The sequence below is a fragment of the Lepidochelys olivacea genome, assembly GCF_965140295.1.
Source record: "Lepidochelys olivacea isolate rLepOli2 genome assembly, chromosome: 1".
In the NCBI taxonomy this organism is placed as follows: Eukaryota; Metazoa; Chordata; order Testudines; family Cheloniidae; genus Lepidochelys; species Lepidochelys olivacea.
In genome coordinates, this window is record NC_140411.1 from 300,009,893 (window position 1) to 300,581,839 (window position 571,947).

At 41.6% G+C, this 571,947-nt stretch overlaps 1 protein-coding gene across 3 annotated transcripts; it reads right to left on the reverse strand.

The window, feature by feature from the left end:
* Window positions 1–45,526: 45,526 nt before the first annotated feature.
* Window positions 45,527–484,298, reverse strand: CNTN1 (contactin 1). Of its 3 annotated transcripts, none has more exons than XM_084625046.1 (25): window positions 484,141–484,298; window positions 363,418–363,465; window positions 316,428–316,534; window positions 246,539–246,671; window positions 218,454–218,580; window positions 212,132–212,304; window positions 206,783–206,878; window positions 202,195–202,404; window positions 200,272–200,368; window positions 199,983–200,164; window positions 183,010–183,134; window positions 180,347–180,464; window positions 174,763–174,913; window positions 170,420–170,547; window positions 166,888–167,063; window positions 138,760–138,880; window positions 132,250–132,408; window positions 130,807–130,956; window positions 125,178–125,248; window positions 120,389–120,623; window positions 110,642–110,745; window positions 101,555–101,741; window positions 98,252–98,364; window positions 96,922–97,078; window positions 45,527–48,058 (listed from the first exon to the last, which is right to left on the reverse strand). In XM_084625046.1, the coding sequence occupies exons 4-25, from the start codon at window positions 246,597–246,599 to the stop codon at window positions 47,982–47,984; spliced, it is 3,018 nt and encodes a 1,005-aa protein (XP_084481172.1). In that variant the 5' UTR covers window positions 246,600–246,671; window positions 316,428–316,534; window positions 363,418–363,465; window positions 484,141–484,298; the 3' UTR covers window positions 45,527–47,981. The 3 variants fall into 3 exon arrangements, with proteins under 3 accessions (XP_084481172.1, XP_084481173.1, XP_084481171.1); XM_084625047.1 differs by lacking the exon at window positions 316,428–316,534 and adding an exon at window positions 457,007–457,142; XM_084625045.1 differs by lacking the exon at window positions 316,428–316,534.
* Window positions 484,299–571,947: the final 87,649 nt, after the last annotated feature.

Below are 571,947 nucleotides of genomic sequence, written 5' to 3' on the forward strand. Positions count from 1 at the left end.
TTAACATGTGATATTTTCAGATACTATGGCGATGGCAGCATTTAGATAAGAACCTAGATTGAGAGGCAGCAAATGACTTAATTTCTGTGTCTGGATTCCTATCTGTAAAATGTGAGCTAGTCTCACTGGTGTAGTCCTAACCTGCAGCATCTCCCTGCCTTCCTCCCTCTAATCTCACCACCATGTGACTTTCTGAAAACCCCACCTCCATGCTGCTGGAGCAGGGCACAGTGAGGCAGCAGAGCTAGAAGACTATTCTGGTGCATTCTGTCTTCACTACACCACTCATAGCATTACTCCCTCTCAAGGTTCCTTCCCCACTCTGAATTCTAGGGTACAGATGTGGGGACCTGCATGAAAAAAACCCTAAGCTTATTCTTACCATCTTAGGTTAAAACTTCCCCAAGGTACAAACTATTTTACCTTTTGCCCTTGGACTTTATTGCTGCCACCACCAAGCATCTAATAAATATATAACAGGGAAAGAGCCTGCTTGGAAACGTCTTCCCTCTTCCCCCCCCAAATCCTCCCAAACCCTACTCCCCCTTTCCTGGGGAAGGCTTGATAAAAATCCTCACCAATTTGCATAGGTGAACACAGACCCAAACCCTTGGATCTTAAGAACAATGAAAAAGCAATCAGGTTCTTAAAAGAAGAATTTTAATTAAAGAAAAAGTAAAAGAATCACCTCTGTAAAACCAGGATGGTAAATACCTTACAGGGTAATCAGATTCAAAACATAGAGAATCCCTCTAGGCAAAACCTTAAGTTACAAAAAGACACAAAAACAGGAATACACATTCCATTCAGCACAACTTATTTTATCAGCCATTTAAACAAAACAGAATCTAACGCAAATCTAACTAGATTGCTTATTAACGCTTTACAAGAGTTCTGACCTGCATTCCTGCTCTAGTCCCGGCAAAAGACAACACAGACAGAGAGAACCCTTTGTCCCCCCCGCCTTTGAAAGTATCTTGTCTCCTCATTGGTCATTTTGGTCAGGTGCCAGCGAAGTTATCTTTAGCTTCTTAACCCTTTACAGGTGAAAGGATTTTTCCTCTGGCCAGGAGGGATTTAAAGGTGTTTACCCTTCCCTTTATATTTATGACACTCCCTTTCTCCCACTCTTCTATCTTGTCTCTTTATATTATAAACTCTTAAGATCAAGGACAGCCTGTTTGTACAGCACCTAACACAGTGAAGCCCTGATCTCTGTTGGGGCCTCTATATTAATAATTAAATATTCACCAGTCACCTTTGCACTATAGATATCACCCTTACATGCCTGGTGTTCAAGGGCTGAAGAAAGAAATGTCTTTGGATTTGGGCTGGTGGTTTGAGGAGACTGAGAAGAGTTAGTGGGAAGCTGTAAACCCATTGCAGGAGAACAAGGAGTCCACTGAGGTGGGTGGGTCCAGCAAGGAACGGTCTGCATGAGCTGGAAAGGAAGATCAAAGAAGCCAAGAGATTGATATTTTTAAGTGCATCAAACTTTTGGCAAATCACAACTTCACATATTTTTAATCCATCCCTTCCTGCTTCATTCATAAAAAATAATTTGGTGTCACTGCTGAGAGATCTCTGTGCTGGAGTATTCTATAGCGTGACTCTCTCAGAAGCTATCAAATATTGCAACCAGTGTTCAACTCCTAATAAACCAGGACTTGTACCTTCTTTGTCAGAGGACTGCCGTGGAACTCTGAAATAGATACAGTGGAGGAGATGGGAAGTGACAGGAGCAAGAACCTATGTAAACAGACTGTTAGGAAATAGAGAAAGCCAGGAGAAATGAATGTATGTACAGTGTATATGACAAGTTAATTCCACCACCAAGGTGGAAGGCTGCAGCTAAAGGTCTAGAAATGGAATCAGATGTAATTAAATAGTTATCTATGTCATCCAAGGTATTGCGCAGATAGTGGAATGGAATGTTTGGCTGGAAAAACTAGCTGGGGCCTTATTTCACACCAGTATGATCATCTGAGCACAGAAATGCTGCAAGGCATGTTTTACTGGATGGCAAACGTACAACCACATTATGATTAATTGCCGCAGAAGAGCTCAAATCAATTGGCACTAAGGAAAATGGAGTTCACTGATCAAAGGATTTCTTTGGCATATAATTGATATGTGATTTCATGTGTGATTATCTGGACATCTGCTTTGTTTCTCAGTCAATGGTCAACAAACTGCCTGCCCACTCTCACTTTCGCTCCTTCCTGCCTTCACAGCTGGCACTGCCTTGGAAGCAGACCAAAAAGCATATTTTAGAGATCTGAGAGGCAGTTTTATATTACACAATTTCTTGCACTTTTTTCAAGTGCATGGAAGACAGAACATATGGTGCAGGCATCTTTCCCAGGGCTATATCTTGATTCATGGTACATTCCTTTTGTTTTCTGATCTACACTTATGGGAAGCACCTCACTGTGTGAAACAGAGTAGCACTACAGGGCTGGCGTTGCCATATATTTTGCACAACTTTTTGCAGTGCTTGAGTTAACTTGCACCATTTTTTTGCCTTTGCCAGCTGTGCTGCTGAAAGGAAAACTGGAGATTTTAACAACTGAGATTATTTAATTTTCAGTCACTTGCAAAGATGCAGGGAAACTGTTTTACATGGATTCCTTTGCAGATTGCATAGGCAAACTGAATTATTTTTATTTTAAATTAAAGAAAATAAAAGATGCACCATTTTTATTGTCATCAGACTCTTGCTTTGGATTTCATTTGTCTTCTTTTTTGAAAAAAAAAAGACTTTTTACAGTGATGTAATTATTTTAAATTCCATTTTGAAAATTTACAATACCATACCCATTATTAAATAAGTGATTTTTTTGCCAAGGTTGTAATTTTAGGAATAGTTAAATACGAAGGCTCATTATGAGTAATAAAAGGCTGGTTTATTAAATTTAACCACTACACAAGGGTGTATCACAGAACTAAGTGACATTTCTTGCTCTTTTTCTGTCTTATGTAGTGGTTTTCACACATGAAATGAGGAGAAACAGCAGGCTGTTTATGAACGGTTTCCAATGGAATCTGACTGAGCATGCTTTCTTACCTCCCTCACTTTGGGAAGAGAAAGACAGCTGGCAGGATATTTGAAAAATATATGCAGACAAATTCATTTTGGAAACGACCAATAACAATTTCATATATCAAGTACTAATTTATATTAGTTACGCTAACTATTCCCTTGAGGCTAACATGATGACAAAGTGCATGCCAATTACGTGGCTAAGGTTGAAATGATCTTAATGCTCACATATGTGGCCTAATAGAGTCCATTGAAACCCACAAAGTGCACTAGACCTCAGAATCAGAAGACCAGTTTCTTCCTACATACAGTAGTTAAATATTGCTGCCAATAGAGGTTCTCACTCAGTGAAAACACACTGCTTCTCACAAGTTATTTATCAGTAAAATGAGTGCTCCTCTGAATACCAGATGGTGATGACATACTCAGTGGTCATCCCATGATAGTTCCCTTCCTCCAACCATTTATAAGTATAATAATAATAAAGCATTTACCCACTGATTTGAAACTTCAATTATATTAAAATCAATACAAAAGCCCCCTCAAAATTCCAGAAATCTCTCTCACCGCTTCTTTGAGGAACGTTTGTTTGTTTGTGTTAGCAGGACACCTCCATGACAGGAATATTCCCCCCAGCATGCTTTATGACAGGATGATTGCTTTCAGGACATTTTCCATGCAGGACAGCCAGCCAGAATGTGGTCAACAGGAAAGTATGAGAGTTCTGTTTGCCCGATGGAACCAATCTTCCTGACTAGTAAGTCAATGCAGTCACTCCCTTGACTAGCTGTGCAGGGACTCAAATGGAAGTTCAGCTCCTTCACATATTGTGTGGAAAAGCTATTTTAGAAATATTGTTTGTAAAGCCAGCTTCCTCAGAATCATGAATCCAACTCTACAGACCTCAGATGGAAAGAAAACATTTTATAAACCTTTACAAGTGATAAAAACTACATTTTGCATGTAGTGTAATGTCATAGCTGTAAGTGTGTTACCTTGGGACATACCAGGGTCTTTCCTTTCCCTTCCCACTCACATTTTTCTCATTCTTTTCATATCTTCCTGTCTCTTTTCTCAGGGGTTTTGGGGTTTGTTTGTTTAGTTTTTCCTAAAATACATTTTTTCTTTGTTCTACATTCATGCAAATCTGCCCCATCTCTATCTATTTCTTCCTCCATTTTTCCTTTCTTCCCCCTTTGTCACCTGCCACTCTGCCATTTCATTTCATATGTCCCCTTCACCGTGTGATAGCAAGGTCAGTGGGGGCTTCTTCTCCACTCCAGAAGAGAGGGAGTAGGTACAGATACTGGCACAGATCTTCATCCTGTAAAGAAGAGGAGTCAAATAGGGGAATTTTAGCCTCTTCTCCCATCAAGTGATGATGTTCCTCTTTCAGGTCCAAAGTTTGGGCACTCCAGAAACTTCCTACCAACCTCCTGCTGTCCCCACTTCAAGATATTGCTGCCTGGGGAGGAGTCCCTATTACACCCTTTTTCACTGGTAGTTGAGGAGGCAGGAGAAGGGGGAGCTCTGAAAGAGCAGTGCTCCAAAACAAGGGCAAGGAGAAGAGGGGCTGATATGCTTCTCCTTATTTTAACCTTGTGGAGGTCACACAATCCCATGTACACATCCATGGGAAGAATCTGGCTATTACATATTCTTTAAGTCACTCCCTTACCCAAATTCCTTGGTCTATATCTTCACCTGGCCTGGATCAAGCTGAGCGTCCAGCCTCTTCTCTTCAAGTCCTGGATTTCCTACTGAAGCATTTTGGACAGCCATAATATTGATATTTTCCCCTTCTTCTCTCCTTGCAATACAATGATTTGGAAAACATTCTTACTGCTGCAATGGGGCTTTGCTATGATCTTTGATGTTTAATTTCAAAAGTGATTTATAAAAGAAAAAAACTTAGCAAGATGGCACAGAATGTCTATACTTGGCTAAATAAGATCTAGCTGATGTTAGTATGGCTTAGCTCAGTGGTTCTCAACCTATTTACCATTGTGGGCCGCATATGCAGCTGACTGTGTGTGTTTGGTGGACTGCATCCACTCAATATATATAATACCTGTATGGTCCTGAGGATGTCACATGGGCCAAAGCTATGTGCTGACCGGGCCACATGTGGTCCAGGGGTTGATAACCACTGGTTTAGCTAATGCCATGTCTATTGCTTTTCCCAGTAGCCCATTGTATTTTGGTTTAAAGTTTACTGGTCTACTGGGAAACTTCACAATCTGCAGCTTTTTCTGATGCTGGGATCTGTGCTGAGGGATTTCATAAGAAATCAGTGAATTATATGCAAGTTAAAGGATAGCCCAGGCAGTAAAATGCTGAGAATAATCTTCTGTTTCCCAGACTTCTATCATAATTTACATTACCCAAGCCCAGCTTCCCCAGATTCTCTGACATGGAATCATTGTCAGAATTTTTTTCTCCTTTGTTTTTAAGATAAGAGTTTCTCAGATTTTGAAGTTCATGCCACACAAGTGGGATAAAATTTCTTCTTGGAGCTACATTCTCTTGAAATTGACTAGTTATTTCCTGGGGCCCAAGAGCAACCTTTCCCCTCTCCCTGCCAAAAGCCCCAACCATGTATTTTTTGATCCTTCACCTTCCAGTGACCAATCTTGAGATGTCATTACCAGTTCTTCTAAACCCATCAGTACAGAGTTGCTGAAAATATCTTGACATTTCTGCTTCTCCATTTGACGTGAATCAAAGTTATTTAAGGGATAATAAAGTTAGGGTTACTCTAACAGGCATTAACTTCCTCCCCTGCAGTCACCATCCTTTCAGGACTTCTAATTTTGAAAAAGCAAATACAAACAGCACTGGAAATATGGCCAGGAAAAAACACGCAACTAAAGCAGGGAAACACTCATTGCCAGTGTGCCTAGTGGCTGGGCCGGGGCATGGCAGGTTGAGTTCCTCCCAGCCATTTTCCTTTTTCTCTCCTGCTGGGCCCTGCAGTGGTCTTGTTCTTTTAGTGACTCAGCCCTCCAGGTCATGTTTTCAAGTCCAGCTCTTTCAGAGTTTAATAATGGTGAGGTCTTCAGGATTAAGGGCTTCCCCTTTGGGTTTGTGTCCCATGGTCCAGACCTTTGTAGCTTTTTCCCTTTTAAGGGATATACTTCTGTAGTTATCCTTCTTTAGGCATGTAGCGGGGTGATTACCCACTCTGGCCCTGACAGGGCTGAGGCTGGGCTGTGGGGAAAAGCCCAGCCGGATTAAGGGAGCAGCCGCAGCTGTGGCCAGCTCAATCTGGCCCAGCTGGCCCCCATAAGAGGCTGTGACCCAGGAGCCCAGTCAGTCTCTCCATCATCTCTGGGCAATAGTCCTGCTGTCCTTGCCCTTGCCCCTTGTATTGGGGGCGGACCGCCTATGCCTTAATTCTCCATCACTTGTGATGGGGTTGGGACTCACCACCACAGCGCCTCCTGCTGTTCGCTCTGGGAATTAGCTCAGTTCATGAGGAGCGCCCTCTGCCAGTGTTGTTCCGTCCATCTCGCGCCCTAGATTGGCATCTCGACCCACGTTGCTCCCTTAATCCAGCTGGGCTTTTCCCCACATCCCCAGCCCCCTTCCGGGCTGGCCTCAGCCCTGTCAGGGCCAGAGCGGGTAACCACCCTGCTACCCCCCACCCCAAATCCCACACCCAGGGGAAAGGGAGTCCTCAAGCCTGTGCAACCCGGAGATGTCTGGCCAGCTGCGCTCGCTTCTCCTCACTGTCTTTCAATTTGCGGGACTGGTCCTCCTTCTGCTGGCGGGCTTTCTGGAGCCCCGCCTCCGCCGTCTGATAGTCCTGTGCCGCCATCTCCAGCCGTGCCCACAGGTCCGAGTCTCTCCCAGGCTTTCAGAGGGTGAAGGTCTGTCTCCTGCGTGAGGAGACTAGCACCAGGGACAGTGCAGTGCTGGGCAGGTGGGGGGAGCAGAAGGGAACTCCCGCCTGGTACCTGCCAGGCTGCAGGCCCTGAGAAAAAGGGCCTAGCCGGTGCAAAGGGGCCAAAGGGGAAATGGCCCAGGGAGAGGCAGACAAGGGGAGTGAAGGAGAGCAGGGAGGCTGCCGCCAGAGGGTCCCTGGGCCGGGACCCAGAGTAGAGGGCGGGCCTGGGTCCCCCCCCTTCCCCCTTGTACTACACCCAGCCATTAGGAGTGGCCATACCGGACTGCACTTGACCCCGATAGAAGGGGTTAGACTTTGGGGATGTGGTTGGACACTGCGGCTGGGGTGAAGAGAAAAGACTGCTGTTAACCACCCCACCCGGAAGGGGGCAAATGTGGACTTGGGGGCACAGCTGCAGGGCAGTGTCCTGAAGAGGACACTGCAAGCTGGGAGCAACGCGGGTTGAGATGCCAATCTAGGGCGAGAGATGGACGGGACAACACCGGCATTAGCTCCGCATGAACTGAGCTAATTCCCAGAACAAACAGCAGGAGGCGCTGCAGTGGTGAGTCCCAACCCCATCACAAGGCACTGTTAGGGGACCCTGGACCCACCCTCTCCACCAGGTTCCAATCAGGGCTCAATGATAGGCAGCAAAGTCCTACACCCACAGGTGCTGTGTGGATCACTTCCTACCATCCCTTCTCTTCACACAGGGTATGGTAAAGAACTAAACCCAAATATAAAGTCTCCAACCTTCCAAGAGTCACCAGCCCCTTCTCTGCAGGCTTGGTTGGGTCGTACAGCCAGGCCTTGGGCAGGAAGAGCTTCCCAGTAGGTCAGAGCACAGGTCAGCTCATCTCCACTATCTACCTGCTACTCTGCCCCCCTTTTTAAGCTCCTCCTCTAGCCTGTGCCGTCTTTACAGTGTGGTAGGACAGGGCTGCTGGGGCCTAGAACAGCTCCTTAACCCTTTCCTCTCCAGTGTGAGGTTTGTATACTCCATCACATAGCTCCAGAGATTTGTTACAACATAAATCCTGATTTTGCAAATGACATCATGGAGGTGGTCTTCAAATGACATTCAACATCAGTGGTTGGATTAGGCCCTAATTTTACAAGTGTGAAGATACTAGCTTCTGGTGTCTTGTGCCTGGATGTTTGTAAACATAGAATAGATTTCATTGTTTGAAGATGTTAGCAGCATGAATAATGCATACTGATTTATAATAAAATTAAAGGAAATCAAAGTTAGAGGTTTGTTTCTTATCTTGCAGAGTTTCTGCACAAATACAACTTCTTTTGACATATTTTCATGTCACAAAAATGTAATCACACAATCCTCCCCACCCTGCAGTTTACTATCAGGATGGCAGCAAAAATCACCATGCACCTTTTCTTGGAGTATTATGAGTTTTCAAAATGAGCTGGATGGGTTTTATCACAGTTGAATTTCAAGGTATTTTTTAAGGATTCCTGATTCGCTAAGGCTGCAACAAAGGAAGGTTTGGATAAACCATTTTGACTCCCCCTGCCCTCCCTTAATATTTATATGGAAAGAAGGGAAGATGGCTACACCTAGAAGATGTTAAATGGGATAGCATTTCTCCTCCCCACTCCTAGGGGGACAAAGTAAGGAGGAGGAAAGATGTGACAGAATGTCATGGGGCCTCTGAGGTCTGAACATGCCCATATCCTTGTTTGAAGCAAGCTCTGAACCACTTTAAGTTACTCAGGTCACTGGTTTTATATGCAGCTTTGAAGCTGGTTTACTGCATGTGCTTTATATAGTATTGCTGTGGTACAGCTGATGTTTGGTTTTCTGAATTATTTTATTATCCTTGAAATCTCTAATGTCCCTCATTTTAGTCCCATAGTTACCTGCATTCCATACACATTTGGTGTCCCTTCACATTTTTGTTGAAACATTATTTACATCACAGATAAACCACCATGAAAGTGATGTTATAGAAAGAGTTAGTTACAGAAAAGGAATGACTCACACAGCATCTTAAATGTCTTCCATGAATAGTATGTGTGTCCCTTAGTCTGGGCCTTTTTCACACTCTGCATCCCACACAAGTGCTTTGGCAGCTTGAGAGGAAGGCTTATGATGTCTGTTTTCCTCTGGCAGTCAGATCTGACCTATGAGAAAAACAAAAGCTGCCAAACATCAGCTTCTTAAACAAAGTGTCACAAATGGGTTCCACTAGGGAGAAATTCAGAATGAGAATGATATACATGGCTTCTGTTTCTTAGACTACATGAAGCTGAACATAGGTGAAAGTACTGTACTACTTACTGTCTATACTCCTGTTACAACTTTATTTTTTGGGGCCCGGTTGCACTGAAAATGGGTGATATACATTTACTTGTGTCATTTTTACTAGTTACTCATATATGCCATGCTTTGTGGGCTGTGCTGTCAATACAAAGAATGCAAAGGTAATCGGAGAAAACGCTGCACATGAAACGTTCTGGACACATTTTCTGTGGAAATAATAAGGGTTAATTTATGGAGGCCCATGTCCCAACCCTCTGGGCACCTTAATGGGAAAGACCTTAATCATCACTATAATAAACAATGACAATACTTGACAGAAAGTACTATAGTCAGCAACAAATACTGAGAACAAACCAAGGCCACAATCCTATGAATACTTATTCAGGTTTTTAACTGACTCCTTGTATGAGTGAAGTTAAGCATGTGTGCATAGTATTGGGGCCTATATAAATCCCCCCCGCCCCCAAAAAAATCTACAAAAGACACAGAAAGAGTTGATCTTTGTCTTGAAAGATGCCATAGATGAATTAAGAATAGGAAGAATATTCCAGAAACACAGATCTGTTAATAAGATTTATTGCATGAGCAGTGATTTATTTAGTTTGGTTCTCAGTTTTTTTTAGTTGATGTTCTTAAATACATACAGCTAAACTCTGCTCATTGGAACCAATAAGGTAGCACTGTTGTTAGAAAAAAGGAGTTAATTACAGAAATTGGTCTATTATGATTACTAGCTAATATAATACAGGAGTCCAATCTGGCTGAATGGTAAAATGGACTCACTTGAATGACATGCATTTTAATAAAAAGAAAAGGAGTATTTGTGGCACCTTAGAGACTAACAAAGTTATTGGAGCATAAGCTTTCATGAGCTACAGCTCACTCCATAGGATGTAGCTCATGAAAGCTTATGCTCAGATAAATTTGTTAGTCTCTAAGGTGCCACAAGTCCTCCTTTTCTTTTTGCGAATACAGACTAACACGGCTGCTACTCTGAAACATGCATTTTAATATAACTAAATGCAATATCATACATCTAGGAACCAAAAACATAACACTTATAAGATGACAGACTGCGTTTTGGAAAGCACTAAAGATGGAATACTGTATTTGGAAAGAACGTGGGGGTCATGGTGGATAAGCAACTGAACATGAGTTTCCTGTGTGCTGAAGAGACTAAGACAGCATGTGATACTGGGAATATTGAGTAGAAGCACAGAGGTGGTATTAACACTGAATATAGCACTAGTGAGGTTCATTGCCAGAATACTGTGTTCAAGGGTGTCGGAGCCTTCCCAAAAGTGGGGATCCAGGGCCACACCCCCACCCCGAGCCCCCGCCCCTTCTCTTCTCCCGAGGCCATGCCCTGGTGTGTGTGTGTTGGTGGGCAAGTTGAGGGACCCAGGCTCCCCAAGCACCTCTGATTGGGGGGCAGGGCCTTGGAGCCGCAGCCCAGCCATTGTAAGAGCCACACAGCCAGCTGTGGGGAGCTGCGGTAGACTCTTCACCTGCCTGCAGTGCGGGGGACCTGAGAAGAACAGCCCCCACCCAGCCTGTTTTCCTGTCCCCAAGGTCCCTCGCCCAGGGCAGGTGGAAGGTCCGCAACTCCCCACAGCTGCCCACCCAACTCTTACCATGGTGGGGCTGTGGCTCCAAGATCACCCCCCTTCGGGTCGGGGACAGAGCTGCGCAGGAAGATGTGGGGAGCTGATGTAGAGTTGCAGACCCTCCACCTGCCCTGAACTGGGCAGGAACCCAGGGGGCAGGGACACAGGCCGGGGGCTGCTCTCAGGCCCCCGTACTACAGGCAGGTGGAGGATCCATGCAACTCCTACAACTGCCCAGGCTCCCTGGCTGGGCTCCACCAGCTGCTGGCCTGGCTGGGGAGTGGTGCCTCGAGGGGAAGAAGAGGGTAAGGGGGCAGGTCCGCCATGGAATCAAGTGGACAGGACAGGCCCATCCCATTTCAGAAAGTGGGAGGCCGTGGCTTTCTGGCACCCCCTGTTCTGGTATTCGCACTTTAAAAAGGACATTGACAAATGGATAAGGCTTCAGCAAGGAGCTAAAAGAAATGCCTGAGGTCTGGAAAACCTGCCTTGCAACAAGAGATTAAAGCAGCACAATCTAATTTATCCCAGAGAAGTTTAAGAGATAACTTGATCATAAGCAGCATTGCCAGCTCTTGTGATTTTATCACAAGAATGTGATATTTGAGGTTTTTCTTAAGGCCCCGTCTCCTGGATTTATGTGATTAGATGACAACCTCAGCTTTAATGAAAAAAAAATGTAATTTCTAGCTTTCATGATTGCAGAAAAATGCTTTAAAACATTACCCTAGTGCACCCCAAAGGCTCAGAAACCAGAATATGAATAAAATGAGCCCCAAATTCATTATTCAAAAAGCTAATGATTTTTTAACTCAGTCTCATGATTTCTTGAGGTCTGACTCATGTTTTTTGAATGCTCGGAGATAGCAACACTCCATAAGTACCTACATGGAAACAAGTAGAGGGCTTTTGAATCTAGCAGGCAAAGGCATAAGAGCATGTAAATTCAGACTAGAAATAAATCACAAGGGTTTAATAGTGAAAATATTTAATCACTGGAATAACTTACTCAGGGACATGGTGGATTTTCTGTCACTTGAAATCTTAAATCAAAATAGGAAAAGCTATAGCTTGATGCAGGGATTGCTTTAGTGAAATTCTATGGCTTCTGTATGTAGGAGATCAGTCTAAATTATCATAACAGTTCATGTTGGCTTTAAAATCTATTAATCTTTGAAAGCTGTTAAGAAACATGGTTAAAGATAACCACTGTCACATGACAATTGCCAGCATCAGTATCTGCTAACTTTAATGGTTTTAGTCATAGCTGCTCCTTGGCACACACTGCTCCTTTGTGCGGCTGCTTCGCTGTGATTTGTTCTCTTCCATAGCACTGACAACCTGAGAAGGTCTGTGTCAAGGTTCCTTCCCCACTCTGAACTCTAGGGTACAGATGTGGGGACCTGCATGAAAACCCCCCAAAGCTTATTCTTACCACCTCAGGTTAAAACTTCCCCAAGGTACAAACTATTTTACCTTTTGCCCTTGGACTTTATTGCTGCCACTACCAAGCGTCTAATAAATATATAACAGGGAAAGAGCCCGCTTGGAAACGTCTTTCCCTCCCACCCAAATCCTCCCAAACCCTACTCCCCCTTTCCTGGGGAAGGCTTGATAAAAATCCTCACCAATTTGCATAGGTGAACACAGACCCAAACCCTTGGATCTTAAGAACAATGAAAAAGCAATCAGGTTCTTAAAAGAAGAATTTTAATTAAAGAAAAAGTAAAAGAATCACCTCTGTAAAATCAGGATGGTAAATACCTTACAGGGTAATCAGATTCAAAACACAGAGAATCCCTCTAGGCAAAACCTTAAGTTATAAAAAGACACAAAAAACAGGAATACACATTCCATTCAGCACAACTTATTTTATCAGCCATTTAAACAAAACAGAATCTAACGCATATCTAACTAGATTGCTTATTAGCCCTTTACAGGAGTTCTAACCTGCATTCCTGGTCCGGGCAAAAAAACCACCACACAGACAGAGAGAACCCTTTGTTTTCCCCCTGCCCTCCAGCTTTGAAAGTATCTTGTCTCCTCATTGGTCATTTTGGTCAGGTGCCAGCGAAGTTATCTTTAGCTTCTTAACCCTTTACAGGTGAAAGGGTTTTTTCCTCTGGCCAGGAGGGATTTAAAAGTGGTTAGCCTTCCCTTTATATTTATGACAGTCTGTCATAAGTGAACTAATACATTGTGCTGTGTAAGATATAGCTGCCTGGTGTATTAAAATACAGTGCACAATGCCTGTTTCAGCGGGAGAGGAGGTAAAATGCAGTGCAAGTCAGATCTCCCAGACCATTCCTTCTTATTTCTCAACCAGTGGTTTTCAACCTGTGGACTGCAGATGCCAGGGGTCTGCAGAACATGTCTAAGGAGTCCCTGAAAGGTTGTTGTTACCACTGAAAAGTGGTTTTCAACCTATGGTCTGTGGATCCCTATGTCTAAAATTTCCTAAGGGGTCCACACCTCCATTTGAAAAATTTTGGGGGTCCGGAAATGAAAAAAGCTTGAAAGCGACTGTTCTAAACTAGGTCTACCAGACTTTAGTTTCTTAGCAGTTTTCCTTTTAACCCATTTCACAAACACATATCTTTCTGAAACATGAACACTTTGGACTGAAATATTCCATGCTTGTTCTCTATCTAATGTTCAATTTTGTCTGTGAAATCTGGTGCAAACACTCTTTATCAATTTGTGAGTGTAATGGGCACCAAACCTCTGGGACATGAAAATGTGCCCATGCCTCAGTTTTCCCTCTTGCTGATAGGGTAGTTTAGCCCTATGGCTAAACCAAAAATTCCACCCCTTGCAGGGTTACAAAGTCCAGAACAAACAACAGTTTCCTTTTCTCATCCTGCTTCTTCCACTTACAAGGCCATTAACTCACTGTTGAAGGCATGTACCAATCTTCATTCAGTCTTTCACCTAGGGTCACAGATTCTCTCTTTGTGAATTCCCCCACCCCGAAACACTCCCTTGGCAGAGCCTTAAAGCTATAGAGGAGCTTAAGTGCTGAGGCCCTAAGTGAAGAATCCATCTGATCCAGCCCCAAACTACCTGTGCTCATTCCCTCCACCTCAAGATGCTTTTTGCACTGTTCTCTTCTTTGTGGTACTCCAGGAAATCCTCTTGTCACCAGCCTGCTGGGCTTCTTCCCAGTTCCCTATGGAAAGACCCAGAACTTCTGACCTCTCCCAGGCTTCCCCCTCCATACAGACAGCCACATGGCATTGCTTTTCCATGCTGCTTCAGCAGAGAAAACACTCCCCAAGTCCTATTCACTCGCTGGTCTCTCTCTATTCTGAGCAAAGGGTGCTCTTTATAGCTTCTGGCACTCCTTTCCAGCATTCCTTAGCCTCTACCTCACTGCCTGAGTACCAGGATAGTTTGCAGTATTGAGACCTATGTAAGGATATAATCACTTAGGAGGGAAGTGGAATTAAAAACAACAAAGCAACTGAAAAATCCTGTAAGGATGCTTAACTGGCAACTTCAGAACATGAGAATATTGAATTGTTAACATAATTAAGCATGGCAGTTTCATTATTTTAAAATAAAAAATAAAACAAACTAGGAAATTAAATGAAAAAAATGTATGTTATTGCAATGTTAAAATTACATGGTTAAATTTACAAATATTTATGAAAAGTAAATATTAGAGCTGGCCAAAAAAACAGGATGAATTTTCCAAACAATTTGTGATAAATTTGCCCCTTTTTGTGAAAAAATTTCAATCAACTCCATCTATCTGTCTATGATTTCATCAGTGACAATATAGATGTACATGTATACTGGTGCGGGCAAACTACAGCCTGGATCCGGCCTGCCAGCCATTTTAATCTGGCCCTCAAGCTCCTGCTGGGGAGCAGGGTCTGGGGCTTGCCCGCTCCGGTGCTCCAGCTGGGGACCAGGGTCAGGGGCCACTCCATGCGGCTCCTGGAAGCAGCAGCATGCCCCCCACCCTCTGGCTCCTACGTGTTGGGGCAGCCAGGGAGCTCCGTTCTGCACACTGCCCCCACCCCAAGCACACCCCCGCATCTCCCATTGACCGGGAACGATGGCTAATGGAACTGCAGGGATGCTGCGTGTGGGTGGGACAGCATGCAGAGCTGCCTGGCTGCACCTCTGCATAGGAGCTGGAGAAGGGACATGCTGCTGCTTCCAGGAGCCGCTTGAGGTAAGCACCACCCAGAGACTGCACCCCTGTGCCTCCTCCCGCGCCCCAACCCCCTTCCCCAGCCCTGATCCTGCTCCCACCCTCCAAACCCCTCGATCCCAGCCCAGAGCCCAGACCCCCAGCCAGAGCCCTCACCCCTTCCCCGCACCCCATCCCCTGCCCCAGCCTGGAGCCCCCTCCGCACTCTGAACTCCTAATTTCTGGCCCCAACCCAGATCCCAAACCCCCAGTCAGAGTCCTCACCCGCTCCCACACCCCAACCCCAATTTTGTGAGTATTCATGGCCCACCATCAATTTCTATTCCCAGATGTGGCCCTCAGGCCAAAAAGTTTACCCACCCCTGATATATACTATTTTTCTATTCCTGTTTTCTGGTTAAATGCATAGCTAAATATATTTATGTTTAAATGTCAAACACATGCCATAAAACTCATGATGCAGCTGAGTTTACATTCTGTTGGAGCCTTAGTTTTTCCATTTCCTGAGTACTTGTAATTTTGATTGTGCAAATGTAATATTCGATTTATTTTTATTATCTTATAGAAATTTACTGATAATAGATCTATCAAAGACTCCTTCTTTGGCTTTTTGCCATTCATTTAACATCTCTGACTTCATTTCCTAATCTGTAACATGAGGATAAATACTTCTTATTTGCTTATTCTAAGCAGTGGAGTTAATTGGTTAGTATTTGTAAAGTCCTTTGGAGAAGGAAAGCACTGAATAAGTGGTCAGTATTTTATCACCACATAAAAGGTAATTTTATTTTTTTACCTTTTAAAATATATTCACTGATCTCTAGGTCAAGTCTTTTCTATCGGTTTGGGCATTGCTTCAGAGTGTGTGTGTGTGTGTGTGTAAAAATCAAATTCTCTTCAAACAAACACACCATCCCAAACTCTCATTTTAATGCATAGTTTACCTCCGCCTCCACCCTAATATGTATGCCTAGACTGAGAAATTCTGCACTAAGTTTCAGTGCATAACAATTTTTCTTTTGTGCCAGAACCATGTGGGGAGGTAGGGAATAAGGAGTGTTTGAATGACAGTGCTGACAGGCTCCTAACTACTGTACAGTATCACAGACATAATACTCTAATAAATAATTCTTGTTGACAGTTCAGAAATCAAAGCTTATTAACATGAGAGGGAGGATGAGCATTTTAATACATCTGGAGTCTATCCAGTGCAATTAACACCACATATATCATTTTGTTCACCTAAAGCCATAAATCACAGTAACAACGGTCATATTTTAAAGACTGTCTTGAACATCATAAAGCCACAGCATTGAAAATGAAGTATGGCTTAGAAAAAATATAGGAACATCACTTTTTTTCATATGACCAACTAGAAAATTAAGTGCTGTAAATGCTTTAAAATTCCTTCTACATGGATACGACTCACAAATATGCTAAAGTATCCAACTTACCTGTGTAACATATATTACTTTAACCACTGTGCGCCCAATCCTGTCAACATAACTATGTCGGTGATCACATTAAAGTCAATGGAGCGACTGAAATGAGTAAAGTTACTCATGTGACTGAGTGTTTGCAGGATTGGGCTCCATTTTTGATTAAAATATTACTTGACTGTTTAATGAACAGAATAATCACCCCAAGTAAAACTGATATCAGCGCCAGAGCTGAAACTTAATATGCCACCCAGGTGCAGGTTATATAAAACAGTAATTACTGCTGACTCTATTTTTGTCTGCAGGTGGGCTGGGCTCCAGCAGGAGGAGGAGTTAGAGATTAAATTGCTGCTACTGTTTAACACCTCGTTATGTTTGCTGATACAGCGTAACACGGTTACCACTCTGAAACCTGTTTAAACTATGTATCCCATTCTCAAAGTTATGCTCCTATCCTATTTAATCGGTTTAACCAATTGATAAACCAATGACAGCAGGTATACGTAAAACACTTCCACCAGTTTTTACCCAACTGTAATTCATTTATAACTGTAATTCATTTACCCAGAGCCTAAATGTGCAGAGATTCCCAACTGTAATTCATTTATAAGTAGCCTGCTCCTTCCCACTTACATGACTATTGTTGGTACAGGGAACTTCTGGGGCAGCTCTCAAAAGCACCCTAACAGCAGGAACACAAGCAGCAGGAGCTAGTCTTCAGAACCTCAGCTTCATGACATCACCACTGACTTATTCTTGGACTTCAAATCCTCCCACTGGAGATGACTGAAAAATGGAATTTCCATGCCACAGGAAATTCCAATATTTTGACTCCATTTGGGACAAAAACTCAAAATATCCAAAACTTTGATTTGGAGAAGTTGAAATGTTTCATTTCAGGTTGGGTCGACAGTAATGTCTTCATCTGTCTGAACTGCTGTGGGGACTCGTGGGAGTTATAGGTCTGAGTCCCTCATACTCCCCATTTTCTTCTATGGGTCCCACTACCTGGCTTGACTACGTTTCCTATCATGCACAGTAGTCTCTGTCTGTGGCTGAGCTGCCATGGTACAGCATGGGGGTCCAATTTAGAAGAAAGCACATTTTAGGATGGGAAAACTTTTAATTTGAAATTTTTTGACCAGCCCAACTTCTCACTAACCCAAGCTTCATCCTCCAACTTTTTCCACCTTCTCCTTCCTACCTCACTCTCTCACCCTCCTTAGCTACTCTTCACCATCACCTCTATTCCATCCTATTACCATCCTCACCCTTCACCACCACCCCCCAAAAAAAAAGAAATTTGGGCCTCACATGATGTGTACCAACAACATCCTAATCACTTGCTTGTATGTTGCAGCCCTTTTCCCCACCATTCGGTTGTTCTGTTTGCTTAAACTGTAAGCTCTTTGGGGCAGGAATGCTCTCTTATGGTGGGTGGGTGTTTGCATACAGCTTAGCACACTTGGGCCATTAGGCACAAGCAGAAAATAAATGAATAACAATAAAGTTTTATGTCAACAGTTGGTTTGACAGAAATATGTCACTAAGGTATTATTCATTCTTGTCAAATGAAAAAGAAGTATCAGGGTGCCGTTGAAGTCTCATACACTGCTCCCATTTCTTCCTTCTCCTGGGCCAAAATCTATTTAGGAATATGGACCTGGATTTCAGGGCAGCAGAAGTCTGACCCTGGGGTGTCTTATGGGTGGAGATCTCTCCATTTCCATCATATTCCTACATATTGCCCAAAGCACTCATTACACATCTAAACTCCTGCAGATATCACCAGCAGTTTAAAAAACTGGCTCATCCACAAAGTTATAGCCGCAGTTAAAGCAGAGAACAATTCTTATCATAGTTTGTTAATCAAGCTCTCTCTGTGGGCATACATTCCCAATCATACCCTAAGTGTCTCTGAGAAAAGACACACCACTGCATCTCTGTTTCCATTTTCATTAATTATCCAAGCCCTAAAAGCAGCATTAGCAAGGAGGACTAGGGCAATTCTAATATACAGAATAATAGGCTACTTCTTGTTTGACTTTATTGCCAGAATATCTTAAGAGCACTTAGCCAGAAAGGTTATATGCTCCAGTAACACATTAGGACCTCAATTCTGTAACTGAGAGCATAGTGACATAGTGAGACCTAGTGACTTCAGTGGGGCTCTGCATTGGTGCAGCAGTTTGCCTGCGTCCTATCACTTGCAGGATAGGAGCCTGAAGATGTACACTTGGGGGATTCACGCTGTCTTAGGCTAGGGTACATTCAGATTTTCCAGGAATGTTTCAATATATGCTGACAACCTAGCAAACAGCTTTTAGTCTTTGCCTCATTCTTTGGAATGTTTACTGCTAATCACAATGTTCTCTGAAGTTCAGTTTCAGGGAGGGCAGTTCTCACTTAGGCTTTGATCTGCAAATGGGCTTCAGTGCCATTATGCATCTACAGACAGTGTGCACAGGCACAAGTTTTTCAGGATGGACCCTTCACAAAGGCAGAGTTTGTCCCACTATCAGAAATCAAGTTTTTGTGGGAAAATTACCATAGACCACTCCTCTTAAAGGGCTGTAAAAGGGATAATTAAAAAAAACCCAGCAGGATAAACATCTGATCAATTCTTTTTTTCTCCAAATCAAATGCTCCATTACTTCATTATATTTCCAGTGATGGAGAAATGAGAGACCCCTCAGAAACAAAATGGTGTGCATGAGGGATAAAAGGAAACCAACGGAGAGGAAAGAGATGTCACTTTACTTTTCATAGAAAGCGCTCACATACCTTGGTGATGAGTGACCTTATTGAAACCTGCAGAGATACAGAGAGAGATGTAATACTTTCAAGTATATTAAAAATAGCAAGAAAAGAGAATGTTTAAAGATCTTGGAAAGGGATCATTTTCTTTGATAGGGACCATTTAAGTATATAATTGTACAATAACAGAGCCTGGGTGAATTAAGGGGGGCTGCATCTGTACAACTGAAGGTTGGAATGAATCCTAAGGCCCCAACTCTACAAATTGTTCATGGCAGGTTGACCCTTGCACGGAGCCTTACTGATATTGGTGGGGGTCTGCATGGCCACCATGGTCTACCTATACAGACCAGCTTAGAGATCTGATGCCCTGATTCTGCAAAGGCATCTGTGCAGGCAGGCTGCCAAGGGAGCATGAAGCCAAGGGAGCACAGTGCAGGTAGAAAGGGCTGCCTGCATGGAGCTTCTTGCAGGATCAGGACCCGTCACATGGAACCCCGAGGCTTTGTTTTGCTCTACAGGTCATTTACACATGAGAGTGAGCCCTATACTTTGCTGTATCAGCTGTGTAGGACTCTGTGGTTACCTGGCAAAAAGTTTTTAATAACGAATTAAGTAAAATAAAACAAGTATTAACAATCAAAGCTGTTTGGATTCTGTGGCAAAAACCCATAACAATTTATTGGCTGCTTACATCTTTTAAAAACTCATTACCGACTGTACAGATGTGTTTTGACTGCAATGATCTGGACTGCAGCCAAGCAAGAATACACAGAGTTAAGGTAGTCGGGAAAAATAGGAGAGGCAAAAAAAGCAAACTAAGATAATGCTAGTCAAAGAGGAACATAAAGGGCTTTACAGATAGATCATGAAAAAGTATTCTCCATTGTAAGCAAAGAGTGACTGACACAGAATGACTTTTTAAAAAGATATGCTTCAGGTCAAAAGGAACTAATTCGGGAAGTTCTACGGCCTGTTATACAGGCGATCAGACTACATGATCATAATAGTCCCTTCTGGCCTTAGAATATAGGATACATCTACACTGCAGCTAGGAGAGTACCTCCCCCCTGTTGGAGCTAATGCACTAAAAAATAGCAGCGTGGCCATTGCAACATGAGCAGCAGCACGGGCAAGCTGCCTGAGTACAAGCCCATCTGACCCCCTAAGTCCAAGCTCTGGTAGCTAGCCCATGCCACCGCATGTGCTGCAAGGTCAACACTGCGATTTAGCATGCTAGCTTCCAGCTGCAGAAGCATGCTCTCAGCAGCAGTGTAGATATACTCTATGAATCCAAAATGACTGAGATACTGAATTTCTTTTTCAAATCTGTCTGTTACAAGAAAAATTAAAAAAGGTATTTTGAAAATAGGACCTGAAAGTGACTTCACATAGATGGAATTCTGGACCCAGACAGAACCCCAGTGAAGTCTGTGGTAGTCAGTTAAGGACTGGGATCTTAGGAAATAAGGACAAATCTGTAACAATGGCAATTGAGACACACCAGGTTAGAGAGCACTTGGTATCTTTCAGTGAGTTTGGAGGATATATATTCTTGCCAGTTAACAAATGTTCCAAAACACTGACAGTTATTTTTAAACACTGTGAAATACAGGCTGAAGAAAAGCAAATATAATATTAATCTTTGAAAAAGGAAAGAATGGCTGGTCACATTTGGTATGTCTGGTTTATACCACCATTAGAAAAACAGGAAAACATGCTAAGAGAAAAAGCGGGAGATTTTCAAAGACAAAACAGCTAGTTGGCCACCCAGCTCTCAGTGAAACTCAAAGGGAACCGGCTGCCTAACTGCAATTTGTCCCTTTGAGAATCTCCCCCAATATCGCTAAACATCTAGGGCAAACGTCTCAAAAATAGAACACTAAAGCTGGGCTCCTAAATAAATGGCCCAAGTTCCAAAGGGCGTATCAATCAGCAGCTCCCACTAAGACTAACGTTAAGTCTCTTGATTTTACTGTGCATAAGGCAAACTTGGGTCAAATTAATAAAGAGCACTGGAATGGAAAGATTAAGATGGATATGAATGAAGAAGCAGGGTAAATGGATTTTCTCCAGACCCTATATGATGATGCATTACACCTATTCCTTAGGCCTTCAGCATATCATGTTCCCATCTGAGCAATGATAAAACAATTATTGTTACTCACATGTGTCAAGCAAGTTTTGGAACCAAGAACTGTTAGTACTCTAGTTGGTTTGCTGTGAAGGGAGATACTTTGCTAAACTTCTAAATTAATTTATCCAGTGACTGGCATAGCTAAAAAACAAATAAATTCTGGTTAGAGAACAATACCAAACTCTGACTTTTAGCAAATACAATTTAACTCACCTGCTTTTATTCTATGGCATTTCATTCTTCCCCCCACTTTTGGGCATCATTTCTCCAGCCTTAAAAAGAATGAAATTCCCTACTTTGCTGAAGATTTCCTGTGTGGCCTTGGACTCTGTGTCTCTGGGCCCAGACCGTAAAATGGAGACAATAGTACAGTAACTCCTCACTTAACGTGGTAGGTATGGTCCTGAAAAATGCAACTTTAAATGAAACAATGTTAAATGAATCCAATTTCCCCATAAGATTTAATGTAAATGCGGGGGATTAGGTTCCAAGAAATTTTGGGGGGGCAGACAAAAGGCATTATATACTGTACTGTACTTTGGTTGGGAAGTGCCCCGGCTTACCCCACACAGGCACAGCCCGCTGCAGGCAAGGATGCTAGGAAGCACCTTGCAGCAGCAGTGGCAGCTTACCCAGAGAAGAACAGGCGCCGACTTTGCCGGGGGATGCTCCAGGCCCACCTCTTCCCATCTCCACTCCACTCCAGGCCCACCTCTTTGCACCCCCACTCCACCTCCTCTCCAGCGTATGCCACATCCCTGCTCCTTGCATGCAGTGGACAGAGCAGGCAGCCAAACGACATTATAAGGGAGCATTGCACAACTTTAAACGAGCATGTTCCCTAATTGAGCAGTGACGTAAGTTTGACACAACGTTAAGTGGGAGGACGTTAAGCAAGGAGTTACTGTACAGTAACTCCTCACTTAATGTTGTAGTTATGTTCCTGAAAAATGCAACTTTAAGTGAAATGATGTTAAGCATATCCAATTTCCCCATAAGAATTAATGTAAATGGGGGGATTAGGTTCCAGGGAAATTTTTTTTCACCAGACAAAAGACTATATTATATACACACACACAAACACACAGTATAAGTTTTACACAAACGATTTAATACTGGTACACAGCAATGATGATTGTGAAGCTCGGTTGAGGTGGTGAAGTGAGAGGGTGGGATCTTTCCCAGGGATGCCTTACTGCTAAAAGATGAACTAGCAATTGGCTGAGCCCTCAAGGGTTAACTCGCTGTTGTTAATGTAGCCTCACACTCTGCAAGGCAGCATCAATGGAGGGAGGGAAGACAGCATGGCAGAGAGAGACAGAGACACAGCATGTATGTGAGAGAGAGATGCGCATTGCTCCTTTAAGTATGCTGACCCCACTCTAAATACACTGCCTTTTTAAGTAGATCAGCAAGCTGAGACCACAGCTGCTGCCAGGAAGTTCCCTCCGCCCTGAGCCCTGTCATGTGTCCTCCCCTGCTTTATGGAAGATGGGGTAAGTGGGTGCAGGAGCAGGGGGGAGAGGGACACCCCTCCCCACAGCAAGCAGGAGGCTTGGGGAGTAGCTCCAAGGCAGAGGGCAGGAGCAGCACATGGCAGTGCGGGGAGGGACACTTGAACTGCCAGCAATTAATAGCCTGCTGGGCGGCTACCACACAGGGAACTTAGGGGAGCAAGGAGCTGATGGGGGGCTGCCGGTCCACCCTGGTTCCAAGCCCCCACCAGGTAGCTCCAATGGGCTGCTCTTCCTGCAAGCAGTGGACAAAGCAGGCAGCTGCCAAACAACGTTATAAGGGAGCATTGCGCAACTTTAAATGAGCATGTTCCCTAATAGATCAGCAACTTAACAACAAAACTACATTAACCGGGACGACTTCAAGTGAGGAGTTACTGTACCATAGATAGCACCAAGTGCTCAGAAAAATAATCAGTAGTTACCAAGCAGACTGATGGCTGACAAGACTTGTCTGAAAGACCAGTATTTGCCCCATACTCTACTGCCATAGGTAGGATCTGTGCAATTACCTGAGCTCAAGACTCATGTGTAGGAGAGAGAGAGACAGAGGGCAGCTGGGTTGGTATTCTCTGTAAAGGCCCCTCAGCTTTAGAATATGCTCTTCTCTGGTTCTAAACATTTCTATTTTATCAGCCTCTGAGGTATGGTTCAAGGCCCAGTTGTCGTTCCCTATCAGTGAGGGGTTGGGAGGGCTCTGGTGGGAGAGTGCAGCTATCTTAAACATTCCTTATTTTTAGACAACAAAAGCTGTACCCAGAATTCATTCAATGCTATTCAAGTAAGCATTTTCAGAGAGAAGTTTAATCTCGTTTGCCTCATTTCTCCATTCCTAGAATGGAGATAAAAATGCTTCCCTTCTTCCATGTGAACATGTTGACTCAGTCAGAGTATGACATCCAATACATACTCCAGGTTCCTCTGGCCCTCGTCACTCCACATTACTCCAAATGTAATATGGTCTCCCTTTTCCCATCACATTTTGTCTTTTATTTGTTTCTGAAGGGAAAAAAAGAATCACTTAAAACACAACAACCAGTTGAGCAGACTAACTAAAATATCCTATTGACTCTCATATTAAGATCACACCAATACAGCTCTTATTGCAAGTAAAGACCCATATTCATAGCAAGTTTGGCATCAGAGAGATTTGGAGAAGTTCCAAGTACATCCAATATAAATAAATAAATAAATAAATAAGTGTGTGTGTGTGTATAAAAGACTGGGATGAGAGTGACTAATGTGAAATCTCAAGTGAGACATCGTAGTTCTTTTTGACAGCCCAAAATAACTTTATTTAGATGTGTGTAATTTATACATAAAAATACACACACACACACACACACACACACAAAGGTGTAAATTCAATCAACAGGCATCCTTTCTGTGGTCTAAGCATCCTGACAGCCATTAAAATTAACAATTTCATACATGGAAGAAGGCTACTCAAGTCACTTGCCTGTGGCTAAGAAAACCTGGTTTCAGTTCCTTGATCTACCACAGACTTTGTGCCTCATTGTTCTGACTGTGAAATGGGACTAGAAATACATCCTTTTCCCCACCCTCTGTCTTTTGTTTGTGGATAGCAAGCTGTCAGTCTCCCACTATGTGTTTGTCTAATGTCGAGCCCAGCAGATTCCTGATCTAAGTTGAGGTATCTAGGTAATACAACTAATCAAAAATAATTATCCATGGTAAAAAGATGTCTCTTCTAAAGGTACCTAAGTAAGCAGTTCCCCAGGGCTTCAATCTTGCTATGTGCTACTGAAACAACTGGCCTTGGGGAAGCTCACTAACAGGCATATGGACTGAAAGCTTTAATATTTAGGAGTTCCAGGTAGTGTCCTGGCGAGTCAGCCAGCCAAATGAATTATATCTCAGCCTGTCTAAAAAGGGTCCTACTCCCCTTAATCCCAGCTTTAGGGATTACGACAAACTATTTCATATGAGCAAGGCTGTGCTGTCCTGTTCCCATCCTTTATTAGTTTATGGCATAAGAACAGACTGTGAGGCAGGTAGCTATGCTGTTGCCAATACCTCCAACATTTGCTAAGATTCATTATCCCCAGCTCAAATGAGATATTCTGGGATCCAATACAACTTGTTAAAGAACTTGTTCTGAAAGGAGTGCAATGACAGGGAGCTGAGGTGCCCTTTCCGTTCTGCCATAACTTTTCCCTATTTCTCTTCAGGGAGAATAATGTTTTAAGTTTGTTTTGTCTTTGAAGATTAGATTTAGGGGGCAATGCCTGGCCATCAGCCTTTTATAGGTATTTCCTGCTTTGTAGCTTGCATTGTTAAGCTTTTAAAATGGGAAGCAAGGCCTGGCCTGCCACGCTTCTCTCAGCTGACGAAACATGAGGCAACAAAGATGTTTATAAAATGGACTGTAAGCAGATGGGAAATTATATTTGATGTCTAGGTATGTGAATGAAGTGGTTAAATGATTTAAGTGGTTTAAGAAACTATTCCTGTTAACAGTCACTGGGGATTTGATAAAATTAGACTTCACAACTCAAGTGCTTTAAGATGTTGCAAAGTACCCAAAGTTTTGCTAATAATAAATTGTCCTCTCAGAGGTATAGTCAAGTGTTTAAGGTAAGGAAAAGTGCAGCTGCTAAATTTGTCCATATATTAAGTCATACATGAAAATTGTTAAACTCTAAGCACTGAGAGAAACGATAGGCCAGAACTGCAAAGTTCAGGCAGATCCTTCCCTAATGTAAGTTAGCATGGCTCCATGGAGGTCATGTCTGTAACAATTTATACTAGCTGAGGCCCTGCCAAAATTAGGTCAGTATCTGAGGTTCCTCAAATTTTAGCCGTGATTCGTTAACATGAGGTGCCATCCTGGCCCTACGGAAGACAATGGGAGTTTTGCTATTGACTTCAGTGGAGCCAGGACTTCTCCCCTGGGTCCTTGAAAACAATGGAATTGGAGGTTAGGTTACAATGCAACCCTCAGCCCTTAGACGATATCAAAGGCAAATCACTGCAGACGCCTGAGTAGAAGAAATGGTTACTAACCTGTTCAGTAAATGTTTTCTTCGAGATGTGTTGCACCTATCCATTCCACTCTTAGTGTCTGTGTGCCCAGTGCATGGCCATCAGAAATTTTCCCCTTCAACAGTACCCACTGGGTGATTCAAAAATCCCCCTGCCGCCACGTGCCACTGCATGCAGGTATAAAGGGCAGAGCTGCCCCGTGCCCCCCTCAACTCCTTTTTGCCAGAACGCTAATGTAAAGGGGCAGGTAGGTGGGTTGTGGAATGGACATGTGTAACACATCTCGAAGAACAACAGTTACTGAACAGGTTAATAACGGTTCTTTCTTCTTTGAGTGATCACACATGTAGATTCTACTCTTGATGACTCACAAGCCATGACAACAGGAGATATTGGAATTGGAAAAGGTACAGAAAAGGGCAACAAAAATGATTAGGGGTATGGAACAGCTCCCGTATGAGGAGAGACTAATAAGACTGGGACTTTTCAGCTTGGAAAAGAGATGACTATGGGGGGATATGATAGAGGTCTATAAAATCATGACTGATTTGAAGAAACTAAATAAGGAAGGGTTATTTACTCCTTCTCATAACACAAGAACTCTCATAACTAGGGGTCACCAAATTAAATCAATAGGCAGCAGGTTTAAAACAAACAAAAGGAAGTATTTCTTCACACAGGGCACAGTCAACCTGTGGAACTCCTTGCTAGAGGATGTTGTGAAGGCCAAGACTATAACAGGGTTCAAAGAAGAACTAGATAAGTTAATGCAGGTCCATCAATGGCTATTAGCCAGGATGGGCAGGGATGGTGTCCCTAGCCTCTGTTTACCAGAAGCTGGGAATGGACGACAGGTGATGCATCACTTAATGATTACCTGTTCTGTTCATTCCCTCTGAAGCACCTGGCATTTGCCACTGTTGGAAGACAGGATACTGGGCTAGATGGATCTTTCATCTGACTCAGTATGGACGTTCTTATATTCTTAGGAGGTGGGATCAGAGTCTGTTTCAGTAAAGATTGGGAAAGAACACATCCAACTCCAGCCTTGTCTCTGGAGTCCTGAGCCACAGCACAATGGGACCGAGAACTAGGTTGCCATTCTACAAATGTCTGCAAGTGGAACCTGTGCCAAAAAAGGTATCAAGGACTATTGTGACCTCGTCAAATGAGCTGTGACTCTACTAGGCTGAGTAACATTAGGCAGGCCATAACCCATGCATATACAGGTGATCCAAGAAGAAATTCTCTGGATGGAGACTGATTGTCCTTTTATTCTGACTACCATTGCTACAAAGAGGTGGAAGGACTTATGGAAGTGCCTGGTTCTGTCCAGCTGGATTGCTAGTGTTCTTCTGATATCCAAAGTGTACAAATGCTCCTCTTTTCTGCTCAAATGCAACTTTGGATAGAATGCTGGCAAATAAACTGGCTGGTTGATGTGAAAAGATGACACCACCTTTGGAACAAACTTCGGATGAGGACATAGGTAAACAGTGCCCTTAATGACAATTGTATAAGGAGGCCCAGGCATTAAGGCACGCAAGCTCTCCACTCTTCTGGCTGAGGTAATGGCCACCAATATTACCACCTTCACTGATAGATGCAGCAGAGAGCAGGTAGGCAATGGGTCAAACGAGGGCCTATAAATCTTAACAATACTACAGTTAGATCCCCTGGAGGGATGGGGTCTTTCATTTGAGAGTGTAATTTGACTAAGCCTTTTAAAAAAACCTGATGCTCATGTCATTAAAGAAAATAGAGTGATTTATCCACTTTAGGGTAGAATGCTGAAATAGCTGCCAGATGTATTTTGATTGAACTAACAGCCAAACCTTGGTGTTTCAGGTACATTAACTAATCCAGAATATGTTAAGATGGAGAAAGGGATGGCGATACCCCATACTGGCAAGACCAGATAGAAAAACTTCTCCATTTAGAGAGGTATATAGCTCTTGTAGAAGACTTCCTAATATTTTGCAGGATCTCTTGAACTTCTTTCGAGCAAGACTGCTCTCTAGTGTCTAGCCCTGGAGAATCCCCACAGTTAAATGAAGGGATGGTAGACTTGGGTGGAGTAGGCAGTCATGATCTTGTGAGATTAGGCCTCAGTCCACTGGAAGTGAGATTGGTGGTTTCACCAACAGCATCAGGAGAGTGGAGAACCAGTGTTGATGGGCCCACCCCGGAGCTATAAGCATGACACCATTCTGGTCCAGTCTTATCTTTAGTAATACCCTGTGAATGGGCAGGCTTGGTGGACAAGCATAGAGGAGCCTGCCTAAAATGCATCTGTCATGGAACTCAGGCTGTGACCCAATAGGGAACAGAACTGCTGACACTTTCTTGTCGCAAATAGGTCTATTTGGGGAAACCCCCATCACTGAAAGATGTCTCTGGCTACATCTGGATGAAAAGACCACTCATGGTAACTAGTAAATGCTCTGCTCAGGTTCTCTGCTATGTCATTTTGGACCCCTGGAAGGTAAGAGGCGTCTAGATCTATTGAGTTAGCAATACTGAGCTCCCATAGCAGAGTTGCCTCTTGACAGAGTGGAGACGAGTGGGATCCCCCTGTTGAGGTAGAACATTGCCACTGTGTTATCTATGAAGACTAACAAGCTGCTTCCCCTGCTAGTGCTAGAAAATACTTGGCACACCAGTCTGACAGCTTTCAGTTCTTTGACATTGATGTGTAAAGCTAAGTCTTCTGAGGACCACAGACCCTAAGTCTGTAGAGATCCCACATTGGCAGACACCTAGACATCCTAGAGCAGACACCCCTGTCACTAGCATGAATATTGGTTGTGGGCAAACAAATGGAAGGCCTGAACATACATTCCCAGGATTTGCCTACCAGGGAGGTGAGGATATGGGAGGGACCTTCATCATCAAGTCTAGTTGATGATGGCTCACACAGTAGACTGAGGCCAGCCAGTCATGTAGAATTCTGAGGCATTGTCTGGCATATTGAACCATGTAGGCACAGGAAGCTATTTTCTCTAGAAGCCTCAACAGTTTTGTGCTGTTGTGACTGGGTAAGCCTTCATAGCTAGAACAATTGATTGAATTGCCGGGAACCTGGAGTCTGGAAGAAAAGCCCTGGGTTGAGATGAGTTCAATACAACCCCTATAAATTCTGTCCCCTAGACTGGGGAGAGGAGAGAGACTTTTCTGCATTGCTTAACAGTCCCAGGATATTGAATGTTGACTGGATCAAGGCAACACTGCTTTATACTTGTAGTTTGGATTGGCCCTTGACAAGCCACTTGTCCAGATAGGGGTAAACTGGAACTCTCATTCATTGGAAGAATATAGCTACTAAAAACTCTGCTGCTGAGAGGCTGAATAGTAGTGCGGTAAATTGGTAATGATTTTGATTTACCAGAAATCAGAGGTACTTCCTGTTAGCTTGATTGTGTGCCACATGAAAGTAGGCATCTTTTAAGTTGAGGGTGGCATACCAGTCCCCAGAAACCAGAGAGGGAATAATAAAAGCTAGGGTGACCATGCAGAACTTTATCCTTTTCAAAAAGTTGTTGAGTTGATGCAGATTTAAGATTGGTCTGGGTCGCCACTTTGCCTTTGGAATTAGGAAACAGCTGGAAAAAAACCCTGTCCATCTGAGGTCATATGAGCCTGCTCTATGGCTCCCAACAAAAAGAGATTCCACCTCTTGGATGAGTAGCTCCTTATGAGAATGGTCTCTGCAGAGAAATGGGGAGGGAGGGTGGGAGAGAGTGGGAGAACCAAACTGGAGAGTATATCCCACCTCCACAATGGTCAAAACTCTGTGGTCTGAAGCCATTCTGGACTAAGCACTGTGGAAGTGGGACAGATGGTTTGCAAATGTGAGGGAGTTTGGATCTGGAGATATGGAGACTGGCATGGTGACCTTAACAGGCCCAACAAAAAGACTGTTTTGTACTTCCTGGGTGTCTTGAAGGGCCCAGAGCTGGAGGCAGAAGCAGCAGGAGGGGGAGACCTGCACCTGTAACTCATGGACTTGAAGAGGATGAGCGGAATACTGGTGAGTCTGCTGGGGCCAATAGTGTTTTCTGACAGGGGTAGGTGTGTACAAACCTAAGGACTTGAAGGTGGCTCCAGCATCCTTAAGTTCAGGAAGCTTGCTGTCCATCTAGTCCAAGAATAGAGAAGGACCCTCAAACAGCAAGTCCTGGATAGTATGCTGGACTTCATAGGTAAGACCAGGAGATAGCAACCAGGATGATCTCTGCACGGCAATCATGGAAGCTATGGGTCTAGCTGCTGAGTCTGCTGCATCCAGCCATGCCTGCAGCGATGTTCTTCTGACGAGTCTGCCCTCATTGACCAGGGAAGAGAACTCCCTCCTAGTGTTCACTAGAATGAGTTCTCTGTACTTTTCCACGGAGCCCCACAAATTGAAATTGTACTGCCCCAGCAGAGCCTGCTGGTTAGTGATACGCAGCTACAAACCTCCTGTCAAATAAGTCTTTTTGCCAAATAAGTCCAGCCACTTCATGTCCTTTGATTTGAGGGCAGCAGGCTGGCACCATTGTCATTTTCTTTCATGAGCCCAGAAATGTATGAGTATAAAGATACTTAATACCTTAGGAGGGTACATAGTATTTTATTTCTGCCATTTTTGAGGTGGGAGGCAATGAAGATGGGGTCTGCCATAGCAATTTTATACCTAGTATTGCCCCATTAATTGGCAGAGCTACCCTGACGGGACGCAAGCTGATAAAATATCAACCGGCAATGTGAGGACTCCCTGACTTCCTTGACCTGTATGCCCAAATCTGCAGCCACTCTCTTTAAGAGTTACTGATAAGCTGTAAAATCATCAGGAGGAGAAGTTGCCTCCAAAGAAAAACAGCTTTGTCTGGAGAGGACAAAGAGGAAGTCAAGACTGGAGGAGCTTGAATCTCTTTTCCAGGCTGTTCCTCTGCTTCTGGGACCGCTTCCTGGTGCTTGGTACCAGGTCCTGTACTGGACCCTAGAGACAAAGCAGCCTGATGTGCAGACTTCCCCCTTGTAGACAAGGGCACTGAGTTGGTACATTGAGGAGAAGATCTGGAAGCTGGGGGAGACCCGTCTGGGTTTCAAAATGGTCACTGATATGGGGACAGACCTCAATGACCTGGTCATATAGTCCCATAGAAGCTCCCATTGTGGGGTCACAATGGTAGGCTGGGGGAGAGGATCTATGAGGAGGCTGGTGGGTCCTGCTTCAGGCTTGTGAGATGTAAGATCCTACATCCAAGGCTGATGATGAAAACTGTCCTCCTTCTGGCCACTAAGGGACCTATCCAGTCAGTTCTGGGGACCAGTGCCGAGAACCGGGAGTTGGGCAGAGCGCTGCCATCAGTGCAGGCTTCCCCTTGCACCATCCATCTGACCAGGAAGTAGGCAGCTGATTGGTACAATAGATTGAACTGTTGGTACCAGGTGGGGCAGTGGAGCCAAGGGATCTGACTCTTGCACTGATGACACCGAAACCGAGAGGCAGAGCAGATTTCTTGCTGCTTGCAAACTCCTCTGGGGTAATTGGTCCTGAGGGTATCGTGTTGCAGTACCGATGAAGTTGATGGTGCTGCTTCTGGCACTGGGGCTTGGTGATGCTTTTTGCAGTGCCAAAGCCAACTGTGCTAACTCAGACGCACCGTCTTTTGTATGGTGATAGTGGAACAGTGAAAGCAATGGTGTAACTACAGTTGGCTCTTAAGGTCTCTTATCCAGAGCAGAGCCGAGCAAAGCACAGAGGGTAGCCAGGTGAATAGCTGTGACACCTCCAGGATGAGCATAGACTGGACAATCATCCGAAATGTGGCTCTGATTCGGAGGTGTGCTTCAATTTCAGGTGCACTCTACTCAACTCCTTCTCTTCATCTTACTAAACTTGGAGGGTAGAGATCTGCACCTGGTTGGGGCCTCTTTTGAAGTCTTATATTTTTTTCTTGGCACAGGTGAGGGAGATAGATTCCAGGATTTTGATAATGCTGGAGGCGTGCTTCTCACTGAAGCATCATGTTGGCATCATGTTGGACCAGGATCCAATAGTAGCCCGAGGGTTGTCTCTAGCAACAGGCATTTCAGCGTAGTCTCCCTATCCTTTTTCATTCTCTGCTTGAATGGACTGCAAATCTGGCACCAGTATATTACACGTGCTTCACCCCGGCACTTCAGGCAGCTACTGTGCCAGGCACTCACTGGCATAGGCCTCAAGCAAGAAGCACATGGCTTGAAGCCCAGTGATTGGTGCAGACCTTGGTGCCATCAGCAGAAATCCTGAAATGAGGAAAAACATCAGAGCTGAAAAAAATCCTTTATTTTTCTTTTAAACACAACTAAAACTTACTAATGTTACTAACTATATTGTGCACAATGTTGTACACCAAGCTGAGAGAGAAAACTGTTCTGGAATTGAACAGGGGCTCCAATGACTTTCACGGGAGGTAAGAAGGAACTGAGGGATGTTAGAAGTTTCTCTGCCCTTTATATCTTGATGCAGTGATGCATGGCAGCTGGGGGAGCTCGAGCTGCCCAACAGGCACCACTACAAAAATTTCCACTGGCTGTGGTCTGGATGCACAGACACCAAGGGTGCAATGCACACGTGTAATCATTTGGAAAAGAACATTTACTTTTCTTGCTGTTTTTCCTTAGATAGGAACTAGATAATTCTCCTGGGGCTTTCAGAGCTTCCCAGAAAATGGCTTTTTAATGAAAAGAATGTTACATTAATGTAATGGTGAAAAAAAGGGGAAGATAAAATATCTACTGTAAAGATATGAAAATATTGTAAAATTTAGAGAATTAACATATTTTAATTGAAGAAAGTAATTCTTGGGGCTGTGTAATGTTGGCAGCCTATAGTTGCCATGTTCCTGTTTTAAGAATACTGGATTATAGTGAATAGCAGATCATAAAACCTGTTATAAATGCCTCTAGGCAGGATCAGCCTCTTCATTTTCCTTTCTAGGAACTATTTTAAATAAATAAGATGATGAAAAGGATATAAAATGTGGTTTATTTCACTTCCTTCCTCTTCAGCCAAATCACTACAATGGTTTATTGTGTGTCAGCTAATCCAGTGCATAGATAGTGATTTAGTAAGTATTGCATATACGTTTAGCCAAAGAATGACTCTACCTGGATGTGTAACACTAACCTTAGGTACAAATAATTAAAAAAACAATAGAACTGCAATTCTTCAGGGAAATTGTTCCCATTATTAGCTCCTGGAATGTTCTAGGTTTTAACTGGAAAAAAATATCTCATTATTTGGCAGAGAGCAACTAATTGTACATCATTCCTGATTGCTACTGTACTACGACATTATCTTTTAGAAGGGCAGACTGCAATTGTTCTAAATGCTATGATTTGCAATCACAAAACACTTCACAAGGTGAATCATTATTGTAGTTAATGGTGAATATTTGTTAATTATTAATGTATTAAATGTCAGTAGCCATCACTTACTACCAAAGCCTGGTTTAAATACTTCCCTTCAGAAAATTCTTTATTTTTAATAGACAGCAACATTAACATTCGCAATTCAGAAATTTCTTTTTAAAATATCACAAACATTTTCATTTTAAATGTATTAATTAATTTTAAATGAACATTGAGTATACACAGTAAAGAATAATTAATGGTCACATTCTATAATGATTGGGAGAAAAGTTAAACACAGAGATAAAAGCTGTAAATTCACATGAAGATGGGTCTCTGTACACCTAAAATGAGCAAAAAATGGTCCAAACAGTGTAATCAAGAACTACAGGCGTACTTTACTCAGATGCCAATTTTCTCTGTCTGTGCACTGCAGTAGGATTTATATCTTACCTAGTAAAAACTATTCTATGTATAAGCTGTAAGTCTGCAAACAGATGGAGGATTTCATTAGCAAAGAGAATCAGAATTTGGGGTGGGCGGAAAACCAGGATTCCATTTCCTGGAAAAAATAATCGAGGTTTTGAAATTTAGTTTTGTTCCATATTGGAACAAAAATGAGACCTTTCAAAATATTTGGAGGTAGGGGAAGGAGGCGTAAGAGAGTGTATGCTTAGGCTAGCTAATAGCCTAGTGGCTGAGTCACTCTTCTGGTGATTAGGATGGCCAAGTTCAAGTCCCTGCTCTGAGTTGAGAAGAGCAGGGATTTGAATCTGGGTTTTTCCATATCATAGGTGAGTGACCTAACCACAAGGCAATTCTCTCTCTTCTTCCATACTAGACCTGAGAAGGTTTCAACAAGTCAACATTTTCTGACAAAAAATATTAGGTTGAAAAATTCCTGACCAGCTTTACTCAGAACACAGAGCTGTTGAAAGCCCATCAGGAGGACCTTTATGCCTTCACAGATCTCAGTTTAAGTTAATTGGGCTCTGTGCATGTATAAAAATCTCCTTTTCCCATTAATCCAGTTACCCCAATCTCGTAGCTATTTTTGTTTGAATAAACCATGTTTACAAGGAGCTCCAAAGAAATATTAAAATGAAGCAGAGATAAGGATACTATTGATGGGTACTGTCAAGGCTGATTCCCCACTCTGGCACTTAAAGTGCAGAAGGTGGGGGCCCACAAGGATTAAAAAATTAATACTGGCCACTTCAGTCTGGTATTAAACTCCCCAGGTTACAGCTTTTCTCTGACCTTGGCTTGGTAGATGCTGCCACCACCAAAGTGCAGAACCCCTTTGAGAAACCAGGAAGGTACACTTGGGAATTCCTTCCTGTGTGGTAACCTCAAGCCCTTTCACCCCCCTCTCCGGGGAAGAGCTGAGAAAAAAAAAAAGAAGAAAGAAATCAGCAGTTGCCACCAGCTAATTAAACAACATGTGCACAAACTCTTAAAACACAAAAACCCAATTCTGTTCTTAAAAAAGGTAAATATTTATTAATTAAAAAAAAGAAAAAAATACATCTGGGAACTGAGGCATTGGCTAGGTTTTAAAAAAAAACTACAAGGATTAAGCATTAAGAATAGCTTGAGGTCCAGCTGAAACGTTACAAGCAAAACAAAAGCACTTGGGGTTAGCACAGAGGAGTCCACAAGCCATAAAGAAATAAAGAGAGATAAACCTAATCACATCTTCCTAGACATTTCCAGACCTACTTACACACCTGGGGATCAAATAAATAGTTTCTAGGTATGACACTGAGGATTTTTCATACCTGGCCCCAAGCTTCATAGAATCATAGAACATCAGGGTTGGAAGGGACCTCAGGAGGTCATCTAGGCCAACCCCCTGCTCAAAGCAGGACCAATCCCCAACTAAATCATCCCAGCCAGGACTTTGTCAAGCCTGACCTTAAAAACTTCTAAGGAAGGAGATTCCACCACCTCCCTCGGTAATGCATTCCAGTGCTTCACCACCCTCCTAGTGAAAAAGTTTTTCCTAATATCCAACCTAAACCTCCCCCACTGCAACTTGAGACCATTACTCCTTCTTCTGTCATCTGCTACCACTGAGAACGGTCTAGATCCATCCTCTTTGGAACCCCCCTTTCAGGCAGTTGAAAGCAGCTATCAAATCCCCCCTCATTCTTCTCTTCTGCAGACCAAACAATCCCAGTTCCCTCAGCCTCTCTTCATAAGTCATGTGCTCCAGCCCCTAATCATTTTTGTTGCCCTGTGCTGGACTCTTTCCAATTTTTCCACATCCCTCTTGTAGTGTGGGGCCCAAAACTGGACACATTACTCCAGATGAGGCCTCATCAATGTCGAATAAAGGGGAATGATCACGTCTCTCGATCTGCTGGCAATGCTGTCCTGTCTCTCCAGCAGAACCACCACACACAGACAAAAGGGGAGTCGTTTTTCAATTTTAAAAAGTTCTAGCCTTCCCATTAGCTCTTTTGGCCAGGTGCCCACTCACTTCCTATTACCTAGGCATAGCAGTGAGACTTTTTAACCCTTGACAGGTAGAGCGATTAGAGAACAGTTACTAAGAGGGATTTTATAGCTACTGGCTGGCTGGGTGTCCATAAAAGGGAGCTCCCCCCAGCTCCACCTTCATTTATCACAGGTGCCCATACTCAATTAAACTGCTTGTATTTGCTTCAGTGAATACTTACTGATAAGATCAAATGAAGTTTAAATTGCTTGAGTTACTTAATTACAAATATTTAGCTATGTCATGGTTACTTAATTACAAATATTTAGATACGTCCTGGTTCCAGGCTGGTTGAACCTCCTCTGTCCCCTTTCTGGTGTCTCTAAGCTACCCCCTCAAGCCTTAGGCTTTGTGCCTTTATTTCTGCCAGAGAATTTTGTAATTCTCCCACTCTTACACTGGCCCTTGGGCTGTAGTACCCTTTGTAACAACCATGCTTATCCTGCAGCTCTGGCTGAGTTTGGGCAGCTGCAATTCCTTCCTTTGGGAGTCTGACCAGTGACATACAGTAACCAGACAGCCTCTTTAAAATAATTGTTTGTTTTAGCAGTAGGAACAAAGCATTAGAGAAAAAAGTATTTAAAACAATAGTCTACGTGCTTGTCTCTCTTAAGTAAAGGGGATGGTAACCTAGGCAGGCGTAACTTCTTTAGAGACTCCTAGCGAGTCCCTGTGTGCCAGTCTGTTTTCCCTGCCTCTCTCTCAAAAGATGGTCCCTTGTAATCCTGCTATAGTAGTTCTGTGTTCCTAGGCTTTGACCTTTCTTGATCCAAATCAGCTGTGCAGGTTTGCTTGAGTTGCAAGTGAAATCAAAGCTAATAGTTCCAGCACCAACAACTGCTGAGAGGTGGCTATTTTAAGCCATTCTTTTCCTTCCTGCCTGTTCCTTCAGACAGACACCTGTTGAGTTAAACCAATAGAGTCATACAGAACGCACCTAAATAGCCAGATCAACACACAATATTCTAAATCATTACAGACCAGCTCCAAATTCATCATGTTAGCATTTTACATAATGGCTGATAATTTGTTACTGGCTAATGAATCTGTACGCACTTTGTTTGATATTAGAGCCAGTTGAATTTGTAAGGCTTTATACACTGCTGTAAGGAAACCACTCGAGCCAGCTGCTTCCCCATTTTGCAATCTCTTGAATGTCCTCCACTACTTTTCTGACAGTGCTATCTAAGATTGCTGTAGTGCCAAAATTATGCTAAGTGCATTCCATGAACCTGGCCCAAAGAGCACATAATTTATAAAGCCAAGCCATAGGGAATGGTGGGGAAAGTAATACAGCGTGCAAGCAAAGTGATCAGGCACTTTGTACATTTGTACTTATTTGTACATTTTTAAAGTTACATACATTTCCCATCCCCCAATCTCCATTCACAATTCGACCCTTGGTACTTCCCTGTCCCCCAAATTTCCAGCTGTAATTCCAGCGTCCGTACACCACACCTGTGCTTGTACATTAATGAGAAATTCACTCATAAGATAAATAAATAGGTAAGTAGCTGACTGCTTTCTTGTTAGCACTGCAGGAGGAGTGGGTATAGAGGAGGGATTTAAATGCAGAAAGAATGGTTGCTTTGTGAAACAGCTCAGGAAGAGTGTTCCTTAATCTGGAAGAAAGAGCAACAGTCTCCTGAAATGAACAGAGCAGGGGAATTTTATTCACATGACGATGTATTGCAGTTCTTAAGTGGGCCTCTCTGGGCTGCAAAGTTTTATATTAAATTTGACAACTATGTTTTCTTTCTCATGAGATTTTTTGCATGGTTTGTCCAGTAGCATTTTTTTTAATATCATGAATGGAATTTTGTTTCCTTTTAGTTTTGCATTGCTAAAGTTAATCCTCTGTGGGTGTCATTACCTCTGATATAAGGCATTATTGGAGTTTATGTGCAATTATTCACACATTTCTAGTTAGTTAATTTCTAAAATGTTAATTTTCTCTTTGATTTTTATAGTATCTTTATAAATTATCAGCCTCCTTTTCTGTTTGTTTTTCCTCCAGTGACATCACTTCCTTTGTTAACACATTCATGTTCCACAGTTAGGTACATATCTATTGGAGCGTCCATTCTTAAGTGTTTTGTGTTGTTTGTTGTTTTGTTTTTGCTGTCCTACCATGTACAATTAAATACAATCATCCTGGCCATCAGTTCTGTTATTAAGTTTAAACAGAAATCATGCAGTAGTCCCCACTCCAGAACAGCATTTAAGCTTAAATTAAATAACTTTAAGCCCATGTTATTTCAGATCCTTCTAGAACATCCATGATTCTGATGCTGAATCACTTTAATCTATTTTTCAGTTTTAGATGCAAGATAGAAAACATCTTTTGCAGTTTTTTTTTTCCTAAGCAGAAGTGTGCTCTTGACCCTCCAAATCTCTGATGCAGAACTCATTGTATCAAACATTTTTGGAGGAAGTCTATGTGGGTGCTTGAGACAAGTAACAGAGTAACAGCCGTGTTAGTCTGTAATTCGCAAAAAGAAAAGGAGTACTTGTGGCACCTTAGAGACTAACCAATTTATTTGAGCATGAGCTTTTAGCTCACGAAAGCTCATGCTCAAATAAATTGGTTAGTCTCTAAGGTGCCACAAGTACTCCTTTTCTTTTTGAGACAAGTAAAAGTGTTTCCGTTTCCACTGTTTTATTTAATCAGCACTTTCTGTGAGGCTTAATTGCTTGCAGAATCTCTTGAGCTGCTTTACACTGAAGCTCTTCCTTAGCCTGTGTCCTGTGGCCTCAACTGCTTTGCAATTGAGATTGACCAGAAACAAAGTTCTTTGCCAGAATGTTTACCACCTCCTTTGTCTGAGTTCACCAGTTTCATTTTTCTTTCAGGAAAAAAGTTACATATTTTGGACACAGGAAATACCTTCTTTCAGTTTATTTTATTTTAGCCTGAGACCTGAGTACAGGAATAGAATGCTGGCCAGAAGTGGTGAGGTTATCTGATTCTTAACAGTAGAATTGATGAGCATTGATATTCCGAAACCAGTCAAGTAACAAAATAATACATGCTGGCCAAGTTCACATCTTCTGGGACATCATGTTTTTATTAAAATAAATTCATAGATTCCAAGGCCAGAAGGGACAGCTGTGATCATCTTATCTGACCTCCTTTATAACACAGGCCATAGAACTTCCCCAAACTAATTCTTAGAGCCCATCGTAAAAATTGTCAGTCATGGAGAATCTATCATGAGTTTTGGTAAATTGTTTCAATGGTTATTTACCCTCACTGTTAAAAATGTACACCTTATTTCCAGTCTGAATTTATCTAGCTTCAACTTCCAGCCACTGGATTGTGTTATATCATTCTCTGCTAGACTGAAGAGCCCATTATTAAATATTTGTTCCTCATGAAGATGTTTAAAGACTGTAATCAAGTCCACTCCTTAACTTTCTCTTTGTTAAGATAAATAGGTTGAGCTCTTTGATTCTATCACTATAAGGCATGTTTCCTAATCCTTTAATCATTCTAGTGGCTCCTCTCTGAACCCTCTCCAATTTACCAGCATCGTCTTGAATTGTGGATGCCAAACTGGATGCAGTATTCCAGCAGCAGTGCCAAATACAGAGATAGAATAACCTCTCTACTTCTACATTGATGAAGGAATGAAGAATTTAATCCAGTCAATTTACTGATTAAAAATATCAAGTCAAAGATAACAATACAGCATAAAATGCTATTTGAAGTAGGAAAGATACATTTTGGCATCATTACACCTGAAAGAGAAGATTATTACACTTACACATATGGAAGTATTGAAAGAGAAACAATCTCTCTACAATTTTAGATTTTGCTTTATTAAGCGTGTGTTTGGCTGAGGCAGCCTAATTAGTGGAACAATTAAAGATGCTCACTCCATGACTGGTTATAAAAAGTGTCCTTTCCTCCCTTCTGTTGCACTCCACTGTGAATTATCACCAAGAGCTGCAGTACAGCAGAAACCACAGTGCCCCAGCTTGAATGATGGAAACTTCAGCTGAGCAGGGCAAGGTGTAGCCAATTTCTATGTTGCTCTTGGCTCCAGTAGCCAGTGCTGCAAAGCTTAAAGTGGGTTTTCAAAAACCACCACAAAGCGGAATGCGGAGCTTACCTTTTCTCTTGCTGCTTTTGTCAGATTCATTCAGATGGCTTCACTCGTGAGCCCAGTTACAGACATGATTCACACATTTACATGCTTATACAATGTATTCATTTGATCATCCCCCCACCTCCCACTAGTTTGGATCGGTTCCAAACAATACCATTGGCTAAAAGGTCTTAAAGTTTCACGTCAAAGTAGACATAGTCTCAGCTTCAGCGCACTGTATCTTTGCCAGCATTAACCATAGTATCATACAGCAGCTTCGGGGGTCACGATGTGAATGGGATATATCGAAGAGCTATACATTATGGGCTTCACAAGTCCTTCCTTTAGAAGGCCAGTCATTGTGGGAATGTTCAGTTGCATGCTGGATTTATTGGGTAGGACAAAAGAGCTTCTTTCCAGAGCTCAGCCAATGGTTGGCGACTCAAGTTTCACTTTCATCAATGTGAAGGAGTACTTGTGGCACCTTAGAGACTAACAAATTTATTTGAGCATAAGCTTTCGTGAGCTACAGCTCACTCCATCAGATGCATTCAGTGGAAAATACAGTGGGGAGATTTATATACACAGAGAACATGAAACAATGGGTGTTACCATACACACTGTAAGGAGAGTGATCACTTAAGGTGACAGGTTTCAGAGTAACAGCCGTGTTAGTCTGTATTCGCAAAAAGAAAAGGAGTACTTGTGGCACCTTAGAGACTAACCAATTTATTTGAGCATAAGCTTTCGTGAGCTACTTAAGGTGAGCTATTACCAGCAGGAGAGTGGGGTGGAGGGGAAAGCTTTTTGTAGTGATAATCAAGGTGGGCCATTTCCAGCAGTTTACAAGAACGTCTGAGGAACAGTGGGGAGTGGAGGGCTGGGGGATAAACATGGGGAAATAGTTTTACTTTGTGTAATGACCCATCCACTCCCAGTCTCTATTCATGCCTAAGTTAATTGTATCCAGTTTGTGTATATGTCTAAGCCTAAGTTAATTGTACCCAGTATGTTCTCTGTGTATATAAATCTCCCCACTGTATTTTCCACTGAATGCATCCGATGAAGTGAGCTGTAGCTTACGAAAGCTTCTACTCAAATAAATTTGTTAATCTCTAAGGTGCCACAAGTACTCCTTTTCTTTTTGCGAATACAGACTAACACGGCTGCTACTCTGAAACCTTTCATCAATGTGTTACATTCAATATATCAGCTAAAGTGCCAGCTCAACAGAAACCAATCTCTTCTCCCAATGAGAAGCAAAATATTTTCTCTCGGAAGTGACTTGTCATTTCAAATACGAGTGGTAGGATTATAACCTGTTTTGACAAAGATTAAAGGCTAGCTTCATGGAGTACTTGGGTAGATTCTGCCACTTCTTTAAGCTATAGGACAATCCATGGAGGACCTACCATATGTTGCAGAACTCTGGATCACTTTAATCCTCAGGTGACATGGTCCAATAAAGAACTGTATTTATCACAGTGCTGTCATACAGGAGTTCTTACTGAAGAATACAGATTTATAACGGAAAACTGTTGACTTCCTGCACTGACCCGGACAGCACAGAAAACTTGTTGTGTTGAGTAAACACAATTTCATGAACATAATTTCTACAAAAGGAAACAGGATAACTCTGGGTAGTTTAATTACTAAACATAAGAGCTCTGCTACATCAGCAAAATCCCTTTTCAAATAGCTTTGCATGTACACATCCTGCTTCCCTCTTTGAAACTGTACCCTATTTTGTACATTTGTAACCTGCATAATACTGTGGAAACTGGTTTAGAGTGTGGAAGGAAAACAATCTGATATCCGTTATACTGTTAGTACTGGATTTTGTTCTTTCTATAAAATGTGCCACCGCAAACAATTATTTGAGGGAACAACCCTGCATGAAGTCAGTGTGTGCACTTTCATTAGAGGGTGGCAATGTGACCTAACAGTTACAGGCAGAAATAGAGTTAGGTCACTGGGCTTTGCCACAATGTGTCATGCCTCAGTCTCCCATCTGTGTAATGGGGATGTTGATTTAACCACCATCACAGAGATCTCTATAAGTGACTCCCTATAAGTGCAAATACTATTTGTTAGAGAATTTCAGTAATAAGCATAGTCAAGCAATGATTAAAACCTGGGCTTCTATACAGCAAAAGGCACACCCTGCCACAAAAGATCTTGACTGCAACTTATAAACAGCACCATTGGTACATAATGATCAAAATAAGGCTAAATTAAAAAAGCTCTTTGTATCTCTTTGGCCTGAGAAGAGAATCCACATCCCAAAATCTGGGATGTAATTTCCCCCACTCCTGTGTGCAGTAGCCCTGTATGCTCAGTACCACTGTGAGAATTCAATCAATAATGGTGAAGACTATAAGAAGATAATCCCAGGATTTGGACACCTAACTGCTCTTTGTGCCTTTAAAAGTTTCCTCATTTGAGAACTTAAAGAGAGACAAGGACTGGAAGTCCACATGCAGTATATCTATACCTGAAGGTGAAACAGAATAGAAACTCTCTCTAACAAGACCCTCCAAAGGCACAAATAGAACTGGGCCCTACATAGAGCCCTCAGCAGGGGAAGCGGAAGGTGTTCAGTTGTCAAATAAAAGTATTAAAAAAATTAGCAGATGCAAACAACAAATGAAGCCTGGAGGCAAAGTGGAGAGGAGCTCTGCAACAGTGTGAATAAACTGGGCACAGCTAGATAAACATGGTGGGACAAGGAGTGTCTGCTCAGCCTCCCCTTGGTGGAGTCCTAGAAGTGAGTAAGGAGTATATGCAAATATACTCACCGGGCTTCTGTGGATATGGTCTCCCCCACATACCAGTCCTGTGGAGGCTACCACTGGCTTTCTAATAACTCTGCAATAGCTGCATCTTGGGGCTGAGCGGCTCAGTCAGAAAAATGTGTTCGATGGGGAGGGAGGTGGAGGATTCATTGCAGGAAGCTGTGTTAACTCCAATCCTCAGACTACCTGTAGATAGGGGGTTGTTTTCAGCTGTAGTGGGTGCTTCATGGTTGAGCTATCAGCCAGCTGTGGTGCTGGGGAATGTTTGACTCCTTAGTCTCTTCTCTGCTATCTCTCAGCCAGGGTAGCGTATAGGGATGTCTGAGGAGGTACTCTTTAAGTTATGCTCAGTCCTCTTGAACAACATTCAATAGCAAACCAATGGGAACAGGAAGTGGAAGGAGAAAGCTTTTTGTAATTAGACAGATAGGAGTTTTAATTTTCTATTGGGATTTTTAGTAACAAAAGTTAGGAAAAAATTAACCTATAAAAATAACAAGCCCTGGCATGATCCCATTAGCTGTAGAAGTCAATACATATATATTGTAAAAGGTGTATTTTACAAACTGTAACAGGACAAAACCAGTGTTGGGTTTGGTTTGGCCTTGGGTTCCATGGTATTGGAACCTCTACAATGGTTCCATTTTTGGCCCAGCTCTATAATTAACGTATTTTAAAGAGAGTGAAAATGACTATTACCATTGGGCCTTAAACACTAACTGAATCTTCTGAAAACTAGGCTGTAACATGTAGCTGGTCAAGTGATATAGTAACAGCACTGCAGACCAAAGAGCAGAGAAGACAGGTGTCTGTTTTTCCCCAGTTCAGTGAAGCTTGGGTACAGTCACTCAATAGGAGTTGCTAAACAGGAGTATCTCTTAGCTGGTGTCTGGGGGAAGGGATTGGCATCATCTCCAGGGTTTGTCAGTCATACCAGATCATCCAAAAGAAGGGACCAGAGTCATCACTACTTGAAGTAGGGGAGAAGTTTTCAAGGGAATTTGCAAGACATCTTTCAGGCCAGGCTTGATCAGACTGGATACACGGAAATAACAAACAAAAATAGAAAAGTATACATTGAATAGAAAAACTTGCACCCTTTCTAATTGAAATATGGAAGGTATTTTTTGATTTTCATGTTTTGTCTATGTGAATCATGGCCCTTTTTGAGAGATTCCCCTTTTCTTATGTACTCTTGAAAAATGAAAAGAAATGCTGTATGACACAGCTGGGGGAAGCAGCCGCAGAGAAACAAAAGAGGACTCAAGCATCATTGGAGACATAATCTGAGGGAAGTGACCAGGCAGTTTGTGTTAGTTATTCCTGCTGTCTGAACAAAAAGGAAGGTTCTGTTGTGGTTTTGATAGCCTAATATGGGTAGAGTAGTTCCACTGAAAGGCCTATATGAAAGGTGAAATGTAGGTTACAGGCTACACAACGGCTGAAAATTGCAGTATTTTTTACTACTGCCTTACATAGCTACAGAAAAATCTCCTTAATCAGAGTTTTTACAGTGAGTTGAAACAGAAATTCCAAAGCAGAATTAAAAATAAAAGTACTTGGAACTTTCAAAAGCTTCACTGAAACATCTGTGGAATACCTGGTGCTGTTATTTTAACGATACTTCCAATAAGATATCAGCCATGACACAATCAAGCCAGAAACGTCAGATCTTGAGTCGCAGACTCTCACCGCTGTAAGAGTATGAAGGTTTTCCTCATGTACTACCACAAGCCCAGAAGTCTGGAGAACCAAAAAAATCAGGATAAAACAAACAAGAGCAATGGAAGCCTCCTGTTCCCTGTATCTCTGACTGCAGCTTTGATCTTGTCTTGATGTATACCATCGGCTGACAATATGGCTACTCCTTTGCTCATTGTTTCACAAAGGAATAATTACTGTATTAGTGACCTGTTCATGTTTCACACTGGATCAGCAGGAGAGTGAATTTGTGTGTGTGGGGGGGGGGTGGAGGGTGAGAAAACCTGGATTTGTGCTGGAAATGGCCCAACTTGATGATCACTTTAGATAAGCTATTACCAGCAGGACAGTGGGGTGGGAGGAGGTATTGTTTCATATTCTCTGTGTGTATATAAAGTCTGCTGCAGTTTCCACGGTATGCATCCGATGAAGTGAGCTGTAGCTCACGAAAGCTCATGCTCAAATAAATTGGTTAGTCTCTAAGGTGCCACAAGTACTCCTTTTCTTTTTGCGAATACAGACTAACACGGCTGTTACTCTGAAACACTGGATCGACTGGAGATTATTTTCTGTTTCACTGTACAAAGATTAAGAACACTCTTCTCTGACAGACTCCTGCTTTCTTTGTTGGAAACGCAAAACTCCTAGCAGTTTCAAGAACGGAAAAAGGAACAAAAATTTGCAAAATGACTACCAGTTTCACTGACAAAGGTGCTACTTCTCCTATTGCCACGTTTAGTGATATTAATTCAAACCCACTGAGATGCTGAATTTGCTTCTCAAGAGGCACTTAGCATCTCACCAGATGAAGCCCTTACATCTGATACCGCCTCTTGAAATCAGTGGGATTGCACAAGGTGTATATCAGTGCCAAACTCAGCTCCTTTTGATCAGCTTTAGAAAATGGATCTCTTGGTAATAAATCTGTTGGAACGGGAAACATTACTGATCACAGCTGTTCTTCTTGGTTAACCCTTGACTCCTGTGATGCTCCAAAAATCTTTCACAATAGAACCTTTCCGCTATTAAAGCTGTGAAAATGGTGTTTCTTCACACCATTTTCCCCTAGGCAAAACAATAAAGAGCCACTGGGTTTTTAAATCTCCTGTTAAATTCAAAAGACAGCTTTTACATCTTGAGTAACATTAATACATTTATTTAATTATAATTTATTTTTCATTCTTAAAAAGGACAAAGCATGGTTCTGCTCTACTAAATTAAAAAATATAAGATAAAGAGTAACTAAAACAAATTCAAAATTCATCAGTATTAAGTAATATTAATATCAAGTTTCCTGAAGTATAAAGAAACAACAAATGTGTCTATCTAAACTTTAATTATGAACCTTGCGTTTTAAAGCAGATGATACATTAGTTAGTTTGGTTGACAACAGTTTGAAACGGAAGGTCCCCGTTTACACAGTTGTGTAAAACAATAAAAATCTGGAATTACCAGATCAGTATGAGATGTTGTAATCTAGCTCATCTGTGTTACAGATTAAAAAAAAAGCGGTTTTACCTTCCAGATCATTTTCATCCAAAAATTAAACAGTTTTGCTCCTTATATCATATATTAGAAAAGCAAAAGGCAATCATGCATTTGGCAAAAGATTTAGTTGTGGTTGTACATTATATAAAAATGAGTGATACTGCATAAAAACCAAAACAAAATAAAACAATCTTTTGTACAGAAGGCTTACAGAGTTTTAGTTTCTGTTACACATGAAAACAGCTCATTTTTCTTTCAAATAACTATATAGTTTATGAAATTCAGGAGTGCTCTTATAACTTTTGACATTCCTCTGTAGGGAAGTTATCACTTTCACCTATTTAAAAAAGTTTAATCTTGGAACAAAATTAAAATTAAACTAAAACAGTATTATTGATATTTTTAATGAAGACTCTAAATGTTTACAGGTAAATATATAGTACAAAATCATACAAATTAAAGAAAGGGGTGTAAAGTAATAATAGGCCTATTCTTGCTTCATGTAAATAGTATTATTATGGACCTCTACAGCATCAGTTCTAAAAAGATAAACTCGATCTCTAAATAGCTAGCAAGGTTGTGCTAATAAAATATGATTCAAAGCTTATAATTCTTGAAGCATCAGACATTGCACTATTACTTGAGCCAGCTGATTCAATATCACCGTGTTTCTTCAACATTCACACTCAGACTAAGTTCTCAGCACACGATGGAAAAAGAAAGAAATATGCACTTCTTTAACAACTTTTAAAAAACCACTGAAACAGTGTAGACACAGTCAGAACAAAAACATTCTCTATCTCCTATTGGACTTCCATTTTTACAAAAGCCATAGTTGACATTTAGGATCAGACCAGCTGGGATCTGCCTTTCATTTAACATCTTCATATCTTTCAGTATTGTATCAGACAGAGAAATAGTCTAAGAACTTTTAAACTCTTATTTACAGCACTAGGAACAGTAGAATAATATCAAGTTATTGAAAAAAAAGCATATTCTTCCAACTGCAGGGCTTCACTAAAGAAAGGTAAAAACTTGAATCTGTAGCATAAAAAAGTAATCAGAATAATTTTTTGTTACTGTGCTACTTTGTTTTGCCATTTTACCTTATATAGTTTAGCTTATTATTATAAATGTGTCCAGTTTTAAAACACAACTTAAACATTGTATCGTTTGATGTTCCAGTGGCTGATCCTATACTGGACTCCATTTTCGAACTTTTAACATGCTGTTCCAATATCTTGAGGGAGGACGGGCAATTATGCTGCTTGTATGAAAGCCAGAATTTCACACTTAAAATCAGTGATGACTGAATTATTTAAACAATAATTCCTGAGCAGAGTAAAAGAAATGGTATCAAGCTGCATATGCTGCCACTGATGTTCTTTGTGTGATCAAACTGAAATAATCTATTACTAATTAAGAAAATCACAATTTGTTTGAAGAGCATTTTTTTTAAATGTTGCATTATAGGAAGTAAAGGGCTGGAAAATCCTTATAATTCAATGTTGCTGTTAATATTCAAAATTGAACTCCCCAAATGTATCTAAATTAAAAATTCCTTGTAATGGAACCTAGTTTCAAATGCTCTCAAAGTATATTCAATTGCTTCAAGTAAAAAAGCTCTAAAAATGAATTCAATGTTTTTGCTTTGACTGTATCCCTAAAAATGTGAAATCTCATAAATGATGATAGGGATATTCAAAAATATGCAGTGCACAAAACATATAGGATAGTACAGACAGACGTAATTACTCTTACATTTACCACACACAATCAACATTTCAATCTCTATTATATTTCACAATTTGTTATTCAAGTTAAAGCACCTATGTATGGTGATTTTACTTTCACTGTACAGCCTATGTTATTGGATTTTAACACTGTAACTTGCCCCATTGGACCAAATCATGCAACTGTCACAAATCAGCATAAGTGTTTTATAAGGCATATCGGAACAAGTTAAAAATAATTTCTTATCCTTTCAAAAGTTGATTCGCTTGATGGAGGAGTTCCTGGATGCCTCAGTCCTCTTAGAGTTCACCGTAAATCAGTAGGGTAATTTTTTAAAGTGTAATTTATTTGGCTTAAGATGGTGCCACAGGAGTCAAAAAGAATAGTCATCCTCACAGGTTTGAAGGGTGTCCTTTACACTGGACAGAGGACAAAATAAATCCGGAGACATTCAGAATTCCAAGTAGGCAAGGACACCAATGGCAGGCAGCAATAAACCAAGAAGACCAGGTGATACTCCAGCAGCACCTACAAATAAAAGAGATATTGCAATTTTGTTTTTATGTGAATGATCACCACAAATTTAGATGCAGGCAATTATTTAAGGTGAGAGATCTTGAAAATCAGCTGGTACATCACAAAGCAACTTCTACCTGTATGGATAATTGAAAATGGATAAAAGTCACCACAATATTACTAAGGACTCAGTCTTTCATTCTGTGTGAGCTGTTTATTCAGCATGTTTATATAATCAGTGAAGCCATTAAGATCACATCGGTGTATTTTGGTTTGGATGGTCCAGCAAGCCAGGAGGCTATACCAGGAGGCAAAAGGTCAAAATAAATATTTAAACACGTGAAAACAAAATGAGCAGACACTCTGAAATGTGATGAAGCAAAGAGATACCTCCAGAAATGTTAATGTTGTTATGATCAGTAATAACCTGAGAGCTGTCACAGAGCCTGGGTCATTTGTTTACCTGCTGGATTATGAAGTCCAGATGGCTAATCTCTAACAGTACAGCATTTGTGTGTATATTTCTGTTAAAAATCACATGGTCTCTTTTAAATAAATATTTTAGGACAAAAATATTCAGTGACGGTTTACAATCTTTGTGTGATTTTGCTTTGAAATACCAAGCATAAAAATGATACTATGTGCAATGACTTTTGTTGTCTCAGTCCAGCTTCCTGTAAAAAAACATCTACTTTATAAAGCCACAAATGACTCTATCTGGCAACCTTGCAGTCAATCTGGGGAGGAATGAATGGTGATGAAGAACGAGCTGTCCTCTCATCTCTCGAGATGGTTCCTGTAGATCAGGATTGAGGTAGATTAGTTGGGCAGTGTGGAAGAAGGTTGCATTGCTGTCGGTGGGTGGTGTACTTCGGCTACGGATAGAAGACTTCAAGGCGGATCCAGTGCTGTCAGTCCCTGTCTTTCTAGATTTTTATTCTGTGCTCATCTCCATTGTATTTTTAGCACCTAATCTAGTATCCCTCTCTATGCTTTCATTAAATTCTAAACAAACCTAAAAGGAGAAGTTACTCACCCCATGCAGTAACTAATTTTTTGAGATGTGTCCCCCTAAGAATGTTTCACTTCAGGTGCGCATGTGTTCCATGAGCCTTTGATTGGAGATTTTAGGTAGCAGTGCCCATTCGGCCCAACATACACTCTACTCTGCCTTGTGCTCTGCAACATGGCTATTTAGAGCTGCGTGGGTGACCCCACTCAGTTCCTTTCCTACTGGAATGCTCCACAGCAGAGGGGAAGGAGGACAGATAGTGGAGCACCCATACGGACACACATCTTGAAGAACTACAGTTATTGCACAGGGTGAGTCATGTCCCTATGAGTTCTCCTCTTCAGGTGACTACTGAACAGTACCCTCTAAGGAGGGGGGGAAGCGCTTCACAGTCAAGTCCAAAATTGAAGACAGTACAGTAGAGCCAAACATAGCATCAGAAGCTGAGTCATGAATTATTGTATAATGTTTAGAAAAGGTGAGTATGGAGGTCCCAGTTGTGGCTCTACATATTTCAGCAATGGGAACATTCTTAAGAAAGGCTACTGAAGTAGAAAGATCTCTTTGAATGGGTTAGTACTCTAGAATGAGGTTAGAGATCATGACACTCATAACAAAAGGTAATGCAGTCAGATGTCCATCTAGAGGGAATCTGCTTGGAAATTCAAGATCCCTTATATTCATCCACAATAGACACAAACAATCTGGGAGCTTTTCTAAATGGCTTAGTCCTGGTCAACTAAATGTCTAATGACCTTCTGACATCAAGGGTATGTAATAATGCATTCTCCTTATTCAGGTGTAGTTTAGGAGAGAAAACTGGAAGATGAATAGACTGATTAATGTGGAAATCGGAGGACAGCTTCCATAATAATTTGGGATGTGGTCGCAATGTGACCTATCCTTGAAAAATACTGTAAAGTGGGGATATACCATCAGAAGCCCTTATCTCCCCAATGTAGAGCAAAAATAATGGCTACGAGGAAGGCTGTTTTCATAGATAAGTCAAGAAGGGAACAGGTCACCAGTGGCTCAAAGGGAGGTCTCGCAAGGCATCTAAGCACCAACTTGGGGTCCCAAACCGGGATAGGACATGTGACTCATAGAAAAATATTCCCCAGGCCCTTGAGAAAAATCACTATCATCTGATGTGCGAACACCGAAAAACCCTCTACCAGGAAATTCAGGGCTGTAATGGCTGCCAAATGTACCCTAATGGAATTCAAAGACAACCCTGACTTTTTCAGGTCTAGGCTGTAATCTAGTATATTTTACAGTGATCAGGAGGCAGATGAAAGGTGTCTTAGGTCACACCAGTGATTGAATCTCATTCACTTTTGTAGCTAAGTATTATGGGGAGACTTCTTCCTACTATGTAAAAATACTCTTCTTATTTCCTCAGAACAGGCTGTTTCTAACCCCAGGAAACATCAGTCACCTGTGATTTGAGGCAAAGAACCCTGAGGATGGGATGAAAAATTTGACCAGCATCCTGAGAGAGAAGATGAGGGACTGCTTGGAGGGTAATTGGTTGACAAGCATCCAACTGGACAAGGTAAGAAACCACATCTGTCTTGGCCAAGTTAGAATCACCAGAATAACTCTGAACTTGTCTCCTTATCTTGATCACACTTTGGATGTTAGAGGAGTTGGAGGAAATGCATACAACAGACCCAACGTCCAACCAAGAAGAATGGCACCTCCCGCAAGGAGTGAAGGCCCAAACCACCTGTCAAGCAGAACTCGGAGTACTTACTCCCCCTTGATGGTTGATATAAAACATGCATGACATATTGTCTGTCATGATCTTCACATATTTTCCCCTGATCAATGGCATAAAATGAAGACTGTCATTGCTAACCACTCTGAGTTCCAGAAAGGTGATGTGCAGAATGCTCTCATGAGATGACCACCTGCCTTGAGCAGTATATCAAGATGTGCTCACCATCCCAACAGAGATGCCTCTGTTGTTATCATCAGCATTAGGAATGGCTGAGTGAAGGAGATTTCTGCGCAAATGCTGTGAGGTTCTTTCCAGTAGGAACACTAGGAACTGAGAGTAGTTTGTACAAGCTGTGTTTGCTTGACAGTTCAACAGTTCTGCAGCACATTTGCAAATATGTATGGTTTTATCACAAAAGTTCCAGTTGCCATACACCCCAACAACTGAAGACAGTTTTAAACCAACGTCTGAGGGCCGATTTGGACTATAAAGACTAAATTCAATAGAGTTGTAAACCTCTGTGTTGAGAGGAAGGCTTTGGTGGCTACCGCATTGAGGCAGGTTCTTATGAACGCCAAGCTGTGGACGGGGGCGAAGGTGGACTTCTGAATGTTTAACTGCATCTCAGGCTGAAAAACAGTTCTGTATCCTTCTGAGTGGCCACGTAGGTCTCACTGTAGGAGCAAACCTTTAGCAGCCGATCATCAAGGTATGGAAATACTGGGATTCCTTCTCTGTGAAGGTAAGCCACTACCACTGACAGAACTTCAAAAACACGCTGGGAGCAGAAGAGAGTCCGAAGGGAAGCACTCTGAATTGAAAGTGGTTTTGACCTAGAGTGAAACGTAGGGACCTTCTGTGGGAGAGGTGGGTCACTATATGGAGATATGCATCTTGCAGGTTGAGGGACGAGAACCAATCCCTTAGATCAAATGATGGTATTATTGCTGCAAGTGTCACCATTTTGAACTTCTGTATCTTCACAAACCAGTTCAGGAGCCTTAGATGTAGAATGGGTCTCCACCCACTGTTCTTTTTTAGAACCACGAAGTACCTGGAATAAATCTCCATCCCAACTGATTCTATACTGCTAAGGTTCAGAAGGGACTCTATTTCCTGCTTTAGAAGGCATTTATAAAAGGAGTTCCTGAAGAGGGAAAGGGAAGGGGGGTTGGATGGAGGGAGGAAAGTGAAGTGGATGGAGTATCCTGCTGATACGATCTCCAAAACCCTATGTCCATAGTGATATGCTCCCAAGCCTGTCAGAAGTGAGAAATGTCTTCCTTGCTGTGGGGACTGGCTGTGAACCATTGCAGCTGGAAAGGAAAAAGTGGGGAGGGTAACTCAAACACTCAATAACCCCAACAAAATTGGTGTTTTGGCAATGAGGGTTTCAAGGCTGATGTCTGTGTATCAGATGGTCTCTTTATCTGGAACCTCTGCCTCTTTTGTTGGGGTTCATAAGGTCTCTGGGAGCTAAAGAATTGAGCAGAACAAGATCTTTGTGCTGTCTGGGACTTACTAGATTTCCTTTTATGTGCAGGCATGTAAATTCCAGAGACCGCAAAGTGGCCCTGGATTCTTTTAATATATAGAGAGACTTGTCTGTATTTTCTGCAAACAATTTTAAACCATCAAAGGGAAGGTCATCAACTGTATTTTGAACCTCCCTCAGAAATCCTGACAGCTGAAGCCAGGAGGCCCTTCTCATGACTACAGCCATAGAAACAGAGCAAAAGCAGCTGTGTCAGTGGCATCCAGAGAGGACTGCAGAGATGTTCTGCTGTGGAGCTGACTCTCTGTCATGATTGCCTGGAATTGGTCCTCTGCTCCGGTGGCAGATGCTCAATAAACAAATTGAACTTTGTGATTATATTTCACCATCAATGCCTACTAGTCAGAGATCCTAAACTGCAGCATCGCACACAAATGCAATTTGCAAACAAATAAATCGAGACACTTCTGATCTTTAACATATAGCATTGATTTAGAATGGTGCTGCCTTACATATTCATTTACAGCCTTAATATCTAGGGTGTTGGGCGAGTGATCAGAAAACAGAAACTCCAAATCTTTAGATGGAACATACTATTTATTATCAGCCCTTTTACAGGTGGATGGTATTGTTGCTGGGGTATGCCAGATTACTTTTGCAGGGTTCAACAGCAGCTCATTAATAGGTAGTGCAATTTGGAAAGATGATGTTATATGCAGAATATCAAGCATTTTATGTTGTAACTCCTTAACCTCCTCAAGTGGAATTTGTAAGGAGTCTGCTATCCTTTTAATGAGGTCCTGAAACCGTTTGAAGTTGTCCGCCCGGGATGGTGGGGGGAGGGATAGCTCAGTGGTTTGAGCATTGGCCTGCTAAACCCAGGGTTGCGAGTTCAATCCTTGAGGGGGCCATTTAGGGATCTGGGGCAAAAATTGGGGATTGGTCCTGCTTTGAGCAGGGGGTTGGACTAGATGACCTCCTGAGGTCCCTTCCAACCTTGATATTCTATGATTCTATGATCTTCATCTAGGGATGAAGAAGAGATGTTGTTTAGTGTTACGACCTCTTTGTCTACTCTTGCCTTGTGTTTTCAAAGGTCTCTTCTTTTGGATCAGGCCTTTTTGAGAGAGAGAGAGAGAGAGAGAGAGAGAGAGAGCGAGAGCGCTAAGGGTCCTAGAGACTTGTTGATAGTATGCCACCCATGGACCCCAGTACTTCCAATTAGAGGGACCATATGGTATAGGTGATGGCACCCAAGAGTGCTCATACCACTGGGATGGAGCTTGAGAGTGTCTTTCAGAAATATGTTCTGTCTCCCTCTGATAGGGAGGAGAGGAGTCCTGAACTGAAATTTGTGAGACCAATGAAAAATCACCATCATCATTGTCATTTTCAACATCACTTTGTAGAGGTGGAGCATCAGGAGAAAAAGATGGTGGCTCTGTCAGTATCAGGTGAAAGTCCGGAGACCAAGAGGTTTTCGGTACCAAGAATGGATCGGTACCAAGCAAAGGGGAGTCAGGCATCTCTGTTATTGCAAGGTCTCATGAAAATGTAAACTTCTGAGGTACCAACATGGTGGTCGATACTGAGGTGGCAGCCTGACAAGAGCCTGACAAAAGCCTGTGGCAGATGGAGCAGGCAGTACTGTAGGCTTTATGCGCCCTGGGGAGAATCTACTAGCTGTTAGCTTGGTCTTCTGCAGTACCTAAATGTTAGGTACCAAGTGCCTGGCTGATTCTACTGGTACCAGCTTAGAAGAGGTAGTCATAGAATCATAGAATATCAGGGTTGGAAGGGACCTCAGGAGGTCATCTAGTCCAACCCCCTGCTCAAAGCAGGACCAATCCCCAATTAAATCATCCCAGCCAGGGCTTTGTCAAGCCTGACCTTAAGAACTTCTAAGGAAGGAGATTCTACCACCTCCCTAGGTAACGCATTCCAGTGTTTCACCAACCTCCTAGTGAAAAAGTTTTTCCTAATATCCAACCTAAAGCTCCCCCACTGCAACTTGAGACCATTACTCCTTGTCCTGTCCTCTTCTACCACTGAGAATAGTCTAGAACCATCCTTTCTGGAACCACCTCTCAGGTAGTTGAAAGCAGCTATCAAATCCCCCCCTTTTCTTCTCTTCTGCAGACTAAATAATCCCAGTTCCCTCAGCCTCTCCTCATAAGTCATGTGTTCGAGGTCCCTAATCATTTTTGTTGCCCTTCGCTGGACTCTCTCCAATTTATCTACATCCTTCTTGTAGTGTGGGGCCCAAAACTGGACACAGTACTCCAGATGAGGCCTCACCAATGTCGAATAGAGGGGAACGATCACGTCCCTCGATCTGCTCGCTATGGCCCTACCTATACATCCCAAAATGCCATTGGCCTTCTTTGCAACAAGGGCACACTGCTGACTCATATCCAGCTTCTCGTCCACTGTCACCCCTAGGTCCTTTTCCGCAGAACTGTTGCCTAGCCATTCGGTCCCTAGTCTGTAACTGTGCATTGGGTTCTTCTGTCCTAAGTGCAGGACCCTGCACTTATCCTTATTGAACCTCATCAGATTTCTTTTGGCCCAATCCTCCAATTTGTCTAGGTCCCTCTATATCCTATCCCTGCCCTCCAGCGTATCTACCACTCCTCCTAGTTTAGTATCACCCGCAAATTTGCTGAGTGTGGAATCCACACCATCCTCCAGATCATTTATGAAGATATTGAACAAAACCGGCCCCAGGACTGACCCCTGGGGCACTCCACTTGACACCGGCTGCCAACTAGACATGGAGCCATTGATCACTTCCCGTTGAGCCCGACAATCTAGCCAACATTCTACCCACCTTATAGTGCATTCATCCAGCCCATACTTCTTTAACTTGCTGACAAGAATACTGTGGGAGACCGTGTCAAAAGCTTTGCTAAAGTCAAGAAACAATACATCCACTGCTTTCCCTTCATCCACAGAACCAGTAATCTCATCATAGAAGACGATTAGATTAGTCAGGCATGACCTTCCCTTGGTGAATCCATGCTGACTGTTCCTGATCACTTTCCTCTCATGTAAGTGCTTCAGGATTGATTCCTTGAGAACCTGCTCCATGATTTTTCCGGGGACTGAGGTGAGGCTGACTGGCCTGTAGTTCCCAGGATCCTCCTTCTTCCCCTTTTTAAAGATTGGCACTACATTAGCCTTTTTCCAGTCATCTGGGACTTCCCCCGTTCGCCACGAGTTTTCAAAGATAATGGCCAATGGCTCTGCAATCACAGCTGCCAATTCCTTTAGCACTCTCGGATGCAACTCGTCCGGCCCCATGGACTTATGCATGTCCAGCTTTTCTAAATAGCCCCTAACCACCTCTTTCTCCACAGAAGGCTGGCCATCTACTCCCCATGTTGTGTTGCCCAGCGCAGCAGTCTGGGAGCTATCCTTGTTAGTGAAGACAGAGGCAAAAAAAGCATTGAGCACATTAGCTTTTTCCACATCCTCTGTCACTAAGTTGCCTCCCTCATTCAGTAAGGGGCCCACCCTTTCCTTGGCTTTCTTCTTGTTGCCAACATACCTGAAGAAACCCTTCTTGTTACTCTTGACATCTCTTGCTAGCTGCAGCTCCAGGTGCAATTTGGCCCTCCTGATTTCATTCCTACATGCCCGAGCAATATTTTTATACTCTTCCGTGGTCATATGTCCAACCTTCCACTTCTTGTAAGCTTCTTTTTTATGTTTAAGATCCGTTAGGATTTCACCGTTAAGCCAAGCTGGTCGCCTGCCATATTTACTATTCTTTCGACTCATTGGGATGGTTTGTCCCTGTAACCTCAACAGGGATTCCTTGAAATACAGCCAGCTCTCCTGGACTCCTTTCCCCTTCATGTTAGTCCCCCAGGGGATCCTACCCATCCATTCCCTGAGGGAGTCGAAGTCTGCTTTCCTGAAGTCCAGGGTCCGTATCCTGCTGCTTACCTTTCTTCCCTGTGTCAGGATCCTGAACTCAACCAACTCATGGTCACTGCCTCCCAGATTCCTGTCCACTTTTGCTTCCCCCACTAATTCTTCCCTGTTTGTGAGCAGCAGGTCAAGTAAAGCTCCCCCCCTAGTTGGCTCATCTAGCACTTGCACCAGGAAATTGTCCCCTACGCTTTCCAAAATCTTCCTGGATTGTCTATGCACCGCTGTATTGCTCTCCCAGCAAATATCAGGAAAATTAAAGTCACCCATGAGAACCAGGGCGTGTGATCTAGTAGCTTCTGCGAGTTGCTGGAAGAAAGCCTCATCCACCTCATCCCCCTGGTCCGGTGGTCTATAGCAGACTCCCACCACTACATCCCTCTTGTTGCTCACACTTCTAAACTTAATCCAGAGACACTCAGGTTTTTCTGCAGTTTCGTACCGGAGCTCTGAGCAGTCATACTGCTCCCTTACATACGGTGCTACTCCCCCACCTTTTCTGCCCTGCCTGTCCTTCCTGAACAGTTTATAACCATCCATGACAGTACTCCAGTCATGTGAGTTATCCCACCAAGTCTCTGTTATTCCAATCACGTCATAATTCCTTGACATCACCAGGACCTCCAGTTCTCCCTGCTTGTTTCCAAGGCTTTGTGCATTCGTATATAAGCACTTGAGATAACCTGATGATTGCCCCTCATTCTCAGTATGAGGCAGGAGCCCTCCCCTCACAGACGTTCCTGCCTGTGCTTCCTCCCGGTATCCCGCTTTCCCACTTACCTCTGGGCTTTGGTCTCCTTCCCCCGGTGAACCTAGTTTAAAGCCCTCCTCACTAGGTTAGCCAGCCTGCTCGCAAAGATGCTCTTCCCTCTCTTCGTAAGATGGAGCCCGTGTCTGCCCAGCACTCCTCCTTCATGGAACACCATCCCATGGTCAAAGAATCCAAAGCCTTCTCTCCGACACCACCTGCGTAGCCATTCGTTGACTTCCACAATTTGACGGTCCCTGCCCTGGCCTTTTCCTTCCACGGGGAGGATGGACGAGAACACCACTTGCGCCTCAAACTCCTTTATCCTTCTTCCCAGAGCCACGTAGTCCGCAGTGATCCGCTCAAGGTCATTCTTGGCAGTATCATTGGTGCCCACATGGAGAAGCAGGAAGTCCTCTTATCTTTGTTGATTCGATCCCCTGACAGTAATGAAGATCCTCCTGAGCCAGAACCCTTAGATTCTTTGGGTTTACTGATGCTCACAGTACCTGAGAAACCTGCAGTCTCAGGGGTACCAAGTTGGGGATCAGCAGGTGCTGAAGCCGTTGTCTCAATCAGTGACTGGGGTTTCTTTGAGATTCCCTATCTGGGGAACCTAAGCTCAATTTCCCAGAGTCTTTTTGAGGGAATTCAGGAGTCTTCCTCTTAGCAGTTGTAGAGGAGTATTGAGCTGAGTTGACAGTTGACTTGTTTGGAGACTTGTTTATGCGAGGGAGGGGAGAATCCCCTGGTCTAGATCAGAAGCCAGACAGCGGGAGCTTTCCATCATAAGGAGGCACGTCTTAATCTCCCAGTTCTTTCTGGATCTCAATTTTATGGCCAGGCAAAAATTATACTTTTGGGGGACAGGTGACTCCCTTGGGCAATGGACAGCCCAGGACTGCCAGTCGCTCACTGGGTAAACCTCCTGGCACAAAGCGAAATGTTTAAAACCAGAGAGCTGGGTATACCCTCCCAGCAATTTAACGTCCTTACAACAATTTTTTCAAACTACTACTAACTATAACCAACTACCGCTATTATAACTAGCTAAGCTAAATAAAACTATGAGAAAAACTGCAGATGAGGCAAGCTCAGCTTGGACACTGCTGAGGCTCTGTCTCATGCTGAGGCGGTTGAGAAGGAACTGAGGGTGGTTTGCCTTTGCAGGTCTATCTAGCTATAGTGCAGAGTATGAGGCAGAATAGAGCGCATGCGCAGGTCAAACTGGCAACGCTACTTAAAATCTCTGACTGAGGGCGCATGAGGCACATTTGTGTCTGAAGTGTAGCACCCACAGGACATTTTGCAAGGAAGAAAAATGATTTTGTAACACAATTCTGTTACAGCTGCTTTTGTTCACATTCTTTCCAATAAAGTTTCTTCTGAATAGCGTGACTACCGACCACAGGTGGAGTGAAATGGCTTGTAAAGTTCAGTCTCCTTAAACACAGAGTCCTTGAGGAGTTTCTGGGGTCTACTTGTTGGAAAGAACTTTCTTTGCCAAAAGGCTCATGTAGCTGTCTGAGGAAGAAATAAAGGAGCTGAAGGATGGGAAAAGGAAACCATAAATCATAAAGCAAAGATTCAGCAGGTAGCTCTGTTCCATATAGTAGCAGCAAAGAATATTAATGTCCAATATAAAGTGTTTTTTATACATAGATTTTACAACAAGAAGGGACCATTATGATCACCTAGTCTGACCTCTTATATAATACAGGCTGTAGGATTACACCAAGTGGATTCTGCATCAATCCCATAAATTTGTACTTAAGGATGTGGAAGACACAATCTTTAAGCCACAATATTCTAAATTTTCAGTAAGTAAAGAGGCTGAGCTTGCATTTCATGTGCACTCAAAATCTACCATTAACAAATGCTGTCTTGATCAGATGTCTGAAGTCAAGAGGCGTTTGTAGGTGAAACCAGGATTGGGATCAAGACAAGTTAAAATAAATGCCTGAAAGGTGAATTGAGACACTTATTACCTGCACTCTGGAAAAGTAAGGAAACCAGATGGAATGAAGCTGGATGGACTTGTGGCTAAGGCAGTAAGCTGGGACTAAGGCAATCAGAGTTCCATTGCTAGTCTATCAGACTCCCTACATGCCCTTGTACAGGTCATCTAATTGATCTTCACTTCAGTTCTCTAACTGTAAAAGGGGGATCATGATATTTTCTAATCTAGAGAATATGTTCATTAGTATTTAGGAAATAGATATTATGATGATGAGCACAGGTGTTGACTTTGTCCTTTCCCGGGGGGGTGCTTGACCCACACTCCTCCTGGGACCCTTGCCCACTCCATCCCTTCTCCAAACCCCCACCTCTTCCCACCCCACCCTCTCCCCTGAGTGCACCCCATCCTCACTCCTCCCCCCCAGCACCTCCTGCACACCGCTAAACAGCTGATTACAGTGAGTGGGAGGTGCTGGGAGAGAAGTGGAGGTGCTGACCAGCTAGGCTGACAGAGGGTGGAAGGTGCTGGGGTAGGTTGGGGGAGGAGCTGATGGGGGGCTGCCAGTGGGTGTCGAGCACCCACTTTTTTTGCCTGTAAGTGCTCCAGCTCTGGAGCTCCCATGGAGTCAGCGCCTATGATGATGAGCATCATAGGAAGGCCTGTAAAATCAAAATAACTCTCTCTGTAAGATACTATAAGTAAATGAGGGTCAAAACCCCCCGAAGTTCAACATGTCTATTAAGTGTGGGGGTGAGCACTGTATTCCAGTTGAATACAATTCCAACTGAATTGTTCTTGCAAATTTAAAATCCATTTTGTGTGGATATTCCCAAATACAACTAAAATTATTTTTCTGTAGCCCACATTTATTATTACTGTTTGTTTGCTAAGGTCCATCACTCTAACATATGTGGAAAGTGATTACAAAAAGTTGCTTATATGTGTCCAAATGATAAATAATCCCAGTGAGGTGCAAACTGATCAGGGTTATTCCCATAATGCAAATCATTTCTGAATTGTACAAAGGCCAAAATGTGTGATGGTAACATTTGTTGTGATGCAAATACTAGAACCCCAAATTCCCTTCTTTTTAAATATTTATAAAAGCAACCTTCCTGCATTCATCTCATCCCTTTGTCTTTCAGTTGGTTGGATACCGAACTTTCTGTGGAAAGACAAGTTTGTAGTGTTTAGGAGCTGAGCTTATGAAGGAAGCACTGTTGGATCTCCTGCTATTCATCCTGAGTTTACCTGACAGCTGGTTTCATGGTGGTTGGATATGACCATATCAGAAAAAATAATCATAACTTCATTGAGTGGTCACACAAATTGTTGCTGAAATTCCTCCAAACACTTTTTGTAGTGATGCAAGTTTTTGATTACACAATATGTGCAGACTGAAGACTATATCAAAACTATTTTATCTCAAATATGCCTGTACTGTCTTTGTTTACTAAATAGCTTAATCTCTTTATACTCCTTGGCCTTAAAGTCAAAGCATCTTGCTCAGCTAACAAGCGTATAAATGATATTGGCTGTACAACCTGTACAGCCATCAGATCTGGGAACAGAAGCTACATCATGTGACTTAAGGTAAGTCTACACAGCAACTGGGAGGGGTAATTCCCAGCTCAGGAAGGCATATATGCATTAGCTCTGCTCCAGCTAAAATTATGAGCGTGGCCATGGTGGCATGGGCAGCAGCTTGGGTTAAGGCCCAAGTATGTACCCAGGAAGTGTCTAGCCAGAGCAGCTGCCCTGGCCGCACTGCTATTTTTAGGTGCTAGCTTGAGCAGAGCTAGTGCATGTTCATCTACTTACACTGTGAATTACATCTCCCAGCTGCTGTGTAGACATACCCTTAGGTGGACAGTCAAAATTAAGCAACAGAGCTCAATTTTTGATTGTTTACAAACAATGCAAGGAGTAAAACATTCCAAAAGGTGTTTGTTGAATGAATTTGAATGACTAACAAATTTGAGGAAATTGCTATTAGCATATGAATATTCTGCAAAGAAAAAAAGCAATCTGAAATAAATTATTCCCTGAGAAGTACTCTTTCAGCTCCACTGGGCAATACTCAACACAATTCACTCGGGATTAAATTTATCCAGTGCAGCAGGCTCAAAAATAGATTAGGCACCACTTCAGTGCTACCATGTAGGCTCTACGCAGTGAGGTTACTCTTATACCCAGACATGACACTAACAGCATATTGTGACGAAAGTTATCACATTAAGCAGACTTCTGTCTTTTTTTGTTGGACTACTGATGCTGATGACAGGAGGTACATGCTGGATTAGACTTCCAGGCAGGCCTGTGGGTGCAATCCTGTAGTCCTCACTCATATACAACATCCTTGAGATTAATGTAAGCTTTGCCTGAGTAAGGACTGCAGGTTTTACAGCTGTAGGCCAGTGCTGATGTAAATCTGACCTGTCAGTCTTAGCAACTATTTTAAAAGCATTGATACATATTTAATTCAGAACACTGCTCTATGCTGTGTAACTTGCCATAGCTGGCATGATTATTCAAAAAAATTATTTCCTCCTTGGAAAAATAAAATGGTTGATTTTACAGTTGAAAGATGTACATATGTAGAGTAAGAGGTTTTAAATAGTTGCTTATATATGCATTTGATTACCTTTGCCATATCGATACAAGGACATGCAAACTCGTCATATTATGGACAAACCAGGCAGTACCATGAGCACACATGCTACAGAGTGCTACTGCGGTGGTCAAATCTGAACCTCTAGCATCTGACCTAATTTAAAATATGAATGACTGTAGACATGTCTTTTTTAAAGTATTTGTGAATATGTGCAAACAAATGTATGAATTTATATAAAAGGGGGATTTTTGCACTCTCTGTAAGGCTGGCCATGTATGAGCTTGGTATTCCCTTTCTCTGACTTGGGACCCATTTAGAAATAACACAGATGATTTGTATTAACGTTATTTATAACTCCAAGTGAAGCCCTATTCCAGTACCATGCTATCTGTAACCCTATCCCATCAATTGCAAGTACATACAGCACTGAACACACAGAATGGCAAACTGCAGCCACAGAAGGAGAGGCCAAGCCGAGTCAGCACGCCAGTCATGAGGCCTAAAGACCACCAGTCTGAAATGAAAGTATCTTTCTGTTTGTGGGTTTGGCAACAAGATATCTAATTTACTGCAAATAAACAGTGTATGCCTGTGTGTGTTATATTCAATTTTCCTACTGGCCCTGAGTGTGAGTGTCCTCTCTATATATCTGGGAAGAATTACAGATTTGGCTGGATTATTATAAAAATGAAGCTCAGTTGTGGAAATCTTGAATTCTTTTAAACCTAGCACTAGCTTTTCTACAGTGGATAAGGAAATATCTAGAATGCACTTTAAATATCTACAGGATTTTGTTTCTATGATGCATGTACTGCACTTGGTTAATCTATTTTTTGCATTTTGCTTTAAAGAGATCTTAGGAGTCTGAAAGCCACAACCACACACTGTCAATACAGTTAAGCATTTTCCCTCAAAAAGTTATATATCCAAGTAAACGAAGGAAATAGTTTTGGAAACATTTTTCTCCAGTGGGAGTCGTGTGTTAGATGAATTCCAGGTAAAATCCCACCTATCTATGGTTTTATCCTCCTTACATCTTACATTCCCTGCTTCAGTATTGACCATCCACTTCAAGCAGAGAAAGACCAGAGAGAAGTCCTCCACACTTCTGGACTAAGGCTGGCTTTGTGAGGAGAGAATTAGCAGAAGATGACAAAGATGGCTTGTATATCAATTTTCCATTTTTCATACAACTAGCAACTACAGACATTCAATATTTTACCATTTAAATATAAAAATAACAAATCTAATGTGTATCAAAACATCTAAGACATCTATATATTACTCTACATTTTGTAACAATTATTTTCTTTAGACTTTGATTATTAAATTTGATATTGTTGCCCCTTCTTCTGATATCAGTGTCACCCTCTGTTGAGTGGTAGCTGATTTCTGGTGTCTTGTAGCTCTAGTGGAAGAGAAATCAATGACATGGAGTCTGGGTATGCTCTACGAGTAATCTGCTCTATTTTAACATATACACCAGTCCTGGAACAGAAATCTCGATCCACATACCAGTGCCCAAATCACAGGAAGTGTACTCTGTCCCACAAATTACCTCTACTATAGAGAATAAAGCAGAGAGCAAACTCTTTGCTACCTGCCACAGCTTCTCTCAAAGGAAAACTGTATAACAGAACTAATACTGCATTTCTTCAAAAAGTAAAAACTTGCTCACATTCTAAGAACTTGTAAGACTATGTGCAATACCACTAGTTGGTGACTATTACCACAACATTTTATAATTTTACAGCATTTTCCATTCATGAGTTTCCAAGTATTCTATGTACATTGAACATGGGATAGAAAAGCATTTTTATACTTATTTTACAGATGCGCAATCTAAGCCATAAAAAGGGTCAGTGATTTGCCCGCGTCACACTATTACTCAGTGCCTGAGTTGGAAAGAGATTCCACAAGTCCTAATTTCCTGTTCTTTTATAACCAACGAAGAAATATTAGGTCTGAAAGCGAACTGCAGGCTAATTTCTTACCAAATAGATGTTAAACTACCAATAAGTTAGTTACTGGTCTCCGATGTAAGTAATCCATATAGTAAAGTTCCTTTTCACAGAGGATTTTCTCTTTTCTAAGGCTTGGTCTACACTACAGAGCTGCCTTATGTCAATCTAACTATGTCAGTGTCTGTACTACAGCTTTGCTCCTACCAATATAAGTGCCCTACTCTACTGACATAATAACTCCACCTCCACAAGAGGCGTAGGGCTTATGTCAGTGTAGTTAGGGCAACACAGTGTCTGTGTTGACACTGCGTTCCTTACATCGGCTGTAAACTGTCATGTCAATTTCACAGCTTTAGAAAGCCAGATCTTCTGCCAGGCTGCCACCCACCTGCTGCCTCCTGGGACCCCCAGCTCCCTGCCAGGAGTATGGCAGCCAACTGGCCTCTGGATGTGGATCTCCCTGCCGGAAGCGAAGAGCCCCCGGCGGCTTCCCCTCTGTTCCCAGCTGGGAGTGGGGAGGCGAGAAGCCCATGGGGCAGCTGGGCTCCCAGTGTGGAGCTGCATGGAGCTGAGAGCCCTGGCTCTCAGCTACCCACCCTGCCCCTTTTCAGTTGGTGGAAGTGCTCCTGGTGAGGACATGCACCACCACCGGAAGGAGGGCAGTGTGGACATCTGCCACCGGCGTCATTACCGTGGTGGCTGTAAGTTGACCTAAGATTGACATGCCCTGAGTGGCAAAACATTTATCCTACCAATATATGTAAAACTCCAGCTAACACTGGGCTAATCATGAGCTGACCCTGTTGTGGCACAACTCTTTCTCTATTTTGGTACTTCGGAAAGACTTTTTCGAGAACACACATGTAATTATGTTTAACATGTACAGAATTACAGCAGTGTTCTTGGTTCCCAGGATATGAACATCTAAATGTATTAATTATATAATGACCATCCATTTGTAAAAATAGACCACAAGTTATCATCAAATGTTTAACATTTTATAGCGAGAGACAGAGACTCCTCTGTCTCATGATATCTCTCACATGATATTTCCTATGATTCATAAATAATGTAAAATTGCTAACAGAGCTAGATTTACTTACTATGACAGTAAAGACATTTTGTTTTCTTACACAACAGCTGTCATCCTATCTTAAACATTTTTGAAACAGTGGCAAAAAATTTATCCTACCAAAAAATCAGCATTTTAGTTTCTGTAATATCTACACAGCTGCATCTATGTCTAAGGCCTGGTCTACACTTAAAGTTTAGGTTGACATACCTATGTCACCCAGAGGTGTGACATATCCACACCTCTCAGTGCCTTAGCTCTGCCAACCTAACCCCCAGTGTTGACGCAGAATTCTTCCATCCATCTAGCTACCATCGCTTGGGGAGGTAGTGTTCCTATACCTTCTGTCAGTGCAGGCTGTGTCTATACTGGAGAATTATGCTGGCATAGCTACAGCACTGTAGCCAGTGTAGATGTGGTCTATCTCCTGACAACATACCTCCTTGGGAGGGTGTTTGCTTTGTGAACCAAGTCACACAAAACAGATCAGCGGGTTTATTGTTCTGTCATTTGATATATACCCGTGTAGACTGCTGAGTTCAGAATAGAAGCCCTGAAAGAGAGACCGTCTCTTGGGCTATGTCTATACTACAGGTTATGTTGGAATAACTTCTGTTGCTCAGGGGTGTGAATAAACCCCCCCTTGAGTGACATAAGTTACACCACCATAAGCGCTTGTGTGCACAGTGCTATGTTTCGTGGAGCTGGTTTTATTACGCCGATGGGAGAGCTCACTCCCATCAGCACAGAGCGTCTTCACCAGATGCACTGCAACAGCGTAGCTGCATCAGTACAGCTGTGCCACCGCAGCACTCTACATCTAGCAATGGCCTGGGAAAGGCTACCTGGAGAGGAAGGGGAAGCATAACTGCATGAGATGGGCAAATGTGATGCTGGTACTTACCTGAATGGACTGCCAGCAGCTCCTGCCCAGAGTCCAGACTACGTTTCTCTAAGCATTATACTCTGTAGTGCTTACTGAACGTGACCAAGGGTCATTGTGTATCTACATTATAGTCTCCACAGTTGGTATTACTGGTGGAGAATTATGGGCCCACATTATCCTAGCATATACAAGGCCAACATGGATATGACTGCTAGCCCCGCCACTGGAATGCTGAAAAACTTTTAAGATTAGGAAGTTCAGGTCTATTCCTCTCTGAGGCGTAACCATCTTTAAGGTTACGGGTGTGAGGTCTATTCAGTGCAAGGGCTTGAATACATTCCTTAAAACAATTTTTAGGCTCGCGGGGATGAGGGGTTACACTTACTCTGATCTCTGCTTGGGGATGGGGGAAGTATATACCTGTTCTTGCAGATAAAAAGGGAAAAACCCCACTGCCTCCTTCAGGGGAGGAGGTAAGCAAGTGAAGACAAATTTACAGGAACATGAATCTTCTGGGGATTAGGTTTGATTAGCTGTTGCTCATTTGATTATCAGCAGAGAGGAATATCCCAACAATGTGCACTGGTAACAATCACGTCATGCAAAATAACTTATCTTGAGATAGAAATCTTATCTCAAAAGAGGCTAAAATCCTTACAGAAGATGATCCCAGCTCATTAATGAGATAAGTTAACTTTAACTGGCAACTGCTTAGTCATTTTGTGAGATATTGGTGCTTCCAAAGCTGATAGCACCAGTATTTCTCCTGAAGTGCTGGGATACCTTTGAAATAATAAGATGCTAAAATAAGATGAAAAAGTTAAGTGGCTTTTTTTTGCATTATATTATCCCCTCAGACAGACATAGAATCATAGAATATCAGGTTTGGAAGGGACCTCAGGAGGTCATCTAGTCCAACCCCTGCTCAAAGCAGAACCAATCCCCAATTTTTGCCTCAGATCCCTAAATGCCTCCCTCAAGGATTGAACTCACAACCCTGGGTTTAGCAGGCCAATGCTCACACCACTGAGCTATCCTTCCCCACAAATGCCTGTGGAGGAACTCATCAGCAATTTCCCAAACCACATGCTGGGCACAGAACAAAAGAGAAGTGTTTAAACAGGGAAAGTTGCAAAAACACCTGGAGTAGAGGGCTGATTGTTGGAGTGGGTATTCTACGCTGGATGACAGAAAAGACATTTAAATAGTAAATTCTATCACCCTGAACAGTGTGCAGGCCTACAGAAGGCAGATCTGCATAAAGGCCTTGTCTACACTACTGCTTCCCCTACAGACAGCATCAGTGCTACAGGAATGGTGGGAGATTATCACACAAATGTCACTGTAGCCAAGGCCTTTATACTATTATCCCTACTTTCACAGTCATTAGTTACTACAACTGATATTCCGTAAAAAGACTGCTGCTTGAGAAATCATGCTTAGAGTGCTGAGGACAAACTTAGGAAACATGGTGGAGACATTTATGCCTAGTGGGTTTTAAAGATATCTGCAATGACATAAGACTGTAGCACAGTACTGTAGACTTCCATAGGTGTTATCATGAAGTGCATAGAACATAGTACAAAGAAAAAGGTTAATATATTTCAAAAAAGTCTCACAAGTCTCTAACTTAATAGGCACATTTTCTTCTACTGATTTCCACCCGCTTCCACCATGCATGCATACCCCCACCTTGTTTCCCAAACATAATCACAATACACTAAGCATGTTTGCTCAAGTAGCAGGGGTAGATGCGTCTATTAAAGGAATTTGTGCATCTTTGTGATGGGACCCCCCTACCCTGGGAGCATCCCCTTGCATCTGTGTGCAGTGTCGCCAGAATCCTTGGCTCCAGCACCTCTTGCTGGCCTTCTGCCTCTTATGGGGTTTTCTGTGGCTCAGTCCTCTGGCCAAGTCACATAAATTCAATCCCCTTCTGGGGTAAGTGAAAGGTCCAAATGAAAATCCAAACAAATCTGAATAATTCTCCTGCCCCTTTGGGCTACTGAAGTCTTCTGTTTCTACTTACAAATCCTACCTCAGGGCTCCCTCCCACAGCAACCTACTCTGTTCCCTGTGGGTCTCTTCTACCTGTTGTAGGCACTAACTTAGGCTTTCTCACAGGAACCTATTCTGGTTCTTTCTGTAGGCAAATTGTGCCTACTGTACAGTCTCTCCCTGGATACAGGGACCAGTTCTGCTCTTGCACCTTTCCTCAGTCTGCCTACCCCAGGATCCTCCCAGAGAGAGGGAACTCCCCACCTCTTGTCTCCTGGGTCTTCTCCCCTCTACTTAGCTCCCTCAGTTCTGTATGAGGCCAGCTCTGCCTCTTCTGGACAGGAGGCAATTAATCACTCCCCCCCACCCCCTCACAGGTGCAGAGCATGACTAATTGGGGTTCTTTCCTTTGCCTTGCAGGTGATGGGGGGTAAGCCGCATCACAATATTTGGGGCGTATACTAACCTTTTCTTCTGTACTGTTATACACATGACATGGATAGGGTCTATGGACGTGTGCAGTACTCTGGGTTACTATTTTGTGTCACTGTAGAGATGTTTCAGTTCTCTAATGGTGATTGACTGCATAGCAAAAATGCTTTTTGGAAAGTGCTGCACCTCCTCCATTCAGAGAGTCTCTGCCACTACCAGGAACCCCTATATCATCAACAGGCCAGAGGAATAGCTACCTGGCTTTGGGCCTCACATCGCTTCTGGAGCCAACTTAACAGGTTCGCGTGTGGTGCGGTTCACTATGACAAGACTGACCACACCTGGGGCACCCAGGACAGCCTTCTGTATATCTGTGATGTTGTGGAGGATGCTGCACACATCCTGGGTGATCGTTCTTTTTGTGTTGGGCTCCCCAGAGATCTTGCCAAGCTGAACACTACTGACTCAGAGGCCATTAACTGGCTTGAGACCAGTTAGCTCCTGCCCACCGCCCCCACAACCTTGCTCATACACCATCGCTATATATAAGATACAATGGTGCATGAGTGCATATTTGCTCATGTTTTGTATTGTGTTCCTATCTTCTATATAGCTGCAGAATACTATTAAACAAACTATTGAAACTATTAAACAAAAATAGAATATAAAAAAGTGTTTAGCAGCAGACTTCTGGTGGGTTGGGTGGCTTGTTCATCCCACTGCATTAATTTTTCTCCTATTTGGTAGGCAATTATAAGCCCATATGCCAAGTAAAAACTTTTTTTTTGCCATGGCATCTGGCCTGCAGGCTGTGTTGATTGGCTTGTTCCTTTGCTATTCACTCTGGCTCTGTTAGAGACTTGGACTGCCAAAATGAGTATATGCTTTGTACTCTGGGACAAGTGAGATAATTTTCAATGGTGAGACTACTACTCAATTGCCAGTAAGTGTAAATGGTCTTCTCAGCCACCCATTAGCCAATACACCCCCTGCTCTGTTAAATATAGCCTTTTCATGGCAGAGAGTTAAGTAAAACACACAGGGCACTGTATTGAAAATATGCTTATTCCTTTTTTTCAAAAGAGTAATGCACCTAGATATGGTAGTTGCAGGAGTAATATTAGGATTTTAGAGGCCCTTCTGTGATGAATGAGCCCATGCAGAACTTCTGTCTTCACTTCTCACATATAGTGGGCTTTTTTGCAAAATAAAAAAAAGTCATGAAAAAGAGAAGGCCAGGAAAGGAAGCAAGTGTGACCCTGAATGAAGTACAGACAGAGAGCTCTTCAGTACTGAATCAGGGAATAGCAGACATGAGGATTTCTAAGCAAGGTAACTGCCTGCTGTTTTCAGGGAAATAGGACTTATGAGGAGAGGTTGAGGGAACTGGGGTTATTTAGTCTGCAGAAGAGAAGAGTGAGGGGGGATTTGATAGCAGCCTTCAATTACCTGAAGGGGGGGTCCAGTGAGGATGGAGCTAGGCTTTTCTCAGTGGTGGCAGATGACAGAACAAGAAGCAATGGTCTCAAGTTGCAGTGGGGGAGGTCTAGGTTGGATATTAGGAAACGCTATTTCACTAGGAGGGTGGTGAAACACTGGAATGAGTTACCTACAGAGGTGGTGGAATCTCCATCCTTAGAGGTTTTTAAGGCATGGCTTGGCATAGCCTTGGCTGGGATTATTTAGTTGGTGTTGGTCCTGCTTTGACCAGGGATTGGACTAGATGACCTCCCGAGGTCTCTTCCAACCCTAATATTCTGTGATTCTATGACTTGGTGCACATTATCTGTAGATTACATAAAGCATATACCTAATTTACAGAATAGCACCAATGTCTCATTATAATGGAAATAATGCCCAAAGACCTGGAATTTTGACTCAACAGTCAAAGCAAATGGGCAACAGTGCAACATCAGTGTGGACGAATCAGTGTTCAAACCAATAGTATTTTTCCTAGTATTCCCTAGAGTAAACATGGCCAATATGAAGCTAGAGATACTATCTCCAGATTCCTTGTCTTTAGATCTACAGCTTTAGTTGGAAGCCTTGCTCAGACATGACAACATATTATTCCATCACTTTTAGGATCTACAGCTATCTATGTTAAGCCTTCCACAGAGAACCTGCCAATTTGACCACTTTCCTACTTCTTAGAATCCAAAAAATAAAAAATAAAATAGGAAAACCAAAATTTCTCAAAGATGAGGAGGCAAACATTGGCAAGGCAACAGACACAAAGCAAGGTTCTGGGGCTACAGTGTGAAAGTTTTAGCTTGAGAGCTATTTTCTATATATATATTGGAATTCCCTTAAAACTTTCTAACAAAGTAATATTTTTTTTAAGCGTGACCATGGTAGCTGGGCATACAGAAAGATAGCATTGAGCAGCACTGCTGTGCAGTGAATCATTGTGGGGACACCATGCTACTCTAGCTCAGTATTTTATGTTTTAAAGTCCTAATACTGGCATCACATTTTCAAGCCATTTCCAGTGTAATGTGAAAACCTCTTGCTCCAAGAAACCAGGCGAAAATCACAAATATTTCAGGCTTTTTGCTCACATATTTTGCAGTGATAGAAAAGCAGCTTTTATAGTTGCAAATGCTTTTCACTACTCTAAATTTCACTAGAGAAGGTACTGGTTCAGGAGTATGATGAACAACTTTATTTTGGAGGAGAGAGAAAAACTATTTGTGTGTAAGTGGGAAAGGCTCTACCTATTGATGGGAAAGGCTCTACCTATTGAGAGCAGTGGGCAAGTGGTGTCCTACATCATCCATCTAAGCAACTGCTCATCAGGTCACACATGAGTGAGCTGTGCCACCCCACTAGAATGTTCAATCAACTACTTTTGCAAGATTTAAACTGCCACAGATTTTTCACACACCACCTAACACATATTTTCTCAGAAGCAATATCAGAAAATCATAGGTTCATAGATTTTAAACCCAGAAGGGAACATTAGATAATGTAATCTCACAGACCATAAAATTTTACCCCGTTACCTCTGCATCGAGTCTGATAACTTATATTTGACCATGCATATCTTCCAGAAAGGCATCCAGTCTTGATTTGAAGACATCAAGAAATGAAGACCACTCATTTCCCTTGGTTCTTTGTTCCAATGGCTAACCACCCTGTTAAAAACGTGTGCTCAATTTCTCATTTGAATTTGCTTGGCTTTAACTGGTTCTTGTTATACCTTTCTCCACTAGACTGAAGAACCTTTTAGTATCTGGGATTTTCTCCCTGTGAAGGTACTTACACTCTTATAGAGGTAAACTTGTCACTCTTCATCTTATTTTTAATAAAATTAACAGATTGAACTCTAAGTCTCACATTATAAGGCATCTTCTCCAGCCCTCTAATCATTTTTGTGGATCTTCTCGGCTCTCTCGCCAATTTTTCAACAGCATTATTAAAATGTGGACAACAGAACTGGACACAGTATTTCAGTATCAGTCTCACCAATGCTGTATACAGAAATAAATTCACCTTCTTTCTCCTACTCCCGTTTATACGTCCATGGAGAAAATTAGCCCTCTACCATAGTGTCAACTTGGGAACTCATGTTGAGTTGTTTGTCCACTGTGATCTTTCGATCCTTTTCAGAGTCACTGCTTTCCAGGATACTGTCTCCCACTCTGTAGGTATGGCCCTCATTCGTTGTTCCTAGATGCATGACTTTGCATTTGACTGTATTAAAACACATCATCTTTGAGTGGATCCAGCTTACCAAACAATCTATATCTCACTGTATGGCTGTCATGTCTGTCTTCACCATTATTTACCACTCCGTCAGTCTTTGTGTCACCCACAAATTTTATCAGCAATGCTTTTATATTTATTTTTAGATCACTGATGAACATGTTGAAGAGCGTCAGGCCTAGATTCCTGTGGAAACCCACTAGAAACATCCCCATTTTATTACACATTTCATCAATAACTACTTTTGAGGATCTTTCAGTTGGCCAGTTTTTAATTCATTTAACTGATATCGTATAGTGAGAATTTTTAAATCATGCAGTACTCAGTCAAATGCCTTATAAAATCTAAACAATCTAACATCTACATAGTTACCTTTATCAAACACATTTTTATTCTCATTGAAAAATGAAATCAGGTTTGTCTGACAAGACGTATTTTCCATAAGTTGACTGGTACCCATGGTCAGAGAGAGCAGAGTGTGGCAAGCAAGGTTGATCGGAAGACAACTTCTCCATTTAGTGAAGCTCCTGTGATTTTCCAAAAGAAAACCCTACTCTCATAGTCCTTAGCAGGACTGGGACTCCTGCTTCAGTAGGAGCATCAGACTAGGAGTCACACTGATGAAATGTAGCATGTAGCATGTCCAAGGCTGTATAGAACATGGATGATGGGAGGAGAAGATCAGAAGGGGTTGTGGAGCTGGGCTCCTTGGCCAGTGTTTCACACGTATCCCTGATTTGACAGCCTAACCCAATTCCTTTGCCCCTATACCCAGCTTGGCTCACCTTCATTTTCCTTCTTCCCATACCCACAGCACAGCATACCTTTTTTCTTGTTTTTCTTTTATTAACATTTGTTTGTATTACTAAAAATCAATGTTAATAACATAAAATGACTGTTGTAATCATAAGCAAAGGAAAAAAATCGCTGTGGACTGGGAAAGGGGTGAAGGTGGAATGAAGGGGAGCCATGGAGCTACGCAGCCAGGTTTGGCAATTGGATGATGTAAGGCCAGGAGGAGTCAGTGGAGAACAATGCTTCCCAATCTGTCTTACCAGCCTGTCATCCCAGCTTCACTGCCCAGGCTGGCTCAGCTAGTCTCATAATTCCTCCCTGCCTCATAGTCTCCTAGTCTGTTCCCTAAATGTTGATATTTATCTATATTGATGTTGAAAAGTGGAAAGGGGACAAGAGCATAAATGAGACACAGAGGGGTTGAGGGAAGCTGAAGACATGGAGCATTGCCAGGGAGTACACAGCAAGGAGACTTGGTGAGATAGGGGAGCTGAAGGAGAAATATGGAAGTGGGCATATGAGGGTAAATGTGGAGGAGCACAGAAATGGAAGAAATCCCAAGGTACTGGAGGAGGGCTGTGGAAAGGAAAGACACTTCCTTTTATTGATCATTAAAAAAATCCTACCCAAAACCCCAAACCCACAAGCCAACCACTGACATCAGCTACATTAAGATATATTTCCATAAACACATATGTGATGGCTCAAAATCTATCATGTGTTACTTGTCCATGAAAAGGTTTTTGCCTGGAGTTAAGGCTGTGCATTAGAGTGTGGCAGTGAGGAACTGGAGATGTGTAGTTGGAATTATAAGGGAGCTATGGAAATATGAGGTCTGTGAGTGTATTTGGGTGTAATGGGTGCCAGCTCAGACTGGTCTCATGTTAATACTGGTTGAACTCTAATTTAATGAAGGGTTTTGTGTGGGAACAGAAATTAGAAAAGAAAAAGGTCTAGTAGGTTATCCTGAGCAGCTACCTGTTAATTTATTTTTTATGTGGACTGGAAGTAAGATACACAGGACTGTACTTTAACAATGCTTAGTCTTCTTTATTCTAATGCCTCCAAGGATGGTAGCGGCAAGAAAACTTTTAGGATGTCAGATGACTCCCTCTGGGAAATGAGTTTGTGTCCTGCCCCCCGGCAGGTTTTCTGACAATGACAGAGTCACTTTCCAGCCTCCAAACTCTCCTCACTGCACCAGCAGATGATCTCATGCATTAGTCTTCACTAGTATTTGGCATTGCAAAAAAACTCTCATTTTCTTCCTCCGTTCTCTTCTTACCCCAGAAGTGATTGTTGATTGTATGGAATGTTCCTTCACTGGTGTTGCATGTTCCCACATGGACTACAGACACTGGAATTCCACAGGATTCTTCAAGATATCCTTCAGGAAATCCTTATTATGACATTCTTTGGCCTAGCAAAAAGGAGACCCCCAGACCGTCCTGTTTTCTGTTTTCTCTATCTGTACCACAGATGTCTTGGATCACAACCCAGTTGGGACTAATTTCTTCTTTCTTCTTTTTGGTGGCTCACTTTCAGTGCTTGCCTCTTGATCGCTGATTGAGTTACTGATATCTTGGGCACTTCTTTCCCTGATCCTGTCTATCTTCTAAAGGCCATGTTATAGTACATACAGCATTTCTAGTTTAAACTTGAAATTCAGATATTTAATCTGAAAACAAGTCAATCTAAATTTTAAACCTGAAATATGATGAATAAGTCTATGTACTTTAACATGGAAAGCAGATAATATCAGGATTTCCAATTCAGTTAACTTTAGACACTTCTATAGCAAATGTATAAAGAAAGAACAGAAAGTTATATTATACATTGTTAATCTGGAATCATCTAATATGGATGTGTTCAGACTAGAGGGATTTTAATAAAGAACCTATCAACCTTACTTATAACAGCCCAAGCATCCTTTGACACATCTTTGCATGTATCAACACATTTAATTTGACAAATTTGACTTGATTATAAAGTCAGGGAAAGGAAATCTAAGGTAAAAATATCTGAACATTCAAAAGAACTTCTATCAGATATATTCAAAAGCAACACTGCATGACATGCTTTGTAAAATCAATCACACATATCAAAGTACACAGTGATCTTTTAAAATCTTTAAATAAATAAAACCTTTATATAGCAAATTGGCATCCATTTCAAATCCTATACATGATTTCATCTATCTCAATATTATTTTCTTGAACATATTTACCATCAAAAGGCATGCAGATCTTACGAGTATAGGCATATATACCAGGATGCTTTCAGCTTAATGAAACAATAGTTTTACACATTAAAGCTTTTTCTGTGTGACTTCTGAAACTTGCGTATGATGTTTGTGATTACATTCACATTCAGTGGAAATAATCCATACAGGACACGTGTGTTCTCCTAATCATAGTTCATTTACCATGCAGCACATCTGCCCAGTAAATGTATTAATCAGTACAACTTTGGTGCTTGCAAATAAACAGCACGTAGTAATTTATCAAGTTTGTAGCTGCTCCTAACATGTGCAGATACACCTAGGGAGTTTTGGTTTGATACATAGGTGAAAGAGAACTACAATACACACTATGACAGGTTTCAGAGTAACAGCCGTGTTAGTCTGTATTCGCAAAAAGAAAAGGAGTACTTGTGGCACCTTAGAGACTAACCAATTTATTAGAGCATAAACTTTCGTGAGCTACAGCTCACTTCATCAGATGCATATCGTGGAAACTGCAGCAGACTTTATATATACACAGAGAATATGAACCAATACCTCCTCCCACCCCACTGTCCTGCTGGTAATAGCTTATCTAAAGTGATCATCAGGTGGGCCATTTCCAGCACAAATCCAGGTTTTCTCACCCTCCACCCCCCCCCCACAAATTCACTCTCCTGCTGGTGATAGCCCACCCAAAGTGACAACTCTTTACACAATGTGCATGACAATCAAGTTGGGCTATTTCCTGCACAAATCCAGGTTTTCTCACATCCCCCCCACCCCCATACACACACAAACTCACTCTCCTGCTAGTAATAGCTCATCCAAACTGACCACTCTTCAAGTTTAAATCCAAGTTAAACCAGAACATCTGGGGGGGGGGTAGGAAAAAACAAGAGGAAACAGGCTACCTTGCATAATGACTTAGCCACTCCAAGTCTCTATTTAAGCCTAAATTAATAGTATCCAATTTGCAAATGAATTCCAATTCAGCAGTTTCTCGCTGGAGTCTGGATTTGAAGTTTTTTTGTTTTAAGATAGCGACCTTCATGTCTGTGATTGCGTGACCAGAGAGATTGAAGTGTTCTCCGACTGGTTTATGAATAGATATGTGGGCACAATTGGCTGAGGAAGCGTTGTTCTAAATCAGCCATAAAAATGTTGGCATACTGTGGGGCCATGCGGGTACCCATAGCAGTGCAAGGAACTTATCCTTGCAACAAAGCCCGTTGTCAATTGTGCCCACATATCTATTCAGGGGACACCATCACAGGGCCTAATAACATCAGCCACACTATCAGAGGCTCGTTCACCTGCACATCCACCAATGTGATATATGCCATCATGTGCCAGCAATGCCCCTCTGCCATGTACATTGGTCAAACTGGACAGTCTCTACGTAAAAGAATAAATGGACACAAATCAGATGTCAAGAATTATAACATTCATAAACCAGTCGGAGAACACTTCAATCTCTCTGGTCACGCTATCACAGACATGAAGGTCGCTATCTTAAAACAAAAAAACTTCAAATCCAGACTCCAGCGAGAAACTGCTGAATTGGAATTCATTTGCAAATTGGATACTATTAATTTAGGCTTAAATAGAGACTTGGAGTGGCTAAGTCATTATGCAAGGTAGCCTGTTTCCTCTTGTTTTTTCCTACCCCCCCCCCCAGATGTTCTGGTTTAACTTGGATTTAAACTTGAAGAGTGGTCAGTTTGGATGAGCTATTACTAGCAGGAGAGTGAGTTTGTGTGTGTATGGGGGTGGGGGAGATGTGAGAAAACCTGGATTTGTGCAGGAAATAGCCCAACTTGATTGTCATGCACATTGTGTAAAGAGTTGTCACTTTGGATGGGCTATCACCAGCAGGAGAGTGAATTTGTGGGGGGGGGTGGAGGGTGAGAAAACCTGGATTTGTGCTGGAAATGGCCCACCTGATGATCACTTTAGATAAGCTATTACCAGCAGGACAGTGGGGTGGGAGGAGGTATTGGTTCATATTCTCTGTGTATATATAAAGTCTGCTGCAGTTTCCACAATATGCATCTGATAAAGTGAGCTGTAGCTCACGAAAGCTTATGCTCTAATAAATTGATTAGTCTCTAAGGTGCCACAAGTACTCCTTTTCTTTTTGCGAATACACACTATGTTCTTAGTTAAGATTATACAATTTAGTCCAGCTGCAACTACTGCAGTTTAGATACACTATCCTGCAGTTGCCCAGGGGTTATTGAGGGAGCTATATCATCTGTAGCACTCCTTATTACTTTTCCAAAAATCAGAGCGTGCGCTTTGTCCAATGCAAGCTACTGACAGCGCATTGACAACACTCAGGGCTTGGTCCTGCAGCACTGCAATGCCTAGGAGCAGGGTCAGATCCTCAGAAAGAATGGCTATATCTTATGCTGGCTTTTCACACCCTCTTGCAGCCATGGAGCACGACCAGATGTTTTAGCTGACTGGCTGCCTTCCCCAGTGCCAAAGGTCTATTCCCTGTCCTGATCCAATATGGGGATGCTGGATGGAGGATGGGCTCCTTGGGCCCACTTCCCCACCAGTGCATCCGCACAAAACAGGCCATAAATTTTTATCCCCATAATTTAAAGAAATGGTAGCCACATTGATTTTAATAAAGACGTCCATCAGTTTGCCGGAGAAAACTAAGCAACATATAAGAATTTCCCTGGATTGGGAAATATTCATCACAAACACTTGAAAATTTCAGATATTTAAAAAAATTTGCATTTGTGATCAAATCTGGCATACTTGCCTGAATAATATAGAGAAAAATAGTTTCATGAGATTAGCCTTCCAAAAAACAGTGCTAAGATTACCTCACATCATCCCCAAATCCCAGCTGACTAGGTTTGATTTCTAAAACTAAATAAAAATACTATACATGTTTATTTCACTAGTTTGATGTTCTGTCAAACAGATGGAGGTAGATTATGAGTTTGTATTAAATAAAATTGTACATTAAAATAATTACAATATTAAACCAAAATTATTAATCTTGTTATTCATTCTTAACATATGAAGTATTCTACAATTGTGACTTTCTTTTTGCTGTGTCACTTGACCAGAGTAATAAACTGTTAAATATATATTTTTCAGGGTTTTTTCCAACTGAAATTCTCCAGTTTCCTTCCTGTGATTTGGTGAAGTGATATAAAAAAGGATAATTTTTTTCACATATAAGGGAAAGATGCTTCTATCATGGGATAACGGTGTATTTTTTTTTAAAAAAAAAACTCGAATATGTTAGAGAAATTGGGAAAAAATAACACACACATTAACAAAGAGGAATTCAGGAAAAAGCTAATTTGAATGCCAAACCTTTGATTTATGAACCAAAATGGTGGTTGTGCAAAATAGTAGTAACTGAAGGAATATAACACTGGAATTTTTAATAATGGAATTCCCCATTGCACCTTAAGACACATTTTTCCCCTCCTTCATCTGCAGTACTGTGAAACTCAGCATATCCTTGGTAAGACCCAAATTGATTAAATAGTAAAAATAAAATAAAAAAATAAACTTTGGGGAGAAGAAATAATCTTTTGCTCAGGAAGATACTTGAGTAAGATTTACTTATTTTGATATGTTTCTGGGGTTTAGAAGAAACAATGAACTGATTGCTAAAGGAGTTTGAAAAAGGTTTTCAATTTTCACATTCAAGTTCAAGATGCAAGTGGTATTCAGGAACTTAAGGTATACAGTGTCATAGTTACAGCAGCATGAAAACAGAGACAATGCTCGCATTAAGAATGATAAAGGGAGGATCTGATAGTACGTCACTTTGCCTTGTCTACACTGGCAGCGGTGTGTAGGGTACATGTACGGTAGCTACACACGGCAGTGAAAGGCTCTGGCAGGGGAAGGACAGCAGGAAAAAGCTCTGAGAGTGGGGATTGCTGGAGACTTTCCTCACTGCCTTTCCCCAGCAGGAGTCTTTCCGCACTGCTGGAGTCTCTCCCTGCAGCAAGGAAAGTCTTGAGCAGCTACCTGTGGCAGGGTAATGCTCCAGAAGTGGGTAGAGTCTTTTCCTGCTGTGCCTCCCCACTGCCAGCGCCTTTGCCCCCTGCCAGAGCCTTTCCCTGGGACAGGAAAAGGCTCCAACAGCAGGATACTTCACTAAAAACAGCAGTGCAGATAGGGGAGGAACTGCCTGGCATGTGGAGATGCATAGGGTACATATTCTATGGTTCTGGCATGTCTTTACTCACCTAAGCAATGCTACACCGTTTCCACTGCTATTTATACCCACGCTAGGGGTATGTGTAGTGTATGTAGACTGCATGCTGTCATAAGACATAGCCTATAACATATGAAGACTTCCTCACCATGCATAATGACTAAGGGTACGTCTACACACACACACACACACAGGCAATGAATCTCAGAGCCCAGGTCAATTGACTTGGTTTTGCATGTCTCATGCTGCTGGGCTGAAAATAGCAGTGTAGACATTTGGGCTTGGGCTGGAGCCCAGGCTCTAAAACCCTCCCTTATCACCAGGTTTCACAGCCCAGGCTCCCGTCCGTGCCCAAACATCGACACAGCTATTTTCAACTCCACAGCGTGAGCCTCACGAGCCAGTCAGTTGACCTGGGCTCTGAGACTACAGGTCTTTTTTTGCAGTGTACATGTACCCTAAGTGAGCCCTGGGTGAGACTGAATTAATCAACCTGTCATGTTGTCCCTAGTGATTACCTTGACCAGTTAACACAAGTTAAAACAACAACTTGCCTTCTCTAAACTAGAATTTTAACACATTTTTGTTAACATACGTTATCTGACATGAGTTAAACACATCTTTTTTCCCTAGTGTAGATGTGGCCTTAAACCTGATAAAAGGAAATCCTTTCTTTAACCTAGAGAATTCACTGTCACAAGATATCAGTATGTTCAAGAGTTTAGCAGGATTAAAGAATAGATCAGCCATTGATATGGACAATGAGAATATGCACAGTTACATGAGTTAGGATAAAATATATATTAGGGAGTGAAACTCTCCTGCTGCAGGATATAAACTAATCACTAACTGATGGGGTTAGGGAGAAACTCTCCCTATAGACAGGTCATTTCATTATTTCCCACTTTAAGACTTCTCGCACTTTTTTCTGCAGCATCTGATAGTGACAGAATACCTAACTACATGGACAACTGGTATAATCTGTCTTGCAATTCCTAGATTTCTAATAAATCATCAAAAAAGGTCTTCCAGGCCAGCTGATTTTTAGATATTCACTTTCTACAAGCATTCCACCTTAAACTGAAATGCTCTCTTATTGCATTTTTAATCTCAACTATTCTTACAGTACCAGATTTTAGCTGAGGCTTGTGAGATTAAATCCTATTGGTGAAGAAATGCTTTCTTAATTTGTGAAGCCTTCAGGAAATTAAAAGTCTCATTATCATCATTTTTATATAAGAAATCTTATTTTATCTTGAATTTTTTATATTAAAAGCTTCTCCAAAATTATTAATGAAAAAATTGTCAATGACATGAGAACAAATAATATTTCTGATAGCTGCTCTTTATAAAGAAGCACAAAACTTCTCTCTCTTTTACTTTAAATACCAAAAAGGTAAACTACATTAATTTGCAGTACTGTGTCTTAGGCTTTCACGCTGTGCTCATAATGAGGTTGACCCTTTTCAGTATTTTGTATGGTATGAGATTATTAAGTTTACTTTGGTATAAATGCCTAGAGAAAATACTATACCCATGTACTTTAGCTACTGCAATAAAAATATATATCACTAAACTCAGTGTGTGTTTACACAATATATACATACTAGAACAATGAGGACATTTCCAAACTCCTAAGTGATAAGCAGAAAGCATTTGTTGAATGGCAGAATGATCTTAAACCTCTTTTTCTCTGAGATGAAAGTAAGTGCCTACAGAGCAAGGTCCAGTTCAAACTGAGGAGAATACAGGATGAGTGGGGGGAGAGGAAAGCTGCAGAAGTTCAGCATTATGTGGATATGAACAATGCAAAGATGTTTTTGACGCTCTCAAAACAGTCTACGAACCATCTAAATCTGGCACAGCTCCCTTGAAGTTGACAAATGGCATAACTCCTATCAAAGACAAGGAGGGAATCATACAGAGATGAGCTGAACACGTCAATAGTCTACTCAAGAGACCACCTATAGTCGATTGGTGTGTCCTTGATCAATTACCTGAGAAACCCATCAAAGAGGATCTTGGTGTCTCTCCATCAATTGAAGAGGTCATGAAAGCCATCAAACAACTGAATTCTGGCAAAGCATCTGGAAATGATGGTATTCCAGCAGAACTGTACAAGGTAGCAGGCCCAAAGGCTATTGAGGTGTTTCATGACATCTTGAGTACCATTTGGGAAGAAGAAGAAATGCCACAAGACTTCAAAGATGCTGTTATTGTATCTCTGTTCAAAACAAAGGCAACAAAACTGACTACGGAAACTACAGAGGCATTTCTCTCCTCTGTACAGAAGGGAAAATACTAGCTCACATTCTATTGAACAGACTCATTGCAAACTATCTGAGAAGAATCTGCCAGAAACACAGTGTGGTTTCAGATCAGATTGTAGAACTACAGACATGATGTTTGTCGTAAGGCAGGTCCAGGAAAAATGTTTAGAGCAAAACATGGACCTGTATGCAGTCTTCATCGACTTGACCAAAGCTTTTGATACGGTCAACAGAGAGGGTCTATGGGCAATTCTACATAAACTTGGTTGCCCAAAAAGGTTCATACAAATCATCTGTCTATTCCATGACCACATGACAGTGCAAGTGGTCTCCAATGGTGACTCTTCTGTGGCACTCAAAATCTCAAATAGAGTGAAGCAAGGCTGGGTACTTGCTCCAGTGCAGTTCAGTTTGTTCTTTGCCTGTGTCCTCAGCCATGCCACAAGGGACTTGGATCAGGGAATATACATCTGCTACTGGCTCAGTGGCTCCCTCTTTGATCTTCAAAGACTCACTGCTAAGACCAAGAAGCTGGAGAGACACTTTTTGCAGATGACTGCAGCTTGATAGTCCATAGACATGACAACCTTCAGTTCATCGTTGGCAGGCTTTCTGAAGCATCCCAACTCTTTGGCCTCCCAATCAGTTTGGATAAGACAGAGGTCTTGTTCCAACTAGCATCTCTTTTCAATACTCCAGCGCCAGCTAACTTCATCCAAGGCATACAGCTGAAAAATGTGAATCAGCTCAAATATTTGGGCAGCACAATCTCAAGGATAGTTGCCTTGATAAGGAAATTGCTTCCAGAATCAGTATAGGCAGCCAGGCCCTTGACCAACTCAAAAAAAAAAATCCTTAACCAACACAACATTCGCCTCTCCCAAAAATGGAAGATCTATACTGCAGTGGTTCTATCATCTCTCCTGTATGGATCTGAGACATGGACTCTTTATAGACAGCACATTAAGCAGCTTGAACAATTTTATATGCATTCCCTCCGGTCAATAATGAGCATTCTCTGGCAGGACAGAGTGACCAATAGTAAGGTACTTGAGAGAGCAAACACAACTAGCATTGAGGAAATGCTATTGAGAGTAAAACTTAGGTGGACCAGAAATGTCATCAGAATGGAAGACCACTGTCTCCCACAATAGATCTTGTATGGGGACCTCACTCAGGGCAAAAGAAAGAAGGGTCATCTGTATAAGTGCTTCAAAGAGAACCTGAAGAGTAGTCTTCAGTGGGCTCACATAAATCTGAAATAACTGGAGCAGATGGCTCAGAACAGACCTCACTGGTGGTCTCTGACAAGATCAGCATGTAACAGGTTTGAGCAGGATCGATGGAATAGTCTCCAGCCTCCACAGAGCCGCATCATCATACATCATAGATATGAACTTCCCATGCCCTCAGTGTGGCTTACTCCATGCATCAGGATTCAGACTTCAGAGTCATATATGTAGCCATAGATGATAATTGCGACAATATTGTCATCATTGTCAGTGATGAACTACCAACACCACACACATACTAGGCCAAATTCTCTACTTGTATACTACATTGACATCCATTGAGTTAAACCAGGAGAGAATTTGGACCACAGTTCTTAGCTTGCTTAGAATTACTGAACTGGATTTTTAATCACAACGTGTATTTCAATACCAACAGTTATACATTTAATATATAATTATCGTGTGGCATGAGCTTCTGAAGTATATTAAATACACCTGGATAAGATGCATGTAACAAACACTTAAACATAGTTAACAACAAAGAATTAGTCCTTTCTCCCATCATTTATTTGTGGCAGCATCCATGAAGACTATTTCATCTGAAGCTACACCTTTAGATGGGTTATTAGGATTCAGGGGTGATGCATGAAGCATGAGGTGAAAGCAGCAACTCGGAGGCAAAATGGCAGCTGGGTGGAGTGTAGGGTTTGTTCAAGAAAAGGGAGTGGAGAAGGAATTAGATAGAGTTGGATAGGGTGTGGAAGGCAGGGGATGGGAGCAGACTGAGCAAGAGGTGGAGAAGCTTGCAGAATCAGCAGCAAAGGGTGATATTAAGAGTCTTGAAGTTGGGGCTTAAACAACACCTCTTCAGTTGCTCATCATTAGGAAAAAGGGCTTAATCTAGTTTTATGCAGGACAACATTTATTATATAAATTTTTTTTTCTGAATTCCCTCTGATTTGCCCATTTCTGGCAAAGGGGTGTCCTTAATTGACTTCAACATTCCAGGTATGTCAACTCCAGAGCTACACCCACAGGACAATTACCTTCATGACCTGAAATGATGTCTTTGTATAGGCAACCCCAGACAAGACTGACTCCCTTACCATGTCCCACCATCACATTATGCTGCAACCTCTTGTCTAAATTGCTCTTGGCTGTCATCCCTGGGTCTCTGTCAGCATTTCTACTTTGCCAGTTTCCATCCCACTCAGCATGTATGTTTCAGAATATTTAATTCCTGATGTATTCATTGGCACATTTCAAAACAGTGGGTAATTTAGGACCCTAAGGGTGTTTCTACAAAACAAAAACACCCTGTGGCCATGAGTGTTAGTGCCCAAGTCAACTGGTTCATGGGGCTAAAAATAGTGTAGACATTCTCACTTGGGCTGGAGCCCGGGCTCTGAGACCCACACCCCAAACCAGGTTTCAGGATCTGGGCTCCAGCCCAAACATCTACACTGTTATTTTTAGTCCCAGAGTGCAAACCCCATGTCCCCAAGTAAGCTGACCAGGCCCTAGTCTTTTTCTTTTTTTTGCAGTATAGATGTACCCTAAGTCTCATTGAAAATCCCTGGCACTTAGGCTCTTAGGTCACTTACAGGACTTTTGAAAACTTTATCCAGAATCTCATTTGGACCCTGATTCAGCAGTCAATCGCTATTTGGCAAAGCACTTAAGCACATGCTAAATTTTAACCATGTCTAAAGTTAAGCATGTGCTTAACTGCATTGCTGAATAGGGATGGATTTAAGAATGGGCTTAAATAGTTTACTGAACTAGGGCCTTTGTTATTTTGTATCTATGTCTCTAATCTCTTTAAATCCCTTTCCTGTTTATCCGCCCTACCTGGATTTTGTTATGATTCCTGATTTCGTATAAAAGCTTTTTCAGTGTGCTGTTTACTCTCTTTATGATCATTGAAGAAAATGTAAATAAGACCGTCCTGACAAGACCAGTGCTATCCCTGCAGTATCACATGAGGAACCTCCTTCCAACTCTATATATCACACTTTATAATTACGTTTTTTAGATTCTCTTTGCCAGTTTTCACCCCATGTGACAGTCATCTCTAAATCTTCTTCCACTTCCTCTTTGCTCTCCCTCACAAGCACCACATCATCCACACAAAGCATGCACCATTGTGCCACTCTCTGAATGCTTTCTGTAAAGGCATCAAGCACTAACATTAGCAAAAAAGGGGCTCAGTGCCAAGCCTTAATTTACTTACTAGAAACTGTTCAGTTTCTCCCCATCATGGCCTCCTGACTTTGGTAACATACACATCCTGCATGAGTCTGATATAGACTTCAGGTATCTGTTTTCATTCTCCTACATTACCAGATGACTTTTCTCAGAATGTGGTCATAAGCCTTCTTAAGAACAATGAATACTATATGCAGGGTTTTCCTCTATATTTTTCCACATGCAATCTTAACGCAAATCTATAGTTGATTTACGTGGCGCGAATCCAAATGGATTGTCAGGGACCGTTATTTCTCTTCGTAGTCTCTTATCTACAACTTTCTTCTAGATCTTCATTGTGTGGATCACGCATTTAGTGCTCTGGTAGTTACCGCAGACTTGCATGTCTCCTTTTCTCCTAAATATTGGTGCTAATGTGCTCTTTCTCCAGACATCTTCTCAGTCCCTCATGAAATTAAACAGTTGTGTCAATATGTTTGTGCTTACTTGCCCTAGGCACTTCCATATTTTTGCTGGTATCCCATTGGGGCCGAGAGCTTTCTTATTTTTCATGTTGCTTCTGCAACTACTACTTCTATGATTGGTTATAATGGATTTTCTTCAAAGTAATTTCTCCGCCATTCTTTAATCTTCTTCTCATTGATTAATGTATTTTCACTTTCATTTTTAATCATTTAAACCAATTTCTTTAGCTCTCTTATTGCAGATCTTTGCCAGTTTAGGTATTTCTTTCTCACCCTGCTTCATTTCAAGATGGACATGTAAGCCTTCCAGGGCTTTAGCATTAGTAGTTGCTGCCTCTTTATTCACGATCTTTTTGGCTTTTTTTATATTCCTGAAAATCCTGCTGTTAGAGCGTTGCTTACCAAAATTTAAAACAGTTTTTTTTTCCTTCATGGCCTCTCAAACTTTACCACCTGGTCTCACGGGGGGAAAAGGCTCTTGCTTTTTTTTTCCCACCAAGTAGGTTCTTTGCACATTCTAGAATTTTGCTTGAATATGATTGCACTATTGATTTTTATTTTCTCTCAATCCTTCTAAAGAGATCTTCTCCAGCACTTTCATTTTAAACTCCTCACTAACTTTGTTAAGCTTCCACCACTTGATCTGGACAATTTTCTTCTCATATATGCTATATATTGACATTCAACAACCAGCATTCTATGTTGTGATGCAACGCTTTCCCCTGGGATGACTTTACAGTTTCTGAAGTTCTTCAGCTCAGCTTGGGTTAGCAGGAAGTAATCTATCAGCACCCTCATCCTGCCACTCTTATAGGTAACCAAATGTTCTTCCTTGTTAGTGAACAATGTATTAATGATGACCAAGTCATATGTCTGGGCATACTGTAATATAGTTTCCCCTTCCTTGCTCCTATGTCTACACAGGCTATGGTACCTTTTAAAGCACTTGCCATCTTCCCATGTGATTGTTAAGGTCAGCTTCAATGATGACTCTTTTGTTACCACTTTCTGTACAACAGTGTCCATTTCCCCCCTGAAATCCTTTTTTTCTTTGTTCATCACTGTGACGGGTTCAATCACAGAAACCCCCTTGGGACTGTCACCTGATGTGCTGAGACTACCTCTGAGCCAGTTTCGGCCTTCAGAACCCTGCATTGTTGACTCAGATGTGCTAATCTGCTGCAACACAGACGCAGGATGTGACCCACACCCCCAAAACTGCAGACTTAACTGAAAACAGCTTAGCAAGTGCTCCTGTCTCTAGCACCCAGACACCCAGCTCCCAATGGGATCCAAACCCCCAAAAATCCATTTTACTCTGTATAAAGCTTATACAGGGTAAACTCATAAACTGTCTGCCCTCTATAACACTGATAGAGGGATATGCACAGCTGTTTGCTCCCCCAAGTATTAATTACTTACTCTGGGTTCAACAATAAACAAAAGTGATTTTATTAAGTATAAAAAGTAGGATTTAAGGGGTTCCAATTAATAACAGACAGAACAAAGTAAGTTACCAAGCAAAATAAAACAAAACACACAAATCTACGCCTAATACAGTAGGAAACTGAATACAGGTGAATCTCACCCTCAGAGATGTCCCAATAAGCTTCTTTCACAGACTAGACTCCTTCCTAGTCTGGGTCCAGCAATCACTCACAGCCCCGTAGTTACTGTCCTATGTTCCAGTTTCTTTCAGGCACCTCTTGGGGGAGGAGAGGCAATCTCTTGAGACAGCAGAAGACAAAATGGAGGGGTTTCCAGGGCCTTTTATATTCTCTCCCTTGTGGGTGGAAACCCCTTTGTTCTCCTGGGAAAAATCACAGCAACAAGATGGAGTTTGTAGCCACCTGGGCAAGTCACATGTCCATGAATGATTCAGCTTTTTGCAGGCCATCGCCATTGTTTACATGTTAGTTTGAACGTTCCCAGGAAAACTTAGATGTGGCTTGGTATCTCCCAAAATCCATTGTCAGTTAAGTGTCTCTTGATTGAGCACTTACTGAGAATAGTCCTTTCTCAAGAAGCTGACCAAAAGCTTCACTGAGACTACTTAGAATCAAACACACTGAGATACAAGTACATAGGCAATACTTATAACTTCAAATACAAAAATGATACACACATACAGACATCACAGTCATAACTATCAAACTACAACCTTTCCAAGACACCCCACTTGACCTCCTCTGTACAAGACCTGGTGCAAGCACAGGACCTTGGTTGCAACAATAATCTATACGTCACAATCACATTCCACTTGGAGTGCATATGTACGTATTACATTTAGGGGACCATTTTCAATAGCTATCTTAACCAAAATTATCCTGTCACTTCACCAATCATAATCACTACAAATTCCTGCATCACTTTGTCTAAGGGCTTGTTCAGTTCAGATTACAGGGGTGCTGTAACTCCCCCATATGGATGCTGCAGGCGTTAACTAAAACGTTCCTACTTCACATTAATGTAGTCCTGCTTGAATTCACACTGCCGGTTGGACCTGCAAGGCAGCATAAACAATGGGGCCATGCCCTAAAACTATATTAACTACATTTCTCTTATTCGATGTGCCATAGTAGTAGCTTATAGCCTTCTCCAATGCTCTTGTCTTCGTTCCCTTCAATTTGGTCTCTTGAATGGAGGCAATCTGTACTTTTCTTTTCATAAATGTCTGAGTCAGCTCTGTTAATGTCCTCATTTTCCAAGATATCAGTCTGACTTTCTGGACTCTCTTCTTTAACCACATCCATCCAGAATGATGCAATATCTCTCAGATGAGGGTGCTAAGCGCTGCTTCCTGGGAATGCTCTAATAGTTCAAATAAAGTGCTCATATGAAGGACTCATTTCTTTAGACTTCTTTGGCAAGTTAGTTATTTCCCTTAATAGCCTTCTCTACTGGTTGCTCATGCTTCTCTATAACTTTCCCTGTTAAAGACATGCTAAAACAAATAAAAATTCAGCACCTCAGCCTCTTCTGAGTCACCATTAATTTCATCCTCCATGTGTATTACTGAGTCTTCTTTCCCCCAGTACTATTTTCCCCTTGATTTATAAAATGCTTTTTATTCCTCTTTGGTTGCCATTTATTCATTTTGATTTTCTGCAAACCTTACCCTTTTACCTTTTCCCTGCAAGCCTTATTTGATTGGTGTTTTCATTTCAACTACAGGTTTTCTTTTGACCTAAACCTTCAGTAGGCCATCATGAGGCCACTGAGCAACTGTTATTTCTTGTATTTTTATTTCTATCTAGAGCAGTTATGTCTTAATGAAAGTGACGAAGAGATTCCTGGCTATGTCTGAGATCCAACTCACTTGTCTCTACTTGCCATTCAATCTACTGGTGCTATAGCAATTCCATCACCATTCCTCTCTTTCCTGTGTGTCTTTTCATACTAGGGAATTAAGGGAAGAAAGCAGAATCCTGTCCTATCAATAGCAGCCTCCTTCCCTGAAAATGTATATTCACTGTTGAATGCCTTGAATGCCTCTGGCAGGGCCGGCTCTGGCTCCAGCAAACCAAAGAGGTGCCTGGGGCGGCAAATGTAAAGGAGCGGCAGGACGTCGGGCTCTGGGGTGGCAATCCGCCCTCGGCGGCGGCGGGAATTCGTCAGCCGCTCCATCACAGCACGTTTCGCGCTCGGCCATAATGACGTGACTCTTCTTTGGTCACCGGCGGCAACTTGGCGGCTGCACCATCACTCCGACTCCCCATTCAGTGGGCAGGATTCCGCCTCCCCGTTCGGCAGCAAGTTTTTTTTTTCCCACTTGGGGCGGCAAAAACGCTGGAGCTGGCCCTGGCCTCTGGCCTTTTAAGCCCCTACATGATCAGAAAATTACTCCATAATTTGCATTCATATTGATTATTTCCCACTGTAAATGATATTGTATTTTCTCTCACTTTAGGAATGATATAGAGATTTATTTTTTAACAATGAGATGTATATTTTAACAATGAGAAATCAGTTTCCTTGGTTAAATTATTTTCAAAAAGAAAATCAGAAATCTCCACTGTAAATCTAGAGATAATTCCATCAGCCATAGAGGATAACAGAGATCATTCTATTCAGTTTCCATAAAGACAATGGCCTGATAACAACAAATATTACCAAGTTTACTGGAAAAACTGTCCATTCATAAAGAACATATAAATTTTTGTTAATCAAGAAAAAAAAAAGAAAGAAAAAGAAAAAGTGATATCTTCTGGAGAGAGCCAAGTTCATTCTCAACTAAATCTCTCTCCCCTAACACTAAAATAGGCATAAGTGAGACTTAAGTGTGCTGTGGCTTGCTGGACCTCTGCACAGTAGTTAATTTAATTTCACTCTTGAAGTCTACATTCCACATCTAAAAATAGAACCCTCAAAGTCACTCACAGATACCCCCTTACTGTTAATATTTGTTTTTCTCCCTATTTCCTATAAGCTAAAAACACCTCCCTCGTATAATATGTTAGCATAGCTACTGGACCCTATGCCTGCAGCTCTTTACAAGGCACCTTTCAGCATTCTCAGTGCAGCTTATTTTTTAATGTATCAATCATTTCCCCATAAACTTGTAAAGGAGCTCTGACAAAGAATTCCTTAAACCAAGTAAAAACCCAATTCTTGTAACTACTTCACTGAGCTACTTTGCATTCCTTGATGTATATATTAAAGCACTAATATTTTCTCAAACATTCTCAAGTAACTGCCTTCACAAATTCATTCTAAATGTAAAGTCTCCTTTCCTCCCATAGCCAAATAAGAAAATGCAAATAAACATTGAAAACAGATAAAAAATAACCCTTCAAAACCCATAATGTCCACAGCGTCATATCCTTCAAAATCCTTATTTCCTGTCCCCCTCTCTCAGAGCTCAAGTGTTTCTCAATAACTGTAAACTGAAGTCTCTTCAACACCGGTAGCTCGATTCACAAGAAGACTCTTAGGCATGGTGACACTGAACAACATCAGGTCTAATTTTTAGATGCTTCAAAAATCATTGGGATTCACAAAGCCTAAATTAGGTGCCTAGGTTCTCTATACAAAGAATGGGGAGAGATAGGAGCATAGACAAATCTTCAATCATAGCATGTGCATGGAGTGTTTTCTCCTTGAATTCTACAATCATGAGATGCTTCAGTCAGCTATCTGACTGTCTGACATAGGCCTGGTCTTCAGAGGCAAAACAGATGGGCTTTTTACAAGTGTTAGCTAACTGTAATCCTACTGTAGGCAAGGCAAATTGTAGTTTTAATACATAGCTCCCAGCTAGAGTTTACCTCAACTGGCTAATATATATTAAAACTACAACTTGTCTATTCTAAGATTTTAACACCTGCTAGTTGACATGGTACCTAATGTGTTACAAATGTAATTTTTTTTTTCCTATTGCAGACACGGCCACAAGAGTCCATTACCAATCCAGAGTTTAAGGCACTCAGTGTGCCACATCAAGGTCAGTTAGGAAAAAAAAGAAACAGAGGGAGGAAGGCAGGTCCTAAAGCAACAACTTTGGTGATAAATTTTACTTCCTGTTACAAACATATTGCAAATAATTGAGCTTCTCTTTACTAGAAAATTAATTCATATTAGAAAATGGCCTCAAGGAATCATGTTAAATAAAAGACGATTTAAACATGACTTGGCAGTCAGTATAGATGGGAACAAATAACATTTAACATTGTGTCACCTGGTTGTGGTTACATTTTTGGTTCCCATAAGACTTACCTACTACCAGCTGACAAGATGATAATGTTAAAATTTTAAAAATTACTATAAGAAAAGGCCGTCTACTAATAATTATCTATTATTAACTAATGTCAGAAAATAATGGTTAGGAATCAGTTAGGAATTCACAAGCACTTTTGCAGGGGTCCTTTGGTTTGTTGTGGGTGCACTTTGGTTTGATTGGATCGAGGCCTCACTTTGGTTGATCTGGTGCTATTTGTAACTTCATTATACAAATTGTCATCAATTAAAAAAAATCTGCATTCAAGTAGCGCATAATACTGGAGTCCAACTGCATCTTTCAGACTTAATACTAGAATTTTGTCCTAAATGATCTATCTGTGAAACTTTTACAACCAGAAATAGCTGGATTGCTAAAAGAAAGCTCTTGATAGTAGAGTTTTCTGTACTTTCCTAAAATACAGACATCATTTCATCATTTCTGATTTTTGGCATTTTTATATTTGCCTGTCCTATATCTATTCTCTGTCCTATACCAACTCTACAATTATTTTCTATTGTAACAGTATGCTATGATGAGTTCTCATCATGATCAATTCCTCTGCTTCAAAATCAAGTTTCAATTCAAGAGAAAACTTATTCTTGAACAGCATTGAGGATTTCTTTAAAATCCCCTTCTTCCTGTCGCTGTTCTTGTTAGTCCTCCTGGTTATCCTGCAAATCTACTTCTTCTGCTACTGAGATGGAAAAAGAGAAGGGTTTGGTAATAACCTTGAGGCTAATCCTGTAAGGGGGATTTCACTAGAATTCAGTCACTAATAGAATTGTCAAAATGGACCTCTTTTTTTCTGCTCCCAATGTTCCTCTGGCTCTGGCTGAGCATTATTTTCTTTCTTTCTTTATTTAAACACATGTCAAGGCATGTTCTGTTCAGCTCAAAAACAAGACTCCTACTTTTTCCAGCAAACTCTTCTTCAGATATTTCTGCACTGCATTTAGCTTCAAACAGACTATTCTTCTACATTCTCTTTCCAACTCCCCTATGTCCTTCCATTCAAGTAGTATGCAGATTACCTTAATCTTTGCTAAAAAGAACTACAGTGCCACACAGACTCATGGGACCTGTAGCCTGTCTGGCAGGTTCACAGGAAGTGTGAATGTAGAAAAGTTGTTTGAAGGAGGTAGACTGTGAGGAAGTGGCCACAGCTCAACATACGTGAGAGAGACTACTGTATTTCCAATAACTGTTAATGTGGTTTAATAAAGGAGTTACTAACCTTCTGTAGGCTGCTGTCTATCTCTACCTGTTTGTACTCATGTTACCATTTCAAAATCAGAGACCACAGTCACAAAAAAGAAGTTACAGATAAGGTAGGTGATGTACAGAGAGACAACCATCTTTCAGAGTTACCCCTCAATAGCTACAGCACTATTAACCACTTGGTTTGGGACAATTTAGGGGTCTACTTATGCAAAAATTCATAGTTGCTAACTCTAGCCCTAAAATCACAATTACCAGCAATAACCAATGTGCTTACGGGGGAAATAAAAATAATGGTTTCAATGTGACTTTCTGAAAAAAAAAATCATGGAAAAAAGATACAAGAGGAGGAAAACTTTAAAACTGAATTTTTAAAAAATGGCTCTTTCTGTAAATCTGGCCTAAATCTTTCACCCAAAATATTTATGACATAACTGTTCACTTATGCAGTGGCATGCGATTCCCAGCTGAACTTTCACTGCAGATAATTGATCTATCAGTCATATTACACCATACTTCAAAACTGAATGTAATTTTAATTGTACTGTACAATAGGATACCACAGATGAGTTCAGAAGGAGACAGACCAACACTTTGGTTTAGAAGTCTGAACACATGACTGGGAGAACCATGATGACTTTCTGAATTCTAATCCTTATTCTAATTGCTTTTGTGGTCTTAAAGAGTCTCTTAATCTCTCTACCTCAGTTTCCTTCTTTGTGAAATGGAGTCAATAATACTACCTCACAGGGTGTTATGGGTATTCGTTAATTAATTTGTATTGAGCTCTGTTATTAACTTTTTCTACATAGCAAGGTTTTTTTAATCTAGAAATGAACAACAAAATAAACACTGTCATGAATAATGTAAAAGAACGCTGACTAGACCATAGTAGAATGTGGTATTATTACCACATGTTTTCCTAATCCTTCCTGTTACTGAATTTGAATACAAGAGAAAATATAAGACATTGAAATTCAAAAGCAGCATGTCTGTTTGAGAACATGCTTGTTCCATAACTGAATGTGGTGTAAATGTGACACAATCAAACCTTAATTCTCTTATTAAATGGGACTAGAACTGGATGTATCAAAAATTTACACAGCAGTGGTACTTAGTGTATCTGTAATGCACCAGAAATAAAACCAAATGACAAGAGAATGTTTAGCGAATCTGACAGTCTGTTTCAGAAGCATTAACACAGCGAAGTATGAGGTTATTCTGTACATTCTCCTAGTTTGTTGTGAAACGTGAGATCAAGGGCGAAATGCAATAGTGAGAAGTATAGTTCTTTAGTATGACTGCACTTTTGAAATCATGTTATTGGTTTTATAGAACATTTTTTGCTACATTTCTGTAACTAATGATTAATGAGTTCCAAATTCTGTTATAATGGACAGTCACACAGTCCAAGTCTTCATCGGATTTTATAACCATAAAATTGGCCATATAACAGTTGCCTTACAAGATCTAGCTGTTTTCTCCACCTAATCTTTTTAATACCACAACCATAGATGTGGCAGACCGTGACAGTTCTATCGGTAGCACTCTGCTTAGTTAGGTTGCTGCAGCACAGCGAAGGCTGGAGGCTTAACTGGAGCCAATTAACCTATTTCTAGAGGGGATTACTGAGACTTGGTGGGAACTGTTGGGATACTGAAGTAATTGGCACAGTCACTGGGAGGATTTATCCTTTGGAGGAACAGGGAGCAGGGGAAGCACAGATGGTGAGCTCCGTGGAGGACAGAAGCTGTGTGAAAGCCTCCTCTTGCGGTATACCTGTGCTACGCCCTGTCCTGTTTGGAAACAGAGGACTAAAGGTTCACATGGTGGGAAAGAAACAAACTGTGTGTTTTTGTGACTGAGGGTATGTTTACACTGCAATAAAAGACCCGCGGCACAGCCACCTCTGCCCCAGGTCAGCAGACTCTGGCTTGTGGGGCTTTTCAATAAATATTACTATTCCTATTAAGTAGCATAAAAAGAAATTCCGAATTAAAAGATAAAATAAAATTTAAATGTTGAATGAGTTACTGAGGCTGCAAAAAACCCTCATGTATTTTGCTTTGAAAAATATGAATACTTACAAGTAAACATTTTGCAGAATTTCAAAGTATGCCTCTGGCAATGAAAAAAAAACGATATATATTTAAGTGGGGGAAAGCAGAAATGCTACGATTTTGCTCTCTGTACGCATACAGTATGTAAATTATTCTGTGTTCACTTAGGCATTTAGAATGAGATTTAGGAAAGTACTGTAAGAAAGTGAAGATACCGTGAAGTACGAAGAATGAAGTCATTTAAAAGTCTATGACTGGATTCTTCTGTAACGTATTCTGGCATAAAATAGGTGTAACTTCACTGAAACCAATTTAATTACAGTAGCGTAAGTGGGAGGATAACCAGGCACAATATGGTTTTGATTTGTATTCATTGCAGCATTTCAGACTAACGCTGGGATTACATTAATATCTGCATTCTGACAACATACTGTAATCAGCAAAGCATTTTAGAGACTAAAAAGAAAAAAGCCAACCTTTAGTGTATTTTAAAAAAATTAGATCAGCCTGCTATTAGCTGAAGAAACTGACTCCTACGGTTAAACAAGCAGTTCCAGTCTTCAGTTGGTTGTGGTATCTCAATATAGAGTTTAAAACTGTGTAGTTCATGAATTCACTGTAATGTGGTAAAAAAAAAATCACTAAACACCAGACATTGGTTAACAAAAGACAGTAGGCCTATATTTTACTCTGATTATGGTAAATGTTCTGAAATGCAGTTCAATAAATATGCAGCTGATTATTTTATGTCAAGTTCTTCAATATCAGATTACTCAGTGTAAAGGAATGTGCGTTTTTATATAAATTGATAAACTTCCTTTATACTAAAGCTAAAACAGTACATCTTTCAAACTGGAATCTGCTTATTTATAAGAGCAAATTCTCCTCCTGAATATTCACCTCCCTCTTAAATTTATGACTGAGCTTTTTTTCTTTAGGTCCGTGAGAAGGAGGAGGAGAGTTAAAAAAGAGAGTATGAAAAGAGGACAGAGAGAAAACGAGGAGGAAGAGGGGTAGAATAGAAAGAATCTGTATTTCCACATTTTATATATATATGTATATTTGGCTTCCAAACACAACATTTGCAAGTCAAAATCTTTTGTTGTGCTTTTAATAACTAAATTAACTGCAGAAATAAGTGTGCTATAACTTACCTTTGTTTACTCCCATTGCACTTTAGCAAAGCAGCTATTCTCAGTAGCCCAATGGACTCTGTTAAGACGTCATTCTTCCAACAGAACAACATTTTTGTTTACAATGGCATTGCTTATTATGTACACCTGATGGTTTCAGAGTTAGAAGCTCCACTGTGGTACACAGACTGGGCATGCATTATTCCCAGCATTATGTTTCTGAGAGGGCTACCAGGAAGGGAAGAGCTGATAGGGAGCATGCTACCACCCTGTCACACAGCCACCAGTAACCTCCCTGCTAAAAGTCTGCCAGGTTGTGGATACGGAACCAGCAGTGCACTCTGAAAAGGCAGGGTCTGAGCCATGGATCTGCAAGCAATGCTGGCCCTGTGGTCCATATACCGGAATAGCAATGGAGAGTGCCCAGCCTCATGCCTTTTTTTCAGTCTCCCTCACTGCCATGAGCATGGTCCAGTCACAGTCACGCTGCCATTTTCTCTCTCGGCATAGTTCCGCCCTATCTGACTAGGACAGGGCAGGCATAGCAGAGCAAACTGAATTGCTTGGGAAGACAGGCCCATTCAAAGAAAATGTGTTTTAATATAGCCAATTAGAAAGTCATACATCTAGGAACAAGGAATACAGGCCATACCTACACAATGGGGCATGTATCCTGGAAAGCATTTAGGGGACAGAGCACAACTCTAAATAGGATTTAGGGGTCACACTGGACAAGCAGCTGAACATTTGCTCCCAGTGTGACAAAAGGGACTAATGAGATCCTTCAATGTATAAGCAGGGGTGTAGTGAGTAAGAGGAGGGAGGTAATTTAGCTCAATACCACTCTGGTGAAACTCATTCTGGACTACTGCATACAGTTATGGTGTCCACATATTAATAAGGATGTTGAAAAACTGGAGAGGGTGCAGAAAAGAGACAGGAAAATGATTCTAGGGCTGAAGAAAATGCCTTACCGGAGAGAATTAGAGAGCTCAATCTGTTCAGTTTATCAAAAAAAACTGACTTGATTACAGTGTACAAATAACTTAATGGGAAGAAAACACTGGGTACTAAAAGGTTCTTTAATGTAGGGGAGAAAGACATAACAAGAACCAATGACTGGAGGCTGAAGCAAGACAAATTCAAATTCAACACACAATTTAAACACTGATTAAACAATGGCACAAACTACCACAGGAAGGAGTGGGTGCTCCATCTCTTAATGTCTTCAGATGAAGACTGAATGCTTTTCTGGGAGATACGCTTTAGTTAAACACAAGTTGTTGGGCTCAGTTATAGGAGTAATTGGGTGAAATTTAATGACCTATGATATACAGACAAGATGATCTAATGGTCCCTTCTCACCTTAATCTGTAAAACTCTATGAAGACTCCCTAGCACTCCCTTTTTGGATGGCCTTTATAATGCTGTTGCTGAAAAGTAATACCAATGGCTACACAGGTTGTGTGCCAAGGGGTAGGCATAAAGCTCACAGTTGTCACCATTCTCCAACTTAAGTTTAAAAAAAAATAACCAAGAATCAAATTTAAGCATCTGGACCTTAAGATGGCATCACCAGCATCCAATTCCATGACATTTATGCTTATTCTGAAATAGCATTTTGCATACTACATACTATGGTAATTGGTACCCCAGATATACAAAGATTGTAGAGACAGAAAGACACAGAGAGATAAAGAGAGAGAGTTTTACCACAGGCTCTTCTTGTCAGGAATGGCGCGCATTTGCTGGTCTATGAATTTATCTAGCCATATATTCCCAATAAGAAAAAAAAATGCCTACCTGAAATTTTTATTTGAGCTACTTCTCCATCTCCTCCTTCACTGTGTGCTCGAACTTCAACAACATATTCACCATCTCTGGGGACTGGCAGGTCTATTGAATGTGCGCCAGTTGAATACAATGTGCCCTCATGTTGGCCATCTGGTCTATACAGCACCTTGTAAAGCCATAAACAAGTACAGTTATTGAAATGTCATGTTACAGCTGATACCATAACTACATCCTTCCAGTTTTGATTAACAAGTTTAGGGTGCTAATTTTATGTGTACATTCTTAATTTTAAATCAAAACTAAATAACTTTAGTTTGCTTTGCAGCTTGCTATCATGTAAAGGAGCTTGGAGAGAGCAGATATTTCCTCTTTTATTTCTAACAAATGGCAAAACAATACCATCTCCTTGTCAGATAAATTTTCCATATGGGTTCAAGTTAAGAATGATTGAGAATAATACTTTAAAGCTCAGCAAACAAAACAAAAACATACCATACAACTTACCATATACTAGAGCATAAATGATTTAACAATGTCCTCAGATGGTAGCACAATTATTCTTTTTTATTAATATGTTTCACAGCTGAAAATTATTATAAATGTGAAGTTAGCATGTGACTTATGAGACATATGGAAAAGATATCTGCTCATTTTCAATGATTCACAGGAAGTAACTCAATTCATCAAACAAAAATTTTTGTAGCACTGTAGCTATATTACCGCCAAGTAAACAACAACACTAAATAGGAACCCATTTTTAATGGTTTCAGCATATTGATAGCTATAACTGACCATCTTCCTATAATGTATAGATATGCTTGCACTGTAGTTGCATGTACCATGATGTGCTGTCCCTTTAAGGACAGCTCTAGATATACTGGTTCTGTTAGTGTCTTTGATTTATAAGTACAGGTATTCTGGAGGTTGTAATTCTCAGAGGGAGGATGGGAACAGTAGGCTGGAAGTAATTCATGCTGGGAAAGGGGGAAAAATATAGAAGAGCATAATTTGTTGAATGTATGCTGTGGGAGACATGTCACTGTGGGAGCAATCAGTTCTGTTGTATGTCTAAAGTGGTGATTCTCAGCCTTTTCCATACTTTGATCTATGTTATAACATAAAATTTTAGGCTCCCTCCCATCTTAGCATAAAAGAGAAGGGTGTCCATGACCCTCCTCCAAAACGATTGGGGGACAGGGGAGTTGTGACCTCTAGACTGTGAACCCGTGGTCTAAACTAAGGATGCAAGCACATTAGAGGCAAAGTAGCTAGCAATATTGACAATAAGATATACTGCGTGCAGGATATGAAAGATAGAAACTATTTTTATAGATCATACTTTGTATCCTTGAACAGCAGATTCATTTGACATTGGCGTGACATGATCCCAGGTGATGATGTATCTTGAACCAGACCTGACTGTACTGATAATTCTTGGACGTTGGCTTGGAGCTGAAAAATAAACATAAAATGTTGTGTGCAGAAACAATGACACTTCACAAATGTTCATTTACATTTGAATGATCCTTCTAAAAAGAAAGATTATGGCTGGCCTTTCTGTGAATGTGGGACAGTCTCTCTCCTGGAATGCAGTTCTATGGCTCCAGCTATGCATTTTTGCATGGCTTGTGCAATGGGCTCCCTGTGGGTTTGGCATTTGTGTTTGCCAGAACGGATGGGGCCAATTTCTATCCCTTTGTGTGGAACTGGGCTTGTGTTTCCTTGCAGTCATCTATGTCCAGAACCTCCCAGGATTTAGCTTAATTATACTTATTCACTGAATTTAAAGCTTTAAACAATTATATAAAAGCATTTCTATCGCACTTATCTGTGTGGTAATCAGAGTGCCTTCCTGCACAAAGTGTAATTATAGTTAGAATAGTAGCCATGTAAAATGGAATCTTCTTATCCAAACATATGCTCCCTGCAGGTCTGACTCAGATAGTATACTGCTTACCTTATTGACAAAGCACATGTTACTCTCATACATTTTTTAGGCCATCCAAGCACATTTTTAAATAAAGAAACACAGCCCTTAATTAAATATCACTCATAACTTCATTATTATTTAATTATGTTACAGAAAGGATTTCAAAAGTGATTAGTGATTCTGGGTGCCCAAACTGAGTCACCTTGAAGAGGCCTGATTTTCAAAGGGTGGGTGCTTAGCACATTCTGAAAATCAGTCCCCTTTTAAGGTGTTTCCAGCTAGGGAGCCAAACACTGAAGCACCACAAGTTCTGTGAAAATCTTTGCTTGAGGTTATAACCTATGGACCCAAGCCTACATTCCTCTTGGACCAGATCATGGCCTGTCCTGCATGGCTGTAGAGATGCCCCTTACTCCACTGTGCCAGATATCCAGGTTGAAATGGCAGCGATGAGTGGAGAACAGCCTCTTCAGAGCCACACCTCCACAACTACTTGCTGCCCCATACCGGGGGCTTGTGTTAGTGCCACAATTTAGCCCCCTGGGAAAACTGTGTGCGTATGTGTCTGTAGCGGGGTGGTCACCCGCTCCTGCCCTGAAGGGCTTGAAATCAGCCCTGGGAGGGGGCTAAGGCTGCGAGAGGACTGCTGCTAGGGAAAGAGCAAGCCTTGACTGATTGGGGAAACAGCCACAGCTGCAGCCACACCTCAATCAAGGCCCAGCTGGCCTTTATAAGAGGGCAGTGGGCCAGGAGGAGACAGTCTCTCTTTAGATCAGGGGTTGGCAACCTGTGGCACGCGTGCCAAAGACGGCACGCGACCCCGGCAGACAGCAGCGTGCCATTAAAAATCCTGCCCGGCCCAGCCTGCTCGTCTCTGCCCCCCGCCCACCGCTCTCTCCTTGCAGGACAGGCAAGCTTCCCCTTCCCCCCCGCCTCTTCCCCCAGCTTGCTGGGTTCCTGCCCCTCCTTCTCTCCCTCCCTGCCGCCGATCAGTTGACGGCCCTTGCTACAGTGGGGGAGAGGGAAAAGTGGAGCCGCAGCACGCTCTCTGCTCTGGGGAACTTGGAGAAGGGGGTGGAATCAGGGCATATCCCCTCCAGCCCCCTGCCTTGAGCCACTCAGGGCAGGGGGCTGGGAGCACCCCCATGACCCCAGCCCACACCCCCAGCCCTCTGCCCTGACTCCTGCACCCCCACATACACTCCCCAGCCCTGACCCCTGAACCCCCCACATCCCCCTTCTAAAAAATGTTAAAATGTATTATTGGCATGCGAAACCTTAAATTAAAATGAATAAATGAAGACTCAGCACACCACTTCTGAAAGTTTGCCGACTCCTGCTCTGGATGTTGAGAGGGAGGGGCCTGACTGCTGGGAGCTGAGCAGGGTACCTAGGGCTGGGGAAAGCCCAGAGGAGCTCCGGCCTGGGAAACCCCCAGGCTGCAGGCCTTGTGGAAGGCCTAGGAAAAGGGTACTGGGGTTGGAGAAGGCAGCCCAAGGGTAGGCAGAAGCAGCAGGTCCAGACCCTCCTTGCCAGTCATGAGTGGCAATTATATTGCAGTCCGCCGCAGGGAGCAGGGGATAGCTGGTGACTGGCAGTAGCCAAAGATTGAGGCGAGGTGGGGATAGAGGATGGAGGTTCCCCAGGGCAGGGGGGAGAGGAGACCCAGATCTGTGGGGGTACTGCCAGGGGAGAGCACCCTGGCCTAAAAGGGGCACCGGGGTCCGGGAGGGACTTGGGGTCCAATGGCAATTGGGACACCAGCCTGCAGAGGGCACTCCGGAGGCTGGAAACGCTAATTCCCTGGACGACCAGCAGGAGGCGCCACAGGGGTGAGTCCCACCCCACTACAGTGTCTCAGAGTCACAGTCTCGGTGCTCTGGAACCACTCTGAATGAAGTCAGGCAGGACTCTGATGCAGCGTGTCTCCTCTCAGGGCACGCTGTCCCCAGGGCAAGAAGCCTGCTCAGCTTCGGTGCTCTCCTGGGTCTGACCTCAGAGTCCAGCACCCCTGTTCACACCATGAACTCCCTGCAGCAAGTCCACCTGGAAGGGACACTTGGGGTAGTCTTACATGCCTCCAAAGGGCCCTGCACCCAACTTCACAGTTGGCAGTGACTCTCAGCCAGCATTGTAAAACAGAAGGGTTCATTAGTTGACAGGAACACAGTGTAGAACAGACCTTGTTAGCACAGAAATCAGGAGCTTTCAGCAAAGTCCATTTTGGTGGGAGGGGAACCCAGAGCTCCAAGGCCCTGACCCTCCCCCCTGAGACTCCAGCCCAGAGACTGTCCAGCTTCCAGCAGCCCAGTCTAAAACACGCCTGTTGCCCTTCCTCTGTCCTTTGGTTCTTTCCCAGGCAAGCAGGTCACCTGGTCTGCACCAATACCTCTGGCTCATTCTTGCAGAGGAGGGTGCCCTGCCATCAGCTGCTAGGCTACAGTGTGTCAATCATTCTCTGCACCCAGTCAGGAGTCACATATGCCTTCTAGGGGTCTCTGCAATGATCACGCACCCTTATCCCACCACTTGAGTAATACATAGGGGAAACTGAGACACGCACATAGTATTCAGAGAAAACATTAAGAACATTCGCACTTTGTCACAATATGGTGTTAGACCCAGTAATTATAGTATTAGTATATGCAAAGTACAAACTAATAGTAACTAAGTACAGAACTTTAGAAATAAATCCAAAGCGCCTTTACTTACGTGCTTTTCTTGTTACGATATCAACAACACCACTGGGTGGTCCATACCCTGCGCTATTGAAGGCACAGACATCTACGTGGTACCGGGTGCTAGGTTTCAAATTTTCCAGTTTGGTTGAGTAGTCCTGATTGCTCACTAGCACCCGCTGTGCAGCTGCTTCTTTATCATGAACAGTCCAGTAACGAATCTGTACACAGTTGGATTGAGTGATAATTTGGTGTAATTAATTATACTGAAATCTTACAGAAACTGTAGATTGGAGCACAGAATAATTTTAAAACAATAAAGTCTGTTTCTGGCTAATTGCTGCTCCTTATATTAATCCAAGCGATAGGATCCTATCAAGAAACAGAAAACACTTCAGATTTGATGTGGAAACTTTTGCACTCATGAACCTGATTTGTACACAATTAAGCCAATGGGAATTTTGTGATAGACTTAATTGGGTGCAGGATTGGGCCTTCTTAGAACAGGGCTTTCTTGCCGTTGCTCTTTTATACTCGAAAATTTTACGTTCAACTGTAATGTCATTTTCTAGGTCACAATGTACTCTCTAATGCAAAGATACCTTTGACTAAGTTGTACAGGACACTCCACTTCCTACTTCATGGCATTCTAGTTAATACAATCCCTACAAAAGCAACTAATTCATATGTTTCTTCTGCTCTCATTCCCTACATACAGTATGCCCTATCCAGCCCAAGCTGGACAGACCCCTCTTTCTTTATAAAAGATGCTGCTCAAAACACTTTTACTAAAATTTATTATCCACTATAATTTTTATCACATTCAGCCAGTATTTTTGTTTCCATGATTTAAAGGTTATAATGAGCAACTGACAAAGCAGTTTGACAGCACAATAACAAGGTATAACAAACAAAAGGGATCTACAACACCCAACCTGATATCCATTTCCTGCTCATTCCTCTGGGAACTGTGTTTAACAGACTGAACATGCATTGAACTTAGACATCAAAGCACTATCACATACTTAATAAACTGACTTGTTATCAGAACTTACCTGCTCTTGTCTTTTAGGAGGTGTTTTAGCTAAGTAATGAAGCTTAATGGTTAGACTAAAGAAGAAGTGTGAAATGTTTTGTGTGTTTTTAAACTTAATATTTAACAGTGACTTTTCTATAGTATTTAATGTTTTATGAGTGTTTATAAATTGCTATAATTTCCTCTCTTTAAATATATTGTGCATTATTATCTTTTATTTCACCCTCCCCATCCCAATACCATTAATCACTATTAAACCACATAAGACCATGGGGAAAACACTGAAAAGCACTCCACAACCTACATTGTATAGGTTCCCTATTTTCCTCTTCTCCTTCCCCTTAAAATTCTCCTCTGCCCTCTTTTTTTATATCCACTTAAATTACACATTTGAGAAATATATTCAGACCAGTCCATTAATGCCAATGTCAGGGGGCAACTCATGGCTTTAATACTGGGTCATCACCGGGTTGACAGACATTTTTATTAGAAAGTGAACAGGATTTATATCCTCTTCCACCCAATCTCTTTCCTCTCCTTTTTACCTGTAAACTCATTGAATGTGCAGTCTAAAACCAATGCACTCACGTCCTCTCCTTGAACTGTGTCTTGGATCCCTTCCAATATTTCCACTCTACTAAAACCATTCTCAGTAGAATTCGGACACATATGCAAACACTCACATCTTCCCAATTACTCTAATAGCCTCTTCATCTCAGGGCCTCTATTTCATCTTCATTCTCCTTGACCTACCAGCTTCTTTGATTCTGTCAATCATCCTCTCCTACTTAACACCCTATTCTCATTAAGCTTGCAAGATACTGCCTTCTCCTGGTTCTCCACCTACCTATGATGGTTTCTTTAGTGCCCCTTCAGTGGATGCTCCCCCTTTCATCCCCTATTCTTTGTATGCATTCCCTGAGGCTATTTGCGGGCAAAAACAAGTTTTGGTTCGCTATGTTATCAATAGTACTTTTAAAAAACATCCTACCGTGTTTTTGTCTCATACATATCCACACAAAATAGCCAGGACAACTCTATTAAAGATACATTGTCTGTGATTTTCAAAAATGGATGCCTATGACTAGCCTCCTGAGTCCATAAGTAGGCAACTAAATAAGTTGACTTGATTTTCTAAAGTGCTGACCACCCAACAGCTCCCTCTGCACTTAGGAGGTCATTTATTTAAGCACCAAAACACATATTTAGGAAGGAAATATAAGGTACCCACTTATTACAAATCCTGGCCACTATGAAATGATTTTTGGTGATACTACATAGAGTCTGATTCACCACTGCCTTGTAGAATCATTCACAGGTGAGAGTAAAACATTATCAGTATCAACTGGTAGAACAGTTTGCACAGGTGTAAGCAACGATACAAGGCACAAGCTGTGGAGGATGAGGTCCATAGCATTTTGTTTTTGAAGTACTTTTAGTCTGTGCAATTTTGCTCTGCTCCCACCTTCCTTGTTAATTATTTTAGAGGATATTACAACAGAACCCTTTTAAGCCTTCCTTTAAGAAATAGTTTAGTAATAACATTAACCTATTTCATCCTTTAGGTAAACCTTTCCTTGGAGGTTCTTCAGTCTAGCAGACAAAGGTATAACTAGATCCAATGGCTGGAAGTTGAAGCTAGACAAATTCAAATGACAAAAAAGAGGTGCACATTTTTAATAGTGAGGGTACTTAATCACTGGAACAACTTACCAAAGGTTGTGGTGCATTTTGCATTCCTGGAAATTTTTAAATCAAGATAGGAAGTTTTTCTAAATGCTGTGCTCTGGTTCAAACAGGAATTAATTCTGGGAAGTCTCATGGCCTGTGTTATACAGGATGGCAGACCAGGTCACAATCATCCTTTCTGGCTTTATAATCTAGGAGGCCTCAAAGAGAACTGATATAGCATGTTCTGATAATATAAGCACCTCTATTTTGCTGTCAGGCTTAGTCTTCTTTTCAGCTGGCATTAGTTTTGTTTCCTAGATATTTCACTTTAAGGAGACTCCAAAAATGTGTTGGGAGAGGTTGCGTTGGCTTGTTTCTCCAGCTCCTACTGCAGCAACTCTCCCACTCACAAATAATGGTACAACTTGCTGTTTGACAAGGATTGATGTTTTTCTTAAGTGTTTAAGTTAAACCGTTTAATAAAGCTATAACTTTCTTCTACCCCCAGGTATGCACTGTATCTGAATGAGTGGTGAGACAGAAGAAGGGCTTCCCTTCTAATTCAAATGCATAGCGGGGCATTTTAGCAGCCAAAATAATTGAACTGAGGCTTTCCTAATTTAATTTACTCATCAAAGTGCATTGTCAATGCTTATATAAGTTTACCCGTCAATAGTAATAATACAAGCTGTCCATACTATGATCATTATAAACATACGATTACCATCGTGGCTCCACCAACTCTTTCACAATGTAGATATAATTGCACATGCATACGCTGACCAAATTGGCTCCCACTTTAAACATGGTTTACAGCATGCAAGCACATGTATTTTTCCAATTATAGAAATGTACATGCTGCAGAGTGTTTGGGAAATTTAGTCCAGTAGCAGCCACCACTTAGCATTTCTTGAAATATATTTAGGATGAAATACACACACAATGTTAATAAATTCTTTTGGGAACTAAATCAGGACTTGGAGGAAATGTTGTGTCCCGCCATCTGGGAGATCTATGCGTGACATTTCTAGAACAGTTTCACTGACTGGGCCCAATGAGGCTCCCTGTTCTTTGGAGGCAAGAACTGAAGTCTATGAAAGGTTGGGGTTAGTGATGATGGTTGCTGGTCACATTTGCTGGATATTTGACAGAACAGCATTAGCTTAAGCTTAGGAAATGTCAGTTTTATGATTATCCTGTTTGAGAAGCATGTGTTGTGAACTGAGCAATGAAAAGGGGGGCTGAGAATTTGGGAGAAACTGGAAGCCTAACCCAACTCAGACCCAGGTCACTTCAGCACTCTACCTAGACAATGCCCAGAGCTCTTGGCGTAGGAATCCCTTGCAAAGGGCACCAAGATATTTGCATATTTCCATGCTTCTACAGAAAAAGCAGAGATTTATGCGGTGCTTAAATACTGGAGAGCAAATGTTCATGTTTATGCTTTAAAATGACAAGACTGAATCACTGTCTTATTTTATTAAAATATGAACTAAAATTACTTCTATGTCAATCTTTTAAATATCCAGGCTTTTCCTTACTGAGGTATTATTACAATGTGGAGAAACAATATGCATCTCTCAGAGATTCTCTCTGGTATAGATAATTGCATATCTTTCTAAATAGTTACTTTGTCTCAGCATAGTATTTTTATTCCATAATACTGCAATGAAGTGTTGTATATGTGCCTCTGCCTTCTACTGGATAGAACCACAACTCCTCAACTGTGTGCCCTATGCTATTAACAGCTTGAGGTACTTCTCCTTTGGCTTAAGTGGTTGGGGCCTGTGCAATTGGAACAAGTGGATCTAAGCACTATCTCCATTTCTGCCATGAAGTTCCAAATGGGCCTGAGTCTGCAGCAAAGTGACATCTGTGATGTAGTAGGTGGTCAAATGTCTGTTACTTATGGTCTAATTAATGATAATTGTGGTGGTGATGCTGCCATGCAACGCAAACCTGTACAGTGACTGCCAGGGGCTCGTTTTTTGGTATAATCTGATTTGTTAAGTGAATGTTTTAGCTAGGGATGGTGAACACACTAAGGCTTTTGTTGATCACTGGACAGCTGCCCAAACTCCTTGAATCCCTCTCACCTGGGAGAAACTTTCTATATTCCTCCAATTCATCTACATTCTGTACAACTAGGTGTATAATAAAATAAGTAATATAGAGATGTTAAACAAGTTGAGCGAGAAAAAGGAATGAAACTTTAAGCCACTCCACCGAGATGCGGATCAAATCCCTTGCAGGAATAAGATAATTTAAAAATTAAATTAACCTAAATCCCAAATACATTGAATCTTGGTTCAAATGACTTAGATTTAACGATGGTGACAATGTGATTTGTATGTATTAAACTCAGACGTCTGTACAGCTTTTCTCTACCTATCTACTTAGGATACAAACATGACTATATATTTGGGTCATGATAATTATTTCTGGAAACCATGAATTATTCCCTTGAGTGCTGAGACACTAATACTGCCCCCTTTACAAAATCCGTGGGTCTCTTGTATACTTCAAATACTTTAAATGTCTATGGAGCACTTGATTGCTACTCTTTTTCCTCTTCCCTGGTCATTCTGTACTCTGGTTCAATTAAAGTAATATGCAAAATTACATCCTTCATTGCCACCAGCTTGTTCAGTAGCCCAGTCTGTTCATTAAATTTGCATCACAAACTGAATTTTTTCATTTTTGGCAGCCAGTATCAAGTGGAGTGCCCCAAGGGTCGGTCCTGGGGCCGGTTTTGTTCAATATCTTCATAAATGATCTGGAGGATGGTGTGGATTGTACCCTCAGCAAGTTTGCAGATGACACTAAACTGGGAGGAGAGGTAGATACACTGGAGGGTAGGGATAGGATACAGAGGGACCTAGACAAATTGGAGGATTGGGCCAAAAGAAATCTGATGAGGTTCAACAAGGACAAGTGCAGAGTCCTGCACTTAGGACGGAAGAATCCCATTCACCGCTACAGACTAGGGACCGAATGGCTTGGCAGCAGTTCTGCAGAAAAGGACCTATGGGTTACAGTGGAAAAGAAGCTAGGTATGAGTCAACAGTGTGCCGTTGTTGCCAAGAAGGCCAATGGCATTTTGGGATGTATAAGTAGGGGCATTGCCAGCAGATTGAGGGACGTGATCATTCCCCTCTATTCAACACTGGTGAGGCCTCATCTGGAGTACTGTGTCCAGTTTTGGGCCCCACACTACAAGAAGGATGTGGAAAAATTGGAAAGAGTCCAGCGGAGGGCAACAAAATGATTAGGGGACTGGAACACATGAGTTATGAGAGAGGCTGAGGGAACTGGGGATGTTTAGTCTACAGAAGAGAAGAATGAGTGGGGATTTGATAGCTGCTTTCAACTACCTGAAAGGGGGTTCCAAAGAGGATGGCTCTAGAATGTTCTCAGTGGTAGCAGATGACAGAACAAGGAGTAATGGTCTCAAGTTGCAGTGGGGGAGATTTAGGTTGGATATTAGGAAAAACTTTTTCACTAGGAGGGTGGTGAAACACTGGAATGCGTTACCTAGGGAGGTGGTGGAATCTCCTTCCTTAGAAGTTTTTAAGGTCAAGCTTGACAAAGCCCTGGCTGGGATGATTTAATTGGGGATTGGTCCTGCTTTGAGCAGGGGGTTGGACTAGATGACCTCCTGAGGTCCCTTCCAACCCTGATATTCTACGATTCTATGATTAAAAGATTTTGGGTCAAATTCCTGGGCTCAGTTCCTTCTTTTTTGTGGTGTCCTAGATCTATCCAAGTTGGAATCCCCAGGGTGAGGGACTCCTCAGTGGGTACTGCCAGTTTTGTGCCAACACAACTCCAGCTCTCACTGGAAGGGTTGAGCCCAGACTGAGGAGGGGGTTGTCTGATAATCTCTGGCCCAGTGGGGGGCCATTGCATGCCATCATAGATGAGCACAGCCTGCAAATCCTTAGGTTCAGGGAAACACCCTTGTGGTCCCGTGCCTCTGGTGTGCCCAGATGATACTGCACAGCAGAAAACCTAACCCTTTGTAAGCATGGGAGAGAGATTTTTACAACTATCAAGAAAGAAGTCCTATATAATCCTTGTCTGGGTTTGACATGAAAAAGAGTATAGAAATATTCTTTATAATAACAGAACAAATATTTTATGGTGGCCAGTTGCACAACACAAGTATGCTACAAAATAAAGCAGCAATAAAGCTTAAGTACTAGAATCATGGAATTTGCAACCAAATCTTTCATATTTATCTATGTCGTTTCCAAGAAATATGACTAAAGCTACAAAATCCTATTTTATTGTACTCATTTAATATACTTTATTGATATTAGCAAGGAGACTTAGTGCCTAGTTAAAAAAAAAAACCACAAAACAGTTTCATAACCATAAACCCGTATAATAAAAGCCAAACAATACATTTACTACATGTAAGAAGCAGGAAATATAAATACCCACTAGAACTGTATGTACTGAGCAGCTTTTTTTTCAAGAACTCATAAATCTTGCATTCTCTGTATGGAGGGAGGTAGTTCATATTTTAGCTTTCATTTAGGTCTGAGCTGAGTAATGGCAAAATTTATCAGTTCACACTCATCACTGCTAGTGCAGTAGTCATGAGAGCTTGCATTAGTGTCAAGAAAACCTGACTCCTCCTGGTGTGAAAAGGCTAGTACCACAGGTAAAATGCCTTCAACTACTTTTCTCTCAGGTTTCAGAGTAACAGCCGAGTTAGTCTGTATTCGCAAAAACAAAAGGAGTACTTGTGGCACCTTAGAGACTAACCAATTTATTTGAGCATAAGCTTTCGTGATGCTGCGTTGCAGCTGGTGAAGTGAGCTGTAGCTCACGAAAGCTTATGCTCAAATAAATTGGTTAGTCTCTAAGGTGCCACAAGTACTCCTTTTCTTTTTACTTTTCTCTCAGTATCCCCAACTCTTCGGCTCCTGAATACATGGTGCCAGTTAGGTCTTTTAGAGAGCATTTTTCAGGGAATGTGAAGGATTAAAATGAAAAGGAGAAAGTATTCTGATTTAACTAGGGATTTTTAGAAATTGTATTAGAAATGGACAATAAGGCAAATAAATAAATAAATAAATAAATAAATAAAATCCGAGAGTATGCACTCCAGTTTTTAAACAACTTTACTTTGATCAAATTAGCCCTCTTCCAGGCCTGGATTAAGACAATTCAGGACAGAGACCTCCCTGTAGCTCTGTCCTGTGATCCTGCCCCCATGCCGTAGCTCCACCACTACCCTTCACTGGCAGTGAAAAGGTTCCTCCTCCCCTCCCCCGTAGGATGATACCTCCTTCTCCCATCATGAGCAGCAGGGGGGGCCACCCATATTCCCCCGAACAGCTGATGTACATCTGCTTGGGTAGGTAGGCTGGGACACACACAGAATCTTCTGCTGAGGTGATGTTGATGAGCCTGCCCCCAGAGCAGTGGATCTTGGAATTAACACCCCACTGGGATTCACAGGGCAACGGACACCTCTAATTGACACATTCTATGAGGCTTGATTCTGCATTTGCACATGCTCTTTTTGCAGCATGTAGGTAAATATCATACATCGGACAATTAAAATTGCAAAGCAAGTCATTAACTTAGTAAGACCCAAATCCTTTTCTCAGAGCACAGCTGAAGTAAACAGACTGTATGCAGCAGAGTTCTCCAGCAGCTACTGTGTATGTGCAGGAAGAAACCCACTCTCTGCTGGGCTGCTCCATGACCACTTCTGCATCTAAACAGCCCTCTAGCTGTTGTGCCCGTTTTTTGCAGAAGAATAAGAAAAGGTTTTGCTGGTAGATTTGAGTTGTTGTGGACCCAGTGGCCCTGCCCTGTTCCCAAATCATTCCTTCTTGCTAGGGTGCACCAATGCTGGATGGCAAGCAGAAGATGCAGACAGACTCCCTCAAATCCCGTTCCACCCTGCACATTAAAATCACAGGATTCTGCATCTTCTACTGACTATATACAGGCTGCAGCATCTGTTTCCAAGGTACTATAAATTCTCGGGGCCATTCGTTACTTACAAGTCTGTTTCTGCACTGACAAAGACATTACAGTGTACAGCAAATATTTGCACACAAAACTTATTCTGAACACATTTTGAGACATTTATGGGCCAGATCCTTTACTGGTGTCAACTGGCAAAGTTCTTCTATGGAGTTCTGAAGATTTCTATGGAACTATCTCAACTTACACAAGTAGGGGAATCTGCCCAAAAGTCTTGTATTTTAATATAAAAAAATTATATGTTATATGAAACATCTAATAGGTAGAGAATCAAATTTGTACAGCAAACATCAATTAATGCTGAGCATTAAGAGCTAAATGTGACAGTGTGTATTGCCCGTGCATAATCAATTACTGTGTTTCAATGAATGTGAAGATATTTATAAGTGTCACTGCTGAGCTCACCTGATATCCTTCAACAGATTGCTCAAAAACATGCTCCCAGGAAACGGAGATTTCAGAAGACGATAAGACTTTTACATTCACATTTCTAGGCCTTTCACTTGGAGCTGGAAATGGAAAACATTCAATCCCATCAAGTGCATTGTTATATTTACTTGCATGGTCTTTTCTCATTGTAATATTTCATATTATTTTCTCATTTTCAAAAGGCCGAGTCCTGAGGTCTTTAACCTGTTTTACTTATCTCTTACTTAGGTAAACTCTAATTTCACTGGGTATTTGTTTGAGACAGGACTGAGAAAAAGTGGAGTAAGGATCTCAGGATTAGGCCCATATTAATTATTTATTAGCTTTAGCAGGTTCCAAAGTGAAAGTTTAATAAACTAAAAATAGGCTCAAATAAAAACAGAACCAAAAAATCAGTGATCTTTTACTTAGCTTGTATAGTGTTTCTCATATTAAAAACTGTAGGCTACATTTTCAAAGTCAATTGCATGCAAATATTTATTTGCTTCTTATGCATGCAGATATAACATACATTATGTGCATGCAAGTCAGATAATTATGATGCAGTGGGCTAGTTGTGTGTCTAACTGACCACGCAGGTGCATTCATATCAGGTATTTGTGCATGTAAATTGGACACATGCAAATGTTTATGTGTGCTTAACTTTAAAAATCTGACCTTGCATTGCCAAATGCACAATTCAGACCATTTTAATGTGAAAAGTTTTTTTTATTTAAAAATTAACTTGTAGTGCCTAAAACAATAGGTGCTAGTTTAGTTAGAAGAAGCTGCCAATTTCACTCTATTGCTTGCATTTAAAAGGAGTTAATGAATGTAAAAATGCATAAACAGGCCACATAATCTATGAAAGATTCAATTTTTCAAGCTAAGATCAGTTCCTCTTTTATGGGTCTTTTGAAACAAGTTGCAACAGACAGCCACTGCTGCCTCAGCACAGGAAAGCTTTCATACATTTAATCTGCCAACTGGGCATCAAGTCAACTATGTATCAAAACAGCCACTATTCAGAAAAAAAAATCAGTTACATTTCTTATGAGAAGTATCTAAGGTAACAAAATAATCTTATGTGCAAAGTTACTCTTCTTAATTGTCTTTCACTAACAGTTAATAATTCAAATTTATAACTTTTTTAAAAAAATGCACTGATACTACGGCTATTTTCTCAACTACAAACATTTAAGTAAGCACAAAGACCACAATCTAAAGTTTTAGTACTAAGTGTGACTAGTGCTAATGCAATTTCATTACATACATGTTTGCATGAAACACATGGAAGCACAGAATAAAAGTAGTGCACTAAAATGAATAAAGATGTCTAGGATTATAATTAGACATATATATAGCTTTATGATAAAACACATAACTCAGTAGCAATGAACGTACAGATCATGATTATGTAGCTTTGCAATCTCTAGCAACACATTCGATAAGTTCCCTTAACTGTCTGTAACCTTTTCATTTGCTGAATCATAGCTGTGCAGACATTAGAGATGGAAAAGACCAGGTTATCTTGTCCATCTCCATGCCAATGCAAGATTGCTTCCCGTTCTGCCATTTAGTAGTGCTTTGTCCAATGCCCAAGATTTAAATGCCCAAGTCACAGGGCTTCCATCATTTCCCTTGGGCCAAATAGTTCTTACTGTCAGAGTGATTATCTTCATGAGACAATCTAAATGTTACCTTTCATATTTCATCCTCTTAAGCTTATTTATGGCCCCTTCAATAATACTAATTTTGCTTCTTATTTGGTATTTACACTCTAATTTTTTTGCAGTTTTTTTTTTCACATTACAGTTCAAATACATGACATCCACTCCATTTGTCATTTTCCAATTCTGTAATTCTACCAATAAAAAAAAGCAATTCAGTTTGCCTCACAAGACATATTCTTTACCAAAAACATTCTGCTTATCGCTCATAGTTCAGTTATTCTATAAAGGAAACTTTGTGGAATTAGGTGCTGTCAGGGCAGTGAGAGGGTAAACTCCATATGGCTCTGTGTAGGGTAGAGCTACAGGGAATCTTCACAACTATACAAGTCCAAATGCCTACAGGGATCTCAGGAACACATGGTATGCACTGCCTCTTGCTACACCTGTTGGAAAGGTGTATGCTGGGTTACACTGCAGTCCCTGCTTATTGATGTGCTGGGTGGACAGGGACATGGCTGTGCACAGATGCATTCTCCTTTGGGGCAGCTAATGTTGTAGACAATGTTTGGAGCTCCCTGACACCCTCAGCGCAAGTTTGGGTCCCTTCTGTCCTGGTGCTCTAGGGAAGGAAGGAGTTTCTTTGTAACCTGAGCCCCTTTAGTGGCTGCAATGGGTATAATTTGACCTTGAAAACTTAGCCCTGGTCTACACTAGGACTTTAGGTCGAATTTAGCAGCATTAAATCAATGTAAACCTGCACCTGTCCACACGATGAAGCCCTTTATTTCGACTTAAAGGGCTCTTAAAATCGATTTCCTTACTCCACCCCTGACAAGTGGATTAGCGCTTAAATTGGCCTTGCCGGCTCGAATTTGGGGTACTGTGGACACAATTCGACGGTATTGGCCTCCGGGAGCTATCCCAGAGTGCTCCATTGTGGCCGCTCTGGACAGCACTCTCAACTCAGATGCACTGGCCAGGTAGACAGGAAAAGAACCGCGAACTTTTGAATCTCATTTCCTGTTTGGCCAGCATGGCAAGCTGCAGGTGACCATGCAGACCTCATCAGCACAGGTGACCATGATGGAGTCCCAGAATCGCAAAAGAGCTCCAGCATGGACCGAACGGGAGGTACGGGATCTGATCGCTGTATGGGGAGAGGAATCCGTGCTATCAGAACTCCGTTCCAGTTTTTGAAATGCCAAAACCTTTGTCAAAATCTCCCAGGGCATGAAGGACAGAGGCCATAACAGGGACCCGAAGCAGTGCCGCATGAAACTGAAGGAGCTGAGGCAAGCCTACCAGAAAACCAGAGAGGCGAATGGCCGCTCCAGGTCAGAGCCCCAAACATGCCGATTCTATGATGAGCTGCATGCCATTTTAGGGGGTTCAGCCACCACTACCCCAGCCATGTTGTTTGACTCCTTCAATGGAGATGGAGGCAATACGGAAGCAGGTTTTGGGGACGAAGAAGATGATGATGATGATGATGATGAGGTTGTAGATAGCTCACAGCAAGCAAGCGGAGAAACCGGTTTTCCCGACAGCCAGGAACTGTTTCTCACCCTGGACCTGGAGCCAGTACCCCCGAACCCACCCAAGGCTGCCTCCTGGACCCAGCAGGCGGAGAAGGGACCTTCGGTGAGTGTACCTTTTAAAATACTATACATGGTTTAAAAGCAAGCATGTGAAAGGATTACTTTGCCCTGGCATTCACGGTTCTCCTGGATGTACTCCCAAAGCCTTTGCAAAAGGTTTCTGGGGAGGGCAGCCTTATTGCCTCCTTCATGGTAGGACACTTTACCACTCCAGGCCAGTAACACGTACTCAGGAATCATTGTACAACAAAGCATTGCAGTGTATGTTTGCTGGCGTTCAAACAACATCCGTTCTTTCTCTCTCTGTGTTATCCTCAGGAGAGTGATATATAATTCATGGACACCTGGTTGAAATAGAGTGCTTTTCTTCAGGGGACACTCAGAGGAGCCCATTTCTGCTGGGCTGTTTGCCTGTGGCTAAACAGAAATGTTCCCCGCTGTTAGCCACAGGGAGTGGGGAGGGTTGAGGGGGTAGCCACGCGGTGGGGGGAGGCAAAATGCGACCTAGTAACGAAAGCACATGTGCTATGTATGTAATGTTAACAGCAAGGTTTACCCTGAAAGAGTGTAGCCACTGTTTTATAAAATGTGTCTTTTTAAATACCGCTGTCCTTTTTTTTTTCTCCACCAGCTGCATGTGTTTCAATGATCACAGGATCTTCTCCTTCCCAGAGGCTAGTGAAGCTTAGAAAGAAAGAAAAACGCACTTGAGATGAAATGTTCTCTGAGCTCATGCTGTCCTCCCACACTGACAGAGCACAGACGAATGCGTGGAGGCAAATAATGTCAGAGTGCAGGAAAGCACAAAATGACCGGGAGGAGAGGTGGCGGGCTGAAGAGAGTAAGTGGCGGGCTGAAGACAGGGTTGAAGCTCAAATGCGGCGGCAGCGTGATGAGAGGAGGCAGGATTCAATGCTGAGGCTGCTGGAGGATCAAACCAGTATGGTTGAGCTGCAGCAAAGGCAGCTGGAGCACAGACTGCCACTACAGCCCCTGTGTAACCAACCGCCCTCCTCCCCAAGTTCCATAGCCTCCACACCCAGACGCCCAAGAACGCGGTGGGGGGGCCACCGGCCAACCAGCCACTCCGCCACAGAGGATTGCCCAAAAAAAAAAGAAGGCTGGCATTCAATAAATTTTAAAGTTGTAAACTTTTAAAGTGCTGTGTGGCATTTTCCTTCCCTCTTCCACCACCCCTCTGGGCTACCTTGGTAGTCATTCCCCTATTTGTGTGATGAATAAGTAAAGAATGCATGAATGTGAAGCAACAATTACTTTATTGCCTCTGCAAGCGGTGATCGAAGGGAGGATGGGAGGGTGGTTAGCTTACAGGGAAGTAGAGTGAACCAAGGGGCGGGGGGTTTCATCAAGGAGAAACAAACAGAACTTTCACACCGTAGCCTGGCCAGTCATGAAACTGGTTTTCAAAGCTTCTCTGATGCATACTGCGCCCTCCTGTGCTCTTCTAACCGCCCTGGTGTCTGGCTGCGCGTAACCAGCAGCCAGGCGATTTGCCTCAACCTCCCACCCCGCCATGAACATCTCCCCCTTACTCTCACAGATATTGTGGAGCACACAGCAAGCAGTAATAACAGTGGGAATATTGGTTTCGCTGAGGTCTAAGCGAGTCAGTAAACTGCGCCAGCGCACCTTTAAACGTCCAAATGCATATTCTACCACCATTCTGCACTTGCTCAGCTGTAGTTGAACAGCTCCTGACTACTGTCCAGGCTGCCTGTGTACGGCTTCATGAGCCATGGCATTAAGGGGTAGGCTGGGTCCCCAAGGATACATATAGGCATTTCAACACCCCCAACAGTTATTTTGTGGTCTGGGAATAAAGTCCCTTCCTGCAGCTTTTGAAACAGACCAGAGTTCCTGAAGATGTGAGCGTCATGTACCTTTCCTGGCCATCCCACGTTGATGTTGGTGAAACGTCCCTTGTGATCCACCAGAGCTTGCAGCACTATTGAAAAGTACCCCTTGCGGTTTATGTACTCGGCGGCTTGGTGCTCCAGTGCCAAGATAGGGATATGAGTTCCGTCTATGGCCCCACCACAGTTAGGGAATCCCATTGCAGCAAAGCCATCCACTATGACCTGCACATTTCCCAGGGTCACTACCCTTGATATCAGCAGATCTTTGACTGTGTCGTCTACTTGCATCAACAGTAGATTTGCCCACTCCAAATTGATTCCCAACTGACCGGTAGCTGTCTGGCGTTGCAAGCTTCCACAGGGCTATCGCCACTTGCTTCTCAACTGTGAGGGCTGCTCTCATCTTGGTATTAATGTGCCTCAGGGCAGGGGAAAGCAAGTCACAAAGTTCCATGAAAGTGCCCTTACACATGCGAAAGTTTCGCAGCCACTGGGAATCGTCCCAGACCTGCAACACTATGCGGTCCCACCAATCTGTGCTTGTTTCCCGAGCCCAGAATCGGCGTTCCACAGCATGAACCTGCCCCATTAGCACCATGATGCATGTATTGTCAGGGCCCATGCTTTCAGAGAAATCTGTGTCCATGTTCTGATCACTCACATGACCGCGCTGATGTCGCCTCCTCGCCCGGTATCGCTTTGCCAGGTTCTGGTACTGCATATACTGCTGGATAATGCGTGTGGTGTTTAATGTGCTCCTAATTGCCAAAGTGAGCTGAGCGGCCTCCATGCTTGCCTTGGTGTGGCGTCCGCACAGAAAAAAGGCGCGGAACAATTGTCTGCCGTTGCTCTGATGGAGGGAGGGGCAACTGACGACACGGCTTACAGGGTTGGCTTCAGGGAGCTAAAATCAACAAAGGGGGTGGCTTTACATCAAGGAGTATTTCAGGCAGGACTTCTCGGAGAGTTCCAATAAGAAATGGTGCACCTAAGTTATTGTTCTTATTGGAACAAGAAGGTTAGCCTGGCCTCTGATTCATACATGGCTAGATTTACCTCGCTGCACCTTCTCTGTGAGTGACTGCATGTGACCTAGAGGAATGAGTCCCCTAGACAGGGGAGGAGGCAAATGAGTACAAAACAAATCTGGTCTATTTCTTGTTTTGATCCACTCCATCTATCTTTTACATCTTTGGCTGGCAGCAGATGGTGCAGAAGGACTGCATGCCATCCACATCTCATGGCTGCTCAGCAGAAGATGGTGCAGTACGACTGCTAGCCATCCTCATCTCTTGCCTGCCCGGCAGAAGATGGTACAGTACGACTGCTAGCAATCCGTATCGCCTGCCTGCTCACCATAAGACGGTTCAATAGGACTGCAGGACTAAAGAGAATGACCTGGTCAAGTCACTCCAAATTTAGTCCCTGCGCCCATGTCTGCCCAGGTGCTCCCAGCTGACATGGCCAGGAGCACCTCGGACACGACGAGGACGGCTACCAGTCGTACTGCACCGTCTACTGCCAGAAGGCAATGGGTTGCTGCTACTGTGTAGCGATGCCATACCGCGTCTGCCAGCACCCAGGAGATATACGGTGACGGTTACCTGAGCGGGCTCCATGCTTGCCGTGGTATGGCGTCTGCACAGGTAACTCAGGAAAAAAGGCGCGAAATGATTGTCTGCCCTTGCTTTCACGGAGGGAGGGAGGGAACGGGGGCCTGACGATATGTACCCAGAACCACCCGCAACAATGTTTTAGCCCCATCAGGCATTGGGATCTCAACCCAGAATTCCAATGGGCAGCGGAGACTGCGGGAACTGTGGGATCGCTACCCACAGTGCAACGCTCCGGAAGTCGACTCTAGCCTCGGTACTGTGGAAGCACTCTGCCGAGTTAATGCACTTAATGCACTTAGAGCATTTTCTGTGGGGACACACACACTCGAATATATAAAACCGATTTCTAAAAAAACGACTTCTATAAATTCGACCTTATTCCGTAGTGTAGACATACCCTTAGTGTTTCTCTGTGCAGGTGCAGTTATTTTGCTGGGTGGCAACTACCAAGATTATTTTTCTTTCATTTTCTAAAAGTCAGTACTACTGTTCGTTTGCTTTTCTCTGATTTTTCTGGAGCTACACCTGCTTGCTGCTCCCAAAGTGTTTGGTCACACATGCATGATGGCTCTATTAAATAGCTGAACTCAGAAAACAACACAATTTTGCTGCTATCATATAGGCAGTTTACATATACAACTCAATTAACTTGCAGGTGCATGTTTAATGTTCCTATAACTCAATTAAGTTGCAGGTGCATGTTTAATGTTCCTATTATTAATTTTTGCTTGTAATAGTTTTTTTTCCCTAGAAGAAACACATTTAGCACTTCACTAACAGGCCTGGAAACTTACAAGTCAGATGTGGACAATGTTCTTAGAAATGAAGGGATACTGAAATGCTAATTGGGTATCAGCAACATATTAATTCATTTACACTATTATAACAATAATCATTCTTTTCCTGCAGCGGCTGTTAAAGATGATATCACATTAGCTAAGTGTTGCTAGTGTGGACCCTCAATTAACATAAGAAACAAAAGGGTCTATTCTATGTTTCTCTCTCTGTGTGGACGATTTGTATACAAAGTTCCCATTAGTGTTAATGGGAGGTACAAGCATAAATCTGTGAAGTACACTGAGATGAGAATGGAGTCTGAAGTGTGAGAATGTGGCCTTGTTATCTGGTCCCACCTCTTGGCTCTTTGCTCTCATTTCAATAGCTGGAGTTCTGTTTTGGTGAAGCAGATTCTGTTCTACAACATGAAAAATTTGAGCAATTCTTTACAGTTCTGTTTTGTATTTCTGGCAGCAGACATTATAGTGTAATGTTTTTGTTATACATTATTGCCCATATTATTCTGCTCTAAGGTTTACCTTTTTCTAATGCTTTCTTCCACTCAGCATAGGAAATGACATTTCTAACTGAAATCCTGCAGATTGCTGAATTTGAAATAATTCCAGGAAGGATTAAGGAAAAGGTTTAGTCAAATGTCAAAGGGGTTTTCATTTAATTATTCACCTGATTGCTTTAATGTCTAAACTGGAATAAAAGAGCATGGAAGAGTTAATTTATAATAAGTATTAGAATTTGAACAGGCTTGAAAACTTAACCAAATTAATCATTCCTCTGCAGTAGTATGCTTAAATACCACAGCTGTTATATTAAGACTGATAGGATTTACCACCACCAGTTAACGAGCAAAAAATATACTCCTACTTTATTTTAGAATAAAGCTGACTACTACTAAAGCATATGTAAAAAGTGTAACGAACAGCATTTTTGCTTCCATTAGTTCAATTATGAATATCAATCTTATTAACTGAAATATCTGAAATCCTTTGCCACTAACTGTCCTAGACAGTTTTGGACAGTAATTCTCACTAAAAACTCACCTGTGTATTACAAGATAGCAAGAGTGGTTTCTTTTTTTAAAAGTGAATGATTTTAAATTTAATTTGAGTACTTATTTTCTAGTTTTCCTTAGCAAGACATAACAATTCACCTTTCAGTGTCTGTATCGATCATACTGCATTGGTGAGGATGACCCAAACAGGACTGTTGTCTGAAACATGGCATTGTGATACAACAAATGTGGAAGGAGGCACTTCTTTTTCCCAATTCCCCAAATCATTTGTTTTTAACTAGCTGTACAAAGGTTCAGAATGGGTATTTGCTATGTGAATTTCTTTGTGGGTTAAAACAACGAGGAGTCCTTGTGGCACCTTAGAGACTAATAGATTTATTTGGGCATAAGCTTTCGTGGGCTAGAACCCACTTCATCAGATGCATGGAGTGGAAAATACAGGAGCAGGTATAAATACATGAAAAGATATGAATTGCCTTACCAAGTGTGAGGTTAGTCTAATGAGACAATTCAATTCACAGCAGGATACCAAGGGAGGAAAAATAACTTTTGAAGTGGTAATGAGAGTGGCCTATTTCAGACAGTTGACAAGAAGGTGTGAGTAACAGTAGGTTGTTAGTTCAGAAAACAAGTTACCATGCAGTGCTATTCTGCCCATCATGGGCACTGTACTACAGTTCTTCATGTGGGGTATGTCTAGTAGTATGCTTCCCAGGGCAGATAGACAGACATGCGCTAGCTCTGCTTAAACTAGATGCTAAAAATAGCAGTATGGCTGCGGCGCAGGCAGGGACTGAGGCTAGCTGCCCAAGTACAATCTCATGCAGCCCACTGGATAGGTACTTAGGCAACTAGCTCAAGCCGCTGCCCTTGGCCCCACTGCCATTTTTAGCATGCTAGCACAAGCAGAGCTGGCATCTGTCAGTCTACCTGCACTGGGAAGCACAATCCCAGGTGTATACAGCATAGACATACTCTTAGACAAACTCTCATGGGAGTTTTGCGTGAGTAAGAAGTTCAGGAGTGATGGCCAAGAATGACCCTATTCATTGAAGGTACTTCCTGCTGAATCCTGCTACAGTTAATTTCACTTCCCCTGATCCTGGTCCCCTTTACTTTGTTAGTGCTGGATCAGGCCCTTATTGTAGATTTTAATATGTAAACTTTACTCACCATCTTGTGCTGAATAAATGATGGCAACAAGGCTGAATGGTCCATCCCCTTTGTTGTTAAATGCTTTCACTTTTACTTGAAACTTTGTTGAGGGGGGCAGAGAGTCATCTTTGTGCACATATCGGCCAATATCAGGATTGGTAACTGTAACTCTTCTCCATTCCTTTTCACCGAATGGTTTAAAGGCTACTATGTAACCAAAATTCTTGCCAAAGTGGTACTCTCTTGACAAAGGCTGAAGAGACAAAAGACTAAGAATTAACATTTTATGGTTAACCAGTGGATCACTAATTAGAAGTTTAAAAATATTTATCCACATATAAATTGCAAAAATATTGCATTGAAATTACATTCTCTGATTTGCTTCCATCCACTTCAAAAGTACACCATCTCCATCACTGACTACATCTGGTAATAATAAGATTCAAGTTCAACTTGCTTTTGATCCAGTACTACAGAAATGCATGTCATGCTGTCTCCAACTAGAGAAGGCTAAGATGATTTTGTTCTAAAACTATATTCAGCTGAAGCCAGCAAAAGATACCTTTTTAAGAAATGATGAGTGACAATGAGTATGTAACACAGACTCTGTGTGTGCGTGCATGTGTGAGAAGGACAGAGAGAGTGAGTGTGTAGCTCACAGATGTCATCACAGGCTCCAGACACAAACAATTAATAATGGATTCATACCTGCCATTATATCACAAATATCCTTATAATGATTTATTTCCCATACTAAGGGGTAATGGCAAATTCTCAGTTAGAGCAGGTAATGTGCTATCCATTCAACTGCTTTAGCATCAGTGTTGCCAGACTTTCACTCCCTAAAGACTTCACACATTCCTCAGACCCACATGGACTACCATCCATCATCTTTATGGCACCCTGTTGGGCCCTACTCATGTCAATGATCAGCGATGCTTCTGGCTGAATTGGGGTAACACTTCTGGAAGACTTATCCAAGGCGACCGTCCATGGATTCTGAAGTAGAGACTCTGATCATTCTAGATGTAAAGAGACAGGATCCTATTGCCATTGGCTGGGTTCTTCCTCTGGCTGTTCAGCAACAGACATGGAGCAGACTCAGATTAATAGAGCTACAAGCTTTATTTACCATTTATTTGATTTCTGTGTGAACCTGAAGGCTGAGCAGAGGCTGATGTCTTTGAGAGTAGCCCCCTGCTCCACCCTTTTTTGCCCTCCAAACCCATCAGAGTCTCTCCTGCATAGAACATCCATGCAAGGGCTGATGTGAGGAGCAATGGACCTGCAGCAGTGTAACAGCTGGGAATATATTATGTTCAGGTTTTACACTGCTGTCCATTACTATATCATCCACTCAATGGACACTCTGGGTCAGATTTTTTAGAATTAAAAATAGTTTTAAATGGAATGGGCAGAAAACACAAATTCTATTTTATGGAAGATTTTGAGATTCTGAAATTTGTTTTAATTCTGAAACATGGAAAGAGTGCCATGCTTTGTTTTTTTATTCCCTGTCTTGGGTTACCACTGTTAGCTGTTAGCATGTACAGTATCTTCATCCTTGTAGCATTTCAGATATAATAAACCAGGACCAGATGGGATCTTCGTTCCTTCATCTTCTCCCCAAATGGGAGAGAGAAAGTGTGAGACTGCATTTTCCACAGGCTATTTGAAGAACTTTAATAATACATCACTTCACTTCTTGACTCCTTTTCCTGTGTACTTGTAGTTGGAAGTGTCCACAATTCTTCACCAGTCCTTCTAGTCCATTGCACAGGTTCGTAGGTCTTAGGGTTCCAGACCTTTTTGTTTCAAACTACACTTGACAAAGTCTTTCCTTTGTATCCTCAGTCTTCCAAATGCTTTCTTGCTGTCCTCTCTCTTGCTTCCGCTTTCTTTGCTGCTCATTCTTCTCCCATTCTTATCACACGTGCACTCTCCAGCCTATCTATCACTGGAAGTCCCAAGTTCATCATGCCCATGATTTCTTCCCTGCCCCCTCTGTTTACCATCTGCTTGTTGCCATGCTCCTCCATTTATTATTTTCTCCTACTTGTATCTTCTTTTTTTCCAACTTCGTAAGACCCACTATTTCCAAACCATAGAGCAGGCAGGGACGAACACACGGAGCATACTCTTTTCCTTTCAGTTTGTTGCTTAATCTTTGGTCCCACAGTACTCCTGCCACATTTTTTTCACATTGGGTTCTTCCTTTCAATTCTACAGATCTCTCTGATGGCACTAAGTGTACTTCCCAAGTACACAAATTTTCTTCTGCTCCTATAGCGTCAATCAACAGCTCTTCTTCCCCCTTCTCTACTTTCATAATGTTCGGGTTTTTTGTGTTTACCTTCAAACACAGATGCCCACTCTGATATCATATTGTCCAGTTCCTCTTTTACGATCAGATAGTCATCATAAATGTTACGTTGAAATAAGTAGCTATACATTGCTGAACGCCAGGCAATATCCACCAATTCTAGCCCTCAAAAGAGAATGGGAAAGGCTGTCCATGAAGAGAAATGGAGAAAGGCTATGGCCAAATGAAAGACCACTTCTAGTCCTCCACCTCTGCACTTCCTTTGAAACAAGATCTTGAAGAGCTCTGGCTGGATCCCTGAATATCTCACACAAGCCGAGATTATGAATCAGAAAATGCTATAGGTGTTGGCAGCCATATACCCTGTCTCATATTTGGTTCTCGTGCTATTAATTATGACATTATTGGAATAGTATATGCAAATGTGAGTACATTTCTGGGAACAAATACCCTTACCTAAGTCACTCTGTGCTATGTCAGGTGGGCACAGCAAATCTAACCTTAATAGAAAAAAAAAACACCCCTTGATAGTTATGCTAGTGGAAAGTTGGATATTCCTGAGAAATAGAAACTCTGCCCACCTAGTTTTAATGGTTAAATGAACTACCTATTACAGAACTGCTGGAAAAACTGACATTCGCTAAGAGAAATAATTGGAATATAAATCTATTTGGGGCCATTAGAAAGAACTAAATGATCTTAGATTTCAGATCTTGCATTAGTCATTATCCTCCTGGTCATAATTTTTTTTTAAATTTAGTCATAGCTTGCAATTATGCAAGTCTCCCTGATGCCAGCACTGCCATGAATACAGGTCTTTACATGCAGTGCAAAATGTATCATTCTTAATCTTTCTCTGAGACAACAGTGTGTATGTCAATATTTTAAAACTAATCTGTCTTGCTCAACTGTGCTTTGCATGTGTTTTTATTTGATTCTCTCTATTCAAAGAGCAATTAAAAACAAAATGAAAATAATAGGAATGGTATATTGTCTAAATGACTGTCTACTGGTATTGAGAAAGATATCTTGAAAACCCATTTTTACAGAATGTTGAAGTTTCCTTTTTTTAAACTTAAGTACAAAAAACACCTTTCTCCCAAATTTGTGGCTAGTTATAACTGTCACATTTGACAGACTCCTCCCAAGGGGTTTAGTAACCCTAAAATACAGCATTCCACATATACACACTCACGCACAGGTGCAATATGCATACTTTTTTAAACAAACCTGTATTTTCTTAAAGGAGCATCCTTGCTAGGACAATAAAGCAGATGCTGTCAGTCCTAAGTAGGCTTTACGTACTGATTAATCAAAGAAAAAGCATTCTTAGTAGTAGAGGTACATACAGTATGAGCTACATCTGACATATCAACCATTCCTAAAGAAACAAAGATTATATTTTTCACTCTCCATATGATGTTGGGCAAGTGACTAGAAGGGACAACGACAGCAAGATAACTTTGGTTACTTTTTAAAAGTGTAACTTTGTGGCCTCCGATTGCTGGAGGCAAGTATAAACTTCCACAACTCTTTCTTTTACTATATCAAGGAAGGAACTTCTTTCTTTCCCATACTTCATCCTCTGTAGCTTCTTCTTAACTTCTCAGCTCTCCTTTCCATCCCATCCATCTTTAGTTTACGTATGATCTTCCTCTCCCCTGCTTTCTTATCCTCTTCTGTTCCATTTTTTCCCTTCTTCCCATTTTCTTGCCTTTCTTCTCTTCATTCCCTGTTTTCAACCTTTACTTCTCTGCCTCTCTTTTTCATTGACCGGGCATTTCCAGAAGACTTTTTTTTTCCAGTGGGTGGAATTTTCCAAAGAATTGCTCCAGCCCCAGAAGGAAAACCGTAATACTACATATTCCTACAGTAGACTTTCTAAAGACAGAATATCATGCAGCCACCACTTATTGTGTCTGCAATTTACAAAAAGCTTCGTTTACTGTGAAGCTTTTCTAACACTCAGTGTCATTCTCCAACTCTGCATTCCACTCCAGTTGCAGGTAAGTGTGTGATGTGAGAAGAGCCCATAATTAAAGCTAAAGAGTTCAGCAATGTAGCTGTTAAAACATTTAAGTGAACCTGCTTACTGTTTGGGTTGTGGCCTTCAAAATTAGAATAATACTTGATCCAAAGTAAAATTTAAGTCAAAATCCAAATGCTCCTTTTGAAGTTCTAATAAATTAATCTAGTATCTTAGACTCTGCTTCTGTGTTTTAATCTATGCAATATGTGCCCAGAGCATCAGATAGGTGCCTAAAGCTATATTTTATAAAGATAAATAAATAATCTAAAAGCACACATTTTCTCTTCCTTCTTATGTATTTCAAAAGACAAAGACTGCAAACTTACTTACTGTGGGCCCAACCCTGCCTTCTCTGCAGTCAATGGCAAAACTTCCACTGACTTCAGTGGGAAGAGGATCAGACGCTGCATACCCAGCACAGCACATAATCAATGCAGTTTCATTTTGATACTCACCACCCATGTTATTGTCAGCTCTCGGTTACTTCCACCCCCTCCTCCAACATCAGAAGGAGCCACATTAGGAGCTGGAATAACAGAAAAGACAAGCAACATTTTCTCAGACTTCAGAGCTCTCATTCAAGAGAGAACCATTAATTACTAGCAGTGCCAATGAGCCCATATGGCCCACACAATTACAATAATGATAGCCTGTAATAGCTATGAGAGTCTGTGGTCTTGCCAAGACTAACGTATAGTTTTTGCCACAGGAAAAGTGCCAGTTCTCTCCAGTTATGGTAACTAGGCACTGCTGGTAATAACTCTTTCCTGATTTTGGCCATGTTCACTTTACTTTTTAAATTGGATATTCAGAAACCGAACACGCCCTTCATAGATCTGAGGAGAAAAGCATTTTATTATTCTTATCTTTGCTCACTGTGTGGTCTTTAAAGACTTATGCCTCCATTCAACAAAGACTTAAACACATGCTTCATTTTACACACTCTGTGAATGGCCCACTGATGTCAATGGATTTATTCACTATACATAGAGTTAAGCACATGGATAAGTCTCTACAGGACAGGGACCTTAGTTCTGTTCTCATTCAGGTCAATGGCAAACTACCATTGATCTGAGTGGGTGGAGGATTGGGACTTAAGGCTCCAGTACTCAAAGTAAATTAAACTTCTGATTGTATATATTGTATTTTTATGTTTCATTTAGAAATCTGGAAATTGAAGACTGATATTGTATACTTTGAAAAAAAATCTGCTAAAATTTAATATCTGGGCAGCACCATGGTAAAAAACAGGAAGTTCCTACCATTTCCATTATAATTTACTCCTTTATTTTCACTTGTGTGACACTGACAGCCCTCAATTCCCACTGAATATAGTTGGGGTAAAAGCAAGGTAGTTCTTAAGATGTGCAGGCTCCTTCCTCCCATGGACCTGGTAAGGAAGGTTCCTTGAAACTCATCTCTGCCACGATGACTGCAAAACACTTTCCAAAAGAGAGGCAATTGGTAGTACTTATTGGACTAAAAATGATAATTTCATTGTTATCTTGTCTGCTCCTGCCCCTTGTTTGTATATCCACCTGTGGTCTTTCATTAATAGGTTGCACAGTTAAGCACTCTGAAGTTAAGAAATGACAGTTAAGGTTGCCCATACGACCTTAAATATGCTCCCAGTGCATGTGCATTATGACATACAGTAATTCCTCCCTTAATATTGTAGTTATGTTCCTGAAAAATGCTACTTTAAGCAAAACAATGTTAAGCGAATCCAATTTCTCCATAAGAATTAATGTAAATGGGGGGGGGGGTTAGGTTCCAGGGAAATTTTTTTCACCAGACAAATATATATATATACACACACACACACACACACAGTATAAGTTTTAAACAAATAATGTAATACTGTACACAGCAATGATGATTGTGAAGCTTGGTTGAGGTGGTGAAGTTAGAGGGTGGAAGAAGGTGGGATATTTCCCAGGGAACGCCTTACTGCTAAATGATGAACTAGCATTTGGCTGAGCCTCAAGGGTTAACACATTGTTGTTAATGTAGCCTCACACTCTACAAGGCAACACAAATGGAGGGAGGGGAGACAGCATGGCAGACAGAGACATACACCCTGTGTGTGTGTGAGAGAGAAATGCGCATTGCCCCTTTAAGTACACTGACACCACTCTAAGTACATTGCCTTTTTAAGTATATCAGGAAGTGAGATAGGAGCTGCGGCCAGCAAGCTCTCTTCCTCCTGAGCCCTGCCATGTCCTCACCCTGCTCTATATGGAGAAGGGGTAAGCAGGGGGCAGAAGCAGGTGGGAGGGGGACATCCTGACATTAACCCTCCTTTCTCCCCCCCCCCCACAAAGCAAGCAGGAGGCTCCCAGGAGTAGCTCCAAAGCAGAGGGCAGGAGCAGCACATGGGAGTGGGGGGAGGGACAGCTGAACTGCCGACAAGTGATAGCCTGCTGGGTGGCTGCCACACAGGGAACTTAGGGGAGCAGGGAGCTGATGGGGGGCTTCCGGTCCACACTGGGGAGCTGATGGGGGGCTTCCTGAAAGCAGTGAACAAAGCAGGCGGTTGCCAAACAACGTTATAAGGGAGCATTGTGCAACTTTAAACGAGCATGTTCCCTAATTGATCAGCAACGTAACAACGTTAACCAGGACGAGTTTAAGTGAGGAATATTCTGTACTTAACTACATGATCACATAGTTTTTTCTCAAGTAATACATGTTATTATCATACATCACATTTTTTCTACTACTTTGTAAGATGCAAGTTGCACACAGAATGACACAAGACTTTACTGGACAAGGCTAGCGCTCTCCCCTATTTAAACAGCTGGCCAACTGGTGCCTTATACAAGGCCAGGTAGGAACTTTATTTTTTCCCATTTTTAATGTTTTCTTTTGAAAGGAAGACAATGAAATTCAAAAACTAGCATTGAGATGACTTGTAAGTTTGAAAGATCAAGCAGCCCAAATCATATCGGTAGCCTCTGACACCCACTTTGTGCTCACTTAGCACAGGTGTAAATGGCGACCCAAAGTGCAATGCAAGGGATGACTGGGACTAATATATTTATTAATACAACTCAATTAAATGGAGAAGTGCCGAACCTTCATTTTCCTAAAATGAATTGGTTGCAGAGACTTATTGAATTTTAGTGTCTAGGAGCTAAAATATATATAGCTAGTCTTCTAACAGGAAAACCCCAAGAAGTCATTATGTAATTTCAGTGGTACTGAACAAAATAAACAGATTTTAATTTAAACTTATCTTAATTACATGTACAACAAGCATGCAGTTAAAAGCAGCCATTAAAATGAAGGCCACATGCACATGGAAGAAAGAGTGAAGGTTCAGAGATGTTTGTGCCACTGACAATTGTCAGATACCACAGTTAAACTTATGCAATGTGTTATCCAATACTCAGATGGCACAGCAGATTAGTAGCAATGTTTGATCCTGTGTCATATTGAGCAGCTGTTCTTTATAATCAAATAATCAAAATATACTAGCATTGGTTCCAAGCTGTGCAATGAAAATACCTAATACCTTAGGGGTCCTATTCAACACACATTAAACTGAAAAGCCACATATAGCGTCTGGTTCCCATATTAGCGTGAGATTCTAAGCAGGAAATTCAGATGGGGGATGGCACCAGTCATCTCTAATAAGTGCCAACTCATGCTAAGAAATACACTTTCTTCAGTACAGGGGATCCTATCCATTAACATGTTAGTGCATTACATTCTTCGGTTTGTATTCTAAGCAGCATGCATGATTGATGCCATAAAACTTCTATAAATGCCTGCATTAACTGTCCATTTAGATTCACCAGAAGTGCCAGTCATAATATGCCACAGGCAGAAATGCTGCTCCTAGTTGTCCTCCATTCTGCATAGGCAGCGAGACAACCAGCTGAATCTTCCAAAGATATTAAAGGCCTGATGCAAAAGGGGAGGGCATGTCATTCTTTAAATTGGGGAGGAGACTGAAAGAAGTTTCATGAACCCAGCACAAGGCTATTGATGTACATTAAGTATCACAATCCCTCTACATGTGAGGGTTGTTTCCACCCTCCCTTCAGAACAGCAGAGAAATATTAATGGTATGCCAGCACTCCAAGAAGCAAGTGCACATTTATTTTTCAGATCCCTAGGCTCTTGTCCAAATGCAGCTGTGGAGTAAGGAAACATATGACACTAATAGCTAAGTTTATTAGAAGTAATTTCCGTTCACTTTGGTTTTACAGTTTTGTGGATTTTTCTTTCCTGTCTCCACTAACCTGACGAATCAATGCTTCCTTACTCCCTAACAATCTAATTTTTAAAAGACTAAAGATGATTCTGCTTTTGGTTATTCTTAGCAAAATTTGCAGTGAACAAACATTTAATCTATTTTCCAAATATATATTTCAACTTCAAGTAATGGGACAGCAGCCTTCTAAAAATGATAAAGAACAGGGCTGCAAACTGGAGCTAGTGTTTGTTAAGGTGGATAAAGTGATATGGAAGTCTTGCTGGATATAGACCTTTTTGCAGTGACACATTAGCTCTAAAAGCACTGCTGTTATCTCCTTCAGACAGTCAAAACAGAATATATTATCTTGAATGATATATTCAGCAACTAATTCCTCATTTGGGAGAATTCATTTTATGATGTACCTGTCCCAGCCTACAGGATATGCTTAACTGTGCTCCGAGATCTTAACATTAAGCAATTAGACAGACTGGGGCATGTGTTGTGTTGGATAATGTCATGCCTTTGACACAGCATTAGAAGGCACAAGACCAAACCTTCAATCACAGGGAAGTGGCATTATCCAGTAAAACACACATCCTGGCATGTCTTGTGATGAGAATACAGCAAGCTAAGAAACAAATGAACATTTGCTGATTTAAAAAAATATATATATTCTTCCTGCACAAAAACAATAATTAACTAATTTAAAACATACGGCAGAGGATCTCTGAAAGGCGGGAGAAGAAAACATCCCCAATGAATGCAATTTCATGCTGTTTTTCTCTTCTTTGTTAATTTAATTTAATATTTTTACATGAATAAAAGAATAAGTCATTCTATATGACGTCTGTGTTTCTTGGAGAACTGAGGATACAAGTGTCAGAGCTATAACACAAGTCTGTTTGGGTAATTTCTCACTACTACTGGACAACAGCTAATGTACTGCGATAGGGCCTCCTTTCTTGTCAAGAATTTCCCTCTAACCACCAGTAACAATTGGAAATGAGTTTTATCCTCTCATTCTCTATTTCTGAAATTATTACCGGACCAAGAAGAACTGGGTAATCAGACCAAAGGGGCCCAGTGATTCATGTTAGCTGTGGGTTGAAAGTCAATATTCCAGTAGTCTGAAATCCTACCCTTCTTTCTGTAACTGATATTAGGCTGACCCAGGAGTAGGGGCATAAAACCTTGGGCCGGCAGCTCAGACAGGAGGGATGGTTTGGTTTATAAGCAGTGCTGCTGGAACAAGTAGTCACACCAGTTTCAGAGGGTCCATCACTGGTTGTAGTCTGAAGGACAAGAAGTCTGCCATAAACGGGAAGAGAAGCAACAGGCTGGAAACAACAGGAATAGACCAGTCTGAGAGCACTAAAAGAGCCAACAGGAATACCGGGCCGAGCCGGATTGGCCAGCTCTATAGTGTACGTGATGAGATTAGCCCAGTAACTGGACATGTGTCTGTGGATAAACTTATTGTAGGAAGTGTGTCTTTAAAACATACAGATACCATTAAATGGTCTAAGCTCCCAAAGCAAGAGATTTGTTAGTCTGATGCGAGTGAAAGACCATAAAATCTTCTCCAGACTTTGGGATCATAGCTAGCCACGGCAGCGAGCTAGTAAAAAACAGCAGTCATTAAAGACAGTGTAAATGTATCATTTGGTGTCAAGACTGCTCATTTTGTTGCCTACTTTGCAGTTGGCACTAGGATATCTGATAATTATTTACTACAGTCAATTATGACTAGTTACACCATTCTATTTGGACTTAAATGCTTTTTTGCACTCTGCTTCTACCAAAATTAATGAAAATGTAGAAAAATAAAAAGAACATTTAAGCATTTAAAGATATCTCAACAATTTGTGTCTACGTACCAGCTCCTTCTGTTCTAATTCTTTGTGATGGCATACTAGGTTCTCCTATCCCCAAAGTATTCATTGCTGTTATCCGGAATTCATATTCCATCCATGGGATTAAATCAATCACCTTTGCGGTCTCCATATTTCCTTCAATGTTTGGAGGATCTAAATGAAACAAGAGACTGCTTAGAAAGGAACATTTTGCAGTCAGCTGAAAGAATAATCTGAGTTTCTGTGGTTTCTCCCTCCTCTCTGTTTGTAATCAGCCACCTAGACGAACACTACATTATAAAACAGGATCTCTCTTTTGTACAAGCAGTTCTGGCAGAGAATGAGGAGTTGGAATCTATGAGATTATCTGGGATAAACCTTTACAAGATCACAAATTGCAATTGCAAGTGGATGAGTGGTGGAGGCAGTCTCAATAATTGCACACCGGACCTTGAGACATCTGGACATTTCTCCTATGGAATAATGCACTGAGAAAGCTGGAATGCAACTATATTTCATGTAACAATCAAATGCTTTTGAAGCTCATAATCCTGGAATTTCACTCACAGTTCTGAAAGTTAAATACGAAGTTAAGTAAGTGCCAACGGGCTAGCCAGGCATAGATGGAAAGATCCGTCAACTATCCAGGAATGGTACATAGAGTTTGATTAGAAGTTAGCACCTTGGTTTGGAGGAAGCTGAGGGATTTGAAAGGTCCTAGCTGGGAGGGGAGTCAATGTTGAATGAGTTTGTGGGATGGGTGTGGTGGGAAGGGGAATGGCAAGGTAAGGCATATATACTAATATTAATTGTTAAAATAATATATAACAACGAATATTACTATACATTCTAGAATAGGCCTGGTCCTGCAATGCTCACACTCCCAGTGATCTTAATGGGATTTAGGGGTCAATAAAGCTGGGTATGTTTCTAAGGCATCTATCACTGTGGTATCAAAGCATAACTTAGATGAAAAGTTATAACTGAACTATTAAAATTCTATTATATTTGACAGGCAAAAGATTAATTTGTGATGACCTAACTCGCAAGAAAAAGATTTTAGACATTCCATTTGATTAAAGGAGTGTGATTAGGCATAACAAAAGGAATGAAACGTTTATTCTATAGACCCAGAATAAATTATTCAAAAATTAAATGTGCTGAGTGGGAAAGAAATATTTTCATGGTTGAGAATCTGCACTACTTACTTGGTGGGCAGAATCTCTGCATGTGATTGGCTCATATTAATTCCCAGAATTTAGAAGTGTTTAAGATAAGCAGTTTTGCTGAAGAAATGTATTTTGACATAAAATATTTTCTAAAGAATAAGGCCATGATCCCGGAAAGGCTTATGTATTCAACTTCACATATTGTTAGTCGTCCAGTAAGGAATGTATAAAATTAAGCACATGTAAGATGAGTCAAAAGTTAATCTATTGATTTTATTAGTTCTAATACTACCCTTACCTGTTTTGGCATCTTTCCATTCCTCAGAAAGAAAAGTCTTTGACTGGATAGTGTACTTTGAAATAGGGCTATGATTGTCTGTTCCACGACTCCAAGTAAGTGTCACGGAAGTGTCTTTAATATCTTCTATTCTCAACCCCCCAGGGGGACCTGGAGGACCTAAAAAGCACATTTGGCAATTTACAGATTAAATAATACTTTTAAAAATAAAGGGTTTCCTAACTAATGTCTAACAATCTATTTAAACGTTATATAAGATTTCTATTCTCACATTCCCTTAAGAACTGTTTGAAGAATGGGCAATATAATCACGTGTTTATAATCTTCATAAAATGATTCAGATGATTTCTGCATTTGCATCTAAAAGATACTAAAAGTTATAGCTATTAATGATAGCTAATCCTTTCTAAAGTCCACCTAAAACTTGGATGGTCTTATCCCAAAACAACAGACTCATGAACTGAGGACATGATAATATTTGCTAAAGTGAACAGCAATTTTTTTTCCAAGCCCACATTTTCAGAGTACTTACTGTTATTATGGAAGCACTCCTTTACTCTCACAATTGCTTCATAAAATTCAAGCATCATAAGATACATGTGTTGTGCCATGCCTTACTCAACTCCAAGAAGAGAACTACATGGCTGCCTGGAACATACAGGTCAAAAACCACAGGTGACTAGGACTCTTAGCAGTCTAGACTAGAAAGTTAAACAGAGGACAGTGATGCAGAGTGTGTGTGTGTGTGTGTAGGAATCTTGATCTGTAAAAGACACCATGAAAGTCAGAAGTCCATGCTAAAAATAAACTCCTTGCCCGATAGCGCTGTGATCATCAGCTTTGGCACATGCATGCGAATTTTGCTTGCAGGTTGTTTCACACAACTTATTTTATCCTGCTTGCATTTGCTTTGGACATTAGGATCAAATTACAAGAAAAAATTAGTGAAGTAAGAAAAGCAGAGACAATGCATTACAACCTCTAAAATGAGACTTGCTGATTCCCTTTCCATGATTAACAGCTTGCCAAATCTCATCTATGATTCAATTAATTACTCCAACAATCTTTCAGGAGATTACAGCAAATGTCACATGGTATCTTCAGAAGAATAAGGGGACTTGTCTCTCTTTACTGTGCAGACCTGGAAACTACCAGGCTCCAAGCAAATGCAGTGATAGCTTCTTTATAATTTATTTTGATTTGAAAACAAGAGAAATCTCATAAATAAACCAATTATCGACCAATTTTAACAAAGAAGCAGAAATAACTTATGATATTACAGACCTGAATCTAACCTCCCACTAATCACTCAGAAATAAAATGCCTGCTGTAAGATGACGACTTCATCATACTATCAACTATGGAAGAAGATCTCCAGAGAATGGACATCTACTACAAAGCTACTACAAGACATGGGACCTACAGATAAACCTGGACAAAATAAAAATCAAGATATTTCAGAAGAATACCCTAACCAAACCCCAGTCCCATCTAGCGGCACCGAAACCACTTAGAGAGAAAGCGAGAGAGGAAAAAAAAATGCATCTGCTCTACAGCCTTAGTTAACAGCCAGTTGGCTTTTAGCTTATGTTGTAGAGGCTCACGCGCTAAGCTCCAAAGGCCCCAGGTTTGATCTGACCTGCTGACGACCAGGGTCTGTCGGCATCACACTAAGTTATACATAATAAATGCAGCAGAGAGCTTCAGACTGGCTACCAAGGAATTGTGGGTATTCTGTGCCATTAAGGTACTGCACGAGAGATGCCACCCCCCAGGAAAATTATAGCTAAATTTTTTTTCACCAGCATGATCCAATTTCTGTAAGGAAGTGAAATCTGGGGTCCATCCTTAGCAATTGATTAGCCTGACTGGGTTAAAACCCCAACAGAAACTCTACTTTTGAAGTTCTATAAACAAATACTCCATGTGCACAGGAACTCCAGCAACAACAGCTGCAGACCAGATCTGGGTCATTTCCCTCTGCTAACCAACATACACCAAAGAATATTGAGTGACCTCTCCGCCAAAGAAGCAAACACTCACTCTTCTGCAAAGTACAAGAGTATTTAGAACTTGTCCGATATGAAAACACAATCCGCTCCTATATATCATTGCTCCCTGGTCTCAAAAACTTCCACCCCGACCTGCGGAGCAAACAACACTACCCCAATCTGAAAAGTACTCAGAAAGCTAGGCCAGAACATAAAATAACAATATAGAGTCATTGGGAAGAAAAAATTAAAACTAGCAACAAGCTAAACCGATACAAATCATAGCACAGAAATATTATGCCTGCAGAGTCTCCCCAAATTCAGAAACAGTGATCATAAGGTGGAAATTGGAAGGCTCAAGGCAAAGTCTAAACCTACAGATGAGTGACTGTGTAGCCAAGAGTGTGACAAAGGAGAGACTGAGACAGGGAGACTTTCTACTCCTGCATCTCAAACACAAGGAAATGTGAAAAAAGATATTTCCTTAAATGATCAGGAATCATAAAAGATACTTCATCATAAAGTGCTGCAGAAAAAAAACCCTGTGTCTGCCTGACTTTGGGAGAAAGGGAAGAAATGACAGAGATGGAATCACATCATGCTACATAGCAACCTGTCACCAAATCAGGGGTGACATACTGGCCCCACTGCAGTCCCATTTACTTCAGCAGGGCCAGGATTTCATTCTAGCAGTGACAAATAGACACAGGGGATCTATATATGGTACTTTTGTGGTTCCATTTCCGGAACGTCTGAGTGCCTTACAATCTTTGATGTGCTGATATCAAAAGCCCCGAAACAGTGTGTAGCCCCATTCTGGGTGGACTGTACCCACCTATGACAGATGCCTAAGAGGTCAGCCTTTTTCTTACACTTTAGCAACATTCATACATCTTCTCATGCTTATAAAGTCTCATTGACTTGAACTTAATTTTTCCACTGCTTGATAGACACCTTAAAATATTTTTTTTTATGTAACGGTTGAGACAACAGCATTTTTCTAAGAATTCTTCCTGTTCCACAGCTTTCTTTAATACAGAGCTTAAAATAGCAATCTAAAAATATTTTAAGTACAGTAATTGTTTCGTTTTAAACTGAGTCAGCAATGGTTTCATAAATATAGGGTCCTTTAAACGAAATCTGGACAGAATATTTTGTTTTGTAGCACTTTTTTCCCATCCTAAAACTGCTTACGTAAGTTATTTTATTTTTTAAAAATTGTATTTGTCCTCTATTTTATAATTACTATATGTTGTTGGCTTTGAAAGTTTACACCTTATAACTAAAATAATAATTTCCTTGAAAGACAATATTTCTCATTTATAGAATGAGGTGCCTTTGTAAATCTCATTCGGTGCCTATCTGTATCTTGAGGTGCTTAAATACCTGTGTAAATCTGGCCCTAAATGAATACTACAGCAGTAAGCCTGAACAAAATAACCTAACAGTAACCATCAAACATCTCCAGTGTAATGCCAGGCAAATTTTCCAATCCCTACACTGAACTGAATACTGCTCTTTTTCCTATATACATTGAAAACTTAATATACAATTAAAAACAAAACCTCATTTGTGTCTCTCTTTAGCTATTGAAATTAAACTGCATTATTTGGCAACTATTTCTTCTTTTTGACATTCTCCATGGTTTATAGTTCAACTTGGGGGAACAAACTTTAGTTCTACTTTTGATTTGGCAAAGATTCATTTTCATTGGGCCAAAATGTTTAGGGAAGTGAACAGTATAGGTTATCATGAAACAGTCATCAGTTGTATGCTGTGAGAAATAGAACAACATAGTCACCAAAATAATTTATTCATGTTATACCCAGTTTCTCTTACACCTGGAAAGCAGAAGTGAAGCTGGAAAGGACATATATTTTTGCTATCCTGGTTAGATCTGGTATCTCAATCTAAAACATATGCAGGATCCTTCGGGCTCAGGTCTATGATCTCTGGTCTGGATCCCTGTCTGTCACTTATAAAAGCCAAGGGTAAATTGCTAACACATTTGGATGAATGGATCCCTTAGGGAGAGCACAGCGCTAGATAGCCAATCTTCAACTTTTGTTAAAAGTCATCTCTTGATATCAAAGACATACCTAATTATTACCAACTCTTGAACCTTTCCAAGAGAAGGTGACTGAAAAGGTCATCAGCTGAGTAAGTTCAGAGTTTCTAGTTTCTGACTGTGGCATGGCACAGAGATGGCCCTGTTTGTGAAGACTGATGCCAAACAACTCTCCTTACTAGTACTGCTAGATCTATCATTTGCTTTTGACATGAGTGATCACAATGTTCTGCTAGCCCAGCTGCACAGACGGAGCTGGACAGGATTGTTCTACAGTGGTTCCATTTGTTTTTATGGAACTCTTTCAATCAGTGGGGCTGGGAGAAGATGCATCTGCCCCAAGGCCCTCTTCTTTGGTATCTTTTATGGGGTGCCTTTCTCACCTGTGCGATTCAGTGTTAAACCATTCAGAGAACTGATTCAATGGTATGGTCTTCAGAACACTGTAAAACCCCTATTGACATCACCATATCTCCTCATCACCTCAGCAGTTCCATTATCCTAACTGTGATGTCAGAAGGGATGTAACATTAATCCAGATAAATGGATGTATTGTTTGTAGGACAGGGAAAACATTTAGAGGAGACTGTATGTACAGTGGCTTTTATTCTAATACTTCACCTATGAGACATATTCTATTTCACCTGCCTCTGTATTACCACTGATCTGTGAACCGTTTTATTGTCACGCTTCTCCACTGACATTGTAGTGACAATGCCACTTTCGTCACATTGGCCGGACATGGCTCAGTGTTGAGCACTCCCAGAGTCCCACTGATATCAATGGGGGAGGGGATCTTAGCCCCACGTGGACTCTCGCAATCCTGTAGAACCTGTACACCGAGTGCAACACTGGTGGCAGGGTCTTTCATAGTGTTTCACTATGTGAACGGTAATAATTCTACTCCCTACATACTGGGTTTGAAGGAGACATATATCCAACAGGATATTCCCTTATTTAAAAAGAAAGTGTTGCCTACTATTATCGTAATATTAAGCCATATAAATGGACTATCCCTTTCCTTCCAAAGGAGTCTTCTGTAATGTCAGATTATTCATCCAATTGAAATTATATCTACGCTACTCAGGGCCGTCCCTAAGGGGAGTGCAGGGCCTGGGACATAGGTGCCGAGTTTCTAATCTGCTGGGGGGTGCTCCCTGTGGCTCTGCCAGGCCCTGCCCCACTCCACTCCTTCCCCTAAGGCCCCACCCTGCCTCTTCCCCGCCCAGTTCTACCCCCTCCCCCGAGCCCGTTGCACCCTCACTCCTCTCCCCTCCTCCCCAGCACCTCCTGATGCTGCGAAATATCTGATCTGCAGTAGGCGCTGAGAGGGAGGGGGAGGTTCTGGTAGGGAGGGCTCCTCCTTGCCCCCCCACCTGCCTCTGCTGGCCTCCTTACCCAGCTCACCCACCCACCTCCCGCCACATTTCCCCACCCGTTGGGCCCCTCAAAGCATGGGGCCTGGGTGATCACCCCGATTCACCGTACCCAAGGGATGGCTCTGACTCTACTATTACAATGTCAGTAGAAACTTTTCATTTGCTGTTATTAACCAAAGGAAATTAAATAAAAAAGGTTACAACAATGTTAAAACTTAACAGACCCTAAAAATGAAGGAAATTCAGAATCAAGGTATAAACTGTCCTTTAGCTACCATACTGCTGTCTAACATACCTGGTAAGTGGGGCAAAATATACTACCTATGCTGCCCCATGCATCAGGTATGTCATTTTTGAAATACCGACATTCCAGAGCATCAGCACTTCACAGCATGCTGTTGCTGTCTGCAGAAAAGTTGCATGTGAAGGCCAGAAAAACCAGATTAACTCACCCTGTTGAACCTATGCATTGTAACAGATCTTGTAAGATACCTACCATACGAGCAAGCACACTGTTCTGAGACCACGGCAATACTTAGGGACAGAGGGATGAGTTAATGATGGAGTGATAGCCTTCACTCCAAATTTCTTTGTTTCAATCATTTAAACATCAGCAGTACTTTTACTGTAATGTTTCGTTTCATGCACAATATACAATTCAGTGAAGCACTATGAATGGCTGTTTCAAAATTTCTTTTAGTAGACAAAACAGGAATGACACCATTTCCTCACTCTGTTTTGAGAAGTTTTGTTATAAAAACCAAATTAAAGTGTCTTGAAAATATTATATCAGGAAAAAAACATGATAATTAATCTTTATACTTATACAGGAAATGCATTAGAAGCACACTGGATACACTAACAGTACACACACATTTAAATACCTTCTAGAATCACAATCATGAGCAGATTGTAAGGTGTTCAAATATTAATTTCCTCCTAACTTTAATCTCCATCAATTCTTGATGAGAAATAAAATGGTTTTAATGAAGAAAAAAACAATTCATACCAGTCTGCTAACCTACATGAGAGGTAGCAAAATGTCAAATTATTTTAGCTTGAAAAATCTTACCTCTTACAACAAGGTCAGCTGAAGCTGAGGAGTTGTCAACAATTGTCTGTGCTGTGCATGTGTATCTTCCAGCATGCTGCAGCTGTACGTTTTTAATAAGCAGTTCACCATTGGCCTTTATCTGTTTAAGAAAATTATATAATTTAGATTAATAAATTAGATTAATAATTTTCTTATAAATTTGTAATACACACACACACTCTGTCATTTGATATACAGTGATTGTCACTCATGACTAACAAGTACTCACTTTCAGTACGGAAAGGAGAGGACTACCTCCCTCAAATAAATGCTTGATTTATTTATATTGTAGCAGTGGAAAGTACTCAGTATTTCTTGAAAAGCTGTTGCTTTTTAATAGAGCTGAAAATCCAAATGTTCTGAAACTAAAAAGTCTTTTTCACTAGCCGGTATTGCACTTTGTACACATGTACCATGTGCATGTACACTGCCACATGAAAACACTGGTTTACAATAGTTTTAGCCTAGAATTTTGCATGATTCACTTTTAAGTTTTTTCCCAATATCACTTAAATTATTGTGGAATTAAGCATAGAAATAGTAAAAACCCAACAATGGATAACACCACAATCTATATCCATGTCAGTAAAGATCTGCTCCATATATTGGCCCACATCCGGCCCCAGAAATCAATGTATGGATCAGCTGCCTCCCTGGCACTATCTTCTGCCTCCGGAGGCTGCCACAAGGAGAGGACAAGCCTGTTCAAGACCTAGAAGCTACGCTGTCTTCCCAATAGCATCACATTTGGATAAAGATCTTCAACTTCAGGCTGTATCACCTTTACATGGAAACCCTCCATACTGGGGAACACCCATCATCCCTTTAAAGGGAGTCCTGGGAGCAGCTGTGGCAAGAGGTGCAACTGGCAGCTGAGAAGCACAAGACCTCTATGCAGATGGTTTTATTACAAGTGAATTACATGGAATCTATAGGATTCTAAAGGTGAAACCATAGCTCCTTCCATGATGGGCAAAACTCTGCCTTCCCCAAGGAATCATCTGTAGACAAACTCAAGGTTCCATTCTGTAAGGTGCTGAGAACTCCTTCACCAATTCAGCGAAGCACATACGCACATGGTTAATTTTAAACCTGTGAATTCCTGCCTCAAGGAACTTCAATCTAAATAGACAATAGAGATTCAGACATACAAAGCACTGCCAACCAGCAGATGGATTTGTAACACATCAGTGCAATGTTTTAAAACATCTTACCAATAATAATTAACCACAAAACTTCTTTGGATGGTGGATTAACACTAGTAGAGTTCACAGAGAAATTTAATCTTATTATTAGGTACAATTGGTATTGCAGAAGCGCCTAGAGGTCCCAGCCCCTTTACACTAAGCACTATAGAAACACAACTGTCTACATTGCTGCAGGGAGCGAGCCTCTCAGCGCAGGCTGACAGACATGCTCCGTTCAAGCTAGCGTGTTAAAAACAGCAGTGAGGACGTTGCGACACAGTCAGCAACTCAAGCTTGTCACCTGAGCTTGGATGAGCTATGTACTCAGGCGGCTAGCCCAGGCCAGAGCATCCACCGTGCTATTTTTAGAGCACTAGCTTGAGCACAGCTAATGCACTTCTGTCTCCCCAAGCCGGGAGGCCCTCTCCCAGCTGCAGTGTAGACATGCCCAGAAAGTCAGTCCCTGACCCAAGAGATGAGAGGATGGGTGCCTGAAACGTGGCACATGAGAACAGAGTGAAGAAGGTGGAGACGCGGGTGGGAAAGTGGTATTGGTGGGAAAGTGGTTATTGTAGTCATCAGCTGTAAAGGGACTGACCAAAAATCATTGTTCCCTAGGGTGACCATATTTTCCTATGCTGAATATGGGACACCTGGTAAAATTACTCGTATTCAAGCGAGGTCAATGGCAATCAATCAGAAGTATGCAGTACAAACGTTCAAATTAACGTCAAGTTGACTGAGCCCCTGTTAAAAAGAAATACTGTGTAGCTGGATTCTTTTTATTGATCTTCTTATCTTTAAGGCTTTAGGTTTCACACGGGGAGGGGTGACACACACGCACTCCTACCCCCCGCCCCCCACACATGGGGAGAGGTTACACACACACTCCCATATCCCTCTCTTACTTGGGGTGGGGGTGACTGACCAACTGACTGGACCCTCCCTGCCCAGCGCTCTGTAAGCATGGCTGTGCCTTCAGGATGGACCTGCATCTCCTGGTACCTGGTGCTGCGTCTTCCCAAGGCAACACATGTGGGGGGAAATGCAGAGTCACAAGCCCCTCCCCAGATTTCTGCCAGGCTTCACACCAAAATGTGGCCAGCAGCAGCCTTTCAGCACTGTGCGGGAGGGAAGGGACAGAAGCTGCTTCCAGTCGCAGGAGGTTGGGTGTGGGTCTTTGCAGAGCTCATCTCTTCTTCTACCCCCCTGACCCTGGGGCTTTGGCACATGCAGGACTTGGCTCCTCCTGGCCAGCAACTGAGCCAGAGGGTCTCAGGCTTTCCCAGGGCGCCGGCCCAGTCAGAGGCAGTGGGGGAAGGAAGGAGCCTGCCGGCCAGGCTGCTAGTGAGCCGAGTGCTCTGAACAGGGGCTGGTGCTCTGCACAGCGCTGGGAGCAGGATGTGTCCTGCTGGGGGGGATATGGAGGAGCAGCAGGACTGGGGAGGTGAAGGGGCAAAGCAGGGAGAGGACAGTGAGAGGGGAGCACATAAAGGTCTGATGGATGGGCAACAGAGGGGACACATAACTGGCTGCTGCCTGGCACCTGCCCACACGCACCAGCCACTGCAGCTCGCAGCGCACAGCCAGCGCCAGCCGGAAATGGGACGGGAGGAAAGGGGCAGGGCACTGCTGGCCGAGAGCCAGTATGCAGTGCGGGCTGCACTGACAGACCAGCAGAAGGAGCAGCCAGCCCCATGCACTACATCTTCGCCCCACCACCAGCCTTGCACATCCACCCCCATAGTTTACCACTGGACCCCCCCACTCACCACTGGTGGGAGGACGGCTGGCAAGCAGGGATCTGGCCAGCAGCAGGACCCACCAATACTGATGTGGGGGAGACAGAAAATATCGGACAATTTGCCCATTTTTAAGAAAAAGTTGGGACACCTACAGGAGGGCTTAAACACAGGACTGTCCCTTTAAAAACGGGATGTCTGGTCACTCTATTGTTTCCTACCAACATACAATAGAACCTGTATACAAGTAACAGTCATTCAGTGTATAAGCAACACACATCTATAAAGAATAAATAGTGTAAACCACGTTGTATACCTAATGGTGATTATGGGTACATTATACTGTAAATACGCAAATGGCATAAAACGTTCAGTAGTTGATTTTAATTATCTATATCATTTTATATCTATGCATTGTTTTCAGTCTCAGAAACAATTCTATAGAATTTAATTAAAGTATATAACGTTTGGTATTTTAAGCCCTCATCACTTCAAATATGTAGCTACTGAACAGGGCAATTATTTATTTGCATCACATGCATAAGAGCAAACAAAATGAACAATAACTTTTTGTTTTAAACATTTTTCTTGTCATCTGCCTCAGGGGGAAAAATGAAATGTATGTACATTCCCTCCTCCCTCATCCTGTATAACTACCTTTGCTCTCTCTGGAGTAGCCTGCAGCTTTCCTCACAATTCCAGACAAAACAAGAGGAGTAAATGGACCAAACTGTAAAACCTGCCAACAGCTCTCCCTGGCCATCTAGTAAGGGATCTGCTATGACAATCAGGCTCACACCCATCCTCCCACAATCTGAAAACCACACATACACTATCTTTTCACTGTGCTGCATAGCCTATCGTTTTCTCAGTGCAACTCCCACTTACTTTAAGCTGGAATCAAGTAGGTTTCTGGAGAAAAGACTAGAACTAAAATTCGTCCAGACAATGTTCTGGAAGTCTTACTCCTTTGAATCTGTCCATGCAAGCATTTAGTCTGTGCAACACAAAGTCAGCCTAGAACAAACTGCTTCTGCTTTCTTTCTGCCTAAAATGAAAGTTGAAAACGGGGCTGCTGAGTGAATGTTTTTTTGTCACAACTTTTGAGCTGATTTTCATGTTTCATATTAATGCACCATAGACTAGCTTTTTCACTGAAAAGTGTTAATTTTACATTTGTATGTTAATAGATTATTTAACTGATAGTGTAACATCTCAGCTTATGTGAGGACAGTATAATTATAAGATAGCAAATCCAGATGTTAGCATGGAAAGTTGCCTTCTGACTCCACAGGATAAACGTAGTAATTCTAAACAAAATTTAATTTAAAGGGCAATAGCTATAAATGTAAATGGCATAAATATATTAATCTGCAGTGAGAGCTTGCAATAACATTTTGTAGGAAGTGCGAGTTTTACTGAGGTTCACATACATAAGTTATGTGAATGACAGAATGTTTCATGCAACATTATCCACTAAACACAGCACTGTAGAAACAACCTCTTAAGCAGGCTCAGGCCCTGATAGTCCTTTGCAGCCTTAATCTCAGACCACAGCTACTCCAGCTCCTCTCAACCACCACCATGTTTTGTTATATTTTTTTATTTTTACAATCCATAGCCTGCTTCCCCACTTTCTTCTGGGGAAAAGTACACTAGTAGTAGCCACTAGTTCTGCCTACTTCTCCCTTCCTTCAGGCTTCTTACTCTCCTGTAGCTCTTCCTTCCTTTCTGGCTATATAGTCCTAGCCGCTGGGGATACTTCCATCCAATTAGACCTTAAGTTGTATCTCCAAGCAGCTAACTCGGCTTCTCTTCCAACCGCCTGTCTTTCAATTAATATAACCTGGTGGGGTGTTGAGTGATAGGGTGCTGAGTTAGCTCCTGAATCAGGACACCCCGGTACACAAGCATTTCTGACTCTGGCACAAAATCCTACTCTTTTAGTTCCCTTAAGAATTTTATTTCATTATTTCATTGTGGTCTGACTCATTATTATGAATTAAGTAGTGGATACTGCTCTTTCATGGAATCTACTTCTTTTTCAAAGTGACTATTATTAAATGTATTACTATGTTCAATGGGTGTTGGACAAAAAAAAGGTAAAACTCCTACTGACTTCATGAGTAAAACATAATGTATTCTGAAAAATTCTCCAGGACTCCATGACCTATTAATGGGGGTGTAGAATAAACAGAGTCCATGTACTCATTTTGTGCATTTAAAAATACATTAAAAGAATAATGAGGTCAAAATCAAGCACTCAAAAATTAGGAAAAGCCATAATTAAGACTGACTGTTTAACCTTAATTTACCCCATTTGTGCATATTAGAATACACTTTTTAATTCCATGATCACATTCTATTTTGTCCACAGTACCTCTGCCTCATTCAATGCAGAGGATGGACAGTACTCACTGAATGAGAAGCTGTTCTATATTTTGTTATATCTTGCTTGTTCAATGTGTGGGCCAAGCCTTATTTACTGAATATTATTCAAATCCTGCTCTAAAGAAAGGATTATTAGTTTTCCTCATTATAGTATCTGAGTACTTCACAAACATGAATGAATTTGTTTTCAAAATACACTTGTCAGGTGAGGTGGTAGTATTATCCCCATTTTAATGAGGGGAAATTGAAGCACAGAGAAGTGAATATAAAATGTGTTCACTAATTTTGGGTAATAATCAAAGGCTAATAACTTTCCCTAATTTGGGACTTGTTCACATGAACAGCAAAGGGTACATCCCTGCCACAGAGACAACCCCCCTGCCAATTTTCAAGTCCCTGCTCCAAAGCATGGAGGTCACAGAGTTTCACAACCTAACAGCTACAATTTTTTTTTTAACATGGGCAAAACAAGGTATTTCCCCCTTAACCTGGTTCTCAGTAATGGCTAAAGCATTTTTGCTGAAACTTTCCAAAAAAATTCAACCTGGGGTAGACACTTGGCATTTCAGCCCATCTGGTTAAATTTGGCAAAATTATGACCAACTGGTCACAACAGGGTTTTATAGTGGGAAGCATAATAAACCTAAACTATATGCATTGTTATCCGTAGCAGCTATAATAATTTCATATATACACACATTGTGGGTAAAATACTGCTCTTTGTTACACCAGTACAAAATCCAACAGGAGTTGCACCTGCAAAACATGGACCTCCCTAAATATATACATACAAATACAATTATGTGTAATATTTTGTTAAATAATACATGTACACAATGTTTAAAAATAACTCACTTATTCGCAGATGCTAGTTTGCAAATGTATCCTTAGCTTATTTAGAAAAGGATTACTGAAGTAAATCACAGCATTACACACGTGTTAGTCTTTAAAATATTTTCATAAAAACCCTAATCATCCTTTCAAAATATATCTAAAGTTCTTTCATGCAAGGTAAAATGTTACAAAAGATTAACAGCTGGATTGATATCATACCACATTGGAATGATTAACATTTAACTCTCCTAACTCACTCCAGATTGTTCAGAAACGGCATTTTCCTATGGAAAACAAACACTGAAATAGCTCCTTGCAATCATGAAACTTCACAGTCAGAAGCATAGTGGTAGCATTCAAAATAAAAAAAATGTAAAAACCAATTTTAGTAGAATTACATTTAGAAGTAATGGTTATCTTTGATTTTTTTTCTCATCAAAAGGTTTGGGAAAGGTATAAACCTTTATTGCAAACAAAAATTGTATGGGATTCCATATGGTCTTAAAGCTAGATAAGTAGTTAACACCAAAGTGGATGTAATGGACACTTACAAGGTCCAGGTTTATGTCTCTTGACTGAAAACAGGAAAACAAAAAAATAAAATGTAAACGTTTTGTAAATACTCTGAAACAAGAATGTCAATTGAGAATAGCCATACTTGGAGATCACAATGATAAAGGAGAAATTTATAGCAATTTGGAAAGAAGTGTAAGAGGAATCAGAACAGAATACTGGTATACAAAAGAAAAGTAGAGAGCTGTCTTATTGGGAACCTCCTGTGATAAAAGAACAAACAAGCCAGTGAATGAAATTAATATACAACAAAAATTAAAAAGTAACTTTTTTCTGAGTGCAACATAGGAACTCTCTCTTTAAGGACATTACTAAGGTAACCAGTTAATTGGGTATAAAGGAGGATTACACACATATGGAAAAGAATAAAACATGAAGTTAGTTCTATACTTTACTGGCATCTAGTGTGAAGAAGAAACTCCAGGTCATAATGTAGTAAATTCGCATGCCATGTGCAATATTGATTTCTCCTCTGAAGCACTGGCAATGGCCATAGTCACAGAGACTAGATGGACTATTGGTCTGTTCCAGTATATTAATTCTTGTTTTCCTACCATCCATAGTCTAAATATAATTAGCACCATTATTGCTTTTAATTGTTATTACATTAATACCTATAAGCACTTTTCAATTCACTAACATTACAGGCTTGATTATCCCTTCTGCCAGTGTGGGTGGACAATACACATGACAGGTGAATCCAGATTGGTGCCAGTTTTGTGGCATACTATTTCCTTTTCCCATGGAAGCTCTTCCATGAGTGCTTCATGGTGATCACTCTACAGGGCTCTCCAGAGTAGTGTTTCCCCAAAGTATATGGAGATTACTGCATAAATTAATACTGACTGGTTCCAGACATCAACTCCTCTTTCCCTGTCATGCCTGACCTGTGTTGCCCAAGGGGGTGAACGGATGAATACCATTGTTCTGTGGAAGTGAGAGAGGGCAACTGCCCAACCCTCCTGATGAAACAATGGAGGAAACACTTGGAGTTTCCAGTTCCCTACATTAAAAAACAAACAAACAAACAAAAAGCCCTCTAGAAAACCTAAATGCTTAGCCTGAACTTTATTAACTTTTAACATATCCTGGGAGGAATCATGTAGACCATGAATCTCTGAGCATCACCTGTTTTGCAAATACATATAAGCAAAACTTGTTCCAAACCACACAGGTTTGGTTTCAATTGCATAGCTCAGAATTCACATGATCTAATCATATTGCTCCTTCCATTTAATACATTTAAAATTTTTCCTAATTGTATACATTAATTCTAATATATTTAAGTTTATAATTATATCATTAAACATTTTAAGTAATGTTATATCTACTGACCCACAGTAATAAACTTCTGGAAATTTCTCTTATATGTTGTGGCAAATGGCTTAGTGCTGAAACGCTAAACAATGTGGAGATAAAAATGTTATCTACCCACAAAATAAAAAAAATGCATACACTTGATCTCTCTCTTTCTCTCGCCGAAGCTCTCCTGAACCAAGCTTTTTGCAGTTGGTGATAAAGCTTTCCATACCTCAATAGGAGCCTAGGTTCTCAGTGGTAAAAGGAAAGCTTACAAAGCAAATAAAGAACATGGACGTCAGCAGATTCTGTCCACAAATTAGATATGAATGCTTTGTATGTTTTCACTCAAAACCTCAACTTGGCTGGGTTACAAACTGCCTCCGTCAATACAGAGAGAGCTGAATCACAGCCTGGAAATTGTGATAGCAGTACTCAGGGATGTTCCAGAGTGTGTATGCGGTTCACCACCCAAATATTTGCCAACTTTAAAGCAAAAGACTTTCATCATATGAGCCCTCTACTTATGCTTTTAGACTACAAAATCATGCCAAAGGCAAAAAATATCTCTGTATGATGTACACTCTTTCTTGGATGTAATGCTCTAAAGACCTTTCCCACTTTGTTAACCTTTTGACTGCTGTCAGAGTGTGCCCAAAGGTGAATGCAAATCCTTCTCAGTACCTCTGGTCATCTGACTGAAGAAAGGATTCATCCCTGAAGGAACATCAGATCACAGGAAAAGACTTCATCCCTTGATGCAGCTGACATGCCACTTGGCACTAACAAAGATAATTTGGAGGAACTATAAAAATCCAAAGAGTATAGTAAATCAGAAGCAGTGGGCAAAGTTTGCAAATTTGGGTCCCCAAAATTAGGCATGTGAGTTTCAGAGGTTCTGAAGAGGTACCCTGAATATACAAGATAACAGGTAATTCAGAAAAAGAGGAGTCAGTTTAGCCAGACCTTGCTGTCTCCTCTCTTTGCAATAGCCTAAAAGATCTGTAAATCCTTTCATTGTGGACAAAAATATTAAAGGAAAATCAGTTTCTCTGAATGTCCTTGTCCCAGCAAAGGGTGATGAGGAATGGCAAAAGATATGCATTTGCACTATAATAAATACAAACAGCACAGACACTTCGACAGTTGTGGCTACTTGACCTGACAGTGTAAACTGTGATTACAATCACTTTTCTGATTCCTTGTTCCCAAAAGACACAGGGACAAAATCTACTCAGATTTACACCAGTGCAATCTCATTGTCTGGGTCTCATTAGCAGACGAATTTGGCTCATTCTGGTTTGTAAGAGATATCTGGCATGTGATTTAGGGGTAACTAAAAATCAGCAGTCTAATAACAGGGCGTACACAGAAGGACCTCATCCTTCAAAGGCCCTGTATTTATATGAGAAGGAAATATGGTGCTAATTCTACCCTTGATATGTGGACTAAGAAATATTTCCAACAAATATATTATTCTTCCCCCTTCATACATTCCACTGCTTCTGGTGCCAGAAGACATCTGGGAAACTGTGTTTTGTACTGGTGTCATTGCGATAAGGTCTCCCACTACTTCATTTTCAAGAAAGAAAATAGGTCAGAAGCTGAATATGCTTTTGCAAAAGGCTCATGTTCCTAGTAGCCTGTGGGTGGAGGATATAAACTAAACTACTAACTAGATTTCTGAGTGGAGTTAAGGACATATGCTTTTCTGAGCCCATGCTTGCCAAAACAGGTATGACACATGGATTCTAGCAGTCCTCAAAATCTCACAAACACATTGATTACAAAGATACAGTGAGCTGTTTTTTCAGGAAATTGTTTTTTCCCTAGAGCAGCAGTTGCCATGTTTCTAGCTTCCACTGAATAGACAAAGTTTTATTGTTTTGAAAATAGCACTGCAGATTAATATGCCTTCAGTGCCTCCTGTTTTAGCTAATAGCTTGTTTATCTCACCCTCACCACCATATCTCTGCTTTCCTTCTGCTGCTTGCTCTTAACCATTGACTCCATTCCTCTCAACCCAGGCCTGCTCCCCTAGTGTTATGTTCTTAAAAAATTCCAGGTTTTCCTCAAAATTTGACACAGCCCGGAGAGAAACAAATGACTCCAAACTCACCTGTATGTGTGTGTGTGGGGGGAGGGGTGGAAGGGGGGGAGAAAGGACTGATGACAAACATTTATTGGAAGTCACCTTTACAGAGTCTCAGGAATCCTTTAGAATAAGGGATGTGGATCAGTTGATCTGCCTGACCATGCCTTAATCAGCCACTGTCTGCTCCCTTAAACTATTTAACAGCTTCCTTCTGCAGACAGTTCAATATGGATCTGAACATGCTTGCTGTACCTCTGGTTCTCATTCCAATCCATGCATCCCACTTCTTTCTTCCTGCTTCATAAACTAGGTTCTCTGTATAAATTTTCCATTCCCTCCATTTTAAAACTCCGCAAACTTCCAATGTTTTTGCTCAGTGGAAACCTTAGACATACCTCAGCAGAGCAGTCTAATGAACCCTGCTGTACTCTGCAAAGTGGTATATAGAGAAAGTAATTCAAAACTTTAAAAATGCAAAATACTTTCCCCCACGTCTTTTTTGGTGCAACATAGTTTGTGATCTGAATAAGTAGACAATTATAAAATAACATTGCGTGTCTATTTAATGCAATGTTATATGAGAAATGGATAGCTGCACAAAAAGACATTGTCTACCATGTCCTCCCAAGGAGCCACTGCTGTTTGCAAATCAATCTAAATTACACAAATGAGCAGATACCATACAATACTCATCTAATAACAATTTTACAGTCCAAGTTACACTGCGTGGTTTACAAAGAAATCTGTAAGAACAAATTTCACTTTTTCCCATATGCTGGCTCCATCTGTCCATGACCTACTTCTTACTCTTTGTATTTAGAAACTAATGACTGATAGAACACTGGATTGAGACTCAAGAGACTTGGGTTCTATTCCTTTCTCTTCCACTGGCCTGTTGTGACCCTAAGCAAGTCACCTCTCACCTCTCTGTGCCTCCATATCCCAGTCTGTATAAAGGGCATAATACCTCCTCTGTAAAGGAGGTATTATGTCTCCTGTCTCCTGCTTTGAGAATTATGGATGAAAAGTATCATATAAGCGTTAGGTATTATTATCATTATTTTATGAAACAGGTACATCACAACCAACAGCAATGCAGGCTTCCTCATACTACTCTGCCAATGTGACTTCCTTCTAAAGGGACCAGTTCATTTAGTTCTTGACCTGTCAGCTGAGCTTGCCAGGAGACAAGTGGCAATGGCTAGAGTAGTTTTTTGTGATGTGGATATTTATTTACTAGAAACTTGTGAACTTAAACCACCAACTAATTTCACATAGACCATTAGGCATTTTTTTCTTGTTGCATATTACCTCTTTCCTCCTAGTACAGTACAGCCCTTACATTACATATATGTAGCACGCAGTAGGACTCAGTTGGGATTTTCACATATAGCTCTCAGGAGCACACATTCTACCTTTGTCCACCTCGAAGAAGACTTGGCAGGAGAAATAATAAAGGAAACACAGAGGACAGATACAGAAGAAGGGGATAGCATTGCATATCCACTAAGTATTCCATATATGGCCCTAGAAGACTGAGAAACTTCATGTGCTTTCAGATTGTGGAGAGGGCTTGGGTGAACTAATTAATATTTGCATGAAAAAATGTTTTTGAGAAAACGGCAAAGTAAAGATAATTAACGTGAAAGATGATCAAATACACCACGTCTGAAAAACATTGGCTGGAATTCTCTATCAGGCAGGGGAATTCCCTAGCAAAATTTCACTTCCAATTCTAGCATAGAAGATCTATGCTTGTGCATTTGAGATATGGGGGTGGATGGAGTTAGTTAAAGAAATCTGTTAAAAATAAAATTCTATAAAACCTTTTGCATAAGCTAAGGTGCATAGAGGCTGATATATGGAGGAGGAATAAACTGCAATTTCTGGCAAGGTAATTAGCTGTCAGATGTTAAGAGAGGATTGACAGAATGATTTGCTAGCTTTTCAGGAGACAAGATGGATCAAATCAGGAACTTTATGTCCTTTAAGGTGGCCCTATCCCTGAAGAGACTGAGATTAGAGCCACTATATTGGATGAAGGCTATATTTGCCACAAGGACCAGACATGCTGCCTGAGGAAAGAAGGGCTGAAAAACACTCACACACAAATACTGCACACTACAATATAACTTTTCCACATGAACGGAAAAGTCCTGCAACCTGAGTTCAACACGGGCTTATAATATTCAATAAGCATTATTAAACACGAAAAAAGGTTTAAAAACACTATTAATAACACCTCTATTTAGTCCAATTAGTGGCTGCCATCTTTGAATCTTTCCTTCTGAGGATGGGAATACAATGCCTCTTTTGAAGCTTCCACTTCTTATGTGTTTAAGTTAAAAAAAAAAAAAAGAGACAACAGAGGTCCCAAAGCGGCTATTGGCAGACTCTCTCAGAAGAAACCATTACAAATGACCACCATATGTTCCTCTGATGAGACCACTTACAAGGATACATTTCTTCTTCAAAAATTTTAAACCAAGTAGCGGCAAATTCTTTATACACCTCTGATGAATCCAATTTAGCAACCTCCATACTGAAATACTTTATAGGCAAATGTGAGACTCCATGGGACACTGAGCTTTCACAGGAAGCGGTCACAAAGCATTACACAGCTTGCAAGTTGCCAAAACTCAAATGTAGGGGACTGCCCTTCAAAGCATGCAACCAGTAGCCAATAATTGATTTCCCTGCCCAACTCAGGGCAATTCTCCAAATTAACAGGTGGCCTGGTGGATGCTAAATCACCAGCAGCCAAGGTGTGGTATGTGCATCTGGTGAATTTTAGATTTTTAATACAAATAATAATTTTCTTGGGCTCAAAACCACCATGATAAACCCACCTTTTGGATACAGTAACACTACAAATAGTGGTAGGAGAACCTCCAACGTTCAGCATTCAGCTAAGTACGCAAATGTTGAGACCTTACCTAAAGTAACGGAGACCCCATGCAACACCCTGAGCCTCTGTTCTAGTTCCCACACAACCTATATCCCGAACAGAATTCCCATGTCCTCAAGTTGTCTTCTTGACAGGAGGCCCCAGAGTGTGCTAGCCTCTCTGCTGTCTTCAGTAGGCAGGTGGCAAATCCATCTGACCTCTTTAATAAATAATATTTCTTATACATACTTTTCACCAGTAGATCTTAAAGTGCTTCACAATCTTGATCATATTTATCCTCAAAACACCTCTGAGGTAGGGAAGTATTACTATCCCCACTTTACAGATGTGGAACTGAGGCACAGAGAGGGTAAGTGACTTGCCCAAGGTCATAGAGGAAGTACATGGCAGAGCAGGGAATTGAACCCAGATATGGTATCCCATGTTCTACACTAGCCACTGGACCATCCTTCCTGCCCATGTGGTCCATAACTCCAAGGGATATACATATCTGATGTCTCTCTCACTAGGTACTCTATATACTTTCCCTAACGCATTCGCTCTCCTCTTGGCCCCAAGGTCCCAGGGGAAGGCAGACGTACACCACCAGTCCCTCTCACACTCACCTACTTTGCTAAGCAGGTAGGAGGTGTTTGCTAAGTGCTCCCCTCCCCTCCACTACCTGCTTCACCTCTGCTCTGCATTCAGAGCCAGAGGAATCACAAAGGAGTAACTGAGGCAGAGAGAGGGGGGCAGTCACCAGCTAGACTTCCACTAATCAAAGCAACCCCTAATGGCAGGAGGCCAGAGTTGACTTAAAAAAACAAGACAGCAACAGCCATGGCCCCTGGGGCTGTGCATACTTGTGATGACTCTGTAGACTGAAGGACATTCTCAGCCAGATGGGACAGCTGACAGACAAGGTATAAAAAGACACAATGAAGATCGCAAAAATATCTACAGCAGAAAAGGAAGTTTAAATTTATGTGGGATTTGTTTCTTTATTAAATTATGCCTGTAATTTTCAATAGCTTCAGTTTCTAGATTCAGCATTTCTTACTTAAATAAATTTCAGTAACAGTTAAGAAATCACCAAGATGTTGAGGGACAGAGTAAATTTTGGTCTAAAAGGAGGTATGGATCTCATAATGAAATACAACTTACAGATAGTGGCTGGAATTTACAAAGGGTGAATGGGAGCTGAGACCCTTAGTCTCTTTTGGAAATCCCAGTGGTAATGTTAGATATGTGCAGGGCAGTAAAAAGATGATATACCCCCAACAATCCAATTTTCTAAGTTTATCTCAAACTCCACTTCCTACGTCATTATGTCTTTCAGTCCTCTCTCCCTTAAAAATGGCTCAGAACTCTTTAGCTCATTTAAATCCAAACATATATTCCACATTTTAATTCTTCTGAATGAAACTGATCTGCCAGATCATCTCTACAAGTTTATGAATTTATCTGTAGCACTCTAGTTTAGGTTTTATTAAAGAAAAACAGGTGAGAAAAATATCAGATCCTCTATCATCTAAGGCCTTGTCTAAACATTCCCAATGTTGTCCACAAAAGTCAGGTTTAGTCGATAAAACAGTGGAGGTGTACACACTGCCATGCTCCTCCTTCTGACAAAACTCTCCTGCTTTGCTGACAAAATAAAGTCACCTCCACGAGAGGTGTAGAGCTTTTTGTGCAAAGTTACATTGACAAAGTGTCAGCATAGACCCCGCGCTTGGTTATGTCACTGTAAATGGCCTCCAGGACGTGTCCCACAATGCCCATCCTGACCACTCTGGTCAGCAGTTCGAGCTCCGCTGCCCTGCAGCCAGGTACACAGGCCTCTGCCCTGTTCCCTGTAAAGGCCCAGGAATTTTTGAAATTCCACTTCCTGTTTGCTCGGCATGGAGAGCTCACATCGCATTTTCCCAGCTGATCATGGCAGCTCCACACAGCAAACACTCTCCTGCTTGGAACATACATGAGTTATTGGATCTGCTGGGTCTGTGGGGAGAGGAGGCTGTGCAGTCCCAGCTCTGCTCTAGCCGTAGGAACGTCAATACCTAAGTCGGACTTCTTGTGGCTTGATGAATAAGGGCTATGAATGGGACATGCAGCAGTGCCATGCGAAGATAAAGGAGCTGAGGCAGGCGTACCAGAAGGCAAGACAAACAGTTGCTCTGGCTCCACCGAAAACCTCCTGTTTCTATAAGGAGCTGGACGCCATCCTTAGTGGTTACCCCACGTCCACGTCTAAGAGTCCTGTAGATACAGAGTGGACTCAAATCTGAGGACAAAAGTCGTAGATGAGGAGGTTGAGTTGGAGGATGATGTGAAGCACATGGCAGGGTTGTCCGGTGACGCGGCAACTCAGGACCTCTTTTCCATTCTGAAGTGGTCTAGTCAGTCACAGCAGTCCGTCTATGGTGTGCATGATGTAGGAGGAGAGCTCTGGTAAGTGATCTTTTTGAGCTGATACTGCTGAGTTATATGAGGTAGAGCTGTCCTTTGCCCTGTATATTCTAGAAGTGGGTGAATGGATAGAAATGTACAAGACTCGCTGTGTTTGCATGTGCTCCACATTCCCCAGTGCAGCTAAGCAGTGTGGCGTAACAGTGTGTTAATGCACACCGAGATTTGATGGGAATCCTCCAGAGAGATCTCTAGGAAACCTAGAGGTACTCGCCCATCCTCTGCCGAAGGTTCCTTGGCAGAGCTGCTTTGTTCCTTCCCCCATTATAGGAAACTTTCCTGCATCAATCACCTGTGTAGGGACCAAAGCAGCACAGAGGCAAGCAGTATAGGGCCCAGGTCTGAAACTGTACACATGCAGGATACGCACCTTTGCATCCTTGCTTACCCTTAGGGGTGAGATATTAACTTTGATAACCCCTCCTGTGGAAAATGGTGGCAGAATTTACAATATTGTCCCTAGTTGATCCCCCTAAAAAAATACCTACACCTTCGCCCCATCTTGAATGCACCCAGGCCGAACTCACCATGTTCAAGGTGTTTGCCGAAATGCGTGCTTGCCACGGGACAGTGAGAAAGTGATTCATATGTTAAAAGAGGTGTATTTTACTGTAATGATTCGATGCTGTGTGTGAACTAACAATCATGCTTCTGTTTCTTGTGCTTGTGGAGATGTGGCCTTCAGGGGAACCCTCTGCACACTGGAGAAGTGCCTCCACCAGATAAGGAAGCAATCAAGGTGGAGCAAAGAGGACATGTTCCGAGAGGTGCTCCAATCCTCAGAGGTCAAAAATAGAGAACACAGTCTAAATGTGGACTTTCTTTGAGGATGTATCAAATTCTTACTGCACCAAATGAGATTATGGGGTCCGTTTTCTCCTCTGTGTAGGAGGAGAGCTCTGGTAAGTGAACTTTTTGAGTTGATACTACTCAGTTATATGAGGTAGAGCTGTCCTTTGCTTTGTATATTCTATATTAATATGAATGCATATTCCATAAGCATATCACAGGGAGAATATATCCCTTTATTTTCAGCATGGGTAGCTATTTAAGAATACTTTTGCTAATAAAAATATTTTAATATTTCTCTAGATAGTGGATATTAATTTTTTTAAGTCTAACAACAGTAAACTCTTCAGTCTTTAAATATACATGGTAAAAAACAATTCAGAAACTAAATGTTGAATCATCAGAGGCACTGAGAGAGCTTGAAGTGCTAAATTTCCATAGTTATTTCTTTAGGATATTGAAAGAATATGGTAGTGTTGAACTACACAATCAAATAACTAGGCAAACAAACACAAAGTTGAACAATGTTCAGTTTAGGAGAACCCTGAAAGTGAACTGTTAATGTAGAAACTATTTGAAAAGAACATGCACTAACATTTAAATACATATTGTTTCATTTTAGAGAGCAATGTCATAATTCGTCATGTGAGATGAAAACAACGGTGACAAGTTTTCTTCTGAAAAACGAGCTGTAGAGCTAATGAAATGCAAATTAGTTCTGTCTTCAGCAACTGATGGCACTACCAAAGCTTCCAGCTCAAGACAAAAGATTTATTCAGCTATTTACATACATTTTATCATGTCATTATGTGTTTATGACAACAATAGTAGCATTATATCAGCAACTGAAGGATGCTATTAGGTTTCAGCATTTTGATTTGCATTCTCACCATACATTAATAGCTCTATTATTTGAAAGATCTATGTAGCTCCTTAAGCTACAGGAAATTGCGGTCCATATAACAATTGTAATGTTACTAATGGAATATTTATCCTTTTATGTTTATGAAAAGTTGCATGGCAAAATGTGATTCTACCAGTTCCACAAAGTAGATTTGGTTAGAGGCTGTTTAAAGCCCCAATTACTATTGAACTGGAAATCTTATGCAAAGCTGCCACCTGGTGGCTGGAAGAAGAACTGCAATATGGATCCAGCAAAGCTAGGTAAAGAGCAAAAACTCTCAGGTACAAGCACGCATAAAAGCAGCATAAAAAGCATGAATGTAACAAATGAAATAAACAGATGAAATGGCAGGAATATATATTTCTGTTATAAGTAATTAATTACACTTGGATATAAAATGAAGAATCAAACTGATGATGGGCATTTCATATACAATATTCTAGGCAAAAACTTGTATGGAACACCACAACATTATTCCTGATTATTAAATATAACCACAAATCCAGACCCCAAACAATTACTTAAATACAAACCTCAGATCCAGACAGAAAGGGATAGACTCATAGACTTTATGGCCAGAAGGGACCATCATGATCACCTAGTCAACCTCCTGCACATTGCACCTTGCTCACCTACTCCTGTAATAGATTCATAACCTCTGACTGTGTTACTGAAGTCATCAAATCATGATTTAAAGACTTCAGGTTATGGAGAATCCACCAATTACACTAGTTTAAAATTGCAAGTGACCCTTACCCCTTCCTGCAGAGGAAGGCGAACCCCCCCCCCAGGGTCTCTGCTAATCTGACCTGAGGAAAATTCCTTCCTGACCCCAAATATAGTGATCAGTTAAGTCCCGAGCATGTGGGTAAGACTCAGCAGCCAGACACCTGGGAAAGAATTCTCTGTAGTGTGACAAACTGCGTTTCCTGGCGGATTTTGCTAGCCTCAGAGGCTCATTGTGACCCTCCACATAACCCTTCTTTCTCTAGAGACAAGGGTCACAGTCTACTGAGCTATTTTCATCATAAGCCAGCGAGGGAGGTGACGAGAAGTTATTCTTCCTTGCACAGTCTCTGTTGTCTCCCAGTTTCAGTGATTAATCAGGGGGCAAAGGTGCGGGGGGGAGCCCGGGCCCACCCTCTCCTCCGGGCTCCAGCCCAGGGACCCTAATAGTATCAGCTATGGTAGCTGACCTTTTAGAAACATGACATGTACAATTCCCTGGGCTACTTCCCCCACAGCAGCCCTCGCTTCCTCAAGCTCCACTTCACCCTTACCTCAGGGCCTCCTTCCTTGTGCCTAACATGGTGTGTACTACTCAGCTTCTCCAACAGCGCAACTTCCTCCCACAGCTCCTGACATGCACACCCACCTGACTGACTGGGAGGCTTTTAACTAGTTTCAGCCAGCCCCTGATTGGCTTCAGGTGTCCCAATCAACCTAGCATTCTCCCTGCCTTCTGGAAAGTTCTTAACTGGCCCCAGGTGTCTTAATTGACCGGGAGCAGCTGCCATTTCACTTAACCTGGTACCAGGGATTTGTTTAGCGTGGAGCTAATATGTCTATCTCCCACTACTTTTCTATAGCCATCTGGCCTTGCCCCATCACAGTAGTAACTCAGAGCCCTCCTCATCTAGTGTCCCATCTCTGGTCATTGGAGATATTTGCTGCTAGCAGTCGCAGATCAGCTACATGCCATTGTAGGCAGTCTTATGATAACATCCCCTCCATAAACTTATTGAGTTCAGTCTTGAAGCCAGTTAGGTTTTTTGCCCCTACTGCTCTCTTTGGAAGGCTGTCCCAGAACTTCACTCCTCTGATAGTTAGAAACATTCACCTAATTTCACTCCTAAACTTGTTGATGGCCAGTTTATATCCATTTGTTCTGTGTTAACATTGACACAACTTTAAATAACTCCTCGCCCTTCCTGGTATTTTTCCCTCTGATGTATTTATAGAAAGCAATCATATCTTCCCTCAGCCTTCTTTTGGTGAGGCTAAACAAGCCAAGCTCTTTGAGTCTCCTCTCATAAGGTAGATTTTCCACTCCTCTGAAAATGCTAGTAGCCCTTCTCTGAACCTGTTCCAATTTGAATTAACCTTTCTTAGACATGGGAGACCGGAATTTCACTCTGTATTCCAGATGAGGTGTCACAAGTGCCTTGTATAATGATACTAACACTTCCCTGTCTCTACCAGAAATACCTCATTTGATGCAATTTAGGATCGCATTAGCCTTTTTCACAGCCACTTCACATTGGTGGCTCATAGTCATCCTGTGATCAACCAATAGACCCAGATCTTCCTCCTCATACCTTCCAACTAATAAATCTCCAGCTTATAGAAAAAATATTGTTGTTAGTCCATAAATACATGACCTTGCACTTTGCACTATTACATTTAATCCCATTTCTATTACTCCGGTTTTCAAGGTCATCCAGATCTTCCTGTATGATATTTTGGTCCTCCTCTGTATTGGCAATACCTCCCAACTTTGTGTCATCTGCAAATTTTATTAGCACACTCCCACTTTTTGGGCAATGGTCATTAATGAAAATGTTAAACAAGACTGGTCCCATAGCCAATCCTGGAGGAACTCCACTAGTAATCTCCCTCCAGCCTGACCGTTCACCTTTCAGTACGACCCATTGAGGTCTCCCCTTTAACCATTTTCTTATCCTCTTTACAATTCTCATATTTGTTAAATAGGAGAAGATGTGGATTAATAATTTCCCATGTGGAACTGTATCAAATGACTTACTGAAATCCAGGTAGATTAGAGCTACTGCATTTCCTTTGTCTAAAAAATCAGTTATCTTCTCAAAGAAGGAGATAGTTTGGTCTGGCACGATCTACCTTTTGTAAAACCACGTTGCATTTTATCCTAGTTACCATTTATCTCTATGTTCTTAACTACTTTCTCTTTCAAAATTTGTTCCAAGTCCTTGCATACAACTGAAGTCAAACTAACAGGCCTGTACTTTCCTGGGTCACTTTTATTCCCTTTCTTAAAAATAGGTATTATATTAGCAATTCTCCAGTCATAGATTATGATCCCTAAGTTTACAGACTCATTAAAAATCCTTGCTATTGGGCTTGCAATTTCATGTGCCAGTTTCTTTAATATTCCTGGACAGAGATTATCCAGGCCCCACGATTTAGTCCCATTAAGCTGTTTGAGTTTGACTTTCATGTTGGATGTGGTAATTTCTATTTCCATATCCTTGTTATCCTTATTAGCCACTGTGGCACTGTGCTTAAAATCTTCATTAGCCTCATTAAAAACTGAGGGAAAGTATTTGTTTAGGAGTTGGGCCATACCTAGATTATCTTTAATCTCTGCTTCATATGGCAGTCTCACTTCTTGTTTCCTTGTTTTCTTTTTTTATTTATATAGCTATAGAATCTTTTACTACTGGTTTTAATTCCCTTTGCAAGGTCCAACTCTGCTTGGCCTTTGACAGTTCTCACTTTTTCCTTACACTTTCTGACTTCCAAGAAGTAGCTTTCCTTGCTGATCCCTCCCATCTTCCATTCCTTGTAGGCTTTCTGCTTTCTCTTAATCACCCATTTGAGATGCTTGCTTATCCAGCTTGGTCTGCAACTCTTCCCTATGAATCTTTTCCCCTTGCTTGGGATGCAGGCTTTAGATAGTTTCTGCAACTTTGAGTTACATAATTCCAAGCTTCCTCCACACTCAGTTCCTTGAGTTCTTCAGTCTAGTCCACTTCCCTAACTAATTTCCTTAATTTTTTAAAGGTTTCAGAGTAACAGCCGTGTTAGTCTGTATTTGCAAAAAGAAAAGGAGTACTTGTGGTACCTTAGAGACTAACCAATTTATTTGAGCATAAGCTTTCGTGAGCTACAGCTCACTTCATCGGATCCGATGAAGTGAGCTGTAGCTCACGAAAGCTTATGCTCAAATAAATTGGTTAGTCTCAAAGGTGCCACAAGTTCTCCTTTTCTTTTTTTTAATTTTTTAAAGTTTACCTTTTTCAAATCAAGGACTCTAGCTTCAGATCTATATTTGTTTATCCATCCATTTAGTTTAAACTGAATTAGCTCATGAGCACCTGAACCAAGGTCGTCCCCTACAATCAGTTCTATGAGGCCCCCATTACTCACCAATCCCAAATCTAAAATGGCATCACCTCTTGTTGATTCAGTGACTATTTGGTGAAGAAATCTGTCAGCTAACACATCCAGGAAAATCTAGGCCCTACTATTATAAGTGGAACTTTTCCTCCAATCTATATCTGGGAAGTTAAATTCTCACGCCATCACAGAATAATCACACAATTGTCAGTAGTATTTATTTCATTAAAAATATTGAAGAGGTCTCTATCCATATCTAAATTAAAACCTGGTAGTCTGTAGTATAACTCAAGCACTATCACAGGTGAACCTCTAATAGCTTCCTTCCTCAAAGTGATTTTGACCCAAACAGACTCTGTCTGTTCCATTCCATCACTTCTAATTTCTTTACAGTCTACCTCATCATTATGCTACTCCACCACAATGCTCTCCACCCCTTTTATATTTATTTTGGTCTTCCCTGAACAGCACATCTCTTTAATACCCGTACTCCTGTCATGAGAATCAGGTGTGGAGATTACATGAGCATCTTCCAACCATCTGCCCCAAGTTCCTATTTTAAAGCTCTTTTAATCAATTGTGCCAACCTCCATTCCAGAAGTCTATTTTCCTCCTTACTCAGGCGGAGTTTATTCCATGAGAACAGTCATTCTGTCCATGAATGCCTCCTCTCCATTAACTCTTTCCCCTCTTCCTATAGAACTAGCCACTCTTCTCTTCTTCCTTTCCCTCCCACCTTCTGTTATTGCCTGCTGTTCCCCTTCTTCATTTTCCAACTTAGCAAACCTACTCCTGAGCTCTGTTTCTCCTTCACTAGCTGGTCTTTCCCTCTGCCTGGTTCTCATAGTCACATGCTTCCACTAGCCACTTTCCTCACAGTTCTTCAGTTCAGCTTGCATCTGCAAGTCTTGACTTTTTCTTTCAGCCTCCCCTTGCCTTCCTTCCATTATCTGCTCAAATCCCCTTCAAAACTCAACCACCGTTTCCACTTGCATCTCCAAACCTCTTCTCTTCCATCAGGTCCATCATGCGGCACTTCATACAAATGAAACTCTTTTCAGGTACCCATGTTACCTGGGGTTTTCAGAACCCAAAACAGTGGTAACTTAACTGTTTCAGTCCAAGTGGTGTCAGGAATAAATCAATAGGAACATAGCAATTCTGTCTAATAAATGATTAATACAAGTAGGCATGCTCTTATCTAAAACTACTGTTTATTAGATTTAAGCACACACAGATATAAGCAATAGGTTTAGGACATCCCAGATATACATACCCACAGTCTGAGATTGTTTTGAGTAATCACCAGCCAGATTTCCAGGGCCCTTCCTTCCATCCAGGGAGTTTACTCTGATGTGGAGTTTAGATGTCAACTCCTTTCTTGAAGAAAAGCTCCATCGGTCTGCTCTGAGGTATTTACTTTCACCTATTGTTTTATAGCTATCGCTAACAAAACACATATCCTCTAGTGGCTCCTGGTGGATCAGCATAACCACCTCTATGGGGTTACTAATTCTCCTAATTTCAACAAAATACTCATTAGCTCAAAATATTTCTCGTATTTCTAGCCATAACAATAATATGTCAGGAGCACCTAAAAACAAGGCTGTTATTCATTCACTTTAACTCCATAACCTTCTGTCCCATCCTCCCATTCTGATTAACATATAAAATGGCTGACTTCAGTACTGTCAAGTTCTGGGGTACAAGCAGGAATGTCAAATTCCGGGGCAACACCTGCTCCAGGATAATGTACATCCTGCAGCTTCCACATACAGTCATCATCACTGTCTCTTCCATTCCTTGGGTCACTTCCACTGCTTCCCCTGTATCTGTCATAGCCTTCCTGCCTGAACTCCTGCCAAGGAAAAATAAACCAATCAAACCAAACACCACATACTTTCTCCTCCAACAGAACTCCTACTCAAACTTTGCTTGCTCCTGTTAGATCCTGACCTTGAGTAGAGGCATGGTAGGCCCTTCTGTCACCATCCCAGCCCCTTTCTGTGCTAACTGCAAAGGATTGAGCAAATGGTGGAAGGGGGTCAAAGAGTATCTGCAACAAAACTAGCTAAGTTAGTTAAGAGTAGGAAAATTCATATGAAGTAGATGTTTCTGCTCCAGAAGAGTGGTAGGGTGGGATTCTCCACTGCTTTGTTCAGTCATTTACATCTTGTGTAGAGCGAGTGCAAAAAATGCCACCAAAATTGGAATGGTGTTGTGCCCTTGCTGCACAGATATATACAGCTACAGAGAAGCAGGTCCAGAGATCATCTCCTGAATGGCATGGTGGGGTGGATGGCTGTTTTGAGGACTTGGCACCCTCAGGACTTGCACAAATACTCTTAGTGGGTTGCTTGCCAAGGGGAAGTGGGCCACAGTATGTTCTTCCTGAAGTACTTTGCTAGAATTCTTCAGAAACATCCTCAGTATCAGGATGGGACATTAAAATTAATTTCCTTAAAAACTGAATTTCCCTATAGTGGTACTATTACAAGAAAAATCTTGTACCACATAAATAGCCACGGGTATTTGTAAAGTTATAGCTCTTGTTGAATATATGTTTTTTGAATAAAAATCCTAGGATCTGCACATGGCCAACAGATTGACAAAGTTAACCCATTGCATAAAGCCATTTTATATTTTTTCCCCTCTGGTGTTACTCGGGCTAAGGTGGGGAAAACCTCATGTCAATGAATTTTCTTCCTTACTACACACCAAAGCACTTGCTTGATTTATCCACACTTTCAATCCCAGTCTGCGGTTTAGTGGTACATATCTGAGCCCAAGCCTAAATAACTTCTCTAAATGACTGCAGTCAGGGGACTAAACTCAAGGACCAAGACAAAAAATTAGGTGTGCTTTTACTTTGCTCTCTTACAAGGCAGAGGTTGTTTTTTTTCTGTCTAAATAGAGGGCTTTCTTCTTTATATTTTCCCAGCTCTTGTATTTTTTAAGGAAGGGTTTGACAGACACTAAGACTTCATTCCTGCTGTTATCTAAGAGAAGATCCAGCTTGTCAGCAAGCTGTAATTTCAGGCTTCTGCAAAGTACTCTATATGCACTGAACAGTGCAGAAGTGCAAATTTAAATACACATCAATGAAGCAATCCTCAGATGAAAACTTGGAAAATATCATTTTCTTTGGATGGCAATGAGGTAGATCTACATGTCTCATAATTCCTGTAAAGTACATTTCTAGAGTTGTTTAGTATGCTGCTACTGGAGTTTCGATAGACACAGATTTCTGTAAGGTACTTTGCAGGAACCTTAAGATTTTGAGCTTCAGTGCCCTTAAACTGGCATTAGAACACTATTCTGCCAGTCAGACAAAGAAAGTCCACACAGACTCTCATTGAAAGATACTAATAGGGCTTCTAGAGACCTTCACAATAAATTAATCTAGCAGCAGTAGAGCTTGTCAGCTTGGCAGTAGAGCTTGTCAGCAGGAGAGCTTGACATGTAAAAAAAAAGATTTTGTTCTGAATCACAAAATTTTGATTCAGGACCATTAAAACATTTCATTTTGACAGTGTTGAAGTGTTTTGTTTTGACTCTTGATTTCATTATTAAATATATAGGTTACATATATACTCAGTATTAAATATATAGAAATTTAACATAAAATTAATATTTTAATATAATACACAAGTCTATATAAAATTAATTGAAACATTTGACATTTTCCTATTGAAAAATTGGTCAAAATCGACACATTCCCATGAAATACCTCAATTGCGATTATTTTTTGTATTTTTTGACAGAAAAATGTCCTGTCAAAAACATTTCAACTAGCTCTAAACAGCAGTTGGGACTGGCTAATTTGGTCTTGTGGGACTGCTTATATTATGCATGTGGGACTGCTGATATCATATGCATGCTCCTAGGCAGAATGTTTCTTTTTTATGTTTATGATTACAGCCCCATGATAACTGTTGTGACTATGCAAATCTTATTTTTAGTTCTGCTTCAGATTTGTAAAATATTTTTAATTTACTTTTTTTTGCAGCTATTAGGACTGATATTTAAAAAAGAGAGTGCGGAAGAAGGAACCCAACTGGCTATCACCAAATCAGACAACTTTGCAGGTATAGGAATCAGAAAGACTCCATGGAATGGAAAGTTAAAATGTAGGTAATATTGTAGGTGGAGCTTAGCGTGTGACCTACCACTGTTGAGGCCTAACGGGTTCATGCACAGCCTACCGTAAAAGCCCTTCTCCCCATATAATACCACAACAATTGTGCTCAGCAGATATACTTGAGTTAACATTCCCCTGGTTTAAAAGGGAGGAGAATCATAGAATCATAGAATCATAGAATATCAGGGTTGGAAGGGACCCCAGAAGGTCATCTAGTCCAACCCCCTGCTCAAAGCAGGACCAATTCCCAGTTAAATCATCCCAGCCAGGGCTTTGTCAAGCCTGACCTTAAAAACCTCTAAGGAAGGAGATTCTACCACCTCCCTAGGTAACGCATTCCAGTGTTTCACCACCCTCTTAGTGAAAAAGTTTTTCCTAATATCCAATCTAAACCTCCCCCACTGCAACTTGAGACCATTACTCCTCGTTCTGTCATCTGCTACCATTGAGAACAGTTTAGAGCCATCCTCTTTGGAACCCCCTTTCAGGTAGTTGAAAGCAGCTATCAAATCCCCCCTCATTCTTCTCTTCTGCAGGCTAAACAATCCCAGCTCCCTCAGCCTCTCCTCATAACTCATGTGTTCCAGTCCCCTAATCATTTTTGTTGCCCTTCGCTGGACTCTTTCCAATTTATCCACATCCTTCTTGAAGTGTGGGGCCCAAAACTGGACACAGTACTCCAGATGAGGCCTCACCAATGTCGAATAGAGGGGAACGATCACGTCCCTCGATCTGCTCGCTATGCCCCTACTTATACATCCCAAAATGCCATTGGCCTTCTTGGCAACAAGGGCACACTGCTGACTCATATCCAGCTTCTCGTCCACTGTCACCCCTAGGTCCTTTTCCGCAGAACTGCTGCCTAGCCATTCGGTCCCTAGTCTGTAGCTGTGCATTGGGTTCTTCCGTCCTAAGTGCAGGACCCTGCACTTATCCTTATTGAACCTCATCAGATTTCTTTTGGCCCAATCCTCCAATTTGTCTAGGTCTTTCTGTATCCTATCCCTCCCCTCCAGCGTATCTATCACTCCTCCCAGTTTAGTATCATCCGCAAATTTGCTGAGAGTGCAATCCACACCATCCTCCAGATCATTTATGAAGAGAGTGGTGGCAAGTCTTTTTCTGTGATGGGTGCTTAATTCTGGAGCTTGCCTCCCAGACCTACAACCTTCACCAGGGTGGGTTAATCCATAGGCATGATGCAAAATCCACTGTTTTTCTTGGGATTTCAATAAGAGGGTGGGTTGAAGATTAAGAATGGCTGGATGTGGGGACAATTATTTTATTGATATTTATTCTGGGCTAATATTTTTTCAGTTTGTATGGTCTGGGTTGGATAATTTGTTTGTATTTAGTATTTATTGTTGTGTGTTTTTATACAATTTAAATTTGGTCCAAGCACAGAGCTATGAGATGGAGGCTTTCCGCAAAAGGAAATAAATATATGCAGTGTATGACCTCATGTGTTGCAGATAGTTTGCTAAAACATGACATCATGGGACACACTGAACCAGAGAAGATTTATGCCCAAGACAAAAAGTTTGCCAGAGAAATGGCCTAGCAGATGGAATGGGATAACCCCACATGCTCATTAAGAATATCTGGGATGCCTCTTTATGTGTGCCAAAATGAGTGACTTTGAATTAGCTTGTTTAGTCTTAAAAGAAACTTAGGACTGAGTGCTTATTGAATTTTTTTCTCCTACTCACCATCCTGTGCAAGAGCCTGAAAATGCTCATTAGAAGAGCACAGACAGGTATAAGGAATACACATATATAAGAACATAAGAATGGCCATACTGTGTCAGACCAATGGTCCATCTAGCCCAGTATCCTGTCTTCCGACAACCGCCCGTGCCAGATGCTTTAGAGGGAATGACAGAAGAAGGCAATTATCAAGTGATCCATCCCCTGTCATCCAGCTTCTGGAAGACAAATATCTTTCCCTTTGAAGATTATTTGTGCTATGTTTGGTGCCAGCCTACCTCTTCACTATCTGTATTCACTATCTATCATTTATTATTCCTTGTTCTTTCATTTTAAATGTTTAAGTCAGCCATTTAGAAATGACACTATGGACCAGACTGCAAATCCCTTATTCACACTAGTGGAAATTATTCACAAAAGTACTCCTATTGAAGACAAGAGGAAAACTTGTGGGGAGTGACGGGCTTACACAGTTTGGACCTTTGAGACTCACACTGCATGTATAGCACATAGTTAAGAGTCAAAGTGATCCATTTGACACAGCACACTGGCTGCAATTCATTCATTCAAACTATTCAAATACATTCAAATAAGTCAGCAGAGGTTTGTGAACTATTCACAATCAGAAAAAGAGAGTAGCATTTGTCAGACAATTTATTAATCAGAATCAACGAGCTCTAGTTTGGTGATTGGGATTCCACAAAAGCCTTTAAAGTGAAAAATGGGAACCGCTAAAGAAAAAGGTTAGGAGAACATATGAATTTTTACAAACAACCTCTTCACTTCTCCATTATGAAGTAACTAATGAACTGTAAATAACATTTACAGGCCTTGATCCTTGTTTTATAATTTTAAGCCTCTTTAGATAGGTGATTCCAGACGCATTTTCCTGGGTATGAACCAATAAACTAGAATATACAGAAAACACCATGTGTTTCATGATACTGAAAACCAGAGTTTAGCGTATCAAATGAGGGTCTGCAGAATCTTACCATAACACTCCTTTCGTAATGATCATGCTCTTTTTCAAAATCTATCATGTAGCCATTTAGAGACCAAATAAAGGTCAGATCTAACGTAGTATCATAGGACGCAATACACTGCATGGTGGCATTCTCTCCAACTGTGACATCAACATTAGTTGGTGCTAAGGTAATCTTTGTAGCTTCTGTGAAGTTAAAAGAAAATGTGGAAAATTCTAATAAACAAGTGAATATACAGATGCAAATCTAGCTGTTTGATTATACATGAAAAGAACAAACTCATTTACATGTTATTTATGCAACTACATTTCAAAGGGGAACACTAATTTCGAACAGAGGGGTGCTATACTAAGAAAAGTGACAACACCCTTACAACTGAAATGCCTTGCCTTTTGTTTGCTCATTCTCTGATAATACATATTTTAGCCTCTTGACCATGATGACTATAACCAGCTATGCTGAGTTAGTTTTTTTCACAGACTATTTCATGTGTAGAAGACAAATGATCCATTTTGCATGACCCATTGTGTATTTTTTTGTTCATAATAATCCTGGCTTTATTAAAAAATATATATCATTAAAGAATGGGGAGCTCTGCTCAGTGCTCTCATTTCCATTACTCCACCCTAATTCTAATATGTCTATTGAGAAATAATGTTTAATTATGCATATAGCTATGATGAGAAGGGACAGAAAAGAATAGAAGAAAAGAATAAAAATATGTATAATCAGAGCTTACTATAATCAAGAAAAGAAGAAGAGCTGGAGACTCCATGAAATCCCTCAGGGATCTTGTTATACAGATCTAATTTAGCTGACGCATGCTTTGATACCAAAGAGCTTAGCGTTACAGAAGGGAATGGTATTCTAACCATGTGTGTGTACATTTGGTAGCTGATTTTACAACTGTTGCTGGATTTTGTTTTATATTGTAGAGTCTTCTATCAACCTAGAGCAGGGGTGGGCAAACCCTTTGGCCCGAGGGCCACATCTGGGTGGAGAAATTGCATGCAGGGCCATGAATATAGAGCTGGGGCAGGGGGCTGGGGTGCAGGAGGGAGTGCAGGGTGTGGGAGGGGGTGCAGTGTGCAGGAAGAGGCTCAGGGCAGGGGGTTGGGTGTAGGAGGAGTGTGGTGTGCGGCAGGGGGCTCAGGGCAGGTGGGTGAGGGCTCAGGACAGGGAGCTGTGGTGCAGGACGGGAGCAGCAGGGGCTCAAGGCAGGGGGTTGGGGTGCGGGCTACAGGAGGCGTTTGAAGTGTGGGCTCTGGCCTGGTGCCGTTTACCTTGAGCTGCTCCGGGGTGGCAGTGGGATTAAGGCAGGCTCCCTGCCTGACCTGGCCCCACGCCGCTCCCAGAAATGGCCAGCATGTATAGCAGTGGCTCCTTGGAGTAGGGTGGGGCAGGAGGCTCTGCTGCGTGCTGCCCTCGCCTGTGGTACCACCCCTGTAGCTCCCATTGGCCACAGTTCCCGTTCCTGGACAATGGGAGCTGCGGAAGCAGTGCCTGCAGGTTAGAGCAGCACACGGAGCCCTCTCTCCCCCGCCCAGGGGCCACAGGGAGATGGGTGCCGGCCACTTCCGGGAGTGGTGCGGGGCCAGGGCAGGCAGGGATCCTGCCTTAGCCCAGCTGAGCCACGGGGCTGGCAATCCCACGGGCTGGACTGAAAGCCCTGATGGGCCGGTTCTGGCCCATGGGCCGTAGTTTGCCTTCCCCTGACCGAGAGGTATTCTAGAGTATGTCTGCACTGCACTCTTCTTTCAGCGGCGTGTCGTCTACATACACATGTAGGCCCCTAGCACAGGTATAAATAACAGCATAGACCAGGAGGCATGGCTTAGGCGAGTAAAGACATGCCTGAAGGGTGTGGAAAGGTACACAAGTACATATCCTGCACGGCGCTCTACTTGCCCAAGCTGTGCCTCCCATCTACAGTACTATTTTTAGCAGTGTGGTACCCTGCTGCCTCACTGCTGGCTCTGCTGGAGCTTTCCACGACCACAGGAAAAGACTCCAATAGCAGCGGAAGTCTCTGGCAGGGAGGAGGTAGTGGAGAAAGACTCCAGCAGCTTCCCCACCACTGTGAAAAACTCCAGCAATGGGGAGGCGGCAGGCAAAGACTCAGGCTTTCCCTGCTATCTGCCCCCTGCCAGAGCCTGTCCTCACCAAGTGAAAATCTCTGACAGTGGAGAGCGGCTGAAACCTTTCTGCACTGCCTCCCCACTGCCAGAGCCTTTCACTGACATGTGTAGTTACACCCATCGTGTAGACACAGTGCTAGAGGAAATTCTCACGTATCCACGACAGAAACCAAGTTTTGAAATCTGCCATCTAGCCTTTCACTGTTTCTGTTGGTTAAAGTTGCAATGCAAAGGACATGCTCAGTCATTAGTTTACCCTCCTTAGATGAACTAAGTCAGAGTCCTCAGCTACAAAAAGAAATGGTTTATGTTTAGTTTATAAACACATATGGTTTAAATGTTTAACTGTGGAGATTTGTAAGTCAATTATTTTTTTATGATTCTAAAATGTATAGTATAATGTTAGAGGGGTTGAATATTTATTTACAAATGTTTCCAGAAAACTAAGAATGATGAATGTAGTGATTAAAAAACAAAGCTACAAAATACAAAGGAAAATAAATAATCATACTAGTTAAACAGACCTCGTGATTCAAAATAAATTCTTTACAATGTTTGAAACATCATTACACATGGTCCAGGGAAATAGTTACAAAAAATGCAGTCATATGTCCTCATGGATTCACACTTATGTTGCTAAGTTTATTTTGTGGCAGCATGCTGTTGAGCAAGACTGCCACATTTTGGCTGCAGGAAATGCTTTCTTTTCAAATACATTTAATACATAGGTGGTTTTCCAGAGGCCTGGCAGACAGAAGTGCTCATGAAGTGAACACTATGAACACTATCTCATGAACACTATCTTCCCTTCCTCCTCCCTTCAGTTATCTGACAGGGCTGTAAAAGGTGTGATTAAGTATATCAGCATCTGATACCAGTACTGCAAAGTGTTACAGTGGCATGTTTATTTGGATGAATGATCCCACATTGCAAATTCAAATAAATGATTTATTTAATTGCACTGCTCACGACCCCGTGCTCTGAAAAAGAAACTGAGAGGAGCCAAGGAGGGGCAGGCAGGAGGATGGTTATGGACCCATCTCTCTGTGTGTTGGCCTGCAGTGTTGGGCTACTGCATGAGGGAGAGATATCAGCACCATCTGAATGAATGGATCAGATTATTGACCCTCCGGAGGAAGGAACAGCACTGGTGGAAGAACTGAGACACTTCCTTTCCTTTGCTCCTCCTGCAGTGGTGCAGTTGCATGCTTCCCCTATTTAGGGCTGTTGCTTAAAAGCCATAATCTATCTCTTAATGGGCAATTCAGTTCAATTCAGTTGGAAAGAAATAACATAAAATGGCTTGCGGGGAAAGTCTTAAAGGGAAATCTTATAAAGCAAAGTTTTATCATTTTAAATTGAAGCATGTTATGTGAAATGAACTCACAAAAATGGAGTTTTACCTGTGATTTCCAGAGTACCAGTACTGTTAGCTTTTCCTTGGTTATTTTCTGCAAAACATGTGTAGCTGCCTTGATCCAGCTTAGTGATATTAACAATTTCCAAGCTACCATCATCCCAAATAGATATCCTATTGAAAGTATGAAAAACATACCACAAGTTAAAATAGTTATTTGCATCAGAAAGAACAAAGTATTTCCAGTGGAAATCCCTAAATAAGTCAAAACAAAGATCATAAGGGTCTCTCAATGGCTGACGTCTAACTATTGCTTTTATATATGCTCCAGTACCCCACCATGATTTAAACAGAGTTTAGTATGGTTAATGGGATCTGGAATAAAGCATACAATTTACATTTGAGGGGATTATTTTCACTTATTTACGTTCTCTCAAATATTTTTTCTTTTAGTTTTGTAAGTTTAATACTCAAATAAGCGCAAGACTAATTAGAGTGACTAAAACTAGGTGCTAAGGAAGGTATTCCAGTCAACATTAATGATATTTTGACTTATCACCTCCCTGCAATTTCACTTCTAGGTTTATTTTGAGCTGAGACTTCCAAAAGTACAAACTGTATAGACAAATGCTCACTATGGATTGGGATGAGACATCCAGTCTAAATTTCACTGAGGATATGAGCTAGGATTTGAACTTGCATCACCTGTGGTGAACCAATAGTGCACAAATCCAAGAAATCTCTGACATATTCCTTCAAAGCCCCTCACCTAAAAATCCCCTATTTAAAAACAATATACCACTAATTATAGTCTCTCTCAAAGTAATATCATATTTTAACATCTAGATAAAATAATTAGAATTAGTTTGTAAATAAATTATTAAATAAATCTATGCTGTAGAAACCACCACAAGGCCTCAGTCGGGGATCGGGGCCCCACTGTGCCAGGCATTGAACAAGGGAGTGAAACAAAGGGAGTTTGGAACAGAGAGCTCACAATCGGACAGAAGAATAAATAAACAAATGGGGTTGGGTGGGAGCAGGTAGAGATTGGTATATTTACATAAATCAGGAGCCACAGGCAGTCACCAACCTAACCACTTCCAGGTGGCAGTGATTCATAAGCATCATGGCAGAGGTAGATTTTAAAGAGGGATTTAAGACAGGATAATTCAATGTAATCATTGATTGCTAAGGAGCACTGGCAGCTTGCCTCCTGTGAAGATGAATTCTATTTCAGAAGACAAAATGTTCCCCTCACAGATATGGAAACCCATCTTTAAGCTTCTATGCAGCTCCTAGAAGCTTGAACGAACCATGTCTTTCTACTGATGGTATGTGGTAGAGCAGCTCCGATCATGTCAAGTGGACTCCACTAAATCTACTCAAGGAACTTGTTGAGGATCTGCCCCATGTATAGAATGGGACACTACTGGTATGTCTACACTGCAATAAAATAAACGCTGCTGGCTTATGTCAGCTGACTCAGGCTCACGGGGTTTGGACTGCAGGGCTATAAAATTGCAGTGTAGATATCTAGTTCCAGGAAGGTCCCAGAGTTCAGGCTCCAGCCAGCACCCAGATGTCTACATTGCAATTTTATAGCCTGAGCCCTGAGAGCCTGAGTCAGCTGCCATGGGCCAGCTACTGGTGTTTTACTGCAGTGTAGACATTTCCTACAAGGTTGATGGGCAGAAAGTGTTGGCATAATGACATCTATTTAATGGAGAGCAATATCCCTTGGGAAAAACCTAATATTTAAATAAAATTATTGGTTTTTCCACCAACAAACATGAAATAGCAATGGAGGACAAGCAAGAGCTATTATTTTTGATTCTGGTGGAATTTACTAACAGCTCCTCAAAACTGATTCCTTATGCACATTCTGATTTAACTCTTTTTTGCTATATGAAACAAGGCTAATGAATACTTTCAGTATTCCTTAAAATGTTATATATAAATTCATGGACATCCCTTCCTAATTTAACATTAATTAACTTCTATCCATGGGGTAGATTCCTACTTGTGGTGGGGTAACAGTCATGAATCATCCTCAGATTTTTACGCTTTGCAAATTAAAAATTTCTAAACTTTCTAAATGCTGTGTTTTAAACAATTATAAGTTAGTGTTGAAAACTAAGCACCCCCTTTTAGGCTAACTCTGATATTTTAAATTAGTTTTTTGAGGGAGTTTATCTGCAGCCAGGGAAATTCTCTGAGTATTGGGTTTAAAGCTTTGAAAATCTCATTTAGTATAGCATTTAAAAGGTGACTTCTATAGTGCATGGGATGTTTATAAATAAGCTACCTTTACATCGGCTAAGCTACTACATTGATTTGTTTTGGCAAAGGATGAGCTTAAGTAGGCTAGGCAGCTATGACAAAAAGAAGAAACTGAAAAACATAGTGGCGTATATATTTAAATAAAATAAATTGGAGAAACATTACATTAAGCATTAAATCAATTTTAATTATACCTTGTGTAAGTAAAGATTTCTGAAAATAAAACCCTATATATGTTTGCCAATACATCTGTATGCTATATCAAATTAAGAATACAGGAAACCTTTGTAAATTACCATGAAACTATTAACATATAATTGGCATGCACCAGCAATATTGCCTCTGCTGTTTCACGGCATAGGAACTATGCATCTGAATCATAGACAACACTATAGTGAACCATAGTGGCAGTATAATCAGCATAGGGAACTTATAGTTAACTTGATTTTAAAACCTGAGAGTGTAAGAGGCCCTGAGTCCAGATTTACTGCTCCTGAGTGTACTGAAGAATGGGGAGAAGGAAGGGCCATTGTGCATCTGCAGAGGATATACACTCAGAGTACATAAGCACATAAGAATGGCCATACTGGATCAGACCAATGGTCCATCTAGCTCAGTATCCTGTCTTCCAACAGTGGCCCGTACCACATGCTTCAGACGGAATGAACAGAACAGGGCAATTATTATGTGATCCATCCCCTGTCGTCCAGTCCCAGCTTCTGGCAGTCAGACCTTTAGGGACACCCAAACCATGGGGTTGTGTACCTGACCATACTGGCTAATAGCCATTGATGGATTGGGGGGAGGGATAACTCAGTGGTTTGAGCATTGGCCTGCTAAACCCAGGGTTGTGAGTTCAGTCCTTGAGGGGGCCATTTAGGGATCTGGGGCAAAAATTGGGGATTGGCCCTGCTTTGAGCAGGGGGTTGGACTAGATGATCTCCTGAGATCCCTTCCAACCCTGATATTCTATGATTCTATGACCTATCCTCCATAAACTTATCTAATTCTTTTTTGAACCCAGTTATCCCTTTGGCTTTCACAACACCCCCGGGCAACAAGTTCCACAGGTTCACTGTGTGTTGTGTGAAGAAGTACCTCCTTATGTTTATTTTAAACCTGCCACCTATTAATTTCGTTGAGTGATCTCCTAGTTCTTGTGTTATATGAATAGTTAAATAACACTTCCTTACTCATTTTTCTCCATACCATTATGATTTTAGACCTCTATCATATCCTCCCTTAGTTGTCTTTTTTTCTAAGATGAACAGTCCTACTCTTTTTAATCTTTCCCTGCAGCAGGGAAAGGCTCAAGCTGTGGGAAGTTGACGGACCTTTTCCTAGACTCCGCTAGTGTGGAAAGGCTCTGGCAGGGAGAGGCAGTGAGGAAACACTACCGCCTTTTCCAACTGCCTCCCCGCACCAGAGTCTTTCACTGTGGCATGTGAAAGACTCTGGTGCGGGGAGGCAGTTGGAAAAGGCGGTAGTGTTTCCTCACTGCCTCTCCCTGCCAGAGCCTTTCCACACTAGCGGAGTCTAGGAAAAGGTCCGTCAACTACCACAGTGTAGCTACTAACCACAGTATGGGTGCAGCCTGCTTTTACTGAGGAGTCTAGCTATACATACCCTACATGCTGCTACCAGTGGTAGGCAGTGTACCCCCAGAGAACTCCAGTTACTGGTAAGTAACTTTTCTTTCTCCTTCATGAATTGCCACTGCATTTCAATACTGGAGAAGAATAGCAAGCAGGAACATAATAAAAATGGGAGAAGTGAAAGTTAAATAAAAATTAAAGCACTGCCAAACCCAGACCCAAAATTTCATGGCTAATGCTCAGTAAATGTACAAGCTGAACTGCAAGTTTACATGGAAGATTTATATGCAAAATGAGAATTAATGTTTTGAATTTTTCATTAAGAATGAAGAATAAAAATAAATAATTTAATTAAGAATGGTTCTTTGCTTCAATTTTGCCTCAAGAATTCACTAATCAATAAAAATCTATTGTAAAATTTGCACTCTAACTAAATTTCTATTTCAGCTGAATATATAGGTATCATAAAACTATTCTAAGACCAATCATGCTCTCTAGAATCAATACTGACCTGCTCCCATTTACGAGCAGTTCTGTTCCTTTGCTCCATGAGAATTTTGGTTTAGGAGCAGCTTTAGGCTTGCATTCAATTATTACACGGCCTCCGTTAGCAGCCAAGATCTTCTTCTTCATTGGGTTCAGTTCAAAATTAGGAGGTGAAGCTGAAGAGAAAAAGCAACATATGGACACTGTTGTCATATCTTTTGACAAGGTATGTAATACTGTTTGTTTTAGGACATTAAAGATAATCTGGGTGTATTGAAGCATACATATCTATAATTAAGAAAGGGGATAAGAATGATCCAGGCAATTACAGACCTGTTAGTCTGACCTCAGTATTGTGCAAGACTTTAGAACAAATTGTGAAGGAAAAAATAATTACATTCATGAAGGTAAATGGTAAAGGGGATGTAATGCAACGTGGGTTTACCAAATGTAAGATCATGCCAAACTAATTTGATTTCCTTCTTGGAGAAAATAACTGATTTTTGAATATTTGGACTGAAGGAAAGCATTTAACACGGTAACACATGGGAAATTATCAGTTAAATTAGGGATTACAAGGTATACAAGGAACTGGCTAAAGGGGTGAAGGCAACAGGTTGTGCTGAAAAATAAATTATCAAACTGGAAGGAGGTTACTAGTGGAGTTCCTCAAAGATCGGTCTTGGGACCAATCTTATTTAATATTTTTATTAATGATCTAGCACAAAATGTAAGAGTGGGCTAATAAAATGTGCTGATGATACGAAGGTGGTAGGCATCATCAACACAGAGGAGGATCAGAATATTATACAGAAAGATCTGGATGACCTTGAAGACTGGCATGACAGAAAATGGGATAAAATTCAACAATACATAGTGCAAGGTCAAGCACTTAGGGTCTAATAATAAGAATTTTTACTACAAACTGGAGGCTCACTGTTGGAAGTGCCAGAGAAGGAGAGAGACCTGGGCATGGTGGGTCAATAACAGGATGACTATAAGCCACCAGTGTGATGTGGTTGTGAAAAAGGCAAATGCAATCCTAGGATGTATTATGTGAGGCATTTCTAGTAGAAATAGAGAACTATCAAGGCCTTTGTATAAGGCAATGGTAAGACCTCATTTGGAATACTGTGTACAATTCTGATCACCCATGTTCAAGAAAGATTAATTTAAACTGGAACAGGTTCAGTACTGGAAACTGTGCAGAGAAAAGAAACTAGGATGATCAGGAAATGGAGGGCCTATCTTATGAGAGGAGACCAGAAGAGCTTGGCTTGTTTTGTCTAGCAAGAAGGCTGAGAGGGGATATGATTGCTCTCTATAAATACATTAGGGGTAAAAATACCAGGGCGGGTGAAGAGCTATTTAAGCTAAAGGGCAATGTTGGCATAAGAACAAATGGAGATAAACTGGCCATGAACAATTTCAGGCTGGAAATAAGAAGGAGGTTTCTAACCATCAGAAGAACTAGGGGAATGGATGAGATTCTAGAACAGCCTCCCAATAGTAATTGTGGAGGGCAAGCACTCTAATTAGCTTTAAGAGAGAGCCTGACACATTTATGAGTGCGATTGTATGATGGGGTGCCCATCTCACACAAGGCAGAGCAGGTTAAATGAGGTCAATTAACCTTGTAGGCCACACCTGGAGGGAAGCCAGGGACTTACAAGGCCTAATGGAAGATGAAGTTCAGCTAGGCAGGAGCAGGTTGGGCCTGCATAAAGGGATGAAGCTGGGGACAGGAAAAGGCTGAAGGGGAAGCAGTCTGCAGTCACTCCCTCTGAGAAGGGGATTTGTTTAGGGCTAGAGAGTCTAACAAGAAGTCAAAGAGGGGAAGTAGTCTACAGTTACTCTCTGGAAGGAGGGAATGTTGGCCATTAAACCCAGGGGTGGAGGCAGAAGATAGAGAAGGGAAGTGGGGAGACTAGTGGGAAGGCCCGGGTTCCCCTACCAGCCACTGAGAAAGTGGCCTTGGATGGGAAGGCTGCCTGGAATGGCATGTGGATATCTGATCCAGTGGTATTTGATACCCCAAAAAGGGAGGACCATATAGTGACCCGTTCAGAGGGCTGTCATGAAGAGGGAGCACTGCGAATCCTGGAGAGTGAGGGGGATATGCTGTGAGCAACCATGGAAAGGGAGGTGTCAGAAGGTAATTCCCAGACACGACCACAATGAGGGGTCCCACTGGTGAGTGAACTGTTATAGAGGGTAGGGCTCACTTCAAGTTTCTGACATGTTCCCAAGAGCTCAGGCTTCAGGGTTTCAGATGGCCATCAGCAGGGTTCAGGAATGTACCAATGTATTCTGGGTTTGTTTTGTTTTTTTTTATCTCCTTCCTGTAAAGCATCAGGGATGGCCATGGCTGGACATGGGACACTGGACGGGCAGCTCCAGGGCTCTGAGGACACCAAGCATTCTCTCTCAGGAGCCTGGATGGCTTGGTCTTGCTCACAACCTCAGGATCTAACTGATCATCATATGTGGGGTCAGGAAGGAATTTCCCCCATCTCAGATTACCTGTGATTTTGAGGGATTTTTGCCTTCCTCTGTGAGTGGGTGCAGGAGTACCTGTAACTCAGACACTGGTGTACCTTAGTGGCAGATACAGCCCATAGAAGACTAGACAGTTAACGCTTTGGTCTAATTTAGGTGCGGGGTTAAGCGTGTGGGTGCTGGGTGGTGTTGTGGCCTGTGATATACAGGAGGTCAGCCTAGATTATCAGATTGTCCCTTCTACCATTAAAATTAACGACTCTATGAAGAACTAAGGAATTGGGCTCCACAATTTCCACTATGCAGGTGAGCATAGATGCAGAAATTTGGCTCTGCAACAGTGGAAGGTCTGACAAATTAGTTACATTAACAACATAATATTTATATGTTGTGTCTTTCCTAAAAATCTTAGCTGATTTCTCAAATTTCATCTGAGCTTGGTCCAGCTGTATTATGGGTCTGCTCTACAGCCTACACTGAAACCAACAGAAAGACTTTCATGGATCTCAGTGGGCTTTGGACCAGACATAATTAAGAGTCTGATAACAGCACTTTTAAAAATTCAGCTTCCTCAAAGGTCACAAGAATTTTTAAAATAATTTAAAATTTGTTTTCTGTTCTCGGTTGTTTTTAAACAGCCCTAAAGGAAACAGTAGACAATTCCTCAGCTTTGCAGTTTCTGTTGTTTTCTGTTTGGCCACTTGCTCAGACAAATTCTTCTCAGATGTGCAAAAGCAGCCGTATGATTTTAGCGAGAGCCACTCAGACATAATGGGGTCAGACGTTGGCCCGTTGAGTTTTTCTCTATTTGTAACTGATCATAAGACAACACATCTCTCTTTTGTTGACTTCTCTGTCTGTGCAACAACCTGGTTTATGATTCCACCAAAGACGTGCACAGCGCAGGGAAATAAGTCTGTTAATTTTGCAGCTGTTCAGGCAAAATGATCAAATGTTGGTTTAGTTCACATCTTATCAATACAGCCATCTCAAAATAAGCAAACAGATATTTAACCCTCTCATTCATCCATACGTGTTTCTGGGTGATCTGGGTCTGCGGTGGGTAGCTGGTAATGGAGTGACAGCTGGTAAAGAGATGAGGGGTGTCAAGGTTCCTCCCCCACTGTGAACTCTAGGGTACAGATGTGGGGACCTGCATGAAAAACCTCCTAAGCTTATCTTTACCAGCTTAGGTCAAAACTTCCCCAAGGTACAAAATATTCCACCCTTTGTCCTTGGACTGGCCGCTACCACCACCAAACTAATACTGGTTACTGGGGAAGAGCTGTTTGGAAACGTCTTTCCCTCCAAAATACTTCCCAAAACCTTGCACCCCACTTCCTGGACAAGGTTTGGTAAAAAGCCTCACCAATTTGCCTAGGTGACTACAGACCCAGACCCTTGGATCTTAAGAACAATGAACAATCCTCCCAACACTTGCACCCCCCCTTTCCTGGGAAATGTTGGATAAAAAGCCTCACCAATTTGCATAGGTGACCACAGACCCAAACCCTTGGATCTGAGAACAATGAAAAAGCATTCAGTTTTCTTACAAGAAGACTTCTAATAAAAATAGAAGTAAATAGAAATAAAGAAATCCCCCCTGTAAAATCAGGATGGTAGATATCTTACAGGGTAATTAGATCCAAAAACATAGAGAACCCCTCTAGGCAAAACCTTAAGTTACAAAAAAGATAGACAGAAATAGTTATTCTATTCAGCACAATTCTTTTCTCAGCCATTTAAAGAAATCATAATCTAACACATACCTAGCTAGATTACTTACTAAAAGTTCTAAGACTCCGTTCCTGGTCTATCCCCGGCAGAAACCAGCATAAGACAGACACACAGACCCTCTGTTTCTCTCCCTCCTCCCAGCTTTTGAAAGTATCTTGTCTCCTCATTGGTCATTTTGGTCAGGTGCCAGCGAGGTTACCTTTAGCTTCTTAACCATTTACAGGTGAGAGGAGCTTTCCCCTGGCCAGGAGGGATTTCAAAGGGGTTTACCCTTCCCTTTATATTTATGACAAGGGGACTTACTGGAAGTGTTGTGAAGTGAATAGTGAAGGATAATGTGTTCCTGAGCTGGGAAGTGAGGAACTCAAGACTGGTGGCAGGAGTGATGAGGAGCTGGAGGAAGGGAGGGGAACCAAAGGCCTGGGTGGGCTGAGAAGTTTCAGGGCAGAACTGGTCATGCACCATGGGAGCTCTAGCTGTGGGAGAGAGGCAGGCAGATGAGAAGGTAGAACTTCGGGGGCTGGGAGGTGGAGAAGCAGACATGGGCTGGAGGCAGATGTGAGATGAGAAGATCACAAGCCAACTGGGCTCAGGAAATCCCTGAGAGAGCCACATAAGCTTGCCAGGGCATTGACCAATATAAATATGTCAATGGGGGTCATCCACTGTGGTTGAACATTGGACCTCTGGATCTAACAATCTGAGTTTCTACTGCTTGAGCTATAGAACATCATCAATTATCTTGGCAGCAGTAACAGGCTTAAACCTCTAAAAGTGGTCTAGCCACTAGACTGGGTTAAAGAGGATGGGTTACAGCATCAGCTCCTGATAGGCTGTGGGAGGGCAAGAAGTGGGTAGGAAGAGCATCAGCAGTCAAGTAGAAGTTGCATGTTGATTGGCAGAGCAGGTGCTGGAGAAAGCAGGGGGTGCCCAATCGAGTAAGTAAGATGAGCAATGGCAGAAGCCACTCCTCAGCCAGCTCTGGGTGGTCCATAAGCACTGCAAACCCTTGATATGAGACCCGTCCAAGTTTGCAGCTACAGTGGGAAGTCAACACGAGGAGGTGAAAATCCAGAAGACATTTCTTACAAAGTAATGACAAGATTAAAGGTGGTAAAATTTGGTTTCTCAGCCTCTTGGTAGTACCCCGTTAGAGATTTTAAATATTTCCAGTGTTAAAACATCTCAGCTATATTCAATAAGAACAGGGCAATACAGTTATTAGATTTATTATTACAGAATAAGCAATGTGGTGCCATGACTCTGTATTTTACGTAAAAATCAGTGCTTGTAAACATGGAAATCTGACTACCATTTTGTCCAGATTTGAAAGTATTTTACAAGTCGAAACAAAAACAGAATATCTCACTGACCCACAACCTTCAGCTCAGCATTTGCGTATATAATTCCATGTATATTTTCTGCTATACATTGATACATGCCAGCATCCTTGACAGTCAGGCCTTGTATTCTTAATTCACCTCTCCGGAACTAAAAAAAAAAATCCAGAACAATAAGAATATCACTTTCACTACACATTCACTAAGATTTCTATCCTTCCATGCTCCTTTAATTTTCTTATTTGGTGTTAGTGCTTGAGGTGAGTCTTTCACATTCCTTTAAAGCACTGAAGACCCTTTATTTTTCCCTACTTTACATTCCAGGCTTCATGGCACTATGTAGCAGCCACCATCTTTTTGAATGAAAAGATTCCATGCTGGCTCTCTACTTGACTGGAAGGATCATGGCTGAGCAGTTGCATACATCAGTGTGAGATGCCTCTATAACAATCCTAATACTGCAGATCCAGTGTTAAGATTGCTGGAGAGCCAGGAACCAAATCTGTTTTTTCCACATGCTTAACACATAGCACATCCACTAAGCCAATAGCCCACACTAATGTGCTTTACTTCAACAAATTGCAAGATACATCTACAGTATATTGTAGCACCTTGTTTTACAATAATATTAGTATTTGTTAAGGCTCGCTCTACAACCTATTGAAGTCAATGGGATTCTTCTAAAGGACTTCAGTGCGGATTGATGTGGGCCTCTTTGAGTGTCTTGCTTCTACTAACCAGTAACATGGTAAATATGATTAAGTAGCTGATACAGCTTGGGAAAAATAAAACCCCAAACAGAAACACAGCAAGACCTTTTGTGAATGACAGTAGATAACCATTTAAAAAAAAGATAATAAACTATGCTCTTGCGGAAAACTGGCTGAGCAGCTTTAGACCTAACATAAGGGTCAATTGTAGTATCTGGGAGAGCTGAAAATTAAAGAAATATTTTTGCATTCTCTGAAATATTTTTGATTAATCAAAACCAGTACAATCAGCTTTTCTAAAGGGAATTCTCTCTTTGTCTCAACCAAGGGAAATATTTAGTGTAAAAAATAGAAAACCTGTTTGATTTAGAAACAGAAAATGTTCTCATGGAAATGAGAATATTTTTGTTTTTTTCTATTGGAAATAATATTTTAATTCTAACACAAAGTGTAACTGTGTGACATATTATTTGAGAACTACATGATATTTTCTGCAATCCAATATGTAGATTTTGTCAGTGACCGTCCAGTCAAAAGGGGCAGGCAAGTAATTTTACTTGTTAAATCACTTGTTTGTAATAACCACAGAAGCTTGAAATAAGATTGTTTTCTTCTGTTTTAATCCTTTTCCATATGGCAGACACTGATATCCCTGCTCCCCCCTCCCAGATTTTTCTCAAAGCACACAGCCAAAATAGCTGTGCCCCATTGTTTTCTTTGTCTGTATACCAGTATCACTGTCATCACAGCTCGGGAAATGCAGCAGTGTATTAGTTGTCTTGTCAACCCTCTTCTTTTTGGCCTGTTCTCCCGCAACAGAACACATAATACTGTGAGTCCAACATAAACATGGTAGGGTTTCTGTTTTGGGGAGTTTATTAATTTCATTTTTTGGGGTTTATATTAGTAGCAGTGTTGAGTCCTATGTAGATGTCCAAAAATCAGGATTTTTCAAAGCTCTCTCTTTGTATTTACTATAACAAGTAATCCCATTGTAATGGTCCTTCTTGCACTTTAACTTACGGTTACTTACTTAAGTACTATTTCAAACGACACTATGTGAAAGTGCACTAGGGAAACTTTAATGTGCACCAGCAGGGTCTACACAGACCAATTAATGTGCAACACACTGGAGTGTACTTTAGAAATCACACCCTTGTAATCCATGTAGACAAGCCTTTAGGTACAAGTAACCATTTCCAGTGTTTCTCCGGTATTCACTGAATAAACACCAATCTCATTTCTTTTTCTGTAGGGGGTGCTATATCAGCATTTATCAGTTAAAACTTAAAATGAGAAGCCCTACCAACGGCTATTAAAACTATTGTTGAGAATGCTGAAGTGAAAATTAATATATACATTTAAGACCCAGAAAATACTCCTCCAAAAAGGATAACAATTGGAAAGCTGATAGAAAATTAGGTCTAAGTTATTTGGCAGTGCTTTTATTTTACATTTCACGTCCACTGAAAACATGAAATTTGCAATATTCTGTGACATGAAATACATGAAAAAGTTGTATGTAATAGAATGAGAAGAGCAATCTTATTTTTAAACATTTTCAACATCCCTCCATTGGCACGGTCTTTTCCATGTATCTTTTGAGATACATTCATGTTTAATGTGGTAAAATGGAAAAAAAATTGGGGGGGGACTTTTATTTAGAGACAACAAAATAGCATTCATTGTAAAGGCTCCCAGTAAAAAAAAAAAAAAAGATCTCTGTATCCCAACTGTATGCTATGAAAAAGCAGGCTATCTGAACTGAATATGAAATGGGAGAAGATATATTTAACAACCAAAAAGCAGACTGAGATATAAGTAGGGTATAAAAATACATTTTATCCTTAATGCAGTCTGAATTATCAAAAGTTTATATCATATAATTCACAAGGCTTCTAACTGTTTAATAATGCATACTTTAAAAATTGTTTTCAATGTCTACATAAACAATTAATACAGCAAAATACATAGAAATATACCAACCGATACTCCATTTTTCAACCACCTGATTGTTGGAGTAGGCTTGCCTGTGGCTACACAAGGCCAGTATAGATCACTGCCTATGTCTCTCTCTGTGTCATTGATATGTTCTACCCATTCTGGATATGCTGAAAAACAAAGAAAACAGAATGTCTTGTAAATATTAAATATAAATTTAACAATCAATCATTATTTAGTTCTACTCTTGTGTTTTTATCCTCAATATTCCACTAAGAATTAAGCAATAACATTGAGTATCAAAAGCACATTTGCATTGTGCAACTGCAATAAGACCTGCATTTCCTAACATGATGAAAAGTATCCCAAAGTGCTAGGGCTCGTTCTTTAGGAATCTGTCCGATAGACACATATGAGCAGTCCCACTGAACCGGGATTGTAGATTCACTGCAGTAGCTCTTCACAGTTAATCAGTTTCTTCTTAGTTGCCCAATATAGGACACCAATTCCTATAAAAAGTTGACAATGGTTAGGCTGCTGGTATGCTGATACCACTGCCAATGATGCTGACCAATACTGTCTCAATTTTCCTTCTACTCAAAAAAAATTATTGTATTGTAATGTATTGTACATTTTTCCTTGTCTGTATCTATCTGTTGTCTCCTGTGTTATATTTAGATTATAATCTCTCTGGGATAGGAATAATCTTTTTGTTCTGTGAGTGTATACCTCTTAGCACAATGGGGTCCTGGTCCATGACTAGGCACTGTGGTAATACAAATAATAATAAAATACACTTTCAAAGAAAGCTACAATATCCTTCAATCCTTTTAAGGAGAATAATAATATTACTTTTCTTACCCTCTGCTTACTAAACTGAAGATGCTCTTTAAAAATCTTACCCGAGTGGGAAAGGGAGGCCCAAGAGGTATGTGCCCTTGTCCCAACAAACTTCAAGAAGTAATGATTTTGTTTTTATTTCACCCATTTTCTCCCTCTATACATCTTTCTAACTTGAGAGCAGACAGTTTGAACAGAGACTGCCACACTCTCCTCCTGCATTTGCCATCTCTCTGCAACCATACATATTCTTTCTTTCCCTGTTCCCCTTCTCTTCCTTTTTCTTAAAACTTACCTGTCCCCGGCTTCTAGGAGCTGTACATATTTGCTTGGACAGGTTTCAGAGTAACAGCCGTGTTAGTCTGTATTCGCAAAAAGAAAAGGAGTACTTGTGGCGCCTTAGAGACTAACCAATTTATTTGAGCATCCGATGCATCCGATGACGTGAGCTGTAGCTCACGAAAGCTTATGCTCAAATAAATTGGTTAGTCTCTAAGGTGCCACAAGTACTCCTTTTATATTTGCTTGGAGAAAAATATAAAGTGGAAGGCAGTCTTTCTAGGGAACAAGTGTCTCCTACCAGAAGGGTTATGTTAGTTGGGAGGTTGAGGACCCAGGCTCTTATATACACAGCTCTGGTTCTGAGAGAAATCTGTCTAGGATAACTCTGGAGAAACGGGTGATTTGAGAGAGTCAGGCTTTTTCAGGAGCACTGTTCACTCTCCTGTAACCCCAACAGCCTTCAAACACACTGGAAATTTCTCCTCCCCAGCTGGGCTCCCATTAGGAGCCAAATCCTCATCTGCATTCCTTGGGAATAGCTCTCTGTTGAGCATTGTAAACGGGCACTCATCTCTTGAGCATGTCTAAGTGGCTGTGCGTGGTATCATGGTCCTTTTGTCCTCTCTTATGCCCCTGCAAGCTGCCAACTGACCCTGGCAGATCTTCAGTGGCCTGGCACTCGAGCCAAGTCACAAAGTCTGAATGAACCCCTTCCGGGGCATTAGAGTCCAATTACTAAACAGACTATTTTGCCTTTGCTACGGTCTTCAGCCCCAGCCTTGGGCCCTTTAAATTCAGCCTTTGCTCAGACTCCCAAATAGGCTCCCTTTCTTGGGGTTTATGGCACTTAACCTGTGAGGAACCCGGACTGCCCACTACTCTGGGTTCCAATCTAGGGACCCTACAAACAGCAGCCCTGTGGGGCTCGATCCAATTAGTTGCTGCTTCTTTCCTTAGCCTATTTCTATCTGGCCCCTTTATCTTCACTCTTATTTCACGGTTAAGGTTGTTATGTCCTTTCTCTCCCTGCAAACCCAGCTTAAGAAAATGTAGCCAGAAACAAACTCTGACTATCCCTCGAGCTCCTTTAGGCAGGAAGGAGCACCCTTCCTTGCTCCTCTGGTCCTAGCCAGAAACTGACCTGCAGGTCATTTTATCTGAGGGACCACCTTTGCTGCACCTGTCCTGTCACTTTGCTGCTGTCCGGGGGCAGGATGTAGTAGGACTGCAAGGCTTCCTGTGGGGAGTCACAAAGGGCAGATACACTTTGCCACAAACATTCTCAGTGTTTGTCTTCCCCTTTCTTTCAGTGAATTTATGCAGCAGTTCTTGATGCACTCGGGCTCTTGGATTATATATCAGCAAGGATAAATTATTTAGTGTCTTCATCAGTGGACAAAGTCCCCTCCAAAAAGGAATAAGCATGCCTTCCCTCCTTCCTGGCATGTATTTTTTTTTCCCTAGCATCTTGTGCCTGGTATGTTCGCATCTGGCTCACCTGTTCCTCCACATTCTGCAATGCTCTCCTCAGGTCACTGATACAAGACACTGCCACATCACCTACCTGTTTAGGTGCAGGAGACCTTGCCAGTTTTTGCTGCCTGAACATCAAGCCACAGAGAAGAATGGATTTGCAAAGTCCTAAAATAATCTCATAAGGAGAATAATGGACAGTTGAGAGCCGGCTGGTGTTTACAGACAAAGATAATCAAAGATGACTTTGTATCCCAGTCTTGTTGGTCTTCACTAAGACTCCAAGCATAGAACCAATGGTGCAGTTTGCTCTCTTCACTACCTCATTAGTTGTAGGGTGGGCAACACTGGTCCTCATCTCGGTTATCTACAGTTGTCAGTAAGCTTTGCATAACCACCATATTCATATTCCTTCCCCAATCATCACAGATGCAGCTTGGTGGGCCAAACTTCACCACTGCATATTTCATCAATGCATTTATATCTGTCTCACCCCTTTTATCCTTTGGTGGTTGAGCCACCATGAACTTTAAGAAGGTGTGATACATTACAAGCAAATACCGATTTCCAGCTGGTGTTTCTGGTAGTGGGCCTTTCAAGTCCATCAGTATGAACTCTCAGGGCTTACTAAGCTGAGGCATTTTCCCCTAAAGGAGTTCTGCCTCTTCTTGCTGGTGCTTTCCTTTCTTGACAAGACAGGAAACTACCCAGTGCTTCACCTCTGCAGCCATGCCCAGCTTAAAAAAAGCCTGTTAGATACCTGGCTCAGTGTCTTTTTATACTCCAGGTGATCTGCAGCATTGTTATCACGAAATACTATCCTCTGTAAGATGCTGGTAAGATGATCCTCTTACCTTTATACACTTTGTTCACTTGAGTCTTTTTATACATTTCCTCACTATAGATTTCTTATTCTTTCTCCAATCAGCATTAAGCACATTTAAGCATTTGTTTTAGGTACAATACACATGTACAAGCTTCAATTTAAAAAACTTTTGCTGTTTACACCATTCTGTTTCTGTGTCTCTTTGCTCCTGTATTTTCCCAATAAAGAGGATTTTTTGTCATTACAGGTTTGTGTACCTTTTATCTAAATATCTTCCAGCACAACATGTTACTTTTGTCCTGTCAGCAATAACATTATTTAAACAAATAAGCAGATCTATATGAGGAGAAAAATTTGCAAAGCCACAGTCATGCCACCAAGGCTTTGGTCTAAGATTTGCCTCATCTAAACTTATTCACTATCCATAATTATTAATTATTCAGGTATAACTAACATTCTTACCATTAAGCAGTTTTTCATCTTTATATTTCAATACAATAATTCAGTATGCCCATATTAGATTCCTTATTTGGGGGGTGGAGGGGCAGGGAGGGGGAAAGAGCACTTTGATCTCAAAATGTCAATATTTGCTTTATCTTTTTTAAACATTGGTCTTCAAAGGCCTTTTTACTCAAAGTTCTCACCATGTAGGCATGGTCGAGGCACCTCTAAGGCCCCAAGAATTGCTCACCAGGTTTCATTCCTTCTCCTACTCACATACAGTAGAGGTATCTAAATACTGTCCTGGGACAAGTCTGTTCTATAATCACCCCAGAGTTCTTGTGATGCCCTCAGATGAAATCCACTCCTAATACAACAGTACTAGAAATACTGATCACCACAACAAAAGTCCAGAAAGTAAGCAGAGACCCCAAGTTCAGAGGGAACTAGATTCTGCCTGTTGTATGCGATAGCTGATGATTAATATTCATCAATTTTTAGCACTTAGTTCACCTTAGACCAGACAGCAAGTGTGAAAAATCGGGACAGGGAGTGGGGGGTAATAGAAGCCCATATATAAAAAAAGCCCCAAATATCAGGACTGTCCCTATAAAATCAGGACATCTGATCACCCTACTTATTTCAGATCCTAAATCCAAGAGCATTGTGGTTTTCTAACTGTCAATGTCTGCAGACACATAGTAACTAGTATATGACCACCTCTTCATGTGCCATTTTAACAATTGCTGATGTAGCTTTACCTTTGCCTCCACATCACCTACAAATATCATCCGGCATGGGACTCACTTGGGAAACAGTCTCTCTCTTCTGACCTATGGGATACCAGTGAATAGCTTCCACTTGGGCATCCTACAATTTTTTAGCCAGATCACTAGCAATCATTTCTTGAAGTGCTAATTTCTTGAAATAGAAAGGAGTCACTGTGAGGCTGGGAATTAACAGCTGGTACCTTGAAGGCAGGGGTCAGCAACCTATGGTACGCGTGCCAAAGACGGCACGCGAGCCGATTTTTAATCGCAGGCTGCTGCCTGCCGAGTCCCAGATGCCAGCCCTGCTCAGCCCGCTGCCGAATCCATGCTGGGACCCCAGCAGTCAGCAGAGTGCCACTAAAAATCCTGCCCACCCCGGCCCGCTCTTCTCTGCCTGCCCCGCCCTGCGCCAGCTGCTGCTGCAGAGAAGGCAAGCTTCCCCCTTCCATGCCTCTTCCCCCAGCATGCTGGGTTCCTGCCCCTCCTCCTCTCCCTCCCTGCCCCCGATCTGCTGATGGCCCTTGCGAGGGAGAGGGAGAAGCAGAGCCACAGTACGCTCACTGCTCCCGGGAGGAGGCGGAGAAGAGGTGGGGAAGGGGGGTGGAATCAGGGCATATCCCCTCCAGCCCCCTGCTGTGAGTCGCTCTGGGCAGGGGGCTGGGAGCAATCCCACGACTCCAGCCCACACCGCCAGCCCTCTGCCCCGATCCCTGCACCCCCCCCAGACCCCAGCCCTCTGCCCTGATCCCTGCACCCCCCTCACACACTCCCAGCCCTCCCTAACCCCCGCACCCCTCACACACCCCAGCCTCCTGCCCTGACCCCTGCACCCCCCATGACCCAGCCCTGACTCCACTACCACCCATACCCAGCCCCCCCACACCTCATGCCCTGACTCCTGCACCCCCCACAAATGCCCCCAGACCCCTCACACTCCATGTCTTGACTCTTGCACCCACCACATTCCCACCCCCACCCTGAGCACCAAATGGGAGCTCCTGCAACCTCCCCACCCCCACATTCCCACCTGCACCCCTCACACCAAATGGGAGCTGCCCAGGTAAGCACTCCACACTCCTGGCAGCTGGCAGCTGGAACCCTGGCTGGCAGGAGTCGGTAGACTGAACCCCAGACCGGCGGCGGGCTGAGTGGCAGCGGGCTGAGCTGCTCAGCCCACTGCCAGTCTGGGGTCCTGGCTGCCGGCCCTGCTCAGCCCGCTGCCGGTCTGGGGTTCTGCCTGCCAGCCCCTTGCCAGCCAGGGTCCCGGCCGCAGGCCCCGCTCAGCTTGCTGCCGGCCTAGGTGAACGGAACCCCAGGCTGGCAGCGGGCTGAGTGGGCCTGTGGTGTAAGATCAGCATTTTAATTTAATTTTAAATGAAGCTTCTTAAACATTTTGAAAACCTTGTTTATTTTACATATGACAATAGTTTATTTATATAAAATATAGACTTATAGAGACCTTTTAAAAATGTTAAAATGTAGTACTGGCACATGAAACCTTAAATTAAAGTGAATAAATGAAGACTTGGCACACCACTTCTGAAAGATTGCCGACCCCTGCTTTAAGGAAATCCCAATTTTGGTTCCACATTTTGAACTCTGTGTATAATCTGGTCCTTAGATTTATCCAGAATGCTATCCTACATCACCAGCAAGTTATGAAGTTCCCTTTGTGACAAAGTTCCTCCTCTACCTTGGTGGGTCTTGTGCTTATTGGCAGATTTGCTCGCCTTGGAGTTCACAGAAGCCCTCAGTTTGGCCATTTTCATGAACCCACAGTCCAGGTCAACTCCTCCTGTGTCTGACCAGGAGTTGGGAGGTTTGGGGGGAACTTGGGCCCGCACTCTACTCCGGGTTCCAGGCCAGGGCCCTGTGGTATGCAGCTGTTTAGAGTGCCTCCTGGAACAGCTGTGCAACAGCTACAACTCCCTGGGTTACTTCCCCATGGCCTCCTCCTAACACCTTCTTTATCCTCACCAGAGGACCTTCGTCCTGGTGTCTGATGATGCTTGTACACCTCATTCCTCCAACCTTCTGCGTTCTCACTCTCAGCTCCTAGTGCCTCTTGCTCCCAGCTCCTCACACACACACCACAAATGGAAGTGAGCTCCTTTTTAAACCCAGGTGCCCTGATTAGCCTGCCTTAATTGATTCTAGCAGCTTCTTGATTGGCTGCAGGTGTTCTAATCAGCCTGTCAGTCTTATTTGTCTCCAGAAGGTTCCTGATTGTTCTGGAACCTTCCCCGTTACCTTACCCAAAGAAAAGGGACCTACTTAACCTGGGGCTAATATATCTGCCTTCTATTACTGTCCTGTAGCCATCTGGCCTGACCCTGTCACACCTTGCTAAACCATTTATAAACTGATTTTTTTCACATAGGTTCTCTCCTGGCTTCACACTGGGCATATGCCCCTCTCTGCATCGCCAGTTCGAGATTCAGTGTAGGAGTTTCTGCTTCACTGGAGCCATCTTCTGCCCAGAATGGTGCACAGAAAGATCTATCGAACACTCTCCTTAATGTACACAAATAACTATGTGGGGTTCCCCTTCCTGCCTCCTCCTGATTTGCCATTCCTTCCAGAATTTCAAAAGGTCAAATGAATCCCCGCTCACAGCAGTGTAAAAGTGTTTGCATAACGGTCTCTAAGAGTCATGATCCTCACTGGGAAGCTGCTGGTAAAATGCTTTGACATCACCATCCAAAAACACTACTAGGTACTGAGCTGCTTTCTCGTTAGTCCAGTCATTCACAGAGATCATTAGCTCAAAGTCTGCCAAGTATCACAGATTCCAGTCTAATCTGCATGATCAGTATATTTCTGCTCAGGCACAAGTACTTTTGCCATCTTGAAGCTGCTGGCTCCAGTTATAATACTTGCTTATAGAAACGAAAGGATTTATTGGGACACTGTATGTACCAACTCCAGAACACACAGACAGGACTGAATTTCCCTGCTCACTTCCTGGTCAGGTCAACATCATAACAACATACAACATACAAGATGACATCTTAACACTAAGATAAGGATACAGCACCATCTACTAGTGAAGGTGCAGTCTACGCAAAATGTTTACTCACCTTTCCTTAACTGTTGTTCTTTAAGATGTGATGCAGATTTCACTGTAGGTGTGCGCATGCCTCATACACAGCTGTCAGAGATTCTTCCCTCAGTAGTTCCCATCAGGGCAGCGTGAATGCCCCCATGTGCCTCACACCACTGCTCACAAGTATGAAGAGCCCTGTTGCCCCCAACCCACCAGTTCTTTCCTACCAGAGAGATTCTGATAGAGAGGGGAAGGAGGGTAGAGAGAGAAAGGCAGGTAACCATTTTTTCTCCTTTGAGTGATTGCACATGTCTATTCCACTGCAGGTGACTCAAAAGCATTTTGAGCTGGAGGCATATCCAGAGCCTACTAGAACAGAAATTGTAGGACCATTTGTCCAAATCTGGCATCATCTCTAGACTGATGAGTGAAGGCATAGCAGGAGATAGAAGTGTGGACAGAAGATCAGGTTGCCACTTTACAAATGTCCATAGAATCATAGAATATCAGGGTTGGAAGGGACCTCAGGAGGTCACCTAGTCCAACCCCCTACTCAAAGCAGGACCAATCCCCAACTAAATCATCCCAGCCAGGGCTTTGTCAAGCCTGACCTTAAAAATATCTAAGGAAGGAGATTCCACCACTTCCCTAGGTAACACATTCCAGTGTTTCACCACCCTCGTCGTGAAAAAGTTTTTCCTAATATCCAACCTAAACCTCCACCACTGCAACTCAAGACCATTACTCCTTGTTCTGTCATCAGCTACCACTAAGAACAGACTAGATCCATTTTCTTTGGAACCCCCTTTCAAGTAGTTGAAAGCAGCTATCAAATCCCCCCTCATTCTTCTCTTCCTCAGACTAAATAATCCCAGTTCCCTCAGCCTCTCCTCATAAGTCATGTGTTCCAGTCCCCTAATCATTTTTGTTGCCCTCCGCTGGACATTTTCCAATTTTTCCACATCCTTCTTGTAGTGTGGGGCCCAAAACTGGACACAGTACTCCAGATGAGGCCTCACCAATGTCGAATAGAGGGGAACGATCACGTCCCTCAATCCGCTGGCAATGCCCCTACTTATACATCCCAAAATGCCATTGGCCTTCTTGGCAACAAGGGCACACTGTTGACTCATATCCAGCTTTTGGTCTACTGTAACACAGGTCCAGGATGGGCATCTGGGCCAGAAAGGCCACAGAAACTGCCTGTGATCTACCTGAGTGAGCCACCACTTTCTACAGAGGTTCTGCATCTGCCAAACAGTAGTGTAGATGAATACAGCTCATAATCCAGGAGGAGATTCTCTAAGTGGACATCAGGTGGCCCTTTATTCTGCCTGGATTGCCACAAAAAGCTGTGAGGGTGATCTGAATGGTCTAGTTTGAGGCCCTCCTTTGCCTTCAAGATCAGAAAGTATCAGGAATAGAATTCCTTTTCTCGGAAAGGCATTGGAACTTCCTCTGTGTCGCCCACAAGGAGAGGAGACTGGATCTCCTACAGTATCACATTCTCAGGAGAGTGGTCTCTGAAGAGTGGCAGGCAAGGAGGATAGGAAGAAGGAATAGAAGTAAACTGGAGGGCATAACCCAGTTCCACCATGCTTAGAACCCACGGATCCATGGCAATTCAGGACCAAGCACTTAGGATGTGGGATAGGTGGTTGGTAAAAATAGGGGACGGTATCATGGGAGGTGATTGGCTGCTCTCGAGCAACAAGTCAAAATAAATGCTTTGAGGAACCAGTCTGCCTGAATGAAGCAGGCAGTGTGGAGGAGGCAGCCGTCTCTCACAACCTCTGCCCTTCTTTCTCAATAAGTTCTGGCTACGAGGCATAAACAAGTGGAACCACGGGACTGTTGTGCGTGGAATGGCTTTCTTTTCATCGCCAGTGTATAAGTCCCCAGTGATTTAAGCATTGCTCTTGAGTCCTTAAGGCTACAAAGCCTTTCATCCAACTTCTTAGAGAAGAATGAAAGGCTTCTGAATGGGAGGTCCTGAATGGTTTGCTGCACCTTTGGGGCAAACATGACGATTGCACTGAAGATGAATGACGCATGGAAATGGCGGAAGCCATAACATGAGCCACTGAATCCACTACATCCAGGCTCATCTGCGCAGCTGACCTGGCCACTAAACCTGCTTGTCCTTGTCAGGAAGCTTGTCCTTAACTTCAGGATGCTTTCCCACAGGTTAGAAGAGGGGTCGGCAACCTATGGCACACGTGCCAAAGACAGCATGCAAGCCGATTTTTAATGGCACGCTGCTGCCTGCTGAGTCCCAGCCGCCGGTCCTGCTCAGCCCACTGCCAAACTCACACTGGGATCTCGGTAGGTAGCAGCGTGCCATTAAAAATCCTGTCCCCACCCCTTTCCGGCCCTGTGCTGACTGCTGTTGCAGAGCAGGCAAGCTCCCCCCTCCCATGCCTCTTCCCCCAGCGTGCTGGGTTCCTGCCCCTCCTCCTCTCCCTCCCTGCTGCCGATCTACTGATGGCCCTTGAGAGGGAGGAGGAGAAGCGGAGCCGCAGCGCGCTCGTTGCTCCCGGGAGGAGGTGGAGAAGAGGTGGGGACGGGGCCTTGGGGAAGGGGGGTGGAATCAGGGCATATACCCTCCAGCCCCCTGCCGTGAGCCTCTCTGGGCAGGGGGCTAGCAGCACCCCACTATCCCAGCCCACACCCCCAGCCTTCTGCCCTGACCCTTACACCCTCCACACACACCCCAGCCCCCTGCCCCGATCCCTGCACCCTCCCACACCCCAGCTTCCTGCCCTGATCCCTGCACCCCTCCATGACCCCAGCCATGACTCCACTATCCCCACCCATACCCAGCCCCCCTACACCCCATGTTCTGAATCCTACACCCCCCTCACATGCCCCCAGACCCCTGTCCTGACTTCTGCACCCCCCACACATACCCAGCCCCCTCAGATCCCATGTCCTGACTCTTGAACCCCCCACATTCCCACCCCCACCCTGAGCACTAAACAGGAGCTCCTGCACCCCCCCACCCCCCCACATTCCCACCTGCTCCCCTCACACCAAATGGGAGCTGCCCAGGTAAGCGCTCCACACCCAAACTGCAACCCTGAGCCCACTCCCTCATTCTAGATCCTGGCCAGACCCTAGCCTGCTCCTTCACCCCCAGCCCTGTGCTCAGTGCACTCCCATCCTGAGCTCAGTATAGAGAGAGGGGAAGAGAATGGGCTAGAACCAGGGAGAAGGCAGGTACCCACTCTATTTGGGCAGGGCTGGGATCTCAGACCGGCAGCGGGCTGAGCAGCGCTGGCAGCTGGAACCCTGGCTGGCAGGAGTCGGCAGACTGAACCCCAGACCGGCGGCGGGCTGAGTGGCAGCAGGCTGAGCTGCTCAGCCCACTGCCAGTCTGGGGTCCTGGCTGCCGGCCCTGCTCAGCCCGCTGCCGGTCTGGGGTTCTGCCTGCCAGCCCCTTGCCAGCCAGGGTCCCGGCCGCAGGCCCCGCTCAGCTTGCTGCTGGCCTAGGTGAACGGAACCCCAGGCTGGCAGTGGGCTGAGTGGGCCTGTGGTGTAAGATCAGCATTTTAATTTAATTTTAAATGAAGCTTCTTAAACATTTTGAAAACCTTGTTTACTTTACATATGACACTACTTTACATATATAGACTTATAGAAAGAAACCTTCTAAAAAATGTTAAAATGTATTACTCGCATGCGAAACCTTAAATTAAAGTGAATGAATGAAGACTTGGCACACCACTTCTGAAAGGTTGCCGACCCCTGGGTTAAAATCATACTGACCAAGAAGAACTTGCTAGTTTGTGATTCTCAGTTGTTACCCTCACGTGGAATACATTTTCCTAACAAAGAGGTACAGCTTCCTTGCTTTCTTCCCCTTTGGGGTTGAGGTCTGATCCTTTTCAATTGCAGCAGACACTACCAGGGAACCTGGAGGCAGGTGATTGTAAAAATCTCCTTTCCACACTTTTCCACACATATAATCTCCTTTCCACACTTTTAGCTGTGAGAGGAAGGGACGATGGGGTCTGCTATAAGCTTAGGGTGGGCACTAGGATTGCCTCATTTACAGGGATAGCTCCCCTAAAGGGTCCAGGAGAGGTGAAAATGTCCACCAACCTGTGTGACTTTCCTTGCACTTTCTCTGGCTGGCTATCCAGAGCCACAGTCACCATTTTTTAGCATGTTCTGGTGGACTCTGAAGTCATCTTGTGGGGGTGAGGTAGACTTTGCAAGTACTGCCTCATCCAGGGATGAAGAAGAAGAGACCAGTGGTTGTTGAGGGGGACCCTCGTCCAATTCTTGCACAGGAGTAATCAATTCCCCTTGCACAGTACTAATATCGGCATAGGGGGAATGGAGACTGGTGCTCATGTCCCAGGGTCTACTGAATGCTGCAGAGTGTGGGGGAATGCCACAAAGGCTCCAGAAGGGCCACTGGTACAGTGCTGGAACCCAGCTGTTTGCTGGCCATTGATCTGGACCAAGGTGGGTAGACATCCCGCTGAGGTTGCTCCAGCCTGGAGGAATAAGATCTGACCTTAGAATCCGAAAAGGGGAATGAGTCTGCTTCCTCTGGCCATGCGGGAGCGGATCCCAATGTCATCAGGGAGACCTGTTCCGAATCAGGTGACAGAGGCAACAGCGAGATCACTGTAGGCTTTCCTTTTGATGGAATCTGCTGAGACCTTGCAACCATAGCAGCCACTGGTACTGAATGGTGACTGGAACCAGAACAGGCACTGGAGAATCCAGCTCGCCCACTCCTGGTGCCTGATGGGAATCTTGTTCCACAGTTGAAACCAGAACTAACAAGTTCAGTAGTTTGCAAGCTGCCTCAAGCGCTTCAGATGTAGACAGTACCGTCAAAATACCAGGAGTTGACCCGTCAGTAGTAGGAGTTGTGCCAATCCTGCGATTGGTCTCAATGGGCCCTTCCTAGGCTTGGCAGTCAGCAATCCCTCTTTGCAGGGAAGTTATGCCGGGGGAGGGGCTCTTCTTTCAGTGTTCCTCAATATCCTTTGCAGCACCCAGTGCCTGCCTGTAGATTTCAAAGGCCCCAGTACCAAATCCTTTGAGGAATTCTTTGGTACCAGTGAGGCTAGCTAGAGTGGACGGAGCACTCCTGACCAACTCATACGTGCTCCGAACAGGAAGGTTCTAATGGAGGGCGAAGCGCAGATGTCATCAGTAAATATTTGAGCCTGGCCACCCTGTCCTTTTTTGAACAGGGCTTGAATCCTCTACAAATGTGACATTTTTCACCTATGTGGGCTTCCCCCAGATATTTCAGGCAGCTGGGGTGGGGGTCGCTGACTGGTATTGGCTTGCCATAGGCGTGACAGCCCTTAAAGCCAGGAGAGTGTGGCATGAGTCCAGTACCAGACCCAGTACCCAAACAGGCACTGGAGAGCAGTTTACCCTAAGAACTAGACTAAACTTATTCTAATTGGTAACTATATACAGAAACACAACTCTAAGCCAAACTAACATGACAGGAACTATATAAACAAGAAGGTGAGGGAAGATTTTTGAAATGCAAAGATTACAGCTCCAATAACCATTACGGGTGGTAGGAAGTAACTGAGGGGGAGTGTTGGGGGCAGCGGAGCCCTTTACACCTTTGAGCAGTGGCATGAGGCGCCAGGAGTTCACGCTGCCCTGACGGGAACTGCTGAAGGAAAAATCTCCAACAACTGTGGACGAAGCACGCGCACACCTACAGTGGAATTGACATGTGCAATCACTTAAAGAAGAATCATTACAATACTGTGCTATTCATTAACATTAGTTCCTTGTTTTAAGCAGCAATACACAGGTATTTTGACTGTATTGATGGTGCTGTGTTTTACATCTCATACTGCTTTATATATTCTTTAAGAAGGAACTGAGACTTTATAAGGAAGAAGCAGAGAGGTTTTTCTTTCTTTTATTTGTAATTGCTCTGGTGTGTCTCTTAGCAAATTATTGTTTGCTATAATGATAAGGACCGTACCATTATATATTTTTAAATTCAGTTCACTAAAAGTGTAGCAGTCCAGTTTACAAATGTTATATCAGGACTAAGGATTATTCCTTTTTGTTGGAACATATGTTTATGCTTTCATGTGAAGTGTGCACACAAGGTTTTATTTGCAAGGAAAATGAGACTCTTCTTCTTAGACTGCAAGCATGGGTGCATGTCAGCTACAGCAGAATGTGCAAAAATATAATTCCTATACGAATTACAAGTGATGGCATGAAGTGTTTCACAAGGCCAGTCAACTGAAAGTCATTCTGAGTGACCAACTGTGCTGAAATTTTAGCGAAATGGCATGCACAAACTATAATGAAACAATGAACATAAAAAGCATGCAAAGCTAATATTACAGATCTGGCTTAAGCCAATTAAAGGAATCCAGCTTATGGCTGGAAATTTATCATTAACTCGCCCTCTTGAAAATATTCATTTATAGAAGATCTTGCTGAGTGTACTGTGCAGAATCTACTAGATGCAACAAGATGGGTTGCTTCAGCTGTAGGGAAAATAAACAACAATTTTCATATCAAATCTCTTTTAAGCACGATAGTCCTTCATTTTCCTAGTTCCATATTGCTTCCTGGAACTGTTGTAAGCTCTTCCTACAAGAAGCATGCCCATTTTTCCAATTCCTCCTTTTTGATATCCTTGCTCTAATGGGCAACTAGGTATATGCAACCCTATCTATATGGGGGCGTGCACACCCTAGGAGATATTTATAATACATATCCCTATAATTTCCCCACTTATTTGCAGCACAGATAACAAATCATAGCAAACTTAGAGTCTCTAGGCCAAGTCATAATAATTCCCCTCCACCCTCCTGCCCCCCCATTCCAAATTAAGAGATTTTTTATGAAGTCAAAGAAAGTTAATTTTAAAAAAACAGTATGGGCAGGCATATTGGGTCCAATGTGACTGCTTTACGTCTCTGACCATAGTCTCCAGAAAGAGAACATTTTAATTTGAAATTTCAGTTTAAAAATATAGCTTTCATTTAACAGAAAAACTCATGACAATGTAATCTTTATATCAGAGGTATCCCACTAAAATATGTGCTGGCATGTTTTTGATAGACTTTTTTTCTAAAACTAATTTTCATTCTGAGACTGTGAATGAGAGCACAAAATTATATTAAAATATAGGGAAAATGAAGAATACGCACCTCTTCCCATAGATGCAGAAGTCTCAGAAACATAAGGGCAGATACAAATTTACTATAAGGGACTTGAATTTTGCAATAACTGTAATAATAAGAAATGCTGCACATTTCAAGAAATACTATAGTGAAGGTTCTCTTACATGGGTAATTCAGAGGCCATCAAGCATAGGGAATATTGTAAATCAGTAATGCACCAACTAATTTAAGTAAGAAACAATGGTGGTCATGGAATATTTGGAATTATCCCATGAGCGCCACAATAACTGTAAACAATTTTTATAGAGGTAACAATGGGAAGTGGACATAACAAATCATGATTGCTGAAGTGAATGTAAGATAATACTCATTACCTCGATGGTGTTCATATTAGATTGCAGTTATTCCACATATTAACTTATTAGTAGCACCATAAAATAGATATAAGTAAACAATTTGGAATTGCAGATAACAAGGAATGCACTTAAAACATGCATTACTTATTCTTCCCCAGAAAATATTCCAAGGAAACCGAGAAGGCATTTAAGAAACGAACAAAAATCAAATGCACCTACATTTATTCTTGCACTGTATAAGTGCCAAAATAATAGAAAAGTCATATTCATTATCATCACGTATAATAAATAGTGGTGACCCCCTGACAGCGAGAGACAGGTTATCTCAGGCCCATTCCACTGCTAGCAGTAGGATGCACTATCTTCTTGAGTGCTAAACACAGAATGATAGACATGTCACAGTTTGGAACAAGAGAAAGCCAATGGTGCAAAATAACAGGAACAAAAATAAAAACAATTGTTGGATGAAAATAAACACCACTGAGATCTAAGATACTCAATTTTTTACAAAAGGAAGTGATTTAATGGAAATCTGCCTCCAATGGGAAAAAAACCCCAAAGGTATTTAAAATCTAGAAAAAGTGAAGTAGAGAAAGCTCAAAAGAATTATTAACATTCCGTGATGGGGAAAGGCCAGATGGCTATAGAAAAGTAGTGGGAGATAGATATATTAGCTCCACGCTAAACAAATCCCTGGTACCAGGATCAGTGAAATGGCAGCTGCTCCAGGTCAGTTAAGACACCTGGGGCCAATTAAGAACTTTCCAGAAGGCAGGGAGAATGCTAGGTTGATTGGGACACCTGAAGCCAATCAGGGGCTGGCTGAAACTAGTTAAAAGCCTCCCAGTTAGTTGGTGGGTGTGCATGTCAGGAGCTGTAGGAGGAAGTTGTGCTGTTGGAGAGACTGAGTAGTACACACCATATCAGGCACAAGGAAGGAGGCCCTGAGGTAAGGGTGAAGTGGAGCTTGAGGAAGCGAGGGCTGCTGTGGGGGAAGTAGCCCAGGGAATTGTACATGTCATGTTTCTAAAAGGTCAGCTACCATAGCTGATACTATTAGGGTCCCTGGGCTGGAGCCCGGAGGAGAGGGTGGGCCTGGGCTCCCCCCCACCTTTGCCCCCGATTAATCACTGAGACTGGGAGACAACAGAGACTGTGGAAGGAAGGATAACTTCTCCTCACCTCCCTCGCTGGCTTATGATGAAAATGGCTCAGTAGACTCTGACCCTTGTCTCTTGAGAGAGAAGGGTTACGTGGAGAGTCACAGTGAGCCTCTGAGGCTAGTGAAATCTGCCAGGAAACGCGGGACCCACGGAGGCAAGGACAAAGCTTTGTCACAGTTCATATATATTAGTAGAATATTTCACTGAAGTTAGGATTAAACAGACATTTAAGACACCTTAGAAATCTTTAGAAAGAGTGTGTATATAAAAGAGAAATTGAAGGCAGGACAAAGAGAGAAAGGGTGAAAAGAGCCAGACAGAATGAGGAAACAAGAAAGTGTGATAAACCTAGTGACCTGTTTTTCCCTTAGCAGTTCTTATATTCGACTGTTCTACAATTAAGCAAATTAGCTTTCACTATGCATATTTATGCCATTTTTAAACCCTTTCACACTGCAATCAAGATGTAAGTAGAGCTACTACAATGAATTAAATTGAGCAGTTCAATTAATAGATCATTTTTATGGTTGTCTCACAATGCATGAATTTTGGATTTTGTTTTATTAACTCAAACAACAGTGTGTCAAAACGATGCAATTAGATAACATGGATATCAAGTGTGAAAACACAGGTGCTCCCCAACATAAGAATTTATGAAGAATTAACATGCTCTATCTACCTTGAACGTAAACTCTTGCCTGATGTTTATCTTTTCCTTTATAGTTTTCAGCTTCACATTCATAAGTTCCTTCATCTTCAAACTGAATATTTAAGATCTTGAGAACTGCACCAGACATGCTTATCTCAGCAGTTGCTGGCATGGGTTCAAGATACTTATTCCATCTAATCTCAGGAACGGGGCTTTGAAAAGACATAATATGTATTTGCGTTAAATATCCTGAACTTTTGCTCCCAATGAGATATGAAAGCCAATGTATTATTCTAAAACTACATTAAAATATACTTACTTTCCAAGTGCAAAACATTCCAGTGTCACATTTTGCCCCAGAAGTGCGTATGTATCCTTGAATTTAACCTTGATATCAGCTGGATATACTTTAGATCCTAACATTAAAAGAGATTCACAGACATAGCCAGTCAGTGACAGAAATTAATACAGCAATTTTAACTTCTACAGCTCAAGAAAACGTCTTAAAATTCCAGAGAGAATTTTTCTTTACGATATGTGACACCATGTTCATTATCAGTGAAGTCTGACTTAACACAGAAAAACTTTAACAATAAGGCAGAACTATTTTCAAAAAATTATCTTTCATTGGATGATTAATAGCTAATATTCAAGCTAATATTCAATTCTGTAGTGTAAACATATTTAAACTTATTTTGAAGTGTAACAGTAGATTGTAAAGATGACGGAGAGAGCACATTCCTATCTTTTGTCAACTTATCTCCATGGCTTCCTTAGAACAAGTGTGGATAGAATCATTTTCATTTTTGTGAACTTTAAGGTCACCCCCTTCTCTTCTGCAGGCACAGAGGTACTTGGAAGTAGCAGAACTATTGTGCTTTGTTACACAGGGCAATAGGGAGTGATGGAATGCCAGGAGTCTACGTGGGCATATGAAACCCTATCTACCAGTGAGCTGAGCTCTGTGGAGCATCTCTTATGCTATCAAATGAAGGACTCAGTATGGATAGAAACTGCTAGGGACAGGATCAGTTGAGCTGAAACTACCTACATTCACTGGCTATTACCCTTTACAGAGCAGAGAAAAATCTAACAGCCACAAGGGTTACTGAAGTTCTGAAGATACAGATCAACTGTGGGGCTGCTCCATAGTCTGAGGAAAGGGGCGGATTCCTTCTCTCTTCCAGACCAGCCTGGCTGGCATAAGGTCGATAGTTTGTCTATTAGTGAATAAATGGCACTTACTGATTATTAATCTAATTGTTATCCAAGAGTTCTAATGCCAATTAACATGTTTTTGCATGGATAGGAACCACGCACACAAGGAGAAATACCATGAGTATTTATCCCAAGTTCTCTCTAAATATGGAAATTCTGTGGTGAACATTCTGTTAAAATAGTAAAGTAAATAAATATGAAATAGGAATCTAGTGTGTTCTGTAAAATTAAAAAATATGAAAAATATGTGGCTTCTGATCAAGTGAGCCCAATTTTGTTAAAACTAAATATTGCATCAAGCAAATAGTGTATGAAAGACAAGTGCTGGACATTCCAAAGTGCATGCAGGGCAGTATTTACAGTATCAAAAATGCATAACTTTGCTGACAAAATGGCAGTGAAAAATCTAGTAACATGAAGCCAAAGAGAAGGCTAGGGGATTGGCACAACTATACAAAGCCTTTGATCTCTAGATAACCAAGTACAGATCTTCCCTCCCTCCTGCAGGAAGAGCAGATCAGTGGCTTTTACAATACCATTCCAGAGTCGTCATAGCAGAAGGTAACAGGGCCTGGGAGAGTGGACCAGAAGAGGCTGGGTTTCCCACTGCTTAGGGGATTTCCCAGAAAACATAATACTGCCAGGAGCTGCCTCAGCTTTTCCATGGAGTCACGACCCCCGCCCAACAGGGATCCTTAGGCCCGCCAAAGCCAGGAGATATGACAGGTTTTGGGACAGGTCCAATGGCCTACTCCGTGATGGTGAGGGGGGAGAAAAACTCATACCTTGAGGACAGAGAAGGGATTCTGGGGGGATCTTCATGGAGGTTTCCTCTCCAAGATGACCCCAGTAGAAGGGAATGATCTGGGCCTTTGTATATGGAACATTTAAATAATATGTCTGAAGTAAACCTACCAAAATGCTAGTTCACTGACTGCCTTAAGACTTATCTCAGAGCTAAAAATACTGCAGTAAACGGGAAAAAAATCAAAATGCAAACAGAATACTTCTCATAAATACTTACGGTCTACAGCCTGGGGAATAAGTGGAATGAATTTGCTGAATACACTCTTTGTGATTGAAGGACTGGACACAAAACATGAATAATTGCCTTTATCTGATGCTTCTACATTTGCAATGTAGAGATTGCCATTTGTCTGTGACACAAATCGCCGTTTGTCCAAAGTAATGAATACTGGGAACTCATTTAGAAGCCAGCGATAACTGAGATCATCTAGAGGAAAATATTTTCTAGTTAATATTTAGCAAACCCAAGAGTAATAGTATCAGCTGTTTGTACCAAATCAAGCCACAGTATGTTCTGTAGTATCATCTATAGTAATGTAAAAGACAGTGATTTTTTGCAGAGTATGCAATGTTTAAGGATTAATAAGGGGGATCTGTAAAGCTCATCAGAAAACCTAGAAAACCCACTAGTTTATGAACGGATTTACTTCCTTTTAATCAGCAGTTCCTTAGTTTTAGTTAGGAGGATGGAGTCACATAAGAAATAAGAACACATATCTCAGAGGAGCAAATTAGAGGCGTGCAAATAGGGAGGGAAAAATGTGTTTGCTAGCTCCTCACAAGGTCAACTTCAATTCTTAAAAACAAAATATTAAAATCAAAATGTTGCACTGTCTGCTAAGAGGACAAAATTAAGATGAATGTCTGTGAGATACCATCTATTTGTTTCTGAAGTTCAAAATACTCCATTTAATGTTCTGAGAAATATCAGGTGATATAAAACAAATCTAAAGATGGCTTACATGAGAAATCACACAGATAAAAAACAGAGATACTGGGTTAGGCCATGATTTTTAAAGATATTTAGACATCACTCCATTCAATGTTGCAACGCCTAACTGATTTAGGAACCTAAAACTTGTTTTCAAAAGTATCATAGGTATTCAGGACTACATCCACTCAGAGTTTGCATTGCCTAACTTTTAAGCATGCTGTTTAATGCAATCCCTGAATTAGGTGCCCAGTCCTGCAATACAACACTGTTAGGAGTATTATAGAAGTATTAGTGCCAATGTAGGATCCAGGCCTGTTGTTTCACCTAAGACAATATTTTGAGTTCTGCTTGCCTGTTTGGTTTTGGATATATACACATTTTTACTAATATGTGTGAACAAAGGGATTCTTACTAAGAACAAAGACAGACACTGTAAATGTTGCTTTTTCCTAAACCAGATAGGTTTGTTAGTATAATGGAAATAGATAAGAGCAGTTAAAGTGTTACTGGGCATGGTGGGAACGTAATATATGAGCGCATACTTGAAGACTGCTTCAACTCCTTATCTGAAGGCAAGGTCAAACAACCAGTTGGGGGGTGGGGAGGGGCAACACTAAAAGACCAGAGAAATGCCTGCCCCTGACCGGAGTCCAACTTCACTTCTTACCCTTCTCATGGGATACAAAAGGGGTGGGAATGAAGACCCTAGCCCGCCAACCTCCCAAAATGGAAGATGACCATAAGCTATAAGGGATGGTACTGTGGGGTGCATTTCAGGTATAATTATGCTTGCTGAGGAGTGGGGAGTGGAAACACTGGAAAACAGGGCTCTGTGGCATCAGAGTTATGCTATACATATGCCTTCTGGAAATTAACCCCAATAAACATCACATTGCTTGCACTTTGAACTTCTGGTCGGCTTTCCGACTGCATGACAAGAACCAGGGGAGAGGGTGAAGGGAAAGCCCTCGAACAAACACATGGGGAGAGACAGGAACCTAAGAATAGCATTCACAAAAGCCAGCAAGTTGAGCAGGGAGCCACTTAAGATAGCCAGTAAGAAATGCTAAGGAGAGAGGTGGGACTTAAGATTCTCCCTGCTTGGGATTCACGGTCATATACCCTTTTCTAGGCTTAAATATTAATTAGTACAGATCTTCCCCTTCCCAAGAGAGTGCCTAACCATCAGGCTAGAAAGTCACTCTCCCTCTCTCTTTGGCCCAATATATACACAAATACAAAGGGGAAAAAGCTTCAACAGAAAAGATTGGAAGAGACCCACCTGAGAACACCCAATCAATCACTCAGTAGTTAGGGCATTCATGGGGATATGGGGGAGCAGCTTCAAGTTCCTGCTCCACATGAAGCAGAGTGGGGAGCTGAACCCATGTCTACTGGTTAAAAGGGGGGTGGCACCACCACTACCACCTCCTCCTCTTCTGGCAGATGTGTTTTGTTCAGGCCTTGATCCAGTAGGTGAACTTTCAGCATGCCGACCAGATTGGACCCTGTAGGTAAAGGAACTCCTAGTTTGTGAATTATGTTGGGGCTTAGGTGTGAACTAGGTGCTGAGTGTCAGGACTGATGTGGCTTTGCATATGCCCACCACAGGAAACTTAGGCACCTAGGGAGTTTAGGCACAAACTAATTTATGTGGCAGCTAAGTCGGGGTTCTGAGGGTCTAAATATTGGATTTAGGTGCCTAAAGTGTCTGTGAGGTGGTGCCTAAATCTTTTTGAGGATATGGTCTTTAGGCACCTAAGTCTCACTAAAAGTCAATGGGACATAGGCTCCTAAGTGAGTTAGGCACTGCAACACCTAAATACCTTTACAAATCTGGGACTTAGCCCATTAGAGGAGTGAACAGAGAGCTTCCTCTGAGGCACCACCTCATCAGCTGACTCACTAGGAACTAGCATCAAAATCTGTGAACTAGGCACCTAATACTAGGTACTCGGGTCCATAATTAGCTCATAGAACATGGCTATTTCTACCTCCTTGCATATACTCAATGCAGGATAACTTTTGGTAATTTAACATGATCTCCAGCAATCATTTATTGTATAAATAAAGTGTAACTATTTGAAGGAACACAATTGTTTTGATATTTCTTCAACAGATTTAATTAATGCTTTGGATATTAGGAAAATAAGAAACTTTGCATGTTCTCTATGTCCTTCTTGATGATGAATTCTCTATCAGCTAGAGAATATCTATTTTGGGGGGAGTTAGCGGTAATAGCAAGTTTCCTAAAAGGAAGCATAATTTAGCCTTCAAATACCAAATCATTGTCTAACTACTATCTGAGAGCATTTGTTTGCAGAGTTAATTTAAATTTGCTTGCTTTCAAACCTTCAGCTGCAGCTTTTCACGTGACAAGCGGAGCTCAGAATTGGTAATTACTGTACCAAATTAAAGAGACTAAACACAATTCAACGTTAAATTCATGTCAAACTTGAATTAAACATTGTTAAATAGTAAAATAGACAGATAGAAGAATTAAGACCAAGAAGAAAATATCCATATATTTCTTCTGTTTGCATTCTGTCAATATATAATCTTCTTAGAACAATAAATGATACCATGTAGTAAAGTTAAAATGTAATGGGCCAAATCCTGATCTTACTGAGGTCACTGATAAAACTCCTATTGACTTCAACAATACCAGGATGAAATGAAAATTATCATGTGAAAATTTTGGTTGCTGATTTTCCTGATACAAGGTGCTATGCTGTCCACTGGATAAGACGAATTGTCTTATCTTAGGTAGAAATCTGGCCCATCATTGCAGTATCTGAGTGCCTCACTCCTGTGGGGTAAGGAAATGCTATTACAGATGAGGAACTGAAGCACAGAGAGGTTAAGTGATTTGCCCAAGGTCACACAGGAAACCTGTGGTGGAACAAGGAACTGAACCCAGTCCCAGGTTACTGCCATAGGTAATGGACCATCCTTCCTCCCAAATTTTCAGAATCATAGAAATGTAGGACTGGAAGGGACCTCGATAGGTCATCTAGTCCAATCCCCTGTACTGAGGCAGGACTAAGTATTATCTAGACCTCTCCTGACACCTAACTTGTTCTTAAAAAACTCCAGTGACAGAGATTCCACAACCTCCCTACATAAAATTACTTGATTTCTTTTTAGTAATGTTATTTCCAATTTCAAAAACTGTTTGTGAATTCTAAAATTAATTTGTACCTTATTGCTGTCACCATATAATTGAAGCCTTAGTTATATACAGTACAACATAATTTTCACTCAGCTTCTATTAGTCTTGCTTTATTGTTTATTCCATATCACTATAAACACTTTTAATAGTTTATGGACAAATTGATGAGAAAAACCAGCAATGTTTTGTGTGCATCGGGCTTTTCTCTTCTAGTTTGTACATTTGGGAAAATTTCTCCTTTGTCCTGTTCATCTACAAACATGTTGCCTGAAACTGACCTAGTGGATTTGAGCTTGGGAAAAAAGTTACTGCTGTTTATTTACATCTCATATGAGTCAAGAAAAAGCCCCTTTCTCCATACGTCCATGAAGCAAACAAGACCTAGGTTTCGGGGGGAGGAGAGGAATATAATCAGAGACTTTATTTAATTTTAACTAACTGAAGTATTAACAGTGTCCAGAAATCTTTGTTCATTAACTTAAAGGGCTCAGTCCACTCTCCGAAGGATCAAAAAAACCTATCAGAAGGAATAATTTTTTGCCTTTCTTAATGCATGCTTAATTTAAACTACACTGTATATACCAACAATATCTTTATCCCATTTATTAGATTTAAATGGAAAATATCTTAATCATACATATATATCCTATCCCTTCCATACTATAGGGATTGAAAATCGTGTAGTTTCAGTTGAATTACCTGGGTAATGGTAAGGAGGCTCGCAAAGAAGCACTGCTCCAACACCCTCCCGTACTTTCACCTCATAGCGTTCCTCTGGTGGAAATGTATCAAGGTCTAGATTTAAAAAAAAAAAAGAGAAAATATAAAGCTTTTTCAGTGTTTAAGGATTGTTTTCTACATTCGGATTTACACATACAGCTCCTTTAGAGATGAATGTAGAAATACATCAACGTTTGAGACAAAGTGCAGGGCCATACAGCCTGTTTTGTTTGCTTTAATCCTAGAATCACCAACTGCAATGGCTCTGCCTGTCTAACCCCTGCAGTTTGCAACTGCCCATAAAAAAGAAAGAAATGTTGACTTTGGCTCTGATTCTCAGGTCCAGGTGAGCTGCATTTAGAGCCAGAACCTAATGATGGGTAGGGCAAAAGTGACTTCAGAGAATTTTTCATTCTCCCAAACGAGGGGCTGTCCAGGAGGCCAATTCAATGCCTGTTGTAACTTGGAGCATCCCCATGGCTTCCCCCAAGATGAACCAGGCTGTCCCTGCCTCATGGGCTATTCCAACAGCCAAGGACTGCTGGATGGCAGAGTGGTCCAGCTACGTATCCTATGCCAGGGGCTTTGAGATGGGGGCACAAAGCCAGCTGGGGGATCCTCAGCTGGCTGGCTGAAACAGCTCTATGGCCACTTTGTGCCAGTGGAGCAGTGCAAAGGGTCTTCTGTAGAAGGGCCAAGTATCAGACCCTTTTGAGTTACACATTGCAATAATGGTGGCCACAATTATAAGACAGTGATGGTTTGATTGCATGTCAGTTACGGATAGCAGATTTTATTTATTTATTTTAAGAGTGGTACCTACAAGCTGGGCAATAGCTCCCTTCTTGTGTCACTTTCATTGTCGTATCTCTTATCAAATTAGACTGGGGTAGGGACTGTCTCTTTTACTAAGTGTTTGCATAGCACAAAGTACAGTGGGAGTGGGGGAATCCAGAATGTGTCTTCTAAGTGCTAACACAGTCTAAATAAATAATAATAAATATTAAAAGCTGTACACAATATCCTTCCCATCAAAAGCCAAAGGAATCATCCAACCTAAATTCAGATTATTTCAACTCTTTCCTCAGGCTGCTATTTCCAGGATCTAACTACAACTTAAGTTCATGAGTAGCAAGGCAGAAACAATAACGACTAATCAGGATAGAGATGCATACACATTTACACAAAAGGACATCAGTATGGTTTATGAGCTACTGTAACTGAGAAGACAGTAGAATAAATACTGTACACATAGCAGAGGGACATCAAAATAATAGGGTAAGAGGAGAAGCAGATCTTTTCAGTGACTGCTTGTAGGACATACATCATAAAGGAAATCTCTAAAGACCTATGCTATTAATATATAAAGAGGGTATCTCTTCAAATGTCTGAACACCACACTCTCTTGATTCACCTTCTAGCTCACAACTAATTCAACCAATTATTCTTATTTATGTTTGGTTCAGTATGGATTCAGATATTGTCTGAACTAGATTTGCAATTAAATCTGAGCTAGTTAAGAACATAAGAACAGCCATACTGGGTTAGACAAAAGGTCCATCTAGCCCAGTATCTTGTCTTCCAACATTGGCCAATGGCAGGTGCCCCAGAGGGAATGAATAGAACAGGTAATCATCAAGTGATCCATCCCCTGTTGCCCATTCCCACCTTTCTTTCTGGCAAACAGAGGCTAGGGACACCATCCCTGCCCATCTGGCTAACAGCCATTGATGGACCGATCCTCCATGAACTTATCTAGTTCTTTTCTGAACCCCGTTATAGTCTTGGCCTTCATAACATCCTCTGGCAAGGAGTTCCACAGGTTGACCATGCGTTGTGTGAAAAAAATACTTGGTTTTTTTGTTTGAAGACTGCTGCCTATTCAAGCATATTTCTTTGACCAGGAATTGAATCCAAGCTGCGGCAGCAAGAGCACCCAGTCCTAACCACTAGACCACCAGGGAGGACATACATTCTTAAATTGGCATGGCTTGGAATGAATGTATGTATGTATTCATCTAAAGCATGAAACAGATGTCTTTCATTTGTCAAAGAGGACTACTCTTATCAAGCAGCTGGCCATGATATTTCCTTCTGACTTCACAACATGGGATGATGCCGCCAAACTGTTTTTTTCCTGGCTGTAAAATTTCACAATTTCTTGTGAGGTTGCCACTGTTTTTCATTCCCTCTTTCATCTTGGCATACTGCAGTTATAAATCTATTATAGTGATTGTAAAAACTACTAGTGCTATCCATGAGTGGAAAATATAAAACAAAGTGATTACTACTTTGAATATGGCCAAAGTATGGTTTGAGGAAAGAAAAAGAAATCTAATTGTCATTTTTTAAATACTTACTTTAATAATTTCCAGTTAAAATAAGTAAATGCCTAACTTTATATCTGGACTTTTTATTTATGCTGTGTTTTCGATAAATTTGTGAATTTTAGGAATAATCACCACAAATTAAAAAGGCATAAAAAAGAACAGGCAATTTAAATGTAAAAAATAAAATTAGGTTTTTACTGAAATAGAACAGTCTGTGCCAGGGTGTTCAGAGATGTCTGTTCAATTACTGATCTATAACTGCACAGTTTCTTCCCACTTATGAAATGCCCCGAATGCTGATTGGCTCTGAGTGTCTGATTTGCAATAATAACTATCGTTATTACTCAGTAATTATGAAGAATGTTTCAGAGTAACAGCCGTGTTAGTCTGTATTCGCAAAAAGAAAAGGAGTACTTGTGGCACCTTAGAGACTAACCAATTTATTAGAGCATGAGCTTTCGTGAGCTACAAAAAGCTTATGCTCTAATAAAAGCTCACGAAAGCTTATGCTCTAATAAATTGGTTAGTCTCTAAGGTGCCACAAGTACTCCTTTTCTTTTTATGAAGAATGTGAATCCTTGAACTCTAATTGGAAGATATCCATTGTGAACCAGAACGCAATAATTTGTATAATCACTTTATAGTTATAACTGTACAGTGATTATGGAAATGTCTTTGCTTGCTCTGTTTGGCTACGACAGTTCCTCTGCTATGATTTGGCTCCTGTTATTACAATTTTCAATCTGTTTTCCACCAAAAAAGGAGGTGGTTCAGCTTCTGACTCCCATCAGCATAAGCCAAAAAAGCTCCACCACTTGACATGAAAGAAGAAAATTCCCCAGAGCAAAGGAAGTTGGTGTGGGTGTGTGTGCGGACACACAAATATGTGCATGCATGTGTGTGGTAACAGCTGCTAGCGAAAACCTTTTTAAAAACTACTTTAAAACCTTTGATTCATTTCTCTCCTGGAGACCCAATTCAGCCCCACTGAGATCAATGACATTTTTGCTAATGTTTGCAGGACTGGACTTTTCAGTTTACCCCCACCTTCCTACGAAGCCAGCTTGGCTTTTGTCCCAATGACAATTTTATTTGAGTTTAAGATGGTTGTCTTCACTATGAACATCTCTTCCCTTTTCTCCAAAGTACAGATATTGAACATTTTTTGAATTTCACCAGTTTTTTTTTTTTTTTTTTGCAGTTTTATAGAACGGGCAAGTCAATGAAAAAAATTAAAAAGTTTTTCACAATTATTTTTAGCATTTTTGAATGAGCTCTATGCCAAATATGGTTTTGAAACAGAAGTATATCACAGTTATTGTGGTGGTGGGGTGGGAGAAGAGCTTTGCTGACCTATAGGGAGACAGGGGAAGGGGAAATAATAAAACAAAGGAAACAAGAGACAACAAAGTTTTAATGCTTTTTTAAAAAACAGACTTTCAGCAGTTTCCTAACATATTTTGGTTTCTGTTGTTTTCTTGATTCATCCCTATCGTTAGCATTTGAATATTTGCTTACAAAGTTCAGCATAACAATGCTCTGTTAACCTGGTATAAACTAGGGATGTAAACATTGTTTAAAAAGTTAACCGTTTAAATGATTAAAATCATATAATTTAACTGGTTAACTGATTAAAGGGAGAGGGGCTGGGGCTCCTCTGGCCAGCCGGGGGCTGGGGCTTACACCTCTTTAAAGTGAGACAATTGCTTCACTCCAAGTCTACAGCCATAGGCATCTGCAGTGTGAACTACTGGAATGCATGCCACTCCTTTGACATTAGTGGGAATGCCTGCCTACTGGCTAAATTCACCTTCATTACAGAGAAACTCTAATCCAGCCTTGCGTTTCTGCTAGAAAACGTACTGTGGAATATTTCTATTTAAAATACAGACCACACTTGCATCCAGACTTATGTGAAAATCCATGAGTCTGGCTTCATTTTTAAATCTTTGGTCCCATAATATTAAATTTATTTTCACAAAACATTACAACCTGGGGTTTACATTAAACCTCTTAAACCACTGATATTATTCACTAAACATGAAATACTGACCAGTGCAGAGAGCGATCATAAGGCCTGTGGAGCACTTGTCTTGCCTAAGCCCTTAATATGGGGATTAAGTGGTCCATAGGGCCTTATGCAGGATCTCTGCACGAGGACAGATTTCACCCTGTGTTTTTAATGTACAAAATATTTCCAGGATAATATCATTTTAAGGGGGAGATAAAAAACAAAAACAAAAAACCCTTCTTTCTCCAGATGATAAAGTCTAGCTATTTATGTTACCTAGGTACATCCATTTTAGGGTGACCAGATGTCCCGATTTGATAAGGATAGTCCCAATATTTGGGGATTTGTCTTATATAGGCGCCTATTCCTCCTACCCACATCTCAATTTTTCACACGTGCTATCTGGTCACCCTAATCTTTCTCAACAAAATACCTGTTGCTGACAATGTGTGTGTGGAAAACACTAGCTCATAATTGTCTGAAGTTGACAGAAATGCCCTCAGCACGGCCTTAAATGTGGCATAAGGATTGCAGCATTCTTTTCACTATAAAATGACACATCATCCGTCTTCAAGAACTTCCAATCTGTTTTGACAAGGATGACAGCTGACCTTCATCATGTGAACCTATCTGTCTCTCTCTTCTGACAACTTCCCCATGGGTTCCATTGTGTCTTAAAATTAGGACACTATATGCCTCAAGATTGTGGGAATTCCCCCTCTCTGGTTAAACAAGCTGTGTGACCCTCTTTGCAGATATAAACTTAAGGCCTTTGAGATGGTTGTAATGCCAACAGCAGGATGAAGAGTATAAGCTGCTTTAAAAACTTACTACTTGCTGGTCTGTCAATGAAGGCACTTTATACCATTTTCACAGAGTGATACAATGCAATGACTGTAAAATGCTGCAACAATAATACAGTGAAACATTGACCATTTAAACCTAATCAGTATGTACTTATCTGTTTTAAAGTTAACAATTGCTTACATCCAAAACTTAGAGTCGCTTCAGCGCTTCGGACAGTTCCAAAGATATTCGATGCTATACAAACATATTTCCCAGCATCCTTTGATTTCTCTGGATTATTGATAAGAAGTCTGCCTCCCACGATACCGTAGCGATCCTTCGTTAAATCAATATCCCAGTTATTTAGTTTCCACCTATTAAAAAAAGAAAAGATGATGTGATGGTTGCAAAAAATTATTTGCAAGAAAACTCTTCCTATGTGGGTTCACAACTTGCTACTAATTGTAAATAACTATGATATTATATTAATGTATTATGATAAATGGTTTTATTTTAATTTTCCTCAGACAAGGCTCTCAAATTTGACCTGTCTGAATGGCATATAAACATGATGTATGGCAGAGTAGTTGTAGCCATGTCTGTCCCAGTATATTAGAGAGACAAGGTGGCTGAGGTAATATCTTTTAACAGAAGTTTGTCCAATAAAAAATTACCTCGCCCAAATTATCTCTCTAGAAACATGATGGCCAGTCCAATTTGCAAGGTGAGAAGAACCACCATCTGTGAGGTAAGACTGAAAGAGTTATACGGGGGTGAGGGTGGGGGTCAAGTAGCTCAAGAAAACACCCACGGTGCACCCTTGGAATATGTAACAACAGAGTTACTACCTAATCTCTACCAGATCCTCCCCCATTCACTTGAGGATGTGTAGGCCAAGGAAGTTACTTCAGGCATAAAGTATTAGTAATGCCAGTGAAAAGAGAGTCAGACTTGTTCTAACACTGCCATTTTCTTAAATAACAAAATTGCTGGGGACTTCTACCCTGACTGCTGGACGAATGACTAGGGCACTTTGCATGGGAGACTGGGTGGGTAAATGGATGGGACAGCTCCTGCATTTGATTGTGCAGATGTGGCACTGCTGTTTTATTTCATAAAATACAACCACAACAAGACATGAACTCAGTGGGCCAAATTCATCCCCGGTGTAACTCTACTCACTTCAGTGGAGTTTAGGGTGACCAGACAGCAAGTGTGAAAAATCGGGACGGGGGTGGGGGATAATTCAAGCCTATATAAGAAAAAGACCCAAAAATCAGGACATTCGCCATAAAATCAGGACATCTGGTCACCCTAATGGAGTTACACCAGAAACGAATATGACCCAATACTTTTGAACTGCCTACACAATTTCATGGGAATGTATAGGTATTATTGTGTCCATCAGAGGGAGCCCAAAAGCTTGCTTGAAGGCAACGGAAAGGTATTACAAATAACTAGGAAATATATCATTTCATATAAACCTACGAAGTTCAAACTATGCACACAATTTCATATCAAGATCTACAGGCAAACAATACTTTTTGAAAATCAGATTACTCTCTGCTTGCTTCTTCAACAAAAAGAACTATTGAAAGGTTGTTTTAAATCCAGTTACCATTTGGGAAGTTAAAGTTAATTATGTATTGAAATTTGAAACGGAGAGAAAAATCATGTGAAGTGGGTTTAATAAAAATACATCCCGAACAAAATCAAAACTCAGTAACTTTCAAACAAGAGGCTTTTCCATAGCAGCAGAAGTAATAAATAATAATAATAATTGTAATAAAATCTTCAATTATATTCATGGGAATTAAAAGATGTTATTTCAGTCCTGTGAGGGAAACCACATGTAGACATTATTAATACATTATAAAATATATGCAGAAATATACAAGGGTAGCTATCACATACATAGTTTAAACTACGACAAAACAGACCAGAACATTCTTCACAAACTGGAATCTGTGGCGAATCAGAAGAAAAAGTCATAGTAAACATGTTCTTCTGAACTTGTTAGTTTGAGGTCAGTAGACGGTCATGTTTCCTCGATCCAGCTTGAATTTTTCTTTTGTGTGAACACAATATTATTTATATTCCTTTGTAAAACATTTGTATTTTCTTTTGGAGCATACAAAAGCCAGTAGGAGAACACTTCAATCTGCCTGGACATTCTATAACAGATTTAAAAGTAGCTATACTTGAACAAAAAAAACTTCAGAAACAGTCTTCAAAGAGAAACAGCAGAACTAAAATTCATTTGCAAACTTTAACACCATTAATTTGGGCCTGAATAGGGACTGGGAGTGGCTGGCTCATTACAAAAGCAGCTTTGCCTCTCCTGGAATTGACACCTCCTCCTCTATTATTGGGAGTGGACTACCTCCACTCTGATCCAATTGGCCCTGTCAACACTGGTTCTCCACTTGTGAGGTAACTCCCTTCTCTTCATGTGTCAGTACAATAATGCCTGCATCTGTAATTTTCACTCCATGCATCCGATGAAGTAGGTTCTAGCCCACGAAAGCTTATGCCCAAATAAATCTGTTAGTCTTTAAGGTGACACCGGAGTCCTTGTTGTTTTTGTGGATACAGACTAACATGGCTACCCCCTGATATTTGTAAAACAAGGTTACTTTAAAATTAAGTATCATAAAAATAGACCTTAACAGACTCATTCAAAATGTGCACAAACCATACCTGCGTAACCATGGGATCTTATTACTGTAAACATTCTCTCCTCATGCAGTTCTTCGAGCTGATCCCAATACTACAAATACTTATGAGTAACTTTATGCACAAGAAAAAGTCCTATTTAGTGCAGTCGGACTTCTCATATGCTAAAAGTTTCTAAGGAGTGCAGGTCTTTTCAAGAACCATTGTTACACTCGTGTCACAGCTAAAACAAATTGTAAGCTCTTCAGGACATGGAACACTTTTGTATTTGTTCTGTAAAGTGCTCAACACACTTTTGGGTGCCATATTAACAAAAATGTGGGGCTGTGTGACCTCTATGCCTATATCAGAAGCTGGTGGCTCAGTTAGGGCCAATCCAGATGGAGGTAGGAAGTCTAGAGACCTAGAGAGAGCAGGGGAGGGACAGCCTAGAGAAGGGCTCTCTGCCAAGAAAGCTAGCAAAGCTCTGTACTCAGAAAAAGCCTGTATGGAGGCAGGATATGGTAGGACTCTGGATGCTGTGTATTTGAAAAACCGGAGGAGATAATATTTGAAGTGTACCCGAGAAAAACAGGTCAGTTGGAATCTTAGGGCGGACAACCTCTGGCTTAAACCCCTATTGTCAGAGGTCTGAAGTAGAGGGATGGCACTTGTCACCTTTGTGGTGCCACCTTTCAAGGTGATAAGGCAATTCCCTGAAACAAAGCTTAGAGGCCCAAGAAGGACATAAGGATATTTGAGCCCCATGGAAGGGTGAAGGATTGCCACACTTGGAGACAGGTAGTATAGACAAACTCCTGCATAAATAGGGAAGAGACCAGCATGCACCTGGAGAGAAGACCAGGAGAGCTAAAAATTGAGCTCAGGGAAGGACTGAAGGTTTTGTGTTGGACTACTGTTTATCTCCAAAACAGAGTGGTTGAAGGCATCAAAGTGACCAAAAAGCCTAAGGAAGACTGTTGGATAGACAGGAAAATGAAGACATTGTTCTGAGGTAACTATACCAGCAAGTAAGAATGCTGTTGAATTATGCTAACTGCAAATAAGTAAAAAAAATCTCAGCAAGAAATACTCAGATCTGTTATTGAGTGGAAAATAAGGCTGTCAAGCAATTAAAAAAATTAATTGCAATTAATCACGCTGTTACACAATAATAGATTACTATTTATTTAAATATTTTTGGGTGATTTCTACATTTTCAAATATATTGATTTCAATTATAACACAGAATACAAAGTATACACTGCTCAATTTATATTTATTTTTATTACAAATATTTGCACTGTAAAAAACAAAGGCAATAGTATTTTTCAATTCATCTAATACAGGTACTGTAGTGCAATCTCTTTATCATGAAAGTTTAACTTACAAATATAGAATTATGCACAAAAAATAACTGCATTCAAAAATAAAACAATGTAAAACTGTCAGGCCTACAAGTCTACTCAGTCCTACTTCTTGTTCAGCCAATCACTCAGACAAACAAGTTTTTTTACATTTGCAGGAGATAATGCTGCCCACTTCTTACTTACAGTGTCACCTGAAAGTGAGAATTACAACATAGGCGTTTGCATGGCATTGTTGTAGCTGGTGTTGCAAGATATTTAAGTGACAGATACGCTAAAGATTCATATGTCCCCTCCTGCTTCAACCACCATTCCAGAGGACATGCGTCCATGCTGATAACAGATTCTGCTCAATAACGATTCAAAGAGGTATGGACCGATGCATGTTCATTTTCATCATCTGAGTCAGATTCCACCAACAGAAGGCTGATTTTCTTTTTTGGTGGTTCAAGTTCTGTAGTTTCTGCATCAGAGTGTTGCTCTTTTAAGACTTCTGAAAGCATGCTCCACACATCATCCTTCTCAGATTTTGGAAGGCACTTCAGATTCTTAAATCTTGGGTCGAGCACTGTAGCTATCTTTAGAAATCTGATATTGGAACCTTCTTTGTGTTTTGTCAAATCTGCAGCAAAAGTGTTCTTAAATCAAACAGCATATGCTGGGTCATCATCCGAGACTACCATAATACAAAATATATGGCAGAATGCGGGTAAAATCATGGAGCGGGACACATACAATTCTCCTCCTAAGTGTTCAATCACAAATTTAATTAATGCATTTTTTTTTAACAAGCATCATCAGCATTGAAATATGTCCTCTGGAATGGTAGTCAAAGCATGAAGCAGCATATGAATGTTTAGCATACCCAGCATGTAAATACCTCGCAATGCTGGCTACAAAAATGCCATGCAAACACCTGTTCTCACTTTCAGGTGACATTGTAAATAAGAAGAGGGCAGCATTATCTCTTGTAAATGTAAACAAACTTGTTTCTCTTAGCGACTGGCTAAACAAGTAAGACTGAGTGGACTTCTAGGCTCTAAAGTGTTACATTGTTGTGTTATGGAGTACTATTATGTAACAAAAAAATCTACATCTCTAAGTTGCACTTTCACGATAAAGAGATTACACTACAGTACTTGTATGAGGTGAATTGAAAAATACTATTTCTTTTGTCATTTTTACAGTGCAAATATATGTAATCAAAAGTAATATAAATTGACCACTGTACACTTGGTATTCTGTGTTGTAATTGAAATCAGTATATTTGAAAATGTAAAAAAAATCCAAAATATTCAATAGATTTCAATTGATATTCAATTGTTTAACACTGTGATTAAAACTGCAATTAATTGCAATTAATTTTTTGAGTTAATTGCGTGAGTTAACTGCGATTAATCAACAGCCTAGTGGAAAACCTACATTCCCCAAGGTGTTCACCACATCAGCTATCCTGCTGGTTTGGACTTTGAAGAAGTCCTAGGGGTGAGGGGGAAAAAAGCCCTATTAGTCTCCACCATCACCATACTATAAGAATGCAAGAACTCTCTCTGTTACGAAGGATCAGAATCAGAATGAATTGTCCAGCCCCAGTGTTCTAGTCTCCTCTCAAGTTCTCCATTTATCATAGGTATTTTGTATAATCAAGTGATTTGCAAGGATGATGAGGTGAAAATGAACTTCTGGTAGGTACTGTGTTGATGGTACAGTACAGTAGATGATCATAATCGTATTATAGACATTGACAGAATAGCTCAGTGACTCAACTGTGTCTTCCTTCATACAACTCTTGACAGAAGACTAATTCTGTCAGTTTGTGAGAGCAGATGAATGAAATGGGTCCCTCGCCTTGAGAGGACTTAGGAGTCTCTCCCTACTTTGAAGGAGGTGCTTATCTGACCATGACAAGAATGTAAACTACCATGCTCTCATGACAAAAGATAAGCTCCAGAGTGTGTCCTTTGATGTGTGTTGAGCCTATTGTAGAGACCTATGGAAGACATGAGATCCTACACTTGCACAAAAGAATCAATCATCATGGACTGGTTCATTAAGAATATGAGGTTTATTATGACAGTGTTCATATCGCGAAACTCTAGACTAGCTGGTAGAAACATTTAAAAAAAATTCCATTAAAAAGCTTCTCATGTCTAGGATGACAATGGTGTCCCTGATTTTGACTGACAGGAAATGAAGGACGGTCTCCAAAGATCACAGCTAGGCTCCCAAAAACAAATTAAGAAACCTGAAAATGTTTCATGAAACACAATTGATATTTTCTGTCCAGGACTTCTCTAGACATCATTGCAAGCATAAGGAAAACTGTCTTCTTAATGAAAAAAATGCACAAACTTCAACTCGTATGCGTCTAAGACGACTGTATAGCCACCTGCTAAACTATTCATTCATTCATAATCAGCAAATTATATTTGAAATGTGAAATGAAATGGGTCTGAAATGCCTGGCAAGCCCTGTAATTCAAAACCAAGCTAAAGGTTTACTTGTAAGTTGGAAAAGGGATTGCTCGAGCTCTGCAGTTCATTGAAACTTGTCCATCTGTAGATTCCTCAGGGTAGATGGTATCAATGGGTTGCTCCTCAAACACTGGGCCATATCCTTTTCCATCCTCTGAAATAAAAATATAGGTTCACAATTAATATGTTAAGAAAGTAAATCTTACATAAGAATATAAGAACGGCCATACTGGGTCAAACCAAAGGTCCATCTAGCCCTGTATCCTGTCTTCTGAGAGTGGCCCATGCCAGGTGTTTCAGAGGGAATGAACAGAACAGATAATCATCTTGTGGTCGCACCCATGCCGCGTCTCCCATTCCCAGCTTCTGACAAACAAAGGCTAGGGACACCATCCCTGCCAATCCTGGCTCATAGCCATCAATGGACCTATCTTTCATGAATTTATCTGGTTATTTTTTTAACCCTGTTATAGTCTTAGCCTTCAGAACATCCTGTGACAAAGAGTTCCACAGGCTGACTGCACTGTGTGAAGAAATACTTTCTTTTGTTTGTTTTAAACCTCCTGCCTATTAATTTCATTTGGTGACTCCTAGTTCTTGTGTTATGAGGAGTAAATAACACTTCCTTGTTCACTTTCTCCACACCAGTCATGATTTTATAGACCTCTACGATATCCCCCCTTAGTCGTCTCTTTTCCAAGCTGAAAAGTCCCAGTCTTATTAATCTCTCTTGAACCAATTTACATCATCCACACCTATTAATTTTGTATTGATTTTCATTAAGAAACAAACAATAAAAAATACAAAAGGCACACGCTTTATAACATGCTGTGTGTGTGGATGCTATTGGTTTGCTAGCCCTAAAAAAATGAAGTTCTGCATGCATCAACAAAACAAGCACATCATGGACATCAGTGCTGGCTTCCCTTCACTACTCTTCTCTGGGTCATTCTTGCCCTGGGGTGAAGGAGAAGGTAATTTAGATTCCATCCATTCATTTCTTACCCTCTCTGCTGACATTACCAACTAGGGTGACAATTAGTGCCAGGTCTGATGGAGGTATTTGTCATTTGGAGATCTGTCGACTAGGAATGCATTTGAGACCAACTCATCTGACATAGGCCAACATACTGCCAGCACTGATAGTGAGGACATGTGGGCTGGGACAAATACAAACGAGTGACCTAAAGCTGAATAGTCCCTTTTCCTATGATCTACAGAACACCAAGTTTTCATATGTATGGAATGAATCTTTACTGTACAGATAAAAGACTAATATGAAAGAGAATGAAGCTGAGCCTTCCTCTCCAAATCAAATTGCTCTCCTTTTATTCAGGCCCCTTGGAAAAGAAAAATGATGTTGCCACTTTGATGTAAGATGCTGCAGGCAAAGGTAAATTTATCATTGTATATTCAATTAAATCCCCAAAAAGCTGTTAAACGAAAGTTAAAGTTGATGTGATGGGAATAGGTTACATTCATGCTTGCACTGAAAAGTCAAGATTCACATGTTAGGAAATTCCAGAATTAAGGTTCTCTGAGCAATTCACATTTTTAAATAGCTTCATCCCCCAGGCCCGTCCTCCTCCTGAGCTCCTGACCTCTTCACCTTGCTCTCTCTTCCCCTCCTCGCTCCCTGCATTCAAGTCAGGCTGCTTTCTCCCTCCTTCTCCACATTGTCAGGGCACCAGCAGGGGCTCTTAGTTCTGGTGACTGATGACGCAGTGGTCCCCAGCTGTCGGGAAGAGCAATTGCAGGGCATTCCTGTCTAGCCCCTGCAGCCCTAAGATGTAGCACGCACAGGGCGTATGTGCATTCCATAGTCTGCAGTATGCGCATTTATATGCTCTGGTGGAGAGCATGCTCAGCGCAGGTGGAATGTTAAGAGATTTTAACTGACAAACTCTAATAAGTCTCTAATGAGAGAATGTGAACTGATATTTTTCAAAGTGTTATAATTGGCTAAATGTAGCTAAATTTTCATGGGTACAGCAAAAGCTGCAAGCCAGATACCAGGGCCACTTCCCAGCCGAACAAAGTTCTTGCTCCAGAGCATGGAGTTGCTACAGCTTCTCTACTAAATGAGAAAACTGAATGTAACTAAAATTTCAGCTAATAAATTAGTATCAGCTATTTCATTCATTCCATAGGTTGATAAAAATTATGTTTCTATAAAACAACAAAAAGTCCAATAATACACAGATGGTATTTTTGTTATTCCTAATTCCCACATTTTTGGGCCAATATTTTTATTAGAAAAATATCCGAGATACTGATAAAGAGCTTGATCCTAGTCTACTCAAATTTCCATTGCCTCAACTGGGAGCAGCTCCAAAGAGGTACTACATGCTGCAGCGTGGTCATGCAAATTCATTTATAACAACATCCAGGTAAGGAGGAGAGAGAATTGTCACAGAAGCAGAGGAGAACCGGAAAGATGGCGAGAGCAGCTGAAAAATGAATTCCTCTCTTTACTTTTACAGCATACCACTATTTAAAATTCATGTATTATTAAACCACATAAATATATCTTATACTGTAACACAGACAACAGGTATCTACTGATAGTGGGAGGCACAATTTAAAGGTTCCCCCCCAGCACACACCCTCTTATGCTCAGCGGCCCTATTTGCAAACCTGAGAGGTTAGCTCAGTGGGGAGAGGCAGCAGCAAAAGCAGTGGCTCTCCCTGCAGCTCCCAACTATTTTGCTGCTGCCTTCCCCTGTTGGCCTGCCCCAGGAGCTGCCATGCAGGGATGGGAGCACTGCTGGCAAAGCCTGGCAGAAATCGGGGGGGAAAGGGGGGGCACGTGGGGTCACCCCCCACCCCCAAATGCTTCACCTCTGAACTGTAAGCTCTTTTGGGTAGGAACGAAGTGTGTGTATAGGGCCTATAGTAATTGGGCTGCAAAGTTGAGTGAAGCTTCTGGGAACTTCTGTAAACAATCACCTCCACCAACAAACATTCAACCATGTAGTATACAGTGGCAGATTAACTGTTTCTATCTTGGGATTCAGATGATGTTACAACTTACTTACAAAATACGCCTTTTCATATTTCGTGATTTCACCTGCACTCATTATTATACCATAGCAAGTGACTGTTTTGAACACCTTCCAAATATGCTATATAATGCCGACTCTGTTAGCATACATTTTGAATTCAGCTCCAGTTGACTGGGTTAGGAAGATCAGATGAGCAGGATACAAATCAAGAGAGGTAAATAATGTGAATATTTAATTCTCCATTACAAGCTGAGATATGAACCAGAGATATGCAAACAGCATGAGTACTCCAGTATGATGAGACTGCAGTGGCACTGGAGGATTGTGAGGGACTAGAAAGTCATACTTCAGATGAGATGGTCGGGAGCTGCAGGATCTCTCCCACCACTTCTGGAAGCCCCCAGAGTTCAAACTGCAAATGTTTGTCTATATTTTGAGATCAAGACATAGTTGATTGGGGAAGTGAGAAGAAAGATCACATAAGGGACTGTGTGTCTAGGAGGAATGAAGGAAGAGATGGGCACAGTGGAGAACTCAGGGATGAGAAGGTAGAGAGGTCTTGTCTATACTGGTTAAAAATACAACTTGGAATTCCTCACTGGTGCAGCCCCAGAAAAGGTAGCACAGATGGAAGCAGGGCTCCATTTAATCCTACTCTGAACTCTGATCAGACTTATATGAAACAACTGGAAAAAAATGCTTGAGCCCTGTCTACACTACAGCTACCAAGGGAGCTGCACTGATAATGAATTACAAGTCTCATTTTTTTGCCAGTTAGATGTAGGAGAGGTGGAAAGAATGATGTATTAGAGAGTTAGTGAACAAGACCTACTGTCTGAGGGAAAGGAAAGAGGGATGAGTGAGGAAGATTACATATATGTGTTTAGGATGTTAACTCAAGGCTGAGAAAAAGCTAATAGTTTAATAAAGACTATTCTTCCCTACTAAACTGAATCATTTATGTAATATTCAATAAAATACTAAAACTCTAAATGAATAAATGCATTTTTACTTTAAGAATCCATTTCCTAAAGAGACAAAGAGAATTTCAAATATAACCAAAATGTTGCATCCGAGAGATCTATACCACATTTGACCCAAGAATAAAAACTGTACTTCTCATATCAAAAAATTTACATACAATTTGGCTTCACTCACATACCATGCTTTGCTCTTCATGATATTCCTCGATGCAAAATAAACATATTTAGCAGTGAAGGAGTTTCCATTTAAAAGACTTGCAAATAGTATTATGAGAGATGCATTAAGTTTAAAATTACATACTAAATATTCTAAATAAAAAAGATAACAAAGCTATTCATCATGTAATTCACTTTAGATATGTACATATTATTTCTCTTTCACAAGTTACCCAAAGATGCAGAACTCAGCCAGCTCTCCACTTGCATAGAGTAATGTGGGTGATATCATCCATTGAGGACCTCCATTGGAGGGAGAGTCTATGGAGAGGTCAGGTAAATATGTCATACAGAGATTTTCAAGGTTCCTCATTTAATAATTTATTGGAACGTTCCAGGGAACATACACGACAGGTTGTGACACTGCTAGCATACAGCATGCTATGGCATCACATGATTGCCCATTGGGCAAGTTTGATATTTCTATTAAAAAAAGATACATTTCAAGTAAATTATATTTCAAATTTTAGTAAACTATATGATTTCATTCTTCCTATTTGGGGCACTCTGCCAAATTCTAAAGTTGAGGGGTAGGATATTCAAAAAGCGCTGAAATGTCTGAGGAGCCGCATTGAAAACTCACAGGGATGTGTGTGCTTTAGTAACTTAGGCACATTTGAAATTATGACTTGATATATTTTTCTTAATACTATTTGTGGATCAACTTTAAAATTAGATTAATACACCTTTATTATCTATACAATTGCACAATACAAAGTCTATACAATTACACAACAAAAACATATCAAACACATTCAGAAAAAGAGAGGTGATTTTGAAAGGCCAAAACATTGTTCCCAAATAATAATCAGAAACTACCCAAAGCAGTCATTTTCAGTTCATGTCATGAAGTTTTGTCGAAGGTAAATTGAAAAAAAATCCAGGACATAATCAAAAGACTTAATCAGTACATACTAATTCTGTATATTTATTTCAGATTAAATGTGACTTTTTCTATTCTGTATTAATATGTTGTACAAAAATAAACTAAACCTTCAAGTAACTGTTAACCTTGCTGAAGTTTCCACTCAGCTAAAATAGGAGATAATTTATAATGTATTGATACTACCATTTCAAACCTCCAGAAATTTCAAGTCTCTTATAAGCTATAGCCATACAACGGATCAAACTCTCTGCTAGTGTGAACAGTAAATGCTGTGTACCATCAGAGAATGATCCTCTATCTGTACACAAATTAACACATTCTCAGGAGTAGTTATGCCCCTTTGCATTATTCAGCTAGTGTTAAGGGGCCATAATCCAGCCACAAATCAGCAGCAGAGAATTCCCCTGTCTTAAATTGTCATCCTCCTGGTATTTATGTAGCACCTTGGTGGTGCACCTAGGTGCAGTTGGACCTTGAACCTCTACAATTGCACCTCCCTATGTAGGGGCCATTTGTCAGGGGTGTGGAAGAGCACCACTCCACTGCACCAATCCTCCACAGGCTGAAGACCACAAATCAGTGATGTAACAGAGTTGCCTGGCAACAGCTCTGAGGGGTGTAGGGCAGGCCCTCAAAATACGAGAGCTGGAACCTGCTGTCTGAGGCATGCCCCTGCACGGTCCACTCCCCACACTAAACAGAGCTCTGGAACAGAAAAGGATATGCCCCACAGACAGATGCAATTACAGTCCACAGCTGTGGCATCTCAGATACCACAATGTGATGTGTGTGACTAACTGGTTACTTTCTAATGATGGCCATAATGTGGTAGGTAAAGTTCAAAATTCTCTCTAACCTTTTCTAAATCTGCAAATAATTTTATTTCCATTTTTTCTTGCCATCAGTCTCTTATGCCAGGAGCAGATTTTTTACCTCAGTATTTGTTTAGTTACAGAATTCCTGCTCTCATTAATTACATTTGCTGTTTCCACATTTAAAGATTCAGGGCCAAATTAATCCCTGCTGTAATTATACAGACTTTCATTTACTTATGCTAGGCTTGAATTTGTTATAATCATTAATAGACAAAGCAGACAAATTCCAACTTGATTTACATCCTGTGCAATAAATTACACCCTGAAACGTCAATGAATTCAATAGGATTGCGTAGTGGGGCAGATTGCTACACCAGTCAGGAAGGGGTTAATGAACTTCTGTGGGCACAATTAGCCCAACCTGGTACACGTGTGAGGCTTGTCAAACCAGGAGGGGGTGAGTCTTTAAGACAGAAGATCCAAACCCAATCCAGGATTGCACTTTGAAGTGAGCAGAACTAGAACACAGAGCTCTCTAGTTCCAGAGGGCAGGGGCCACTTACTGGGAAAGTGTTAAAGAGCTGTTATATTTAGACCCAGCAGAGAAGGAAATAGACATAGGGAAAACTGATAGAAAGACAGCTATTGCCTGTCGTGACTTCATTGTTCTGGCCACAAAATAGAAACTAAAATGAAAGTAAAACTCTGCACTGAGCTCAGAGAACCTAACCATTTAAAGCGGCAGGACATCACGTTCCTCCACTTCCGTTTAAAATACTTTCCAAATACACACACATTGTCATTTACATGGCTACCGAAAACACTGTATCAGCAGTTCTCAAACAGAGGTCCAAGGCCCCCTGGTGGGCACGAGTAGCCGCCCAGCTCTGAAGGCAATGCAGAAGTAAGGGTGGCAATACTGTGACCCCCTTAAAATAATCTTGCCACCGCCCTGCAACTCCCTTTTGGGTCAGGACCCCCAATTTGAGAAACACTGGTCTCCCCCCATGAAATCTGAGAAGTGTAGGGTAAAAGCACACAAAAGACCAGATTTCATGGCCTGTGACATGTTTTTCATAGCCGTGAATTTGGTAGGGCCCTAGGCATAAGTCAGGGAAACACTGGGTGTCTGAGCTTACCTGATGAAACAGCACCCCAGTGGCATTTTTGTTTTATCTACTTAAAAATTGTGAGGTTAACTTGTGAAAGTTGTAGAACAGGAAAGTCAAATCTAAGTCCTGCATTTTTAAAGAGATTTTAAAATATGCTAAGTTTTCAGAGTTGATAAGTTTACAGTTCTTCATTCAAAAACACACAAATTAAACATTGTTACTGTTAGTATTGGAGCTTCAGGCTGGTGCCAACTTTGCTTTCATTTACTCCAGCATAAGCTGAGGCTGGTCTACACTACAGACTCAGGTCCTCACCCTGAGCCATTCAGCTATACCAACCAAACTCTTGGTACAGACAACGCTATGTCAATGGGATGGCTTCTCTCGTCAACATAGCTACTGCCTCTCGGGGAGTTGGAGTACCTACACCAGTGAGAGAAGCTCTCTTATCAGCATAGGTAGCGTCTTCACTAAGCGCTAAAGCAGTGCAGCTGCATCGGGGAAGCTGTGCCGCTGAAGTTCTGTATGTGTAGACAAGCCCGCAGAGTAACTCCAACAACTTCAACAATCTGGACATCTGTCAGCAAAGAACTCATCTGAGACCAAATCATTTCATACATTGCAAGCCAATAAATTGACATCACATGGCAGTGAATTTTGCTCAGTCCATATCTAAGCTGCATGTGAACCAGTGACATACAGCCATTAGGTCCCAGTGACATTTTCAGTAAAGGAGTTTCTGATTATTATTATTATATATTATTAAGCACCAATAGCTTGCAGTTACCCAAGTGAAAATGGCCTGGAATCATAGAATCACAGAATGATAGAATATCAGGGTTGGAAGGGACCTCAGGAGGTCATCTAGTCCAACCCCCTGCTCAAAGCAGGACCAATCCCCAACTAAATCATCCCAGCCAGGGCTTTGTCAAGCCGGACCTTAAAAATATCTAAGGAAGGAGATTCCACCACCTCCCTAGGTAACACATTCCAGTGCTTCACCACCCTCCTAGTGAAAAAGTTTTTCCTAATATCCAACCTAAACCTCCCCCACTGCAACTTGAGACCATTACTCCTTGTTCTGTCATCAGCCTATATTGATGTATGTTAGAATCTTTGTCTTTTTTACAAGAAAAAATGTGCAGACAGCCATGGAATCAACATCTATTTTCATACCTCATTTCATATTGTATATACTGGTCACCACAAACCTACTGCACAATCTGAATTTCAAAAGGCAGTAGCTGAAAACCTGCATTACAGGAAAAAACTTTCATATTGTTCAAAAGAAATACCAACAGTGCCAGGCTTTGTCATTTCACCTAAAATATGTTATTTTAATAACAGAACTCATCCTCCTGGGAACTCTGAAACTTTGTTTTTACTTATTCTTAATGTGTATGGCTACATTGTGCCTGTTAAGCACAGCCCAGAGTATGGGGCAGTGCATAGCCAGACCACCCTAGGGGAAACACTAAAGCGCATGAGCACATGCTGTCACGGCCTTACAGGGGGCTGCTTTCACTCACCACTGCACTGGTCTTGCTCTACAGGCTGATGCAGAGGAGAGCAGGACCATAACCCTACACCTCTCTGGCAAATTGAAGCACCATGCACCCACAAGGGCGGAGGAAGGGATGCAAGGATTGCAATTTTGCCTAGCCTTTACACAGGTTGCATGTGACAAATGGAGTGGAAGGCTCTTTGCATCCTCCTCCAAAATGCATACCCTTACATGGCATTCAGCAGAACCTGGTGCTTCTCAGCAATGTCTTGTTCTCATTAACTGCTCCCTTTAATCCCTGATGATTCAGCTGATCCACAGATTCTTTTGCAGACTTCCTGCTTCAGATATACTTAAAGCAGCTCTACTTGTTTGTTTTTACACCGTTAGTAATTTGATCTTGGAAATCCATTTTGGCCTTGCAATTTCCCTCTTGCTTATTACTGCCAGCTGTATTTTGTACTCATACTTGTTGGCTTCACTAGGTTAAGATTTCCAAAATTTGAAAAAAGATTTGTTTGGCTCAAATAACCTCTCAAACTTTGCCATTTAGCCATATTAGTTTTCTACTGGCTTTCTGTATGTTCAATGGCACAGAAGTCTTCTGAGACTCTAATATTTTTTTTAAGTTTTTTAAGTTTAAGTTTTTCCAATGGTCAGGATTTTACTTCTGATTTGGCGCTTTATGACTAACTTCCCCATTTTATTCACATCTCTTTTTCTAAAGTTTGGTGTCACTTTTTTGGATCCCTACTTGCCCTCATCCATGTTGAGCCTAATGATATTCTCTTCACTATTTCTTAGTGCAAAATAGAGTAGTAAAAAAAAAAAAAAAAAGGCAGCAAAAGACTGGCTTTGCATGATCATTCATTCTGTTCTCCATATGAAGACTTTAACAATGAAAATATTTACATACTGTTTAGTTAGTAGGCAATTATACTAACCAGACTATATATATAACCTTGTTCCCAAAATCTATTTCAGTAGACAAGGAGATGTGTAAATAATTTCTGTCTTCAAGGGGACAGCAAAGATTTAGTCTCTGCTGCATCACCATCCATCCCAATCACTTTCAGCCAAGCCAATTTATTTTATCTTCAGCTAAATTAATCCTTACATGTATGTAATTTAGTTTTGAAAATCAATTTTATTCACCGATTAAGGATAATGCCATGCAGTAAAGCTATGATTTATAATTATACCAGCCTATATGGTGTGTATCTTATGTGCACGTCCCTGTGTGCACGAGGGAGCAGAGTGGGGGAAGCTGGACGTATACCGTAAAATACTAGCCTCATCATTTTTATATTTCATAGTGGGATGTACTGATGAGACTGTTTTCCCACAGGGAAATTTAAAAAAAAAATAGCCTTTAAATTCTAATCTGAAGTTTTCCTTTGTCTCATTGATAGTCACACAGATTTTGGATACTGCAGCTGTTTTTTTACAGATGTTTGACACTGATTTATGCCAACAGCCTTGAAACATAAAACCCTTTAATTGTCCCTTTTAATGTATAATCAGGGCTAGTAGCACTCTATGGTATCTCAACCTAGGGTGATGAATGCAGCATAAAACCCAGCAAGGTTAGATAGATAATGATAAAATTATGTTAGATAGACAGAAGGAAAGATTCTGCTCCCTGCTATGCTGTTGTAAATGCAGAGTCCAAATCACAGATTTTGGATTTACATTTCTGCAACTGAAAGTAAAATCTCACCCAGATGCCTCCAGCTGTGCTCCCAGAATGGGGGGCTAGTGGCTTGCATCCAATCTTTGGCAGTGACTACAAATGTGGGAGACTGATACTGAGGTATTCCCACCACCTCCACTGGCAACTGCATAACAAAGAGGCTATGGGAAGTATATTTTCTACCTCTCCTAATTTGATGCCGATCCACAAGGAAGAGAGCAGTGGAGGCCCATTTCTACTACTGCTGTGAAATCCAGTTATGATGATTGCTTTAATTTGTATTACAGCAGTGCCTAGGAAACCCAATCAAGAATCAGGGACCCATTGTATAGTCATGCAACAAAGACAACAGTCCCTGCCCCAGAGAGAGGATTCGTCCATTCCTATGCAGCAGAACGGCACAACTGCAGTCTCTGCACTCCCTGGAGTGCTTGGACTCCTCCCCACATCATTTGCTCCCTAGGGTTTCGGACATCCCAAAGGGTGCAGAGAGGAACAGGGATGAGGCAGAGCCATGGCCCCATGTGTATGCATTTCCTCAGCCCCAGAGAGCTCTAAGCAAAAATCTTTTGGTGGGTGCTGTTACCAATTTAAACATCTTTCTCCATGGACATGGGGTAGAAATCTACCACATCGTCATTTCAGCGCCACACATGGGGACATCATTTCCTTTCAGATGATTTATCAGTGAATCTTTCCAACAGGCCATTCATTTTATATAATGACTCTATGGATTAATTTCTGTCAGTACAGGTCCTGCATTTGGGCCCACAAGTGATAAATCATGGGAGAGATAGCTTTAATTAGAAAAGCATTGGGGTGAGAAATTGTTGTCCCTCTGTGTAACCAATGTACCATCTAAGTCTGTTTATAAAGCAGTATTTAGTGATTGACTGAACCTACTGAGTTGGTCCGCATGCAACTGAAGAGACAGGCTGTGTAGCATCAAGTAAGAATACACTCAGCAAGTTTTTTTTCATATAAATGAGACAAGGAGAAATAGCTTTGGTGAGACACAAACATCAGAGAAAGGAACAATCAGAAGGACAAATAAAGCAGCTAGATACGTGGACACTGAAAATCCATTTGCACTAAATTCCTATACATTCAATGGATTTAGGGTCCCCCTTCACATTTTTGGAATTTAGAATAAGCATGAAATTAAAGAATTAGAGTTAGCTTAAGTTGGGTTAAGGAAATGTGTGTTGTAAAGAAAGGCCCTGACTAGCAAGTAGAAGGAAGGCCTTGAAAACCACAAGTTATATGGCGAGAAGGAATGAAGCAGAGAGGATGTTTGGTCCAAAGAATATCTAATGAGATAAGGGGAAGTTTATAAAAAGTAGGCCTCTGATCGATAGGGATGACTGCAGATGACATTAAATGAGACAAAGAGAATCTGCCTTAGAAGAAGCCAACATGGACCTTTCCACTCCACATACCAGTGTTATCTAAAAAGTAAGGCCTATACGAACCCAGGTGCAACCAAAAAAGCTACTGGTCAGGAGGAAGGAGGATAGGCCGTGGGGAGAAAGGGAGGTTATAAATCTTACCTGGAGTAAGACTGCAAATAAGGGTGAACCTATCTCAAGTTGGTTGTTAGCTAAAGTAGTAATTGGCTATCCTATCGTTTGTTTGTTGATGGGTATAAATCATGCTGGAGTACGCCTGGACGAGATGGTTTTCCCTAGCTCTGACCTGTTTGTAAGTAAACTGATCACATGCTTATACATATTTTATTACTGTATTCGAGGTAATAACTTTTTGTCAAGCTGATAGGCATGTACAGACCATTTGTATAAAATACCATTTGGCTTTTGGGCTTAATAAAGGAATATATCGTTAAATTAGTGTTTGGTAGTCTCCCATATTAAGAATTCCAAATATTAATAATAATTCCAACACCAAAGTTTTCCTATCTAATTAAGTTTTCATTTAAAAAAAAGCTTTTCTTCATATGCACCTCACTTTACAAATCTCCCTAATGCCTAACTAGCCTATGCTTCCCCAACCTTGCATCCCCTATCTCCCAAACTCCTCCCTTTTCCCTCAGGAAAAGGACGCTCCTGAACTGACCCTGTGTGAACATTTCCCTAAGCTTGGAGACCTGGATGGAACTTCATTTGCAGTTCATCAACAATATTTCTTGCTCTGCTATACAGGTTGCATCAGGGTGTCATGTCATGTTTGTTCCTTAACAAGACTTAATTGCAAGATCTCTGCACTATTTCCAGCTCCTTGCAGTGTGGGGAGTGGTAAAGTGGACCAAAGCCAGGGTTTCACTTGTGATAAAGAGATACACTAACCAAAAATGCTGGCTGTTAGATAACCTGAATTGTTGACATAAGTTTTTGTGGGGTAGCTCCAATGACTTCTGAAGTTACATCAGAGAGAGATCAGAACTGGGCATACAGTGCCCTAGTATATCTGGTATTAAGACAGAGGATCCAGTTCAAGTACAGGTTAAGAAATATCCAGTGAATTCCTTCAAATTTTGGAATATTGCTCACTGATTCCAGTTACTCCTGGTCAAACAACTCACACATGCAGTATATAAAAGGCACACACACACACAGGCATACTAACAGTTTTAATTCAAGAACTGCATAACAGTTGAAAGAAACTTAGAGAAAAAAAGGAAAAACCAGAAAAGATGCAATGTGTTAATTAGGAGATTCATCTAATATTAATTAGAAATTGTTTGAGATTTAATATTTATCATGTAACCATCCGTGAGATTCAAATATGTTTATTTTCTTATATTCAGTAACGACTATCTTGGACTTATGACAGATATGTGGGGAGATCATTTAAATCTCATCTGGAAGGTTTTTTATAGAAATGCTTGGGGTCCAATTTATATGTATAAATTACTTATACAGCTAATGCCTGTCTCTTCACTATACTCATTCTTGCATGTGAGACAATCAACCAATTATTCAGTTTGATACATAGTAAGGCACAAGATATCAGAAACCACTTTACAGGAGTTTTACTAGTTGTGTTTTATGTCCCTAAAATTGAGAATATAATTGTCAATCCTGCTTGAGACTTTTATTCATCATGGGTTTCATATCTATTTATAATGATTTCCTCAACTGTCTCTCATTCAGTGATATGTCATCCATCATGTTAGTTCTTCTGTGAGTCCACTTGCACAGAAGAAAAAACAATGCAGGAAGTGATGAGATTCCTCAAATCTAATAATCTCATACTGGAATTTCACAAAAATCATGAGAATAAATATTAACTCATAACAAGCCCTGTTCATAACTTTACTGGCAAAAAGATTTGCCCAGGACTTGTTATGAGTTAATATTTATTCTCATATTTTTTGAGAAATCCCATTATGAGAGCATGTGATTTGAGACATGTATTCATTCCCTGTATTTCATATAAGAGTGTTTTTTTTTCTTTTTTCTGTACAAGATGACATATAGAAGACCTAGGCTACTTTATTATCATGCAGAAGCTACAGTTCCATAAATTGACATAACATGGAACCAGCCTTCAATCCATCATGGAAGGCTGGTTCCATGTTATGTCAGTTTATGGAACTCACATTTTTGAAATCTACAATATGAAATTCCTATGTAGTTAGTCATGTTTACTCCTAAACCTAGATTATTTCACTCAACTATTTATTAATTACTATTATTACTGTGAACCTCATTGGTAACATTTTACATCTTTTTTGAAATTTACAGTAAGAGCCCATATTAGATGTCAGGGAAAAAATTAACAACTTATATGGATCTTAGAAAATCCTTTCCTGAACTTGCATCTGCAATGGATTTTTCAATGAATCATCCAACACACTGGATATTAGAATCTGGTGATTAGGATGACAGATTTGATGGTTACGGTTACAAGGAAATCAGCATTTAAGATTAGACCACCTCACCCAAATGAATGCAGATTTTGTTTTAACTGGTGACTTTTAGTAGGTTTCTATTTGTCGGTCTATTCTCTCTATTCCAACATGTTTTTAAATCTTATCACATTCTTAAATCAAAACACAAAAAACGGAGTCATAATTGAATTTTAAGAAGAGAAACAGCTAGTCAACATCTAGCACACTCAGGTTCTTGAAATGGGTCCCAGATCAGACATTATCACAAGGGGCATTAATCAGAGATAACAGTATGCATATATCAAACAGAATGCTAGTATGTAAACTACCATAAGCACAGACTAAAGGAGGAAAAGGTGATGGATATTACTGAAATGTAGTGAACAGTTGGCAATCTGTTCAATAAAACATATGGGGTTATATACACACAGGCCCTGCGAGGACCATCTGTTCAGACACTACACTGCATAGATCCTTAGGCCCTGATCATGCAAACATTATACGCTCGCTTAATTCTACTACTGTGAATAATCCCATTCATTTCAATAGATCTATTCACGGTACAAAGGTTAAGCATGTGCGTAAGTGTTTTCAGGATAAGGACTCGCTAGGTGTTCATTGGGGTCAATGCTAAAGAAAGCAGATCCTGGAGTGAATGAATAAACTTCCACTCACCTGGAAGAGCTTCAGAATAAAGTGGCAGGAGATTAAATGGTTTTCAAGAAGCAGAAATTCTGTATATTTGTACATAAACAACAACATTTTTTTAAAACTATAAAGCTGAAACACTGGGAAATCTTTCCTTGAGTGTGTTTAAAATGGATAAAATCGTGCATTTTGGAGGTAAAATCAAAACACACTATCAAGGATGAATATACAACAGTTTTATAATGAGCAAACTTTGCATGATACAGTATTCTCCTTACTGGGAAAATATTTCTGGTGGGGGAGGAGAGTTTCCCAAGAAAATATTTAAATAGTACATTTTAGAATGTATACTTGGGCAAGGAAGGAAGCTACCACTATTTATTAAAAACAATGACCATAAGCTGACTTGGTTGAGTTCTTTTAGGGCTCTATCCTGTGAAGCACTTAGCACTTTGTCCTTGATCCAACAAGAGACTTAAACACATTTACCTTTAAGCATGTAAGTAGTCCCAAATCCATGGGCCTTACTCATGTGTTTAAAGTTAAGCTTATGATTAAGGGCTTTGCTGGATCAAGACACATGTGTGCTGCTCAGCACTTTGAAGGATGCTGTCCTTAATCTGACCCCCAAAACTTAAGAAAAATGCTTTAAGTATACGGATAGGTAACCTTTCAATGTGATCTCCTAACAGCCAAAATCTGAGAGGTGCTGAGCTTCTCAAACACCTGTAACTCCCACTTAGAGCAGGATGTGCAAGGCTTGAATCCCGGGGACTTGGGCATGAGCACACCGAAGAAACCAGTTGGGGTGGAGGGTAAACCCCCCAACCCAACTACCACTATCTACAACAAAAACAAAGAACTATCAACAAAAGCAAACAACGACTAACTACAACACTAGGGAAAACGTGGAGAACTTGCAGAGCAAGACACCATGGTTCCAAAGACCATCACAGGCGGTAAGAAGGAACTGAGGGGGCGCTGGGTCATATATTGAGCACTGTCATAAACATACAGCTACGGGTAGCATAAAATCCCTCCTTTACCTGTAAAGGGTTAAGAAGCTCAGATAGCCTGGTTGGCACCTGACCAAAAGGACCAATAAGGGGAGAAGATACTTTCAAATCTGTGGGGGAAGGTTTTTGTTTTGTGTTTCTTTGGGTTCTCTCCGGGACAGCGAGGAACCAGGGCAGGGAAAATACATCTCCTAAAGCCATACCTGAACTAAGCATCTAAGATTACAAATTGTAAGTAATAGGAAGGAAATCCGTTAGATTACCCTTTGTTTTAGATTGTGAATTTTCCCTAGGCTAAGAGGGAGGTTTTATTCCTTTTTTTTTTTTTTTGTAACTTTAAAGTTTTGCCTAGAGAGGAATCCTCTGTGTTTTGAATCTGATTACCCTGTAAAATTACCTTCCATCCTGATTTTACAGAGGTGCTTCTTTTACTTTTTCTTTATAATAAAGTTCTGCTTTTAAGAACCTGACTGGTTTTTAGTGTCCTAAAAACCCAAGGGGCTGGTCTGTGCTCACCTTGTTTACTCTCAAGCCTCCCCAGGAAAGGGGGTGAAGGGGTTTGGGGGATATTTTGGGGAAACAGGAACTCCAAGTGGTCCTTTTCCTAAATCTTTGTCACTCACTTGGGGGTGGCAGCGATACTGTTCCAAGGACAAGGAAGAATTCGTGCCTTGGGGAAGTTTTTAACCTAAGCTGGTAGAGATAAGCTTTTAGGGGGTCCTTCATGCGGGTCCCCACATCTGTACTCTAGAGTTCAGAGTGGGGAGGGAACCCTGACAAGCGCCATGGAGGCACCACTCCAGGGGGCTCCACAGCCGACCCGATGGATGCTGCTAGGGGAAAATCTTTCCAATGGCTGTGCACACAACGCACGCACACCTAAATGGAATTGATATGAGCAAGCACTAGAAGGAGAATATGACTTACCAGCATTAGAGAGGCTCATGGCCTGTACCAAGACAGTTTGGAAAAGAGCCAGAAACATACTCTGCAAGGCTCACAGGAAGATAAACAATGCACTTTCATGTTTCCGAGCATTATGGTCATGCAGCACATCATGATTATTTATTCACTAGTACCATCGGTGCTGCACAAAGTGCTCTTGTCAGACAAAGCAGGGACATGGTGGAGGCCATAAATGGATATATGTACATTCACCCACTTTTTATTTTAAGAGGCAAGTGTATTCCCCCCCCTCACTTTAGCAACTGTGAGTACCATATGGTATGGAAAAAAAGTTTAAATAATGTCAATTCAACTCTCCAGTTCACAACATGTGTCTTTGAAGCTCTTGCCTTGGAAAAATTCCAAGAGATATATAATTTAAGATCTGTATTTCACTCCTCTCATAATAAGAATGGGGCATGCTGCACTTCACAGTGGGGCCTCATTGACTATTGTAGCATTGTGTCCGTGACCATAAAGATCATGGACCTGGCACATCATAACACCGCTAGAAAGTTGCCATCAACTTCATGAATAACATATCAGCATAGGCCAATGAGGGTATGTCTACACTGCAGCTAGGAGTGTGCCTCCTAGTCTAGTAGATAGACGCGTTAGCTCAAGCAGTGTGAATATTGCAGCATAGGTGACGATATCAGCCAGCTGCCTGAGTAAAAGATTGCCCAACCCCCTGGGTTTGGGCGTGGGTGGCTAGCCAATGCCACAAAGTCTACACTGCTATTTTTAGTGTGCTAATTCAAGTGGAGTTGGCACACATCTCTCTATCCAGGCTGGGAGGTATGCTCCCAGCTGTAGTGTAGACATACCCTGAGGGGTTAGATGGATATTGGTTCCCAAGAACACTTTACCACTTGGTCAGAAAGAACACCCATTAAAAAGTAGTCGCACCTTCTTCTGTACAAAGTGACTAGATTGTCTTCGGGCAGACAAATAGTATACTACTAGATTAAAGAAGGTAGGAAAACTGCAATTATCTATGCCCATCTCCCAGTGAGATCACTGATTAACTATGGTATATCACGCAGTTGGGGTGGATTTTTTTCTTTTTCTAGTTTAAAAGTTAAAAGTGAATTTAGTGCATATGAAAAGTATCAGCATCAGAACTCCAGTTTTACTTTTCTAAAGAACAGATGCAGCATAGGCACAGGACAGTATACATTTCTCCACAATGATCTACTCTGCTTATCAATGAAAGAGTCACTTTAGTCCTTTGCTTCTCTTCTGAGACTGCCAACAAAGACGTAAATAAATATGTTGTAATAGTTTGTAATTATATTTACACACATGCATCATGTCCATTAGAAGACTTAAGTTCAAATTTTCACAAGCACCCAAGGTACATAGGAACCTCAGCCTCACTTCCAAAACTGACTTTGGACCTATTGACTTTCAATGACACTTAGGGACTTAAGCGTTTTTGAAAACTTCGCCCTAAGACTGTAAAATCATCTTGCACAGGCCAAACAGCCATTAGAATGGCAAAAGGTTACAGTCAGTACTGACTCTCTGGGCCAGATCTGAACCAAAGTTGCGTATTTGCCTTGTATTGCAATAGAATGTCTGAGAGCATATGCTATTTTGAGTGTTTTCATTAAAAAGGAATTAGTATGGCATGTCACATGATATCTTTTGGTTCCACAGATTCTCCTTTGAGCCAAATAGAACTGAGGGTTCATGAAGCACAGTAAAAAATAAAAAAATGGCCATTAGGTTTTGGCATATGCTTTATTAGGAAACAGAGTAAAAGCTAAGCCATTGCTGAAATGGAAGCCTAATCCACTAGGCCCAAATTTATCAGACTTAGGGAAGGCCACGAGTCACTGACTTTCTTGCTTGTGTAAGGGGACTGTTGCCCCCTTACTAACATTCAGTGGGGGTGTTTTGGTTGGCTAGCTCCCAGTACTTAAAAGGGGGAAGGGTCTATGGGAAACCAGGACCCTGAGACTGACAGCCCCCAGGAACAATGGGGAGAGGCCAATGCTCCATGTCAGCCGGAATGACAGGGCGGGCAGGCTAATCAGGGAGTCAGGAGGCCAGGGAGGTCCCGTCCTCCGTGTGAGCTGGGTTTGCCTGGGTCAGACAGAGTGGGGGCCGAGCTAAGGAGAAAGCAGGGGACTAAGCTAAGCTGGGGAGCAGAGCTGTGCCAGATCCAGAGAGACCAGAAAAGCAGCCCAGAGAGAGCAGACTCTGTCCAGGGAGCAGAGCTGCAGCCCCAAAGCCAGAGGCACAGCCCAGAGAGAGCAGACTTGCCCTTGGAGGAGAGCTGCAGCAACCAGAGCCAGAGGGGCCAGAAAAGCAGCCCAGGAAGCAGGTCAGTGCTGGGAGCAGAGTCACAGAAGCAGCCTGCAGAGCAGACCTGTCCTGGGAGCGGAGCTGCAGCAACCGGAGGCAGAGGGGCCAAAGAAGCAGCCCAGGGAGCTGGAGGCAGAGCAGCAGCAGCAGTGCAGAGACAGAGTGGTGGAGCTGGGGCTGGAGCAGTCCGGAGCTGGGTGCGGTGAGCAGCTGGGGAGACCAAGGGGGACCCTGGGCAGCAGGCCCAGCACAGGGAGACGCCTCAGCCAAGGGGCTCTGCAGGCCAGGCTTGGATCATAACCCCGGCAGGGCAGGGGCGATGCTGGGAAGAAGGGTCCTACCACTTAGAGCCTGAGAGCGTGTGGCCACCACCAGAGCAAGCATCCAACCTACAGCACAGCCAGGGCCTAAGAAGGCAGCCTGGGACTTACAAGGAACAGACTGTGAACTGCCCTGACATTCCAGAGACACTGTTTGTGATGTTCCCTGCCACAGAGCGGGTTGATGTTTCCTTTCCCATTTTTCCTTATTCTTTTTAAAATTAATTGTGATTAAATAACTTGCATTTGCTTTAACTTGTATGTAATGGTCAGTGGGTCAGAAAAGTGCCCAGTGCAGAGAGAGTACCCTGGAGTGGGGACACCCTAGCCCCTGTCCTAGGTGACCACAGCAGGGTTGGGGAATCCTGGGCCCAGCCTTGTTGGGGTTATGAGGACTCTGCCAGACAGGAGCGTGGAAGGGGAGTCCTCAAGGGCAGGGAGGCCACTGGGTAAAGGAAGTGAGAGCGAGGACTCAGATCCTTTTCCTAGCCCATTTCACTGGGGTACTGCAGAAGCCAGGAAAGTTCCCCACAATAGCAGGACTATTCCCCCGCTTATACTTGGGGTCAACTTGATGAAAAAGAAAAGCTTGAAATCACAACCTTTGCAGTGGGGAGAGGTGAATCTGTACAGGAAGTTAGCCAATTTTGAAATGTTACGGGGGCTTGGAGAAAGCCCAGATATGGGGTGAAGATGGGGACTCAAATATTGCTGACGATAGGTATGAAATATTTGTGACAGCTGGGTGGCCAATCATCACCTCACTCCTGACTGAGTGATTTGCAGCTCTCATTTGCCTTGAACCACTTAAAGTGCACTCTGAAAGGTGAACCTTCTTTATGAATTTGTTAGTCTCTAAGGTGCCACAAGTACTCCTTTTCCTTTTGCGAATACAGACTAACACAGCTGCTACTCTGAAACCTTCTTTATGATTGTCTGTCAGAGATGGATCAGTTTGTGAAGCACTGAAATTAGCTATGGCTTTTTCATCAACTTCTATTTGCCATACTGGATTCCAAGCAGGGCCGGCTCTTGGCACCAGCAAAGCAAGCAGGTGCTTGGGGCGGCACATTTGCACGGGCAGCATTCGGGCCATTTTTATTTTTTGGGGGCCAGCCCTGCAGGTGCTCACACAGGTAGACGCTGTCCCAGCCCCCAAGCTGACACCGAAGTCCAGGTGGAAGAGCTGCAGCGGATGGCCAAAGCTGGCCCCGGGACTTGGGTCCAGCAGCAGCAGCATGGGGGGTGCCCTGGGGCTACTGTGGTTCGTGGTGCCAGCCGCGGCCAAGCCATCTGGCAGGCTCCGACATATGGAGCGCGGGACACTTGGGCTGGGGGCCACCCCATGGGGCTCACGGAGCCGCCTGCAAGTGCCGCAGGGCGGCTGCCCCTCAGCACCGCAGCTGGGGCTGGGCGAAGCGGCCCGAGCTGCCTTGGGGCTGTGGCACGGCGCCCAGGAGCAGCAGCTGCAGCAGGTCCATAGAGGGAACCGCTGCCTGGGGCGCTGCTGTGTGGGGCCCACGTCCCGCTCTCTGGGGCTCCGCTCCCTGCTGGCCGCTCCTTCTGGGGCTGCCCTGCCCCGGCTCCTCAGCCCCCTGCCGGGGCGGTCCCCCCAGCTCTGGCCTCCTGATTCCCGGCCGGTTCTGGAGGCAGGAGCCCTGGCTGAAGGGACCCACCGCTTACCCCGACCCTGCCAGCGCCGGACCGGCTGGAGGTGAGGGGGGAGCAGGCGGAGTCGAGGGGAGGATCCAGAGCTGTGGCGGCAGGGGGTGCGGGTGGGGGGTGGGAGAGCCCAGGGCTGGGGCAGCAGGGGGAAGGAGAGCCCAGGCTGGGGGGCAACCAACATTTTTTTTGCTTGGAGCGGCGAAAAGCCTAGAGCCAGCCGTGATTCCAAGCACTGATTTACCTGAAAAATAAATGTTACTCCACTGCTGGAGATGATCTCCGCCTGTGAAACGGCTGCATTGACTCTTGTCCACTTCTGCTCATCAAAGTAACTGCAGGCTTCCCACTGACAGTGTTTTGATGAGATTTTGAAATGAACTGCTATAGCAATTGTTTTTTTTGTTTTAACCTACTTTAAAGTCCTCAGCAGTTGTTTTAACACATTCATGTGCAGCATTAGTTTTGAATTACCAGAAATGAATGATACATATTTGGTGTATGCTAATAAATCATTAAAATATACATGGGTCATCTCCATCACCACTACACATTCATATTCTTCCCCCTTCACTTCTGCCATATTTCTTCCCAAACTGCATTATTTCCCCACTACCATCCCCACAATCCACATTACTTTTTGCCATCATCAATTCCCCCCTTGACCATTCACTTCCTCCTCCCTCTCCATGCAAGATCTTAATGACAGCTTCCAGGAGAAGATTAATAAAATCTATCACAATCTCTCTTACTCCCCATCCTACTTCTCCCCTGTCACCAAGTAGGCTTTTCACCTACTTTCCACCCACCATCCCTTTACCTTATCTATTCGAGCCTCCCAAATCTCTCTCCTTTTTAGTCATTCACTTTTGGCTTGCTCTCTTTAAAATGCAAACATGCTCTCATCTCTCCTTATTGTCAAGAAACCCTCCTGCCTCTTCAGTTTCTTCCTCATTTCCTTTCTCCCTTCCTGTCTAAACTTATCAAAAATGCCTTGTTCCTCAATGTTTCTTTCAGTGGACTCTTCTCTACCCTCTTCCCTTTGTGGCTCACTCTTGGGCGTCCTCCTCTTTTCCCTTTACACTCCATTTGCAGAGTCTCACAAACAGGCCCACTGTAGTGGGGTGGTCACCCGCTCCCGGCCCAAAAGGGTTAAAAGCCAGCCCCTGGAGAGGGCCGGGCTGGGAGCCTTAGGCTGGGCTGATTGGGAGGCAGCCTTAGCTGTGGCCACGCCCCAAACAGACTCAGCTGGCCCGATAAAGGGGCTGCTGGGCTGAAGCTCAAGAGACTCTAGCTTCTGAGAGGGAAGGATTTGACTGCAGGGATCTAGATTGGAGCAGGGCTGGGGAAGGGCCTGAGGAGCAGGGGAGTTCCATCCAGGAAAGTCCCAGACTGTGACCCAGTATTAGGCCCAACAGGTACTGGGGTTGCAGGGGACAGCCCAAGGTTAGACAGAGGCAGCAGGTCCAAACTCAGCCTTGCCTGTGATGAGTGGCTTATACTGCAGTCTGCCCCAGGGCATGGGGGCTAGCTGATGATTGGCAGTAGCCTACGACTGAGGTGAGCCTACTAGGGTAGGGGGTGCCAGCTGTCTAATTGCGCAAACCCAAAGATCCTTGCCCCACCCCTTCCCCAATAGCATGCCCCTGCCCCACTCCTTCTCTGAGGCCCTGCCTCCTGGTCACTCCCTTCCCCCCTCCCTCTGTTGCTTGCTTTCCCCCACCCTCCCTCACTTTCACCAGGCTAGGGCAGAGGGTTGGAGTGCAGGAGAGGGTGAAGGGTCAAGCTCTGGGAGAATCATAGAATCATAGAATATCAGGGTTGGAAGGGACCTCAGGAGGTCATCTAGTCCAACCCCGTGCTCAAAGCAGGACCGATCCACAATTAAATCATCCCAGCCAGAGCTTTGTCAAGCCTGACCTTAAAAACTTCTAAGGAAGGAGATTCCACCACTTCCCTAGGTAATGCATTCCAGTGTTTCACCACCCTCCTAGTGAAAATGTTTTTTCCTAATATCCAACCTAAATTTCTCCCACTGCAGCTTGAGACCATTACTCCTTGTCCTGTCATCCGCTACCACTGAGAATAGTCTAGATCCATCCTCTTTGGAACCACCTTTCAGGTAGTTGAAAACAGCTATCAAATCTCCCCTTATTCTTCTCTTCTGTAGACTAACCAATCCCAGGTCCCTCAGCCTCTCCTCATAAGTCATGTGTTCCAGTCCCCTAATCATTTTTGTTGCCCTCCGCTGGACTCTCTCCAATCATCCTTCTTGTAGTGTGGGGCCCAAAACTGGACCCAGTATTCCAGATGAGGCCTCACCAATGTCGAATAGAGGGGAACGATCACGTATCTCCATTTGATGGCAACGCCCCTACTTATACATCCCAAAATGCCATTGGCCTTCTTGGCAACAAGGGCACACTGTTGACTCATATCCAGCTTCTCGTCCACTGTAACCCCTAGGTCCTTTTCTGCAGAACTGCTGCCGAGCCATTCGGTCCCTAGTCTGTAGCGGTGCATGGGATTCTTCCGTCCTAAGTGCAGGACTCTGCACTTGTCCTTGTTGAACCTCATCAGATTTCTTTTGGCCCAATCCTCCAATTTGTCTAGGTCCCTCTGTATCCTATCCATACCCTCCAGTGTATCTACCACTCCTCCCAGTTTAGTGTCGTCTGCAAACTTGCTGAGGATGCAATCCACACCATCCTCCAGATCATTAATGAAGATATTGAACAAAACCGGCCCCAGGACCGACCCTTGGGGCACTCCACTTGATACTGGCTGCCAACTAGACATGGAGCCATTGATCACTACCCGTTGAGCCCAACAATCTAGCCAACTTTCTACCCACCTTATAGTGCATTCATCCAGCCCATACTTCTTTAACTTGCTGACAAGAATACTGTGGGATACAGTGTCAAAAGCTTTGCTAAAGTCAAGAAACAACATGTCCACTGCTTTCCCTTCATCCACAGAACCAGTTATCTCATCATAGAAGGCAATTAGATTAGTCAGGCTTGACTTGCCCTTGGTGAATCCATGCTGACTGTTCCTGATCACTTTCCTCTCATCTAAGTGCTTCAGAATTGATTCCTTGAGGACCTGCTCCATGATTTTTCCAGGGACTGAGGTGAGGCTGACTGGCCTGTAGTTCCCAGGATCCTCCTTCCCTTTTTTAAAGATGGGCACTACATTAGCCTTTTTCCAGTCGTCCGGGACTTCTCCGGATCGCCAAGAATTTTCAAAGATAATGGACAATGGCTGTGCAATCACATCCGCCAACTCCTTTAGCACTCTTGGATGCAACTCATCCGGCCCCATGGACTTGTGCTCGTCCAGCTTTTCTAAATAGTCCCGAACCACTTCTTTCTCCACAGAGGGCTGGTTACCTCCTCCCCATGCTGTGCTGCCCAGTGCAGCAGTCTGGCAGCTGACCTTGTTCGTGAAGACAGAGGCAAAACAAGTATTGAGTACATTAGCTTTTTCCACATCCTCTGTCACTAGGTTCCCTCCCTCATTCAGTAAGGGGCCCACACTTTCCTTGACTTTCTTCTTGTTGCCAACATATCTGAAGAAACCCTTCTTGTTACTCTTAACATCTCTTGCTAGCTGCAACTCCAGATGTGATTTGGCCTTCCTTATTTCACTCCTGCATGCCCGAGCAATATTTTTATACTCTTCCCTGGTCATTTGTCCAATCTTCCACTTCTTGTAAGCTTCTTTTTTGTGTTTAAGATCAGCAAGGATTTCACTGTTAAGCAAAGCTGGTCGCCTGCCATATTTACTATTCTTTCTACACATTGGGATGGTTTGTAACCTGTAACCTCAATAAGGATTCTCTAAAATACAGCCAGCTCTCCTGGACTCCTTTCCCCCTCATGTTATTCTCCCAGGGGATCTTGCCCATCAGTTCCCTGAGAGAGTTTGGGTGCACGAGAGCGTGCAGGCTCTGGGAGGGAGTTTGGGTAGGGGTTGGGATGGCGTTTGGGTGTGAGGTACGGGCTCTGGGTTGGGGCAGGGGATTGGGGTGCAGCCGGAGGTCAGGGGGCTGGCGCTTACCTCGGACAGCTCCCAAAAGCGACCAGCACATGCCTCTGGCAGCAGCTTCTAAGCGGGGGTCTGAGAGGGTCTCCGCGCGCTGCTGCCCACAGGCACCGCCCCCACAGCTCCCATTGGCCGCAGTTCCCAGACAATGGGAGCTGCGGAGTCAGTGCTTGGGGCGGGGGCAGAGTGCAGAGACCCCCTCTCCCCTGGGGCCACAGAGACGTGCCGGCCACTTCCAGGAGCGGCGCAGAGTGAGGGTGGGCAGGAAGCCACTGGCCAGGGGCCCCCAGGCCGTTTTAAATCACCTGGGCCACTGGGCAATTTTTTCCCTTGTCCCCTGCCCCTCCCATCGGCAGGCCTGCTCACAAATCTACCTCTCAGTTCCTAATGTGTAATCCTCAGCCTGTTAATGAACTTGAATGAACTTTTGATCTTTCCTCCTAAAACTTCTTTTCTTCCTACATTCTCTATCACTGTCAATAATCTCCTTCTCTCTGTCACCCAGGCACATTATCCTCAATGTCTCTTTTCCCTTGGCCTGCATATCCAAGCTGTACCCAGATCTTGCTAATTCCGACACCCCTATCCTATTTTGTCCAGATATCCAAAGCTCTCATCCAAGCACTTATCATATTCCATCTTAAATACTGTAACGGCCTATCTTCCAGCTTCCCTGATACTCATAGCAGCACCCAATCTATTCAAAATACATCTGCTGAGACCATCTTCCTTGCCCACTTCTTTAACATTATACTCCCCTTTCTATTTGAAGCCCTCCGCTAGCTTCTCTTTTCCTTTGTAGCAAGTTTAAGACAGTTTTCCTCACTGCCAAAGACCTTCACAACTCTACCCCTTCTGATGTAATGTCATCTCTTACTGTGTCACTCCCACACCCCCCTCCTTGTCAATGATACCACCTTCATCTGCATATTTATCAAGTGCTCTTACCAACATCTCTGCGTCTTCTTCCATGCTGCATGAAACATCCATCTGAACTGATCTGAAAGGTGACTACCCTCTCCTGCTCTGAATCCCTCCTCAAGACCCACTTCTCCTATTATGCTTACATGGCCATTACATTACTTTAACTAACCAATGATGGCCACGTGGAAGGGCAGATGAGGATTGATGACACTCATTTCATCTGTTTATCGAATAATGCTAAATGTATACATGCATATTAAAATAGCATATCATTTTATTGGATCACTCTCTCCATCTCCTTCCCTTCTCACTTCCCTGCTTAGACTCCACGCTATTCAGGGCAAGGACTGGGTCTTCGTATGTTTTTAGAGCACCAGGGTTATTGGAGCCCTGATTCTGATTTATGGCCTCTGGGCACAACTACAATATACATATTAACTAACTAGATGGATAATCTAGGGGTTGCTTTCAGACAAAATACCTGAACACTTGTGCATTGGTTCACTCACACAACTTACATATGGCTCAAAACCCAATACTCACTTCGCTACAGGAGCTGATAATCACGTTGACCAAAAGGTTGACGTGGCTAGGGTGAAATGGCAAAGATAACATTACTGACTGGAGCTGACAGCCTTTCTTCAAGAAAAGCCCCAGGTTAAATGAAACTAGTGAATGAATTACTCTCTGCCCCAACAATAGCTCTCATGTCTGAACTGAGCAAAAGCCATATAAAAACCCCTGCAATGTATAATACTTTACATTCAAGAATTCTTAATGCCTTGCCAGTCACTGGAATTTGTTCTCTAGTGAACTACGACAGGGTAAAACACACACATCAAATGGAATGATTCCAACAAAGATCAAAAATATACTTGTGTTCCCATCACTAAACCAAACTACACTACTGTAAGCTATGAAGTCATTTTTGGAAGGACTGTCTTAGAAGCAATGGATTGACATCACAATGCTGTTCAGCTTTTGTGACTCAGAAACCGTGCTTCGTGATCTACTTCCATAAATAACACAAACAGGAAAGAACCATGACCATTTCCAGTATGGGAGGTAATACTGAGCCACACCATGAACCTCTCCCTCCCATTGGTGAGCTGTTACTCACACAAGCAGCCCTATTAACTCGAAAGGAACTGCACGTGAGTAACTGTTTGCCAATGGCAGTAAGGGATTCACAGTCTGGCTCAATGTGAGCAGAAAATTTCCCATATTAATTCCACAAGGTACCTGAATTTTTCAAAATCTGCTTTAGCCAGCATTTTATAAAATACACAAATTCTGCATGCTGCTTCTTAGACACCAAAGGCTAAATCATGTGGTCTCTACATAAGCAAAATGTCCCCTGAAAGGAATTTTACCTACGTTGGCTCTACAAACTGAGCTTTATTGTGTCATTATAAAAATGACATTTGTTTAAAGTGGAATTAATGTTTGAAATGCACATTTATCTGTCTTGATGTCCTTTGTGTTTTGGGTGGTTGGAATAGGTGCTGGTTGTCATAATTCAAACCTGGATCTGAAATTTGTAATTGGCTGCTATCACTACAAAGGACTGAATTTCAGTTTTAAACACCCCCTAATTTTGAAGCGTTAGAAATCTGGATCCCTAAAATCTAAATTTTTACAGCAAGGGCCCAACTCTAATTAGAGTAGTTTTACTATGTACAATTTTATTAAAGTCAACATATGCCACATTAACACAGTTATGCAGGATGCGTAGCAAGATATCATCATATGGCACTGCAACTGAATGCTGATTTTTTTTATTTTATTTTTATTAAATGGCATCTACATTACAGCAGTTCCAATCTTTTAAATCTCTCCTCCCATGGACATCTTTCCATTTTTCTACTGATTTTGGTCACCTGGCCACAAACAGTTGTTTCTTATATTAATTTTATGTAAAACTTGATAAATCAAGGGGATTTATGAGATCAGACAGGCCCAGAAACAAATGCAAGGTCAGGCTCATTTTTATTTCGGACTATTGCTTCAGTTATACTGTGAAAATCTTTCTGCCACTTTCATTATCCGCATTTAGTAGCTCATCACATCTGCACAAATAAATTAAATCCGATACAAACACCAGTATTGACCTTGAAATGTGTGGCACTGACAATAAGTTAATTCATTTAACTAAAATGAGAGGTCGTCTTACCTGCCAGGCAGAAGATGAAACACACTGTAACAAGATGACTGATTAAGAACCACATTTTCATCTTCTATTCAGAGATGATTATTTCAAAAGGAATTTTGCCTTGCAGCCCCAGTGTTCAAAGAACTAAAAATTCCTGATAATAAAAAAGGAAAGAAAAAGAGTGAATAATTCTGATAAGAGAATGTTCCTGTAGAGACAAGTACTACATTTAAGTCAGCTACATTTCCCATGTTTAAGAGACAGAGAATAATATATTTGTAAATTAAGGGTACTCTCAAATCTGGTAGACCAAATGTATGATGATAAATGTATAGTTTACAGTTACAGAGCTTCTCCCATCTAAGGCTCTCAAAGCACTTTATAATGATTCACCTAAACTATTCAAAGTCTGGAAGGCTTAATGTAATAGCTTCTGCTTTGGCTCATCTTACAAAACCAAAACCAGGGCTGGTTTGGATGTGGGTGCTATTTGTATACCCACCTTACAGTATGGAGGTCTTGGAAAATAGTTTCTGATTTTTAGTTTATGATATAAATCCAGATTCTGTCACCCTTACCCATGCCAAGTACCACCTTACACTGCAAATAATCCCAGGGATTTCAGTGTCATTAACAGAAAAATGACCATGAAATGGTGGCACACAATCTCTTTCAGAATGCATTTCTTTTGCTTAGCATGTTGTAGTTGTTAGAGTTCTAATTTGTAGTTCACAAACTTGTGGAAAGACAATCTTAGTTTTTACTTAGTGGTTTTTTAAAAACCTTGAATTTATTTTAGTCAATTATTTTATATGTGATTTGAGCTATTTTATATTCTGTATGTGGGTGGGGGGGTAAAGAGTGCAGTGAACCCATTAATGGATCCACACAGCTTCATTTGGATCCTGCCAGAGTTCAGACATAGTTTTCTAGAATTCTTTGCTTCTATATTTCTTGCTTGTTTAGATTAGAATATTTTGCTAGCTTTTTCTTTTCTGATGCCTGTTATCTATTTCTTTAGGCAGTGAATCATGGTGATTGAAGTATGTATTTTGTTTTGTTTAATGGGTTTCCTGCCATGCGTGTATAAAAGCATCCTTTACATCCTTCATGTCTTGTTCACATTTCTCTTTTCTTCTGCTCATTGGTTCTGCTGTGTCACTAGTTTCTCTATGACCTGTGGATAGGGTATGATTTCCAATTCATCACTGATGGAATATGCATATCCTACCCATGAGTGGACACCATCCATTTGGTTTACTCCTGTTCTTAGGTGGGGGTTTGTTTTTGGTATTTTTTTTGGCCTTTGTGACTCTAATACAAATATGGTAGAAGTATATTTGAATGCCTTTTACTAAAGATTAAAATCTTCACATAGTGTCTTCTAGACCAGTGGTTCTCAAAGCCGGTCCGCCGCTTGTTCGGGGAAAGCCCCCTGGCAGGCCGGGCCGGTTTGTTTACCTGTCGTGTCCACAGGTTTAGCCGATCGCGGCTCCCACTGGCCGTGGTTCGCTGCTCCAGGCCAGGGGGGGCTGCGGGAAGGGCGCCCAGCATGTCCCTTGGCCCGTGCCGCTTTCTGCAGCCCCCATTGGCCTGGAACAGCGAACCACGGCAAGTGGGAGCCACGATCGGGCGAACCTGCAGATGCAGCAGGTAAACAAACCAGTCCGGCCTGCCAGGCGGCTTTCGCTGAACAAACGGTGGACCAGCTTTGAGAACCACTGTTCTAGACCCTTTTTTCCTTTGGATCCCAATGCATGTTTATATATTGGCTAACAGAGGCATCATGAAACCTCTCTTTTCTCAGTTCCAAAACTGCTTTCTACCAGCTTGCTTTGTCATGTGCTGGTGATTCTGATGATGTCTACTGGCTTGCATATAGAGACTATTTAGCCACATTACTCCCACTGAAATGAATGGGAATTAGGTATCTAACTACCTTTGAGGATCTGGGCACATGGCTCTGTTGAAATTTTTACTCTACTATTTTTTTAAAAAACAAATTACTTTGATCCTACCTGCTTACTCTCTCTGTTTCACCTCCTCCTCCACCTTGTTTGTCCTAACATGCACTTTCATGCGACTTATCTGGGCAACTGATTATTCATTTTCAAAACACCTTTTATAATGTACAGATTTCTATAAGGAAGTAGCCCAGAATGGATGTGAACAGTAAGAAAGGAGAAACAGCAGGCTGATAAATATTTTCATTTCTACTAAAAAATCATGGAGGTTGCTGGGAAAAGAAAACAAAAACACTACAGAGGTAGGATTCTGTAATACCCAGAAATATAGGCCTTTGAACTAAATCAGATAGATTAAAAGCTATATTCTGGAACAAATGCCATTTGGATTCATGGGGATTCTGTTTTTGAGATCCCACAGTGTTCTTGTCAGGTCCAGCTCAACGCCCTACCTTTGTGTCCATCTCTAAGGAACTGTAACTCTTTCTCCTCACCACTAGGATCTGCTGTTGTAGATGCTCTAAAGGTCCTGTCCTCCTCCCCAGCTGCATCTTATGGTTCCCTGCTTTTTCTCTGCAGAAAGCAGGAGAGATAGCCAGGAGGTAGCAACCACCAGGGCCAGCTGCCTCACTTATTTACCCACCCATCATCATCATCATCATCATCATCAGGGGCAGCAGCTTCAGATCTTCAAGAGGTAACAGAGAGAGACCAGAGAATGCAGAAGTGACACTAGGAGAGCAGAACAGTTATCTTCCCTCTGCACACCCTGCCGAAAGATGTAGAGGAATGCTAGCAGGCGTGGTGGGGTGCGTCACTTTAGAATCCTTATCTGAACTAATCACGAATGCCAGACCTCTGGGGACCTCCTCTCATTGGTCTTCCATGCAACTTTGCACCAGTGCCGATGGTGGGGTTTATAAAAAAAACCTCTATAAAGCCAAGTAATATTCATTCATTGTATGGAAACATGGTATACAGTGTCCTAGTGCAATCTATACAGGGCAGAGAATGACAGATTTGGTGGGTTTGCTCTTTTTCAGTCTAGTAGATGAAATCTTTAACAGCAGCCTAAAAACTGTTTTAGCTGTCAGAGACTGTTAATTATGTTGTTCAGATTAAAAAACAGCTAAAGTGCAACAGAATATACATAAGGCTATAGGGCAGTCCAAGGAACTCTGGCTTATTTGAAAACAGCCCCCAAGTAAAAAATTCTTAGTACAAATGTACATGTATATGTACTCTAAGTGAATTTGCTAATCTACATGGAATATTTTTCCACTAAAAATCTTTCCCTCCTTCCTTTACCATAGCACTAAAGCTTCTTCAAAGTCCAGCACTACTGTCTGTTTTGCCTGAAATGCATAATTAAAAAGAATTCTCTTCGAGAAAACCAGAAAATGTTAACATACAGCATAATCCACTGAACAGTATGGCAATGCAACAGGACCAGAGCAGGAATTTGCAGTGTTTTAATAGACCCGCTACCTTATAGCAGCCATCGCTGAATTCTAAAACCAGTACCAGGAAGTGGGTTCTCTGGTCCCCTTTCTCCCCTTCCAAGAAGCAGCACTGGGTAGTACCATGATAAATATTTTTCACATTTCTCCTGGACCAATAGGAGAGAGATGCTGCCAGTTATTCAAAACATTTCCAAAGGGCCGAACGTTTCCTGATTATGAAGCTAATCATTTTATGAGGTTGTTTGTTCATTCCCTATTGCCTGGCATGAGTTACATGGATAGTTACTGCAAAATGATGTACATAATTAAATAACAATCAAACAATAATTCCACTGGTAATAATGGTAACAATGTTACTCATGTTAACGTTACCAGGTCATCACCTAATAACTGTATTTGAATATAATAAAGCAATGGGTTAAACAGCATTAACAGTAAGACTATGTCATCTATATGAAATTAGAGGCACTATTGCTGATGCAAGGCCCTTCCGTCCTCCCCCTTTGTATTGATCTTTGCGGAAATTATGTTCAATTTTGAAAACCTCTTCTCTCCCCTACCTCATCAGAAATTAGGGTTAATGGAAGTTGTGGTTGTAAGTCCCCATGCTGCAAATCCCCAAGCATACTTAGCTGTGCGTACAGAAAGACACCCTGCCAAGATATAAAAATCTTCCTTTACTTCCAATTATTTCAGCTGAGCGAGAACGGCATATACACTACGTCTAACCTGATTCATCTTGGCTTATAAAAGAGAAGTGAGGCATTTTGATATATTTCTCTGGCTTAAGTCAGTAGTACTGCCTGCTATTAAATGAGACAGTGCACAGGTTACTTTTTATAGGACTAGGATAGTATGACTGAGCATGATGAGCTGCCCAAGCAGCCGTTCAAAATGATCTAAGACAGCAGCCCTATCAGAAGAGACAGGATTGTGGATGCACTACTCATGCATCATGTCTATTATTTAATTAAGGATTAAAAGATTCTCTCCCTTGAAGCTCTGCACCTTTTTCTCTTTAGAGTAAGAGGCATACCGTATCGTAAGTGAAAAGTGTTCCCCATCAGAAGGGCTTGCTTTACTTTCCTGTACAGGCTGAGAATGACTACGTGCCCAGATAGATGTCTTTCTCTATGTCTTTTACTAGCATGTATTTTTTACAATGACATATAATTCTAGCAAATTAAGAAACTATTTTAAAACACATGCTGAAAACAGCAAACGCTTGCCTGCCTCAGTGTCAGATTTCATTACTATTTAATTATTTAATTCAATGGGCCAAGTACTAAAGCATTTATTTCCCTTTTGACAATTTTGTTTTTCTCCACATAATCCAGCCACAACAGTCCCCACACTCTGCTAAACACAGGAGAACTTATCCTTCTGAGGTCCCTGGAGCTCCTGGTACCCTAAAGAGGTGGAGAGAAATTGAGGCACTGGCTCTGCTCTCTCTCTCCCACACACACACTAGCCAAAGGGGCTGGCTAGCTGTAGAATAGAGTTTATGCTGCACCTTGTACAGCAGGGACATTGTAACTCACTAAGGCACAACGCCTCCCAGAATTGCTCCAGAGTGCTGCAGCTCCTCACCGCTCGTCCACAGGACTTGGTTTCAACTGCACACCTTTTAGGACCTAACTAAGCGGCACAGGACTATCGTGGCTTTGCACTTTTGAACAAACTCAGTATTTCACATCATTTACCTAGTTATTTGAATATTAAACACACACATACAGGAAAATAAAGATAACAGACAACGGAAGGGAGGACTACAGTTAAAACAAAGATCACGTGAGGCAGAAAATAGTGCAAGGTAGGGAAAGAACAGGGGAATAGTAAGCACAATGGTGGAAAAGTCAGCAGCCAAAAAAATGGCATCTGGAAGCAGATAATGAAGATTCTTAGCGCACTGGAAGTGGGATGGTGTTCCAGGTGTGTTTGTGTGTGGGGGAAACATGACAGTGAGAGTAGCAGGAGAAAAAGAAAGCAAGAAGCATGGAAATGAGGAACAAAATGAGGAAAAGAAGCTTGAACTTTTTAAAGCAGGAGACCAGAAGCCAGTGAAAAGACCGAAGGAGTGGGGCTGGAATAGACAGAGCAGCAGGGGGGGAAGGTTATTTTATTTGTAGCATGTTGGACAGTCCGGAGAGAGGAAAAGGAAGATTTGGGAAGGCCAGGGAGGGGAAAGTTGCAGTAGCTCCAGTAGAGACAGAGAGGAAGGAACAGACTTTAGTAATGTTACAGGAAGAAGAAACAAGACTTGATGAGAGCCTGGATGTGAGGAGAGAAGGGAAAGAGAGGGTTGTAAAATAATCCCGAGGTTGGAGTGATAGGAAGGATAGTGGCGTTGTCTGTTTATGCCAGTTTCCATACCAGGACCTATCTGGGACTCCCTCCTGTTTAGCTGTCCCCATTCTGCAATATGGCAATGACAGAGTGGTCAAATTCCTCTGACACCAGTTCATCACTCCCAGGCTGAAAACCCCCGATCTATGGTGATGGAGTGAGCGGGAGGGAAGTGTGTTTAGAAGGAGTTCCAGTTTTGCCACATTTAGCCAGCAGAGGTGAATCAAGTCCCTTATTATTAGTGTACTAGCCTATTACTACAATTATACACACTTACGCTTGGAAAATGGTTAGAGAACTGGAGGATCCACCAAAATTACATTATAAATAGATACAATAATCTAATGGAAATCTCTAGTTCTCCACCCTTTCTCAAAACATGAATATGCATAATTGCAACAATTCACTAGTAAATTATCACAGTGACAAGTTCTAATCAAAGCTTTTTAGGAATGGCATGTTACTTCAACCCAATTAGTGTTTTGTATTTGTTTTTATTTTAGACTCTTGGAATTTTGGTAAGCGTTTAATTGCTCATTTTCTAGATCTGCTTTGAAGAGTTAGCAGTTTTCATTACTTAAACTGACTCACTTTTCATAAATCTTATCAGCTGCTACAGCACCTAGAATTAAAAATTACTTTTTTTTAATTTAATGAAACTCATGACGTATATTGCATACTACTTGGCATCTCTCTCTGTCTTCCCTACATTTGTGGCTTTGGCAATTCTATTGTGCAACTAAATCAACAAGTCTTCAACCACAGCATTGAGTAATGGGTGGCGCTCAAGATCTATACCAGTAGCTAAACACCACTGGCTGGTGTATGGGGGTGAAGAACTAAGGCTCAGCTCCTAACCCACATGATCTGGGGTGGGACAATACAGAGCATACAGATCCTCTTTGCTCCTGTGCATCAGTCCTAAACTCAAGTACTGAGTAGCAAGTGCAGGGGAGCAAGGAAAGTTCTTATTTCCTGAGTAGCTATGTAATTCAGTTCACAATCTTGCATTTAATTGTTTAGTATTTAATTGTCTCTAGACATCAGTCAGTTGTCAATGGTACTATAAAATGTCTCTAATTTAAATGGATTTCCATTTACTTACGTACACACACACACACACACACACTCACTCTTAAGGAACTAAAACCCTCAAATGATATTGCTAAGTGAAATTCACTAGGATGGCTGTGTGATACACTGTACATTTGCAGTGTAATATTCCGCTAACGGTTTTACTACAATACAAAAATAATTGAAAACACCTACTGAAATACAGACCACTTTTCTATATTTTCAAGATAAGGGCAGACTTTTAAGTAAAGACACAAGATACTTTTGTTTGTGTTTAGTTGGGAAAGAGTGAAAGTGAGGAAGATGAGGTAGAGTTAATGCTGTAGCATGACAGATGATGCACTCGTTTGTACTTAATTACATGACAATTAAATGAATTGTACAGTGTAACACAGAGCTATCCCAGTGAATTTCACTAAGCAATATCATTTGGGGGTTTCAGTTCTGTAAATAAATATTTTACTTACACACACACTCACACACTCTTGGACAACAGACATTCTATAGTATCGTTGGCATCTGCTTGTTGTCTAGAGCAAGAGAAAGGTGAAGGAAAGTGCAGGTCCTCTGCTTAGTGGGGAAGGAGAGCTAATAAGTGATGACATCTAGAAGGCTGAGGTGTTCAGTATCTATTTTACTTCAGTCTTCACTTAAAAGGTTAGTTATGACCAGATGATTAACACAATTATTAACAACAAGGGGAAAGGATCACAAGAGAAAATAGGAAAAGAACAGGTTAAAGAATATTTAGATAAGTTAGATGTATTCAAGTTGGCAGGGCCTGATGAAATTCATCGTAGGATACTTAAGGAATTAGCTGAAGCAATCTTAGAACCATTAACGGTTATCTTTGAGAACTCACAGAGGTTGGGTGCATTCCCAGAGGGCTGGAGAACGGCAAACCTAGTATCTATCTTTAAAAAGGGAAACAAAGAGGACCAGGGGAATTACAAGCCAGTTATCCTAACTTCGATACCTGGAAGGATACTGGAACAAATTATTAGACAATCAATTTGTAAGCACCTGGAGGATAAAAGGATTATAAGTTACAGCCAGCATGGATTTGTCAAGAACAAATCATGCCAAACCAACCTAAATTCCTTCTTTGACAGGGTTATTGGCTTAGTGGCTAAGGGAAGCTGTAGACATGATGTACTGGATTTTAGTCAGGCTTTTGAGACAGTCCTACATGATGTTCTCATAAGCAAATCAGGGAATTGTGGTCTAAATTATCTTACTATAAAGTAGATGCACAACTGATTGAAAGACCATACTCAAAGAGTAGTTATTCATCATTCACTGTCAAACTGGGAGGACATTTCCCTGAACACAGTATGAACAAACAACAGGAGGCAGTTTCCGTGTTCAGAAATCTAAGCCTGCTTTCCAGTCAGACCTGTGCCACAAGGAGCTCTATCTCTGCTCTCTCACAGCCATGCTACCAATGCTTCTCTCACTATATATTCAGCGTCCTGGTCACTTTCTGCTTCTGATACATACAATTCCACCTGTCAGTGTCCCAGCCCCTATATTTGCAATCAGTCCCTGTTTTATTCTCCCTGAGTTAGTTCTTGCTCAGGCCTTCTCATATGGCCCAGTGCCTTGGGTGGTGGCTTCTATTGTTTTAGCAATCTTATTCAATAAAGGTGCTTAATTGCTTCTTTCATTTAGCTTGAATGAAAGGCGGTCCATGAGTCTCCTTCCTGACTGTAATTGCCAATAGGTCACAGACACATTTTGTGGCACCCAGCATCACTCTCCAGCACAATATGTAATCATACAACAAACAGCAACTAGTTGAAGTGAACAGTTTGCAAACAACTTAAAATCTGGAAACTATCTATCTAAATATTTGGCAATTTTTTACAGATGCTGAATCTTTTCAGAGAAAATCAGAATCAGTTCATAAGTGCCGTGCTAACGCCAAAATGGTCTAAATGCATAATATTAATAACTAACTATTCAAACTGCTCTTTACAAACTGCTCTTTACGAAAATTAATCTAGTCGTTTAATAGAATAAAGTTCTCTAGCAAATACAGTGGCCTGTGGCTTCAATAGTGGCTTTGTCTGAATACGGGAATTTTGACTTAGTAAATGTCATAAATATAAAGGGAAGGGTAAACCCCTTTGAAATCCCTCCTGGCCAGGGGGAAAGCTCCTCTCACCTGTAAAGGGTTAAGAAGCTAAAGGTAACCTCGCTGGCACCTGACCAAAATGACCAATGAGGAGACAAGATACTTTCAAAAGCTGGGAGGAGGGAGAGAAACAAAGGGTCTGTGTCTGTCTGTATGCTGGTTTCTGCCAGGGATAGACCAGGAATGGAGCCTTAGAACTTTTAGTAAGTAATCTAGCTAGGTATGTGTTAGATTATGATTTCTTTAAATGGCTGAGAAAAGAATTATGCTGAATAGAATAACTATTTCTGTCTGTGTATCTTGTTTGTAACTTAAGGTTTTGCCTAGAGGGGTTCTCTATGTTTTTGAATCTAATTACCCTGTAAGATATCTACCATCCTGATTTTACAGGGGGGATTTCTTTATTTCTATTTACTTCTATTTTTTATTAAAAGTCTTCTTGTAAAACACTGAATGCTTTTTCATTGTTCTCAGATCCAAGGGTTTGGGTCTGTGGTCACCTATGCAAATTGGTGAGGCTTTTTATCCAACATTTCCCAGGAAAGGGGGGGTGCAAGTGTTGGGAGGATTGTTCATTGTTCTTAAGATCCAAGGGTCTGGGTCTGTAGTCACCTAGACAAATTGGTGAGGCTTTTTACCAAACCTTGTCCAGGAAGTGGGGTGCAAGGTTTTGGGAAGTATTTTGGGGGGAAGGACGCGTCCAAACAGCTCTTCCCCAGTAACCAGTATTAGTTTGGTGGTGGTAGCGGCCAGTCCAAGGATAACGGGTGTAATATTTTGTACCTTGGGGAAGTTTTGACCTAAGCTGGTAAAGATAAGCTTAGGAGGTTTTTCATGCAGGTCCCCACATCTGTACCCTAGAGTTCAGAGTGGGGGAGGAACCTTGACAGTAAATATTTCAACATTTTGTCCACTGGAAGTGCATGTGTCCAACACCTCAAGATTTAGCTCAGCAAAACTAATTGTGCACCCTTATTCTCATTCAGCAATAATTCTTTAAAAGGTAGGGATTTGGCAGTAAGTAGTTTTTGATATTTCAATTCTCTTTAATCAGTACAGTAGTTTTGTGGAGCTTCTGCAGCCCAGTGTACACTTCCCATCAATCTATAGATTGATATTAATATATTCCCAGAAAGCAATAAGATAGGTCCTTGCAAAAAGAAAAGGAGTACTTGTGGCACCTTAGAGACTAACCAATTTATTTGAGCATGAGCTTTCGTGAGCTACAGCTCACTTCAGGTCCTGTTTTCCAAGCAAGTACAATTTACTTGTTTACTGGTTCTCACCCTCTTTCTTTATGTAAATCTCTAGTGGCACCTGCAATGGCATCTTTAAGTAAAATCAGCATTAAAGCCAGTGATGACACCACATCATATACTGCCTCAGAATTACCCTTTCCCCCCCCTCTACATCTCTCTCACCTTCTCTGGAATTTGCAATTTCTCTCCCTGGAGTAACCACAGAAAAAATTAATCCCTTCTTTACTCATGCTCACATCCAAGTACTTGTAAACAATAGGTTCTACAGCTTAAAAGTCTTTGTATTGAGAAACAGAAACACATTCTCTTGTGTTTTGCTGTAAATTATAATGATTGACACTGTATAATCAAAATGTAACTCTGCTGGTTTTGGAGGTCCAGTTTCCACTACAGTTTCTTTTAACATGTCACTTTCTCTAAAAGGAGAGTATATGCTAGTCTCTGATGTTTTACCCTCATGTTTCTGTTCTGATTAGCATGTCAAAAAACATAGACCTCTAGCAATAGCAGCCTTTTCTGTTAGTTTCCTTGGTTTTTTTTTTTTTTGCTTTTCTGTTAAGCTTCTTATATAATTAAGTGAAGTATTATGGGGTTTTCTTTGCCTTGTCTGGTATCTAATAGAAAAGTCAAAATAGAAGTATGATTTTCCATTGTGACTTTTTGTAATCCCCTCCTTTCCCAGATACGTTAAATGACCAGTAAGAGGTATTATTTTTCTTAATTGCATTCTGAGCCTCCCTGTGTATAGACATTAGTCGAAGTCCTCCTCCCCCCATTGGTTTTTATGGCATCACATCTTTCTTATACTACAGTTAATTATTGCACTGTGATTAAGGGTCAGTTAGTATTTCAATTATAAACTATAATTTTTGCACAAGAAAGGTTAATATGCTGGGCAATTCATAATGCATGATATGTACAAGATATTGACCTAAATGTTAACTGTTAAAAGAGCTACATCATTTTTCTTGAATCATGGAGCTGCAAAAAAGAATGTTTTTACACTTTCAGATAATGAAAAGTGTTTCTTAGATGTACTTAAACACTGTATTTAAACATCATTGTGGGAGCAAGTGGGCTGAAAACCAATCCTCCAAGTCCTTTATTCACATGCATTAGGCTATCAACAACAGGCTGTTTTTATCTCTTTGGGTAATAAATAACACCAAGATCACACACTTCTCAATAGTTAACAGCTATACTCACATGCCTAAAAGTCCTCTTTAGGGAATATTATGTTTGCCTGCCTCTTAGTTAACAGTTTTAACAAACAAACAACTGGAAAGATCAATAGTCTTTTTGTCAAACACTACAAATACTTAGCAGACAAAAGAGCATATTGCTGCATTTTCTTTCTTAAACAAATATACAATTTCATGTCACGTAATTTCCATTTTTCTCTCCCCTCCTTTAGCATTAACATAAACATTACAGCAGCCAACAACAACAAAGTCCAAGTCATTTTACTCTGGGTCTAAGACACTCAAATTTAACTCAGAACATAGATTCCAAACTCTAAAATATTAAAGACTCAAATTAGTAAAGAAAACAAGAACATTGAAGGGAAAAACAAAATAAAAAAACAGTAAGAAATACTCACTTTTTAAAATTGGACATTTTTTCAATACAGATAACCATTTGTTTTTCCTTCAGACTATCTGTTTACACACTGAAAACAGATTAACTTTCTCAGGAAATTTGGGTTATGTCTCATCACTCTTGGTTACTACTATCTACACTTGGATGTCTGACTCAATTATTGTTTCAAAAAAGAAATCAGCACAGCATTTTTGTGGATATATTTTGGGTTTTTTTTCTTTATATAATCATTTTACCTAAAAAATTAAGTAAACTCCTAGACTTTAAGGTCAGAAGGGACCATCATGATCATCTAGTCTGAAAGTATAGTATAAAAGTTCCATTTCTGAGAAATATTAAAACAAAGATTTGTAAGCGAAATTGAGTTTCTTTCCAACACTGCACGTTTATTATCTGTCTGCTTTTCGCCTCCCTCAAGTTTAGTAACATGTACTGGTTGAAATAGTGTCTTGGGAACTATTCAGATAAATTAGATGATTTACAATATATAAAGTAAGTAAATATTTTAAAACATTTCCAAAATGAAGTGTTTTAAATAAGTTCATACTAGATTTACTTCTAACTATGAAAAGTTATCTGTTTATTCTTATAGTCTCAGAACCAGGACATGGCCATAACACTTTTTTTATTGTACAGCTGAAGACAAGCTCAATGGGAGATTTCATTTTCGAACTGCACGTTTCCTAGCAACTCTCTTTAAACCAGACTGGGTTTTTTTACATCAATCACTCACATCTGTTGAGAATGAGAATGAAAGAGAAACATCTCTTTCATCCTGTGAATAAACAATACGAATTAGACTAGCAGGCAGCTGCAAACAGGAGGAAAAAGGAAAAAATCAATTCAGTGTTTACTAGAATTCTCTAGTTGATTTTGGAATAATATGTTTGTGCCTTTCAGTTTTAAAGTCTAAGAAACAAATTCACATTTCCAAGTAGCTGTTATTAAGATACATGCTAATTTTTAAGGATTTGAGCTGTCATGAGGGGGGAATATTGAAAATAATCAGACTGTTTAAAATATTTTGAATTCTGATATGATGGAAAGAATCTCTATATAGACAGTATTAAAGATTACTAAGATTACTATTCATGGATGCTTAATCATTAGTTAGACTTTATCATACTCTGAACATTTAAAGTTAAATTATATTCATTTACGTAGGTTTCAGAAGATTTGCAATATTACCAAAACAATCTTTTTCTATAGCTTTCTTATTTACAATAAATTAGGAAGTGTTTAGCGTTTGTATTTTGCTAGGTATAAATGAATAAATGTCATGCATATGCTGCACATCAGCTGCAGCTTAACCTCTGGGCCACATAAAATAAATAGAAATCTCTCAGAATGCTCAGTCAACCAAGAGATGCATTGTTGTGAGGGAGGCTATGCTATTAGAACAGCCATTGGATCAAATGCAGAGCCAAAACCTTTCAAATATTAGATTAGAAATCAAATGCCATTTTAACAACAACAAAAATACTGGATTTCTTGATTGCACTGAAGTACTCTCTGTAAAATATTCTGCAAAGAAGGCAAAAGTCTTGCTCCTACTAACATATTTTTGCAGCTATTAGGTCAGTTAAATACTTGAACTGCTGTTTCATCACATGTGAGCCTCTGGAAAAATAGGTTATGGCAGAGGTTCTCAAACTGTGGTCCATGGACCACCAGTGGTAGGCGAGCTCCATTTCAGGTGGTTCACGGATAGTTCCCGCTAAGGTGCGCGTCCGGGCAGCTGCACATGAGAATGAAGGACCACCACCTAATTAGTGGAGTCGCACAGGCCTGGACCCTGGAGAAGATGCATATGTGAGGTGGTGGCCTTGGGGGGAATAGGCTGTAGGAGGGAGGGGGCAATGGGGTCAGAAGAGGGGGTCGGAGGAGTTTGGGACTTGCAGGGCTGCGGTGGCCAGACAAAGAGACGACTTTCCCCAGCTCCAGGGCTGCAGCTGCCGGAGAGAGATGGCCCTCATTCCGAGCCCCAGCTCGGGGGCTGCTGCAGCGGGGGAGAGAGGGAGAGACCCCCTTCCTTCCCATCCCCAGCTCGGTGGCTGCCGTGGTGGGGGGAGAGAGGGCACATCCATCGCATTAGAAAGGTAAAACTACTGATATTAAAATATGAATCGTGTGCTTTTATTTGTAGAACAAAAAAAGTGAATTATTAAGTTTTTTTTTTATATAGTGCTTTTATCCAAAGCTTTTTATAATAGTTAGCTAATGGTACAAATGACATTTGGAAAGATCATTAAGTGGTCTGCCAAAACCCTCAGCAATTTTCAAGTGGTCCGCGAAAAAAAAAGTTTGAGAACCACTGGTCTAAATGAAAGCAAGAGAAGGATATACAGTGGTTGCCGCAGTTAAAAGACAGTGGAACCTGAAAGTACCAGTTTCCCCAGTACTTACTGCTAGTAAGCATGAGACAATAGTATTTTGGGTTGGTATTTTTTTCCCTTTTAGTGGGACCTGATGTAGTGCCCAATGAGATCAACAGAAAGAATCGAGTTTACGTCAGTGGGTGTTGTCGGGCCTTTGATTATTGTACAAAACATCAAGCAGTCCTGGTAGTATCAATGAATGAATGAATGAATGAATGAATGATACACAAAAACCTTAAGGTTGCAAAGTCAGCACTCAAGCGTCAGGAAATGTTAGTATTAAGGTTGCTCATACAATCTGAATTTGGCCCCCTTGCTAGTATGCATTATAATAGTTTTTAAATACGTGATCACATACTCTGTCCCTTCTGCTTCCTCCTCCTCATTGCCTGGACCTAACAGGAGGAGCATTGAGAGCACAGGAGAAACAGCTCCCAAATCAGGGCCAGGCACCACAGCCATCCCTGGCAGCGGGGAGTAGTGATTGGAAGGAAAGTCCAGCTCAGTACCTGCATCCCTTGGCTGCAGTGTGCTCTGTGCAGAAAGAACCTTCAGAGAATTTACCTGCCACACTCTAACAGGTCTCTACTGATCATGTGTGAGCTAACATTTTTCAAAGGGTTATAACTTGGCCAAATGTTGCTAGTTTCCCACCCACAGTAACGGTAAAACTCACATTCCAGACATAAAGACAACTCTCCGACCAACTTACAAATCCCTGCTCCAAAGCCTGGAGGCTCTAGAATTTCTCAATGAAACAGCTGTAAGAATTTTAATAAAATCAAAGCAACAAATTTTCTCCAATTCTCATTCTAAGAAATGGCTAACCAATTTTTCTGAAACTTTGAAAAGAAAAATACTCAGCCTGAGGCAGACCCCTAGCATGGAAAATTTCAATTCAAACAGTAAAAGTTTGACAGTTATAAGAACTGAAAAGAGAGTCTTATAATGGGAAGTGTTGGTCAATCTTAACTACAGTATTGTCGGTGCCCCCCTAACCTTCACATCTGCTCCCCCCAGGCTGCCACATCCTAGCCAAATAATTCATTATGCACACACTGCAATGCCCTAGGCAACTCCCAGTAATCAATGGTGTAGACTCCAAAAAAGTGGGCCACCCGGCCACTGGGGATCATCATTCTCCCACCCGTTGTAGTTACCACATAGGCCACATGTCTAGCTCTGGTAATTCCCAGTATCAGCGATACAGAATCCATAAATACAGATTATCAGGCTTTACAATGAAAACCTAGCAGAGGGTTCCAGTGGTAGAAAGTCCACTAAGACAAAAAGCTATGGCCACACAAGGTGGCCACACTTCTCTTGTGCGAGGAAAGGGAATATGCAGCCAAGTCAGCCCCAAATACGTGCATGTGCACCACAAAGCTGGCAAGGCCATGCCATCTGGGAAAGTTAATGAGCTAATTCAGAGTCTCCCTCAGTAGGTCCTGCATGCAGAGCTCATTTCGTGCTCCCAGCATGGGTTAAAGTAGCTTTTTTTCCCAGGAGGAGTGTTATGAGGGAACACTGCCTGCCTTTCACCACTCTGGTCCATCTAAAACGTGGCTGTTGAAGTTATTTTCATTTCCAGGGATTCAGATCATGCATCCACACCCACATATGCAGGTTCTTCTTTGTCTGCCACATCAAGTTTAAATGTTTTGTCCTCGTTTTCAATTCCCTTCCCAACTCTGCTCTGCCCTATATCTTTCATCTAGTCATTTATCACCAAAACCCCATGCCTCTGCTTCCCAGAACTCCCCTTTCTCCTTTATGATTTTTCAGATTATAAAATGCCCAAAACAGGAAAGATCATTTTGTGACTTCTACAATCATAGAATCATAGGACTGGAAGGGACTTCAAGAGGCCATCTAGTCCAGTCCCCTGCACTCATGCCAGGACTAAGTATTATCTAGATAGGCGTTTGTCTAACCTGCTCTTAAAAATCTCCAATGATGGAGATACCACAACATCCCCAGGCAATTTATTGCCGTGTTTAACCAACCTGACAGGAAGTTTTTTCTAATGTCCAACCTAAACCTCCCTTGCTGCAATTTAAGCCCATTGCTTCTTGTCTTATCCTCAGAGGTTAAGAAGAATGATTATTCCTTCTCTTCCTTGTAACAATCTTTTATTACTCCTGACAGAATTCTGCGCCCCTGCATGGGCACAGAATTCATATGGCCCACATTTTTCTGTGACCCCGTGCAGAAAAATGCAAAAAAAATATCTGCCTGGGGCCACGTGCCCCTTCCTTGGCAGATGAGGCAGCATGTCTGTTCCAGCATGCCTGGAGCAGTCTCAGAGACGGTGGAGAGGCTGGGCGTGCGTGCCTGTGTGGTTGATCACCATCAGGAGAGTGGGGCTGGGCATAGAATCATAGAACCATAGAATATCAGGGTTGGAAGGGACCTCAGGAGGTCATCTAGTCCAACCCCTTGCTCAAAGCAGGACTAATCCCCAAATTAAATCATCCCAGCCAGGGCTTTGTAAGCCTGACCTTAAAAACATCTAAGGAAGGAGATTCTACCACCTCCCTAGGTAATGCATTCCAGTGTTTCCATTCCTAGGTAATGCATTCCAGTGGTATAGGTGAGTGCCAACAAGCGAGAGATAGAGATAGAGACAGAGACTGTCCCTCTCTCTTGCGACTGCAGCTCGCTGGCGTGGATGAATAGGGACTTTTATTATGCATGAGCCAGGCTAGAGGCAGAAATGTAGCAGCCTGACTGTGTAGTAAGGTTGTTAAAGTTGCTGTTGATGGTTAATTAATCTCATTCTCTGAGGCAGAAATGTAGCAGCCTGCCTACGTAATAACATTGTTAATGTTCCTATTGTTAGTTAGCTGTTCCCAATCTCAGTCAATTCCCCCAGGAGCATAAAACCTGTGAAAGTTTTAAGGCCCCTACATTGCCAGAGTGATGTGAAGGAGCCCTATTATAAATGACAGTAAGGGAATCCTCAGCTAGGAAAACCTATGTGCTTTCTGACTTTTTTTCCTGTGCCAGAGTGGCACAATGAGGTTAGATTACAGCTCAGGATTTCTTTTACTTACTCATTAAAAAAAAGACTTTGAGTGCAAATAAAACATTAATGAGGCAGTCAATAAAATGTCAGGACAATCAGAACCAAGCACTTCCCAAAGTACCCAGCCAGGTCCAGGACAATGATTAGCAAAACTATGACTTTAAAAATGATTTTCTACTTTTTTTTTCTGTTTGGTGTTCTGTAATGTAATTTAAATGAAAATCCAAGATTATAACTGAAATGCAGAATGTGTTTAGGAAATGGTGAATAGTTATTGTGAATTCTTTCAGTATTGTAGTTTAAATAAATTACTAAAACAATTGAAACTACTGTATTATACTGCATTATTTTGACAAATAAAGTATGCAGAATTTTGAATTTTTTGGCACAGAATCCCCCCCCAGGAGTATTTTATGAATTTGAAAATTGTTATCACGTCCCCTCTGTCTTCTCTTTTCCAAACTAAACAAACCCGATTTTTTTCAGTCTTCCCTCATAGGTCATGTTTTCTAGATCTTTAATCATTTTTGATGCTCTTCTCTGGACTTTCTCCAATTTGTCCACATCTTTCCTGAAATATGGCACCCAGAATAGTGAGGTTTATCAAATAATGAATAATAGTGGAATGAAATGCAGGCAGGGTTGACATGAATATAACCTTGTGTCTTTTATTGCCTAATGCATTCATATAAATTTTATCTCTTAACTTATTTAATCTTTGTCCCAGGTAGCTGACAATAGGAACATATCATTAGGAGGAGGGAACCTGTAAGAATCCAAAAGTTTGTTTTGTTTTTTTAGTTCACTGTTAACACTGGCTATGGTTCCAAGTCTAAATGAGTGATTTGAATATACCATCAACCATAGACATGGGTTGCTACTAAAACCTAAGTAGTATTTAAGCAAAAAACAACAAAGTTTCTGTTACTGAACTGTTGAGAAACTCAACATATACTAAGGGCCAAGGCTGAAGAAACTAAATTTCCATAATGATGTTGTCATAAATATAAAGGGAAGGGTAAACCTCTTTGAAATCCCTCCTGGCCAGGGGAAAGCTCCTCTCACCTGTAAAGGGTTAAGAAGCTAAAGGTAACCTCGCTGGCACCTGACCAACATGACCAATGAGGAGACAAGATACTTTCAAAAGCTGGGAGGAGGGAGAGAAACAAAGGGTCTGTGTCTGTCTGTAGTCGTCTTGGCCAGGGACAGAACAGGAATGGAGTCTTAGAACTTTTAGTAAGTAATCTAGCTAGGTATGTGTTAGATTATGATTTCTTTAAATGGCTGAGAAAAGAATTGTGCTGAATAGAATAACTATTTCTGTCTGTGTATCTTGTTTGTAACTTAAGGTTTTGCCTAGAGGGGTTCTCTATGGTTTTGAATCTAATTACCCTGTAAGATATCTACCATCCTGATTTTACAGGGGGGATTTCTTTATTTCTATTTACTTCTATTTTTTATTAAAAGTCTTCTTGTAAAACACTGAATGCTTTTTCATTGTTCTCAGATCCAAGGGTTGGGTCTGTGGTCACCTATGCAAATTGGTGAGGCTTTTTATCCAACATTTCCCAGGAAAGGGGGGGTGCAAGTGTTGGGAGGCTTGTTCATTGTTCTTAAGATCCAAGGGTCTGGATCTGTAGTCACCTAAGCAAATTGGTGAGGCTTTTTACCAAACCTTGTCCAGGAAGTGGGGTGCAAGGTTTTGGGAAGTATTTTGGGGGGAAGGACGCGTCCAAACAGCTCTTCCCCAGTAACCAGTATTAGTTTGGTGGTGGTAGCGGCCAGTCCAAGGATAACGGGAGTAATATTTTGTACCTTGGGGAAGTTTTGACCTAAGCTGGTAAAGATAAGCTTAGGAGGTTTTTCATGCAGGTCCCCACATCTGTACCCTAGAGTTCAGAGTGGGGGAGGAACCGTGACAAAGTTTCTGTTACTGAACTGTTGAGAAACTCAACATATACTAAGGGCCAAGGCTGAAGAAACTAAATTTCCATAATGACGTACAGGATTTATTCATATAAAAGTGCTAGTTTAGACATTACAATCTATCATACTACTATTGTGCATATACATTGGTAATCAAATAATTTATTTGTAAAAAAAAATAAACATTTTATGAGTAATGTATGCCTGATTAAAATTTGATAGCACCAAAGTGGCTGGAGAGCAATTAGAAAATTAAAAAAAAAATCAATCATCTACAAATCTTAAGTTGAAAAAGTATGAGTAATCAATTGAGCACTTGCACATATGTGGACATTTCATAGATTCACAGATATTAAGGTCGGAAGGGACCATTAAGATCATCTAGTCTGACCTCCTGCACAACACAGGCCACAGAATTTCACCCACCAATCCTGCAAAAAACCTCTCACCTATGTCTGTGCTATTGAAGTCCTCAAATTGTGGTTTAAAGACTTCAAAGAGCAGAGAATCCTCCAGCAACTGACCCGTGCCCCATGCTACAGAAGAAGGCGAAAAACCTCCAGGGCCTCTTCCAATCTGCCCTGGAGAAAAATTCCTTCCCGACCCCAAATATGGTGATCAGCTAAACCCTGAGCATATGGGCAAGATTCATCAGCCAGATACTACAGAAAATTCTTTCCTGGGTAACTCAGATTCCACCCCATCTAATATCCCATCACAGGCCATTGGGCCTATTTACCATGAATATTTAATTACCAAAACCACGTTATCCCATCATACCATCATTTCAGAGCACAACTAAGCAATTCATCAATCTATAATTAAAGCTGAAAGAAAAAAGAGGTTTGCCATACTTAGCAATGATGTTGCTATGCTTTATATTGCTTAAAAGCACTTAGGGAGATAATTTAAATGCAAACAAGCAAATACTATCAGCCGAAGGTCTGATCTTGTGAGGGTTCAGCAACTATTGAGGTTATGTGAGGAGGACATGCAGCAAAATTATATGAGGTGCTCATCAGTTGGCAGGACTGATCCCTAAAAAGCAGCAGTTTATAGATTTTGTTTTGAGGTTGATATTGCTGTGACAAAAAAATTACATTCCTGAATATGGATTAGTCAAATCAGACACAAGAAAAGCCATTTCTTCTCTTTAGTTGTCAAAGTAACATCAGTGTGAGATTTTTCTGACAGAATAATTTTAAACATTTAGGGATATTCAAGATGAGTACCCATTTATAGATGCAGTTATAAAAATACTGATCAACCAAATATGGTGACATGCCAACAAAGCAAATGATTGCAAGGTAATACCATGACATCTTGCCACAGCTCCATTTTGCTCAGAGGAATCAAATGGCATTGCCTTTGAATTCCAAAATAAATCCCAAGAATTCTTGTACACTAACCCAGTATTTACTGCTGTCCCACTACTTAAAGATTTACAGCATCCACACCATGCAGTGTATGTGTTTTACAACACATAATGCTATTTCAGGAGCTACTGACAGCACCTAAACAATGAAAGCACAAACTAGGTTTACTAAAAAGTGCTTATTTTTAATACATCAAGGGTTTTAATTTGCATTTAATAAATTCCAAGGACAGAAGGGATAATTGTGGTCCTCTAGTCTGACACAGGCCATAGAACTTTCCCAAAATAATTCCAAGAGCAGATCTTTTGGAAAAAACATCCAATCTTGATTTTCTAGAGAGAAGCTCTAGGTCACATAAAAAGGCCACATTTTTAATCATAGAATCATAGAATATCAGGGTTGGAAGGGACCCCAGAAGGTCATCTAGTCCAACCCCCTGCTTGAAGCAGGACCAATTCCCAGTTAAATCATCCCAGCCAGGGCTTTGTCAAGCCTGACCTTAAAAACCTCTAAGGAAGGAGATTCTACCACCTCCCTAGGTAACGCATTCCAGTGTTTCACCACCCTCTTAGTGAAAAAGTTTTTCCTAATATCCAATCGAAACCTCCCCCACTGCAACTTGAGACCATTACTCCTCGTTCTGTCATCTCACCTCGTTCTGTCATTTCACCAAACTTACACAAAATAATAATAAAAATGCCCTAACATAGTTCATTCCTTAGGGTTTTTTTTATCCCTCTCTCTTCCTTTATTCCACTTTACCATGAATTGCACCTGGCAGGAAATATACACAAGCAAATGAGATCCTGGGGGGCTGGTTTATGTTTGTTGGTATTTTAACAAAACACATTGACCCTGGCAAGTTATTCCAGTTATTCCACAGAAATAGATATTAACATTACTCCATCTTATTCAGCGCTAAGTGCTGGCATGAACAGAAATGGGGTATGCAACATGATCCCATCAGGTATCAAGCCCTCCACAACTTGCTTGGAAGAAGGAAGGGTAGTGGCCTGAAGGGAGGAAGATGGGAAGAAAGACAGGGTAGGTTGCAGGAGGGGGAATAAACACGGTTACTTGGCTTAATATGTTGTCTGTGATATCCAACTGGAGTACAGTCCTTTCCATTTCCTTAAAAGGTTTCCTGGCCTCTGATCCATATTATCATTTTGTTCCAAATGAGACGGTCAGCTTCTTGCTGTTACATAAAACTTTGGTGTTATTAAAATATATAGCCTTAGAACATTAATTAATAGTGTTGTTGCATGTGTCTGAAGCTCTACTCTACATACCATCTCTTGCCATTGAACGTTTTCTTATATTGCCTTCCCCAGTTTGTGAACGGTGTGAGTAAAAATGTGCAGATGATACAGATTTCCTACAGAGGCAGCTAGATACAGTAAATACCATTTTAGTACGTGTGCTACCTTAGAGAAAAAAAATTGCGTAATATGCATAGGATGGTAGTTCTAGTGAAACAGTTATGCATTTAGAAAAGGAGTACTTGTGGCACCTTAGAGACTAACATTTATTTGAGCATAATTTTTCGTGAGCTACAGCTTATGCATTTACTTTCATTTAGGGCTTGCACAAAACATGACACTGCACAAGTATTGTACATTTTGTTACATAGTATAAGATTTAATTTTATTTGATTTGTATGTACAAATGTAGTGAAGGGAAACTACTAAAAATCACCAATTTACTGTCAACAGCTTATATTCCTGTTACAATGCACATAAAATCTGAGCCTCTGAGAATCAGTGTGAGTGATGGTACTTGAGGTTAACATATATAAGGGCTAGATAATATATTCACCCATTTCTAGGATTCAGCTCTTAAACCTGCATTGCAGTGAAGTTCCTGCCTTTTCCAGATGACAGTAAATAACTGCAGAAATTGTGATTCATAACACAGGTACTTCACACTGGGGTTAGTGATTTATACTGAACAACATGCAGGAAGTGTTCCATGCAGTATAAATCACCTGTGAAGTGAATTGAGCCATGGCTCTTTACACCAGCTGCCCCTTGCTGCTCATCAAACAGTCCTACTTAAAGATACCAGTTGAAATAATAAATATTTTACTGCCAGTCATACAAACAGATCTCAAAGCATTTTACAAAGCTTGTCCTAAAAACCTCATCATTTTTGCCTTAAGCAAACAACTAAAGTTCATTCAGTGTTTATGGTATTCCCTACACTTCTCAGTATGGAGTGTATATTTAGTATTAATTTAAAAAACATTTATTGCTAAGAATTACAAAAATTAGAGTGTTCAAAAAGATGGAGCTGATGTATGGTACTTAGAGAGGGCTAGGTGCCCTCTGGAAGTACAAATCAGGAGAATATAGATATTGTTAGAATATGATTTTGTACCCTAAAACCCAAAACAAAATTACAAATAATTAAAGTGAGCAGACCCTGCTTTGAAGTACTTGCAGAACCCGATGCCAAGAGAGCATGCCAAAGGGAGATGATCAGTGTACTTCTGCTTGCCAGGTACCATGAAAATGCTGCCCTTATGTAAGCTTTGTATTGCTGCTTCCTCTTCCACTTGCCATGCCAGTATTTCTTAACATAAGACCCCACTCACTTGTGTTGTGCATGACGGAACCATTTATACACTTTGTCCAGCTTCTTATTATTGCCCTCTGCTCTATCTATCTTACATTTGTTCCCACTCCGTGGCAAATACTGACCAATGACAGTAGCATCTGGCTGGAAAAATTGTTGAAGAATTCATTCTTGCAAAAATATTATCCTTTTTATTAGTTCTCCCATCTATATTTAGCAAAATTATTGAGCAAGAGTATTGAGATGAATGGCCCAAATTCATGATGATGTCAGCCTGGAACCAACCCCTCTTTTGGGTTCACTACATTTTAGGAATTGTGCACTGTAGTAAAGTGCAAGTCATTCTTCTTAACAACTGCCATAGTTCAGAACTGCTAGTGATAGGAAGCCCCTCTAAAGCTGAAGTTAGAAACATTTTTTGCTAAGACAATACAGGGGGAAAAATACCCAGAATCAAAGTAATTTGTAAAAGAGTTTTAAATCCAAAACCTTAATTAAAAGGAAATTATTTTCCAGACATCCCAGAAGAAGCAGTAGATTCATTTTATCGTAGAAATTATTTATACATTATAAGTCCATTATTTTTTTCTTTTATTGTAATTTTTCCTGAATTAATGAATGAAATTCCAGTGTTAAATCCAGAGCTAATGGGCAAAATGCATAGCAACTCAGTTGACTACAGTGCCTTTACTCCTCATTTACACATGCAACTGAAAGGAAGAGTTAGCCCAAAGGATTTAATATTACCTATTACCAAATATTACCTGAAAGTTGATATCTATTTTATTTCATACATGTAATGAGAATGTGTGTCACAGAGACTAATCTAATTTTTTTTTAAAGTTTAGAAATATGCTCGTGGAGAGATTGTTTTTGGAATTGGAGTCAATGTGCCTGATTCACCTGTCTTACTCCTTGTACAGCTGTGATAGCTGCCATCTGGGTCAACACAATGGGGAATGAACCATGGACTTCCAGACCTAAAAGAATGTGTGGCTATAGCTTGAACCAAGGAGGTGCAGCTGGGACCTATAACACATTCACCCATGGGTTACATTGTCATTTACCTACAAGCAAAGTGGGTATATGTCAATGACTGTATGATTAAGAATTCTGATTTTTGTACATCTTGAACAGAAGTAAATGACTACACCAGGTTTAAGGCTGTATGTTTAAATGATAGAGATTAAATAAGTTCTTATTTGCAAAAAGCCATAACTCAAGACACACTTAAATCTGTATGAATTTTGAAGGGGTTCTTTAAAAACTCTCCTCACCAGATGGCTGCAGGTTAGTTCAAGATGAGTCAGCCAGTCTGTCAGTATTGTAAATGGAATATATGGTGTGCCGTATTTCTCACGTTCAGCATTCCATGCTTGGGGGAAAATTCCCCTTGATATCTACTCAAGTTTTGATCGGTTAAGACTATAGTATTTAACCGTGTAAATAAATTTACAGGTTGACAAGATTGTTTTTATTATATATTGATTATTATGAGTGAAGGAGTTTTATACAACTTTAGTTTTAAGCTTAGATCTTCATAAAGGTACTGATTTTGATTGATCAAGACCTACCTTTACATTTAATTAATATAGTTTGAGTATTTACTTTTTATTATTCATGTTAGTTTAAAATTTGTATTTAATTTTTTCTTGCTTAATTATTTTTTGTAAGCAGTTTTTGACAATCTTTGGGTCTGTCAATACTGCAGTGTAAGCCCAGGCTCAAACTCGGGCTTAAGTTGAACACCCCTTCCATCTACACAGAAATTGCACTAATCAGAGGTCAGGCCTGAGCCCAACTCAAGCCACGACTCACAATTTGAGCCCTACTGCTTTGCAGTTTAGACCCAGCCCTGCTTCATTCATGTCCAGGGAGTCCAGCAGAAATATCCCACAATCCCCCAACTTCCTTTGTCCCCTCTGTCCCAATGATCTCAACTCCACTGAAAATGGAAGTAATCCCCCACTGGTTTACAGCAGCAGCTCAATAAGTCACTGTTAACCCACTGTCTTCTAGTCACCAAGCTGTAAGCATACCATCAGAGAGCCTCCTGAGTTTGCAGCAGAGAGCAAACAGAGCAAGCCTTTTGCAAAGCGAGCTGCTTCATGGTCACAGGAACACAGCCAGATTTTGGTGAATCTCTCATTTGAGATCAGTAAAACTGTAGATTTTTAGCAAAAACTACCGGGAATATCCATGTGTACCAGCAGATAGTCAAAAAGCTGGCAGATCTGCAAATTTTCCAGATGGTGACCAGTGCAGAGAGCATATTAAGAGACTGAAAAGCGAGTAACGGAAGACCAGGGACAAGAACAAAACCTCAGGCAACCTGCCATCATGATGCCTGTTTTCTGAGGAACCTGACAAGGTGCTGGGCACTGTGCCCAGCACAGAGCCAACCGTGGGGCGTGATGACTTGGTCAGCCAGTATGGTGTCCTGCTGATCCCTGAATCCAGCATGGGAACCAGCAGCAGGCTCTGAGTAAGGAGCATGAAGTGACTGTTTCTGAAACCAGTCCCAGAGCGGGCTATGGAATAGGGTCAACAGCAAATTCTAAGTCCATACTCAGAAAAGCTGTCCATACTCAGAAAAGCTCAGAAAAGCTCCTCCTACCAAGAAGCACCCCGCTGCTAATCCTGCAGCAAATGTGGTATAGACAGAAGCAGCCCGAGCCCCGTAAGTTTCTGACTCCAATGTAAAATTGATTACTACAGTAATGGTAGGTATTTCCAATCTAAGAGCCAGTGCAAAAGTTATGAGAAACCCTGCTTCCAGTGTGATTATATCACAGCACCTTCGCGTCCCCCCTGCCCCTCCTACATGGTGTTCAAAATGGCGAACGCAAATTGCAAACAGTTAAAAAAAAAGTATTTTCACTAGATGTTTGGTAGGCTCATTCATGTTTTCCTTTAAGTAATAATGGCTTGAAGGTTACTACTCTGCAATCGCTTAACGGTCTGAGTAGCCGCCTGAAAAGAGTGAACTCAGGATGTGTGTGTGGGAAACTGTGGTCTATTTCCAAATCTAATCCATTTCAGTTATGCAGTCTGCAGGTGACAAAATCCTTTCTTCCAAACTTGAGTGGGGTGTCAGTTTGTATCCAGAAATGTGATGAGCTATGAAGGAGGAAAGCTCTGGAGTTCTGCGTGTCTGCATGCAGTCATAACAGGCTACGCCATGTTGATGCTAACACAGCATCCTGTGGATTCCCTCATGGATTCTGACCTAATCCTGATTGCTTGTGGCTGCAGACTGTCCCTGAAGCAGGAACTCCAGGTAGTCACATTGGGTTGAAGAGCATATTTTCCAGGGCCACCTCAGTAGCTGACTAGCCCACTCCACTCACAGATGTGCTGTTCAATAATTATACATTTGAATACTTCAGCTGTGTACACTGCAGGTTTCCCACCAGCTGCTTGGAATAACAAGAGGGCATCACAAGAACAGTTATGCCCTCCAAAATGCGAAAGGCCTGAAACAATAGAAAAAGCCTTTTATAGCAAGGGCACAAGCTGCCCCACATCTCAAGTAGTTATGCAATTTTTATAAAACAGAAAAACTCCGTAATTTTAAACTTAACATTGTCTGTGCACATCTGTAACTGCGATTAACCAGACTGTGGTCCAGAGAGAGACAGAGAGAGAATGGGGACTGAAGCACCCTTTTCACTGTATATATTGGTTCAGTTTTGAAAGGCAACATTTTATGTCCTTCAGATTCCACAAGAATTAATTCAGTGCTCCTCCACTGAGCTACTGTAGACAATAACGCTCTATTTCTCTATTTCACCTCTACTGCCTGCTGTTCATAAAAAAACTCAATCCCTGGCCCAGCATAACAGCACAGATGGTTCCAAAAGGAAGCATTTCTGTGACAAAATTATGGTCAAACTTCTTGAGAGGGCAGACCAGCAGGTCCTGTAACAGTATCACAGGGATGCAAGACTAGAGCAATGGCATACAGAGAACCAGGAGAAAAGGCTGAGGCTCACCATGCAGCTGGAGGAGGGCAGGGTTTCAGCAAGGGAGCAGGCACTTGCAAAGCAGTTCCTGGAACAGGAATGGCAGCTAAGGGAGGAGGACAGAGCTCCCAGAGAGAACTGCCTGAGTGACTTACCTCCCTCATGGCTGCAAGAGCATCAGCTCCTGCTGCCTCCCCCACACCATGGCCTGATCCCCCTGCAATGCATTCTCAGTCCAGAAGAAGCTTGGACAACTGCATGTCAGGGTGGCCCATGAATTCAGCCCCTATGAGCAACTGGGTAGGGCAACTAAACCTCATACAGCCTTCCTTTTTCAATCCTCTCCTGTGGATATCTTCACCCTCCTCCTCTCCAGGAGCTAAGTATGCAGAAAATGGGGAAAGAAGGGAAAGGAGAACATGGGGTCAGGGGACATGTAGAGGTAGGGGGATTGTGTCAGGTTTGCATGGTTTCCTTCACTTTTTTGTTGTTTTCATTTGGAAATGTTCTTCTGATACTTGTTTTAGCGTGTTGCAATGGCAGCTGGCCTGCCCAGCACGGGGTGACTGTTGTACTGTTTTAATACATAATTACAAATAAAGCCTGTTATGTCATCAAGAAAGTTTATTTATTGATGAGTGCATCTCATGATACAATCCTGATCTGAGAATAAAGCTAAAACATAATCAGGAGCAAATATGCATTAATAAGCAAACACTATTTCTCTATTTAGTTAGGTACAGCAATTCACACTTCAATAAATTTCATATATAAATCCCTGGTGTGATTCCCCCCCACAATTCGTTCCTCATCATGTCATTCATAAGGACATTGCGTGGCAATCAAGCTCACACCCCGCCCAAACTCTGAGCTCCCCCAAAAACAAATTAATTAGCCCCTCTCCCCACACAAGCACATTCATAGAGGTACTATTCCCCCTCTTCCCTTGGAAGTCCATAATGTGAGAACACAAAGCATTCCTGTCTTCTTTTGCCCAAGTGCAACAGGTGCCTGCAGTGGTAGGTGGACTTTCTGGCTGAGGGTACCCATCGTTGTCACAGGTCCATAGAGGGGGAAATGGCTCACCTCTGGCTTCACAAAGATTGTGAAGAGCACAGCAAGCCACACTAATGCAGGCAGCACTGATGACATCCACCAGTGGGATTTCAATCTGCCAAAAGCACATTCAACAACCATTCTAGACCTGCTGAGAGTGTAATTAAACCTTCTTTTGTCAGACCCTCTGAAATCAGGGTACAGTTTCATAAATCAAGGCAAAAGAAGAAACACACAGGATCCCCCAGAATAACGGGGGTGACAGTAACTCTGTTTATGAGTCATTAGGTGGGAATAGTGTCCCAGTCTGTCCATGAATGCAGACTCCTGAGTGGCAAAAAACTCTGGCATCATGAACTTTTCCAGTGCAGCCCATGCTGACATTCATAAATTGACTTCTGTGCCCCATGAGGGCCTACATAACAATGGAGTAGTGCCCTTTGCAGTTTATGTACTCGTGCTCCTTGAGAAGGGAAAATTATGGGCACATGAACCCCATCAATGGTTCCACCGCAGTTAGGAAACCCCACTCTCTCAAAGCCAGCAATTATCTCCAGAATATCTTTAATGCCTTCCACCTTGGGGTAACCACACGCCTGAATGCCTCAGAAACGTCTGTCACCACTTTACCCACAGTCGACTTTCCAACACCAAATGGATTGGCAACAGACCTGTAGCAGTCTGGGTTAGCCAGCTTCCAGAAGATTATAGTGTCCCACTGCTGGACAGGCAAGGGTGACCTCATTTGTGTGTCTTTTCACTGGAGGGCCAGGACAAGTTGCTCACAAAGCTCCAGAAATGTGGCTTTCTTCGTTTGAAAGTTCTGGACTCACTGCTGGTCATCCCAGGTCTCCATGATGATATGGTCCCACCAGTCTGTGCTTGTGGCCCAGAAGCACCAGTCTACATAAGGGGTATCTGCCAACTGTACTGAGCAGCGTCTGTCATGCCAGGGTACTCCTCTTCCTCTGCCTCCTCCTCTTTTCCTGCTCCTGCTGCTCCATCAGGAAATCTGCCACGTACCTTTGGTGGGACAGAAGCCAAAATGTCCACCAGTGCCTCACGGATGCTCTGACCAGTTGCTGACTAGACTGAAAGCGCAAGCAAGAGAACTTCTTCAAAAAGTGCCTTCATCATGTTGCTGGCCCTGGTAGCTGGGAGCACACAGACCAAAATGACTGCTTGGCAGGCTGTGTTGGCGAGCTGTTCCAACTTCCTGTAAAGTTCAGGATGGGAAGCAAAATTTTCACAATGCAGCACAATCAAAGAGCAAGAGCGGCCACATTTCAGGAAAGTGTTAGAGACTATGAAATATGATTGATTTGACTTAGGTCTGAGTACTGCAGCGCAGACAGCACAGCTCCAGTTTCAAGCCTTAACATAGGTTTAAGGAACAGTGTAGACACTCAATCCCAGGGTTCTCTAACACAGGTCAGCTGACTCAAGTCCCACTAATTCTCGGCAGTGTAGACATACCCTTTAACAGAATTCATGGATGAAATACATTGATGCATTAAAAACATATGTATTCAGAGTGATTTGACACACCCATACTTAATTATTCTTATATTACAGTGAACTTAATTTACAGTGACTGATTCCATTCCTTGTCCTCTTAATTGTTACAACCAAGTATCATACACAAAGTAGGCACCATCACTTGACTGACAAATATCATGTAACAAACAAATCAAAACACGGAATGAGTCATTTAAAATAATTTCATTTCCCATTTGTAACATGCAATTTTGTAAGCATACATTTTCTCAGCCATTGCCTTTCATTCATCTGCAATAGGAGGTAGAGTATAGCACAGTGCCTGCACACGTGTCTTTCAAAAAACAACATTTAAGATTTCCTACCAACCAAAAAAACCCACCTGGTTTCATTCAACTAATCTCCTCAGAGGAATAATGCAGAATGATTGAAGACTGTGTGAATGTACAGATCTACAGACTTTTTCCCTTTAAAAAGACCCTTTGCAAGGCCGTAAAGAATTTCTCCAGTTGCTGGATGGTTGACATTTGGGGTGAGAGTTCCTTTTTGTCATAGTCCCCATGCCCTTCTTTCATTCTTCTCCCTTCATTTAAGATGCCAGAGCATGTCATTATTTCTTTTACTTTCACAATAGCTGTGCTGGGCCTTATCCAGATCCATTGAAGTCAATGGGTGTGTTTTCATTGACTTCAATGGGGGGTTGATAAAGCCTTATCACGGAAAGCATACTGAACTCAGCAAAGCTAATTTCTGCAGATGAAGAGGTGTCAACATGGAAGATTTATTTTTCAGCATCTGGAACCTGTGTAACAGACCTTCATTTTAAGAAACAGTTCTTTATGCTGGTCTCTTTTAACAACCACCCTCATATGAATCGCCCCAGTCATGCTTTCCGAAAAACCACCTCCAAATCTAAAGTGATGGCATTCCATCCAACACTTTAGCTCACATTAAGTGCAGCTAGTGTTTCCTGAATAACTGGTTAACTCTCAGATTGAGAGACTGTACAATTGAGTAGATCTTCAGGGAGAAAAATCATATTAATATTATAAACTGAAATCTGTAACGTGCTCAGTGAAACAATCCAGTGCAGGGGAGATTATCATTCACTGCCAACCAAATTCCAAGTTCTACTTGGAAAGCTAGGGAAGAACTCCAGCACAATCACTGAAGGATTACATCCGATGAAGTGAGCTGTAGCTCACGAAAGCTTATGCTCAAATAAATTGGTTAGTCTCTAAGATGTCACAAGTACTCCTTTTCTTTTTGAAGCATTACAGTTGCTTTTGTACTCTGGTGGCAAGTTTCCTGTGTCATGAAAGGAACTTGGGACTGCTCATTTCCCAGTCTCCTGTGCCAAGTTTGTTTGTCCCCGTTACAGTATGTTACTGAAAATAAAACAGTGACTACTTTTATTTCCTTTCCACCTGCAATGGGTTTACCTTCAAAGGCCTGTGTTCCGGATTCAATCACCCTCCAGACAAGGTGGCTTTCATCACAAAAGTAGCTATTTAAAAGTTCAAAGATTCAATCTGAACATTTTCTATTAATATTTTATGATGCATACAATGTTTTTCTGTTGCTTTAAAGCCATCTGTAAAGGTAGACACATAGTAAAACAGCACCAATTAAAAAGATATGTGGATATTTGGTCACTGTATACTCAATATTCAGAATACACCCATCTTCAGAAAAAAACCTGATTGCATTTGACAATTTAAAAACAAAAATGGTTATTAGACTTGCTAATATGAGTAAAGACAGAATTGTTTTTCAGTTGAAGAAATGCTCCAGAAAAAAATATGGCCTGGCTGATGTAAGGAGGTTCCTCTCCTGCCAAATAGATAAACTTCACCAGGTCATTGTATAATGTCTCTCAAACAGGAAGTGAGCTGTTCATTTTTGCACCTGTTAATTTTGGATTTGTGGGACTTTCCTGCTAACGAATTGTAAAATAACTTATACTTTCTTAATAAGCAATTATACAAAAAACTGCCTGTAAAGATCTCTATCACTTTATTAAGAGAAAATTTCATTCAAGAGTGAAATTCTCTCCAGAGTATTCGGACAATGTTCTCGTCTCTACTTACACCCCAAGCTAAAAGCTTAAATGGGACAAACTGATTACAAATACTTGTGAAGTTATGCACTGAATTTCCCACAAAACATTGTGCCAGTTTTTAACTCTGCTACTGTCCCAGTACTTTAAATTGGTTAGCTTAGAATTCTCGTGCTATAAGGCGAATCATTGGGTTCCTGTCTTAGGGTAGGTGTATACAGTGAGCTGAGAGTGTGATTCCCAGCTCATGGAGACACACATACTAGCTCTGATCAAACTAGTGCACTACAAATAGAGAGTAGCTGCAGCACTGCTAGTGGAGGGAGGGGTTAGCTGCCCTGAGTACACGCCTACCATCTCAGACAGGTATGTGCTTGGGGCAGATAACCCCTCCCACTGCTCACACCACCACAGGTACACTTTATTTTTAGTGCACTAGCTCAATCAGAGCTAGCAGAGGTATGTCTCCTCACGATGGGAATTACACCCCCAGCTCAAAGTGGAGACCTACCTTTATGAGAAAGGAATATAGCCAGAGTTCTGATACCCTCAGATGATCCCCCAGTGTCCTAGGAGGACTGTGGGTTGGGGAAACACAAAGGTAGTGTAAAACCATCTTTTGTCTCTCCGCCCTCTAACCCCCACATCCTGCACCAAATGCAGCTTGGCAGAGGATCTGGCCCATTGTTTTGCTGTAAATTTCATGGTACTAACAAGAACCTTTTTGACAGTAACATAATCAAAGTAAGAAATTCACTCCAGTGCAGAGAGCCAGCACACGGCCTCTCGGTCTTTTCAAGCCTTGAATTCACTGTGGACAATTCCAGCACAAAATGAATAGGGAAAGAATTACACATTCACCCACACACTTTGAAATGTGTTCCTGACCAGTGATAAGCAGGGTCTGCAGAGCAGGGTGGGGGGTGGGGCTAGTGATCCTACAATGGAAATATTGGTGGGGAGCGGAGCTTTGTTTTTCTTCTCACAATATCTTGGAGACAAAAGTGGCATCCGGCTGAGCGCGCACACGCCTGAGGGACGGAAAAAAGAGCAGGACCTCAAGGAGAGACTGGTGGGGCTTTGGTGGCATATCAGCAACATCAGGCCAGCTGCCAGGGAGCAGATAGAACTCCTGGCCCAGTCCGAGCCTACCTTCCAGCCAGCATGGGTCCTGATGAAGACACCTGTCCAGGGGAGGGGCAGGAATATATCAGCCAGCTGCTGGGATAGAGTGGGGGGATAGGACAGGGCACTAGTACCTGGGCAGGGGGCACACAGGGCACTAGCCACTGGGGGAGGGACAACATTAGGCCCCAGCCACAAAGGACCTGCTGTAGGAATGACAGTAGGAACTACTGGGACGCCCATTCCCAGCCTGGAGCTGACTGCCCTCCTCCCCACCTTTTTCCCCTGCCCCCGCATTCATATGGAGCTTCTATCTTCCCCCCAGTGATAACTTACTGCACACATACATGACGGCAAAATTACCTACCTATAATTTAGAATGAAATCTTAGAACCAGATTAAATAAGAAGCCCAACCAATGCATGTGATATGCAAAGTGACTTAAGTGCCCAAAAGGGACATGTACAATCTTCTGTAGTACAACACAGGAAAGTTACATATATGGGCCCAGATTTTCAAGTGACCAGTGGCTCAATCTGAGACACTTTAAAAGAGCCTGCTTTTCAAAGGGCGGATGGTTGGTACTTTCTGAAAACCAGGCCACTTTAAAACTAGTTCAAGCTAAGCATTAAAAAAAACAGAGGTACTTAAGACTAATATTACATCTGCACATTCCTCCTTGGTCCCTAGAGAGGTATGCCAGAATAAAAATTCTGTCCCCCCAAAGAAGAGTTTCTATATTATTCTAGCTAACAGAACATTATGGGCTATACTGTGCCTTTAAGGTACACGTCTTTGTTAGGAATGTTGTGATGGTGCACTGCCTCAGCAGGAGCTCCCAAAGGCAATGCTCTCAGGAACAACTTGTACTGGAGCAGCAGGGGGATCACAGCCCCTTTGGCACTCCTTGCAAAGAGGCAGCTCTGTTCCCCTTCTCCCGTGCCAGTTCCCTGCCCATTTTGAAGTGGCTCAAGCTGCCACTGGATCTAGACGTACAAAGTGTTTGTGCTCAGAGGACTGGAATGGGCAGGTTTCCCCTGTCCTTTGTTGGGTTTCCAGGGTTCTGGAAGTTGTCTGCACCCCACCCTAGCATACTTGTGGAGGGCTGGGTACAATCAGACCCCATCCATCCATATCAAGCACGCTGGGAGATGAATTTAGAGCGTGTGAGATTTGCCAGATGCAACTAGAAACTGAAGTCCTCAGCCCTCAAACCATTACAGCACAGGCTGCAATACTACTAGCCTCACTACCCTGCACCGTCAGTGACCCTCAACCCTGACAAACAAGGAGCACACCAGAGGCCCGGGGATGCCTGCTCAATCCTTGGCCTCACGACTGAGATTGGCAACACCATCAAGGTTAACAAGTGTTTTCTGCGATGGGGACGCTTGTCCATCAGGAAATGGATTAAGTCCAGCAACCTATTTGACAGAAGCTGTTCTACAGCAGTGAATGGTGTCAGATTTCACTACTGATTTAGGATGCATTTGAACTATTTACTTAAAAAAACCCAAACCTACATACCCAACTTTCAGTCCCCTGAATCATTTGGTCCCAATGCTCACATTTAGACTTTTAGTCTAACAATTCTCCTCATTAAAAATAAATAAAATGTTTTAAATTTATTTAAAATAAAATTGATACTTAATACCTCTCCTCATTTCCACTATAGATAGTCGCTAAAGTAACTATGCGGCAGATCCTCAGCTGATGTAAATTGTCATAGTTCCACTGACTTCCATTAAGGATCTGCCCCATAAGTGATGGACGGACGGAAAGCACAGCAGTAATCTCAGTGGGATCACAGTTTAGCAGCATCCAACAATTCATTCATGTACTCTTGTAAATAACTTTGTGCAGGAACAGTGTCCTGAAGATCTTCGTGTGACTAAGAAGATCACCACAGATTTTGAGAGAGATAAAACTGTGTGTGAATATCAGAGAGAGACAAGACTGTAGATTAACACAAGGTCTCTCAGTAATAAACCAGTATAAAGTGGAACATCACTTAAAGGTCTGCCTGAAAAGACATAACATATTCCATACAAATGTATTAAACACCACTTCAGTGCTACCTGTTTTCTCTATTAAATTCTATTTTTTATTTCTTGCTACAGACGAAGAGCAGAATACTGGAGAGGGACAGATTGCAAATCCCAGGGTTTCTCCCCAAAGCTTTGGCAAAATGCCCATTCCTCACTCTGGAAGATACAACCTGAATGTTCACACTATAATTAAACAAAAATAGTGGGTTAATCCTGAGAGGTGCTGAACACAAATTCACTGATTTCAATATTCTGCAGTTTTACTCCATCAGCATCAGTGGTAATTGTGTGTGCTCAGCACCTCTTAGAATCAAGCCTTTTTATCATTACGAATGATCGATCTGATTTTATGTTCTGTTGTGCACATATCCACGAACATCTAGCTATGATGTGTGCTTTTGACGGATGAATGAAAATACAGAGTAAGTACTGAAGTAAGCATACATGTAATGCATACCACTCAGAGAAGGTGGGAGGGACGTGGGAAGACATCTCTTTGCTCATGTATCTACAAAACCACAATTATATTCCTTACCTAAAATTTTGTTGTAATGTTTTTACTAGTTTCACTTTTTCAGTATTTTGACCATTTATTTTTAGTTTCCTGAAAGGGTGAATAATCTCTTTTCCCAAATCTTTATCACTGTTGCCCAAACCAGCATCTTCCTTTCCTCCCTATCCCATCCCCACCACCTACATACACTTTGACCCTTATCCTATAAATGCTTACGAGTGTGCTTAACTTCACTACCTTTAGCTTTGATTTCAGTGGGACTGCTCAGGGTAATACATTTAAGCATCAGTGTGTTTGCAAGACTGGGGTCTTCACATTTATCAAATGCAATAGTATAAAAGGGAGCAGCAGCTCAGCTCAGTTGGCTCCAGCCGAGGACCAAGCGAAGCCTGAGGCCTTGGAAGCTGGAGACACTGCAACCCAGGCAGATGCCAGGCTACTTATGGAGGCCCTGCAGAGTCTGGAGTCACCGGGGACAGCGCAGACCTGGGAACCCAGGGACAAGAGACACCCACAGCGCGGCAGCGGGAACCAGGGGAGGAAGCAACCCAGGGGAATCAGATAGTGTCCTGCTTAGTGAACTGGAATATTGAGTCAGTATGTTTTGGTCAGACCCCCCCGACACACACACAGACTCAGTGGCATGCGCTTCTGCCACTAGGCTGGGGCCTGGTGGAGAGTGAGGTCCTGGACCCCTACCCAGGCTGCCACCATCCCCTTCCTGGGAGTGGTGGCTCCCTTCCCCAACTGAGGCCACTTGGCCGCTAGGCCTTACTACCTTGTGTACAGGGACAAACCCACTGACTCTGGCCACTATGCCATACTGCCCTACTAACTGGGGCAGATACGTGACTTTGGTCCCCAAGCCTTGCTGCTCTGCAGGCTGGGGCAAATCCATTGACTTTGGCCACTAGGCCTTACTGCCTGGCTAATGGGAGTAGATCTATTGACTTTGGCCACTAGGCCTTACTGCCCTGCTAAGAGGGGCAAATCTGTTGACTCTGGCCATTGGGCCTCATTGCCCTGATAACAGAGATGAGTATATTGACTTTGGCTATGGAGACACAGATGCAGATTAAGTACACCCTGCCCCTACACCTTAATGTAGATGACGCACTTGCCCCTCACTGGACAGGGTCCCCCCCACAACCCTGTCACAAGCCTCATAAATCAAATAAATAATACATAACAGTAAGTGAAAAATTTAATTGTTCACTTGGATAAGGTTGTTTAGGGCTCAATCCTGGAAGGTGCTGAGCCCTTCTGAGAAATGTTTAACATTCTCAACTCCTTTGGACTTCACTGTGAACAGAGATCAAGTTAAAAAAATGTTAAAATCATGTTTGATTGCTATATTTAGGAATGAGTCATATCTACTAATTGATATGCTTTGTTGAGATGATATATAATGCAAGAAAGGTTTATTTTTCCATAATTGTGACAACTGTTAACACTGAAAACTGCATTTGTCTCATGGGCTGATAATGAGAGGCACATGACAGACCTGAGCATTTTTCAAGTTTACCAATTACATTCTAGTAATAAATTTCTACAGAAGAAGTAGCTTGTAATCAACAGAAATTTTGATTTACATTAGGTAATACCAAACTACAGTCGTCAGATACGTTTACTTAAAATAAGCAGTTAACAAAATGAATCCTGAATAAACAAGGAAAAATAGTTTCAGAATAAACTTGAATGTATCCTTGATAATGTACTGTACGGGAAGCCAACTCATACCATTTTAATGGTCCTGTTGTCTTTTTCTAAAGTATACACATTAGCTGGTATCACATGTGGCTTCAATACATAGTCAATTAGCATATCATGCAATCCAATAAAACGCAATGCCAGCTGGAGACATTTATTGAACCTTATCGTCAATGAAGCATACAATAATCTAAAAGGAAAACTAAAGAAAAGATGAGCCAAATAAGACAGTAGATAAATTAAATAAATTTCAGAGTACCAACTTCAGAGATGAATATTTAATATACCTGGATCATTTCTGAGTGAAGAGATTTGGGATTAGTCTTACTGGCCACTGGATGTCACTGCTGCTTAAGAAAATACCAACCAAAACCACACTTATCAGGCAGTAGAGATAAGAGCTTGGAAACTGCTGTTTCAGGAATTTGGCTTATCGCTATTAAGTTTCCGTTTCTATCACTCCTATTGCCTTAGCTTTTGCTTTTATCATCTGTCCAGTTTAATTAAGTTGAAAGTGTTCTATAAGCTTCAATAACATTTAAAAAGGAAAGCATTGGTGGGGGGGAGAAGCAAATTCATGCCTGGTACTTGCACCACTTGAGGATCCTACCATCTAATCCCAACACCTTTTTAAAAATATATATATTATATTCCCCTGAAGATCTTATTTGCAGTTTTACTTGTGCATACTTTTACATAGTTTTGAAAAATTTATTAGTGCATGCTGACATCTTGACAAGTTTTACCCTAATGTGAATTTTACTGACCATTTGAAGAGTGAAACAAATCCAAGCACACAGCCCCTCTAAAGAACTGTTTTATAGAGGTTAGATCAGAGGACTAAATCAGGACTCCTGAGTTCTATTCTCAGCTCTGCAATTTCTTGCAGTCACGTCACAATTCTGTGTCTTATTTTCAACTGTATAGAAAATTAATATACTACAAATGATCCCTTCTTTATGTCTACTTTGCACAGTGTGTATATAGAGTCCTGGGGCTTTAAGGTCTGTAAAGGGCTTTGAAATCACAGGATGAAAGACTCTAACCACTAGGTGACAAAGCATTAATACTCTACACGCTATAAATGAGGATGTAAAAATCCAAAGGAAATAGAAATTTTGTGGAGTTTATTGTCCACAACTCAGCCATGCCATTTCTGAGATAACTGAGACATTCATTCCTGCTTCTTCATCTAGAATATTCAAGAGCTTGATGCAGTGTTCAAGTCCATGTATTATGCATAATAAATGTACCATAACATTCTTTAGCACAAATGCAATAAGAAAACACACACACACTAATTCTATAATACCTTTTACAGCCAAGCTATAGAACAGACATTGCTGTAACAACTTATGTATGGTTGATTAAAATCTGAAAGGTTTCTGTAAATTATTAATATTCTTTGTATGACAGTAGCACCTAATCCTTTTCATTCATTTATACACTGTGTTTAATTCTAGTAAATGGGAAAAAGAGGGTAAGCTATTTGATAGTATCCTTTATTTTAGTTAAAACTACTAGTTAAAATAATTGTTTTATGGACCTCGTGAGGAAAAAAACCTTTTTCTTTTCAAAAGTATTTTTCATGGAATTTACTTCCTATAGCTCTCAAGTTTATATTCCTATGCTATATAACTTTTTTTATTATTATGACTGCTTACCCACCATGAATTAGTAACTCCTGCATGTCTTGAGCCTTATACAGAAATAAATTATAGCCCAGTATCGCCATCCTCCTTTCTGCCCTCTCCAAACCCCACCATCCTTTTGGTAGCCTTTTACCTTCAGTTTTACCTTGACAGTGTTATATCCTCTAGTGGACTACTAGCAGAGAGGGAGGGTAGAGTGGAAATGCTTATACAATATTAACTTTAGCAGACACTGCTGTTCCTCCTGCAGTTATAAATTAAGGCCAAAATAAATATGGGTGGCTAAAGTTAGGCTCCTAAATCCCTGGCTAGGCACCGAATAAAAGTGGCTTATTTGTAGAGGTACTGAGCACCTGCAAAATCAACTGAAGTTCACTGGAGCTGTAGGTATCACCATTTGGAAAATATGACTACCTTTATTTAAATGCCTAATTATGGATTTAGCAGCCTAAATTCAGGCACCCAGGTTTGAAAACAAACAAACAGATCTATATTTATTTTCCTTACACTGGGCAAAATTCAGATTTCAGTTACAATGTTTAAATCTCTAGGAGCTCTGGGAAAAGTGTTATACTGATATAACAGAGCAGATTTGTCCCTAAATTTATCCTACATAAGCCTAACATTAAAAGGCTTCAATCTGTGCAGCAAATTTTGTTTCACACACTTCTAGCTGTGTGTTTTGATAATATTGTTAGGCTCCAGAGTAACAGAGAAAATGACTGATGTCCAAGATCAACACAGGAACTGGATGTGTTTGGAGTTCACTGAAGTGTCTTAATTCTTTTAAAATCTCCGAAGTCTGCGAGCACGTTATACTCCTTTCATCTCTATTTTATAGGGTGCACTTCCATGAAGAATATACTGCTTTACAAAACTACTGTAAAAGTTGAGATCAGAAGAAACCACCCTCTCCAGAGTTTCTACATGCAAGTAGCCAGTTTAGGTTCTTGAAATGCTGGGAGATGCATTATCCTGCAGCATTGTTACTTATTGCCAATTTTGGCCTTGTTCCTGCAAAACCTCTTGAGCCCAGAGTTAGAGAGAGGCATCTCCGAAGATAGGAGTCCTTGGCTGAATAAGACTCCTTTTGATCATATTTTGCTACTAGACATGAGTACTTGGAGGCTATTGTGTAGCATTTTTATTTATGAAGCATGGGGTTCTCCTTTGCCACTGATTTTGGCATTACTTTTTTACGTTCTGCTCATAACACTCCACGTCTGCACAGAATCAATGCCTCTCTGAGCCTTAAACCAAGTCTGCTTGAGTAAGGAAAGCAGAATTTAGCCATCAATTATATTCCTCTATGAATGGTCCAGTAGATTTTAAGAAACAGATTAATCTTTCTTGTCATCCTTTGCATTGGGACGTGCTGAAAAAATCCTCTTAAAGTCTGTAAGATATTTACTTATTTGCCCCTGATTTAAGAAATAACAAAGATTCTTTTTATTAAAATATGCCCCTGAGCTGGTTTAGCAGGTATGTCTAAAATAACCACTCTAGTTCCTATAAAAGACAATAAAATTTAATTCATAATAATTACATTTGCTACTTTTTAGGAGTAGTTTACAGCTTCAGGGATTTATTTTTTTTAAAATGGATGAGGAAGTAACTGAGAACAGTGCACTAAAAACTATTGCACATATACTGTAAGCAAATGCACATATAGTGTAAGCAAAGCAAAGAGAAGGTAAAAAAATCCCTTCAAACATTGTGCTGTAGGTACATTTACAAATGAAAAACAAAATTAGTAAAGAAATTTTTAAATAAATAATATTAAATGATCACTTCACTCATTCTCTGCTTGTAATTCATTGTCCTCACACAAATTGTATTAATTTGTTTCTCCACCATAAACCTACATTACTATTAATGGTTCTAGACTTAAATGTTACCTGTAGAACAGCTTTTCTGACAACAACTTGAGATTTCCAGACATACTATAAAAAAAAGGAAATATTTTAAGACTTTTTTCTGTGGTAAAATGTACGGAGATTCCGTTTCAATTTTTTGGCAGTGCCTTCTCTTGACTAAAAAACTTAAAACATGTTCCATCTACATGCAGTGTTGCCCTTTTTCTATTTCTGTTCTGGAAGTGGCAGTTCTTCCTCACTCAGTTTCCAGTCTTTGGTTAAACAAAGAATACATGACAAATCTGCTGGGGGATGGAGAATTCCACCACAAAATCAATTTAATAGATTTTCAAATAGTAGGTGCACTAACCCCCACTCCAATTCTTTTTGCTGTTTAATTTTATATAAAAAATAGTGACCAAGATTTTTTTTTTAAATATGAGCCTAGAATTAGTTTCCTAAATCCTCATTTAGACACTTAAGTAAAGTGTCTTGATATTTAATACTGTTGAGCACCCAAAGGTCTCCAGAGAGGACAGTGGGAACTACTAGATGCTAAATACTTTTGAAAATCAGGTTACTTTATTTAAGTGCCTCAACATCGATTGACTTTAGGCTCTTATCTTTTAAACTCTTGTCCTATAATTTTACAGTGTTCATGTCCACTTCCTGGCTTGAGCAAGGACTGTGGATACTGTACTGAGGATATCACAAACAGTTGCCAAAGGCGTAACCAAAAGGGGGAAGATGGCAAAGTTACATCTGATAGTTTTCAGAGTCATTGCTTACAATGGCAAATTAAAAAGTCTAAGCTCTGGCTACTCCCTGGAGTCATTCCCTAGTCTCCCCATACCTAAACACAAACAATGGCATTCTCTCTCCCATTAAAGAAAATATCACAGATTATTAACTTGATGTTAAAATAATTGTACTGTTCAGGGAAACTTTGGCAAACCAGTAAAGTGCCTGAAACCACTATGGCTTATTGCTAAAAGCAGCCAAGTCAGCAGGCTGTAAATTGGCCATTCAGCACTCTCAGTTTGACCAAGGCAGGAGGGGAGGAGGGAGTTTTGGTTGAGATTAAGTAAAGTTTAGCTTTAAATGAAAGCACTCTTATGTTGTCCTGTTAGTGCCAGCCATCTATCGGTCGGACGGCCGTGTCTCCCCTGATTTATTTCCTGACACCACCTCGCACAGAGTAAAAGTTACCAAGAGCTTTGGGTTGAAAGAACCCCGGGTAACAGTATCTCCTATTTTAAGTGAAACAATAGGCTCAAAGAGTCAAGCTTATTTCTTTGTTGTCTTTGTTGCCTGTTTTTTATTCCTCACTTACCTATTTGGTAATGGTCACTGCATACATGGCACCTCTGTCACTAATAAATAATATTCTTTGACTAATGACAAAGTTTTGTTGTCATATACAGAAAGTGGTAAAAACATCATCCTGAGAATCAAATAGTACCAGGAGAACACCAAGACTAATTGTTCTGACATTTATAATAAATTCTGTAGCCTTGAATGGATCAAGCTATTTATAATATCTAGATTTTTTATTCGTAGATCTTAAATTCTGTAGAAAGGTGGCAAACAATGATCATAATGAACTATTCTATAGACAAGAAAAGTGTGGCACAGAGGTTAAGTGATTTGTCCTTAGCCAAATATCAAGTCCTTTGACAGAGCCAGGAATTGGCCCAACTCCTCATGATTGCCATTCTGGTGCCCTGTGCATTTAACCATAGCCTCTTGACCAAGCAGACCACTATTTACCCACTGATGAGAGTTGTTAATATGAATGAGCACTACAAGGTGTTTCTTTGTTTACTCCCTGATTGACCTTCCCTAGCGATCTTTCAGAGTCGTGCTGGTGTGATGGTGACCCTCTTGGCCAACATACCAGGGACTGAACCAAGGAGCTCCAGAGCTAAAAGCATGAGCTATCAGAGCTTGAACTCAAAAGCCAAATCTAGCTGACAACTCATATCCTCTGTGGATCAGCACCAGTGGCTCACACTGGCAAATCTACGGGGGCTCCTGACTTCAGTCACACTGGTAAGTTCAGCAACATGTTTAGTGTCCCTAGGGTCAACTGACACCTTGTCGACTGAAAAGGTGTAACTACCGTTATCCAATGAAATCTTATAATTCCATTTGCTTGGATGCAGCCTCAGGCCTGCTCCAAGATATGCTGGTTGGTAATTGCCCACTTGGGGCGTTTCCACTGGCCCAGGGTTACCAGAGTCCAAAGCATTTCAGCCACACCCTATCCCATCCCCATACACATGAACAGAACCAGGAGTGAGGGACAGAGAGCTAGCTTTCCACCGACTTCATACTGGAGCAAATGACTTCACAGGGTATACAGCACTGGAGAATCAAGTACCGAGAACTGTAGATACCATAGTCCTGATTATTCTCTCACCCTAGTTTTACATCAATATAACGCCATTGATTTAAACAGTTACTCATGATTTGGACCAGCATAAGCAGCATCAGAGCTCTATGACCAGAAATTGCACTTTACTTACAGGTATCTGTTTTAATAACACAAATTTGAAAATGTGATAGGTTATGAATAAGTGAATCCATCTGGTCTTTAAATAAATCTTCTGCTAGTAATGCAAGGAGTAGAGAATAAATACTAAGTACAATACATATAAACAAACAAGTACAATAATATATAGCACTTGACATGTTACGTACAGTTGGGCTTTTTAGGTAATTATTTCTACTGTATCATTTCTGGCTTATGATTACCTTGACATTGTTGGATCATATTAAAGAAGTTCTGTATTAAAATCACAAATGAGTTTGATTCCCCAGAGTTTAAATTCCAGGGTATTACTAATTAAGAGGTCTCTTGGTTTTTGGTACTGTTTCTCTCCCTCTATGTGTGAAACTTGCAAGCTGCTAATTGTGTTAGTACATTCCAAGACAGAGTCTGTTCTCAAAGCAATTCACAAGAGAGAGAGAGACTCAAAGCAATACTCTAACAACAGAAACAGCACCCAGAGACTCCCCACCCTTTTGTTGTATTAACCATTGTGATTAAAATAGAGATAGAGGATGTATGTGGATGGATGCTTGGTGTGGATAATAACTGAATGATCAGGGAGGTGCCAGCCTAAGAATCCAGTGTCCATCGGCTGAAGAAGGCGTCAAGTGGAAATAACCAGAGGACCCTCCCCCCCCGGAGGGCAGACTGGAATCCACCCAACAGCCTCAAGGATGGGAGAACCAAAGAACAAGATAACATCTTGGAGCCGTCAGGAATGTGCTATCTGCTGATTGATTCAGCAACAGCATGATGAAGCAATTCCCATAGACTGGCATAGGAAGAAATTCCTATAAAAATAGACTCTAAAAAGTGAGAACTTTGGGGTCTGATTCTGCAAACCAACTTCCAGGAGCATCAGATGAGCATCTGACAAGGCCCTGCTCCCTCCTCATGTCCAGGCCACCTGGCCAGTGGCTTGGCATGAGCAACTCTAAGGCTGGTAACTATGATAACAACCTTGCAGAACCTGTGTGTGTGTGTGTGTGTGTGTGTGTGTGTGTATGTTTGTATGAATGAATGAATGAATGTGAGAATAAATTTGAGATTGAATGGAATGTTATAACTATAACTAACTGCTTACTATGATTCTTTCTGTATTTACAATAAATGTGGTATTTTGCCTTTTCCCTTTAATAAGATCCTGCTGGTTTTTATTTTATTGGTACAACATTTTGGTGGAGAATTGCGAAAGGGGGAATATTGGTAAAAAACCTCAGTTATTGTAAATATTGGTGTGCACACCGCCAGCTCTAGTGAGCTAGGCATTTCTATTAGATTAAACCAGACCTGCTGGCCTCCGAGAAGGTAGCAGGAGACCTGCTGGCCTCCGAGAAGGTAGCAGGAAAAACAGATTAAACCAGACCTGCTGGCCTCCGAGAAGGTAGCAGGGGACCTGCTGGCCTCCGAGAAGGTAGCAGGAAAAACAGATTAAACCAGACCTGCTGGCCTCCGAGAAGGTAGCAGGGGACCTGCTGGCCTCCGAGAAGGTAGTAGGGAAAACAGATTAAACCAGACCTGCTGGCCTCCGAGAAGGTAGCAGGGGACCTGCTGGCCTCCGAGAAGGTAGCAGGAAAAACAGATTAAACCAGACCTGCTGGCCTCCGAGAAGGTAGCAGGGGACCTGCTGGCCTCCGAGAAGGTAGTAGGGAAAACAGATTAAACCAGACCTGCTGGCCTCCGAGAAGGTAGCAGGGAAGAACAGGTTAACCGGACCTGCTGGCCTCCGAGAAGGTAGCAGGGAGAAACAGGTTAACCGGACCTGCTGGCCTCCGAGAAGGTAGCAGGGGAAAAACGCATAGATTAAGCTATGATTTCAGAATCTAGGCTGTGTCACTTGCTAAGTAATACCAGCAGTGACAAAGAGATTGAAATATCCATGTTGAGATGTTTAAAAGAAAACAGGGTAAGCGAGTACCAGAGGGAGGAATGGAGTCAGAAGGAACTCCAACCTCACCTTTTGTTAAAGAAATTACACCTTTTAAACAAATCCTTCAAAAATTTGGGCACAGTCCTTGGACTAAACAAGCCCTAGCTGATGTCTGCACTATTTCGGACCTAGAGGATAGATTGGCTCAGTATATCCTCATATACAAACCTTCTAGTGCTGCCAAAAGAGATGCAGCAGCAATTTGGTTGTTGTGGGAGGCATGTAAGGATTCTTCCCTCCGCTTGTCTTCATGTAAAGTGGAAAAGGGAGCAGACAATTGGAAGGTGCTGGCTACAAATATCCAAAGCCAGCTGAAAATAGTGAAAGAGGCACTCCAGGAATACAAAAAGAGTGAAAAAGTTAACTCTGCAGAGGCTGGAGGGAGGCAGGTAAAGGGGGAGAAGGTCCTATGTACGGCACCACCAGGCATAATTACAAAGAGAAAAGAGAGTAAAAAAAAAAAAAAAAAAAGTTAACTCTGCAGAGGCTGGAGGGAATTAAGCAGTTAAACTTTGTATTTCACCCAAACAACTTTTAACCGAAAATGTTAAAAAGGAAAAGTGTTAGAGCATTCTTGGTTTCTTTGCAGCCATTCTGAAAGAAAAATGGGCCCTTTTCCAAAGGAATGTCTGTAAATTAGCCAGGCAAAAATAAACTATCTGATTAAAATAATTTGACTGGACAATTTAGTCAAATTTGCTAAAAGAACATAAGAGGGTTCTATTGGAACTTAACTGCCTCAAATGTATAAAGGGAATGTAAGATGTAAAAAACAGAGCAGTGTGGAAGGGATGTTAAGGAAAAGAAAATGTGTATGTATCTGTCTGTGTGTGTGTAAATATGTAAAGTTCTAAGGACCAGTTAGTTTTGTTTTTGTTTTAAATAATGCCACTAAAAATCCATTTGACTCTTTAATTCAAAGTTGCAAAACTGACAGACCTTTTTTGCTAGACACAGGTAATTAGTGTTGTTTGGCTTTGGGATTTGGCATTTAACCCTTAAAAGGTAACTCAGTGCTTTACAAAATTTAAAATGTTTTTAAGTTGTGGCTGCAGCAGGGCAGTCAAAATCAGGAGAATATAAAAAAAAAAAATTGGATTCTTTTTGGTTGTTTTTTGTTGGTTGTTTTTGTAACAAAATAGCAGATGAGAGTTGTAGTAAAAAAAAAAATTAAAAAAAGACAGTGCCTCTCTGAAGCAACAGCAGGGGTGAGGTGCACAAAACAAAAAGAAGCAATGTTAGAAATACTGAGTCTTAAAATGGCTCTGAGTAATCAGACTGTCACTTTGATAAAGGTACATGAAAACTCTGTAAGCAAAAAAAAAGAAATAGTGACACCTTATGTAAAAATGGATCTGGATAATGTTATAGAAGTTAAACTATGGAAGGAATGTGCATTTGCCCCAGAACATGTGCAGGGTATATTGTAGAAGGGGCAAAAGAAATGCAAACATACCATGCTACTTAATTAAAATGCTATTAGGGCTCCAAAGGGAGCCACAATAGGTTGGGTTTTCTTTTTCAGATTGCTGTGTGTTTTGGAAGCAGAAGTTAAAAGTAATCAAAACTCCGGTGAAAGTTGATTGTGTCCCTTTTAAGATAGAGTCTCTGAGCTGCTGATGGCTTTAAATCCAAAAGCAGGAAGTTTCTGTGAAAATGCAAATTACCTAAATGATAAAGGAAGGAAAGAACTAGCAGCACAAAGGAGCTGCAGATAAAGGACATACCTAGTCAGCAAACAAATTGTCTAAATAAAAGGCATGGGATAACAAGATAATTTTAATAAATTTAATGATAATAAGTATCCCTGTAACAACATATAGTGTGTATGATTTTTGGAAAAATCCTTTAAGGTCGTATGGTAATGATGCTTCTCAGTTATTACCTGTAAATAAAACTTAAAGCTTAACACAGCAGGAAAAACATTATAAACTTGGTCTGCTGTATAAGAAGGAAAACTCAGGGATTTAATGACTAAACAGTGGGATAATTTCCCCATAACCCTTAAAAGATAAAAGCCTTTGAAACCTGGCCTGCCTATAGAACAAAAACAGGAAAATATGGGGGCAATTTCTCTGTTTTGCCTGCAATCAGCAAGGGTATTTGTAAAAGAAATATTTTAAGCAATAATCTGCCACCCCAAAAGGGGTAGAAACATGTTCTTTTTGTCTTTCAGAAAATCAGGAAAAGCTGCCAGCTGAAAAGCAACCCAATACCATGAATCTACTGTCACAATAGAAATTGTGTTCTGTGTTCTATGTTTTGTCTTGTGTTTTGTGTTGTTGCTAGCACTGTTGTGTGTTTAAAAAAAAAAAATACAGAAGACCTGCAGGAACTTAAAAATAAATTAAGCTTTCTGTCCCAGCTACAGGACAGCCTGATACAAAAACAAGTACATGCCAATGTAGACTTGGTCCAAATTGGTCTGGGTAACCTAAAAGGCCAATGGAATCTTTAGTAATGGCTTAATACTACCATATGGCTTATCCATAAGAAAAAAAAATATTAGAAATAGGAAACTACACAGCCATAGCTATGGGATGCACTGAAATGCAGATACTCGCACTAGCTACTTTGGAACACAAAATGTTCTGGGTCATATTGGGAAATATTAAGGGTTTGATGCATTTGTTAAAAAAGAAAGAGATCATTGTTTGACACTTATCAATATGAATGGATGCAATATGTTTCCAGTATTGTAAACCAGACTTGTTAATGGGAGAAATTGTTGTCAAAATTGCACACCAACAGTCCCTGGAGGCAAAGGTATTGAAGGTTAACCCACTCCCCATATTACACATGGGATCCTTTTGGCTACCCTGGACCTTGAGCCAGTGGGCTGGGGAGGGAGGGAAGCTATTGGACACTAGAGGTTGTACCGAATGGACTCCTCAAAAGTGGGTGTGCCTCACCTTGCCTGTTGCCCCAGAACCTTGTAGTAAAGATACATCACTAGGATCATGTATGTGGCATGAATTGGAATCACAAACTCAAATTGCCTCACAGTACTTTCTCTTGAATAGGCTACATAGAAAGTGACACTGACGATTATAAATCTTAGTGTCAAAAGGGGGATTATGTTGGATCATATTAAAGAAGTTCTGTATTAAAATCACAAATGAGTTTGATTCCCCAGAGTTTAAATTCCAGGGTATTACTAATTAAGAGGTCTCTTGGTTTTTGGTACTGTTTCTCTCCCTCTATGTGTGAAACTTGCAAGCTGCTAATTGTGTTAGTACATTCCAAGACAGAGTCTGTTCTCAAAGCAATTCACAAGAGAGAGAGAGACTCAAAGCAATACTCTAACAACAGAAACAGCACCCAGAGACTCCCCACCCTTTTGTTGTATTAACCATTGTGATTAAAATAGAGATAGAGGATGTATGTGGATGGATGCTTGGTGTGGATAATAACTGAATGATCAGGGAGGTGCCAGCCTAAGAATCCAGTGTCCATCGGCTGAAGAAGGCGTCAAGTGGAAATAACCAGAGGACCCTCCCCCCCCGGAGGGCAGACTGGAATCCACCCAACAGCCTCAAGGATGGGAGAACCAAAGAACAAGATAACATCTTGGAGCCGTCAGGAATGTGCTATCTGCTGATTGATTCAGCAACAGCATGATGAAGCAATTCCCATAGACTGGCATAGGAAGAAATTCCTATAAAAATAGACTCTAAAAAGTGAGAACTTTGGGGTCTGATTCTGCAAACCAACTTCCAGGAGCATCAGATGAGCATCTGACAAGGCCCTGCTCCCTCCTCATGTCCAGGCCACCTGGCCAGTGGCTTGGCATGAGCAACTCTAAGGCTGGTAACTATGATAACAACCTTGCAGAACCTGTGTGTGTGTGTGTGTATGTTTGTATGAATGAATGAATGTGAGAATAAATTTGAGATTGAATGGAATGTTATAACTATAACTAACTGCTTACTATGATTCTTTCTGTATTTACAATAAATGTGGTATTTTGCCTTTTCCCTTTAATAAGATCCTGCTGGTTTTTATTTTATTGGTACAACATTTTTGTATGAATGAATGAATGTGAGAATAAATTTGAGATTGAATGGAATGTTATAACTATAACTAACTGCTTACTATGATTCTTTCTGTATTTACAATAAATGTGGTATTTTGCCTTTTCCCTTTAATAAGATCCTGCTGGTTTTTATTTTATTGGTACAACAACATCTCTACACAGACACCTGCTATTTTCTTAATCACTGAATCAAATTGTAACCATATACTGTTTGAAAGTAATTATATAAAGATGTCCAACTTCTGATAGAGATCAGCTTGTCATGCATCAAAGGCTTTGAGAGGCTTGAGGAAATTATTCATGCCTTAATGAAGTGCAATACTATAGTTTTCCAAATGATCATACTGAAGCATTAACAGTGAGGGCCATTCTGTGCCCTCTCATAGTAAAACCTACAGAACTGCAACAGAGCACAGGAAACTCTGCAAGTCTCACCACTTGGAGTGTTTAACAAAAAGATTCTCTTCATGGGAGGATGAGTTCAGCGAGCAACAGTGTGGGCATTGCCTTCTAAACCTACAGAGCCAGGAAGCCACATGGAATTCTGCTCCAGGTCCTGTACATGGCTGGCCTCCTCCTGCCCCTCCCTTCTGGCAGCAGGCTCACTCACACTCCTTCAGTAGATGTTAATAAAGTGATTCATATGGTTATTATTTTACAAAAATGGCCAAAAAGATCTGGCATAAATTAAACTAATAGCAGACTGATTAAAAAGGAGACTGAACTTGGAATAAAATTAAGTGGCATTACTATATCTGCTTTTAACCCGTGCATTTTCAGTTACATTTGCCAATATACTGGTAGTTTAACATGTCACCCAATCACGCTTTTGATTTCATCACCACATGTTGAAATATCTTCTAGGGAATCAATTTATCATAATTATAGTGAATGAACAGGACCATATTAGCATAAATTCTGATATATGGTGAAACATTAAGCTAGTGCTAAGTGGTTAAGTGATGCTGCACTAGCAGAACTTGTAAACTACTTGACCCAGAGCTTTTCCTCTTACAGAGATTACAACTAGGAAGATGCTGCACTCCTTCCAAATGTTCCCTGTTTAGATCTGAGATTCGTAAATAATCCAACAAATCTACCAGAATTAAACAACCCAGAGATCTACTGCCCAGATACTGCCTTAAGTACAGAGAGTAAAAATAACTGATACAAATGCTTAATAAAAGAAATCTTAAAACTACATACAAGAATATGGAAAACTTCTATGCCAAATACACAAAACTGCCAATGCAAATTGTTCATAACTTTAAAACTAATGTATCAAATATATCAAAACTTGAATCAATCATGTCTTAATTCTCAGGAAAGAGTACAAAACAGGCATGTTTGAATTTTCTATCTTTATCCTTTTTCAAGCCACATGAATACAAAAAAGTCTGATCAGAACATATGGGGAAAGTTTATTCTTTCATACTCCAAATCAAAAATAGAGCATATGATGAACCACTTTTGTTCAAACTTTACAGTAAAGTGCATCTTTTCAAGGATGGAACTATTTTGAGACTGGTAAGGATTAGATTAGCATCTTGAGCCTAATTATTTGCAACTATTAATTATTTAACACCCAGTTCACTCAAAACACACATTTGATTATATTTCAGAAACAAAGGTCAAATTAATTAGGAATTGGTATTAATCTAATAGAGCACAGACATGCACACTCTAGGCCTGATTCATCCCTGCTGAAATTGGGTGACACTGGAGTTACCACTGATGAATCAGGCCTTTAGATTGTAACTCAGTAATAAAAGTCACCTGGGCTAAAAACCAGAGCAGAAGCACAAAGGTTCCAGAAGCATAGCCAGACCTCCGTATAAAGAGATTGAAAAGATTTGGACTGTTTAGTCTTGAGAAGAAATAAACAACAAGGAGTATAGAGATAAACAAAATAATGACTGGTATAAAGTAAATCAGGCACTCCTAGTTATCTCCTCTCATAATTAAAGAGCAAGAGGACGTTAAAGGAAACTAAAAAGCAAAAAATAAAACATTAAAATAAATACTTTTATTTGACAACACAAACTGTGAAACTCATTGCTACAAGATATGACTAAGCTCAGTAGCATTAAAAGAAAATAACATTTATATGCATAATGAGAACATACAAAGTCATATTAGATTAAATTAAAAAACTAGGAGAGATAAATCCTTTATGTTTCAGGGCATAAACCAGCTATTATTAAAAAAACCCCAAAACCTTCCTTTAGTGACAGGTGTGACAGATAGGGCAATTTCCTGAAGAATTAAGTTAAACCTTACTGAATTAAGTTTAAGTATTTTAGGAGTTCGTTACATTAAAAAGGCAAGTATTTATGTGTCATTGGGGGATTCTATGTAACCTGGTTAAGGGGGAGACAGGACTAATGTAAACCCTAGGAAGTGTTAGGAGCTTCAAAGGACTCTTAAAACAATGAGCTAGGCAAGATTGAACTTTTAGTTGAAGATTGAACTTTTAGTTTAGTTGAGCAGTTGAGTATTAGGAAATACTTAGGAAGAGGGGAATGCAGATTATCCATCTCTGGACCTATCCTTCTGAAGTTGCACCCTGAGGAGAAATCCATTGTCTGCTGATCACCTGTTTACAGGAGGACAAGTTCAGAGGCCCCAACTGGATAAAAGAGGGACTCTCAGATTCATGGGTGTACTTGTTCTAAGCTAACAGCTGTTATGAACTTGTGACCATGGAAAACCCCCTTCCTGGGGTCTGAAGGACCGTCCACCTGCCAGAGCCCTTGTCGGAATGAGGGGGTGACCTCTGGTAAGCTTATTAGCATGCATGTAGGTTCTTTTATTGTTTTTAATATGTTTTCTCTCTAATGCTTTTACCTTAAGAATAAACATACTTGCTTAGAAAGCACTGTGTAGTAACGTCTAAATGTGGCAATTACATTGTTTATAGACTCTGGGGAGAAAAGCATAGCACAGTGCTTTGGCAGTTTGACTTTGCTGAGGAATTTATAGTGCAAGCAAGGAACATTGCAGCCTGAAAATACCTCAGTCAGGGAAGAAGAGAGAAGTGTGCCTTCACCCAAAAGCTGGGTACCTGGAAGCTTGAGCGTGGGTGTCCTTGCTGGACCATATTGGGGAATACAGGTGCAGTCACAGTTCAGGGCAACAACAGGTTATTCCATAATTGTCCACTGTAACCTTTTATTTCATTTAAAGCGAATTTTGTAATGTGTAACTCCGATGGTTAAAGTTTCAAGCTTAACAGAGTGAAAGTCACCTGTGCTACTTACTTTAGATTTAGAGTCTGTAGAAACTCAAAGTCCAAGGGTAGTGACTACACATATACTCACAAGTACAAGGTATAGTCTATTTTACAAGTTTTATTAAAGTTACAGTTAAAGTTATGAATACCCAAGCATAGAGAAATTCTATACAGACCTATGCACAAGTTACAAATATAGTTTAACTCACATCCTTAACAATAGTGTTAGGCTCTGATGGGTCTCTCATGGATTAATCATCAGGTAGAGAGATGGTTCCTCCTGGAGTTTCCCATAGGGAACTAAATTTTCCTGCTTGGGGCACCCTCGCTTTAAAGTGTGATTCTGTCTATACCTACATTCTGCACGTCCATAGAAGTGTCAACCTTCTTTTTCCTTATCGGTCTGATGTTCCCTAAAAACTTAAGGGACCCCAATTTCTGTAGGTTGTGTCAGCTGTCTTTATTCTCATTAGCATTGATGCACAACCTGTGTCCTGTGGTTAAGGCTTATGTTGGAAACAGATATTTCTTTACATAATTTTTATGATTTAAAGCTACTCTTCTGGTTAATTTTTTTTTGCAATATTACCACTTGGTACCTCTCTTCCCATAATCTTAGGGCACTGGGTTATTCTTCAGTCACTTGCTTATATCAGCATTTCTTAGCTCCAAGGCCTAAAATAGCTAAGCTAAAATCTTGCAGGCCTCAGCCTACAGGCCTTGCATTTCAACCCTACTTTCTTAGTTACCTCATACACGATTATTCCCTCTATTTACTGATCAGTCTTATACTTAACTCTATTTAGCATACAGTGATTATATATAACATAACATTTTAGTTAAGTAGAACATCACACTGTTGGATACTACTATGCATAGTAGTAAATGCTGTAATACGTTCTCGGCCATTGAGGCCTAGTATGAATGCAGTGTGCTTGACATGAGTATGTGAGTTTTGTGTTGGCAACTGAAGTGAGGATTTAACTTCATGAGTGAGCGAGAACTGTTCCTGCAAAACAACTTTGTTGTGTCCATGGGAAATATGAAGAATCAGCAGATGACGGAATAACATCGGTGTTGTCATCATGACAACATATCCATTACAGCAGTGGATAAAAACTGGGTGAAATGGAATGTGAGAACATAAGAATGGCCATACTGGGTCGACCAAAAGTCCATAAAGCCCAGTATCCTCTGTTTCGACAGTGGGCAATGCCAGGTGCCCCAGAAGGAACAAACAGAACAGGTAACCCTTAAGTGGTACCCCGTCACCCACTCCCAGCTTCTGGCAATCAGAGGCTAGGGACACCATCCCTGCCCACCCTGGCTAATAGCCATTGATGGACCTATCCTCAATGAATTTATCTAGTTCTTTTTTGAACCCTATTATAGTCTTGGCCTTCACAACATCCTCTGGCAAGAAGTTCCACAGGTTGCTGTGAGTTGTGTGAAGAAATACTTCCTTTTGTTTGTTTGTTTTAAACCTGCTGCCTATTAATTTCATTTGGTGATCCCTAGTTCTTGTGTTATGAGAAGGAGTAAATTACACTTCCTTATTTACTTTCTCCACACCAGTCACAATTTTATAGACCTCTATCATATCCCCTCTTAGTCATCTTTTTTCCAAGCTGAAAAGTCCCAGTCTTATTAATCTTATTAATCTCTCCTCATACATACATTTTCCCCACCCCCCACCGCTCCTCGGATGTTCCTGTTAACTGCTGGAAATGGCCCACCTTGATTATCACTACAAAAGGTTTTCTCCCCCCCACTCTCCTGCTGGTAATAGCTCATCTTAAGTGATCACTCCCTTACAGTGTGTATGATAACACCCATTTTTTCATGTTCTGTGTGTATATAAATCACCTCACTGTATTTTGCACTGAATGCATCCGATAAAGTGAGCTGTAGCTCATGAAAGCTTATACTCAAATAAATTGGTTAGTCTCTAAGGTGCCACTAGTACTCCTTTTCTTTTTGTGAATACAGACTAACACAGCTGCTACTCTGAAATCCATATCCCTAATCATTTTTGTTGCCCTTTTCTGAACTTTTTCCAATTCTAATATATCTTTTTTGAGATAGGGCGACCACATCTGCATGCAGTATTCAAGATGTAGGCATACCATGGAATTATATAGAGTAATATGATATTCTCTGTCTTATTATCTATCCCTTTCTAGATGATTCCCAACATTGTTTCCTTTTTTGACTGCGGCTGCATATTGAGTGGATGTTTTCAGAGAACTATCCATAATGACTCCAAGATCTCTTTCTTGAGTGGTAACAGCTAATACAGACCCCATCACTGCATATGTATAGTTGGGATTATGTTTTCCAATGTGCATTACTTTGCATTTAATCAACACTGAATGTCATCTGCCATTTTGTATCCCAGTCACCCAGTTTTGAGATCCTTTTGTAGCTCTTCACAATCTGCCTGGGACTTAACTATCTTGAGTAGTTTTGTACCATCTGCAAATTTTGCCACCTCACTGTTTACCCCTTTTTTTATGAATGTGTTGTATAGGACTGGTCCCAGTACAGGCCCCTGGTGGACATCACTATTTACCTCTCTCAATTCTGAAAACTGACCATTTATTCCTAGCCTTTGTTTCCTATCTTTTAACCAGTTACCAATCCATGAGAGGACCTTCCCTCTTATCCCATGACTGCTTATTTTTCAATAACCTTTGGCGAGGGACCTTGTCAAGGGCTTTCTGAAAATCTAAATACACTATATCCACTGGATCCCTCGTGTCCACATGCTTGTTGACCCCCTCAAAGAATTATAGTAGATTGGTGAGGCATGATTTCCCTTTACAAAAACAATGTTGACTATTCCTGAACAAATTATGTTCATTTATGTGTCTGACCATTTTGTCCTTTACTATAGTTTCAACCGGTTTGCCCAGTACTGAAGTCAGGCTTACTGGCCTATGTCATAAATATAAAGGGAAGGTTAACCACTTTTCTGTATACAGTGCTATAAAATCCCTCCTGGCCAGAGGCAAAACCCTTTCACCTGTAAAGGGTTAAGAAGCTAAGGTAACCCCACTGGCACCTGACCCAAAATGGCCAATGAGGGGACAAAATTCTTTCAGATCTGGAGGGGGGGAAATGAAGGGTTTGGTCTGTCTGTTTGATGCTTTTGCCAGGAACAGATCAGGAATGCAGCCTTACAACTCCTGTAAAGTTAGTAAGTAATCTATAAGTAATCTAGCTAGAAAATGCGTTAGATTTTCTTTTGTTTTATGGGTGGTAAAATAAGCTGTGCTGGATGGAATGTATATTCCTGTTTTTGTGTCTTTTGTAACTTAAGGTTTTGCCTAGAGGGATTTTCTATGTTTTGAATCTGATTACCCTGTAAGGTATTTACCATCCTGATTTTACAGAGGTGATTCTTTTACCTTTTCTTTAATTAAAATTCTTCTTTTAAGAACTTGATTGATTTTTCATTGTTCTTAAGATCCAAGGGTTTGGGTCTGTGTTCACCTGTACAAATTAGTGAGGATTCTTATCAAGCCATCCCCAAGAAAGGGGGTGTAGGGCTTGGGGGGATATTTTGGGGGAAGAGGTCTCCAAGTGGTCTCTTTCCCTCTTCTTTGTTTAAAACGCTTGGTGGTGGCAGCATATGGTTCAAGGACAAGGCAAAGTTTGTACCTTAGGGAAGTTTTTAACCTAAGGTGGTAAGAATATGCTTAGGGGGTCTTTCATGCAGGTCCCCACATCTGTACCCTAGAGTTCAAAGTGGGGAAGCAAACTTGACAGCCTGTAATTGCCAGGCTGAGAGCCCTTTTTAAAAATTGGTGTCACATTAGCTATCCTCCAGTCATTTGATACAGAAGCTGATTTAAATGATAGATTACAGACTACAGTTTGCAGTCCTGCAATTTCATATTTGAGTTCCTTCAGAACTCTTGGGTGAATACCATCTAGTTCTGGTGACTTATTACCATTTAGTTTATCAATTTGTTCCAAAACCTCCTCTAATGACACCTCAATCTTGGACAATTCCTCAGATTTGTCACCTAAAAAGAATGGTTCAGGTTTGGGAATCTCCCTCGCATCCTCAACTGTGAAGACCGATACAAAGAATTCATTTAGTTTCGCTGCAATGGCCTTATCGTCCTTATTGAGCCTTATTGAGTACTCCTTTAGCATCTCGATTGTCCGGTGGCCCCACTGGTTATTTAGCAGGCTTCCTGCTTCTGAGATACTTAAAAAAAAATTCTGGGATTATGACAGTCTGCCGAGAACTGTTTTCCTGAAGTTATGGGTGAAAGGCCTAGCAAACAGAGACAAAAAGCTGATGATGCTATGGACTAGTCTATAAATAGTTGTCTGACATATCTGAAATTTGGAGTCAGACATCGACTCAGAGCCCTGATTTTGAAGAGGTGTGCAGTGCCGGTTCCCCAGGCCTTATGATTGACCGAACCTCAACTGGTCATCGGGACTGCGTTGTCATCTTTGGACTCTGGTGCAGTATGTTTAGGGTGGAGTGAGTGGGGTTTATATTGTAATCAATAATAGTATTTAGGAGGATTATATACCAACACTGTGTCCGGAATCTGCCTGCTCCCCAATCCCATAAAGAGACCTCTCTCAGAGCCTAACACCACAATAAATGAACAATAAACTAAAATAATTGGCTACACCATTATGGGATTTCTTTCTCTCTCCGCTGAAACATTTGGTACTGGGCACTGTCAGTGAGTGAATAGGGAACTAGATGGGCCAGTGGTCTGTTCAGGTATGGCAATTCCTATCTTCTTATCTAAAAGTCTGTGTAGCCCATCATGACAATAACTGATTTATTAAAGTAAGTTGTTAAAATAGTACAGCTGTTTGCATCTATTCAGAAATTGGTCATTTGAGTCAGTCAAACCAGGAATTGTAATTTGATGGAATAAGCCCCATTCCGTTGGTCATCATTACCTCTCTGTCCAAATGGGAACAGTACTTAGATATCACAGTTCTTCAGTGCTTACTATTTTGGAAAGGTCATAAAAAGAGAGTGCTTTTATGGTTCAGGAATGAAAGTTCCATCTTTTTTTCAGAAGGACAGTTTGCTTTTCATCTCTCAAGATGTTTGATGCTGCTAAAATATTTAAATTACTAGCTGTATAGAGAGAAATCTGATTACCTCTGAGCTTGGTTATCAGTTTGTGAATTTAATTTTTATATTTTTAAACTGCCACTTTAAACCGAGGGAACATACTCATTATCATACTCATTATTATTTACCTGTATTACAGTAGAGCCTAGATGTTTCAACCAAGATTGTGACTCCATTATTCGGGGAATGGTAAAAAAGCCCAGTAAGAGAAAGTTGCTGTCCCAAAGTGCTTAGAAGCAATATAAGCACACCAAACGGACAAAAGTGGGGATAAAAGAAGTATCATCCCCATTTTACAGATGAAGAATTAAGGTAAGGCAAGTCACTTAGCCTCTTTATATCTCATTTTTAGTTTCACTTTTGAAAATCCCACCCAAAATGATTTTTTCAAGGTCACACAGGAAGTCTGTGACAGAACCAGGAACAGCACCTATATCCACTAAGTCAGGGTTCAGTGCTTTAAATATGAGACCATCCGTCCTCAAATCAATGGATGATAATAAATGAGTGATTATATGTGCATCTTAATGGATTGATATGAAGTATACTTCCATAAGACTGCTTACCTCTTTTTAGCTTTTGAATACCATTATTAATGGTTGAACTGGGTCTGACAGTATATAGAAGTTCTATAGTTCATGATAAAAAGCACAAAAAGGGCCTGCTAGAGTCAGAAAAAGGGATCTGTGAAGCATATGCAATCATAAGGGACATAATAGGAGAGAAAAGCTCATGAGTCACTTTGAAAAATACTGAAGCACAGCATTCACCTTCACAGTGGGGAGTGAAAAGGAAACATATTACAGAAGCTAATATGCACAGTGGTAGTTAAGCAAATGTTGTTTCTATTTTGAGTACTATTTTTAAACTCATTTCAGTTTAAAAATTATTTTATCCATTTCCATCTACCCCATTTTTAGGAATCTTCTAACTCCACTGTTTCAGCTTGCACCACACATTATACATACAATCCCTCTGTACCCATGTGCCTTACAATTTAATTATCACACATTATGCATTAGTCCTGGACATTAAGATGTAGCAAAAGCATAGTAAAGAACAAATTGTTCTTAATAAATTCTGAGACAGATAATACGCGTTGTAAGGGGTGGCTGGAGACGCAGTGGGTGATAAGTAACCCAAGCCACTGTCCTCTGGGTAATACTATATGCTTGTTTTGAGGCTTGTTTTTTCTATCAGCCTCTAAAAACTGAGAATCTCCTTTTCTGTGAGAAGATGCCAATTTTTACTAGGATCTGACTGGCTACCAGACCATAACAGCTGACCCACAGATGCTGTTTCTCAGACAGATCTTTGCAAAAGAATAGGTAAAAAGTTTATATTTTATGACATATGCAACAGTCCTATCAGACATCTCTTCCAACGTGTTAGCTTGTTGTTAATGGAATGCTAATTGTACTGTACGTGTAAATTAAGGTACTGTTATATTTTATTTTTAAATCTCTCACATCCGAAGGTATGGAGTAGCAAGTTTTTCTTTTTTTTTAGTCAGTTATGCTTGGTGTGACTGTATAAGACTTTTTAAATTATTTACATACATCTATAAATACATATATGTTTATATACATATTTGTATTGGCTTCTTAAAATATACCCATCCCATGGCTGTGAACACGTCTATTTTTTATAATAACACACACTATCTTGACAATATTTTTCACCTCCTTCTTCTAAAACCTTTAACATTAACAACCAAACAAAATGGCTTAAAACATTTAATCTACACTTTTAGTTCTACTGTGTACGTGACAGAGGGTGAGTTTCTGTGCTGTCCCTCTGAGGTGCACCACAGAAATTGCAGCCCATGATGAGGGCTTTAAGCCACCCGATTCTTGGTTGTGGCTATGACTCATGACCTAGAAAGCCCCGAGAGGTCTGTAAGTTATGGCAGCCGGTCATGACCTGCCTATGGGCAGCAGTACTGCCCAGAACTCTCAGAGTGCTATGCGCTGCAGCCCTCCCCATCCTTCTGACTACTTGGCACACACTCTAGGTTGTGGCTTGGCAAAAGGGGCCTCATCAAACAGCTTGTAGCTGTCTTCTCAGTTCTTGCATTGGGAGAATCTCCTCCAGTCATCGGACCTGGGACTTTTAGAGCCCTTATGTGCTCCTCTGGCCTTTCTTGAAGTGGCCAGAGCAGGGGAGTGAATGTCACCCAGTTTTTTTCCCAGTTTAGATAAATCAATTGATGAATTTGGCCCAATTTGTCTCAGTCTTTAGCAGCCAATGCAACTGTTTTGTATTTACCTTTTTTCATGTGACAACTAAGAATAGAGAGTTTTTAGTAGCAATATGTGTACCTTTTCTAAACCTTGTTAGTAATCTGCAACCATTGAACCACTGAGTTATGACATTAAGTGGATATACATATAATATTGTTGATTTCTCCTCTTCTCAGCATTCCAATATGATCTTTTCTAAGTTATGACCATGTCATTTTCTTAAATGTATAGTATAAATTTTCTACTCAAATAGAGAAAAAGTAGCCTCTTGGGAAAGCCATGTCTCATCTCTAGCTCAGTTTGCCTGACTAAAATGGGGAGAACAGTGCTCACCTACTTCACATCTGTGCAGCGAGAGTCAGTTAGTTTTTGTACAAAGCTTTGAAGATGTTAAGTGTGAAGTAATATTACTTTATTGTGACCTTGAATGATATACAGATAGGTATGGAGGAAGGATTTAAGTCAGGCCATATCTTGACACTCTGTTTCACATGAAAGATTGAACTAATACTGCAAAGATCCAAAGGATAAAGCCCAGGTCTGCATGGCTCCAGGTGACCAAAGCTTCCAGGATGCCACAGCTGAGCTTGGATCAATATACTATAAACTAAGCACCAGAGGAAGTGCCGCCCACAAAAGACCCTGATTCACAGCACCCTCAGAACCTCTGATTGGTCCAGGGACACTAAACATGGAAGAAGTTTCAGGAAGCTACCTGTGCAACTTGGCAATACCTGGCCTCCTGCTACAACAGCCCCCGTTCCTGTTCCCCGCTGTGGACCCTGGCTCTGTTCTTCAGCTCTGACCCAGAGTTTGACTTCTGATCCCTGACACTGCGACAATTTCCAACTAGACTTCTGATTCCTGAAGATTCTGATTCTGACCTTCAGTTTGACTCCTGCTTGACCCCCAGCTCCCTAATCCTCCTCTGAGCACTAGGTCCAACTCCTGGTCCTGCCCACTTGGTGAAACAACCCACATCCTGGTCATATCACTTTTTTAAAAAAAACTTTATTAGGGCAAGGATCAAAGATTTTTAAAAGATAGTGCACATTTAAGAGGAAATTGAATCACCCTGTCAGGATTCTGCCCCAACGTGAAGAGCCCTTCCTGGATCTGCATCCAAGAGTCCGGATGCTCATACCCCAAAATAAATTTCATCTTTCCTTCGCCGTGTCCTGTTTCCTTGGTGTAATGTAATACATTACATAGTGTATTCATTTGTTAGCAATACTGAAGAACTAATCAAAGCTAATCATAAAGAACTGAAACATGCAAAATGATATGATGAATTCAAGCAAATTCTTTTTATGTGCTCATTATATGTATTGAACAGACGGCCTATGTAATAGGCTAAACAAAAAAATCTGCTTAATTTGCCCAGTGTGGGTCAAATTCAGGGGCAAAGTGCAATTATGCAGAAGGGTCAGAAACTCAGTAAGTGACTCAAAACAACCTGATCTGCTGAAGTGTGCTAACGTTCACTTGCACTAAAAATCACACCACTGTTATAAGACACAGATGGGCATACCTGCACATTCTGCTATGCTCTGGAAATGTTGCAAAGAGGTCCTTGTCAGTAGCCTAAGTGAACACACTTTGGGGATTGACCAGCAATGCAGCTGGGAAATGCTGATTTTACAGCACTGCATTCAGCAGCGAGGTGTGATTTTTAAGGCAAATTCTGCCCTTATGTGAGTGCCTCACAATGATTTACCTCTCTGCTGGCTGCCCTGGGCCCCTAAAACATACTGCTTGGGCGGGTCGTACGACCACTCTTGTGGCTTCCTTTTGCTTCCCTATCAGAAAATCATTTTTCTGCAGGGAAGCAAAGAAATCAGCGGGAGACAAATTCTGCACGAGCAGTGATGCAGAATCCCCCCAGGAGTAAACTAAGCATAATACACAAGGAGTACTTGGCAATTTCAAAATAGATTGAATGCTGAAGTCATCTTTTGGGATTTTTACATATCCTTTAGCGCCAGCGCTGTACAAGAGAAAGTGCACAGAAAGTCAGTCACACCGGGTCGTGATTGTATTCAGCTAAATTAGCCAGGATCAGTGGGGAAAGATAATCCCACAAGCCAGAGTTTACGTGCAGTTTGACTGAATAAATAGTTGTTCTGAGGTTTTCTGCAAAAGCACACATTTATTAAAGGCAGGGAATAAGGTAGTTTCAATAACTCCCTTGAGTGTCTGAGTTACTATTCTGTATATCTCATCTCACTCAGATGGCACTATGGATGTGCATGTCATCACTTCCTTCTTTAAAGGAGGCCTTTCAATTGAGTAAATCTCAGCAGGCAGGGCCACACTAGAGAAGGAAAAGAAGAACAACCAGACTTCTTGTTCTGAAAGGTAACTAGTACAGTACTCCTGTTTCCATAATTGATGATAAAACTTGTGAAATCCACTCAAAGGAAGACTGTTATTTCTGGAACTGGAGCACAAATACATAGTATTTTCTGGTGCAGAATTTTCACTGTTTCAAACTGAGCATAAAATTAGGAAAAAAGCAAAGTACAAAAATGGCACTTTGAATGCAGCTATGACAAATAAATCCTAAATTATCGCAATATATTTACTCAGAGGAAATTTAACCCCAGCACCTGCACAGTAAAAATATATATTTAGGAATCCGAAAACACAGGGGGCTTTTAGTATTTGGTTTTGAACAAAACTCTCCATCACAGCTGATTAATACAGAAACATGTGCTAGAAGACATAAACCTCAGGATATCTGATATTGAGTCAGAGTCTCTCTGTTTAAGGCCACCACACCATCTAGTCTGACCTGTATATTACTGGTCACCAAACCACTCAGCACCTGGGACACTAAACCCAACAATCTAAATTAGACCCAAGTGTTACAGCCCATAGGAGGCTAGACTGTTATGTGCCACAGGCAGAGAACAGGAGGGACGAAGTGCACCAGTGCCCGAGGTCCCTGCAATGGCAGGGATATTGAGATCACAGTGACATACATGGCTAGATCTTCAGACCTTCTCCATCCCCTTTGTGCTACAAAGCAGTTCAAAGGGGATAGAAAGCTCAAGTAAGGAGCCAGCTAGGGATTTCCCCATATATATTAGGATTAAAGAGGCCTTTACTGACTGAAGTAAGAGGAATCCTTACTTTCCCAAGGAAAAACTGAAAAAAACTCTAAAACTGTGGTATTGGTTCAGATAAGAAAAAAAGCTCTCCCCAGGAAACCAACAAGTCCAAAGGCAGTGGTGCTGTTAGAGCGGAGATGAGACAGGAGGGCAGGGCTACTGTTATTCACATATTCGTTGTATTCCAGTAGTGCCTAGAAGCCCCATCTGAGACTGCCTCACCCTTCCACCCCCACGTGTTACATGCTGTATATCTATTGATATTGTTCCCTTTGTTCAGGAACAGCTAGGAAAAAAATGACAAGACTGGAGAGAAGTGGATCAGTCTTGGTGAAGGGCCACATGCTGTCTGGCCCATATGCGAGTGAGCAGCGTTAGGGAGGGCATAAGGAAGCCCACGTAAAGCAGAAGGAATTGCGGTCCCTTCACTCAAGGGAATGGAGGAACTGCGAGGTGTCGATTCTGCCAGGAGATGTATGTTGCCCCAAATGAGGTGCAAAGTGGGGTGGGACTGGTTCCATGTTGGGGCAGACTGCACCACAGAAAGGAGAAGCAGGCTCCTGCTGTGCACGAGGGAGATCAGGAGACAGAAGGCTCACCATGTGCACGGTGTACTGGAACTCTACAGCCCCGTGTATTATGGGCTCTGCCTAACTGGCAACACTGAACCTTACGTGTTCACCGTTCTTGGCATTTGCAGCAGTATTCAGGTCTTTCGATGAGTCCGCGAATAAATAAGAGATGTTGTTGTTTGAAGAGTCCAGGTTTGAGTCAAGGACAAGGGGATGCAAGTAAATAAATGCTAACTTTACCCCTGTGGGGAATTCACTCCTGAAGCAGAGCAGGCGCTGCACAACCCTTCTCCTTCAGATACTCACCATGCCATGCCAGCATAAAGTTCAGTTTCAGGCTCTAAATGAGACTCGTCAGCAGAGACTGTTTAGAAGACAGCAAATTGCTATCGCCCTGCATGTGGGCTGCACAAGGTTTGCAGCCAGTTTACCTTGATACATCTCCTACTATGCATGTTTTCCACCACTAGGGCTTCATGTCCGGAAGTCAGTGGAACTGGGCAACATAACTAGACCTTCAAAGTAAATAAAGAAAAACATGCCATACTAAAAGACAAGAGAAACAAACTATCTGCCTGCAAAAAAATGTAAAGTGAAAGGTGAGTACATGACTCCCATACCAAAAAAACAGCACATGGACACTCTCTCTTTATAAGAAATATCTTTCCTTTTCTCCCACGAGGTCTTCTGTGATATCAACCAACATTTTCCTTTCTCTGCATGGTTATTTAAATCACGGCAAACAGGGGAAGACAATCACAGGGTAGGAAGACAAATGTTCCACCATCCTTTCTTGTACTGAACCTAATCCTCAAGTTCCCTTGTCAGATGAGATGTAACATTCATATTGCGGTGTTTGTCCTGGTCAAATCTTAACTTACTTAAAATAACATTCTACATATCTATATACCTCATCCAATTTCAAGTAGATGCTATATTCTTCAAGTGCTATTTTAGACTGCTATGCAAAGTGGCCAAGATTGATCTTTGTGGTAGCTGTGCTTGTGTGTCTAGCAAAGGGACCTGCTGTGTATAGGTATCCTGAAGGACACAAAGGTCTTACTACTCCTTAGGAAAGCTTCAGAACTTTATTTCAGCCTGACTGATCCTCAGGACAGTCACAGTGATGTGGTAGCAGCTGTGGCGAAAGCCACTCCCTGATCAGGTCCTAAGAAGCCCGCAGAGAGGCTCTTCTCTGGTTCTTTGCAGATCCCTGTCCCTTTCCCACCAAAAGACTACAAAGACTATGGCAGTCCTGGGGATTCAGTAACTCCCTGTGTGTTTTGAGTGGGGGCTCAGTTGGAGTCATTCAAAGAGGTTTGTGGTAAGGGGAAATAAGGGAGGGTAGAAAGGTAGGAAGGAAAGTTCGGCTGACAACCTATGGCAATTAGCCTTTGAGGGAATGGTATTTTTCTGACCAATGGACCTTGTCATTCCCACCTTACTGCTCAAAGTCAGAATCAGTCCTTTTTCTGGTTGATCTGCAACTCAGCTGATGAGACTTCACCTAGAGTCAACAACCTGTGCATCCCACTTAAATTAAAAGGTCAGGGAGCAGAGGAGAGGCAGGGCTAGACAGCTCTATGACTGCTGTTGAGGAGAAACTGAAGGAAGTAGGCATGAGTTCTCTCACTACATGCACCCAAAGCAATTCCCTGCTGTATACTATGGAGTCCTGGTTGGTTGCCTCACCCACAAAGGCCAGAATTTTGAAAAGAGATTGCTCCCAACATGCACCCAAAGTGATGAGCTCCTTTGAAAATCCAGCCAGTTACCATGGTCTCTAAACGGGAGTGGAGCACTTTTGAAAATCTGCTCCAAAATGCATATGGTAGGATTTGGCCCACAGTTTGTATGCAAGTATAAAATCTATAAAGTATATAAGGTATAAAAAGCTGTAATGTGATATTTTGTGACACTTATGTTTCCACTGCCTGAAAAAAGTACCATCCGGTAAGAGGGTACAGGAGTCCAACCTAGTACCAGGTGAGTAAAGGGATAACTCCAGGTCAGATACCCTTCTCCTGGCATAAGTGCTTAACGTAAGGACAATAAAAGAATGGCTACTTAGGAGAAAGAGGGAAGATTACCTTTGCAGGGGTGGGAGGCAAGGCCTGTGAGTGAAAGCTTGTGCTTGAACACCATGGTGGAGAGGTTTCTGGTTTTCTGTCTGACTACTTTACTTTCTTGGTATAAGCATTGAATCTTGAGGAAGAGACTTTGGTATCTGCAACTGTTTAATTTTCTGCTCAGTTGTTCCAGCAGTTAACATGCCCCTACGGCACAGCTGCTGCAGGAGGCATAGGGATATCTGTTCTAATTCAATGAATATTGCTTTAAAACACTTAAGTAGCTTTTAAGAAGAGGATAAAGAGGCACTTTTGAGAACTAGACAAACTCTAAAAGCTTTCATTGAGCTACATTTATCATTAGACTTATAGTGTCTAACAGGCAAATAAATAAATAAATAAATAATGTAGAAAGAAAACTAATCCATAGTGTATCAACAGCATTTTAATAAATATAAACTTATAAGACACGCAAGGCATCCTTTTTAACAATTCTGATGTAATGGAGAAGCTTATTTCTAACCTCTGGGAAGTTCAGAAACACAGTGGTGACTACACTCTGAAGAGCATCTTTGTAAAATGGCATCATGGAGTTCTGGGTTTGTTCCTGCTCAGTTAACTCAAAATAGAATATGAAAGCCAAAGTAGTGTTCAGTTCTGTGAAGGAGTCATGCCAACAGAAACCACTTCAGTCTCATAGAGTGGTATTGGCTTGGGAGCATGAACTGGAGTAAAAAGTAGCAGTACTTTATCGGTAAAGTCTGATGGAATTTATCTGTTGAGCAAAATTGTGCCTTTCATACTACATACATACATACTTAGCTGACCATAAATACACTCACAGATTTCTTTCCTCATTTTAAAACTTGTAGTTGCATAGAATAGATCTGAACTGGTAATCTAGCTCTCTCACGAGTATCCAATCATTTCACAAACATTTCTGTTATTCTTAACCATCTATCTCCTCTCTCCCACTCTGGGAAACACACAGCACTAGTGCCAAGGATATCTCAGACATTTCACAAACAGTGTAATGATGAATGAAAGAAAGTGAAATTTCCTTAGCCCCTTTACCATTTCATAAACTCAGCATTGCTAGAAAATACACTGCGTAAACATTTCTTATCACTTTATTAATCATCCACTTAACTTCCGTTTGCATTTTCATTGCATCCTCATTTACATGCCCACTAGCCTCTGCTGATCTTTTACCAATACCTACTCTCCTGCTATAACAAGTACCATGGAAATTAGAAATAAAGTCTTCAGTTTCATTTCCATGTGAATAAAGCACAATATTACAGTAGCATTGTTATAGCATTGATCCAGAACTGACTCATAGGAGTGCCATCTAAGCATCCCTCCTTGAAGCTCAACACTACTTCCTGAAGTACCTGGTTTTCACAAGTGGTCTCCCATTTAGCTACTGGCTACACTGAACTGTGCTTAGTTTAGAGCCCAAGATGACATGGCAGTAGTTTGATCCAAAATAGTTTTTCAAAACCTGCAAAGCCTAAAGCTAAAATTAAGTGTACTTTGTCCACTTAGTTCTTTTATTTAGTCTTTTACATAAGTATGAGATATAAAAAACCCTAATAGATTAGTAAAAGATGACTTAATGCCTGAATCAAATTGCATTTTTCCAGTAACATCCCTTAATAATAAGACAGTTTTCAGGATTCTCCCAACAACTTATATTAAATTCATTTTTCTATGACATCCTGCATTGCCTCTTGATCCTTTCACAAAACACAATAATAGACTTATGTGGGGACAAAATAATATGATTTCTGATCTTTCGCTAATTATTCTCGGGATTTATATTAATAGCTGTGAACAATCAAACTGCCTTTATTGTCCTTGTTGTCTAGCCAAACTGTCCCTGCTGTATTCACTTAAATATTTATATTGGCTCCTTTGATAGTCTTAGCTAAAGGGATATATAGGGGCCTGATTCCCATTAAAACACAATGGTGCTTGGGCTCTTAACTCACTTAGACACTGTGGGAAAACCCCAGCCACAATTTCTTTCTGAGAATTAGTATTTCTCCTTTTTAATACGTCACTTTGCTTCTTTCCTTGCTAAACACTGTATTCTGACATTTTGATATTTATTCATGTTTCAGTTACGACAATTAATAACACACACAATTATTTGAATAACATGTAATTCCATTTTTGCCATTTTAGTAGGTAATATATGCTCAGAACACATTATCTATGCAAACACACCCACAAATACATACCAATTTTGTAGGTTTCAGAGTAGCAGCCGGGTTAGTCTGCATTCGCAAAAAGAAAAAGAGGACTTGTGGCACCTTAGCCACAAGTACTCCTTTTCTTTTTACAAATTTTGTAGTTCTTTTGTAATTATTTTGTTACTAACTTTTGTATATACGTATTTTCTAATTCATCTAAGAAGCTGGCTCTTGTTATTTATCTTTTTGTATCACTTGTTCTCACCACTAATAATGATGTGGGCTACTCTGTGGTGAGAAAAGTGGCCCCATATATTTAATACTTTTACAACAAATGCAGAACGTTGCCAAAAGATATACTAACATACATATGCTTGTTAAAATTACTATGTTAGCTTTACATTTATGTTGCTGCAGTTCACACAACAGGATTTAAATCTTTCCACTTCAGCCTGAAAAATCACACACCCAGAAGCATGTTCACACATTACTCTTAGTTTAAGATACTGTTTTTGCCAGGAAAGATTTTTTAAGACTTCTCCACTCCCCTCTCTCCACTCATTTTGGATAGCATTCTTCCCTAATTTTTCACAATCGTTATCATACTGCAATAGCTTTATCTACACCCAGGAGGCAAGTGAGCACTACCTAAAACTGCTTTGTGATTCAGCATTCAGGTGGCTTTTAAGATTCAAGCAAGCAACACAATCCCTTCCCTAGAAGCTGTGTACGTCACCTCTACAATACACCCAGTTCAAAAAGAATGATAAAACGTGTTCTAAATTCTGTCTTTTATGTGGGAGATCAACCAAAAGACAGCTTACAATAGTAATAGAAAAACAACACTATTGAGCAATAATCTTGCAGCCCAAATCTGAAATATTAAGTTATCGGTTTAAGAAAATTCATTTGCTGGTGGATTCGTTAATTTCCTTCAAATGTCTCAAGGGAACTTTTTGCAAGTAATCAAACACAACCTGTTCTTTGAGTCAGGGGCCCATACGTGTGGGTACAGAGTCTGGCACTATGAGCCTCTGATTCTGATTGGAGCCTACAAGTGCTACTGCGACACTGTTAAATAATAATGTAATTTCAGAGGCAATGTTATTTATCTGAAGAAATATAATACATGGCATTTCTGTTGCCTTTTTTTTTTTAAACGCAATACAGATGGCACTAACTAGCTCCTCAGCAATTCATATGACATAGCTTTCAGATTTATTAAATTATCTGTTAGGTCTTTCAGTACCTGTAATTCAGAAAAAATATTTCTATGTAAAAAATTTTGGATACGTCTTTACAAGTTATTTGCATTTCATTTGAGCCCATTTCCTCCAAAACACAGAAGTTCAACACTTAAATATACAAAAATATTTAGAAATTATACAAACATTTAAAGCATTTCCTGTACTGGAAAATTTGGTTTAATAAGCAAGAATTGTATAAACTGGTTGTACTCTTGTACCTCAGAATGATGGTTGCTATATTGTACTTCTAGATTAATTATAAAGACATTACAAACATTTTACAATTTGTATGTTGTGTGCAAATGTAAAGATTCTATATGCTTTTTAATCCCGTATTTCTTGTCAAGAATACGTAGTTCCAGCAAATTAAGTCACTATAAATAGATCTCAGAGGATGTAAACTGTCAGACAGCATGGAGTATTATGAAGGACAATACGGACAGATTTGTTTCTGTACTGTATGACAGACACTACTTTTAGCCAAGATTTAGCACTTTAATCATCTCAATCATTTACAGGACAGTCTGGGAGTGGATCCTTCTATCTCACATCCCAGATACATTTGCAAACAATAGTCAAATAAAAAGTGTAATAGTAAATGCACAGAAATTGGAATAAATATCAATGAAACTCCACTGTCATTTTCCTGCCAGGACCACTAATGAAATAGATCACTTTATTTTTATGGATTAAGCTTGGTTACTGTACAGCCCCTCCCCATGATGCAGTCATCTACAGAAGATACAAATTGGTCACCAATATATACTCCTATATAAACTGCAATATGCAAAAAGTATAAAACATTCACTCACAATAACAGTCATTTTAAAAAAATCATATTAGTAGGATACATTCAGCAACAACCATTTGAGAAACCTGACTCTGCATTCCAGTACAGAGATCTGTGTCGGTGTCACCACATAACCCTGCCTCAGCACACTCCAGTTTCTTCAATCAAACCAACAGAAAAAAATACTCTGTTTACCTGAGAAGGTGAGTTCCTTCATGTCCTTTTGTTCATAATAACTAGTCCAAGTTTATATTTTTGAAAATTCAATGATGGCTGCACCAATAGAATTCACAGATCCTCTCCTGCGGCAGAAAGCAAATTAAAAAAAAAAAAAAGACTTCAAGCTGTGACCTCAGAGCAAAGCACAGCCGTTAGCATCCCTCAGCCAACCTTCTGTGGAAAACAGGTTAGACAGCAGGAAAACTGGCTCTGTACATGGCTGCAATGCTTTCAAATCAAGCATTCTGTGCTGTAAACTCAGGGATTTATATCTTCTTAAATAGGCCGTCCCACTCCATGCTGCCTGTGTGCATGAAAATATGAAGCGTTTAACTGCAGTTACTTTATGCAAAAAACTATCCCAGTCATCTTCACCATCTCTGTCACTGTGCTTGGAGACTAAAGAATGAGCACAGAATGCATAATTTATGCATTAAAATCTTCTAGGCACTTCCTGCAGCCACGGTTACATCCAGTAATGGAATATTGATCAGCTCATCATTAAAACAATTGAGGCTAGGCAACTGGGTTACTGCAACAAACAATATTCCAACCAAAATCAGATGCAGACACACACTTTCCACCCCGGCAGCACTCAAGCATAATCCCAATGTACATGGCATGGCATTTACATACTGCAGAGTATGGGACCTGCATTTCTTCACCCTTCATAAAATGCTGCATCATCTGTTCTTTTATTCAAAGTGTACATTCTCTGCAGTCATTTGTTTTATACTCTAAATAATATAAGAAGCAAACCACTAAATGTACACAGCTGCTAGAACACTAAAGCTTTATTTTACTTTCTATACTACTATGAATGGTCCATATGTATCAGAATGTTCATAAAAGGAGTAATCTCGAACTGAAATCCTGTTTTTACACATATATTACATGCACGCTATATAAATCTGTACACATGTATCATTTTGTTTAGAATATCATAGTTCACCTGGTAATTTATTTTTGGCAGTTTGATTAAAACTGCAGTACAGAGCAGCATCCTAGTGGTTCCACCCTTATCCAGAGATCGGAACATTGTGAAGTCTTTCCAGCATGCTCCCTCTTCTTCCATTCTAGCGACCTCAACAAAAAGCTCCCAGCACAGTTTACCAGCTTTCTTTCTTCCAATCTTAAGCAAAAGTAATTACCTTTCAGAATAAAGCTCCTTCCATGTAAGAAACTTGCAGGTTGCCAGCATCTCAAAAACAAACGTTCCGAAGATTACTAAGAGCCACACCAATGGTTTCTTGGGGGGTGGGGGAGGGAAGGGGTGAAAAACAGCTGTAGCAAACCCTTCATAGGGATCACTACAGACCTTTCACATATCCATAGAAAGCTGAGAACCCCATTGGCCAAATTCTATTCTTGTTTACGGCAGTACAAATTCCATGCAACTCCAATGAGTTCAGTTGCTTTGATGTAGAATAGCAGCTTTTGGTACAATATCCATAACCCAGACTGACACACAAAGTAATTAGATAGAGCTTGTGAGGTATGCGTGGAGGGATTTCATAACTCACTTCAAACCAGAGCATGAGCCTGTCCACACACAAAATATGGGCTAGGTTTTGCTTTCATTTGACCAATGTAACCCCATTAACATCAATGGGATTGCACAAATTCTATGATTCTATGAAACGTAACTGAGAGCAGACCTTGAGTCTGTAAGTCTTTCTTATACACCCTTTCTCTACACTGTCATGAGGGCTATGGAGATTCGGATATCAAACTTGTCAACCTTCCACCCCACCCCCCAGCCAAAAAATCCAGTTCAGGATGTTAAGTTATGCGTCCTCCCTGATGATGTATATGATAGGCCACTGTCACCTCCAACAGACCTGGAAACCGGGGGGGGGGGGGGGGGTGTTGCCCAAATGAAATGCAAAATGAGGTCTGTGACTACAGATCTTAGTGCTCATTTATGACCCTTCCTATTAAGGCACGCCCTGGGTACCATAAACCATCACTGCAGAGACAAAACCCAAAAGCTCATTCTTATACTTCCCATCAAAACCAATATAATTTGGACTTTTGGATGGGAAAGAATGACAGTTTCATCTGAGTTGTAACTAAAAGAGTTCATAGAGTGGTCACCATTAAAATGTCTTTGATGGCTTCTATTATATTTAACCCAACTGTGACTGGGAATCCACGGGGCCTTTTTAAGTAATTTATAATAAAATATTGTAAATGATTTTATAGATAGGTGGGCAGAACTCCAGGACAGATATGTTGTTTCAGACAGACTCCTTCCAGAATTCCAACCTTGATCACTCAGTCATACAGATAGGAGAATGATTACATTCTCCAGTTCAATGTAGGAACCACCAAACATTCTACAAAAATAAAGCCAGACCAAACAGCAATACCTTGAACTGAAGTAAATTTCCCTAATAGAAATCTGAGTTGGATTCCATGACCAGAATGATCCCTGTATCAGAAAATACCAAGAATAAACCTCTTTCTCTCTTTGTCCCAGTACAGTCTTGACAAAATTTCTTCCAAGTGGTACTACAATCGGTCTGTCCAATATTTTGTGGAATTCCACTGTCTGTGTACGGGTTTCAGAGTAGCAGCCATGTTAGTCTGTATTCGCAAAAAGAAAAGGAGTACTTGTGGCACCTTAGAGACTAACCAATTTATTTGAGCATAAGCTTTCTTATTGTAATTTTTGTGTGTCTGTGTAATTTTTATGTGACCCAAGAACCCCCTAATGCCAACTGGCAATGAGGTACAGACCTTATGAGTCTGGTGTATGCATTCTGGTTCACCAAATAATGTCCTAGAAGGTCTCAAATAAAAGCCAGTCACACTGGTCATAAATATTATTGTGAAATATACATACAGATACCATGTAAGGAGCTACATATAAAAACTGAAAATATGTTTTTAAAGTCTGTATCCAGGTATTAGTCATCTGCAAGGATACGATTCTGTCATATAAGGAACATACCAACAGCCATATTAGGACAGACCAAAGGTCCATCTAGCCCAGTATCTTGTCTTCCAACAGTGGCCTCTGCCAGGTGCCCCAGAGGGAATGAACAGAACAGATCATCATCAAGAGATCCACCCCGTTGCCCATTCCCAGCTTCTGGCAAAACAGTGGCTAGGGAAACAATCCCTGCCCTCCCTGGCTACTAGCCATTAATGGTCCTATCCCTATACTCCATGAAATTATCCAGTTCTTTTTTGAACCCTGATATAGTCTTGGTCTTCACAACATCCTCTAGCAAGGAGTTCCATAGGTTGACTATGCGTTGTGTGAAGAAATATTTCCTTTTGTCTCTTTTAAACCTGCTGCCTATTAATTTAATTTGGTGACCCCTAGTTCTTGTGTTATGAGAAGGAGTAAATACCACTTCATTATTTACTTTCTCCACACCAGTCATAATTTTATAGAGCTCTATCATATTCCCCCCTTAGTCATCACTTTTCCAAGCTGAAAAGTCCCAGTCCTTTTAGTCTCTTCCCATATGGAAACTGTCCCATACCCCTAAATATTTTCATTGCCCTTTTCTGAACTTTTTCCAATTCCAATATATCTTTTTGAGATGGGGTGACCACATCTGCATGCAGTATTCAAGATTTGGGTGCATCATAGATTTATAAAGAGGCAATATGATATTCTCTGTCTTCTTATCTATCCATTTCTTGATGATTCCCCACATTCTGTTAGCTTTTTTGATAGCTGCTGCACATTGAGTGCCTGTTTTCAGAGAAAAAAGAACGAGGAGTACTTGTGGTACCTTAGAGACTAACAAATTTATCTGAGCATAAGCTTTTGTGGGCTAAAACCCACTTCATCAGATGCATGCAGTGGAAAATACAGTAGGAAGATACACAGAGAGAACACGAAAAAATGGGTGTTGCCATACACACTGTAACGAGAGTGATCAATTAAGGTGAACTATTATCAGTAGGAGAAAAAAACCTTTTGTAGTGATAATCAGGATGGCCCGTTTCCAACAGTTGACAAGCCACAATGACTTCACAATCTCTTCTTGAGCGATAACAGCTAATTTAGCTAATTTTATATGTATAGTTGGGATCCTGTTTTCCAATGTGCATTACTTTTCATTTATCAACATTGAATTTCATCTGCAATTTTGTTGCTCAGTCAGCCAGTTTTGTAAGATACTTTTGTAACTCTTCAGTGTCTGCTTTGCACTTAACTACCCTGACTAGTTTTGTATCAACTGCAAATTTTGCCACCTCACTGTCTACCCTTTTTTCCAGATCATTTATGATTATGTTGAATAGAACCGGTCCCTGTACAGACCTCTGGGGGACACTGCTATTTCCCACTTTCCACTCTGAAAACTGACTATTTATTCCTACCCTTTGTTTCCTATCTTTTAACCAGTTACCAATCCATATGAGGACCTTCCCTCTTATCCCATGACAGCTTACTTTGTTTAAGAGCCTTTGATGAGGGGCCTTGTCAAATGCTTTCTGAAAATCAAAATACACTATATCCACTGGCTCACGCTTGTCCACATGCTTGTTGACCCCCTCAAAGAATTCTAGTAGATTGGTGAGGCATGATTTCCCTTTACAAAAAGCATGATAACTCTTCCCCAACAAATCAGGTTAATCTATGTGTCCAATAATTCTGTTCTTTAATATATTTTCAATTAGTTTGCCCGGTACTGAAATACCGGCCTGTAATTGCCAGGATCACCTCTGGAGCCTTTTTAAAAAATTGGCATCATGTTAGCTATCCTCCAGTCATCTGATATAGAAGCTTATTTAAATCATAGGTTACATTCCACAGTTAGTAGTTCTGCAATTTCACATTTGAGTTCCTTCAGAACTCTTGGGTGAATACTATCTGGTCCTGGTGCCTTATTACTGTTTAGTTTATCAGTTTGTTCCAAAATCTCCTCTAATGACACCTCAATCTTGCACAGTTCCTCAGATTTGTCACCTAAAAAGAATGGCTCAAGTTTGGGAATCTCCCTCACATCCTCAGCCATGACGATCAATGCAAAGAATTTATTTAGTTTCCCCGCAGTGGCCTTAACGTCCTTAAGTGCTCCTTTAGCATCTCGATCATCCAATGGCTCCACTGGTTGTTTAGCAGGCTTCCTGCTTCTGATATGCTTTTAAAAAAACCTGCTATTACTTTTTGAGTCAAAGGGGTCATGGATTCCATGACTTTCCAGGACCTCCATGACTTCTTCTGGGGCAGGGCTGAAGCAGCTGTCAGCTCTGGACTGCTGGAGCAGTGGCCACTGGAGCAGCTGACTGGCAGCCAGCTGCGGGGCCACTGGATCAGCCGACTGGCAGCCAGCTCTGGGGCCACCGAAGCAGCTGACTGGTGGGCAGCCCCGAGGCCACCAGATACTGAGATTCTTCCCATCTGAATGGATGGGGCCTAGAATTTGGGTAACCTAGAGCTCTGTCAAGGGTATTTGCCCTCACTGAATCCAAATATTACTGTTGAATCTGAGTATGTCTTGTTTGTACTACAGCACTACCAAAAAGTCTCCATCAACTCGAGGCCCCATCATCCTAGGCACAGTAAAAAAATAAACAAAACAAACCCCATACATATAGTAAGAGATAGTCCTTGATCAAAACAGCACTGGAAGCTGGTTTCAGCATTCCAAAGAATGCTAAAGATGAAGATCAGATAGCTCAGATGTCTTACCTTCTTTTGTTTTTTTCTGCTTTCCTCAGATCTTTTAACCTAAGGCTGTCATATCATCGTACATCAGGTTCTCATGGTTTTATTGTATCTTGTTGGAGTTCAGATACTTAGACATACAAATGCAAAGAAGTATCTCTGCTCTTGCTGCTGCATCACATGCATCAGTTTTAGTATACCAGTACACAATCCATCATCCCAGCCTTCACACTACATTACCTTTTCCGAAAATAAATCTGGGTGCCTTCTTCTACATGTTAAATTGGAACTTATGCATGTAGGACTAGTCATTTCTAGGACAGGTGGCATGCTGAGGACTGTTATACTATCCCATCTTTATCCTAATTTATTATCTGGATGCAACAAACCACCAATGCAGTCATTTCTCAAAGAGATGTAAAGGGTCTCTAGAAAACTAATTGTTCAATGGAAATTGAGGACTCAAGCACCATACAGAATCAGTGTGATACCAAAAGGAATCAGAAGGAGTCCCCAGGATCAAGCATCTAATAAATGAGTAAATAAAGGCCCTATTTAGAGTCTTAGAAGTTGACGGAACTAAGATTGTCAATTCAGTCATTAGAGTTGAATGCATAAACAACATTCCTGGCTGGGACACATATGTACTACTGCTTAAACACTTTTTTGAATATGCATTTTCTATTTAAGTGTACAAATATACTATATTGTCACTGTCTTGAGATATTTCAGATATTCAATAGTTTTTATATTTTTCTAAAAACTTTTCTACTTACTTTTAATTTACAATTTCATTTTTGCAAGGATTGAAATACTTTCAAATATTCCAATATATTTTATATAAATATATATTTACTTTTTGTACTAAACTGTTGTGCAGCATTGCTTTGTGCTGTTAAACAGTTGCTGTATCTCTCAGTGACGGATGAAGTGATCCTGTATATAGTCTGAACTGAGGAAAATGCCAAGACTTGTGCACATATTCTAAATATGTTAAAATAGCCACCACACAGTTATTTTGCCCCAAAGGATCAAGAATATGTGGTAGCTGTAACTCACTCAAAATGGAACCCTGCATTTGGTAACTCAATACATACACACAGAGCCAAGGAGCACTGAGAGTAATTCTTCCGTGTTCTATTTGTTGCTGCTTATTATTGTGATGCTAACACTGTAATAACATCAGAGAGGTAGCCGTGTTAGTCTGGATCTGTAAAAGCAGCAAAGAGTCCTGTGGCACCTTATAGACTAACAGACGTATTGGAACATAAGTGTTTGTGGGTGAATACCCACTTCGTCGGATGCATGACAGACAAGCACCACCCTTCAAAGAAAGATCTGCAAAAAAATGGACCCAGTGCTCCTTCATGGGACTTATTTAGCCCACTGCCTGATTTTTCAGTCAAGAGTCCAATCCTTGTACCCTAGTTCCAATCTTATTTCAGCGATCGTAGAGTGATGTCATTTAAGTTGCTACTGCTTCAAAAAAAAATAGTTCTAAGTAGATAGCAACATGCATGAAATTATGTTCTCCCTAAAACAATCCAAAATAATGATCTGAAAATCACTGTTACTCTGATCACATCACTCACCTCTTCAAATCCTTTCACTGGTTCTCTGCCATACTTACTTCTGCATAAAGTTTAAGCTCCCCACGCTCAATGAAAAAGTTCTGCACATTTCTCTGATCTTTTCCTACTTCCCCACGATCACTCTGCCTAAATCTCATGACCAACCGCTTGGTTTGTATCGTCCACATGTAGTACGTGCATTCTTTACCATGCCTTTACCTCTAGAATGCTCTCCCTAACTGTGGACAGCAAGCGCCCACCTCTGTCATTTCCCTCAAAACACAGCTTGTTGGCCTTTTCCCATCACCCTAAAAAATGGTATCACTGACTAAGCAAAGCAATGCCTTGCACTCAACTTAATGACATTTCTCTGTTTGTCTATCAGTAATGCGATAAGTCTGAAAAACCACAGCCAATCATTTCCATTATTTCAGGGGTATTCTAGGAGTCAGTGGGCAAAACCCTATTGATCTGGATAAAAACTGGAAGCTTACAATCCAGTCCGGAATACTTCAGACCACAGAGTACACCTGGAGCTATGGGATCTCACAGTGAACGCTATTGGGAGGAGTAAGCTGTGGTGAGGATGTGAAAGAGGAGAGGGATATCATGTGACACATGGGAACAAGGATGCTCGAACAATTTTTAAAGTAGGGGTGCTGAGAGCTTTTCAACCAAACTGTAAACCCTGAATATAATGGAATCCACTTCAAGCCAGGAGGTGCGGCAGCACCCCCAGTTCCAGCACCTATGCATGGGAAAAGAGAGCCATTGTACAACACAGCAGGAAGTGGGGCACAGATGGCAGAATGAAGGGAGTGGGAAGAAAGTTACAAAAGGCTGGTGAGGAGAAAAGCTTGGTCTGAACAAGGTGGGTAGCAGGAGGAGTTGTAAGCAGGAGTAGAGCAGATAGGGCCCTGCAGGTGAGTAGAAGTCTGACTTTGATGCAGGAGGAACAGGGCAGGCAGTGCAGGGTTCTGCAGAAGTGAGAGACACGAGCAGAGCAGCAAGGAGGAAGGTAATTTTAGCTGCAATACTTTGGTTGGAATGAGGAAGGAGGCAGGTGCGGAAGTCAAGGGGAGCAATGACCAAGGCAGGGTTTAGCATGGGGGACAAACGAAGATGGAGAATAAAGAAGATTCAGTGGCAACCAAAGGGTGGAGGAACATTAGGGAGTAAAAGACAATAAGGAGGTTGCAAGCCTGTGTGGCAGGGAGGTTAGACAGAGAATGGGGAGCAGGCAGGAATCAAAGCATTAGAAAATAACTTGATTTATTAGGAAAATACAATACAGTGCATGAGATAAATGTATTACGATAATACATTAGTCTGTGTGCATATGTAAAGCTGCCTGCTGAAGTAAGGCTATGTATTAGCCTACGAAATACACACAATAAACAAGCACGCACGCAAGCTCTGACATGTGTGTGCATCTGAATGCACTGATGAATCTCACCCCCACCACGTACACATTTCAAGCTGCTAGCAGATAATGGTTTAAAGATTTGACACAAACTGGAAAGAAAACAAAAATCTGTATCAGAATAGTTTCAGAACACAAGGAAGTATTCAAAAGTTTAAAATAAAAAAAAAACAGGAGAAAAGGATAAAGTTGAGTGTATGTGCTACAAATGGTGTGGCCCAATTTTTAAATGTAAATATATATAGGCTAATCGTTCTAAATCTACAACAATAAACTGTTTATTCAAATGAAAAGTTTTATTTGGGGCTTAGAGCTGTATTATTTTCTTAAACTCAGAGGTGGCATTGTCTTTTGAGTTCTGTTTTAATTCTGCAGGAAACCACACTGCTGAATGGAATTCAAAGCATTAATCTACTGAATACTCGCCCGCCCCTTTTCCATCCACCAAAATAAACCCAGATATTTATCCAGAAAATTTATTAATAGTTTTTTGCACTGATTTTCACCTGTTTTTGTTGTTGTGGTACACACACATAAATTACTGAGAAAAATTAAATAAAAACTGAAAATTAAGGGCCCTATGTATGCACTATGCAGCATGGATAATTATCCCCACCTTTCAGATGGAGAAATGATCCATTCAGAGTTTGAATGGTTTTCCCATGCTCACCCACACACAAATCAGAGCAAAGCTGATTGTAATTCCTGGTTTCAAAATACCAGTAGATCCCAGTAGCCCATGATGATTTGTTTGAGTCATCAGAAGCCCAGTTGAGATACATGAACTCTAATTTCTCATCTGACAAGGTGCAGCCATCTGCTTGTCTTCCTGCACAATGGCTCTAATGCCTCTAGTCTGTAATCATCATCATGTAGTTGGTGTTATAACAACCACCACCCCTTCACTATCCTGTGCAGTGATTCTATTTACAGTGACATGCAACCATCAACCTGTTTTGCCAGAGAGGAGAGAGAAAAGAGATCTCCATGCAAAAATCTCCCTTAGCCTTCGCTTTCTTTTTTTTAAATCTCTCCTCCCCCTTGCATTTCTTTCCTATGCTCCTTTTCTACTCTTGCAGTTAATGGGCTAATTATCTCCTTTAGCTCAGGCTGATCTAGTAATTAGCTACTGCTTCCCTCAATCAGGCCTTGTCCAGGGAACTAGCTGGATTTACTATGACCAGAGTGTTGGTTCAGCTGCTGGTTCTCAGTCTGACTGGGGTTCTTTGCTCAGTGTCCCCTTCTGGTTCCCTGATTTTATACCTATGACCCTCACTCCCAACCCTGTTATTCATCAGTTGTCTCCCCATCATTATTTGAATCCCAGGTTCCATTGCCTCTCCTCTTAGGCTGCGGGAGGGGCCTTCAGATGCACGCCCGCCTCACGGACATCAATAGGTGCTGATTCTCTGCTTGGTGTCTCCCCCTGGCTCCCAGCTTTTGACCCTGTAACCCTCACTCCCATCCCTGTTTTATCATTTGTTATCCCCCAACCTTACTTAATCCCTGATTTCAGCGGCTCCTCCTCTGAGTCTGGGGGAAGAGCCTTCAGATGTGGGCGAGCTTTGGCCGCCCACCCACTCCCAGGAACTCAACAGGAGCTGGTTCTCAGCACTCTGTCACACTTAATGCCTGCCAGACAAGTTACTGCTGTGATAAATAAGGGTGGGGGAAAGAATAGCTCCCTTTGATGGACACCCAGCCCGCCAGTTAGCTGTAAAATCCCTCTTGGTAGCTGTTCTTTACTTGCTGTACCTGTAAAGGGTTAAAAAGTCCCCCAGATAAAGAAAAAGAAAGTATGCACCTGACCAAAAGAGCCAATGGAAAGGCTAGAACATTTTAAAATTGGGAAAGAAACTTTCCCTTTGTCTGTTGTTCTCTGGGCTGCAGGGACACGGGCAGTCATGCTGTAACCAGCTTTAATGATTATAGATTATCAATTCATACCTCAAACCTACTTATCTGGAGCCTCAGATATGTAGGTAAAATTAGGGAATGTCTAAAAAGACACCATTAGGGTTATTTCTTTTATTTCTTATTGGCGTGTGGACTCCTCTGTGCTAACCCCAGATGCTTTTGTTTACTTGTAACCTTTAAGCTGAACACCCAAATAAAGCTATTTTGGGTGCTTAATTTTTGTAATTGTTTCTTTTAAGATCTACCAAAAAGCCTAAATTCCAGATGTAATTTTTTCCTTTTTGTTTTTAATAAAATTTACCTTTTTTAAGAACAGGATTTGATTTTTGGTGTCCTACGAGGTTTGTGCACGTTGTTTGATTAGCTGGTAACCACAACTAATTTCCTTTGTTTTCTTTCTCAGCTCTTCCTGGGTGGTGGGGGTGGTGGTGGGGGGGGGGACAGGGGGTTTGAAAGGGCTTGAGGATATCCCACATGGAGGAATTCCCAACTGCTCCTTTCTGGGTTCCAAGGGATTTTTTTTGCATTTGGGTGGTAGCAGCATTTACCAAGCAAAGGTCAGAGAAAAGCTGTAACCTTGGGAGTTTAATGCAAGCCTGGAGTGGTAAGTATTAATTTTTAAAATCCTTGTGGGCCCCACTTCTGCACTTGGAGTGACAGAGTTGGGATTCAGCCTTGACAACTGCTCTGCAAATCTCAGGTGCACTTACTGACTAAAAAATGAAAATGGGCCTGCTTTCTTCACTCCCTTGGAAATACCACTGAATGGCAGAAGAAAGCTATGATCTGCTTGTCTGGCCTGCTAATTTTGCTACATACCTCCAATGACTTTGCTCTGCACCTCACACATTCTTTCCTTTTTCCCAAAATGCAGTGCGTCCACTTGCTCCATGATATGGAGCATAGGATGCAGCTAGCACTTGGCAGCATGTATGAAGGCCAGTATTTACTTTTCAATCTCATGTCAAACATGCTTGTCAGTAATGCTTGTCAGTCAGCAGCAACCACTGTTTTCAAGTGCAGGTCAGATCAGATCAGTAGCTTGTCCCTAAAGTGTCAAAATACACAGAAGCCTTGCTCTTTCCTCAGCTGCCAGTCAGAATCAGTCTCTGGCTCTGTTCACCTCCAGGACGGAACCCTCTGAAACTCTCATCAGAGAATGGCTTTTGACTTGACAATCTCCACTTCTTCAAAACTCTGTATGAACATATGCTCTTCCACGTAACACACCCAATAGACCTTTCAGATCAGAGATAAACACAAATTACAAAGATTGCTCATTTTGGCCTTATGACAACCATATTGTGTCACCTGACAAGCAAATCTGAGGTGCAGCTTGTCCTTGAAAATATTTTTGTATCTGGTGCTATTACCAGGTACAGGATTAGGCCATTACCGCAGTGGCATCGGTTCCCAACACAACTTCCAAAAGCTCTCAAGTTTTTAGGTCTCTAATCTCTTATTAGGAACACACTGTGAAAAATCACTAACTCAAACACTAGCTTTAAGTATATATCTTGTAACAGAGAATAATCTAGTATTTGAAGGGAAGTGAAAAGAACTGTGACATGTCACTGAGACTGTATTGTGAAATCAATTAAGTCCGTACCGCACTGCAACTTTAGCACTTAAAAAACCCCAGGAATGGCAATTACTTAAATTCAAAATGAGAAATGTATCTTTTCAACCCACATTCTCTAAAGTATCAAGTATGATAGGGTTAAAAATGGCCTTAAAAATTGTCTTAAGAATGTAGAACCTCTGGCACACAAGTTAAAAAAAATATCAGGGAGACCAAATTTATCCTTTGCAGAATGAAGGCAATTTTTGTTGTGTGCTCTAGGTAGGAACAAAGGAAAGGAATCAGTCTTCAAGTTAGTGGAATTGGCCATATTCCACCATCCTTTGGGCTCAATTTCAAGTGTACTTCCTGCTAATACATAATGCATACCTCCCAACATTTTAAGCTGCTAAAGCAGGGCACAGCACCACTCAGGATTGGCCCATCCACACCTCCGCTGAAGGAGGCAGAGTCAGACATGCCAAATTTGATTGTAGCTGCAATCTAGCACATTCAAATATGGCCTGGCCTTCCACAGGCCAAGACAGAGAGGCAACTAGGTCAAAGCTGAATGGTGCTGTGACCCTGTGCACCAGATTCAATGCCAGTTGGTTTCGGGACTCTCTCAAACAGAGGGCCTAAGGCAAACTGCTCTTCAACTGAGACTCACGGAATGGGGGAGTGGGTGTCAAAGAGGACAGTCCCATGAAATCCAGGGCATAGAACCGGAAGGTATGAGAATCCAGAAGATTTCTATTCCTGTCAGAGGGTATTATGAGTAATGTCCCAAGATATCTGGTCCATTCAGAAGGAGAGGATTATTCTGAATAATAATAGCTTCCATACAGTTCTGATTTGACCAGAGTATTTCAGAATGCTTACACTTTGTGACTCTTGAAAGACTGTAATGCTCTACAACATCAGGAGTACAAGAATTCATTGGAAGGCTGTGGGAGTTATCCTTTCATTTCTTAATAATCATAAATGTGCTGCCATACATCATGAAGCATATTGGACAAACAAGTAACACTGACACTAGCGATACAGACCATTACATTGTGGCCAGAGTTTGAAATTAGATCTTTGCAGCCTTAGGCCCAAAGTCTGTTTAAGAACTTAGGCAACCCCCATGACTAGGTGTGGAAGGGTGTGAAAGTGAGGGAGGAATTTGGTCCTTAAATATTAGCTCTGTTTATTATATGGTCAAAAAAAGCTGGCTCAGGAAGAACAAGCTGACACATTAGTGAACACTATATCATTTTATTAAACAGGAACAGTATGATTTTAATAGCAAAGTGGGATCAAGAGCATGGTGAGGGGGACAAAATGTTCTCCAAGCAGAAGAAACTGTATCGGAACCACTGGGAGGTTAGACCATAAACCCCACTGAACATTACAGAGTTATAGGGTAGAACTATGTTGTTCTCAGAAAATGAGGCCACTCAAGTGCAGCCTGGACAACAACAACAAAGACAAATCCTGTATAATACACTGATGTTTGTGACATGTCCACCTCCAGCACTCGTTGCTATTGAAAACATGAACATAAATAAATGGATACATAGATTATTTAAATATCTTGTGTCTTCATATTCCCTCTTTCTGGTACCAAGGCATATTTTTGAAATGTGCATTCTCAACAATTATATAAAGAAGGTCACATCTAAAAATCCCTCTAAACTGATGTTGGGAGAAAACAAACTGTACCACGTGCTCTGCTGCAATACTGGAATCTTCAGGCACATGTGCAGAGCAAGGACTTCATTCATCACAACTCGAGTACAAAGAAACCCAGATATTAGAGGAGAGTTTGAGAATAGCATTTCCTTACAGTGGACTCAATATACAGTGCGACAAGATTGCTTTTCACCTATATATGCTTCAGCTAAGTATTTATATAGTTAATTTAAAAAATTTGTCTGGGCCTAAAACATTGAAAAAGAGTTCAAAGACTGTTCTGCACAAACTCTCTTCCCCCTCGATCCATGCTACCATTAACCCTTCCTGTTTTTCCCTTACAACAATTCCAAAATCCATCCATTCAGGCCCTGACCATCTCTCTGACTACTGCAGGCTTTTCCTCCCCAATTTTCCTGCCTCGGTCCTCACTGTGCTATTCAATCCATCCACAATACTACTCAAAAACTAATCATCTTCATATGCTGCTCCAATCTTAGACTCATATCCTTCACTGGCTTCTCTTCTGCCACTGCATCATGATTAAGCTCTTTGGTTGGGATTAATTCCTGCATCAGAACAAGTACTGGTGTAGGGATCTAAAGGAGATAACCCATGTTTCCCTTATTTAGGAGCTGCAGGAGTCAATCTGGACTTTCAAGACTGCTGCCAAATTCCATTCAGAGCTTGTCCCCTGGCCCACCCTGGAATGCCCAAACATGCATGGCAGAGGAGAATAATCTGTAGGGGATGCATAGCCAGTTCTTTAGCTGGCAGAATGGTTCTTTACATATGTGTTATCTATCGAAGCTGAGGGTATGACAAAGGGCAACAATGAATTGTGTCCCCTGTCTTTGCCTAAAGAGTCCTACTCAACTTAGCTCCTGCCAATTTTTCTGATGATATTTTTTTCATTTTCCACAATTCCTTCACTCTGCCCAAGACAGGCTAGGGGCCTATTCATGTCTTTCTCTCACTCTCATCTTCCCACCTTATTTAGGGCTGCTCCCCTTTCAAGTCCCCCGTGAACATGCACTATTTCCAAGATGCCTACAAGCCATAGACCTTCTCTGTTCTGATATTGGTAAATACTGCTTAGAATGGAGAAGGAAGTGGAATTAACAAGGTGGGTTCTTAAAATTAATGTTCAATCATGTGTGTTTTGTTGCAGCACAGTGTTTGTTTTTTGCCTATTTGTTGTCTATTTAGATTGCCAGCCTACAGTCAGGGAATATATCAAACTGTACACACTACTGCATCACCCAGTTGTGCACTGTTCCTATTTTGCTACTAGGATCAGTGAAAATGAAAGCAATCTACTAAACATGTGCAACAGTTGGTGTAACAGCTTTATTTTATCAAATTTTTGTAGGTTATTTAAATATTTAAAAGAATATTTGGTCAATCTGCTTTCATGTGGTGGAGGGAGTTGCTCTCAGGCCAAGTTAATTTGAAAATATAAATAAGTGTTTACTTAAATTTTACCAAGGCCATTTTCCTCTGATGGCACTTTATTATACTTAAGTGAAGACTCACCAACAGAGTGAGCCCAATCCTGAACTAATAATTCAAAATGCCTTTCTGATGTCAATAGGTGTCCATCCCACTCCATTAACCTTAATGGGGGGGTTTCCCTCAGCACGTACTTCAGGAGTGGGGCCAGGAGAGAGATTAAAAAAAGAGACTTGGGATAGGAACCTGTGTCATCAATTTTAAAGGTTAGAAGAGAAGGAAAAAACTCAGGATTTCATTCCATCACTCATGTTTCAAACTCTTCTTCCTGTTGGGTATCTGGGCTAGGGATCAGGCATGATAGTTAAGGAGAATAAAAGATTATATCAATTTTTGAATGCTTTAAAAAAAAAGATTGGTGGCTTCCTGTAGAATCTCTGATACACGGTGAAATATACTCTATGCTTGATCAAACTCTTCTTCAGTGAAAATTTAAACACAGCAATGGTAGTTGGCTACAAATGTAGAGCAAAAGCCTTCATAAGAGTTCCACCAAATGTTTTTCAGAAGCTGGGGCTTCAATCCTCTTTTTCAGTCAACCACAAAAGCAATGGTGATTCAAGAAGAGGTTATTTTTTAACTTCCACAATGTGATTGAAGCCTGGTTTTAGCTATAGCACATTTAATTTTGAAGAATCTTAAGAAACCAATTTACAGTACTATTAGAGAAGAGTACAAATCATTTTTATTTTGTTAACAACTCCTGACAATTTTTACATTTTAGTTTATTAGAATTATCTCTTTTTATTACTTTAGTCCCCCATTTCCCACTTAGCCAGAGACATGTTTCACTTTAGACACAAGGAGTCAGATAAATTCATACACCAATGTTTGATACGACTCTCACACTGAGGATACCCCTCCAGGAGAGGGGATCCCAGCTATTAGGAAGAGACAGGTAACAGTAATGGGGGCTTTGATTATTAGAAATATACACAGTTGAGTTTGTGATGACCGGGAGAACCACATGGTGAATTGCCCACTGGGAGCAAAGGTTCCTCTCAAGACATCTAGATAGATGTAAGTACAGTACTGGGGAGAAGCCAGTGGCTGTGGTACATGTAGGTACCAATGACATAGGGAAAGGTAGGAGAAAGGTTCAGGAGGCCAAATTTAGGCTGCTAGTTAAGAGATTAAAGTCCAGGAGCTCCATGGTAGCATTCTCTGAAATGCTGGCAATTCTACACATAGGGCCAGTTAGACAGGCAGAACTGCAGGGTCTCAATGCATGGATGATATGATGGTGTTTGGAAGAGGGATATAGGTTTATTCGGAACTGGGGAACATTTTGGGAAAGGAGGAATGTATAGGAAAGGAAAGGCTCCACCTAAACCAAAATATAACCAGACTGCTGTCATGTAAAATTTAAAAGGTCATAGAGGAGTTTGTTGGATCATATTAAAGAAGTCCTGTATTAAAATCACAAATGAGTTTGATTCCCCATAGTTTAAATTCCAGGGTATTACTAATTAAGAGGTCTCTTGGTTTTTGGTCTCTTGTTTTTACTGTTTTTCTCCCTCTGTGTGTGCAACTTGCAAGCTGACACAGTCTGTTCTCAAAGCAATAGTTTGTAACAACAACTGCTCACTCAGAGACAGACTCAAAGCGATACTTTGTAACAACAGAAACAGCACACAGAGACTCCCCGCCCTGTTGTTGTATTTATCTCGCTTTGTTAACAATTGTGATTAAAATAGAGATAGAGGATGCATGTGGATGGATGCTTGGTGCGGATAATAAATGAATGATCAGGGAGGTGCCAGCCTAAGAATCCAGTGTCCATCGGCCGAAGGCAGCGTCAAGTGGAAACAACCAGAGGACCCCCGGAGGGCAGACTGGTATCCACCGAACAGCCTCAAGGATGGGAGAACCGAAGAACAAGATAAAATCTGACAGCACAGAGCCTGTCAGGAATGTGCCATGCCGATTGATTCAGCAACAGCATAATGAAGCAATTCCCATAGACTGGCATAGGAATAAATTCCTATAAAAATGGACTCTAGAAACTGAGAACTTTGGGTTCTGATTCTGCAAACCAACTTCCAGGAGCATCAGATGTGCATCTGACAAGGCCCTGCTCCCTCCTCATGTCCAGGCCACCTGGCCAGTGGCTTGGCACAAGCAACTCTAAGGTTGGTAACTATAACAACCTTGCAGAACTTGTGTGTGTGTGTATGAATGAATGTGTGAATAAATATGAAATTGAATGGAATGTTATAGCTATAACTAACTGCTTACTATGATCCTTTCTGTATTCACAATAAATGTGGCATTTTGCCCTATCCCCTTTAATAATATTCTTCTGGTTTTTATTTTATTGGTATAACAAGTTTTTAGACTAAGGGCAGGGGAAAAACCAACAAGTGTAGAGGAGCACAAGGTTTGGAGAGAGATATCCCTTACGGTAGGATTTATTAAAGCAGATCCTCGATACTCTAGTAAAGAGGAGAGGATAGATGTTGATACAGTAGGTAGGAACGAAAGAGAAACAGTCAAATGAAAAAAGAGTCCCATCCAATTATATCGCATGAAGACAGACAAATATTGACAGATTTTATAAGTGCTTGTATACAAATGCTAGAAGTCTACATTCTAAAATAGGTGAACTGGAGTGCCTGGTATTAAAGGAGGATTTGCTGGAATAGTCATCACAGAAACTTGGTGGAACAATGATAATCAATGGGACACGGTAATACTAGGGTACAAAATATATTGGAATAATAGAGTGGGTCACACTGGTGTGGGAGCGGCAGTATAGGTGAAAGAAAGCATAGAGTCAAATATAATAAAAATTTTAAATGAATCGAAGAGTACCATAGAATCTCTATGGAGAAATTCAGTGCTTGAATAATAAGAGAACAACATTAGTAATATACTACCGACCACATGACCAGCATGGTGACGGTGACCGTGAAATGCTCAGGGAGAATTACAGAGGCCACAAAAACAGAAAACCCAATATTAATAGGGGATTCCAACTGTATTGACTGGCTACATGTCACCTCAGAACGGAAAGCAGAGAACATTTCTAGACACCATTAATGGCTGCTTATTGGAGTAGCTAGTCCTGGAATCCATAAGGGGAGAGCTATTCTTGATTTAGTCCTAAGCGCACACAAGATCTAGTCCAAGAGGTGAATATAGCTGAACCACTCAGTAATAGCAACCATAATATAATTAACTTTAACATACTTGTAGGAAGAAAAATAGCAAAGAAACCCACCATAGTAGCACTTAATTTCAAAATGGAGATATACACAAAAATGAACATGCTAGTTGAACAGAAATTTAAAGTAACAGTCACAAGAGTGAAATGCCCGCAAGCTGCATGGAAACTATTTGAAAACATCATAATAGAGGCTCAAACTAAATGCATACCCCAAGTTAAAAAAAAAAACCCAACAGTAAGAAACCAGTAAAATGCCACCATGGCTAAACAGCAAAGTAGAAGAGGCAGTTAGAGACAAAATGGCATCCTTTAAAAACTGGAAATCAAATCCTAGTGAGGAAAATAGAAAGAAGCAAACTCTGGCAAATCAAGTGTAAAAGTACAAGAGAGAATTTGAAGCAAAAGACACAGAAATTATAAATACATGTTTTAAGTAAATCAGAAGCAGGAAAAATCAGGAGATTCACTGGACAATCAAGATGTTAAAGAAGCACTCAGTGAAGACAAAGCTTTTACAGAGAAGCTAAATGAATTCTTTGCATAGGTCTTCACTCCAGAGAATGTGAGGGAATTCCTGAGCCATTTTTTAAGGTGACAAATCTGAGGAACTATCCAAAGTTGAGGTGCCAATAGAGGAGGTTTTGGAACAAACTGATAAACTAAACAGTAGTAAGTCACCAGGACCAGATACTATTCACCCAAGAGTTCTGAAGGAACTCAAATATGAAATTGCAGAACTAGTAACTGTGGTATGTAACCTATGACTTAAATCGGCCTCCGTACCAGACAACTGGAGGATAACGACCATTATTTAAAGAGGCTCCAAAGGCAATCTTGGCAATTATGGGCAGGTAAACCTAACCTCAGTACCAGGCAAATCTGATAAAAAATATAGTAAAGAACAAAATTATAAAACATACAGCTGAACATGATTTTTTGGTGAAGAGTTAACCCGGCTTTTGTAAAAGAAAATCATGCTTTACCAATCTATTATAATTCTTTGAGGCTGTGACACTGTCTACCCAGAAACCAGCTCAGAACAGAACTGCAGGCTAGTTCACTCATATGCTAATGGAAATCAAAGGAGTTTCATAAGGTATTGTAGTGTAATAAGGCCAATGCACTTCTCTGTTCCCCTAGTTCAAAGGAAATGTTAATAGTATTGTTGTCTTCACTTATCTATAACCTGTTTATTGCTACTGCATTACATTATGTATATCCCTGTAACTAGATAACCGTATATCAAAAGTGTGTGTTATTGTTAAGATGAGAATGTACTTGATGTGAAAACTTTATGAATACTAATGAGGGATTGTTGTTTGTTATTACATTACCTTTTACATTGTGTACATCCCTGTAATTAAATTACCCATCAAACACAACTGGAGCCTTGGAAATGTAAAAGAAGAAGAATGCTAACTTCAAAGCAAGGACCATTGTGTTCAACAATGGAAATACACTGGCCCACATGGGTGAAGACACTGTTCAGATTGCCTTCTGAGAAGGGAAACTATAAATACCGATACAAAGGAATAATCCTCAACCTAATTGCTTAGGAATGCTCACTAAGTTCCTTTGTGAATCTAGCCTTTCATGTTCTCATTTTCATTTGTACTGTGGTAGCATATACAGGCCCCAATCAGCAATCATTGTGCGAGGCACTGTACACACATAAAAGATGGCTTCACCCCAGAGATCTTATACCCTTCCTTTCAATTGTTAGAATAATTAAAATTTATATTCACACATTGATAGCAGAGGCTAAAGTTTCTATATTTTTCAATATATGGAAAGTCTTCAGTGACCATTTTAAAAAACTGGGGGAAAATAAAAGTTGGAAAAAATCAATCATCAACTGAGTTCCCCACTCCAGGGGAACTTTTTTTTTAAAATTATAACTCTGTCCAGCAACAGTCCTATGAAACCCTGCATGGAATTTTAAAAAGTTCAAGTCCCCTGAAAAAACCTCAGAGAAGGGTGGCAGCAGCACCATCACCTTCCATCCCACAGGGTTAGCTCCTTATATAGGGCAGCTGAGTCCATAAATGGAAAAGTGACTCTGGCCAAATTTATGCAAAAAAGCATTGGATTCGAATTTAAACCTCCCACCTGTGCAGAATCAACATACAATAATTGAAGTACAGCTCTTCAGAGCACTATACATCTGCACAACTTCCTATTAAACAGTAATAATCTCTAACACTAATCACCCATGGTATCCTTCCCTCCCCACGGCTATTTATCTGGTAGGGGATGACAGGCATCTGAAAGAAAACAGGGAAATTGTGAGCAAGATCCAAGATATACAGACACAAAAAAAGATGCAAAGGCCACTTCATCCTTCTACATGTTGAAGGATATTCCAACACTATTAAAGATAAGTCAGTACCAAAAAACATGATAGCAAACAGCATTAACAGCAGCAAAACAAATGATACAGTCACTGAAAAGATACTTCCTCTCCAGCAAAATCTGAATGGATTGCCTGGCTCATTCAGGCTAAAGGTTTATGCAAAGACGATACAGCGAGAAAATTAAAACAAAGTATCATGATATGGAAACAGATTTTATTGATTACACAGAGTTTTATACAGCTCCCAAAACTATAATAAGCACTTGACAGAAAACACAGAAAGCTTGCGTTTTCCCCCTGAAGATCCTACAAGCTAAGCTTTTTACGTGACAGGGTAACTGTAACATAGGTTATGTCTACAACGGGAGCTGGGAGTGTGATTCCCAGTTCATGTAGATGTATCTGCAACAGCTCTCATCCATCTAACACTCTAAAAACAGCAGTGTAGCCAGGGTAGCACAGGTGGCTGCCCAGGCTATCTACCCAAGTACGTACCGTGGGTATGTACTCAGGGCGGCTAGCCTATGTGATCCCAACTACATTGCTGTTTTTAGCATGCTAGCTCTGCACTAGCTAGTGTGGGTGTGTATACAGAAGTTGGGAAGCACACCCCCAGCTCCAGGGTTGCACAGACATTTTGGGGCCTGAAACTAAATCTGAAACTGAGCCCCCCCGCCCCCCTTCCAAAAAAAATTCCACTGAAGAGAAGCCTGTGAGGGGGGAGTGGTTGAAGAGCAAGCCCAACTACCACTCACCCTGCAGCAAAGACTCCTGTCCCATGGGGAGAGGCCCAGCTCCCCGCTCTGGCCATTATTACCTGGCATATGGGGTGGTAGCACTGAGAGGGGCAGTCAGGGCAAATCTGAGTGGCACCTCAATCCTGTGCACCAGGTCATAATGCCACTCGGCTTAGGAGCTCTGTCAAATGAGGGCCAAAGGCAAACTGCCCCCTCTCTGAGTGGCTGTGCCCAGCTCCATGAGTAGTCATAGCTAAATAGTAAGGACCAAATAGGGTTAAGAAGGACGAAGGTTACGGTGATATGATCATACATAGGAATTACCATACCAGATCAGGCCAATGCTACAACCAGTCCGGCAGCGTCTTTAATAGTGGCATGCATGAGATGCTGGGATATATTAGCAGGAGTGTTGTAAGCAAGACATAGGAAGTAATTCTATTCTACAGCACGCTGATTAGACCTCAGTTTGAGTATTGTGTCCAGTTCTGGGTATCACATTTCAGGAAAGATGTGGACAAACTGGAGAAAGACCAGAATGATTAAAGGTCTAGAAAACATGACCTCTGAGGGAAGATTGAAAAAAATGGTTTTGTTTAGTGTGCAGTGGAGATGATGGAGAGGAGACAGGGTAACAGTTCTCAAGTATATAAATGGTTGTTACAAGAAGGAGGGAGAAAAATTGTTCTCCTTAAACTCTGAGGATAGGACAAGAAGCAATGGGCTTAAATTGCAGCAAGGGTGGTTTAGGTTGGATATTCAGAAAAACTTCCTGTCAGGGCAGTTAAGGAGACTGGAATATATTACCCAGGGAGGTTGTGGAACCTCCATCATTGGAGATTTTTAAGAGCAGGTTAGACAAACACCTGTCAGGGATGGTCTAGAAGACAATACTTAGCCCTGCCATGAGTGCAGGGGACTGGACAAGATGACCTCTCAAGGTGCCTTCGAGTCCTACAATTCTATGCTTTTGAGAAAATGTCAGAATCACCCCTTAAAGAACAGCTTCTTTCTAAAACTTTGTTAGTTATTGGCTTATACCCTGAAGCACAGAGTATGTATCCCTTATATTTTCTGTTCTCTCTAGAGAAACTGTGACTGTCTACTGCTTTTTTGAACACTACCAAGCTCTTTGCTTCAATTCTATGTGGTGGGAATGAGTTCAACAAGTTACTTATATCAATTTTAAATTTATCGTCTTGTAATTTCAGTGTACATCTCCTTGTTCTTCTATTATTGGAAAAGGTAACTAGGAGTTCCTAATCTACCTTTGCTATACTATTTGTTATACTATATATCTCCACTCCCTTTTACATGTCTCCTCTCTAAAATACAGTCCTAGTCAGTTTTAGTTTTCATCATATGTAGTTGTAAACTTTCAGCACCCCTCAACACTGATCAAGAAGAAGTGGTACCATCATGTTAGGTAATAGCATTGGTTTTAGCATTTTTTAATCCAATTCTCAATACAATGCAACATTATTTCTGACTGCTACTGAGCATTTAGCAGTGGTTTCCACTGAGCTGTGTAGAATGATATTTTCTTTTCTTCGGTGATTCCAATTAATTTTAAAAGACAGCAATGTATAATCGTAGTCCAAATTAATCCTTCCAATGTGCATTATCTTCCATTTGTAAACAATTTCATCAGACATCATGCTGCCCATTCACTTACCTTTATTTGCTCCTCTGGAGTTCTTCACATTTAATTAAATTTACTTCCATTTTTTAATAAACCCATTCATTTCTAGGTATATTCTAAGGTACAATCTTTACACATCACTACATCTCACCACAACAGGTCTACTGAATCTATGTATGATATTAGTTTCAGTAGCTTGGCTTTCTGAGGACAATGACAGGACAATCTTAGTTGCAAGCTGTCACAACCTCAGGGGTTCCCCTGGGGAAGGCAGATCAGCACTGCATGTTGCTAACACTGTTGCAAGCATCGCAAAGCATTTTGGGGAGGGTCAAAGGTGTGAGTGGGGAGTGGAAAATCCTTTTGCAGGCTGCAAGAGGCCAAAGAGGGAAGGAGAAAGAGAGCAGAGAATGGGTTAACTCAACACTGGACTGAGCTTGCTAGCTGCAAAGATAAGATGCTGGCCCCAGTCCAAGATCACGGCGCTAAACAAAAAGTTTATCTCTCACCCAGCCACAGCAAGCCATAAGAAAACCAGGACTGCAAAAATAAAAAACATGGGCAAAACAACAAGCGGGGGAAAGGCAGAGCTTCGCATCCCTAAAGCCGTTGTGTTTTAAAAAAGAAAAAAAGACCACAAAAAGCTGGTTTGGACTGGCACAAAAAGCACCAGGAACAGAGGTTGCAAAATGAAACACCTCCAAAAAACCCCAGGACTTAAAACCCTCCTAAAAGCTGAAGTAATTCAGAGATCACAATGGACCCTGGATGACCCATGCGCATAGGACAGAACTCCCGTCTACCCTTCCCCCTCTTCTTCTTACGTTACACCCAGGCCTGGCCAGCCTTGGGTAGTGCGTGTGAGAGTATGAAAGTGGGTTAGGGCTTGGGACACTAACACTTTCTTCCTTCCTCTAAGTGACATGGGAACCCCCCATCCCCCAGTACTCTCTGTTGTTATTTTATTATTTTATCAATAAAGCTTTAAAATTCAGTTGCTTGATGTGCTCCATTCCCTCCCCCCGCCCCCCGCAATGATCCTGTGGCCTCAACCTGATCACCTGACACCTCAGGCAGATTGGTAACAGAAATCTGTAACAGTTTTGGTGGAGAATTGTGGGGGGGGGAGCCCTGCGGGGTGCACCAACTGTTTTGCCCTTGGTATTTCATGTTTGCTCTGTCCAGCACTGTTGGTTTTACATGTTTGAGGATTTTATGATTAAAGGTGTCCCCACTCTCAGCCATAGTAGGCCTGAGAACCAGAGAGAGGTTTAGCATTCCTCTCTCCATCCCGGCTGGTGGGGGTAGGGTGCAGGTGGGTATACTCCAAATTGTAGAAGTCCAGGGTAGTAGTAGGAAGACTCAGGGAGTCCCACTCCACACATGTAATCCTCAGTGCATATGCCCTCAGTCGTAGTATGGCTGAGTTGAAGAGGAGGACATAGGGTGTCTCACTCTGCCCAGGAAGGGTTTTTGTGTATGGACCCTCGGTGGTATTGGACCGAGTAATATGGAGGGAGGCTTAGTGTCTCTCCCTCCAGCCCAGGAAGGTGAACATTGTAAGCCTCGGAGCCGACATGGGCAACGTGAAATTTCAAGTGATTGGAAAGGTTCTTAAGAGTTGTTCTAAAACTGTAACAACATGTTCAGGAAACAGAAGGGTACAGCTGCAGACTCGGGAGTCCCACAGTCATGGACGATGGCATCAACAATGGGTTCTCAGCTAAACACATGGGCATTAGGGAGCATGGACGCGGAAGTCTGGCTCCCCAGCCCGCTGCTGTCACGGGAAGCTGGTGGACCTAATACCCAAGCCACAGGAGAGGCAATGAAGAGCGACAGAACCCTGCTGCCTCTTTCAAAGGGGGGTGAGGACCTCTCCTGGCTGGAGAAGGCTCTCACCAAGGTAGGTTACAATCCCTGGGGTTTCATGGCAGAGCTTCAGAGAAGAGTGCAGACTTGGCAGAATTTGTTAAACCTATATGCCGAGTATAAAAAGCAGAAGGGTAAGAACCTAGGGGCAGCTGTGGAATTGATTTGGACTGCAGCAACCATGTAGTATCAAATGTTGTCGGGACAGAAAGAGGAGTTGGGAGAAAGGGAAGAGGTGTGTACCCGACAGCTGGTGGAAATGGAGCAACTGAAAGCGCAGATTACTAACCAGGCTGCAACACAAACCTATGCCCAAGACAAGTTGCAAGCCTTGACACAGGACTTCCAGGTGGAAAAAGCGGAATCACCCACCTGGAAGCACTGGCTAAGCAAGTACTGGTCCTTCAGGGGCTTGTCAAAGATTTGACCATTCATGCTCAGCAACGCCACAATGGTAATGTGCCCACCATAAAAAAAAATATTAAGCAGTTAAAACATCAGTTAACCGTGCGTTTGGTTCAGGAAGCAAGCCTCACAGGGGATGACTCGGGTGACCCTTGTGAGGGCTTTGATCTCTCCCTCAATTTTGGGCGGAACCTTGTTGCACCCCTATAGCAGCCCTCATTAAGACCGAGGAGAAGTCCAGTGGGTGAAGTGGGAGAATGTTGTATGTATGGCACCCCCAACTACTAGGAAAGCACCCCATGGGGTGATTATGAAAAGGAAAGGGATCATGCGTGGTGGGGGCTAATTAAGGAGCCCACCTTCCTCGCTAAATTGGTAGTGGAACAAAGCCTGTGCTCATGGAAAGGGACAGTGCAGCAAAAACAAAAAAAAGGATCGGGCCCAGACAAGCAGGGAGGCAGCAGATAAAGAAATTGGAAAACAGGTTAAAAGCCTTAAAAAGTAAAGCAGAAGTAAATAAAGCAGTAAGTACAGGCATGGGAAATTCAAATCCCTAAAATAGTACTTAAAATAATAAAATCTAAGTTAATAAAGGTGTCATTTTAAAAAATAAACAAGTAATTTAAAAAAAAAGTAAAAAGTTAACTCTGCAAAGATTGGAGGGAATTAAGCAGTTAAACATTGTAAAAGTGTTTTAAAAAAGTGTTAAAAAATTCTTGCTTTCTTTGCAGCCATTCGTGAGGGAAAGGGGGAGGAAGGGCCCTTTTCCAAAGTAATGTCTGTAAATAATCCAAGCAAAAAAACCTAACTAAAATCATTTAATGATAAACAATTTACTCAAATTTGCTAAAATATATATATATATAAGGGGGTTCTACTGAAACTTAACTGCCCCAAATGTATTAAAAAATGTAATTTATATACAGCTATATAAAAACAGAGCAGTGTATATTGTAGAAAGGGTAAAAAAAATGCAAATATACCTTGCTACTTAATTAAAATCCTATTAGGGCTCCAAAGGGAGCCACAATAGCTTGTGTTTTCTTTTTCAAATTTTTGTATGTTTTAAAAGCAAAAGTTGAAAATAAAAAGTAATCAAAACTCTGGTAAAAGTTGTTTGTGTCCCTTTTAAGACAGAATCTGTGAGCTGCTAATCGCTTTGAATCCAAAAGCAATCCCAAAAGCGCCTGTGTTAATGCAAATTACCTAACTAATAAAGGTAAAAGCCATTAAAACCTAACCTGCCTATAAAACAAACACAGAAAAATATGGGGGTAATTCCTCTGTTTTGCCTGCAATCAGCAAGGGTATATATAAATATATATATTGTAAGCAATAATCTGCCACCCCCAAACGGGTAAAAATATGTTCTTTTTGTCTTTCAAAAAAATCAAAAAAAGCTAATACCAGCTAAAAAGCAACCCAAAATACCATAAATCTATTAGAACACAAAACACAATTTTTATTGTGACATGTTTTGTCTTGTGTTCTTTGTCTTGTTGCTAGCACTGTTGTGTACCAAATGCTGCAGAAAAACTTCCTCAGGTAGCAGACACCATATTAAAAAAAATTGGTTTTAGAGCAAAAATAATAAATACTGTAGACCTAAAAATAATTAAAAATAAATGAAGCTCTGTCCCAGCCACAAAACAGCCTAATACAAAAACGAATAAAAAAAAAAATACTGCTATATGGGATGTACTGAAATGCAGATACTTGCTTTGTTCACCTTAAAACATAAAATGTTTTGGGTAATATCAGGAAACACTAAGGTTTTAATATGCTTGCTAAAGCAAAAAATATATACATCACTGTTCAATACTTATTAATACGAATGGATGCAGTATGTTTCTGGCATAGTAAGGCCAGACCTTTTAATTTATTTATTTATTTTTGTTAAAAATGCACACCAACAAGCTCTGGAGGCAACGACATGAAAAGTTAGCCCACTCCTCATACGGCACATAAAAATCTTTCTGGCTACCCCAGATCTCGAACCAGTGGGCTGGGGAGGGAGGAAGCTATTGAACACCAAAGGTTGTACCAAGTAAACCCCTCAAAAGTAGGTGTGCTTGTCCTTGCCTGTTGCTCCAAAGCCCTGTAGTAAAAACATTTCACTAAAATCCTGTATATAAAATAAATTAAATAATAAAACCAAAGTACTGTATAATGGGCAATGTGTTTATATTAATTCCTAAAAAAAAGTGTTTTAAAAAATAAAAGTGTTAGCAACCCCCTAAAACAAATATAAATGTAATGTAAGTATTGTGTTCACCAATAATCACATTTACTATTTGCCACAATCAAAAAAAGTCTCAGCTTTGCCCAGTTAAGGTAAAAACTATGTAAAACCTGCAAAGCCATAGACTCCACTTTAAATAAAAAAAAAAAAAAAAAGGCCAAGTGATAGTCAATAAAAACCATCAAAAAATGGCAAATTAAAAACAAGTTAATGTTGCAAAAGCTGGAAAAGGCAGCCCACACTCTAAACGCCAAGTGGGTGGGTCCATACCCCATTGCAAATCACATCTCTTTAAAACTCAGTTGATTAATGTGCTCCGTCATCTCTCCCCCACCCCTCCAAACAATCCTGTGGCCTCAGCCTAATCACGTAACGCCTCAGGCAAATTGGTAACAAAAATCTGTCACAAAGCCACCGTTTTTGGAACTTGCTTCCCTGACCATCCATCAGAACCTGAATTTGGCAAACTTTAAATCATGCTGAAAAGCTTTTTAGTTCACTCAGGCTGTTGCAGGCAATTTTTTTTTTTTTTTTAAAGACTGTTGTGTGTTCTGGTTAGCTGGATGTACTGAGCCTGGTGAGTTTTTGTAAAAGACAGAACTGTTGATTTAATTTTGATCTTTTTTGTTTTTAGTAATTACCGTATAACACATAAGTTCTTTTGTTATAAGACAAAGGAAAATATTGATGAAAACAAAGAAAATATACATAAGAAGTTAGTGGATGTCTTATGATAAAGCCAGTAGCTAGATATATAGACTCTAAATGTTGTTCTATTGTAAAAAATCGATTCTGAAAAAAGCAGCCTTATGGGGTTCCATGTTTACTGTGTTTCATGAGTGCCAGAGCAAATTTGCTCAGAAACAGGTAAAAAGATGAATTCTCTAACTGACCGACCTTAAAGCACAACTTGAAAATCTTAAAGCCAAGAGGTGTTTTTCTTGGCTTGCATTTAATAATCAATAATACAAAGATTCTAAAGGCTACAGGTCAAAGGCACAGCAAAGAACAGAATCTGGTTCTGCAAATGGTTCTTAGTTAACAAGTCTTAAGACTAAGTGTGAGCTGGAATATTACAAATACTATATAAAGCCTCCTAATTTTCTCCTCATTCTTCTCAGAGTCATATTTCACGTATACTGTATAGGGTGTATTATTTAGGTTTAATTTAGTAATTAGACTGTTTGAAAATTTTCGCAGGAAAAATAATACAAAATGGCCACACTGAATTCAAACTTTCAAAAGCAGTTTAAGTGATGCTTGGATCATGGGCTTCTGTGTAAATTATAGCAGCTTGTTTCATCTAGTCACATTACCTTTCCAATTTTCTGCCTAGTACAAAAACAAACAACAACAAAAGTAAAAACTGAAAGCAACCTTTCAAAGTATCCATTTTTCCTCTCTAGGGCCCCTATCCTGAAATTAACTGACTTCAGTGGGACAGTGTACCTGCATAGGTTTCAATGAAGGACTGGGAGCCTTCAATTTAAACCTTTTTAATAACTACAGTCACAACTGGCTCCCTTTCTCCCCTCTAGATGGATATAGTTCTGCTGGTGGTTAGATCCAACTGAAGAATCCCACATGTTTCTAAGTCCCATGATTCTGGGTAATGACTGATCACTGGTCCTAGTAGAGATGACGGGGAACTTTTCAACAAAATGATTTTTCGTCTTAGAATGCAGATTAATCAAAAACAAACTTTTCATGGAGATTTACCTGTTTCAAAGCAGCTTTAGTTCAAAGGATTCTCAGGTCTAGGATGGCCCTTCTGGTCAGAACAAGAGAGATCCACCCCATTTAGCTAATAGCCCACTAATTAGGGCACTCAGCTAGGGTGTGGGAGATGTGATTTGAGGGCTTGTTCTGAATCAAACAGTGCAAGGTCTTGAACCTGCATCTCCCACAATCCAAGTGAGTAACCTACCAATAGGGGTTACTCCTGATCCTGTTGGGGTTGGTCCAGCTTTGAGCAGGGGGTTGGACTCGATGACCTCCTGAGGTCTCTTCCAACCCTAATCTTCTATGATTCTATGAACAGGCTATTGGCTATTCTGAAGTGGGTCTCTGTCTCTGGTTTTTCCACATACTTTTTTGAAAGGTCTTGGTTTTGTTCCACATTAGAATGGAAACCAATTAAAAAAGCCTCTTAATGGTTTCACAAAATGAAATTCTTGCTTTACAGCCAGCCCTAGTTCTCAGCTCTGTGTCTTAGACCCACTCCCTACCCTACTTAGACAGTGGGACCCTACAGTCTGGCCACCTAGATCCTGGAAACAGTCTCCTGAGCCCCCAAGTAACTTAGATATGTATCTGCGCATCAACATGTTTTTTATTTTTCTATTTATACCCTTGAGAGCCAAGAAGGCAGTAAAGAAATGAAACACAGGCTTCGCAAAAGAATTTCCTAGCTACAAATACACTTAAAAAGCACAAGAAAGTTATAGATCTTCAGAAAACAAACTGCTGAATACAATTTGGAAACTGCTGAGGAGTCTGACCCAGTTTGATTCACCCCTGTGAATCCTGAGTTCAGTCCAGGTCCTTAGGACAGACAACTTTCCCTCCTCTGTGGCATGGTCTTCTTTATGTCACAGGAATTGTCTCCTTTGTTTAGAGAGCATTGTTCTTTTGAAACTGCTTTGGAAGCCTTTCTTGACCCTGAGCTTCCACTGGGGAATTTCCAAGCTACAAACTATACGCACCCCCAGTCAACTTCTGGGTAGAGTTGTTCAAAGTCAATGGCCCTACTGGCAGCCAATCCATTGTTTCACCAGGGTAGGGCCATTCAATGTTGATAGCCCTTGATTGCTCTGTCACAATTTCCCAGACATTGTCTCTCCACTAAGGGTATGTCTACACATAAACCACTACAACTGCATTGCGTCAGTGAAGATACTACCTAAACTGACAAGAGGGGTTCTCCTGTTGGCATAGGTACTCCACCTCCCTGAGAGGCAGTAGCTAACCTAGAGCTGTCTACATTGGGGGGAAGGAAGAAGCTAGGTCCGTTTAACTGTGTCGCTCAGGGGTGTGGATTTTTCACACCCCTGAGCCATATACAGCAGTTATAGCGACCTAATTTCCTAGTGCATACCAGGCCTGACAGTCAAGTTCCTGCTACAAAATGCATGCTGAAAGTCACACTAAAGGTTACATTCAAAACAGAGGTGGAGACTGAAATAAAACATGGTGTTCACAGAACGAAAATGGAATTCATAAGTTGACAGACATCCCCTAACTGTCAAAACTGTTTAGTACAAACTGTAAAATACATTTTTCCACTACTGCAAAATAGAGGAGAAGAATAATTGATGGTTGTATAGATTGCCTTTCACACTTAAGGTACAATGTCTCAAAATTCATTTCATGGTAATTAATTAGCTGTTGATAGTATAGTGACTGCAAGCTTATGGAGCTCAATTCTGTACTCAGTCCAGAATCTTACATCCTAGTCTAGCAAAATACTTAAGTACATGCTTTACTTTAAGCATTTGAGTATAGTCCTGCTGAAGTCAATGGGATTACTTGCATGCTTGAAGTTGCGTGTGCTTTGCTGGTTCACAGGCAGAGTGGTTGCCTCCTCACAGGATTGAGTCCTTAGACATTAGAAACTATATTATTGAGATTTCCACCCCATTTTTTAAAAAAATATTTGGATGGTGGTTTTACTCTTACTTGACATGCCATCCACAGATAGATGAAATGCAATTTAGTGTTGATTAATCAAAAAGTGTTGTTTAATCGTTTAATTTAGTGTTGTTTAATCATAATACTACACACACATGCTCACACAAAATGGAAGCACTGGATACAGCTCCATAATTAGCGTGGTGTGCTGAATTCCATTATAAGCCATATTTTGACTGCCTCCTCAACTCAGGAGGGCTGGACAGACTGTCATATGTCATGTGTCAGCCTGAAACACCTGGATCTCAAAGGATTGAGAAAACTCAATTTGGAGGAGGAGCCACAAGGCGCAAGTTAAATTCCTGTGGAAGGCCCTGAAGTAGAGTCTGGAAGGGAAGCAGCTGGGAAGTCAGGTTCTATCCCAGAGAAACTCAAAGGTAGCCAAAAAGGGACTGTGAACTGAGCTTGAGGGAGGGCTAAAGCCCAAGCTGGGTGACAATAACTTTTGTTTATTTGTGTGATCAGAGGGGGATTAAACGGAGAGTGACCCAGATGGAGGTCTGAGCCACATGAATTCTCAGCAGACACAGAAAATCTGGGAGAGGAGAAATTGAGGCAGGGAGTGCCTGCAGAACCATACCTAGCCAACAGGGAATGCTACAGGGCAGGCATGCCCTATGACAGTATATTAGGAACAACCCTTTATTTCAGTTTTTTAAATGACAGAACATTCAACCACACTGGTATATAAAGCGTTATCCATGGGAAAATTGTCATATTACCTTGTCCATCAAATGCAAACTTTAGTTGTGGCATATACCTAGTACAATACATATGCACAAACATACAATCCTTCAATGTCTTAACATCATGTGTTGTGAAACATTTTTAAAATCCATTGCGTATTGACATGGAGTCAATGTGTGTCCAGAACATGGCTCCCAGTATGCATTTATTCCTTTTCCAGAATTCCCATTATTATTTCATAGACCACATTATTTCCACGTGCACAGCACAGAATCAGACTGTGCCTTATGGCTACAGTAATTAAATATTTTCAATTTAGATAGCTGTCTCATGCTCAATCTCTGCAAGGGAACATAGAATGGAACACATTTAAAAAGTTACAAAAACTGCAATTTTTGCCTCTCACCAGAGGGCAAGACGTGCAGAGATGAGCAATCATTTCACCGCTGCTGGCTGCCCTACTTCCCCTCTCTGAGTGTCAGAGTGATTTTATAGTAGGGCTGAGAGAGGGCCAGTACGGAGTCTAGCACCATCAGCTCCCCATTTCAGTGATTTTTATGGGTGGAGCTGATGCTCACTAGGGCAGGACCCAACAAGATATCTATGGGGGAGAAAGTACCTGGGAGTAGAAAGCTAGGTGCTGGAAGGGATACTAGACTAATCAGAAGAGCTAGGGTGCTACTTTGGACATTTTTACTTGGGCTCAAGTAGACTGTGTCTGCAGTACTGGAAAGGAGACACAAGCTGGAGTACACAAACATACTGAAGGCACCGATCTAGAGAAAGAGCTTCCACTAGAAATGGAGACGCAAGGGAAGAGAGATCCATTTGCTGCACAGAGGGGAAAGACCCTGGGTGAAAACCTGGCTTCACTGAAGTCAACAGAAAAACTCCCACTCTACTTCAGTAGGGTCAGGATTTCACCCCGTCTCCAGGAAAGAGAGAGAAATGGAGGAGAGAAAAAAGAGAAGAGGTAGTTGTGTGTGTGGTCTGAGTTCTGTTCATAGTTGATGCAGTACGCATCAAACGCTTCAGAGGGAATGAACAGAGCCAGGCAATTATCGAGTGATCCATCCCCTGAGGTGCCGTCCCAGCTCCTGGCAGTCAGAGATTTAGGGGTGCATCCCTGACCTCTCTCATATCCCCCCTTTGTGGTCTCTTCTCTCAGCTGAAGAGTCCCAGTCTTTTTTTAATCTCTCCTCATATGGACCCTGTTCCATACCTCTCATACTTCTGTGGCCCTTCTCTGAAGCTTTTCCAATTCTAATACATCTTTGAGACAGGGTGATCACAACTGCACACAGTGTACGAGGTTTGGGCGTACCATGGATTTATATAGTGTCATGATGATATTTTCAGTTTTATTTCTATCCCTTTCCTAATGGCTCCTAATGTTGTTAGCTTCTTTTTGACTGCTGCTACACATTGAGCAGATGTTTTCAGAGAACTATCCATGCTGACTCCAAGATCTTGTTTCCTGAGTGGTAACAGCTAATTTAGATCCCATCATTTTGTAGGTATAGTTAGGATTATGTTTTCCAATGTGCATTAATTTGCATTTATTAATGTCATGCACAATTGCACACATTTAGTAGCTTGTTTCCAACAGAGATCTGTAACTAAACATGTAGCATTAAAATTAAGTTCTTTCTAGTCCTTAAAAGCAGGGGTCCCTGCAGGCCACTGGCAGTGATCATGTTGTTTCTTCAGTGAAAAGATAGTTTCTAATCACATCTTTTGATTAGATGACTTCAATATACCATTACTTACATAATAATTACTGATAACTATATACAAAAATTGCAGAAACTTTTTACATGACTATATTTAGAAAAATTCCAGTTGAAGTTACTGACTTACCAAAACTGAAAGCTGATGGAATCTGAAATAAACTATTGTAACAGTCTTGAGCATTTCACTGGGTTTACGCTTATATATTAAATATATATACAGTCTGTATGTTGGTACACATACATACAGATGGAGAGAGAAACAAAAAGTAAGTATACATAGTACACAAGAATTTTTTTAAAATTTGTATATAATTCTGGAGTAAAACAAAATAAAAAAAATTCTGAGCACCCTGATTAGCTGCTTATGTAAATGGTGAGTTTAAAATGAAAAAAAGTTACATAAATATATAATAAAAATAAGCAGAAAATATAGTGTCATGTATATATATGGCAAATGAAAGATTCTCAAACTACTTAACTTTTTTACTTTTCACTTCAATCTTTGCAGATTATTTTTCATATCTTTGAGAAAATACTGAGCAGTGTGCATAATTAAAATCCTTAAAAGACTACTTGACTTATTAAGTGTAATTTCTTCAACGGAATTAAAAGCATACCAGCAACTCAATCTATAATTATTGATTAGGCATATTTAAGAATTTAACATATTACACACGTATTCATTGTCCCATTTTCCCTGATTTGTAAAGCGTCTTTCGATTACACAGTCATTTCACTCCACAGTACGTATGGGATCCATCCCATAAAAAATATGATCACCCCCTATGAGTTTTGTTACCCTCAATGGACTCCACATCTGCAGAGCCACCAACTGATTCAGTAAATACATAAAGATGCTGGTATCTATTAGAAGCAAAATTAGATTTTCTAGGCTTCCTCAGCATATCATTTGTGGCTTTTCCTGAACTGCATTTTAGAGTCACTATTAGAATCTTTTTAACATTTGCTTTTACAAGTAGTCCAAATTGTACAATATCATGGTACTTGTGGTATTCTATTCTTAGTAAATGGAATATCATGGTAATGTTAATTACTTGGTAAGGCACTTCTAAGTAGTATAATGGTATCCACTATATTCTATATTTAAACAAGGTATTTTAGAGGAAGTCAAGGACAATCTTTGAACCAAGGGTTATTCTTAAAAATATAAAACATCCCTGACTCCATAACACCACAACAGATCCCACTCATAGTAGACAGTGCAGGTGTATAAATAGGATTATTTATTTATTTTTGTGTATGTGAGCAGTGAATCAATTAACGTATAGCAACACAGTACAGTTCTCTCAGAGCTATTTCAGGCTGTCTGCCGAGTCAGGAAGACATTACTGAATCAAGTTAAGTTTGGTTCACAAACTTAAGTTTTGAAGGTTCTCATCTCAATTATCAGGGTAGAGGTATTTTAAAAAAATACAAGCTTAGCACTGGATTAGTGCTGTCTTGAAGAATCATCATGAAACAACCCAATCTCACTTACACAGTGAGAGACTGTATCCTGGAAAGTAGTAACTCTGAAAAAGATTCAGCGAACATAGAAATGTAGGGCTGGAAGGGACCACAAGGGGTCATCTAGTCCAAGATTAAGTAAAGCTAAACCATCCCTGACAAGTATTTATCTAACCTGTTTTTAAAAACCTCCAAAGATGGGGATTCCACATCCACTGTTGGTGACCTATTCCAGTACTTAACTATAAGTTACAGTAAGAAAGGTTTTCCTAATATATAACCTAAATCTCCCTTTGTCATAAATATAAAGGGAAGGGTAAACCCCTTTGAAATCCTTCCTGGCCAGGGGAAAGCTCCTCTCACCTGTAAAGGGTTAAGAAGCTAAAGGTAACCTCACTGGCACCTGACCAAAATGACCAATGAGGAGACAAGATACTTTCAAAAGCTGGGAGGAGGGAGAGAAACAAAGGGTCTGTGTGTCTGTCTATATGCTGGTCTTTACCGGGGATAGACCAGGAATGGAGTCTTAGAACTTTTAGTAAGTAATCTAGCTAGGTATGTGTTAGATTATGATTTCTTTAAATGGCTGAGAAAAGAATTGTGCTGAATAGAATAACTATTTCTGTCTGTGTATCTTTTTTGTAACTTAAGCTTTTGCCTACAGGGGTTCTCTATGTTTTTGAATCTAAATTACCCTGTAAGATATCTACCATCCTGATTTTACAGGGGGGATTTCTTTATTTCTATTTACTTCTATTTTTATTAAAAGTCTTCTTGTAAGAAAACTGAATGCTTTTTCATTGTTCTCAGATCCAAGGGTTTGGGTCGGTGGTCACCTATGCAAATTGGTGAGGCTTTTTATCCAACATTTCCCAGGAAATGGGGGGTGCAAGTGTTGGGAGGATTGTTCATTGTTCTTAAGATCCAAGGGTCTGGGTCTGTAGCCACCTAGGCAAATTGGTGAGGCTTTTTACCAAACCTTGTCCAGGAAGTGGGGTGCAAGGTTTTGGGAAGTATTTTGGGGGGAAGGACGCATCCAAACAGCTCTTCCCCAGTAACCAGTATTAGTTTGGTGGTGGTAGCGGCCAGTCCAAGGACAACGGGTGGAATATTTTGTACCTTGGGGAAGTTTTGACCTAAGCTGGTAAAGATAAGCTTAGGAGGTTTTTCATGCAGGTCCCCACATCTGTACCCTAGAGTTCACAGTGGGGGAGGAACCTTGACACCCTTGCTCTAGATTAAGCCATTAGTTCTTGTCCTGGACACAGAGACCAACTGATCACTATCCTTTTTATAATAGCCCTTAAAATACTTGAAGAATTATTAGGTACCCCTTCAGCCTTCTGGACACAGTACTCCAGCTGAGGCCTCACCAGTGCCAAGTGGAACAGGACAATTACCTCATCTGTCTTACATAAGACACTGCTGCTAATATACCCCAGAATGATATATTCCCTTTCACAACTGCATCACATTGTTGGGCATATTCAATGTATGATCCTCTATAACCCCAAGTTCCGTTTTTGCAGTACTACTGTTATTCCCCATTTTGTATTTGTGCATTTAATTTGTCCTTCCTAAGTGTACTACTTTACAATCTTTATTGAATTTCATCTTGTTGATTTCAGACCAATTATCCAATTTGTGAAGGTTGTTTTGAATTCTAATCCTGTCTTCCAAAGTACTTGCAACCCCTCCCAGCTTGGTGTCTTCTACAAATTTCATAATCTTACTCTCCAGTTCTTTATTAAAGTCATTAGAAAAAAATAATGAATAGTACCAGTCCAGGGCAAACCCTTAGAGGACACCATTAGATATGTTTGAAAGCAAACTGTAGATAACTACTCTGAGTACAGTCTTTAAACCAGTTATGCACCCATTTTATAGTAATTCCATCTAGATCGGATTTCCCTAGTTTACTTATGAGAATGTCTGTGATTAGGCCAAAAGGAAATTAGGTTGTTTCAGTATGATTAGTTCTTCACAGATCCATGTTGTCTATTACTTACCACCTTATTATCCTCTAGATGTTCACAAAATGATTATTTAATTGTTCCAGTATCTTTCCAGGTATCGAAGCTAGACAGACTGGTCTAGAATTCCCTGAGTCCTTTTTGTTCCCCTTGTTAAAGACAAGTACCTATCTTTGCCCTTCTCCAGTCATCTGGTACTTCACCCATTCTCCATGTTCCTGAAGATAATAGCTAATGGGACCAAGATTGCGTTAGCTAGTTTTTTATATACCTTAGTGTGCATTTAGTCAAACCCTGCTAACTTGAATACATCAAATATATCTAAATATTTTAACCTGTTCTTTCACCATCCTGGTTTGTGTTCATTCTCCCTTTTTGTTTATTGTTAATATTAGTATTTCATAATGGTTTTAAGAATCCGGTCACAATTAACTTTTTTAGTGAAGACCAAAGCAAAAAAAGGATGAAACACCTCAACCTTCTTGATTTCATCCATTAGCTCTCCTTCCTTGCTAGTACTGGACCTACAGTTTCCTTGTATTTCTCTTGCTCCTAATAGGTTTATAATACCTCTGCTTATTGCCTTTTATGTCCCTTGCTAGGTTTAACTCATTTTGTGTTTTAGCCTCTCTCATTTTTTCTATACTTGCTTGCACTATTCATTTGTACTCATCCTTAATAATTTGCCCATGTTTCCACTTCTTGATTTTCAGAACTTTAAAGAGCTCCTGAGGCAGTCACATTGGCTTCTTACTATTCTTCCTATCTTTCCTTCATTTTGGGATAGTTTGCTGTTGTGCCTTTAACACGGTTTCCTTTAGAAACCACCAGCTCTCTTGAACATCTTCTCCCCTTCATTTTTTTTCCCATGGGAACTTGCCTATCACATCTCTGAGTTTGCTAAATACTTTTTTTGAAGACCATTGTCCTTATTCTATTGTTCTTATGCCTTCCTCTCCTTAGGATCATGAAATCTTTCATTTTATGATCACTTTTATCCAAGTTGCCTCGCTCAAGATTTGCATCCAATTCAAGTCCAAAATGGCTGCCTTCCAGTTACTTCCTCCACATTCTGAAAAAATGGACAGTTTGTGTTTGGCCATATTACTTTTCCAACAGATATTTAGATAGTTAGAATCCCCCATTACTACCTAGTCTTGTGCTTTCGATATTTCTGTTATTTGTTCTAGAAATGCTTCATTCACCTCCTCTTCCTGATTTGGTTGTCTACAGTGGACCCCTACCATGACATTGCCCCTTTTCTCTTAACTCAGAGACTTTCAACTAGTCTGACTTTCCCCTCCTTCTGGACCTCAGAACAAGTGTGTATATATGCTTGATGTACAGTGCAACAGCTCCCCTTTTTCCTACCTCTCCTTCCTACACAAACTGCACTCTTCTCTACCAGTGTTCCAGTAATGAGATTTATCCCACCAACTTCCTATGATGACAATTAAGTCATAAATTATCTTAGTTACCAATACTTCTTGGTCTCCCTGTTTTTCCCTACTCTTTGCATTTGCATATAGATATCTAAGATATTGAGCAGATTCCCTCACTGTATTCCCTCTTGTTGCTCCTATGTCACTGTTGCAATTTTCCAAACTGGAGTCGGAGCCAGGAGTCATACCAGGAGTCAAAGCTGGAGTTAATAACTGGGGTCAGGACAAGGGAACAAGAACAAGGACGAAAGCAAGGTAACAAGAACGAGGAGTGGGAACCAGGCAAGGAGGAATTTGGTCTTAGAGGTCTGGTCAGCACCAGGCCTAGTGACTAGTTACTCAGAAAAGGAGCGTAGAAGGAACAGGAGGGCCATTACCAATGTTAGGCCGTTACCAATGAGCAGTTAGCTGCCATTCAGCTGATCCTGCTTAGTCAGTGGATGTAGCCTCTGTTTTCAGAGTATCAACTGCAATTTCCTTATCTGGATGAGGCACAACAAGTAAGGTTCCTGTTCAGCAATCCCATAGGCATGAGTTCAAGACCAGTGGTCCCTGACAGTATCTGTTCACTTTTCAAGACTCGTATCCTAACTTAACTATGAAGATTAATGGAGCTATTTAAAAAATTAGAAATGTACTTGGTAGTTCACTATGGATTAGGGACTAAAGACTTCATTAACAGAAGAAAAGGACCTAAGGGTTACAGTGAATGAGAAGCTGGATATGAATCAACAGTGTGCCCTTGTTGCCAAGAAGGCCAATGGCATTTTGGGATGTATATGTAGGGGCATTGCCAGCAGATTGAGAGACGTGATCGTTCCCCTCAATTCAACATTGAGGAGGCCTTATCTGGAGTACTGGGTCCAGTTTTGGGCCCCACGCTACAAGAAGGATGTGGAAAAATTGGAAAGCGTCCAGCGGAGGGCAACAAAAATTATTAGGGGACTGGAACACATGACTTATGAGGAGAGGCTGAGGGAACTGGGATTGTTTAGTCTGTGGAAGAGAAGAATGAGGGGGCGATCTGATAGCTGCTTTCAACTACCTGAAAGAGGGTTCCAAAGAGGATGGATCTAGACTATTCTCAGTGGTAGCAGATGACAGAACGAGGAGTAATGGTCTCAAGTTGCAGTGGGGGAGGTTTAGGTTGGATATTAGGAAAAACTTTTTCACTAGGAGGGTGGTAAAACACTGGAATGCGTTACCTAGGGAGGTAGTGGAATCTCCTTCCTTATAAGTTTTTAAGGTCAGGCTTGACAAAGCCCCGGCTGGGATGATTTAGTTGGGGATTGGTCCTGCTTTGAGCAGGGGATTGGACTAGATGACCTCCTGAGGTCCCTTCCAACCCTGATATTCTATGATTCTATGATTCTAACCTGGAGCAGACGGGAAAATAAAAAACACCTGTTATAGAACTGAACGTTTGAACTTGCACTTCTTTTTTGATGCCACATTTCTCGATTGCAAGTATATTCAGACCTTTTTTTTTTAAAGGGCTAGCCAATTACCAACTATAGAGCCAACTCAGATGCACTCTAATTTGTAATATAAAGAGCTTAACATGCTCCAGATGCAGAAGTCTAGCTCATGTTGTAGAATGTTTATCCTATGCTAAGAACTTCATACCTACACACTGGCTCCAACCCATTGCTAATGCCACAGTGCCATACCAAGTGTGATGTACTGTGAGGGTGCCATCTTTCAGATGAGATACTGAACCAAGTTTCTTTGTGGTATCTGTCCAGGTAACAGTTCCAAAATCTGTGGCAATTTTCTGAAGAGCAAAGGAAAGTCCCAGTAGCTTTACTTCTTTCTTTAATTTTAGCAAAACTAGTATTTTCTCCATTCAACACTTTGATTGCATTTAAAGGGAAAAAAAACCAAACACACACACACTTCTACACAGGAGAGTCACATCTCTTCCCAATATTGGGCAGAGGCCCTGGTAGAGATTCTTTTAGTAGTCTCTGATAAGGCCTTCTCACACACACATAAAAAAAAAAGGAAATCAAACACACAACTGAGGAGCTAGGAGGGGAGGATGTGCCCAGCAAAACGGAAAAAGAAGGGGGAGAGGCGGCACCCAAACAAGGAAGCTGTAAGAATATAGCTATTTAGAGCAAGTCTTTAAGTGCTGTAATGAAACCTGTAATAAAACCTTACACAGAAGTATAAATATAAGCTTCTTTAATGTAAATCTTGCAATCTATTTACTAAAATAATGGAAATAGTGCTGCTATATGCCCGTTATTTAGTTTTTCATTTCTGAAGTAAAACAGATTGGATAAGACGGACCCCATTTGCTCCCTAGCATCTAGGGCACAGATGGGTGGAAAGTACATTCTACTGATTGTCAGCTAAGACGAGCATTGGAACATGACATTCTTAGTGAAATCATTATTGCTCAATTCAACAGGACTGGAGTTTCTTGCAGGAGAGAGGACTCTGGTGCCTCTTACTGCCTATATAAAGAATGACTGCTCAGTTGTCTTGATCTTCAGTTACATGGGTCTCTGCTTATTAATTTGAACACTAAGGGGTACAAACACCTCATGACAATATTTGAGTTGAGGGGCAATTCCTGTCAGGAAGTCCAAACTCTTGTTTCTGGTGGGCCTGTCAGATCAAATAGAATCCCTTAAACATCACTTATTTGAACTCTGCATCTACCTTGAAGACCCTTGCACTGGGAGCAGGCTACACGTTAGCCATAGTTTACAATATTTAAATATGTTCTTGTTCCAAGGTGGGGGAAAGGTCCCCCTTATCTGTGACAAAGGTGAAGGCTCACATCCACTGTGCTAGAAGTTATGAGTGGAACAAGTGTCTCAAACCCTCTTTTTCGCTTAGTCACCCTATCAGCTCATCTGTGAGGCTACTACATGGCTTTTACACAGAAGTCACTCCCATCACTTCCTTCTGTCTACCTTGACAGGACAGACATCATGGCCCCTGTGAAATTATCCCAGATTTAACAGCCCCATCAAAATATTTGGATAAGTTTCTTTAGATTGGCTCTGAATGTGCAGTTCAGAACACTGAAAGATAAAGAATGATAATAATATGGAACTACGACAAATTTCTCACCACTCATGAGAGACGAGAGAGCAATTGGACAAGGGTGATCCACTGGATATACTGTACTTGGACCTTCAGAAAGCCTTTCAGAAGGTTCCACACCAAAGGCTCTTTAGCACAGTAAACAGTCATGGGATAAGAGGGAAGATGCTCTTATGGATCAGCAATTGGTTAAAAGATAGGAAATAAAGGATAGAAATAAATGGTCAGTTTTCACAATGTAAAGTGGTAAATGGTGGGGTCCCCCAAGGAGCTCTACAGGGATCTGTGCTGTTTAACATGTTCATAAATAATTTGCCAGTGAGGTGGCAAATTGGCAGTGATACAAAATTACTCAAGATAGATAAGTCCAAAGCTGACTGTGAAGAGTTACAAAGGGATCTCACTAAACTGGGTGACTGGGCAACAAAATGGCAGATGAAATTCAGTGTTGATAAATGCAAAGTAATGCACATTGGAAAATGTAATTCCAGCTATACCTACAAAATGATGGGATCTAAATTAATTATTTCTACTCAAGAAACGGATCTAGGTGTCAGCATGAATAGTTCACTGAAAAAATCCATTCAACGTGGAGCAGCAGTCAAAAAATCTAACAATGTTAGGATTCACTAGGGAAAGGATAGATAATAAGATGGAAAATATCACAATGCCACTATATAAATCCATGGTACACCCACACACTGGATACTGTGTGAAGTTTTGTTTACCCCATCTCAAAATAGATATATTAGAATTGGGAAAGGTACAAAAAGGGCTACAAGAATTATTAGGGGGTATGGAACAGCTTCCATATGAAGAGAGATTTAAAAAGTCTGGAACTGTTCATCTTAGAAAAGAAATGACTAAAAGGGATATGACAGAGGACTATAAAATCATGAAAGGTATGGAGAAAGCACCTAGGGAATTGTTATTTACCATTTCACATAACACAAGAACTTGGGGTCACCCAATAAAATTAATACACAGCAGGTTTAAAACAAAACACAAGAAAGTAACTTCTTCACACAATGCACAGTCAGATTGTGGAACTCATTGCGGAGTTAGTGTGAAGGCCAAAAGTATAACTAGATTCAAAAAAGCGTTAGATAAGTTCATGGAGGATAGGTCCATCAATGGCTTTTAGCCAAGATGGTCAGGTATGCAACCCCATATTTTGGCTGTCCCCCTAAGCCTACAGCTGCTACAGGCTAGGACTGAACAACACTCGAAATTGCCCTGTGCTGTTTATTCCCTCTGAAGCATCTGGCACTGGCCACTGTCAGAAGACAAGATACTGGGCTAGATGGACCATTGGTTTGAGCCACTATAACCATTCTTATGTTCCTTTCATCTTATCTACCTCCTAAGAGGATCCATCTATTTTCTTACACAGTTAACGATGAGTGACAATGCACAAGTGTAACTTCTCTTTGCAAGTAAAACTGATTATGAAATATTCTTTTAAACTATAAATTTCCCAAACTACACAGATTTAATGTCCTTTATTTTAATTTCTTTCTTTCCGAAAAATTATATGAGACTGCATACCTGATGGGCAAGCAACCTTTTTGCACACAATCCATTACAGGCTAGGCAATCTGGTATCTTGCATGCATATCCTTCTGCATTCATTTCTGGTTTGCTAGCAATGCTGTTCAGTGCCTTTCTCAAAGCTAATCATACAGCCCCATATTGTTCCTACTGACGTCACAGGGAGTTTTGTCATTGACATCAAGATGAGCCCTTTATTAGCATGTCAGTCCCACTTTAACCCCAAGGGGTAAGGTCTACATTGTAACAGCACAACACTGTTAACAGATACCATAGTTAATCTATTTCACTATATAATGCAAACTAAAAAACTGATAAATTGTTTGCAAGACATGGTACTAAATTAAATTTAACCTTTTACAAATGAGCCAAAGTTATTTCATGTCTAGGAAGAGGTCAGAGTGCCAAAACAAAATGAAGGTGATTTGAAATAAAGATGCAAATACACCTAAGCTGCTAAGTGATCTCCCTTATTCCAAGTTATCTTAACTCTACATCTCCCTGCTGCAGTGAGGAAATCAACATTATTGAGAGTTAATGCACAAGTTTTCCAGACAGACAAATAGTACAGAACATTACCTGGAACATCAAAACATATAAATGGGTGACATAGCCACTTGTAATGTGCTGATGATGACTGAACAAATTCGTTCCCAAAAAAAACCTCAACTGACTTTTCTTAAAAAACTAAAACACAAGCCCCCAAACTGTTGAGATGGCTTGCACGTATATGTCCAAGACACTGCACAGGTAATGACCCTATCTAGAAAAAACAATTCTATATATTTATGTCTAGCTTGTGCCCAGTTATATTAGAAATTATTTTTTTCTCAACAGCAATTCAGTCAAACAGAGTAGACCTCTTCATTTTCTAACTCAGGGATAAGATTGTAATACAGCGGGAGCTGAGGCAGTTGTTTTATTCCTCTCAAGAGAGATGAATTACTCATGATTGCTCTCTCTGTACTGGCTGGCACAAACTTTTCAACAACAATCTACTATTTAGAAAACAGACTGGCCTTTGTACTTAGTTTATGACTTCACCAAGGGCACAACTCTTAAAGTACTTTAATAATACAAAATAATGGTGCCTACATAGTGGCCAATTGCATATTTATATAAGTTAACATAATATAGAATAGGTAATCAAATATATCCTGCTAATGGCTTCCCAGTTGAATGTTGATCTGAACCGTTTTTACCAGTTCCAACGTATTCAGCGGTGCTGAACACCAGCAGATCCTGATTAAGTTCTTTTCCCCCAACAAAATGTAAAGTATTTCTTTTTCATTAGATTAATTCTGATACAACAGCACATGCTGGACATAAGTCATATTGCTAATACTGTAGTGTTTAAAACTAGGAGTCTTAAATTGCACCTGTACTTGAAAGGTTTCACTGTGTTGCCCGGTGAAGTTAACTGAAATAACACTGAATTCCTGGAAGTTATATATTTACTCATGTATCAAGATGAGACCCTAACTCTTAAATTTTATCATTAAAAATAACAAAGATAGTTTACTTTTGTACAACACAGAGCACAATAGGGCCTCAAGTACCTACCAGGGTCAATAGGGGCCCAATCAAAAACCCACTGAGACAATGGAAAAGCTGCCACTGACTTCAGTCAGCCTTGGCTCATTCCCTAGCTGCTACTGTGAAACAAAAAATAAGTAATCCTATCATAACAAACTGCCCTTCTGTCCTTGTTACCAAAGAAATCAACTTTCCAAGCCATAAAAAAGCATAGACATTCAAAGGAGAGAGTCAGTTCTCTCCAGAGACCAAGTGATAAATCAGGGCTCACAGGTGGATTATGAAAAATGCAATACCTCTAAAGATAGAAGATGCATTTGAACAGAAGTAGTGCCCATGCCATATCTAGTTTCAATGGCACTGAATAAGTTTATTCGGGGGGTGGGGGATGGGGGGAAAATGTCATGAAATTTGAAAGAGTACAGAATAATGAGGCTACTGTAACAGGTTGAGTGGTAGGGTTTAAACTTGAGGTGAGGTTTGACAAAGTTAACTGCTGACTGAGTTAACTGTTTTCTTTCAAGACTCCATCAAGTACAGAAGTATTTAAATTAGCTAAGGGTTATTATGAAATTAAGCTTGATCTATTTAAAGTAATTGGACAAACCAGAACTAAGGTATATATGGTGTGCTTAAGTTAAGAGACAACATGTATAAGGAGAATTTAAGAAGGTATTTTACAGAGAAAGTAATAAATAGGAGGAATTATTATTTATTTGTACTGTGGTAGTACCTAGGGGCCTGATTCAAAGAACAGGACCCCCTTGTGCTAGGCATGATATGAACATAACAAAAAAATCTTGTCCCCATTTGCAAAGAGCTTATAGTCTGCTGGACTGGTGCCTTAAAGATTTATACATATGCTTAACTTGGCATATTGAGCGTAGTCCCATTGACTTTAATGGAACTACTCACAATGCATAAAGTTAAGCACATGAGTAAATCCTGGCAGGACTAGAGCCTAAGTATAGTTGAGGTAGCTAAGTCAAATATTATTAATCTATTTAAGCAAAACTTGGGTGATTATGTAGAATTTAATTATTTTAAAGGGTATAGTTTTGGCTCAGGAATAGCTGACAACTTTCTAGGAGCTAATGGTTTTCAGTTTGTTTATATGGAAGCGCTTTTCGCTCTCCCTCTGGCAGAAAATGTTAACGATTTATAAAGTGAAAAATACAAAACTTTTAAAAAGTGTAAAGCTGTTTAAAATACATAACATTTAGACAAGAGGTGGCTGAGTAGTCATGAGTCCATTCCAGACACTACGAGACTGGGCTTCTTCTGGTTCTTTACTACCATATAACAAGAAATGCTACTTTATGCTTTTTAAACAACATATTGATAAACATTTCCAAAATCTGTATAGAATTGTCTTATTTCTGAGCTTTACTTTAGTCAGGATCTCACATACATTATATTGCCCTATGCTGAACATCAAGCTGTATAGGGGGAAGGCACATCAAATGTTCTTCAGAACCTATCTGTTTCTGCACTATCTTATGCCTTCATTCCAGGTTTTCAATCCATTCCCCCACCAACAGAAGTCACCTAGGAGTATACTCTGTGTGCCTCCCTTCCATAACTCACTCCTTACAACCCCAAACCAAAGAGCATTAGAGACAATGGGCAATTTCCAATCACTCAGAGAGCCTTAGATCAGGCCTTATGGGAGTGAGTGTGGGAACATTATGTACATAGCGTACAAGAGGGTGGCATTCTATCTGCTCGCTTCTCAGACATCATATAATAGTGCCCATTGCCGCTGCCTTCAAACAAGAAGTGAAGGCTGTAAATATCAAAATATTACCTCAAACTAAAAATATGAAGTAAATTTATAAAGTTGAGTTTTACTTTAGAGAAGGTTTAAAAACAGAAGCAGTGTCCGGGATGTAAAAAACAGCAAGACCCACCTCTGTGTGTCAGATACATACAATAGTCGAATTTAAGGATATCATATTACCCATCTTTTTAAATGTAAGCTTAATGCAATGTAAAAATATTTTAACTCCCCAAGCGTTCATATCATTTTACTTGATTATTTAAATATACCAATGAATAATTATTTTACTACTGAACACTAGTGAGAGAATGTAGAAAGAAAAGTTACTTACCTTTACTATATGTGGTAAACTGTTTCAGTGCTGATCCAGATTCATTACCTACAAGTGAATACAGACGGAATTCAATCCAGTTGTTGGAGGACACTTTTAAAACATAATTTTCTACTGATAGATTGCTACATCTTATTGTTAAGATTTGTATAACAGACTTTCACAACACTCACTCATGTGCAGCGTTTCCAATGAACAACCTGGCATTAATCATTTCCTGGGTTTCCAGTTAGTCACTCTGTGAGAAATAATTTAAAACATACTAATAAAATCCCATCTTTATTAACTAGTGGTTTTAGTTTTCCTGATTATTTAAATACAAGCTATTATACATTTCTAAGATCGTTAATATCATATCTCAAAAACTTTGTTCTTCAACTCTCACATAAAACTATGTCAAGCTCTCTGCTTGAACACATACTCTGTATCACCCTCACCAAGCTCCAACCTTCCCTGCCCCACAACTAATTATTCCTCCACACCCTATATTTTTCCTGTGATTTCTCTTATTTCAGTCTGACTTCCACATGCTAGATTTCTTTTTCCTAACCACACAGAATACTTTTTGATGGCCCAAAAGGCCCTCTCTGATATCTTACTTTCAAACCTTCTCAGATTTGCAGCTGCAGGTATCACCCATCTGCCTTTAACTGCATCCTCTAGCACCTTTTAGTACTACACTGGTCAAAACCAAACACTTGTAAATAAAATAGTATCTGGTGTGGACCATGGATCCAAGGGTAGTGTGGGATATTTCTATGGAAGATAGAAATAAAAAGTAGGTGGGTAGAAAGCTGGCTAGATTGTCGGGCTCAACAGGTAGTGATCAATGGCTCCATATCTAGTTGGCAGCCGGTATCAAGTGGAGTACCCCAAGGGTCGGTCCTGGGGCCGGTTTTGTTCAATATCTTCATAAATGATCTGGAGGATGGTGTGGATTGCACTCTCAGCAAATTTGCGGATGATACTAAACTGGGAGGAGTGGTAGATACACTGGAGGGGAGGGATAGGATACAGAAAGACCTAGACAAATTGGAGGATTGGGCCAAAAGAAATCTGATGAGGTTCAATAAGGATAAGTGCAGGGTCCTGCACTTAGGACGGAAGAACCCAATGCACAGCTACAGACTAGGGACCGAATGGCTAGGCAGCAGTTCTGCGGAAAAGGACCTAGGGGTGACAGTGCACGAGAAGCTGGATATGAGTCAGCAGTGTGCCCTTGTTGCCAAGAAGGCCAATGGCATTTTGGGATGTATAAGTAGGGGCATAGCGAGCAGATCGAAGGACGTGATCGTTCCCCTCTATTCGACATTGGTGAGGCCTCATCTGGAGTACTGTGTCCAGTTTTGGGCCCCACACTTCAAGAAGGATGTGGATAAATTGGAGAGAGTCCAGTGAAGGGCAACAAAAATGATTAGGGGTCTGGAACACATGACTTATGAGGAGAGGCTGAGGGAGCTGGGATTGTTTAGCCTGCAGAAGAGAAGAATGAGGGGGGATTTGATAGCTGCTTTCAACTACCTGAAAGGGGGTTCCAAAGAGGATGGCTCTAGACTGTTCTCAATGGTAGCAGATGACAGAACGAGGAGTAATGGTCTCAAGTTGCAGTGGGGAAGGTTTAGATTGGATATTAGGAAAAACTTTTTCACTAAGAGGGTGGTGAAACACTGGAATGCGTTACCTAGGGAGGTGGTAGAATCTCCTTCCTTAGAGGTTTTTAAGGTCAGGTTTGACAAAGCCCTGGCTGGGATGATTTAACTGGGAATTGGTCCTGCTTTGAGCAGGGGGTTGGACTAGATGACCTTCTGGGGTCCCTTCCAACCCTGATATTCTATGATTCTATGATTAATAACCAAGCATCCACATTCTTCCCTATGGGCAATTTCCTAAGGCTTTTAAGATGTAATCTCACCTGTAACGCAAAGTGGACCATACTCTTGCCATTTTAGGATTCAGCCACATAGCTTTTAGCTTTCCATCCCCTGTCCCCATCTACATCTTCTATCCTCATTGTTGTTCTTCAGTTTCTATTACTGTAGGAAGGCTTTTTAATGAGCAATAGGGTAAATATTGTCCTTAGTACTAAAAAACAGCAAGTTAGATGGGTGATTATTTAAAAGATAAAGAGTCTTTTAGAAATAATATTCTACATCTGCGCTGCCTTCCACAACATACTCTCCTCTCTTACCTCCACTGTAGCACTGGGGCTGCAGTGAATGCAAGAGAGAAGATTATGTTGTTGAAGAAGGCGCAGATATGGGGAAGACTGAAAGAATAAGGGGGGTATGGGGAAGAAGAGAAAGGAAGGTGAGAGTTTTGGAGTGACAAAATGACAGAAGAAGTGTGAGGGTTGTAGGTCATAGGAGTACATAGACACTCAAGACTACACCCCATCAGATGCTGTGCCAGTTCTCCATCAAAGACATACCTGCCTCCTCCCCTCACAATATATTTGTCACAGATTGTTAGTAAACCACCTAGACCTATGTGGATGATATGGAGAAAGAACAAGGTGGTCAAGAGGCAGTGCATCAACACTTGAGGGAACAGGACAAACCACGGCTGCGTCCTAAATTGAGTGTAAGGAATAAAAGATCTTATTTAGCTGTCACCCTCTTCAGGCAGGGTACCAACTGCAGGAGACATACTCTGCACCAGCTAGTGAGTCACTGGTGACAAGTCAAACAATAGTCCCATCTTCCCTGCAGGGGGCTTTAGCAAGCAGGGAGCAGCCTCTCAAGCTGTTCCTGGCCCCAGCCAAGCCTCTCTCACAGAATGAGGTCGGCTCTCCTTTGCACTCAGATCCCACCAGAGCTGTGCTTTTCCCTTTTAACCCCACCCTCCAAATCTGACAGCAGGTGTAGCAGGGTGAGGCTGCCCACAGCAACTTTTCTGCTGGAGTTTGTACTCAGAACTTGTCATTTCAATGGTCATTAGTTTTAGGCCCAGACCCACAAAGGTACTCAGATACCCAACCCTCAGATTAAGGCATCTAAATCTCACTTTTAGGCAGCACTGTAATCCACAAAACCATTGCTCAGCATCTGGTAGGCACCTAAATTTACTCCACATCTAGATTTTACAATAGAAGTTCCTAGATGCCTGTTTCCACCTCTGAGCGTGTGCGCTGCTGACTCTCTCTAGGCATCTGGACATTCACCTCCCACCTAAGCCCCAGTGTGTTCCATGAACTGGGGGAAGACAGGTGCTTCTCCACCTAACTCACCTAGACAAAAGTACCACCATTCCTCCTTCCCCCAGCCCTTTCAGAAAGAGAAGGTACAAGTTTATAATCTGGATTGAGAAGACATGCTGAGATACAGAAAAGTTAGCCTCAGGGTCCCTGTGATGGGGTATATAAGTCACACTGGGATAGCAGAGGTTAAGAAGCATTTCTGGGCCCAGATTGCTCTGCCCTGTCACACCTGCAGAGCCTGCTCCAACTGAAGGAGGAGCTGAAAAGGGAACCAGACAGCTCAGAGGGGACGGAGGGAGAAACAAGACAAGACAGGGAGAGTAGAGGCAGAGAGACCTATCTTGGGAAACCCTGAATAAGGTACAGCCAGAGTCCTTACTGCAAGTGGCAGCTATCCCAGGCCCTGGAGGGGAAGCCAGGGAAAGGATTCCAATGAGAGGTAGCTGGGAGCTCTCTCTCAGGCTGAAAACTGAGAGAAGCCTTGGAGGCTGACTGGAGACAGGGGCTGATCTTGGACTGCAGCCTGCCTGAAACCCAGGGTAGAGGGAGAGTGACAGACCCCAGGTGATGACAGTGAAACCAGGAAGCTGGACCAGTGAGAAGCTGGGGCTAACATGCAAAGAAGGTGGCTACCAGCTGAGCTGAAGATTCAGTTGTTTTGTGCTATTTCTTCTTGGACTTTAAGACCTGGTGGAGAAGCAAGTGGTAGGAAGTGGCCCAGGAAGGCAGCCCCAAAGCAATCCAGAGTGTTATCACTGCCTCTCATAGAGCCCTGGGTTGGAGTCTTGTGGAGAGGGAAGACCCAGGCTTCCCTACAACCCCACCCTTTCTCCCCTTCCTTGGAGAGGATGAAAAGATAGAGATACCATAAGCCCTGTGGCAAGGGCATGCCACCTTCAGAGAGGGGCTGAAGATGCTTTCTCTTGGTGGGACTGCATATATTTTGTAGGACTCTTACCTCAGAAGGGGGCAAACTCAACTGGTGACCTGTCCAGAGGGCCAAGTCACTACCTACCAAAAGATGGACTGCCACAGCACTGGAGTGATTGCTGGCAAGGGATGCTGGAGACAGGGAGCCAGTGAATTCACCACTAGGCAGCAGCACCAGTAAACTCAGTTCCCATCACAGTCATATACATTTATTTTGAAAAATTACACGCAATTATTCAAAATATGTGAAGTTTTAATAAAAATTCTATTTAATAGAATTAATAAATATATAAATATTTAATAAATATAATAAATTAAATAATAAAAATAAAAATAAAAATAAAAATGTTTTATACATTAATATATGTTAACTAGTTCCTATCATGTATTTAGTGGAAGACCCTAACATTAAAAATATATCTAGACTTCTATATCAATTTTTTTCAAAATATGTTTGTTATATAAAACGCTGTATTTGTTTTGCTGTTTGGATCTATGCCTCTCAAATGAAGCCAACAGCTGTTGCAGAATGCAAGAAGCAAACAAAGATGAAAGAAATCAATAGGCATTCATTTCAACCGTAATGGAAGGTAATTGAGGCAACAAGTGGCTAGAAGTATGCTGGAATAAATCCAATGCATTCTACCCCTTTCAACCACATTTTGGGTAATATTAGTCCATCATTTATGAATATTTCACCTGTTTGAGTATTAACTTTTAACATCTAGAGAACATTATGGAAAAACCTGTATCAGCTATACAGTTGCTAAAATAAAACAGGAACATGTTTTTTACTATGTAGATCAGGAAATTAGAAATGAATTTGCAAGTGTGATAAGATAGAACACACACAAAAAATAGGCAATAACGTAGTGGAATTTGAAGATTGGAACAGAGCCCCATTGGAGACCGTTGTTACTATTAATGAACAGAATAATACTATACTGAGGTTTAATGATGGGAGTCTTGAGAATATAGTGTGGGAAACTGCAAAGTCCCTGTGCATGTTCAAAGTGCGCATCGAAAAGTCAAAGGAATTCGCACGTGGTTTTGGAAAAGGTAAGGAGATGGATAGGCTCATTGCCGTGGAAAGTGAGTGCATCTTCGGTAGAATTTTGGGGAGTAAAAGTAGGGAGACTTTGTCCTTAAAAAGTATGGTGTATGGCAGATCTGCCATAAGTGCTGCAATTTCTCCTGTGTGTCTCACAGAGGTAATTGCTACCAGAAATGCAGTTTTCATACAGAGATGTAGAGGGAACATGTGGCTAATGGTTCAAATGGTTTTTGGGTTAGATATGTTACGACTATGGGAAGGTCCCAAGGTGGATTAGGCAGTTTGATGTCTGGGCATACGGTTTGGGGTCCCGTAATCTTGTCCAGTTAAGAAGGCAGGTGGTGCATATAGAATTTGTTGTGCTATGAAGGAGTACATTTCAAACTTGCTCTCAGCAAGTTTGCTTGGCCTGAGAGAACCATGGAGGAGCCAAACCTTGAGGTGTAACATGGTTAAATTGGGGTGGAGTAGTAGACCGTGTTCTTGGAACAAGAGATTTGGGCAGAGGGGTAGTGGGATGGGTGCAGAAAGTGTCATCTTGGTTAGGAAAGGGTACCATGTATGAGTGGTATTGGAAAAGGCGTACATTAGGTTGGTGTTCCATAAGAACACAAACTCATCCCCCAAGGAGTGTTTGCCTAGTTCCGCTCTGGAACAAAATCTTTGGCATTTCTTGTTTGCTACAGTTGCAAAAAAGATCTGTGGTTGTGTATCCCCATGTGTGGAATATGTCTAGTACTATATCCTCGTTTAGTTCCCATTCGTGGTCTATGGGAAATCTTCTGCTGAGGTCGCCTGCGATGATATTGAGAGAGCCAAGTAAGCATGCAGCTGATATTTAGACATTGTGTCTGAGACATCAGTTCCATCGTTCAACCGCTTCTGTACAAAGGGAGTGGGATCGTGCCCCTCCCTCCCCCCTGCCTAGTTACATAGAACATGCAGGCAATGTTGTCTGTCATTATCCTGACACATTGGTTTTGTATGAAGGGGAGAAATTGGAGAAAGGCATATAGATATATCTCTCAGAGTTCTGTAGGTTGATGTGAAGGGATGTCTCAGCAGGAGATGAAAGCCCCTGGGCAGTGTATTGGGGTATGTGTGCTCCCTATCTTGTAAGGGATGCATCCATAGTTATGACAACCAATGGGATGTCCTGTAGAAAGAGGACCCCGGAGCAAAGGTTGTCAGGCAATGTCCACCAGTGGAGGGAGTCCTTCACTGTGGGAGGTATGTATAAAAGTTTGTTCAGTCCATGGACATTCAGTTTGTAGACAGTGGACATCCAGCTTTGGAAACACCTCATGAAGAGGCGAGTTCCTGACTACAAAAAAGTGCAAGAGGCCATGTGGCCTAGGAGTTGTAGGCAATCTTGTGCAGCCACTTGTGGACTGTTGCACAACTTGGCAACAAAGAGGTTGATGGTGTTGAAAAGGTGGAGTGGGACAGATGCTATTCCTTTGTGTGAGTCGAAATGTGCTCCTATGAACTCCAGTTGTTGGGTGGGAGTGAGTGTAGATTTTCTTTGTTCATTCGCAGGCCAAGAGCATGGAAACATTGGACTGTCTGTTGTGTGGACTGAATGGCTTATTGGAGGGTCCTGGCTTTGAAAGGGCAGTTGTCGAGGTAAGTAAAAATTATGATTCCCTGCCTTCTAAGATGAGCTGCTACGACTGCGAGGAGTCTGGAAAAGACAAGAGGCGCAGTCGAGAGGCCGAAAAGTAGGACCCTGTACTGGTAGTGTTGTGAGCCCAGAATGAAGCAAATAAAACATCTGTGGGCAGGATGTATGGTCATATGACCATAAGCGTCCTGCAGGTTGAGGGCTGAAAACCAATCTCCTTGCTCCAGTGTCGGAATTATGGTTGCAAGAGTCACCATTTAAAAAAAAAATGAATTTATTGAGGCATCTGAGATTGAGAATGGGTAGCCATCCTCCAGTTTTCTTTTCTGTTAAAGAGTAATGGGAGTAGAACCCTTTTCCTCTGTGTTGGTCAGGCACTGGTGTTACTGCTCCTAACTGGAGGAGGTGATGCAAATCTTGGTGGAGCAGTTATTCGTGAGAGGGGTCCCTGAAAAAGGATGGGGGGAGCAGGTGGGGGGCAAAGATAGGAAAGGAATGGGCACTGAAGTATGGATGATGTTTTCTATACCCTCAATCACATTTTCAAATTTGCTTATTAGTGGGAGGGGGTTGACATGGAGCTGATGAATTGGTATGGCGATGTTGATATCTTGGTTGCGGATGTTGTTGTTCACATGGTCTATGACTTTGTTGAGTATACGTCGGGTAGCGTGGACCTTGATAAGGTTGATATCTATATTGTCTCCTCCTATTTGCAGGAGTTTGTATACCGAGAAATCATAATGTCACTCTCGAGTCCTTCATGGAGTGAAGCACATGAAGGATTGCCATATGGTTTTGGCAGGATCCATAATGGCTGAATTTATAGGTAAGGCAATCTTCGATGTGGAAGAAGGTTGCAGGATGTCAGTCAACTCATGCTGGTTTTCAAAAACTTCCTCTATATTAATCCTCAACTCATTGGCAAGTCTTTTAAAGAGGTCTTGAAATTTTAAGAAATCATCTGACAGTGTTGGTGGGGGAGGCAATATCGCCTCATCCTGTGTGGAGACGGGCTCCAGAAGGGTTGGGGAAGCACGTGTAGCATGCTCATCGAAGTGTGGAGTAACAGCTTGTTGTTATGTCTCATTCGTAGCTGTATGCACTGGTGGTGGCAAGGTGGCATTGCTCCTATTTCTGGCATCTTGGAGATCTTAGTGGAATCGCTGATATGGTGCCCTTGGACCCCAGTAATGCCGCTCACCAGGGAAGGGCATAGGTGGTGCTATCCATGGGTTTGCACACCAGTGAGGGGGGTCTTTGATGATCAAAGATCTAGATTTTCTGTGACTAGTGCTGATTTGGGACTGACTGGGAGAACTGGTATGGTGAAAAGTCTCCCCGATAGAAAAGTGATACATAGCCAGAGACAGCTGTGCGGACCGCATCTGAATGTCCAGAGTAAAACAGGTGTCAAGTAGAGGTGACTGTAGGTTAAGTGACACCTGTAGGTCTGGTGAATGAATGAACTGGAATGCCAGAGAGCCTATGGGAGATAAACCCTCCATTAGGAGCGCCTGCAGTGCTGGAGAGCCATTCAGCACCAACGTTCCCTGCTCCGTGATGCTCAATGCATGCTCCGAGGTCAGTGGTGCCAGGGAGGTAAGGTGTTCCAGCAAGGTCATCCGTGCTGGCACCATGTCCATTGCGGTGCCAAATGGTGCCATAAGAGAGGCAGGCAACTGGAAGCCTGAAGCCTCGGCACCAGGAGCTTGCGCTGTTGCCACAGCCATGGGGGAGATTAGCACGATGCCGGAGGAACCCAGCATGTGAAAGCTGCTGAGCTGGGGGAAGGTCTACACAGAAGAAATGGACCTACTTGGCAACCGTTTTGCTTGCAATGTTTGCCTTCTGGGTGAGGGAGGTGGGTATTTTCTTTTTTTTGTCCTTTTTAGAGGCAAGAGGGCTGCGGTTCACTGAGAAGACCGTACCTGGGTCAGAAGCAGGTCCGAGTAACTTCTGCATAAGAATCAATCATTTTCAGTCGGAATTCTCTGTCTTTACATGCCTTGGATTTTAATTTGGAACAATGGGCACATTTTTGAGGAATGTGGGACTCCCCCAGGCATTTTATACACTGGGAGTGACCATCCGAGATAGGGATGGCGTTCCTGCACGTAGTGCACTGCTTAAATCCTGAGGAGCCAGGCATATTAGCGTCAGCTGGAGGCTGAGAGGAACAAGTGGGAACAAAATTTTTTTATTTTTATTTATTTTTAAAGGGATGAACTTATCTAGTAAATACAGTGCTACTCTAAGGGAAAAAAGGATGTAGAATGGGTAAGAGAAAAAGTTTTAATGAGTCTGCTATAGGTCCAACTCCAGCCAAGGACGGTAGAGAAGGAACTGGGGAGTTCAGCTATGCATGCGCACTATTAAGACAAGACTGGTATGTGAGGCAGGCTCTGCGCATGCAATACGGGTACTGCTGTAAAAATCTCCGAACAATGGAGCAGGGGCACACCAACACCTATCTTCCCCTGGTTTGAGGATCCTGCTGAGGTTTGAGCATCAGAGAGGCAGCCAGACACCTAGACTGAGGCATTGGGCTCACACCCATAGCAGAAATATAGGTGTCCAGGGGATTTTTATGGCAAAATTTTTAGCTATCTACAAGTTTAGGCGACAACCAGGCAGCGGTTTTCAGGATCTGTGTCATGCTTAAATTTTGGCCCTCGGGGCCTAAATGGGAAATTAGACAATTAAATCCATTGGTGGATCTGGGCCTTATTTACTCTTGAACTTTTAGGACCAATTTTGCTCTCAGATGCATGCTCAACTATTGTCTAAAATAGGAACCCTTCATTAGGGTTGCCAACTTTCTACCTGCACAAAACCAAAACTCTTGCCTTGCCCCTCCTCTGAGGCCCCGCCCCTGCTCATTCCTCCCTCCCACACACCGTCACTTACTTTCACCGGGCTGGCTCGGGGGGGTGGCGTGCATGTGTGGGTGGGGGGGGGGTGATAGCTCCAGCTGGGGGGTGCAGGCTCCAGTGTTAGGGGTTCAGAGTGCAGGAGGGGGCTCCAGGCTGAGGCCGTGGGTTGGAATGCAAGAGGGAGTGAGGGCTCTGGGGTGGGGCCAGAGATGAGGGGTTTGGGGTGCAGGAGGAGGCTCCAAACTGGGGGGCGGAGCTGAGGGGTTTGGAGTATGGGAGGAGGCTCCGGGCCGAGGCAGGGGGTTGGGGTGCAAGGGATGAGGGCTCTGATGTAAGGCTGGGAATGAGGGAGTTCAGGTGTGGGAGAGGATCCGGAGTGCAGGCTCCAGGCGGTACTTACCTGAAGCAGTTCCTGGAAGGAGTGGTATGTTCCCTCTGGCTCCTACCCAGAAGCACAGCCAGGTGGCTCTGCATGCTGCCCTGTCCACAGGCACTGCCTGCACAGCTCCCATTGGCCACAGTTCCCAGCCAATGGGAGATGCAGGGGTGGCACGGGGCCAGTATGCAGAGCCCCCTAGCTGCCCCTACATGTAGGAGCTGGAGGGAGGATATGCTGGTTGCTTTCTGGGAGCCACACGGAGTGGAGGCTAGCAAGGAGACTGCCAGCCCACTGTGTGGCGCTGCCAACTGGACAGTCAATGAACCAGTCAGTAGTGCTGAACGGAATCACCAGAATCCCTTTGTGACTGGGTGTTCCTGTTGAAAATCAGACACCTGGTCACCCTACCCTTCATGTATATCTAAGGCCAGGATTTAGAGGATTCTTCTATGTAGCTTAACCAGATATAATTGGCCTAATCAGCAGTCCTTATTCAGGCAAGACCTCTATGGAAACAGTGATAGTTTTGCCTAAGTAAGGTCTACAAGACTAGTCTCCCTGTGTGCCGAAACTGCGTTAGGTAGATTCACTGTTGGAAGTTGTGAGGAATGAGTGTTCAAACCGCTCTGCCCACATACAATTTTCTGTCATAACAATGAACCGTTTATGAAGGGCCTTCCCTTTTCTTTAGGGATTTTTGGGATATTTGAACAATAATTATTACAATAAAACAATCTTATAAAAAATTCTATGAAAAATCTTAAATCTTTAATCAAAACAAACAAAAACAAAAATATATGGGGCCCAATGCAAAAGGAAACAAAACAAAAAAAGAGATACCCCACCCGCTACAGGGAAAGAGAAGATGACAACAATGGTCAAACTAAAAATACATTTGGAAAATGCTTTCCAAAGAGAAAGTAGATTTGGGCTGAGACACATGGAAAGCAAGAATGAGTTCCAAACTAAGAGTCCTGTACAGTAAAGGTAGAAGCATGATCATCTGTTGAACTACTGAAGCAACAATGGAAGCCCTAAGGGATGGGTGATAAGAAAGGATAAACAGCTGTCAGGTTAAGGTTCAGGTAGTAATAGGAAGGTAAGTTGCATGCTTAAGTACTGGATTGGGATTCAGGAGGTTTAGGTTCAGTTCTCAGGTCTGCAACAATTTCCCTGTGTGACCTTTGGCAAGGTATGTAGGTGCCTAACTTTCACTGAAGTCAATGGGAGTTAGGTGCCTATACAGGGTGGATTTGATTTAAATCAAATTGATTTGAATCACAGGTCAGGAAGACTCAATTTAATCATGGTTTTCTACATAAAAGTGCATTCTTGCTGGTTCCTATAACCTTAATACATATTTTTCACAACTCAGAGATAGATGTAGGTTTCATTTTTAGATGGTACACACTATAAGTTTTTAAACAGTGATTTATTTTGAAAAAACTTTTCAGATTAGTTTTACAGCTATATCAGAAAATGAATGATTGTTTGGTTATTTCATTTACCAAAGGTAATTTAAGCAGATATTTATGAAGTCATTGGGAAGTGAACTATCTCCATTGCAACAGGTTAATCATTAATATTTGGAGGATTTTCTTGCCATGCTGTATTAGTAGGAGAACATCACCAGACAAACATTTAAATTGTTTTATTTAACTAAAACAACATGAAGTATTCTGGATTTTTTCTTCAGCAGCAATCATATAACATTTTAACAAAAAAGCATATGTCCTTCGCTTCTCACATTTATCTCCAGACTTCTTCTCCTTGTCCAGATCTATTCTGCCCACAACAATCTCAAAAAGTTCAATGAATATAAAACTTTGCACTTTTAGAGAGAGGTAAGGGATTGACTCCGTGTATACAAATTTGCAGAGGGAAAAATAGAGTTGAGGTCTGCTATTTCTCACCTCTATATTATTTATTTTTTTAAAAACATTTTGCTGTTAACAAGCATGTTACTTCTGGAGACACAAATCCACAGTTTGAGAACTGCAAAACTAAGCCTCTCTCATGGAATCTTCTAGACTGAGCACTGAGTCCCATTGGGTAGATAGAAAGATTAACTTAAATAATCTATACAGAAGCCTGTGGAACCCCATAAAATTGGGTCCCTAATCCATGAACTATTGGAACTCGTTTACAAAACTTTTCTTAAACATTACCTGAATATACTGTCTCATACTATAGAATTAGAATTTATAATCCCTATTCCATGATGAGATTGGCTTTTTCCTCAAAAAGCATTTTATCAAAAAAATCCGATTTTTATTTTTAAAAAAATCATTTTTATTCACCCTGTGCCTACATAAACCTTTCAGGATCTGCATTGTAATCTCACTACACCTCAGCTTTCTGTCTGTAAAACAGGAATAAAAGTAATTCCTTTGCTTTGTCTGTCTTCTGTTTTAAAGTGTAGTCTCTCAATATGAATTTGTGCTTAGGCCAACGGGATCCTGATCTCAGCTGGAAATGTAGACTCAACCATAGTACACACAACAAACAAAAATAGCTAGGGCTTAACCAACTTCAGTTAAAATCAATCCACAACATTTTAAAAAACAATGTAAAGAATACATGGTGAGCATAATAGGATCACAATTGTTCATGCCAGTCAGTAAACCTCCTGTTGCACTGAAGCACTGCTGAGAGAAGTGGATAGCAGCTTTATGTGGTAAGTCAACCCTAACAAAAAGCCAAAATTTATAAATAGCACCAAGGTAAATTCTCAGAAATGATTATTGCTCCTAAAACAGACTAGTTTTATGCAGTGTCAGAACTTTTCTTTCAGGTGATGCATACAGTATGGTCTCTCTTGGTGAGAAGGGAGAAAGCTGGAACTAACTCCATTCTCTAGTTGTTTTCTTCTGCATTCCCTCTTAAATATTGTGTCATTTTTCATGATTGTGAGGTTTAGTGAATAGGAACTCATGTTAGCACAAAAGGTTTTCCTAAGTACTGTTCATATGTCAAGGTTGACCAGAACTGATGCATAATTTATCAAATGTAAATTAGACTGTGAAGATGTGAGAAGTTAGACATGGCCCCATGTTACTGGAAAATAGGAAGATAAAAGGGCTTTTTGCACAGGATTCTAATGTTTTATTAGTTGCCCACTATGCACTTTTCTTCTGAAGAGAACTCTTACATAATTGTCAGTGGATGCTTGTGCATTTTGCAGTTGGGGCTGGATTGGTTTGTGTGTATTGATAATATCTAGCCCATTATTGGTGCAAACAAAATACAAATTATAAATAAGAGGTTTAGTAGAAACTGACAGTAGCCCATTAGAACAAATTTTGAAAGAGAAAATTGTTACAGACAAAGAGGCAAATAGTAATTGAGATAAAATACAACATGGTCTTACAAAAGGTAGATTGTGCCGGACTAAACTGATTTACTTCTTTGAGAAGATAACTGAATTTGTAGGCAAAGGAAATGCAGTAGAGCTAATCTACCTGGATTTCAATAAGGCATTTGATATGATTCCACAAGGGAAATCATCAGTTAAATTGGAGAAGTTGGAGATTAATATGAGAATTGAAAGATGGATAATGAACTGGTTAAAAGGGAGACTACAGTGGGTCACACTGAAAGGTGAACTGTCAGGCCGGAGGGAGGTTACTAGTGGAATTCCTGAGGGATTGGTCTTGGGACCAATCTTAGTTACCCTTTTTATTAATGACCTTGGCACAAAAAGTGGGTGTGTGCTAATAAAATTTGTGGATGATACAAAGTTGGAAGGTATTCGCAATATGGATGAGGGACTGGCAAATCATACAAGAAGATCTGGATGTCCTTGAAAAATGGAGTAATAGAAATAGGATGAAATTTAACAGTGCAAAGTCATACACTTAGGGACTAACAACTATTTTTGCTATAAATTGGAGAATTATCAGCTGGAAGTGACAAAGGAGAAGAAAGACTTAAGTGTATTGGTTGATCACAGGATGACTGAGCCACCAATATGATGCGGCCATGAAAAAGGTTCATGCAATCCTAAAATGCATCAAGCAAGGTATTTCCAGTAGAGACAGAGAATTGTTAGTACCACCATACAAGGCACTGGTGAGACATCTGGAATACTGTGTGCCATTTGGGTCTCCCATGTTTAGGAAAGATTAATTCAAATTGGAACAGGTGCAGAAAAGGGCTACTAGGATGATCAAAGGAACAGAAAAGACTCAAAAAGCTTGTCTTGTTAAGCCTAACCAAACAAAGGCTGAGGGGAGATAGGTTTGCTCTCTATAAATACGTTGGAGGGATAAATACCAGGGAGGGAGAGGAGTTATTGAAGGTAAGCGCCCATGTGGACACAAGAACAAATGGATATAAACTGGCCATAAAGAAGTTTAGGTTTGAAATTAGGTGTAAGTTTCTAATGATCAGAGGAGTGAAGTTCTGGAAGGGGAGCAGTGGGGACAAAAAAAAACCTAACTGGCTTCAAGACTGAGCTTGGTAAGTTTATGGAGGGGATGGTATGATGAGACTGCCTACAATGACACATACCCAGTCTGCAACTACTAGTAGCAAATATCTCCAATGGCTGGTGATGGGGCACTAGATGGGGAGGGCTCTGAGTTACTTCAGAGAATCTTTCCAGGTGTCTGACTGTTGGGTGTTGCTGAAATGCTCAGGGTTCAACTGACTTCCATATTTGAAGTCAGGAAGGAATTTTCCGCTGGGTCAGATTGGCAGAGACCCTGGGGATTTTTCCACTGCAGCATGGGGAACAGGTCACTTGCAGGTTTAAACTAGTGTAAATGGTAAATTTTCTGTAATCTGAAGTCTTTAAGTCATGATATGAGAACTTCAGTAACTCAACCAGAGGTTATGAGTCTATTACAGGAGTGGGTGGGCGAAGGTCTGTGGCCTGCAATGTGCAGGAGGTCAAATGGGATAATCAATAGGTAGACTGCAGGTCAAATTCGGACTGCCAGATGCTTTTGAATGGACTGCAAAATCTTTTTATTTCCTTATCGTTATTGTTATTATTTTTGTATTATTTTCTCTGGAGTCTGGACCTTGACTATACATTGACCAAGAAATTTGACTTCGACAAAAAATAATTGATTAGCCTTGAACTAGATTATCATGATGGTCTCTTCTGGCCTTAAAGTCTATGACTCTAATACTTTTTTCAATCTAAAGCAGCACAAATACAATTGTTTTCACGGCAACAGTTATTTCGACAGGTTTAAAATTCAACAAGTATATAAAAATGAAGGACTTCTCCATAGGCAGAACAATCTGGAACTTTATTATTGTATGTGCACAGTCACTTCAAAAAGAAAGATGGTAAGTCAAGGGGCAGAAATCCATGTCACACTAGTATGTAAATACCCACTTTCAGCATGAAATGCCAAGGTTATAAACAGTCACAAAGTTAAAACTTCATAAAAGCAGGAAACTATACATTGTCTTATGACATTGTTCTCTCATCATTTCTTCTTAGCCATATTTTAATATAAATAAATCACTTTCCTTTACTAAACAATAAAGTAAGACTATCTGTGATGAATTCTCAGGGCTCAATATTACAGATTACAGGATATGTACAATACAGACTGAAGAACAAAAGAACATTATAATACAGTTTGAGGACTGTATTGAGAAACCCAGTGTTTGGTTATGGCATCCACAGCTTTCATCATCCGATGTCAAGTAATCAGCTGCAGCCCTGATCATGCGATTTCTAGAAAATAAAATAATTCACATTCTTCTTAAAGGGTTTCTGTGGGACTTATCAGTGGGTGATCACATGCAGCTCTCACTGGGTCGTTATGAGTTGCAGGAATTACACAGATGATCAGTAGCGCTGAAGATCTTATCCAGAGCATACAGAATGAAGATCCAAAAACCTTCATTCCAATACAACATCATCTGCCTATTTCCCTTCCCACTCCCTCCTCTCCCCCGTTGTTCTAATGCAGATACATTTTCTATGGACTAGGGCTCCATGTCTGTTGTGGAGGTCATAGATCCTGTGACTTTCCATGACCTCTATGACTTCTGCAGTGGATATTAACAGAGTATTAGGAACCAATCAATAGGTCTTTCATATTTTCACCACTAATATAAGCTATTAATAGTTTTTATGAAATTGCTTTTAAAAAAATCTGTAAACAAACTATGGTCTATTACAAAAATCACACAGTAATAAAGAAAAAAACAAGATAAACTGAGGACAGATTTTAATGGTGCTACAGGAAGGAAATAAGAGTATTTAAATATGAACAATTTAAATTAGAATGGTTAGAAAAAAAATCAACCACAATATAAAGTTGCATGTTATAAAAGGAATTTAGATAAATAGAAGCCTAAATTAACAATTCATTGGATACAGGAGAGGTGTTTTGTTTTGTTGGTTGGTTGTGTGAATATCATCATCTTCTTGAGTCTGGGAGGTCAGGAATTTGAAAATTAATAATCTTTATCTCCCAACAAATTCGTCAGTGCTACATCTATTCCCCCTAAAATGCTTTTAAACTCAGATATGTAAAGAATTGTTAAAATTTTCTTCACACGTTTAGATGTCTCAGTTTTCCCCATCTGTACAAATTCTCCTGGTCCTTATACATTGTGACTATCTTAAATGTCTACACAGACATTAAGTGCAATAACTCTGTGCATATAAATTATTTTATTGTATTTTTCTTAAATGTGGTCAATTAACTCTTAATCTGCACATCAAAATAGTTAATTTTTTTCCTGACTATGCTTTCTCTCATTTTTAGTAGTATGAAGTAAATTATTCAGATGCATAATCAATATTTCCAGTGAGTTACAATCTTTCCATATCAGGGGGAGAAAAAAGCTCTACATCATTACCATGATTCCCCCAGTGTTGCTGTAGCTGCATTGGTCCCAGGATATTAGAGAGATACAGAGGGTGAGGTAATATCTTTTACTGAACCAATTTGTTTTGGTGAGCAAAACACGCTTGTGAGCTTTCACAGAGCTCTTCTTCAGATCTGACCGGTGCAAGCTCAGAAACTTGTCTCTCTCACCAACACAAGTTGGCCAATAAAAGATATTACCACACCCCTACCTTGTTTCTCTAAGGTAATATGTGAAGTTTGCTCAATTCCCATAAAATTTGACCACCTCTATTGAAATGTGTGCCTCTAAAATGCAAACGACATTGTGCCTAAGAACAAAAATAGATTTCAGTTAACACAGGAGAAGCTGGGCATAGGATATTCTCCATGTCTAAGCGTATTTATTTAATCAACAAAGGAAGTAAAGTTAGAGAAGATTCCTGAAATGGGTACCAAATATGCCACAGCAGAAGACACATGATTTTAGGAAATGCCTGTTTGTAGGCAAGCACCCACACTTTCTTCTACCAAATTGCCCATGGCAATACTTCACACCAAAAGACAAACCATGGAGCCCAACCTCCATCCCAAATGACAAAATTCTCTCAGCCCAATCTTCTAGATTTAACCCTTCTTTCACCACCAGTAATAACATTTCCTCACCTACCATCTCCAGATTTACTATGCAGGGTAAGGATATGTCTGAGTCCCCAGACATCTTAATTTACAGATGACCACATAAAACTTTGGATCAGCTTTGCAGCTGTAAGTTGAGGTCTTCAGCTTCTGTCATATTTTTTGAGCTAAGGGAGGGAGCACTGAAGAATCATTGAATTCAACAGTTCCTAAGCTAAACTGATGGGCTTTTGTAGAAGTCACGTCTGTTCTCATTGGCTGGAAGAATAGATCAAGGCAATGCAGGATGTTTGGTAGGGATAATGATGGGGAAAAATGGCTCATCATAAATTAAGCCATACATGGAAAAAATTATTGTATTATTGATTATTCTCTTGATAAATTGTTGCAAAGAATGATATACTGAATGTGGTAGACAAAGATCACCAATGGAAAGAAACCCTGCAGTGCAATAAGGAAAAACTGCTGAAAATAATTAAACATGTACATTTTTCTAAGGTATCCTATAAAAAAAGTTTCCCAAATTAAGTGGTGGCACAGCCCTGGCAGAGCTCACCCTACTGGACACATATCACACTGCTGTGTTTGGATTCCATCATTCTAGACCCTTGTGCTTCTCTTGGTCTGAGTAGGCTTCCATATTGTCTCTCCCTACCTTCGCCTCTCTGACACATTTCTTGGGCACATACTCTCTATTTGTTATCCTTCATGGAAATGGGACCTCTCAACCCAACTACCCTGGGCCACCAGGACCAGTGTTGAACCCCCACCCCACCCTCCAACATTCCTGTAACTTAAGCATACCCTTTCTCAGAGCTCCAAACTTGTGGACACTCTGGTCTTACAGTTCACCTCTTCAGGGACATATGATAGTGGAAACAAAAAAAATGGTTACCTACCTTTTGTAACAGTTGTTCTTTGAGATGTGTTGCTCATGTCCATTCCATTCTATGTGTGCACACGCCCATGAGATTTTTGCCTTAGCAGGATTGGTAGGGTCAGCTGTAGTGCCCTCAAGTGCCGCGCCCATGCATCAGTACATTAAACGATGCCAGCCCTAGGCCCTTTCAGTTCCTTCTTGCCGGCAACTCCGACAGAGGGGCAGGAGAGCGAGGAATGGAATGGACATGAGCAATACATCTCGAACAACAGTTACAAACAGTAGGTAACCGCTGTTTTTTCTTCAAGTGCTTGTGCATGTTGATTCCATTCTAGATGAGTCACAAGCAGTATACCTAGTGGCAGGCTCTCAATTCACAGTCATGTGGCTTGCAACTCTGCTCTGACAAAGCCAGCGTTGTCTCAGGCTTGCTGGGTGAGTGCATAATGAGACGTAAATGTGTCGCTACATGACCAGGTAGCAGCCCTGCAGATACTCCGAATCGGCACCTGGGCCAGGAAGGCTGCCGATGAAGCCCGTGCCCTAGTCGAGCAGGCAGTCATGGTCGCCAGTGGAGGCACTTTCGCCAGGTCATAGCAGTAACGGATGCAGGCCGTGATCCAGGATGAAATCCTCTCGCGGACACTGGGCAACCTTTCATCCTGTCCTCCACCACAACAAACAACTATGTTGACTTGCGAAACGGCTTAGTCCTGTCGATGTAGAAGGCAAGCACCCTCCTGATGTCCAGGCCGTGCAATTTGTGCTCCTCTTCTGATTTATGAGGCTTTGGAAAAAAGACAGGTAAGTATAAGTCTTGGCCGGTATGAAATTGTGAAACTACCTTAGGCAGGAATGTTGGGTGTAGCTGCAGCTGGACTTTGTCCTTGTAGAACACTGAAGTAAGCGCCCTGATCTCAGAAACCCTACATGCAGACGTTATTAAACTTTCCAGGAGAGGAGTAGGGAGCAGAAAGCTAGAAGCTTGAAGGGGGGACCCATGAGTCACGACAGCACGAGGTGCAGATCCCAGGGAGGATCCCTGATGTGCCAGTAGAGACGTTCCAGACTTTTCAAAATCTGGACCGTCATGTTGTGAGCAAAAATCAACCTGCCCTGGAGCAGATGTGGAAGGCCAAAATAGCAGCCAAATGGACTCTGATCTATGACAAGGACAACCCTTGGAGCTTGAGGTGCAGAAGATAGCCCAGAATTACCTGCAATGAAGCCTGCTCAGCCTGGATACCTCTTCTCGTTTGGCCAGGTAGGTCATTCTAGTGGAGGGCTTTCTGCTACCCAACAAGACCTCTTCAACATAGGCCAAGCATTCCCATTCCTCCTCATTCAGCCATGCAATAGCCATGCTGTCAAGTGCAACGCTGCCAGCTTTGGGTGCAGAAGACTGCTGGGGTTCTGGGACAGCAGGTCAGGCGAGAGAGATAGCTGTAGCAGGGCAGCTACCGAAAGGTCCAGCTGCATGCCGAGCCAGTGCTGTCAAGGCCACGCAGGGGCTATCAGGATAACCTTCACTCTGTCCTGTTTGATATTCATGATATGGAAATAAAGCATCCTTCAGACAATGGCTATTAGCCAGGATGGGCAGAGATGGTGTCCCTAGCCTCTGTTTGCCAGAAGCTGGGAACTGACAACAGGGGATGGATCACTTGATGATTACCTCTTCTGTTCATTCCCTCTGGGGCACCTGGCATTGGCCACTGTTGGAAGACAGGATACTGGGCTAGATGGACCTTTGGTCGGACCCGGTATGGCTGTTCTTATATTCTTATGGAGGGCAGCATACCAGTCTCCCAGATCCAAGGAGGGGGATGATGGAGGCAAGGGAGACCATGTGGAACTTAAACATTTTGAGAGACTGCTGAGGCACCGCAGGTCCAGAATGGGTCTTAGACCCCTTTTCGCTTTCAGGGTTAGGAAATAATGGGAGAACCACCCTTTTTCCCCTCATGTCCCAGGGGACATCCTCCACTGCTCCTAGCTCCATGAGGTTCTCAACCTTTTGAATGAGGAGTTGCTCATGAGAAGGGTCCCTGAAGAGGAACAGGGAAGGGGGGGCGGTCAGCCAAGAATTGTAGGGTGTAGTCCTGAGATACAATCTCGAGCACCAACGGTCTGAGGTGACCCGCAACCATACCAAACAGTAGGGACGAAGACAGTTGAGGAAAGAATGAGGCAGAGTTGACTGGGGCGTCGCTCTCAAGCACACCCTCAGAACGAATGCTTCTGGCCCCGTGAAGCTTCGACAGGCCAGGTTGTATCGGGGAGCGGGGAATGAAAGGTGGCGACGACTAAAACTCACGTCTCTATCCCTTCTCCTTGCAGGCCCCTGTCATGGCTGCCAAGGCCTTGGCGGTAGGGCGGGCCAGAACTGCTTCCTTGCTGACTGTGGTATATGCAAACTCAGTGAGCGAAGGGTGGCCCAAGTGTCCTTCAGTCCGTGCAGCCTAGCGTCAGTCTGCTCTGTGAAGAGACCATTCCCATCAAAGGGAAGATCCTGGAACAAGGTCTGCATTTTCTGGGACAGACCAGTGGTCTGAAGTCAGGAGCTGTGCCTCGTGACCACTGCTGAATCAGCCGTGTCCCATGCCCTTCGGAGGAGTACCTTGCAGCTGCTGTACCCTCCTCCACCAGGGCCCTGAATTCCTGTGCCGAGTCCTGGGGCAGTGAGTCCTTGAACTTACAGAGAGAGCCCCATAAGCTGAAGTTGTACCTCCCCAAGAGAGCCTAGTGGTTGGGCACCCGGAACCGAAGCCTGGCCAGTGAATAAATCTTTCTCCCCAAAAGTCCAGCCTCTTGGCCTCTTTATTCTTGCGGGTTTGCTGGGTCTGTCCTTGTTGACCGCAACACGGACAGCAATAGAGGCCAAGAGCACACTGAAAAGGGTGTCCACCTGTTTGACCATCTCCTCCACTTCCAAGCCCAAGTTCGTAGCCACCCTACGAAGCAGGGCCTGATGTTCTTTAAAATAGTCCAGAGGGCTGGTGCAGGAGGGGCCCGCCACAGTCTCATCCGGGGACAAGGACGACAACTGGGTCATGGGGGGAGGCCCTGAGGGATCATCCCCCACGGGGTAAGGTGGGTTTTGGGGTGAGCGCTTGCTCCTCTATCTAGCCTCCGAGTGCGCCACATGAACTGAGCTCAGTGTCGCTGGTGCCATTGGTTGCTGCTCTGAGGTGCCAGCCAAGAAATGGACTGACTGAGGCATCAGCATCACAGGTATGCCCCACACACTCCAGTAGAGCCTTTGGGTTGATTTGCAGTTTAGTTTCTTGGTACAGCCTGATAACATAAGAGTGAGAAAATTCAAACTTGCCCTTATCGCTTTTCCCATAAGCAAATGAAAAACTCTATTAAAGAAGAAGTGATAGTTAACCAAGAAAAAACTACAGTGCACAAGAAGTATCTGAATCATATTCTAAACAGATAAGAGCTCTTCTTACATCTTTTTCCTGGACTTCTAAAGTACTCTCATGAGCCATTTGGAAAATACCAAATGCCATAAGCAACAGAAGAGCGATTCTTGGAAGTGCACAAACAATAAGCAAGAGCACTAGCACACAGGAAAGAGGGCCTATACAGAAATGTAATGAAGTATGGAATTAAAGACAAGCCACTTTATGAGGAATAAAAAGGTAGAAAAGTTATTTAAGCCACTCTCCCATTTGCCCCTGAAATTACAGCTATTATAGAATGCCCCAAGTGCTTTCTGAACTCTTTAGAAGTTCTTTTAAAGTTTGAGTGTAGTAATCCTAATTGTCACAAAGCTTCAATGTAGCTTCAATTGTAGCTTCAATGCTACAATTCTTTGGGAGGGAGGCTGGGGGGTGCTTTGAGTAGAGGTACTTTCCTATGCTTAGTGGGATGATCTCAATACACTTTATAATTTGATTTTATTTGATTCAGTCTCAAGTTTAGCAGAATAATGAAGGTCCCAGATGCAACTAAAAATTATTAATGCCACATCTCAAAGACACAAATTTCACTCTAAATTTCACACATAAATTTGCCTTAGATTGCTGCCATATTAAGAAGTAAATGATTGGTGTACAGGATAATTGAGTTTTACATCTGCTAATATCAGTTCACATCCTTTAGGGGATTTGTACTCCAGGCTCATAGCTTATTTCCTTTTTAAATTCAGATATTTGGAAGCTATTTTAGCAAGTACATTCCTTACATAACAGACAAAATTACCAAGGATCAAAAACTCATCTTATTAAAGGGAAAGCTGGTAACAACCCCTATATTTAGGCAGCCTAACACTTTCCACACTAAAGGATTCTTATGCTCTTTTCTTTGAGATATTGAGGCTTTTGCTTTTCAGCTGGGAGAAGATCCTCAAGACTACAAAAGAGCCTTTTCTTTGACCCATGAAATTCTATTTTGGTTTTTGCCAAGATACCAACCGTTAAAAATCACCATTTCCCTTCTGTCACTTGTGTTCCCCCAAGAAATTTTTTGGCAGCCTGTAACATAACAACTAAACCCACAAACATTCTAAGGTCAGGATCACATCAGTGCCACCACAGAAGTACAGTGTCTACTGGAACTCTCAGGATCTCCGAGAGCAGTTGTAGTAGCAGCACTTCAGTCATGCAAGAATGCTCTGGCATGGTGTTCTGGCACTTCTATGGGGAGCCAAAACAGCATTCTGGTACTTCTGACCCAGCTCCCTGCTCTGGAAGGAGAGATGGTGGTTTGGTAACCTGGGTGGCATCTCCTCATGCTGCCTCCTCCACCTCTTCCCACCTCTGGAAGAAAAGATGGTGGCCCAGTAATCTGTGTGCCATCTCCTCACACTGCCTCCTCCACCTCTTCCGCTTCTGGGCCTGCCCTGGAAGGAAAGATGGTGGCTTGGTAACCGAGGCCACACAGGTTACTGAGCCAATCTTTTCCTTCTGAAGTGGGGATATGAGTCCAGAGAGCCCTCCTGGGCTCCCCTGGGATCCACCCAGGTTATCAACCCACCACCTCTCCTGTCAGTAGCCAGGTCCAGGGAGTTCCAGCACTACTACTTTCAGGACTCAAGTAGTGTGTAGTAGAGGATGAGAGACAGAGCTGGGAGTGTCCAGTGGCCCATGTTCCCTTCCAGGTGCACTACATGGGACAGAAACCATGCCAGGTTTTCTCCCTTGGTAAACAGCTCTTGGACACAGCAGCCCATTCCTCCCCTCTGTGGGAAGTACAGGTGGCTGGAGCTCCCCCAACTCCCACAGCTGAGGATGGAATGAATACAAATGAAGCTAGGTTCTCCTCAACCTCTCTTTAAATCAGATAAAGCACATGGCCCCAGTGGCCTGTCTCTATTCTGTAGGCAACACATGAGTCATGAGCTCCCTCAACATCTGTGCCTCATTCAGTGCACTGAGTGGATGCACAAGGGGGCAAACTTAAGGTTGTGTGGGCAACCATAAATCAGACATATCCAAACTCTCAAATATTGGCAAATATTGAGTTTATAATGGAAGCATAAGAATTTACAGTGTTAGCCTGGGTATACAGCTCAGCTAGATTCTTGGGAACATTGCCAAACAGAGGGAGTTGCAATTTTCTTAAATCACATTTTCGCCCGGGGGGGGGGGGTGGCATTCTGTCCAAGAGAAGAATCCTTGAGCAACCCTGTGTGAAATCCTGACCCCATTAAAGCCAATGTGATGGGTGTTGCTACTTATGTTTCTGTGATTTTTTTTTTCTTTTTCTTTTTTTTTTTTTTTGCAGAGGATAGGCCATATTTTGAGTAGATTAATAGATGAGGAAATCCTCACTCCAAGCAAAAAAAAAAAAAAAAAAGACAAGACTTGACTGGCTTTAAATCTGATGAAAAAGACCTTCTCCAGCCTTTGTTTAGGTGCTTGTGTTATCTGGTAAATCTTCCTTAGTAAAATTAAACAACTCATCTGAATTCATAAGAAGGCTGAAATGGCAGTCTGGATAGCCACTTCTGTATGATTAATGTAATTTTCTGTTTATTGCCTATGGACTTACAATGGTTTTGTGGCAATGTAGTCAGACTGACTTCATTGGAGTTTCTCCTGATATACAGTAATGTCAGCAAGTCACAGTTAGGTCCCCTCTCCTTTAAATAGCAGGGATTTGGTAACAGTTTTCTGACAGTTTCAAAAGTCAGTTCCTCAAACTTGTAAACCAATAAAGAGGCCCTTTCACTGTTTGAAAATGGATTTGGAAATGTGTGTATTATATGATATAGATTTCTGGAGCAAGATATAGGTCATCCATATATATCTACATAATCTGTGCATGTGTGCGAGTGACAGAGAGAATAAACCGTGTGTGTGTATACACATGTATATATATGAATGAATAAACTGGGAATCAAACACATGTACAGTAGGAAGCACCAAATCTTAACTATCATTGCAGGATTGTGGTAATTGTTTTTAATGCAAAGTGATACTATGCCCTGTAAGTACTTCTATTGGTAGATTATAGGTGTCTAGTGAGTAGTGAGAGTTCAGGCATGATCACTGAAAAGTGCAGTGCTGAGAATTAATTGAACTGCTAAGATGACACCTTATAATACAAACTGAGTTATCCTGAGGGCACTGCATCAATCAATTCTCATAATAAAATATAATGGGTGTTTATCATGCCCACCTTGATTATCACTACAAAAGGTTTGCTCCCCCCCCCCGCCTCTTGCTGGTAATAGCTCATCTTAAGTGATCACTCTCCTTTCAGTGTGCATGATAAACACCCATTTTTTCATGTTCTGTGTGTATATAAGTCTCCTCATTGTATTTTCCACTGAATGCATCTGATGAAGTGAGCTGTAGCTCACAAAAGCTTATGCTCAAATAAATTGGTTAGTCTCTAAGGTGCCACAAGTACTCCTTTTCTTTTTGCAAATACAGACTAACACGGCTGCTACTCTGAAACCTGTCATAATAAAATATACATCAGTCTGGTTGCTGCTCAGAAATCCTTTTTCCTACTGAACTGATCTGGATGTCCTACACAGCAACTGAAAGCTCATGATCTGTAGATGTCCAAAGGAACCTTAGCTTTTTTAAACTTATAAGCAGGTGACCTACTGGCACTAATGATGTCTTTCAACTTTCTTACCGGGAGGGCAGTTCATCTACTTTGTGCATCACAAAATTCCTTAGCTAAAAGTCATAAATGGTCTTTACTAAATACTTCTGATTCCATCTTTCCTTCTTTTGACAAGCAGATGGATTTTAAATTTTCCTCACAGTTAATCTTAATTCAGAATAACTCCTAAATCTTTGTTGAGAAGTTTAGAAAGTTTTACAAGAAAAATATGTAAGCCATCTGGATACTTAAAGGTAGAAATAGGACTTAATATGTAGAATATGACTTGTTGATAACATCCCATCATTCATATCATAAACCCTCAGCTAATTTATGATAACAAACACCACTAAGAAAATTTTAAAATGCACTGTAGTTCTTTAAAGGCTACACAGTCAGGAAAATTTGGTATTGGCAGAAGAATGAACTAGATGACTTAACTCTTGCCAACTATAGCTTCTACTACATCCAATACAATGGGTTAGCGCATTAAGTTGGATATTTCTGCTAAAATGATCAGCAGGAAAATATAGTTTTCAGTGGTGACTTAGGTTGTCATGAGTGGGCTTCAGAGGTCAAGTCCCATTTTTTCATTGAGAACTTTTTATGTGAAGCTATGCCTACATTGTCATGAGGTGTGACTGCAGCTTGTGTGGACATACCTGAGCTAGCTTTAATCTAGCTAGTTTGGGTACCAGAGCAGTGATGCAGTGTCAGCATGGGCTAGCTGACCAAGGGCTTGTATGGCCCGCGCTGTCAAGGCTTCACTGCTCCATTACTCAAGCTAGACAGATTAAAGCTAGTTCAGGTATGTCTGCGCAAGTTGAAATCATACCCCCTGAATGAATGTTCATCTACCCTGAATCAAAGAACAAACATCAGGATGAAACAAATTTTCTCCAGCTCAGGGTTTCTAATCCAAACATACAGCCCGGCTTCCTCCCAGTCACACTCTGTCCTGTCCTTGGGAGAACCTATTTTTATGATCCCTTACTGGAGCACCTGTTTGAGCAAGAGTTGTTATTAACTTCTTATCTGCCTCTGCATTTAATCACAATCCCACTGACTTGAATAGAAGCAGGTCCTACCTTTTTTCAGCAATTGTTTCAGGACTTCACCACCTCCGTTCACAACCAAGCTTTGTCTACGTTAAAAGTTGCACAAGTTTACCTAAAGATGTGTTACTGAATTAAGCTCAGCTGCTATCAGTCAGGTTTAAATTTATTTAACAGTGTCTACAGAGCTTTACCGAATCTATTTAACACCCAATTTTATTTAAAGGGATACAACTTTAATACACATAAAGGCCTCCAAAAGTTCAAATTAAGAGCTTTTTTTTAAAAAATGAAGTTTAAATTTTGCAGAAACTGGTGATTCTACCAATGTGCTTGAAACACAGACCTCCGTGGGCAACAATGGAGCCTGCATGCCACCGGCTGTGTACCAGAGCCGTTAAATCACCAATGGTCCTTGAAGACAAGTAGGGTTGCCAGGCATCCGGTTTTCAACTGGAACGCCCAGTCGAAAATGAATACTGTTAATGTACTAAGCGCTTCTGAAGTCTTCGCTCAACACATACAAAACTCCTATAGACTTCAGCTGCTTTCATAAGGAATTATAATTGAATATTACTATTAACTGTGCATTCGTTCTGGAGGGGTTTTACAGAAAAAATGCAAAGGCATGATTCCTGTCCTAATATTTTACAAGCAAAGAAATACACACGAGTAACTTTATGTATGTGCATAGCCTTGCATGCTTAAGCCTTTGCAGGATTGGGACCTAATTTAGGTCTGAGTAGCTTTAGGATTTTTCCCTAAAAAAACTATGTGAATAATGTCCCTGTAGCGAGGCGGTGTGGTTCCCCGCCGCCCTGGAGAGGAACTAGCCCCTCCCAACACCAGAGTGGGCCGGAGCCAGAGAGTTCTGCACCCACTCCCCAGAGGTCAAGGCACAGGACAGGAAGTATAAAAGCACAACCCCAGAGCTGTCTCAAGAGGCAGCTGCCAGAGAGGCCAGACGCCTCCGGCCTATCTCCCAGTTGGGAGATGCCGGCGACCTACAGTGGACCCAAGGACTGCCCTGACCTGCTGACACCTACCAGAGCCAGAAGGAGCTGCCCAGCTGCCCCTTGCTAGTTCCACACAGAGGACCCCAAGGTTCTTGACCCCCCCCACACACACCAGAGGACACTGTCCGGACCCAGGTACCTCCAGAGGGGGAGTTCAGAAGTGGCCCGGAGGCAGCGACCCTAGTCTGGCTGCAGCACTGCCAGTGTTTATGTCAGTGTGTTGCGGCCAGGATCCCCCCAGACGCAGCAGCAGGTCTGCCACTGCTAGGGCGCCGAGCTGGGATGCAGTGGAGTGGGTGGGCCTGCATCCCACCTGCCACCCAACTTGTGGGTGGCAGTCTCCCCCTTTCCCAGGCCGCTCTGAGCCAAGAGCCTGGGCTTGCTGTTTACCTGCCCTTGTTCAGCTCCTGCCTGAGGACCTGAGCCCTTGACTCACTATTGCCCGCTGACCATGGGCCAGGCGCAAATAACTGTCTGTGTTTGCCTCTATTGCTGCTGCAGAAAGAGACTCCCCTGGTCAGGCTAAGTCCCAGTTAGCAACTGGAAAGTAGCAGCAAGGTGGTGTGGTTCCCCACCAACACGGAGAGGGACGAGCCCCAGCCAAACCCCTCTACAGTCCCCATTTCTGCTGCAAAATAGTTCACTGTATGTCATAATTGTAATGATAATTTAATTATGATATTGTGGGGTAGGAACTGATTAACAAGTTAACACAATATAAATCTAATATAAATCTTTTTTGGATTGAAACAAACACATGGGATATTCCAGCAAACATACACCAGGAGAAACTCCATAGAGTATGCAGAGACCAAGGCCTATAAATATTCAGGCAATCAAGTTGCCTGGCTAGGGCTATGGAGTATATAAACAAAACTTAATACTAGCAACTTAAATCCTTCATGATTTGATAGGAAAATCAATACTGGCTACCCTGGAAATATCTGCCAGCAGTAATAAGTAATACCTGTGCATTCCTGTAGGAATAAACCCTAAATCAAAGGAAGGCCAATAAAAATTAATACTAAAGATGCTTGCCATTTTACCATGAAAACAGCTTGTTTTTAGACTAAAAATACTTTGTTCTGAAACTCCTCTACTAATGCTCCAAATCACATTTCTTGATATTGTCCTATAATCTATATAATATAAAAAATAGCTTTTTTAGCCAGCACAGTACGAAGCTGCATGTCACCATCCTACTGTACATCTTGTTCTGACACAGTTTCAACCTAGAATACGTAAGTTATTCACTTCTAAAAGCATTTATATTATTTTGATTCTGGGGATGAGGGAAATAAACACATTTAGTGTTGGGGGTTGGACTAGATGACCTCCTGAGGTCCCTTCCAACCCTGATATTCTATGATATTCAACTGAGATTGCTTCAGCTCTCAAACTGCAAAATCCCTCAGTTCTGATTTTTTTTTTTTAAAAAAAAAATCAATTACATAATTCCCCTGCACCAAGAAAACCCATCAGTCCAATACACTTCCCCCTCTAGAAATATTTTTTAAGATGACAACTAAGATGATGATGAGTAAAATTTCCTGATTCACCAGGAATTTTTTACCACCATTTACCAGTTGCGGGTTTTTTAAACCCTAGCCTTATTGAGGTTTGTGTCTTTAAACAGATCACTCACTAAATCATGGTGGAGGGACAGAGCAATAAGTAAGGCTACATTCAGCCCATGACCTGTCCACGACTTGTAAAATAAATACCCGACTAAATCTTAGGTGCTCTGGGGGGCCCCAGGGCACTGCTGCTGCTGTGGGGGGAGGAGCGGCCCAGGGCGCCGCAGCTGCTCGGGGTGGGGGAGCACCACAGCTGCTTGGGGGGGCAGCTGCTCGGGAGCTGCTCCAGAGGTAGGGGGAGGATGCTGGGGGGAGGGGCACAGTAGCGCCCAGGACCACTGCTGCTCCGGCATTCCCCGGGGCAAGCTGGCTGGGGCCTCCCCAGCAGCTGTCAGTGCGACTGCTCCTGGGGCTGCTCCAGCTGCAGCAATGTGGCTGACCCCAGAAGTCACGGAGGTCACAGAATCCATGACTTTTGTGACCTCCATGACCAACTCGCAGCCTTACAATAAGGTCTGTGATTTCAAAGATCCAGTGGCCCAGAGTCCCTGCACACAGGTAAATACATTTTGTCTATTGACTTCAATAAGAGCACTTCAACCCATGAATTGTGTGGTGAATCCTACCCTGAAATCTTCTTAGTCCTCTTCATCAAGATAAATGGCCCACCTGATGATCACTTTAGATAAGCTATTACCAGCAGGACAGTGGGGTGGGAGGAGGTATTGTTTCATATTCTCTGTGTATATATAAAGTCTGCTGCAGTTTCCACGGTATGCATCCGATGAAGTGAGCTGTAGCTCACAAAAGCTCATGCTCAAATAAATTGGTTAGTCTCTAAGGTGCCACAAGTACTCCTTTTCTTTTTGCGAATACAGACTAACACGGCTGTTACTCTGAAACCTAAATTACTCAGACTGTGTGGGGAGGGATGAATTTCACCCTGCATGAGCAAGTTCTGACTATGAACTGCTATAGAACTGACAATGAGTAGTCAGGGAAGAGACAGAGATTCTCTAGCCTGGTGGCTAAAGCACTCCCGTAGGATGTGGAAGTCCTAGCTACAATGACTAATCGTTTATATACAACAGAACTGCTTCAACAGGAGAGACTGAGTGAGTCCCACTTCAGAATATCCCATAGCCTAGTGGTTAGAGCAGCTTCTGAAAGATGGTAGATCCCAGTTCAAATCCATTCTGCCCTCAGACCACCTGGTGGTGAAGGCACTCTTCAGCAGTGTGGGAGACCCAAATTCAAATCCCTTCTCTGCATCAGGCATGGTGGGGCTTGAACCTGTGTCTCCCATTTCCAACATGAGTACCCTGGGCTAAAAATTATAAGAGAAGTCTCCTCCTCTTCCCTACCCCTGCCCCCAATTTGTTTGATCCCAAATGGATTTTTTTCAATTCATTAAATTTTAGTTCTTTTTGCAATATTTAGATTTGATCAAACTTTTTTTTTTCCAATTTTTCAGAATTGGCAGCAAACCAAAAACATCTGATATTCACTCAGCTCTAGAAAAAAAAACTATCTTCAGATGCTGAGAACACTGACTGTAAAACTGGGAAATGGAAAAAGAAATATGTATCAGAAGTGATTCTATCTGCAGCCCTCAATGTACTCAACTCAACTAGAGATCAAGATGATTTCTAAAAATTATCTTTCGTCATGAGGATCATACTTCAAAAATCTAAATACAAGACTTCAAATAGAATACAATGAACTGGCTAAAATAATTTAGAATACATACATTTCAACACATTTTGTTTTCTTCTATTTAGTGTACCTGGTAATAAAACGATTTTCTCAGAAACTGTGAATTGAAGACCAAAGCCATCTCCCTTGGATTTGTGAAGCACTATAAAGAAATTTCTGTTCATTTGCCATCTTTACTAAGACAAAATAATAGAAACAAATTTAAATAGGAGAAACACTAATTTTTGTATGTATAGCAAAATCAAAACCAAAGCATATTTTTCATGGCTATTTTGAGTTTCAAAGTTACTTATTAATTCAACTCTGCATAACTACAATGTGATAGAGAGATACTGTACTAGTTTTTCCTAGCATTTCTTTAAATAGCTCCAGTATAGAATAATGTAAAAAATTATATGGGTATCTATATATAACAAAAGCATTGCTCAGCAATGGGAAAGATTTCTTTCATTATTTCTTCTATATTTAACTTTTGTCCAGGAAACTTTGTGCTCATGAAAAGCCATGGAGAGCCAAGTCTTCTATTTATGCACAAAAACAGACTCAATACAAGCAATATCTGGGCAAACTTCACCACACTGCTTAGCCAATGTGCATCAGCCATGACCTAGAAAGGCCTCTTCTTTGGGTGATGGGGCATTTGTCATGCCTCGTTTTCTCACATCTCTCTGCTGAGACAGTCAACTAGGGGGTCAATTAGTGACATGGGGGTGGGTTATGTACAGCTATCCAGTAAGAGCTGGACTAAGCCACCAACTCATGTAACATGCTCACCCAATATTCAGGGCAAGAGTCACAAAAACTTAGGCATGGTGACACTGAGCATCTCCTTCTCCTTGGGATTTGAGCTGCAACCCCTCTCTTAGCATAGGAACCTATGCCATCTTAACAGAAACACCACTACCTCCCTCATAGCTTTTAGCCCAATTGTTAGGGTACTCACCTGGGATGCGAGACACATCTGGTTCAAACCCCGCCTCCAACTGACAGGGCAGGGGGAAGGGATTTGAACTGGGATCTGCCACCTCTCAGATGAGTGCCCTAGTTTCCCTGTGGGTGAATAAAGAAAGAATCATTGGGCCAGAGACAGCAAGCAAGCAACCAGAAGAATGACTCTATAGCCTGGTGGTTAAAGCACTCACATGGGAGGTGGGGAGACCCAGGATCCACTTCCCCTGCGCCAGTGACCTTTTAACATTATTTATCCCCAGTGGAACAGTTTCAACAGGAGAGACTTGTCACACCCCAAGCCTCACCCCCCGTTCCCTTCAGGGGATTCTCTTGGGGAGACAGATCAGCAATGTATATTGCAAACACTGTTGCAAGCATCACAGAGCAATTTGGGAAGGGTCAAAGGTTTGAGTGGGGAGTGGAAGATTCTTTTGCAGGCTGCAAGAGGCCAAAGGGGGAAGGAGAAAGAGAGCGGAGAACGGGTTAACTCAACACTGCAGCTAGCAAGCTCAGTCCGATGATAAGACGCTGGCCCCAGTCCAAGGTCACTGCACTAGAAGAAATGTCTGAAGCTGCGTTTATCTTTCACCCAGCCATGAAAAAAGAAAATGTACACTGAGCCAGGGCTGCAGAAATGGAAAACACCGAAAAGACGACGAGGGGAGGGAAACAGAGCTTCGCGTCCCTGGAGCCATTGTGTTTTCGGAAAGCGGAAAAGACCACAGAAAGTCAGTTTGAACTGGCACAAAGAGCACAAGGAACAGAGGTCGCGGAACGGAACACCCCCAAAGGAGCCCAGGACTTAAAACCCTCCTGAAAGCTGGAGTAATTTGGAGATTAGCAGTGGACCCTGGACGACCTGTGCACACAGGACAGAACTCCCGTCCACCCTTCCCCCTCTTCTTCTTACGTTACACCCAGGCCTGGCCAGCCTCGGGTAGTGAGTGTGAAGTATGAAAGTGGGTTAGGGCTTGGGGCTTTCTTCCTTCCTCTGAGTGATGTGGGGAGCACCCATCACTCTCCGATGTTATTTTATTAATAAAGCTTTGTAACTTAGACACTTGGTGTGTTCGGTCATCTCCTCCCCTAACGATCCTGTGGCCTCAGCCTGATCACCTGATGCCTCAGACAGATTGGTAACAAAAACCTGTCAGTCTCCCACATCCCTGGTGAATACCCAAATCATTGGGCTAAAAGCTATGAGGGAGGTCATTCTCATTCCTCCTTCAGGGCCCTATTGTGTCATCTTGTCTACCGTGGCTGGGTCCGGTAGGTGATGTCTGAGCACACTTACCATATTGGGCCCTGCAGATGAGTTTAGTGGATGAATGCTTATCTTCTCCCAGTTCATGCTTCACTCTGGGGCTTAAACATCTGGATTCATGCAATGGGGCTGCAGTGTGCACACTCAGAGGCAGACACATAGGCGCCAAGGGAACTTTTCCTGCAAAAATTTAGGTACTGAGCAAGTTTAGGCACCTATAGTGTTTGGGGGCAAGGCACTGAGTGAGACTTTCTGAATCCCAGTGTCGCCTGATTCTGGGACTTAGGAACCTAAAGTGGCAGTTAGACACCTAAATCCTTTTGTGAATCCAGCCCTCAGTCTATATTCAACCTGAACTAGAGTCGAAAGGTTCTGTATCCAACTGCCAATCCCTGACCCAGCCAGTCTCCCCTAGAGAAAGTTAGTGCTATCTCCCATAACATCAACAAAGAAAAAAACAAAACAAAACAAACAAAAAAAAACAAAACCAAGATTTCCACGGTCTAAAACGTTATAAATAATAAATGAATGACTGAGGTTAATGATTTCTATCTCGTCCTAATGGATCAAAGTCTTGCATTATAAAACCACTAAACACAAACTGACGCAATTTGGCAGACTCAGCAGACTGCACCCAGGAAATGCTAGACCTGCCTTATGAGAGGCTCCAAAATAATCTTCCTCTTCAGTTCTCCCTTAAACACACATGACTTTCTTCAGATTTTACATCATGGGAGGAGTTAAGTGAGTAAGTATGGGTATTAGACAAGCAGCCAAATCAAACCTATACAACAGACTGATTTCTTAATCCATCAGCAGATGTGTTACACTAGCAAGGAAGAGTCTAGGAACCGAAGAAAAGTGAAAGCATCAATGCATGCATCCTGATGCTAGGGAATATAGGACCAGACCTGTGCTCAGCACAGGAACCAACGTACGGGACAGGCCTTAGTGACTCAGGCACCTTTCTACTCCCTGACTTTGGGACTGACCTGCTCTGCTAGCTGCGGATTGCTGGGCCACACCCTGGCCTATGTAGGAACACTCTTACATAAGGGGAATCTTTGGCTGCCTTATCATGGACATTTTCTGTCCACTTTATACAGCCGAACATAGAATCTGTCATCTGAAAGCTGTATTGGATGTTGACAACTAGTCCAGATTACTATCAAGTCTGGAAAAGGTGCAGAGACTTTCAGATTTCTGCCATGCATATTTCATCTGCACAGGCCATTGTCCTCTACTGTCTAGTGGACACAGAAATGCACAACTTTGATCCATCCAGCTATTCCTTGGCTAGCTGAGAAGTGCACAAAGTGATCCATTTGACGATGGTTGGTTTTGATGCCTTATCTCTGCATCTGAGACGGAATACAACAAACAGAAAAGCTCTGCAAGTCCTGAAACTTTGTTACCAAAACTATATTTGTCTGATATCAAGGACCACACTGTGGCAATTATGCCACAGCTCTGAGCCCCACTTTAGAGGAAGCACTAGGGATGTTGTGCCTAAAAGCATACACTCTCTTTCTTGTGGCTTAACAGTGCACGTGGAGGAGCACACTCTGTCAAAGCATGCCTCCTCCCTGCCCCCTTCTTGGTAATTTGTGCCCCATGCCAGAATCGGGAGCAAGCAGTCCCTGCTCTCCCTAGAGAAAAAGGACTGCTGGTGGAGAGGTCCTTTTAAAAAGGTCCAGGGAAGGCTTCTGGTGCAGACCCTTCCTCTTCCTGCACAGCTGCACAAGCACCATCACCACCTGCTTTGGGTGGTGGAGAGAACTGGAGAGGAAGAGACAAAGTGAGCATGTGCAAGTCAACCGTGAAATAGCAAGCAAACTTTGGGAACTCTTTCCAGGGTCCAACCACTTGTTTCCTATTACTGTAATTCATAAAGCACAGATTCTCCACAGGAAAAGAGCTCTAAATTTTAAGATTTAGGGTGACCTCAACTGACAGGAAGAAGAGCAAGATTCGTTCAGTGAGTCAAATGGTCTGCTCATGAAAGCTTGGAAGGTGAGATTAAGGTGCTAACTAAACATCTATGGATTACATGTGGTTATGTGTACATTAGTGCCTAGAGACCCCAAATGAGACTGGGACTCCATTATGCTATGCACTTTATGAAACAACAAAAAATATTTTCTGCCCTAAAGAAGAAAACACAAGAGGTGGGGGCACAAACAGAGGCATGGTGAGGTGACTTGCCCAATGTCATGCAGCGGATCACTGGCAAAGAATAGAACCCATGTCTCTTTACTCTCACTCTAGTGCCTGTCCACAAGACCAAAGTTTCCCAATCAGTGGGTCACCACCCCCAGATAGGACACCAGGGGCTGGTAATGAAGGACAATCATGGGGATTGTATTTGTGAGGCATTGAAAATTTATTAAAAATCTAAAGAAAAGAACAATCTTATTCCCCACACATCCTTACCCTTCAAGGTCAAGTATTCTGTCAACCTCTCAAAACACACACACACAATTATATAAGCTAATTGATACACTTACTATAAAAATAGAAGTAAAAGTGCAAGAGGCCATGCAATTTTTTTATTTCAAAAAGAGGCTCGACAACCTGAACAGGATGAGAAACATTGTCCTACGTAATGATGAGTATCTTTGCTGCCCTGATCAATCTGGTGATATGTGGAGGACCACTGACATTCCTTAGTGGGATGGGAGGGGAAGGAAGACTGCTTATAATCTCTCTCAGAATGCTCCACATTCAAACGCAAGAGCTTGCCTTGCTCCACAGATGAACTATCAAAACAACAGGATTTACTCTTGGCTTTACTGGATCTTATATTTCTTTTTCTTCATACTAGAGGGATACAAGAGGAGAAAGGGCAAATTACAGATTATTAATGTGCTTTCTTTTGTTCTGATTTCTTATCTTTTAGCTGCTAGCCATTCCGGCTTCAAATTCCTCCAAATCAAATACCTCAAAGTTCTCAAAGGGAACTGTCCCATTTGGCAAATGCCTTAGGGCCAGATTTTTAAAAGGTATTTAGGTGCCTAAATCCCATAGGAGTTGGTGCCTAAATACAGGGCCAACACACCACCACACATAACCAGTAAATCAGCGTTGAGCACCAATTACGAATAGTCACTTCAGGGTACTTTTAATGTTCTAGAGCAGTGGTTTCCGCAGGGGGTGCGCAAGACGATCGATTGGGGGGCGCAGCAGGAGGAGCGCCGCCGGAGCAAAAGGGCAGGGCGGCAGGAGGAGCACCACCGGAGAGGGAAAAAAAAAAGGGGGGGGCGGGGCGCACGGCCTCGAGTCCTCCAGCCTGTGGAGGAGCAGCCAGTGGCCGGAAAGAAGCAGCACTTTCCCCTTCAAAGCCGGCCGGAGAGAAGCGGTGCTTTGAAGGGGAAAGCGCCGCTTCTCTCCGGCCACTGGCTGCGCCGGCTGCCCTTGCTCCTCCTGAGTCCTCTGGCCCGTGCTCTCAGGGCCGCATTCCGAAAGGGGCTTTAGAGCTGCAGGCAGAGGTGAAAGTAAGTCGACCAACTTACCGGTACACTGGGGCGAGCTCTGGACCCTGGAAGGAGCTGGGCCTAAGGCAGAAGGGGCGGGGCTGAGGGGGGTCAGAGCCAGATCCAGCCCACCCAGACCACCCCATAAGGTAAGTGCCCCCTCCCCTCACCGGGGTAGCAGCAGCAGCCCGGGGCTCCAGGGGCTATTTAAAGAGCCCTGGGCTCCCCTGCTTCTGCTGTCCTGGTCCTTTAAATAGCCACCGGAGCCCTGGGGAAGTGGCGGGGCTCCAGTGGCTACTGAAAGGGCCCGTGCAGTAGAAGCAGGGGAGCCCCGGGCCCTTTAAATAGCTGCCGGAGCCCCGCAGCCGCTACCCCAGGGCTCTGGAGGCAATTTAAAGGGCCTGGGGCTCCAGCCACTGCTGGGAGCCCCAGGCCCTATAAATTGCCCCCTGGGGAAGCCGGGCTGCTCTAGTAGGGTGCACCGACTCTTGCCGGTATGCCGTACCAGGGCGTACCAGCTTACTTTCACCTCTGGCTGCAGGCCAGGGCCCCCTTAGCTCAGGGCCCTGAAGCTCTGAAAGCCCCTGCATTCCGGGTGGCCCTGCCTGCCAGGGGGGACAGTTCCCGGCATCGTGGCCATGGGGGTGGTGCTGCGCTGCACAGAGCCACCTGCGCACCCCCTGCACCAAACAGGGGCTGCCCCAGGTAAGTGCTCTGCACCTCCTGCCTGCCCCAGCTCTGAGCCTCCTCCCGCACCCCCACCCTGAGCGCCCTCCCACACCCTAACTCCCTCCCAGACCCCACACCCCACCCTTAGCGCCCGCTGTATCACAAAGTGTTAAACCAAGATTTTCAAAATAAAGCAATTCAATCAATCACATTGCTCTCACTAAAATTAATATTTTTTTCAGTGACAGCAAAAAGGTTTTTTGTACCGTTAATAAAAAATTAAAAATATTGTTTATTTCATCTTTATCTCATCCTTTTAATGTCTATTTTGTGTATGTTTTATAGTTTACACAATATATTAGTACAGTAGTACATGTATATAATTTATACATAAATAAATATACAAATATTGGGGGTGCGCGCTCAAAACATTTTTACTGATGGGGTGCGCGATCAGAAAAGTTTGGAGACCACTGTTCTCAAGAACGGTTGATTTTTATCCATATGTATATTTCTGAAATTCAGTGCGTAGCATTAAAATTTCACTAAACATCAGCCCCTGAGTATTATTTACATTAAAACCCCTTTATGATGCAAGAGCAATGAAAACAGGCAGTGTAAATAAAAATCAAGCTCCCATTTTCTAAAGTGCACACAGTTCCTCACAAAGAAGCCTGGAAATACACTCCTTATAGTTTTGTTTACACAGGCTTTCATCAAAACAAATCAATGCAGCAGGAAAGAGCAGCATATGAGCTTGCAACTTTTCATTAAATGTCCCTTAATCAACCAATACATGCCCATGAGCTACAGCTCTATCTCCAGCTTAACAAAAAGACATACCTATTTTGGGAGTGGGTTGAAAAAAGTAACAAATTTTCAAAAGTCAGTCAGTAAATTAAGTCTCCCTTAAGGAAATGTAAGTTGTCTGCTAGGCATTTACTGTAAATGTCTCTTCTCCCTACAATGCATAGAGTATCCTACATAGGTAATTCCCACAAAACCGGAGTAAAATTTAACGTTCTTCAGTGAGAGAAACCCCAAATGAGGGATTCTACATGAATTAATACTTCTGTGTTACACTAACTCTCCTTCATGTGCTATTTCTAAGTTGCCAAAACACTTATAAACAAGACCAGCACAGTAAATATATGTGAATTTCTTCCACATATATATTTAATATCCAGGATTTTTATATTTTGATGCTTGCTGTTTAACAATGTGTATACATTCTTTCCTTTGACCGCCACTTTTATTTTTATTTTAAAAAGAGGCAGAGATTACTGCTCAAGTATTCACAGCATTATTCACTACAAGGGTTTATAGGGCAAGTGACTGATAGAATGGCTCTTGGTTTGTTAAAAAGGTCAATGGGTGCTGTTGTGTCTTGTATGCCTGGATTTCTTTCCACAACAGGTATAGGATTAATGCTGTATAACTTACAGCGCCCTAACATACTGCTCCACACTAACAGTTTGTGTGCTAGATTCAGTCCAGCATTTACTCCTGGGGGAATTCTGTGCCATGGTGCAATGCAGAATTCATGCAGAATTCCAGCTCGCAGTGAGTGGAGTGCTCAGCCCAGCAGGGACAGAGGCTGCACACTCTAGCTGCCCAGCTTGACACTCATTCTCCCAGGGATAGAAGAGGGTGCAGGAAACCCAGCTCTGGAAAAGAGTGAGAAAGGGCAGGGTCGCATCACACCACATCCCCTGGTGGAACAGTAAAGAAGCGAGGGGGTGGGGGGGAAGACGGGGGACGGACGGACAGTAAGGGTGTGGGTGTCTGGTCTCTGGGGGTGTCCCACATTTGGGCTCTGGGCGGGGGAAGGAGATGTGGGTATCTAGGCTCTGTGGCTACCCAGTGGCTGGGCTCTGGGGAGGAAGGGTGTGCTGATGTCTGGGCCAGGGGGTGCCCCATTCCTGGGCACTGGGAAGGTGGGGGTGCAGGTGTCTGGGCTCTGGGGGCCCCAAGCAGCCCCCTCCAGCACCCCCAACTGGAACTGGTTTGTCAGAGGGGTTTCTTTAAATCTCTACTCCTGGGGAAATCTATTGTGATGTTGTGTGTATTGTTCACATACTTGTTGACAGGTATTTTGAAATAAATTACCAAAATAATTGAAACAGGAGTGATTATACTGTGTTATTTTAACAAATATGCATAATTTTAAAATATTGTGCACAGAATTTGTAATTTTTTGGCACAGAACTCCCCCAGGAGAAAGCATTGCTGGGGTTTAGGTTACAATACTATATTAGCCTTACAGTGACATTATCACAGGTGCCCCCAAATATTTTGGGTGTAAGTCTCTGAATAAAAGTACATCCCTCAGGTGCTTTTAAAAATCTCCCCCTACATTAATACTACATAAAATTAAGTATCATGGTAAATCAGGATTTGTTGTGGTTTAGTAATGTGTCATGTATATGTAATATAAAAAGTTATGTAATTTCTCCAATTAAACATGATTGCAAACAGTATGCTACTCCTACATATATATAGTAGGTTCTATGAAACTCATGATTCCAGATTACTCCTGCTGTGGCCCCCTGGACAATATCCCCAGACCAGAAATGATGTAGGGCTAATATCAGCAGCGTCATACCACCTTTTCTGTACCATCCTTGGCATAGAGGCATGTCATGGGCATCAGCAGCATCAACTAAGAAGGGGACTGAACCCTTCCCCTCTGCTACCAAGGTTTTCGCACTTGCTCGAAGTTACATAGGCCATGGATGGTGGGGGACAGGGGAAGAGCATGGCCCAACCACTTTTTAAGCAGTCGTCCTATACTACATCAACATGGCTGCTTCCAGATAAGTCTGTAGTGTTGCTCCAGCTGCGTAGTTGCAACACCACTGACACTTGATCCAGCCACCTCTCTCTATAGATGAAGGGGCACCTGGGCCAAGCTTCAGTGAGTTGTGTTGCAACGCCACTCAAATTTGGCCTATCTGCTCCTCTGTCCAGAGAGAGTTGCAATCTGGCACACAGGAGTCCAGGGAGTCTGTTCCTGTACAGTGGCGCACCGAGGAGTCTGCCAAGAACTCTACTCCTGGCAGCATCGGCTCATGTACTACGGGGGTAAGAGACTGGAGGGACTCCCCACCTGAGAGAGACCTGGGGTCCCAGTGGAGTGGCACAAGCAGGGACCAGAATAGGGACTCTGCCCGGGGGAGTATCTGGAATTTGCCCCCCCAAGAAATCTCTAAATCAGTGCTACTGATGGGCATGCCTGTAATGCTCCGTGCGCCCATCATTCTGGGATTCAAAGCAGCCAGTAAGCTGCCATGTACATTTGCTGAGATGTACAGCCCTTCTCTAAATTACACCAGGGACCACAGAGATTTTGATGCAACTAGCGAGATGCAGCCCAGATTCTGGCCTTTAGTGTTCATCATGCTGTATTATTTACCTATATTTGTTATAATCCCTATACGTGAGACTGGGGAATTCTGCAATTATTATGCAAACTTTAAATGTAAAGGCTTTAATGATATCCAATGTTGAAGCCCTTTGCATGCATTAAATACTTCCCCGTTGTAAGATTGGCTTTCTATTCTCTACTGTACCAACTAAATGAACAAATCATAGGAAATAAAAGACATGATTAGCCTTCATGAAAAAACACAGAGGCTACATTGCGTAATTAAGACTTATACATGCTAGCCAGGAGCACCCTCAATTCATAAAAAATTGAGAACAATGCATAGCAGGGAAACAAGAAGGGACTCTATTAGCCCCACACTAATGAGTCAAAAATTCCCAATACTAAGAAAACCTCTCCACAATATATGTGCTTCACTGAAAGAACTGCAGACACCTCACCAAGAGAAAAAGAAAGGTAAATGGATGCATAAAATTAAAATCACACACTTCCTCCCTTATCTGCTCCAGTATCATCATCATCGGAAGCTCATCATCCTTTCTATTTGCTTCAGTTCTTCCAAGCCTTATGTACCTTTCAGAGCCCAGGATCTATCCCCATTCCTTAATTACACAAATAATCACCTCACAGAATACACCAGAGGTCACAAGTATTTCACTATTCCTTTTACATTTTGGAAGACATCATTTTTTCCTCCCCAACTAGACAAACCTGAACTTTTTCTTGTTTGGAGATTAATCTAATGTAACACCTATTTAAAAGGACAGGTGCTGCCCCCTCTTTTCAAGCAGGGGAAAGGAGAAAACAAAACATCTGACTAGTTGTATTCTGTATATTGCTTGATATCTATAGCAAGTTGAAGAACAAACTAACTATGCTAGCTATCTTCGGTGTATATTGCCATCGGTGACATCAATGAAATGCTAAGGGTTACTACAAATGCTATTTCACTACACTATTCATAGAGTCAAAATAAAATCAGATACACAATCACAGATACAATATTAACAGATTGGCCTAACACTCTTATCAAACTCTAGGGTGAAGAGACAGGGAAATCTGTGGTTTATATTAGTTTTCCCAGTCCTACTACTATTCACCCCTCAAGCAGATAACCCAAAATCTTAGAATATCAGGGTTGGAAGGGACCTCAGGAGGTCATCTAGTCCAACCCCTGCTCAAAGCAAGACCAATCCCCAACTAAATTATCCCAGCCAGGGCTTTGTCAAGCCTGACCTTAAAAACCTCAAAGGAACGAGATTCCACCACCTCCCTAGGTAACACATTCCAGTGCTTCACCACCCTCCTAGTGAAAAAGTTTTTCCTAATATCCAACCTAAACCTCCCCCACTGCAACTTGAGACCATTACTCCTTGTTCTGTCATCTGCTACCACTGAGAACAGTCTAGAGCCATCCTCTTTGGAACCCCCTTTCAGGTAGTTGAAAGCAGCTGTCAGATCCCCCCGTGTTCTTCTCTTCCGCAGACTAAACAATCCCAGTTCCCTCAGCCTCTCCTCATAAGTCATGTGTTCCAGACCCCTAATCATTTTTGTTGCCCTTCGCTGGACTCTCTCCAATTTATCCACATCCTTCTTGTAGTGTGGGGCCCAAAACTGGACACAGTACTCCAGATGAGGCCTCACCAATGTCGAATAGAGGGGAACGATCACGTCCCTCGATCTGCTCGCTATGCCCCTACTTATACATCCCAAAATGCCATTGGCCTTCTTGGCAACAAGGGCACACTGCTGACTCATATCCAGCTTCTCGTCCACTGTCACCCCTAGGTCCTTTTCCGCAGAACTGCTGCCGAGCCATTCGGTCCCTAGTCTGTAGCTGTGCATTGGGTTCTTCCGTCCTAAGTGCAGGACCCTGCACTTATCCTTATTGAACCTCATCAGATTTCTTTTGGCCCAATCCTCCAATTTGTCTATGTCCCTCTGTATCCTATCCCTGCCCTCCAGCGTATCTACCACTCCTCCCAGTTTAGTATCATCCACAAATTTGCTGAGAGTGCAATCCACACCATCCTCCAGATCATTTATGAAGATATTGAACAAAACCAGCCCCAGGACCGACCCCTGGGGCACTCCACTTGACACCGGCTGCCAACTAGACATGGAGCCATTGATCACTACCCGTTGAGCCCGACAATCTAGCCAACTTTCTACCCACCTTATAGTGCATTCATCCAGCCCATACTTCCTTAACTTGCTGACAAGAATACTGTGGGAGACCGTGTCAAAAGCTTTGCTAAAGTCAAGAAACAATACATCCACTGCTTTCCCTTCATCCACAGAACCAGTAATCTCATCGTAGAAGGCGATTAGATTAGTCAGGCATGACCTTCCCTTGGTGAATCCATGCTGACTGTTCCTGATCACTTTCCTCTCATGTAAGTGCTTCAGGATTGATTCTTTGAGGACCTGCTCCATGATTTTTCCAGGGACTGAGGTGAGGCTTACTGGCCTGTAGTTCCCAGGATCCTCCTTCTTCCCTTTTTTAAAGATTGGCACTACATTAGCCTTTTTCCAGTCATCCGGGACTTCCCCCGTTCGCCACGAGTTTTCAAAAATAATGGCCAATGGCTCTGCAATCACAGCCGCCAGTTCCTTTAGCACTCTCGGATGCAACTCATCCGGCCCCATGGACTTGTGCACGTCCAGTTTTTCTAAATAGTCCCTAACCACCTCTTTCTCCACAGAGGGCTGGCCATCTATTCCCCATGTTCTCTCAGCTCCTCATACCAGGGTAGCTTTGCTAGGCCCACACCAAACTCTGGGATTCTTTGGAGACCTCTCCAAGATCTTTCCTAGTCCCTGGTTTACCTTTCTTTGACAGAGCCTTGCCCCCTGGTTACCATCTCGTAATGCCTGATCAGCAGACACAACAATCAGATTAAGCCCAAACACATTATCTGGGACTGGATGACAAGACACAAGTAGGGCTGAGCCCAAATCCCTTATAGGGCCAGCCAATCCTGTAACACCCACTTTCCCCCCAACACACACATAAAACACAACGAGCACAAGAGATTATATATGGGGATTCAATTTCTTACAGAACAGATATCCCATCCCATATATTACTGCTACAGTACATAAACCTCAATAAAAAACTGAGTATTGAGACACTGGGAATAATACAGAGAAGCAAACAATTCATTATAGCAGTTATAACATACATGGAATTTATTAACATTGCTAGTTAAATAGGGGTTAGTAGGAAATGTAAGTATGATTATATGGTACAATCCTTGGGTAAGGAGGACAAGGTATCGAGGGGGAGACTCCCACAGGTGGGTCTGAATAAAATAATCCTGAATGTAGACCCCTCCAGGCAGCCCTCCACGGGTAGTACAAAAGCCCACAAAGAACCAACATCCTGGAGAGCTTGTTGGGGAGAGAAAAACTCAAGAAGGGGGCAGTAAATCAGGAAGTACTAGGTCAGAGACATCTAGAGGAGGGTGGAGGCTCCTAGGAGGAACAAGGGACTAAAGGGACTTTCAGCCTGAAAGAAAGTGCAGGCTGAAAAGAGGGAGCAGGAACCGGATAATGAGGCCTTGACAGGCAAACTTACCCCAGTAATGCCAAGGAAGGGAGATAAGATAGAGAAGGGCAGACACCAAGGTATTAAGGCTCTGGAGGGACAAATTATTCTGGTATGCCCATACAAGGGGCAAAAGTAACCAGAGTTAAGGTCAGCAGGGTGTGATTGGTACAATAACCTATGGGCCGAGATGGAGCTATGGGGGAAATGCAAGCAATGTCTCCTGCAGGCAACTTCTGATTTTTATCCTCAGCAGATGCACTCTCAATTGTGAAGACCAAGCCAGAGTAGCTCTTGCAAAACAAACAGAGCCTACAATACTTCTGTTTGAAGAGAAGTTGCCAATGCCTCATGATTTCTCTTGAGAGCCACTTCTATGTGCCTGTCTGAATTCTAAGAAAAACCTCTCCATCTACAGTAAGTGTCCTTGGCTAGCACAGCTGCCACTGCATCAAGCTTTGCTATTTGTACATAATGTATCCTGTGCTTCTACAATCTATAAAATATATTAACTTTTGTTAAGGAGTTCTTGTTCTGAATTAAGGGCAAAGAAAATACATCTCGCATCCACTAATTGCATCCTCTTGGTCATTCATAATGGTCTGCATTTTAACTCTTCATCAAGGTTTGGAAAACACTCCAGTGGAAACGTTCTAGCTTGAAAGTCAATATTTAGAGCCCTGAAACTGGAGTCTGAAATCTCCTCTTTCTTGGTTAAGAGAGAATCCAGGAAGGGGGGGCAGGCAATCAGATGAAACCTGCTTTCTTGATTAAGTATCTGAGCCATTTTATCCCAGGCGACACATTTTATATGCATTGGCTCAGGGACTACATTTTCTAGCATATTCTGAACAGTGCTGAGCACACAGATGGTACCCAGTGAATAATACAAATCATGACAATAATCGTCGACTTTATGGATTCTGTGGATGCAATTTCTGTTCTTTGTTCTGAATTGGCCCGAAAACACATCTGATACTCATATGACATTTTCTCATTCCTTCCTTTTCCTCAGACTCAGAACAAAAAAATGACAAAACAAAATGGATTTCAGTTGAAACGTAAAATTGCACAGCAGCCATTGCTCTACACCCACCATGGGGCAGAACCTGCCATCCCTGGAGGGTTAAGTGATCTCATCTCATCTGACTCATTTTCTTTTTCTTTATCCTTCCTGACCTCTGGGCTGCCTTTCATGCTGTCAACTGTGACATCCTTCCCAATCGCCTGGGACTGTTCGCTGGAGTCTCAGAGAACTGGCCCTTCTTGGTTTTGCTCCCATCAGAGTCCCTCTTTTTTGCAGCATGCAGCAGGAAATAGACAGCCGTCAGAGACTTGGGTTCTACTTCGCCCTTGGACTTCCTGTGTGGTCCCAGGCCAGTGCCTTAGAGACAGTTTTTAGGCATTCAGAGATGCAGCTAGACATCTAGTGGGGTTTACAAAGCACCTAACCTTCTACATGCTTTTGAAAATCTCACTAGGTGCCTAAAAACCTTTAAAAATCTAGCCCTTAGTCTCTCTGCCTCTCAATGCCCCATCTGCACAATGGGGATAACGGCACTGCTCTATCTCACAGAGGAACTGTGAGGAGAAATAGATTAGACAGTTTTCAGAGTAACAGCCATGTTAGTCTGTATTCGCAAAAAGAAAAGGAGTACTTGTGGCACCTTAGAGACTAACCAATTTATTTGAGCATAAGCTTTCGTGAGCTACAGCTCACTTCATCGGATGCATACCGTGGAAACTGCAGCAGACTTTATATATACACAGAGAATATGAAACAATACCTCCTCCCACCCCACTGTCCTGCTGGTAATAGCTTATCTAAAGTGATCATCAGGTGGGCCATTTCCAGCACAAATCCAGGTTTTCTCACCCTCCACCCCCCCACACAAATTCACTCTCCTGCTGGTGATAGCCCATCCAAAGTGACAACTCTTTACACAATGTGCATGACAATCAAGTTGGGCTATTTCCTGCACAAATCCAGGTTTTCTCACATCCCCCATACACACACAAACTCACTCTCCTGCTGGTAATAGCTCATCCAAACTGACCACTCTTCAAGTTTAAATCCAAGTTAAACCAGAACATCTGGGGGGGGGGGGGTAGGAAAAAACAAGAGGACACAGGCTACCTTGCATAATGACATAATGACTTAGCCACTCCCAGTCTCTATTTAAGCCTAAATTAATAGTATCCAATTTGCAAATGAATTCCAATTCAGCAGTTTCTCGCTGGAGTCTGGATTTGAAGTTTTTTTGTTTTAAGATAGCGACCTTCATGTCTGTGATTGCGTGACCAGAGAGATTGAAGTGTTCTCCGACTGGTTTATGAATGTTATAATTCTTGACATCTGATTTGTGTCCATTTATTCTTTTACATAGAGACTGTCCAGTTTGACCAATGTACATGGCAGAGGGGCATTGCTGGCACATGATGGCATATATCACATTGGTGGATGTGCAGGTGAACGAGCCTCTGATAGTGTGGCTGATGTTATTAGGCCCTGTGATGGTGTCCCCTGAATAGATATGTGGGCACAGTTGGCAACGGGCTTTGTTGCAAGGATAAGTTCCTGGGTTAGTGGTTCTGTTGTGTGGTATGTGGTTGTTGGTGAGTATTTGCTTCAGGTTGCGGGGCTGTCTGTAGGCAAGGACTGGCCTGTCTCCCAAGATTTGTGAGAGTGCTGGGTCATCCTTTAGGATAGGTTGTAGATCCTTAATAATGCGTTGGAGGGGTTTTAGTTGGGGGCTGAAGGTGACGGCTAGTGGCGTTCTGTTATTTTCTTTGTTAGGCCTGTCCTGTAGTAGGTAACTTCTGGGAACTCTTCTGGCTCTATCAATCTGTTTCTTTACTTCTGCAGGTGGGTACTGTAGTTGTAAGAAAGCTTGACAGAGATCTTGTACGTGTTTGTCTCTGTCTGAGGGGTTGGAGCAAATGCGGTTGTATCGCAGAGCTTGGCTGTAGACGATGGATCGTGTGGTGTGGTCAGGGTGAAAGCTGGAGGCATGCAGGTAGGAATAGCGGTCAGTAGGTTTCCGGTATAGGTTGGTGTTTATGTGACCATTGTTTATTAGCACTGTAGTGTCCAGGAAGTGGATCTCTTGTGTGGACTGGACCAGGCTGAGGTTGGTGGTGGGATGAAAATTGTTGAAATCATGGTGGAATTCCTCAAGGGCTTCTTTTCCATGGGTCCAGATGATGGAGATGTCATCAATATAGCGCAAGTAGAGTAGGGGCTTTAGGGGACGAGAGCTGAGGAAGCGTTGTTCTAAATCAGCCATAAAAATGTTGGCATACTGTGGGGCCATGCAGGTACCCATAGCAGTGCCGCTGATCTGAAGGTATACATTGTCCCCAAATGTGAAATAGTTATGGGTAAGGACAAAGTCACAAAGTTCAGCTACCAGGTTAGCCGTGACATTATCGGGGATAGTGTTCTTGACGGCTTGTAGTCCATCTTTGTGTGGAATGTTGGTGTAGAGGGCTTCTACATCCATCGTGGCCAGGATGGTGTTATCAGGAAGATCACCGATAGATTGAAGTTTCCTCAGGAAGTCAGTGGTGTCTCGAAGGTAGCTGGGAGTGCTGGTAGCATAGGGCCTGAGGAGGGAGTCTACATAGCCAGACAATCCTGCTGTCAGGGTGCCAATGCCTGAGATGATGGGGCGCCCAGGATTTCCAGGTTTATGGATCTTGGGTAGTAGATAGAATATCCCAGGTCGGGGTTCCAGGGGTGTGTCTGTGCGGATTTGACAGTGTGAGCCAGAGATTCTACAGTGATGGGGCCACATGCTATCCCTTCCCTTGGTTTTGGCCCCTTCCCTTGGTTTTGGCTCCTTCCCTTGGTTTTGGCTCCTTCTCACCCATCCCCCTCACACCTCCCTCTTTTCTGAATGTAACCTTGGCTGTATTTCTTCTGAGTCTACTTCATTCTGTCTTCAAAACTACCCATCCCCCGCAGAAGAATTCCTGTTTTACAGGCTCGTCTAAGGACTTCCAGATCCTTAATTTAATTATGATCCCTTTCTTACCTTAATCACCCTGCTTCTGTTTATAAACAAAATACTGACTCCCTGCCCCAGAGACACAAGCTGGGAGCAGCACTTCTCCTCTGCAGAACTCACATTCCACACAAAGGCTGTGCTGTAGTTAAGAGCTCCACCTGAGGCTAAGATGTGTGCCCTGAGACCTCCTGTACAAAATTCAGGGGGTGAGGGGAGAAGACCACTCTGCCACCCCTAAATGGCATCCCTGTGCCCAATATGAATCAAAAGCCACTTAGAAACCTCATAGGTAAGAGACTTGCCACAATCATCCCTAAACCAAGGCTGCTACTGGATATGTTTTCACTTATGCTTGTACTGGCCTTCAGGACAAACCAATTTTCTTTTGGCTGAAGCAGCACTGCTGGAGCTTCATGGATAGTAGTGAGGAGGAGGAAAAATCCTCCAGGAGCTCAGCAATAGCTTCCAGGAAACCCTTTTCTTAACAGGAGCATTAAGCCTCACACAGAGTCCTAATGTTAGAGTCAAATAACTATCAGTTCTGGAGACTGAAAACAAAAAGTGCCCCCAATACATTTTGCAGACTCAAGAGTTTCACATCTCCTTTGACCTTTCCACCATTTTGCAGCCCAGTAAAGAGAGCTTCCATATAGTGGCATCACCATCCCAATGGACTCAGCAGGTGACACTAGGTCTTAGAAGAGCATGAAGCCACTGGGATCTACACAGTCAGGAGGCACATGCCCACTACTATAGTCCTTGCATAGGCACAGCATGCCCCACCTTGTGCAGGCAACCAGTCATAATAGTCTATAATGTGCCAACGAAGTATAGTTCCTGAACTCAGAGGAATGCAAGAGTGACAATTACGACTGGCCCCTGCATGGGGACCCAAGTGCTTCTTGCAACCTCCCATATACACCCGAACAGGGGCCAGCCTGTTATTAGTCTGCTTTTTGATTGCTTTTTGAGTGGTAAATGTAAGATCATTATTTCAACTTGCACTTAGTAGGTTGGGGCTAATACAACCACGAATTCTTTGCAGCTGTACATTTGGTACCCTTGTCTAAGCTGACCTGACCCTGATAGTATGTGTATGCACAGCCCAAATTCTACTATTAATTACTGCAGAGTAACTTCCAGGAAGTTTACACCAGTGTAAATCAGAGTACAATTTGACCCATTACAAAATAAACACATACAAACTTTTCTTCCCTTGCAGATAATAAATAATTTGAAATGAAATAATTAAAAGACTGCTTGTCTACCTGCTATCTTTGTAGATGAATGTGTAACCCACACACCTTCAGAGTGTGGTGTTCTGGCCCATCTAATGGCACAGAGACCACTTAAAGAGAGATAAAAAAGTCTGCTCTACAGCCTGAATGAAGAGCCAGTTGGCTTTTAGCCCATGCTGTAGAGGCTCATGCAATAAGCTCTAGAGATCCCCGCTTTGATCCCACCGGCTGATGACCAGGGTGCATCAGCGTTACAAGTGGGGGCTCATCCGGGATTTCAACTGGAAAGTCTCAGAAGTTCAGGACATGCTTCCTCAGCTAGAGGAAGTAAATAACCCACACACCTCCAGGGCGTGGTGCTCTGTCCCATATAGTGGCACTGAGACCACTTAGAGAGTTAAATGAGTCCGCTCTACAGCCTTAACTAAGAGCCAGTGGGCTTTTAGCTCATGCGATAGAGGCTCATGCACTAAGCACGAGGGCCCCGGTTCAATCCCACCCGACGACAACTAGGGTCTATCGGCGTTACAAATGCATACATGAAAATGGAATCCAATGGACCATGCTGTCATTTTCTCAAATGGAGAATAGCAACTATCTTGGGCTAGGGAAGGAAGGGCTATCAGCTTATTGCACGTCTAATAATCAATTTCTCACATACAATGAACCCGCTGGAATCCTGAAATGGCCTCTGGCTCGGGGATTAACCTGCATATAGCACTCATAACAAAACATGCTTTAGTGATTTGACCTACAGAAATTTTCATCTTAAAAGCAAGATGTAGAATAGACACTTATTTTCTTCTGTTAGGATTTAAGAAGCAGGACTGTGTTGTTAAGCCATGTCAGTTTTGCTTAAGTTTTCAAAGTCACAGTACACTGTATTTTTGCTGTAATTCGATTTTGCATAATAATGAGACAGTTGCTAATCATAACCGTCTTAGATACCCTGAAATGGCAGAGAGAAGGAGAAAACTTGCACTTAGTAGGTTGGGATGATTTAACTGGGAATTGGTCCTGCTTTGAGCAGGGGGTTGGACTAGATGACCTTCTGGGGTCCCTTCCAACCCTGATATTCTAGGATTCTATGAAAACCAAACCAAATCTATATCACTCTAATATCTATCTATTAATATCCATGTCCTCCTGATGTGCATCCGTTAAGAAATTATACTTTACATAACAAATAAATATATCCTGCAAAATAATACCTGCCAGGTTTGGCTGTTCAAGGACTTAAAGGAAAAATCAGTGAACTGAATTCATATAAAGGCTGTATGAGAGCAAGTCTGCAAGGAAGAACAGCAACTGCATTTCTGCTAAGCTCCTTACTAAAGTAGAACCCTTTGATTTAATTCAGAGCCTTAAAAACAACCTTCTCTATTTTATCCATCTAGGGTCTTATAAGGCTCCTGCTCTTGTGCCTCCACTGATCTTAACTGAGGCAGTTTGGCACAAATACAGATGTAAGGAAAGATTCTTCACAGTGCCAGAACTCAGGCAACACAAAAGGGCCATAATCTAGCCACAAATGCCCAGCAGAGACTTTGCCTGGTGTAGGGGAACTCTCTTCTGGGCAAAACGGTGCGAGACCCAGATCCATACCTGCTGTCTCTCTCCCTGAGCAGGGGTTTTTGGTGGAGCTCCACTACGCTAACCCAATCCTCCACTGGTAGAAGGTCTACTGGGATGGAATTTAGAACTGCCGATATCAGCTCTAAGCAACGTTGGGTCCAAGAATTGGGGGCAGGGACGGGGCTGGAGGGCTGTAACCAATAGAAGTGGTTGGGAAATTTCAGGCAGAATGATTTATCCACAGAAAACGCAGCTTCCACAAAACTGAAGTTTTCAATGGCATTTTGCAGAACATTTTTGAATTCTCATGTGGAAGATTAAAATGAAATACTTCGGTTTTGGGTCAGTTCACCATTAAACTCCATCTGCCTAGGATTCCATGGTGCTTTATGGGAGTGGTATAGCTTTGGAGTTTCAAGTCTCTCCATTCTCTCCTGTGGACCAGACTACATTCCCATAATGCACAACGGTCTCCCCTCTGCCTAAGCCAAATGGTGCATCCTGGGTGCCCCACCCTCCTTCTCTCCCTACATTGCACAGAGCATGGGACATGCTAGAACAAAGCCCACAATGGCTATTTAGGGCTTTGTTAAAGGTCATGACTTGCACTAAGGAATGGGGAAAGTACAGAGAAAACCAGAGAGGAATAAAAATTCCAGAAGAAATAGAGATCAGCTATGTTAACAGCAGATTATTTCTGAATTGTATGACAGCTCATTTTCCCTCTGCCATAAACACTACAGATTGTACCCAAATCCCATCTTCTGTCCCACCTCATAATAAGGTGATTCATTTCAACAATGGAGTCACTTCACCTCCCTCAGTGTCAGGTGCTGTGTGTGTCAAATATCAAGTAACTGACAGTGTCTCTGAATACCCACGACAATGTCATGATTCATTCACGGTAAGTCGGCCAGCTTTCCAAAAATAGACAATACTGAAATTTAAGATAGATGGCATTTAATTGTTTGTTTTGAGCAAGAAAAACTAAGAATAATCTTCATGTTGTTTTGTATCAGGCATATCTATGGAATAACTGGCTGTTTTTCCACATATGTGAAGACCAGTTGTATTATAATGAAGTTCAAATGCTCTGATTGGTCATTGGAGGAAGATACGGGGTGTTAAAAATGGTTTGACATCTATTCTCACTTAGATGCATGCCCTCAAACTTTTATAGTTCATGGAAGTTATGGATGTGCTTTGAGTATTTACCCTTTGGAATCAAACTTGCAAAAAGTGAAATTTCAGGTCCCAGGATTAAAAAAGTCTAATGAATGTTTTGCACAGTTGTATTTAGACACCACACTAATCAGAAGCACATGCAGTTTGCAAGAACTGAAAGCACAAAGGTAAGCATGCATTTTTGCAAACAGGTTCAGCCCTCTTCTTTTTGAAAAATCCCTCCCCTCCCATGTCCTGAACAACGTCAAGCTCTGTGCAGTACTCCTAGATGAGCAGCGGAAAGCTCCACAAGATTCAAAATATGTAAGATGTTCCTTGATTATATTGCTGGTAAATCTAAATTACATTTATACAATGAGATACAGCTTACTGAGTCAAATTAAAATGACAAGAAAAATGAACACTACTGATGAGGAACATCTGCCAAGTGATGTGTTACATTCCAGTATTGCCTAGGTATCCTTAGCTAAGGTGTGTCTGATCATCACAGCATTCCTAAAGGACTTCAGTGGTTGTTGTAAATTATGTACAATGTTTAGGGCCAAATTTTCAAAAGAAAAAATCCTACAAATTCTCACAAATTGTGAGACTATAACAGTTAGCTGAGCACAGTAAACATTAAAAATACATAAAGTCTAAAGTACTTCAGTTTTTTCTTTGTATATGAAACATTAAAATTTACACGTTGCTAGTCCCTACTCTGCAGCATAGTAGGAATCATTCTGAAAGCTCTTAAGAGCAAGACTGATGTTATAGGTCTTTCCCTAAATCCTGTTTAAGTCTTCGCAAATGTGGGTGGGGAACGTGATTGTTGTTGTATACTTGTTTCCTACCCTCAGTCTTCACAAGAATAATCAGACTGGTATATGACAATGTTGCAACTTGCAGATATACTACCAGATATACTACCTGACAGTGACTGGGGACACAGAGTCCACTAACTTCTAACCTGACTGAAAAATATATCCTCTTCCCCTAGAAGTAAAAACCCTGGCCTTCTTTATGATGGTCTGAAAGATGGGTTGAACTGCAATAACCTGTCCTCTGACAAATCTGGAGTCTTGGTCTCTGCTAAAGATTTGAAGATCGCCTCTAGCAGGTACAAACAACAACTTATAGTGATAAAATGGAGGCCTCAAAATGTTTTTTTTTTAAGAGCAATCTCAGCCTTTAGTTCTACGGATTTTCCTTTGCTGAATATCTTCTTATGAAGAAATAAATTACTTATTTGGTGATACAGAGTTTGGTTGCATTAATCCACAAGGTTGATGCCAGAACCAACTTACCTGGTGCAATAATACATCGTAGGTTGTTGAGCAATCTGCCTGGAACAATCTGCCTTTTCACCCAGATCTGTGCAACATTTCTCAACCTAAGAAATGACCTGGTAATACCTAGGACAGCTTGCAAGTTCCAGAAAGAGCAGGGTAACATTAAGCAGCTGTGGCTTTGGCATGTTACAAATAGAATGTTTGTAGTACTCATTGTATCAGCCCACATCTCTTTGTTGTTGCTAAATTATTAATTCTTCACACATTTGGGTGTAGGAGACAGAGTAGATTACTGTTCCCTCAGACAAGATATGAGGGGAAATAGTGGCTGTGATTGAGGGAGACACTCATGAGAGTCTGAACCCATGATAAGCGGAGGAGTTCACCTTCTGCTTAGCCAAAGATTCTAGAGCACATTTTTTCTTACCTCTAGAGCAGTGGTTCTCAAAGCCGATCCACCACTTGTTCAGGGAAAGCCCCTGGCGGGCCGGACCAGTTTGTTTACATGCCGCGTCCGCAGGTTCGGCCTATTGCGGCTCCCACTGGCTGCAGTTCACTGCTCCAGGCCAATGGGGGCTGCGGGAAGCGGCGTGGGCCAAGGGGCATGCTGGCTGCCCTTCCTGCAGCCCCCATTGGCCTGGAGTGGCAAACCGCGGCCAGTGGGAACCATGATCGGCCGAACCTGCGGACACAGCAGGTAAACAAACCAGTCCGGCCCACAAGGGGCTTTCCCTGAACAAGCGGTGGACTGGCTTTGAGAACCACTGCTCTAGAGAAACTTTGGGGTCTTAAGACTTTAAAAGTCTATTTAAATTTGTATTAGGGTACTATGAAGTGGATAATTTCTATTGAAGAAGTACTCAGTGTTGTTTCTAACATGACAGATGACATAGGGAGGTGCCACAAGTACTCCTTTTCTTTTTACGTGGTCTCGTGCATCTTTTGGAATCTTCTAAACTAGTACACACTAAGGTTTGGTCCACATTATCCCTGTTATTTAGGCAAAACTATCCAGCCATAGTGACCTAGTCAATGCCTTGTACACAGGCCAATCAACAAAATCTGCCGCTCTAGGCAACACATCACAGGGCCACCCCCTATGCCACTCAAATTTGGCACCTCTCCATCTGGGCAATAAATATACCTGCCAACTATGGAAAACCTACAATATTGTACAATTGAAACAGACTGCCTAAGGATGTTGTGCAAGCTCCTTTGTTGGAGATTCTCAAAAGGAGGTTGGATAGCCATCTGTCTTGGATAGTTTAGACACAACAAATCCTACATCTTGGCGGGGATTAGACTAGATGACCCTTCTAATCCTATGATTCTATGTGATCATACTCTGTTTTGATTGGAATAGGTATTTTCTTTTTACCATTTAAAGTATTAAAAAAAAGTTTAACTGGTTTCTAACAAATAAGAAAGTATCATTGAAGGTGATAGCTTAAAAAGTACTGAAAATTTCAGTTCACTCTATAACAAATTAGTTGCAAGACAGATCTTGATAAGTAGGGCGAACAGTCAAATTTCATATTACATCATATTAGTCATTATGTCAGTTAGCTTTTCTGTATTTGATCATTTTCTGCATTCTGTATTATTTATTTTGAGGCCAAAATACTCCATCACAATTCATGGAATGGTATATTCTAATCAGATTTATTTTAAGTGCATCCTGGCACAGTCAGATTTTCTACTTTGAATTAAACCAAGAGAAAAACAGATTTTTGTAACCTTTCCCATGTTTATTTAGGCATCCATCTTCTGACAAATGGACCCATATTTCAGTTTTGATATTTTTGCATAACACACAAACTTGAAGGTAATATTTTGCAGTGAAATGGTAAGACACTATTGCTATGCCAAAAACTGCTATATCATTCTTATCCACTTCTCCATATCACCCCATCACGTTCTTTGTACAACCTATCTGATCTAGAAGGCTGGCCATGTCTTTAGTGAACTCTAGTTTATTACTGTTACATTTTCTTATCATCTGGTCTGCAATCTAATCTTATACAGTAAACAGGGAATCCATTTCAGCTTATTCTAGTTCACAAAGGACAGAGTAAACATTAAGCCCACAGCAAAAATATTTGTGCTTCTGCTTTTCTTCCAAAGTGAATTTTAATTGTTAACTACGTCTGGGTTTTCACTCTGCTGTTAATTTGGGCTTCAGAAGCTATCCTATAGCCAACCAGTTCTAATTCAATTATTAATGGCCACAAGGAATGTACATCTCTCTCAGAAGTACAGAAAAGTCATGCTGTTGTGTACATTCCTTGTGGCCATTAATAATAATATATACATTTACTGCTTTACATCTCTCTCAGAAGTGCAGATATACTTTTATTTCCTCAACAAGGAATATAATTCTAATGACTGAGTTTGTAGAGTACTCCCTTTAATATTTAATGCTCTTAAGCCTTTACTATTAAAAAAATTCTCTCCCCATTTTCATAGGAATTTAAAAGAGAACTAGGAAATCTCAAACACAGAGGATGCACTTAAGAATATTTGGCTCTTATGTAGCACTTTTCATCTTAGATCTCAAAGAATTTTTAAAAGTTTACATCAGTTTGAGGGATGTTGAGATATTGAGAGTTGAGCCCATTAATCCCCATTATTTTAATAAGCACTACCTCTCAAACAACAAAATATTTCAAAATAGAAGAAACTTAAAATGTAATATGTATTCCATTTTGCCAGATAATCAGTCTAGGTTTGTAAGACATAGGATGAATACATCTACAGTATTAAGATTATTATACCATAGCAAAATTTTAAAATATTAGGAATTCAGTATTATTGTCAGACTTCTACAAGATAACATTTAAAATTTCTATCAAAAGTAATCTGAAGTTTTTATTCCCCGAATCAAAAATGAAAAAAAAAAAGTGTCTATACTTACTTCTAATTTGCGGGGAAAAAGAGAAAAAAACAAGATATGCTTATTTAAAAAGCAGTGGGCCAAATTCCGTCCTCATTTAAACCCCAAAAAACCCAGTATGTGTCTAAAATGTTTCCGTGTACAAAGCCACATCCAAATTATTAAAACTTATGAAAGATCAGAATGTAGATGCTTTCATGGTTAATTGACACACGTTATCCAACATTTACTTCTATGATTCTGTTTTCCTTTATTCGCTTCTCATTTTGTATTCTGAAAGGGAGAAAGGCAGCTTTTCAGCTGACCTCATGAAAACACTGCAACGACAAATGAGAAATCAACCTGTGTGCAGTGGAGTACAGCTGGAAAGAATGCTAATTCTCTGCTTCAATACTGCCTTCAAAGAGATTATTCAAGCCTCTCTCTGACATGGAACACAGTGATCAGCCAGCAATTGCTAGAGATGAAAATAACCTTTATCTGTTTTAACAAAAAGGTGAACTAAAAAAAACAATCAATCAGACATGCCCTGAATGTTTACTATTAGCAAAGAACAAAGTGACTTTATATAGTATTCAATATATTCCAGTGTTGGATTTTTTATGGAGTTTGAAATTATAAAGTTACCCTAACTTCTCTAAGTGGGGCAGAGGGGAGAATAAAATAAGCAATGAACAAAAATCTAGAGCTTAAAAGAGCCATTTTTATTAAAATCCAACATAAGCCTGGGAAATCATAGGGTATGTCTACACTATGAAATTAGGTCGAATTTATAGAAGTCGGTTTTTTAGAAATCGGTTTTATATATTCAAGTGTGTCCCCCCCCACAGAAAATGCTCTAAGTGCATTAAGTACATTAACTCGGCAGAGTGCTTCCACAGTACCGAGGCTAGAGTCGACTTCCGGAGCGTAGCACTGTGGGTTCCCGCAGTCTCTGCAGTTCCCGCAGTCTCCGCTGCCCATTGGAATTCTGGGTTGAAATACCAATGCCTGATGGGGCTAAAACATTGTCGCAGGTGGTTCTGGGTACACATCGTCAGGCTCCCGTTCCCTCCCTCCCTCCGTGAAAGCAAGGGCAGACAATCGTTTCGCACCTTTTTTCCCTGAGTTACCTGTGCAGACGCCATACCATGGCAAGCATGGAGCCCGCTCAGCTCACTGTCACCGTATGTCTCCTGGGTGCTGGCAGATGCGGTACTGCATTGCTACACAGCAGCAGCAACCCATTGCCTTGTGGCAGCAGACGGTGCAATAGGACTGGTAGCAGTCATCGTCATGTCCGAGGCGCTCCTGGTCGCCTGTGTGAGGTCCATCAGGAGCGCCTGGGCAGACATGGGCGCAGGGACTAAATTTGGAGTGACTTGATCAAGTCATTCTCTTTAGTCCTGCAGTCAATCCTATTGAACCATCTTATGGTGAGCAGGCAGGTGATACGGATTGCTAGCAGTCCTATTGCATCATCTTCTGCCGAGCAGTCATGAGATGTGGATCGCATGCAGTCCTTCTGCACAGTCTGCTGCCAGCCAAAGATGTAAAAGATAGATGGAGTGTATCAAAACAAGAAATAGACCAGATTTGTTTTGTACTCATTTGCAAAACCCACCCCCCATCTAGGGGACTCATTCCTCTAGGTCACACTACAATCACTCACAGAGAAGGTGGAGCGAGGTATCAATCAGAGGCCAGACTAACCTCCTTGTTCCAACAATAACTTACGTGCACCATTTCTTATTGGAACCCTCCGTGAAGTCCTGCCTGAAATACTCCTTGATGTAAAGCCACCCCCTTTGTTGATTTTAACTCCCTGTAAGCCAACCCTGTAAGCTGTGTCGTCAGTCACCCCTCCCTGCGTCAGAGCAACGGCAAACAATCGTGCATCTGAGTTGAGAGTGATGTCCAGAGCCGTCACAATGGAGCACTCTGGGATAGCTCCCTGAGACCAATACCGTCAAATTGTGTCCACAGTACCCCAAATTCGACCCGGCAAGGCCGATTTAAGTGCTAATCCACTTGTCGGGGTGGAGTAAGGAAATCGATTTTAAGAGCCCTTTAAGTCGAAATAAAGGGCTTCATCGTGTGGACAGGTGCAGGTTTACATCGATTTAAAGCTGCTAAATTCAACCTAAAGTCCTAGTGTAGACCAGGGCATAGTTTCAGATTAGAATCTTGAACACCCAAAAGTTCTGGAGGTTTTATCCTTTATAAAGACAAGGGCCATTTATAAAACTAAAATCCTGGGTTGGCTATCAAACGCCCACAAAGTGTGACAATGCAAGGATGAGGCATTTTGGCAGTCCCATTATGGGAATGGTCTGAATGGACCAAAGTCTGCACATACATCGAGATAGTGAATATAATGAAAACCTTGTCACTGAAATGCATCACTAGAAGATCAGTTGCCTACAACTTCTCCGTTTTTGCCTACATGAAAACCCTATCCTATTAGGAGAAAAGTATTAAAGCAATGCACAGTAAGTACAGTATACCATAGTGAACGCACTAATCCCACTATCAACCAACAAGATTTGGCCACAAACAGTGTTGTTAATGCAACGAAGTTTAACCCACAGTAATTAACCATTAGACAAAACCAAAACTATATGAGATGTAATCAAAAAAATATACTGGTTTTACTGAATATACCAAATAAAAAGATCTAATGATGACACGATGATACTACAAGCTGTAGAAATGCCCATAAATAAAAGAATGAATCCAGTGCCCTGTGAGGGAAGACAGCATCAAAGGGCAATTGTCAAGCTTCCCCATTCCCTCCTTGAGCATCATTCCTTAAGTAACTCTCTCTTCCCAATGCTCTGAGAAACAGGAGAGCCATATAGTGTGCCCTGAAGGTCAGCAGATATAGGCCATTTCATACCCAGGTTCCACCTGCTGGCAGAAACTGAGACTGCAACATAATTTAGTGTCTAATTACCCAACTGTGGCAACAAACTTACTGTGCCAAACAGTGGTCTGAATATTCAGTTTAGTTAAGGTCAGGGATTTTACACTCAAATTTTATTTAGTTCTCCTTAAACTTACTCTGCAAAGCTTCCAGCTTGTTGATCTCTAATATATATATATTTGAGAGGAATTTAACATATCTAAAAACTACAAATATAATAAACTAGGAAAACTAGATATTTGTACTTCTCTCTAGAGAATAGCATAGCCAGCTTTGTTAAATTCTTGTGATTAAACAGGCATTTACAACGCTATTATAGGGGATGTACATGTAAGCCACTGTCTGCCATTTACCAGACAGATCTGAGACCAGGACAAGCAATCCTGTGACAAGCATATCAGAATAAATAGCTTTTAACACGTCCAGAGATTCTTAAATCATAAATATCTGACAAGAAAGAAAATATGGTACCAAAATTGAACGATAAACTTTTCAAGGGCAAAGCTGAAACTACGTTTATGGATTGCAGATAAACTTCTTCACAGAATTCAGAGTAACAGCCGTGTTAGTCTGTATTCGCAAAAAGAAAAGGAGGACTTGTGGCACCTTAGAGACTAACCAATTTATTTGAGCATGAGCATCCGATGAAGTGAGCTGTAGCTCACGAAAGCTCATGCTCAAATAAATTGGTTAGTCTCTAAGGTGCCACAAGTACTCCTTTTCTTTCTTCACAGAAGTTTCTCATACTAACTTTTGATGTGCATTGTAACATATGGGTACAATCCTGCTTATGTTATTTTACCCCACAAGTTTACTGTGTCAAACAGTGCCTGACATAATTTGATGTACTTTATTTCCCCAGATTGTTTGGAGGATTGTAGTCTACTGAGCCATTTCATAAGCTGAGGAAGGGAAGCAAACTCAACTACCAAGTCCTTTTTAAGGCTCTTTTCTTTGGGACATGGTTTCTTGCTTGTATCAAATATCATGAATAAAGTAACTCATCTGATGAATGTGGGACACAGTCCTCCCAGGCTTTTCCCTACCTCAACCAGCCAGGGGAAGAGGGACACCCTTCCTTTATGACTCCTGGACCCAGCTTCTGCTTCCATATATACCCCGCCCAGCCATACGTTGGGTAGGGTTCCCTTAACTCTTTCCATGCTGCTGCTGTTCCTTGACAAAAAGGACATTATGTTGTCCAGAAATTGAAACTCACCAGTGTTTAAACCAAAAACCTAGGAACTGCCATGCTGGATCAGACAGCAGTACATGATGACCAGTTTATTGTCTTAGATAGACAACAGATGCTATATAAAACCCCTAAAATGGAGAACTATATAATAATGTTCCCATGGAGAATTTTCTTCCAAATCCCAGGCCATTGGCAGTTAGCTTATCTCTTGATGCTTCAGGTTTTTTCTCTCTCATGCATTTTTATCCAAGTGTGACAGGGTCAGGCTGGATGGCTACAGGAGAGTGATAGAAGGCATATATTAGCCCCAGGTTAAGCAGGTCCCTTTTCCCTGGGTAAAACAACAGGGACTATTCCAGAACACTCAGGAACTTTCTAGAACTAATGAAGGCAGGCAGGCTAATTAAGACACCTGTAGCCAATTGGGAAGCTGCTAGAATTAATGCTAATCAGGACACCTGGTTTAAAAAAAGGCTCTCACTCCAGTTAGTGAGGTGCGCACAAGGAGCTGAAAGTGAGAGGGCATGCTGCTGGAGGACTGAGGAGTACAAATGCTATCTGGCATCAGGAGGAAGGTCCTGTGGTGACGATACAAAAGGTGTTGGAAGGAGGCCATAGGGAAGTAGCCCAGGGAGTTGTAGCTGTCACACAGGTGTTACACAAAACACTATAGACATCTGTGATCCACAGGGCCCTGGGCTGGAACCCAGAGTAGAGGGTGGGCCTGGGTTCCCCCCATCCCCCTAACAGCCTAGTGGATACAGGAGGAGTTGACTTGGACTGTGGGTCCCACCAGAGGGGAAGGTCCCTGGCCTGTCCCCCGACCCACTAGGTGGACCAGCAGAGACTGTGTGGATTGTTCTGCTTCATCTTCCCCATACTGGCCAGTGATGAGGTTAGCTAAAGTGAACGGCAGTATTTGACTGAATAGCAATTATGTCATTTGGCATGACTACAGTTATGCAGAAAATGAGAAATGTCTGCTTGACACCTCCAATAATTATACATGCAGATCTCTTACACAGAGTACACCAACCTACTAGTGATTAGCAGTTTGTTTGTGTCCCTCCCCAATATTTAAATATGAATTAGTCCACACAGATGAATTAGATGGTTTATGTGACTGTGTATTCAGCTGACGACATTTTTTACATCTGTTGTACTGCAACTTCCACTTATGATTTAGTGGTGAGGTCAGCACCAAAAACAATATACAAAACGATTGAGCCAACTCTTTCTCTCTACTGCCTTAAATCTGGCACTATATTCTTGAGCTATCTTGTCATTTACAACTTTGATTCTGTGAAGTGCTCAGTACCTACCAAGCATTCTGAACTTCTGTTCACTTAAAGGAAGTTGAGGGACTTGACAGTTTTCAGAAGTGCTCAGGATTGGTCCCACTATTCTTGCACAACATTAGTGTCATATTCACACAGTTGCCCAATCCATTGTTTTTCCTGATAGAATACAAATTTTTAGCCCTTTATCCATCCACTAGCAGCCAGAGCAGAGCTGACCATGCGGTGATTGGTCTCATCTAAGGAGCTGGAGGGCTAATTCAGCCTGGCTGGAGAAGTTTCCCAGCAAAACTCTACGAACTGGGAATCATCAGTGGAGAAGGAAAATCCCAGCTGAGGATCTTGCTTTCAGGTCCCTAGAGGCCAGTTCTCAGGGGGAACCCTGCATGCAGGCCTGGGACTCACCAGCTCCCCACACAGCCAATCCTGCCCTAGCCTTGGCTGGCTCCAGACTGACTCAAAAAATGGCTTCTCCCCTTTCCTGAGCTCCCTGGGAAGGGCATCTCACTCTCTATTGGTTGTCGGGCAGACTCTGAGTTTGCCTTGACTCCCCCTCCCTACCAGGGACAGGGTGCCTCCCTCTGAGCTGCCAGCAGGCAGAGCCCCAGGAATCTAGGTAATCTCCTTGGCAGTTACCTGGGGTAAACAGTGAGATGGCAAAATGCGCAGATGATACAAAATTACTCAAGATCATTATGTCCAAAGCAGAAAGCAAAGAGTTACAAAAGGATCTCACAAACTGACTGAGCAACAAAATGACAGATTAAATTCCATATGATAAATGCAAAGTAATGTATATTGAAAAACATAATCCCGACTATACATACAAAATGATGGGGTTTAGATTAGCTGTTACAACTCAAGAACAAACTTGGAGTCATTATGGATAGTTCTCTGAAAACATCTACTCAGTGTGCAGCAGCACTCAAAAAAGTGAGCAGAATGTTGGGAACTAAAAGGGATAAGATGACTGAAAATATCATAATGCCTATACATAAATCCATGGGACACCCACATCTTTAATACTTTGTGCAGATCTGGTTGCCCCATCTCAAAGAAGATATATTGGAATTGGAAAAGGTACAGAGAAGCACAACAAGAATGATTGGGGGTATGGAACAGCTCCCATGTGAGGTGAGATTAAAAAGATTGGGATATTTCACCTTGGAAAAGACCTCTATCATTTATAGACCTCTATCATAATCTTAACTGGTGTGGAAAAAGTGAATAAGGAAATGTTATTTACTCCTTCACCTAACATAAGAACTAGGGGTCACCCAATGAAATTTACATGCAGCGGATTTAAAACAAAAGTACTTCACATAACACACAGCCAACCTGTGGAACTCCATGCCAGGAGATGTGAAGGCCAAAACTATGACAGAGTTCTAAAAAAGAACTAAAGTTCATGGAGAATAGGTCCATCAATGGCTATTAGCCAGGATGGACAGAGATGCAACACATGCTCTGCATGTTCCTAGCCTCTGTTTGCCAGAAGCTGGGAGTGGAAGAGAGGGGATGGATCACTTGATGACTGCCTGTTCTGTTCATTCCCATTGAAGCATCTGGCATTAGCCACTGATGGAAGACAGGATATTGGGCTAGATGAACCATTGGTCTGACCCAGTATGGCTGTTCTTATGTGCTAAGTAATTTATAGTATTTTTTCAATATTTGGTTTTATTATTTCATACTGGGTTAGATTGATCATAAAACAGAAGTCACATGTTATGCGTTCCTTTACTGCGTCTGTCTTATTTGGTTAGCAAGTTGCAGGACATCCAGAAGAAGTTATTGGAAAGATGGAAGTTGGAGATGACCAAGAGAGACTTGAGTCTCAACAATAACAGATTAAGCGTATAGTGAAATAGGGAGGACTGAGGATGGAGCCCTGGGTGACAATCATAGAAGGAGGGTAAAAGGAAGAAGAGGATCTACTAAAGCTAACACAGAAGATGTATTTCAGAGTAACAGCCGATTTATTTGAGCATGAGCTTTCGTGAGCTACAGCTCACTTCATCGGATGCATCCGATGAAGTGAGCTGTAGCTCACGAAAGCTCATGCTCAAATAAATTGGTTAGTCTCTAAGGTGCCACAAGTACTCATTTTCTTTTTACAGAAGATGTAATCAACTAAATAAGAGAACCAATAAAGGACAGAGTCACAGAAAGCCAGGGATGAGAAAGCATCAAGAAGAAGTGGGCGTTTCGGGATATCTATGGAAGATTGACAAGAATGAATATAAAGAAGTGACCCTTAGACATAGCAAGAAAAGAAGCCATGAGTCACTTTTACCAGGGAACAATTCCTTTGGTGTGGAGCTGGAGAAAGCGTTCTAACTGTGATTAGCATGCAGAAAGAGTCTTTCCTTCTTCAAGTATGTGTTTGCAGTAGATTGCCCAAAAGTAGAGCTGATTCAATAATGGCAATAAAGTAGATGACTTGGTGTCTGCTGAAGATTGGGGCTTAGATGAGAGCTTGCCTGCTGCAGCTCTGTTTGGCAAAGACAAACTAATGTCTACAAATTGCTCAAATCTGCCATCAGAAGTGATAGGAATAGTCCCTGCATTTATAACCAAGAGGTACACGACCACCACTTGAGATACAATTTGCAATTCAAGTCTTTTGACACATCCTGGGCTGTTATTGTAGTCTTCGATAGTAACTGTAGCAAAAAATCTCTCATGTCCACCCACACCTGGAACCAAAATGAGCTGTCACTCAGAGTAAATTAAGAACATACTAGATCTACACAATGGCAAAAACACAGTTAAGTATGTTGCCAATTATGATGCTATAAACATCAACTGAGTTAGCACCCTTCGTGAGATAAATGGAGAGGGTTACACCTTTTAGAGCTATTGTTTCATGCACTCTGAAGATTCAGGCATCAGACTTGTGCATTATTTGCACATGGTTTGTATTTTCAACATCTTTAAAAAAATAAAACGAGGATACTGAGAATCTGGAGCACAAGCAGTCGTTGTGGGAGTGGTGTAGTAAGCCATACTGCTGAACACTGTCCCAGTTAGTTCCTACTTCTGCCCTGGTAAGCCAGGTTCAGAAAAGAACAAGGCCTCAGTTGCAGCTTGCTGAAGCCTCAGCCAAAGGAAAAACAACACACACACACCCCCCAACCAATACAGGGTGGCTTCCTTCAGCTCCAAGAAAGGCCTCAACAAAATAGTCTTTACTGCAGTTTGCTTTTCTGGTATAATCCTTCTGTGTCAGTTAGACAGTAAATTCCCAGTTGGTTTGTCTGTCTGTCCATCCTGGCTTCCTTCCTTCCAGGCCTCCAGGTTGATTCAGCAGCCTCCTAGGCTAGAAGGAAGTATGACATCACTTCTCCCTCCGCTCTACAAGCCCCTGCTGCTTCTTATGTCTTCTGCATTTAGCATTCACAACTGCCAGCTCCCACTTCCAGCAACCTAAGTGTACATCTGCTCAGGGATAAAACCCCTGCAGCATGGTCATGGTGGGTCAGCTGACTCAGGCTCATAGGGCTCGGGCTACAGGGCTACAAATTGCTGTGTAGATGTTCGGGCTCAGCGACCCTCCAGCCTCGCAGGGTCCCAGAGCTCAGGCTTCATTCCAAGACCAAACATCTACACAGAAGTTTTTCAGCTCCAGAGGTCAAGTATGGAGATCCCAAATCAGCTGCCCTGGGCCAGCTACATGCTTTTCATCTCCATGTAGACATACCCTAAGAGGTCACCTATGTCAACACCATGCACCCCACCCCACCCAGCTCAAGCCTGGAAGCTTTGGTAATTATTATGGTCTAGGTTTCCCTTCTCAGCCTTCTGCCTCAGCCATGCATGGAACACATTCTCCCTATCACAAGTACCATAGCGGCATTCTAGAAGCTGGGATACATGGGAGCATGGGGACGCTACAATCACATGCCTAGTGGGTATGGTGATGAAGAGGATCTGTTACTTTATATGCCACTGACAGTGTTGCCAGCTCTCCCAACTTTATCAGGAGACTCACCATATTGGAGGGCTTTCTTAAGGTTCCAGCTCCTGGAGATAGTGTAAAATTCTCTGCTTTTCATCCCCTCCGCCCCCCAAGTATGTTTCCAGCTTTAATGGTTGGGGAGAAAATCTTGAAAATATGATCCCAGCCCAATGGAAGCTCAAAAGTCAGAAGGAAAATAAGATGACAAACTTTATTTTAAAATTTTGAGATTTTTAAACTAATCTTATGATTTGACCCTGATTCATTATTTTTGAACACTTCATGTTGGCAATACTGGGAATTCTCATTACACAAGGAGGATCCTCAGCTGGATATGCTGGTTTTACGGCTACTTTGTGCCACTACGGTACTGTAAAAGCAAGCATAGAATAGCCAAGAATCTGCCCTCAATAACCTATTTGTTGTAAGAATTTTCCCTACAAATATACAAGTTTATCATTTCATTTGAGTAGCACACCATATTTGCTGTATCTGATAACATTTCAGATGCATTAATGCGTATCTTTAATCAAAAGTGGTAAAGGAACAACCCCTCTTTGTAAGGTTTCAGAGTAACAGCCGTGTTAGTCTGTATTCGCAAAAAGAAAAGGAGTACTTGTGGCACCTTAGAGACTAACCAATTTATTTGAGCATAAGCTTTCGTGAGCTACATCCGATGAAGTGAGCTGTAGCTCATGAAAGCTTATGCTCAAATAAATTGGTTAGTCCCTCTTTGTAAGTCATTGAATGATCACAAAACATGAACAATCACTGAGGATCCATTTCTGTAAGTTAACATTTGTAGTCTTCAATAATGGAATTCACTTTCCACTAACTGACAAGTTAAGTAGTAGGAAATTGAGTTTAATTAGGTAAATGGCAAAACTCTTTTCAGCACTTGTTCATAGAAGGATATAAGCTGCAGATGAATTCTTCTTCTGATCTAGGGTACACTATTCAAATAAAGATCAGTACATTTCTGGAGAAATCTGAAGCTGTATCTCACTGTAGTAAATACCTTTGTGAGCATTAAGAAAATATCTGAAAATAATGGGGGTTAAGAAAGGAATTTAAATTTAAAAAGAGCAAATGCATTTCAAATTAATGAGCTCACATTTAACCACCTCTTAGAAAATTTAATACTTGTAAGCTTCATTAAAAGTATTTTCTTTACTAAAATCATCTAGCCCTGTTGATAATATAGAAATATCATAATTCCACTAATAATCTGAAGAGATTTATACAACCAGTTCTTGGTAGAACAAAATCCTTTGCCCACCATAACATCCAACATTTAAAAAAATGGTTGTTAAATTAGGGATATTAGCATCTACAACTAAAATATAACTTCATGATGTATCTAGAGTGCTACAATGCAAATGGTTCTAAAGTTTTCCAACATGAAAAATAAAGTATAAAAAAAATCTGGTTGTACTGATGGTTGTATTAGCTTCAGGCTTAAATTTCCTGCAAAACCTGGGTAAAATTTGATCATTCTCGACAATAAAATGATGTGCATGCATTTGCTAGTCTAATATAAATAAATAGTTTTTAATAGTATTGCCCTTTTACTATTTTAGACCATTTTAAGATTCTTTTTTCAAATCAATAGACAAAATACTATATGCTACACTACAGGATGGACTAATTCATGAAAACATTCTGATTTTTAAATTATATTAGATCAAATAATCACAATCAATCTAATTTGATTTGCGCCTTTAATAGGAAAATTCTACTAAACAAACTATCAAAATGTAGAGCAGGAAGGGGCCTCAGAAGGTCATCTAGTTCAACCACCCCCATGCTCAGAATGCATTAAGTATACCAGGACTTTCCATGACAGGGGTTTGTTTAACCCAGGGGTCGGCAACCTATGGCACGTGTGCCAAAGATGGCACGTGAGCCCATTTTTAATGGCACGCTGCTGCCTGCCGGGGCAGTAGCAACATGCCATTAAAAATCCTGCCCTGCCCAGCCCAGCCTACTCTTCTCCGCCCCCCGCCCCTTCTCGTGGGCGCAGGGGGCAGAAACTTGGTCCTGCCGGCTCCCCTGCCTCTTCCTGCAGTGTGCTGGGTTCCTGCCCCTCCTCCTCCTCCTCCTCCTCCTCTCCGTCCCTCCCTGCCAGCCGATCAGCTGATTGCCCTTGCGAGGGGGTGGGGGAGGAGCGGGGTCAGCGTGCTCGCTGCTTCCAATGGAGGCAGAGAAGAAGCGGAGGCAGGGCCTTGGAGAGCGGGGGTGGGGGGGGGTGGAGGCAGGGCATACCTCCTCCTCCATCCCCCTGCCATGAGCAGCCCACACCCCAGCTCTCTGCCCTGCCCCCCCACACATACACACCCAGCCCTCTGCCCTGCCCCCCCAGGCCCTTGCCCTGAGCCTTGTACCCCCCTCACACACACCCAGCCCTCTGCTTGACTCCTTCACCTTCCCCCACACCCCATGCCCTGAAACCGGCATCCCCCCACATACCCAGCCCCCCCACACCCCATGCACTCCCCACATCCCGACCGCCACCCTGAGCACCAAACAGGAACTCCTGCACTCTCCCCCCCCCACACATTCCCACCTGCACCCCTCCCACCAAATGGGAGCTGCCCAGGTAAGCACTCCACACCCAAACCTCCTGCCCCAACCCTGAGCCCCCTCCCTCATTCTAGCTCCTGGCCAGATCCTACACCCCAACCCCCAGCCCGCTCCTTCACCCCCAGCCCTGTGCTCAGTCCACTCCCATCCTGAGCTCAGTGTGGAGAGAGAGGAAGAGAATGGGGCAGAACCAGGGAGAAGGTAGGTACCCACTCTATGTGGGCAGGGCCAGGACCAGGACCCCAGACCAGCAGCGGGCTGAGCGGGTCCAGCAGCTGGGATCCTGGCTGGCAGGAGCAAGCGGATGGAACCCCTGAGCAGCAGCGGGCTGAGCCGCTCAGCCCACTGCCCATCTGGCGTCCCAGCCGCTGGCCCCACACAACCCACTGCCAGCCCGGGGTTCTGGCTGCCAGCCCCTTGCCAGCCGGGGTCCTGGCCGCAGGCCCCGCTCAGCCCGCTGCTGGCCTAGGTGAATGGAACCCCAGACCAGCAGCAGGCTAAACGGGCCGGCGGCGTAAGATCAACATTTTAATTTAATTTTAAATGAAGCTTCTTAAACATTTGAAAACCTTGTTTATTTTACAATATAACAATAGTTTAGTTATAGAATATATAGACTTTTATAGGGAGAGAGATCTTCTAAAAAACCTTTAAATGTATTACCGGCACGTGAAACCTTAAATTAAATGAATAAATGAAGACTCGGCACACCACTTCTGAAAGGTTGCCAACCCCTGGTTTAACCTGTTCTTAAAAGCCTCCAATGACTGGAATTCCACTGCCTCACTAGATAACCTGCTCCAGTGCTTGACTATTGTTATAGTTAGGAAAAACTTTCTAATATCTAACCTAAATGTCCCAGGCTGCAATTTAAGCGGATTACTTCTTGTCCTACCTACATGTCCACTGAAGAACAATTGATCACTGCCTTCCCTATAACAACCTTTTACATATTTGAAGACTTATGTCCCTTTTCAGTCTTCTCTTCTCCAGAATAAACATGTCCAATTCTTTCAACCTTTCCTCATAGGTCATGTTTTCTAAACTTATCATTTTAGTTTTTCTCCTCTGGACTCTCTAATTTGCACACATCTTTCTTGAAGTGTGATGCCCAGAACTGGACACAGTACTCCAGTTAGGACCTTACCATTGCCGACTAGAGTGGAACAATTACCTGCTGTGACTTACATATGACACTCCTTTCAGTACACCCCAGAATGAGATTGCAAAATATTCTTACACAAAACAAGATCATTTGCAAATGTAAAAATTTAACCTTACCACTTTTCAGTAGGGAAACCATACTTTACATAAAATAAAAGCTCAGAAAACTTACTAGAAAAAAGTTAACTACTTAACTGATCTGTTAAAAAGTAACAAAAATTGAATTGTCTGAAACTTTGGATCACCAATGCTTTAAAATGTAAAAGCAATCAGGATTAATAAATAAATAAATCACAGATTAACAAACAGAGCATTAGAAATGAAGAACTAAGGGCTTGTCTACACAAGGACATCCAGAAAAGTAAATTAGTTAAACTACATTAAACCTGTGTGAACACCCTCATTCAACATTAGGCACACCTAAAGGGTTCCTCTGTATCGCATTAGTGTTCTGTATCTTAGTGTTTCTCAGATTTTTCTTGAAAATACTGAAGAACGTTGATGAGAATGAAAGCATTATTATTTCTAGCAAATGACAGTATTTCTTTTCATATAAAAATTCTTCGTAATTTTATAAGCATACATTGTATATCTATTTACAACTGTAGCAGTGTAAAAGTTTAACAAGCCTCACAAATTAGACTAACTTTATATGTCAAAAGCAAGTTTTTATAATTCCAACAAACATAATTAAGCCAAAATACTGAAAGCTAATGAAGAAAATTAAAATAGGGGGTAACATATGAACATTTGTCATGACCAATTCATTTTGAATTAACTGAAATCTTTTGATAGAGATGAGAGTAAAGCCAATGAAAAGAGAAGTGCAGTAGTCCAGCCTCAGATCACAGTGAAAGCACACGCAAGTGACATATCTGAGTACCCTAGATGCAGGCTAACAATACTCCTAATATACTAAAAGGAAAAAAAAAAACCCACAAGCAAGATTGTATACAAAAGTTAAAAAGTTACATTTTCCTGTTGACCTCTCCCCAAGGTGAACTAGAAGCAGGTCTCATCAATGAAGAATGTCATTCAGGCAGGAGGAATATACTGTACGCTATGTAGCTCTAAATCAGTAGAGTAAATTCAGGACAAGTTACACTGCACTAGAGCATGGACTAATAAACATAAAAACAAAGCCATCATTGGCACCAGAAGCTCATCATTTACAAACATGTGACTAAATTGGATATAGTAACATCTTTGTTCTCAATTGAAAGCAGAGTTATCAAAGGAAGTGCAACTTCACTTTAAAAGCACGTGCATGTAGAAATTCTATTTTGGGTTTTAGCTGTAAAAAAGAGGCTTCTATGATTAAGGAACCCTCTTTGATTTTTATATCAATAAAAAAAATGAATAAGGTAAAATAGCTTTACTGCTCTGAAACTGAAGAACAGAAATAGTAAAAACTCTTCTGTGAAAGTGACAGAAGTGTGAGTAAAACATTAAATTGTAACCTTTTCTTGCTTATTTGATGTTTTGAATAGTGTTAATTGTATATACAACAGAGAGCATTATGCCATATTTACGACACAAAAGTTAAATGTAGCAGTTTTTAGGAAGAGAGGACTGCCTTTTTTAAAGTAACAGTTAAGTTAAAAATAAAAATAAAAAAGTAAAAAAGAAGATGCATTGATCTGAGACGTAGAGATATCGGCATAGTGCACAACTCTTCCTGTTCATTATTCTCAAGAGCCTGATACCAGGAAAAGTGAAATATTTTTCAGCATCATCATTAGCCTGAACATCCCAGTCTTACTAAAGGCAAATAGTGAGAGATCTGGTGAAAAATCTCTTTAGTATCCACATGGAGAAGAGGAAGTTTCCAGACACAGCCAGAATTAAAACAGAAAAACCTTGGAGACAAGGGCTTTTATTCAGTGGCACTACAGATCACCAGAAAGGGGGGTTCTCTTGGCCAAGCCCCAGCATTCTTGTGTCAGTGTTAGGAGGAGAATCTGGCTTAGCCTGATGTCCCCTGATTTTGATTAACTTGTAACCATTTATCTGAAAGCAGAATTAAGCTCATGGCAAATCGCCATATACCACTGGAATGTATATACAAAACAGCACATCATCAAAAAATAACAGTGGTAATATAAAATTGTGAGTGAGATCATTGTAATTTCCATCCTGTTAATATTAACCCCTATGCAACCATAGCTGCACTGAGAAAACAAGGTCCTTTCTTTACAATTTAGGGACAAATATATATGTAACACTGATAGACCCCGGTTGTCGGTGGGCGGGATCAAACCTAGGACCTCTGGAGCTTAGTGCATGGGCCTCTACCGCATGAGCTAAAAACCAACTGCCTGTTAGCAAAGGCTGTAGGGCAGACTCATTAATCTCTCCCTCTTTTATTGGAGGTTCAAGTGATGTAAAGTGATGTAACCCAACAAGAGGAGGACAAGTAATTATTTAAAGAAAATGTCAGAAATCTTTATGCATGATATTAGTCAAACTTATTTCACTTCCCATGTAGTCATATCAATAATGTTGGAAAATTATTTGACAAAAAGCTTATGCAACTTGTTTGCAAATAGTTTACGTACAGGATTCATATTTAACTAATGTTTAAACTAAAAAAGCTGTCTGAACAAGACCATAGGCTAGGTATGCGTCAACATGTTTTCATACTAGGTTTCAACTGAGACCAATCAAATCTTCCACAGAACATTACTCCCAGAAGACTACATTTAACTAACAAGGATGGGTCTAAAACACAGATGAGAGAAAAGTAATGTCTTATAGAAATTCTGAAGCTATTCAATACGATATAATTCTCTAGCAATCAAGCACCTGAAAGAATTGAGTAGGCATAGAAAACTGGATTTTAACTAATACCAGCTAAGACATTTCTTGTTCAGTCAAGTGAAATCATAGCAATACAACACAGGAGGCCTATTTTGATTGGGACTCGTGTAGCATACTTAGTAATTCTTGAAGTATAGAATACTACTTTACTGCTTTACCTTCTGCATTAAGTTACAGAATTAACCACTTCAGCTCTATTGGAGAAAGTCTCACCCAAGGACTAAACTGAAATTTATGAAGAATTATACAGCCAATCTTTCTGAGGCTTTCGAAGAACTGTAAACTCTGTCAACTGAAACAGAATACAAAAGAAGAACATTTTCAAAAGCTTTGTATTAAAGGCTTTGTCCAGCTATGTGAGATGACTGACTTTTTATTCAGAAGCTTGCTGTGTCATATACTTGTGCTATGCTGAGAATGTTGTATGCTGTCACTGGTATTTTTCTCCAATGTTGGAAAATAGCCAATAAAAGAAAAATGAGAAATTGTTTCAATAAAGTGGCTTTCTGAATACTTTTATAGGGAGATTCTCTTTCCATATGATACTTCAACAGAACATTCATATACTTGTCTGAAACAACTTCAGCAGAATCTTTCAGAGAATTTAAGTTGAAATGTCAAAATTTACCGAGACTCAACAACTTTGTGAGGTAGGGAAGTATGGCACGTGTGCACCTTCATTCATTTTATTACAAACAAAATTAACATTTTTTCTTTTTGTAATCTGAGGTGTTACTTGCCATGACAGTAGATTTAAAACATTTCAGACAAAAAGGGAAAGGGTGGGAAGGGACACTGTCAATTTAGAACTTTATCCTATTCTTTTTGACATATACATGCCTATTGCAGAGTGTCCCACTTATCTATTGTGAGACTCAGGATTGTCATCTTGTGCTTGGCACTGTGCTCGGCACTGTGCTCTTTATTAGTATGAAAGGTGAGGCTGTGTTTCAGCTTCCAAGAAGCATTTAGAAGTTTATGCATTTTTAAGCAGACACCAATGACAGACAATAGAAAGATGTATTCTTATTAGGTAACTGCATGTATGAAAGTATGGAATACTGATAATTTGTGCAAAACCAAATCTAAAGCAACTGAAACCCTGGGTGAAAACCAACAAAAAAAATTTAAAAATTTAATTCTAAGTTTTTTTCCAATGTGCACCTTAAATGTTATTACTACTACTACTATCCCAGGTTCTACTTCTCCTCTCTGCTGCTGGCCAACATGCTGTTGCTTTCAGATTCTCTACTATGTCATAGCCAAGGAAAATTAATTTCCTGCGGTAGAGAAAGTGGCTAACTGCAAGTGACAGCAGCCAGCAAATTATACCAACACCTTCACGCAGTAGCAAAACTGAACAGTAACAGTAATGGAAAGACATGCATGGGAAACAGAGTCTAGATTGAGAGACCAGAGGAACCATTATAATCACCTAGCCCAGGGGTGGGCAAACTTTTTGGGCCGAGGGCCACATATGGGTGGGGAAATTGTATGCAGGGCAAGGGCAGAGGGTTGGGGTGCGGGAGGGAGTGCGGTGTGCAGAAACAGGCTCAGGGCAAGGGATTGGGGCAGAGGAGGGGTGCAGGGTGAATGAGGGGGCTCAGGGAAGGGTGCTGGGGTGCAGCAGGGGTGCGGACTGCAGGAGGGAGCTCAGGGCAGGGAGCTGGGGTGCAGGAGGGATGCAACAGGGGGCTCAGGGCAGGGAGTTGGTGCACAGGGATGGATGGTGCAGCAGGGGGCAGGCAGAGAGTTGGGGGCCTGAGTGCAGGAGGGGTTCAGTCTCTGGGCCAGCGCCACTTAACTAAAGCAGCTCTGAGGTGGTGGCAGCACGCATTGGGGCCAGGGCAGGCTCCCTGCCTGCCTTGGCCCCACGCTGCGCTGCTCCAGGAAGTGTCCAGCACCACATCCCCACGTTGCCCCGGGGTGGGGAGGTGCAGCAACAGCACAGGGCTCTGCGCACTGCCCTTGCCACACCTCAAGGTACCTCCCCCAAAGCTCCCATTGGCCGCGATTCCCCGTTCCCAGCCAATCGGAGCCGTGGGGGGTGATGCCTGGAAGCAAGGGAAACGCACAGAGCCCTCTGCTCCTCCCCCCCGGGCTGCAGGGACATGGTGCCGGCCGCTTCTGAGAGCGGTGTGGGGCCTGTGGCACCACAGGGGGCAATCCCATGGGCCGGATCCAAAGCCCTGAGGGGCCAGATCCGGCCCGCAGGCCGTAGTTTGCCCACTCCTGACCTAGCCTGATTTCATGTGTAACACAGCCCATAAAATCTTACCCAGTGATTCTGGTATCAAGCCTAATAATTTCTGATGCATCTAAAGCATATCTTTTAGAAAGACATCCATTGTTGATTTATAGACGCCAAGAGATGGAGAACAACCACATCTGTTGGTAAGCTGTTCCAACGTTTAATCACCCTCACTGCAAAAACTGCATTTATTTCCAGAGTGAATTTTTCTGACAAACTTCCAGCTTCTGAATCTTGTTAAGCCTTTGTCTGCTAAACTAAAAACATCTCTAGTATCACTTATCTTATCCCCATTTAGCTACTTATACTCCACGATCAAGTCACCTCTTAACCTTCTCTTTGGTAAGATAAATAGATTGAGCTCCTTAAGTCTGTCACTGCAAAACAGATTTTCCAGACCATCAATCATTGTTGTAATGATCTAAGTAGCTTCAATTCTCAGTGCTACAATAAAAAACAATCATGAAGGAGTAACAGAGCAAAAAGCACAGATATTTCCACAGACTAGTTAAAAAAATTTATATATTTACCCTAGACATTTCTGAAGGGAACTCAGTCAACACATTCACACAACTTAAATGATTTAGCTGGCAACAGTAGATGCAACTCAGAATTTGGATGAATTATTAATTTTCCCATAACACAGAATCTATTCCAACAGAAAAAAAAAAGATCAATTCTACTTTAAGAGCTTTGGCATACAAGTTAGTCCAATACAATCTTATATAGAACTTTGATCCTTCTTTAATGACTTGGGAAACCTAACTGGGATTGAAACTGTCTTCTTCCGATAGAAGTGAGATCCTTTAATTTATGAATGAATTTCCAATCTCACAATTTATATATTACTCCTACAAATGTTCATAAGGAAGACCCAGAGATTTGAAAATGTCATACATTTCAAGATGCTATACTGCCAAAATGTGCATGTCTTAAAATAAGAGGCAATAAGTTATAAACACCACTGTGGAAATTTTATAGTGTGAAGTTGAAACTGAATTATCCATAGTGCTGCTGAGAAATAAAGCTAAAAACCTCTCTGACTGAAGATAACAAAGTACTGTCTCTCTATCTGCGGTGTTTGGAACTAGACTCCACTTTACATAATAAATGTCCTCAAAATACATCAGAAGAACTTCGAACATCAAAATCCCATGGACAAGATGACTCATTAAATTAACCCTCAAATAATAGCACCAAAAATACTACTTATGGGTGCTGTTTCCTCTGACATATATGTTGAATGAAAGTTTCAGGAGGCTTGTATTTGCTTGATTTTTTGGCATTCTTAACCCCTATACAATGAACACATAATTAGATTAACCATTGTGAAAACTGTACAATTTGTAACAATAAATACTTTAAGTATATAAAAAGGAAACATTGTGCAGAAGCAAATGCTTTTTTGGGACTCAGTCATTCTTCCCTTACCAACATAAGCATCAACCCACCAATTGTTCATGCAATTTGGAAGATCAGTCCTCTTTGCTGAGAAAACCAAATTATGAGATGAAGAAGGCATCCCTGCTTTAGAGGGTTGAAGACAGAATACCCCATTACTGTGAGCAGCAAACAGTCACAGAAAGATGTAGAAGCAATTGAAGACAGTCATGCCAAAACTGGTGGCAAATGTTATTCAGTCCCCACTCCATCTACTCTGATCATACAAACTGAAAGAATCTGTTAAATCCTACACAACATAAATGAGAGAGATAGCAGCTGAAATAAATTGAGGCCATTTCCTTTTCAGAATGATAGGCTCAGAAGAGAGTGTTTGATGACCTGCAAATCACCCATAATGACCTGACAGGCCAATCAACAGCAAGATGGAAATCCTGCTCTCCACTTCAAAGGAGGCTGTGTGATATCTTCCCAGGGCACAGAAGATGCATGGGACACACACCAAGAAATGTTCAGCTTCCACCCTGACCATTTATTTACTCTCTAAATATATATAATTTCTCTCTCTCTCTCTGCATGCAAAGTAATTTTTGCATAATTTTAATTACTTATTTTAAATTATTGTTAAACTGTTCAGAGCAATAGATAGGCCATTTAAATAAAAGTAGAATTAGAAATAAATAATAGTATTTAGGGCCCCACCAAATTCACGGACCATGAAAACTGATCTTCCCCCAAGAAATCTGGTCTTGTGTGCGCTTTTACCCTATACTATACAGATTTCATGGGAGAGACCAGTGTTTCTCAAATTGGGGGTTCTGACCCAAAAGGGAGTTGCACGGGTGGTCACATGGTTATTTTAAGGAGGTCACAGTATTGCCACCTTTACTTCTGTGCTGTCTTCAGAACTGGGCAGCCAGAGAGTGGTGGCTGCTGACTGAGGGCCCAGCTCTGCAGGCAGCAGCACAGAAGTAAGGGAGGCAATACCATACCATGCTATCCTTACTTCTGCGCTGCTACCGGCAGAGCTCTGCCTTCAGAGCTGGCCTCCCAGCCAGCAACCACCGCTCTCCAGCTGGCCAAAGGCAGCACCGCCACCAGTGCAGAAGAAAGGGTAGCAGGACTGCAACCTCCCCACAATAACCTTGTGACCCTGCTGTGTCATTCTATGCCTTGGAGGAGCATACTGTAACCCCCATAGTCCTCACTTTCATATAATTGTGATCTTACATATAAAACATGCCTTGTAAGGTATCAGGGGAAAGTTTATGATCTGCTGAATTCACTTCTCTGTCCATATGTGTATATCATTAATGCATATGAAGTTATCAGCATTGTGTTGTATGGTAGTCACTAAAAACATTCTGTAAATTGGGGAATCAGCTGGATATTAGCTCCCCAGAGGCAACAGCAAGGAAAGTAACCAACGCCTGGGCGGGGTGTCAAACAACCCATCAACAGCCATTGTCCAGCAAGGGAGCTACAATGCAATGACTCACCTGCATGAGGCCACACCAAGGGAATTGCTGAACCTTGCTTGGATAGACTCAGCAAGGCCCCCAGACATGCCTGGATGTGTGCTCCCCAAATACATGGACTGAGAGTATAAAACAGACAGACAGAGTTTACACATACTGGGCCCTTCTCCTACCCCCACTTTTGCTGCAAGCAACTGAGACACGGAGAAGACTACTCCAATAGAGGAGATTTGTTCCTTAAACCTTGGCCAAGCTGTATATTACGGACTGCAATATCCAGTGGGATGAGAAAAACTGCTTAATCTAGATGTTGCCCAGTCTAATAGGGTTGAGAGTTTAGACTGCGTGCTTATATTTTATTTTGGTAATCATTCTGACTTTTTGTCTATCTTTGTAGTTAATAAACGTGTGTGTTTATTCTACCTGAAGCAGTGCATTTGGTTTGAAGCATGTTAGTGACTCCCCTTGGGATAACAAGCCTGGTACATATCAATTTATTTGTTAAATTGACAAACTCATAAGCTTGCAGCATCCAGCGGACATAACTGGACACTGCAAGACAGAGGTTCCTAGGGTTGTATCTGGGACCAGAGATATTGGCTTGTGTCATTCGGTTGCACAATCTAAGGAGCAGCTTACATTCCAGAGGCCATGTGTGAACAGCCCAGGAGTGGCGGTTCTCACAGCACAGCAGGGTAAGGCTGGCTCCCAGAGTCAAGGGTTGGAGTGACCTAGCACATCACCAGTCCAGATAACACCAGGGGAACGTCTCACACACACACACACCCCTTTTTGGGTCAGGATCCCTACTATTACAATACTGTGAAATTTCATATTTAAAAACCTGAAATCATGAAATTTATTATTTTTAAAATCCTATGACCATGAAATTGACCAAAATGGACCGTGAATTTGGTAGGGCCCTAATATTATTTATGGAATGCAAACTTAAATCACAAGAGTTCAAATGGGAATATGAGTCTAAGTTATACTCATCCAGTCAGGGGACAGAAATATACCATGTAACCTACGTACCCAATCAAATCATCTAAAACTTCTATTTTTTAAATATCAAATACACAAAGTAATATTCACAGTTCACAAGTGATCCACCAGGTGAAATATGTCCACATTCAACCTGGGCTAATAATTTTAACAATAATCAACTTATGAAATTCAATCTCTGTTTACAGATCATTCACAAACAGAAAAAAGTTACATTTGATGAATATATGATTTGCTGTGAATTATTTACCCCACTCTTGTCAAGAGGGAATGAAATTGAGATGAAAGAGGACAGGTCACTCTCTTACATTTTCATTTATCTTATAGCCCTGAATCAAATTTAAGTAGGAAAGGCTACAGCTACATTTGTCTCCAATATATAGCAGTTAACTGGGAAGCTTAGAGACTAGCTCTGCTTCCATCTTCAAATATGATGTGAAGAATACATTTGGTTTATGTGCTATGATTAAAGGTTTTTTTTGTTTTTTGGGTTCTTTTTTAATAAAACAGGTCTATTGCCCCTGAAAGGGGTCAATATACAACAGTTTGCTACTTCAAATGGAGTTACCACACAGCCCAGTTTAATCACAACACTGAATTAGTTTTGATTAAAGAATAAAACAAGTTTCTTTAACTACAAAGAAAGATTTTAAATGAGTACAAGTACAAGGTATTAAAGTCAGAAATGGCTACAAGAGAAATATAGTAACTAAAACTTAAACTAGGACTTGCTTTAAGGTAAAATCCTTACCACATGTTCCCAGCAATATTGCTAACCAAATGTTCATGTCAGAATCCCTCCCAAAGTCAAAAAGATGGTTCCTTTCTCTTCTTAGGTTAAAAAGAGAGGTTGATAGAGGGAAAAACACACCTGGGGTGGTTCTACCTCTCAATTTTATAGTCCAGGCACCCTTTGAAATGCATTTTCCAGAGGATTACCCCTAGATAAAGTTCCTTCCCACTGTGAAGACAGACATGGAGTCTCATGGTAAAAGAAGTTCCATGTTGGTGTATGTTAAAATGCAGATCGTTCTGTTCCTGACCCTCTCTGTTGCCGAACAGAAGCCACTTGACTGGGGATTGCTAATCAACTTTGATGACACCTGGCTTGAGGCATCTGTTTGTGCTTTTCTTTGAGAAACAGGTTTACCCCCTCCCCAGATTTGTCCAGTAAACCCATTTCAGTCATAATTTTGGTTTCTGTTCATAACTTTATATATAATGATGCTACACACATTTCACCACGATATTACTGACCAGTGAGTTATTAGTTTTCAAATGATTCCTCACAAGGCATATTTGGTACAAAAGATTATTGCAATAGTGTATAGGGTGTAAATACAGGGGTACATTCAGTCACAGCCTACTAAAAACAATGTAATGTGTACTGTTTTGTCTGTTTTATTTTTTAGCACATACCACTCTGAAATACTAGTTTAATTAAGACATCTAAAGTTCCAATTTACCATGGCATTTAATCACTGCTGAGATACAAATTAAGTTACACAGATAAAGCATACCAAGACCATAAGATTTGTATACTGCTTTTTCCAGACGTTTCTGGGAGCTCAAGAAAAACATCGGCAGTAGCAACCAAAGTAAAAATCACAAAATGAACACTGTTCTCATTCTAAGGGTAAACAAAATAATCAAAGAATGGTATCCCACAGGTAAAATTGGCAGACCACTTAATACTTGGTGATAAAATTATATGGGCTAACCCTTTTTTTTTTTTTTAAATGCCCATCACTATTGTCGAAGCTCCGTTTTCCTCTCTGCCATTGATTTCTCTCTCCTGCTGCCTTTTCTGACTTCAATGAGCAATGTAGCTTGGGTCACCATGGATTCTTCTATAGCAATTCACCAAAGGTCTCACTGGTTTGGGCCATATTAAGTTCTAGTGCTGTATAAGTCTTGAACAATTTCTCCAAGATCAAATAGGTTTTCTTCTTTAATGCCTGTTATGCCCGGCATTATTGTTGTCCAAGGTCATTGCTTTGGAGATTTTTACCCTGAGAAGGTGGAAAAGCTGTTGTGACCTACTTTAAAAGATTAGTATGCTGACATTGCTTTCACAAATATTAATATGATTAATGACATAACTAAACAATGTAATGGGATGTTGGAATTATTTACCCTTATCTGAATGAAAAAAAAATAGATGTTCAAGTAAGAGGTACATGAGATTGGTAGATGTGAGTGTGGCAGCCCTGAATTTTGTTACAATAATTTTTCTGCTTATGGCTTTTCCACAGTTTGTTTTTTCATGCATAATCTGATTTCGTTTTAAAATCAAAAGACAGAAAGAAATGCTGTCTTCCTCTTGGATTAGGATCTGATCATAGTGATGCTTACATGTATCACCTCCAGGCTAGCTTGTGATTTGTTGTATCTAGGATTGAAGATGGAAAACGTAGCACTTGTGTAGAATACAGCAGCTCATCTCCTCATTTGGACAATCTGCTTAGAGCACTTCAGACCTGTGCTTTGCATCCTCCATTAGCTCCTAGCTCCCTTTTATTGACAATTTAAGATTTTTCAAAAGCACCTCCGTCATGTAGATGTCTAAGTTCCATTGATTTCTGAGACAACACAATTCCTAGGACACAAGTTGTGGAAGCTCGAGATGCAGCATTCTTGGGTTAAGCTAGAGAAGACTTAGCCCAAACCAGCCTATCTTCAGAACATACTGCAAGATCCACTTACTTCTCAAAGCTGTCCTGCCATAACAGATGACAAGAAATGCTAATTGAGAGTGAGAGGGGTTAAAAAATAAAACGTGAGTAGAAGAGGCTCCTACAGCCTGCGACAGGCAAAGTAGAGTCCTCTATCATGCCCACTATGAACAATATCTGTTCAATGCTGAGATACTACTATAGCGTCAGGAGCAACAAGACGTTCTGGAATACACAGACATTTAACATGAGCAGAGACAGTATGAGGTTTTTGGGGATTCTCACCTTTCTTTTTTTTTCCCTCCTACTTCATGCTCATTCTCTTCCAAGGGGGCAGCAGAGGGTGTGGCGATTGCAGGGGCACAGATGAAGTAACTTGTCTCTTCTGCTGATCCTTTCCCTCCCAAGTAGCGGAAAACTTGCACCACCTCTTCTCCCCACAGGTCCAGGCCACCTCTTTGTCTACTCCATGGCGGAGCATGTCTGGAGCATGCAGCTGGCACAGTCAATTGCACACAACAATGGAGAGCTGCTAGGTGTGCCTGCCAAGCTAAACAGTCAGGAAAAGGCATTTCAAAAACTTGTGGGCCTTAAACGGGGGTGGCTTCCGGTGTCCAGGACCCAGGGGCAGTGGAGTTCACAATTGTGACAAGAGTCGTCAGTGTCAGGCATCGTGGACCAGTTGCTGGAGAACAGTTAGGATCAACATAGGTAACACAATGACTACATTCACGCTGTGATACCAGAGAAATTCCTCAGACTCCATTGTGTGTCACTAGCTGCCATTTTGAATAAGCAAAAGTCATTCCACCATTGGAAGCTGCAGATCACATGATAAGTCAGTGGCTCATAACTCTGAGGAAAACTGGCAGTAAGCATGCATGAATGAATGTGTAGTAAAAAAAAAATCATGAATGGAATGTGTAGTTAAAAAGATCTAGAAAAGTGCCTTTTATGCTGTCCTGTCAGAAAATGATTAGGACCACTGAGAGGAGAAAGGCGGAGGGTGGATGATCTGGCAGGAAACTGCTGAGAAAGAAGACTGGAGCTGATCAAAAAAGAAAATGCTGACCAAAAGCAGCAGCAACAGCTGTAACAGCAGCAACAAAAAGCCAACTGGACAGAGTAAGCCTGCCAGTTTTAATCACAGTATAGTATAGTGTAGTATTAGTGTGTGTGTGTATGGATGAATGTGTGAGTTTATTGTAATTTACAGATGTAAAATTTAAGGTACATTTAAGAACTGTTGTCAGCGATCTGTAACAGATTGGCCATCTGTTACAGAAGACAACCATTTACAATCATTTGAACTGTACATTATTGCAGTTTAAAATGCTCTTTAACTTGCAATAAGGGATTTGTGTTTTATTTCTATTTTTAGATTATTGTATTAGGGATTATTAGTTGCTCCAATAAAAGGTGCCTAGTTTTTGGAAAGAATATTGCCCATGTCAATCATTTATCAGAAGGCTGTATCCATGCCCTTTAAGTATTTCCTTAGCTACCCTGGAGACACATACCCAAGAAAGTATCAGAAGAGTAGCCATGTTAGTCTGGATCTGTAAAAGCGGCAAAGAGTCCTGTGGCACCCTATAGACTAACAGACGTACTGGAGCATAAGCTTTCGTGGGTGAATACCCACTTCGTCACATGCAGGTAGTGGAAATTTCCAGAGGCAGGTATAAATATGCAAGCAAGAATCAGGCTAGGGATAACGAGGTTAGTTTAATCAGGGAGGATGAGGCCCTCTTGTAGCAGTTGAGGTGTGAACACCAACGGAGAAGAAACTGCTTTTGTAGTTGGCTAGCCATTTACAGTCTTTGTTTAATCCTGAGCAGATGGTGTCAAATTTGCAAATGAACTGAAGCTCAGCAGTTTCTCTTTGAAGTCTGGTCCTGAAGTTTTTTTGCTGCAGGATGGCTACCTTTAAATCTGCTATTGTGTGTCCAGGGAGGGTGAAGTGTTCCCCTACAGGTTTTTGTATATTGCCATTCCTAATAACTGATTTGTGTCCATTTATCCTTTTACGTAGGGACTGTCCAGTTTGGCCGATGTACATAGCAGAGGGGCATTGCTGGTACATGATGGCGTATATTACATTGGTGGACGTGGAGGTGAATGAACCGGTGACGGTGTGGCTGATCTGGTTAGCTCCTGTGATGGTGTTGCTGGTGTAGATATGTGGGCAGAGTTGGCATCAAGGTTTGTTGCATGGATTGGTTCCTGAGTTAGAGTTACTATGATGCGGTGTGTAGTTGCTGGTGAAAATATGCTTCAGGTTGGTGGGTTGTCTGTGGGCGAGGACTGGCCTGCCTCCCAAGGCCTGTGAAAGTGAGGGATCGTTGTCCAGGATGGGTTGTAGATCACTGACGATGCATTGGAGAGGTTTTAGCTGAGGACTCGTTTCAGAGTAGCAGCCATGACTTCTGTTGGGTTTCTTTCTTGGGCTTGCCTTGCAGCAGGAGGCTTCTGGGTACACATCTGGCTCTGTTGATCGGTTTCCTTATTTCCTCGTGTGGGTATTGTAGTTTTGAGAAGATCTTTCAAGAAGCCGTCCTGCAGCAAAAAAACTTCAATCCCTAGCCTGATTTTTGCTTGCATATTTATACCTGCCTCTGGAAATTTCCACTACATGCATCCGACGAAGTGGGTATTCACTCACGAAAGCTTATGCTCCAATAGGTCTGCTTTTTAAAGTATGCCTTTTTGCCTCTCACTGCTTCTTTTACTTTGTTGTTTAGCCATTGTGGCTCTTTTTTGGTTCTTTTGCTATGTTTCTTAATATGGGGTATACATTAAAGTTGAGCCTCTATTATGGGGTCTTTAAGAAGTTTCCACGCAGCTTGTAGAGATTTCACTTTTGGCACTGTACCCTTTACTTTCTGTTTAACTAACCTCCTCATTTTTGTGTAGTTCCCCTTTCTGAAATTAAATGCTACATTGTTGGGCCACTGTGGTGTTTTTCCTGCCACAGGGATATTAAATTTAATTATATTATGGTCACTATTACCAAGTGGTCCAGCTATGTTCACTTCTTGGACCAGATCCTGTGCTACGCTTAGGACTAAATCAAGAATTGCCTCTCTTCTGGGGGGTTCCAGGACCAGCTGCTCCAAGAAGCAGTCATTTAAGGTGTCAAGAAACTTTATCTCAGCATCCTGTCCTGAGGTGACATGTACCCAGTCAACATGGGGATAACTGAAATCCCCCGTTATTAATTATTATTATTGAGTTTTTTATTTTAATATCCTCTCTAATCTCCCTGAGCATTTCACAGTCATTTTCACCGGCCTGTTCAGGTGGTCAGTAATATATCCCTATGACTATATTCCTATGATTAGAGCATGGAATTTCAATCCATAGAGATTCTGTAGTACAGTTTGATTCATTTACGATTTTTACTTCATTTGATTCTATGCTTTCTTTCACATATAATGCCACTCCTCCGCCAGCATGACCTGTTCTGTCCTTCCGATATATTTTGTACCCTAGTATTACTGTATCCCATTGATTATCCTCATTCCACCAAGTTTCTATGATGTCTATTATATCAATATCCTCATTTAATATGAGGCACTCTAGTTCAGCCAGCGGGGATTGAAAGCATTGAGGAGGTCGTGAACTCAGCCAATTTGGTGTGGGTGAAGAAGGATGCCTTGTCACACAACAATACTCCCTTGTAAAAGATTAAGGGATCTGTGGCACCCAAAAAGTCAGATTCTATGCTTCATAGGCAGAAGGATGGTTGCCGGTAGCAATTCTTCAAGGGTAGGGTGCTTAAAAAGAGATGGAACCATCAGCTGCAGCAATGTGCTGGCTATTAAATCCAGATATAGATTTGTAATCATTGCCATCTACCTAAGCCACATGAAAGAAGAGAAAGATCAGCGAGTTGGCAGGGATGTAGTATTTTGGGCCGGAAAGAATGAGAACTTTTTCTGTTTATTTACAGATTTTTCCTGTTGTACTTTTCACAATTAATCTAATTTTCAGATTATTGTCAGATAATTATTTTCAGATAATTTTCAGACAGGGCTGAGATTAAGTCATAAGAACCTGAAAATATAATGAACTTGTGTACTGACCACTTATTCAATAGCTACTGTCATACCGTTATGGCATCTGGCTTTAGCTGCAAATCCTGTTTTACTTTCTATCCATCTAAAGTTTGTCTACAGGACCCCTGGGACTCCCACATCCTATCTAACACCCCCCCTCCCCCGTTCCCCGACCCCTGACTGCCCCAGAACCTCCGCCTCTTCCAACTGCCCCCTGGGACCCCTCGCCGCTAACCGCTCCCTGTCCCCTGACTGCCCCCTAGGGCCCCCTACCCAACCTCCCCACCACCGCGCGTGCCACTGCCACCCCCTTACCATACCGCTCAGAGTGGCAGGAGCTCGCAGCCCCGCTGCCTGTGCGGCAGCATACCTGTGTGGGAAGGAGAACAGCGGGGGAGGGGCCGGGGGTGAGCCTCCCGGGCCAGGAGCTCAGGGGCCAGGCAGGACAGTCCTGCGGGCTGGATGTGGCTCACAGGCCGTAGTTTGCCCACCTGTGATCTACCATACCAAACCAAAAAAACTCCTCAAAGCGGAGCTTGTCATGTAATCCAATGAAATCAGGAGCTGAGGGCTTAAGAAGACCCTACCAAATATCACAAGAGTTAACAACGCAGACGCGTGAAAGGTGGGGATTATCTCAATGAAGGACTACATGAGATTTAGTGTGTAAATGTGAAGTTGCCATCACCCTTTAAGGCTAAAATAGAGGTGATCTGGGAGGGTAGACACCATTCTCCAAACAACATGCATCAAATTTTACAAACCTAGGCTAAAATCCTGGTACTGGTTAAGTCAGTGGGAGTTTTGCATTGACTTCAATGGGACCTCGATTTCAAACCAAAAGTTTCAGTTGGGGGGAGGGGGTGCGGGCTGGGGGTGGAAGCATTGCTGGCCATACATCTATTGAATTCTTGAAAATGTGGCAGTTGCTGTCATGAGCTTTCCCCTCCCCCGTTAGGGCAGTTGAAAAAATTTTACTCCCTGCTCAGCAGAAAGCACACAAAATTACAGACCCTGCTACTATAGGAGTGGCTGAGCAGCCATCCTGCTCTGCCACCTGAGTTCTTGCAGAGGCTGCTGGCACCATGCATGCTAGCTTGAACAGTTATTTTTAGTAAAGTCACGGACAGGTCACAGGCTCTGTGAATTTTTGTTTATTGCCCGTGACCTGTCTACACTGTCAGACCCAAACAAAGAACCACGACAAAAACTTACCCTTAATCATGAGCTTCCAGAGTTAATTCTACAGCAGAACCCAAACCAAGTTGGACTAGCTGAGGTAAATACAGTTGGTAAACAGGAGGTGTTATACTCTGGTGAATTTAAACTGAGGTGAACCACAGGGTTTCACGCTGAGGAAAGGGCTGTCATTTGTAAGAAATACCCATTGAGAGAATAAGGGCTTGCCTACATAGCGCTTTAGTGCACATCAGGAGGACGTAAATTCTAGTGTGTACCAGCCTGATGCATACTAACCAGCCATGTGGACCCCGCAGGCATGCACAAAAAATTCTCTAGTGCATGTTCATGTAGCACTGTCTGAAACACGACTATATCTGTGTACACTTGGGAACTTTTTGTGCACACCAGCAGCGTCCAAATGACCACTTACTGTGCAACATACCAGTGCGCACCAGAATTTACACCCTTCTGATGTGCACTAAATCATTATGTAGGCAAGTCCAGAGAGAGGTCACATGAGCAGTTTACTCTTGAACAGTAAGGTACTTTATAGCTAAAAGACTGTCTGCAGGTTTTTTTGTTAAATCTTTCTAAATTTTTCATAAATCATAAGACCAGAAGGGACCAATGTGACCACTAGACTGACCTCCTGAATAACAGAGATGCAAGGCCAGAGAATTCTCTGAATTAATTCCTAATTGAACAAGAGGCCTCTCTAGTTCAACTGCCTTGATAAATGGGACCCTGGGCCATGACTGGGGCCCTTAGGTGTTACCACAATAATAAATAAAAATAAATAATGAGATCCTAATCAGGCCTCTGGGAGTTATTGTAATATAAAGTAATATCAATCATTCAGCCATACTATTTTTTTATCTCAGCTAACACAGTATAACCAGCTATGTCAAGTAGATTGGGAGTTGTACAGTTTGCTTCAGAATGAGAGCCTCAGCCACTCGATGCTAACAGACACAGCAATGGAAGAAAAAAGTGGAAAGTCCCAATTTCATTGCCTAACCAGGTCTAATCTGTGGTATACTCTAATTACCACTACCTGGAATTTTAAATTGTAACTACTGCATCCTGTAACTGTCATTTGTTAGGATGTTGGTTTTGTTTGGTTTTTAAATAATGGTCTATGTTTTGACTCTTTCTCCTTTGCTCGATAACATACAGGAATATTAAATTTTTCTATAGTAACTACTACACACTACAGTAATTCACACTACTGAAGTTTCCAAGACTAATTATTTCACTTACACACACACACACACTTCTTCTTGACTCCTTCTGTTTGCATGTGGATTCTCCACCACACCTTCCGGTCCATAGCATGGTTTTGTAGGTCTTGGAGTCTATCAGATCTTCAGTCTTCCATGCTTTTCCCTCCTCCCATACTCTCTTTGCTGGCCATTCTTCTCCTGTTCTTATCACATGTCCAGTCCACCTCAAATGTGCATTCTCCAACCTATCTATTATTGAGAATTTCAAGCTCATCTTATGCCCTAATTTCTTCCACATGCACTCTGGATGGCAGGCAAGTGGAGGATAGACATTGTCAATATATTATTTTCTACTACATGTATCATCTTTTCTTCCATCTCCTTAAAACCCACTATTTACAAACCATAGAGTAGGCAGCGATAAATGCATGCAGCATACTCTTGTCCTTTCAGTTTGTTACTTCATTGCTGATCCTACAATACTTCTGTTACCTTTTGCAATGCTGCCCATGCACATTGGGTTCTTCTTCTCATTCTCTCTCTCAAATAGCACTGTGTGTATTTCCAAAGTACACATTCTTCCTTCTGATTCAACTTCTCTCCTGAAACTTCAATCAACAGCTCTTTTCCCACATTTCCTACTTGCATAACTTCAATTTTCTTTGTTTACAACTTCAAACCATGGTCTTCAAACACAGATTTCCACTCTGATAACATATTTAATTTTGCTGTCAGCCAAAAGGGCCACATAGTCAGCATACATTAGTTATCTTGGTGTACCCACAGGTTTGGTTCTCCTACTAAGTAACTCCATAACTAGGATGAAGAGAAGTGGACTCAGAATACTGCCTTGTCTCAATCCCACCATCACTTCAAAATTCTCCAAAATTCCATGTATTGTTACCACGTTAGAGGAGCTATATCGAGGGTCAAGAGCTATCATCTCCACTTTTTAAGTCCTCCTTCCATCCATCTCAATTCTCCAAACACCAGTTCACAGAATCATAGAACATTAGGATTGAAAGAGACCTCAGGAGGTCATCTAGTCCAACCTCCTGCTCAAAGCATGACCAACTCCAACTAAATCATCCCAGTCAGGACTTTGTCAAGCCAGGCCTCAAAAACCTCTAAGGATGGATATTCCACCACCTCCACTTCCAGTTCCCACAGAATCAAGTCATATAGTTTCTCAAGAACAATAAATGGTACATAGCAGTTACACTCTCCGTTCATCATTCTTTCAAACTTCTGTCTCATTGCAAATATTGCGTCTATAGTACTCCTTCCCATCCTAAGGCCATGTTGCTTCTCTCCTATATTTTCCTCCACCTTGAACATCAACCTTGCCACCAAAACATTCTCAAGGACTTTGAGAGGCTGACTTAATAGGGTGATGCCCTAACAGGTGTTTGGATCATTTCAGCATACTTGCCCTTCAAAGAGGCACAATTAATCCCATTCTTCAGTTATCTGGTAACCTCGCTTGACCACAGTAAACACATTGTAAACTATGAAATCATTCTGTTGCCATATTTCCAAATGCCTTGATCATATCAACAATTATCCCATCTTCACCAACTGCTTTACCATTCTTCATCTTATTCAGTGCTTCTTCTACCTTCTCAACAGAGAACACCACCTTTTGAGGTTTCCCCATAATTGTCGGTGGTGCTTGTACTCGCACCTCTCTCCTCTCATTTAACAGCCTTTGAAAATATTTTCCATACCTCTATCACTTCTTTAGAGTTAGTGATCACACAGTCCCCATCGCTCATACAAAGATTTCTTCATAGTGTGTGTTTATTGTTCCTCTTTTGCCAACCCAAAAAACAATTTCCTACCATCCTCTTCCTTTAGTTTCTATATAAATTCCTCTGGGGTGCGTCCATTCTTGCCTTAGCAACTGCCTTTTTAACCCGTTTGTATGCATTTTTGAATGTTTCATCATCATGATCTGCTTCCTCAGAGTAGTTTTCTTTTTTTGTATATCAAACTTCTACCACCAGCTTGTTCTCCAAAAGCACTCCATCTTACCACTCATTTCTGCCACATTACCTCCACTGCTTTAATGAAACATTTTAAACTTCCTCTATTTTTCTGCCACTGACTTCACTGATGTTGACAAAGCATGAAAGAACTTGCTTCATTTTTTGACAAAAAGCTTTCTGTCTTCCCTCACATCACCACCACTGCAATTTCTTACTCAATTTCATTCTCTTTCCGGTCTCCTTAGGTTGCAGTCAGATTTTATCTATTAATAATTTATGATGTTCTGCCATGTATTCACTAGGTATAACCTTTATGTCTTTCACCATTTTCATATATTCTCTTCTTATCAAAATATAGCCCACCTGGGCTTTACTTTTTACCCTGTAGTGTATCACCACGAGGGATTGTCTTATATGTGTATACATACACAAGCATATAAGATAATTTGTTACATATAAATATACACATGTAAATACACAGATATAAATGTAAAGTATAGTAGAAATTTAAAACAGGACTATGTAAAAATGGCATTTTCTTATTCAACGTATCAGTTCATTTTGCATATTAAGAGTCATACCTGCTTATTTCAGTGACTAAAATAAATTTTCAATGTGTTTTACTCCTCTTATCCCTGCAGTGTCAAAACAAGTTATATTGAAAATTACATTGAACTGGATTCAATTCTGTCCTGTTCATCATCGACAGAATTGTTTATGAATCCTGCAAACACTTATGCACACTTTACAAGTGTGAAATCACAGGAGTAAGGCTAAGCATGTGTGTAGGATTTGCAGGATTGGGGCACAAGTTCCAATCAGTTTTCTTGTGCAATCTCACTAATAGCCATAGTGTTTCATAAGACAATTTGGTTGCAAAGGTGGGCCTCATCTGCCCAATGGAACCTTTATTAATGGCAGCGACATGGCTAAGGGAAAGAATCCACCATGAAACTCAAAGCCCAGGCTGAGTTTTTGTAGGACAAGATAAATTGTGAGCAAATAAAACTAAAATAATCACAGTTGAGTATATGTAGTGTCTTCTCCACAATTCGATCCAGAGTGCTGAAACAATTTATATATTTGGGGTGCTGAGAACCACTGACCAAACTGTAAACCCTGTATATAATGGAAACCACCTCAAGCCATGGGGTACAGTAGCACCCCCAGCAGCCCTAGTTCCAGCACCTATGATTCTAGCTGCACATCCAAAAACCTCTTAATACTTATTTCATTGCAGCTTTCCATTGTAAAGACACATCCAGCATACTGTAAACCAAGAGAGACGTCTTCAGCCAAACAGCAGCAGTGATGGAGAGAACACATGCCTCCCATACTCCTCTACGTGGTGTGAACTACAAACCATAACTGAGACAGCAATGCCAATATTATTAAGCACAGGCAATTTCTTTTTCCTCTTTTTATTTGAAAATACTGGGAGGGGAGCGGGGAAAATATGAAAAGCATACTGCAACTAAGATATTTTTTGAAAACCCAATTACCTATTTTAATCACTACATATAGACTTAAAAGCTTATCTTTATCCACACAATTTTGAAAATTTTGGTTTGAATATTTAAAAATTTAAACTTTCTTTAAAAAAAAAGGTAAAAAAAAAAAAAAAGATGCATGGGGTGGTGAGGGTGGGTGTGTCTCAATGTCCCAATAAGAGGCATGAATCAGACACTCATTTTGATTTTCTAATGTTATTCTAACCAAGGTTGAACATTTCATTAAAAAAGTGCTTTCTTTATAAAATAATCTCTAGAGGCCACAAACCTCAACCCAATTCAATATTTAAACTGTAAGTGTGAAGGGCAAAAAACATTTCTTTGAGTAGAATCCTACATAAACAGGATTGGAAAACATGATCACTTTATCATCTCATAAAATCCAATCATGCAAATATTTAATCAGGGACATGTCAGACTGCTCCTCAGAACAATATCAACACCGACAAATTGATGCCCTCAGGTTTCAATACTCAGTGACTTCTATTACTTTATTGGATGATAAACTCAGAACATAAAAAAAAAGGACTTATGTCACAGATATTACATTGCTCATTTACTGCCTGTAATGAAAACCAAAAGGCTGTTTTCAAGGGCCACATTATTGCCTAAAGTACACAGAGTGAAAACAAACTATCCCCAGCTCTCAACACGAGACTCTGAATTACATCCCAGAGCTGAAGAGCTCTGCATAAGCTCAAAAGCTTGTCTCTCACACCAATAGAAGCTGGTCCAGTAAAAGATAGTAAAGTCACACACCTTGTCTTCGTGACAAAATAACATCCTTACACACGGCTGTCATGAAAAGGACAGCCATCTATCTACTTTTGCTGTTTGAGTAGCTACCAAAATAAAATAAATAGAACAATATCATCCAGAAGCTATTCCTGATAACGTAGATGATAAACTTTTAAGAATACAAACTATGTATTATAGGATCAACAAAGTAAAAGCAGCTCTCATTAACTGAAGCCAAAATGCCCTTCTTTTAAATAAAATAAAAAATAAAATATTTACAAAAATACAGGACAAGACGACACTTGGTGAAAATTTAAGAAACCCACATAGTGAATTCTAGGTTATTAAACATGTGAAAAATCAACCAGAAGATGTCATTCTAAGGCAGATTTCCATTTTCTTTGCAAACCATGACATTTCAACCCCAATTTTATTTTTGTGTCGTTACAAGCATCTCTCTTATTTTATATTTTTCTTTCAATAAAGACACCACCTATCAATGGCTCCAGGTGCTATGTAAACATTCAAAAACAGTGAATGCACTATGCAAGTAAAGAAACATAATTTGCCCCATTAGGATCTTTCAAACAAACAAAAATAAATGATTCCATGTGACCGGCATTACCACCCACCCCATCATAGTAACAAAAGCTCAGGTTTGGGGGAAGAGCAGAGAGCTTTGCAACCTGTCCAAAAAGATAACAAGCCCAGGCCCTGTCTGACCGGGATTATCTGGTGAGATTTCATAAATGCCTCTGTGATCTAAAATGAGCTACAGAGGCAGCTGGACAGAGATAAACAGACAATTTACAGTTTAAGGGAATTTGCCTTTAAAAGAGCGCTGGGGTTTGGGGTGTTCTGACCAGTCAGTCTTTTAGTGTGTTCTCAGAGGTTCCCATGGTAACGAGTGAGTCTTTTTAATCCAGTCAAGGGCTCAGAAGAGCTCCCCAATCTGAACGATCTAGTCAGGCCATTAATATTGGGGCACAGAAGGGTCACTCTACTGTGACCTGCTTTCAAATCATCTGGTAATGAAAGGCTGAAATCATAGTGCAGGATGGTGCTACAACTTAGCCTGGGACAGCTGGGGGAAGCTGTTTAGAAGCCATTCTTTGGTATCCTCCTGGTCTTTGACTCCTCATTAAAGCAAGAGTTACTTCAAACACTGAACAATATGCACTAAGGCTATATCTATGCTGCAACGAAAGGGCAGGCTCAGACTAGGCTCAAGCCTAAACCCCCTTCCATCTACACACAAATCTCACTAACCCAGGGCTCAGACCAAAGGGCCCAGGTTTGAACCCACATCAAGTCATGGCCCAGGGAACGAGCCCCATTGCTTTGCACTAGAGATGCAGCACTCCCAAATCAGGTGCTGGGAGTCCTACAAAAGTCTCCCACAATCCCCTGGGCCAACCTCCTTTGTCCTCTCTATCCCAAGAATCTGCAGCTGAATCCAGCGAAGACAGAAAGAACCTCCCTTGGTGTACAGCAGCCGCTTGGCAAGTCAATGTTAACCCTTCCTTTTTCTTCTGACTACTGTGCTGCAAACACACCAGCAGAGAGCCTTGTGTGTTTGCAACGGAGGCTTCTTCTAGTCAGTCTTTTGCAAAGCATGCTGCTACACGGTCATGGGAGCACAAACAGATTGTGGTTAATCTCTGGTGCAAGGCCTGCAAAACTGTAGACTTTAGTGAGAACATCAGGAATGGCCATACCCACCAGCAAATAACGAAGAAGTTGGCAGTTTTGCAAATTTACCAGATTGGTGACTAGTGCAGGGAGTGAATTAAGCAGCTCAAGAACAAGTACTAGAAAACCAGGAATCAGAACTGCACTTTGGGCAACTCACCAAGCTCATGCCTGCTTTATGAGTAGTTTCACCATGTGCTAGGCATGTCATCCAGCATGGAGCCAAAGGTGGTGCATGATGACCTGGTCAACCAGTATGGTATCCTGCTAGACCCAGGAACAGCCTACAGAGGAGTCTGTAGGAGACACAGAAGAGATAGAAGCCATCCTGAGCCAGGCATGTTTCTGGCTCCATTTTAATGTTTATTAATAGAGTAAAGAAAGGGATTTTCACTCTATGAACCAATGCAAAAGTTATGAGAAGCCCCAGCTAGCAGTGTATATCTGCTAATGGTGGATTGTATACCACTGCCTTGGTTCTCCCCTCCCACACACTCCATCTGGAGCTCAAAATGGCAACCAAAAAATGCAAACAGCGAACACCACCTTTTCTGGGAAGGTGCAGATTTCGCTAGGGCCATTCCTGATTCTTAAAAATAACCACCTTACTTTGCCATGCCTGTAAATACATGACTCTGTAACCACTCAGTCTATTGAGACACCTGGAAACAATGAACTGTGTGGAGGTAGGGCAGGTGGAAATGTTTTAGATTTGCAAACCTAGTCCATTTCAATGAGAGGTAGTCCGTGCAGTACATAGGTGACAAAATCATTTGTCCCAAACGAGACTGGGGTTTGGGATGATGTTCAGAAATGTGCCGGGGGGTGAGGGGAGGGAGGGGATGGAAGGCTGTGGAGTTCTGCATGTTTGCATGCAGCCACAACAGGGTAAGCTATGTGAAAGCTAATGCAGCATCCTGTTGATTCCCTCATGAAATCTGACCCAAGTCAGGGTGCTGATAGCTGCACATTCTTCCTGAAGAAGGAACTCCAGACAGGTAGTCATATTTTGGGGAAGGGTGTATTTCCCAAGGTCACCTCAGTTGCTGATCAGCCCACTGGGCAGAAGCCAGAGGCGACACGTCGTGGGGGCGTGTGGGGTCATGTGCTTCCCCAGATTTTTGCCAGGGTTTGCGAGCCCCACGGTGCTGCCAGGCCTACACGGAAGTTGGGAGCTGCAGCATTGGGGAGAGGCAGCAGCAAACAGCTGGGAGCTGCAGGGAAAGCCACTGCTTTTGTTGCTGCCTCTTACTGTGGAGCTAAAGCAGGCGTCCCACCCTGCAGCGCCAGCACCTGGGAGTTTCAGGGACAGGCCGCTGAGGGAAAAGGGAGAGTGTGCTTGGGAGCATGAGTCAGGCTGTGGATGGGCTGAACCTTTAAATTGCGTCCGTCCCCCCCGCCACTCTTAGCAGGCCCCAGTAGTCTCTGGCAGAAGCCCCTAGCTCCATCACCCCTCCTCAGAAAAGAAGCCCTGAGCTTCCACCCATCCAAGTCTGGTAGAAGAATGGAGCCAGCGGGGAGGGCGGGAAGCTCTGCAAACCGCACTTTAGCTGTAAAAGAGCAACATGCGGCTCCCTAGCCACAATTTGGCCACCCCCATTATATGCCTTTCCCTCTTGTATTCTAAAAAGCTCGTATAATGTTTATAAAATGGGGGGAAATGAACCCACATATGCTTTATGACTTTTTATACTAAGCTAATAAAAACGATATATATGACAAGTTTATTAATGATGAGATGCTAATAATCCGTGACAATGGAGACAATATTAGGTTTCAGAGCAGCAGCCGTGTTAGTCTGTATTCACAAAAAGAAAAGGAGAAGTGAGCTGTAGCTCACGAAAGCTTATGCTCAAATAAATTTGTTAGTCTCTAAGGTGCCACAAGTACTCCTTTTCTTGTAATGATACTAGGGTTTTACAAGAAGCCTAGAAGTTGCATGTTTTGTCCTTTTTCAAAAAATATGAGAACTATCAGTAATTACAAATATAGCCCCGATAATTGAAAAAACCTATCCAGTGTTATTAGTGACCATGAATCAGTACAGTTTTATGGTCTATGACTAGGGTCATACCAAATTCTCAGCCATGAAAAACACATCACAGACGATGAAATCTTCTTCCCATTGTGAAATCTGGTCTTTCGCGTGCTTTTACCCTATACTATACAGATTTCACGGGGAAGACCAGCGTTTCTCAAATTGTGGATTCTGACCCAAAAAGGAGTTGCGGGGGGGGGGGGTGTCACAGTATTCCCAACCTTACTTCTGTGCTGCCATCAGAGCTGGGCAGCTGGAGAGCGGTGGCTGTTGGCTGGGCACCCAACCAGCAGCAGTGCAGAAGTAAGGGTGGCAATACTATATCATGCCACCCTTACTTCTGCATTGCTGTCTTCAGAGCTGAGCAGCCAGTGAGTGGCAGCTACTGGCCAAGGGCCCAGCTCTGCAGGCAGAAGCACAGAAGTAACGGTGGCAATACCATACCACGCTATCCTTACTTCCATGCTGCTGTTGGCTCTGCCTTCAGAGCTGGGCTCCCAGCCAGCAGCCGCTGCTCTCCAGCCACCCAGCTCTGACGACAGTGCTGCTGCCAGCAGCAGTGCAGAACTCAGGATAGCAGAACTGCAACCCCCCCTACAATAACCTTGCAAACCCCTGCCCCCCACCCAACTCCTTTTTGGTCAGGACCCCTACAATTACAACACTCTGAAATTTCAGATTTAAATATCTGAAATAATGAAATTTACTATTTTTAAAATCCTCTGACCATGAAATTGACCAAAATGGACTGTAAATTTGGTAGGGCCCTAGCTATGAGAAGCAAGTTAATGGTCACAGTCCATTCCATATAACACAATTAGCACTAACTTATACTTTGTTGCCTGTCTTAAAGTGCCCAAGGACTGAACAGGAAGTAACACAATCTTTGAGATTCTGTTTGAGGTACTTTTTACTGCTGCACTTTGAATATACAAAATGCTGCTTCACACGAGTGGTTTCATTATCCACAGAGTGATTCTTGTGTTGCTTCTGACTTACTTGGGGGCAGATTATTCTATCCTTAGTTACAGTGTATAAGTAGTGATGAGCTGCCAGAATCTTAACTAGTTCCCTCCTCACCCCACGAGGGGGGTCGTTGTCCAGCCCCACCCCCAAGGGACTCCTGCCCCATCTATCCCCCTCCCATCTGCCCCCAGAACCGGGCAGGAGGGTCTTGTGGGCCACCGTAGTGGGTGCCCACCCCACCCCTAAGAGCCAGAGGGACCTGCCAGGGGGCGAGGTGGGGACTCCCGGCAGTGCTTACCTGGGGCAGCTCCCAGGAAGCATCTGGCAGGTCTGTCTGGCTCCTGGGGTAGGGGAGTGTACCTAAGGGTGGGAGCAGGGGGAGCGGCCGCTCCCCCACTGATCACATCAAAAGTGGCGCCTTTGGCGCCAACTCTGTGGGTGCTCCGGGGATGGAGCACCCATGGGGAAAATTTGGTGGGTGCAGAGCACCCACCGGCAGCTCCCCACCCCACACCCAGCCCCAGCCCACCTCCGCTCTGCCTCCACCCCTAAACGGACCACCCCGCTCTGTTTCTCCATGCCCCCCCCCCGGCTTCCCACGAATCAGCTGTTCGGTGGGAAGCCGGGGAGGGCCAAGAAGTAGGCAGCGGCTTCCCGCTCAGGCCCAGGGAGGCGGAGGTGAGTTGGGGCGAGGAGTGGTTCCCCTGCGTGCCCCCCCACCCAGGTTACCTGCTGCAGCGCAGGCAGCCCTCCTTGCGCCCCCCCGCCCCAGCTCACCTCCGCCTCCCTGGGCCCGAGTGTGAAGCAGCCGCCTGCTTCTCAGCCTGCCCCGGCTTCCTGCGTGAACAGCTGATTTGCAGGAAGTCTGGGGGGAGGACGGGGACGTAGAAGCAGAATAGGGCGGTCCATTCGGGGCAGAGGCAGAGTGGAGGTGAGTTGGGCTGAGAGCTGCCGGTGGGTGCTCTGCACCCACCAAATTTTCCCCTTGGGTGCTCCAGCCCTGGAGCACCCATGGAGTCGCGGAACAACCGGTTGTAAAAGGACTTAGTGACAGAGGATGTGGAAAAAGCTAATGTACTCAATGCTTTTTTTTTTTTTTTTGCCTCTGTTTTCACTAACAAGGTCAGCTCCCAGACTGCTGCGCTGGGCATCACAAAATGGGGAAGAGATGGCCAGCCCTCTGTGGAGATAGAGGTGGTTAGGGACTATTTAGAAAAGCTGGACGTGCACAAGTCCATGGGGCCGGACGAGTTGCATCCGAGAGTGCTGAAGGAATTGGCGGCTGTGATTGCAGAGCCATTGGCCATTATCTTTGAAAACTCGTGGCGAACCGGGGAAGTCCCGGATGACTGGAAAAAGGCTAATGTAGTGCCAATCTTTAAAAAAGGGAAGAAGGAGGATCCTGGGAACTACAGGCCAGTCAGCCTCACTTCAGTCCCTGGAAAAATCATGGAGCAGGTCCTCAAAGAATCAATCCTGAAGCACTTACATGAGAGGAAAGTGATCAGGAACAGCCAGCATGGATTCACCAAGGGAAGGTCATGCCTGACTAATCCAATCGCCTTTTATGATGAGATTACTGGTTCTGTGGATGAAGGGAAAGCAGTGGATGTATTGTTTCTTGACTTTAGCAAAGCTTTTGACACGGTCTCCCACAGTATTCTTGTCAGCAAGTTAAGGAAGTATGGGCTGGATGAATGCACTACAAGGTGGGTAGAAAGCTGGCTAGATTGTCGGGCTCAACGGGTAGTGATCAATGGCTCCATATCTAGTTGGCAGCCGGTATCAAGTGGAGTACCCCAAGGGTCGGTCCTGGGGCCGGTTTTGTTCAATATCTTCATAAATGATCTGGAGGATGGTGTGGATTGCACTCTCAGCAAATTTGTGGATGATACTAAACTGGGAGGAGTGGTAGATACGCTGGAGGGGAGGGATAGGATACAGAAAGACCTAGACAAATTGGAGGATTGGGCCAAAAGAAATCTGATGAGGTTCAATAAGGATAAGTGCAGGGTCCTGCACTTAGGACGGAAGAACCCAATGCACAGCTACAGACTAGGGACCGAATGGCTAGGCAGCAGTTCTGCGGAAAAGGACCTAGGGGTGACAGTGGACGAGAAGCTGGATATGAGTCAGCAGTGTGCCCTTGTTGCCAAGAAGGCCAATGGCATTTTGGGATGTATAAGTAGGGGCATAGCGAGCAGATCGAAGGATGTGATCGTTCCCCTCTATTCGACATTGGTGAGGCCTCATCTGGAGTACTGTGTCCAGTTTTGGGCCCCACACTTCAAGAAGGATGTGGATAAATTGGAGAGAGTCCAGCGAAGGGCAACAAAAATGATTAGGGGACTGGAACACATGAGTTATGAGGAGAGGCTGAGGGAGCTGGGATTGTTTAGCCTGCAGAAGAGAAGAATGAGGGGGGATTTGATAGCTGCTTTCAACTACCTGAAAGGGGGTTCCAAAGAGGATGGCTCTAGACTGTTCTCAATGGTAGCAGATGACAGAACGAGGAGTAATGGTCTCAAGTTGCAGTGGGGGAGGTTTAGATTGGATATTAGGAAAAACTTTTTCACTAAGAGGGTGGTGAAACACTGGAATGCGTTACCTAGGGAGGTGGTAGAATCTCCTTCCTTAGAGGTTTTTAAGGTCAGGCTTGACAAAGCCCTGGCTGGGATGATTTAACTGGGAATTGGTCCTGCTTTGAGCAGGGGGTTGGACTAGATGACCTTCTGGGGTCCCTTCCAACCCTGATATTCTATGACTTCTAAATTTAACAACTGGTTCTAGCGAACTGGTGGAAACTGGCTCCAGCTCACTACTGTGTATAAGTACTACCTTACTCTGAATTGTCCCACTGAAATCACTGCTCAAAATAACAGTGGAAGAATCCGTGCCTTTGTGAACAAACACCACACACAATTTACTGTATATAATGTTTTTAATCTTTAAGGAGCTTTACAGACACAGAACTACTTAAATCTGTTTTACCCCAGTGCCACTCCCTTGACTTCAACTGTTATTCCCAATTTACACCACTGTAAATGAGATTAGTCATATTAACCACTTAAGTAAAAATAGAGGATTTCATACTCTAACTCTGCCAATAGGACTCTCATCACAAGAACTACATTTGCAGCAATTTTTCTGGTAGAACAGCAGCACTGCTTTGGACAGGATGCACAGTAATGTCATTAGAAATGATTAGATTGAAGTTATTCTGCCTATTCTCACTGGCAAAGGGAAGATTTCACAATAACCTAAGACCCATATGCAGTATTTGGCGCTATCTTATGAAAAACTGCTAAAACAAAATAAAGTATTCACAATTTTAATTCAGAAGGGGATAAGAGATTATAATCTTGAAATTATAAATCGAAATTGAAAAATTCATTCAGTAGAAATATTTCACTCAAAAATAGCAAATCTGAGATATTTAGAAATCCATTAAAACTATACAAATGAGTTTAACAGGCAGGCTAGAGAAAATGTGATGAAACACATTTAAGGTGACAAAGCCGGTTATTCCTATCTTTGTACCAATTCATTAATGGGCTTGAACATGGTGCAAATGGAGTCCACAGCAAAACTGCTATGAAAGTAGGTTTCAAACCAATATCGAGTTTCAGACTAGACTGATTACAAACAAAATACAAGTTAAGAACAATAGAAGTCTGAAGAGGGCTGAGGGAATGCTTCACAATAGGTTCTTTTGGAAAATTCACATATTAGTAGTGATGTTTCTGTAACACCTGGAGACCAACCCCACCCACCAACATCAGGGCCCACTGTGCTAGGCATATAGACATACACTTCAACACCTAACATTGTTTTATTTAAAGCATCAGCATTGTTTACTTTAACAGGATTTTTTTCATTTTGATGGAAAAAACTTTGAGGAAAAAAATGGTCTGTCATCAGTTCTGAAGGTTGCAGCACAATAAGGGTGTAGTGAAAGTGGTTTATTATGAAACAGAAGGGGATGCTTTACAAACTCTAAGCCATCATCTGACCCCAATCCTGCAACTCATGTGTAGGTGGACTTGTGACCTCACGGAGCCCCACTGATTTCTGTGGAAGCTGAAATTTCTAACCTCCTTTGTGATTATGTACACATTCACTCATGTTGCCATGTGCTTCAATTATTGTTCAAGGACTAAGGCAAATGTGTTTTAATGGTAGAATCTTGCACCTTGCTGTGTGTGGGTGGCAGCGTTCACTAATATGTAATACATTGCACAATCAAGGCCATAATGCTCTTCTATTGAAAAACACTTACCAAGATCTCATTTCTCAGGAATGTATTCTGCACTAGAGTGATGAGGATGTTGTGGAATTAATACAAGGGCATAAAGTATTCACACTGGACAATATATGTAGAGTAGCAACATAGGAAAATGCACAGACACAAAGCACTTCAAATTAGATTTCAAGCATCTAGAGATGCAGCTTTTGAGGGGAGAATAATTTATGCTCTGTTTATTTAAAGGAACATATTTTATTGGTGAGGACCAATCAAGATATGAGTTGTACTTTGTAAATATTTCCCAACCTATATTGATCATAACCCATTATGTTATTAAAGGTCCAATTTAAATTATTTGGAGGAGACACAAAGAAATTACTTGTGTTCTGTGAACCCAAGAATTTACCTTGGACATCATCCATTCTAGTGAAACTCTCAGAACCAATCTTCCTAATGGAAGATCGGAAGCAACCTCAATGCATTCTATGAGAATGATATCCAGATATTTTCTTTTCCACTCATACCCGTGTGTTCCTATTACTATGATCATCCCCCTCCCTCTCCTTGAGTTTCTACACCCACTTGTGGTGTCTCATCCTCATTTAGGCTATCGTTTATATATTGTATGTTTGTTCAACAACCAGCACAATGGGGCCCTGATTCTGATTGGCACACATAGGTGCTACCATAATACAAACAATTTATAACCATATTTCTTACAAATCTTCTCAGAGACACAGACACCTTTAAAAGTCTCAGAATAAAATGTTAATCATAGTAAATTACAGACACTTGCTCTCCCTGCAAATCAGAACAGAATTGAACCCTTTTTTCCTAATAGTCAGCAGGAAAAATTCTAGCACCTTGAGGTGCACATTATACAGAGTCTCTCAACAGAGGGGTTGTGTGACGGGGTTGGGACTCACCACGGCAGTGCCTCCTGCTGTTCACTCTGGGAATTAACTCAGTTTGTGCCGAGCATCCTCTGCCAGCGGTGTCCCGTCTATCTCTCGCCCTAGATTGGCATCTCGACCCGCGTTGCTCCCAGTGTCCTCTTCAGGACACTGCCTTTCGGCAGTGCCCACTGCTCCAATCTCACCCCCTTCTTGGGGTTTGGTGTTATCAGCAGTCCTTCTCTTCGCCCTAGCCACAATGGCCGACCACATCTCAAAGTCTAACCGCTACTGGCAGGGGTCTGGTGCAGGCCATGATGGCCACTCCTAACGGCCAGGTGGAAGTGCAAGGGGGAAGGGACCCAGGCCCGCCCCCTACTCTGGGTCCTGCCCCAGGGACCCTTAAGCAGCAACCTTCCTGCCTGCCCTCCATCTCCCCCTTTGTCCGTCTCTCTCCCTGCTCTGTTTCCCCTTTGGCCTCTTTGCACCGGCTAGGCCCTTTTTCTCAGGGCCTGCAGCCCAGCAGGTACGGGAGGGAAGTTCCCTTCTGCTCCCCCAACCTGCCCAGCACTGAGCTGTCCATGGTGCTAGTCTCCTCACACATGAGACAGACCTTCACCCTCTGAAAGCCTGGGAGAGACTACCTGCTCCCTTCTTGGGCAGCCTTTATACAGGGCCTAGCCTAGCCCTGATTGGCTGGCTGTAATACCGGCCCTGATTGGATCTCTAACAGGCCCTTCCTGATTGGCTGCCGCCTTGCGCAGCTGCTCTGACCTGTTGTAGCCCAATCTGGCATGGGGGTGGGGACACCACCCCACCACAAGTTGTCACTCTATATTTGCAGCTGACAAACTACTTTACACAATTAAAGTGTTTCATTCACTCTCCTCTCACACACACTCTCTATTTTCATATATTAGACACACACAACCAAAGAGAGAGAGAGAGAATCGTAGGACTGGAAGGAACATTGAGAGGTCATCTAGTCCAGTCCCCTGCACTCAAGGCAGGACTAAGTATTATCTAGACCATCCCTGACAGGTTTTTCTCCAACCTGCTCTTAAAAATCCCCAATGATGGATATTCCACAGCCTCCCAGGGCAATTTATTCCAGTGCTTAACCACTCTGACAGTTAGGAAGTTTTTCCTAATATTCAACCTAAACCGCCCTTGCTGCATTTTAAGCCCATTGCTTCTTGTCCTATTCTCAGAGGTTAAGAACAACAATTTTCTCCCTCCTCCTTGTAACAACTTTTTATGTACTTAAAAACTGGTATGTCCCCTCTCAGTCTTCTCTCCTCCATACTAAACAAACCCAATTTTTTCAATCTTCCCTCATAGGTCATGTTTTCTAGACCTCTAATCATTTTTGTTGCTCTTCTCTGGACTTTCTCCAATTTGTCCACATCTTTCCTGAAATGTGACACCCAGAACTGTACACAATACTACAGCTGAGACCTAATCAGCGTAGAGTGGAAGAACTACTTCTCATGTCTTGCTTACAATACTCCTGCTAATATACCCCAGAAAAAGTTTGCTTTTTTTTGCAACGTTACACTGTTGACTCGTATCTAGTTTGTGATCCACTATGACCCCCCAGATCTCTTTCCGCAGTACTCCTTTCTAGACAGTCATTTCCTATTTTGTATGTGTGCAACTGATTGTGCCTTCTTAAGTGGAGTACTTCACATCTGTCCTTATTGAATTTCATTCTATTTACTTCAGACCATTTCTCCAGTTTGTCCATATCATTTTGAATTTTAATCCTATCCTCCAGAGCACTTGCAACTCCTCCTAGCTTGGTATTTTCCGCAAACTTTATAAGTGTACTCTCTATGCCATTATCTAAATCATTAATGAAGATATTGAACAGAACAGGACCCATAACCGATCCCTGCAGGACCCCACTCATTATGCCCTTCCAGCATGACTGATAACTACTCTCTGGGAACGATTTTCCAACCAGTTATGCACCCACCTTATAGTACTCTATCTAGGTTGGATTTCCTAGTTTATTTATAAGAAGGTCATGCGAGACAGTATCAAAAGCCTTACTAAAGTCAAAATATACCACATCTACTGCTTCCCCCCCGGCATCCACAAGGCTTGTTACCCTGTCAAAGAAAGCTATCAACTTGGTTTGACATGATTTGTTGTTGACAAATCTATGCTGACTGTTATTTATCACCTTATTATCTTCTAGGTGTTTGCAAATTGATTGCTTAATTATTTGCTCCATTATCTTTCCAGGTACAGAAGTTAAGCTGACTGGTCTGTAATTCCCCGGATTGTCCTTATTTATAGATGGGCACTATATTTGCCCTTTTCTCATCTTCTGGAATAATTGCTAATGGCTCAGATATCTCCTCAGTCAGCTCCTTGAGTATTCAAGGATGTATTTCATCAGGCCCTGGTGATTTGAAAACATCTAACTTGTCTAAGTAATTTTTCACTTGTTCTTTCCCTGTTTTAGGCTCTGATTGTACCTCATTTTCACTGGCATTCACTATGTTAGATGTCCAGTCACCACCAACCTTTGTAATTTGACCAGTTTCCACTTTTTATAGGACTCTTTTTTGAGTTTTAGATCGTTGAAGATCTCATGGTTAAGACAGGGTGGTCTCTTTCCATACTTCCTATCTTTCCTATGCAGTGGGATTGTTTGCTCGTGCCCTTAATAATGTCTCTTTGAAAAACTGCCAACTGTCTTCAATTGTTTTTCCCCTTAGACTTGCTTCCCATGGGATTTTACTTACCAACTCTGAGTTTGCTAATGTCTGCCTTCTTGAAATCCACTGTCTTTATTGTGCTGTTCTCCCTCCTATCATTCCTTAGGATCATGAACTCTACCATTTCAGGATCACTTTCACCCAAGTTACCTTCCACTTTCAAATTCTCAACCAGTTCCTCCCTATCTGTCAAAATCAAATCTAGAACAGCCTCCCCCCAGTAGCTTTCTCTACCTTCTGAAATAAATTTTTTTCTCCAATACATTTTAAGAACCTGTTGGATAATCTGTGTCCTACTGCATTATTTTCTCAACAGATGTTGAGATATATATCAATAAAAAAATAGAAGATTTTCCATTTTGGCAGCCACTTTAATTTTCAAACACTCTTGGATCAATTTTGAAAAGAAACAGATCCGCCCCTCAAATGAACACGCACAACTCAGAGGGCAAGTACGTCATCCTTACTTTATTTGTATCTATGCACATTTTCTTTGAGAGAGAGGATAATTGCTGATTTTCTCTGGAAAGAGAATAGAAGAACTTGTCTTAAAAGACAATACTGTAGCGTGACTGAAGGGGGTGATTTCCTTACCCGACTTCTATGCCAATTACCAAGCAGCAGCTTACAACTCTTACTTATTGGGAGCCACCACCTGCCTACTGTCACTGGATCAAGAAAGAAAAACAAAAATGCAGTAATGTATATAGTTTTTCAGCTAATTATAGCGTAAGAACAACAAAATTCCCCATTCCAAATTCAAACCATCAAAAATGTAAGGGAAACATTCTGTAAAATGCTGAAAACAAATAAAAGCACATGCGGTGTAACAGGCAATGTACTCCAAAAAGATATGGGTCACTGATAAAGGGAAATGAAATAAAATGGTTTCTTTTATTGTCCTCAACTCTTTCTGGGAAGCTTTTTAGGCTTGGATAACTGAAAATTAGAGTGGAAATTCCGATTATTTCCATTTATCAATATGCAAAAATGGAGCTTTGCTCTCCAATGGCTGCTTGTTATTATAATTGTTATGTTTTGAAAGAGGATACAGGAATTTACATTTCCAGCAATGAGTGCCAAGCATCTCTCTCACTACTTTGCCCATTTAATAGGGGAAGCATCTTTAACAAACAGCCATTCCTGGATAAGTGGGAGAAATGAAGAAATTCAGACGGATCAAAATGACTTGCTGGTCATAAGAGGCTAGCTCAGTATCTGTTTGTATGTTTGTAACATTTGTCTGTACAGACCCTTACGGGAAAGGTCATACAGAATTTAAATAAGGATGAAATCAAAAAGGAAAGAAAATATTCTTTAAAACCTACAAAATGAAATAGAGAATATATAGATTAGCATCTTTCTACATGTATTTTGAAACATCCTATAAAATTGTATCGCAGGTGTATACTTTTCTTTAAAGTCTATGGGGTTATTCCAAAAACATATACAAAGATTGTCATTTTCTTTTAAATACTGCAAACCTTTTCTATATGGGGATTGTCATTCCATCTCAGATTTAGTGGCTGGAAGACAGAGGTTAAAAGGTCTACTTCTACCAGAAAAAAAGAAAAGGAGGACTTGTGGCACCTTAGAGACTAACAAATTTATTTGAGCATAAGATTTCGTGAGCTACAGCTCACTCCATCGGATGCATGCAGTGGAAAATACAGTGGGGAAATTTTATATACACAGAGAACATGAAACAATGGGTGTTACCATCACTCGTTACAGTGGTAACACCCATTGTTTCATGTTCTCTGTCTATATAAAATCTCCCCACTGTACTTTCCACTGCATGCATCCGATGGAGTGAGCTGTAGCTCACGAAAGCTCATGCTCAAATAAATTGGTTAGTCTCTAAGGTGCCACAAGTCCTCCTTTTCTTTTTGCGGATACATAACAACACAGCTGCTACTCTGAAACCTGTCATTATACATCTACCAGCTGATACAGATTCTTCCGTAACCCCCCTGTATACAGATTCTCCTGTAACTGTGTTTAAGAGCTGAAGGGCATTCTGTCTTCTGCCAGGAAGTACTGGTTTGTGATCTAGTGATGATCCAGAAGTCCTAAGTAGCTGTATTGAGCAGGGTGATTTTCCCTTAGTTGTCAAAGAAGTGTTACTAAAACCTGAGTGCCCTTGGAATGACATCCTGTATTTTATGAAACCAGAACCTGAATTACTGTGTGTCAGTTAAAGTGCCAAAATATAAATTTTATAAGAATAGAACCATAGGTACATAAACTGCCACATTTTTCCTCACAGATTTTCCTCTGAATTGTTTTCTAATTTAGAGACAGACCATAACCAGGCAGTAAGTTCCTATTAAAAATTATACAAGGTATGTACCATTACCAATAAATACCCTTGGTTGATGGGACATTTGGTTTGTACACCGAGTAAAACACCCATTACCGGAGTAATGGATTATTGGACATGCTTCCAAGCAAGAAGCAGTCCTTCAACCATTTGCTGGTTTTCAAATTACAATGCCTCTAAATTATTATACAATTAAAAAGAAAATCTTAGGAGAAAAGTTAGAACCTGTATCTATTGTTCTTCACTTATACATGTACACTATTTACATTCTATGTACAATAGGTAAAGGATCCAATCCCTCTGTTCTGGATTTGGGGACATGCCTTTAAAAAAAAAATGCAGTGATGCATCAATTTTTAAATTAGCATCACTACAGAACAGTTTAAAAACCAAACTTAGAGCCTGGGTAGAACCAGACGCAGAATTCAAAGGTATACAAGTATGAAAATTGTAGGATTCACACTGCATGACAGTTTATGCATAACTGCACTTTGCTCACAAACATTTAGTTTTAGGATCTGGGTGGTCAGTACAGATGGAAGTATATCGACAATTAGTTACAACTATCTATGGGTTCACTGGGTATCAAATGATCATCTAGAGTTATGGGCCTAACTGCAGGAGCATAAACTACATTTCAGGTGCTGCTTTACACCCTTCATTATGACTGTTTGATCCATAGATAACACAAAACAGAAAGCCTCCAAACTATGTATTTCTGCTACATAAAGTGCCTAGAAGCTATTAGGGAACTATATATTATATATATATATAAATAAATTAAAAAACCAAGAACAAGAATTTTGACATGCAAGTGGTTTTCATGGGTTTCCCAGATGTGCAACACAACATAATTTGAGCAGCAGCCAGAAGTCAATGTGAACTCCCTGTGTATTCTCCTTTCCTCGAATGTCAATGTAAACTTACATTGGCACACAAGCTTCAGCAAATGTGATTTGAGTAAACCAGCATATATCTTCAATATAGCACTACTTGCAGATTTTAGCTGACCATAAAGCTATTGTCACTTAACAACATTGCCAGGGACCTGACCAACTTGTGACTGATTTCAATGCCATTAAAATATAATGGCAGGAATGTAGACAAGACAGAGATAATGGAAATATGAAATATGGTATTTGAGCAGCATCCCTCGTGGCACCAACAACATTACTGTCCATCCTGAACTCTCGTGCTTTTGATATAAGGATAATCCAGGTCTGACCTATATGAAATAGTTGAAACTGCTGTAATTTTTAATTAATTACAATAAATTAAACTAAACTTCTTCTGGGGCCATGTGCACTTAAAGTGTGCTTGACAGAAGTGGAGCTAATCATTCTGGAGTGGTGGGGGTAGGGGAAAGGAGTATCCATATCCTTTGAGATCTTCAAATACGATCCCAAAGCAATGGGAAAAAACAAGATTTTATGGTTCAACCGTATTTAAAGACGGAGTCAGATGATTTGTAGAAACCCACAAAACATTTGACAATAAGAGACTGAACAGAAATGAAAACAGCTGTGCTTTATGACCATCCTTGGGTTGTTTTAACAAACCTTTCTTGAAGCTCATTAATTTCTGTAGCATTTTATGTCATTCTGAGAAGCAAAGTTAAAGCTTTCTGATTTCCACAACAAATATACTTGATCAAGTCAGAATGTCAGATTTATCTTTTACTGTGTCTTATGTACATACCTAAGTGCAAATTAATCTTTCCTCTCAGTAGTTTTGCTTCCCTGCTAGCCCTATCATGTAGTGTAATCACATGTCTTAATAAAAAATAAACTGACAATGTGTTGGTGAGTGGAAATGCATTCAAGTCTTTTTATTTCAAAATCTTCCACTAGTCTGAAGTGTTCTTAAATGGTAAAACTATCACTATTACAACCGAATGAAAAAAAAAATTCTACCCAGTTTAAGAGATTTTTAAAACACTCCACCATTTAAGATACTGAAGTTGATTAACAAAATTTAACCTGCTCTTACTCATATGTTCGTAAAGGGAATAAATGTCTTTGTGTGTTGTAAATATTGGTTTAATGTTTATTTTTCCTTTAAACAACAAGTCAGAAATTCATGTATTTAATGAAAAAGGTGCCTATATGAAAAGAACTTGCAATTTCAAATGTCCAAAGGGTTATTATATTTATATTCCTGTTCTGTTTGCTTAATAATGTCAAACACTTCCATAAAAAGAAAAGGAGGACTTGTGGCACCTTAGAGACTAACAAATTTATTTGAGCATAAGCTTTCGTGAGCTACAGCTCACTTTTCCACCGAATGCATCCGATGAAGTGAGCTGTAGCTCATGAAAGCTTATGCTCAAATAAATTTGTTAGTCTCTAAGGTGCCACAAGTCCTCCCTTTCTTTTTGCGGATACAGACTAACATGGCTGCTACTCTGAAGCCTGTCATTATACAAAACACTTCCATGTAACATTTAGCTCAAAATTGTGTTTTAGGGTTATTAATGGCCCAACTCCTTACTTAAGAGAGTGTTATATAAATGATCTGTTCCTAATGACTCAAACAATACAGTATAGCAATCATGTTATCCTATCCTCTAAAATGTTGCATTTTGCTCTTCAAAAAATCAACTGCTGCATGTTCATGTCCAAATGCAGTGGCTGATTTTCAAAGATAGGTGGCAACGCAACCCTCATAATAGAGGTATTAAATGACATTTTCTCAAGTATCTTAAAACTAGGTAATTACCAAAGAACTAATGACTTGAAAAAGAAAACAGTCTACGAAAATATGGCTTATTAGCTTGCTAACAGATGATTAGTCAGGAGTCCTATACTGTCAACTTTAGTCTGATAAAGTACTCTATATTAATACTATGCCATGAATCCTGAACAACGAAGGTCTGTTTCTCCTTTCCTAAATGGGCTTTCCTTCTCTCAGTATTGGTGTATTAACGACAGATAAGACTCTCTTTAAGACGTAAACACCTTCCTAAGAAAAGGTATAGATTCACACATGTCAAGACCACCGATTAGAGTGATACTTGTATTGATGTTCACACAAATGAATGTAATGAATATAATGTATCAATACAGGTAACTCTGGTGCATTGGAAAGTCCAGATCAGTCTGATTAAGTGATCTGTTTTAACTATAAGTTTCATTGTTTGTTATTTGAAATATTTTTGTCCTATGCTATTCATACTTTCATTTTACAATTACTGGCTGTTCTGCTCAAGAGGAAATTAACTCTGTCTAAATCTGAATGCTAATACAATGGATTCCCCTGTACCTCTATCACTGAGCTATCTGAATTTAAGTACTGTGCAGATTGTTAGGGGGCTTATTCCTTCACCCACTTACTTCCCTGGTCCCTCTTGCATGAACAGAGAGCAACAATACCCAAAGTCTAAAGGTGCAAACAATTCAATGTTTATTGGGGTGAACTTCCAGCAAGCATGATTCCAGTTTCCTTCCTTAGTGTCCTCCTTCCCAGCTCTGACACCACAGAGCCTTACACCTGTGTCCTTGTTCCCATTCCTGCCCTTAGCAAAACATGATTCCAACTTCCTTACTCCCATTCCCTATTCCCATTTCCCCCTTTAGCAAAACACGATTCCAATTTCCTTACTCCTATTCCCTGTTCCCATCTCCCCTCTTTAGCAAAACATGATTCCAATTTCTCCACCCCCATTCCCATCTCCCCCACCCACACACCCACCCCCTTAAGGTTAACCTGTCCCCCTTATTTTCAGGCTTGACTTGTTTTTTCAACTCCCTTTCCTGGAGGGCCATAATCTGAGTCTTCTAGTAGCTTGTTTGCTGACCAGATGTATTTGTTATTTGCAGCTCCTTTGTGCCCATCAGCTAGGTAATTTGCATTTACACACAGAGGCTTACTAGCTTGCTTCTGGATCCAAAGCTGTTAGCAGCTCAGACACTGTCTTAAAAGGGAAGCATTCCACTTCCACTAGAGTTCTGATTACTTTCCACTTTCATCTCCTGCTCAAAAACACAGAGATCTGAAAAAGAAAGCACAACCTATTGTGGCTCCTTTTGGAGCCCTATGAGGATTTTAATGAAGTACCATGTTTTATTTGCATTTTTTTTACCCCTTCTCCAATATACACTGCACACGTCCTGGGAAAATGCAAATTCCTTCCATATAGTTTAACCTCTATAACATTATATTAGCCATATTAATTTTACACAAGATATAACTGCCTCCCCCATGCCCACAGCGTTTTCATGCACACCCACCAAAGCAACAATCTAATCCCCCAGAGCCACCCCAAGGCTCAGTGCTCCCATCATTCCTCCCCTTTTCCTTTTCTTTTACCTGTGCACACACACAAAATTCTCTTTTGCCTAACATCCCTTGCACTGTGATTACTTTTTTTTTTACACAACTGTACCCCAATTACACTTCCATCTTGTACAACTAGACACAACCAGGGGCAGCCAAGTTCCAATAGAAACCCCTTCCATCCTTTATTGATTTTGATTACATTACCCAAAAGTCAAATAATTTTGATCAGGTTCTCTCTCTGCCTGCTGCCTGCAGCAGTGCCTTATAGACCATTTCTGTGGGAAAAGGGCCCATTTTCCCTCAGAATAGCTGTAAAGGCTTCTGTGGACAGAAGCATAGTGGTGGTAGTAGCCACTCTACCTGACCCCCTTGGATAATTTAATTACCAAGCTTCCATCCAATGTGACTGCACAGAGTTGCACATACAGTTACATTTATATAACTGGGTTTTATCATTAAACAAAAACTTCCTTCTTGACATCTCACATAAATATCCAAAGTACCCTCCATTAAAACTTCAGAAAAACAAAAGAGTGTGGAAAGGCAGGTTGCACTTTGAAACTTTTTTTTTCCCCCCACTCCCCCAGGACCAAGTCCCAAATCCAGTCTCTAAAGGTGGTCTGTTAACTCTGCTTTTGACTATAAACCCTTTTGTGCCAAATCATCTTTCACTACCCCTAACTAATTTACAACCTCACCAGTTTATAAAAGTTGGATACATTTCTGGCACATAGGACTGTATAATGAAAGATTCATTTTTCAGCTAATGCACCAATAGTCTTTCCAAAACACTTACCTCTCCAACTGGGCAGCTCTACATTAAGAAATAAAAGATGTAACGAACTAGCATGATTAACCAGGGTCTTCAAAGATCATATTCAGTATTAAAACTCCATAACTGTGAATGTAGTCTGTTTCTGCTAGACTGATTTTTTATTTTATTTCTTTACAGTACTGCATTTGTCCTGCAAGACCTAAGGCAAAACTGAAATGTAGCCAAAGTAGCCAAATATCACTGAGCTATCACCCCAGTAATTGGAATGAAAGTTAGCACTGGGCAATGTTCCACTAGTTGTCCTGTAGTGATGATGTTTGTTGCCATGACTAGCAGATGTCACACTGTTCAAATGCAGTGTGTAAGAGAGTCATGTAGAAGAAAGGAGAAAGATGAGATATAGAAGTACAAATCTCCTTTCTAGGATTTCACATGTAATTTCAGTATTAGCTAATCTACTCTGTGACTTAAAAATATATATTTTAATAACAAAGCACAGAACTTCTACAATTAGAGTCTGGCTGCGGACCGTTTGCCTGAAGACATATTCTGATCAACTGATTACGCCTTTCTGATGATGTCACAGATGTGTACCAAGTCCCGATGGCAGATATTGAAGACCTTTTCAGTGAATCACACACAAAAATCTCTATGCCTATTATATAAATTGGGGGATGGGAAAAATATGGAGGCAGAAAAGCCAAAGATGATAAGGTAAGAGGGTAAAGAGAAGCACTGAGGGAATGGTTCAGAGTGATGAATTGAAGGGAAAAATTACAACTTTAAAAAAATGTCCAACTCTCAAAGTTGGAGGCTGCCATTTCAGTAGCAGTCTGTGGTCCTTTAAGCCATTTTTAACTCCTTTTCTAGTAAAAAAAACTAACCTGTGGACTGTTCAGTATTCCAAAGTTTGTTTATTTAAAATTTTGAATTTTAAAAGGATGATAAAATGGAGCTGGGCTTTTGGTGACCGTAAGATGGAGAGAAGGAGTTCAGCTATCCTTTATTAAAAACAGATAAAGATTGTTATAACAATTATCAGATAAACATATTCAAGATAGTAGAGAAAAAGTAGATAGATTAGATCAAATAGATCGATCCATCTTTTCTCTTCTTTTCTCTTGCTAGGAACTACTTTTCACAGTGGAAAGAAACTTTTTTTTCCTTAAAATGAAATTGTAAGGAGTCCTAGTCTAACAGCAATAAGCTAGGTCAGCAGATACCTTAGTAGGCAATCAGCAGCTATTGGTGCACATCTTCCAGTATGCACTAACAGCCTACTCATCCACATGGTGGGTAAAGGCAAATACGCAGTTATGACCTTGAAAAACAGTGCAACTTATGGGGGAACATATGCATATATTCCACACAATCTCATTTTGGGACAGACAGATGGATGCTTGGCAAGAGCAAATTGCTGCCTCCATCAAGGTAGGTGGACATTAAGTTATAAGTATAGTAGAATTCTGGATGCTTACTAGAAACTCCCCTTCTAAAGAAATGTTTGGAATGTAAGGCTGTTTCTGTTTTATTTTCTCTTATTGCAGCTCTTATATTTCTCATCATCACTGCAAATACAAAGGGTTGTGGCCTCCTTGCAGATCAAGGGCCACCCAGGTCAATTTCTGACTAAGTCCTTAGGGTGGTCTGGCTGTATTCAGTTTATGTCCATCACTGGCAATCTTATCACGACACCAACGTTTTTGGTGCCTACCTGTTTGGCAGCTATGTAGTGGAATTCCTTGGTACACATTCTTATATTTCTTCCTCCGTGCAATTATACCTGAAGATGAAAAGGTCCAAGAATGCCATGTCTCAATGCTATTATCAGATATTCAGTTTTGTATTACTTACGCTTTGAGAGAGAAAACACTGCTTTGAAAAATATTACAATGTTATTTGTAAAATCATGGCAGCATTAAGAAGAGGTAAGTGCATCCAGTCCCGGATCCCCCGTCTACTGCACTAAGGAAGAGAGAATATCAATCAGCTCTCAAACTCAGTCCCTATATTATGAAAACTACAAAATGAAACCCCAAGAAGGGAATAAGCTTAACAACACGTACTTTATACCTTCTTAATTAAACCTTCTTACCTAGGTTTGGCTTTTACTAGGGTTCCTAGATCAGGAGAGCTCAAGGTCACATTCTTGAGCCTCTCTTCTCAGAGAGCCGTGTCTACATCCCTTTAACAAGTAGGGTAATGAGTCACCTGCCTCAGTCAGCCAGTAGAATCAGCACATGCTAACAGGGAAGGCTATATCAGGCAAACACTACAAACCTGTTACATTTATTAATATAATTCAGTGTATGCTTTGTTTTAAATATTTACAAGCAGTTTGGCAAGAATAAATTGATGTATTTTTCTTTGAAAAATACAAGTTACATAATAGTAAACTGCAGTTCCAAGAATAAAAATTAATTTAATCCTTGCTTTAAAAACCAGAATTGAAGAGATTATATTCTGGTATGTACATTAAATCTGTCTGATATTCTGTAAATGAAGCTTGACATTTGAACACACATTGACCAACCCACTGCCTTCTTAATACACAATACTCCCATAAAGTAGACAGTATAACAAAGACTAACATGAGTGCAGCCAATAACTAGTAATGTGCTAAATAAAAATCCTGATGCTAAGCATAATGAGGTTTCAGTTTGTCATAAGAAATATTTCACTGAGCAAATTAAAAGTTTTTCTCATTGGCATAGCCTACATACTCAAATTCAGGTGCTGCTGTTCAAAATAGATATTGATGATTTGCTCTTACATAATGCCTCCCATTTCTCTACACAAACTAAATCAAATTATTGCTGATGCATATTATCCCCATTGTATAGCTGAGAACAACTAAAGCACAGAGAAATAATACTCCACTGCAGTGAGGTCATTACATAAATGACTAGTGCCAATGAGGAGTGCCATTGGCTTCAAGTCACACACACTTTAAGTCAATGTAATTACTTTTTGCTTAAAGTTAGGCATGTGTTTAACTTGCTGAATTGGGGTCTAAATGAAGTGTCGAAGCTCAAACATGAAGTCTGTCATACAGCTGCGTCTCCTGACTCCCAGTTCCGTGCCTTAACCATCAGATCATCACACTCCATTAGGAAGGAACAGCAGACAACCTGGCTGGATAAGTGTCAAACTTAAAAGAAAAAACACCGTTTAAAAACAATACAACATTGCATATATATCAAGCTCTATACTTCTCATTTCTTAGCCCTGCTGAGTTCATATGAAGATTATGCAGACACTGAAATACTTATAGCTATTCACATCAGAAAATATGTATAAGTAACTCACTTTATAGCACAGCCCAAGATTATTCTAATATTTGACATGGAAAAAAAATGGTAAACATTTTTCTCTTAGAGAAGCAAGTAAATCTGTGAACAGAGTTGTAAATTACAGCCACGGTCATTGAAAACTAGGCCGCATCGTATAAGCACCACCCGCTTGTCATGACAAGGTAGTCCAGTGGAGTGGTAGAGGTTGATTTAACAGCAGGGTTTGTTAAAAGAATTTCATTGAAATGGCCAAAAAAAAAAACCACACACCACAGAATGTAAACTCTGAACAGTGTTTTACTTTTTCATGTTGGTTTCATGAAAAAAGGATTTCTAAAAAAACCATAAGTATTGAAAAATCACCCTGAAGGTAATTTTTCACTGGATTGTCTCACCTTTCTCCACACCTCTTTTGGAAGAAATCTAAATACCCTAGGTATGCCTACACTAAGCCCAGGTCTGCATGCTCCAGCCTGTGACTGAGCAGGACTTTCCTGCAACTGCAGCTCCAGGCTGTGCCAGACCTGGACCCAGGCGTCTGAACTAACAGCCGGGAGTCTGGATCTTCTGTGCGCTCAGTGACTCTGCTGCGGGGCTCAGGCAGTGTGAAAGAGGAAGTTACCCAATTCAAATGCAAATAGGACAAGTGTCAGCCCTCTGGGGGATGAGAGGAAATAGGTGGGGACAAGAGACTGGGGATAGGGAGGCAGAAGCTGGGACTGAAGACTGCTGAGGGTTGTGGGGGACAGGCAGACTAGGATTTAGGGGTAGAGATGGAGTGTGGGATTGGCTAGATACCTAAGGAGCCAGATGCAGAAACTGGGACAGATTGGACAAGGAGACTGGGACTAGAATCTGGGGACAGGAACTGAGGAAAGGGGGACACAGATCAGCTGAGGAACCAGGGGGCAGACTTGTCAAATAGACTAGGACTGATAACCAGTGAGGAGAAGCAGACAGGTCTGATGAGGAGTTGCGGTGTGGAGGGAGAACTGGGAATGACTGGGCAAAATGACTTGTACAGGGAGAGTGTGTGAAATGGGGAGAATGGGACTGCAACGAGGACTCGGGGTGGGAAGAGACAGAAGTGAGACAGGAACAGGAGGGACAGGATTCAGCAGAAGGGGTCATGCTTGAAGAGAATGGCAGAAAAGTAAGTGCCCACTAGAGAACACTGCCCTCTAGAGCCTGGAATGGAACCCAAGATTCCCGAGTCTGACCATTTTTCTGCTGTCAGCAAATATCTGTGAAACCCACTGGCAAAGCGTGTCCCCCATCTCCCTCTGGTGCTGGTCCACACAAGATGACAACCTACTGCTGTTATGAGTTACTCCATTAGCTCAAGTGGCAGAGGTCTGTGCAGTAGACTTAAGGTTCCTACCCCGCTAATGACCCCTATGGGTATCAATATGATGCCACATACCGGATATCCATTTTTCCAGTTTTATTTTTTATAAACGTAGGAAATCACACAGAAAAAATACAATGAAAGAATGTTATTAATGTTGCAAAGTCAAATACACAAAAATTAGAAAATACCAGAATGAAGGCTGCTTGGGCAACTTTCCCTTGTGCATATGCATTATGATATAGTCCTAAATTACATGATCACATACGATTTTTTCCACAGGCCTCTGCTTCATTCAGTGAACAGCACAGACCCGCTTGAGGATGGAGCACTGCTGTGCAGCGAAAGACACGTTGTCTCTACCACCCCTGCTTCGTCCGTTGCAGAAGTTGGAAGGCGTATAGTGAATAAGTCAGGGAAGATTGGTAGTGAACGAGTCAAAGAATAGTTTTAAGAGAAAGGATGGCCTCAAAGCTAAGGCAGTTGAATGCTGCTCTTTGGAACTGGATTCTGTTCCTGCCTCTAACAGAGCTCCTGTGTGATGCTAGGCAAGTCACACAAACCCAACTTTTCACACGTGGTCAGTAATTGAGTCAGTAACTTCTGGGGGAGAAACTTGAGACCCTGGCATCAGATTTGCAGAGTGCCGAGCACTCAGTGAGGCAGCTGAAGTCAATGCAAGCTGAATGTCGAACAAATGAAGTGTTATATAATGCTAAGCATTCTGAAAAATCAGATCCTAGGTTTCTCAGATTGGGCACCCAAAATTAATGGATACTTTTGACCTTAATCCTTCTACGCTCAGCCATTTCATAAGGGTGTTGTACAAACACATTTATTAATATTTGTGAAGCACTGAGATACTATAGTGATGAATTCTGTCTTCAGGACAGAGTTTGAATAGTATTAGTAATAAGGAATGAAGAGAAAATTATATGTTGAACAGCAGCACCTTAAGGGTATGTCTATACTGCTATTAGACACCTGCAGCTGGCCCGTGCCAGCTGACTCGTGCTTGCAGGACTCAGGCTAAGGGGCTGTTAAACTCTGGTGTAGACATTCGGTTTCAAGCTGCAGCTCAAACTCTGGGACCCTCCCACCTCATAGGATCCTAGAGCCCAGGCTCCAGTCCAACCCCAAACATCTACATCACAATTAAACAGGCCTGTAAGCGCAAGCCCAAGTCAGCGGACACCAGTCAGCTACAGGTTTTTAATCGCAGCCTTGACCCTAAGTGAGCATCTTCTATTCTGTGCACTAAATGAGGCAGGGTCTTGTGGAAAAAACTGTATGTGATGATGTCATTAAAGACTATATCATAACACATACACACAAGGGGGCAAACTAAACTTGTATAGGCAACAGCACTGTAGGCAATATGAAGGTGGAAAGGAAATCAGGGGTCTTCCCCTTTAACTTCTTCCTATTTCCATGCTTTTAAGTTTGGGGTGGATGAGGTATGTCCTGAACTGTCATTAAACATAGTTTTTGTTTGTTAATCACTCCAAGTAACTGTTGCTAGTGGAAACAACCAACTTCCAAAAAACAAAAAAAAGAGAGAGAGAGAGCGCGCGAGTGAGCGTGCATGCACTTTTGACCAGGTCCTGGAAACAAGGGAAATTTTTAATTGAAGTCAGTGGGAGTTTTGCCAGATTAAGGATCAATACCTACAATCATACTGAAAAATGAATTTACAGAGATTTTTATGTTGCAAAACATATATTTTTAAAAAAAAAAAAACAACTAGTGATGGAAGGGGAATACTCTGAGATTTTTAAAACTTCTCAAGTCCAACCTTGTTACAAAAGACCTCCTCCTGCTGTTTAATAATTATTATACTGAGGCAGAAATTACCTAAATTTTAAAAAGTGATTTGCTAATACTCATCTTAAATAATGGATGTTAGTTAACATCTTCTCTGTTTCAGTTAGCACTGCACAGAAATATATAGCCTTCTTTAGGGAAAAAATGTCTGTGTCATATATAATTACATAATGGCTTATAATCACAAACTGGAATTCAATTTAAAACTATTTTTGTGTGCTTTAATACAATTACCATCAAAAATACCTTAGCTCAGTGATACTCAGAGTGTGGCTCATGAGCTGCAATTGGCTCTTTAATGTGTCTCTGTGGCTTTTCGCGGCACATGATATTAAAACAGCGTGATTTAATTATTAACCAACCTAAGTTATTCACCAATCAGGATGATTTTACTATGGTATTAACCAGTTATCAACTTCCACTAAGTTATTAATTTTTTTGCTGTAAGAATTATATAATAAAACTAAATATTTCTCCTGTCATACTGCTTACATAGGACTAGTACTATAGTAAATGAAACCGTGAATTCACACTCCTGTGGCTCTTTTGGGTAATGTTGATCGCTAATTTGGCTCCTGAACCACTAATGTCTGCTTATCACTGCCTTAGCTTAAGGGTCATAGTTCATTTTAATTATCTATGTAACTAATAAATACTGTCCATTTAGTAATCTCGAATACATGTCAAAGGCAGAAGTTCTTAAATAGCACTCCACCCAGGAAGCTAAATTCCATAAAAAGATGGTCATTTTCCTTCTGCAACTTAGTGATCAGAAGCACTTGAGTGCTCATCCTCTTGAAAAAAGAAAAGGAGTACTTGTGGCACCTTAGAGACTAACCAATGTATTAGAGCATAAGCTTTCGTGAGCTACAGCTCACTTCCTCAGATGCATATCGTGGAAACTGCAGCAGGCTTTATATATACACAGAGAATATGAAACAATACCTCCTCCCACCCCACTGTCCTGCTGGTAATAGCTTATCTAAAGTGATCATCAGGTGGGCCATTTCCAGCACAAATCCAGGTTTTCTCACCCTCCACCCCCCCACACAAATTCACTCTCCTGCTGGTGATAGCCCATCCTCTTGAAGGGACTTTTAGCTGCACTCAGGAGTGACAAAGTCTGCAAATGATCTCTCTATTTTCATCAGCAGGTGTTACTACAGTCAATGTGAATTAATACTGTTTACACATAAAGTGCCAAAGAAAAGGAGAGCAACTAACATTTTAAAATAAAAACAGTGAAGTAATGTGATTGTAACTGTAATAAGAGGTAATAAAAAGGTTTTCCAACTCGATTACCATAAATACATGCAAACACTTTTATCTCAAATAAATAAATAAGACATGGAGCTACCTTCCTTTGTGTACGCATACTGGCTCCAAAAGATGCCTGCACAGCAGCAACAGTAGTGTGAAAATGGGAGTGAGTTATAAATGTAGATACATTTTTCACAAGCTTCCAAACATTAATTCACATGCCAAAAAAATTCCTAGAAATCAATGACAGAAATAGATCTTCTGTACTGATCTTTTTGTCCAATCCATGCCAATGCATATTGAGGATGAAGAACATAAAATGCATTTTAACTTTTGTTATTATTATTTTTGGCAGGGATTGTGACAGAAAAAAGAAAGCTGCATTTTACAAAGACTTCAATAGGGATGCACATCCTACTTCCTGCAGTAGGAGTCTGGTGTTCGGAGACCCCAGTGCTAATAATAGCGGGTATCGGGTGAAGGCATTTTGTGAGGTGGGCATGGTAATTCAAGAGTCCACTTGGCTGGCCTTTCTACATGTTGTGAAAGCTGATCCGATTTCCATATTATGGCCAATGCCCTTAGTACGCATATGTCATCTCCTGCCTGCCTTGCTTGGGCCACCCATAGCCAATCCCAGCCTGGAGTAATGACTAGGAACAGTCTCCCTCCTTCTCGGCAGTCTCTCCTGCAACACCAGACACTCATGAACAAAAAATGCCACTGACTTCTCTGAACCCATATGGGAAATTACGATTCAGTTTCAGGCCACAGAATAACATACGCTATGCTTCCTTTCTAGGGAGAAGAAATGGCTAGACTGCAGGGTTAGGGAGGAGGAGAGCTTCTTCTACCTGAAGATACAGAGGGAAGGAGGCTGGGGGGGGGGGGAGGGGAAGAGAACTGGTCTCAAATATTCATATATTTCTCGAATATCTGTATATACAGGTGGCTCCTAATCCTCCAGCACAGGCTGCACATGGTCATCAAGCCAGTCACAGATCAGTGCTGCTGCTGCAGCTGCACCAGTAGGGCGGCTGCTGAATCCAAGGGGAAAGTTGACTTGGCACCATCCCCATTCTTCCTCTGTTGAATGCGTTGCACCAGGCAAAGCTCTGCCTCTTCCCAAGACATTTCCCCCCATCTACCTACCTTGAACCCTCCCCGTACCGAATCCCACTTCACCCATTCTGCCCCTGCCGCCCCAGGGTGCTTGCTGTCCCCCCCCCCTTTTATTTATTTATTTATTTATTTATTTCACTGTGAAGCAAATATCTCCCCCGCGCAGAAGACAATAAATAAATAGCAGGCCATGTCCTACCTGTGCAATGCTGCTGCTGCACAGCGGGACTGTCACCTAGATGCGCCCCCACTTCCACTGCAAACACCTGGGAGCACCCAGCCCTGCTCCGCGCGCCCAGCCAACCTGCGGGACAGCGGCCCGCCCTTTCCCAGCCCGCACTGGGGGCTCGGGACTAGCGGGGTTGATTGGGGTAGGGGGAGCGGCGGGCCCTGATTGGACAAGGGTGATGTCACTCCCAGGCTGCGCGGCGGGGGCTGGGAAGCCGCCCAGCTGCAGCGGGTCCGCAGTCCGAGGGGGCAGTGGGCGGGAGGCTGCGGGGCGCTGAGCGGGGGCCCGGTGCAGCCCGTTAAAGCAAGGGAGGGAAAGTGGGGGGGAGACCGATGCTGGGGCGCTCAGCATCCCCCACCCAGCCCTGCGGGAGGGGGGACCGGTAGCGTGTACGCGGCCCTCGCACATGCCCAAAGCGGCTGCCCTTGCCCAGCCCTTTGCCCGGAGATTCACTGTCCTCCCCCCCGCAGCCGGGGTGCGGGACTGCGGAGAGGAGCTGCTGGGGGGAGAAGAGCAGGGTGAGGCTCAGAGGGCCAAAGGAGCACACCCAGGAGTACCACCTTCAAGATTCAATAAGGGCTCAGCCCCTGCCAATCATGAGATTGGGTCAAAATCATGGGTTTTTTGCTTTCTGGGTTTTGAGCCTTTGAGTCATATGGGGACCATGTTTTCAAGCTTTTAGCCAGGGACATAAGGGCTACATGTTTACTTAAAAGCTGAGAGTCTCGCATATTCAGATGACTCCAGAAGCTGGAGATTGAGGAAAAACAGCAAATAGGGTGGGAGACCAGTCAGGGATCGGATGGGCGTATGCAGGAGAAGGTAGTGAGGAGGTTTGCTGGACAGTGAGTGTAGGAGAACAAACAGGACCAGTGCTGGGATGCAGCTGTGACAACTACCCTACAGGGAATGGGGAAAGGCAGAGTAGGAATTGAACCTGCAACCTGTAGAGCTCAGAGTATAAACTGCTACATTTTGAGCTAAAGAGTCAAAACACAGAGGGGCACTGTAACATCTCATGTCCTCTGTAGATTTACACAGGGTGGGGACCTGCACTATTTATTTACCACAAGGTTACACATGCATGAAAATAGATCAGGCTAGGGCAAACTGCATGGGAGGAGCTGAGTAGATGAGTCATAGGGGGGCTAGATTAAGGCAATGTGTGGCCCTAGGCCTCCCAACATGAGGTGCCTGTGGCTCTATTTCCCCAACCCTGTCCCCTCCCCAAGAGGCAGAAATACCCTTATTTTCACTTGGAGTGGCACCACAGGATCCCCTCTGCCTTGTGGACAAACAAGGGTGGCAACAAGGGGTATTATTCCAGAAGCAGGGATATCTAGTTGGGGGATCTGGGCCTGCTTCACTCTTCTCCCCCTGCCATACACAGGGTGCATCTATAATCCAGCCTTCTTTTGGCAGCATGTAATCTACATATACACACACTCCCACAGTAGTGTAGATGATGAGGCACAGCACCTGTGAGTAGAGTAAACTCATCTGAAGGGTGTGGATATGTAATTGAGTAGATCTCTTACACAGCTCACTATTTGCCCAAGCCATCTACACAGCTGTTTTTAGCAGTGTTGTGTCCTGCTGCATCCCCACTGCTGGAGCTTTTCCTCACTGCAGTGGAAGGCTCTGGCAGCTAAAACCTTTCTCCACTGTCTCCCCTCGGACAGAGCCTTTCACTGACATGCATAGGTAGACATCACATTATGAACAAGGTGTGCTTTTCTCAGCAGCATGTAGCTACATGTACACTACAGCTGTGGTGTGTACGGTAGACATAGCCACAAAATCCTCTGTTGGGGTGGTGCTGCAGAGCTCTCTTGCTGTCCCCTACAGGGAGTCTTGGAGTTAGCTCTGCACCAAGATGCAGAAGGCAGTTCACAGCACTCAGAGTCTACTGACTCAGGCTTACAGGTCTGCAGACTAAGGCAGACATCACTGCATCAGTTTTGCTCAGGCTCATGTCTTCAAGGTTCTCTTTGCAACCAGGGGGGTAAAAACTTACTTTTTTATTTTATTGTAATAAAAATAGATTCTGATGTAATGACATGACTCCAGGATCTGGGGATCTATGCTTGGACCTTCAATTCCTGTGTTTTAATTTGTGTGCATAATCATACAGAAGAGCAGGTCAGAAAGGGACTGGGGGTGTATGCATGTATGCATTTGTGATATTGCAGAAATTGAAGACCCTGCAATATTAGGCTTCTGCTACAATTTTGATTTTAATTAGCTTACTTTGCAGAGTCCACAACTTTGCATACATTTTGATGTTTGCAACATTTTTCTCCCATTAGTTCAAGAGAACCCCATTTATCTGAGCTGATAGCAGCTGGGGCTCAGGCTGTCAGCACCAGGTGACTGGGGCACATGCTGTCAGCCTCGCACATTAATGATTGCAATATAGTTACAGTAAAATGTCTGGGTTATCAAAAAAATTAGCAGGCATAATATAATACCTGAGTGTTTATATTGTTCCTGCAAAATTTTCTTAAACAAATAGGTCTTACCTGGCTTTTCAAAATTACTGCAATTAATAAAGGTCCATTATTACTTTCGCATGTCTTGTCCACAACTCAGCTGCCATTATTTGACAATCATCCCACAATTCAAGTAGGGCCTTATTAATAGGCTTTGAAACCCCAGACCCAGATTTCAGCTGTAGCAGAGCTTTCACCACTTTTGCTTTGTCCCATACCTAGGGTGATGGGGCCAGTTCCGATTCCAGCACAATTTAGTGCAGTTTTAGGATTGCTCTAAATGACCTCTAGCTACCAAAGTTCCCAGGGGTTAGCAGTCTGTTGCTGGGGATCACTGGAATGCCGGGATCACTGGAATGCCATGCACACTAGTCATGCCTCCTGTGCTCAGGATATTGGGAGACAGGAATAAAGTCAGCTATGCCAGTGACATGGAAAGTCAAAACGCCTCAATAAATATTCCCATGTGTTTAAAATGGAGTGTTCTCACTACTGTGATGAGTTGCTACAAGCGCAGTGAAGCTATGGTATTTTCTCCTGAACGCTGCAATAGAGTGAGTTCAGGGTTGTTAAGAGTTGATGCCTGCCACAGTCTTATATTTGAATAAAATTATATTTAACTGTGTCAATGTGGAAAAAAGAAAAAGATTGAAAGTGAAAGACAGCTGATTGAATATGTATATATTCATGGGTGCTGACTTCTGTTACAATGTAACATTCATTCTTAGAATAAGCAACTTGTGGAAGAGGGATGAAAATCAGTGTATGGGGCAATTTGAGTCCCGGATTTTGGGTCTTTTTCTTATATAGGCTCCTATTACCCCCCACGCCCTGTTCCAATTTTTCACACTTGCTGTCTGGTCACCCTAATTTGAGGGGTGCAGCATAGTCTTCACAATGTGCCTCTCAGTGCACAGGGATGGTAACTTTAGGATGGGCACGTTCTGAGGGATGTACCATATTGCTCTCTGATGCCCCACATAGTCACACAGGAAGGCAGACACATTCTGAGGCTTGTGCCATATCTCATGGCCATACATTGAATGTTTAGGGTCTTTTCTGAAGGCTGCTGTTCCATGCCCTTCAGCATTTCCAGTCATAGATTTCATTGCCAGAAGTTAAGATGGCTGAAAGGCACATTTTAAGGCAGGGCAAATTTTTGCTGTCACGTGTGCCAGTAAGATGGGGGTCTCTGCACTGCACACAATATTTCCCCTCCCCGCACTGCACACCATATCCCCCTATAGTCAACTAGTATGACCCAAACAGTCATCGCCAGATCTAGGGACTCACTAAAACAAAACAGTGATAAAAGAAGCAGTAGACACAGAGTGGATTCAGTGCACTATTCATTCAAATAAATCTGACAGTTAGTGTATGTATCATGTTAACACTGCACCCTAGCTCTTAATTTCTGCAGAGATCACTGTAATATAGATGACATATGAATGTAGATCACCAAACACACCCATACATATGTCTACCTGTACTTACGTGATTCCTAAGAGGGAACTGCTGACTGGAAAAAGGTACAGGTCATTTAGAATTCAGTCACAGGTGTGAAACAGACTTGAATCCATCCATCCAGCACCAAAAGAAGGGCAGCAACCCACTGAACTCACTGTACACATTCTATAGCATAGACTTTACTATCCACCATCAAGGGGAGGATGAACCAAGGATAGCAGCTTTTTGTTATTATAATAAAACAGAGGCACAGGCCAGCAGCAGCAGCTTTATACACACTACACAGTCTCTGCAGTCTTTCAGAGGATTAATAAGATTAGAAGCCCCATTGTTTAGCTAATGGCTGTTTATTTGAAAAGGGGCTTTTCTTGTCAACATACAGAAATGGCCATATGTTACTCCCTACTCCAGCACCGCCTTGAAATACTACTAGAGGCAAAGATCAAAAATCACATTTCCAACTGCAAATGTTATGTAAAAAAACAAATTCCTATTGTACTTTGCTGTGTGGGTCCTTTCCACCAAGGAAAAGGGCATTTATTGATATTGATGTCAGTATATCCTTTGAAAAATCTTTCAGCAGCTCAAAGCAACATAAAAAGGCTAGCAAGGCAATACATCATTTTAAAATTATTATATCCATTTCACAGATAAGAAACTAAAGTACAAAATTTACAAACACGTTCACTAACATCCTAGCGAGTGGGTGATCAACTTGAGATACCTAGTTCTCGTTCTTCAGAAATGCTGAGCACCGAAAGGATTGACTTCAGCTGGAGTTGAGAATGCTCAATAGTTCTGAAAAGTCAAACCCTAGTTCTCAAGTTGGGCACTCAAAAATGAACAACACACAATTAGTGCACTCCTCAAAAAATTCTGATTTACGTGACTTGCTTGATATCACACAAGAAGTTTATGGAAGAACCAGAGATAGGACCTAATTGAAGTACCTTAACCACAAGATCATCCTTTTTCTTCCTGCATATTTGATTTATTCACTACTGACCTTTCCAGCCTTTGCAGTAAATAAGGGAGAGGTCTCACAGACAACAGCCTCACACATTATACAATATAATAGGACACAAACAACCTTAATTCTGGCATTACCCTTGATGGGCCACAGGCTGCCGACCACTGCACTTTTGATGAAACAACATTACCGCTTCTTTGGGGCATTTGTTTTCTGAGGCATACTTAGCAACTTACTGTGGTGTGGCAGGCTACAATATAATTGCCACATCTACTATCCTCTGCAACATTCTCATGATCACCATGACATGCTGAGACCCAAAGATTTACCTCTACACTGTTTCCTGATCCTGAAAGATGTTCTGACTGGACCAGATGAAGAAAGGAACCAGATGATACTAACCATTTCCATGGCTGTATACTGAGCAATCCTGAAAAGTGAAAATAAGGTTTTTGATACTCATCTCTTTCCAGATAGTTAATTCCCCCATACACCCACCCCTTATCCCTCTTCATTTTTCTTTTTGCACTCTATTTAATAAGAGTCCAAGTAGGACAAATCTAACCTCACCTCTCTGTGCTGTGACCACTTTAGCAAATTGAAAGCAATTCTCAAGAAGCCTAATTCTAGTGCATCACCTGCCATATATTACCCAGAGTAAAATAAAGGCTATTAGTCTAATACATTCCACAGCCAGTGGAATAATGCCAGGATCCATGAGTGGCTATATGTGTTCTGTGCTGTGCTTGTGGTTTTCCAGAAACTGAACGGTAACAGAAGTAAAAGTGGCATTTTCTGATCTTTTGCCACTATTTTTTCTACCCTTATGTGGGTGCTTGCCTTGTTTTGACTTTTAAAAGAGTCTACTTGAAAAGAAAGATGGCAAGTCTCATGTTATTGATCAATTTGTACAGTGCGGGATTTCGCTACATGTGAGGCAATATCAGGATGTAGCAGGTCCCAACAGGTACACAAAGATCACTTCAAGAAAAGAGTTGCCGGTGACTCCTACATGTGGTGTGTTCCTGTAGACAACAAAGAAATTATCCAATTTCTGCTGATGACTCAAAATAGACTTGTTAGCTTGTAAAGCATGCGTAAGTGTTTGTAGAACATGTTCTGCTAGTCTGTCTGTAGCAGGTGGTATGGAGCACAGTATATGTATTGAAATCCATTTGGAGCTAGGAACCTCTGAAATTCTTCAGAATAGAACTCAGGTCCAGTGTCACTCATCAAGTGTAATGGTAAACCAAATTGGCTAAACGAGGTATGAGGATGTCCAACGGTGTTGATAGCTGCTGTACAAGTCATTCTGAAAACTTCTGACCATTTCAAATGGGCATCAGCTATGACCAAAACTATATAATCTTCTAAAAGTCCAACAAAGTCTACATGAATACATGTCCCAGCAGCCTGAGGCCATGACCAAAGGTGTAGACGGACCAGGCTAAGGCTGAATTTGCTGAAACATAGTATAGCATTTCACCTACCTCTCAATGTCTTTGTCAATTCCAGACACTAGACTTGACTCCAGGTTATGGCATTCATCCATATAGTGACAAAATGACCTTCATGAAGAGCTTCCAAACATGAGACTGAAGTGATTTCAGAATGGTTACTCACATTCCCCATAAGATGAAACCATGATTCACAGATAATTCATGTTGATGTAACACAAATGTTCGGTCTAGTCCAGTATTGGCTCGAGGCTCTCCTATGAGACTGAGCAGGTACCTCTTCTTACTGGCACAGTTCCTTACCATCCTTGATTCTCACCAAGGTGACACTTTCCTGTGTGCCATTATAGTTCCTTTCAATATTTGTGGACTGTACATGCTTTAGCTGCTTAAATTTTTGTTTGACCCAGCACACCAAGACAATAAGCATCAGTGCCATAACAGTCTGAAATGCTGCAATTATTATAAAAGGATGTACAATTGTATTAAAGAATCCTGTTGCTGTTGGGGGCCATCCTAAAAATACTTCCCACCAGCTATGTTTGGTGTCCCTTTTTATATGCTCAGTGATTAGTTCAATTTTGTTAGTTGAGTGATAAACAGTAATCATAATCTTCTGTGTGTTTTTCTGGGCTTTTTGTAGTTGTTTTTGTAAGTTAAGATGATCTCTTAGCTGTTTGACTAAACCTATATTTAATCCCGAAGGCACTAGGTCAATCTTCCTATATATCTGATACTGATATTTAAATTTTCCTCATCCTGAAATTGAAATTGCACCCAATCATTGAGGTGATATTACAAAAACATTGGTTTTCATAAGGATTATGAGTTACATTGAACAAATGAAAGGGAGTACTTGTGGCACATTAGAGACTAACAAATTTATTTGAGCATAAGCTTTCGTGTTTCATCGGATGCATACAGTGGAAAATACAGTGGGGAGATTTTATATACACAGAGAACATGAAACAAGGGATGTTACTATACAGACTGTAACAAGAGTAATCACGATAGGTGAACTATTACCAGCGGGAATAGTTCACCCTTCCTGATCACTCTTGTTACAGTCTGTATGGTAACACCCCTTGTTTCATGTTCTCTGTGTATATAAAATTTCCCCACTGTATTTTCCACTGTATGCATCCGATGAAGGGAGCAGTGCTCACGAAAGCTTATGCTCAAATAAATTTGTTAGTCTCTAAGGTGCCACAAGTACTCCTTTTCTTTTTGCGGATACAGACTAACATGGTTGCTACTCTGAAACCTGTCATTGAACAAATAATTAACTTTAAACAGTTTACACAAGTTTTTAATACATACTCACTTGTTTCCAATATTCACTACCATGGATCCGTTAAATGGGAAAGGGTCTAATTGATAATGGCATTTTCCCCTTTCTATAGTTAAACACATTATAATATCTGGATTGCATCACTGTTACAAACATATCTGATTCCACGTTCTTCCATAAAGTCTCAAGTTCTACAGTTTTCCATTCAGAGATTTGCCTTATTCCCCATAGTTTGTGTTCTATTGGTTGCATTATGCTATTGTTAATATTTAACCCTTGTACTACAATAGGAGATATCCATTCAACTTGACATTGTATTATGTCTATATATGTGGTAATCTGATTTATTTGAGGATTGTATGTGAAATTTACTATTTTCCACCAGGAAGACAACTTTTGTTCAGCCCTAGTGGCATGTTTCCACATTCTGCTTCTTATTTAAAGATAAGATTTCACTCATTCCATCTCTTATAATGTCTTTTACCACATCATCAGTCCAAGCCTGTGCTTGTATGCAAGCCAATGCCATGGACAGTATGGCTAAATGACCAGCTCTTTGTAACTTTTCCCAGTCAGGGAGTAAACTAGCTATTAGATAATAGCACCTAATTAGGTAATAGCTAGTACTTATGTAATATAAAGATGTTTTTTAAAGGCGTGGACAATGCTCCTAAGTGCTGTCCTGCTGCATTTAACTTCTTAGCCAATACTTCTACATCTATACTATTCAACACTCCACGTCCTGTACTTGCTCCTCCTAGAGCTGTATCTATTAAGCTTCTTTTCCTCCTATTAGTAGAGGCTTTTAATAAGAGCAGGGTTTCTATCCATCTTTTCCATTCTGCAGAGGTTCAATGTACTTAATACATTGTGGTTGTATGGATGAAATGTTCATGGAAGCTAAGTCTACTACTATCTTTTTAGGGAACAAGTGGGATCTATTATTAATTGTCTTTTAATGTCCTCTTTTACTATATAAGGAACAATGTTAATGGTTTTAGATTCAGATATCCGTAGAATAGTAAAAGTATAATTGAGATAAGGGCCATAATTCTCCAGGTCCCACTTCCATGTTTTCTTGTTATAATTGTACTACCTTCAACCCAATACGAAAATAAAATTTGGCCTGTATCATTTCTCTTACATTCACTACTCCCTACTATTTGTCTATACCAAGGTGCTTGCAGGCATAATCGATTTTTAAATATAACTTTTGGTTGTGCTATACACTGAATGCTTATTCTACTATATCCTCCCTGCTGATCAACGACACTAGTGGCAGCGGTGGGCAACCTGTGGCCCACATGCCACACATGGCCCTTCAGGGTAATCCACTGGCTGGCCGCGAGACAGTATTTACATTGATCGTCCACAGGCATGGCTGCCCATAGCTCCCAGTGACCGCAGTTCCCCCACCACAGCGATATAGCATCCCTTATTTTAGCATTGTTGTGAGCCTACTTTAATAATATTGGTTCTTTATCTTCTTTTGTCCATTTGGCCGCATACCATGCTTTCCTTTAAAACGTGTATACAATTATTTATTCCTGTATAGTTCCACACACAAACCCCCTCCTCCTTTTTACCATCGCATAGATTTATCTTTTCCTGGGTCATCAATTGTCATATTTTGTTGTGTCAGTGACCTAAATTTCAACTACATGTGCCCATGTTTTTCCTTTGTTTACCAACTCCATTGACATTTTTGTCCACTTAATATTACAGAAATTTGGATAATTTTTTCTTCATCACATGGATCACATGGAGTTGTCCATCGGGAATGGCCCTCTTTCATATTTACTACCTTGGTATGGTGTACTAAACTCCATGTTTTCTTATCTATATCCAAAGACCATTCACATATCATTGTAATATTATTTTTCCCTTCCCCCCCCCCCCCCCGGATACTAGTTGTTGGGATTTTAATTACAAAAGGGGTACTAGTTATTCTTTCTGTGGCTACCAACAGATTATTGGAGCATGCAGGTGTTCCAGACTTGTCTACTAGCACGCATTTCCATTGTCCAGTTCTTACTGCCTTTCCCCACATTGAACCTTTTCCTTCTTTTGTTACTTATTCACATTTTATTGGCCCTGGTGAGGTTCCCTGGATTAGAGAGAAGAATGTAATGTAATAAAACACCTATGAGAATCTTCTGTCATAGGCATTTTGCCTGAGTTATTTTGTACCAGAAAATTTATAACCCTTACAGGCCCCATTATGACCTGTATCATTCTGTACTTAGCACTTAGTTCTGAAATTGTAAAGAAACAACCCACGTTAATTTTGGCAATAGCCATTTGATTGGACTTGGTCCATTGAATTGTCATTATTGATTTCTCTGCATCCAAATTTGCACCACAAATACCCAGAAAAGCCTGGATGAATAGAACTGCATCTTCCACCTTCTGTCTTTTTCTGAAAAATAAGAATAATGAAAGACCCTTTCTCCTTTAAAAGTATAACAGGTATATGTTTTTTTCCTGTTAGCTTTTTTCATATTATTTATCCTATTTATTTTATATCCTAATTCTACTTTATACTATCTATATTATCTTTAGCTGATATTCTATTATTTTCTTTTTTTTTAATTATCCCTATTATTACATATATAACCATTTACTTGTACCTTTTTCCTCCCCAGCCTTTTTCAACTTTTACGCTATATCCCACAACATTCTATTGCTTATGTCTATTACACAATTTAATTGTAAAATAACATCCACCCCAATGATTCCATACCCGTCATTTCCAAAGTTCATCATACCAAATTGTATATTGTTCAGTTGCCTTAGCCCCACATTTATAGACAATGGCACACTTAAAGGAATTAATACTTGGTTTCATAGCACTCCAGTGATCAAATGTATGTTTTCTGACATATATTGCACAAGATCAAAGTCCACTGCAGTATTTAACATTGAAATTGTGGAGCCAGCGTCTGCATAACACAATATCTCAATTTCTGCCATGTTGATTCAGGCTTGGACCAGGGGCCTTCTAAACTGGTCTATGAATATTTGGGACACTATCATTGGTGGTATTTCATCTTCCTCTGGCTCCTCTATCCTGCTGTCCTCTTCTTCTTCTGCTGCCACTAATTTCATTAACTTGTTTAATGGAAAGTCTAAGTCCAACAACTCTCCCATCTCTTCCTCATTTAAAGGTGGAATTTCCTGAAACCATTCTGCCACCTTTTATCTACTCTCCTTTATCTTTTTTAACTTTTGTATTAAATTAATCATATAAAAAGGTATTACTACATATTATATTATTATTTTTATCATTATTACTATTTTACAGTTTTTTAACTTACTCTTGTGCCCACAGAACGTTCTTCACAAGGTCTATTGAGCACCATAATACTTTAAGCACATCTACCCCTATTATTCTGCATCCATTATCTCTCAGTTTCTTGAATCCAAAATACACATTTTCCATCCTTTTCTTTCCTATACTTACTTCTAGTGGAATGCTTAGTGGTATTTCATTTCTTATCCCTTGTACTCCCTGAATCTCTGCTTTTCCAAAGAAACATACGGGATAAAGCTTATTGAATTTTGGAATGAAGTAAGTGGATCCTGTATCTAACTAGCATAATTGCTGGACCTTTCCATTATCTATACTTATATCCACTATAGGTCTTCAATATCGGTCCTTCCATAATGGTGTTATAATTTGGGGTGATTTTCCCACTACTTGACTCAATGGTGTTATAACTTGGGGTAGCTGTTCTATTGTTGGATTCAGATTAGACATTTCTATTGTTGCTAAATTCTCAAGGAAATCATTAATGTCCTGTGCTATGAGTTCTGGAAACTCATGCCATTCCCTTTCGTCTCACACTTCCATCTGTATTCCTTCTGGTTGCATTTTCCTTTTTTTCTGTTCTTTTCTCTTCTTATAAAAGAGATAGTATTGTTACTATTTTGACTCTCCCTTCCACCTTTTCAGTTGTGAGGAATGGAACCATTTTGATACTTTTCTTTTTCCTTGTCGAATATCTAATTGATATACCATGTGACTAGCTTTATTTACTATTCTTACTGGTCCTATCCATACTAGATTAAGCAGATGACCTTTTTCTTTAATTTGTCTATATATAACCATATCACATATTTGCCATTCCTGTGAGCGTACGATTGGTCCCATTTTCTTATCCATTTATTGTATATTCACCTTAAGTGTGATTGCCAGAACAATGGTGGGTGGTTGGAATGTCTCCAGATGGATTGCAACCTCAGGTGTTAACTGATCAATGGATGCAACAATTGCCGAAATCCATCGCTGAAACGCATAAGCAGGTGGCAATCTCATGTTTCACCCAGTCATGGCTTTAAACGGAGTCACTCCACGTGATGCTATTGTTCCTCTGATAGCCATTAATATTAGAGGAAGTTTTTTATCGCAGTCTTTACCCTGTTGATTTACTACTTTTCTTAGGGCTGTTTTCAATATTCTTGTTAGTTCTTTCTACTTGTCCTAAATTTTGGGGATGTCCAGCTATACGCAATCTTTTTTGATACCAAAAGCTTGACACAATGCCTTTGTAATTCCCCCTATAAAATGTGGCCCTTGATCGGAATCTATTTCCTTAGGAATAACCTACCTTGTAATTACATGATCCACCAAAACCTTGGCTGTGGTTAAGGCAGTATTATTTCTTGTAGGGACTGCCTCCACTCAGTTAGTGAAAGGATCTACTATTAACAGACAATATTGATTTCCTTTTTCAGTTTTTGCAAGTGGACCGATACAATCAATTTGTAGTCTGGCCCAAGGACCCTCTATCCATTGGTATCTCAATGGTCCTATCCCTATTTTAATATCCACATTGTTAGCTGCACTGAGTAAACATTTGTTTATGTATTGTTCTACATCTGCTTTAATTCTTGGCCATGATCCAGTCATCAGTTTTATCTGCTCTCAAATGTCCATTATCATGAACTAAAGCTATCATTCCAGATCTGATTTCGGTTGGAGCTACACACAGACACATATTATCTTCCGCTTTAGTAGCTAATACTAATCCTGTTTCATGCTGCCAAATTTTCCATCTGGTATTTTTCTTTTGACACTAACTTCTTTATTTCAGGATCCTTCTTTCTGTAATGCTACTACATCAATTTGTTCTACTTTTTCTCCTTCTATTTTAGTTATTGGGGCTAACTGAAAGTGTGGCCCCCCATTCTGTCCCTTCCTTGGCTCCTTCCTTAGCATGTTCATCTGCCTTGCTGTTCCACTGAGCTCCTTCAGCATTTCCCCTATTTTACCTTTACCAGTAATACAAGTTGTATTCTTTGCTGTGCTAAGTCTCATAAATAAGATTTTTTTCAGTATGTGCAATGGGTTTACCATCTGCTGATTTCATTCCCCTCTTTTCCCATTGAGGCATCCAATCCACTATAGCTCTTAATACCCATTCAGAGTCTGTGAAAATAGCCCTGGTCTTATCTGTTGGCATATTCTCCAGTGCAACCAACACAGCTACAATTTCAGCAGCTTGTGCTGAACATGGTAAACACTGTACCTTAAAAACCTTCTTGTTGGATATTCTCCCTGCTGCATATCTAGTATATGGTTTTCCTTCTTCAAAATAACTGGACCCATCTACAAACCAAACTTCATCTACATTTTCTATTACCTCTTTCAGTATTGCTCCACCTTGAAACAGTGTAGGTCCCTCCAGAGGAATTTCCAGAAAGGGACACAAACACTGTTCTCCTTCAATTATGAGGCCATATGGGACTGGGGACAGACTTGGGACCTTTTCCATGGTCACATTTTTATTTAACGAAGCTAATGTCCATTTCATTAACCTAGGACTAGATACATGTCCATCATTAATTTTTCCTGTTATCACATATTTTACAGGTGAGTGGGATGTTTTCAGGAGCACAGAGGATACTCCCACTAAATATCTCTAATGTTGCAAAGCCCAAACTAAGGCTAACACCTCTTTTTCACAAGGCGTGAACCCTTGTTCTACTCCATTTAGAACTTTAGAGGCATATTCCAGTGGTCAAAGACCTGAACCATGGTCTTGACTAAGGACTGCACTCATTCCAGTACTAGGAGTAGCTAATTGAAGCACAAAAGGTTGTCTTACTTTTGGGTATGCTAGGACTGAGGCTTTTGCCAATGTTTGCTTGAGCTGAATTAACGCTTTCTGCTGTTCCAGTCCCCATTCCAACTTACAACCTTTCTTTAATAACTTAGATAGTGGACTGGCTTTTTCCATGTAATTCTCTGTAAAATTCCTTGAGATATTGGTCATTCCCAAAAAGAATCTTAACATTGATATATCTCTAGAGGCTGGTATTGTTTGCAATAATTCTATTCTCTATTTGTCTGCTGATCATCCCTCTTGCCCTAATGTTACTCCTAAATAATTTACTTGTTGCTGACATATTTCAACCTTTCCTGGGCTAATTTTGAACCCTGTTTCTTTTATCTTCTGTAGAACCTGATCTAATATATTTTCTTCCTTAGTTTTTGTACTAATAAGGATATAATCGACATATAATATAATGTTATCTTTATTGGGCACATTATCCCATATCATTATCACATGCATATGACTAAGGCTCAGATTTTGTCAGGGATATTTTAAATAAAAATCAGGGACATAATGGGGAGGGAGGAAGATCCAGCACCCACAGTGGCTGGGGGCTTTAGGGTCCCCCCCATGACCTGCATCAGTTGAGCAGCTGCAGGTCCCACCACTGCCCACTGTGAGTGGGCAGCTGTGGCGGGGGGCCTGCTGCCCAGAGTAGCTGAAATACTGTGGGGTCCCCCTGCCACCCATCACAGCTAAGCAGCTGTGGGGTCCCCCCACCACCCGCCATGGCTGGTCTGATGTGGGGCATCCCCTTGCCACAGCTCGGCTGCTTCAGATGGTCTCCTGACTACCCACTTCTGTGTGCCTGCTGCTGCTGTTAAGAGCCCCTTGCCACCCACCACAGCTGGGCAGCTGTGGGAAGCCGCTCTGCCCAGGGCAAGTGGAAGCTCTGGGGTTCACTTACTCCCCTTGGCGCCTGGGAGCTGTGGGGTGCTCCCACAGCCTGCAGGAATCCCCCTGTTGCCTGGCAGCTAGGAGCTGCTTGGGACCCACTGCAAGCAGCAGCTGAAAGCTGCTGGTCTGCTTGCTGATAGCTCCAGCCCCAGGGCAGAAAATCTCATGGTGGTCTCTGGAAGTCACAGAACAATAATCCATGAAACACCATTAGCTACATTTGGGGGGAAGAGACCATCAAAAAATGACTGGTTTGAAGAAAATGAAGCAGAACTATTACCTCACATCAACATTAAGAACACAGCCTATCTGGAACACAACAAGAAGCCAACAGAGAGCACCAAAGGGAGACTTTGACATGCAAAAACCATGATACAGTGAACAAGCAGACACTGTGTAAATCATTACTGGATCAAGCTCTGCGTAGACAGACAGCTTCAGACATAGGAAACCTCAAAGTCATGTATGATGGCCTGAAGAAAGCTCTAGGTCCGACTGTCAACAAGGTTGCCCCTCTCGAATCGCACAGCAGTGAAATCATTGCTGATAAAAGCAAGAAGTTGTCTCGCTGGGTTGAACACTGTTCAGAGCTATACGCACAAGAAAGAAACATCATGAGTGAATCACTGGACCAAATACCAACTCTACTGGTCATGCCAGAGCTAGATGTGGAGACCGCTGTAGAAGAGCGAAGCAAGGCCACTGATTTGCTATCAAGTGGCCAGGCTCCTGGAAAAGACGGCAACCCAGCAGAAATCCTCAAGTGCTGGAAAGACAGCCCATGACCATATCTTCATCAGCTGCTACTTAAATGCGGGAAAGGGGGTGAGGTATCACAAGAGATGTGTGATGCAAATATCACCACTTTGTATAAAAATAAAGGCAAAAGGGCGACTGCAACTACAGGGGTATCTCGCTACTAACTGTAGCAGGAAAAGCTTTAGCAAAAGTCATCTTAGTGTGCCTACCACAGCTGGTGAATCGTGTCTACCCTGAATCACAGTGCAGGCATGATATTTTCTCTGCGTCAACTCCAAGAAAAGTGCAGAAAGCAAAACTGACCATTGTATATCGCCTTTGTGGACCTAACCAAAGCATTTGACACAATCAGCAGAGCAAGTCTATTTGCAATACTAGAAAAGATAGGATGTCCACTAGCCCTGTTAAGTCTTATACATTCATTCCACAACAACATGAGAGCAACTGTCCAGTCTGACAGGTCCACTTTGGACAGGTTTGAGATGAAAAGTGGAGCGAAGCAAGAATGTGTTCTTGCCCCTACACTCTTTGGAATCTTCTTCTCAGTACTCTTGAACTGTGCATTTAAGGACATGAAAGATGGAGTTTATCTCCACATAGGATCAGATGGGAAACTCTTCAACCTGTCCCGACTTAAGTCCAAGAACAAAGTCAAAAAGGTGCTATTCAGGGAACTTCTATTCCCTGATGTTGCTGCACTCATAGCCCACAATGAAGATCTATTACAGGAACTCATGGACTGCCTTTCAAGTACCTGTCAGGCATTTGCTCTCACCATCCTCTCACTGGATGAAGAACTAAATGTTCGCATTGGAAAGGCTGCCACCACCTTTATCAGACTAACTAAAAGAGCATGGAACAACTCAAAGCTTACCATCAAGACCAAAATGCTAGTTGTCAGGGTTTGTTCCCCACTCTGAACTCTAGGGTACAGATGTGGGGACCGGCATGAAAGACCCCCTAAGCTTATTCTTACCACCTTAGGTTAAAAATTTCCCCAGGGTACAAACTTTGCCTTGTCCTTAAACAGTATGCTGCCACCATCAAGCATTTTAAAGGAAGAACAGGGAAAGAGACCACTTGGAGATGTCTTCCCCCAAAATATCCCCCCAAGCCCTACACATCCCCTTTCCTGGGGAGGCTTGAGAATAATATCTTAACCAATTTGTTACAAAATCATCAAAGACCCAAAGCCCTGGATCTTGGAACAATGGAAAAATCAGTCAGGTTCTTAAAAGAAGGATTTTATTAAAAAAGAAAGTAAAAATCATCTCTGTAAAATCAGGATGGAAAATACTTTACAAGGTATTCAGATTCAAAACACAGTGGATCCCCCTCTGGGCAAAACTTTAAGTTACACAAAACAGGAATAAACCTCCCTCTTAACACAGGGAAAATTCACATAAAACAAAAAATAAACTAATCCACATTGCCTGGCTTACCTATACTGGTTGCAATATTGGAGACTTGGATTAGGATGGGTTGGAGAAGATGGATTTCTGTCTGGCCTCTCTCAGTCCCAAGAAAGAACACACACGTAAACAAAGAGCACAAAACAAAAGCCTTCTTTCCCCCGAGATTTGAAAGTATCTTGTCCCCTTATTGGTCCTTTGGGTCAGGTGCCAGCCAGGTTAGCTGAGCTTCTTAACCCTTCACAGATAAAAGGATGTTGCCTCTGGCCAGGAGGGATTTTATAGCACTGTATACAGAAAGGTGGTTACCCTTCCCTTCATATTTATGACACTAAATATGTCAAGCTTGCATCCTCAGCACTCTAATGTATGGTGGGGAAACATGGACAACTTATGCTCATCAGGAGAAAAGGTTGAACAGTTTCCATCTATGTTGTTTAGTCAACACCAAATGGCAAGATACCAAAGCAGAGGTTCTTCAAAGGGCAAATTTACCAACTGTGACAGCCCTGCTCAAGGAAAGATAACTGTGCTGGCTGGGCCGTCTGAGTATGTTAGAAGACGGATGCATACCCAAGGAAATGCTATAAGGGGAGCTATCGGAGGTAACAAGAACAACAGGACGTCCCAAGCTTCGCTATAAAGACAAATACAAGTGAGATATGAAGTAATTTAGAATTGATCCTGACCAATGGGAAATCTTGGCAAGTGATTGTAACAATTGGAGCCATCGTCTCCATCAGGGTATCGAAGTCCATGACAGGAGCTGGTTCCCACAGCTTGAAGAGAAAAGAGCCTCTAGGACACAAGCAGTTCCCAACCAAGATACAGACATTTGCAATAACTGTCAAAGATCATGCAAATTGCGGATTGAACTATTCAGTCACATGAAACACTGCAAATCATCTACATCATAGGTTGCAATTCCCACCATCTCTCACAGACAAAAGGATACCAACAAACTATTTCCTTTAATGCAGTGGTTTCTGGATGGTCAGAAACCATAGCCATTCTTCAGACTGAATTAAACCCCAACAATAAAGCTCTTCTACATGTACAACATCATATATGTACTACATCATATCTGCTATGTACCACATCATATATTATTACTCTACTTGATGGGATAATCTTATTACGTAAGGATGTTTATGTAATAATTTCTTCCCGGCTATATATGGCTCTGGCCTTTCTCCTGGTTGTTGTTTTTCCCTCTGGAACCATAGAACCAGGTCTTCATTAAGGAAGAAAATTTTCAAGACTTCTTCCTCTAATATGATTTTATCTCTTTGTCTTCCACCCTGTATTTTGTATAGAAGTCCAGCAAAATCTTCTGAACTCATACATTCCTTTATTGGAGTTGAGAAGTCACTCCCTGTTAACCCTTAGCTAAACATCCAACTACTGTACTTCTAGTTAGGGGACCAACAGACTATCCCAAAGCCCTGATTTGTGCTGGAGTATAATGTTTTTCTTTTGTTCACTCTTCTTGTCCTCCTTCATTAGCATGTGCAGTGGTTTTAACCACCGTGGTTGTAATGATTGGCGCTAGAAGAGGAGGTCTTTGTAGTTCTGACAGTTCGTCACTTAATGAACTATAAGGTCATGGGAGAGGTTCCTTAGAATAGTCATAACAACAAGGAGGGGCCAAGTCATCCTCATCTGACTCTATTCCTTCACCATTCCCAGATTTTTTTGCTGCTATTACCCCTTCAGTGCACATATTTGCCTTTTTCTGGCTGCATGATTTATTACCTTCTTTTCACCTGCATCAGAGAGTACAACTCTCGTTGCAACTTGCCTATCTTTTGCTTTTTGTTTCCATTCCTCAATTTCCTGAACCAATGTTTCCTGCTCTTTCTTTCATTTAGTTTGTTTTGTGAATCAATAATCTGAACCATCTGAGTTAACATATGTCAAGGTTCCTTCCCCACTCTGAACGCTAGGGTACAGATGTGGGGACCTGCATGAAAAACCTCCTAAGCTTCTCTTTACCAGCTTAGGTCAAAACTTCCCCAAGGTACAAATATTCCACCCTTTGTCCTGGGATTGGCCGCTACCACCACCAAACAAATACTGGTTACTGGGGAAGAGCTGTTTGGACACGTCTTTCCCCCCAGAATACTTCCCAAAACCTTGCACCCCACTTCCTGGACAAGGTTTGGTAAAAAGCCTCACCAATTTGCCTAGGTGACTACAGACCCAGACCCATGGATCTTAAGAACAATGAACAATCCTCCCAACACTTGCACCCCCACTTTCCAGGGAAATGTTGGATAAAAAGCCTCACCAATTTGCATAGGTGACCACAGACCCAAACCCTTGGATCTGAGAACAATGAAAAAGCATTCAATTTTCTTACAAGACGACTTTTAATAGAAATAAATAAAGAAATCCCCCCTGTAAAACCAGGATGTAAAATCAGGATGGTAGATACCTTACAGGGTAATTAGATTCAAAACATAGAGAACCCCTCTAGGCAAAACCTTAAGTTACAAAAAAGATACACAGACAGAAATAGTTATTCTATTCAGCACAATTCTTTTCTCAGCCATTTAAAGAAATCATAATCTAACACATACCTAGCTAGATTACTTACTAAAAGTTCTAAGACTCCATTCCTGGTCTATCCCCGGCAGAAACCAGCATATAGACAGACACACAGATCCTTTGTTTCTCTCCCTCCTCCCAGCTTTTAAAAGTATCTTGTCTCCTCATTGGTCATTTTGGTCAGGTGCCAGTGAGGTTACCTTTAGCTTCTTAACCCTTTACAGGTGAGAGGAGCTTTCCCCTGGCCAGCTAGCTACTTCTTTATCCTCTGTCTCTTTTTCTTTTCTTAACTCTTCTATTTCTCTCATTAATTTATCTAGTTCTGAATCCAAGGTACTTGCTACAATTTGTAGCCCTTGTAAAGAAGCTTGCTTCTTCTCCTTTTTACTGGGTTTTCCTGAGAAAATTCCTTTTTTCCTAGGTTGAAACCATTGTTCCCATTGCTTACATAGTTGCTAGTAAGCACCAGGCCCAATGAATATGCCCTCCTTCCAAGGATCGCATCCTACGTTTTAAACAAAATCTTCAAATTTATCTCCCACCATAGTTTCTAAAGTGCTATTGTGCCTCAGTTGCCCTACTGCTGTCATATAAGATTCTATTTAAACTACTTTTGCTAGGTGGAAGTGTAGGTTGTGATCCTTGATTTACATCTGTAATCTTACTATTATCCTTTAAAAAGCACTTATATTCAAAAGTTTCTAATTTTGTTTCCTAGGGTCTCCTCACCCTTAATTCCTGATTCTGTTTCCCACAAGCCTCGTCGCCTGTCCCTTTTTCCTATTTTTGGACCTCCTCACCCAATTAATTAGGTTTCCTCACCTTTATTATGATTATTATTTTCATTAATTGGGCCTCCTCACCCTTTTACTTGGTTTTGGGCTTCCTTGTCCCCTTTAATCTGACCCTTTTATCAGCCCTAATTATTCTTCTAGGATCCCTTATTTTATTAGGGTAATCAGCTCTGGCATCACTACAAATAACAACAATTCCTGACAAATACCTTTTTAAATCTTATAACAAAAAGCTCTCACTTACCTTGGGCTACTTACCCTTAGTGCACTTTATAAAACTGATTTTTAAGACAATTCATTAAAACAAACAAAAATAAAAATGTTACTGCTTGGTGTCAATCATCCTCCTATCCACCAGGAGGCACTGTACCTTCTCTTAGATTTCAAATACTGCTGTGGGCTCACCCAGAGACACCAAGTTGTTGCCCCAGAATTTGGACCCAAGACACCCTAATAATGGCCTGCCTATAACTGTAAACCAATTGTCGATTTGACACATCTAAATGGGTAACAGGAGGTGGCCTGCCCTAAAGAAATTACTCAGATTTTACCAGGGAGTTTGTCTCTCACCCTCAGAGAACTCCACAGAACAGACTAGTTCTGTTAACCTATGGGATGATACGGATACAGCCCTCCTCTCAAATGATTGACACTCAAGCAGTAATTCTTCAAAAACAGAGTAACATTTATTTAAACATGATATTCAATTCTAGTACACTTAATAATAAATAAAAAAATACAGTGTAACCCCACATACCACAAGCTACAAAACATAATACAATGTTACATTGCATACAATAAGAAGGAACAACATACTATATAATGGAATACAATGTTGCATAATATAGTACTTAATTTTACCACAATGTAACACAGACACATATAAAAAGACTTAAACAACATTACAATACTACACATTAAATGGCATTACTAAGTAATAACATTCTATGAGTGGTGATCAGATAATCACAGAATGTGTGGGGAAGAATCCATTCAGACAGGCATCCAGCTTTATTTACAACCATACCCATGCATTCTTTATAATTTAACATAATTATACTTACTCCTATTCTTCTCAGAATCCCTCTAACTTGTCTCAGGTCCTCTGCTCTGTCAAATATTTTGATTTTCAGCTGTGCTTCTTTGATACCATCCACCTGCTTCTCCATCCACTTCTCTGTTTTCCGCTCTCTTCTCCTGCACCTCTAACTCTTCTCCACCTTCTTCTATCACCACATGCCCACACTGAAGCCTGTTAGCCCTCTGCCTTATATATGATTTTTGACCCTTTCTGATTGGTTGCTCTCTCAATGCCAGCTATTAGCATACCTGTTTGGCCAATCAGGATTACCTGTCAAAAAAGATGGACCTGTTTGAGAACCTGCCTCTGACCTGACTGACCCCTTCCTTCAGGTATTTAGAGTGAACTTAATCTCACCCTAGTGAACGTTACTTCACTGCAGTTACCTGTCTGCTATTCGCCAATTCAGCCTGAGACCACTATTTTGATTTCATAAGGTAAAATCATTGCGGCCACCATTTTGGATTTCTAGCTAATCCTGCTTTAAACAATCACTATTTGATATTTATAAAAAGCCTTAAGTCTATAACTAACTACATTGTTATGCACGTCTAAACATTATGATAATGTCACCACTTTCGTTATGCTAATTGGGGCAGGAGAAATTTACCATGGTTTTCTCCCTCTCTGCCTGCTTCCAGCTGTGTGCTCTCCTTGGTGCTGCTGCTTTTCTCACATACGATAATGCAGTTAAAAGCCTCTTGTATCACAAAAACCACCTTCTCTTTCTCTGGTAATTTTCTTAAGCCCATGACATCAATTACATGGCCATGGTATTCAATTGAAGGTTTGAAAAACTCACATTTGTCTCAATGTACTTTCAGTCCCCAGTCTTCCAAACGTTGCAAGACAGCATCCAAATTTTGTAGATGAGCCTCTTGATTCTTTCCTGTAATCCAAATAGAACTGAAATTCATTTGGTTCCTTCAGAATCTCATCCAAGGCTTTCTGAAACAAGACAGATGCCGATGTGATACAAAAAGGTATAACAAAATAAGATTTCTGTGTGTGTTGATTGTGAGATATTTGCAAGATGCCAGATCAATCTCCATTTGTAGGTATGCATTGAAAAAAATCCAATTTACTGAAACACTGTCCTCCACTAAGAGTGGCAAACAAATCTTCAATACAAGGTATATAAAGCTGAATTCAATGTCACTTTAAAAGTGCCAGAAATTTGAACTAAGCCATCTTTCCTCATCACAATAGGTGTAGCCTACTCACTGTGTGAAACTTGTGACAGGACTCTGATGTTCACTAAATGCTCCAAATCAGCTTCCATCAGAGACTTCGGAGCATAAGGCAGAACTTGGGGCTTGCAATATTTTGGCTAGCCATCAGACTTAACATTGAGCCTTGCTGACATGTTGCTCATCTGTCCAAGCTCTTTTTCAAAAACATGGAAGTCTCTGTCCAGTATTTCTTGAAGATTTCAAAGTGCTTTCCTGGTTGCCTTGACCTCAGTCAAATTAACCTTGCACTTCTCAAGCCAAGTTCTGCCAAATAATGGTGGATACTTTCCTTCAATCATGTACAAGAGTGAAATAACAGATTGTTCATCTAGCTGAATTTTCACCTGGAGTATCCCTTCGGGGACCAACTCTTCTTCAGTATAATTCTTCAACACTGTGGATATTTCTTTCAGGGGAACTTGTGACAAAAGTCTGATGACCAGTAGGTGCATAAATCAGTGAAACAGCAGCTCCAGTATCAAGCTCTATTCTTGTAGGAACCTCTTCAGTCACGGGTGTGACCCAGATGACCTCTCTAATTCCAGCTTCTGATAACACGTGTAGTGCTAGGTCTTGATCAGTGTCACTAGAACTCTTGGCTTTTTCACTTTATGAATTCCCATCTTCTGTCCTTTCTTAGGTTCAGTCTTGATGGGTGTCTTCTTAGATGGTTATTCTGTGGTGTTGGTCATTGAATTGTGCGACAGGTCATGCAATGTCTCCTTTCTTCTGGCCCTTTCTGCAAATAACCTGACATGCCCAGCAATCCTTCTCAGCATGCATAGTTTGTGCACAACTGCCATATTGAAATTCATCATAGACATAGAATATCAGGGTTGGAAGGGACCTCAGGAGGTCATCTAGTCCAACCCCCTGCTCAAAGCAGGGCCAATCCCCAGTTTTTGCCCCAGATCCCTAAATGGCCCCCTCAAGGATTGAACTCACAACCCTGGGTTTAGCAGGCCAATGCTCAAACCACTGAGCTATCCCCATATTCCCATAGTTCTCTGTCTCACTAATTCAAGGGATGAACTTCTCAATTCACACTAAATTCCAGAGTATCCTTCTCTGAAATCTCCATGGCAATTGCTACTTCAACAGCCATCTTGAATGTAAGTGCTGATACAGTCAATAACTTCTTCTGGACCTGCTCACTGGGTAATCCACAGACTAACTGGTCATGCATTATTTAATGATTGTCAGAACTCTGTCAGTTCTGACAAACTTCCTTAGAGCAGCAACAAACTGTGCTACCAACTCTCCACTTCCTTGATATCACTGACGGAACGGATATCATTCTGCTATCATTGGTGAGGGAGGAGAGAAATGTTCCCACATTGCTGCAGTAATTGTAGCACACGTGGCGTTCCAGGCACAGTAGGAGACAAGAGGTCATGGATCAGTCTGTATGCCTTCAACCCACCACTGTCAGCAAGATTGAAATTCATTGTCTATCTGAAATGGTATTGCAGGTTACAAATTGCTCAAAATTTTCAAAGTACACCACCCATGATTCGTGTTTTTTGTCAAATTCACCAATATTGTCCACAAAAGTTGCCATTTCTCTGCTCTCTTATGGGACTTCACAACTCCTGCATTCCTTTTCTGCCACAGGGAAGCTGTCTTGTGCTTGATCTGCTTCTTCTAGCTGCGGAGCAACACTGCAGACTGCAAAATTTTTCCTTTGACTGTACTTGTGATCCCTCTGCTGACTATAGACCCTAAGTGCAGGCTAAGCTGTTTGCCTGCCTGCTTGCATGTGGTCAGTCAATATGGCTTCTTACAGAAACAAAGCAGAGAGGGGGAAGTAACAGCTAGGCAGCAATGGCAGAAAACTCCTCACTGCTTTGTCTGCAGTAGCTCCAGGCAGCAGCCTATTCCTTTGTTCTTTTTTAACTGCCAATTTCCCCTCTCTAACTGGGTGGTTCACAGTGCCCTAGCAGCAGTTTGTCACCTTGTGCCTCTATGTGAACTTTCCCCCTTTTTATAATATTATTTGCTTACTGTTTCTTCTTCTTCTGGCAGAGGCAGCACTGGACACTTATGGGACTGAAATCCTTCATCACCAATGACATAAGTAGAACCTCAGAGTTATGAACATCTTGGGAATGGAGGTTGTTCGTAACTCTGAAATGTTTGTAACTCTGAACAAAATGTCATGGTTGCTCTTTCAAAAGTTTACAACTCAACATTCACAAATACAGCTTTGAAACTGTTCTAAGAAGAGGAAAAATGCTGCTTTTAACCATCTTACTTTAAATGAAACAAGCACCGAAACAGTTTCCTTACCTTGTCAAATCTTTTTTTTTAAACTTTCCCTTTATTTTTAGTAGTTTATATTTAACAGTGTATTTCAATTTTAAGTAATTTCCTTTGCTTCTTTTTTAGTATTTGCTATCCATGAAAAAAATTGCCAACACAAAAGCCCACCAATTAAATGTCCACTCAAATAGCATGGTGGGAAAAAATGCTGCATCAAAATGTAGTGTGACACTAGTCTTTATAATGACAATTTTTTAAAAATGTATCCAAACTTAACTTTTCTGCTTAAGTACTACAGGATAAACTATATAGACTTGAAAAAAATCTTTAATGGTACTCTGCTTGCTAACACACTTTTTTGCTGCCAAGGTGCATAGCTCTTGAAGTATCATTAGGTTCATCAGTGTGACTTCAGATTGTTGTTCAAGCCACTGAAGACTGGTAGCGAAGCGCTCTTCTGCTTGCACGTGTGGGATCTTCTTGGCATTCTCCCCCTCCTTCTTGTTACTGTCAATGTCAATGTCACGGTCCAGTTGTGCCATTTCACATACCAATTCAATTATCTCATGATCACTAAGAACAGGATGTCCGTTCTCATGTTTAGCTGTGTTTAGCCATTCCTCCTGTTTCTCTGTGGTGATATCCAAAAGCTGTTGCTCTTCAGAAAAATTTAGTTGATTTATTTCCATCTGATCATTGTTTTCCAAATTATCTGGTTCCGTGTTATCAATACCTAGCCAAAGATTATTTCACGAACATCTCAAAGACTCAGAGCAAATCTCACTCCAGGACATGTAGACAGAGTCTTTGATTGTCAGCAGTTTACAAAAATCTGTGTAAGATTCAAACTGCATTTATCCCAGTAATAATCACTGTAAGACGTTTAGCTTGTATCAACGTTTCATGTTTTTCAGAGTGCCTAGGTCCATTGGCTGAATGAGTCTTGTGATATCTGGTGGCAAAAACAAACACCGACTGCTTACATCTTCCATCAGTAGATTTTTTAATAGCTGGGTGAGATGCAGCAGTATCCGTCAGTAGCACAGCTCAGATAGGCAGGTAAAGTTTTTGATGTAAAGTGGTCTTTCATAAGTGGAACAAAGTGTTTAAAAAACCAGTCAGAGAAAATGCCTTTATCCATCCAAGCACTGCACTGGCTGTAGTAAAGGACAGGTAGAGCTGACATAATGACGTTTGCAAAGCAGCAAAGTTTCACACTTTTGTGAATGAACTCCAGTGGGAGAAGGAAATTCCCACTTGCATTATCAATAGCCATAAGCATGACCCAACCTTTACTGGATTTTAAATTCTTTGCCTGTTTTTCAGAACTGTCTGTCAGAGTCTTGTTTGGAAGCAAGTACCAATACAGGCCCATCTCATCACCGTTAAACACTTGGTCCTAGATTAATTTGTAATGTTCAATAAATGATTTGAAAGTGTTTTTAAATTCACAAGCGGCATTTGAGTCAGCTGGCAGAGTCTCTCCTTGCATTCCTAACTGCCGTATTCCATGCCAATTTTTGAACCAACAGATCCACCCGGTGCTTTCTTTAAAATGGTCCTCACTTTTGTCTGGCTATGTTTCTCGGTAGAGTAACTTAAACATCTTACCACCTATAAGACTGCCTTTTGAGCTGTCTTGTGGAAATCACAGGTGCATTGCCTATCAAAATCAGCAGCAGCAGCTTTGCCTACACCTGCTTTGTACTGCTCCACTACCTTTTGCAAATTGCTTTATTTTTTCCTGACTTTTCCAAATATCAGTGACGATTGATCTCCTGATACCATATTCTACTGCTATGGTGCTGAGGGAATACCATTGTTGAGTTCTTAAAAATATTTTTAGCTTTGTGTCAATTGAAAGTGTGACACGTTTGTGTCCCACTGCTTGGCATTTTGCTTAGTCATGGAGTATTTGCTTGCGTTTTTTGTCTCTGCTGCTGCCTGATTGTGTACTTCCAGTTCCCAATGAGACGTGGGGTTGACCAGTCAGTTCATAACTCTGGTGTTTGTATCTTCAATCATCTACTGTACTTGAACCCAGCAGCGGAGGAGATAGACAGACACAGAGGGAGCTGATGGAAACACACAGCTATTTGCTGTGGGTGCAAAACTGCAACTAACACAAAAATGAGGCATTGTACTGGGGACAGTGGAAGTGCTCAAACATTTCAAGGGACAGGACAGCACAGATGGGTGACCCTAGATAAGTCACTTAAATTCTCTATGGTTCAATTTTACAATTGAATTACAAATGGTCAATATTCCTGTGATATTACAGAGCCACTGACTCTAGTGGCTGGCTACTCTTACACAGACGAGAATCACATGTAGGAGGACTGCTTGTATTTTTGACATGTCATGCTATAATTCCAATAAGAGACCTTCCAAAACTGTTGCAACAGGATCACTTGCTGTCTTTCATTTTACAGACCACCTCAAGCTTTGCCCATGCATTCTCAGGTTAAAGACATGACGTGAATGATACATCCCCAGTACGAAAGCTGTGCCTAGCAGCAACATCAAGGTCTCCCACCCCTCAGAGATGCGGAGACACAGAAAAAGCAAAGATAACCTTGGCTATTGTAGAGACAGGAAAAACTTGGTGAGCAGAGGAGCAACCATGAAGGATCAGGTCATTCAATAAGAAGATCAAGGACTCCCTGAAACAATCCTTCAAGTGCTCAGGTCTGTCACTACTGGTGTATCTATGCAGCATCTCTGTAGACAGCAGCAGTTAGCTGAAAAAAATTAGGAGCCTCAGTGGATTTTTTACTGAAGAAATAACCTTCCTGTGGAGGATGGCTTTCTTGGTCATAAGTGATGCCATATGCATTCTGATAAGAATGACTTCTTGTTGCACAGCTGCATCTATGTTGGCTAGTATATCCCTCTGTCTGAAATACTGAGCATTGGAACCCTCCTCCACAGCTACGCTGGCTGGCTTCCCCTTTAAAGGCAGGTGCCTCTATGAAGGGGAAGTGAAGAAAATGAAATATTTCCTGTCCACACTTAAGAACCAAGGGCTGCTTCAAGGTAGCCCATTCAGCCACATGCAGGAGCCCAGTTTTCCAGGAATGGATTCCAGAAGTATATTTGGGGGGAACAAGGAGGTAATGGGGAGCAGCATGGTTCTATGTTAATAATAAAAAGAAACATATGGAATACTCTTCTTTCCAATGTATGAGATGAGAAGAGTGGTACTACTCACTTACAGTGAGTTTGATTTTATGTTTATGATATTTAACTTATTACACTGGGATTTTTTTTAAACAGGAACTTATCTCAGACCACTGATCTATCCAACCTAATATCCTGTCTCTGAGATTCACTAGTACCAGATGTTTAGGAGGGGCTTGAATCCTGTAACAGACTAACATGCCCATTGGGAAATTTCTTTCTAACCCCAGTCATTTAGTCATTGGCATAAGCATAATATAATATTTTTATATTTCACAAGATCAAGTAAGTTGTTCTCATGAAAACAGAATTTATTTAGTCAACATTACTCTAAATATATTGAATCAACCTGCCTGGACTAGGGGGAAATGCCTTCTTGTCATACAGATGTATACCTAGAATGCGTAAATGTCCCATTACATATCCCAGTAATATGAAGTCCCTGCTCTCAGTAGAGAATAGACCCTGTCTTATGGCTTTCCCTAATCTCAGCTGTGTATAGGGAATACACATGAAGAAACAACAAGGATACTTCTTATCAACCAGCCTAATGCATTTCTTGCAACTCAAGGGGAAGAGGATATGCATTTCATGTTCCCTTAAGGTATATTACTAATAATATGCAATAAATACAAGAGCAGTTGTCAGATCTATTACAATGGAACACAGTTTACTGGTTACTATTACTAATGGGATTTTATTGCTGTTATCCCCATCTGTTTATGGAGGATAAAATAGTCCTTTGTAATATTAAAGACAACAAGAAGGTTAGGATGTTATGGAGGCCATGAGGAACTTCATGACCCATATTAAAATGTAGCTTTTCTTATGACATTATTCACAAAATTTCATCACCTGACTGCTCATGGAAGCATCAAAAATGCCTTAGCTAGACATGCTGAATTTCAGATTACAGAGATCAGAAGATGGATTTTTAAGAAGAAAAAAGTGGTAGTGGTGTTAATCATAATCCAAGAGAAATCAATGAACAAAAATTAAGTTTATTAAAGAGCACTGCATTGGTATACGAAATGCTGGTATTGGTGACTGTAGCTTTAAATTAACTTTATACACATTCACAGAACAAGTATACAGCTATATAAGACTTACCTACTGTTTTATCCTAAGTGAAGTGTTAACTGTGAATTTAAGTAAATTATCTTGCGAAAAATGTTGCAAAAACCATGTTAAATCTTGGATTACATGAAAACCTAATGTACACTAACAAATGAAGTCATTTATGGTTTGAAAACTGCAATATGTTCTGTGTACTGTATTCCAGATACATGTTTTCAAGTTAGGGAGTGTAAAGATTGCAGAGAACCAGTACACTATGTTTCTGGTGAATGCAAAACTGATCTTATTTCCTGTTTACACAGACCCTTACCTTCTTGTTCTATGCCCCTTGTGGTAGTTCTAAACATTCACAACTAACACCACTGGGACCTTATTAAAATACTGTTTGCCCATGTGCAGTGTTAGAAAACAAAACTTTCATGGTTCCTATTTGCAGCAGTTGTAGCTATAATACTTAGCATACTAACTTTTGAACTATACGTAAAGCAGGAAGATACTACCTTAGGCATTAAAATCTAACTGCTTTCATAGTATTTAAAAGTGCTTTTACAAAATTACACCATTTCAATTATTCTTTGCAGTATTCCAAACCAATAATAGGCATGTGGTCATGAGGCGGCAGAGAGATTGATAATGCTTGTTTGATTTGTAATTTAATTTTTAATGATTTATAGGGATATTTTCCTGAAAACAACTGTTAATATTGTACAAGAAAAACTTTTATAATATAGAGAGCAAAATCGTGTTATGTCTCCACATGCAGAACTTGTATTTACTCAATGATGGTTTTCTGTGTGGTTTGTAAGGTCAGACTCCTGCTATATATGCCACATATACACAGTTTTTGTCAAATTCATATATATGGGAGGGTGTATGCAAGCACATGCATGTGTGTGTATGTATAGAATCTTTTTATATGTACTATAGGAAAAATAACAACTTGATACTGCTTATATCATATCTTTCATTCAGAAGGACCATGGATGTGAAAGTGGCTTAAACGCATGCATAATCGTTTGCAGGATTGGCAACCTTATTTATCTGCTTTGGTCATTCTATTACAATCATCACACTGGTATGTGAGTATCTTTACGTTGGGATCACTTAGCCCATCACTAAAACACATCTACATCTTAAGTGAAATATGTCTTTGACAGCAATTCTGAACCCAAAGCACCACACAATGAATTTTAGGAGGAGTTGTAAAAAACAAATTCCCCAAGAAGAATATTATATTATTATTAATTACTTTTTGAGCACCCAAAATATGATAGGTTTCAGAGTAGCAGCCATGTTAGTCTGTATTCACAAAAAGAAAAGGAGGACTTGTGGCACCTTAGAGACTAACAAATTTATTTGAGCATAAGCTTTCCGATGAAGTGAGCTGTAGCTCACGACAGCTTATGCTCAGATAAATTTGTTCATCTCTAAGGTGCCACAAGTCCTCCTTTTCTTTTTGGAAAATATGATAGATACCTCACAAAACCAAACAAAGACATGGTCTCTTCCCTGAAGAGAATACGGTTTAAATAAGGGTGACAATAATGGGATCACATGGTTACTCAATATGAAGTAAACACACCTGAAGGTTCCAATAGAGAGATGATGTATAATTTTGTTAACCTCACACATGATTTAACATATATAGCAGAAGTGCATATTTATTCTCCCAAGTTGGAATTTGATAAGGACTCCAAAGATGACACACCTACTCTTTAATGATCTCTGGTTTTTCATTTTGTCCAAAAGGCATCTCTGCCCCAAGCACTGTGCGGGGGGATTTGGGATTTAGTACTGACTGAAAAGGAAGAGTGCCATATACTTAATTACCAGGACCATTTTGTGCAGTATTGGGTTTAGCTTGGTCCAATCTGCTTGGCTTATAAACTGTGATTAAATCACTACCTAAGGTTGAGTTTGTCTGATTCTAGGACCGAAGGCAATTTCCCCCCCATTTCATAGGGAATACTTACATACTGAAGCAGGCATCCAAAAAGTATGCTAGAAGTCTAAATACTAAGATAGGTGAACTTGCATGCCTGGTATTAAATGAGAATATTGCTATAATAGGCATCACAGAGACTTGGTGGAACAATGATAATCAATGGGTCACAGTAATATCAGGGTGTAAAATATACAGGAATGACAGAGTAGGACAGAAATCATAGAGTCAAATATAGTAAAAGTCTTAAATGAATCAAACTGTACCACAGAACAGCAGTTCTCAACTAGGGGTCCGGGACCCTCTGGGGCGTTGGGAGCAGATTTCAGGGGGTCCTCCAAAAATAACTGGAAAGCAGGGCCAGCGTTAGACTTCCTGGGGCTCAGGGAAGAAAACCAAAGCATGCTGGGGTGGGGGTGGGGGGCGGAGGGAGAGAAAAAGGTTGAGAACCACAGCCATAAAATCTCTATGCTTGAATAATAAATGTATAGCAGTCGGAATATATTACCAACCACCTGACTAGGACAGTGATGGTAATTGTGAAATGCCCAGGGAGACTAGAGAAGCTACAAAACCAGAAAACTCAATGATAATGGGGGATTTCAACTATCCCCATCTTGACTGGGTGCATATCACCTCAAGACAGGATGCAGAGATAAAATTTCTAGACATCATTAGTGACTGCTTCTCGGAGCAGCTAGTCCTGGAATCTACAAGGGGAGGTGCAACTCTTGACTGAGTCCTAAGTGGAGCACAGGATCTGGTCCAAGAGGTGAATACAGCTGAACCTCTTGGTAATAGTGACCATAATGTAATTTAACATCCTTGTGGGAGGAGGGGGAATATCAAAGCCCACCACAATACCAAAAATGAGGAGGCTAGTTAATCAGAAATTAAAAGGTACAGTCACAAGAATGAAATGCATGAAAGCTGTGTGGAAACTTTTTAAAAGCACCATAATAGAGACTCAAATTAAATGTATACTCCAAATTACAAAAAATAGTACAAAGACCAAAAAAAAATGCCACCATGGTTAAACAAAGAGTAAAGGAAGCGTTAAAGGCAAAAAGGCATCCTTTAAAAATTGGAAGTCAAATCCTACTGAGGAAAATAGAAAAGAGCATAAACTGGCAAGTCAAGTGTAAAAATATATTTAGGCAGGTCAAACAAGAATTTGGAAAGCAACTAGAAAAAAAGATGCAAAAACTAACAGCAAGAAAATGTTTAAGTACATCAGAAGCATGAAACCTGCCAAGCAATCAGTGTGGCAACTGGAGGATCAAGGTGCTAAAGGAGTACTTGAGGAAGCCAAGGCCATTGCAGAAAAGCTAAACAAATTTTTTGCATAAGTCTTCACTGCAGAGGATATGAAGGAGATTCCCACACCTGAGCCATTCCTTTTAGGTGACATGACTGAGGAACTGTCCCACACTGAGGAGTCCATAGAAGAGGTTTTGGAACAAATTGATAAATTAATCAGCAATAAGTCACCTGGACCAGATAGTATTCACCCAAGTTCTGAAGGAACTCAAATATGAAATTGCAGAACTATTAACTGTGGTATTAAATCAGCAGGTTTAAAACAAACAAAAGGAAGTACTTCACACAATGCACAGTCAACCTGTGGAACTCATTGCCATGGAATGTTGTGAAGGCCAAAAGTATACCTGGATTCAAAAAAGAATTAGATAAGTTCATGGATGATAGATCCATCAAAGGCTATTATCCAAGATTCTCAGGGATGCAATCCCATGCTCTGGGTGTCCTTAAACCTCTGACTGCCAGATGCTGGGAATGGATGACAGGGGATGGATCATTCAATAATTGCCTTGCTGTATGCATTTCCTCTGAAGAAGCTGGCATTGGCCACTGTTGGAAGACAGGATAATGGGCTAGATGGACCATTGGTCTGACCCAAAAGAGCCATTCCTGTGTTCTTATGTAATGGGTTGTAGAACAACTATGGAGCTGAGAACAAGTTAGATCAATTCATTTATCTAATCGTTTTTATATTTGTTCAGTCATTTCCTGACTAGATTTCCAAAATGCAGTGTAAGGGGCAACACACTCCTGCTTGAAGCTAATTTTATTATCTTTTGTTGATCCAACCTAAATTTACAGTCCAGATGTCTACTTAAGGGTCCAAGGATAAACATTAATTTCCTAAACTGCGTCTTACCCTCTTCTTGATTGACATGGACCCAAGAAAAAAGCCAGATATAAAAAGTGTAGGAAAAATGTTTGTTATTATTTATACAAAACTTGGGTAGATGTCTGTGGTTTAAATATGGGCACTGTGTTAACGAACATATAAAAGCAATTAAATTAGAATTTTTAACTCCAGATTTCTTTTGGAAGTTCCAGATGCTCTACTTAGAAAACAAACAAAATTAAAGTTTACAATTAATGCCTCTCCAATATATACTGTATAAATGCCTCTCCACAGCAAACTGCATCACCACACTACAGTTCATAGAGTTCTCAGCTAAAAAGGGTAGTTTAGCAAGAGGAATTTGAATCCAATCCACTAAATATTCACGGTATTTTACTAATCCCAAGTTTTTCCATGCTTTTATTCTTAGGCAGAAGCAAGTGGTAGGTACTTACTTCCATTTCTTTCCTCATTTATCAAAGATACTCAGGTAAAATATGGTTACACACATAAGTAAGACTAATGAGATGTACATCAAGCAAACAGCATTATCATTGAACTCTAACATGCTAATTGTTCATTATAATATTATTTAAAAGACTGTTTTACCTTTATCAGCACCCTAATACCTAAATGGCCCAAACAATTCTAGGATGGAGAGAAGTCTATGTAGCCACCAGACTGGATTGTCTTCAAGAATGTGAGTATAACAAATAAAGGCTAGATCCACAATCCATCTATCCATGTGCAAGTCCCATTGACTTCAATGGGAGATTTTCCTATATTAAGACTGCAGAATCAGCCATAGAATGGGGAATTTTTGCAACAAACTAGAAACTGCAATTTCAATAGCACTGCAATAGAAAACCAATTAAGGATAATACACTAAGATATTTAGGGGGCATGTAATGGCTGCCTTCCCTAGTTGAATTTAACCATAACAAGGCTGGTATTCTCCTAACAGGATTATTAATTATTTGATTTTTGTCTCAACATCCAACTCCTCACTGAACGGGTATTCATTATTCATGGTTCTGTGCAAAAGGACTATCTCCTGGATACCTGTTATGTGTACAGTAACTGGTAAAATGTAGCATATAAATGGCAGATCTCAGTTAGGCTAACCACAAATTCCAATTTTTTTTAGAAAAGGTAAAGTTTAAATAGATAGTGAAAACCTGATTTCATTTCCATTAACTTCGATCGGGCTAGGATTTCACTAGAGTATCTAAAGATTTAGTACAAAGAAAAGGAGTACTTGTGGCACCTTAGAGAGTAACAAATTTATTTGAGCATAAGCTTTCGTGAGCTACAGACATGGAGCAACTGTATAATAATCTAAGAATATGGAGATGTATACTTTATGAACCCTCTCTGTGAGCTGGTCAGCGAGATGAAGTTATTGTCTATTGGGTTATAAGACTTTGTGATTGCAGTGATCTAGCTTAATAAGAGGCTGCGAGAAGAACAAACTGGAAAGCAAAATACAATGATTTCCCAGATAAAAACATCCAGGCACACACTTTGAAAGACTATGGAGAAAGCAGTAGAGCAATACACCTCCACTCTGTCTCATCAGTGTCAAAATCTCCTCTGCGCTGTTTGCCAGTCACAAAAACCCCAAATAATTTCAAAACTGCTTCTTTGGTTTCTTTGGTAGCCCCCTGATGTCAACCCACCTGTAACGATATTACATTCCATCACAGTCCAACCCTGCAAAGGAATAACCATGGCTATTTTGCATATATCTTCTACACCAACTTAATTATTATGACATTGCTTGCTGCTTTTGGGAAACCAACAATTCAGTATAACAGTGGTTACTTAACATACTGTGCTGCTCAGGGGATGATCAGCCGCAATACCCCCCATCTCCACCCCCATCCACCATCTATGAAGCAGGGGAAAGACATATGTTGGAAGTAAAGAGAATGTGTGTCAGTCTCCAAGTTCATTTACTGCATTAGACACACAACATGACTGAGCAGCAGCTGTGTGAGAGGGAGGGAAATGAGGGAAGGTGGGTGGGATTGGTATCACTTAATTTCCATATAAGAACATAAGAATGACCATTACTGGGTCAGACTAATGGTCCATCTAGCCCAGTATCCTGTCTTCTGACAGTGGCAAATATTAGGTGCTTCAGAGGGAATGAACAGAATAGATCATCATTAAGTGATCCATCCTGTGTCACCCATTCCCAGCTTCTGGCAAACAGAGGCTTCTGGCAAACTTCAGAACATGGTTTTATATTCCTGTCCATCTTGGCTAATAGCCATTGATGGACCTATCATCCATGAACTTATCTAGTTCTTTTTTGAACCCTGTTATAGACTTAGCCTTCAGAACATCCTCTGGCAATGAATTCCACAGACTGACTGTGCGTTGTGTGAAGAAATACTTCCTTTTGTTTTAAACCTGCTGCCTATTAATTTCATTCGGTGACCCCTAGTTCTTGTTTTATGAGAAGGAGTAAATAACACTTCCTTATTTACTTTCTCCACACCAGTCATGATTTTATAGACCTCTATCATATCCCCCCTTAGTCGTCACTTTTCACAGCTTCTCTGTACATTTTCCAATTCCAATATATCTTTTTTAAGATGGGGCAACCAGATCTACATGCAGTATTCAAGATATGGGCATACCATGGATTTATATAGAGACATTATGATACTTTCTGTCTTATTATCTATCCCTTTCCTAATGATTTCCAACATTCTGTTCGCTTTTTTGACTGCCGCTGCACATCGTGTGGATGTTTTCAGAGAACTATCCACAAGGGCTCTTTCCAAAGTACTCACTACTGCTAAATAAATTTACAGAAGGTAAATACTGGAGAGGAACCTTATGATGAAATGCCTCATCCCATTCATGGCAAAGAAGGGAGTATGTTTATTTCTAAATTATGTTAAACCAGTTGATAAATATAGGAAAAACCAGCATGTATGCCCCCGGCTGAAGAGCCCATTGATTAAAGCTGAAGCACTATATAGTCTAATACTGCACTGTGCTCATGTTTGTTTTTAATTACAAATATGGCCAACACAATGTGTACTGGAAAATATGGGCCAGCATTGTGTAGACCGCTCCAAGGGCTATTACCAGGCTACAGCTGGGTCTGAAGACAGTTGTAGGTTCATTACTGAAGCACTATACTTTGTCTCATTAAAAAAATTCCTCCATCACAGGAAATGTGACTTTAAATCCAGCAACACTCCACTCCTGCCTGCTAGTCTGTTTTGCCTGAGTTTGGCAGTCCTGGCTATTACAGGACAAACCCGTAGTTTGTAAATTTATAAAGACCATATTAATTCTTGAACCAAAGTCCTTGGACTATGTTGCACTACAGTTTTTAACCCTGATCAGCCACAGATAGTCACTGTTTCTTCTCCTGACTTAGATTTAACAATGGGTTTCAACAAAATAACAACACAGCTCTTGCCATTCCTCCATGTGATATCACCACAAAATTTCCTCCTATAAATTGTACACTTTTTGTGGCTCCATATTCCCTGGCTCTACCATTTCACATCCTTCCCTCTTTCTGCCTACTTTTTTCCACAATACTTTCCTCCTCATTACTGCATCCTATTTTGTTTTTGGATGTGACTTTGACACTCAAACATCATGGGCACTGAACAAGATCCTGAATAGCATCTTGTTTTAACCCTCAAGACCCATCTGAGTATAGCTTTCCACCACATTTAACTGTACTTAGCCATTTACTCACAGGAGCTAGTTAGATGCAAACCCTTGCCCAGAGACTAGGCAGAACACATTACCTGTAGGGGAAGTAAGACTCACCAGCTTGCCAGAAAAGTTTTCCCACTGCCATATATCCAAGTGGGTACATTATTTGGCTATTGTAACAGGGAGAAAGGTGGGATAGGTCAAGATTGAGGCCATGTCTGCACTACAAAATTCAGTTGATTTAAGTTACATCGATGTACAGCTGCCAGAGTAGTTAAATCTCTTTTGTATGTTCATGCTACGCTCCTTGTGTTGGTGTTGTGTGCCCTCACTAGCAGCACTTGCATTGATGCAGATAGTAGTGCACCAGGGGTAGCTATCCCACTGTGCAGCTCGCCACCATCTAGCGCAGGGTGTTTTGGGAAGGGTTCGCAATGACTCATGGAGCAAACGAGTCATGCAAGGGTGACTGGGAACATGGGTTCCACAGCCTATGATGCAGTTTGCTCCATCCCATCATTCCAAGGGCATCCAACGATGTTTAACACCTCTTTTCAAAAGCCCCTCAAACCTCCATGTCTGCCATATCTGTGAAAAGCATGGATCTTGCACTGCTCTTCAGTATTGTGATGAGCATTATGAACAGTATGTGCCTGATCCTCCAGTATTTCTAGAGCTATGAGATGGAATATGACAATTCCTTTCAGGCTGCCTTGCTGTGTGCCATGGAAAGAAACAATTCAAGGTTGTTGATAGCATTCATGGGGCAGCTGCACACGGTGGAGTGCCGGTTCTGGGCCTAAGTAATAAGCACTGACTGTTGGGATCACATCTTTATGCAGGTATGGGATGAGCAGTGGCGGAAGAACTTTTGGATGCAGAAGGTCACATTCTTGGAATGGTGTGCAGAGCTCACCCTGACCCTCCAGCTCAATGACACAAAATGGAGAGCTGCACTCCCGGTGGACTAGTGAGTGGCGATTGCTGAGTGGAAGCTTATAATACTAGATTGCTATCAATCAGTCAGGAATCAATTTGGAGTTGGAACAGCCACTGTGGGGGTTGCTGTGATGCAAGTGTAAAGGGCCATTAATCATGTTCTGTTATGAAGGACTGTGACTCTGGAAAATGTACGAGAAATAGTGGGTGGTTTTGCAGCAATGGGGTTTCCGAACTCCGGTGGGGTGATAGATGACCAATTTTGGGCCCCACGCTACACGAAGGATGTGGAAAAATTAGAAAGTGTCCAGCGGAAGGCAACAAAAATGATTAGGGGACTGGAACACATGACTTATGAGGAGAGGCTGAGGGAACTGGGATTGTTTAGTCTGTGGAAGAGAAGAATGAGGGAGGATTTGATAGCTGCTTTCAACTACCTGAAAGGGGGTTCCAAAGAGGATGGATCTAGATTGTTCTCAGTGGTAGCAGATGACAGAACGAGGAGTAATGGTCTCAAGTTGCAGTGGGGGAGGTTTAGGTTGGATATTAGGAAAAACTTTTTCACTAGCAGGGTGGTGAAACACTGGAATGCGTTACCTAGGGAGGTGGTGGAATCTCCTTCCTTAGACGTTTTAAGGACAGGCTTGACAAAGCCCTGGCTGGTATGATTTAGTTGGGGATTGGTCCTGCTTTGAGCAGGGGTTGGACTAGGTGACCTCCTGAGGTCCCTTCCAACCCTGATACTCTATGATTCTATGACACGCATATCCCTATTTTGGCACCAGACCACCTTGCCATGGAGTATATCAACAGAAAGGGCTACTTTTCTATGGTATTGCAAGCACTGGTGGATCATGGGGTCATTTCACTGACATCAACACAGGTTGGACAGGGAAGGTGCATGACACATGCATCTTTAAGAATACAAGCCCGTTCAGAAAGTTGCAAGCAGAAACTTTATTTCCAGACCAGAGGATTACCATTAGAGATGCTGAAATGCCAATAGTGATCTTTGGCGATCCAGCCTACCCCATGGCTCAGGAAGCTGTACACCAGCCACTTCCACAGCAGCAAGCAGCACTTCAACAACAGGCTCCCCAGGTGCTGAATGACAGTTGACTGTGCCTTTGGCTGTTTGAAAGGCCACTTGCGCTGTCTACTCACGAGATTAGACTTCAGTGAAAAAAAATTTCCCCATGGTCATGGCTATCTGCTGTGTGCTTCACAGATATTATGAAGTGAAGGGGGAGAGATTTCTGCAGTGGTGGAGGGCAGAGGTGGAATGTCTGTCTGCTGATTTTGAACAACCAGGTACCACAGCTATAAGAAGCTCAACAGGAGGGAGAGGAGGAGGCTATCTGATTCAGGGAGTCTTTGAAGGACTAGATTAACCATGAGCCACAGTAATGTGTGTTGCTGTAATGTGCTATGCCTGGCATTGTTTTTTTGCACCCCAGTATGAACTTTGAAATGAGTGCTGTGTGTGCGGTAATATAATATTGCAAATGCACCTATTGCTAATATCTGTGAATGATGTCAACCCCAGCCATCATATCTTGTGAACTAATAAAGATAAATTAAATTTCCATAAATAGCCTTTTGTTCTGAACCAGTACCAACAGACACATTTAAAACTGAATGAAACTTTATAAATACAGGGAAAAGAACCTTTGAAGGGGAAAGAATAGTAATTTCCATTTCACAAATGCTTAACATAGAACATAAAAACGGCTATACTGTGTGAGACCAAAGGTTCATCTAGCTCAGTATCCTGTCTTCCGACAGTGGGCAATCCCAGGTGCCTCAGAGGGAATGAACAGAACAGGCAATCATCAAGTGATCCATCCCCGGTTGCCCATTCCCAGCTTCTGGCAAACAGAGGGTAGGGACACCATCCCTGCCCATACTGGCTTATAGCTATTGATGGACTTATCCTCCATGAATTTATCTAGTTCTTTTTTGAACCCTGTTATGGTCTTGGCCTTCACAACATCCTCTGGCAAGGAGCTCCACAGGTTGACTGGGTGTTGTGTGAAGAAATACTTCCTTTTGTTTGCTTGTTTTAAACCAGCTGCCTATTAATTTCATTTGGTGATCCCTAGTTCTTGTGTTTTGAGAAGGAGTAAATAACACTTCCTTATTTACTTTCTCCACACCAGTCATGATTTTATAGACCTCTATCATATGCCCCCTTACTCATCTCTTTTGCAAGCTGAAAAGTCCCAGTTTTATGAATCTTGCGGCACACGGAAGCTGTTCCATACCCCTAATCATTTTTGTTGCCCTGTTCTGAACCTTTTCCCATTCTAATAGGTCTTTTTTGAGATGGGAGCAACCACATCTGCACTCAGTATTCAAGATATGGGAATACCATAGATATATATAGAGGCCATATGACATTTTCTGTCTTATTATCTGTCCCTTTCTTAATGATTCCTAACGTTCTTAGCTTTTTTGACTGCTGCTGCACATTGAATGGATGTTTTCAGACAACTTATCCACAATGACTCCAAGTTCTCTTTCTTGAGTGGTAACAGCTAATTTAGATCTAATCATTTGGTATATATAGTTGGGATTATGTTTTCCAATGTGCATTACTTAGCATTTATCAACACTGAATTTCATCTGCCATTTTGTTGCCCAGACACACAGTTTTGTGAGATCCCTTCATAACTCTTCGCAGTCTGCTTTGGACTTAACTGACTCTCACAGGTGAGTGAGTGTACGTGTGTCTGTGATGGTCTGTACTCTCCCAGGGGGTGGAATGGTAGGGGTATTGCACTGCCCCTGGACACCATGAGACATTGGGGGGGGGGAAGATATGTAGGGAGGTGCCAGAATGTAATTCACTGTGGGCTGCAGGGGTAGGTGAGCACAGATCTGTTGAGTCTGATGGTCAAACAGAGACCTCAGCATGTCTGTTTGCTCCCTGAGAAGTGCTATCATCATCTCTTGCTGCCTGTTTCTCCTGTCCATTCTGTCCTTTAGCATCATTCACCAAGCCATCTGCTCAGTATGTGAAGCGCCAGAGGCTTGCAGGATCTCCTGGAACATGTCTTCTCTTGTTCTCTTCTTTCTCCTCCTTATCTTGCTGAGCTGCTCCACCGGTGTGGATGGAGAGATCCTCAAAGTCACATTTGCAGCTGCAAAAGACAGAGGACAGAGGTCTACAGTGGACAGAGGTACTATTGTGAGTGCATTCACTCCCCTTGAGCCACACAAGTTACAGGCACTATATTCTTGCTTCTGCTCGGGATTCATAGAGCACAACAGCAATCCCACCTGAGGACTTGGAGTGGAGGACAGCTCAGACAATAAGTGGGGGGAGCTCACGGTCATGAATACATGTGGATATGATAAATGGACTGAATACTGGCACTGTTTTCCACAGGCAGTAGTGACTTTAGCTAATATCTCATTCCTGAGGATAGCGGAGGCAGAAAGGGAACAGTTCCTGCACGCATCTGGCTGCAGACCAGGTACATATACTACTAACCTGGTGCTGTAATGATGCCTGCTGAAGTAATTGCTGAAGGTCATGGGAAAGTGTTATACTGCAGTGGAAGAAATAAGGCAGCCCTCTCCAGAAACCTTTGGCAGAGGATTACCAACTACCCTCCAGGAAAGCTTCCTATGAAGGATTCACAGGCCATCCCGTTACACATAAACAAACTACTCTGCAGAGCCCCCAGTGCCTAACTGTTGGGAAGCAGATAGCAACTCTACCTTGATTGGTTATTTCACTACCTCTTGCAGCATGATTAAAAAAGAGTAAATGAACAGATGTGCCCCTGCAATATCAAAGTAAACTGCATACTTACCAGACGGTCCTTCCCCTGCATCAAGCTTGTGCATGCTGGATTGCTGGGAGTGGCTCAACTGCTCAGGAGTCAAAAAGAGGTACTGACTCACAATGCCACTGGATCCCCCCGTTGCCTGTCCCCCAGTCTCCTCCTACTTTTCCTCGTCCAACACCTTGTCCTTGGGGTTCACTATGGTGGCCTCTGACTCCAACTCCTCTGAAATATCCATGGGATCTTTGGGGGAGGGAGGGGAGAGCACCACTGAAGATGGCATCCAACTCGTTGTAGAAGCAACATGTGTATGGCTCCACACCAGAGCTACTGTTTGTCTCTCTTGCCTTCTGGTACGCCTGCTGCAGCTCCTTTATTTTCATGTGGCACTGCTGTATGTCCCTCTTGTAGCCCTTCTCCCCCATGCCCTGAGTGATGTGGTCATAGACGTCAACATTTCTACAGCTGGATCGGAGCTGCACAGCCTCTTCTTCCCGCAGACCCAGAAGATCCACCGCCTCCTGTGTACTCCAGCCAGGAGCATGTTTGTAGTGTGGAACTGGCCTGGTCAGCTGGACAGTTACTATATGAGCTCTCTACTCCGAGTAAACAGGATATGGAATTTAAAATTCACGAGGCTTTAAAGTGGAGGGGCATATTCCTGTGTACCTGGCCACCAGGCCGTGGAGTTCAAAATGATGTCCAAAGCGGTCATGGTGTGGAATTGTGGGACATCTCCTGGAGGCCACTAAAGTCAATGTAAGAAACACAGTGTCTACAATGCTACTGCATCAACCTAACTACGTTGAACTAAGTGCTATGCCTCTCATGGAGGTGGAGGCATAGTGAGCGAGTTACACCTGCAGGAGCAACACTGTAGTTTAAATGCTTACACTGTTAGGTCAACATAAGCTGCCTTGCATCGACCTAACTCTTTAGTGCAGACCAGGCCTAACAAACATCCTTCTCCTTGTCCTCCTCTCTGCACAACCCTGGACATACACAATGTCAGACTGGACCCTCTGAAAGTTTTTGATAAATTCATTGAACATTAGCAGTAGACTTTCAGATATTAAAGAGAATAAATGCAGTTCGTATATTACTAGAAATCTCTGTGAGATTTCTGACAGAAAATATTGATCAGATAAATTGGATGACCTGGGAAACTGAGCTGAAGGAACTTCATCTGGATAACAGGGGGATAAAGCATCAGGCTCATCAGTTTTCTTACAAACATTTTGTTCAAAATGCCTGTAGGCCATTGGAGGTGAGATAGTGAAAGTGTGCAGAGAGAATTCCAGTAGCGATTCCTACTGCTTACACAACAGCTACAAAATGCCACAGTCTATGACTGTGACATTTCTGAATTGTCAGGATAAATTTTCAGCATAACTATTGAGCTATGGAAAAACCAATCATGCATAAAAATAGTATTTGAAACATCTGCATGTTCATATCTCTGCAGCTACAGTGAAATCCTTGTGCAACATTACCACATTTTGGGCTGACCCTGCAATCTTCGCACATCCAAAATTCCCTAAAAGTCAGTTGGAGCATTGGGTGTAGCAGGAATGGATGGAATGTTCCCACTGTTGAAATGTATCACAAATACATTTATTATGCCTCCTGCAAAATCTGCTGCTAAAGCAACTGAAATTCAGAATTTTCTAATTATATTTTGTCTCTTTAAATCACTTCCATATTAACTATCATACACAGGTCCTAACCTTGTTAACCCCTACATGCATAAGTACTCCCATTTCATAAGAAGTCAGTGGAACTACTCCCATAAGTAATGTTTGCAGGAACAGGCCCTTATTTTGGCTGCCCTCCATTTTAAATGAAGCTGCACAGAAATGGTTAATTAATATTTTAATTTTATGTATGTTTATTTTTTCAGTGACCTACAGACATCTGGGGATTCCAGAATGCTGTCACTTGACTGGTTTTAAAAGCCAAGACTATGCACACCAAAGCCTAAATTCACAGCTGGGTAAGCAGGTACAAGAATTCCAAATGACTACCCTATGGGAATAATTTAAACTTTTAAAAAAATTCCCAGGGTGCTGCATTGTTTCCTATTGGTGTATATTTAAATACAGGAAAAGCTGTGTTATCCGTCACTTTACAAACCGGAAAGCTCTATAAACCGGCCTTTTGGAAGGAGGTGCGGGGTGCAATTCTGGTTAACAAAGTTTGGGTGCAAGAGGGGTCTCAGGGCAGGGGGTTGGGGCCCAGTAGGTGTTTCAGGGTGCCGGATCCAGGAGGCGCTCACCTTGGGCAGCTCCCCACAAGCGGCAACATGTCCGGAGAGGAGCAGCCAGGCAGCTCTGCGTGCTGCCTCCACTCACAGGTGCCACTCCCCCAGCTCCCTTTGGCCGATGTCAATGCTCCTAGGGGGAGGAACAGCCACGGGGGCTCTGTGTACTGCCCCGCCCCGTGTGCTGGCTCTGCAGCTCCCATTGGCTGGGGACCGCTGCCAATGGAAGCTGCAGGGGTGGCACCTGTGGGCGGAGGCAGCGTGCAGAGCCGCCTGGCTGTGCCTCTCAAGACTATTGCTGCTTGCAGGGAGCCGCATGAGGTCAGCACTGCCCGGATCTGGCACCCTGAAACCCCTACTGCACCCCAACCTCCTGCCCCGAGCCCCCTCCATCCAAACTCCCTCCCAGAGCCCGCACCCCGCACCCTGTTCTGCGCCCCAGCCCTGAGCCTCCTCCTGCACCCAAACTCCCTCCCTCTTAGTTAACCAGAATTTTTGACTTACCGGGCACCCTCCAGTCCTCCAACATACCAGATAACAAAGCTTTTACTGTAGATCCTTAACTATAAATAACAAACAAGTGCTGCAACAGACAGCAGTGTAACAGTAAGAGTTCCTGAATACTTCTCAAAGGAAGACATTCAGGAATCATTTAAAAAAAAAGAAAGCAAGAAATAGAGAGGAGTCCATCCAGGCTGCAGCTGAGGAATGCAGAGCCCAACTCAGAATGGGATGCAAAGGTGACTGTAAACTGCCTGTGCATTTCACTGATCTTGGGCTGTCTGTTTGCCTGGTCATTCCTCTGGCATAAATTAGAACAGCCTGAAAGCTGTTTTTATGCCTATTCTCCATGACCCCAAGGGTGTGATGCCAGATATTGCTGTGGCCCAGCCATTCCCCTATTCCCCTGGCTCTGCCCCTCTGCACTCAGAACAGGTGTGTGTGGTAGAGAGATGATCCATCTGTGATTGGCTGCGATGGAATAATGCAAAATGATCCTAAAGCAGGCAAGGATCAGGGCTAGAGCTGCCATATGCTGTGTTCAAGGGTCATTTTATTCATCTTGAGATCCCAATTCATCCTATCCCATTGGATCTTCAGTCCCGCCCAGGAACTCTAATTAAAATACACAGGACCAACAGATCTAGATCAGTGGTTCTCAAAGCTGGTCCGCCGCTTGTTCAGGGAAAGCCCCTGGCGCGCCGGACCAGTTTGTTTACCTGCCGTGTTCGCAAGTTCGGCCGATTGCGGCTCCCACTGGCCACAGTTTGCTGCTCCCGGCCAATGGGGGCTGTGGGAAGGGTGGCCAGCACATCCCTCGGCCTGCGCCGCTTCCCGCAGCCCCCATTGGCTTGGAGCGGCGAACCGCGGACAGTGGGAGCCGCGATCGGCCGAATCTGCTGATGCGGCAGGTAAACAAACCGGTCCGGCCCACCAGGGGCTTTCCCTGAACAAGCGGCAGACCGGCTTTGAGAACCACTGATCTAGAGCACCAAAACACACAGATTTTTCCATTTTTCCTTCATGTTGAACCTGTAAATCATCTTTTAAGAAAAATTAAATTACAGACATTTTGATGCATCAAGATAATTTTCGTAAGACAGAAGTGCCACCATAGCACAGACCACTGGTGTGGTTCCCAGTGGAATAATTTACCCTTTCTATACGTTGTATCTGTAGTTCAAAAAGGCTTCCCCATGAAGGAGGCAGGGGTACTGTGGGAAAACAAGTATGTGGTCCTGTAAGTAAAGACTGTGTATTTATGCGTATGCACAAGGGGTTGAATTACGGTTGCTTCATTGTGTAATTTCTTAACTTTTTAGTGTTTCACTTTGCAACCTGAATAATATTTTCTTAATGTAGTTTTTGTGTGAGTTTTATATATGTCCCTTCTCTAAAACAGTTCTTCTACTCACAAGATTGTTTTTTCATTCTCTCCTCCGAATAGGCTGGTCTTGTGTGGAACTGGCTCTCATGGCCTTTTGGGATTGGACAGGACCCATAAATGTGATGGAAATAGTTTCTGCCATTCAGGCGCTAGAGATGGAGAATTTAAATTAAAAATGTGAGCTGCTTAGTTATGACATATTCCCACTTAAACAATTAGGGGCCTGATACGGTGTAATTCAAGGACTGCCATTGACTTCAGTGGGCATGAGATCCAGCTCTTAATGATTATAATCTACAAATAATCAGTTTGCATTTAAGCAACTTGAATCACTTGTTTGTTTCAAATAAAAAAATCAGCATAGAACATCCTTCATCTAGAGCTGGACATTTACAATTTTGTTTGTGCAAAACCATATTTTATTTGTATTAGTTACTGCTATAGGAATGAACTATTGACCAGAGAATAGCCTCAGGAAAATGGAGTATTGACTAAGAAGACATGGTTCTCATTTCTGGAATTAATTACAAAGATACCCTCTGCTACCATTTGACAGTAGTCCAATGCAAATGGCATTAGAGACTTAATTATATTCTACACCAGATATACTAGAGAAAATTGACAAACAGCTTGATGTGCTGGTAGAATAATGGGACCGTTGGTTCTATGAGGTTATTTTAAAAGTGACTGTCTTGAGAGAGGTTATTTGGACAGTTGCATGGGACTACAGAATCCAATGCAACTGTCCAAATCTATGCAACTTCAATGATCAGAGAGCCACTGCTGATTTTACACACAAGGGTGACATGGAGAATGCCCTTCAACACTGCTTCTTGTTTCTGCTTAGAAAGATGTGATGTATAACTAGTGCAACAGATACAATATAGATCATTGGTATTTTCTCAGAACATTAGAACCCATAAAATCAGATGTGCTATGAACTAATTAATATAGTCTATTTTTACTTAATAATGGAAACATATGAGAGACATACAGATAATAAATAAGACACAGGGATTGAGGCAGAATGATGCAGGCTTTTTAATGCAATGGTGTAGAGCTTGCATTTAAACATTAATTATTAATCAGAGGCTCATATTTCAGTTGTAAGGCTTGAAGGTATACTTGTGCATGTTCTGTGGCGGTAGTGTTATACAGTACCTTTGAAATCAATCACAAGTATCTTTAAAATAAAAACCTAACACACCAGATTAAAAACAGGATCTAAATTTAGGATGATTAAATTTTTGTCACATCTGGCATTCAGGAATTGCTTCAGAATCTTTACATGCAAAAGCCCAATTCCATAAGAAATCGATTATCCATGCACATGTCATGAGACAAAACCAGATTCTTCCCTAGTAATAAAATCTGTCCCCTTATCTCACAGGCACACAACTCAGTATAGGTTCACCATCACCCCACATGCTTTTCCATATCTCTTACAGTCAAACACTGAAGAAATGGCAGTCCCACCATTCAGCTAAGGATAAACATCACTATTAGACAATAGCACCATCTCCTGACAATGCATCTCTTTTCTTCTTATTTTTGGAAGTGTTTGAACATGTTTATCAGGATGCAGCCTCACCCCTCAGAGGGCAAACATCAGTTTGTGCACCAGTTGAATACAGCACAACACCCAGGTGCATATACCACTAGAACTGGGTGTCAGGCAGTATAATTTTTCCCCTATGGAAAAAAGAATTCCATGTTCACATCTACAATTAGAATTTCACATAAACTGTGGCCACATTCTCAGTGCATTAGTGGTTAGCCAAGATAAGGGTTGATGTATCATGCATGCCACATATTTAAGAAGACTGCCCTCCTAATGACTATTGGCAAGGATTAGTTATAAGAATAATAATAAATGAAATAAGTTTAATGCTAAGTAAAAAGGAGTCGTTTTATATTATGTCTTTTCCCCATGCAGCCTTAACTTATAAAGCTTCATTTCTGGAATGTGTTTCTAGAAACAAACTTGTGGGCATTCTGTATTCTTTTACACTGACACAAACTGCTCTGTGCTGACAGAGACCTCTGCAGGGACACTAATCTATATATACCTCACCCTGGAGAAAATCAGGATGTCTTTTCGCACAGTCTTGGCTGGAGTACACCATGTATTGCTCCTTTTTCTAGTTTTACAGAAACACTCCATCCATTAGTCCCCTAAATCCTTCCACAACACACACACAAGTTTCTAGGTGAAAGATTTCCTCATGTTCTCCCCATCTGTTGAACTTCCTCCAGCTTGCATTGTATGGGAGTCCGGAAGACAGTGCTGGGTAGAGGGGGTCAGATTCCACACTACGGATACCACGGTCAGGAGCCTGAATCAAGCAGAAGCCCCTTAATCAGCTGTGCTGGCTCTACTTCCACTACAGCCCAGAATACTTCTCTACAAACTAGGTCCAAGATAAATTTGGGAGGCTGTACAAAGAAAAGAAACCAAGGGAGTCTAGACCCCTCCTCCTCCTGGCCTCTTTTTAAATACACTGTGCAAATTTCTGAAGATCTTAAAACATATCAAAGCAAAAAGCCGATTATAACCTCCCCTGCCCTGCCCCACTCCCGAACCCTAGCATTTTGGCTAGTTGGTTTCAGCAAAAAGAACAATAAATGTCCACCTGATCCCAGCAGCCCCACCTGCATTTTGCAGCACAACCACCTGACCCAGTATTCTTCTCCCTCATTCCTACACCGTACCTCCAGCACTCACCAGGCAACTTGCGAGCATGCACTCCAGAATCAGGCAGCCGGCTTTTCTCTAATCTCCCTGATGCCTCTTCTCCTTGCACTTTTTTGCATGGAGACAGAATTGGAAGAGTGGACTACTTCCGGCTGCAGACAATTGAGGGTGGCAGCCCATAACTCCCTACTACCAGTCAAAGATACCTGTTTTTTCAAAGACTCTGAGGTCTGCCTTGAGCCAAGCTCAAGGCAGTTGTGAGAAGGGGGTCACTCAAAGATGCTTTCTAGTGAGGAAAACGCTACAAACAACTCAGCTTTTTCCCATTCCGCGCTCTATGTGTAAGTGGTGGATTGATCCCACTACTGTGGGGAATTTTCCTGGCTTATACACTACCATTGGTTAGCTTATACACTACCATTGGTCACTCCAATTCCCTTTACCCAGAGGCCTGCCTGACTTTAAGGACTCCCCTTCCACTCTCCCACGTGGCAGAATCCCTGTAACCCTGACAAGGCTGGACCCAGGATTCCTGGGAAGCTTAGTCCCCAGCCTTGTTGTGGTCACGTAGGACAGAGGCTAGGGTGTCCCCACTACAGGGTACTCTTTTCATACCAGATGCTTCCCTGACCCACTTATCATTACTTGGAGTTCAGAACAAATACAATTTATTAAACAACAACTAAAAAAAATGGGAAAAATGGGAAAGGTTAAAGGAGACAAGTAACCCCACTCTGTGGGCACAGGGCACCACAAACAGCAATCTCTGGAGTATAAGGAAAGTTCACAATCTGTTCCTCACATGTGCTAGGCCTCCTTCCCAGACCATGGCTGTGCTGCAGTGATAACATGGGTGGGACACTTGCTCATATGCCCTCAAGTTCTAGGTGGCAGACCCTTCTTCCCAGCATCAGCCCTCCCATCAGTGTTATGATCCCCCTCCATGTCCAGCCTGCAAGACCTCATCTAGTGGCATCTCCCTGAGCTGGGCCTTCGCTGACCAGGGTCCCCCCTCAGTCTCCTCAGCTGCTCACCGTACTTGGCTCTGGACTGCTCCAGCCACAGCTCAATGTTGCCTCAGCACTGCTGCTGTTTGGCTCCCAGCACAGCTCTCTGGGCAGCTTCTCTCTGGTCCTGGCTGCTGCTCTGTTCTCAGCTCAGCTCAGGCTACTGCTCGTTATCTAGCTCGGCCCCACTCTGGCTCAGGCAGCTGCAGCTCACACCGAGGATGGGACCCCAAGTTTCTGACTCGCTCATTGGCCTGCCTGCCCTGTCAATCAGGCTGACCTAAAGCGTTGGCCTCTCCCCATTGGCCCTGGGAACTGTCAGTCTCAAGGTCTTGATTTCTCACCGGCCCTTACCTTTCTTCTGGTACTGGGAGAAGGTCAACCAACCCCCCCCCCCAAGTTCAGTAAGGGGTCAACAGTCCCCTCATATATGGTTGTGACTCCATCCCAAATGATATTAAGGACCACAGATTTTCTGCTATTAGAGGATAGGTAGGAGGAGGAGAGAGCTCCTGATTACTCCTTAGGTGAGAGAAACAACTTGAGAGATGGAGGCCTGAAATGCTCTCTCTATCAGACACAAGATGGGTGAGGTAAAATCTTTTATTGGACCAACTTCTGCTGGTGAAAGAAACAAGCTTTTGAGCTTACACACAGCTCTTCTTCAGGTCTGGAAAACATACACACAGGGTCACAGCTAAATGCAAGGTGGAACAGATTGTTAAGCATAAGTAGTTAACACATATTTCACGGGACAATTCAAGGTGAAGTGGTCCGTGGACCGTGAACATCTCTCCAGTCATAGGGGGGAAACAAAAGAGGGGGGAGAAAGACAACAGTGGGAGGGAGGGTTGTTAGTGGGTTATAGATTGTTATGTGTTAACTCCTTATGCTAAACAATATGATCCACTTTGTGTTCAGCTGTGACACTGTGTTTCCCAGACCTGAAAAAGAGCTCTGTGTAAGCTCAAAAGCTTGTCTCTCTCACAAACGGAAGCTGATACAATAAAATATATTACCTCACACACCTTGTATCTCTAACATCCTGGGACTGACATGGCTACAATAACCCTCTATCAGACAAAAAGGATCTCTTTCTTTTTCTCCTCTTTTCCTTTCTAATTTGATTGTAGGTAGTTGGCTGGAGGGTACACATTCTGTTTCAGGGTATTGTTATGAAAAATTAATTGCTGCATTTCTGGCTTTGGAAGCAAAAACAATCACAAACTTCCCTAAAGTAAATGAGCATGTTAAGCACTCAGGCCTAGTTCCACAAAAGGACTTAAGCATTGTAATACATAACAGTACCAGTGAGGCAGCAGCATGCATGCCCAGAGGCAGAAACTTAGGCACGGAGGGAATTTTTATCATGAAAACATAGGAGCCTCGTGAGTTTAGGGGCCTATAGGATTCGGAGAAAGTTTTGTGGATCACAGAGGAGCCAAAACTGGGACTTAGGCACCTAAACCCCAGAATGAGCTACCTAAGTAACTTTGTGGAACTGGACCTAAGCTTATTTGTGCATAGGGTGACCAGATGTCCCGATTTTATAGGGACAGTCCCGATATTTGGGGATTTGTCTTATATAGGCGCTTATTACCTCCCAACCTCTGTCCCAATTTTTCACACTTGCTGTCTGGTCACCCTATTTGTGCAGTAAAAACAGGGGCAGACAAAGGAGGAGCTGACACGGGAGCTGCCTACCAAGACCATGTGACCTAGAGAGCAGTGTGGCACTAACAAGGTTTCCTATGTTTCAAACTCAAGGGGAGAGGGCTGGGACTTAACTGTTGGGTGGGCAGTCGGCAGAGAATCTACGATTTCTTGGGAGACTGTGTGAGTCCCTGGAGAAAAGGAGAGACAGAGCCCTGATTCTGGGGAGACAGCACAAGAATTGGGCCCTTCTGCAAAAGAGAGCTGGATACCAGCAATTTTGTTTCTCCTGCTATACAGAAAACAGGATGTGTATACATTTTGTTCTAAAAAAATACCCAGACTCCACAAATCAACTTCTCATCCAAATGGAAATCACCATACAGTGGCTCAGATTTTGGCTACTGCTCAGCTAGAGGGCCAACACTATACTCTCTCCTCCTCCTTCTGCTAGCTGCCAGCCCCTTCCCTATTCCCTTTCACTTTATTCTGTTTAAAATGTACATAACTACTCTCTGTGCCAAGAGCAGAGTTTGATTTCTCCAAAATGGAGGGTACACCTTTTTTAGTTATTGCATGTGCCTTATACTGGCAGTGGACTACGAGATCACATAACAGAAGTCGCAGTAGTTTACTTATTGATGGATTAACACGAGCACATAGTCCCTGGAATAATGACACAAGCACCAGCTCAGGTAAATAACAAAATCATGCCTATATGTAACTGGAAAAGGATACAGAGGCAGCTCCCCTGTTGCTACTGGTATTGCTGTTACCAGTTTCAATTTATCCCCGAGGCAGGAAGAAGAGACACACCTCTGAAATTCCTCTCAGTTACTACCTAAGACTGGGGTCATTCCCATCTTGGAGGAGCAGGCTTCTTTAAGGACTGGCTGTGGGTATGCCAAGAAACATTAATTGAGCCAGCCAGCCTGCCTATGTAAATTGGTCACATTTCTGTTGCATTTTTTTCACCTTATGTGCTGTAATGCAGGTTTCCACTGAGAACCATAGATCTGTGCTCCCTGCAGAAGCTCTCTCCCTAGTCTCACATTTTCCAAATTCAGCATTTCAGGTTATAGCTAGCAATTTGTATATCTTATCCTTTGGAGTATATCTGCTCCTGTAGACCTTATCCTTGAACCAGAAGAGGGGCAGAGATGACCCATGCCTGCCGATAGTGGGGTCACAGAGTAAGGGCAGCCGGCTTCAGCAGTGTTACTGAGCATGCTCAGTCCATGTGAGCATGCTTGGTATGAGACAAGCAGCAAATCGGGGGGGAGGGGCACTTGACTCCCACATGCTCCCCCTCTTTAGACTTTGATTTCCAAGCTGCTTAAGAGATTTGGACACACAATCCCTATTTTAATAAGAACTGGGCATCAAAATCACGGAGGCAGTTTTGAAAATGTCAGTCTAAATGTTCCCTGAGATTAACATTAGAGTCTTTGAATGAGTTACTATAGAGAGGTGTGAGCCACTCTCTGAAGGCACTGATTTACAGAACCTGAAAACAAGTCAAAAAGTCATTCCCATACATAATTCTCTCTTCATGATGTGTATGTAATGCAGTGTTGTTACTCTGCTGGTCCAGTTACTGACCTACCTCTTTGAATATCTCCAGTATGGGCATTTAGTTTATAATTTATGCACTACAGTATACGGACTGTATAGGTAAACTGGTATGACCTGAAAAGAGAAGATGCTATGAGAATTTTGTATGAGAGTACCTCATAAGATTTTTGGCCCAGTAATTCTGCTTGCTTGCTGGAGCACACAAACAAGTATAATGAAATTATGATATTTAATAAATCATATGTATTTGCAATAGCACAAATATGCTATGCAAACATACTACTGTAGGTTATTATTTGAGCTCATTAATTAAGCCACAAATTGAAAATTATTAACTAAATATTATGCCAGTAAGTGAACACTCTCAGGGTACGTCTTCACTACCTGCCGAATTGGCGGGTAGCGATTGATCCAGCAGGGATCGATTTATCACGTCTAGTCTAGACATGATAAATTGACCCACAAGCGCTCTCCTGTCGACTCCTGTACTCCAGCGCCACGAGAGGTGCAGGCAGCGTCGACGTAGGAGCGGCAGCAGTTGACTCACTGTAGTGAAGACACCACAATAAGTCGATGTAAGTACATCGACTTCAGCTACGTTATTCACGTAGCTGGAGTTGCGTAACTTAGATCAATTCCCCCCCTTCCCCGCCGTGTAGACCAGGGCTCATGCAACATCATAAAATGATATATACCACGATTAGAGCTGAGTGAATAATTAATTTTTAGGTTTGATGACCAAACCAAAAAATCTCTCACAAAATACAGTTAGTTTCAAACCAAAACTGTGTTTTTTTTCAGTTTTTCTTGCTGGAACAACAAAAATTGTTTGGGCCAAGTGAAACATTTTGAATGTCTATTCAGACTGATATTTTCTAAACGAAGTGTCTATTCAAACCATTTTGACATTTATGAAATTTTTGTTTTCAGGTTTTTTTTTCCCAGACAAAAACTATTTGCCAAGTTTGACCCAAATTTGCAAATAGTTTCAGTGCCTCCCCCCCCATGCATATTTTGGCAAATTTACTATTTTCTGAAAAAATTTCACTGGCTCTAACTCTGATACTCTTTGTCAGATGTACTGCAATAATCACACAGACACTTACAGCTGCTTTCATGCTACTACCAAAGGATTACATCTCAGGCTGCTAACTCTGGCTCCTAGAGGTCTCTCAGTGTAACTGCATGCCTTTAAAAGGGGCAGGCTAAATTTATTAAACAGTGCACAATAATAACACACTACATCAAGCTGTGTGAAACTTTTGTTCCAACACATGCAAAAGCCCAGCAGCTCCTGGTTTTGTTAAACTCAAAGCTTGGCCCATTTATAGTTTTGCATTGAATCTTGGTGACACTCATTGAGTTTCTCACTTTGAGTTTTGCTGTGCTTTCAAATCCCCATGACGTCTAGAGCTGTGGCATCTACCATATTTAAGAGTTGGTGGTGGATGAGTAATTGATTTCCTTAAACAGTGCCTTGGGTTCTGGATGGAAAAAAATCGACACTGATACTTACTGGTACATTTTGGCAGCCCTGCACAGGGTTTGCTTTGCGACTCCTATTAACCCTAATTAGAGTTCTGAGGCTGACTCCTCATGAAGTGTACTAAAAACATTGCCTTCACATTGTTCCAAAGTGTGATTTTGCTGGCCTCCTAAGCTGAATGTATTTTATAGAACCAGTTCAAATTCTGGAGTTATTCTGACTGGCCTCAAGCACGCTTTCTGCACACCTGATCAGAGAGTCCTGAATGCACACATCTGTCAAAGGGTTCTCCATGCCCCAGGGGATGCTGAGGATATGGGAAGCTATCAATATCCATTTCAGCCCAATGAAAACACCATCATCGTAATACTCTAGTCCTAGCAGTGAGTGGCTGTTAATTACACAGGGCAGGTACAATTACAGTTCCCTGTACAATATTCTTTCTAATATTTCTTTCTCTGTATGATAGCTGCCTACTGTATACCCTCATGTGGTTACCTTCATAGCACCCCATACTTTCAAAATGAAATCACTTTCTGTGAGATGGAGCTATTCTACTATATGAAATAATGCCATCGTATTATATACAATTTGTAAAATATTTTCATTCTATATTTCAGGGGTGGCCAACCTGAGCCTGAGAAGGAGCCAGAATTTACCGATGTACATTGCCAAAGAGCCACAGTAATACGTCAACAGCCCCACATAGAATCATAGAATCATAGAATATCAGGGTTGGAAGGGACCCCAGAAGGTCATCTAGTCCAACCCCCTGCTCAAAGCAGGACCAATTCCCAGTTAAATCATCCCAGCCAGGGCTTTGTCAAGCCTGACCTTAAAAACCTCTAAGGAAGGAGATTCTACCACCTCCCTAGGTAACGCATTCCAGTGTTTCACCACCCTCTTAGTGAAAAAGTTTTTCCTAATATCCAATCTAAACCTCCCCCACTGCAACTTGAGACCATTACTCCTCGTTCTGTCATCTGCTACCATTGAGAACAGTCTAGAGCCATCCTCTTTGGAACCCCCTTTCAGGTAGTTGAAAGCAGCTATCAAATCCCCCCTCATTCTTCTCTTCTGCAGGCTAAACAATCCCAGCTCCCTCAGCCTCTCCTCATAACTCATGTGTTCCAGTCCCCTAATCATCCGATCCCCAGCCCCCCTCCTGCCAGCAGTCCCCACCAATAAGCGCCAACTCCCCCGCCCCGCTTCCCCCGCAAACAGCTGTTTCATGTGCGCAGGAGGGTATGGGGGAGAGGGGGGAGCGAGGGCATAGCAGGCTCAGGGGAAGGGGCCTTGGGGGAAGGGGTGGAGTGGGGGCAGGGCTTGGGGCAGAGCAGAGGGTTGAGCAGTGAGCACCTCCCAGCACACTGGAAAGTTAGCATCTATAGCTCCAGCCCCGGAATCAGTGCCTAGGTAAGGAGCTGCATATTAATCTCTGAAGAGCTGCATGTGGCTCAGGAACCACAGGTTGGCCACCCCTGATATATTTCAATGCATTAGCAATTATAAAATGCAAGTGTGCTACCAAGTTCGGACTTAAGCCCCCCCTCCCCCACTTACCTTACAGTAACTGGAGGTCTCTGAGTTGTGTATATAGATATTATAGGCATCTGTTCTCCCCATCCTGAAAAAAACAACCCTTGACTCCTCCTGCCTCTCTAATTACTACTCCATCTTCCCTTTATCTTGAAGAAATTGAGTGGCTCTATTGAATGTGCTGTGTTGAGCTCCAACTCAATTCTTGATCCCACCCAGTCTGATTCCTGCCTTCTTCACTCAGCTGTACCAGCTCTGATCTCAGAACTCCAGGTCTGTACTCCAGTCTCATTTGACTTCCCTGCTGCTTCAGCTCAGTAGCCCACACCCTTTTGTTTGACAGGGCTGCCTGGGTTTTTGTGATACTGTTCTCTCCAGGTTTTCCTCTTCGATTACTCCTGCAGTGTCTTCTTTGGTGGAGCTTCCGCCTCTTTCCTAGTCCCAACCCCTCTTTTCTTCTTCTGCTCATTTTAGATTATCTCATCTAGTTACATGGATTCAATCACCATTTCTACGCTGACAACTCCCAGCTGTACCTCTTTTCCAGTCGTCTCTCTGTCCTTCCAAACCATCTCAACCAGTTCCTCTGACCTCTTTTTGAGAGCTCACCAACAACTGAGACTTACCCAGGTTCAAAACTGAACTCCTCGTCTTTGTGGCCAAATGCATCCCCTGTATTCACATCCCAAACACTGTTGTAATATCTTTGTACAAAATATGCCTTATGAGGTATCTGTTAAAAACTATTAACTCACTGCTCAATAATATCATGGCAATACGTATGTAGCAACATTATATGTAAAGTTATGAATTCTCCCCGTATGTTGGTAGCACATGATCAAACCCACATAGCCCAATTAGGTGAGAATGCTTAAGCAGATCTGTCTTAAACAAAGGAATGTGTGTTTGCCTCAATTTACATATAAGTAATAAACAAGGTCCCTGAAACAGCAAAAGGGAGACAAGGCAAATCTGCTTTTCAGCATACACAGGGGAGAGGAAAGAGCATGGGGCCATCTTCACCCCAGACTATGTCTTCTTTACTGCTTAAATAAAGGCTGCTGGGGTCAGTGTTGCTGGCAGGCTGCAGCTATACACAGACACTCAGGGTGTGACATGCATGCTGTTTGGCTGTTTGTTAAGAGCCCAGGTTGCAGGGGAGGTGACGACACCCTCCCTCCCCCCGACGTCTGGATTGCACCCTGGAATGTCAGTCTTTCATCACAAACTGCCATAGAATCATAGAATATCAGGGTTGGAAGGGACCTCAGGAAGTCATCTAGTCCAACCCCCTGCTCAAAACAGGACCAATCCCCAATTAAATCAGATGAGGCCTCACCAATGTTGAATAGAGGGGAACGATCATATCCCTCGATCTGCTGGCAATGCCCCTACATATACATCCCAAAATGCCATTGGCCTTCTTGGCAACAAGGGCACACTGTTGACTCATATCCAGCTTCTCATCCACTGTAACCCCTAGGTCCTTTTCTGCAGAACTGCTGCCGAGCCATTCGGTCCCTAGTCTGTAGCGGTGCATGGGATTCTTCCGTCCTAAGTGCAGGACTCTGCACTTGTCCTTGTTGAACCTCATCAGATTTCTTTTGGCCCAATCCTCTAATTTGTCTAGGGCCCTCTGTATCCTATCCCTACCCTCCAGCATATCTACCTCTATCCCAGTTTAGTGTCATCTGCAAACTTGCTGAGGGTGCAATCCACGCCATCCTCCAGATCATTAATGAAGATATTGAACAAAACCGACCCGAGAACCGACCCTTGGGGCACTCCACTTGATACAGGCTGCCAACTAGACATGGAGCCATTGATCACTACCCGTTGAGCCTGACAATCTAGCCAACTTTCTATCCACCTTATAGTCCATTCATCCAGCCCATACTTCTTTAACTTGCTGGCAAGAATACTGTGGGAGACCGTGTCAAAAGCTTTGCGAAAGTCAAGGAACAACACGTCCACTGCTTTCCCCTCATCCACAGAACCAGTTATCTCGTCATGGAAGGCAATTATATTAGTCAGGCATGACTTGCCCTTGGTGAATCCATGCTGACTGTTCCTGATCACTTTCGTCTCCTCTAAGTGCTTCAGAATTGTTTTCTTGGGGACCTGCTCCGTGATTTTTCCAGGGACTGAGGTGAGGCTGACTGGCCTGTAGTTCCCAGGATTCTCCTTCTTCCCTTTTTTAAAGATGGGCACTACATTAGCCTTTTTCCAGTCGTCCGGGACTTCCCCCAATCGCCATGAGTTTTCAAAGATAATGGCCAATGGCTCTGCAATCACATCTGCCAACTCCTTTAGCACTCTCAGATGCAGCGCATCCGGCCCCATGGACTTGTGCATGTCCAGCTTTTCTAAATAGTCCCGAACCACTTCTTTCTCCACAGAAGGCTGGTCACCTCCTCCCCATGCTGTGCTGCCCAGTGCAGTCACCTTGTTTGTGAAGACAGAGACAAAAAAAGCATTGAGTACATTAGCTTTTTCCACATCCTCTGTCACTAGGTTGCCTCCCTCATTCAGTAAGGGGCCCACACTTTCCTTGACTTTCTTCTTGTTGCTAACATACCTGAAGAAACCCTTCTTGTTACTCTTAACATCCCTCGCTAGCTGCAACTCCAGGTGTGATTTGGCCTTCCTGATTTCACTCCTCCATGCCCGAGCAATACTTTTATACTCTTCCCTGGTAATTTGTCCAATCTTCCACTTCTTGTAAGCTTCTTTTTTGTGTTTAAGATCAGCAGGATTTCACTGTTAAGCCAAGCTGGTCGCCTGCCATATTTACTATTCTTTCTACACATCGGGATGGTTTGTCCCTGTAACCTCAATAAGGATTCTTTAAAATACAGCCAGCTCTCCTGGACTCCTTTCCCCCTCATGTTATTCTCCCAGAGGATCCCCAGGCTCCACTTTCTTTGGCACTGTTTAAAACTCCACTGTTCTCCCCACCACTGAGTTTCACAACCTGTGAATCATCTTTTACTTCTCCCTCTCTTTCGTCTTTCACATCCTTCCTCTAGCATATCCCTATGTCCAGAGAAACAGAAGTTACTTACTGTGTTGGGGTGTATGAGCCCCACACTGGAGTACTGAGGGTTAAAGAACAACTCTGGACCCCGAAGGCTCCGCCCAGATGCACCTGCTCCGTATGCTCATATTGGATGCAGAGGTCAAAAGAGCGCAGCTCTGCTCAGCCTGAGTTGAAAGAGCTGGGGTGTAGTCATGTGCTGCAAGCTCCTGCAGAGAAGCTGCTGGGGTCTATTTGACCAAGACAGGCCCCACTGCCAAGCCGCAACAGGCCCTTCACTCCACTCCGTGGAAGCCAGGAATGACAGGCCACGGCTGATAGAGAAAGATCCTCTGGAGCCAGAAACTGAGCAGTGGCACTGATGGAGGATCTGAAGCAAAGGTAGGAAGTGGCCCAGGGAACAGGCATAAGGGCGCCTGCACCTAGGCCACATATTCGAACTATTATTCTCAGGGCCCTGGATAGGAACCCAGAGGAGCAGGGAAGGCCCACATTTTCCTACCCCCAGCCAATGACTCTTGCTACTGCGGGGACACAGCCAGGGAGCCTCGCCACTGACATTGCCCTTGACTCTCGCCATTGAGTGTTACAGCTCAGAGCACTACTGCTAGGTGGTGCTGCCAGGTTTGGATTTCAACCCCCACAACACTTACCTTATAGTAACTGGAACTCTTTGAGTTTTATTCTTCATATGTATTCAACCCCTGGTGTGCACACGTTCTTGGCCAGCGGTGTCCACTGAGGCCATTCATGCATCTTGAGTGTCCTCATGTGTCCATAACAAGGGCATAAAAGGCAGAGTTGGCCCAACTGCTTTGCTACTGCTGACTCCAGATGTTACAGGACTCCATGGTAGTGGGGAAGGAAGGCAGGTTGTGCAGTGCATATGGACAACACATCTCAAAAAAACTCTAGCTACTGTAAGGGTAAATACATTCTTCAAATGCCTGCCATACATGTTCCACTCTTGGGGGGACACAAGCAGTGACCTTGGTGCAAGGAGGAGTAGTGACTCTGATGTTTGGAGTCTACTTAAACACAGGCTATGGTTTAAGCTAGGAGTGTGGTTCCCAGCTCACATACACATTCTCGTGCTAGCTCTCATCTGAGCTAGCATACTACAAATAGTTGGTTAGCCGTGGTAGCACAGGTGGCTGCCCTGAGTACAAAGCCGCCTGAAGCCTGCAGGTACAGACTTGGGGTGGCTAGCCTGTGACACCCCTGCCAGTGCTACTGTGACTACACTACTATCTTAGCATGGACAAGCATGAGTCCTTCAGATACAAAGATGATAAATACTTAGCAAATCATAACTTGCCCATTGACACCTTACATGACATACTTTGTACAAGATTTGCTGCAATTGTATAACAGTGGTAATATCAATTATATAAATGGCCATATTCAATCATACAGCATCACACATGCCTCTAAGGTTTGCAGCTTCACCTCCCCCTGGTTAGTATGTGACATAGGGAAGAATAATGGTAAATGAATCATTTGGTTCTAATAGAAATGTGTTACTACTTTGGGCAAGAACTTGGGACAGGGGCTAGGTGATCCCTATCTCGATGGTATATAGTACAGGGAGGTCATGCCATGAGAGCCTGTCTTTCTCCATTTTTTCTAGCTGATGTACTTGCCACTAAAAAGGATGCTTATGTGCAACAGCAAGTAGGTTGCTAGGTGTTCAAGAGGCAGGCCCATTAAAACTGCCAGAACCACATTCAGTTCCCATGGAGGGGGAAAGTTCCCTTACTTTAGAAAAATATGGTAGAAAAATATGGGAAAGTCCGATTAGGAATTTCATCATAGTGAGATGGGAAAAATTCGTAGTCTTCAGTGGGGGAGGGGATGACAAGCAGAAATGACTGCCAGGTGCATTTTAACAGAGCTAATCGATAGTCCCATACTCTTTAGAGAGAGCAAGTAATCCACAATAATAGTGACCTAGCAGTCAACAGGCTGTAGCTGATGCTTCACATCAAATTCCAAATCTTTTCAATTTAGTAGCAGGAGTTAATCTGGTGGACTTTCCACTTAGATCAAAATGTTCAGGACGTCTGAAGTACATGATCTCTAAGCATCTGACATTCTGCTAGCAGCCATGCAGTAAAGTGGCGGGAGGCTGGTTTGGGATGTAAGAAGTTGCCGTTGTGTTGACATATTAAGTCTGATAGAAGAGGTAAGGGTTTTGGTGGAGGTATCAAAGAGCATCAACTTTGTGAACCAGCCTCAGACAAGTGGCAGCTATAACGATGACCATGGTAGTGTCTTCTTTGAACTTCCTGAGCACCATCAGAATAAGAGGGATGAAAGGGTAAGCATACATTATCCTTGGAAACCACAGAATGAGGAATGCATCCAACTGGGATGCTAAGCTAAGATCCCCTCTGGAACAGAATCTGAGACACTTGTTCTTGTTTTTTGAAAATAGGACAGTTGAAGGATGACCCCACTCCTGGAAAGTGCGACAGATAACGGAATCCTTGATCATCCATTCATTCTCTGATGAAAAATGTCTCCTCATATGGTCTGCTACAGCATTCTGTAGACCTGGGAGATGTATCACCATGAGATATTTGGTGCTGAATGCACCAGTTTCATAGGTGAACCACTTCTTGACATAATGGCGATGAACAACACCTCCCTGTCTGCATATATAAAAGATGGCCGTGATGTTATCAGTCATAGTTTGATGAGTCAGTCCTTGAATCAATGGTCGATAACACAGGGTTTGTGAACCATTCTGAGCTGCAATATTCTTATGAGTAGTCAAATTTCTTTGCCGGTCCATACGCTTTGTGCCTGAACATGGTCCAGATGCATTCCCCACCTCAGAAGGGTCACATGTGTCACGTAAGTCTTGATTGGGTGGGGTGGAGAAAAGGGTACTCTCTAGATACCTACTTGGGCTAGGGGTTGGGTGTTTCCATTAATATACTGATGTCAGAATGTTGTGGGAGATTAGCAAAGATATGTCTGCTTGGCACATATACAGCCTTTAGCCAGCCTTGTATGCAAGGTAAAAAGCTTATTTGAAGTTTCTTGTACCTCTTCCACTGGTATCTTAAGTGAATTGGTTATATATCTGAACAGATCTTGAAAGCTCTTATAGACATCTGGGTGAGACAGTGTATATTGGCTCACCACCTCATCTAGGGATGGGGTACTGACTGAGCCTCAGCCTGGGGATGCCCTTTCTCAAGCAGCTCAGATTCATAGGCTGCAAGCTGAGGCACCCTACATTCCTGGGATGTTGTAGGGGAGAAGGGTCTCACCCTAGGAGGTAGTACAGAAGTGTGACATCTTGGACTGTGAAGACACCAGGGGTTCCAGTAGGGCCATACTGGAACATTGTAAGGAAAAGAGCCTGGGAGCCAAGGAGAAGGGTACACGGATGCAGGCATACTCCCTCACTCCCTATGAGATCTAAATATGACAGAAGCCCTCGACTTTTGGACTTATAATGTTCAAAAGAACGGGGTCTTGGAGAATAAGTAAGGGATCCCTCCTAGTGTGTCGTGAATCGGAAAATGAAAAAAAGCATTCCAGAGTGCGGGGGGCGGGGTTTGTTGCTGAATCCAGGTTGCTAGGTTGCATGTTAAGTCCACAAATAATCAGCCTTGGGGAGGTATTTGGTACTGACGAGATAAAGGGCAGTGGTATCATGGCAGGGCTGTTCAGCCCTGTAGAGAGCAGTGGATGTTCTGGTTCTTCCCACATCTGAAGATCCCTTGGTACCACATAATTCCTCGATACCAGGTGGGATGGTGCTCTAAACCTCAATCTAGGATTAGAAAGGATCAGGGTTGATAGTGCTGAGATGCCCAGTACCAACACACTTGAGGAGCATTGACTAGATCAACAGAGCTGATAATGTAAAGCTGAAGTTGAGGTAATCTGTGCTGAGGCAGCCCCCGATGCTCTGGCTTTGGTACCAGAGGCAGTTAAAACTTGGAATCCTCAAGTGGTGCTGGAGTACCAGTCCTGTGCTCCCTCAGAGCTCTTGTGAAACCAAGCTTGAGTCTCCTTTGATCAGGAGCATTTGAGGCGATCTGGATTTTGGTTTACTGGAAATTCCCATTGTGGATCTGCTACTCCTCTTCCCAGAGGAGCAATGCTCCTTTTCTCTGAGAACTTGGCTTTAACAGTCCTACACAAGTCAAAAGTGGAAATGGTCTTCAAAGATGGAGACTGGGATCTGGAACTCATTTCAGGTCTGAGGGGGAAGTTGTCCAGAGGGGCCAGTATTGACTACATCAGAGCAGTGGCGGATTACCCGGGGACCCGGCCAACTGGAGGGACCTGGAAAAATGGGCACCCCCACACTCGACCCGCTCCACCTGCCCGGCGGTCCTGCCAGGGAGCGGGGGTGGGGTGCACGGGCTTACCCCACTCTGCCCTCCCGGTGCTCCTGCTGGGGAGTGGGGGAAGCCCCTGCACCCCAACCCCATTTCCCTGGCTGGGGGCGGGGAGGGACTGCAGGCAGAAGGGGTGGTGAGGGGTCTCCACTTGCTCTGGACCAGGGTCCCACAAAACCATAATCTGCCACTGTATCAGAGGCTGGCTGCATGGAGTAGGTGAACAAAAATATTTTAAGGAGTGCTTACCTTGCCTTAAGAGTCCTTTTAGGAAAGGCCTTGCACACTGAACATTTGTCAGGCAGCTGGGCTTCCCCAAGACAAAAAAGGCATTGGATGTGTCTATCCTTAATTGCAATTGCTGCTGCGAGAGAGGAGCAATGCTTAAAGCCAGGTGACTTAGGATGGTATATCTCCAAGCCCTAACACCGGGAAGATCTGATCAGAAAAGGAATCAAAATAAGGAAGGCAAGAACTTCCAAAACAATTTAAAAAATCTATCAAAAATTGTCAATAGGCAACTATCTTAACTATCCCTACCTTTTGCTAATATATAGACAATGATCTACAAAGACTATGAAAAGGTTGTGTTGAAATATAGACAGAGAGCAGATCCATCTTACAGCCATGGCCAGTGAAAAGGAAGTGACTGGGGGTTGGGCCAGTTCCACCCTTTACAGCAGAACAAGGATACTCAGGGTACATATACAGCCCCAACAGACACTGAGATCTCAAGTGCATGGGGTGCATGTGCACCAAGAGTGTAATATATATGGGCAAGCACTTGAAAAAAAAACAAAAATCTTTCTCTGGGCCTACATTTCCCATCTGGACTACTGCAGCCTCTTTCTCTCTAGACTCCCAGACACCATACTAAATGCAGCTTGCAAGATTATCTTCCTTGTCTGCCAATCTGATTGACATCATTCCACTCTTTAATCCTTTTCCTGGCTCTCTCTTGTCATTTGAGTTTCTTGTCCTCCTCAGCAAGTCCATGTTTAAGGCTGCCTCCAATGACTTATGTTAGTCTTGTGCCATGCTCTCCCCTGCTCCAACTCCATTCTGCTAATTCTGCCAGTTTTACAAACATCTGTCACAAATTTCTTCCACACCTTTAAGCATGATGCACTATGTGCATCCCTTCTTAGCTCAAATCCCAACTTAAGACCCCTCTCTACTGTAATGGGTATAAGAAGTGAGTCAACCAAACATATCTATTATTTTTAAATATGAAGTGTTTCTCATCCTCCAATCTCATCCCTGTGTATTCTCACCCCATCTTTGAGTCATGTGTCATTTAGAATGCAAAATGTTTGGAGCAGGGATCCAGTCTTCTCTCTGTCTGGATGGCACCTTGAAAATCATACCACAAGGTACTCAGCAAATAGATAGAAACCCATGCATGTCATGTTAGAGTTTCTCGGGATTCTTCATTGGAGAGAATGATGTATTCCCTAAACTGAAGTACAGTGCCTTGACTTTATTGGTATTAATTGTGATAATATGATGCCCGATATCCATATGAATATAATACTGACTTGATCTTCCATATAAAATACCATCATTCCATCAGGGAACCTGGCATCCTTTGTGGAGTCATAAAATGGGCATGGGCTGTAGTCCCCAAATATACAGATGTCACAAAATTCACAGAAAATGACCAGTCATGGATCACGTAGGCAGCACATAATGGAATCTGTGGATGTTAAATCTTAACACACACTTCCCTCCTAGTCGCTCACAAAACTGTGCAATGCCATTCCATGGCTGGAAATTTCTTTCTGATCCCAGCTGAAAATCAGCTTATTCCCTGAAGCATGAGAACTGATTGATAGCCCTTGTGCTTTTATCCTAGCTAGATGCTATTCTTAGTCACAATATAAAAATGCTGAATCATTTTACATCCTAAAAAGAACAGGAGTACTTGTGGCACCTTAGAGACTAACAAATTTATTAGAGCATAAGCTTTTGTGAGCTACAGCTCACTTCATCGGATGCATACAGTGGAAAATATAGTGGGGAGATTTTATATACACAGAGAACATAAAACAATCGGTGTTACCATACAGACTGTAACAAGAGTGATCAGGAAAGGTGAGCTATTACCAACAGGAGAGCTGGAGGGGGGCGGGACTTTTTGTAGTGATAATCAAGGTGGGCCATTTCCAGCAGTTTACAAGAACAGTAGGAGGGGAAATAAACAAGGGGAAATAGTTTTACTTTGTGTAATGACACATCCACTCCCAGTCTTTATTCAAGCCTAAGTTAATTGTATCCAGTTTGCAAATTAATTCCAATTCAGCAGTCTCTCGGAGTCTGTTTTTGAAGGTTTTTTGTTGAAGAATTGCCACTTTTAGGTCTGTAATCAAGTGACCAAAGAGATTGAAGTGTTCTCCGACTGGTTTTTGAATGTTATAATTCTTGATGTCTGATTTGTGTCCATTTATTCTTTTATGAAGAGACTGTCCCGTTTGGCCAATGTACATGGCAGAGGGGCATTGCTGGCACATGATGGCATATATCACATTGGTAGACGTGCAGGTGAACGAGCCTCTGATAGTGTGGCTGATGTGATTAGGCCCTATGATGGTGTCCCCTGAATAGATACGTGGACACAGTTGGCAACGGGCTTTGTTGCAAGGATAGGTTCCTGGGTTAGTGGTTCTGTCGTGTGGTGTGTGGTTGCTGGTGAGTATTTGCTTCCAGTTGGGGGGCTGTCTGTAAGCAAGGACTGGCTTGTCTCCCAAGATCTGTGAGAGTGATGGGTCGTCCTTCAGGATAGGTTGTAGATCCTTGATGATGCGTTGGAGAGGTTTTAGTTGGGGGCTGAAGGTGACAGCTAGTGGCGTTCTGTTATTTTCTTTGTTAGGCCTGTCCTGTAGTAGGTAACTTCTGGGTACTCTTCTGGCTCTGTCAATCTGTTTCTTCACTTCAGCAGGTGGGTATTGTAGTTGTAAGAATGCTTGATAGAGATCTTGTAGGTGTTTGTCTCTGTCTGAGGGGTTGGAACAAATGCAGTTGTATCGTAGAGCTTGGCTGTAGACAATGGATCATGTGGTGTGGTCTGGATGAAAGCTGGAGTCATGTAAGTAAGTATAGTGGTCAGTAGGTTTCCAGTATAGGGTGGTGTTTATGTGATCATCGCTTATTAGCACCGTAGTGTCCAGGATGTGGATCTCTTGTGTGGACTGGTCCAGGCTGAGGTTGATGGTGGGATGGAAATTGTTGAAATCATGGTGGAATTCCTCAAGGGCTTCTTTTCCCATTCTGTCCAGATGATGAAGATGTCATCAATGTAGCGCAAGTAGAGTAGGGGCATTAGGGGGTGAGAGCTGAGGAAGTGTTGTTCTAAGTCAGCCATAAAAATGTTGGCATACTGTGGGGTCATGTGGGTACCCATAGCAGTGCCGCTGATTTGAGGGTATACATTGTCCCCAAATATGAAATAGTTATGGGTGAGGACAAAGTCACAAAGTTCAACCACCAGGTTTGCTGTGACATTATCGGGGATACTGTTCCTGATGGTTTGTAGTCCATCTCTGTGTGGAATGTTGGTGTAGAGGGCTTCTACATCCATAGTGGCTAGGGTGGTGTTTTCAGGAAGATCACCGATGGATTGTAGTTTCCTCAGGAAGTCAGTGGTGTCTCGAAGATAGCTGGGAGTGCTGATAGCGTAGGGCCTGAGGAGGGAGTCTACATAGCCAGACAATCCTGCTGTCAGGGTGCCAATGCCTGAGATGATGGGGTGTCCAGGATTTCCAGGATGGATCTTGGGTAGCAGATAGAATACCCCTGGTCGGTGTTCTAGGGGTGTGTCTGTGCGGATTTGTTCTTGTGCTTTTTCAGGGAGTTTCTTGAGCAGATGGTGTAGTTTCTTTTGGTAACCCTCAGTGGGATCAGAGGGTAATGGCTTGCAGAAACTGCTGTTGGAGAGCTTCCCAGCAGCCTCTTGTTCATATTCCAACCTATTCATTATGACGACAGCACCTCCTTTGTCAGCCTTTTTGATTATGATGTCAGAGTTGTTTCTGAGGCTGTGGATAGCATGGTGTTCTGCACGGCTGAGGTTATGGGGCAAGTGATGTTGCTTTTCTGCAATTTCAGCCTGTGCACGTCGGCGGAAGAACTCTATGTAGAAGTCCAGTCTGTTGTTTCAACCTTCAGGAGGAGTCGACCCAGAATCCTTCTTTTTGTAGTGTTGGTAGGAAGGTCTCTGTGGGTTAGTATTTTGTTCAGAGGTGTGTCAGAAACATTCCTTGAGTCGGAGACATCGAAAATAGGATTCTAGGTCACCACAGAACTGTATCATGTTCGTGGGGGTGGAGAGGCAGAAGGAGAGGCCCCGAGATAGGACAGATTCTTCTGCTGAGCTAAGAATATAGTTGGATAGATTAACTATATTGCTGGGTGGGTTAAGGGAACCACTGTTGTGGCCCCTTGTGGCATGTAGTAGTTTAGATAGTTTAGTGTCCTTTTTCTTTTGCAGAGAAGCAAAGTGTGTGTTGTAAATGGCTTGTCTAGTTTTTGTAAAGTCCAGCAACAAGTAAGCTTGTGTGGAAGGTTGTTTTTTTCTGAGAGTATCCAGTTTTGAGAGCTCATTCTTAATCTTTCCCTGTTTGCTGTAGAGGATGTTGATCAGGTGGTTCCGCAGTTTCTTTGAGAGTGAGTGGCACAAGCCGTCAGCATAGTCTGTGTGGTGTGTAGATTGTAATGGATTTTTTACCTTCAGTCCTTTTGGTATGATGTCCATCTGTTTCCAACCTTCCTGCTTTGGAAATAGGTTTTGGAATAGGGTTTGATGGCTTAGCTGCAGGCCCATCTTTCTGGAAATTATTGGGTATCACTATGAAAAGTTTCAGATCGCAATTTGGTCTTGTCATTGCAGCACTGAGTCTGGCCTCTTGTGGTTATGCAAGGCTCTGCTCAGAGCAATTAAGGCAGAATAATATTTTCCAGTACTTTTAAAAGACCTTTCTGCAGCTTTCTTATATCATCGTGACCCCACTCGGTACTTAGAGAAACAGGTCAATTCATTATCATTCATTATCCTTCACTTCGCCCATACTTTTTTTACATTGCCACGATTGTTTTATCCTTAGTATCTGCCTTTCTGTTTATATTCATCGTGGTTTTCCGCCGGCTCAGTTTGAGCATTTCTGTTTGTATTTTGTGAGTAGATATTTTCTTTAAGTGATAGATAGATAGATAGATAGATAATGCTGTAATGTACTACTTTTGTGTTTATGTTTGAAATATCGTCCTTGGATATCAGGCCCACAGGAAGGCTAATGTACATTCAGCTCAACTATTACCCAGTCAAGAAAGGGTTAAAGAGCTGCTCTGGGCACAATCAGCCTCAGCCTGGTGTACCTGTGAGGCTTGAGCTCTGCTCAGTGCAGTGTGGCAGTCTGAAAGAGCAGCCCAGAGCTCTCTGGCCCCTAGAAGCACAGACTGGGACGATGATTTCAGTCCTTGGCCACTCAGGCTCTCTCAGAAAGGAGAAGGGATAGTACTTCCCTTCCACCTTTCCATCTTTGGCTTCCACAATGCCTAGGGCTCTGCTTTTGTTTGGACTACTTAAATCTCTTCCCACAAGTGGACGTATACCTTGAACAGGTGTTGAGAGAAGACCAGTGCCCATCCCCTCCCAAGGGGGTGCTAGAGAGGTATATCTTACAACACTGGGAAATCTCCTTGCTGACAGATTTATTTCTGTCAGTATAGTCTTAAAACTGTTCACATGATGCTGGTAAGACACTGATGACACCACAGCTGCATTCAGCAGCCATTTGACCTTACTGGAAGTCCTTTCATGCTATTTTTCAGGTAAATGACATGATGCGTGCTCCTTCGGTTGGCAAGAAACTTCCTGGAGAAATCATGGGCTCCAGTCTGTCATTCATCAATATGCCTGATGTTTTATCATCTCAAGAACATCATGATGTTGTGATAATACCTTTCCCTGAAGGAGGTTGAATTGCTTTTATTACTTCCTGCCTGAATTATTGATGATCTCTTTTCTGGAGCTCTTCCAACAGGAGGACTACAGCAGCTACAATTGATTCGAACTGCCCTTGCCAGGATTTTAACAGACTAAAATATATTCCCGTGTCTGTCTCTCCTGCTTTGGGGGTACAACATGAACTTCCTGTAGAATCTGATAGATGTAAAACGAGTGTTGTTTATGTTTGAGGCATTTAACCCTTATATCTTACCAACTTGATATCACTTTTGTTGATGCCAGCCTAAGTATCTATACCAAGAGCTAACTTCTACACTGATTTACACCCTGTACAATCCCACTGACTTCTGTTTTTTCGCATAGGATTTCAGCCTTAAGATCCTGTTTTATTACTATGCTATTAACGCATCACCCGAGGATGCTTTAGTTTTCAGGTATGTGGACTCACAGATCCTTTGCTAATCTAAAATGCAACCGTAAATCCCACCATTAATTTTTAACCTAATTTTGGATTAGTATTTGTTCAAGAACGTGATTTGTTTTCATGAAGAATATATTTTATTAAACCAAGCCCTGAGCTTTCTTGAAATGTAGAGAAGCTACGTTCTCAATGCTCAGGACAGTCAGTCAGTCTGTCACACACTCTGATCAAAGCCTCCAACAAGCCCATGCAGTAACCACACACCCATCCTGTTCTGAAAGTGAGAGCTCCCATTTCTATGCTTACATAAGAAACAGAACTGTACAAAGAACTGATTTTTATTTTTTTGGTTCACTGGCTGAACTGAAAAAAAAATAATTTCAGATCTACCCCAAATTTTTTTTTGTTTGTTTTCTTGGTAAAATAAACAAACAAAAATATTTCAGTTTCAGGCATTTTTAACTACGTTTCTATTGAAATCAAAGGAAAACAGGTGGTGTTGCTGTCATCACCCTTGTACCCAATAACCTACTGAATAGGGCACACAAATTGGCTGTAGGGAGACCTGAGTTCAAATCCCTGCTCCAGTGTCTCAGTCTCTCCTATTGAAGTTGTTCCACTTTCCATACATTAAATATTCTTTGGGCCAGAATGTGAGAATGATTGTAGCCTGCTGGTTAGGGTCTTCACCTGGGTTCCAGGCCTTGCTCCAATGCATATTTAACTATCATTGAATTTATGATGAATTCACAAAGAGTTTCAAGTCAACCAATTTTTGGCAAACACACTATTTATCTGAAAAATTTTGCCTCACTCTGATAATAAATTCCTCTAAGAACAAATAGTTCAAATGCAACACTAAACTACTATTCAAATGAATTACCAAATACAATGCCTTACCAGCCCAGTCCATTTCAACTATTACTTTTATTCTAGGGTCCCCACACAATACTGATAATTAGGGCCCTACCAAATTCACAGTCCATTTTGGTGAATTTCACGGTCATAGGATTTTAAAAATTGTAAATTTAATGATTTCAGTTATTTAAATCTGAAATTTCATGGTGTTGTAATTGTAGGGATCCTGACCCAAAAAGGAGGGGGTTTTTGGGGGGGAGGGAGAGGGGCAGCACAAGCTGTGTTCCCTATAAGCTGTGCAGTTGGGCAGCTGCCCAGAAGAGATTCAAGTGCCACACAGTTGATTAGCAGAGCCACGCACTCTGACGTTCCCCTCTGGTGTTATCCAAACTGGTGATCTGCTAGGTCACTCCAATCCTTGACTCTGGGAGCCTTACCCAGCTCTGCATGTAAGCTGCTCCTTGGATTGTGCAACTGAATGACACTAGCCAATATCTCCAGTCCCAGACACAACCGTAGGAACCTCCGTCTTGCTGTGTCCAGTTATGCCTGCTGGATGCTGCAAACTTATATGAGTTCACCAATTTAACAAAAATAATTGATACTTACCAGGCTTGTTATCCCAAGGAGAGACTCTGACATGCTTCAAACCAAACACACTGCTTCAGGGAGAATAAACAAACAGTTTATGTACTATATACAAGTCATATTTAAAATATTTTTCTCTAAAACAATATAGTTATAGCTGTAATTTCTGGTAATGAACACTATAATCCAGGTTTCAAAATGCTCTCTGCTGTCATAAATTTATAAGGTCTCTGCATGAAGGTTTGGGGTTTTTTTGGACCATTTAGGACAGATTTAAAAGGTATTTGGGAAGCCAATGGTGCAGATAGATCCCTGGTGAGATTTATAAAAGTGCCTCAGTGATTTAGGCATCCAATTTCCATTTGTTTTGAATTGGAGTTGGGTGCCAAACCTGCTTAGGAATTTGGAATCAATGGCCAACACTACTCTCTGGGTTCTCTCATTGGTTCAAATATTAGGCCCAATAGCATTAAAAGTATTTCCTTAAGTGAAAGTGTGATCTACTTGATTATTCATTTACTCAGAACATGATTTCTGAATAAACTGTGGAATGAAGTATATAAACCAACCTAATTCTCCCCAGTTGTTTTACTAATTCCCATTCAATAAGTGAGTGACGATTACTTGGCTCCTAAACAGTTTGTTCCCCTAACAAAAATGTTTTAATGCCTCATACAAATGCACATGCAGCAATGGACAGGAAATGTGGTTTTAAATTTGGGCAATCAGCCATCCATCCCTATTTTCTGTTTCCTCAAGGTTAATTGTTCCTGCATTATGCCAGTTTCAGTAGCAAGAAAGCCTTTTTTAGATTGTTTTTTTCTTTGCTGCGCACATTACTTCACTTTCAAGACCTTTTAGGTGTCTCTCTTACAAAGATTTATAACAACTATCTATAAACATCCATAAAAACTTAGGTTTATACTTTAGAAAGTCTTGGCTTGATTACTTAAACTGTTCACATTGGTCTCCCTGCCTCTTCCTTGTCATGCTCACTGCCTATTTTCTCAGTTTGGCTGCTCATCTAATTAACCATTAGCCTTATTCTTCCCATGTCTTCTTTTTTGGCATGTACATCAGTTACCACTGAAAATGAAAACCATGTTTAAAATTATATCCTTGCCTTTAAATCCTTGCCTCTGTTCAAAAGCTGATCCCTTAGTAATCACAGTTTGTGGTTCACGTCTACAATATATTTGCCTGACCTACATATGTTCTTTTCTGTTTAGCTTTGCCCATTGTTATTACTTGTTTTCTGAAATGAAAAACACATTTGCTTATTTGGCAACACTCTGCTGGAATTCCCATTCTCAATATAGCTATGCAGTTGATTATATTAGCTATTTGAAAAGTAAACTTAAAACTTATTTTAATAATTTTAAATATTATATAATGTTTGTGTGTTTTGTCTTTTATACTTGAAAACCACATTTCTTTTACCCTTTACTTGTTTTAAAAACACATGATTGGTGTAAAGGATGTTAAATATGTTTATAAATAATAATGACGAGGAGTAAATGGACTCTGGCTAGTTCTTGTTTTGTGAATACACTTAATTGCACTGTGACATCTAAATTTTCAGTGAGGCACAGGATTTAGCCATAATCCACAAACTTATACGCTGATTCAGCCAAATCAAGTGGCATATAATAAGGACTAGAATATTAAAATTTTGGGTCATAAATGTGGGCTGTTGTATGTATATAAAAAGCTTGTTTTCTCCAAATGATTATCTAATATTTCTAATCCTTTTTTGTGGAACTTCTATGCTATTTAAAATTTAAGTTTCGGGACAGAATCTTGCTCCCCTGGCAGGGATATGCAAGTTGACAGTGTGGAAGAGGACACTGCTTTCACTATGCTGTTGTGCCAGCCCAAGGAGCAGCTAGAATCCTTAATTTTGTTGTTCTCTGAGCAAAAGGACACGAGCATTGTAGTGGTGATAGACTAAGCAGGGAGCAGATCACAGCCATGGCTCAGTTCCTTTCAGCTGGTACTGGGTGGAGCACATACTGTACCTGTTAAAGGGTGTAGCAACTTGCCACTTCCACATATGCTCCCCCAGCAGAATGTCTCTTCTTTAGTGGTGCTGATGTGCTGTTCCTCATGCCTTCCTTTACCCAAACAGTGGTTAAAAAGTCACAGTATAGCACGTGCCACAGAGGCTTTTGAATGGCCATCTGATTTACAGGCTGCTGCCTTCAGAGGCATTCTTTTCCTCTGGTCAAATACATAGAGAAGTGCGAAAAACAAAAGCAGAGCGATGTTCTAGCTGGGAGTAGATTGTTGCTCGCAGGAGAACAAAGTGTATTCTCTACTGAAATGCAATCAGAGACCGTGGTTATGAAAAACCAGAAGTGATCATTAATGGATATGTCCCAGTTAACCTGATACATTTAAAGCACTGCACAACCATTTGATGTCTCCATCTTCCCATCTGCAAAATAGGGATTGCAGTACTGCATTTACTAAGGCTTAATGTGCTATGGTATGTAAAACACTTTGGAGAGCCCTAGATACCAGGTGCAAGGAAAGGGCAAAGTACATCCTCCAGGAAAATTGAAGAGGGAGGAAACACTGTTTCTGATCAGTTCGTCCAGATTCCTCTCATAGAAGTCCATGATACACAGCATATGTTCCTGGACATCTTTCAGCAATCTGACCCCAGCCAGGTAGCCCTCTCACTAAATGGAACCAGCAAGGGCAGTATGGCATACTCCTGCTTCCTATGTGCCCACCCCAAAAAGGGCTGAGAGGCAATATTATGGACCAGCTAAAGCGGCAGCAACTGCCCCCAACTCCCAAGCAGCCACAGAGAGAGATCCAGCCTGCAACACCCCAAGGGCAACCCCTGCAGACAAGGGCACTAAACACCTTGTCTTTCTAGAGAGAGGGGTATTTCCATCCACCAGCCTCCTGTTTAGAATTGCTAACTACCAGGCCCTGTTAGAAAAGTACGATTTCACAAATTATTCCAAATTCTTGGAGTTCAAAGACAAACTCCCTCAGGAGGACAGGGCCCAGTGCCAAGCCCTCATTGATGAAAGCAAACTGGTAGCTAAGACCTTTCTTCAAGCTGCAGTGGGTGTGGCCAATACTGCATCTACAGTTAGAGCTACAGTGATAGTTATGACGCGTGAATCTTTGGTGTTCCCCAGGGAAATCCAAAACACCAGCCACGGGTGGAGCTCAGAGGTGGGTCAGTATGAGGATGCTGCAGCTGGGACCGCAGAGGAAGACAGGCGCTGGACTTGCTGGGGGCCTAACGTTCAGCTGAATAGGGGGGCTCTACTCTACCTGTAGCTAGCATGACAGAAAACAGAGGGAAAATTAACTGAAGTGCATCCCAAAATGTGCCTGATTGGACTAGCAGCGTGAATACTATTCAAAAAAATCAACTGACATGCCATCTTTGGCACATGTGTTATATGTTGCCAATCCCAGTCAGCTAGGTGAAACACTGAGGTGATTTCACTAGAGACCAAACACCTGAAGAGCCCTCTGGCCTGCCAAGATTTGGACATTGCCTTATCCAGTCCCCCAGAAAATGTTATTGAATACCACTGCCTTATATTCTCAACACAGAGCATACTACACAGGTGCAGACTAACAGACACATCTTGCTAGAAATCTGCATACAGCACATGCTTACCCATATGTGGAATACAGATATGGACTACACACTTTGAAGAATCTCCAGTTGCTGGTAAGTTGTCACATTTTGGGGTTCAACCCAGCCCAGTAAGGGTTTGTGTCACCGCTTGCCTTTCAACTCTGGGTGCCTTCAATGCTCTGCTGCTGTGGCTCAGACCTTGGACACCAACAGCCAGCATGCAAGTTACACCGTGGCTTGCACCGAACAGTTACTGTTCACAGAGTGACACCAAAAGCCCCCCGCTCCCAAATTTCCCCCAAACTGTCTCCCTGCTTTGTCCAGCCCTCATACTGAACACTCACAGAAGTTAAGTTTGCTGTTCTTTTAGAGAGAGAAAACATTTCAACTGATTAACTGACCTGGGGCTAACACACCCTTTCCTACAAGCACAGCACTGAGTTGCCTTTTGGTAAAAATAAAACAAATTTATTAACAAAATAACACAGGTTTAATGATACCAAGGCGAAGGAATAAAGCTGAAAATGGTTACAAACAAACAAAAGTAAAACAAACTTTTAAGACTAAACATTAACTCAGTCAAAACTTAACTTTTTCAAGATGGTTTCTTCATCAATCTTGCTTTTCCAGCTCTAGCTCTTAGCCATTGCTGGATCTCCACAGAGTCCAAGGTGCTGGCTTTTCTTGCCCCATCAAGTAAAGGATAACTGAAAGTCTTTCTGTGTGTCCTTATATAGCTGCCTTTGTTTCAAGGATCAAATTGTTCCCCTGGGGTTCAGTGTCCTGTCTCCTCCAGGGGACTGACTCCATCTTGATTAAGGTGTCCCCAGTGTGTGTTCCAAAGTGATGCTTCCTGCTGCAATTTTACAATGTAGGTGTCCTGTTAGCAATTTCAGATGCCAGCTGACTAGGTGTTATCCTGCCTTTGTGATCCAGATATGCTGAGTCCTGAACCACCTTGTGAACTTTGATGGTTGTGTTTACCGCACATGTAAATTGCAATCCCATTGTCACTGGACAACCCTGCTCCATTTATATTCAAGATGTGGGCAGCTCTGCTTTTTACTTTGTTCAAATACGGACTTTAAAACATAATATCGGAGGACATCCATAACTGCACATACAGCACTGCCACATACATTTCACAATTATATTAATGACCAGTGTGGTGTTAGTTTTAAAATGATACCTCCCAAGACATGTTTTGTACAAATGTCATTCCAATAGGATGTAGGGTGTGAATACTGGGGTGCCTAGGATCACATACGTAACATCAATTTTTTCACTGTCTTAAAGTCTCCATCTACAACAGATATATACACACAACTCACTCTCCAGGCCTCATACCATTTGGATAAAACAAGTTACTGTATTTATTGTCTGAGTAGGTGAGCATGTGTTACTTTTGTCAGCATAGAAGCATCCTGTATGTCCAAAAGAAACTACTATCCTCCTGTATTTTGTCTTTTGTTCCTTCTGTAGGACTGATATCTGACATTGATGCTGATGGCATTGCTGTTATCTTGGCAAGTTGTCAGCCACTTTGTTTTAAATCCAACATTCTCCTCCACTTGCAATTATGGCATTCTTGTCATGGTATTTTTTCCTGTTCCCCTGACATGTAGTTCTTTTGTAACTATTCAAAACTAAAAATCTTTGGCTCAAGAAGCTTGTTAAATGTTGGCACTAAGGTTTTGGTTCTCTTGTCTATGAGTTTCTGAACTGGTGACCCTAATGAAGCACTGCAAAGTGTGCTGTGGTATTTTAACTATGATAAGTATGGATCCTTTGAACTCACCAGGGCATTTTTAAAAATCAAGGCCTTTGATACTCATACTGACTTTCATGCTAATCCATTTTGCTGTGCATAGTAAACACTTGACACAATATATGAAAGATCAACACTGAAATGAGTGACTTGTACATTTTGTGCAATTATCTCTTAACTCATTTTGAAGCTCATGGCAAGCAAACAGTGATTTACAATGTGTTAATACGTTATTACATTGCTGTTATGCAATAGCTCAGTTCCAAAATAAAAAAATCAAGTAGTAGTCCACCAGTAAAAAAATAATCTTTCCTATTTAATTCAAAGAGGTATCCTCCAGCCTTGTACCACGGACAATCAACAACCTCAAGCGGCTTCAGTGATTCTTTTATATTCTGGTCAGCAGACAAGTTAACACGCCAATTTGATTATTTCCATTTGCAAACTGCTCTTCAACACAGGCACACGTGGAACTTTCTGTTCCACTATTTGAAACTCTGAATGGTATATAAGCTAATAACTGCAGGAAACACGCTTAGACTCCAGTCCTGCCTAAGCTTCTTTCATATAGCAAGTCAAAATGAATCCCTGTCCCAAAGACACATCACAGGCTGGCTACAGTCATATGCCATGTATTACACATCTCAGAGGTACTATTACATCTACTGATGTGTTTTTTAACCACCCCTAACAAAAACACTCTACCCATATCAGTCCAGCCCTTATACTGATACCGCTAATGCTTTCTACCTTATTAATTTTCAGTATGGGGCATCATCCAGATGGAATAACCCCAGGTACTCTGCTTCAATTCTATTATGGCTCATGAGTGAGCTTTTCAGGAACCGCTGACAACTTAACTTAATAAAATAATCTCATCATTGTTTTTTTCAATCTTCTTATTGCTAAGGTGTTTATATCCCTAGCACACTGCACATACATCTAAGCTGGAAGTTTTATCCCAACAGAGCTGTCTCCTTAACCAAATCAACTGATAACATTTAAATCTCTTTTAATTAAAATTGTCATAATATCGACCAATCCCAAAGAATTTTTTTTCTAAACGCAGAACCAGCATAACTTCGTATGAAGGAGGAGTGGTAGTAACTTGATGCTATAAATGCTACTGTTTTCAGTGGCTTAACAAGTGCACAAGTTTTTGCATGCTCAAAAACACCTTCTGATTTTTGTGAGTGACCTATATTGTGTCAAAAACCATCAGTGCTTGCCCATGATCATATTTATGATCCATTTCCCTGAAAACACTACCACTATTAAAGACTTTTCTCAGTTCCTGTACCTACTGTTCTGTCCACGGCCTAATGTAATTTAGAAACCTGACAGTTTTTCTAACCCTGCATTTGTGCAAAAACTGAAGTGGCCAGCTGTCTCCTAATGGAATCATGTGCATTAGCTTGTTGCATTAAAATGTGATCTTCACCAAGAATTTGTTAAAATGCCTGTATGTAGAGGTGATGCCATGAATCCCCCAGTTGCTTTGGAATGGCCTCAGACTGGCTCATTTTAGTTGTTTCAATGAACCCCTGTAAAAAAAATCACGTTAACTTTCAAAGGTCAAAAAAAGACAAAATAACAAAAAAGCCAAGCAAAAGCACAGCAGTGCCACTCTCACTCCTACCACAGCCAGCAGACAGGCTGATTAGAACATTCATGGAGTTCCCCTCTGTGTACGTTACTCATTCTGAATTGAACATTGAATGGTGTTCTCTTATTTACCAGAAAGCAAAAAAGGCAGACAAGACCCAACCCCTCAACCCCCATCTGAATGTCCAGTAAAAGTGAATATTGTGCCAAAATAACACGTGAAGCCACATGATTACAAACTTTGTAATGTATCTGTCAGGAAAGATGGCCATTTTTATAAATTGCCTAGTAATTTTCATTCAGTCCAATTGATTTAGTGGCAATAGGAATTAAATTTTAGCTACACATAATAATAATAATGGGCTAGGTTGTTTCCTCTCATTCTGCATTACATGAAAAACCACAGGTGGAAGATTTTTGAGCTCAAGTCTCCATGGGGAATCTCTCATAGACATTCCCTGACACTCTGTTTTCAGAGAAGGCTTGATTTTGCTGCCAGGTAAAAGGCCCCAAAACTGGTGTGCCTTCTGTGGCCCTGCAGAGCTCCACTTCCTTAGTCTTAGCAGCTCCTAGAGACTCAAAGGGGATGAAGGGCAGGATGGTTTGCATCCCCTTCCGCAACCCTATTCCTGGCCTACCTCTCCCTCCTGAATTTCATACTATTTAGCATGCTTATTGTGCCTTTTTCTTTTAGCCTTCTTTGCAGGATACACACAAACCCTGTCATAGTTTTTTGCTGAAAATAAATGGCAATATAAAAGAAGCAGAAAAGAATGATAATTTAACTGCATATAGGATTTTGCTAAACTCATCTGCAAACTCTCTTTGTGTAATACAACCCCTGTGATCATTGCTTTTTTTGCTTTTCTTAAAGTATCATTGTAGCGAGGTTGAGACTCACTGGTGCGGTGCCTCCTGGTGGTCGTCTTGGGAATTAGCTCTTCAGCCTCAGAGCACCTCCTGGTGGCCGGTGTCTCGCCTGCCTCAGGCCCCCGTGTCCCTCCTGGACCCTGGTGCCGCTTACCCTGAGGTTCTGCCCACTGCAGTACCCCACATGCTGGGTCTCCCCTCCCAGGGGAACCCCCAACCCTCTACACCCACCTTGTCTCAGTGGCTACTGCCAGTCATCATCTAGCCCCCATTCACTCAGGCAGACTGCAGTGTAATGGCCAGTCATCATTGGCAAGGGAGGGTTGGACCGGCTGCCTCTGCCTAATCCCAGGCTGTACCTCTGCAACCCCAGTACCTGCGTTGGCCTTTAACAAGGCCTGCAGCCTGGGGGTTTACCAGGCTGGGGCTCCCTAGCTCCTCTTACCTTTCCCCAGCACTGCTGTGCTCCCAGTACCCTGAGCTCCCAGGCAGGAAAAGATCTGAACCAAGGGTCAGGGCTGGAGTCAGGAACCAATAGCCATGCCAGGACTCAGAGCCAGAACCAGGAACTAAGCCAAGCCAAGGGTGAGAGCTAGGATCAGGAACCAGTAGACATGCCAAGAGTCAGAGCCAGAGTCAGGGTGAGGACGCTGGAACCAGGAGCAAGGAGAGGGAACAAGGCAGGAACAGGCCTAGAGCAAGACAGGAGCAGCTGACACAGGGAGGATCACAGCTGGGTGTGTGAAGGCGTTGAGCAGCCAGATTGTTGCTGATGGGTTTAACAGCCAGCTACCCTTCCTGACCAATCAGGTGGTGTAGTTAATCAAGTAGCTTTGCAGGCCAACTTCACTGCTGGAGTTGTCACCCTGCACTGCCAGGTCTCTCAAGTTCCCCTACCTGTTGAGGCAGGTGGGTGGCATTTTTCATCACCTGCATGTTAAGCAGTAAATTCTGCTACTACACCATTTTATGCTGCCCTTGTTCCTGTCCTCCAGGAGTCCTGAGCCTAAGCTTGTTCTTGAAAGAGCGCTACAGCCTTCCACAGTACATGTCCTACCATTCTCACACCTGTGAGGGCTGTAACTAAAGCGGGTAGGCTGGGAGGTGCTGCTTAGAACTATGGATGCAGTGATGATCTAACGTGTATTTTTCATCTTTAGCTACTATAAACCTGTGCTAAATCTAGGCTTAGATTATGTTAATTCTCAATTCTCATTTGGTTTTACTGTGTCTTGATAACCCTTCGAAGTATTTTTAACAAATGATCTCATTAAGACTGATATTTAAATGCCATGATTTAGGAAAAAGGACAGCTTGACCGGCAGTTAAAGAGGAGTATGGAATGACAGGGAACCTGCAAGCGGCAGTTTAGGTTAGAGGCAGGGTTATCTTGTTTCCTCTTTTATCTTTGGGGAAGAACAACCTCCAGCCATCAAAACTGAAAATTTTATTTAGCAATTAAACGAGACGGTGGACAAAAGCCTCTCTCTCAGCTTCTCAGTATAGCTTAAATAACTTGTCCTTCAAAAACAAGCATCTCAAAAATGTGGAATATTGTTTTCCAACATCCCTTTTCCTTTTGGTTATTATATGTGTTTAGTGATCATCTGATCACTAAGAACATGATTAAAATTATCTACACAGCAAACATGACTTTGCTTTTAATGTCTATGATAACATGGTTAAGGGTTGTAATTTTGCGTATGCTTCAGAAAACCAAGAATGGTGTACTGGAATCATGCTGCTTATAGAATGTACACTAGCTGCTGGAGGCTGGTGTCATGAGTGGGAAAACTCTGACTCTGTATTAAACACTTCTGCAGAAAATGGGTTTGTGTAGACCAGTGGCTCTCAACCTTTGCAGACTACTGTACCCCATTCAGAAGTCTGATTTGTCTTGTATACCCCCAAGTTTCATCTCATTTAAAAACTACTTGCTTACAAAATCAGACATAAACATTTAAAAGTGTTACAGTACACTATTACTGAAAATTGCTTTCTGATTTTTACCTTATAATTATACAATTGGAATATAAATATTGTACTTACATTTAAGTATATAGCATATAGAGCAGTATAATCAAGTCATTGCATGAAATTTTAGTTTGTACTGACTTCGCTAGTGCTTTTTATGTAGCCTGTGGTAAAACTATACAAGTATCTAGATGACTTGATGTACCCCCGGAAGACTTCTGCATACCTCTGGTTGAGAACTACTGGTGTACACTGTAAATCATGATGCAAATCTCTGGAAAGATTATCACTAAAATCCTGTGGCAGATGCTGAATTTCCTGTTCTCAACAGCATCTAATACTGTTCTTGCAACTGTTAGAAATTATCAATAATTTGGTAAATTTACTTCATTTTTAGTCATTAAGCCTTGTTTGTTCCTATCGTTGACCCCAACTGTTGGTACATATTTGCTTTGGGGAATGCATGCACCTGCACACTCTCACATTCACACTGTGCTCTCTCCAAATGCTTTAACAATCGTTTTAGAAACTTGATACTCCACTCCAAGCTTTTTCTTCTCCCATACCTTAAGCATCCACCGCCTTTTGCTGCCTCTCTCTCTGTGTGTAACAAGTCTCCCTGCTACCCTGCTGTTCATGTCCCTATGGATGTCTTCCCCTCCCATCCCTTGTCACACAGCCAACATGATGCTAATCTTGAGGGGCACAGCCTCTGCCCTCAGACAAACAGGGTCCTACTGCCCTTAGACTGTGACTGCAGGCAGAGTCATGCTGACAATAATATTGTCTGACAATTTGATTAGTTCTGAGCAAATGATTTCATTGTCTCCTCATCTAATTTCATATAAAGGGACCTCCTGATGTCAGGATATCAGTACATTCAGCACGTATGTCCTGAGGTTGCTTTGTGACAAGTATTTAATTTGTCAGTGGTATGCTTCTAACAGGTGCTAATGATCATAACTGTCTGGATCACATTTTAAGGGACTGACAATGCAATATAAAAATAAATGTCATACTTATGAGGCAGGTAGGGGAAAGATAGAGCCAATCTTCATTTTCACAGCTATGACACCAGCAGTGACCTGGACCCCAATTCAGTGTGAAAGGCTATGTCAGTCTTCATGCTTCTATACCTTAATCCTGGTTTCTGTGACACAGATATTATGAATAGTCAGGACAAATTCTAAGACAGATGAAGTGTGATGGGTTGGTGAGACAGAGTACTGACCTAATCTAATGTACTAACAAGTGCAAGCCTGAATCCTAGGGTTGTCAAAAGCTTATTTGCGTCACTTTTATTTTTGCATGTTCAGCCTGGAGCAATTTATCACCCAGTTGTAACCATGTTTTGAGTTTAGGACCTTCAAATGAACCACAAAATATGAGCTAATTGGCCTCATGCAAAAGCCCAGAACTTGGCACCATTTTTGTCTGTACAAACTTACAGCTGCTAGCTATCATACATACAAACAGTAACCCATGAACATACAGTACCTACAAAATAACGAGCAGGCATTAGCTGATAGGACTGGGACCATGTGTCACAGATCCAGTTGGCTACACACTCAATCTCCGTGAGGGGACCTATCTCACTGGTCCTCATGTGCTTTAGGCCCCCAGAGCCTGAACCAAGTCTAGGTCCATGGTTTGGGGTCCCTAGGCACACTCTTGTGGTGCAGACCCTCTCGTTAGCACCCTCTCCTGAGAGCGGAGACCTCACGGTCCAATGACCGAAAACCTGTCACGAATGCTGACCCCTCAGTCTTCCATGTAGCTTAAATACACCTGGAATGTCAACTGTGTGGGTATCCTGGGTCCACAGGTTAACTCTCCCAGGGGATATGATAGGTGTAGACAGACTTTCCATAGGATTCTAACAACATTGCTCTTTACTTAATCACACAAGAAATACATAGACCTATACAAAAATAATAAACCCGACTTGTGTTTCCCTGTGTCAGTTTTCTCACCACTCCTGAGCATTCTTTGGGCTGGGGTCCTCTGTAGCCATCCAGTGTTCTTCTTCTGCAGCGCATGGCTTGTCATCTCAATTATGGAACCTCTTTCTCCCTCTAGGTCAGCTTGCTTTCTCTGACCTTAGTTGGTCCTGCAGCTAAACTGAGCCTCCGCTGCTATGAAAGACTGCCAGTCTCTTTCCCTCTCTCCTGCCCAAAGCTTCCTGTGCGGCAGTGTGAGTTCCCTTTGTCCTATTGCTAGTGACTTGTCTAGAGTCAAAGTACAGTCATTAAGGTTAACTCCTCTCCATTGCATCTAGTCTGGGAGAGACATGCTTACAGCCTTGTCAGCAATGGTGAATAGACACAGAGGCATTCTGTGATACAGCAGTTTTCAATACACAATATCAACCAGAATTCATAAATTGCACAGACAGATTCCCCAAGTCTTCACACCATGTCACCAGTTACCAAGAAAAATGCTCTGCCATTGATCTGTTGGAATAGCTCTCCTTCGCACAAGGAAATTTAACCCAGTGGTTCTCAAATTGGTCTGCAGACAACTAATGGTTTGTGAAGTACTTCCAAGTGATCCACAGAGCCCAGGTAGTTTTTAAAAAAGTGACATTCCTGCTATTGGTAGGTAACCCAGTCAAGGACTCCTTTGGGTTTGCTAGAGGTAGGGTTTTTTTTTTCCTTCTTTTTTTATCTAAGTACTCTGCGGATCCTACACAAGGTGTGGTTCACACTCGTCATAATTGCTATATGAGAAATAAAGCAAGGTGTTCCTGTAATTGATAATTGTGGCAAGAACAAGAGCCAAGTTAGAAAAAAGTCTATAGAGTACCAATCCTGAAAAAGACAATGGGCAACCTAACAGTTTTATTCTTTTTCAATTTCTTTCTCAGACACAAACATACAATTCTGTACTTAATAATTTTAATAGGCACTATCCCAGGAAGAAATCTACATCCAAGATATAGACAAATGCTAGTCACTATTTTACTGAAGTAAAATTTACATTAAATCGAGGGCCCAATCCTGCTGATTTCAATCTGAGTTTTGGTTGCACAAGGTTGAAGTTCAGTGTCTGATTTGTATATAATTGTTGTGTTCATGTACATAGTTAAATGAACTATAGAACGTTTTTGATCCAAACTTACACTTGGATGAGTATGTGTGCCTCCTATTGATTTCAAGGGGAACCCAGGCACCTGCTATTAAGGGCAGAATTCTGTCTTTTTTTTACCTCCACAGCTTTTATATTAGATTTTTCTAACTCTCACTATGTTTCTATTGCACTAATGAAAAAATATATGGTAGCCCATTGTTGTAAACCAAAGCTTGTATACTTCTGTTTCAAAAGGTAGAGAGATCATATCCTAGGGGAGTTCTCATTTTCTTTTATTCTCCCAACATAAAACGAATTACTACATTTTCTACACGTAGGCTCATATTGTCTCCTCTGCTCCCATGAGCATAGGGCACAGAGGGCCAGATCCTCAACATGTGTATATCACCATTTCTGCCAATATTCCACTGAAATTCAGGGTTCCTCCTCTTCCTTCGATATCCACTTAGAGCCACTTTTTGGTCTCTCTCTTCTTCTGCTCCCTTCTCCTCCAGCAGGCCCTCCTGACATCTATCTGGCCCGGCTTCCTCTCTCTTATTTATCTCCTGTGGGAGCCCAGCAACTCCACAGCGGTCGGGGCCTTGTTCATTCTGGACACTTGGGTGAGGCAGATTAATCTGTCAGATTTCTTCTGGACCCTCTTCCCTTTTGCTTTCTCTGTATACCCTCATACATTAAAATCCCTGGCCCTCTTACTCTGAGGTTTCAGCACTTCTACTAAAACAGGCAGTTCTCAGATCCCTTCAGTGGAATAGATTTTATTGCCACACTATATTGGTCTGTAAACTCCTAGGTGGATTCCATCAGTTATGAACCATTGGCTATTTAGTTGCTATCTCTGGAAGGGCAAATATCAGATGGAAACTCTCATCCCCTCGGGTCTGTCCTATATGGTTTCTCCCAGCGTGATTTTCTTTTTTCAGTTGACTTCAAGGATGCTTCTTGTATGCCCTAACTCACCACAGTCATCAGTAGTTCCTTTGCCATCCCCTTTCAGTTAATTGGTCTCCCCTTTGGACTCTTCCATCTCTGGGGTCTTTACAAAGATCACAGTGGTCCTGGTAGCCAAATATTTTTGAGAGAGGTCCTGTTCAGACCTTCTGTCCTACGGCATTGTCTCCAATCTCCAAAGGAAACCTATATCTCCATCAACTCCTTTAGCTTTCTCTCTCATGATGGTTCCAGTCTCTCCAGGTTTCAGCAAACCTCTCTTTTCTTTCGTTACCAAAGATGCCAGTCTTTCAGCTGGTTTGCCCATATAGGCTCTGGCCAAACAGAGTCTGAATATCAAACTTCTAGACCACTAGGCCACCTCCTTAGTCCTCAAAACCTGGAAACCCTTCATTCTTCATAGATATAACTTGATTCAATGCAAGAAAAGAACTGCTGCTACCTACAGGAATAGATCCAGAAAACCAAGAGCAAAATACTCCTGGTGGAGGACCTTGGGCTGGGATTTTGGGCAGCGTCTTAATTTTTTTCTGTAGAAGACATCTATTTCCAGGGCAAGAGCAATATTATCAGAGACTGTCTCAACTGTGGTTAGCTCACTTCTAGATAATGGAGTTTCAGTCCCAGAATCTTTCACAGATCAGGTGCAGAATGGGGACACCAGCAGTAGACTGGCTAAACTTCCCTGATTCTGCTCCCAGATGGTCAAGCCCAAAGCCCTGAGCACACATATGCTTGTGTATCATTGGGATCCAACAGCTGAGATATTCCTTCCACCTCTTAGTACATATCCAAAATATGAAAGAAGACCTTTTATTGGAAGGAACAGTTCTCTTCTCTCAGTCTGAACACCTCAGTTGAGAGACAACAGTTGAGTGAAACTAGTTCTTGGAAAAGAGATAGTCCCATGAGATCATGGAGTTCCTGGTGAGCAGAAGGTAGCCATCTACTGACAAGTCTCTCTCTTGTATTTGGAAGGTGTTTTTCAAATAAAGCATGTAGAGAAATACAAATCCTGTTCCTTGTAAAATGGCCTCAACTTTATCCTTCTGGAGTTTTACAGAGGGCAAAGACAGACTCTATGCTTGGGCACTGTCAGCTATCAGAGGACCCACTGCAGGTAGAAACACTTAAAGACTCCCTCAACATTTTCTACTGCAAAGATCTGTTTACAGACAAGGAGTCCATCCTTGGGAATTTTCTTTGGTACTGTATGTCCTCATGTCACCTCTCCTCTTTCTCTGGGGAAATGCTCCAACAAGGTCATCGTCTTAGCTGTAATGACCTTTCCTAGACAGCAGGGGGAATTGAGCTCTCTCTTCATTGCTATATCTCTAAGCTTTTTTCCAGATAAGGCAGCATTCCATTTATCCCTAAAATTAACATCAAAGGCAAACTCTGGATTTCGTGACAAGGAGCCCATTGTTACCCTTCCTCCTGTGTCTTGAGACAGAAGACTCTATTCTTTACATATTAAACATGTTCTGATGTTCTGTTTATCATGTTTAAATGGGTTTGAGTAAGTTAACAAACTGTGTGTGGGTTTCTGTTGCCATAAGGGCAAAGCAGCAACTAAAGCAGTGGTTGCCAGATCAGATGGATCAAAATTTGCATTGTTTTGGTTTACAATCATGGTGGATCATATCTACACCTTGTCAAAAGCCCATTGGGATATATTCACCATCTGGGCAGCATAGCTAAGGCTTCCATTTCATTGGCATAGGAATTCAAAGGCATCATTCAAAGGCAGCTGGCAACATGTTCATCCACGCACACATTCATAAAGTATTACCACTCGAGTGCAAAGTCCTACGAGCAGCACCCTTAGATAAGTCCCTCCTCCTTCGATACTGCTCACTGCATCTGCTTTTTACCTGAAATGTTCTTTCCTAGGACAGAAGAAGAGAGAGAAATGCAAATAGGGAAATTTACTCACCAGAAATTCTTGAAATCTCCTCTTCTTCTAACCTGCATCACAATCTACTCCTCTCTCTGGGGCAATATGCTTTCATCTCTTTTACTGAAGTCCATGATGTCTCATACTACTGTCTTTCTTTAGCTCTGGAATTCTCTGTTTGGAAAGACTGAGGCAGGCCAGATGCTTATACAGAAAGTTTGGTTGATAGATCTTTTGTCAGATCTTTTGTCACTTTTCCTTCGGTAGGTGGAGCCAAAAAAGAATCCATCCTGAATATTTCTTCTTAGGATAGGCAGCAGGAGAGGAGACTTCAACAAAAGGAAATACATAGGGGCAATCTTCCCTAATTATCTCCCTAATTACCACAATTTCAATAAAAAACACAGCCAAAAGAAAAGGTAAAATACTAAAACTTTCTTTGTTTGAACACAAATTTCTGCAAGCATCCAAATAAAACAAAACAAAAAACCAAACTCATAAAAAGAGATCTCTTGTTCAAACAACACAATTCAAAGATCCACAGCTGTTTCCAGGAATTACACTTAAATCAAAACAGAAATAGCTATCTTGCTTGTACCTAAATTTGCCCTTGCATGTATCCAGAATGCTTACTGCTTGGCAAAAGAACAGGCCCCTTTACAGAAAAAGGAGCACAATTATGCACCTCAGTTCTGACCTGTATGTGCCAGAATTGTGACTGTGCACATATACTGGAAACTGGAATATCCACAGGTAATCAAACAACATACCTGGTTGAGAAGACTGGTAAAGGAACTTATGGCTCACCAGCAGAATCATTTTTCCAAATTAGCCTAGCCAAGAATCATAGATTTTCTTTATTTCCTGTCACCCATGAAATCCACACCTTTCTCCATAACAACTCTTAGGCATGCACCTATCTAATCTGTTTCTATACACATCCAGTCCAGACCAGGTATGAAGTGTGCATTGCAATGGCTCTTGTCTACTGTACATTATTCTACTTAAAACTGCCTAGATTTCAACAGTTAATGGGACTTTTGAAAATAAGATAATTTATTTAGGAGCCCAAATCTGTATTTAGGAGTGGCCCAAGTGAGTATGGAATGTCTCTCT

What these genes read in the sequence shown, in the direction of transcription:
- CNTN1 (XM_084625045.1), bottom strand. Translation starts at nt 246,599, where the DNA reads ATGAAAATGTGGTTCTTAATCAGTCATCTTGTTACAGTGTGTTTCATC. An exon ending in GCCTCCTTACCATTACCCAG is followed by an intron (nt 202,405 to 206,782) that starts GTAATTCAACTG and finishes ATTTTCCTCTAG; the next exon opens with ATGATCTCAGTTATCGCTGG. An exon ending in GGTTGAAAAATGGAGTATCG is followed by an intron (nt 180,465 to 183,009) that starts GTTGGTATATTT and finishes TTTTTTTTTTAG; the next exon opens with TTCCGGAGAGGTGAATTAAG.